The 572,554-nt window shown below is 49.7% G+C and overlaps 5 protein-coding genes and 4 long non-coding RNA genes across 13 annotated transcripts in view; 4 read left to right on the forward strand and 5 right to left on the reverse strand.

The window, feature by feature from the left end:
* Window positions 1-1,556: 1,556 nt before the first annotated feature.
* On the forward strand, window positions 1,557-171,543 carry NTN1 (netrin 1). The gene is made up of 6 exons (XM_042915378.1): window positions 1,557-2,574; window positions 107,430-107,618; window positions 120,623-120,772; window positions 123,268-123,321; window positions 155,696-155,770; window positions 171,208-171,543. The coding sequence occupies exons 1-6, from the start codon at window positions 1,557-1,559 to the stop codon at window positions 171,534-171,536; spliced, it is 1,815 nt and encodes a 604-aa protein (XP_042771312.1). The 3' UTR covers window positions 171,537-171,543.
* On the reverse strand, window positions 47,943-49,089 carry LOC122206316. Its single transcript, XR_006196412.1, has 3 exons — window positions 48,760-49,089; window positions 48,438-48,667; window positions 47,943-48,121 (listed from the first exon to the last, which is right to left on the reverse strand). It is a non-coding gene; the product is annotated as an uncharacterized LOC122206316 (long non-coding RNA).
* On the reverse strand, window positions 165,831-169,298 carry LOC122206317. Its single transcript, XR_006196413.1, has 3 exons — window positions 168,903-169,298; window positions 166,419-166,720; window positions 165,831-166,103 (listed from the first exon to the last, which is right to left on the reverse strand). It is a non-coding gene; the product is annotated as an uncharacterized LOC122206317 (long non-coding RNA).
* An 8,347-nt stretch (window positions 171,544-179,890) lies between the features above and the next one.
* STX8 (syntaxin 8) lies at window positions 179,891-432,125 on the reverse strand. The gene is made up of 8 exons (XM_042916483.1): window positions 432,037-432,125; window positions 426,033-426,132; window positions 418,000-418,094; window positions 407,451-407,561; window positions 380,206-380,330; window positions 366,280-366,372; window positions 278,262-278,363; window positions 179,891-180,071 (listed from the first exon to the last, which is right to left on the reverse strand). The coding sequence occupies exons 1-8, from the start codon at window positions 432,051-432,053 to the stop codon at window positions 180,004-180,006; spliced, it is 711 nt and encodes a 236-aa protein (XP_042772417.1). The 5' UTR covers window positions 432,054-432,125; the 3' UTR covers window positions 179,891-180,003.
* Window positions 221,662-223,364, reverse strand: LOC122206883. Its single transcript, XR_006196612.1, has 2 exons — window positions 222,042-223,364; window positions 221,662-221,788 (listed from the first exon to the last, which is right to left on the reverse strand). It is a non-coding gene; the product is annotated as an uncharacterized LOC122206883 (long non-coding RNA).
* On the forward strand, window positions 322,495-329,615 carry LOC122206882. 2 transcript variants are annotated; one of them, XR_006196610.1, is made up of 7 exons: window positions 322,495-324,224; window positions 324,377-324,461; window positions 324,866-324,968; window positions 325,348-325,427; window positions 325,678-325,817; window positions 326,496-326,613; window positions 328,500-329,615. It is a non-coding gene; the product is annotated as an uncharacterized LOC122206882 (long non-coding RNA). The 2 variants fall into 2 exon arrangements; XR_006196611.1 differs by lacking the exon at window positions 328,500-329,615 and having other exon boundaries at window positions 322,495-323,493; window positions 326,496-326,925.
* A 623-nt stretch (window positions 432,126-432,748) lies between the features above and the next one.
* CFAP52 (cilia and flagella associated protein 52) lies at window positions 432,749-476,247 on the forward strand. Of its 2 annotated transcripts, none has more exons than XM_042916071.1 (14): window positions 432,749-432,885; window positions 439,328-439,527; window positions 440,390-440,526; window positions 444,565-444,693; window positions 448,430-448,529; window positions 449,466-449,582; window positions 453,042-453,142; window positions 455,981-456,151; window positions 462,943-463,091; window positions 465,493-465,638; window positions 468,480-468,631; window positions 471,188-471,290; window positions 474,474-474,585; window positions 475,892-476,247. In XM_042916071.1, the coding sequence occupies exons 1-14, from the start codon at window positions 432,798-432,800 to the stop codon at window positions 476,065-476,067; spliced, it is 1,881 nt and encodes a 626-aa protein (XP_042772005.1). In that variant the 5' UTR covers window positions 432,749-432,797; the 3' UTR covers window positions 476,068-476,247. The 2 variants fall into 2 exon arrangements, with proteins under 2 accessions (XP_042772005.1, XP_042772006.1); XM_042916072.1 differs by lacking the exon at window positions 475,892-476,247 and adding an exon at window positions 474,858-475,091.
* A 2,266-nt stretch (window positions 476,248-478,513) lies between these two features.
* Window positions 478,514-541,147, forward strand: USP43 (ubiquitin specific peptidase 43). Of its 3 annotated transcripts, none has more exons than XM_042916756.1 (15): window positions 478,514-479,014; window positions 489,734-489,865; window positions 495,868-495,971; window positions 503,388-503,480; window positions 504,518-504,653; window positions 507,581-507,716; window positions 509,021-509,156; window positions 511,037-511,148; window positions 514,514-514,617; window positions 518,391-518,468; window positions 520,457-520,583; window positions 520,687-521,035; window positions 523,919-524,077; window positions 525,895-526,059; window positions 539,475-541,147. In XM_042916756.1, the coding sequence occupies exons 1-15, from the start codon at window positions 478,514-478,516 to the stop codon at window positions 540,512-540,514; spliced, it is 3,372 nt and encodes a 1,123-aa protein (XP_042772690.1). In that variant the 3' UTR covers window positions 540,515-541,147. The 3 variants fall into 3 exon arrangements, with proteins under 3 accessions (XP_042772690.1, XP_042772691.1, XP_042772689.1); XM_042916757.1 differs by having other exon boundaries at window positions 520,687-521,020; XM_042916755.1 differs by lacking the exons at window positions 478,514-479,014; window positions 489,734-489,865; window positions 495,868-495,971 and adding an exon at window positions 499,694-499,832 and having other exon boundaries at window positions 514,511-514,617; window positions 520,687-521,020.
* Window positions 541,148-569,803: 28,656 nt separating this feature from the next.
* Window positions 569,804-572,554, reverse strand: part of DHRS7C (dehydrogenase/reductase 7C) — a 16,758-nt gene continuing 14,007 nt past the window's right edge. Inside the window, exons 6-7 of the mRNA XM_042915688.1 lie at window positions 571,796-571,951; window positions 569,804-570,277 (exon numbers count right to left, since the gene is read on the reverse strand). Of these exons, the coding sequence (XP_042771622.1) occupies window positions 570,069-570,277; window positions 571,796-571,951 (365 nt within the window). The 3' untranslated portion in view covers window positions 569,804-570,068. The remainder of the gene's footprint in view (window positions 570,278-571,795; window positions 571,952-572,554) is intronic.

Raw genomic sequence — 572,554 nt, forward strand, 5'->3', positions numbered from 1 at the left:
GTGGGCTTCAGGAAGAAGGGGTGAGCAGGCAGAAGTGACCTCCTCCTCCTCCTCCTCCTCCCCATTCCCGGCTGTCTGCCCACAGGGGCACGGCCCTGTGCGCGGTGCCACCGGGGGCCATCGGGCCGGCTTGGAGGAAGGCCCGACCTCGGCGCAGCAAAGAAAACAAACACAGATGTGTTTGGCTGGGACCAGGAGGGAGCACAGCGTCCCCTCCCTCCCCCCCCCCTCCCCGCCCTCCCGCCGGCGCGCTCCCCCGGGGCGTGGGGCCGGCGGAAACCTGCGGGGCTCCCCGGGGCGGCGCGGGGCCCGGGGTTGAGGCTGACAGTCCCCGGCCCGCCCCTCCTCCCCTCCCCGGGGTGCTCGCCGGGCCCAGCCCCCTCTCCGGGGTTTCCCCGGGCGCTCGCCGCCTCGCTTTCTCTTTGTCTCCGCGGCCCTTCCCCGGGCGCCCCGGTTCCCACCCGCTGGCGCTCGCGCTCGCCCCGCGCCCCGGGCCGCTTCCCTTTAACTTTCTTCTTTCCCGGGGTTAAAACTTTGCTCGCGAGCGGGCGGCTGCTCGCCGACGTTATTGGCCGGCGCCCCGCCCGGCGGCCCCGCCCCCCGCCCCCGCGCTCCCCTCCGCCCCCCACTCCCGGCAGCGGCGGCGGCGGCGGCGGCGGCGGCAGCGGCGGCGGCGGCGGCGGCGGCGGAGCCTTCGGGGGCGTGCGTGCGTGTGTGTGAGTGCGCGCCAGCGAGCGTGAGTGTGTGTGCGCCCCGGGCGCGGGCTGGGCGGCACTCGGAGCGCGGCGGGAGCGGCGGGAGCCGGGCGGCCGCGGCGTCACTCGGGCGAGCGAGGCGGCCGGGGCCGGGGCCGGGGCCGGGGCCGGGGCAGCGGCGGCCGCGCCGGGCATGGAGCTCGCAAGCCCGCGCTGAGGCGGGACGCGCCTGCTGGCCGCGAGCGAGAGGCTCTCCGCCGTGCGGCGCGCGGGCTCCGGGCCGGGGCCGGGCAAACTTTTCTTTCTCTTTTGCCCTCTCCGGAGGTAAAGTCCCGAGCGCGGACTGTGCGGCGGGGACGCGACCCGGGCCGGCCCGGGGGGACCCCCGGGGGCTGCGGGCGGAAAAAGGGGGCGCGCGGGCCGTGCGGGTCCCCCGCGCTGTGCGGCGGCGCCGGGGCTCGGGGCGCCGGGCGGGCCGGCCGCCGAGGGTGCGGGCGGGCGCGGGCGTGCCCCCCTCGGGCGGCGTGGAGGCGGCGGTGGCCCGGGGAGCCGGGCGTTCAGCCCGCGGCCCCGGCTCGCCGCCCGGGCCGGGGGAGAACGGGCTCGGGGGGCGCGGGGGTGGGGTGGGGGTGGGGGGGAAGCCTCCCCCCCCCCTCCTCCGGGGACCGCGGGCGGCGAGGCGAGGCGGGCGGGCGGGCGGCCGGCGGGGATGGTGCCGGGGAAGCCGGGCTCGCCGCCCGCCGCGGGGTGGAGGGCGCGGGGCGGGCTGGCTGAGCGCAGCTCCCCTCTCTCCGCAGGCGCCTTCTGCGGCGGGCGGACCGACTCCTCGGCGCGGCGGGGCCGGGGCAGGCTGGACGCGGCATGATGCGCGCAGTGTGGGAGGCGCTGGCGGCGCTGGCGGCGGTGGCGTGCCTGGTGGGCGCGGTGCGCGGCGGGCCCGGGCTCAGCATGTTCTCCGGCCAGGCGGCGCAGCCCGACCCCTGCTCGGACGAGAACGGCCACCCGCGCCGCTGCATCCCCGACTTCGTCAACGCGGCCTTCGGCAAGGACGTGCGCGTGTCCAGCACCTGCGGCCGGCCCCCGGCGCGCTACTGCGTGGTGAGCGAGCGCGGCGAGGAGCGGCTGCGCTCCTGCCACCTTTGCAACGCGTCCGACCCCAAGAAGGCGCACCCGCCCGCCTTCCTGACCGACCTCAACAACCCGCACAACCTGACGTGCTGGCAGTCCGAGAACTACCTGCAGTTCCCGCACAACGTCACGCTCACGCTGTCGCTCGGCAAGAAGTTCGAGGTGACCTACGTGAGCCTGCAGTTCTGCTCGCCGCGGCCCGAGTCCATGGCCATCTACAAGTCCATGGACTACGGGCGCACGTGGGTGCCCTTCCAGTTCTACTCCACGCAGTGCCGCAAGATGTACAACCGGCCGCACCGCGCGCCCATCACCAAGCAGAACGAGCAGGAGGCCGTGTGCACCGACTCGCACACCGACATGCGCCCGCTCTCCGGCGGCCTCATCGCCTTCAGCACGCTGGACGGGCGGCCCTCGGCGCACGACTTCGACAACTCGCCGGTGCTCCAGGACTGGGTCACGGCCACCGACATCCGCGTGGCCTTCAGCCGCCTGCACACGTTCGGCGACGAGAACGAGGACGACTCAGAGCTGGCGCGCGACTCGTACTTCTACGCCGTGTCCGACCTGCAGGTGGGCGGCCGCTGCAAGTGCAACGGCCACGCGGCCCGCTGCGTGCGCGACCGCGACGACAGCCTGGTGTGCGACTGCAGGCACAACACGGCCGGCCCGGAATGCGACCGCTGCAAGCCGTTCCACTACGACCGGCCCTGGCAGCGCGCCACGGCCCGCGAGGCCAACGAGTGCGTGGGTGAGTGGGGCGCCGCGGGGACGCGGGCGGGCGGGCGGGCTCCCGAGGACCGCCTGCCCCGTGGACGCCGCGCGGGCCGTGGGAGGCGCGTGCCGGGAAGTCCTGGGCCCGGGAGGGCTGAGAGCGGGCTCACGGGCGCGCGTGGCGCTGGCCGGGGACTCTCGGATTTGCGCCCGGCGGGCTCTGGAAGCCAGGAAGGCTGAGAAATGCTTCGGGGGAGAGGGTTTTGCAGGAAGCTTGCCGACCGGTCCCCCTAACTCCGGGCTCAAATGCAAAGCATCCACTGTCTTTAACCTCAGTTTGGCGGGACCCTGGGATCCGCCTCCGCTGTACCCCCCCCTCCCCCTTTCCCAGGGCTGCAGCTGGGCACCCTGTTGGGAACCCCGGCCCTGTTCCCCGGGGGGTTCCGACTCCGCAATCACAGATCCCTTGGGAGATGGCAAAGGATTTGCAGTTTGGGGCGAGTTATATCACTCCTGCGTCCTCCATTTGCCTTTCATAGTTTGGGGCAAAAAATATTTTTTTTGCCCCTTTTGAACAGCGTATTTGTGTTAGCTGGGATTTAAAGATGAGATTTAAATTAATTACTATCCACAGGTTACAAAGGAGAGTTCAGTAATGATTTTAAAATAATTCAATCCTGGTCCAGAAAAGTGTACCAAAATGTGTGTGTGTGTGTGTGTGTGTGTGTGTGTGTGTGTGTGTTGTTAGCGTCACAATTAGGTGAAATGAAACAGATTTGAATTAACCAAGGATCCAGCTTCTCTCTTTGTAATGGGGTTTTAAGTCCTGAAAGAAATCTGACAAGGCTTGCACTGGTGAACACTGTTGGGTCAGAAATGAGGCTAAAAAGAGAGAGAGAGAGAGAGATCCGTTCTATTTCTGAATTGTACAGCTTTGCTGCAGTGGAAAGTCAGTTTCTCCTCAGCAAAAAAAAAAAAAAAAAAAAAAAGAAAGAAAGAAAGAAAGAAAGAAAAAAGGGAGGGGGGAGGAGGAGAGGAATGCCAGAGGATTGTAGTATGAGATGTAAATTTCCAATTTCCACATTCTATTTTAATGAAAATTATTTCGCTCCTCAACATGCCATTGGGTGTGCATCTTTTGTGAACCTATAGTTATGCGCCCTCCCCCACCCGCACCCCCCAGCTGCCACTGTGTGATTCTTCTCCCACTGTGGCACATGGCTAAGTTTGCTCGTCCCCACAAACACACGTTTCGGAGTCTGGTTCTGATTAATTGTCATGGTGTTGTCGAATAGTTTGTGCCTCATGACTGTGGATGCAGATTTTTGAGCAAGCCGGCGCAAAACAGGTCTCGGAGAGCCGGGTGGGCACCGAGGCCCAGTCAGGCGCCCTGGTCTACGAAGGGTCTCGCCTCCTGTTGCACAGGCACGGCCTCCATTTTTGCACTGCGTCCCGCTTTTGCAGACCTGATTGTTCATGCCCCTCATTTAAGGGACTTGGGACTGGTTGCCAGATTGAAGAGACTTCTCAGGATTCCGCAGCCAGCTAGTAGTTATACCCTGACTTAGTGGTCTTTGAGAATAAAATTCCTTTGATCTGCTCAGTTCCTTCAGAAATGTTGGTTTTTCCCATCCCTTCTCTTTCCCCCTCCCTCTTTTCTTTTCTTCCTTTTGTGCGTAAAAACCCTTTATTGACATTTGAAGGGCCTCCCACGGTTTTGCTATCAGTTTGAGTTCCTACGTGCAAACGAAAGACACCTTCCAGTTGTCAGTGGGCAGGGTGGAAATTGGACAAAAGCAGCTCACTACACTGAGGCCAGTAAACTGGGTCTTGTGGTAACATTGTACTGGCTTGAAGATTCCTCTTAGCCCATGGTGTTCACAGTCGTCACCTACCCCCAGCTCTGCCAGTCACTTCGGATGTGGAGACACAAACCGCATTTGTTGTTAACAATGGTCATGCTTTTGGAATAGTCTCTGTAGTTTAGGATTTTGTCTTTTGACCAGAGCCTTGACTATGTGCAGAAATTGGATTGACTGCTTTTTTTTTTTTTTTCTTTAAGCCAAATTGAGCAATCAACATATGAACTAATGTAATTGGTAAGTGTTTTTGTTCAAAAAGTTTAATTAGGCCTGGTGAGGACATCATCTGCATGACAAACAATCAGCTAACAATATTTTCTGGGTTTTAACTGAGGTGATTTTAATTCTCAGTAGTTAAAGTATCTTTAAATCTCGCCGATTATTCAGTCACCTCATAAAAGCAAAGCCAATTCAACGAAGTTCAAGTTATTTATAGTTTCCTTTTTGAATAGATGTTCTGATATCTTGTAGTTATAGCCCCGGGAGTGTCAGGTTGAAGTTCCCATAAAGTCTTAATTGAAATCTTGGTGATTTTTCCATCATTCCACAGAAGAGAAAGCCAGGAAAGACAATTTAGAAGTGATTTACAATTAGAGGTCGAGCTTTTTATGAAAAGGCCCTATAGTGGAGATATGTGAGTGAATTAGTATTTGACAGGTGTTCTGAGACACTACAGGGCACTGTGCTAGGGGAAAAAAAAAAAGCATTAATAAATCCTTCAAACACTAACTTTTGTACTATCAGCGGCTCAGATTTTTTTCCCCAACCTAATCCCATCTTGTGAATTTCACACTGTTGACATATCAAGTCAAGGTACCCCGATTATCTACAACGGAGCCAAAGTAAAGAAGGTTGTTTTTTAATTTCAAAAATCGGTATTGATAAAAAAAAAAAAATGAAGCATCACTGTGTTATTCTGTCTTTGCCTTTATGAAATAATGAGACAGTGATTTATAATAGACTAAAATGGCATCCTTCCCTAGGTTAACCCCCCTGCTCCCTACCCGCCCCCCCCCAAACCCTAAAACTTAAAAAATACCCATGGATGTTATTATTTGACTACATGGTTCTAGATGGGGCCGCGGTAATTTCTGGTTAATAAGAAATGTGTATGTCCTATAGGTTTCCTTTGGTCAGCTTTCTTTCTGGTGTTTCAAGGTTGAGTTCTCTCCGGAATAAATGTGAACTTTGTAAAGCCCAATTTTATTTTAAATCCAATTTTGGATTTCTTCTGGAGGAAAAAACCCCTCAGAACAATATGAAAGACAAGACCATGTATAACGTTACAGCCTCGACAGCCCTCAGTGGAATAACTAAATACTTTCTTCCGCCCATATGTATCAGCAGCATTCACATGCTCTTATACACATGTGCATTTACATTCACTGCGTAAAGAAGCATCCATGCATGGTGGGGGTGTGCGTACGTTCAAGGGAAAATGCATGAACAGTTTTAAACCACCTGGGTTGCTAGGCCCTTTTTCCCCCCTTCCTTTTTTTTTTTTTTTTTTTTTTCAAAAGAGCATCTGAAGACCATATTGTGTTTCATAAATTATTGACATCAGTTTTAATCAGTGTCCCCCTGACATCGGAGCTGTGTTAGTATTTAGTGCCTGACGAAGCATGCTGTTTAATCTTACTGTGGGAATGTCACTGTGAACCCCTGCCTGGTTTGTGACAGGGTAAGCTTATGAAAACTTGTTTTGCGACTCACTCTATGGCTTTGCGTTGCCCAGCTGAAACCCAAAACCCACACAAAAGAGGTCTCTGCAAGATGAGCACCGTGCTGGGCTAGCCTCCTATGGTCATGGGTACCTGCAACATAATGCTGGTAATTGTTTAAACATGGCTTTGGCTGGCGGCGGTGGGGGGGTCCCTCATGCTGTAAATGGCTCTCGCACTTTGGCCCACCATCATCCCCAGCAGGAGAGGGGTGTTATATTGGAGGTGTTGCTGTGAGAAATCCAATGCCCCACTAAAGACTCTTGCAAAATCAGAAGGCTGAAATTATGTGCCGCTTAGGCTAGAGCCTGGCACAGAGCTGTAGACCAGTGAATGTTTTTACAGTCTTCGTAATTATTATAATTACCGTCATTATGGTGGTTAACGCTTGAGAGCTTATTTTTTGCCAAGCACTCATATTAGTCATTTAATCATTGAGGCTGTGCTAATAATAAGCAGGATGATGGCACTTATTTCACAGATGAGAAAACCATGACCTAGAGACACTAAAATGGTTTACCCAAAGCCACGTAGTTAATAGATGGCAGAGCTAGAAACTTTTTGACCTGACGTTTATCGCATCGGACCCTTCGTGCTGACTCCACATAGGATGGACGGATGGACGGACGGATGGATGGATGCATGGATAGTTGGGTCGGTGGTTGGGTGGGGGGCCGTTATATATCCACATACAGGAGAGAAGATGGAACGACCTGTTACTTCTGGAAGTGGAGATGGTTCTGTGTCTATGTTGATTATGTCGTGCTGTATTAATTGTGCTCATACATATTTAAATGTGAAATTGCATGTAAGAAATTGTCCTTCATTTTAGCCATCAGGACGAATGGGAGCTGGCTGTTAGGAATATAAGGGAAGAGACTTTGGATGCTTTCTGGTGGGTCTTGACATCCATAAGCGTTGGTGATGGCCAAGCGTTTTCTTCATCTCCAGGGCCCGCGAGCTCTCTCGGAGGTGGTGGAACAGAGCTCATGATCAGAAAATCCTCTTTAATAAGGCCTCTTCCTTTTCCCTAGTGCTCATTATCTCCCTTGCTTCTCTGGAACATATGGAAAAAAACCAAGGAAGGGGCCAAGGAGTGTTGTTGGAGAGGGGAGTTTACGGGCGCATCCTGGCCACGAGCATGGTGCTGGTGGGTGCAGCTCACGTAGGTTGGTAACGCGGGGCCGACATTTATCTCGGTGGGCCCCACGGCAGCTGGAGGGAGGGTCTCCGCTGGGCTTCTCCTGAGCACCTGGTGGGCAAGGAGGCTGCTCCCTCCTCTACTGAGAGACGGGAGACAGACTTGTGTCTGGATAAACCTTCGAGGGTGGGTCTGTGCATTTCCAGGCTTTGCCAAGAGGCCTTTTTGGCCCTGCCCAGACTCCTCTCTGACCTCCTCCTCCCGTAGAAAAATGAGATCCTCGGAAAAGTATTTGAGACTTTATGTCCAGAGTAAATATTGGAAAGGCAGTGGGTTGAAATTCAGATGTTCCCTGGAAGGAATCCCCTCATTTTCTGCTCACAGCTGGTATCGATATTTCCTTCTTGAAATGAGTTGTGCTTTTCATTAAGTAAATTTTTTGTCTTGGGATTAAACCAACATTGTATTCTTAATAGACTTTTATGTTTACACTTCAAATGTCCACTGGGTTGTTCTTCGTGTTATCTCGATGGCTTCTATAGTGTCTGTTATGCACATTGGCCTCACCAAAATAAATGGCTCTCTAGGGAACTGGATTATAAAACAGCCTTATCTGTCGATGCACCAGTAAGGAGATTTTGTGAGTCAGTAGGTTTTTTTTGTTTTTTTTTCTTCCTTTCAGAAGTGATAATCATACCTTGGGTTTCTCCAATGCCTTTCATTAGAGGGAGACTGCAGGTCTCAGAGGGCTTTTGAAACGCTCAGGATTTAAGCCTAATACTTACTCAGAGTGGCCCACAGTATTTTGCCTGTCGTCTGGAAAGACACAGTGCCCTTGTGGTCTCTGCAGCCTTGGAAGATGGGGCATCGATCGGCTTGGGCGGCCGAGGGGAATGGCAGAGGTTCCGGTGGCGGTCCAAGGTGACCGTCAGGTTGCACCCTGGAGGACAGACCACAGATCCCTACTAAGCGCCAGGCATCGTGCCAGATGCTTCCTGTGTGCCTTGTTTTGATGAATCGGATTACCGCATGGAATGGGAGCTTTCCAAAGACGGACGTCCCCGCCACCAAAGGGCAGTGTTTGCACAGACACAACTAAGTGTGGAGCGGTCTGCGGGGCACATCGTGGCTTATTCAGTGAGGCCGTTGCATGCGCGGAGAGCAAGGGGGAGTATCGATCATGCTCGTTTCAAAGCCTGGTCACATAGGGGCGCCTGGGTGGCTCAGTCATGATCTCGTGGTTCGTGAGTTCGAGCCCCGCGTCGGGCTCTGTGCTGACAGCTTAGAGCCTGGGGTCTGCTTCGGATTCTGTGTGTGTTTCTCTCTCTGCCCCTTACTCACTCATGCTCTGTCTCCCCCCCCCCCCCCAAAAATAAATTTAAAAAACCCTTAATAATAACACTAATAATAAGGCTGATTACCTAAGAACCGCATCCTGTTGTAACCAGCTCCGAGGGGCAGTTTTTCTGAACGACACCTGAAATGTCTGAGCTGCCCTGAGACAGTCCTCCAGACACAGTCTATCTCTTTGCCTCCATGCTGTCTGTCGTCCTGATTGACCTGTGTCGCACAACATAGTGAGTTCAGTATCGCATCGTTGTATTCTTGTTCCAAAAACGCATTCCCATTGGAAACTCAGAATTGGCTTTTAATTGGCCTTCGAGACGTTGTATAATGTGTGTGAATCCCCCCCCCCGCCTCCCCCCTCTCCCCGCCTCCCCCAGTTCTTTTGTGCGGGTTCTGCACTCTGACAGAGACAAGAAGGGGCTGTGGTCACGGGATGGACGAAACGTGGGATGCCTCTCATCTGGGACTTTCTCTTCCGACGCTTCAGTGACTGCCCCAGAAGCGGGCTCTGCCTTTGCCCGTGTTCGAGGCATTCCCTGGAGGTCCCCAGGTCTTCTGCCGTTGGGACTGGTGTACTAGCTGTCGTTAGGGTGAAATGAATTCGTGCTGCAGTGTGTTTACGCGTGTAGAGGAGATCCAGAAGACCCATATATCTGTAGGTGTGGCGGACGTCCAGGCTGATCTGGGGGGGAGGGGGGGGTGGCTTTTCAGAGGGCGAAGTAAATTTCTTGCGTGGAAACCCTGAAAGGCAGAAAGCGACACCCTAGTGCGTTACAGCCACTGATAACCAAGGAATCTTCCCACCTCAGCCTGGAAGAAGGTGCTGGAAAGTCTGCCTCTTGTGGAGGATTTAGGACTGGCCTGGGTAACGCATGGGAGATATCAGCCCCCTGTGCAGGTAGTCCGAGTTTCCGTGTGGAGCCCATTCGTGCCCTCTTCCGGCTGGTGCTATTGATAGATTTTTAGATTTTTTCCTCCCTGGGTCCTTTTCTGCCTACAGATGAGAGAGAGTATTGGTTGTCACGAGCAGTCGTCTGTTCCACGTTCCAAAAGTTCCACGCCTGAGTTCAACAATCTGTAGGGCCATAGGGACCTTTAAATGGGCTGGGTTTGAATAACTGAGTCTTACTTAGGTAACCAGGAAGTGAAAATAGACCTCTCGTAGTTTCCCAGAGCACCTGTGTGTTGCCCTGCGTTCGATACTTGGTGGAGCATCTCACGTAGATACTTGGGCCCCTCACCTCGGCCCGTCTGATTATCACTGGCCAGGGCTTCTGATTTGATCTGTTTCCTGCTTGGAGTGGCCAGGGTGAGGACTCAGCAAAAGCCCTCCTCCCGTTCTGACACCAGGGCAGACATTGCTAATCGATCACAGCACTCTTTTCCTTTAAGGCCAGAAATGGTTACCGGGTATCGGAGTCCTTTACGTTATAACACGCGAGGCAGCCGGTCTTACTTAGGATTAGCCTAGGAGATGAAAACTGTATGACATCTTTGGCCCCAGAAGACCTTCCCCAGCTTCCCGGGCCGGCAGACAAAGAAGTCCCTTGGGAGTGGACGTTTCTAGAGCCGTCAGGGGTCAGGGGGCTCTGTTGGGTCCGGGACGTAAAGACACATGAAGTGGGTGCCCTCCCTGCAGGTGGGATGTACTCTCATGGGGGGGGGGGGAGGCTGTGCATGAGAAGGGTGAATTCTTGTACACCTGTACTTTAAACCGTGAACACAGTTCAAAGGGAGGAATTTGGCCCAACGCCGCGGATCGGGGGAGGCTCTGAGGCTCTGCAGAGGAAGCAGGGTCTGGATTTGGCTCCTGTCACATGGCAGGACTGGGTCACAGTCCACTGCGACACATTTTCCGCGTGCATTTTTGCTCTGTTGCTGTGTTTTCTGTTCTGGCCAAGAGCGTGGGAGACCAGGTTCTCTGAAAAGAGTGTCCTCCCACAGTGTCTGCCCCTCCCAGGCAGGTTCCCCTGGACTGGATGGGGACAACTCCAGAGCTATCCTGACGGGGCTCAGGACTCCGGTGAGGTGAGGCTTCCCGGGTTGGGGGGGGCCCTTCCCACCTGAGAAGCGGGGCCCTCGCCCCCCCCAAGCCACATCTGTGTGGCATTGAGAGACTCTGCCCGGGGCCACTTCCCCCGGTGCTCTGCTTAAGCTCCGGCCGGCGTAGAAAGTGCCAGACAATAACGGCTCCAACCCCAGCATGAAAAAGGAAACACATTGTGTTTACAGATACAGGACTTGGCATCAGAAACTTGAAAGTACCTTTGAGTTGGACGCCCCAGGGCAGGGCTGTTGGACACCCTGCCCCGAGTCCCGCGGCCAGCTTGCTTCCTCTGCCCAAAGTCAGCCCTCAGAGGTGGACAGGGTGCTCCCAGCCAACTCTTCCTTCCCAGACCCGGCCCTGTCTCCCTTCCTGGCTCAGACCATGCGAGAACTCGGGGAGAGAGAGTGCCCGGCCGAGAAGGGCGCAAAGCACTGCTCGCTCCAGCCCTTCTGAAGCCGTGTTCCCGGGCCGATGGGCCATCACGATAGCGAGAAATGCTAGGGAAGAATGAGACGGGGCATTTCTCTGTGTTTCTCAGTCCTGTTTACTGTTAGAACCAGGGTGGGAGGGCTGGTGGTTTTTCTTAAGTCCCGGATGCCCGCAGAAGAATATGAGCCACATGTAAGTGACAGGCACGTGCTATTTTCCTGCTCCGTAGGAATGAAGATCGGAGAGCACGGCTTTCTGTCTAAGAATATATGGACTATCAGGGGGCGCCTGGGTGGCTCAGTTGGTCAAGCGTCCGACTCTTGGTTTCAGCTCAGATCGTGATCTCACGGTTCGCGGAGTTCGAGCCCCGCGTCGGGTTCTGTGCTGACAGCTCGGAGCCTGGAGCTGCTTCGGATTCTGTGTCTCCCTCTCTCTCTGCCCCTCCCCCTTAATAAATAAACACGAAAAAACTATATACGGACTGTCAAGATGTATGCGTTAGGGGTAATGGTTGAAAGAACCCACGTCCAGCCTCACACTGCTTGGGACTTTTGGGTACGTCGTTGAAGCTCTGTGTGCCTTCCATATCCTTGGCGTCCTGGGGGCCCGTGCAAGACCCCCGTGGTAGATGGGGGGCCGGGGAAAGAGAGGAGCCTCTGCATAGGAAGGAGACCCAGAGACAGAGCGCTCGTCCTCGACTTTGGGTTTTTATCACCACACACACGTCCGTCAGCCTCCCTACTGCCGCGCTCTGTTCTAAACACCGTACGGATATTACCTCATTTGCTCCCCACAGCAGACTATGACGTGGGTTATGTTATTATTACTCTTCGGGAAATTCCTCTCTCGTCTTTGCCACGTGCACATGCGAATGCGTTTCTGTTGGGCGTGTGTCCAGAGGCAGCATCCCTGGACCCTGGGGGAGGTGTCAGCTCAGCCCCAGGACATGGTGGTTATACAGCGGCCCAACATTTTGCAGAAGGCGGCTGTGCAGATTCACATTTGTGCATAACGTTACAGGGGAAGAAACAGGCGCGTGGCAGACACAGAGCTTGCCCAGGGTCACGCATGGAGCAGGAGGTGGGGTTGGAATTAGGATCCAGGCGGGGTGGGCCCCAGAGTCTTGCTTTTCACCGCTGTGTCTGGCTGCCTCTCGTCTTTCACCCGCATATATCCAGATCTAAAACCGATGATACTGGGGCGGGGGGGGGGGGCAAAGGTGCCCTTGGCTTCTCTAGACCTCAGTTTCCTCTTCTGTAAAGTGAGGGGTTGGGGCACGAAGACCGTCTTCAGTTCTGATAGTCTGTGTTCCTGCAGAATGCACCTCCTTCCTGGTCTGTATTACCCAACCCCCCTCTATTCCATTGGTGGTGGGGGGCGGTCCCTCCAAAGACTGTCAGGCTCTGAGAGCGAAGGACCTCACTTGGCCCCGCCCCTCAAGACCACCAGGGATTTCTCCTCCTCTGTTCCACTTGGGGAGGGGAAGACGTGGGATGTGTTCCTTCTTGGCCCTCCTGCGTGTCAGCTGGCTGGGCTCCTCTCTTCAGATCGCGCGTGTGCAGCTGGATGGATGTTGACAGAATCAACTCACCTGTGTAACTAGCTCAGCCATCAAGAAAGAAAATATTTCCAGAAGGCCTCCGTATGTCCTTCAAATCACCCACCCCACCGTATGCCGACATCTTAGCTTCTAGCACCCTTGATTTGGTTTTGACTGCTCTTGAACTCCATATAAATGAAATCATCCCATATGTTCCCTTCAGGTACCTGCCTTTTGCTCAGCGTCATTTCCTTGTAAATAGTCTGAAACATAACGTAAGCCTGGAGTCCATTTTTTTTTGATGGGATGAGCTCAGCTTCTTGGGGGGACCGATCATCCTGTTTGCTTCGTCTCCTGACCTTTGCTCATGCAAGTGATTTCCTCGTGTGTTTTGTAATGTCTGACTGTGAGCTTATCTTTTTGGGAAATTTTGTGGAAATCCCACAAAATTCGTGCGTTCGAACCCCGCGCAGGGCTCTGTGCTGACAGCTCAGAGCCTGGAGCCTGCTTCAGATTCTGTGTCTCCTTCTCTCTCTGCCACTTCCCCACTGGCATTCTCTCTCTCTCTCAAAAATAAATAATAAAAACATTAAAAAATTAAAAAAAAAAAAAAGAAAACAAGATTATGCAAGGGCAGGAGTCCTGTCTGAGTTGTTCACAAGAGGCCTGGCCTATAGTAGGTACTCACTAAAGTATTTGTTAGAGGAAAGAATTCAGGGTCTCATTTCTAACTCCTTCCTGGCCTTGTAAGACCCAAGGTCTCATTTCCTTTTTGTGTATGGGTCCTAAAACCCGAGTCCAAAGCCACGAAAGGTCAAATAACCAGGCTTTCTTTCCTTTGATCTCTTCTCCCTCTCTTCCAGCTCCACTCACACACATCCCTTGGTCACCACGGTCTCAATGTTTCTCCTAATACGTTAGCTTTCAGATTCTTATTTCCTCCAGCACCTGGGGATTTCCTTTTATTTCTTGTGAGATCTGCTGTGGATTAAATATTTTTTAAAAGTACATTTCATCTAGTATTTCTACATGTTAGCAGCGGTAGGGGTTCTGCATGAGCTCAGTCCCCCTTGTTGCCAGAACTCGAAGTCATATATTTTAATCTTTCGTCCATCTGGAATTAATTGTGACATATGGTGTGAGGTAAGGATCTCTATATTTTTTTTCATCAAATATGTAGCCAGTTATTCAGTGACAATTGTTGGAAAAAAATCATTCTTTCTCAGTGATTTGAGATGCCATATTTATTAAATGCTTAAGTATTCTATACACTTGGATCGGTTTTCTGGATTTTCCATTTTGTTTCACTGATCTGTTTTCCTGCCACTTCCTATCTGTTTGGATAGTGCATTTTGGTGCCTGGTGGCTTCAGTATTTACTGACTTATTCTTTTCACATTGGTTCTTTTTCATTTATTCTCATTGCTGTTCTTACGTATGTATGCACACGTGGGCTTTAGTTGAGTTTGTCAAACTTTGGTACGCATGCCATTGATAATTTGATGACTCTGTTCTTAAACTGAACTTGGTGACAATGGATCGCTTTACACTTTTTAAATTGTAACTGTATCAACTCGACTGTTGTGCTTAATAGATTAGATTATCGAAATGTCTCTATTAGGGTTGTAAGGATAAGAAATGGGTACGATATAAATCTGGTCAAAATCACAAATTTTGTGTTTCCCTTTGTTTCTTCTAGATAAGTTTTTAAAAAGTTTTATTGAGGGGCACCTGGGTGGCTCAGTCGACTGAGCTTATGACTTTGGCTCAGGTCATGATCTCGCGGTCTGTGGGTTCGAGCCCTGCGTCGGGGTCTGTGCTGACAGCTCAGAGCCTGGAGCCTGCTTTGGATTCTGTGTTTCCCTCTCTCTCTGCCCCTCCCCTGCTCACTCTCTGTCTCTCTGTCTCTGTCTCTGTTTCTCTCTCTCTCCCCCAAAAATAAACATTAAAAAAATGTTTTCTTAAATAAAAAAAGTTTTATTGAGTTTTAATTGAAATCAATAAACTGCACATATTTGAAGAGTGTACTTTGGTTAAGTTTGACATGTGTATGTACCTATGAAAGCATCACCACGATCAAGATATAGGACATATCCATCAGCCTCAAATATTTCCTAATGCTACTTGGTCATTCCTCCCACACTTCCTGCCCCTTTCCACCAGAGCACTTTCTGTCATTTTATATTAGTTTGCCTTTCTAGAGTTTTATATAAATGGAGTCATATGGTATGTCTTCTTCCTTGTCTGGTTTCTTTTAGTCTGCATGATTATTTGGAGCTTCATTCATGATGCTATGAGCATCGCGGTTCACTGCTTTTTGTCACTGGTAGTATTCTGTTGTGTGGACATACCCCAATTTGGCCATGCACCTGTGGATGGACATTGGCGTCATGTCCTATTTCTGGCTATTACAGATAAAGCAGGTATGAACATTCTGGGGCATGTTTTTGCAGGCAGAGACACTTTCATCTCTCTTGGGAGTGGAGTGACTGTATAATATGGTAGGGGTATATTTAAGTTTCTAAGTAGCTGCCAAACTGGTTTCCAGAATGGTTGTACTCCCACTTTCCATTTATACCAGCAGTGTATGAGCATTCCAGTTTCTCCAATTTCGTTCCTCACCAGCGTTTGATATCGTCAGTCTTTTCAGTATACATGGTGATATGATCAGACTTTTAATTTTAGGCATTCTAAGAGGTATATGGTAGATAGATTTACAATTTTAAACCTTAGCCTCACATTTAAAACATTTTTTTTTTAATTTTAAGGAGAGAGATAGAGAAAGAGAGAGAGGGGGAGAGAGAATCCCAAGCAGGTTCTACCCTCAGTACAGAGCTTGATGTGGGGCTCGATCCCACAACCCTGGGAACATGACCTGAGTAGAAATCAAGAGTTGGATGGTCAACCGACTGATCCATGAAGTCACCCCTAGCCTCACACTTCTTATTTTATTTCATTTTTTTTTAACTTTTTTTTTTTAATTTATTTTTGAGACAGAGAGAGACAGAGCATGAATGGGGGAGGGGCAGAGAGAGAGGGAGACACAGAATCGGAAGCGGGCTCCAGGCTCCAAGCCATCAGCCCAGAGCCCGACGCGGGGCTTGAACTCACGGACCGCGAGATCGTGACCTGAGCTGAAGTCGGACGCTCAACCGACTGAGCCACCCAGGCGCCCCAGCCTCACACTTCTTAAAAGAAAGTTGATTTCCATGTGTTTAGAATTCTGATTACTATTAGGACAAAGATTTTTTCCTTCTCCTTTTATTTCCTAACTGGATATTGCTGACATATAGAAAGGTTGATGATTTTTATATAAGTATTTTGCAACCTGTAGGTCTTTAAATTAATAGTGTTTCAGTTAATTCTCTGTTCTTGGATTTTTTCATATTCAACTATAATCCTCAAACCATGAATGTTTTAGTTTTTTTCCCCTAATACTTGTACTTTTATTTTTCTTGTCTTATGGCATTGGATAGAATTCAAAAAAACAGTTTATAGGAATGCTGGCATATACCTGTGTGTTGATTCTGACCCGAGTAAGAATGTTTCTAGAGTTTTATCACTGGGTATGTTTTTGTTACTAGTTTTAATATAGATTTTTTTTATTGTGCTTAAAGAAATTATTTCTGTTCCTGATTTACTGGGAAGTTTGCTCCTTTTTGTTGTTGTTGTTTTAAATTAAGAATATGTGGACTATTGGGGCATCTGGGTGGCTCAGTCAGTTGAGTGTTAGACTTCAACTCAGGTCATAATCTTGTGGTTTGTGGGTTTGGGCCCCGCATTGGGCTCTCTGCTGTCAACTTGGAGTCTGCTTTGGATCCTCGGTCCCCTTCTTTCTCCACCCCCACCCCCCGCACTGGTTCTTTCTGTCTTTCAAAATAAATAAATTATTTAAATAAGAAGAATATGTGGAATATTAATCCTTTGGATATTAATCAAAATGATCATATACTTGCTTTGACTATTAACATAATGAATTTCATTACTTGCATTCCTAAATTTTTTAAAATAGTTTTATTGAGATATAATTCATATACCATACAATTCACCCATTTAAAGTATACAATTCAATGTTTTTGAGCATGTTTATGGAGTGGTGCAACCATCATTAAAGGTAATTCCAGAACATTCTTTCTCTCAACAAGAGAATCTTGTACCCATTGACCATCATTCTCCATTCCCTCCTAACCCACTTAACCCACAAGCACCCCAACCGTAGGCAGCCAGTAATCCACTTTCAATCCCTACAGATTTGCCTGTTCTGGACATTTCACACGGAGAGAATCATACCATATGTGGCCCTTCTGACTGATTACTTTCGGTTAGCGTAATGTTTTCCTGCTTCTTCCATGTTGTAGCGTGTCAGTACGTCATCCCTTTGTATGGCTGAAGAGTACTCCATTGTATACATATGCCATCGTGTTCATCGGTTGGCGAACATTTGGGTTGTTTCCACTTTTTGGTTGTTAGGAATGATGCCGCTATGAGAACTGATGTTCAGGTGGATATGTGTATGTGGATATGTGTTCCTGTTTCTCATGGCTTATACCTAAGAGGGACTTGCTGGGTCACACGGTAACTCTTTGTTTAACTTTTTGGAGCACTGCCGGACCATTTTCCAAAGCAGCTGCGCCATTTTACATTCCCACACGCAGCAGATGAGGGTTTCGTTTTCGCCACGTTCTTCTTCTTTTGCTTTTTAAAACATTTTATTTGAGAGAGAGAGAGAGAGAGAGAGAGAGAGAGAGAGAATATCTTAGGCAGGCTCCATGCTCGGCATGGAGACTGATGTGGGGTTCGATCCCATGACCCAGGGATCATGACCTGAGCTTAATCAAGAGTCTGACGCTCAACTGACTGAGCCACCCAGACACCCCTTCACCATGTTCTTCTTGTGAATACTTATTCTCTTTCTGATTATAACCATTCCGGTGGGTAGGAAGTGGTATCTCATTGTGGTTTCATGATTTTCTAAATTTGAACTGTTCTAGCATTTTGGAAGACGTTTACCTGGTGACAGGTTGTTCTTTGATAATATTTTATTTTTGGTTTTTTTAGATCTCTTCAAAAGTGAGATTTGCCTGAACTTTTTTTCTCTTTACATTGCCTTTTGTATCAGGGCGATTCTAACTTTACATTCTGAAGTGAGAAGTTTCCAGACTTTTCTGTGCTCTGGAATAATTTAAGTAGCATGAGAAATAGATGTCCCTTGACGATTTGCCCGAATTAGCCCATCTGGGCCCTGTGCCATTGTGGAAGTACTTATTCGATAACCATTTCAATCTCTTCCGTGCTTATATGTTTATTCAGGAATTTTTCATCTGCTTTTTGAGTCCAATCTGGTAATTTGTTTTCCAAGAAAATTATCACTTACCCAGATTAAAAAAAAAGTTTTTTCTTTAATGTTTATTTTTGAGAGAGACAGAGCACGAGTGGGGGAGGAGCAGAGACAGAGGAAGACACAGAATCGGAAGCGGGCTCCAGGCTCTGAGCTGTCAGCACAAGGCCCGATGCAGGGCTCGAACTCACAGATTGTGACATGCTGACATCATGACCTGAGCCGAAGTCGGACGCCCAACTGACTGAGCCACCCAGGCGCCCCTCACTCACCCAGATTTTTACCATAGTTGTAAAGATAACAATCACTAAGACTATTTTTGAAAATTTCCATATGTGTCTATACCACCTTTCTGATTTCTGACACTGCATATTTATTCTCACTCTCTTCTTGCCTAGGTTTATTGTTTTCTTGATATTTTTGAGAGCGACGGTGGTAACACCTAATAACGTCTATAAACGCTCTCTGTGTGCCAGGCCCCGTGCTGAGTGCTGTGTGTGCACTCGGTTTTAAAATCTTGGGGTGCCTGGGCAGCTCAGTCGGTTGAGCATCCGACTCTTGGTTTCCTTTCAGCTCAGGTCATGATGTCACAGTTCGTGAGTTTGAGTCCCGCGTCAGGCTCTGTGCTGACAGCTTGGAGCCTCCTTGGGATTCTGTCTCTCTCCCTCTCTCTCTGCCGCTCCCCTGCGCGCGCTCTCTCTCTGTCTGTCTCCCCAAATAAATAGACTTGAAAAAATAAATAAACCTTAAAAAAAAAGACCTTGAACTTGCCTGATGTCACACGGTGACAAAGCCCAGGGTGTTAGGCCAACAGGACCCACCTGCTCTCAGAAGCAGGGCTCTTAACTTACTGCTTGGTGCTGTCCCTTGGTTTTGAATGTTGTATATTGTTTCCAGTTTTCTTTTTTTAATGTTTATTTATTTATTTTGAGAGAGAGAGAGAGCGAGGGAGGGGCAGAGAGAGTGGGAGAGAGAGAAACAGAGAGAGAGAAAGGGTGAAGAGAGAGAATCCGAAGCAGGTTCCAAGATGTCAGTGCAGAGCCCGATGCAGGGCTCGAACCCACAAACCATGAGATCATGACCTGAGCTGAAACCAGGAGTCAGACGCTTAACCCACTGAGCCGCTCAGGTGCCCTTATTTCCAATTTTCTAATTTCCGTTTCATTTCTATTCATTTCTTGTTTTTGCGGCCCTCGAGATATTTTTCGTTAAATGCTCAGTTCAGCTAATATCACAGTTTTCTGATTCCTGCTTGACAGAGAAACCATCTGAGGCTGTGACTTTTGTCTACAGAGCGGTTCTCAGTACCCGCCCTTCGTTTCCATTCAGTCTGATCCTGCCACTGTCCCTGCTTTGACAATGACGATGTGTCATTGTGACTTTCACCTTCTTTCTGCTCCTGGAGTTATTTATGAATTGGATTTTCATTTCCAGGCAAGTGGGTTCCTTAAAATATAGGATTTGTTATTAATGGCCAACTTTATTGCAGCCTGTATAGTTATTAATAATCTCGTGTGTCTCTGTGTGTGTGTGTGTGTGTGTGTGTGTAAGATCAGTTCTGTTGATATTCCATAGGAACTGAAGGAGAACTCTGTGTTAGGGCAGACTTCAACATATTAGTTAAATTGATCTCTACCGATTTTTCTTTTTCTCCAGATACTCTGTATGTTTGTTTTTATGTTCGCCTACGGGGAGCAAAAACACAATCTTAGTGGGAGACGCTAACATTATCCATCGCTCTCAGTATTTAACCAATTAGGAGGCAGAGTCGTCCAACCTTTTAAAAAACTGGGGACGTGCAAAGGCGTATATGGCACATGAACTCCGAGTAAAAGCGGGGGTGTCACGGGGTCGTATCTGAAAGGTCAAGTTCCGAGCAGAATGCTGTGCCCAGGGCAAAGCTGGTTCTTGTATACTGATACCAGGAAAAACGCACGCACCGTACCGTGAACTTCAGTGGGTGTCACCTGGGCCTTGGGCTCCTCCTTAGCGGAAACAGGGAGTTGGCAGATGATTCCTTAGTCTCTTCCAGTGCTCCCGTTCCATGATGGTGGTTTTGGGGTTCCCCACTAAGTGGTGCCAGGGAGGGAATGAACCTGGAATGAGGAGAAGCAGCAGCACAAAAAACAGGCTGATTCCTGGTCTGACAGGTGGGCTGAGTTTATTACTTGGGCTCATTCCTGTCCTTACATGAGCATCATTGCCTTTCGTCTGGGCAAAGGAGGTTTGTTGAAACACAAGTCTGTCTACACGGACAAGATGGGGAGGCCGCAAGAACTCACTGACATGGGGCGCCGCCTCCTGTAATGACGTATGACCCTGAAGGCTTAGTTTGGTTCTGGAATATGCCCCCTGCCCCACCCCCAGGAGCCCTGAGCTCCCCGAAACAGTGTTCCATAGGCGGCTTCCTGCGGGAACGGGCAGGAGAGCCAGCACATGCCTGCCTCTGTTTCTCCTCCTTTTCCTGCCGAGGGGTGATTGATTCATGGGAGGAAGAGGGGGATGCTGAAGACAGGCATGTATTTCATAGAATACACCAGAACCATAAGCGAGGCTTAAAATTAACGAGCTAAGTATCCAATTTAAGAAATTGGAGGAAAAAAATAACAGAATAAGCCAGGAAAAAAGGGGTGGGGGGGGGATCAAAATAAGATCGGGAGTGAATGAACTAGAACCCAACAGAGATGATCAGCCAGAGCCAAAAGTTGGTTATTTGGAAAGATGAATAAACAAATATCTGGAAAGACTGGTCAAGAGAAAAAGAGAAGGCACAAAGAAAAACATGAGGAATGAAAAAAAAGGCATAACTAGAGATCTGGCAGAGACAAAGAAAAGGTAATACCATGAATAATTTTATGCTAATAGATTTGAAAGTGTAACCTCCTAGTTTCTCAGTCAAACCCTGGAGTGTTTCCCAGACAGCTGCCCATAGATGATGTACATAAAATCTAACGTGGAACCCACAGAAAACAGACCAATTGAACCTCATCAAAATTTAAAACTTGTGCTTCCAAGGACACTACTGAGAAAATGAAAAGACAACCCTTAGAATGGGAGAAAATATTTGCAAATTATATATCTGATAAGGACCCAGAATATTTAAAGAATATCATCTATAAAAAAAAAATCTTACAATTCCACGATATGAAGGCAAACAAACTGAAAAGGAGACATATGCGTGGCCGGTAAAGCATGTGAAAAGAGCTCCCCTCGTTAACCACAGTAAATGTGAATCAACGTCACACTGAGATGCCACTTAACACCCACCGGGATGGCTCGTAATCAAAAAGACGATAGCAGGTGTTGAAAAGAATCTGGAGAAATCGGAACCCTCGTGTATACACTGCTGGTGGGAATGAAAAGCGAGGTAGTCGCTTTAGGAAAGAGTTTCTCGAAGGGTTAAACACAGAGTTACCAGGTGACCCACAGTCCTGTTCCCAGGTATACACTCGAGAGAAACAGAAGTACATGTGCATGCAAAAACCTGTGCACAGATGCTCACAGGCACATTATTCATAACAGCTGGAAAGTGGAAACAGCCCAAATATCCACCAACAGACGAGTGGATGAATAAAGTGTGGTATATCCATTCAATGGAATAGTACTCAGCCATGTAAAGGAACGGAGTACCGAGACATGCTTTAACGTGGACAGATCTTAAACATTTCACGATAATTGAAAGCCAGTCACGTAAGACCATGTACTATATGATTCTGCTTATATGGAATGTCCAGAATGGGCAAATTCATACAGGATGTAGATTAGTGGTTGCCAGAGACTGAAGGGAGGGGTGAATGACTATTTGGGGTTTCTTGTTGGGGATGAAATAATGGTGGTGATGTGCATGGTTTTAGCACGACTGCATGATTGTGCTAAAAACTGTGGAATTGTACACTTTTCAAGGGTAAATTGCATGGTATGCAAATTATATCAATAAAAAAACTTCTGGGGGGAGCAGGAAATACTTATTGAAATGTGTATTTCTGAGCCTTTCCCTGGTTTCACGAAGTCACTTCTCTGGGGGTACAGCCTAGAAATCTGCAGATTGACTAACACTTTCAATGAAACCAGCTTGCAGAGAGGTTTAAGAATCTCCGTCCACTTACAGGGCGCCTGCGTGGCTCAGGCAGTTGGGCGCCCGACTCTTGATTTCAGCCCAGGTCGTGATCCCAGAGTCGTGGGATCGAGCCCCCACCTGCTTAAGGTTCTCTCTCCCTCTGCCCCTCTCCGCGGTTTGTGCGCGCTCTCTAAGTTTAAAAAAAATTAAAAAAAGAAGAGAAGTCCAATTAATCAATGTCAAAAGTGATGGGTATAGAAAATCACTATTTGGGGAAAAAAAAATCCCAGTGATAGTTGTTGCAGAGAATCACAATGTGTGTTAAAGTTAGCAAGTGAAGGTACGAGAGACAGAAAGTTTCCACGGCATCAGAGTATCTTGCCCCAATTTCCAATGGAAGAGGAGTCACTCTACACTGAAGATACCAGGCAGACGTCACCTTAACCACGTGATCAGAACTAACATAACTAGCAACAGGACATATTGCCGTTGTGTGCCACCTGATAGGAGGTGCTGGAGATGTGACATCCCTTCTGTGGGATCTTGCTGAAAATACATAACCTGCGCTTAATCGTGACAAAACGTCAGCTAAAACCAAACGAGAGACATTCTACCACGTAACTGGCCCGTACTCTTCCGGAGTAGCAAAGGAAGGCAAGGAAAGTCTGGGGCGACTGGCCCAGACGGGAGAGGAAAGCAGAAACAAGATACGTAAATACAACATCAGCCCCTGGGTTGGATCCGCCCTGGACCAGGAAAGGACATTGGTGGGACAGTTGTCACAGCTTATGAGTGTTATAGATTAGATTTCAGTTTCCTGGGTTGTGGTCGTTGTGGGATGGGTATGTTGAGACATTAACAGTGGGGGAAAGCTGGGTAAAGGGTACCCAGGAATTCTTTGCAGTCTTTTGCACCTTTTTTGGGAGTCAAAAATTCAAATTGAAAAATGACAAAGAAATCACTCTCCTAGAGCGTCACGATTCCCAACCTGAAAACCACTGGGTTAGCAGGAAGAGCCCCGGCTTCGGGATCAGACGGCCCTCAGCCGGACCCCCAGCCAGACCTCGGGCTTCCCAGCCTCAGTTCCTCATCTGGGAAATGGGTTTAATCACGTCGGTGTTCTAGGATGGTTGGAGGCTTGAATGAAGTGATGCTCGTAACGTGCCAAGTGCGGCACCTTCGTGAAGCAGGGGCTCTGGGAAACGCCAGTCTCCCCTCCACCTCTCACCTCGGAGGGAGGGGATCGGTCCTCTGGGCTGGGCTCTTTGGGCCTGGCAGCCGAGGAAAGGGGCATCACGGGAGAGGGAAGGGGAGAAGCCGCCGGCCTGGGAGCTTTCTCACAAGAGCTTTCTCTTGTTGGCAGGCTGCTTCAAGTCATACCAACTTCAAACAAAAAGGGTTTTCAGACACAAAGGAAGGCTCAACCTGGCCAGTGCCAGGCCTGGCTTGGCATTTGAATGCAGAAATCCAAGTCTTCAGAGCTTGCAGACAGACCAGACCATCCTGGCTCCCATTTGCAGAAATGCCAAGGATCCGGGGGCACAGCTCCTCTCCTGGGCTCCTTCTGATTGTTGACTCTGCGGACAAATTAATTAGACTTAAATAAGAGCCAGTTCCCCCACGGTGCGTATTCTGCTGACAGCTGAGACCGGGCGACGGGCCCGAAGGTGGCCCTTCCGTCCACCTGCCTCCCCTTCTGACTCCTCCCCCAACTTTGCGGCATGTGGATACATGTGCCCGGCTGGTGTTCTTAATGGATTATCCTGAAGTCAAACAAAGCGGGTAGTGTACAAAGCAGGCCAGGTACCTTAGGTAGTTTTTCAGGGTGTGTTTTCACATAGCCTCCTCCGTGTTCTGTCACTTGGGTCTCCCACGTGAGCAGAGGGTTGCAGGAGAATGAGCCAAAGTTAAAAAGGCACAGTCATAGGACGTCGGAATGCCCCAGTGCGTTTCAAGCCTGCTTTCCTTGTGATATGGAGGCCTCACCTGTCAGCGCCGACCCTAGAGAAACACACAGGTGCACAGAAAGATACCCTGGGAGTGTCCCGGATTTCTGTGGATCGAGATCTGTCTACCTGTCTGTCTTCTCTTCCTTTTATCTCTCTATAACTATACATTTTTTAAAAAACATTTATTTATTTTTGAGAGAGAGAGAGAGACAGAGCACGAGCGGGGGAGGGGTAGAGAGAGAGGGAGACACAGAATTGGAAGCAGGCTCCAGGCTCTGAGCCATCAGCACAGAGCCCGATGCAGGGCTCGAACTCACAAACCGCGAGATCTTGACCTGAGCTGAAATTAGACGCTTAACCAACTGAGCTACCCAGTCACCCAGAAATCAGTGTTTTTTATAAATTTTTAATGTTTACTTATTTTTGAGAGAGAGACAGAGCGTGAGCAGGGGAGGAACAGAAAGAGAGGGAGACACAGAATCCGAAGCAGGTTCCAGGCTCTGAGCCATCAGCACAGAGCCCGATGCAGGGCTCGAACTCACAAACCGCGAGATCTTGACCTGAGCCAAAGTCAGACGCTCAACCGACAGAGCCACCCAGGTGCCCCAGTCTCTGTGTAGCTATAACCTGCGTCTGTAATACCCACATACCTGTCTCCACATGCACACGCAGAAAGAAACACAGCCTGAATGTGCGTGGCAGGAAATGGCTACGTAAACTGTTAACGTACAATCTAACGCTGCAGGTGAAAACTGTAAACTTAACGTGTGTGGCCCTGGGCAGGATGCCGTGATGGATAGTATGAAACCACTGATGCATCGAAACGAAATCCCATGCCTCGTCTACCACTGACTCGCAGTGCTCCCCTGAGGGGTCTCCCCTCATCCCTGCACCCCTGCTTTTCAGCTCTGGCGCACAGTAGGTGCTTTTCAGAATAGCATCTGGCTTCGGGAACTTGGTGACCTCACTGGCCTCGCTGATAACGCGCGGGTTATTAATTCACTTCATTAAATTAACGAAGAGCCAGGGGGTTGGTCTGTCTGAGCCCTGAGCTGGGCCCTGTATGTAATTGACAAAATCGGCCTGTGGGCCAAATTCTGCCTGTTGCCTGGTTTGTAAGTAAACTCACATTGGCACGCAGCCACACCCACTTGTTTATGGATTGTGTGTGGCTGCTTTCCGTATAATGGCAGGGCCCTGTGGTTGCGACAGACACTGTGTGGCCTGCACAGCCTCAGATAGTGACTATCCGGCCTTTTCCAGAAAAAGGTTGTTGAACCTTGTCCTCATCCCTTCTCCCAGACCAGCCCCGTTTCTTTCCTTTTTTTTTTTTTTTTTTAAAGGTTTATTTATTTATTTTGAGAGATCATGAGCAGGGGAGGGGCAGAGAAAAAGAGAGAGAGAGAATCCCAAGCAGGCTCTCATGGGGCTTGAACTCACGAACCGTGAGATCATGACCCGAGCCGAGTTCGAGAGTCAGACGCTTAGCTGACTGAGCCACCCAGGCGCCCCCAGCCCCATCGCTTCCAATACCTGGGGGCTGTTCAGAAGAGCCGGCCCTTCCCTGCTGCTGCTGTGCGGCTCAGTGGGGTTTGTCTGTAAAAGCCCAGATGATGCTTGCTTTATTATAAATTAATCATTAAGAAAGTCACCACGTCCCTTTGCTTCACCAACACACAGTCTGCAGCCACGTCCTCCCCGTGTAGCTCTCTGTAGGAGTTAGCCACAGAACTTCTGAAATGCCTTGTTTCTTAAGTAAGCCCCCTCCCCCGCATACCTGAGTCCCCTCCCTTCCCGCCCCCTCCACCCCTATGTCCCAGCCTCCAAGGACAGTCCTCTGGCCTTTGTCTTTATGTCCTTAAGGCCTCTCTGAATGCTGGTGCAGAACAGGTGCTTAAATAAACATGTGGTGGGGGAGAAATACATGGATGAAAAGTGTTGAAAAGAAAATAAGAGTCGCCTCATTCTTTTGCTTTGGGCAGCCTATCCAGAGGGCATTCACCAGAAATTAAGGAAATTTATTGACCTTCAGGAAGCCACAAGCTGGACAAATGGTTAGCAAATGGGTCTAGCACACCGCGGTTGGAAACGGAGTGTTTTGCCTCCCTTCACTGGGGACCCGGTGACGATGGTCGGGGCTCTGGGTGCCGCGGGGAGCAGATCTGTCTTGCCGTGACTGCGTCGGCCCCTCCTGGTGCCCGTGATTTGCTCTAAGGCTGCAGAGAGAGGCTCTTCCCCGGGACTGGGCGCTCAGCCGTGTGCTTCAGCAGAGGGATCCCTATCGGGTACCTGACATCTAAGTTTTTAGGCTGTGTGTGGGACCCACCAGGTCGCCATGGGAAAGGAGAGTCTGTGTCCCAGAGAATCAGGCAACTGGGTTAGCATTTCCAGAAGAGGTTTTGTCTGATTCACAGGCTAATTTCAGCAGCAGGGTGATTATCTAGAACAATGTGCCACACAGAGTGACGTCCCTGACAAGCCCAGATGTTGTTAACTCCGGGAGGAAATCTCGCTCATTCAGGCCTGGGGAAAAGCCTAGAAAAACACGAGTTGTCCCGTGGTCCTGTGGCCGGCTGCCTTCCCAGGTTTGTCCGACCTGCCTCGCTTGGGGAACTGGTTTCTGCTTTCTCTCCGAGCAGGGCTGGAGGGCAGGGAGGGGGGGCAGGTGGCGAGGGACGGATTAACCCCCCACCCCCATTTGTTCTATAATGGGGATATTCATCTTGCCTTGTAGAGGGGGTCTTTCTTTGGAATGAAAAAGATCCCCCGTGCGGTATTTGTCAAAAGGTGCCCTCATGAGGCCGCAAGAAAGGGGCGGGGGGGGGGGATGCTTCAGAACAGGAGTCGGGGACGGGAATCCACGCTAAATATCTGGAATGAGAGGGCTGGGTGGGTTTGGCGGGCGAGGCAGGAGACCCTGCCAAGTGGCAGGGGGCTTGGGCTTGGGGCGGGGGTGGGGGGTGAGGGGCCCAAGTTTCAGCTCGAGCGCTGCCTGGCCGGGTGGCATCGGCCCACAGCCCTTCCCTTCGGGAACAGCCTCCAGCCGGGCTGCACAAGAGCTTTGGGATTGCTAATGGGCCTTTAGGAATGCTAAATGGAGCATTTCTGTTGCAACAAAGGGGAAAATGAGTGGAGAAAGGAATTTTAGTTTTGGCCCTTCCTGAGGGGAGGGCCGAACAATGGCGGTGTAAATGGACAGAGTAAAAGTTTTATCTGGGTTCCGAAAAAGCAGAACAAAGTGCACATGCCCTCTCGGCAGCATCTCAGTTGGGCGACGTGGGCACCGGAGCGGATCCGCCGAGGCTGGGCGGGACTCTGCTGGGTTCAGCCTTCCCCTGGGCAAAGGGCTGTGGGCGGGGCTGAGGATCACTAGGTGGGTGCCTGTCTGAGCCAGACACTTCCGCAGGCCTTGCTGCCTTCATTCAGCTGTTCACTCGTTCATACACTCATTCCCTCGGTCATTCACTTGTTCCTTTTCTCAGTCACTCATTCATTCGCCATCTCCATCCAGTCACTCATTCGTAACACATTCATCCCATTCATTTGCTTATTCCTCGTGGCACCCACCCATCCATCCATCCATCCATCCGTCCATGCATCCATCCATCCACACATCCATCCATGCATCCATGCATCCATCCGTCCACACATCCATCCATCCACACATCCATCCATGCATCCATGCATCCATCCGTCCATGCATCCATCCATCCACACATCCATCCATGCATCCATCTGTCCATCCATCCATGCATCCATGCATCCATGCATCTATCTATCTATCTATCTATCCATCCATCCATGCATCCATCCATCCATCCGTCCACACATCCATCCGTCCACACATCCATCCATCCACACATCCATCCATGCATCCATGCATCCATCCATCCATCCGTCCATCCATCCATCTGTCCACACATCCATCCATCCACACATCCATCCATGCATCCATCCATCCATGCATGCATCCATCCATCCATGCATGCATCCATCCATCCATCCATGCATCCATCCATCTATCCATCCATCCATCCATCCATCCATCCATCCATCCATCCATCTATCCATCTATCCTTCCATCTACTTAAGCATGCACACATTCATCCCATTGATTCACTTATTCCTTTTCCTGTCATCTGTCCATCCATCCATCCATCCATCCATCCATCCATCCATCCATTCACCCACCCACTCATTCACTCACACATTCATTCCATTCATTCACTTATTCCTTTCCTCATTCCTTCATTCATTCACTCACGTGTCCCCCTCACTGGCTCACTCAGCCAGCAACTCTTGATGTCACACAACTCTTGATCTCGGGGTTGTGAGTCTGAGCCCCACGTTGGGTGTAGAGATGACTTAAACATGAAATCTTAAAATTTCACATGGAAACTCAGTGGGAGAACTGGTCAACGTTGAGCTGCTCTGATTGAAAGAGGCATTTATGAAAGGGTGGGGGGGTGACTGGAATGTATCATCCTTATCTGCACCCCCCACCAGCCACCCCACGCCCTGTCTTACTGCCCCCCCCCCCACTTCCCCATGACCAAAGGACCCTTAGGGCCCCAGGGGACATGGTTTGTAAGGAGAACCCTGGTACCAACTTCCACAACCTCTGATTTTTGACCTCAGTCAATTTACTGTGTAAACAGCAGGTGGACGGGTCTGTTGGCCGAAATAATTTCATTTTCACTTAATCCTCAATTTGACGTGCGGCCGGTTGATTGCACAGAGATCCCGTGGTGACCCCGAGTCTGTTTCCTAGCGAGTGGCCAGGGCTGCCTTTCTCTTCTTTGCTTTTTGCCCTTCCTGCTGATCTGTTTCCCGGGGCGATAGCATGACCTGTCCGGCGCTTTCTTGGTGACACTTCTCACTCTGCTGACCGTTCCCCATCTCTCTGTTTGGATTGAGTTCTCGGTATTTTCCATTGCTGCTGTTTCTTCCTTGTTTTTATAATTCAGTTGCTGATCGCCGTTTACAAAACACCTCGGTAAAGGCTGCAGGTGGGAAGGTGGTATTGTTGACCCACTGTGCAAGGTCACTGACTGGAGGCCATGATCAGGTTTGACAGGCCCTACATAAAAGAATTTTCTGGAAAATTACACCCAGCTCGTCTAAATGCAATACTTTTATTTTACCTTGTAATTTGGAATAGCATCTTTCTGTAACGCATTTTATATTTACTTGCTTTCTTTTTTTTTTTTAAAAACAATTAATGTTTTTATTTATTTTTGAGAGAGAGAGAGAGAGAGTGAGAATCCCAGGCAGGCTCCACATGGTCAGTGCAGAGCTGGACACATGGGGCTTGATCCCATGAACCATGAGATCATGACCTGAGTTGAAATCAAGTCGGATGTTTAACCGACTGAGCCACCTAGGCGCCCCTATACTTACTTGCCTTCTTAAACAGAGCACCCCAAACATAATCGAGCTTCTGTTTTTTAAAATGTTTGTTTATTTTTGAGAGAGAGAAAGAGAGCATGAGTGGGGAAGGGGCAGAGAGAGAGGGAGACACAGAATCAGAAGCAGGCTCCAGGCTCCGAGCTGTCAGCACAGAGCTTGACGCGGGGCTCGAACCCATGAGCCATGAGATCATGACCTGAGCCGAAGTTGGACGCTTAACCGACTGAGCCACCCAGGCGCCCCGGCAATTATACCTATCTTATAGGAATTTTGTGAGCATTAGGGCCTACATAGGATTCTTGACCCATGACCCATGATAGGCACTCAAACAACAACAACAACAACAACAACAACAACAACAACAACACCAGACAGCTTAAAGACAAGAAGGAAAAGGAGACTCTGGATGGCTCAGTTTGTTGAGTGTCTGACTTGGGTCATGATCTCGTGGTTCGTGAATTTGAGCCCTGCATTGGGGTCCCCTTTGTCAGTGCAGAGCCCGCTTCAGATCCTCCGATCCCTCGCCTCTCTCTGTCCCTCCCCCGCACTCTCTCTCTCTCTCTCTCTCTCAAAAATAAATTTTTTAAAAAAAGAAGGAAAAGGGGCACCTGGGTAGCTCCGTCGGTTAAGTGTCCGACTTCGGCTCAGGTCGTGATCTCGCTGTTCATGGGATTGAGCCCCGTGTCGGGCTCTGTGCTGACAGTTCAGAGCCTGCTTGGGATTCTCTCTTTCCCTCTCTCTCTCTCTCTCCCCCTGTCTCTCATGTGCTGTCTCTGTCTCTCTCAAAGTAAATTAAAAAAACAAAGGAAGTATAATTAAAAACAAAAAAGACCCATGGAGATGAGAAGACACCAGAGGGTAGGTCCAAGCCACCAAGGCCATGTACAGCCGAGTGTGCGTGTCTTTGAGCCCTGGGGGTGAGGGAGGGGAGTAATAGCGTGGAAGGATGGCCCAGGGCAGAGGAAGCTGGGCACACTGGGATCAGGGTGCATGCGTGCAAACGTTACCCAAACACTGGCCCTTATGATTAGGGAAGGATACATAAGAGAAGTACGTTTGATCCCAGAAGGTACGTTACCTGCCACATGACTGGAACTTCCCACCAGTGGGCTTTGGAACAGGTGCAGCTCTATGCAGAGCATAGAAAGTCATCATGCTTTTTGCAGCTTGTTCATCTGTGTTTCCTTTAGCTAGTGGGAGAGCAAGGAGGAGGCAGCAAAGGTTTAGGAGAAAGGCGTAATTTGAAAAGCATACATTGATGAAATTACAGCTAGCTACTCTGCCACAGCGCCCTTAAGTGAGTCTCCTTAGGTAGCTTGCTTTGTGCTGGGGGGAGACCGCTGTGCTCTGTTGTCATGGTAGAACCCTCTGGTCCCACCAATAGAGCCCCTAGGTGGCCAGGGAGGTAGAGAAGGCTTGGTGGAAGAGGGGCGGAGGGCTCTATCTGGGTTAGTTGAGTGGCAGTGGGACAAGGGAGTGAAGAATAGAGCACACTCTAGGTGAGCAATGGTCCGGAGGGAATGGGTGGGGCTGACATTTTTTCAGAGGGTGTCCAGTCAGTGAAGGAGTTTGGCAGGACCTGGGCTTGGAGTGGGGGAGTGGTAGGGGATAGCACGGGCAAGATGGCGGGCGGGTTGCGTGGGCTTTACATAGGCAAGCGGTGGTCGGAGTCCCAGATGGCCACGTCCTCCCCCAGAGACTCAGTAGGTCCGGGAGAAGGTCCGCAGAATTTGCATTTCTGACAAGTTCCCCGATGGCGCTGGTGCTGCTGGCCCGGAGGCCACAGTGGAACCACTCATAGGCCATGGGAAACCAGGACCGGTTTTTAATAGGGGACAAGCTTGATGGAAAGATACAGATGGTGGCTGTGAGAGCAGTCACTTGTGAAATCAGGTGGTCGTATCCCCCGGTCAGGGTCATATCTTGGTGGATCCTTACACCTGGATGCATACATCACCTGCTAGCAAAAAATAATTTGAGACCACTGTTATAATTTGATGACCCCAGGCTCTCCTGGTATGTTTTTCGCAATTTGAGATTAGAGACTGTGCCTACCAGAAGACTTAGGTCTATTCCCAGGCTGGAGAAACAATGCAGAAGAATGTTTCTGCCTAAGTGCTGAGATTTTCAGGATGCTTAAAAATTTTTCTTTTTATGTTTATTTCTGAGAGAGAGAAAGGGAGTGAGCAGGGGAAGGGCAGAGAGAGGGGGAGACCCAGAATCTGAAGCAGGCTCCAGGCTCCGAGCTGTCAGCACAGAGCCCCACGCGAGGCTCGAACTCACAAACCGCGAGATCATGATCTGAGCTAAAGTCAGATACTCAACCGACCGAGCCCCCCAGGCGCCCCTGAGACTTTCAGGATGGGTTAATGCTTTATAGAGATATGGAACAAAATGTTGGAACTTAGACAGTTTGGGGGAATTTCAGGCCGTATGTATGTATGTGCCTTTTGACATATTTTTTTGGTTTTGTTTTGAAAGCTCTCTCCGGTTCCTCCCCCGACAGAAATACGGCTTCTCCAGGTGTTCCCTGAACTCTCACTTCTTTGCAGCCAGCAGAGTCTTTAGCGAAGGGGAAAGAGCCCTCCTACCCTTGGTTTCAAAAGGTTTTGAAATGCTAATTCACAGCCATGAAATATTCTGACAGCCTGGAATGTTATTCAGGGCAATCAGGCACCTTGATTATTACCGGAGTGTGAACCTTAAGTTGCTGCTACCCAAGAAGTCACCCGGCTTTTCAAGAGAGAGCGAGCTCAGAGAAATAGCACGTAACATTATGTTCAGGCATTAGATTTCATGTATCATGTGATCAGGATATCTGACGCCCAGTGTATCTGTAGGTGTGACAATGTCAACTCGTAGTAGAAATCGAACAGCCTTTGCCAGCTGTTAAGGGAGAAAAAAAAAATACAGGGTTGTGGCAAACATTTTTAGAAATTGTTATATGCCTATTTAAAATCCGAAAACACATCTTCCCAACTTCTACTTTTCCTTTTTCTCTACTGAGAAATCCCACCCCGGAGATGAGACTATAATACCCTTATTATTATTATTATTTTTTTAAGGAAACATTCTAATTTCCATCCATCCTGTATCCCATAGCCTTTTACAGATATCCTTATTAACGACGATCAAAGCTTTGTTGTATTTTTGCGATGATAAACAGAAGATGGTGTTTCTCTGTGTGGTCTGAGCTCAAAGGTAGGCTCTCGCCGTAATCTGAAGATTCCACACCTTGCTACGGATGAGGTTATCATGTGCGTTTAGCAGAGGAATGATTCGCTTTTAGCCAAGACCGATGCCTGCCTCAAGGAAGGAGCCACTGTCATAACCTTATTGTCGTGCGGGAAGGAGAGAAATCCATCTTGATTTCTTTACCCAGCGTTTTCCAATATGATTTATGTATTTTTCAAGCATTAAGTGAGCAATACAGAGTCTCCTGGTGACAGGTTCCTTGTTTGGCTCTTGGCTTGGTCGAGGTCCAGTGGGCAGTTATGGTTTGTTGCTGTCTTTGGAGGGGGAGGAAAGAGGGGTTGTATTGTCTTGTAGGGATGTTGAAACCATAAGCCAGTGGGGAGGATAATGAGTGTATCAAGAAAATAGTTCTCTTTACGTGGCTGGTTAGGGCTCTTCGCATGTAAATCCGTCCACACATGCGTCCATCTGTCCATTTCCTGCCCAGCCTTCTCTCCTGACCCCTCCTCCTCCATCTGACCAGCAGGTCGGGGAGTCAAGCCCAAGTTACCTCCTCCCTTCCTTGAACGTGGTCTCTCTGTAGGTGACCTCACCTTTTCCTTGACCTTGCAGGAAGCCTTGTGAAATCCTCTGGCCCCGGCTCTCCTCTGAGCTCCAAACCCCCAACTCCCGATTTCTCGCCTCACTTGGGGGTCTCGGGGGCACACCGCTCAGGCTAGACACCCAGGAGAGGACGCCTCCCCTCTTCCTCTGCCCCCGCGCCCGCCCCCAGTTAGTTCATCACTGAGTCTGGCCAGCACCATCCAGAATATTTCTCCCCCGTCTGTCCCACGTCCTCTCTTGGGCCACCATCGCTGCCTCTTCCTTGCTCTCCTGCTTCTGCTGGTCCCCGTCTTTGGTGCATTTGCACAAGGCAGCACTGTGGTCTCATTAGGTCGCAAACCCACTGCTGTAAACCCTGGGCGGCTCCCGCTGTGCCGCCCTGTCTCCCCCCGCCCCGTCAGCCTCCCCCTCCTTCCCCACCCGACCCAGGGGCTCCCACCTGCCCTCCTCTTCCTGCAGCCCAGGCTCCAGCGGCCTTTCCTGACCACCCGGTCCCAGGTAGTGGCCTCACACCGTGTCACCATGGGGTCTTGTTTTCACCATCTGAAATCATCTGGTTTACATACGTGTGCATTTCATGCCTGTCTCCCGGCACCACAGTGAATGTGCCATTAGGACAGAGTCTGCTTTGAGACCCCTGTGCCCCAGGCCTGGGACTGTTCTGGGGACAGCGTGTGAGCTCAGGAATAGTCTGCAGTGAGTGAAGAAAGGAAGGTGTGGGGGCGCCTGGGTGGCTCAGTCGGTTGAGCGTCCGACTTCGGCTCAGGTCACGATCTTGCGGTCCGTGAGTTCGAGCCCCGCGTCGGGCTCTGGGCTGGTGGCTGAGAGCCTAGAGCCTGCTTCCGATTCTGTGTCTCCCTCTCTCTCTGCCCCTCCCCCATTCATGCTCTGTCTCTGTCTCAAAAATAAATAAACGATAAAAAAAATTAAAAAAAAAAAAAAGGAAGGAAGGTGTGAATGACCACGAGCAGGATACTGTTGGGCGCCTTGGCCTATCACGGGGTGGCCTGTGCTGTGGGGTCAGCGAGGTATGTGGACCCTTAAACACTTTACCACTTACTGACAAGTTCCTAGAAAAGGAGGAGGAAAGCTTGATCTGAACAAATTGTAATAATGAACAGACTTGACCGTCGAGGCACAGACTCCTCATTTGTCGTTTTGTTAGTCCTCGTTTCTCTGCTAGGATACTTATCTTTAGCTTGAGATGATACACACACATCCGCATCTGGGAAAAGGTATACAACGCCAGCCCAAAATGCAATAGAGTAGACACCCCCACGTGGATGTGTCCATAATACATTGGAAAATGGATACCATGCAAGAACATATCTTCTTGCCGGATTAAGAAGGTCACCGGTTGTATTAAAGACATTAGAGGGGCGCCTGGGTTGGGTGTCTGAGTCAGGTGAGCCTCTGACTCTTGATTTTGGCTCAGGTCATGCTCCCAGGGTCGTGGGATCGAGCCCCCAGTTAGGCTCCACGCTGAGTGTGGAGCCTGCTTAAAATTCTCTCTCTCTCTCTCTCTCTCTCTCCTTCTTGCATGCTCTCTCTGTCTCCCTAAAATAAAATAAGGGGCGTCTGGGTGGCTCAGTCGGTGAAGCGTCCGACTTCGACTCAGGTCGTGATCTCAAGGATCGTGGGGTTCGAGCCCCTTATCGGGCTCTGTGCTGACAGCTCGGAGCCTGGAGCCTGCTTCGGATTCTGTGTGTGTGTGTGTGTGTGTGTGTGTGTGTGTCTGCCCCTCCCCTTCTCATTCTCTCTCCCTCTCTCTCTCTCTCTCTCTCGAAAATAAATAAACATTAAAAAGAGAAGAGCTTTAAATTGAAAATAAAATAAAGACATCATACACTAGTTTCGGTTGCCTTCTGTGTGGCCCAAACAGGAAATCCAATGATGGATGACCGGAATGGTCAAATTGAACTCACAGGTGCCGTTGAGTAATTGGTATTGAACGTGGCAGTCGGTAGGGACATGCACGTGGCAGCGACTCCTAAGGTTGTTGGATACGTCGTCGGGAGGCTGTGGACGTGGGGACGGAGAAGGAATCTGTGCTCTGAGTTTTAGAGCAAGCCACAGAAGAACACAGAGATTTTGAGTCTTAGTGTCTTTGAGCCTTGCCGTGGAACCATAATTTCCATGATAACAAGTACACAAACCACTGAAATAAGGTGCATTTTATTAGCTCCCCACTCTCTCGATGGATCCACTCACACGCCCATTGTTCGTGGGGACACCGCCCTCCGAGCTGCCTCCCCGTGGTTCTGAGTCTCCATCCCTGTCTCCTGCACAGTCAAGTCCAAAACTCCGCAGGGAATTCAAGGCTCTGCCCCGCCCCTTCCCAGCTGCCCTCTTCCAACCTCTTTCCCCACCTCCCCACCTCTGTCCTGTTAGGTTTGTGCAGTGCTGGTACCCTGGGCCTGGGTGTGGGGTTCTTGCAGGCGTGTCCGTGGATCCAGCCCACAGGTGAGGGGGGTGGGGGTCAGGTGACGAATGCCAGGTGCATCCCTCCTCAGCCAGGACGCTCCCAGATGCCCTCTGGCACAAACACGCACATTTGGTTCTGCTCCTGTAGAGCTCAGGTCGTGTCTCCCTGCGTGGTGCTTAGTGTCTCGCTGGAGATGCTTAAAAAAGGTTTATGGGCTGGATAGATGTACAGATAAATGGCTGAGCTCAGCGGGGATCGATGAGCTTACGAAGTACCTCTCTGGTGTGAATAGAGAGTCAGATTATGTTCCCTGCTTCCGATCTTCTATCTACCGACCCATCGATCGATCGCTCGATCTTTTCTCACTTTAGATCCTTGGGAGGGAACAGTGTATCGACTCAACCTCAAGTTTTTAGCAGGGGATCCAGGGGGAAGGATAGAGAGTGACAGGTTCCCAAGTCATGCCAACCTATACAAACTGACCCCTTAGCTCTCTCCTCGCCTGGCGCCCTGCGTTCTGGACACGCATCCACCCCTCCACGCGTATAGGAATAGGCTCGTCTGCTTTTTAACCAGCCTGGCTTCTTCCACCGTTCATAGGAAGCACCAGGAGCCTTGTGTTGGTGAATTTCACAATCTTGTGGGGACTGCGGGCTGCTGAGACGCTTTTCTTAGCTGTTAAATTTGAACCTCTTAGACACCAAGATCTCACTTCCCCTCCCAGGAATTTTCCTATTAAAACATTTGAAAGGTCTCTTCAGCTAGTTTATAGTTATGGGAATTAAAAAAAAATGAGTAGGAATTAAGTTTTAGGGACATTTCCTTCTGGTCTTTAAATATTGGTTGTTATTGCAAAGCAGAAGAATGAACTTTTTTTTTCCTTTCATATTTCATAATTTAAAAGCCCTCAGCAGACTCTGCATGTAAACTCTTGGTCTGCATGTGGATTAATCCACTTTCACCTTGGGAGAAACAGAATGGTAGGGCCAAGGAGGTCATTTCTTGCTCAAGGAGAATTTGTCTTCTGAGCGCTATCTTCCCTGGGCCCCTGTCCCTCACCTCAGAGGTCTTGCCTTGTCTGCTTCTCAGGGACCTAACTTAGGGATCTGGGGACAGAAGGGCCAAAAGGCAACTTGGAGAATGGATGTGCAGAGCTCAAGCAGGGGTGTTTCATGGGGCTCCCAGCTGTTTCTAAGGAAGAAGGACTGTGAGGTTGATCGACATGTTAAGAAAATGTTTGAGGTTAAGGGGCGCCTGGGTGGCTCAGTCGGTTAAGCGTCCGACTTTGGCTCAGGTCATGATCTTGAGGTCTGTGGGTTCGAGCCCCACGTTGGGCTCTGTGCTCACAGCTCAGAGCCTGGAGCCTGCTTCGGAGTCTCTGTCTCCCTCTCTGTTTGCCCCTCCCCCGCTCACATGCTGTCTCTTTCTGTCTCTGAAAAATAAGCAAACATTGGAGAAAAAAATGTTTGAGGTTTTGACCCTCTATTTTGTGGCCCTTGGAGACCTTTGTCTCCCTTGGGGAGTGGACCGAGACCCCATGTTTTGCCACAGGTCAAACGAACCACCTGGGGACCACCCTCCTTGGAAGGGGTCAGTGGGGAGCCTGGATATAAGCGGGCAGCCCTTTGAGAGAAGAGGGCGAGCCAGTCTCTGTGTTCCTGGAACGTGGCTAAGGACTGTTACGGCCAGGGCACACTGGCAATCCTGCGGCCACACCTCCTTCTTGGAAGGCACGTAGTCTTGTCCCTCTGTCCCAGCATCTAAGGCTCAAACCCCACTTTTATCAGTACTGAGTCTGCGACACTGGGCAGGTGTCTTAGCCACTCCGCGACCCACGCTCTCCTAATGTCTGTCCGGGGTGATGGGGATGTGCCCTCCTGTGATTGCCGTGTGTCCAGTAACTTCCTTCAAGGACCTGGGACCGTATTTGGTTCATAGCAGGTGCTCAGTAAATGTTCGCTGTGATCGTTCGGGGTGGCTTTTACCTAAGCCGCTGGCCAGGACGACTCAGAAAATGTCATCTGTGGCTGTTTCCTCCCTTCCAGAAAGGGAGTTGTTTTACTTTTGTCTAAACTCACTCCGCTATTTGGAGAGGTCACAGAGACACAGAGTCGACACAGAGCAAGCCCGACTCCTCTAGCCTGAGTGCCCCCCCCCCCCCCACACACACCGAGACCTTGGACAAGCGTATGTGGAATTAGAAGCTAAGTCTCTTACCTCTTCCTTGTTCAGTGCTGTCCCCACTCGTCCAAGCGGCCTCTGACTTGCAGCTCCCTTTTAAGAGACGCGTGCTTAGGGCGCCTGGGTGGCTGAGTCGGTTAAGCGTCCCACTCTTGGTTTCGGCTCAGGTCACGATCTCACGGTTCGTCAGTTCGAGCCCCGCGTCGGGCTGGGATTCTCTCTCTTCCTCTCTCCCTGCCCCTCCCCTGCTCACTCTCTATCTCTCTTTCTCTTTCAAAATGAATAAATAAACATTAAAAAGAGAGAGAGAGAGAGAGATAAGTGTTTTATGGATTGCTTTGGGGCGGCTAGACCTCCAACTGGGGCTTCCCAAGACTTCTGGGCTACTCTGTTCCAGAATGTTCCTGCCCCGAGCGACGGCCACAGTGCCTCCCAAAGAGCCCTTCTCTGGTCCCCCCTCCCTACAGACCTCAGTTCCTCCAGCCTCCTAGAACTTTCCGTATTGCAGGAACAGCCCACAGCTCTTTTCCACCTTCGTCAGCTGCCCGAAGGAGTCTGCTGTCTCAGGGGACACAGATCTAGTTTTGATATAACACGGAATGAACACCGAGACCCTTGGACAGAGATGATTTTCTTCAGTATTTCTCGAGCGTTTCAAGGGCCGTCTCTGGAAAGGCCACATTAAGCTCCTGACGTGGTCGACGGCTTGCTCTAAGCCTGTTTTGATCACTTTTCTAGTTTAATGGTATCTCTTCACGTTCTTGGTAATTAGACTTTATAATCCCTCCGTTCTACTCTGTTTGACCTTTATCTTAAATTAAATTTTTTTTATATGAGGTCGAAAAGCAAACAAACAAAAGACCCGAAACGTGTTTGCAAAGACAAAAAATGTTATTAAAAGGAGTTACAGTTTTCTCCAGCCAGCACCGTCGTGCCCCACGGAGGCCAGCGCACTTGGCTTAGACCGGACCCTGGGTCCGGGGGGTGGTCCACCTGCCTGCCCGGCGGAGGGAAAGACCCCACGCGTGCCCTTTGCCAGCAGCCTGGTGTGGAGGGTGGGGGGCGGGGGGCAACATGCCATCTCCTGGTGGCCCATTTCTCTTGTATTCTTTTCCCTGCACCCTAGAGAGGGACTGAAACCACGAGAATATGTCTCCAGAGTCACGTCCGGGGTCTTTGTTCCCTGCCAGGATTCTTCAGACGCTCGGGGTCCCACCATGAAACCTGGATGGACAACGGGGGGGGGGGGGGGGGGGGGGGGGGGGGGGCGGTCCCGGGCGGATGGCGGCGGTGTGGTCCCCGCTCGCCACAGCCTCTAGTAGGCGCTGTGCTTTCGGCATCCGTGGGCAGGGGCCGGGGAACCGGCAGAGGCCTCTGTGGGGTCTGAGCAGACCGGCTACCCCGAGAGACGGGAGGGGAGCCAGGGCCGGGGAACAGAGCTGAGGTCTGCCAAGGTGTCTCTGGGGCCGTGTGACCCGGCGGGAAGGCCCTGGCCCCAGCGTTCCAGCTTCACACCAGCCCCCTCCCCGGTGGCCCTGGAGCCTGGGTTATTTGCTGTTTTTTTTTTTTCAAGCTAGCACCACACCCTTGGACTCTCTGCCAGGAAGGACCATTGTTCATGAGAATTCCTCGCTGGCTGCAGCTAACCCTTCCATGCACTGTTCTGGGGTTGTGCCCTGAATGATTCCTTCTCTGGTTTTGAAGCCCCCCTCCTCCTGACTCCTCCGTGCCTCCCCTCAACCCGACCTTCTCACCAAGCCTCACTTTGTCGCCTGAAGAGCTGGGAGAGGTGGGCGGGGGAGTGGAAGGGAAGCCCTTCCCGGAGGGCCAAGGTGGCCGCTTGACCTGGTCTCCAGAGCAGCCCTGCATCCCGGCCTCGGAGAGGAGGCAGGGAGGCCCGAGCTCCGCCCCCCCCCCCCAGAAGGATGTTGGGTCATCTCAGCTGGGGGTGGGGTGGGAAGAAGAGGGAGGCTGAGGACTGAAAACCAGTATCGCCCCCTCCCCTGAATTGAGCTGATTAACCTGTAGAAATGGAGGCCCTGCCAAGCCCAACTTCCTTATTTCCAGAAACCTTGGCACAGAGGCCCCCGTTTCTGGCAGAGGCCCGTCCTCAACAGGGGAACCAGCAAAGCAGCTGCTGTGACTTTCTTTTTCCTCTCATTTCTGGCAATCCCGAATGGGACTGTTTACTTTTTTCTTCCCCTTTCCTTCCCCACCCTCCTGTAGCAGGGAGTTGGTTCTGGTTAATGTTGAAGATCATAACATGATTACCCCAAAGTCTCATGAAATTAAATCACTTTTCTTCAAAGAGAAAGGGGTGGGGGGACCGTCTGGCTGGTAGGCCAGCGAGGGACGAGCGGATATTGGAAGCAGGCTGGCAGCACGCTTTGGTTTGCACGGTGGAGGGCCCGCGAGGAGGAGGCAGGGCCCACGGGGGCCCGGCTTTGCCAGCGGTGGCCCTTGGGGGTCGGCTCTCCCACCTGGGCCCAGACACCTGCCTCCTGCGTGCAGAGAACAGGGGCAGAACAGGGGGAAGATGCCTGTGGGGGTGGTCTCCAGAGCCTGAAAGTGAGTCATTTGGGAAGAAATCGAACTCAACCAAGTGCCTGCGACAGTTTTCTGTCGCCTCCTGCCCGGAGAGTTCATCAGGCCGGGGGCCTGAATCTTGGGGCAGCTCTGTCCCTGGAAGAGCCTGGGGTGAAGTTTTTCCATCTCTACCAAGGAAGGGGCACTGGCATCCGTGGTAGGCTGGGGGTGTGTGTGTGTGTGCATCTTTCTTTGCATCAGATTTTTGTAGGCTTACTGAAAAAGATTTTAAGTTTATTTATTGATTTTGAGAGTGGGGAGGGGCAGAGAGAGAGAGAGAGAGAGAGAGAGAATCCCAAGCAGGCTCTATACTCAACAGAGAGCCTCACGCAGGGCTCGATCCCATGAACCGTGAGATCATGACCTGAGCTGAAGTCAAGAGTCAGACCGACTGAGCCCCCCGGGCGCCCCTAGACTTATTCAATGTAAGACGTCCAGAGGACCTTAGAGATTATCCAACATCTGATCCCGCCACTTAACCGCCCTTGTCCCCTCCGGTGACAGGTGCTTACTCCCTCGCAAGGTCAGTCCTCGGAGAAGGATTCCGGAAGTGGCACCTGTTGATCTCGCTGGTGCCTTCTGGGGACACAGACAGCAGCATCCGGCTTGGTCAGTGCCTGGCACGTAACAGGTGCTTGGAAAGTGCTTGCCGTGAAGGTGGCTGTGGTCTTCTCTTTGGTGTGGCTGCCCGTTGGGATTCCCAGCTCTCCCGGGTGCAGGGAGTTCAGCACCCCTGAGCTGGTTCCCTACCATTTGCAGTGGTCTTGGGAGGGACACGGGGAAGAGGGAAGCTGTTTGGAGACAGAGCCTGGATGGCGCGTGGTTCTTGTTACCAGTATCGCAGCGCCCTGAGCTCTCTGGGGACGGTGCCCAGCCCAAGAGGCCCAGGGATCGGTGGATGCGTTGAATGAGGACGTCAGGGGACCTCGAGCCGAAGGCACCACTCAGGCAGCACAGGGGGCATCCGGAAGCAGGCAGTGGTGCCGGAAGCAGCTCGCGGCGCTGAGATCCAACCAACGCCAAACAGGTTGGCGACAGCGGTGGTGGGTGAGTTCAGCAGTTGCATTTTTCAGAGGGATTAGGGATGGGACGCGGCCAGCTCGCTCTGGTTGGAGCTCGGTGCTTGTGACTCATGCTCCTCAAGGGTCAGCGAGTGTGTGTCTGCACGCGGCCTTGGGCTGAACTCCTCACCTGGCCAGCCTTCTCGAAAATGTGTGTCATTCCTTACGGAGGAGAGCCGTGGAGCGGGTGAGCGGGTGTGCGGATCAGTGGAAAGTCGTCTCCGCTGTTGGAAAAACAACTCCAAGTTCACGACTCCTTGGCTTTGGAGGTATGACTGTAAAACACGGAACCGACTTCTTTGTTTTTCCCCAAACAGCCCCGGGTCGACAGGCCCAGATGAGTGTCCTGTCCTCTTTAGTAGCCACCTTGGGAGGAAAAACACATCTTCCGCTGGCCTGTGCAGCCCTTTTACCAGCCCCATGGGGGAGAACTGGTTTTGTTGCCTTGTCGCTACGGTTAGTTTTCGTCCAACAACAACATCACCCAAGCTTGCTCTCTGAGCCTGTTCGCCAGACTTGACACCCAAGGTTTGGGGCTGGATGTAAACGTCTTAAACGCAGCCAGGGGCTCGAGAAGTTGCCGCCACCTGGGATACTCAGAAGCCCCCGGGGGCAGGTCCTTAAGACAAGTACTCAGCCTGCCTTCCCCAACACGCCAGGGTCTTACTCAGTGGAACGTGCGTGCGTGCGGGTGTGGAACGGTCTGGCGCGTTCGAAAAGTCAACCTCACCATGTTGTGGTCAAGCCTGGTGGGCTTGACTAAGGGTGTGAACTCTGGAGCCAGGCTCTCTGGGTTCAGATCCGGGCCCCACCTGTTCATCGTTGGTTGTACCAACTCGTAGGGCGAGTTACCTACTTCTGTGGGTCAGTTTTTCCACGTTACTGCTTCCCTTGGCCGCCTTGGGAGGGACCTTAGGAACCTCAGGGACGTTAGCTCTGTGGTCTGAGGCCAGGGGGATCTGTGGCCCGGTGTCAGCCTGCAGCCGTCTGGAGGTGTGGCCCCACGACAGGCCCTGCACTGAGGGCAGGAGGCAGGACAGAAGTCAGGGGGAGAATGCGCCACCCTAGGGGGCGGCGATGGGGTAACTAGTCAGTGGTTGGCAAACACTCGTCTAGCTGACAGGATCCTGTGGGACCCCGAGTAGGTAGGACAGAAGAAAGAGTTGCTTGTGTTGAAGGGAGGGAGGTGTCGCAGGCTGAGCCACCCCGCAGCCCCAGAGTTGCCCTTGAAGTGATGCCACCAAATCCTGGGGCCCCTTGAGGTATTTTAGAAATTGCCAGTCAAAGAGGAGAAGTGATTGCCCAAGGCCGGCTGCCATCACTCATGGGAGCCTCCCCTCTTTGCAAGGTGTATGCCCACGGGGTGCCCTTTGACACTCGAGACAGCCACCACCTCTGCTGCCAAAAGGGGGCCCCAGAATCAAAGTGGAATGGAGTCAACCTTAGAGGAGTGGCCTGCGGAGTCCCTTGTCTTCCCCATCCTGTGCACACAAACTGGCCACAGCTGGGGATTGCTTCAGGGCACAGCGATGGGGATGCTTGGACACGTCCCCTTTCCTATAGTTTCTCAGCCTTCAGCATGTCTAACAAACAGAGTCCAAAATGAATACACAAGAGCCATGCATTTTGTGCGGTTACCAATTTGTGTGTTTTGACCATCAGTTATTTTCACCTCCTGGGTGCCTTTATCAACCACCTGCCACCACCCAGGGTGTTCCTGGCTCCATGCTGTTAGAGGTGCTTTCTTGCTGGGGGAGCTCCCCTATATCTACTGGAGAAAATCCAGTGTAGACCATTGGCACATTCCTAAATGGTGACGATTCAGAGTGCCTCGACTCTGAGCTTTGAGTCGTGAGTGTGGGTTCCAGCGTCTTGCTCACCTTGCATAGAAGAAGTCAGAGGGGAGGGGATTCATTTTTGAAGCCGAAACAGCCACACTGCTGATTTCCCCCCTCTCTTTCCTGGAGAAGCACCCTGCCCTGTTCTGTGGCAGGTCACGGTCACACGGTTGGGTGAATGTAGGATTGACCATGCTATTGCTGTCTTTCCTGTTTGGGGCATCTTGGAATTAACAAAGGAAGGGAGAACGGAAAGACCTGATAACAGCTGGAGATGAAATGTCTCCAGAATGTGGACAGCCAGCCCCAACTGTCCAGCTGGAAATGGAAATATAAAAAAAGAAAAAGAAAAAGGAAAGAAATGGAAGAAATGATGTGGGTTTTGGCCAGGAAGAGGGACAAGGTTTGGGGCTACACTGTTTGAGGAGCGGACCCAGGAGAACAGAAGGTCGGATGCGGTAGAGGTGAGAGGGAAGGCATCCAGAGGCAACAGGATATTGGAGGTGGGGCACTGGGCCGGGAGGGAAAAAGGCCAGGTTTCTGAGGCCGGAGGTACCATCCGTTCTTTTTAGCACATAGAGCAAGTCGCTTCACCTTTCTGAGCCTCAGTGTCCTCACCTGCAAAATGGAGGCAATAATCCCCAACTCCCACCCCCCAGGGTAGTTGTGAAGACCAAATGAGCTGAGACAGAGATGACACCCTTTGTTTTTTGGGTGTTGCACCGTCATCATCACCGCCATCAATGTCATCACCGTCGTCATCGACCTGATGTATCCGGTAGAAACAGAGTGGGGAGAGTTGGGGGGGATGAACTTCAACGGCTAGTAAAACATCCGGGAAGATTGGCAAGACGGTGGAGAGGCCATTGGAGGGAATTTCAGACAGAAGAGATGGTGTCTAAGCCGCCCTTTCATCTAATGTCAGACAAGTGATCCAACCCTGAGTCATATCGGAGAGCCAAGAATCCATCTGAGTGGGTGTGGCCGGGCTGAAGCTCAGTTATCATCTGTTGGTCATCGGTATTTGTGGAGGCTTCTGGGGCCCTGGGCTCCATGTTGGGAGCGTGAAGGTCATCCCAAAGAAGATGTTTTCCATAACACGTTCTGTTGCTCATGTGTCCCCCCTTCCCAGATGGTGGTTCAGGTCTCCTTGTCAACACTCAGTATGCTGATTGTTCTTACCCTCCCCGCCCTCCCTCCCTCCTTCTGCTTTATTTTGAACCCACTCTTTGGGGGTATGTAGAAACTGACTTAGGAGTCTGGGGCACATCCGTTGGAAAGGAGGTTCCTGCTGGCTTCTGTGGTCCTCGTGACTCCCCAGCTTCTCCCCTCCACACACCAGCCTTGGGCCCTGGGAGTGGAGACCCACTGCAGGAAGCAGGACCTGAAATGGCAAAGGAGCAGAAGTCCAACGGTACGTTGCTCCTGGAGTTCTCTGTGCATCCTGGAAATGAGGTCCCACTAGACCTCAGCTCCTCTTCCCCCTGCAGATAGCCTTCCTCTGCAGACTCCCATCACCGTGCTGTGGGAGAGGAGCCCTTCTGGAGGATGGTGGATTGTCACTGCGTGGCAGGTCCCCAAGGGGAGAGTGTGGTGGCTTGTGCTCCACCTTCTCCAGCCTGGCCGCTTCATCAGTGACTGAAACACTGCTTCCTGAGCTTTTGGCTCCTTCCTTGCCCTCCTGAGAACGTGTCTTGCCTAACAGGGTGGGCCGGGAGCTAATCTCCTCTTCCCCTTGTATTGATGGCTTCAGGGGTAAACCTTGTTTCTTTCCCCTTGAATTCCATCCCCTCCCCCTAACACCCCTCCTAACTGCTTCTGGCCCCCGAAGGAATGGCCCCCAGGCAGCCATGATTCCTGGATTCTTGTGGGACCCCACACAGTTGAATTTTTTTTTAAGTGAGGTAACCACTGACTTTGATAGCTAAATCCGGTGGCCCTGCTTGACCTCTTTGAAACGTTTGGCTAAATGGACCTCTCTTTCCCCACTGAACTCTCTTCACCCTTGGCTTCATGGCCATGGTGTGTGTCCCCATGTCTCTGCTCAGGCCTTGTCTCTCCCCTTCCTTGGCTTTTGCCTCTTCCAGCTCCTGAGATGTGGGTGCCCTCGTTCTGGGGTAAGCCCTGGTATTCACTTAGCCTTCTAGACCCCTTATCTCAATGACTCCATTCATCCTTAGCATGGAGATGTAAATGGTTCCAAGTTATCCATCCATGTTCTAGTCTTTCTTGAAACTTCAAATAGTGTCATCTCAGGCTTAGAACATTTGAAATCTCGCCTATAAACCAAAATGTACTTCCTCCGTGTGGGCCAACGAGAGGCACCCAGGAGCCCTTGACTCGTCAACTGATCACCTAGTCTTGTTGATTTGTATTGCCCTGTTTACACCTGCTTCTTTCCATTCTTACTGCCAACATGCAAAAAGTTTTCTCCACCTGGAGACTTGACTACTCTCCCAGCTGGTCCTACCACCTGCCTCACAGATCCACACTCACTGTCATAAAGTACCTCTTTCCATCATCAGCGTCAACGAGAAAGCAGACCTGTTGGCACAGAGGGAGTTGTAGGCTCAGGCCTGCCCTTGTCAACATTTTTATTCCTTTGAGGAAGAGATTGATGACTGGCCAGTAAAGTTCTGAATGGCCGGAAGTTGGGTGTGTGTGGGCTGGGAGAGCCGTTGCGGGGGGAGCCCTTTAATGTTTCCCGGCTGAAGGCAATAGTTGGCCAAATAATCAAATAAGTCAGATAAACATTTAAATATTTGACTTTAAGACATGTGAATGGACATCCACTTGCCAAGCTTTTGATGAAGCGCCAAGGCATTTTCTTTGAGTCTGGGTCTGCCGGTTGGGTCCTGTATTCTTTCTTGCAGAAACCCTGCCTACAATGCATGGTCTCTGGTCTCCAGTTTTTATCAAAGTGAAATGACTCCCGTGGAGAAGCTTGTGAAGTTATCTGAGTTCAGAATCTTTTCTTTCTTACGACGTCTCCCCAGTTTTTTTTTTTTCCCAGAGACCTCCTCCACATCTCAGTTGACAGCAGTTTTGTAAATGTAGTGACTTACTCGTGCTGTCTTTCCAGTTTGGTTTTCATAGAAACAGCAGCCCTTTACTCGCTGTTTTAAGGGGGGGGGGTCCCCCTATTATCGGAGAGACTTAAGGATTTTAGGGGAAGGGAACATTTGTAGGTGTCAGATGTGGGATGCGGCCGCCAGAGGAAGCCGGTGCAGTCTTTGGCCGCTGATCATCTGCCCAATGCCTTCATCATCCCTTCTTCTCCCTTTTACAGCCTGGTGGGCTGTGGTCCTGGTGGGTTTTGTCTATGATTTGTCTGATCCCATCAGGATGACTCCATTCCTCGTGCCACATGGTTGGTCAACACACAGCATTTCCCTGGCTACAGGAGTCGGCTCACGAGCGGATGTGTGACCCAGTTTGGGCTAGATTCCTAAGAGCACATTGGTTGGAGGCTTTCGTGATGAGGTACCTCACTCTTCCGGAGGAGATGCCGGAAGCCAGCCCTTTCTCTCTTACCCCAGATGGTGTGGCATGTGGATACAAAGCCTGGAGCTGCTGCATCCATTTTGACACCCACCCTGGGATGATACCACAAGGGCTAGGACAGATGGAAGAAGCCAAGTCCTTGAGGACCTCCCTGGACGAACCCAGCTCTACCGCTAGACCTTTCAGTGACCCAGACCCGCAAAACTCTCTTCAGCCATTTTGGCTTGAGTTTACCATTCCCCGGCACATGGAGGGTCTCGTTGGCCACAGGGATAAGACTTATCGGAGATAAGTCTCTCCCTTGCTCGCTTGGGGAGAGACACAGAAGCCTTGAACATTGCATTTGCTTCTGGGCCCTGGTCTTTTAGAGGCATCTTGAGAGATTGCAGGGTGTCCCTTGAATAGCTGTTAGGCTGGCCAAGCACGTGGGACCCAGGTTTAAAAAGCATCTCCAGTGAGGGTGATGATCTGCTTTTAAGTCTGGATGCCCAACAGCCCTTTCAGTGGAGAGCTCACCACATACCTTCTTAAAAGGATAAGGTTTCACGGAGACGCGGAGTTGTTAACTTCGGAGGAGCACGTGTTTTGCATGAGATAACGTGTCCTGTAGCTGCCACGGACATGCTGGGAATAGCAAGAGAACATTTTCACAAAGGCCCAGGATGATGTGACTCAAAAGCCGTTTTGTCTAGTCATTTTGGGGGAGGAAGACGCGAGCTCCACCGGCTGTCGTCTTTCCAGTGTAGAAACAGCCACCCGAGTGAGGTTTTCACAAGATGCTGTCACCGGGTGGCCCTGGAGGGAGCGCGGAGTGGCTTGTCTGGGAGATTTCCATCTGGGGAGCCATACGCCTTTGAGTGCAGGCTCCTCTGTCCTGCCACTCTGCAGAGCGCTGGTGGGAGGAGACCTCTGGACATGTCACAGCTCCCTGCGTGGTAGTCCTGGGGGCTTCTTAGCTTCGGGTTTTTTTGTTTTGTTTTGTTTTTGTATTTTGGAGCTTTACCACTTCCTTCTGGTACTTAAAGCAACACGCGTGAGACCAGCAGCTCCGCTCCCTTGTACCAGGATGCTAAGGAAACAGACAAATGGAATGAGCTGTGGGACTTGGGCAGGGAACCCCTGGTTAGCGGTAGGTTTGGCTTCTGGAACACAGAGGCCTCAGAACACACGGTCTCAGACAAAGTGGATGTTTATTTCTCTTTCACTTAATAGCTGGGAGGTGGGCAGCTCTCTCCATGACGTCACCCGGGCAGGACCCAGCCCTCTGTCTTGTTGTTCCACCGGCCCCGTGGGTGTTGTCTTCAATGTCGTGGTGAAAGCTGGTCCCCCAGCACCCTGTCTTCATTCCAGCCCTGCCAGGAGAGTGGAGAGAGAGCAGTTTCTTTAAGGAAGTGGCATGGGAGGTGCACATTATCGTTTCTGGTCATACCCCATGTGCCTCAGTCTTGGCCATATGGCCACACCTAGATGCCAGGCATCCTGGGAAGTATGGTCTATAGACGGGTGGCCACAAAACCCCATGACTAAGAGGAAGGGGTGGGATGGGCAGGGGGACAGTTAGCGTCTCTGCTACAGAGCCTCACTTTCCTTCTGCATCTACAGAACAGGGTCCACAGGACCGCTTCCAGTCCCTCCGGCCCCTGCCTCAACCCCCCTGAGCCTCAGTACCTTCGTCTGTGAAAGTGAAACGACAAAACTGCCGACCTCAATGACACATGAGAAAGGACTTTGCCCGCCGTCCACACAGAGTCGGGTACTCAGATGGGAGCTGCCATGATGGCTGTTTTCATTCAGCCAATCAACAAGTAGGGTTCCAGTGCCCACTGTGTGTTCATGGTGCTGGAGATTCCGCAGGGAGCAAACTGAACCGAAGTCCCCATTCTCAGACGGCTTGTATCCTAGTGGAGAGGACAGCAGTGCCTGCTCAGGGAGAACTGTCACCTCTTCTGACCACTCTCCCCCCTCCCCCAGCCCCAGCTCTCAGGGTTACCAAATGTGGGATTTCCAAGTTGGGGCACTTTGTAAGCAGGAGCCTTCCAGGTGGCTTCTTGTAGTTAGTGGTAGAGTCCAAGTGAGGTACATTTCTGCTGATGTATGCTCCGGAACCTTGTCTTACGGACCACATTAGAAGGACGGGTGGGGGTTGGCCAGGCAGGTGGGGGTCACGAGCATTTCAGGGAGAGAGGGTCATAGGCACGGGGCCCAGTGGTGGCAGTTGAGGACCCAAAAAGGCTGCGTGGTCGGCACCTGTGTGTGAGGGGTGAGAGATGACGGGGGGCAGAGTCCACCCCGTAAGCCCCTGTTGGCCGTTTCCAGCATTTGGATGCTGTGACGGCAGCAGGAGGAAGGCAGTGGAGGAGAGGCAGGCGCAACTCAGTTGTGCTGTGGAAGGATCACTGTGGTTGCCAGGTGGACACAGGAGCTAAGAGGGGAGACTGAGGCAGGGAGATAGCAGTTGGGGGGAGTCTGAAGTAGAAGTAGACCCCCCCACATTTGAGAGGCACAGGGCCAGAAGAAGAAGGACAGGATGCCCCGGTGCGTGTGCGGTCCCCTCCAGGTCCCCTCAGGTGTTCCCCCCAGGGACACCCATCACTCTCCTTTCTCAGCAGGCTGCCCCTTGGCCGTCCTGCCCCCCTAGGGAGCTCACAGTCTGCTCAGAAGCAGGTGTCACCCCACCAGCCCCACCAGCCCCGTGCTCCCTGCTGCTGTCCCCTCCCTTCCCTGAGGCCGTGGCACGGCTCTTAGTGACCGTCCTGGAGAACGGGGCCGCCGTGTCCAGAGCTGGGGGCCACACCACTGCCAGAACCCCGGTTCCACCAAGCTGGTGTTGGGGGTGAACAGGCAGGAGGCTGGAGGAAAGAACAACAGCTGAGGTCTGGGCTGGGGGGGGCCGTGCCTCGGTAGGGGGTCTATCTGCAGGCCAGCCTCAGGGGTCTTGGGCCACCTGTTCTACAACGAGATGTGGAGGGATCCCCGTTGAGCTGGGGTCAGGAGTTCTGCGTCCCAGGACTGGCTTTAGCACCAGCTCCCTGGGTGACGTTGGGCCAGCCCTGCCCTTCTCTGGGGCTTGTTAAGAAACAAGGGGTTGGCCTCAGGAATCCTCTGAGGTCCCGTACAGTTCTCTGGAGCTCCTAGAACCCCAGCGACCCAGGCTCAGTAGGCGCCCCAGACAGATGGGTGGGCCGGCCCCGCGTCGGCCGCTGCGCTACTCCTGGGTGGGTTGAGCATATTTGAAGCCCGAGACCTCAGGGCAGACCCGGAAGCCTGGAACACGTTCAGTCGTCCCAGATGGAGGGTTTTTCTGCTTCAATTATCTTCCTTGCAGGTTTTGGGTCTTCAGACGGGGCTGGCAGCTTGGCTGAGTCACGGTAACTATTTTCCGAGCTGGCCGGGAGCAGAAACGGGGGACCTCGGGGTTGAAAATCTGTTCTCCTTCCAGTACCAAGAGTTTGAACGACTCCGAATCCAGAGAAACGGCCTCTCTCCGGGTTCCTTGTGGCCAACCGTCACCAAAACCTCTCGCGCGCCTGTCCACCCTGCAAAGCGTGACGTGGCTGAAAAATTTAAGTGGTGGGGTTGATTGATGAATCTCTCTGCGGCCCCACGCCCGGACCTTGGGTGGCGGCTGTGTGAACCGTGGTGACGTTTGGGGAGTCGGTGCTCCCAGCCGGGGGACAGGTTCTCCTCTGTCGTGAACATCTGAGGGAAAAGCCAGGCAGGAGGAGCTGGGGTCATTACATCGGCGTACCTATTTTGGTTACCCTGCAGTTTTCCCTTTTCACGCCTTGAGGCACACACAGGAGCCACGTTCTGGATGATGATCGTTTCTCGGGCAGATCACACACTGTGATGAAAGTTGGCTGAGTCTTTCTCAGATGCACCCCTTCCTGGTAGGTTTCTCGCTGCTGGTAGACCCTGAGTGGTAATCGCCCCCTTCCCTCCTCGAGGACCCCAGCCCCGCCACCCCCCTGCCGGCACAGGCCCCCCCTGGGCCTGGGTGTCCGTCCTCAGCCCCCCTGGGGCCTCCTCCCTCCGCTCCCCCTGAACATCACCGGGCTGGAGACCGGGCTTGTGTTCACAGCTGTAGCTGCTTGCACATGACCATCTTTTTCCTGGGGTTAAGGAGTGAGGGTAGGGGGGTCCCCTCTCCCTGCTCTAACCTGGCTCCTGCCGCCAGCCTCCTGCCGTTTCTGGCCAGCACTTGTTAGAGTGGCCAGGGTTGTTTTTTTAAACACTAACAAAGCTATCCGGACACAGCAGCAAAATTAACACGGCTTTCTTCTGGGCCGGGAAATCCCGAGACCCACGTGCCTGCCCGTCCTTTTGAGGCCCCGCAGGGAGATGGGCATTTGAGGACACGGGGGGGACATGGCCGAGGCCACGGGACAGGCCACGGGTTGTGAACAGAGGTTGCTGCTTGAGACACTGATCGTCTTTTGGTGGGGAACCAGGGGCCGGCGCCCCAGTCTGGATTTTTCTCATTCCCCCCCCGCCCCCCGGCAGTTAGGGACTCCCATCTGCGACCCTGAGCGAGAAAGTCCTTTCATACCTCTGGCCACCGAGGAGCAGAAAGACGGGCACGTCGATGCTGGCTTGCAAAGCGGGAGGCGTGCCAGGCAGTTGCCCTCGAGAACTGACTGGGGCTGACTTCTCACTGCCTGCCTTTCCCGGCCATCTCTGCTCCGGCACAGAAATCAGGCCAAGTGCCTGGGGAACGTTCGGCCTTTTTTGTGAGGAGGGGGAGAAGCAGAAGAAAGTCCAATATTCCTCTGGACTGGGAGCCAAGAGAAGGGGGCAGGGAGGCTGGCGGGGCTGACGGAGGGTCGGCCCCACTCGGGCGCCTGCCCCGCTCTGAGGCTGCTGCAGGGGAGGGAGGAGGGGGGCGGCCAGGGAGGGGGGACCCTGCTGCCCCCACCATTCCCCCGTGGGACCCCTCGGCCCCGAGCCTGGTGGGCACAGCTGCCCGGAGGAAGAAGGGCTGAAAAAGTGCCAGCTCGAGAGGGGGCCTCCTGGGTGCCGGGCAGAGGAGAAAGTTCTCCGAAGTGTCGTGTTGGTCATGTCTCACTGTCTATAATAACACCTAATTTATTTGGCATTATTGGAGACGGAACTGTTCTTCTAAGCGACTTTGCTAAAGAACTGAGGCTCCCGCCCCAAGCTTTAACAACCGAACTATTTTGTGTATCGAGCCTTTTTTAAAAAAATCGTGGTCAACAGACATAACGTAAAATTTACCATCTTAAATTTGTGTGTTTAAACGTATGCGTTTGTTTTTTTAAATTTTTTTTTTAATGTTTTTATTTATTTTTGCGACAGAGAGAGACAGAGCATGACGGGGGAGGGGCAGAGAGAGAGGGAGACACAGAATCCGAAGCAGGCTCCGGGCTCTGAGCTGTCAGCACAGAGCCTGATGCGGGGCTCGAAGCCACAGACTGTGAGATCATGACCTGAGCTGAAGTCGGACGCTTAACCTACTGAGCCACCCAGGTGCCCCAAACGTATGCGTTTTAAATTGTTGTGCTACGTCGTCACCGTCCGTCTCTAGAACTTCCATCCTTCCCGACTGAAACTGTGTCCCCAGCAAGTGCCAGCTCCCCGTGCCCCTCCCCGCCAGGCCCTTGCAACACCGTGCTCCTGTCTGTGTCCACGAATCTGACTCTTCTAGGAGCCTCGTAGAAGTGGAGTATTTGTACAGCATTTGTCCTTCTGTGTCTGGCTGATTTTCACTCGGCAGAACGCTCTCAGGGTTCATCCGTGTTGGAGCAGGTGTCCGAGTTGCCTTCCTTTTTAAGGCTGAATAATATCCCACGATGCACACAGACCACCTTGCGTTTCCGCATCCGTCGCTGGGCACTCGGGTCGCTTCTGCCTTTGGGCCGTTGCGAACAGTGCTGCTATGAATGGGGGTGTCTTTTGCAAGTGCCTTTTGAAAAATGCTTTTTCTTATTTCAGAGGTATGGTCATTAAAGAGCGTTTTTAAAAGGCAGGCAAGTTGAAAGAACACGAATCATCCCTAATTCTATCATCTGGGGAAACTTTTGGTGTATATGTATTTAAATTTCGGTATACGCCCTTGTGTTTTGCTTATTTTCTTTAAGATTTATTTATTTATTTATTTAGAAATATTTTTTAATGTTTATTTATTTTTGAGGGAGAGAGACAGGGCACGAGTCGGGGAGGGGCAGAGAGAGAGAGAGGGAGACCCAGAATCGGAAGCAGGCTCTGGGCTGTGAGCTGTCAGCCCAGAGCCCCACGCGGGGCTTGAACTCACGAACTGTGGGATCATGACCTGAGCAGAAGTCAGACGCTCAACCGACTGAGCCAACCAGGTGCCCCTATTTATTCATTTTTTGAGAAAGAGAGAGCACGAGTGTGGAAGAGGCAGAGAGAGAGGGAGGGAGAGAGAGAGAATTCCAAGCAGGTTCCACATTGTCAGTGCCAAGCCTGATGCAGGGCTTGGAGCCACCAACCGAACTGTGAGATCCTAACCTGAGTTAAAATCAAGAGTCAGTCGCTCAACCAGCCGAGCCACCCAGGCGCCCGTGTTTCACTTATGAATGTGTATATACATCCTGCTTCTAATAACAGGGATTTCATATTCGAACACATTCACTATTTTGTATCTTGCTTTTTGAAACTGGATGATACCTTGACTCCTGGGCTGCAACATAATTTTGAGGATTGCTTAGCATTTCGGTGCATGAATGTACCACAACTTCCAGCCCATTTCCCACTAGTTTCCAGTTTTCCTCTATTCCCAGCAGCATGCAGGGCACATCCTTGGAGTGAAGCCTCTGTGCGCATGTTTGTTTATTTCTCTGGGACAGATTTTTAGAACCACAGTCAGTGGGTTAGAGGGTATATGTCCATTTGTCAATCTTTTGGATCTTTTACACATATTGGCAAATTGCTTGTCCGATGAGTTTTACTTCTTTTCCTCAGTGGCCCAAAAGAGTAGTGGTTTCCCGTCCCCTCACTGATGAACTTCATATTGTCATTTAAAAAAAAAATTTGTTTTGGGGCACCTGAGTGGCTCCGTTGGTTGAGCATCCGACTTCGGCTCAGGTCATGATCTCACAGTTCTTGGGTTCGAGCCCTGCGTCGGGCTCTGTGCTGACAGCTCAGAGCCTGGAGCCTGCTTTGGATTCTGTGTCTCCCTCTCTCTCTGCCCCTCCCCTGCTCACACTCTGTCTCTCAAAAATGAATAAACATTAAAAAAAATTTTTTTTAATTGTTTGTGTTCCTTCTTTGGGGAATTGCTTATTCGTGACCTTTGGTGTATTTTTTCCTTGGGGGGATTTCATATTTTTGTAAAAATGAATTTGTAAGAAATCTTTGTGTATCAAAGATGTAAATTGTTTGTCATATCAACCGCAAACAATTTTATCCCGGTTTGCCCTTTACTCCTCAGTTTTGCTTTTAGTGCTTGTTGATGTTAAAAAGGAAGGAAGGAAGGAAGGAAGGAATGAAGAAAGAGAAAGAAAGAAAGAAAGAGAGAAAGAAAGAATAGAAAAGGAAAAAAAAGCTTTGTTTTCATGTGGAGACATTTCTAAATGTTTTCTTCTAAACGTCTGCATTTGGTATCATTCTTAGTGACTCGTGATTCTCTAAGATGTTATAGATTTTTGTCTACATTTTAGTTTATCCTAACACATTTGTAGCTACACTTTTCACACTTAAATCTCGAATGCGTTCCTAAAATGATCGGATGTCTCCTGTGAAGTAGAGAATCCAACCTTACCTCTTCCTGACTGTCCTTTTCCTACTGGTTCAAAACGCTCCCTTTGCCATGTGTTAATTCTCACATACTTTTGGTTCTGTTTCTGGAGGTTTTTTTTTTTTCTCTGTCCAATGATATGAATCTATTTTCTGTTGCCAGTTCCACACTGTTTTAATATTTTAATTATTTTTAGGGCATGAATCCCATGATTACAAAATTCCTTGGCTGTTCTCATGCATTTTATTTCCAGATGAACTTTAGAATGATTTGGTCAACTTGGAAAAAAAAATTCCTCTGTGATTCTGATTGAAATTGCATTACATTTCTAGATGAATGTAGAGGGCATTGGAATCTTTATAATATTGGATCTTCTCATCTGAAACTTCAGTGGATGTTGTTCATGTGGTTTTCTTGTGTAGGTTTCTTAAGTTTGTACTTGGGCATTTTGAGATATTTGCAGCCAAGGTGAATGGCATTTTCCACTATCCTTTCTAATTGTTTGCTGTTGGCATATATAAAAGAAGTCGATTTTCATGCATTTATTTAGGAATAGGCCTGCTCACTTAACTGTAGGACTGTCTTCCTGGGTTTAATTGTAGACGATCATAGCATCTTGATAGAGTGTTCTGTCTCTTTCCAGCATATCTGCTGTTCATTCTCTTTTCTTGTCTTATTGCGTTGGCTACACTCTTCAGAACAACTTTAAGGCAATAGGATAGCAAGGATGACAACAGACATCCTTACCTTAGTTCTGCCTTAAGAGGGAATATCTCTAGTGTTTCAAACTTTTCTGCTTAAAGAGTGCTCAGTGCAATCTAATTTTGATCTTTCAGAGGAATTGTTAGTTCATAATTAAAAACTATTCTATCATACAGTAACATCACCAGGGATCAATGCAGGGTCTTGTGTATCTATTTGACTTGTAGGTCCCAGAATTCTATTTTACTCTTACCTTCATTCTCTCTCTCTCTCTCTCACAGGATTGACTTACTTAAATTTTCCTTGTATCTTCTGTCTTGTTCCCAAGCTGTCTGTTATCAATTATTTCTGCTGTCACTGAGTCTGCTTCCAAAAGAGTACTTCCCTCTCCTCTCTTTTCTTTTTTAAATTGTTATTTTAATTGAAGTCATAATCCATGAGCATGGAAAACCTTTCAAGCACAACAAAAGTAAAAATTAAAAAGCCGAAAATTCAAACATTGTAATAAAAAGTGTCTTCTCTCACACGGACTATTTATTCACTCTGAAAAAGGCAACTTTGTATCCTTCCAGACAGGTTTGATGCTTGTACCAGGACACGTGTTAAATATACATCTTTGTATTTTTTTAATACAAATTGAAAACACTGTCACATGATAAAGTGTTTTTTTTTTCCACTTGTTATATTGTGACAGTCTTTTATTGATTTATTTATTTTAAGGGGAGGGGAAAAGCAGAGAGAGAGAATCCCAAGCAGGCTCTGGGCTAAGCTCCACGAGGGGCTCTATCTCGTGAACTGCGAGATCATGACCTGAGCCGAAATCAAGAGTCAGACGCTTAACCAACTGAGCCACCCAGTCTTTTTAAATCAGCACCTATGAATCTTCTCATTATGCGGTCGAATGCAGGTTAATTTATTCACACAGTTACCGATAAGTACCGAAAACTTAAGTTTTCCCAGTGTTTTGCTATGACAAAAACAGCTACAGTGAACATCTGTATAAATATAAGCCTTGGCTCCCCTTTTCTGATTTTCTGTTCCTGATCTACTTACTCTGATTTCTGTGAGAAGGGGAACAGGTGAACCATTGGATGCTGAATGTAAACTGGGAATAAACAGGTTCTGAACGAGGGTCTGATGATTCCCTTGAGCAAAGTGAATGGAGTTTAGTCAAGGACTTCACATTGTTTATTGCAGCTCTAAAGTGGGGCCTTGACTCCTTTCTTTTTTTTTTTTTAATTTTTTTTAACGTTTATTTATTTTTGAGACAGAGAGAGACAGAGCATGAATGGGGGAGGGGCAGAGAGAGAGGGAGACACAGAATCCGAAGCAGGCTCCAGGCTCGGAGCCATCAGCCCAGAGCCCGATGCGGGGCTCGAACTCACGGACCACGAGATCGTGACCTGAGTTGAAGTCGGATGCTTAACCGACTGAGCCACCCAGGCGCCCCTTGACTCATTTCTTTATTGTCACCTGGCCTTGTTTACTAATGAGTTTGCCGGATAAATGATCCCTCCTGCCTCCGTCCCTGGAGACGAGGTTGACACTACTTGGTCATGTGACCTGTATCCACCAGGGCTGTCCTTGATTCTCTGTTCGTTTCCTCAGCATCACGTACGGGCCAGGCGAGTCTTACCTGGCCATGCGGCATCCCCAGCGATGCCGTCAGGGGGGCACCTGTGTGGTCTTGCCATCACAGTGAGCTGAAACGCAAACAATAGGGACATGGAGGTGTTGCTGTGCGATAGGTCTTCAAGGATGTGGGGGCCGGGTGGGGGGGGCTGTCATTGCAGAGAGACTCTGGCAGAGACACAGCACCAAGCAGGAACCTCATCCACGAGGCCCGATGCTGTCATTGCGGGACCTGGGCTGGAGCAGGCCGTGGGATGCTGCGGGGCATTTCCAGCCACCCCAGCGCAGGAAGAGACCAACCACCATCCGTAACTGGGATGTGGGCCAGGAAGGTTGGTGGGTTGGTGGGTATGAGGGAGCTTAGGGTGCTCGGGTGGGATGAGCGATTTTTCGCTCGCTTGCCCCTCAGTGTTAACTTAGGCTGATGTTCGTTTTCTTTCTGATTCCGAAAGCCAGGCACGTTAGTTGAGAGATCTGTTTCCCTAAGGAAATAGGGAAAACTGCAAAGGACAGAGCGATCTGAAGTCCTACGATCCAGAGAAAACACCAATAACATTTTTGGCATACATTCTTCTGGTATTTTTTCCTATTCCTTTTTTTGCACCTGAATCTTTAGGTGCAATAGAATTGCACGTACTGTTTTGTAACCTAGGCTTTTTATGCGCCTCCTTCGAAATGTTTTTTTCCACTTATTTCCACTTATTTTTTTTTTTTCAACTTTTTTTTTATTATTTATTTTTGGGACAGAGAGAGACAGAGCATGAACGGGGGAGGGGCAGAGAGAGAGGGAGACACAGAATCCGAAGCAGGCTCCAGGCTCTGAGCCATCAGCCCAGAGCCCGACGCGGGGCTCGAACTCACGGACCGAGAGATCGTGACCTGGCTGAAGTCGGATGCTTAACCGACTGCGCCACCCAGGCGCCCCTAGAATCATTTATTTAAGACCAAGTTGCTATTGTTAGAAACTTAGGCTGTTTTGGTTTCTCTGTTTCTTCCTTCCTTTCCTCCCTCCGTCCCTCCTTCCTTCCCCTTAAAAAAATTCTACGACGAACGTCCTAGATGTATATTTGTGTAAATTCAGACTTTCCGTATAATAGATTCCTAGAGGTGAAATTCTCAGGTCAAAGGATAAGCTTTAAATTTAAATTTGCGGGGCGCCTGGGTGGATCAGTCGGTTAAGCGTCCGACTTCAGCTCAGGTCATGATCTCACGGTCCGTGAGTTCGAGCCCCGCGTCGGGCTCTGTGCTGACAGCTCAGAACCTGGAGCCTGTTTCAGATTCTGTGTATCCCTCTCTCTCTGACCCTCCTCCGTTCATGCTCTGTCTCTCTCTGTCTCAAAAATAAATAAACGTTAAAAAAAAAAAATTTAAATTTGCTCTCCAAAAAGATTAAAGCAATCCTGTTTCCACCAGAAACATAGGAGAATGCCTTAAACTCTTGCCCAATAGTTATTATTAAAAAAAAATCTTTGCCTATGTACCAGGAGAATAATTATCATATACCATATATCTACTTTTAAGCAGTCTCTACGCCCGGTGTGGGGCTCGAACTCATGACCCCAGGATCAAGAGTCGCCCACTCTACCGACTGAAGTAGGCCAGGTGCCCCATGCGTATCATATTTTTTAAAGTTGAATTGTTTCTTTCCTGAATTTTAATCAGTGTTATTAAAAAAAAAAAATGAAACGGGGCACCTGGGCAGCTCGGTCGGTTGAGGGTCTGACTCTTGATTTTGGCTCAGGTCGTGATCTCACAGTTTGTGGGTTCAAGCCCCACATCGGGCTCCGTGCTGACAGTGTGGAGCCTGCTTGGGATTCTTCTGCCCCTCCCCTGCTCTCTCTCTCTTTCTCTCTGACTCAAAATAAAAATAAAAATAAAAAAATTACACAACAGAGCAAAAAAACATGAAGAAGAAAAAGTAACCGAGTAACACCTCTTCTACCTAGAAATAATCACCACCAACATCCAATTCTTCGAGAGTTCTGAAACTTTCTCTACCAACCTCGACTTCCCCGTGTCTTTAAGCGTGTGCTGTTCCCCATCTGGAGGGCCTTCCCTGCTAGTTTCCAGGGGTTGAGATGCCCCATTTGTTGTTCAGAGGCCGTTGAAACCCCCTGCCCCCCTACCCCCATTGGTTCCCTGTAACCAGACATTTTCTCTCCCTTATAGTCTTAATGTCCTGCCTGTGCTATGTCCATACCTTACTACTTTTATCGGATCCTGCTCTCATATCAGGTATGTTCCTGGAGACCGTAAAGCTCTCCGGAGGCGAGGACCATCTTCCACGTCTGTGACCCTAGCATCATCAGCCCAATGTGTGGCTCCTAGTAGAGACCTCCGGAAATGCCCGCTAGATGGAACTGTGTTGAATTTGGGAGGACCAAGGGATCAGGTCTGGCTCAGGGAGTTGGTTGGCCTGACCCTTAAGACCAGACCCGGGTGACTTTCCGTCCTTTTCCCGGTGCGGAATGCTCCGTTATTTGCGGTGTGTGTGCTCCAGAGAGGAACTTGTTGTTCTACGAGTTGCACGCTTGTGTTTGTTGACATGAGCCAGTGCGGCCCAGTGACATCCGAGCACTCTTGGCTTTAGCCTTTAGGCCTGGCCCTTGGGACACCGTTATGGGCAAAGAGGTACTGAGGGGCGGCGGGCTGGCCACACCTGACGCTGCCCGGGGCCACCACAACAGCCTGGCCAGGTGAGCAGAAGGCTTAGCCTCGTCTCGTGTAACACAGCTCGGCCTTGGATTTCATCCTGTGCGGCTGCATGGGAGGCTGAAGATCCAGCCCAGAAAGACACTGAGATCCCTGCTGCGCCTTCTTCTTGGGGGCTTGTGACCTGTCGCTAAGATGAGAGAGGAAATAATACCTTCATTGGTCCTCTGGGAAATGCAAATGAAGGGCCCAGGGCACGACCACTGCACAGCCACTAGGACGGCTGCAATGAAAAAGAGAATATGAGGTTTTGGTCAGATACCGTGCAGGCAGGAGTATAAACTGGTACAAGCATTTTGTGTTATAAATCTTTTTTTTTTTTTTTTTTTAACATCTATTTGTGTTTGAGAGAGGGGAGGGGCAGAGAGAGAGAGAGACACAGAATCGGAAGCAGGCTCCAGGCTCCGAGCTGTCAGCACAGAGCCCAACGCGGGGCTCGAACCCACGATCCGTGAGCTGAAATCGGATGCTCAACCGACTGAGCCACCCAGGCGCCCCTCGGGCCAATATTCTATGTTAAGAAGAAGTTGAAAAGTACTTGGTGGCGGTGGGGGGAGTGCCTTGGTGGCTCCAACTTCGGCTCAGGTCATGATCTCACGGTTCATGGGTTCGAACCCCGCCTCGGGCTCTGTGCTGACAGCTCGGAGCCCGGAGCCTGCTTCGGATTCCGTGTCTCCCTCTCTCTCTGCCCCTTCCCTGCTCGCGCTCTGCCCCTTTCGCTCTCTCTCAAAATTAAACATTAAAATTTTTTTCAAAGAAAGTAATCAGTGGGGTACGCACCCCAAAAGAGTTGGAGGCAGGGTCTTGAACCGTCCGTTGGTGGGTGGATGGATAAACACAACGCGGGCTGTACATAATGGGATGTGCACGATTCGGCCTTAAAAAGGAAAGGCGTGCTGACACCAGCTACGATACGTTGGCACCTTGGAGGCGTTATGCTGAGGGCAATGAGCCAGACCCCCGAGGACAGATACTGTGCGACTGTGCTAACAGCAGGTGCGTAGAGCGGTCAAGGTCACAGAGACGGGAAGCAGAATGGTGGACTCCAGGGCCTGGGGGAGAGGGGGAGGTGGTGGTCAGTGGGGACAGAGTTTGAGTCGGGAAAGATGAAGAACTTGTTGAGACGGACGGTGGTGACGACTGATGACGGGTGAAGGTAACTCAGTGCCACCAAGCAGTGCCCTGAAAGCCGGCAGGGCGGTGGGTTTTACGTCATGTATGTTTTACGACAATTAAAAAAAAAAAAAAAAGCCGGCAGGGCGGTGGGTTTTACGTCATATATGTTTTACGACAATAAAAAAAAAAAGCCAGCAGGGCGGTGGGTTTTACGTCATATATGTTTTACGACAATAAAAAAAAAAAAAGCCGGCAGGGCGGTGGGTTTTACGTTATATATGTTTTACGACAATAAAAAAAAAAAAAAGCCGGCAGGGCGGTGGGTTTTACGTCATATATGTTTTACGACAATAAAAAAAAAGCCGGCAGGGCGGTGGGTTTTACGTCATATATGTTTTACGACAATAAAAAAAAAAAAACTAGATGCACGTAAGGCTGGACGGCACGAAGCCGGCTCTGCCCCGTCTCCCGACGGGGGTGAACCCCAGGCAGGGGGTGCTGCGGCCGAGCCCAGAGCGCAGAGGGGGCTCTGGAGGGAGGTTCTGAAGGGCGGAGAGTGGCCCACAGACCTGGGAGGCGGCACTAAGGTCAGAGCCAGCGGGCCCGCGGGCCGACGTGTAGAAACCGGCTCGGTGGAGGGCAGGCGTGCTGGCTGGAAAGAAGCTTCTCTCGCCCCGCCGCACCCGGCCTGGCCTTCGTGTGAACTTAGAGCAGCAGGACCTCTGTCAGGTCCTGGGGACGGGAGACTTCAGACGGGCGACTTGGCCTGAGCACTGGCGGGATTTCCTCTGCGGGCTTTCTTCTGGGTAGTTGGAACCGCGGGCCCGCCTGCCAGGCAGGGCCTGCTGCCCACAGGACATGCAAAGTCAGAGGCAGATGCCTGAACACCACCGGCCAGGTGGCAGTGAGAGCCTCCAAGGGGGCAGGGTCGGCGGGGGAGGGGGCCCTGTGGGAATAGCAGCCCTACTGACCTGTCCTCAGGGCCTGTGGGGGCAGAATTCATGCTTCCTGAATGTGCCAGAACCCTGGGCAGCTGTGTGGTCAGGTGTTTGGTTTTGAATGTCCGCTTTGGGACGGGAAGGCATGTTGTTAACACTCTTACCAGCAGGGACACGGTTCCCAGAAAAGCCGCCTTCTGACACCTGGACTTCAGGGCCAGCCCCGGCCGGTCAGCTGGGGCCACTTCCTCTGCCCAGTCTTGGGTCTGGGCTCTTCCCGCCCCACCCCAGGCCCGTCCTCCCCGGCAGCCAGCTGCCGATCGGGGCCTTTTCTGGAGGTATCTGGAGCCTGGCGTGTTTGCATGGTGGCCCCAGAACGCCTTAGGCACATTTTGGGGGGCTCAGAAAAGAATGCTCCCCAGCTGGCAGGTGAATGTAGGAGGCATTAATCCAGAATAATTTTTCCTGCTGAGACAGTTTTGTTATAAATGTGTGGAGACGTGGGAGTTCTTCAGTACTTGTGATATTAATCCTGGCATCTGCGTGGAGAGTGGGGTGGGGGTGAGGGCTCCACGCTAGAGAGAAGAGGAATTTGCCCCTAAAAGGTTGTCTTGAATTCCCTGCGATCTGTGCACGCACTCTGTGTCTTTGTGCCCTTTTTTTTTTTTTTTAAATATTTATTTATCTTGAGAGAGAGAGAAAGAGAGAGTGAGCAAGGGGAGGGGCAGAGAGAGAGGGGAAGCAAGAGAGAATCCCAAGCAGGCTCCGTGCGGTCAGCACAGAGCCCGATGCGGGGCTGGAACTCACAAGTCGTGAGATCATGATCTGAGCCGAAACCAGGAGTCTCACCCTTTAGCCTCGACTGAGCCACTCGGGTGCCTCTTTGTGCTGTTGATGGAGAACAGGCAACCTATCTCTGGCTCTTTAGCGACTATGAGATTCCTCCTCACCCCCAGAACCCAGGGCCTGGGGCAGAAAAGGAGGCGGCCCAAAGACAGACAGGAGTGGGTGGAAGGGAAGGAAAAAGAAGGCGATGGATGGTGAGCAGACACGCCCTAGTGTTCAGATCGAAGTGTGCTAGGCTGGGGCTGTGGGAAACCGGGAATCTTCTAGGCCAGCGGTCCCCAAAGCGTGCTCTCAGGATGTCTGGGCATCACACGGGAACTTGTGGGCGATGCACGTTACTGGGCCCCGCCTCACATCCCCGAGTCACGGCCAGCTGGCATTTCAACAAGATCCCCCACGGTTCACATGCACCTTGAAGTTTGGAAAGTGCGAACCGGGCCATGCATCCTGGCCCAGAGGGTGAAGTGGGTGTCTGTGGCCCCAGAGGGTTAACTGCCTGGGGTGGGGGGGCTCCCTGCCCACTGTGTAGGTGAGATGGGGCAGCCACACCTAACTCTTGGGACTGAGAGTTTGTGCCTGGGCGAGTCCATTTGCGTTTCGTGTCTCGGGGACCGAAGTTTTGCGCGAGCTGTTGTCACGGAGGGCGGGTAGAGCTGTGAGGTCGGATGGAGGCCCAAGAGTTAACACCCAGAGCTGAGGGCCCCAAATGCTGCGGGCCCGGCTCATATCGCCAGGTTGCTCTCTGATCACGGATATTTCAAAGCAAGCTTTTTCTTTTTAAACTTTAAAAAAAAAATTTAAAAAAAAAATTTTTTTTAATGTTTATTTATTTTTGAGGGAGAGAGAGAGACAGGGCATGAGCAGGGGAGGGGCAGAGAGAGAGGGAGTCACAGAATCCGAAGCAGGCTCCGGGCTCCGAGCCGTCAGCACAGAGCCCGACGTGGGGCTCGAATCCATGAACTTCGAGATCCTGACCTGAGCTGAAGTCAGACGCTCAACCGACTGAGCCCCCCCCCCCCCAGGCGCCCCTAAAACCAGCTTTTTCTGTCATCGTTGCTACCATCATCATAGGGCTGACCCTTTATCAAGGGCTCCCTGGGATCCCTGCCCTGGGCTTGTCACATCTACCCAGTACCAGTCTCACTTAGAACTGAGGAAACCGAGGCTCAGAAGGAGAATAATGCGCTCACGGTCATTCATCTTGGTAACAGAAGAGATGGGATTTGGGCCGAGGCACATGTGACTGGAACACCACACTTTCTTACGCTCCGGAGGCCAGGCAGAACTGTAGTGCACTTGTGACGGTCCCCGGCTTCCACAACTGTGGGGCAGGAGTTCTGTAAGTGTCAAAATTTGCTTAGTTATTATGATCATGTGTTAAAGGGAGCCAAAGCATCTTATAAACACTAATGTCTGTATTACTTTTGGTTTCCATTTGCATTGTAATTGTGTTTTAATTGAAGACCAAAGTGGAGGGGTGCCTGGGTGGCTCAGTTGGTCAAGCGTCCGAGTCGGCTCGGGTCATGATCTCTCAGTTTGTGAGTTTGAGCCCCGCATCGGGCTCTGTGCTGATGGCTCGGAGCCTGGAGCCCGCTTCGGATTCTGTGTCTCCCTTCCTCTCTGCCCCTCCCCCACTCACACACTGTCTCTCTGTCTCTCAAAAATAAATAAATGACTTACAGTGCTACAAAAATAATTGGGAAGGACACATGTATGATCTTCCTAGTTATGACTGTTTCCAGATCATAGATTTTAAGGGAAAGAGGAAGATGGAGGTGGGGGCAGAGGACCCTGTACGAACATGGAGACATGAGATCATGTTTATGGCTCGTTCAGTGGGGACAGGGACATAGATGCCTGGGGTGTGACTTGTCCCAACTTCTGCACAGATCGGGGTCGCTTTGGTGATTGGTTTAACGAACGTTTAGCCTATGGTGGGGGTGGTCGGCAAACTATGGTCGATGGGCAAAATCCAGCCAGCCCCTCTTTTAGTCAATAAAGTTATACTGGAAAATAGCCACACGCACTTGTTTACATGCTGTCCGCGGCTGCTTTCACACGGCGACGCCTGAGTTGCGTCATTGTGACAGAAACCGCGTGGCCGGCAGAGCCAAAAATATCTACTGTCTGGTCCTTCATGGCAAGAAAGTCTGCCAGACCCCGGTCTCGTGTTAACATGTTGGATGTCTCCTCCGAATTTTCTTTCCGCTGCGTGTCACAAAGGCTTGAAACTCCCTCATTCGCCAAGTTCACGTATCTCGCAAACGTGGTTTGATCACAGTGGTGAGAGACCTTAGCTCAGGGGCTGTGGGCCCACGAGAAAAATGTAATCAAGGACCAGAGGCTTGAGAAAGAAACGTTCAGTGAACTCGCATGGGTCACGGTCCTTAGCTGCAAATAACAGAATCTATGACCTCAAGCAGAAGGGGATTTGTTAAAGAGTTCGGTAACTCTCAGACTTGCCAGGAGGGCTGAAGGGAAGACTGTGTGCGGACTCACGGGAGCAAAGTCCCCAACCCTCCCACCCCCCCCCCCCGACCCCCTCCCCTCACCGGGTGCACCACCAGTGGAGCCCTTCTGCCAGCTCCAGGACCACACCTTCCTGGCACAGCCCGCCCTGTGAAAGGATGCTCTCGCCCTGGCTCTCTCCTTGCTGATTCACACAAAAGCCTAACTGGCAGAACTAAATTGTACACAGAGCCCAGCTGCAAGGGAGCCTGAGAGGGGTTTCTTGCCCTCCAGCCCCTGGACGCTGATCAGACAGGCCACTGCCACACGGCACCATCTCGAGATGGTAGTTTTGCCTTGAAAGGTAGATGCAGTCAAACCTTGGTTCTGCATAGCATAATTCGTTCCGGAAACATGCTTGTCATCCAGAGCACTTGTGTTTCATGGTGAATTTCCCCCTAAGAAATAATGGAAACTCAGATGATTCATTCTATAACCCAAAAACATTCATATAAAAATGATGATAGTACTGTTATATGGTATAAGATAATAAAGAAAACACAAAATATCAAGAAAAATTCACCTGCACTTACCTTTGAAAACTTTCGTGGCTGGTGTGAGGGAGACAAGAGAGGAGGGTTACTGCGTAGGACGACTTTCACTATCACTAACGGAAGTTGATTACAGTACGGTATTAATAAACTCTCGTCTTATACTGTATTTAGTGTAATTGGCCATAAGGCAGCAGAGGAAAGGGTCTGTATCTGCAGGCAGCCTGACCTAGAATGGAGCACAGCATTCCTAGGCTCGCTCTTGGATGGAAAAGCAAAGGACTGTCCAGAGATGCTTGGAAGTGACAAAAAATACACTAATGCCTGTTGTGGGCACCTTCCAACATTCCGAAAAATCACTGATTTCTGCCAAACACCTTGGCCTGAGATGGAGCATCCGAACATGGGAGATGATCACCCACAATCCCAGGAGGAGAGAGAGAGAGAGAGAGAGAGAGAGAGAGAAGAACCATTGGCTCAGTTGTGATCATGTGACATTCAGGGTCATGTACTCCTCGTATTGCAAGACATGGCTCATTTATCAAGTTAAAATTTATTAGCCATGCTTGCTCGTCTTGTGGAATACTCGCCGGACAAGTTACTTGTAACCCAAGGTTTTACTATATTTCACTTTTTATATTGAAACTCGAGAACTTAAGACATTATTCAGTAAACACGGCAAACGAGACCTGCCCAGAGTGTCGAGAGAGCTGGCCTAGGGAGCTGTGGAAGAGGTTCTCAGACCCATCTCCAAATTCCACCTCTCTGTCTTTCAAGGCTCAGGGGCCACCTCCTCCAGAAGCTGTCCCAAGGTGGAAGTCTGTGTCCTCTGCATTCTGGGAGCACTTTCTCTCTCACTCTCCAGGAAGCTATTCTTCGTATGATAGTTACGGGCTTTCACGTTTTCTCTTCCATGTCTTCGTGACTTGTGTTGAGTAGGAGAACACTGTTGATATAGTACCTTGTTCTCCCATTTAATTCCATTAAACTCCCTTCTTCCCAGGGACCAATCATACAACTTCTCTTTCTATATTTTTTTGCAACGTTTACTGCATATGTGTATCTATGCACAATATAGAGTGTTGTTTTTTTTTGAGCTAATCAGTTTAGAGTTTATCTGAATTCTTTTGTACCAGGTGGATCATTTTGTAATTTGCTGTGTTTTGAATTTTTTTTAATGTTTATTTATTTTTGAGAGACAGAGAGAGCAAGCAGGGGGTGGGGCAGAGAGAGGGAGACAGAATCCGAAGCAAGCTCCAGGCTCTGAGCTGTCAGCACAGAGCCTGACGTGGGGCTTGAACCCACAAACCGTGAGATCGTGACCTGAACCAAAGTCAGACTGAGCCACCCAGGCACCCCTGTGATTTGCTGTGTTTTTGAGTTGTGTACTTCCTTCATTTTAAGGCTTTTACCACATGCCATCTCATAAACAAGCTACAATTCATTGATGCATTTCCTACTGATGGCCATCCACTCTTTCCCCCCAGCTTTTTCTTATTATGGACATTGCTGCAGCAGACAGATCAGTTTGTCCTTCCTGGGGTCATGTGTGCAATTTCTCTATCATAGACATCAAGAACTGTAACTGTTTGGCTCTCTCCAACACTATCAGATACTGTCAGATTGCTGCCCAAGATGATTGCCCCAATCCCCCCAGTTCTGCCTGGAAGTTTCCATTTCCCTCTGCTTTAGCTAAGACTTGATATTATCACACTTGTATATTTCTTGCCAGTCTGATGGGTGTATTGTTTAAGCCTGCATTTGCATATGCATTGTTTTAATTTGCATATGTTTTGGTTTTAATTTGCATACACATTGCTTTAATTTGCATATGCCTGATGATTAGTGAGGTTGAGCTCCTTTTCGTGCTTATTGACTGTCCACATTCCCTTTTCTGTAGTGTGCATATTCATAGCTATTGTGTTTGTGTGTGTGTGTGTGTGTGTGTGTGTGTGTGTGTGTGTGTTCTATTGGGTTGTCTTTTTCTTATTTATTTGTTGGAGTTCTTTATATATTCTAGATGCCAATCCTGTGTTATATGTGGTGCCATTCTTTTTACCCAGTCTATTGTTGTTCTTCCATTCTGTTTTGTTTTGTTTTGTTTTTTGTATCCTCTGACCTGGTTTTGCTTCATGAATTATTTGGGTGAGGGCAAAACAATGCTTCCCCACTGGATGCCCACCCCCCACCCCGACACAGAACCTCAGTGTCTGTATCAGTGGGAAAACCCAAAATCCCTTCAGGTGTTGCCCTTTGAGATGGAAAGAGCAGAATTCCTTTCCCGTCTTCCCACCTCCTGTGTCTGTGTCTCTCCATGTGTATGAGTTCCCTGCAGCTGCTGTAACAAAATAGCCCCAGTCAGATGGCTCAAAACAACAGAAATGTGTTTTGTCACAGTTCCGGAATCCAGAAGCCTGAAATCAAGGCGTTTGCAGGATTGTTCCACCCTGGAGGCTCCAAGGGACAATCTGTCCCTGCCTCGCTCCTAAGTGATGGTGGCTGCTGGGGACGCCTGTCCTTCCTTGACTTGTATGCACATCATGGTGGTTTCCACCTCTGTCTTGACATGGCCTTCCCTTCTGTGTGACTCTGTTTCTTCTATCTTTCCCTTCTTCAGGAGGACACCCACTGTTGGGTTTAGGGCCCACCCTAAATCCAGGAAAAACCTCGTATCAAGATCCTTACCTTAATTACATCTGCAAAGACCCTGTTTCTAAATAAGGTCACATTTGCAGACACCAGGGATTGAGACATAGACATATCTTTTGGGGGCTATTTGATCCACTACATTCGGCAAACTCCACAAATCCCAGAGAATAGCTATGCTAAAAGCAGGGTTTGTGTGTGTGTGTGTGTGTGTGTGTGTGTGTGTGTGTGAGGGGGGACCAAGTAGAGGAGGAAAAGTGCATTCTGCGAGAGGCAGTATATTCTAAGAGGTGTTATTCCCCAAGAGAGGAGGGGCCGTACATGTTGGGCATTGTAATTTATCACGTTTTCTATTTATTCAGAGTCCCAGAAAACAGGAAACGGATAAAAAGGAAGGTGTCTCCTTGGGTGAGCAGGTATAAGCCAGGTAGAACCTTGGAAGTGGCCGTCAATCTGTTGCTCCACTGTTCAGCTGAGCAAGCGACTGTCCCCCAGCAAAAGCGGGTCAGGACAGGACCAAGGGTGGGCTCCTGTGACCCTTAACAGATACTAATCTTGTGTGGGTCTTGCCCTTTTGAAGATAAGTAAAGGGGAAACAAGCAGGACCCATAAAAAATGCAGAGCAGAGTCAAGGAAAAAGAATAGAATCGTCACACCTCATTCTTTGTGGTCTCTGTATGTGCAAATCTACCTACTCACTGAAATTTATCTGTGGCCCCAAGAACAGCAGTTTCATGGCCTTTTCCAGGTCCCCATGGCATGAGCACAACAGTGAAGAATGTGAGTCACCTTACGTGCACATCCCAGCGGAGGTCGAACAAAGTGACTCTCGACCTCCTGTGGCAGCTCTCATTCTGTAAACAAGTGTCCTTTTGGCAGTCTACTTGGTGCCACATTTTTTGAATTTTTGTGCTTTTGGTTGGTGATTTAGAAAATATGCGTGTTTAGACGAGCACAAGTTCCTGTGATGATGGCCATGGGTTCAATGCTAACCAATCAACAATATATATACTACGTAAGGTGTCTTTAAACAGAAACATGCATGAAACAAGGTTCATATTAAAGGGTTTGTGAAAAGGCTGTGAGCACAGGCTCACGGGAACCTGATCCTGTGTTTCTCTTAGGAGCAATGGTTCAGTATTTGCCAGCTGAGTCTTTCCAGCAACTTTATAGACTGTACCCACACGGACATGGCATTGTAAGCTAACTACACTGGAATTAAAATAAAATTTGAAAAAAAGAATACAACCATCCTGAATAATGAGAGTCAACTGTATCTGAAAGTTCCCACCTCTGAAAATGACTAGACCGCAAAAATCCAGGCGCGAATGTCCGGACATCGGCAGCCTCAAATTGGGAGCAGACGCGTTCTCTGTGTAACCTAAGCCAACATTCCTCGGTAGAGGATAGACTGACATTAAAAGGCAGGATAAGATGGCATATAGAAAAAGATTACAAGAAACGTAAAGAGTTAATCGCAGGATTGAAATCCATACAGCTTGCAGTGAGGAACAAAAAATGTCTCCAACGATAGATTGGGAAAGTAAGCTCTGATATAGCCAGAAAGTGAAATATGTATAATTCAGCTGTTAAGGTGTTGTGTATTATTCATTGACTTGCAAAGAATTAGGAGGACAAAAGCAGGATTTAAAATAGTATGAAGGCGCCTGGGTGGCTCAGTCGGTTAAACATCCGACTCTTGACTTCAGCTCAGCTTATGATCTCATGGTTTGTGAGTTCAAGTCCCATGTCAGGCTCTGTGCTGACAGTGCGGAACCTGCTTGGGATTCTCTCTCTCTCTCTCTCTCTCTCTCTCTCTCTCTCTCTCCCCCCTCTGCCGCTCTCCCTGCTCACACTCTCTCTCTGTCTAAAATAAAAAAAAAATATTATGAGCACATGGTAAGTTTTTTTATTTCCCCTTTTAAGAAAATGCTTACTTAGAGGAAGGTCTGGATGACTATGTTATTTAGGGTGGGAGAAAAGTTACTTTTCCTGTATACCACGCATGTTTCTGTACGGTTTGATTTTTTTTTTTTTTTTGCAAAACAATGTATGGATGTATTACTTGAGTTAAAAAAAAATTAAAGTGGGGTGCCCGGGTGGCTCAGTCGGTTAAGCATCCGACTTTGGCTCAGGTCATGATCTCATGGTTTGTGGGTTCCAGCCCTGCATGCTGACCGCTCAGAGCCTGCAGCCTGCTTCGGGTTCTGTGTCTCCCTCTCTCTCTGCCCATGCTCTGTCTCTCTCTCTTTTTCTCTCTCTCAAAAATAAATAAACATTAAAAAAAATTTTAATAAAATTAAAGCGGGGATAAGGAGAGCCAGGCTTTCCTAGTGTGAGTCATGTGGAAACACATCTTCCCCCCTCTCATCTCTTACGGGTCTTGGGTCCTGCATGAGTGGCAGTGTCCTCATTTCTGCACTCGTTTGTGTCTGCGTCCAGCTCCCTCCCCTCTTGAGGCTGTGAACCGCTGAGGGCAGTCTTAGTATTTCTTGTTCTTTTTTTAATGTTTATTTATTTATTTTGAGAGAGAGAGAGAGAGAGAGAGTGTGTGTGTTTGTGTGTGTTTGTAAGAGCAGGGGAGGGGCAGAGAAGAAAGAGAGAAGGAGAGAGAGAGAATCCCAAGCAGGCTCTGCACTGTCAGCACGGAGCCCGACGCGGGGCTTGAACTCACGAACTGTGAGATCACGACCTGAGCCGAAACCAACAGGCGGACGCTTAACCGACTGAGCCACCCCGGCACCCTAGTCTTAGTATTTCTGGAAACTGACAGAGTGGGTGCCCATGAGAGATGCGTGGGGCATCCTTCCCGGGGCAGATCTTGGGCTTGCATCAGGGAGCAGGCAGTCAGGGCCTGGGTACCCCACAGAGCTCTGTCCCTGGGGTCCGCCGGGCGGCTCTCCCCGACCCCGGCCCGAACTTCTTCAGGGAGGGAGGTGGGGGAATGAAGAGGTTGGCCCGGCGCTCATTCACTGGGGAGGGACCAGAAGGTGTGTTGAGACCCAACTGGCAAGTTCAAGGCTTTTGAGAAAACCTTTGGGGTTTCGGGTGGGGGTGTAGGAACTGGAGACAGCTCCCCGCGGGTCTCCAGAGTGACCCCACTGTGTTGGTCTCAGCTTGGCCCGTGTCCTCCGGGGTGGGGCTGGGGCACGCAGTCATCCCCCTGATCCATCTGTGCTGCGACCGTGCCCCGGTCCACAGAGGCCCCGGAGCTGGACAGATCCCGGCTGCCTGCCGTCTGGAGAAGGGTTTGATAAATGCTGTACACGCCCCCACGCGTGTATGCCGGAGTTAATTTAAAAACCAGCTTCACAGACACAATCGGGAGGCCTCAGAAGGAAAGAAGGCAGGCGGGAGCGAGGTCTGCGCACTGACTCATCTTTCCCCCTGGGGCGGTGACACACGTCTCTGACATTTCCCGCGGCCACAGCCTCCAGAGACAACAGGCCTGGGGTGGGGGGAGCCCGGGGAGCCTCTCTCCCCGCGTGCCGTGGACGCCTGTTGGAGCGCGGGCCTCGCCGTCTCCTGGGTCCCCAGCCCGGGAGGAAGGGACCCACGTCACGCCTCCCTCGGTGGCCAGTCTGAGAATCTTCCTCTCGCACAAAACAAACACGAGCTGACGGGCTGGAGGCCCCGGGGACGGGCCGGCTGGCCCTTTCTCCAGCCTTTCTCCTGGGGGGCAGGTTGGGGAAGCTTCTTGGAGGACGAGCTTTCCTGGGAAAGCCGCCTGTGGGTCTCATCATATTTGGTTAACCGAGCACATGGCCTCGTGGTGCTGGCGAAGGCTCTGTTGTTCTTGGAGAGGAGGCTGTGGGCCTTTCAGACCCTTGTCCACACAGGCAAGTGTCTGCAGAACGCAGAGGGATGGAGCAGGTGCTCCTGGGCCAAAGGGTCAGCAGCGTGTGTGGGGGGGGCGGGGGGGGGAGGGCACAGCCCCCGCGGGGTCGGGAAGCGGCCCCGGGGTGACCCCCCACCCCCCATGGACTAGCTGTGTGGCTTCTGGCAAGTCCTTCCCTTCGCTGGGCCCGAGTGTCCCGTCTCTTGCTCCCGAAGGTTAAGCTGGAAGATTTCTGGACCTTCTGCTGTCAGTCTGGTTGTGTCAACCGCTGAAGCACCCGCTGTGATGGAGGGGACTTCCGCCCGAGGCCCTCCTCTCCCCTCCCCTGCCTCCTTCTCTCGTGCACAGATCCTCCCCTATTTTATTTCCAAAGCAGAGATAGCAGCCTCTCTGTGGAGCTGAGGAACTTGAACATGGGGGCCAGCAAACGCTCCCATCCACCCACTTCTCGTTGTGACTTTGGAAGGTCCCAGAAGGTCAGCCTCCAGAGGCCTCTCGGTACAGGGTCTTGCTTGTATTGCCTGGGGACTGGCCTTCCTCAGAACCGTGGAAAACTACCCCTTGTCCTCCGCAGAAAAGGTGAGAAGAACGTATTACTTGGAAGGTGGGGAGAATATTGTGATACGTGAAAATACAGAGTCTGGGGAGGAAATATTTTTTTAGTGTCGGGGGACATCCTGTTTATTTTATCTTTGATTGAGGTTATCTTGTCTGCCTTCAGGAAGGATTTGTGGCCTAGGGGTGGCTTTTGATATGAAAATGTGTATTGTGGCTCCCTGAAAGGGGCGTGGGGGAGGGGCTGGGAGGACCTACACGCCCCTTCCCCCACCCCGCCCCGCCCCCCACTGGGCTGGGCTGGGCTGACAGTGAAGGTGGTGGTGGGGGGGGCCTCTGTGCGGTCCCGCCGCCCCCCCCGGAGCGACACTGGGGAAGCTGGGAGCCCTAAAAGGGTGCTTTTAGGAAAGTCTGGATCAGACATGATGTTATAGGAAAAAATGCAGCGTCTAAGGGAACAGCGCGCGAAAAGAGAGCTGAGACAGGGCAGGGAGGCCGAGAGGACACGGCACAGATTGTCCGGGAAGCTGGGGGGGAAGGGGCTGCCTGGTAGCAGGGGCCGTGCTGCTGGCCACGGGGAGTGTGGCAAGGATGTTCTGCCCCCCAAGGGAAGGTCGAGTGCGAGGGCCCAACACTTGGCGGCTGATGGCAGAAGTCAGGCTTCTGCGTTTGCTTTTCTTTCTTTGTGATTTTTAAAAATATTTATTTAGTTTCGAGAGGGGTGGGGAGGGGCAGAGAGAGACACACACACAGAATCCGTAGCAGGCTCCGGGATCCGAGCTGTCAGCACAGAGCCCGTCGTGGGGCTGGAACTCATGAGCTGTGAGATGGCGACCTGAGCTGAAGTCAGACAGACGCTGAACCCACGGAGCCCCCCAGGCGCCCCCGGGCTTGGGCATTTCTGAAGCATGAGGACAGACAGAGCCACCAGCCTCCGGTCTGTGCCCAGCAGAGTGAGCTGTTGCCTGGAGCAGCCTTGTCTGGACGGGTCTCGTGTCCCCACTCTTGACACCCAAACTTTTGGGGTAGGGGGCAAGGTCCACGGTAGGGGCAAGAGAGCCACCTTGCCTGAGACCCCAAGGGGAAGGAGCGAGAGGGGTGTAACGTGCCCGCTTTGTCCCCTCCGCATTGCAAGTAAAGAGGGAGCAAATAGGGGCGCCTGGGTGGCGCAGTCGGTTAAGCGTCCGACTTCAGCCAGGTCACGATCTCGCGGTCCGTGAGTTCGAGCCCCGCGTCAGGCTCTGGGCTGATGGCTCGGAGCCTGGAGCCTGTTTCCGATTCTGTGTCTCCCTCTCTCTCTGCCCCTCCCCCGTTCATGCTCTGTCTCTCTCTGTCCCAAAAATAAATAAAAAACGTTGAAAAAAAATTAAAAAAAAAAAAAAAAAGAGGGAGCAAATAAAGAGGGACGGGTGCATAAGAGGGACGAATGCATAAATCAGGCTGCAGGCAGTTGCCATTGGTGCTTGAGAGTGTGTGTGCATGGGTGGGGGGGGCCCTCATCCTGGCTCTGTCATTTTTCAAGTGACCTGGGGCCACCTTATTCTCTGAGCCTCTGATTCTTCACCAGTAAACCAGGATTAATGTCAGCACCTACCCCAAATGAACATGAGGATTAAGTTAAATTGCTTTTTTTTTAAATTTAAATTTTGTTATTTTGAGAAAGACAGAGCTAGCAGGGGAGGGGCAGAGAGAGAGAGAGAGAGGGAGAGAGGGGGAGGGGGAGAATCCCAAGCAGGCTCTGCGTTGTCAGTGCAGAGCCTGATGCGGGGCTCCAACCCACAAACCGTGCGATCGCGACCTGAGCCGAAATCAGGAGTCAGATCTCAACCGACTGAGCCACCCAGGCGCCCCAAGTTAAATAGCTTTTTTAAAGCAACCTTATTGAGATATAATTCCCATACTATATAATGCACCCATTTCAAAGTATACGGTTCAGTCTTTTGTGACCGGCTTCTTTCATTTAGCATACTGACTTCCAGATCCATCCATGTTGTAATACGTATCACAGAACGTCTTTCCTTTCAGTGGCTGGGTAATATTCCAGTGTTACGGATATACCATATGGTTACACGTGTATTTATTTATTTATGTATTTTTAAGTTTCTTTATTTTGAAAGAGAGAGAGCGCACCCGCCAGCGGGGGAGGGGCCGAGAGAGGGGGAGAGAGATTCGCAAGCAGGCCCCTGGCCGTTAGCTCGGAGCCCCATGAGGGGCTCGGACCCACGAACCTTAAGATCACGACCTGAGCCGAAGTCGGACGCTCAGCCGACTGAGCCACCCAGGGGCCCCTCAGGTTCTTTGTCCATTTTAATGAATAAGTTAGTCCTTAGAAGGGCTGGAGGAATGTCTGGCCCCGGGGGAAGCACCCCTGTAGGTCACCGCTAGGGAGATTTGCCAGAACTGGCCGTGCCAGACTTCTGGGCTACCTGTGCCAGGGAATGGGGGCGGAGGGTACGGCATAAATGGCCAGTGGTCAGCTTTGCATTGTCTTCAAATATTCCTCCACGCAGGGAGAGGCTGGGACGTTTGCTGCCCCCACGCCCACCTGCCACTTTCCAGTTTGGTTTTCCCCGAGTCCCCAGTGGCGGGCACGTGCCTCCCACACCTGGCAATGACTTTAGCACCGCTCAGGACTTGGGTTCTGTTCGCCTGCAGGCCCCCCGGAGACGGCCGGCAGCCCCGTTGGCCAGCACGCACGGTGTCGATGGGGGCCCCATCAAGACGCCCCACGTCCTGCCCTCGCACCCCCCGCCCGCCCGTTTCGTCACGGCGCCTTGGTCTTGGGCCGTTGGCTTGCGTTTACGTCAGCCCGAATTGTCTGGCACCAGCTGCTTGCGGCTCAGGTGGCCGTTTGGCTCCGTATAAGCCTTCCTGTTCGTTTTCTTCCTGCTTTTAAAAATATCCCGGTTGTTCCGAGAGTTAACAGTCTTTGGCGAGGATTGAACTCAGGTTCGGTTTGACCTCGGCGTTTCAAGCACGTCTCCGGCCCTCCCTGGGGTCCCGTCCCGAGCCTCAAGGAAGGGGACGCACGGGGACCTTGAGGGGTAAGGCACCAGGCGGGCCCACATGGTGGGACCAGGAAGGAGGAAGGAGGTTGGCCCTGTGTCAGTGCAGGGCCGGGGCGGGGACCCGCAGGTGGCCCAGATGGACACACCGGGCAGATAGCTGGGTGTCATCATTAGAATTCCCGTGGGGGCTGAGCTGCTCACGGGATGAACCGCGTCCCCACAGCCAGCTTGTTAATGACCCACTGGTGACAGAGGTCCTGTCTCCTCCCGGAAGGACGCTTCTCGCCCTTTCCCAAAGGCCATTTCAATTCAGCTTCAAGCTCCCCCGTGGCTTTCTGTTTCCCCTTGAGCTACCACCTCCGGGCCACTCCCTCCCTTCCCTCCGTCAGGAGTAATCCTTCTTCCTTCCGAAGCAGAGTATCTGGCCATTGTACCTCATCCTATATCTGATTTCCTCCCCCAGCTTCTCTGCTAATCTGGCCTCCTCCAAGCGCACTTCCTCTGCGATTTTCCTCCTTCTGCTCAGCTCAGATGCTCATTTTTCTCTCCGGGACCTCTCGGCATTTCTTTTTCTTTTTTAAAAATGTTTTTATTTATTTTTGAGGTGGGGAGAGGGACAGAGAGAGAGAGAGAGAGAGAGAGAGAGAGAGAATCTGAAGCAGGCTCCAGGCTCCGAGCTGTCGGCACAGAGCCCAACACGGGGCTCGAACCCATGAACCGCGAGATCATGCCTAAGCCAAAGTCCGACGCTCAACCGACTGAGCCACCCAGGCACCCCCTTGGGCTTTTCTTTCTGATGAAGCTATTGTACTGTTTTGTTTTCCATGTGACAAGTCAATACCTATTCATTGTAAACAAAACAAAACAAAAAAGCTACAAGATACAGGCTAGGAATAAAATGGCTAAATAAATAAAAATGCAGGTGGTAGTTAATGCCTCGAGCTCTGGCGACCACGCGATTGCTGGAGAGAGGGCCTGTCACCTTGTAGACCTTTCTCCTTGTGTGTGTGTTTCTGGCAGTCTTAGAACTTTTTACTCGTGTTTTGTTGCCGTCTTCCCACACTGTTCGATAGTCTTCTTTCCTGTAGTTTCGAGTGGCTGCCTAGTGTGGGATCAGTGGGGCACTACCATGACTCTATTCATCAGGCATTTAAGTTTGGACGTTTGACCCATTTCCCTCTGAGCTTTGCTGTCCTGACTGTCCTTCTGGGTTGCTCAGACGCTCCTGTTTCTCTCTCTCTGCCATCTCAGTGTTCCCTTAGGATGGATTCCTAGCTGTGGAGCTTCCAGGTAAGAGAGTGAGACCAGGCTTAAGACCTTCGATACATGTTGTGTCATTGCTGTCCGTAGAATTACCCCAATTTACAGCGCGTGGCGTGTTTGTCCCTACTTCCTTATGTGTTCTGGGCACAAATTACTTTGAAAAATACTGGCCAACCTGGAAGACAAAAAAGTGGCATTCGATTGTTTTAATTTGTGTGTCTCTCAAAGCCAACGGGAAAGGTTGAACAGGACTCCTTGAATTTGTATTTTGTGGATTACCAATTGGGGCATTCATACATTTTTTTTCTAGTAAAAGTTCATTTTTTTTTTTTTCTGAGTGAACTCTTTATATATTAAAGATCATAGCTTTTGGCCCATCTTTTGTCTTACAGATATGTCTTTCAGGTTAATGTATTTTATTATTGAAATTTTGAAACTTGTGCTGCTTTTGACATAGGATGTGTTTATAAGTGTCATCGTGTGTTTTCCAGCTTTCACTTCTGGTGTCCTGCTTTAGACAGGCCTTCTTGAACATGGGATTATGTCTTATTTTTTTCTTTTTTGCAGGTTCCCTTTTTATTTTTATTTGCTTTTTTTTTTTTTTTAATGTTTATTTTTGAGAGAGAGAGAGAGAAGAGAGAGAGAGCGAGCACAAGTGGGGGAAGGGCACAGAGAGGGAGACACAGAATCCGAAGCGGGCTCTGGGCTCAGCACGGAGCCTGACGCGGGGCTCGAACTCACAAGCTGTGAGATCATGACCTGAGCCGAAGTCAGACGCTTCACCGACTGAGCCCCACCATCTTGGTAGAAGGTGTGGAAGTAGAGCATAACTATTATGGGGTGTGTGTGTGTGTGTGTGTGTGTGTGTGTCTGTCTGTCGTGAATGGTAGACCAGTTGTCTCCCTGACGTCCCTCCCTGCCCCCGCCCCCCCCGCCCCCCTGGCCCCTTCTATGATACAAACAGGTCTTGTTTTAGACTTTCCATTTGATTACATTTTTCTCTCTATTCTTCTATGCTGGTTCACGCTGTTTTGATTCTTGAGGCTCACGCTACACTTGCAAGACTCCGGGAGGCTTCGTCAATGGCAGGACGGCACGCAGAAAGCAAAGAGTTGTTCATGACGTTGTATATCCGTATGTTCCGATATCGTCTTCCCTGGCGAGAGTAAACCATCTGTATTATTTTAGAGCTTTCCTTCAGGGATTCCCCCGAAGCGGCGAACGCTCAGGGCTATTCGCAGCCCGAGGCTTGTCCCCTGCCACTAAGCCCCACCAGGGTCCTGATGCCCGGGAAAGGCGGGTCTGCATTAGCCGGGGCCCCTTCGCTCCTCCGCGTCTCATAATCACATCCGTTTTTCTTAAAGATCAGCAACCCCACTCCGCTGACTCATGTTCTCGGACTCCTAGACGCTCCCCTTCCGTCATTGGGTGTGCCGGGCACAGTCCTTGCTTTTTCCTTGCCGAGGTGGGGACTTCAGGGGTGGAAACGTGGGGGCCATGGAGTGTCAGCGGGTGAGGGGCGCCCCTTCCCCTCCCCACCCCCGTAGGGGCCGTTGCCATGACAGTGGTCGGACAGACACGTCCTCCTGTGCCCTCCTCCCTCCGGCTTCTCTCCGGATCCCACTTCCTGAACTCGGAGGCAGCTTGTGGGTGGGAAGCCTGCTGGGTGGTCTGCCCAGGCTTCCAAGTGATCCTCGGCCACACCTCGTGCAGGGCCTAATACGGGCCTGGGCCACGTTCAGACCACGCTCAGCCGTGCTTTCTTTTCCGATGACGGGGCCGCCTGTGATATGAGGAGGAGGGGGAGCTCGGCGATGACTGGGCAGTAGCCGGATGACGCAGTGGAAATCCTGCAGAGGCCTTGGGTTCACAGGTCAGTGTTCAGTGGCTGAGCGTCTACCTGCTCTGTGCCCCGAACAGCGGCCGGGGGGCTGTGGGGGGTGCAGGGGAACCTGCCCTGTCAGCGCCGGTCCCGTCCTCTTTGCTACGGCAGTAGGGCCAGGTGGGGGGGGGGGGGGGGGGGCTCTCGGACCCGGGACCCGACTGCGTGGGCTTGAGCCCTGACTCTGGCCCTGCTGTGTCCTGTGGACAAACGACCTAACTTTTCTGTGCCTCACTCTCCTCATCTGTAGAATGGGCATCATGCTTCACAGGGGTGATGTGAGGGTTACATGAGTTAGGACGTTTGGCGGTGCCTCGTACATGCTGCGTGTTTGCAGCTGTGTGTGTGCACGTGTGCACACGTGTGTGTATGTGAGTTCATGTGCCTGTGTCTGTGCAGTCGTGTGTGTGCATGTGTGTGCTGTCGTGTGCATGTGTGCGTGCACATGTGTCCGCGTGCATGTGTGTGCATGTGTGTGCATGTGTGTGCATGCAGCTGTGTGTGCATGCCTGCGTGTGCTTGCAGTTGTGCACGTGTGCCTGCATGTGTGCCGTTGTGTGTGTGCACGCATGTGCATGTGTTCAATTGTGTGCACATGCGTTCATGTGCATGTGTGAACGTGTGCATGCAGGTGTGTGTGTGTGTGCATTCCTTGTGTGCATGTGTGCGTGCCTTCCTGTGCATGTGTGTGCGTGTGTGCAGCTGTGTGTGCACGTGTGTTCCTGTGCATGTGTGTACATGTGTGTGCGCGTTCCTGTGTATGTGCGTGCATGTGTGCGTGCGTTCATGTGTGTGTGTATGCATGCGTGCAGCTGTGTGTGCGTGCGTGTGTGCATGCAGCTGTGTGCACACACATGCATTCATGTGCGTGTGTGTGCATGTGTGCAGTTGTGTGTGCGCGTGTTGATGTGCATGTGTGTGCAGTTGTGTGTGCGTGCATGCGTTCATGTGCATGTTTGCAGCTGTGTGCACGTGTGTTCATGTGCATGTGTGTGCATGCGTGTGTGTGTGTGCAGCTGTGTGTGCGTGTGTGTGCGTGTACATCTCCCCTAGGCTTCTGGTACTGCAAGCTCCGTGAGCACCTTCTGTCCGCCGAGTGGATGCTCAGTAAACATATGATGACGATACTGACGGAATCATCACTGCCCCGCATCGTGCTGGCTTCTGTATCACATTGTCTGATGGAACCTTCGCGAAGCCTTTGGATGGGGTGTCATGTCTGTTTTACCGTAAGAAACCCGGAGCTCGGGGAGTCCGAGTCGCTAGCCAGAGATTGCCAGCGGACAGGTGTCACGCACAGTTGGCCTGGCTCTGGAGCACAGCCAGGACAAGTGGGGTGGACGCGAGGGACAGTATTTGAAAGGCTTGGAGAGCGGGAGAACATTGAAGGGATTTCCTAGGATCTAGGGAAGCCGGTGTCGTAAAGGTGAAGAGCTAATGGGCGTCAGGAGGAGAGACAGCGGATTCCCCGCCTCCGGGTTTGTGAGGGAAATGAAAAGCGAGGGGTGTGGGAAGTGCTGGGGGGGTAGACTCCCAGCTTGCCTGCCTCGTCGGTTCCCGGCTACGCTGCTCTCCCTGGCTCAGTGCTTCAGCTGCGGGGGATGGGCGGCCAGGAGGGGCCGGCTTGGCCTTGGGCTGGGACACTGCGAGGAGGTCTGTGGTCTGCGGGGACCGGACGGGAGCCACAGGAGGCAAGCACACCGGGGAGTTGTGGCCTCGAGGGCGTCACGCTGTTGGGGGGGGGGGCACAGATCTGTGCTGTAGGAGGCTTGTGTTTAGGCGGCCAGAATGGGTGTTTGCCTGAAGGACTGATGAGCCCCTCTTCCCCTAGGGGTGGAACTGGGGAGCAGGCTGCATGCGTCCCGTCCTGTACCGTCCCGTCCCATGTTCCCCTTGGAGAAGGACCTGGCACGTGGCTGAGTGGGAAAGGTTTCTTCGTCCCCAGTTTGTGGCCGCGGGAGTGGGGTGCAGACCCAGAGGCTCAGAGCAGGAGAGGCAGGTTCAGGAGCGAAGGGGCCAGACTCATCGCCTGGTTTCCCTGGCTGAGCTCAGCCTTCCCTGGGCACTCCTGACCTTACAACCCACTGTGGGCTCAGTGGGGTGGGGAGGCAAGTACCAGGTGCCCCAGACTTCCTGCCCTGGGAATGGTGGGAAGTCTCCTCAGGAAATGTGCCACCCTCAGTGACCTTGTTAATGAGTGAGGCGTGAGTGGCTTGGGTGGAGTTGATCCTGGGACGCTGAAGAGAAAGCTCAGGTTCATCTAGGGGTATCCCAGGCCACCTTGGCCCCTGTGGCCCCGGAGCGGGAGCTTCTGATCCGACCAGCCCACTCCAGAGCCATTTCTGTGGTTCACCGGCGATGCGGAAGGGTATCGAAGGATGGGCCGTGAACTTGACGCTCCTGGACGTCACCCCAAGACCCAGGGAGCCTGCTGGCGGGAGGTGGGGGTGGCTCCCCAGCCTGGCACCTGTTCTTTATTAATCCCTAGAGCAAAGCATCGCCTCCTGTGCCTCACCCCTGCCTCAAACTCTCGTTTTTGGACTACTTTTCTCCATCGGAACCTAACACTGTACCTGGATGTTTTCCTTGCATTCACATCTTCAGAGGAGCCAGAAACCCAGGGTCCTCCGCATGCCTGATCCCTTGGCATACCCCAGGGCGTCTTCCCCAAACCGCGGGGCCTCTAGTAAGTTCCACCCTGCCAGATTCCCAGGGCTACGTGGTTGATGTTCACCTAAACTGAGTGCAGCGTCGGAACCAACATCAGAATCTTCCTGGAGTTCCTGGACACTGAGAACAGAAAGACATGGTCCCTAGGATCAAAAAAAGAAAAGAAAAAAAAAAAAGAAATCCCATGTGACTTTCTCTGAGGTGCTGGGGAGAAGAAGAAAGAGATATTTACATGAACCAAGGGCCCTGCAGCCCCATCTTGGACACTGTCCTGTGTGACCCGGGCCGGGGGCTCATTCTTCACCTGCAAAGTCAGGGTGCTGGCTCTGTGATCCCCAGGCCCCTTCCGGCAGCAACACTGTCTGATGCAGCGATAATTTTCATTGCCTAGTCCGGCAAAACACGAGGACTGAGATGGACACTCTCAGTTACGTCTTTGCAGAAATTGGTAAAACGTGCATGTGGGGTCTCCGTTGGAGACGCCGTTCAGGGCCATCTTGCAAGGCTGTAGAACCACCGGAGAGTCTGGCCTCACAATGGAGGCACTTTAGGGGTGCCTGGGTGTCTCAGTCAGTTAAGCGTCTGACTTTGGCTCAGGTCATGACCTCGCGGTTGTGGGTTCGAGCCCCACGTCGGGCTCTGTGCTGCCAGCTCAGAGCCTGGAGCCTGCTTCGGACTCTGTGTCTCCCTTTCTCTCTGCTTCTCCCCTGCTGGCTCTCTGTCTCTCTCTCTCCCTCTCTCAAGAGTAAATAAACATTAAAAAAATTTTTCGTAAGAGGCACTTTGCCCGGAAGGCTCCACCCTGGAGAGCCCTGCCTCCCCTGCCCAGGGAAGAGCTGTCTGAAATGGAGGCGGAGTCCTGAGCCGAATGCCCTGCTGAGTCTGTGGTGCCTCTGGGCTGAATGCTGTTACTCTGGAATTACTTTTATTCCCCTGATGGATTTTCCCTGATGGATTATTCCCCTGATGGATTTTTCCTCTCTGGGAGGAACCAGCCCCTCCAGCCCCAGCCCTCAGCCACTGGCCTAGTGAATCCCATCACACCTACGGTTCTTTCTAGCCTAAGGCTTGTGCATGTGTTTAAAGGAAACTGTAGATGAGCCCAGGAGCTCCCGTAGCCTGTCACACGTCACATCCAGTCTCTGTGGACTCAGAATCACAGGTGCCCCATTAGCTATGCTGTCGCCTCCCACCCTGCGGGATCGGACGTTCCTGTGCAGCCAAGGGACTATTGAGCCCCCCTGCCACCTGGTCTGCGGTGGCCCCAGAGGTGGCAAAAGGCAGAAAAGCGTGCATCTCGGATGGATGAGATCCTAAATATCTCAGTCCAACAAAAGAGTTTGAAAGCTACAATGTCACGGGGCCAGTGATTGTGTCCAGACCTTCTCCGGTGACCCAGGTGTTTGGACATCGGTTCCAGAAGAAGGTGCCTTATTTGTGCTGTGCTGGTGCTCAGGGTGCGAGAAGTTAAGTCTCTTTCGTGCCCGAAAGCCATTAAGGGCTTGCTCGGACACCCGCTCTGCGAGCCGTGACTCCCGCATCAGGGTGCTCGATGCCTGACTTTCCGGCTCTCTCCCTTGATGGGAGTCAGCAGCAAGTTTGAATTTCTCACCTCTGGGAGGTAGGGAAGGGCAGAGCCTTTGGGTTGAGAGAGACATGCATTCCCTCCCAGGTCTGCCCTTCCTGTATGTCAGCCCTCCGTGCACCTGTTCCCTTGGCTAGAAGATGGAGATGATCCCAAGGATTAAGGGCGGTGGCGTGGAGACCCGGGATAGTTGCTCAGAGACTCCTCCCCTCCCCTCCTCCCTCTCCCGGGTGCTGGGGGATTCCGTCAGAGAGCAGGTGGGTGGTTCAGTGCCTGTCCTCCAGGAGTTCCCGATGCCGGTCAGAGACCTCTCTGTGCCCCACAGCTGCAGCTCGGGTGGCCAGCTCCCTCTCACTGGCTGCCCCTCGAACTCCACCACCCAGGGCTGAATCCACCCTGCCCTCCACCCCAGACCTGTCCCTGCTCTGGATTCCACCTTTGGTCCCTGAAGTCTCTTGGACCCTAAGAACCTCAGGGTCACCCAGATACCGCCCCCCCCCAATCTTCACACGCTGGCCTGCAACCCCACGTCTGCCTAACTACCTCCATAGTGGGCTTCCTGCCCTGTTCCCATTGATTCAGGCCCCCAGCCCACACCCGGATGGCCTCCAGTCTCCATCCCGTCCCGCCCAAGTGTGCAAGGCCTTGTGGCATGATGGTTGTTCTGACCTATCGTGAGCCGCGTATCCTGATTATCTCAGTGTCTTAGACTCTATTCACTCATTAATGTGGAGGCTGGGCTTACATCTACCAGGTGTTTTTCTCCGCCCTTCCTGTGGTTGGAGCCGGGTTAGATACCCCTCCTCGGTCCCAGCCCTGATTACCTGTGTGTCTTCTAATTATGGCCTCTTGTTCTTCCCTAACCTGCTAGACACAGTCTGCCTCAGGGCCTTTGCACTGGCTGTTTCTTCTTCTGAAACGTTCTTCCCCTGTGTATCAGCATGGCTCACACTGTCACTTCTCATGAAGCTTCCGTGACCACCATTTAAAATCACAACGCTCCTCTCTGACACCCAGCATACCCTGTCCTTTCTTGCCTGATTCTTCTTCACGATATTTATCCTCTTACGTGTCAGATGATTTCCTTACCTGCCCTGTTGATTGTCTCTCCTCAGTCACTAGCGACAGGGACTTTTGTCTGTCCGCTGCTGAATGCCCAGGGCCCAGTGCAAAGACTTTCAACAAATCATCTGCTGAATGAATGAGCGAATGAATGAATGAATGAAGTGCATTACCCCATTTTTTAAATGGTCCATTTTGGCCTCTCTTCCACTAGACCCTGGCCTTCTTGAGGGTAGGGCCGTGTTGCGTTTGTCTTAGTTTGGGCCATAGTATTTCCTTGATTCCTTTGTGATGAGTGACTATCTCGGCCTCCATCTGAATTTTCCGAGTATAAATCTGAGCACGTCACTTTGGACTTTGAGAGGCTGGCTCCCCGGGTGGCTTCTCTGTAGCTCCCACCTAATCCCTTACCACCTGGCCACACAGCCCACATCCTGCTTTCTGTCCCCTCCCCCAACCCCTCACACTCACCCTGGGTTCATCTCTCCCTCACTTTGTGCGGTGACGAGCCATGGGCTTTTGTGAACACCATCCGTTCCACCTCCGCGACTTTGCTCCTGCTGTTCCGGGATGCCCTTACCTTTGGCCTTGTGGAAAACTCCTCTGCATCCCTCGCCTGCTTTGAACCCTTCCTCCCAGCGCACACCCTTACGTATATGCACCCCTCCAGCAGGGACCCCACTCCCTCGACCGTGCCTGCCTCCTTGGCTGGGATATGAACTTTTCAAGCCACCTGCCAGCCACCTGTTCACCTTTGTGCCCCTGGGGTCTAGTATCTCACACCTTGTAGGTTCGAATTACCTGGGGAGCTTTTCAAAACTACCCATCAGAGCCTCACTTGGACTCGTTAATCGGATTCATCAATTCCCCATCTAGTGGCGGGGAAGCCGCTCTTTCTTCTGTACTTTCCTGGGGAGTCTGATCTGCGGCAAGAATGGTGAACCCCCAGAACAAGTTCTCTAAAAACAAATTAGTCCTTCCGGGCAGCCCCGTGGTCCCAGGGGTGTCGTTCTGGGCACAGCTGCTCACACCTATTGCCCTGCTGGGACCGTTCCAAGTGCACGGGGAGCGTGGGGACACAGCCCCCGTGCCACAGTGCGTGGAGTTGCCACCTGAGGCCTGGGGTCTTTTCCACGGTGGTTGCCTGTTAGGTATTTGCAGGCCCGAAGTGAACCGAGCCAGGATTCCTCAGTCCTGGGTCCCGAGAGAGGTGAGCAAACTCGTTCCAGGACTTGATAGTCTAGTTTGGGAGGCCTGTCTGGGTTCCAGGCCCAGGGAGTGCTGCCTTCCGAATAGACACCCCGTCTATACTCCCCCAGTGTCTCTACCCCGCATACCCTGCACCAAACCCTCCGAGCTCTGTCCCCAGAAATTGGTGTCCCTGTCTGTTCTGGGCCCAGTCGGGCACGATGCCCCCCAACTCCGGACTGTCCCTGGGCGATCCCGTCTTCTCTGTCGCTATGCCGCTAGCTCAGGCCTCCACCTCTGCTCACCTTTGCCAGGTCTGTGCGCCCCCACCCCCATCATCTGCCTGGCCTGGTCTCTCCTTGCTCCCAGCAGCTCCCTGCCGTGCGGGTTGTGTCTGAGAGCAACTGCCACCTGGGTCTGAATATTCCAGGTCCCCCAGCACACGTTTGCCCGACTCCTTTCCCGTCTCCAGGCCCTGTCGCGCCAGCCAAACCGCGTTGAAGTTGTTCTCGTGCTGCTTGCCCTCTTTGCCCGTCCTGCCCCCTGGTTTTCGAAGACTCAGCCGGTCTCCTTCCCGCCCCCCCACCAGACAGTCTCGGGGTCAACTGCTTCGCCCTTTGTGACCCTCAGGCTCTCTCCTGACCCCAGAAGGAGAGGATTAGCTCAAGTCCATGCTCTGTGGAGCCCATGGACGCCCTCCTGAGTTCTGAAGCCCATGGCGCTGGTGGGTTCAGTGGGTGTTTGCAAAGCCTGTTCTCCCTGCAGGTACTAGACCCGGATGCGTTCTGGTACCATTGTCTCGTCTGTGGATTGAGGTCATGCGGCTCCCTGGGGTAGCCCCACTGGAGGCCTTGCCCTGGGATCACGCCCCGGCAGTAGGATTTGGCATCCAGAGTTCACAGAGCATCGGACTGGCTTTGCATCTCGGGAGACCACAGAGTGCCGGCCCTGGGCCCGCCCCGACCCGTCGGAGCCCGGCCCAGGCCCAGAGCGCAGTGCGAACGCTCCCAGCCCAGAGCGCTCTGGGCCTGAGCCCCATGCAAACGTGCACTCGCACACACGCACCTGCCTCCCTGCAAGCCCTGGGCTTTCTTCCTGGCGCCTTCCTGTTGCTCTGACCACTTGCTGCTTTCTGGAATCGTCCTAGAGTCCGTCCCCGCCGAGCGGAAGCTGTCACGGGCTTCTTTCCCTGGAAGCAGTGGACAGGATGCTTTCCAGCCCCAGGCCAGCGCTTGGGGTCCACAGAACCGGCACTCAAGGCCCCTCTGCCATCATTACAAAACCAAAGCAAACCAAAATTCGTTTTATTTTGAAGTAGTTAAGAGAAGAGGATACTACAGGGGTCCCTGGGGGGCTCAGTCGGTTGAGGTCATGATCTCACAGCTTGTGGGTTCGAGCCCCGCGTCGGGCTCCGTGCTGACAGCTCAGAGCCTGGAGCTGCTTCGGATTCTGTGTCTCCCTCTCTCTCTGCCCCTCCCCCACTCACACTCTGTCTCTCTCAAAAATGTTACACTTTCTTTTGCTTCACCTGCCCAGGTCTTGCAAACTGGGAGCGTGTAGGAGCTCTTTAGCGGAATGTACGTGAATGGTAGGAAAAAAAGAAACAAGGTGACTGCTTACTTACTCAGGCTAATTCTCGGCTTCAGGGATCCAGAGAGAGGCTGATGGCCCGGGACTCCCCATGTCATTCTGGATTTTTCCCGTGCCATTTCCTCTGCCCAGAATGCTTTTCTCCCCTCTCCCGTGCGTCCGGCTCCTGTGTGTTCTTCAAGGGTCTGGCTCGCATGGCCTCTCCCTTATGGTTTCTCTGCTGCCCTGTCCGAAGCGGTCTCTGCATTTTCTAAAAACCCTCCTCACACACTCTCTGTGCCTGGGATTTGAGTTTTGTCCGCTTTCTTTCCCCTCCCGTCACGCTGTAAACTCCCAGAGGCCGGCGACCTGGTCTCCTGTTCATTTCTGTATTCCTGCCCACCCCCTCCACCCTGCCCCAACCCCGGTCAGTTATGTTAAGAAGATGGGGGAATGCAGTGAACATTCGCTGAGCGAATAGTTGTTTGCTGCTGTGTCGTAGGACAGAACCTCTAGGTTGTGGTCGCTCCGGGAAGGTTTGCTGAGTGAATGAAGGAATGAACGAAAAAAGACGCCGAGTGCCCCGTGTCTGGGGCAGTCATGTCTCTGCTAGTAAGAGTTGATGCCCGTTTGGGGCGTTCCTGGCTGCACCGGGAGCTTTCCCCGTCCGTGTCTGATTCCGGGAACGAGGTGGGTGTTTCGGGGTGCCCCGGCCAGAGGCTTTGCCCAGGAGGGCCCCCCCCGAAGCCCGTCTGGTCCAGCCGCAGGGAACAGTGAGCAACGTCCCCTCCCCAGCCCGGCCTCCCCTGCTGCCCCCGGTGAGGCCAGCAGCCTCCCAAAGCCACAGGGCCTGCTGGTTTGCAGGCCCTGGTGTGTTTTTTCCCAGCGAGTGACTTTCAGTCAACTTTAAAATGATTGCTCAACTTGAAAACCCCTGCAGGCGGGTGTCTGGGGTGGTTTGGACCCTGCTCAGCACTTCATTCCTTTCCCCAAATTGCTCATTATTTCATTTGCATAAATTTTCGTGGTGAGATACTGCCCCAGGCCTAGGAAGCTCAAATGGACCTCGTAACAGGGCCGCGGAGACGAGTGGCGGGGCCTCAGTCTGGCCCCGGCACGTGCATCTGCGACTTTCTTGGGCTCTGTCCTCTGCAGAAGCTCCTTCGAGAGCAGGAGCGGCCGTGGGAGGAAGACGAGACCACGAGGCCTCCGGGACCCTCCGTGCCCTGTGGGGGCTCTGTGTCGGACCCAGACCTGCCCGTCCGTGACCTCGGTGTCTCCCCTTCTCTCCTCACGTTGTCACCAAAGGCGGGAGACAGAGGCCCGACGGACCCCGGCTTCCACCTGGGTTCTGGCATCGCCTTGCCATCAGTCAATCAGTCCGCACCGACTTATTGAATGAGTGCACCGGCATCCTGACGGCCAGGCGGGGTGCCGCCCTGGGGACACGAAGAAGTGAAAGACACCAGGAGATAAGAGCTTGTGGGGGGCAGTGCGCACAAGACAAGGCGGCTGTGTTAGGTACCAGGCCAGGGCGGACCGGCTGTCAGAGCTCTGGGGGAACGGGGGTGAGGGAGGGGGAGGGGGACGGAGACGAGACCAGGGACCCAAGTGCTGGAGATGGAGACTTTAAGAGGGCCTTGAAGGGGCGGTTAAGCATACGACTTTGGCTCAGGTCATGATCTCGCAGTTTGTGAGTTTGAGCCCCGCATCGGGCTCTGTGCTGATGGCTCAGGGCCTGGAGCCTGCTTCGGATTCTGCGTCTCTCTCTCTCTCTCTCTGCCCCTCCCCCACTCATGCTCTGTCTCTCAAAAATAAGTAAACGTTAAAAAAAAAAAAAAAAAAGAGGGTGTTGAAGGTTGGCCAGGAGTCCTCTGGGGCTGAACTCCCACCAGATGAGCCCCAGGTCGCTTGTGTCTGGGAGCCCCAGGCCAGCCTCCTGCTGCGTGCTGTTGCTTGATTGAGTGTGGCGGAGAAGGTTGGGACAGGTGTTCGGGCCAAGTCTGTGGCTGCCAGGGGCGAGGGGGAGTGACTAAGTGGGCGGGGCAGTGGCGGGACGTGGGGTGACACGAGCAATGGTGATCGGAGAGGTCGTGGGGAGCCTACGTCCCAAGCTGAGGAGTCTAGGTACGACCCTCGGGCTCTGCGGACCCAGGGCATGTTTGCAACAGGCTAAGCGCCTGGGGGAGGAGACACTTGAGATCCAGCAGTGGCATGGGTGCTGAGGAGGGAGTGTGGGGCAGGACCCCACGTGGGCAGGGAGTGGGCAAGATGAAGGCAGGGGGAGGCCCCAGTGGGCAGCCCGGGCGTCTCAGGCCCTGGTGCCTGCCACCCACATGTATCAGTCTCCCCGTGGCAGCACGCTGAGGGAAACCAGTTCCCCCCAAAGCCTGGCTTCAGGGTCGACCGTGAGGCTGTTGCAGGGGGAGCCGCGTGGAGAGCTCGCTGGTACCTCACGGACCTCAGTTCCAAGAGAGGTGGCCCAGGCTACCCCTCCGGGCTCGCCCTCACTATCCCGGACACTCACCTGACCCCCTGTCTCCCAGTGTTTGGCCAAGAGAGCCTTCTGGGTGCCCAGCACGCCTCTCTGCCCGGTGAGGGAATAGAAAAGAAAGAAAACATGTCCTTGGCCCTCAAGAACTAACCATAACCACGTTCGGTGGAACTTAAGTTAAATTTTTGGACCAGACACACAGTAGAAATATATTTACCGTTATGAACCCTGACCTAGTACGTCTGTCTGTGTATCCATCATCATCCATCTGTCCGTCCATCCCTCCATCCAAGCTGAATGAACCCTTGCTATGTGTGGCCCACCCCGATACCTCCCATTCACTTCTTTATTTTTAGCGCTGTCCCAGAACCCATTACCCCCATCTCGTGACCTGCTTGCTAACGGGTGGTTACCTTCAGCTTGTTAGGCACTGACCACCCTGGAGATCTGAAAACGTCATGCTGAATACCAGTTAGCGGGCAGTCTGGGAGAATCTGTCTGGCAGATTCCGGGGGCTGTGTGTGCCGTGGGTCACCAGGAAAGGAGAGGTCATCGTGGGGACAGTGACGAAGAGCGGGGCTGAGCAGTACTGGTTCCCCCCGCTCCCGGCCGTGTGTCCGCACCCCTGCTCCCGGCTGTGTGGCGAACGGATACCCTGTCTCTGAAAGCCACAGAAACAAAGTACGGCATGAAGTAATTTAAAGATGAACAAACAGGGGCGCCTGGGTGGCTCAGTCGGTTAAGCGTCCGACTTCAGCTCAGGTCGTGATCTCGCGGTTCATGGGTTCGAGCCCTGCGTCGGGCTCTGTGCCGACAGCTCGGAGCCTGGAGCCTGCTTCAGATTCTGTGTCTCCCTGTCTCTCTCTGCCCCTCCCCCGCTTGCACTCTGTCTCTCTCTTAAAAATAAATAAACGTTAAAAAAAATTTAAAAAGAGGTGAACAAACAAAATGCTAAACGAGGCATGTGCCAAGGTCCACAGATTGCAAATGGAATTTTGGAGGTGAGCAAGCCCGGGAGCTGGCTTTGGACGGGACGGTGTCTGTCCAACCCTTGCTACCGGAAGCCCCCCAGCCCCCCCACCCCCCCGCCCCGGCACGGTGGGGCTCAGATCCCAGGTCAGTGGAGGGTTGACTCGGACCAAGGAAGGGAACGAAGGGATTTGGGGGAGATTTGAGAATTCAAGAGTAAATGGGACTTGGGACTTGGTGATGGAACAGGTGTCGGGGTCAGGAAGCAGGGGTGTGACCCCTCTGTGTCCAGCCTGCATGTGCTGGCAGGTGTCCTGGAGGACGGCTGGACTTGGGTCCCTGGGAGACTGGAGTCGGGGGCCGGGCGGTGGGACACACACGTCAGAGGCCCAGAGAGGATTTCTGGAGATACAGGATGATAATTGATTCAGGTGAGATGCTCAGGGAGGGCAGTGGAGTGGGAGGAGAGGAGCACAGCTTCTGGAAGAGACCCGGCTTTGATTAGAGCAAGTAGGAGGGGACACAGGGCAGGGGAGGAGAGCCAGGTGGGGTGCCGCTTTGGAGGAAGCAGGGCTTGCAGAAGAGCCATGGACGGGCTCCACAGGAGCAGTGGTGGCCATCGGTGGGGTCCGCAGCATCGAGGTGGCCTTAGCATGGTGTCCTGCTGGGACTGTGGGACGGGGCAGGCAGAGCGGGGTGGGTGGAGGTGAGCTGGAGGTGAGGCAGCCGGGGAGCCGAGATGGGGAGGCCGGGACAGAGGGCAGCTACCGGGAGCTGTGGGCTGCACGGAGGGCTCATACAGAGGGGAGTAAGCTGGGGGTCCTGCCGGTACGAGGGGGACAAAAGGGAGAGGCCAGGTGTCTGAAGGAGGGGAGAGGTGATGCTGTGCTTTTTGAGGAGGCACAGGGGTGAGGCCCGTAGCGGGGATACGGGCTTTGCAGGGGAGGAAGGGGCGGCCCCTGAGAAGGTGGCTTCAACGTGGGAGCCGCAGGATGGAGGCGTTCTTGTCTCCTCTGAGCAGTAGGAGGTGAGGCTAAGATGACAGGGGTGGGTGGGGACGAGGAGGGAGTGGCCGGAGGTTTAACGAGGGTGGAGAGCTTGAAGTGAGGGGTCATTCCAGGGAGAGGGAGAGGGAGACAGGTCTTGAGGACCCCTTCATTCATTCATTCATTCATTCATTCATTATTTAGTTAGAGAGAGAGAGAGAGCAGGGCAGGAGCAGAGAGAGAGAGGGAGAGAGAGAATCCCAAGCAGGCTTCAAGCTGTCAGCACAGAACCCAGCGTGGGGCTCAAACTCACAAACCATGAAATCGTGACCTGAGCCGAAACCAAGAGTTGGACACCCAACCGACCGAGCCACCCGGGTGCCCCATTCATGCATTCTTGACCCGGCAGGTATTATTGGGGACCTACTGTGTACCAGGCCCTGTGTCCTTGACCCTGGAGGTATGGCCATGAACAAAAGAGACACGAGAATACCTTCCTGACCTCACGGAGCTTCCATTTGGGACAGGGGAAGCCCAGTAAATAAATCAGCGGATGTGTGAGGCCTACGACTGCTGTTAAGATGATGCGACAGGCAGAAATCCACGTGTGCCGTGCGTGTGCTAGGCGACGTGTGCTACGGGCAGAGCGGGGGCGTGGGAGGGCCACCAGTGAGCGTGTGGTTTTCAGGAGTGTGGCCAGGGCAGGCCTGCCTGGGAAGGGACAGCTGAGTGGTGAGGGGAGAGGAGTGGCTGTCTGGGGAGGCCGGTGGCCTCGGATTTATGGGGAGTCCCTCTTCCCTGTGGTGTGAGTTTCCTAGAAGGGCCGGCTGTGTGGGCCGGTGTGGGCCGGAGTAGAGGAGAGAGGAGGAGGTCATGACCATGAAGGGGCCCCTTCACAGGCCCTGATTGACTTGTTCACGCGGATGCTGGTGTGGCCCAAGCGGGTGGCCGGGCCTGACCATCTGCCGGGGAAGTAGATGGCCTGGAGACCCGGTAGGGGGCGGGGGGGGGGGGGTCTCCTCAGCGGAGACGGGAGGGGTGCGTGGGATCACCTCTGGGAGTCCCATGAGCCCTGCCATATGTAGACCCCAGTTCTCTTACGCACCTGCCACAGAGGCCTGGTGGGCGCGATAACATCCGTCTCAGTGGGGGAAACCGGGGAGCATCGGTGTGGCCGCTCGGGGATTTTCTTCCTTCCGCATCGTCCTGGAAAGGAAAGAGAGAAGCCCTTGAAGCCCTGGGCACAAAGCTGGCCGGGCGTGGCCCACCTCTTAGGCTTGTGTCCCCGTCGCACCTGCAACAGTATGGTCAGAATGACCATCAGAGCTCAGCTGCTGCTAACAGGTGGACACCGTCATTGTCCTCATTTCCAGATAAGGGAACTGAGGCACAGAGAGGTAACCAAAATGCACCCAAGGTCAAGTACACCGTGCTGGTGGGAAGGGCAGGATTCAAGGGCATCCAGCTCGAGGTTCACCTTCTTCGCTGTGTTTTACGAGCCTTATCTCATCGGATAAGGGAGTGCTCAGGATTACTGCCCCTTTACAGGCAGGGGGGTCAGGTGACGGGTCCCCGGGCACACAGGTGGAAGATGCCGACAGGCCCCTAAACCCGGTCTCAGGACCTCCCCTCCTGCCTCGGTGGCGATTGCTGAGGAGGCAGACGGTGGAACCTGGTCCCTCGCCCCCGACTGCGGCCTAATGAATCCCGGGATTGCAGCTTGTTTGAATTTGTGAAGTTAATTGGTTTTCCAGACAGAACCACAGACCAGTGTCCCTGCCTCCTGCCCACCGCGTACTCCCCCCACCCCCGGGGGTCCGACAGCCGCACGGCCATCTCGGGTCCCAGTGAGGGCCAAGGATGGGGGAGAAGGGCCCCGGGCGGCCGTGAGGACGGCGGTGCCTCCCCCTGAGGCTGGCCCGGGCTCCCGGCCTAGGAGCTGGGGCAGGCGCATGAAATCCGAACTCTGGAGGGAAATTTACTGCACAATAAAGAAAGAATGGCCCGCTTTGGGGACAATTAAAGCCACATTACTGTGGAATTACCGAGGGCGCCCAGGGAATTAGTCAAAATCCAAAGCAGCCAGAGCACCAGGGCCAAGAAATGCGGGGCGTTCACATGCGGGTCTCCCCCTCCCTGCCCCTGGCCCCTTGTACAAGGAACCTGTCTGGTTCCCAAACCCCCTAATTTTAGGGCAAGAAAAAAACACTTCCAAAGACGTTACCTGAGGGGCACTGTTGTTATAAGCCAGCCCCCGTCCAGCTCAGCTTGTGCCTGAAAGAGTTCTCTTCTGGTTTCAAAGCCAGCAGAGGTCCAGGGGGAAGGGCTCAGCCCCACCGTTTGCAGCCGAGAGGGGGGGAAGGTGCCAAATTCCCAGCTGGAGCCCAGCGGAGGCCTCGTGGACCCCGCGCGGGGCCTCGACGTCCCGGCCTGGAAGATGGGCTGTTTGTGAGGCTGTTCGGTGGACAAGGCAGATGAAATTAAGCCTCCTTGGTCCTTCGGCACTTTTATTTTATGGCTTCCTCTGGGGAGACGCGAGGAAAGTCGTCCAGCGCGGGGCGTGTGAGAGAGCGAATGTGTCTGTGCTGGCGTTCCCTCTCTGCGGAGAGGAAGGGGACGGAGAGCTGTTCCTGCGGTCACCGGCCGGCTTTGGGGCTGGGGGAACCCTGCTCTCTCTGGTTGTTAGGGAGGGAGGCGTTCGGCCACGTTGGCCCTGAAAACAGTTTGGACGAGGAGGCTGGAGGGGTTGTTCGTTAAGGGACCCTCCTCATTCCCCCCAGGGCCGGTCCCTTGTTTGTGGTTCCTGCCTGGGAGTTTCGCCCTGATACAACCAGCAAAACCCTGGTGTGGCTTATTGTCCTATGTCCGCGGGATCTGTGCAAAATGCCCCACACTTCCCAGCACCACCCATCGAGGACATGCCAGCCGCATGTAGCGGTCCTGGGACATTTCCACGGAGGACTGGTCTGCCCTAAAGCCTTTGAAACTCTGAAAGAGTGGCTGGTGTTTTGTTTGTTTGTTCGTTTGTTTTTAACTAAGCCCCCACTGTCCCGCTGTCCCTGCGCAGATTTTTAAAAAAAAAAAAAATTTTTTTTAACGTTTATTTATTTTTGAGACAGAGAGAGACAGAGCATGAACGGGGGAGGGTCACAGAGAGAGGGAGACACAGAATCTGAAACAGGCTCCAGGCTCTGAGCGGTCAGCACAGAGCCCGACGCGGGGCTCGAACCCATGGACCGTGAGATCATGACCTGAGCCGAAGTCGGACGCTTAACCGACCGATCCGCCCAGGCGCCCCCCTGCGCAGATTCTAAAGGCCAACATCCAGCAAATGCTTGGGCTACAGAGTGATCATCTGTCCACGAGGAGCAGGTGACCGTAGTCCCCAGGCCATTTCCCCCAGATAACTAGAACGTCGTTGCAGAGGGACCATTGGGTTCATTTCCTGCAGATTAATCCCCCTCGCTTGTCCGCAGGTAGATCGATACTTCTGCCGTCTCCTTCAGACATGCACGGTCCCTGGCCCCAAGGGCTCAGGGTCATTTCCAGACTGGAAGATGTCTCAAGACACCCCTTCTACCTGTGCGCGTATGAGATCAAACCGGGAAGGATCTCCCAGCCCAGAGGCAGAACGGTGTCTTCTCTAAGGCTGAGGTGGCAGGGACTTCACCAGTCTCCTTCTGCCTCCTCCTTGGAACTAGACTCTCCTGTACTGTGTCCCCCCGCTTGAATGCTTCCAGAAGCAGCAAGATCACTCTCTCTCCAGGGGGTGGCCCATCTCACTCTTGGTCTCCTGGAATCTGCCGTTCCTTGTCACTCCCTCTGTCCTGCGCTCGGCCCCCTACATTCTTCAGTGACGTGACGTGTAATTAAAGCCTTTAACTGTGCTCTCAGAAACGCTTTCCTGATATCTAAACGAAGGAGGCCTGCTGGTGTGATGAAAATAACTAGATTCAGAGGAGAGGCACAGAGTTGTTGGTCCATTCCACTGCGAAGCATGTCCTGATGAAAATGGCCTTTTCTGCCTGGAGAGTGGGGGCCATTCCGATCAAATTGCCTTCCCCCTCCCGTTTCTCCCTGAACGGCGGTGTGATTCCACGAGGCTCCCGCGGGATTCAGGGACCCTCCCGCCCCCGGCCATCCTCCCCTTTTGCGGGACTTGTGGATGCCGACAAGATTACAGCTGCCTTTGATTTAAAAAAAAAAAAAAAAAAAAAAGCTGTTATGTAAAATCACACATTTTAGGCAAAGCACACGTCTGATGGGGATCTGGAAGGTGTCGGAGATAGGATAGCTGTGCGATTCTCCGGGCATTCTTTTCTTTTCACTGCAAAGTATTCGTTGACGTTCCAGTTTTACTGGGCATCCTGTCGTAGAGCGAATTAGGAAAATGGAAAGGCAGGTTGACCTGGAGTGACCCGCCGGGAGCCCGGTTTCGGGCTGTGGCCGTCCCAAGGGCAGGGAACTGTGTGTCCCGACCCTGGGGCTCACAAGGTCCTGTGTACCGGGTCGGATCCCCGGAGCAGTTTGGGCCCCAGGTTCGGCCGGTCTCTGCAGCCGCCCGCCTGAGTCCGAGTTAACCGCGGAGTTGACATAAGTAACAGGTCCAGCGGACGAGGGGTACCGCCCGTGGGTCGGCGGTGGCGGGAAGGGAAAGGTGTCCCGGGAATTGCATGTTTTCCCTTCTCGGTGTCAAGGGGGGTGTCAAGGAGGGCGGAATCCGCTGCAAGTCATTAAGTCCCCCCTCGCCGCCGGCCTCTCCCGTGGCCGCTGGAGTCCGGCCTCGCGTCTCCAGCCCGGCATGTGCCAGATCCGGTGATGGGACCCATTACAGATGGGAAATGACTCCAGGGAGCCAGGGGCCAGGCTTGGCCGGAGCGGCTGGCAAATCCGCCTTCCTGTGTCCGTTTAAGAAAGCCCGGGGAGCATGGGCCTCACCTCTGGGGAGGAGGGTTTGGAAAGAAGCCCCAGGGCTGCCAGACAGGCGTCTGGGCAGCGTGGCCGAGCCACACGGGGCAAGGAGGGTTTCGTGGGGACCAAAGCCGTGGGGGGAGGAGGCTCTCTTCGGACAACCTCTTCTACTTCGAAACTTCTGGGGCTTCAGGAATGCCTTCCGGCAGCCACGGGGGTGTGTACCAAGCCCTGTCCTGCCCCCGGCCATGCCATTCTCGCGTGCTGGGGGTCCGGAAAGGGCCCTGAATCAGGAGCGCCCCTAACTAGTTCCAGGTCCTTGGCGAAGTCTCTCTGCCTGCCCTGGGGCCGCATTTGTCTCCTCTCGTCTTCCACAAGAGGGTGAAACTGGGAAGAGCTGAAAGCCCCGCACCAGCTCCAAGATCCTGTTTTTGCCCTTGGGGGGACAATATCGTCTTGCCGTGCTCGGCAGATAGATCTGGCGTGAGGCTGGGGTCGGGGGGGGGGGGCAGAGCTGTGTTCATACGGGGTCCTGTTGGAAGGAAGAAGTAAGACCCCTGGACTCTGGACCTCTGCTTGGCAACCAAGTACCCTTGTGGGCAAGAGAGTTTGCATCTTGTAGTTAGTGGGCTGCCCCCTCCCCCTGGAAGTTTCCGGAACAGGGAGGTGACAAGGTGAGAGGAGCTTCAAGGGGGATTTGGGGAGGAGGGCCGTTGGAGTTGGGGCGGATGGGGACTGGAGTCCCGGGGCTGAGGGGGAGGCGGGGAGAGGTGACAGGGCAGGGTCCCCTCTGCCCAGCTGCCTGGGGCGGGGCTCTGGAAAGGCCCACAGGGAGGATCTGAGGAATAGGCTGCAAAGAATTGATGACTGCTCCCGGCTCACCAAAGCCTCCTTGGCATTTCCTCCACGGAGAGGGGCCTCCCCGCCCTGCGACGAGGAGGGTGTTTGTGCGGTGGGAGCCCTGAGTTGTTCCTTAGCAGCCGCGAGAAAGGAGCTATCGTTTCAAAGCCTTAGGGGAGGCAGAGAGCAGCCAAAAAAGGGCAGAGGGAAGAAAACGCTAAGATGTTTACAGAGAAGAAGAAGAAGAAAAAAAAAAAAGTCAGTGGAAAAAGTGACGGCGAGGTCAAGCCGATTCGGGGGTGGCCCTGCACGGTCCACTGAGGAGGGGGGCCGGCCGCCCCAGCAGGGCCACGGCTGTGCACAGGGGGAGGGCAGGGCCGCTGACCTCGGTACCCTTGACCCCAGCCCCAGTTCGCCATCAGCCTGATATCGGGGACGCCCCCTCTGCCCAGCTGAAGTTCACGGTGCTGCTAGAGAAAGGAGGCAAGCCCCCGCAGACCTCAGATCTGTCCCCCCCCCCCCCGCCCCACACCTTCCTTCTCCGGCAGCAGCCAGAGAGGGTCTGGCTGGGTGTGGGGACAGCTCCCAGCCAGCCACTCCTTTGTCTGACACCCCTACAAAGGGGCCGGCCTTTCCCAAGCCCCACAGGTGTGAAAAGTTTGTTACCCTCAGTGTTTGTTCAGCCCTATTAGTGGTCTGAGGGACTGTTGACAGAGGACCCCTTTGTGTGCAGACTCCGCTAAAGCTCTCTAAGCCCTCGACAAACACAGGCCACTTATCTCCCGGGACTTTATCAGGAACCATCTAAAGCCAGCTCCCAGCCTCCTTGACTGACACCGGGGACCGGGTTTCCCGGTGGGTTTTTATGGTTCATTTTTCCGACCACCTTGGTCCATTTCTTGTAGATTCTGTTTCTGATATCAGAGAGAAAGCACAGGTCCGGGGGTCAGAGTTTCGGTTTTCAAGTTGGAACTTTTTTTTTTTTTTTTTTTTTAAAGAAGGATACTGTTGTGGCTCCCCAGGCCTTATGTCCACCGAGGGGGGCGGGGCACGGCAGAGAGACTTGGGGAGGGGTCCGGGCTCCTCCTTGTGAGAACGTGGCTTTGGGGGCTGGGGCTCCTGAACCCACCGGCCAATTCTCTGCTTCTAACCACCAAGCCACCCCCTACCGACCCCCACATGCCCCAAAGTGGATTCCTTTTCTTTTCCTTAGAATGGCTTCCAGTCGATAACCTGGTGAGTATCCTTGCCATGCCTGGCCCTTCTGGAAGACCCAGGTGGGCACTGTCCTGTTGGCCACCCCCCCCAACGCTGGACAAGCACGTGGAAGCTGCAGGATACCCCCTCCACTCCCCCCCCCTCACCCCGGGCCATGCCCACCTGCGATTTGCCTGTCAGCTGGGGCTGGTCTATTCTGCCCTTCCCACAGCCCCGCCTCTTGTCCCCTCAAGTCCCAGCCCCCAGGCTTGTTCACACCTGGAGCAGACCCCTCCTGAACTCCCACGTACCCTCCCCACGAAAATTTGCCCCTTACCTCCCAGGAGCTTTGGTATCCCGTGGCTAGATACCAAGCCAAGCGGGCTTTCTAGGGGTGGCCACCTGGGTGAGCCTCAGAGCCGGCACCAGCCCCCGGGGTCCAGGTCTCCCAAATCCCCTCCGGCGGCCTTTCCTCTGGCCCTTGCTGCCTTGTGATACTCTGTCGACTGGTGCTCGGGTGGCTCAGTCGGTTCAGCCTCCGACTCTCGGCTTCAGCTCAGGTCGCGATCTCACGGTTTGTGAGTTCGAGCCCCGCACCGGGCTCCACTCTGACAGCACAGAGCCTGCTTGGGATTCTCTCTCTCCTCTCTCTCTCTCTCTCTCTCTCTCTCTCTCTCTCTCTCTCTCTCCCTCTCTCTTTCTCTGTCCCTCCCCGGCTTGCTCTCTCTCCCTCTCTTAAAATAAATAAATAAACTTAAAAATAAATAATAATTACGCCCGCACGTTAGTGCCAAGGACTTTGTCTTCACACAGCTTTTTTCACCTCTGCATCATCTGCACCAGTGGTTCTCAAAGTGTGGTCCTTGAGTGGGCGGAGTTCTATCCCCTGGGAACCGGTTACCGGTGCGGACCGTCTCGCCCCGCCTACAGCCTTAACCTAGCGAATCAGAAACTTCCAGGGCTGGGGCTCAGCCCTCTGGGTCTTGGCAGGCAGTTTCCGTGATTCTATGCACCCACGTTTGAGAACCGTTGCACGTTGGGGTCTTGGAGGGGGAGTTAGTGGCTACTTGAATTGCCAATCAGAACTCGAGAGGAGGAGGGGGGCGTAGTCTTGAGAGTGGGACGTGCACAGGTGTCAACCCCACAGCAGCAGTCCTTCCCGACTCAGAGGCTGACGTGTCGTCCAGGGGGCTCCGTCGGTGTTTGTTGAATGAAGAAACGAACCAGCAGTCCTGCAGAGGCGGGTCCTGTCGGGGACGCCAGTGTGGCCCCATCCCACGACTTGGGGTGGTGCTCAGTCCTCCCACATGTGCTCTCTGGAACCCAGGGGATCCCACAGAACAATCCTCACCTCCCCTGGGCTCTGTCACGTCCGACGTGGACCCTTCACTCGCTTCTTTCAGACAAGCGAATTTGCCAGTTCTCCTGGTCCGTGTCTAGGCGATGCTTTCCGACGGCCCTTCAATTAACATCGATACACGGCACCCTCAGATGATCGCAAACCCTACGACCCTGCCTGGAAGCAGACTGCTCTTGCTTCTAGTGTCTGGGCGATTCCTCAGTCTGTCTGGCCCACCCCAGCCGGTCACCGCTCGCAGAATCCGGCTGGTTGACGCCTCTGATGATGAGCTTGAAGCCCTCTGTTTGGGAGATAGGGGCAGACCTTGGAGTAAGGTGTCCGGCTCACTGTTATATCCCCAGCACCTTGCCTCACGCCTGGGACGCCGTAGGGGCTCAGGCAGGATCTGTGGACTGAATAAATAAATCCACAAGCTACCGCACTTACCATGAGTATTAAGTGAACCCTGCGGTCTGGGCTGTGATCATGTTGTCAATGCATCTAAATGCATGGTCGTCTCTCACTTATGCCCAGCTCACTACTAGGCATGAGAGTGTCCGGGCCCCAGGCCTGCGTCTCTCGGCCCCGCTCCAGGAAGGAGCCCGTGGGGAAACCCAGCTCAGGGTGTCCCCAGGTGCTGGCGGGAGCCAGGTGCGGGGAGCAGCCGCTGCTCGGCCTGGTCGCCTTCTGCGGGGAGCTGACATCTGGGCTCAGACAACAGGCCACGTGGGGGCGGAAAGCGTAAGATTTATAAACAAGGGTCAGACCGTTTCTAAATAAATAGGATACCACATAGAGTAGCGAAGTAACAGATAAAAGGAAATACAAGCTGCCTCAAACTCTTAAAAATAATTCAAATATTTGCATCGTTCTGAACCAATCGCTTACAGAGTAGTTTCTTTTGAAACTTTGCCTGCTGCCTCAGAGGATTCTCGGCTGTAAACTCTACCCCTTATCTCCCTTTGAGCTCTCTCTCCAGGGAGCGGCTCACATTCCAACCCGTTTCTTTCGCTTTCGTTGCCCGTGCACTAGCCTGCGACGGGGCTGCGGACCCGCGGCAGCAGCACCTGGGAGCCTGTCAGGAATGCAAACTCCCAGGCCGGCCCCAGACCTCCTGAAGCTGAATCTGCATTTGAACAGGTGCCCAGGTGGCCCCTGTGCCCGGCGCAGTTGGGGCAGCTCTGGCTGGTGGGAACCTGGCGTCTGTGTCCCAGTTCTCAGGGCCTGCGCTGTCCACCGAGCAGAATGCCCTGCGTGAGTGTCAGTCCTGACGGCACTTGGGACAGTTGGACATTCCTGATCTCCTGTGCAGTTGCTAGACAGCCAATCGTTCTTCTCCTTGGAGGCAGAAGCATGCTGAGGGCAGGACTCTGTCCTGTTTGCTGTCGTATCCCCGGCATTCAATCAGCTCTGCACCTGCTGAGTCCCGTGGTCCCTACCCAGTAGTCACAGACAACATTGGCGAAGGAGCTGGTGAGGAAAGCAGCACCCGCCTCCAGCCTGCAGGTGCCTCTCATGCCCCACACTGCCCCTGTTGGCCTGGATGTGTAGAAATTTGTTGATGATCATGGTAGATCCGAGGGCTGAGCTTACCCGGGGGTGCGGGTAACCAAGGGCTGGGGAGCGTTTTCTTGCGTACAAAGCCCCCAGCCTGTGGACAGTGCATACGTAGGCCAGTTATTTTGGAAAGTGTAGCTGCGGATATGTAAATCTAAGATTTCTATTGTGCTAGAGAAACAACATGGGGTCTCCTTCTTAAGAGAACTGCCCTGGAAGGGAGCGAAGAATTAAGAGGGATCCAGAGTCCTGGGAGGGCACAGGAGGGCCCCTGGCTCCAGCCCAGAGCTCTGAGGGGGCCCATTGTCAAATGGCCTCGCTGTTCCATTGAGAGAGCCCCTGAGCCGTGTGAAGTTTGGGGGACCCAGGTCCAGAGTCCCTGAGACACAGGGCCAGGATACAGCTTAACAGTGTCTTCAGGATCCTTTCTGGGCCTGGGAGAACCCAGGTGGGGGACTGGAAGTTAAGTTTATCAAGGTCTTCTGGGAGAGTTTACCCATGTTTGGTAAACTCATCAAACCAGTAGATGCAGATTCAGTCTCTGTTGTAAGGTCCTCCTTGGGGGTTCTGGGAGGAATCGAGGGCATTCTAAATGTGGGTTTTTCTCCTTAAAGCGCTGGAGTCTTACTTGAGCAGATGGGAGATAAATTGGTGAGTTAAAGCAGCAAGACAAGTTTTAAGTAGCTCAAAGCAACAATAAAGGAAATGTCACAAATGTCACAAAGCCATGTCTTGTCAGAATGTGGCCCAGGCAGAACACACAGTTCTCCATCTGTCCTGTCTATCTACCCATGCACCCATTCATCCATCCACCCATGCACCCATCCACGTACATACCTGTCTGCCCATTCATGCATGCATCCATCCACTTATCCACCCTTCTCTCCATTCATCCATTCACCCACCCACCTATTGATCTATCCACTCATGCACCAGTCCACCCAGCTCACCCATCCATCCACTCATCCATCTGTCCATCTGTCCATCCATCTGTCTGTCCGTCCATCCATCCATCCATCCATCCACCCACTGACTCATCCATCCATCCATCCATCCATCCATCCATCCATCCATCCAGCCATGTGTCCATCCATCCATCCATCCATCCATCCATCCATCCACCCACCCACTGACTCATCCATCCATCCATCCATCCATCCATCCATCCATCCATCCACCCACTCGGCCATCCATCCATCCATCCATCCATCCACCCACTCACTGATCCATCCATCCATCCATCCATCCATCCATCCATCCATCCATCCACTCATCTGTCCACCCACTCACTCATCCATCCATCCATCCATCCATCCATCCATCCATCCATCCACCCACTCACTCAGCCATCCAGCCATCCATCCACTCACTCAGCCATCCATCCGTCCATCCATCCATCCACCCACTCACTCAGCCATCCATCCATCCATCCACTCACTCAGCCATCCATCCGTCCATCCATCCATCCATCCATCCACCCACCCACTCAGCCATCCATCCATCCATCCATCCACTCACTCAGCCATCCATCCGTCCATCCACCCATCCATCCATCCATCCATCCACCCACTCACTCATCCATCCACTCACTCAGCCATCCATCCATCCATCCACCCACTCACTCAGCCATCCATCCGTCCATCCATCCATCCATCCACCCACTCACTCATCCATCCATCCATCCATCCATCCATCCATCCATCCATCCATGCAGTCAGCCAACCAACCATCCATCCATCCATCCATCCATCCATCCATCCATCCATCCACCACCCACTCAGCTATTTATTATCTGTCTTCCTTCTGACTTGCCCACTTTGGCTCGCTCTTGTCTATACAATGAAAACATGTCGAGATCTGCTCTGGGCTAGAGAATGTAAGGGCAAACACTTGCCTTGTCCTCTAGGAACCAGCACACTCAGAGCATTTGTCCCGCTTTATCTGAGAGCTTGTTGCCGAGAGCCCTCGTCTGTCCCCTCCTTCTGTCAGATAGGGAGCCCTGGATAGTTGAGGAGGCATCATCCATCCCTGCCTCCCTCATGGCCAATGGCATAGGGCCTGGCATGTAGTTGGAGCACTCAAATGTGTGTTGAACTGAATGGGCCTGGGGGTTGATGAGGGATCAGACAACCCATCTTGGTGGGACAGGTTTGGAAAAGCTTAAGGAATGGTGGTGACAGGCATATGTTAAAATAGGATTTAGAGGATATTTTGATGGGACCATCTCTTGGGCCCCTTTCCCCATCAGGTTTCAGGAGGCGGAGATGGAGGGGGGGTGAACTCCTGCTCCTACCTCCTGCTTTGTGTTACGCCCCTGGGTCTGAAATGCAGCCACACGTGATGTGTCCTTGGGGATCCCCACATGACAGCTGAAGGAGGGCATGGGACTTGGGGTCTAGACCAGACCAGCTCTCTCTGGGTGGCTGGGGGACCCCTGGATAGGATGCAGTGCCTTGCAGGGCTCCTGGCCCTGGCTCACCGAGGTTCGTCAGAGGTTGTGCTGCCCCCCTGCCCCCTTCTCCCCCAGGCTGACCTCTCTGTTCTCACAAAGCTACCCTTTCCTTCCCTTGAAGCCTTGAAATCTGATAATGAAACTAATACCCAATATTTTTGCCTCCAAGAGAGGCAGGAGATAAACAGGAAGGCCTGAGGGATTAAGGTGTCTTTCTGAGGGCCTGGCTGGGAGTGGGGTGACATCTCTGTGTGGAGCTGAGGGACCCAGATGGGGGCCGCTCTGCCTGATGCATTTTTCCATTTGTGTAGAGAAAATAAAACACAGAGAAAAGAAAACAAGCCGTAAAATACTTTGTAGAAGCCTGAGCATGGGCAATTGCCACTTGATGTCCCCTGACAGCTCCAAGAGGTGGGAGGGAGGGGAGCCCTGCCTTTTGATGTCGGCCTCTGAGTTTTCTTTTGTGTGACCGGTTGTTTGGGAAGAACCTTTTGTTGGTGTAAGGTGCATATGGAAGACGGATACCACCTGGGGCTCCCCTTGGGGTGGGGAAGGGGGGTTGCTGAGCTCCCTGGAGGGGCTCAGAGGTTCAGGCAACCCCACTGGGGAAGTGGGGGACAGCTAGCACTGTCTTTATGGAGGAAGACACAGGATTAGCATCTGCCTCCAAGAAGGACCAGAAGATACTGCTGGTGGGGCTTTTCCCAGTATGAGAGGGCCTTGAGGAAGCCAGACCTGGGTGCTCTTCCCAGATCCCTGTCCCTGGGCAGGGGTGCCAGGTCCTTTGACTTCTGTGCCAGTAGGAAAGCTCCAGATTCTGTACTATAGTCCCTGCTGTTCCTTCCAGTGATGTGGGTCCTTTCCTCTGAGGTGCTGGGCCAAGAGCCAGAAGACCCAGGTTCTGGTCCTGGGCCCCCATTTATTGCCTTGGTGCAATAAATGGTAGGTCACTTAACCCCTCTGAGTAGCCCTCAGCACCCTCATCTGGCTGAGTCCAAAGGGACAGTGGACATGCATACACATGCACAATGGTCCCTTGTGTTGGTGGGCAGGTGAGGCTGAGCTCAGTCCCAGACACTGAAGGGGCTGAGGGACCCTTGGTAAGACTCTCAGGAATCATTCTCTGGCCTCATTTGCCTTCTGATTGCTTCCACACTCAGGCATAAACTGAGGCTTTCCCCCTTGTGGCCCCTACAATGCCTCCCCTTGAGCCCCATCCTTCTCTTCTTGTCAGTTGAGTGACTAATGGGCGTGTCTTTAGCAAGAACATTTAAAGAAACGTGTACTGTCAGAGAGACCAAATTAAAGAGGCAAAATTTTTTTAAATCACAAAAGTAATAAATGAATAAGAAGCTGGTACAAATTTGTGCCACTTGTGTGGTAGAAAAGACACATAGTTTTTAATCAATCGTATGTAAGAGCACTGGACGTGGTAAGAAAAAAAAACAACCCCACCTTATTTGAAAACTGGGCAAATGGCATGAACAGGCAATGTACATACACACACACACACACACACACACACACACACACACACACACAAAAGAAATATAAATAGAAAAACAAACACATGGCGAAATGTCCAACCTTACTGGGAATCAAAGACATGCAAATTAAAATCATGTGTGTGTGTGTTTTCCAGACAAACTGGCGAACGTTAAAAAAAAAAAGAATTCTGATACTAAATGCGTGTTGTTATTTTTTTTTTTCAAGGGTGTGGCGAAATAGTAGCTCTCATATCCTGCTGGAAGGGAGTGGAAGCTAGGACAGCCTTTCTTCAGGGCAATTTGGATCCTGAGTTAAAAACATGTAGATTCGAAAGTTAACCCGGTTGTGCTGTCTTGAGAAATTCACTGCACAGCAGCCATCAGGGCAGGGCACAAATATACAACCAAACCCGCCTCTAAATGCTCCTATTGGGGATTCCAGGGAGCCAATGACATATATGCGTGCAGGAGAGGATTAGACAACCTTTCAAAATCACGATGAACTGTATCTGGCATTAAATGGTGGCCATCATTGTGAGAAAATAGGCCACGAAGTGAAATGTACAGTATGGTCCATGTCCATGGGAAAGAATAAAATAGCTCCACAGCTGAGCAAAGGTTAATTCAAGCCTGCAAGGAGAGACCCCTGCATTAACAGCGGTCGCTGGAAATCTGAGTGCATTTTTTTCCTCTTTTTTTGCTTTTGTTTATCAAGTGTCTGGCCCCACGCATTTCTTTAGACGTTATGTAAAATGCGATTTGAAACATGCTTAGCACAAAAGCAGGCAAAGTGTATTGAAGCAAGAGTGGGCAAGACGTAAGCTGGAGTATCCTGGAGGTACCAGCCTACAGAAGCAGGTCATGGGCGTCATGGGGTGGTCTGAGGGGGCCACACTGGATGCCAGGGGGTTGGGGTGGGGGGAAGATGGGCCAGGGACAGACGTTGAAGCCAAGGCTTGGAGGATAAGAAGGATGCAGACAGATGAGGCGGAGCCCGGGGAGAAGAGGGTCACGGAGGGGGCAGGCAAGGGGTCCTCGTGCATGGAATGCTCTAGAAACTGAAAAAGATTTGGGACAGCTGAAACATAAGAATGAGAGCGGGTGAGCAGAGCTACAGTGGGGAGAGAAGCAGGACCGGCTTATTCGGAGCTCCGAGGGCTGTGACATCTGATTTAGATTTTACCCAGAGGAACATCGGCAGGGCCATTGAGAGATTTTCAGTTGGCAGTGGACATCCTTAGATTGCAGCTCAGAGCCGCTGAATTGCGCGTGGTGTTGAGGCAGCCTGGAGGGCCCAGCTTGGGCGGTGGATGGGGTGGTGAGGAAGGGATGGGTTTGGGGGAGGTGCCTCTGGGCCCAAGTGGAGGCCCCACATGGGATGCTGGAATGCGCATTTGGGAGCCAGGAGTAGGAGGCAGTGACATCTGAGCAGAGGGGAGAGGGTGCTGAGTCCTGAGGGGTGTGCAGGGAGCAGGCAGAGGGAAGCAGGGGACTGGCTGGGCAGGAGGAAAAGCAGATAAGAGGGTGCCCAGGGCCGTGCGAAGCTTCCCGAGGGGAAGGCAGGAAGGATGACAGTGTAGCGGCCCCCCCAGCCCTCAGTGCACTCAGAGCAGCCCAAGACAGAGGACAGCCTGGTGGCTGGAGCTCAAGGGGGTGGGCAGTGTGCCTGGTCAGAGCCGAAAGCCCTGGAAGGAACGCAGGGGTCCGCTCTGGCTGCTCTAACAGAAAACCTCAGGCTGGGCGCTTAACCAACAGACATGCATGTCTCAGGGTTCCGGAGACTCCAAGTCCAAGGTCAAGGTGTCCAGAGGGTTGGTTTCTCCTGGGGCCTCTCTCCTGTGCATGTGCACCCGGTGGGTCCAAACTGCCTCTCCCTATCAGGACTCCGTTGCATTCGCTGACGGCCCACCCTCGGGGCCTCATTTTGATGTCATCACCTCTGGAAAGGCCACATCCCCAAACACAGACCTGTTCTCGGGTGTAGGGTTAGCGCTTCTGCATACAAATGGACAGAGGGGCATCATTCGCCCTCCCCCCCCCCCCTCCAACAGGCAGGATCGGGGCGTGAGATGAGGCGGATGCCAGCTCCACCTCCCAGCTTTGAGGGGTGTGTATGTGTGATGGGAGGGTTGGGGATTGCAGGTTGCTGGGTAGAAATGAACAGACTCCGTTTGAGAAGGAAGCAGGAGCCACGGCCGTGGTTCAGGTACTGCTGGGTGGCCGGGGGGTGCTTCTGGATCCAATTTTGGATGCAAAGAGGGGAGCCAAGGAGAAGCTCCCACGGAAGGACTGCGGTCTGGCCGGGGAAGCTGGGGACAGTCTCTCCCGCAGCCCAGCAATGGAGCGGGAGATGTTGGGGACAGTCTCTCCCATGGTCCAGCATTAGAGTGGGGGGGATTCTGGGGACAGTCTCCCCTGCGGTTCAGCAATGGAGTGGGGGGATGTTGGGGACAGTCTCTCCCGCGCCCCTGCCCTGACGCCTCTCCCTGCCTCCCCGCAGCCTGTAACTGTAACCTGCACGCCCGGCGCTGCCGCTTCAACACCGAGCTGTACAAGCTGTCGGGGCGCAAGAGCGGAGGCGTCTGCCTCAACTGTCGCCACAACACCGCCGGCCGCCACTGCCACTACTGCAAGGAGGGCTACTACCGCGACATGGGCAAGCCCGTCACCCACCGGAAGGCCTGCAAAGGTAGGCAGGGCCCCGGGGCCTCGCGAACACAGTCCCCTCCCTCTGCTTTTCCGTTTCCTGGTCCCGGGTACGGACCTGCCTGGAAAGAGAGCGGGTCATCTGCACGCATGCGCACACGCGCGCGCACGCACACGTACGCGCACTGACGCATGCGCACACGGGCCCCCGGCCTTCGGAGGTGGAAGCCAGAACAAAGGGGCGATGGAGAAGTGGCTCCCAGGAGAAGAAAGGAGGTGGGACCCCGGTGAGGGTGCCGGCCCCGCCCCCGCCCGGCTGCTCCTCCGGCTGCACAGGTGCGCCGCATACCACAGGCCTGGGGTCAAGTTCGCCAGGCTTACCGGCGGCGGCACAAAGGGCCCTCTTTTACCGAAGCCACGCGGACCTATTCCTTTGGATGTGTGCGCGCCCCCCTTCCCCCCGGCCCCCCGGCCCCCCGGCCCTCGCCCAGACACACACGGTCACCGTCGCGGTGAGGTCGGCCCGCTTCAGGGGCAGGGTCTCCGAAGGAACATTTAATCCACCTGCAAATAGCTTTGCTTCTCAGGACACGAAGTTAAAGGGAGACCGGAGACTATTTTCGGTCACGGAGGCGAGCTCGAATGTTTTAACTTTCTGCGAGGTGTTTTTCTCCCCTCGCAGAAAAGCAATGGACAGATGACTCAGAGGAGCTGATGACATGCCAGGGAACTTAGTGACATAGGGGGTGGGGAGACGTGGCCCCCTCCCCGCTCCACCCCCCGACTCCACGTTTGCTTTTGGGAATTCCAGGAAACTGAGCTGTCCGGGCCCAAAACTTGGGGTCTAGGGCCAGAGCTTGCCGTGAGCAGGGCTTCCCAAGAAGATCTTTATGCTTGAGGGCTCGTGGCCACCATCCAGCGTGGACGGGGTCCTGACGCGGACCTGCGTAGACTCCCACACGGGCAAGACCCCAGCCTTGTCAGGCTCAAGATGATGAGCTGCGGTCGAGAAACCCCTCAGTGGCCACGGCTTAGCCTTTGGATGAAGCCAGAGCGTCTTATCAGGAAGTCTGCCAGATGTTGGGCACTTGTGTGCAGGACCGATCACCCGAGTTGTGGGCCTCAGTGCGAAATGAAACCACGGGGCTTCTTGTTCTGGAATTGCTAAGAATTTAAAAAATGGCAGCAGCAGCAGCAGCAGCAGATCCTTAACCAAGCACGTGCCCTTGTGAGCCCTGGGCCCATGAGGCCGGCCCTGCTTGTGGAGAATTACTTTTCTCCAAAACAAAACAGCCTCCCGGTCTGTCTCCTCCAGGAGAAATCCCTTCGGTTCCCCAGGAACACGGATGAATCCTGTGGCTCCCAAGACACCAGCAAGCTGTCCTTCCAGATCTGTGGGCTCAAGGCTGCCTCTAGTGGTAGTCAAGAGAAGTTTACGCCTAAAGGCAGCTGGGCTATTTCCGCCTCCCCAAAACAGCCAATCAAGGTGAGGCTCCCCTAGGAGACTTTGAGTAGCAGCTGAGGTGGCCTGGGAGAAGGACCCCAGAAACGTCTACCATGGCGGGAAGGCATGACCAGGGAGAGAGGGCTTTGGGTTTTGAGACCATAGTTGGAAGGTATCCAGCCTCTTTGCTTATTGTCTTTTGTTTACAGAAATCAAAGCCAAAGTCTTGGAAACAACTGGTAGACATAGATTCCTTGGGGGAAATTTTAATCACCGGGAGGCACTCAGGTGGACAGCCCCGTGCCCATTGTGGAGAAGGTCTCAGCTCTGCGTTGAAGGGCAGTGGTTATGTACTGTGATGCCAGTTTCTTTCTGCCTTTCGTGAAGGAAAGTTGTGTCCCCCGCAGAGGCAGTTGGGAGCGGGGGCCTCCGTCATCTTACCATTTGCCTCCTCTCCCTCTGCTCGCTTGATGTGGAAGGTGCAAGAGCCACGTGTGGCCTCTCGTGGCTCAGGGTGAGATGTCTGGAAGCCACAGGGTCCTGGGAACCTGCAGATTATCCTCTGGGGCCCTGCCACTCCGGTTAAGTGGCGTGGAGACACCCGGTGGTCCTGTCTCGTTATTTCGAGCACTGTGGCTGGCCTTGGTGGCTCTGTCTTCCCTCTGAGCCTTGGACAGCAGCTGCCTCCAGGTTTGGTGGGACCCTGGGAGAAGAGCCCAAGGAAGAGGACAAATGTAAGAACCTATTCTGCCCAGAAGGACGCCTGCGGATCCTGCCAGGGAAACGTGACAGGCAGGCAGAGGTGGGACAAGGGGTCTCCTGACTTGCAGGAGAAGACAAGGCTTCAGGGATCCTGCCTCCTGACTGGGGAGGAAAGACAGCTGCGAAGAAGATCCCTTCCCTGATTGGTGAACAAGAGGAATGTGACCTGAAAGGTCCCGCCTTTTCATCGGTGAGAAAAGGCGTCTCTCGGAAGTTCCTGATCTTTCCCCTTCCCCCTCCACGGAGGGGCTGAATCTTTGAATCCTCTGTTCCCCCTTGGGACGTTTCCCACCAGACTGAGACCCTGAGCTCTTGGGGGGAACCGGCTGCAGGAGGTCAGACGCTGGCAGGGGACTGTACCCTTGAGGTGTTCAGACAGGAGTCTCTCTGTCCCTCCCCAACTCCCACCCCACGGAGTCTGTCCACCGTCTTGTCTTTGCAGGGCGGGACGGTTTAAGGAAATGGTCCCAGCATTTTGCTCTGTGATGGGTTGCTCTCAGAGGCTGCTGAAGTCTCCCAAGTCCTGGAGATGTGCAGCCTGGCCAGGCCCCGGCCTCCCGGGGCTCACCTTGGGGAGCCCCGTCGTGGCCTCACGTTCTGTGCTTTTTCACTCTGTTTTGGAAGCGTTGCACTGGGGTGGGGGTGGGGGGCACTGGGACAACTGACAGAGGCTCTTGACTCCAATCAACAGTTGACCTGAGGGTGCTTGGGAATGGCCACTGGGGCCCTCTTTACCCCTGACTTCCCAGGGCCTGGGAGGAGCCCCAGGCAGGGGGCTGAGGCCACCCAGGCACTGCTGATGATTGGCTGGCTCTGACCTTGATCGGTTGGAGCAGGGCTGGACCCAGACAAGAACAGCTTGGAGCAAGGGCATTAGATTCCAAACGTTATTATGCAGTCGTCCCATTTGGGAAGTTACATAGCAACAAATTCGTTGGGTTCTTTCTCCCCTCCCCTGGTTTAGAACCAAGCCCGGGGCTGGCTGGCCGGGCTGGTGCATACAAAGGGCTGTAATAAACATGCCCAGGGAACAGGCGGCTGCACTCTCGGCTATTCAGTGCAATTTCACAGCACTGGGAAGGCCTCATTATGGCGTGGGCTGTTGTCCTATACAAAGTCAGATGAGATGAATTTCTCCCTTTTCTCCGCAGAATGGTTTGTGAAAGATACTCTCATCCTGGAATCTGTCAAAAGATAGGCGGTTTTGTTTATCGTTTGTCTTCTTTATGGACTTGGGGGCTCTTTTCTCTTTGGGGCCGGCAGAGAAGACGCCGCCTTTTAACCATTCCAGCCGTGTCTCCATTTAAACGATATTAATTTATCATCTTCCCGAACCATCTGTGACGGATAAAGACGTTCCGGGAGTCTCCCGCGAACCGAGTCGCGAAGAGAATTAAGAAATTAACCGGTGCATCTAGCGCCCCCGCACAAAAGGGCTTGAGTCCCACGTCGCTGAGCAGCAGGGTTTCTTTCGCTGGATGCGCTGCCCCCTTCAAAGCCGCGGTCAGCGTGGGCCGGTGCAGGTCACCAAGAAGGTGTCCGGGTCCTTGGAATATGCGGGCCGTCACGGGGCAGCGCGCGCTGGTCCTCGCCGCTGCCCCCCACCCCCAACCCCCTGTTTCTTCCCTCAGCTCTGCGAGAACCTGGGGAGGAAGTGGGCTCCCCGACCCACCCCCTCTGGCTCCCTGACCATGAGCGCGGCTCCCCTTGTCTTTCCTACCCTCGGTTCTCGACCATCACTCCAGGGCACCCTCAGTAGATTTCTCTCTAACTTGTTCTCACCTTTGGTTGCAATTTGGAATCACCTGGAGATTTGAAAATACTGACGCCTGAGTCCTACCCACCCCGCCCTGGGGGGATTCTGGTTAATTTAACGAGTCAGATGAGACCTGAGCGCTGGGGGATAGGAGTAAGGTGGGGGAGTTGGGGGGCTGTGCTGGCGTTGAGAAAGGAGGCGCTCACAGGGATCCCCAGGATTTATTCTTTTGAGAGGAGAGATTTATCAGTGAATTCAAGTGTTTTTTTTATGGCTCTCTTGATGAAAACTGGGTGGGAGGGGGTTGTGTTTAAAATTTAAAGAAAAAGAAAAAATTAAATTTTGCCGGGCAAGGTTGGGAGCTTAGCTGGTGCGTCCTATGGTGCTTGTGTCCGGAGGAAGGCATTGGATCAGCTGGTTATCACAGCTAGATTGTGTGTGTGCGCACGCGCGTGTGAGATTGGATCATTTGAGGGTTTAGTCACAGCACAGCTAGGAGCCTGGGACCCCATACTCCTTCCTGACTCTAAGGCGGTGTCCATGCAGCCTACAAAAGCCTAATAGCCTTGGGAGCGCCCTTTCTTTCTGTGGGTCCCTTGTGACCTTTCCTTTTCCTGTCTGTTATGCCGGGACCGCAGGGGAAAGGATGGTTGTCTCAGGCAGGAAGGCACTTGGCGGCCACAGCAGCTCCCAGCTTAGAGGACAGAGACCACCGCACGAGGGGGTGGGTGCTATCAGGGTGCTATTATGGCCCAGCACCCATGGAGAGAGAGAAAATCCCCCATGGAAGAGCCAGCTCCGACTGTGGCCGCTGTGGGCGCATCTTCTCCCTGTTCCCTGGGGAACGTGGAGGTCAGAAATCCCGATCTCTGGCTTTGGCTCCGGGTTCAAAGCCTGCAGCGGCAGGCAAGTCATGTGACCTCCCTACTAGACCTCAGTATCCTTCTCTGTGAAATCGCGTCCAGATTTATGATCTCTGAGTCCCAGCCAACTTCCACATTCTACATCCCGCGTGCTCTTTTTAAATGTTCAAAATTTTACGGGTTTCCCCCCCGCCACCCCACAACAATGGGACAGTGTCCTGTGTCAGTGAAGTTTGCGGCCCGGGAACTTGGAAAAGCTGGTGGAGCCAGGAAATCGGGTGCAGGTGGTTGGGTCCCAGGGTCTTTACAAGTAAAGAGAGTCGTGGCTTCCGGGACCGGCCCACACAGTGCCCTGCGGGGCCTTCCAGGCTCTACTCTGTGTCTCATTCCCTGGCACCCCGGTTGTCAGCCACCTCCTCTCTGAAGCCCACCCATCCTGGACATTCCTGGGGAGTCCCCAGAGGCCCTGCTCTTGAGCAGAAAAGCTCAAACGTTCATATCTGAGCTTCCCCAGTTGATGGAGAGCATTTTGCTTGGGGATGTCGAGGAAACCAGATGATGTAGAGGAGGTCCCGGCACGAGGCCTGTGCTCCGTACCTGTTAGCCATTAGGCGACGGGGTAGGGGGGGTTAAGATGAATAACTAGGGGTCCCTGCCCCCGCCAGCACGCACACAGAGCAGAGAACCTCAGGTTGCCTTAGTGTGTTCAGTGAGTGGAACGGCCCCTCTCACTGGAAGGGCTCGGCCCGGGTGTGGACTCGGAGGCCGATTCCCACAGGACTTGGGCAGGGCCCCGGGGGTTTGCCCCAATGCCGTTGCACACTCTCCATCAAGGATTGACACGCCTTGGGAGCAAAAATGACAAATGAATTGAACGGCAGAGATGGGTGCCGGACAGCTGCTTGCGGAGAGGTGGAGACGGGCCGCGTGTGTGCCCAAGTACATCTCAGGGCTACTAAGGAAGGCCTGGCAGCCTCTTGGGGGCTCCTGACTGGCCTGGGGCTGGGAGGGGGATGCCAGGCCCCAGCTGGCCCCCACTACCCCACTGCACAGGACCCAGGCCCTCCGGCGCCTCCCCACTCTGCTGTCCAGCCCCTGGCCACCTGCCCTGAGCCTGTGTGCACACACACACACACACACACACACACCCCTCAGCCTCTCTCTGGGAACCATCTGTAGGACCCGTGCCTTCTGCCTCGGCTGTAAATCAGGTGCAGGAAGGCTATGGTTAACTAGATCACGGAGGGTCAAATAACCCAGCTTGGGATTAGAGGGCTGTGCTCCCCTTTCGCTTCCTGCTGTCTGCACCTTGATCCGAAGGTGGCAGGGGAAAGGCGAGGTAGTGCGACTTGAAACATTTATTCTTTTGTGCCTTGTTAGCAACTGCTGGGAGAAAGGAAAACACAGCTAGGGAGGAGGTGGACGCAGACAGCTGAGATGCACTTTGTGGATGTAAATTATCCTCGCTCCCTCATGAGCATGGAAAATTTAGGAGTGGGGGGTGTTCCACACTGTGGTTGCTAATGATCTAGGATGTGAGGGGATTATCTTTCCTGCTGCCCCCCGCTGGGGCCGGGATTTGGCCCCAGTTTGTGCACTGATTGAGCAAGTATTTACTGAACACCTGCTACATGCAGAAGCCAGGGTGGTTACAGAGGTGACTGAGGCAGACACATTCCCTTGGAGCTCACTTTCTGGAGGGAGGTTGATGGAAAGCAAATGAGAAAAAGTAAGTAGCGGATTATTATAGATTGTGGTGAGTCACATGGAGGAAATACACAGGGTGGAAAGAAAGTGAGCCAAGGCAGAGGGCAGGGCCAGCTCCTGGGAGCGTGGACGGGAGGTGGGCCCCATTCCAAGAGCAGTGGAAGCCACGAGGTGGAGCAGTCAGGAGAGGAGAGACTTGAGTGATATGTCTGGCTTAGCTTTTAAAATGTTCCTTGTGCCACAGATGAGAGGAAATGTTTGCGAATCACAGATCCGACAAAGGACGAGATTCACAATATGTAAAGAACTCTCAAAACGCAACAGTAAGAAAACAGACCATTCAGTTAGAAATGGGCAAAATACTTGAACAGGTACTTAACAGAGATGCACAGATGGTAATTAAATACGGGAACCCTCATAGTCATTAAGGAGATACAGAGTAAAACCTTGAGACACCACCACATACCTGTTAGAACATCGAAAATAAGAAATACAATTCCAAGCATTGGCGAGGCTGTGTAATGACTGGAACTCATATACCACTGGTGGGAACTCAAAATGGCACAGCCACTCTGCAAAACAGTTTGACAGTTTCTTACAAAATTATAGGTCTCCCGTAAACCCCTGCAATCCACACCGTGGAATACTATGCAGCAATGAAAATGAATGGGCTTTTGATCGACACAGCAGCACAAACACAGCTCAGGTGCATTTGGCTGAGTAAAGGACGCCGGTCCCAAAGGCTACATGCCATACATCTATACATTGTACGTACTGTATGGTCCCAGAATACAATGTTCTGAAAAGGCAAAGCTATAGGGACAGAACAGATCTGTTGTTGCCAGGAGTTGGGATGGGGGGCTGACCACAGAGGAACAAGAGGGGCTTCTTGGGAGAGTTGGAATGTTCTGTATCCTGATTGGGTGATAGTGATGGTAGGAAGCTGCTTCCATAGGACTCTCTGACACTGTGTCTTTGGACCTCCCTGTTCCCCATCTCCCATTCCTCACAGCCCTGAACTCACTTGGTTACCAGTTGTCCTTGGGTCAGCACTCACTCCTCCTCCTGCCCGGCCTCCCTGAGACCCACCTCGCCGATCTCCCACCTTGTACCAGGTCCCCTCCATTCTGGAACACCCCATCAGCCCTAGCCAGCTTTCACATTTCTCTTTTTGGTGGCCAGTCCTCACCTTGTTTTGGGGAATGGAGAAAAAGCAGGCTCTTGGATACCCCTTAGCACCTGACATTTGTCCTCTCCCAGCACCACCTCTGGGTGAGGGGCTTCCCACCAGGCTTCCCCCACAAGGCCTGACACACATACAAGAGACGTGGGAACCTTTGGATCTGAACCTGATTTTCTGACGATGCTGGCCTTTTCTGTCTTCCTGTGCTACCGTCACCTGCACTGAGCGTGTTCCAGTCCTCCTCCCCCTTCTCCTGGTCCTCCTGTCCTCCCACTTCCCCCTTCCTCTCCCTCCTTGTCTCTCCTTCTCCTCTTTTCTCACCCCCTTCCTTCCTCCTCCTCTCCCTCCTCCCCTTCCTCCTCCTCTTTCCTATTCCTCCTTCAGCTTTCCCCTCCCCCCTCCTCCCCTTCCTCATCTCTCTCCCCCCACCCTCCTCTCTTCTCAACCCTCTTCCCTCCTCCTCCTTCCTCTTCCTTCCTCCCTCTCCCTCCTCCCTACCTGATCTCCCACAGCAGCTGGAGCTCACCCTCGCCCACATGGAGGGCCCTGCCTGCTTCTGCCTTCGTTGTGGATGGCATCCAGGCACACAGACCAGTCTCATCAACGCAGAGGAGAATGTTTCACCCCCACCCAGCACCACAGGCACACACGGCCCTTGGGGGAGCAGCCACATTCACTGACAGCATGAGCAGGACCCTCAGGCTGCTTGTCTGCCTTCTCTCGAGGCCAGCAATGGGCCTGGGAAGGCGCGGGGCTTAAACAGTAGACGTTTATTCCCCACAGTCCTGGAGGCGGAAGTGTGAGGTGAAGGAGGCTGCAGGGCTGGATTCTTCTGGGGCCTCTCTCTGTGGCTTACAGATGGCCACCTTCACCCCCTGTCTTCACACGGTCTTACCTCTGTGTGTGTCTGTGTCCTCATCTCTTCTCAGAGGGACACCAGTCACATCGGCGACCTCATTTTACCCTATTCACCTCTCTCCAAAGACGGTCACGCTCTGAGGTACCTGGGGTTAGGAACATGGATGCTGGGGGGACACAGTTGAGCCTGTAGGTGAGATCAGGTCCAAAGCTGTCCTTCCCGACTGGCCGGAAGCCCGGGTGGCGGCCGCGATGACCTCTGAAGCCGGGGTCAGCGCTGTGGTTGTTCCCTCTCACCCCTTCTGCCTGGAGAAGCTTCAGAGGGTCCGGGTGCCGAGCCAGCTCACCTGTCCTCTGCAAGCATGCCCCCTGGAGGGTCCTGCCCGACCCGGAGGGCCCCCTGGGGCCAGGTCTGCGGGAAAAGGAACCAGATCCCCTGATAGGAGCCCAGGATGGATTTTTAAAAGCCACGGTGTGAGCCGCGGTGGAGGCGGCCGGCCTCAGACATGCGCCCCGTCCTGATGGTGGCTGTGGGCCCTCAGGGACCCGGGACAGAGCACATCAGAAGGTGCTGGGAGAGGCAGTGCTCGGGACAGGCGGCCCGGGGTCGGGACGGTCTGCCTTTCGGGTCAGCCTTGCCAGGGCACCCAGAAACGCCTGGTGAGCTTCTCTTAGCCGACAGACCGAATCTCCGCGAGATCCTGGCGCAGCTCAGCGGGCAACAGTGTCGGGGCAGGATGGTCAGAGGGTGTGGACGGAAGGCCGGGTGCACTGGGCGCCGTCCTCTGGGCCAGGACCGCAGTGACGGCGGGGGTGCCGGCTGGGTCCTTGGAGCCGTGGAGACCAGCAGTACACTAAGTTGGAAGTGACTTGAGTGGCCGTGCAGACCTCCGTCCTTACAGATGAGCCCCTTGTGGTCCAGAGGGGGCGAGGCACTAACCCAGAGTCACACAGCAGTACTGGCAGGAACAGGCCCGGACCTGGGCCTCCTGAGGCTCATGTGAAAGCGCCTGTGTGCCCCGAGCTGGCTGGCCCTGACTGATGGCCTTGGGCAGAGACGGCCCGGGCTCCCCTCTGCACCGGGAGGCACTCCAGCCCCGCCGAGTGCGTGAGAAACCTAATCCTCCCGCCTTCTCAGGGCCCTGGGCTTCCGTCTGGTCTCACCTTCCTCTTTGTGGAAAAACCTCGGGTACATTGTTTCCCATGACCAGGTGCTGCCTGGCCCATGCAGACAGGGTGACCTGCCATGGAGGGGATTGACCTCCTCGAAAAAGTGGCTGACTTCCAGGGAAACTGGAGTCACCAGATGGGCTCCCAGGGGCGGAACGCGCCCTGCCCCAGGCCCCGTTCTCGGAAGAATTAGGGAAGCTCTGTCCTCGTCCCCTCCCCGGACCCCTCGCAAAAGGAAAGACCTCCGCTCTCTTCACTTCTGCATCTCCCACCCACCCCCACCCCGCACCCCTGCTCAGCCCCGCCCCATCCCTCCACTGCCCTGCCCGCTGTGGTGCCCCTTGAGCCAGTGCGTGTGAGTTTGTAGGAGTCTGTGTGTGTTTGTAGCTGTGGGGGTCTAAGTATGTGTGCACGTGAGTTTGTAGAAATCTGGGTGTGTGTGTGGCCGTGCTTCAGGGTTGAGGGGACACAGCAAGCTCCCTTTGGTTTTCTCTCCCCAGGGGCCAGGGCCTGGGGCCTCCTTTGTGGGCTCAGACTCCCTCCCTCAGACGTTGCTAGCGGATTGTCTTGTCCCAGGCTACAGAGGAAGCCACTGTGGGGCACTGTCACCTGTCCCTTCTCCCCACACCTTGAAGCTCACCCTTCTTTGCACGGAGGGGAGAGCTTGGGCTTTCTCTGTCTGTGGGTTTTGGGGGAAGGTCCTTACTTTGGGGCTGTTGTGCTTGGACTTGAGAATGAGCTCCGGGCGAGGCTGTTAGGATTGCACTTGGCCGCCTGTAACAGCAATCCTGCCAAGTCTTGGTCTCAACAGGTAAGCAGGTCTTTCTCCTTGTAGAACAGGAACTCCGGAGGGGGCTGTCCGGAGACGCTGAGGCCCTCCGCGATCAGGCCCCGCCTGCCTCCCTTCCCCTGTGGTTTTCCGGGCCAGCGCGCAGTCCCCTCCTCTGTGGCCGTGCCGATTCCACGGGCTGGCGTGAGGAGCCGAGGGGACGGCGTGTGAGAGCGTGTGGGTGCGCTCAGGTGTTCACAGGTATCCGGGCGGTGGTGCTGAGCCGGAGGAATGCTGGTCCCACCGCCCTAGAAGGGACCCGAGCAAGCCTTCTGAGGCCCCCACCTTTTGGGACCTCGGTGGCGTCTCTTCCTGGAATAGCGATTTTCGCGGAAGCCCAGCCAGCCTGCTGCCTCTGTTGGACCAGGTGAAAGGGGCCAGTGGCTCAAAGTGTTGGCAGAGTCGGGGCAGATAGATTGGAAACCCAGCAGGAGGCAGCCCCTTTCTCTGATCCAAGGACGGGGCTGCCCTCACTGAGGATGGCCCTCGGCCCCGACCGCTGTCAGCCGGCGCCTGGCTCCCGCCCAGGCAGCCGACAGGTCACCAGCCGCGAGGGGCAGCAAAGACTAGAGGTGGGCAGGGGGTGAGGTGAGGTGAGGACTGTTGCCGCCTTCCTGATGCACCCTCCACCCCCACCCCTGGCCCAGATTCTGCTCTGGACAGCTCCTGCCTCGGGAGAGGCGCCCCGTGCCCACGGTGGCTCGGCTCTGGCCCTTCAGTGCCCGAGCAACCTTTGGTGACCTCCTTGCAGCCAAGTGCCGGGATCCAGAAGTTACTGGCATGCAGCTGTGTTCCGTCAGCACGGAGGGGAGGAAGTTTGGCAGGAATCTTTGCATTACCAGCAAGCTTGCAAGGCAGGCCACGGGAGGTCAGCTGGCATGAGCCTCGGGAGGCCACACCCACCCGGTGCCTGTGCCCCCATCAGGCTCGGGACGGTGGGGGGTGGGGGGCCGTGCTGGGGCCCTCAGCTTCCACGTGGCCGTCTTAGAGATGCTGCCCATGCTCGGTCACCCTTCCCGCCGCAGGAGGGGACTGAAGGGCCCAGGGAGAGGCCAGAGGTTTGCTCCAGCCATCTCCCCCTCACAGCACAAGCCCCAGCTTGTGTCAGGCTGAGTCCTTTCTTACTAAGGAAGAGGAGACAAAGGAAGACAAGACCAACAGGGAATGAACATGAACGTAGGGCTGATTTAAGAAGACCGGCTCCTGGGGGGGATTTTACTGCTGTATACACGGGAGAGATTGGGACGGTTCCATTTTGCTCCCGTGGATCCTTCAATGAGAGAAAGCCACCAACAACCTCCCCCCACCCGCACCCCGGGCTGCCCACGTGACAGCCAGGGCCTCCCTTCCCTGGAGGGGACCCTCTGCTGGACCCTGGCTGGACCCTCTGCTCGCCCTTATTTTCTTGGATTTTTTTTCCCCACTTGGGGCAGAAACACCAGCTTCCTGCAGACAGCTCCCCTTCCCTCCCCCCCCCCCACCTCCTAACCCATCACATTCAGCCAGGGACTCAGGTGCCCCCCCCCCCCCCACTGTCTCTGCTGTCTGACCTGCCCAGTGGGGCCTCCACCTCCCAGCAAGGCCGCTCCCTTTCTGCGAGGCCCCGGGACGTTTCTTCCCCTCTCTAGTCTTGACACATCCAATCAGGGTGTTTAGGTGACCCCTGTGTCCCTTCCTGGTGCGACAGCTTATGGCTTGTGCCATCCAGAAGCCTGGGTCTCGGGCCACCTGGCTGCCAATCAAGGCGGGCACAGCAGCCTGGAGAGACCCATCTCAGACCTGGCCAGCCCCACGGCCGTGTCGGGCCCCCAACTCCATTCCTCCCACCTGGAGGGTAGGGAAGGACACCTGGGGGCCGGGAGCTGGCTGGGGGCGGAGGAGTGAGGGGCACAGACTCACCCGCTGAGATTCTGAACTCTCCCACCTGTGATCAGCCTGTGGGCTTGGCCTTTGCCAAAACATCCTTGAGCTCGGGCCAGCCTTCCTCTCGGGGCTCTGGAGGGGTTCCCCTGCTTTGCTTCCCTGCTGCTGAAACAGCCTTTCAAGGTGGTCCATTTTGAGGGGCGCCTGGGCGGCTCAATCGGTTGAGCGTCCGACTTCAGCTCAGGTCATGACCTCATGGTCCAGGAGCCCCGTGTCGGGCTCTGTGCTGACAGCTCAGAGCCTGGAGCCTGCTTCGGATTCTGTGTCTCCTCCTCTCTCTGCCCCTCACCTGCTCACGCTCTCTGTCTCAAAAAATGAATAAAACATTTAAAAAAAAAAAGATGGTCCATTTTGATTTTCATTCCCCATTTCCAGGTAGGCAGGTGGCCAGTTCTCAGAGCCTCTGGAATGTGTGTGTGTGTGTGTGTGTGTGTGTGTGTGTGTGGGTGGGTTTGGCCCGCTCTTCGTCCGGGATGAGATTCAAAAGGGAACCCCAAGGGAGGGGCTGGCCACTGCCTGCCCTCTGACCCTCCTGTCCTGTGTCCTCCACAGCCTGTGATTGCCACCCCGTGGGTGCTGCTGGCAAGACCTGCAACCAGACCACCGGCCAGTGTCCCTGCAAGGACGGCGTGACTGGCATCACCTGCAACCGTTGTGCCAAAGGCTACCAGCAGAGCCGCTCCCCCATCGCCCCCTGCATAAGTATGTGTGAGCCTCCCCACCCCCCTGCCCCCGCCCCCGCCCCCGGCTGTGTGGGAGGGAAACCCTTCCTCAACCCTGACTGCTGACGTCCAGCGGGTTGAGCGCTGATGGCCGTGGGGTCTCTGTGTTCGATGCGCTGTACTTGGTGGGACCCCATGCGAGCCCCCCCCCACCTCCCCGCCATACCCGTGGGGTTCTTGCAGAAGCAGCTGGGAGCTCAGCAGAGCCAGTCTGGTGTTTTCCGTCCTGAGAGTGACTGCGTCTCCTGCCCCCAGAGGAAAGCGAGCCCCTTTCCTCCACCCAGGGCCTGTTCCTGTATTCTGCCTTGGCGTTGGACCTGGGGTGGCTTTGTCCCGGGAGTCGCCGCTGTGGCTGCTGCGGGGTTCCAGTTTCCCCCCCTGCCCTGGCAGGTTCACAAGGGACTGACACTACAGGTTCCCATGCGTGACCCCCCCGCCCCGGGGTCATGATGGATGACAGCACCCCTTAGTGTCTTGGGGGCCCCTCGGCCCAGCTGTTAACTCCTCAGTCGCTGAAACCAGGGGAAGGGATGAGCAAGACGGCAGGGGTCACTCAGCGGCGGTCCCGGCTCAGAAGGGGCTTACTGTTCTGCAACTGGTAGGATGCAACCATCTGTCATGATGGAGACTTAGCCTTGGCTGGACGTCCAGCCTGGCTGGGAGCCGGCCCCCGGCCTTGGCCTTCTCGACTCCTTGTGCAAGGCCAACTCAACCCAGAAGGGAGAGCAGAAAAATATCGGGTCCCGGCTAAGCAGGCTGACCCGAGGGATGAGGTCTGTTTCTCCAGAGCAGGGGTGAGCCCACTCTGGCCCTGGGGATTTGACCCGTCACCTGTTTTAGTGTGGCTCAATGTTTTCTTTTGATAATTTTTTAACGCTTGAAGGCAAAGTCAGAAGACTAATGTTTTATGACGTGTGGAATGATAGGCAATGAAAAGTGAAGTGTCCATCAAGTTTTATGGGGACACGGCCACGCCCACTGGTTTATCTGCTTGTCTGCGGCTGCTTTGAGCTGTAGGATAACTGAGTAGCTGCAGTGGAGACCGGACGACCTGCGGAGCCCCGAATGTATCTACTGGCTGGCTCTTTACAGGAGAGTCCATTGACCCGGGATGTTCCCAGGGGTCCGGTAACAGCTGATAACCCGGACCCCGGCCTTCGGGAAATTGAGCTCAGTATCCATCCAGGGGAGAAATGGTTTTCACGACTACATGTAGCTGTCAGAGTCTTAGAATTGGCCACAACCCTTCTCCTCCATCTGTCCAAAAAGCTGCAAAGTGAACCTTTGTAGAACGCTGGGGGGAACCCAGGGCTGCCACGGGGAGGTGGGGCTGGGGGTTGAGCTCAGAAATGGCTGGAAACATCACTTCAAAGCCTTTGAAATGGAGCTGATGGTCCACAGTCTGGGGACAGAAGGAGACAGAAACCTCGGGAAGCGGAACCCTCGCTTTCCGACCCACTCTGTGCCTTCTCTCCCTTCCCCTCACAAAGGGCGGGCCGATGCTGGGCCCAGGCATTCCCATGGGATTCCCGGGTGTTCCCGCGGCCACCCGCTGGCTACAGACGCCCAGACAGTGTTCCCTGGGGGCTGGTGCCTGACTTGTCGCAGGTCTGGGAGCCGGGCCCTCTGCACATGGCCCAGTACTGGCCCAGGAACTGGGGTTGGGGAGCCCCATTGCTGGGTGTACGTGGGCCATCGATGTTCCCTCCGGAAACTCTGCTGGGACCGCGTAGCTCCTGAGGGCCAAGAGAAAAGTCCCCCGAGAGCAGGATCTGACTCCAAATTGAGAGCTGGGTCCCCTGCCCATTCCTTCTGAAGGTGACTCTCGGGCAGGCACCCAGGCCTGAGTGTTCCATCTCGACCCACCAAGCCTCAGGCCCCAATTGATCCAGAGTCTTGAGGTTGAGGGAGGTCTTGCCCCCAGCAGTCAGATGGTGGCCAGAGTCTGGGGGGATTCGTGGAGACCTTTGTGACCCTTCTGTTCACCAGGGGAGGCCAGTCCCTCCCCTCAGGGACCGTTGGTCTGTGGTTTCCCCCCTGGAGACTGGCTGAACCTCCTCCCCTTTCCTGGGTACAGGGCGGAGTCGGGAGCTAGTATGAAGGAATTGCCATTCGAGGTACAAAGGGAGCGACCCCCGGAAAGCGCATGCGTCTCTGAGGCCCTTGGATCTTCCGTGGCCGGTCTGTTCTGGCCACACGGAGAAAATGGCTTAGTTTGTGAGGTGTGAGCCTGTGGGAGCCCGGGCCAGGGGCACAGATCCCCCCGCCTCGTCCCTTCACGTGCCTCCCCGAAGGAGAACAAGGCCACATTCCGGGCACCCGTACCAGCTTCCTCCTCCTCCCTGGCCCTCCTCTTCTGGAGTGGGGAAGGGAGGAGGGCCCAGGGAGGAGTCTGTGCTGTGCTCGTCTTTTTCTAAGGCCAAAAGTAACATCTTCTCACCTGGTTTTCTCTTCCTCCCATCCCGAACCCCACAGAGATCCCCGTGGCACCCCCGACCACCGCAGCCAGCAGCGTGGAGGAACCGGAAGGTAGGCGTGTCCTGCTTCGCCGTGGGGAGGGGAGGGGAGGGGGCTGCCACAGGCCTCAGAATCACCATCGGGGCGCCGCTGGCTGTGAGGGGTACCCCTGGGCTGGATCGAGGAGGATGGAAACACAGGGCATTTTCCCGTGATGCTCCCCCCAAGATTAAAGGGAGGGGGGCTTCCTGGTGCCTGTGAACCAGCTTCTCGCCCAGGCCTGAGGCCCTCAGAGCTGCACCCCACCTGCCGGTCCCAGGGTCACAAGCTGCCTGCATGCCCAGCTGGGGCTGCAGAGAAGAAGGAAGGAGGTGGGGGTGGGGCTGGAAAAGGCACCTTGAGCACAGAACTCAGGGGGACCGGGAACCTGGATCGGAAGACAGTCACACCCTCAGTGTACCTCCCCTCCGCCCGGAATCGGGCATTCTCTCCGCCGGGGAGCTCGGCCCCGAGCCGCGGCAGAGTGGGAAGCCCACGGAAATCACAGCTCCTTTCACACCACGCGAGACTGTCTGTGCTCGCTTGTTGCCTCGACATGACGGAAGTGACAGAACCCTCTGCCAGATCGTGATTTGTAATCATTACTAAAGAAGCCCGTCTATTCCGTTACTGTACCGTAAAGCTGGGTTTTTGTAAGATATTTGGGTAAGCGTATTTCAGTACGATCAGTCCCCTTTGGAGTTCTGGGTATTTTGTGTTTGCATTTAGAAATATTGCTGTTGAGGGGTGCCTGGGTGGCTCTGTCAGTTAAGGGTCTGACTTCGGCTCAGGTCGTGATCTCCCGGTTCATGGGTTTGAGCCCCACGTTGGGCTCTGTGCTGACAGCTCAGAGCCTGGAGCCTGCTTCAGATTCCGTGTTTCCCTCTCTCTCTGCCCCCTCCCCCCCCCCCCGCCCCCAGTGCTCTGTCTGTCTCTCAAAAATAAATAAACATTAAAAAAATTAGAAATATTGCCACGAGAAAGGGTCCCCAGGAGTCACCAGTCCCTGGTCCGGGAAGGGGTTACACAGCCCCGGCTTTGGGCTCATAGCTTGGCTGGAGGGGGTGCCAGGTGGGGACCAGCCACCCTGGTCAACAGTCCTCAAATCGGAAAGGATAGAGGAACATTCTAGAAAGTACCTTTGGCCACACTCCACGGAAAACCAAAAAGATCTCAGTCTTGAGTTGCCGGATAGTCTTCAGTCCCCTTTGGTTGAGCTGCAGGGGACACTTCCAGGAGAAACAGTAATGGGAAAGCGTTGGGGAGAGGTAGCACGACCTGGGAGGTGGGATGAGGCTCTTTCTGTAAAAACATAATGCGGGGCGCCGGGGGGGCTCAGTCGGTTGAGCGTCCGACTTCGGCTCAGGTCATGATCTCAGGGTTCGTGGGTTCGAGCCCCGCATCGGGCTCGCCACTGTCAGATTGCGAGCACAGAGCCCGCTTCGCATGCTCTGTCCCCTTCTCTCTGCTCCTCCCCCGCTGGCGCTCTCCCAAAAATAAAGAAAACGTAAAAAAATAAGTAAAAACATAATGTAAAGGCACCTCCCAATTAGTCTAGCTCTGGGGGAGAGCAGTTTTGCAGCCAAAAGATGCTTACATTTAACCGAGTCTTGATTCTTGCTTCTGCCATGTGACGTTGGTCATAGGAGAAGTCACCTGGGCAAGCTCCTGGGGGCTTTGGACACGGCTCATCCAAGGGCAAGGTGGGTGGTGACCTCCCTCTCTGTCTCTCTCTCTCTCTTTCTCTCTCTGTCTCGCCTCCCCTTTTCTGGTGCTTGCAGCTTGACTTTATGCCTCATGCAGTGTGGTTTGAGGCTTTTTTTTTCCTTCGCAATCAGAAATGGGGGGGGGGGAGGGGGCGGAAATAGAAGGAAAAAACAAATTGTGAGATTCCTGCCCAGGCCGCAAGAAGCTGGTATAAAACATGCGACCATCGGGGCGCCTGGGTGGCTCAGTTGGTTAAGCATCTGACTTCGGCTCCTATCATGATCTTGTGGTTTGTGAGTTTAAGCCCCGTATCGGGCTCTGCACTGACAGTGCAGAGCCTGCTTGGGATTCTCTCTCTCTCTCAAAAAGAAATAAATAAACTTAAAAAAAAACATGCAATCATCTCTGCTCCGCAGGTAAAAGATTCCTGAGCAAGTACTTAGAAACAGCTGCAGCATCCGCCTTTGCAAAGCCTGCATTTATCAGTTCTTTTCATGTCCTTATTGTGTATTTCCTTTCTTCTCCCCGCACCTTTAAAAGCATGATTTAAATGGAAGCAGGCATTCAACGCCTTTGCAAAGCGCTTTCCTCGTGGAGGGGTTAAGTGGGCAGGTGTGACACCCGCCCGCAGCTTTGGCCAGACCCTTTCTGACCTTGTTGTGCCCCGGGCGACCGGGATCTCCCGTGCTTCCTGCAGACCCGAGGCCATTCCCAGGCCCTGAGCGCCGGACCCTGGAGCCGGCCACCGCACAAAGCTCCGCTCGCCTGTCTCGGCAGGCTGGGATGTCGCGGGCAGGAGGCCAGGGGGCCCCCTGGGAAGCAGGCCTGGGAGCTCATACGTCCAAGACTCTTGCAGTGTTTGAATAGGGAAGGCCTCTGTGCCAGGCTGCCTGAGAAAAGCGTGTTTACTTTTGCCTGCGTAATGGAGGAGAATTAATAAACGGAGAATTTGTCCTAGAAGCTGATGGACATAACCTCGCCCTGAACCCGTTCCCATTGAAGGGCCAGCTCCCTCAGGGAACACTGACCACCTGCTCACGGAGCAGGCTGGGACCCTCTCCCGGGCCGGGAGGTGAGGGATGCCTTGCCCGTGGGAGGTCCGGGGACCCGGGGCCCAGCGGGGAACCGGATAGGAAGGGGATACAGACTGCCCACCCCAAACCTGCCTACTTACGGTCCTAGACACCTCCATCCCGGGGCTAAAAAGGGACCGCCTGCCTCCCCTCGCCCTCCATCACCTCCGCCTCCGGGGTGGTTGTTGATCTGTTTGTTTGGTTTGTGGTTTGGAGCTGGGAGATCTGGGGTTGAGTCTCCACTGGCTGTGAGGCCTCCGAAGGCACTCAGACTTCTCCTGTCTGCCTCCCCCTGAAGAATGAAGGCGAGCTGGGGCCACTGGGGCCCTCCCTGCCCTGCCTCTCCCGGTGGCAATGACCTTCGGGTCATGCCTGCTGGCTGTCTCTGTGCCTCTGGTGACGGGCTTCTTCCCCAGCCCCTTGCAGAGCTTGGTGTGGGCAGAGGTACTGGGGTGAAGAGTTGACGACGGCTGGGGAAGGCCTGGTCTTCACGTTTGCCACTTTTGCTCTGTGGCTCACCCTTTTGGGGGCCTGCACCCTGCCTCCTGCTCCCGAGGCCCCAGATCCGGGCAACCAGCCCTGCAGAGACATCCCGTCCACGGAGCCCAGTGGCCGGAGGAAGGACTCCACCCCCAGGTGTGGGTGTTGGGCGGGGGGTGACCTTAGATGTGTCTCATCTGGTCGCCTCTTGATACTTCTATTTTTTTTTTTTTTTTTCATGGAAGGAAATTGGGTTTATAGAGACCTGCCATCTGGATGAGCCTGGGTCTTTCTCCTTTTGGGGTTTTTGTTTTCCAAGTGAAGGAATAGCTTGGGTGAGCGTGGAAAAAACCACCTGGTAACACTTGAATGCGGGTATTGGCCAGGTGTTGGGGGGCAGGACGGGGGTCCGACGGAGCACTGACCGAATCAGGAGGCTGAGACCCTGAGTTGTGCCTGATCTGGTTTCCTGAGACAGTAGTCCCGCCTCCCGTCCCGCCCCAACCCCAACCTTATCCACACAGGACACGTTTCAAGACCCCCAGTGGATGCTTGCACCCACAGACAGTACGGAACCCTATACGTACTCTGCTCTGCCCCCTACGTGCATACCTGTGTTAGAGTTTGAGTAATCAACCAGGCACAGTAAGAGACGAACAACGTAACTCATAATAAAACAGAACAGCTACGGCGGTATGTGTAACGCAAGACACGCGAATGTGGTCGGTCTCTGTCTCAAAATAATCTTACCGTCCTGCGCTCAGCCTTTGTCTTGTGAGGCTGGGAGGTGATAAAATGCCCCCGGGATGGGACGAAGGAGGTGGGCATAAGGGTGACGTGACACTGCTGACCCGATGACACATCAGAAGGGGGATCGCCTGCTTCCGGACCGTGGGTGACCAAAACCGCGGATAAGGGGGCCCTGCTGTGATAATAGCCCTGCCTCGTAGGGTCGCCGTGGGGGCTGCATGAGATGAATCCGGGTGACTGCTCTGGTTCAGCAGTGGGCTTGTCATATGCTCAGTGAAAACCCAGTAGGACGGCAGGGACAATGCAGGGTCTCCCGATGGCTCATGGGGAAGGCAGGATTACCGTGTGGGCTGTTGGCATGAGGACAGGTGTACGGGGTCAGCTTGCTGGGGGTGGGGCTCTTGAGAAGACCTTGGGAGGGAACGGGTGGTGTTGCCCAAGACAGGCCGGGGACTGCTGGGTGCCCTCGTCGCACAGCCTTCCCAGCAGCTGCTGTTGGACCCTAAACCCAACAGGGAGCCGAAAACTGGAAGTCAGTTAAGGGCCAAGCGCTTGGCTTCACGATAACCAAAAGGTGGAGACAGCCCAGATGCCCATCGTCGCAAAAGTGGCTCAACGCAGCGCGGCTTACCCAGGCCTGGACTAGCGTTCCGTCAGAAAAAGGAACGGGATACCGTGAAGACGGTGTGCGGAGTGGAAGATGCAGGAGACACACGGCCACATGGCGTATGATCCCACTTACGTGAAATGCCCAGAATGAGCAAATCCACGCACCGAAAGCAGATTAGTGGTTGCCAGGGACTGAGAGTGGGGAGGAACAGGGAGTGACGTTTGACGGGTACAGGTTTTCCTTTTGGGGTGACGGGAAGGTTCTGGAACTAGATGGTGGTGACGGGTAATATTGTGGATGTGCTCGATGCCACTGAATTGCCCCAATTTAAAAACGGGTGATGTGGTAAAATTTTATGTTATGTGTATTTTACCACAATTAAAAAAAAAGAAGTCAAATGTTTAAAGGTCACAGTCAAGAGTGAAGTGAACCTAGTTGGTTTGGGGTGGGCTGAGTGGAGAGCGGGAGCCATGGGGACAGGGCTCTGGGGCCTGAACAGCAATGGGGGACATGCTTGCCCTCCAGTCCCCTTGCTCACTGGGAGAATTTGAAGGTCAAGGGGTGCCTTCTGACACCTCCACACTTTATCTCCCAGCTGGCGTGGCTCAGCCAACACGGGGTTGATGGCAGACGTCCATCTGTCGCTTTCCAGATGTGTGGCAGCGACCATATCCCCTCGCGTTATATAGAAAAAGTCTGGCCACGTTGCCTGCATCGTCTTTCTCCCTTTGGAGCCACCAGGGAGGGATGTGTTCCCCGGGCCCTGAGTATTCCTGGTACAGGGGAAAGGGACCCGTGGATCCAATGGGGGTGGAGGGGAGGACTCCTGGAAGGAGCTGAGACCGGGGACCACGTGGGCAGCCCATGTCACCTGGAAGAAGAGGGTCTGCGAATTGACTGAGGCCCTGGTTTTTTCCAAGCTGGCATGGAACAGGATGTTAGGCTGTCCGGAATCAGCTGTGTAGGTGAATTTGCCATCAGATAAACATCATCCCCAGAAGAGGTTGGACCAGGTAACGAGGAGCAGATTTTGGCTGCATGAAGCAGGGGAAGGAGACGGCATTTATGTAATGCTTACTCGGTGCCGGGCACTCTTCTCAGTCATTAACCATTAACCAGCCCTTCCACCCGGATGAGGTAGGTACTGCGATGAGCCCCCATTTTAAGCAGGAGACACTGAGTCATAGAGAGGTTAAGAAGTCCCAGGAAGCAGTGCAGCTGCAGCCACATTCCAGCCAAGGTCCCCCGGCCTCCGAGTCCGCGAGTGGCGTTGACCTCTGTGTCATTCTGCCTCCGGTAGTTATGCTGGTTGGTCAGTTTCGGGTAATTTTCTGGTAATTCCTGACAGCGTGGTAGCATCCTGCCAAGAGAGGAGACAAACCCGTGCAGCAGCGAGGTCGGAGGACGGAGGTGGAGGTGGAGGTGCAGGCAGTGAAAAGCTTCTGTCCTTTGCAGGTGCCAGTTACAGCGGCTCTTGGGAACGTGTGGCCGGCTGGCATGTGGGGCTGGCGTGGCTGAAGCCACTGGTTGTGGGTGTGGAGGACCATGCACGACTCGGTCCCTGTGGTCACAAGGCAGCCCCGAGTGAGACAGGGCAGATGGGTCAGCTTAGATGATAGAACAGTTTGGATAGGGGAGCAGGTGCGTTTCACACACACACACACACACACACACACACACACACACACACACACACGCATGCGCCCAGGATGAAATTTGCATTATAAAAACATGCCTTTTCCAAAATCGAAAAGAAAACCCTCTACCACTGGTAGGAGGAGGGCAGAGAGGCCACTGCAAAGTTAACATTCAGAGGGCAGGAACTTTTCTTCTATATCAACAGGAACTACTTACAAACAGTGTCCCAGTGAGTGAAATGTTAAGGGGATGTCTGGCCTGTAGTGTTACTGGGTGAATACACAGCATTCGTATAATGGAAACAGAATCCCAATTAGAACAGTAGCCAAAATATCAAATACGCAGAAATAAACGTAGCATTAAAAGTACAGTGTATTTAAAAAAATTTTTAATGTTTATTTATTTACTTTGAGAGACAGAGTGAGCACGCACTCACACACATGCAGGAGTCGGGGAGAGGCAGAGAGAGAGGGAGAGAGAAAGAGACAGAATATCCCAAGCAGGCTCTACGCTGTCAGCACAGAGCCTGATGTGTTCATAGGCTCGGACCTATGAACCGTGAGATCGTGACCTGAGCCTAGCCAAGATCAAGACTTGGATGCTTAACCGACTGAGCCACCCGGGCATCCTCAGAATGTATATTTTTAAAGAGGGTAAAACTTTTCCAAGGGACATTATGGAAGACCAGGAAAAAAAAAAAAAAAAAAAAAGGAAGGTCTTACTGTGCTCTGGGTGGGGGAGACTGAACACTGTAAAATGTCACTTGTCCCCTAAATAAGTTTAACGTGATTCTAGTCAAAATCCTAATGGGATAGGACATGGTCCTTAAGTTCGGCTAGAAAAATAAATGAGTACTAATAGTCAAGAATTTTTTGAGGGGCGCCTGGGTGGCGCAGTCGGTTAAGCGTCCGACTTCAGCCAGGTCACGATCTCGCGGTCCGTGAGTTCGAGCCCCGCGTCGGGCTCTGGGCTGATGGCTCGGAGCCTGGAGCCTGTTTCAGATTCTGTGTCTCCCTCTCTCTCTGCCCCTCCCCCGTTCATGCTCTGTCTCTGTCCCAAAAAATAAAAAAAAAAAAAAACAAAAAAAAACGTTGAAAAAAAAAAAGAATTTTTTGAAAAGAAGAGTAGGGAAGGGTGATGTGCCCTCCCAGATTTTTACAATATTGTAACCAGGATATTTAAATTAGTGTGATAGAGAAATCACAAAAGCTGAGTAGAAAGTCCAGAAATAGACTCAAATGTAAACATAAGAACTTAGTAGGTGGTAAAGCTATGATTATTTCTCAGTGAGGAAAGGAATCAGTGCTGGGAAAACTGCCTATTTTAAAAAAAAAATAACAATAAATGAGATTTCTGCTTCATGCTATAAACCAACATAAATCCCAGGATTAAAAATTTCTGTATTTTTAATGAATCCTTAAAAGTTCTCGAATAAAACATATCCATGTCAGTGTAATCTTGGGGGTGAGGAAAGCTTTCTAAATATGATATAAAAGTCAGACATCATAAGAGGAAAGATTTTAAGTGGCTAACATATCCATGTCAGTGTAATCTTGGGGGTGAGGAAAGCTTTCTAAATATGATATAAAAGTCAGACATCATAAGAGGAAAGATTTTAAGTGGCTAAAAATGAAAACTTCGGTACATCAGAACTCTCTAGAAGCAACAGAAAGACAAACTAAAAGCTGAGAAAAATATTTGTGACATAGAGGACCAAAGATTAATATCTTCAATAAATAAAGAGTTCTTATAATTCAATAAGAAAGGGTGGGGAGAGAGATTCTAATACAAAATTGGGCTGACAAAATGAACTAGAAATTCAGAGCATTTGAGCAAATGGCAGTAAGCATCTGAAATATTATACTTAGCTAGTAATTAAAAAAAAAACAACATTAACAGGAATGGCATTTCAAAAGGTATTAAATTGGTAACTATTTACAAAACAAAAAGTAATTCCCTGTGTTGAACGGGTTGGAGAAACAGATTCGTCCACTGTGGTTATGGAAGGGCAACCCGGTACTACTTTTGTGAAGGATGATTTGGCATCGTGTATCAAAATGTATCTTTGACCCCATCCCTTCATTTCTAGGAATTTAGCCTAAGGAAATAGTGATGCATGCCAAGATTTAGCTATAAGGTTGTTATTACAGCGTTGTTTATAATAAAATAGGGGAAGAACCAGCTGTCTTTCAGTAGAGTTTTACTTACTCAATTATGGGATATCTGTGTAATTATGTTGCAGGAGAATATTCAAATATGAAATGGAAAAATATAGTATATTGCCAAAGCACATTACACAGGGAGGTCAACTCTGGTGAAGAATTGGACCAGACGCCTGATTAAAGATAAATCGATTCTGGGGGCGCCTGGGTGGCTCAGTCGATTAAACGTCTGACTTCAGCTCAGGTCATGATCTCTCAGTTTGTGAGTTTGAGCCCCATGTCAGGCTCTGTGCTGACAGCTCAGAGCCTGGAACCTGCTTCCGATTCTGTGTCTCCCTCTCTCTCTGCTCCTTTACTCCTGGTCTGTCTCTGTCTGTCTCAAAAATAAATAAACGTTAAAAAAAATGGAAAAATAAAAAAAAAAGAAATGGGTGCATTGGAGCCTTTAAAAAGCGGGTTTTCTCACCTCAGCAAGGAAATCCTGTGTTCACCCAGGAAAGGTTTGCTAATCCGTTTTCCATGGAAAATTTAGCTGAATCTAGAATAAAATTTATCTCGAATTCTCAGTTTTACTATAAATTACTATATTTTGGAATTAACGTGGCTTAACCAGTTGCTGCACTTTTTTTTTTTTATTATTATTATTTGAGAGAGACAGAGAGAGAGAGTGAGCTGGGGAGGGGCAGAGAGAGAGAGAAAATCCCAAGCAGGCTCCACACTCCGTGCAGAGCCTGGCACAGAGCTCGATCCCACGACCCTGCGATCGTGACCTGAGCTGAAATCAAGAATCAGATGCTCAACTGACTGAGCCACCCGGGCGCCCCCAGTTTTTAAACTTCTGTGAAAACCTCAGAGACACAGAGAGAACAGAGGGGGGACACCCACATTCCTATTGCCTAGACTTAACAATGAACGTGTTGTCCCATTTGCTTCAACATGTTTTCCTGAAATAGTTTCATCTATCTATCTATCTATCTATCTATCTATCTATCTATCTATCTATCTCTCTTATGTATCTGTCTCTATCTATCATCTATCTATTATCTATCTATCTATCTATCTATCTATCTATCTATCTATCTATTATCTATCTCTCTATTATCTATCTATCTATCCTATCTATCATCTATTATCTATCTCTGTATCTATCTCTGTATCTATTATCTATCTATCTATCTAATCTATCATCTATTATCTATCTATTATCTATCTCTGTATCTATCTCTGTATCTATTATCTATTATCTATCTATCTCTCTATCATCTATTATCTTTCTATCTATCTATCTATCATCTATTATCTATCTATCATCTATCTATGTATCATCTATTATCTATCTATCTATCATCTATTATCTATCATCTATCTATTATCTATCATCTATCTATCTATCTGTCTATCTATCTATCTATCTGTCATCTATATATCTGTCTTGAGAGAGAGGAAGGGAGAGAGTATGCATACAGGGGGGCAGAGGGAGGGGAGAGAGAGAGAGATCCTAAGCAGGTTCGGTGCTGTCAGCGCAGGGCAAGGGGCGAGGCTATGTCCGGCCTGAGTGTAGGCCCACCCTGTCACTTGGGGTGGGGGTAGGGGGCAAGAGCTCTGAGCTTCCTTCAGGGGAATGTCCCTGAAGAGAGGCACCTTCACAGTGGAGGGGACAAGGGAATGGGACAACATCGTAAATCCTTGCTGTGTGTCTCCAGGGTGGGAGTGTGGAGACATTGTGCAGTGACCTAAGGTGTCCATCAAGGAGGAGGGTGTAAAGCAGGGTTTCTCAATCCCAGCATGGCTGACAGAGGGCCTGGAAAATTCTTAGTTGGGGTGGATGGGGGGGCTGTCCTGGCCTCCACCTTCCAGACAGTTGTGATAGTCAAATGTCGCTGGGGGACGAAACAACCCCAGAACACCCCAGGAAAGGAGGCCAGAGGCTGAGCTCAAGGGACATGGGGCCCGTGTGTGGGACCTGCTCTCTGCACCCTGGCTGGGGACCAAACTCATCCCACACCGAATCTGTTGGAACGAATGGTATTGCCATTTTCTTTGACCACTGGTGACCCACAGAAACGGCCACTTTGGAGGGTCCAGCTTACTGTTTGGCTCCTCTGGGCCAGGAGGCCCTGCTCTGGGCAGCCTTTGTGAAGCTGTCCTCTTTCCTTCCTTCTCTGTTTGTCCGTCTCTGTGTTTCTCTGCCTTTACTTCTGTCTCTCTTCATCACCCCTCTCCACCACCTTTCTTATTCCTTCTTTTTCCCGGTCTCCTCCCCCTCCCCCTTTGCTCTCCCCCATTGGGGGTCTGCACAAAGGGCTGGGGCAGAGGTCAGGCTGGGGGTGAGCAGGGCCCAGAGAGCACTGCCACCCCCCACCCCCTGCTTGGGGCCTCAGTCGCCCCAGGAAGCACAAAGGAAGCCATTTGCATAGCGGGTCCCAGGACCCCATTGTCTCCCCATGGCTGGCCTCTGCAGGTGGAAGATGATAAAGGGATAGCCTGGGAGGCCAGAGGAGCAAGCGGGGGCGGAATATTTAGCCCTTCCCGGGAGCTCTTCCCACTGGAGACTCAAGGGGATGGCCGATGAGAAATGGGACAAGTGACAGGTGTCAGAGAGAGAGGCGATCGGAATCCCGGGGGCCCGCCCCTGTGTCACAGATATCACAGGGTCCTTGTTGGCAGGGGCAGGGTGGGGGCAGAGGCCTAAGCCTCCCTGGGGGGGTTCCTCTCGAGGCCTGGGGCTGGGCGCTGGTTGGGGGGGGGGTGCGCACCGTAGCTGGGCTGTGCGGGGCTCCCTGGCCAAGCCCCTGAGCTCACCGTCCGTCCTCTCTGGTCAGGATCGCGGTCGGGCTTGGCCCCTCACAACCTCCACAACCAGTGACCCAGAGCAAAGTAAGCCTCCCCGCCCCAGAGGTGGGCGTTAGGCAGCCCCCACAGCCGTCCCTCCGATTTCTTAAATACCTTGCCAGGTTTAAAACCACTCCAGACCGAAACTAATCGTAATCGTAGTGATGGATTAGTCTGCCAGCACCACCACAAGAGAACACCGGAGACCGTGCGGCCTGAGCAACAGAAGTTTCCTTTCTCACTGTTTCCGGAAGCTGGAAGCCCAAGATCAGGCCGCCGGCGTGGTCGGGTTCGGGTGTGGACCCTCTTCCTGGCTTGCAGACTGCTGAGCCGCTGTGTCCTCACCCGGTGCACCCGGCCAGGAGAGAGCTCTCTGGCGTGTCTTCCCATAAGGGTCCTGATCCCATTGTGGGGATCTTGGTGGGATACCGTGCAGGCTGTAGTAGGTTGTAGTCTGTAGCCACAACTTTAAATCCACAGTTATTTACTTAAGAGCATGGATTTCGTGACCCTTCCCCCCGCCACCCCCAATGAAAGTGTCTTCCGGGCCACTTGATGGTTTGGGGCTCAGTCTTCTCAATGAAATGAAGCCAAATGAGCTACATGATCTATCCGACGCCTCCCAGCTGAGAATCCCGGGGCGCCCCTCTTCCCGCCTCCTTCAGGGCGCCACGCTGGTGGTTGGGAATTGGCCCTGGTGGGAATACTAACACCTTGGCAGTTAGCACATGCGACAGATCGAGGCTTTTTCTCCCCAGAGCGCTGGTTGTTACGTTTTTCTCCGCATTTCCTCCGAAGGGCATCCCGGGCATGGAAGTTTGGATCTCGATATCCGGTCTGGCGTCCACATTTGACAGGTGGGGGGGGTGCTGAGGCCCAGAGGGGGACAGTGACTTGCCCCAGGTCACACAGCAGGTTGACGGCAGGACCCCAGGGGCGGATCCAGGTTTGCCAACGTTTCATTTACTGAGGTGCCTCAAGCAAGCGTCCTTCCGAGGAGTGAGCCGTCGGGAGAAATCTGACATTGGGGCTCGGAAGAGATTCCTTCTGCTGGAGACGGGTTCGACACTCATGAACTTTGGGGCAGCAGGTTTGGAAATGAGAACAGCTTGGAAATTTCCTTCCAGCCCAGCTGGGTTAGGCTTCAGCCACTGCCCTCTTCCCTCCAGCTGCTCCCACAGACAGCGCTGGACTGTGGCTCATACCACAGCTGTCCGGCTTGAAGAAAGGTTAAAGGGCTGGACGGTTATACCTGCCCGTGTAGCTAGCCATAGGCTGGGGACTGCCTCCCCCCCTCCCCGGGAGGGGGCGTGCCACTTTCCAGATATTTCCAGTAGAGTTCCCATCAGCCCAGGGCAAGCCTTCAGAGAAAGTATGAGCGGGAGCCATTAGGCTTCAGCACCTGCAGCGGCCAGAGGTGGGTGTGCTGGCCCCGTAAGGGGGCTCTGGGCAGGGTACCAATCACATCTGCTCTACTGGGTAAGCTATTTGAGGGGGACACACGTTTTACTGGGACTTGGGGACCCTCTGTGGATTTCTGTCTTGTCTACTCCAGCCACCCCACACTGTATAAAGACCTGGTGGTTATCCCCTGGGGCCCCGTGTCCCCGCTCTGGTACCCAGCCAGTCACTCAGTAATGACAGTGTTGCTTAGGGTGGGCCTTGTGCTTCAGCAAGAAGCCCCAGCGACCCAGCGCAGGTGTTCCTGGCAGGGCGGCTCCGTTCCAAGCAGTGAGTCGGGGGTCCAGGCTCCTTCGGTCAGGAGGTTCTGCCCTCCCCTAGGGCCTTGGGGTCATCACTGGTTTGGCAAGAGAGAGCTTAGGGCAGCAGGAAGGAGGCTCAGAAGGGCGTCCCTTCTACCTGTGTCCCATTGGCCAGAGCTGAGTCACCTGACCACACCTGCTGCAAGGGATGCCGGTTAATGTAGTCCGTAAGCCCAGGAGGAGCAGGAATGGCTGACGCTTTTTGCCACAGACCTTTGTTCACTGTCCTGGCCTCAGGGGCATCTGCAGCCATCCAGTTATTGGCACTGGAAAGAAACAGTTAAAAATGTGAGGGCCTTTTCTCTGTGTAGGAAGGACAAGGGACCTGCGTGCTGCCCGACAGCTGCCTGGATTTGGGGTGCAGACGCACCCGGGAAAGTACACAGAGGCGACGCTGGGTTCCACGGCATGGCCTCATTGGCAGTGGCTTCACCAGCTGGGCCAAACGGCCAACCAGGCAGCCGGTGGATGCTACAGGGCTACAAGCATCCCTCATTCATGACCTTCCCAGGGAGCCCCGGCTTAGCCTCCCCCTCCCCTGCTCCCCCACCGAACCACCCTTCAGTGTTGACGGCCGCTCCAGGCCGTGTCCACCATTGGCTCTGGCTGGACGGGTGTATCGACAGCCAACTGGATCCCCATTGGGACAGCTTTGTTTTCCCTGCCGAACACAAAATCCCCTGTTCATTCAGAGAGCCGACAAGGAGACCCCGTGGGGCTGGCCCTGTGGGAGCAGATTCCGGTGAATGCAGCGCCCGAAAGGCGGCCGCTTATTAAAGGCGGATACACAGGATAACTCTGCCCTCCAGGCGGGAGCCAGAATGGGGGGCACAGAGCTGTTACAGCGGATTAGCAGCCGCAGACTGACGGAGACAGGTGCAGCCTTGCCTGCAATTTGGAAGGGTTTATGAAATACTGATCCCGTGCTCTATAAATCCTTCCCTCGACCTCATCTGGGCTGCAGGCTGAAAATGGGGATCTCTTTGGAGTCCCCCCCCCCCCATCCCCAACATTCCTTGGGAATTCTAGTCCGAGGGTTGGTGCGCTTGTCTGTTCATTCATCCATCCGTGGCACGTTCACCGAGGGCCTGTATTAGGGCCTGTGCTGGGGTTACGGGGAGGATGGAACGCGGGGCCTGAGTTCAGGGGACCGTGGTTTACTGTGTGAGAAAGAGGCATAGATCGCTGAATCTGATTCAGGCTGTTGCCTGTCGCGGTAGAGCCAGGCATCCCGCGTGGCCTTGCGTGGGCCTCCGGATGTCAGGCTTCGCCAAGAGCCTGCTGGGTCTGTTCTACCTCGTCCAAAGCCTCAAGTCCAAGGTGCCTGTCATCCCTCCAGGCGGGCTTTTGTTTCCTAATGGCAGATAAAGAGAATCAGGGGCAAGGCTAGAAATTTGGGGTCCTCCAGCAAAACCTCTGGAAAGTCCATCTAATGTGGCAGACTTTATACCTTGAAGAAAGCTTAGGGAGCCGTATTCCTCTGGCTCTGATGCAGATTCGGTCTCCGTGTCTCTCCCTCATGTAGAGACGGGACCCCCGCCATCTGCCCCAGCCAGGCAGCCCCCCTCATTAGGCGAGGCAGCTCAGCTCTCTGCAGTGAGAAGACATCTCTGTCTATACTCTCGAGCGGCTTTCCAGAGCTCATCTCTGGTGCAAGAGTTTTGATCTTTGATTCGGACGAGATATTGGAACTTGTTCAGTGGCTCAGGGTTTAGGTGAGCATGTTATAGTGGGGGTGGGGGGTGAAGGGGGTGGCTTGGACCTCAGGCCTACCGTAAAGCCTGCTCTCCCCAGGGCAGAGGCGCATGAAATCAGTGGGCTCTGAGGAATTCTCCTTGGCGGGGGCACAGGTAGCTGTTGCCCGGTTTCTAACAGGAGCTGGTGCTTGTGGGTGCCAGGAACAGAGCTAAATGGTATGTGCCACACGTATGCCCCCCAAACCCAGGGGTGAAGGCTGGCTGGTCTCTCTGCACCAGAATTGTCCCGGCCGCCTCTCCAGCGGGCACGTCGGGTGCAACCATTGGCGGATCTGTGGGATGCACAGCCAGGCCTCTGGTTCCCTTAGGTCTGTGGGTGGTGGGTGGGAGTCAGGAGGCCCTCCAGGACTGGGGGACAGATGTGGAGCATCTGCTGGAAATCTGGGAGTTCCTGGAGCCTGAAGAGGTGGTTACGACATGAAAGACTGATATAAAAAAAACTTGACTGTCTTGTGCAAGCCTAGACGTGTCCAGATGGCAAGGGCAGGGGGGGGATAAGTCCAAGTTGTCCACTGGCCCCTTGGTGACGTCCAACCTCTAGGCCCTGCAGTGGCTCAGGGGAGAGTAGCTGTGCCTCCCCCTGGAACATGCAGACTCCTAGAACCTTCTGCAGGAGGAGCATCTGTGTCTCTGATTACCTGGAGTCTTTCTTGATTTCTTTTCTTCCCCAGAGCAGACACACAACCTTCCTTCTCCACGTGGGAAGGTTAGCAGGGCTGGGTCTCGACAGGGCGGATCGCAGTGTTTGCCACGGGTCTTGCCCTGCTGGGGAGCGAGCGGCCCCCATAAATACGGTTTGCAGACAGCTAATGCCATGCAACTCTTCTGCTGTTGATCATCTTGGAGGCAGATCTTTCCCAGACGCATCGCTGACTTTCCTGCTCGGTGAGCACTACCCGTTGAACGTGATTTCACCTTTCAGGATGTTGCAGGGGTTGCAAGGAGGGGTCGTGCTGTGATGCGGCCACAATCCCGAAGCTTCTGGGCCGTGGTAGGGACTGTTTGCCTCTGTTCAAAGTGGCCCTTAGGTATCCCACATCTGCTTGTCTAGGTCTCCTACTTTTGTGCGTCGTCTTCTCCTTCTCTTGGCCACCTGTTCCTTCTTCTCGCCAGTGGGCCCATCTCTAGAGGGTCCCCCACCATTTAAATATATACATCCTTCCATACCGTGTTCAAGGAGCAGTGCTAACAACACTTATTATCAGAGTCCGTGAAGGAAGGATAATTAAACTATGAGCGGGGGCCCCCGGGTGGCTCAGTGGGTTAAGCATCCGACTTGGGCTCAGGTCATGATCTCGAGGTTTGTGAGTTCAAGCCCTGTATCGGGCTCCGTGCTGATGCCTCCTTGGGATCCTCTCTCTCCCTCTCTCTCTGTGCCCCCCCCAACGTGCACACACACATGTGCATGTGTGCTCTCTCTCTCTCTCTCAAAATAAATAAATAAGCTCTAAAGTATAGCAAAGACCCAAAGGGATTGCCTTTGTAAGGCAGTTGGGCCATCCAGACCTGTCCCTTCCTGGTTCTCCCCTATATTCCAGAGAACTGAGATAAAGAGACAGGTGGCCTCCACTTGAGAGGGATTTTGTAGCCAGGAAGCATTTCCACACCCAACCCAGACGCCTAGGAAGAGGAGACAGGAAGAGCCCCCTTGGTTCTCCCTTTGGAGAACTGAGGAACAGGCAGGTTCAGAAGAGAGGCCAATGTGGTGGGGCACCTGAAAGCCATGCTTTTGGAGCTTGAAGGACCCAGGGAGGCTTGCAAGGGAGGGGGCGCTTTCTTCGAAGGTCTTGCGGGCTGATCTGTTGGTTACACAGGTGGTGGGCACATACGGGCTGGAGCTGAGACCACCAGGGGGAGAGACAGAAACAGGTGAGGCTCAGCTCACAGAAGTCCCGTTCAGCCCCAGGATCAGCACTGAGGCAGATTCAGGCTCCGGGATGGCCACGGGGAGGTGCCAGGATGGGCCGACCTTCAAGCAGGTGGCCTCCCCGTGGCCTACGTCCAGTCAGTGGCAAGCGAGAGAATGTGTCGGCTTTCCCACAGGGCGACCGGAACGCCTTGGTTGAGTTCTGAGGTTGATTAGTGATGTCTGCCGTGAGCTCAGCCGGGGAGACTGTTGGTCCACCTGCTGCCTGGTGGCTTCCCTGCCCCACCCAGCCTTGTGCTCCACCTGTGTCTTCCCCGCCAGCCCTCGTTGTCTTTTTTTTTCTGGAGACAGGTTGTTGATCATCAAGCCTTTTGTCTAGGAGCCTCAAGTTTCATACCTGCTTTTCCTCTTTTTCTCCTTTGCACCGCCTGGACTCCCGTTTACAGTAAGAGCCGGGAGCTCATCTGCCAACTCGTTGGGGGAAGGAACTACTCCCGAAACAGCTGCGGCAAGAGGAGGAGGAGCCTCCTCCCTCCGTGGGGCAGCTCTTGAATGTGGCCCGCCTGCCCCTTCCTCTCCCTGGCAGCCTCTGGGACCACAGCTGCATGTTCCAAGGCCTTGGCTGCTGGGACGAGGGGCAGGGGCGCGCCGGTGGAAAGGGTGTGGTTCTGCCCGAGAACCGGAAGCTGAGAGGATGGGCCCTGGAGAAGGGGCAGCCCCTGGCTCGGGGTGGGGGCAGGGGAAGGGGCATAGCTCAGTGGTCATCGGGTTGTCCTTGGCTTTGGGGACAGAGGTTCTTCCGACGTGGGGTGAGAGGCAGCTGGTGTTAGCAGAGGCGAAATGCCCGTAGAGGCCGTTACGTGGCTCGGACGGGGATGAGGGAGGGCTGCCCAAGTGGAGACTTAGCACCATCCCAGGTGTTCCGGCTGGACGTGGGCTGGGCCCCAGCTGCGCCCCGTGGACCGCACTCAGCAGCCGTCTGAGGCCCGGGCAGGATCCGCAGGCGGGGAGCCGGCTGACCCCAAGGCCCGTGGGGCTGGTGGCAGAGCAGGGTCTGGGGCCATCTTTGCCGTAGAATTAATCCCCTCGGCGTGGTTCACGCCAGCTGGGGAGGACTGGGGGTGGGCGGCCAGGGGTCAAGAGAAAATTCTGGACGTCCAGGAGCTGGTTCGGCATGCCGAGCTCTCCTGCCTCCAGTCAGGAGCGCTTTTTGCAGCCCCGAGGGCTCTGGGCAAGAGGCTTTAATCTAATTACATGCTTTATTTGAGCCAATTTGTTTTCCAATCCATCTTGTTCAGCAAGAAGAAAGAGCGCGCTGGGGACTCATGGCACCCTCTTGTTCCGAGGGGAGAAGAGGGGCTGCTCTCTTGCCTCACGTGGGCCAGTGCAGCCCCTGACCCTCCCCCAGCCCGGCCACCCCACCCCCAAACCGGGCCGCCTTGCAGGGAGGGGCTGGGGGCTGGCCACCTCTTTCCTCAGCCCAGGGAGGGAGAGCCCGCTTGCGGGTCCCCTCTTCCGGGAGTCCAGTGCGCCTGCCTCTTGCGCCAGGCTGACCGAAGCAGGACAGGCTTCTGGGCGGGCGGTGCGGGAGGGGAATGCTCGTTCCCGTGGGGTCGGTCCGGCCCGGAACCTTCCTGGCCTCCTCCTGCGAGGGCTGCCCTCAGCATCCCAGGCCCAGGACTTCAAATCTGCAATTATATTTTCGTATTAAAGCAGCAGCTTTAGGATCTGTGTTATTTTTTTTTTTTAGTTTATTTATTTTTGAGAGAGAGAGAGGGCGCGAGCAAGTGGGGGAGGGGCAGAGAGAGGGGGAGACACAGAATCCGAAGCAGGCTCCAGGCTCCGAGCTGTCAGCACAGAGCCCCATGCTGGGCTCGAACTCACGAACTGCGAGAGAGATCACGACCTGAGCAGAAGTCGGACGCTTAACGGACTGAGTCCCGCCAGGCGCCCCAGGACCCATGTGCCTAAAGTCTAAACAAAACACCAGCGTCCTTCCACCCTCCCCGGAGAGGGAAGATTTATGAGCTCCAGTCTACTCCCCAGGCCTGGAGCCTCCACTCGTTGAGGCTCAGCTTTTGTGTTTCGCGGCATTTTCCCCAAATTGTCTTTCTCCAGCCTCCCTCCAGCAGCCCGCTTCGGGCCTGCGTTTTTACACAGACTTGCGTTTTGGGGCGGGGTCCCTTGTAGGGCCTGGTGCCTCCCGCCCTCGGACAGGGGAGTGCCGAAATTGCACGGAGCCGTGGTGTCAGCTGAGCCCCCCTTTTATTCAACTCACTCAGCAAATATTTATCGAGGGCTTACATGTGTCCCAGGCCCCGGGGAGAGGGCGGCGAACAAGGCAGCGGCCCCTCGTCCTCTGGGAGGCAGGGCAGAAAATCAACACACCGAATTGAATCGTGTGTAGCTTCTAGCCCTCTGTGACAAGTACTGGGAAGAAACCAGATCCCCCAGAGATGGGTTTGCTTTTTGGAGCAACCAGAGGTCAGTCAGTACATATTCGAGCGAGCAATTTAAGAAAAGAAAAAAAGAAAGAAAAAGAAATTCTTTTCATTGGGTGCGCCCACAATACGCCGAGATTCGTTTTCTTGTCCTGGTCCTTGAACCGTAGTAAAAAAATAAGGGTAGCTTACGTGTTTTAGAGCTTCGCATGTCGTTAGATCTTCAGAGGGTTCCGTGCATTTAATACACGAGCAACCTGAGGTTCAGAGACATGCAGTGACACACCCAAAGACACACAGCTTGAAAGTCATGGAGCCAGTCCTCTGGGTTCCTCGACAGCCACCTGCTAAGTGCCCCTCAGTCCATCAGATTCTGGGGTGGACCGTTCCCAGTGGATTGAACCCCGGGGTTCGGGTAGAGACAGACACTCCAAAGGGAACAGGCCAGGACCCGCAGAGGAGCCCCCGGGTGCGGAGCTCGAGGGGGCTGCTGTTCAGATCCCAGCGGCGCGTCTCAATACGGGCAGTAGGGCACCCTGATTTCGGGTGCCCCTCAAGCCCTCTCCAGCCCAGCTTGTGCTGCTGTCGCAGAGCTTAGCCGGTTTAAGGGACGCCCCAGCCTTTCTCAGGGTGTCACGTGGGTCATTGCAAAGGGGGCTGACTGTGTCTCTTGCTTGGGGACCCTGTATCTGCGGGTTTGTGTGTCCCAGCAGCATCTCACAGGGGCAACTGCATTCGGCTGGTGTTACGGTGCCACGGCCGGTGGGTTCAGCCAGCACTGTGCCCGGGGCTGGGACCGAGGTCCGGTGCACCGCCAGGAGACGTGGCAGACAGGCTGTTCTGGACCGTGAGATAGGCGCTCGGAACGCTGGCTGCCCGCTCTGGGTCCAGAAAGATGGTGGGGGCAGACGTGCTCGGGTGCCCAGACCCCACCGTGCCACCTGCTGCTCGGTGGGGGTCAGTTTTATAGTCTGTGCTGAAGCCCAGGTCCAGTCACCCTACTGGTCCGGCCCCACCTTTCCCCCTGCTCATCGTTCACTGTCGTTCAGCTGGGGACCCGCTTAGGGGGTGCTCCGAGGGCCACGCCCACTCCGCAGCGCCCTCTTCTCCCCGAGGTCCCAGCCACGAAGGTCCTGTCCCAGAGAAGCCGTCTCTGACGCTGCACCACTGTCACTTCCTCCTAAATCCCGCGCGGGGGCAGGACGGTTATTGTCATTGCCGTGCCCCTATTTCACTGATGGGGAGACTGAGGCTCGGAGCGGTTAAGGGCCCCAGATCACTGGGCTGGGCATGCGATCTCGTTTTACAAGAAGCAGCTGCTTCCCCTGGAGCTCCTCTCTGGGGCCAGAAGTGGGGCCGGGCCCGTGGTGGGCTGCAGGGGGGTCTCGGAAGGAGAGTATCTGAAGTTGCAAACGTCGGGGTTTGCTATCTGGGAAGAAAGGAGGGTGGGTGCCGGGGAGGCTGTTCTGGATCCATCAGACCCGGGTCTGATGGTTGAGCCTCTCTAGGGGAAAGTACGGGAAAACAGGGTCCTGGCTGGGCTTGGCACAGCGCACATGTCTCCACCCATGCGGGTGCAGCAAGGGGACCATCTGGGAAGCCCTGGGCGCCGGTGGCCGGAGCCGGGGAAGGGGCAGAAAGGCAGGGCAGGGCTTACCTTGGAGCACGGGGAAGGGTCCGGAGCACCAGCCTCGGCTCTAACCCGCTGAGCCCCGGGCCCCCAGCTTCATGCAGGAGGACTATCCAGTTCACCCCACTGTGGAGCACACACCCGTGTCCACACTTCCTCACCGGAACGTGTCTCTGTGGTCCTTGACGAGGGATGAGGCTTGTGGGGCGGAATGAGAAGGCTTGGGAACTGGCTCTTCGTGAGGACAGTCCAGAGTGGCGATCACGTTCCGGTGGCCTCAGCTGTGAAGTGCTGTCTGGGCAGCCCGGGGCGGGGCGGGAGCCCATCCCATCCCTGCTAGTGAGAGGGTGAGGGCCAGCCTCCATCGGTGCAACTTGAGACCCTGCACCCAGCAGCCCCCAGCCACCGAGGCTGGGCCGGAAGCCCCTGGTGGCTTTGCGTGACATTTAAAATAGAACCCAATCTGTATCTGGCTGCACACGGCCTGTCAGACTGTGTGAGTCACATCTCTGCCTCTGTCTTCATTCATTCTGTGCAGGGCACCCCAGCCTGCATTCAGTCCCTGGGCTGTGCCAGGCACTTGATCCTGCCTCAGGGCCTTTGCACAGGCTTTTCTTCCGACTTGGAACCCTCTGCCCTCAGATCTTCATGCCCCGCCTCCTTTGCACTGTTTAGGTCTCCGGGTTGTTTTATCCCATAAATAAGTGGTCCCCATCCTCACCGAAGAAGGGACTCGCTTCGGAATATTTTTAGTGTTCCTTTCTTCTGAACACGAGAGTTGTATACTCATTACGGTAAAACTAAAGATACAGATAAGCCAAAGCGAGAGCATAAAAACCAACCCTAGTCCCACCAGGCAACGTTTTGGTGCATGAGATACTCTGCTAGAATAGAATTCAAACCCTTGCCCAGGTCGACAAGCCCCCAGGGACCCCCTGCAAGCGACGCAGTCCCACCCCGTTCACCAGCTCCAGGCTCCCCTCCTTTCTGTGTCTGTGTCCCGCCTGGCCCTTTGCCGCCCTGTGTGCCTCACAGAGCTGAGTCCTTGTCCTCCTAAATGCCACCTCCTGCGGACTGACCTTCATATCTGAGTAGGTCTCCATCCCCGCCCCCGTTCTCTACTGACACGCGCCGCTCACGTCTCCCTCCCCTTTATGAGTGCCACTCTTTGATGGGCGTGATTACGCTCATGTTGTTGACCTGTCTCCTCCCGCTGTGAAGCCTCCCCAGCGTTTCCTGAGCCTCACTGACCACCCAGCGCCTCCCAGAGCTGGCCACATGGAAATTGCTTAGCAAGCTCTTTGAGTGGATGGATGATAAATCCGTAGAAGTGGGGGTGCCACGTCAAAGGGTGTGCATTTTTCCAGGGTTTTGACATTTCGATGCCGGTTGCACTCGAGGAACATTAACTTGCGCCCTTGCCACGTTGTGCGTGTGTCCGTGTGCGAGTTCGTGAGCCAAAAGTCCTATATTCCCGTGGATTTAAGTTGCATTTCTTTGATCACTTGAGATTGCCCATTTTTACATCTCCTTGTCCCTTTTATCCCCCTCTCTTGTGAATTGCCTGTTTCTCTCTTTTGAATTTTAGCTTGCTTGTCTTATTGATTCCCAAGAGTTCTTTACATATTAAAGACCCCCATCCTTTGCTATCTATGTCGCAAACACTTTTGGCTTTTTTCTAGTCGTTTGCTTTAAAGGTCACAGGCACCCGGTGCCTAGCTCCTCTGCCAGGCCGTTCCTGGGGGCTGCCTTATTTGGGGGAGTCCTAGGCATTTCTGCCCCCGAGCCCAAAGTCAGAAGGGCATTACGTTGTAGAGGCAGGTAGGGCTGACAGAGCGGATTGGCAAGACCAGCACAGGCTCAGAGAGATGTCCGGCCTGTGACCCTGGCTGTCCCCGAGAGGTGGCTGTACCCTGGGTAAAGGGCTTGTGGGTGGATATACTAGGAAGGTGGTCTTACTTCGGGGAGAGTCTTTAAATCACCTGCAGCCTTGAATGGAGGGGGGGGGGTTGGCTTCACGAGGAGTGCTTCCTCCACCCTCCCCACGCCTTCCCTACAATGGCCTAATTTATGAAGCCCCCGGGCGCCCACCGTGTGCCAATGGGACTCTGGCCTGAGGAGGTCTGAGTGGCTTTGTGGCTCTAGGTCGGACAGACTGGCCTCACCTGCCTTTTGTCAGCTGCTGGTGGACAGAGTGGCCCAGTCGAAGTGGATGGAGCCAGCCAGGTGTCCCTCCTAGCCCTGCCCCCTGAACTTTTCCACCCTGGCCAGGTGGCGGTGGAGGGGGGGTGGGGGGTGGGGACCAGGAGCCCCCTCCCCTGCGCCCAGCAGCTCACCCAGCCCTGCAGGTCTCAGCCTGGGGCTGGACCGCGGTGGCTGGTGTCCCTTGCTCGTTACCCCCACCTTCCCGAGCCTGACAGCCCAAAAGCAGAGAGGCAGGGGTGCTGCTCAGAGCGAGACCTTGGCCAGCTCCCCGCCCTGCTCCGAGGGAGGTGCCAGATGCAGTGCCCCTGGTTCCAACGGGGGGACGCTGGGCCCCGCCTGCCATATGCTCGGAGATGAGCCTCGATCTGGCGAGCAGGCCTGCCCAGCAGGATTTTTGGCACCTGGGGCACAGGAGGCAGACCAGAGGGGTGAGCTGCCCGAGGTGGTGGGAGAGGACGGGAGCGGCTCAGCCGCTGGGATTGGGCCTGTAGGGCCCCCTCTTGGCTCTTGGCTGCGGGCTGGTCCGGGGAGCAGGTGGGGGGAATAAAAGGGAGGTCGGCTGCTCCCAGGAGGGGCCAGGACGCCAGCCGGCCAGGATGGGCCTGCTGCGAGCTGCAGACGGCAGCCTCCGGGCCTCGGCGGCTCTCTCTGGTCCCTGCGTCCGTCCCTGGCCGTCCCCGTCTTTCCGGGGAGGAGGATGGGACTGGCAGGTGACCCTGGCGTAGGGGCCCCTGCGGATCTCACTGTACTGATCCGTACCCTCAGTTCGAGCCCCAGGGGGTCCCCCGAGAGAGCGGGGGGCCCACCCCTCACTCTCTGCTCCTGTGCGGAGACACCCGGGGGGCCCGGCCACTGGCCCGGCGAGGACGGGACCCTCTTTCCTGAGAGTCATTTGTGCCGGGCACAAAACGCGGGGTCGGCTGCTGAATGAGATCAGTCAGCTGGTCTGCAGGGTCTGTGGGTGCACACGCTCCTGCTGGTTTTCATATCAGCGTCGAACCAGTAGGACACTGCTTTTCCCTTTTTTTTTTTTTTTTTAAGTTGAAAAATGATCGATTTTAGGGACTTTCACACGGTCCTGCTAACCGATTTCCACCTTTTTCTGTGTTTCTGCCCCAGATCAAGTAGCATCGGATCCAGGGTTTTCTGAAGATGAGTTCTCTCTTCTTTAGTCCGACTTGGTCATTGACGTTTTCCTAAAAAGTAACGCCTTTCATTCAGTGTCCAAGATTTCAGCCTAAAGCTGTCTACGGTAGCTTTATACTTTGTAAAATGTTCTTTAGACCGTGGGTTGTACTGCTCTCCTCATTACTTCCTGAAGCGTATCTGAGGTTTCTCTCTTAATTCATAATTAGACCTGACAGTGTTTTGTCTGGTCTTCGTTTGCTTGGTTTGTTGTTGTTGTTGTTGTTGTTGTTGTTGTTGTTGTTGTTGTTTTGGGTTTTTGTTTGTTTGTTTTGTTTTTTGTTGTTTTTGTTTTTGCTGGAGTTTATTGGTTCGGGGGCTTTCCTGAGAGTCATTTCTTGGGAGTGTTTGCATCTTGTGAGTTTTTCTGCTATTCTGTCCCACTACTTTCTACTTCTGTTGTTAATCTTTTCCCCCAGCTCCCTTCAGATGTTGTTTTGCTCACTTTCGAACTTCTAGAGTCGAGTGCATTTGTTTTCATTGTTTTCCGTTTAAGAATAAATCCTGTTTATTACGATGCGGTTGGGAAATGTGGCCTGTACATTTCCAGCTCTTTTGGAATTAATTTAGCATCCTTTTACTGCTTATGTGTCTGCCCGTTCCTTTGTGTGTTGCTAATACCTTTTGGTTAATATATTTCAATAAGATATTATTCCACACAGAACATTCTCTCCATTTTTATTACTGGGCAAACTTCTTTGTTACTTAGTGATGAACATAACTTCCTTAAAGAAGCTTACAACTTCTTTCAGTGTTGTAAGCTTTGAAAACAAACTGCTCCAGGGGTGCCTGGGTGGCTCAGTCAATTGAGTGACTGACTTTTGATTTCAGCTCAGGTCAGAATCTCATGGTTTGGGAGTTTGGGAGTTCGAGCCCCTCATCTCTCTCTGTGCTGATGGTGCAGAGCCTGCTTGGGATTCTCTCTTTCTGCCCCCCCCCCCCCAAAATAAATAAACTTGAAAAAAAACCCCAAATTGTTTCATTTAGTTATGTGCCGCTGAAATGGTTATATAATATTTTTTAATCCATTTTTCAGTAGAGGGGTTGACTCCATTTCCAGTTGTTTTCTATAACAACTGTAATTCCTCTTCTGTAATTTTGATTAACCTCAGTTGCTTTTTATATATTCCACTTTTTCTATTTTTCTTTTTCTTTTACATAGTTCCTATGATTATTAAAAAAATTTTTTTTTAAGTAATCTCTGCACCCGATGTGGTGCTCGAACTCACAACCATGAGATCAAGCAAGAGCCTCACGCTTGGTACACCTGGGTGGTTCGGTTGGTTAAACGTCCAACTCTTGATTTCAGCTTAGGTCATGGTCTCATCGTTCGTAAAATTGAGCTCCTCATCGGGCTCTGCATTGACAGTGCAGCGCCTGCTTGGGATTCTCTCTCCCTCTCTCTCTGCCCCTCCCCTGCTTGGTCTCTCTCTTCCTCAAAATAAATAAATAAACTTAAAAAAAAAAAGTCACATGCTCTACTGACCTCACCAGATAGGCGCCCCCATATTACCTATAACATATTTCCCGTATTCTCTGGTGTTTTGTGGTTGCCTTTGAGTTTTTTGAAAGCACTATTTGATCTAATGGCTTTTATTTGTTAGCGTCAAAAATGAAACAGCATCTCTTAATTTTTACCTACTTAAGACTAAGAATTGTATCCCCACCCCATTCTACTGCTTAGTCTTTGTTAATATGATCTAAAATTTCAGGCTACGTTTTATCGTTATTCATACGCATATGTCCTTATATATACTCATTCACTGATGTTCTCTTTCAAAAACTTAAAAATTATTTTGAGGGGTGCCTGGGTGGCTCAGTTGGTTAAGCATCTGACTTCGGCTCAGGTCATGATCTTGTAGTTTGTGAGTTCAAGCCCCACATCCAGTTCTGTGCTAACAGCTCAGAGCCTAGAGCCTGCTTTGGATTCTGTGTCTCCCTCTGTCCCAGCCTCTCCCCTGCTTGCACTCGGTCTCTCTCTCTCAAAAATAAATAATAACCATTAAAAATTTTTTTTTAAATTATTTTGATATTTGCTTTCAGTTTTAGAACCAAATATGAAATGTCCACAAGGGCTGGTTTCAGAGCCCATCACCGGCGCATTCATACTGTACAATCTCATCAAGGCTCACCAAGACTTCCCCTCTTAAACTCTTACTTTTGAATCATTTCATGGTTGTTTGGAAAACATTCTCGAGTATCTCCCTCAGAAAAGGATACATGATTGGAATATTGTCTGGGATCTTTCACACTGAAGAACACCTTCTGTTCTTTGCGGTGTGCACACATATGAGACAGTCTAGCTGGGTATAAAAATCCTAGACCAACAGATTTTCCCTCCTCCTATGAGCATTGTTCCATGGTCATCTGGCCGGCTTCTTGTTGTTGATTTTTCATCCATATAGAATTTTCTCTCATCCTGGTATTTTGTATGTCGTGCAGAGACATGTCTGAGTGTTGGTGTCTTTTCCTTGGTGTTTTTCCAAAACATCCATGAACCTTCTCCCTGTGTGTATGTAGGTCTGCCTTTAGCTCAAGAGCCCAATCTTTGATTCTTGTTTCTGTTCCACTTGACTTCTGCTGCATTGTCTCCCGCTCCACTGTCTCTCTTATATCCTTACCACTTTCTCTTTTGTGGTTTCTGTGTCTTTAACCTTTTCCTCTAGAATTCACGAGTGTCTCTCCAGTTTATTCTCTCTGTGTCTGAATCAGGTTTCTCCAGTATCATTTCTTTTTCCTGCTTCCAAAGGAGGGTTTTTTATGTTTGTTTGTTTGTTTGTTTTTTTGTTTATTGAGAGAGCACAAGCAGGGGAGCACAGCAGAGAGAGGGAAAGGGAGAATCTGAAGCAGGCTCCGTGCCATCAGCACAGAGTCCGACATGGGGCTCGATCTCACCAACCGCCAAAGTGGGTTTTAACGGTGCTCCTGAGTTTTTAGGTTTTGGCTTCGGTTTTGGTTTTCCCAGTTCTTTCTCTCCTGTGTCACACTCTGTGTACTATTGTATGGTACAGTCTCTTCAGCTCAAGTGGTCTTCCCTTATGGCTTTCTTCTCCAATTGCATAGAGGTGGTGCCTTTTTAGATCTTTTTTAGCCTGCCATGCCCATTCAGTTACATGTCGTCTGTGTCTGTTTTCAAGCCGTGGTGACAGAGTTTGAATACGTGTGATAGAGACCGTATGGCCTGCAAAGCCGAAGATATTTGCTGTTTGGCACTTTGCAAAAAAAAATTTGCAGATCCCTCTACTGGCGTGACAGACGGATTCTCATCTCAGCTCCAAGCTGGATGGCAGGGGGAATGCGTGCAGCTCCCTCCCTGCTCCCCGGGTCCTACCAGCATTTTCCCTCAATTCACTTTTGCTCTGTAGAGATGCTATCCTTCTGTCTGCACTGCCTGGTCTCCTCATTCTCTGCACTAGTGATCTTGATAAAAATGCACGTTCAGAGGTGCCTGGGCGGCTCAGTCGGTTGGGCATCCCACTCTTGACTTTGGGTCCAGTCGTGATCTCACGGATCATGAGTTTGAGCTCCACGTGGGGCTCTGCACTGACAGTGTGGAGTCTGGTTGGGATTCTCTCTCCCTCTCTCTCCCTGCCCCTCAGCGGTGCGCGCGCTCTCTCTCTCTCAAAAATATATAAAACATTAAAAAAAAAAAAAGATTCCTTTCCCTGGAGGAGGGAACCACCGCCGATGCCCCCACCCACTTCCTGCCCCTTTGTTTTCTGGTGGTTTTGCCTCTGTGTCCTCTCTTTTTTTCAAGATCTTTTCTGTTCATCAGACAAAAGGCTGCATCTCGAGGTAGAACCTGGGACAGGTTTTGCTTGCTTCACCACCATCTGCCTTTAATTAATAAAGATTGCTCCCAGATTCCAACATTGGGTCATCTATCAGTTTAGTTTTTGGCATTAGTGTGAATTTCTTCCCCCCACCCCCCATCGTCTTTACAGCTATTTTGGAACAAAACGAGGAGAGGCTCCACGGGAGCTGCCCAGTAGATGTGCCATTTTGACGGAGTCGGGACTGCGTCGTGTAAAAGCTGTGGCTCGTCCGTCCCGCAGCAGGCTCCTTAGCTGTGTGTGCATCTGATCAAAGAAGGAAGTGCAGGAACATTTTCCCTATCCAGGGACCACTTGTCCAGTGACCTCAGTTCTCTGGAATACAACCCAAACAAAGAGTGCACAAGCAGCCAGATAGCTGCCACGGTGTCCATGTTCCGGGCGTTATTCGCTTTACCCAAAGGAGAGTGTTTCCGTTTCCCTCATTCGAAGCCGGGTTACCCGTGTTTTCTGCACACTTCTAACGGTCTTGGTCTTTGCACTCCTAGCCCACAACCAAATCGGAACCGGCAACTCTGAAGGGGATAGGGAACGTTTTTTGACAACGGGCACACTGACCTAAGAAGTGTTTCTGATGGGGGCACTGGGGTGGCCCAGTCGGTTAAGCGTCTGGCTTCAGCTCAGGTCATGATCTCGCGGTTCGTGAGTTCGAGCCCCGTGTCAGGCTCTATGCTGACGACAGCAGAGGGCCCGCTTCAGATTCGCTGTCTCCCCCTTCCCTGCTCACACGTGCATTCTCTCTCTCTCAAAAATAATAAATTTTTTAAAAATTAAAAAAAAAAGAGGTGTTTCTGGTGGACCAAAAGGAAAGACATAGGACCCCTGCTCTCACCCCACAACTCACACACCAAAGTGAAAACAGATACAACTGTAAATGCTTACCAGTGCCTGGTAAGGGCAGGCGCTCTATGTGAGCACCCTCCACTTTGAGTCAACAACCACGTCTCTGGGCCTTTCCTCTGCCAGTCTGGGTGCCCTGGGCACCCTGGCCCTACCTTCCACACCTATAGTTAGTTCCAGGAGTGACTCCTAGGACCCTGGCCTCGCATCAGACTCACCTGGGGAACTTAAAAAATCAGGACAGGGGCACCTGGGTGGTTCAGTCAGTTACGTGTCCGACTCCAGCTCAGGTCATGATCTCATGGTTCATGGGTTCAAGCCCCACGTCGGGGGCTGTGCTGACAGCCCGGAGCCTGGAGCCTACTTTGGATTCTGTGTCTCCGTCTCTCTCTGTCTATCCTTCTCCCACTCATGCTCTGTCTCTCTGTCTCTCTCAAGAATAAAATAAACATTAAAAAAATTAAAACGCAGGACATGCAGGGGCACCTAGGTGGCTTCGTTGGCTAAGCACCCGACTCTTGATTTTGGCTCCGGTCACGATCTCACAGTTCATGAGTTCAAGCCCCGCATCCGGCTCTGCATTGACGGCTAGGAGCCTGCTTGGGATTCTTCTCTCTCTCCTTCTCTCTCTGCCCCTCCCCTGCTCGCTCGCTCGCTCTCTCTAAATAAATAAATAAATAAAAACTTAAAATCGGGACATGCCCCCTAAACCAGTGAAATCAGAACGTCTTGGGAGTGGGACTCAGGCATCAGTGTTTCTTAAAGCTTCTGGGTAATTCCACCCCCTGGGGCCCCGGGTGGGGAACCACCGGGGTGTGAGTAGCAGGAGTTTTCCAGCCAGACCACCTCATCTCTAAAAGGCGGTAATTGTCAGGGCCGAGGGCTCACACCTCGTGCCTCGTTGGTAATGTTGAGGGGCTGCCATTGAGGTGCTGGGTCTCGATAGTCACGGGGACCCACCGAGGCTTTGTCAAGCAGGGTCTCACTAGGCAGGGATGCACGCCACACGTTCTAAGACGGTTTCTGTGCCAGGTGGATACTTGGCCCCGGAAGGAGGAGCTGTGGATGTTACCAGGAGGGAAAGGAGGGCGCCAGGGCCGAAGGTGTCACGGGGTCCGGCCACCGTCCCTCCAGCCCCACGGTGCCGGGCTGACTTGTGGCGGATGCTCTGGAACCTTCCTGGCTTTCAGGTGGGACTAGCGCTGACTGCCTGGGCTGTGTGCCCCGGGCTGAGACGGAGGGGTTGTGTCTGGCCCTAGTGCCGGGGAGGCAGGGTGTGGGGCATTTCCTGCAGACTGGAATGCAAGTCCTGACGCGGGCCAACGACGTTCGACCTTCGTAAAAATAATAAGGAAGCGACGAGAGTGGATTCAAGGCTGCCCCAGGAATAACGTCACCCAGCCCTGCTCGTATTCCAATTCGCTTCCCTCAGTGGAGAGGGCAGGGAGGGACTCGAGCCAGCTCGCTCAGGACCGCAAGGACTTACGCACAACCCGGGTTCAGACGCAGCGGTGGCTTTGCTGTGAGCGTCATCTGTCCCTGAGCTGGCAGAGATGTGGCCAAGAGCAGCCGTTCCCACGGGTGAAGCGCGCTGTGGTGGTCATGGTGCCAGTGCCACTGATGTGTGCGTTCGGGCCACCATCACCTCACATTGACCTCTCGGGCTTGGCCACAGAATGCAGGCTGCTGTGTCTGGACAGCCCAGATCCTGCGTCCCGAGAGGCCCCTGCTGCGGTCACCAGCCAGCCAGCACTCAGGGCCTCTGGTGCTCCTGGGCGGGGCCTCCTGGCAGGTGGGCGGGGCCTCCTGGAGAGTGGGCGGAGCATCCTGACAGGTGCCTTCTGGCCGGTGAGGGGGGCCTCCTGGCAGGTGGGCGGGGCATCTTGGGGGGGGTGGGGCCTCCCAGCGGGTGGGCAAGGGCTCAGGTCCAAGCGCTCAGACCGCAGGGCAACAGGAGGAGGGGCTGCTTTTCTCCGCCATTTCCTGAGACTGGTACCCAACCAGGTGCCCCAGGAAGTTGGTTCAGGAGGGGGCAGGGGGCTGCCAGGCCCATGGTCCTCAGGGCAGTGGGATGGAGCTGTTTTTCCTTCAACCGAGGCACCAGTCAGTGAATTCCAGAACTTGGAAGGAGGCATCCACCTCCCATGGGGCCAGAGGCTGGCTTTAGCGAAATCTCAGGACATTTCGGGAAATCTCTGAATATTCTCTTCTGCCTGTCGGAGCCATGATGGGGGCAGGGGGGCAGATGCACTGGGAGGCCTGATTTGCTGCTCTCGCTTTGTCCTGTGCCCCCACACAAATCATTGCTCACCCCCACCTTGGCCTTGGTGTTCCCCTCTGCAGAGTGAGGGATGGCACCTGTTCCTGGGGCGGTCACCTCTTTGTGTGTGTGTGATCTTTGTAGCCCCCTTCTCCTCGCCCGTCACCAGGACACGTGCCCAGCTCACATCCACTGCCCGATGCCGTGTCTGCTCCTAGACCAGGCTGGGCCGTCCAAGCCCCCAGGCCGCTTCCCCACCGGCGGTGTGTGCGTCCCCAGCTCTGAGCGTAATGGCCCACATTTGAGGGAATCCGTTGGTTTGCAGAGACACTGCTCGGCATAACCTAGTGCAGTAATCGAGCAGCATCTCAGATCTGAGTCTGAGGCCCAGCCGGGGCACCGGCTCTCCAAGATGCACCGGGCGGGTAGTCCCGGCTTGCTTATCTGCCAGAAGGGAGTATCACCCACGTATCAAGAACTGAGCGAGACCCGTCAGGCGGTGGTGCAGGGCGGGCCGGGGCGACTTCTTGGGCCCCTCTGGGCTGGGCTGGCCGTCGCGCTAATGAGGGTGTCACATCACACACGGATCCAGCAAAGGAATCGCATCACCGGAGCGGGAAGAGCTGGTGGGGGAGAGGGCGTGGTTGGGCCGAGGCTGGAGGTTTGCTTCGGGTGGACAGAGGCCGCCCCCGGGAGAAGCAGACTGGACCTCGGCAGGCCCCAGGGCCCGCACGTCGCGCCTGGCTCACGCTCCGGCTCCGGGAAGCCCCCGAAGTGATACCCGGCGGACGCAGGCCCAGCAGCCCCGGCTCTCAGCAGTAGGGCCCATTAGAACTGAACTCTTCTTCGTGGAACATTCTATTTGCACACTCCAGTAGAGTGGACACCAAAGGGGCTTTCTAATGCTTCATGGGCTGCTAATTTCCTCCGTGACCTCTTTTGTTGGGGTCTGACCCCAGCCAGAGGCCCCGCGCCATGAAAGCCAGCGCCTGACACAGGCCCAGGGCACGGGGTGACAATGAGGCCTCTATCGGCTTTAATCAGGCTCCAGTTGTGTCTTAAGAACCGGGTGGGGGGAATCTGTGTGGCGCTCAGAAGCCCTGGGTGGCACAATACGAGAGCCCCCCGCATCCCTCACGGAGGCCGAGGGGGGCTGCGGGCAGCGGAGGAGGGATTCGTCAGGCCCCGGGGGGTGGGGGGGGCCTTTGTCCCAGGCGCCTCTTTAGAAGGCCAGGCCTGCCCTGAATGGCCGCCCGCTCGGCCCGAGGGTATCGCAGGCCTCTGGGTATCTGGGGAGGCAGGCCTCCCACTCGGCCTGCAGCCTATTCATTGCCAGCCTAATTAGGTTTTGTCTGTGCTCTCCCTCCCCTGCAGACTGTGATTCCTACTGCAAGGCCTCGAAAGGGAAGCTGAAGATTAACATGAAAAAATACTGCAGGAAGGACTATGGTGAGTGTGAGTCCCCTTGTCTGGCGGGGACAGCGGGGCCACGTGACCAGCCGGGAGTGGGGCTCGGTTGCACATGGTCCAGGCTGCGTGCTGGTCGTGGAGTCCCTGTGACCGGCCAGGGGCCCGGCTGGTGGCATCCCACGCCCAAGGGGCTTGTCACCTCTTCCACTTGGGTCTTCGGAGGCAAGGGGCTGTGGGGCGGGAGGGGCCGCGGGGTGCGAGGGCTGGGTTCTCTCCCTGGCAGGGAGGAGAATCTGGCATCCGGGCCAGTGGGACTCCCCTGCGGCCGGGATGCCCAGTCTGGCCTCTGGTCTTCACTCTGTCCCGGAGATGGGGAGGGGGGGGCTGCTGTGTGGCCTCAGACTAGTCGCTTTACCTCTCTGGTTTTCGGTGCCCTCATCCATTCTATGGGCTTCCAACTTGAGTCTCCCTCCGGTGCTCAAAGTGGGGTTCTTCAGGAAAGGCGGTGGGAGCTCCAAGGGTTTAAAACTCCTATTCCTTTTTCTTAAATTAAATCTTTATTTATTTTGAGAGAGAGAGAGAGAGAGAGTGGGGCAGGGTCAGAGAGAGAGGGGGAGAGAGAGAGAATCCAAAGCAGGCTGTGCGCTGTCAGCACAGAGCCCAGTGCGGGGCTTGAACTCCTGAACCGTGAGAGCGTGACCTGAGCCGAGATCAAGAGTCTGACGCTGAGCCGACCGAGCCACCCAGGCGCCCCTAAAACTCGTATTTCTGAAGCCTCTTCCTTCCAGAGGTCGACCCTGCAGGGCTGACGTGGACCTGGGAATCTGCATTTTACAGGGCGTGCTGACGATTCTGATGTACCTGAACTTTGAACGCAGCTGCGGGGGTCACCAAAGGGGTTTTGCAGCCGGGAGCTTTGGGGCTGGCGGCCCCGGGAGCCCCGTGCAGGTGCCCCGTCACTCGAGCCGTCAGGCCCCTTTCAGCGGGAACGGGGCGACTCAGCCCGTCACTCACTCCAGGCTATGCTCCCCGCGCCCCTTCTCCCTGTGGTCGGGAGCTGGGTTTGTGGTTTCCGCTACCTGAGCGCGTCTGTGCTGGCTGGGGGCCTGCGCTGGCCAGACATCACGTGATGCAGGGGCAAGGCCTGACTGCGGTCACGGTGGGTGGGAAGCAGTCAGGGAGGCCGCGGGAGGTGAGGAAGCCCTCATGGCCCCCGGGCAGATGTGCACAGCGAGCTGGGGGGCACTTCAGAGCCGGCCCGGTGAACAGAAGTCCCAGGAGGATCTGTGGGCACAGCTGGGGAAGGCCCCTGTGCGGAGAGCCGGGCATCTATGTGGGCAGCCGAGGCCCCCGTCACCAGGCCGGGAGGTCACTGCCGCCTGGATGCGGGCCCGAGGGGCCCTGAACCTGGGCCCGGTGTGGCTTCCACCGTCCGGGCCTCCCCCCAGGCTGGTGGGCCTGGCCGATTTGGACGGGGGCTGGGCCGCCTCCTCCTGCACAGACGGTCCACCCTGCCCACCCCCATGCGCCGCCTCCCCGCTCCCGCTGGGTGTTGCCCAGTCCCGTCTGTCCCTCCGCAGTCGGCCTCTCGGAGGCGAGTTCCCCATCCGAGGCCTCGGCGGCCCTGTCCCCCCGGCCCCCAGCCCTGCTCTGGTTTCTCACGTCTGTGCAGCTTCCCAGGTCTGCCCCCAATCCTTCCGTAGAACCCGGGACGCGTCACTTGCTTCTCTGAGCCTCCGTTTCCTTGTGTGCAGCATGAAGGCCGTGCACCTGCTGGCTGTGTCTACAAGCAGCCAGCACAGGGCCGGGTGCCTGACGGGCGCCCCAGGAGGGGTGTCGTCTGCTGGTCGGCAGGCAGTTGGGCAGGAGGGGAGGGGAGGAAGGGAGCAGAGCAGGTGGAAGAGAACCTTGGTCCGTCCCTCCCCGACCCAAGGGCGTCCGGCCAGGTCTTACCTGGGTCTTACCTGGGTCTTACCTGGGTCTTAACCTGGGTCGGCCATTTGAACCAAACACGTTTTTGTGGTTTTTTTCTTCTTTGATAAGGATGGGGGTCGGGACCTTTTAGCATAACGAAATGAACGAGGAGGCCCGAGGGAACCCAAAGGAATTTTGAGAACTCGTAAAACTTGCTCATTTTCCTCCGCGAGAGCATCTGTCCACACACCCACACGCACACGCGTGCACACCCCACACTGGAGCCCAGAGCATGATCCCAGTGACTCCGGCCGTGATCAGGCCGTGGGGATCCCCGTTCCAGACCCTTCTGGGGCCCACAGTACCTTCCCCAAAGCCCCTCGACAGTGCCCGCAGGAACGTCTGCCTTCCACCGGAAAATAACAGACTTTGGGATGGTTTAAAGGTAAAGGAGCTGGGCCCTGAGTCATCTCTGAGCCCTGGTGACGACCACAAGGAGGGGCCCTGGGTAGGGTCGCGTCCTCTCCGCCAGAAGCATCCTGCCTCTGCTGAGGTCCAGGCGCTCTTCTGAGGGATGAGGCCTCAGGCCGGAAGGTCCAAGGGTTCCGTCGTGTTCCCAGGCTTGGGGACAAGCACGGGCTGTCTCCGCAGGCCCAGAGAGCCCGGGGTCATAGAGAAGAGCCTTGTGCCCCCGCACCTGCCCAGAACTGGACAGGGAGGAAGGGAAGGGCCAGGTGGTCCCGTGAGGTGTTGGCCCACAGCCCCTGTTCTCATCGCAAAGTAAAGGAAGGAACAATTAGACTTTTTAAAAACATTCCCGGGGCAGCTCCTGTTTTCCACCTGGTTTTATCTGACTTGGCCCCACTTTGTTCTCTTCTTACTATGTTGGATTCTGCCTCCCTGACCTGTGATGTTCCAAGGGACCCTGGTCCCCCTCAGTGGTCTCCTGTCCCCTACCAGCAGGCAGGCCGCACAGCCTCTTTTTCTAAACCCAGAGGGCCCCACCCCACTCCAGAAGCCCCTCACCTGCCGTGGCACCCGGGCGGCAGGGACATCTTTTCTGGGGGTGTGGAAGGTGGGATTCCTTCTGCCATCCGCCCCCCACCCCTCCGCCCGACCCTCGCCTTCCTGCCAGCCCCTGGCTCCTCATGGATTATCCGAGAGCAGCGGTGTCAAAGGCGGCTGGCTTCAGTCCCCTCGTGTCACCCAGCTGGCGGGTGTCTTGTCCACGGAGGCCTGTCCTGCTCGGTCCACAATGGCCTGCCCTGGGCGGCCGCTCTCGAATCACCTTTAGCCTCACCCGGGTCCTGCCCCAAGGCCGGGAGGGGTGAGGAATAGCCCAGCGGGCCCACCCTTGCAAGACTTCACGGAGGCCACCCCAGCTCCTGCCCCACACTCGCTGCCCGGGCACCCGCGGTTCTGCTGCTGGGTGACATTTGAGGGGCAGCAGAGGCAGGAGAGAAGTGGGGCGTCCCCTCGGGGAGCCGACGAGCTCTGAGGCTGTCGTGCCTCCAGCCTTTACGTCCTCCTGACAGTTCCCCAGAGCCTGTTGGCTCGAGACCCGGACTCGTACTGTCCCCTCCTATTCCCCAAAGATCCTGGGGGGCTTCTGGTCCCCAAGACTGATCCTGATTCCCTTGGGGTCACCTAAAAGCTGGGGAGCTTTTAGCCCCCAGCTTAGCATCCAGGCCTGCGTGGTCAAGCAGCAGGCAGGACAAAAATGTGTCGAGACGGAATTGCAGGGGGAGGGTCTCCAAGAGCCCAGCAGGGTGGGCGTCAGGCCGTCGGGGAGAGGCTTGTTCCGGAAGCAGTGAGTGGTGCCCACAGGGGTGGGTGCAGGGGGCGCACGGGTGCTCTGAGGCTGGGGGTAGATCCCGTGATTGGATTGCAGGACTTTTGTAGAGAATCTTCTTTGTATTCTGCTGGGACTGTAGAGCCCCGGAAAAGTGCGAGTGGGGGGCATCCCTCCCCTACCCGGGGCAGACCTGGGCCAGCCCAGGGGCACGAGGAGCAGGAGGGACCCGGCCTGGGGATGGGCGGCTAGGTGAGGCCGGCAGAGCAGCCAGGGGGGGCCGGGGAGGACTGGGGAGCGGGCCTCTGAGGGGCCGCGTCCTCTCGGACTGACACCCGGCAGGGAGCCAATTAGAAAACGCGTTTCCTTCGCTTCCAGGCAGCGCACGGGGTGTTCCAGAAGCTAATTAGTACCTCGGGTTTGCCGCCCCCGCCAGGTGACAAGCAGGCCCCAGACCCCCTTCTTCGTGCCAGAGGTCGTGGATCTGGGACCCCGCTGACCTGGGCAGCGGACGGAAGGCGGGGTGGGGGGTGGGGGGAGCAGGGCGGTGAGAAATGATCAGTGGCTGGCTTGGGCTGTGCCGGTCCTGCCCTGTGTCGTCTCGGGCACGTTCCTGACACGAGGGGGCCCCACGTGGGTAGCGCTGGGGTGGGCGCCGCGCAAGGCGAGAAGGCGTGGGGTCGGGGTCGGGCCTCGGGGCTGAGCCCGCCAGCCACGCCCCTCACATCCGGGCACGGAAGGGGGCACCCGCCCGGGATCTGGAGGCACCGGTTCCCGACTTGCTGGGGGACTTTGGACAGGAGTCTCGGCAGCCTGGGCCTCAGGCTCCAAGTCTGTCAGATGCAGGTGTCGTCAAGGGGACACGACGCCCTTCTAGATGAGACCAGATGGCGGCCCGCTGCGCCAGGTGCCATCTCCTCGGGGCAGAGGTCACCTCCGCCCACCTCTCCTGGGCCACCCCAGCCCTCTGTCGCCCTCTAGGGGGATCCGGCTCACCTTGCAAATGCTTGAGAAGGCGCCAGCCTGCGGCTCGGTGAGGGACGGTGGTTCGGTTCGCAGAAGACAGTTTCCGTTATCGTCCGGTGTCTTGGCATCCCTGCCGGGTCCCCGGGACCACCCAGCCCGGGCGGGACGGGCCTTTGTGTGAGCGTGCTCGCGTGACACCGTGTGTGCGCACGTGGGACAGCATGTGTGCGCACTGTGACGGTGCGTGTGTGGGCATGTGTGACGCCGTGTGTGCGAGTGCACGCGGGACTGTGAGTGTGCACGTGACGGTGTGAGCGTGCTCGTATGACACCGTGTGTGAGTGTGCATGCGGGACGGCATGTGAGTGTGTACGTGAGGGTGTGCGTGTGCAGGTGTGCTCGTGTGACCGTGCGTGTATGCGGGTGTGCATGTGTGCAGGTGTGTGTGGGCATGTGTGAGTGTGCTTCTGTGAGTGCACACGAGTGTGTGACAGCATGTGGGTGTGCAAGTGGCAAGTACAAGTGCACCCGTGTGACAGCATGTGGGTGTGTTTTCCTGTGGGTGGACATGTGTAAGTGTGTTTGTATGAGAGCTTTGTGGCTGTTTATGTGATAGTGTGTGAGCGTGTGTGCTCATGTGATCACACATGTCGGTGTGCATGTGTGGTGTGAGTGGGCATACATGTGTGCAAAAGTGTGTGTGACAGCCTGTGAGTGTGCACACGTGAGTACATGTGTGATAGCATTGTGGGTGTGCTCATGTGACTGAGCATGTGCGTGTATGCTTGTGTGTGTGTGTGAGTGAGTGTGGGTATGTGTGTGAGGGCTCCTGTGAGTACACGCATGAGTGTGTGACAGCATGCGGGTATGTAGGTGTGCAAGTATGACCGTATATGCGCATGTGCATGTGTATTCCCGCGTGTGCATGTGTGAGTGTACGTGCGATAGCGTGCGTGGGTGTGCTCATATGCGTGTGCACATCGGTGTGAGCGCATGGTGCATGTGAGCAGGCATGTATGAGTGTGCACGTGAAAGGGTGCGTGTGTGACAGCATGTGAGTTTGCTCGTGTGAGTGCCTGTGCGACCGTGCGTGCGAGAGTATGTGCGCTCCTCTGACAGCGTGGTGTGTGTGCGAGAAGGCTCACGTGCGTACGTGTGCTCACCGCAGCCCGGGAAGTCCCGCCGCCATCCCCTCTTTGCACACCCACCGAGCACCTGCTGTGTGCCCCGTCCTGTCCTGGGCACCGAGCTTAATGGGGAGGAGACCCAGGCTCAGCCCTCAAGGAGCTTGCAGTCGAGGAGGAGAGATGGGCACACAGATGAGAGCACGGAGGGTGGACGTGTGGGCAGCGTCCAGCCTGAGGTGGGCACAAGCGGGGCGTGGCCCATTCTCCAGGAGGGCTTCCTGGAGGAGGGAGCCCCGGTAGCTGGCGCTCACAGGGCAGAGCAAGGCTCCCGGGCAGAGGGAGAAAGGCGTCGGGCACAAAAGTGGAAACAGGCTGGGGGCAGGGGTGGGGGCCGGGGAAGCAGGGGAGAGGCTAGTGGGGCGGGGGGGGGGGGGGAGACAGACAGCTCACATTCTGCAAGGTGAGATCATCTCACTTTTGCCAGTTCTTGGAAAAATTATTCGTTCCCAGAAGTGTTTATTAGTCACCCCCTTTGTTGAAAGACGTTTGGCACCAGCAGATGGAAAAATCAGAATGCTTCCCACAAGACGGTTTGGGTCCAGGATTCCTCCTGAGATCCGCAAGGATGGCTTCTGAGGTACGGCTCCCAAGGGGACACCGTTGGCACCTGTGGGGAGGGACCAGGCTCTCGGGTCGTGCGCGTGCCTGTCCGTACTCCTGCTTTCTCGGGGGCCCCGTGGCCGAAGAGGGTCTGGGACCTCAGTGGGCTTCTGATTGGCATCAGCACCCCCAGGTGTGCCCTGGGTCCCCCGGGGGACACGGAAGCCCAGGAGAGGAGCGGCCTCGCCAGGCCCCCGATGGGACACCTCACACCTCCCCTCTCCCGTCCTCACTGAACACCTGGGACAGAGGGAATTTCATTCCCCGCCCTGATAGGCTGAGACGCAACAAGGTAAGATGCTGGAGGCCAGGGACTCCAGAGCCCGAGAGGTTTGTCCCCTGTGCTGCCAGGGCGCTGAGCCTTGGGCGGCCCGGAGTGGGCACAGCAGTCCCTTCGAAGGCTCTAGAACTGGTTTCCCCACAGGATCCTTGACTCTCTGCTCCCGGGGAAGCCAGACGCATCCTGCCGGGGAAGCAAGCGGGAGGCGTCACAGTGGTGTTGGGGTGACTGTTGGAGATGACAGAGCCGGTGTGACGGACACGGTGGGGTGGGCAGGGGGTGCCGGTGGTGGGCATGGCGGTGTTGGGGAGAGAGGTCACGGGCGGATCCATGATGGGATGGGGGGGCGCCCCAGCTGGCCACGAAGGCGTGTGTAGGGGGGACGCTGGGGGTGGGACGCTGGGGACACTGTGGCTGAGCCTGGCTCCGGTCTAGCTGCTCAGGCTGGAAATCAGATGGGGTCGGGGACGAGTCTCCCACCTCGGGCTTCTGTTTGCCTGACCGGTTCCAGCGACACGGGGCCTCTCAGCAAATGATGGCATCTCTGCCTCTGTACACCCCTTCCCCTTCCTTTTCTTGACCTTGAGGTCAGTAGCTGTTCCCGCGATCGGGGTCAAACCCTTGAAGTTCAGAGAGCCGGACGGGTTACCGACCCCGTCCTAGAACCGGAGTTCCTGTGTCTGTAACGTCCTGTGATCTCGGGGCTTGGGTGTGGGTACACGTGTTAGAGGAGCACCCGGGGGGCTGATCCCCAAAGGGAGAGCTTCCTGGGGAGCCAGGCAGTTGGCAGGGCCCCCGGCTGAGGCTGGGAGACGCCACTCCGGCCCCCAAGGCATCACCCGCCGTTCCAGGGAGCGGGACACAGATGCTGGCCGCACGTGGCCTGGTGTTTCAGAGGCTCACTGACCCTTCCCTGGGGGTCACTGGCCCCTTGGGCATCCTCCGATTTCCCCAGCCAGATGTGACCTCCTCTCCTCCCCACCCCCAGAGCGCCAGCCCCATATGGAGGCCAGATGCGGAGCGGGGTGAGCGTGAGGCAGGCGGAGGTCGAGGAATGCGGGTGACCACCAGGTTGGGCAGGGAGGGCCCACGGGCCCCAGGGACAGCTTGAGAGGAGCCCCTGAGCCCGCAGGGTGCCGCGCTGCCTGGTCTCCCGCAGCCCTTCCCAGCAAGGTGACCCTCTATCCCCAGGGAGTCCCCAGCTCTGGGCTCCCAGCACTACCCTCCCCGCCCCCGCAGCCGCCCGCAGGGTGCTGAGCTCCAGAGGGGCCTCCGGGCGGCTGGGGCTGCTCCCGGCCGCATCTCGCCCTCCCTGGAGCTTCCTTCCATTTTCTCTTCTCACAGTCTCTTCTCCTCTGAGCACCGGTTTTTAGGAAGGAGGGCTGGCTGGGGAAGGCTGGTTAATGTAAGGTGTCTCCTCTCTCCTCCCATTTCACAGATGCAGATGGGGATGCGGAGGCTCGGAGGGGTGAGAGGGGGGATCTGTCCAAGGTGCCTGGATTGCTGGGGCCGAGTTGGGGCGGGGACACCCTCCAGGGGTAGACCCGTCTTCTGCTCACCAGGGGCCTGTCTCCAGGGTCACAGAGCATTGCCCGCAACCAGTGTTCGTCTCAGCTGGGCATTTCCCCGCCGTGGGGTGGCTCTGGTGGCCCTGACACTGCCTCTCCGCTGGGCTTAGTGCCTTTGGCACTGAGGTCCCCAGCACGCCGGTCACCGTCCTGGGGCTTCCTGCCCAAGGCCTGCCCTGTCATCTTCCGGCACCTGCCTGTGTACGGCCCGGCCGGGATGGGAGGTGGAGCCAGGCCCCAGCCAGCCACCAGCCACCAGCCCCGAGGGCCGGCTGCGGGACGCGAGGCGTGGGACCGGGAACACCTTTCCAAGCTCAGAGACGCCCGCTCGACTCCCCGAGGCGAACTTGGCCGGCTCGGGAGCAGCCCCGGGACCCTGGTGTTGTGCTGGGCCCTGCCTGCTTGCTGTGTCGGGGCCCGAGGCCCCGTCTTCCGGTTTTCTTGGGGAAGCAGGTTCCGTCCTCCAGGCGTGGGGTGCCTCAGGAGCGGGAGCCCGGCGTGGTGTGCCAAGGGTGCCCGGTGTGCAAGTGCACGACAGGCCCAGTGATTGCGGGATGCCCCGCTGCAGGGCTCCAGCTGGGTGGGGGGCGGGGGCTGCCCTTTGGGCTCCCGCTCTTGAGGAGGGGCTTGCTGGAGGCAGAGGGCTTAATGGGGAACTGGGCTGTGTTGGGGGGCCTGATAGGCCACACCCCCACTGTGGGGCGGCTGTCAGTTTGTGGCCAGAAGCACCCTGTGTGCTAAGTTTTCTGTGAGTCCTGGAGGTCGCAGGTCCCGGAGGGACCAGGGGGTGATGAGGGGCCTGGACGGAGGCCAGACTGGGGGAGGTCGGCCCTCTTGCCTTCCCCTGCTTCGGAGGCCAGGGTCCCACAGACGCACTGGCCGGGGCGGTGCTCATTGCCGGGCCTTTCGGGGGGGGGGTGTTTCCCAGCGCCAGGCCCCCCCTCACCATTGCCCTCAGGGGGTGCTGGGAGGTGCGTTTGGTGAGTCGGGCGTCTCCCAAGGCTGTGTGAGGCCATCCTTCCGGCTGACTCTGGAGCTGTGGCCATGCCACGGGTGAGGGGTAGGGGATGGGAGACGGGGGGTTCCTCCTGCCTGGGAGAGGGGGCCCCGCCGAGCAGGCAGGGCTCAGGTCCACTCTCCTGCCTGAGCCTCTCTCCAGGCAGGGCAGCCAGTCTCCCGACCCCTTCACACTTGTGAGGGTGGGGTGTGTGTGTGGGGGGGGTGGGTGCAGGTGGCCAGGCAAGACTGGGACCGCTTCCCAGGGAACAGGGCTCCCAGATTTTGGCTCTCCGATTCCCAGATCTCCGGACGTTCCCTCCTCCTCCGGGGACCCCTGTGCAATCAGATGGTCCCGGGCACCTGACCCCTTCTCCTCTCCCAAGAATGGAGCCTCAGCACCAGGGCCTGGCAGGGAAAACCGAGGCAGCCTTCACGTCAATGTGCGGATGCCGCAGGAGGGGGCAGCCCCGGGAAGCCTGAGGACCCCTGTGGGTGGCTGTGGCTGGTGACCTGCCCTGGCCACAGCCAGCCTCCAGCTCTTCACCTCATTTCATGGGGGAGGCGGTGACACCTCATCGAGGGTGCGTCGGCCCGCCCAGATGCCCCGCGCCCCCGACCCCGCACGCTTGTTCCGGCCCCCGCTGGCGAGTCAGCATCTCCGAGAACAGGACTTGGCTGTACTCGGCTGCTTCTTACCTTCACGGGGGCCTGGGAAACATGTGGTCAGAGCTGCATTTTATAAAAGCAGCTGCAGCTCATGACATACTTTCTATACCAGGAGATTTATGGGGCTGCATGGTTTTAATGGTTTCTGTGGGGTTAGTGTCCTCCCCCGTTCGTCCTGGCTGCTGTCTCGGAGACAGATGGGTGACAAGCCTTCCCTGGCTGGACTGGCCCAACAGGAAGGTATGGCTGGGAGGGGGGGAGGCCCGGGGCTGGCCACCCAAGCCTCCCTGGGAGGGGCAGCTGCTGGGAAGCCCTTGGGGGCCCACCCTGAGCGGTCCATAAATCCAGGAGACCTCCAGCCGGCAGGAAGCCTCCCCGCAGAGGTGTCCCAGGGCTCAAGGCTGGTGGGTAGAGAAAGATGGCTGACAGCCCTCTCGCCCAGAGCCCCATCCCCCGGAGCCCCTCCCCCAGACCCATCCCCCGGAGCCCCTCCCCCAGACCCATCCCCTGGAGCCCCTCCCCCAGAGCCCCCTGCCCCGGAACCCCATCCCCCAGAGCCCTCCACCAAAGCCCCATCCCCTGGAGCCCTCCCCCAGAGCCCTTCCCCCAGCAGATGAATGAGCAACTACTCTATGCCCTGTGCTGAGGAAAGAGCTTTCCTAGAACCTGGCCCAGGCCGGGAGGGAGCTTTGATGCCCGTAGGAGGTCCCCCAAACCTGCAAGCAGGGACCGAAGTCAGCTTGGAGCTACTTCCCGCTATGCCGGGAGGACAGGTCCTCCGAGGGTCCAGAGCTGACAGGCTGTGAGTCTCCTGGGCCAGGACTGGAGCCGGGGAGCGAGGCTTGGGATGACGAACAAGGCTGCCTGCCCTAGGGCAGCGGGGCCCCCTTTGGAGGAACCCAAGCACAGGACCCGGAGCGTCCTACTTCTTAGATTGCTTCTGGTGGCCCGAGAGTCTCCTCGTGTTGGGACCCTGCGGAGGTCGGGGAGCTCTGGGAAGGACGGCCGAGGTCTGCTCCTATAGAAGGACACGTGGACAGCCAGCACCGTGGCCTGGATGCCCCCACCCAGCCGAGAGGACCCCCAGGGCTGGCCCCCCGCCCCTTGGCCAGACCAGCTCAACTCTGGCCACGGCCGTTACTGCTGACTCCGGCCAAGGGGCCCGGCCTGGCCCTCAGTCCCCCTCTCGCCCCTTGGAGTCACGGGATGGGGAGGTGCGTGCCCCTGCCCGCCCAGCAACAGGCTTGAATTAGAAAAGAAGTCAGTCATCACAGCCCGGCCCCGGTGGCTACTAGGTCCTTCCTGTGAGCCCCGGCATTGTTCGTGGGGTGGCCGCGGCCCCGCCTTGCTCGCGGCCTTGCTCACAGAGCTCGGCTGCTGGCTGCAGACGTGGGGCGCTCCGGGACTCCAAGGCCGGGAGACAAAGTGCAGCCCGGCCTGTAGGCCCGGGGCGTGGGGGGCCAGCTCCCGGCTCCCCGGAGCCTGAGCGCTCTCTCCTTGCTTTTCCACGGGCATCTGTTCCACTCTGCAGCCCGCGGGTGCCCCAGCTCGGTTGGGCTTTCCAGAGCCGCCCTCACCCATCCCACCTCGCGGGCCCCGGGTCCCACACCCCGATGCCTGCTTTTGTCTGCGCGGAGAGCAGGGCGCCAAGCGACGAGCACAGCCGCTTAGTAGCAACTGCTGCCCAGCCTCAGCCCGCATTCTGTGGGTGAGCTAGAGTAAGGGAGGGCGTTGGCGGTGTGGACCCAGGGATGCGGCCGCGCGTCGCTTACAGAGGGGCCCGAGGCACCAGCAGCGTGGGGGCCAGGCTCCCCCTCCCAGCCAGCATCTGCCTCCGAGAAGGACCACTGTGGCTTTGCGGCTGGGTCCCTCTTCCTGCCGGCTGGTCCCAGCACGCCTCTTAGCGTCCCAGACTGATCTCACGGTCTGCCTTTCCGGGGCTAATCCCATCTCTCTCATTCCTGACTGCACGATGAGGGATCCTCACCGGATCCCCCCCATCCTGTCCTCGTTGAGGTCAGTTGAGGACATCGGTGCACAGACGGTGGGGGCTCAGGCGTCCTGAGGGCTGAGGCTAATTGGCCGGGAGTGAGTGTCATGTGCGCATCAGGGGCACAGCCTCAGGGACCGAGGTCCTTGGGCGGGCAGGGCTGCCCTTGGCCGCTGTGCCTGGCGTCCCGGTGGGGCAGTGCCTCGGTGGGGGCGGGGGGGGGCTGGGAGACCCCAGTCGTTCCGGGCTCCCGGCCAGCAGGGCCGGCGGGCCTGGCGCTGGGCTGTGCCTGGTGCGCTCCCGGGCGTGCGGAGCAGGTCTGCCTGAGGTCACCGTTTCAGTGTGTATTTTGAATATTTTCAGCTGTATATGTGCTGCAGGGACTTGGCCCGTGCGCCGCGTGTGCGGCTCATACTTGGTGGGCTGTGTAATGTGCGGAGGCGTCGCCAAGGGCAGCGGAACTGTGGATGTTTTCCAGCATAATCACATGCATCCTCCCCCGCCCTCCCCCGCCCCCGCCCCCGCCCCGTGCCGTCCCACCGCAAGGCCAGGGAGCTACTGGGGTCGGAGGAGGACCCGCGTCCACTGCTTTGGCCCCCAGATTCTCGGGGACGGCGAGGTGTCCGGGGCTGGGTCCCGCTTTGGGCTGCGTCCTCAGTGCTAAGCGGATCCCCTTCAGGCCCGGCCAGTACGGGTGGGGTGGGCAGCCGCTTCGGACGCCCTGCCCTGCCCGTTGTTCCAGGGAATTCCTTGAGGGGAGGGAGACTCCAGACCAGGAGAGGTGGGGCAGGGTCTCCTGCTTCCTGAAGGACCGCATTGCTGCAGCTCGGGGGACAAAGAAGGGCCCCTGGGGGCCTGGAGGGCCAGCCCGAGGCCTGACCTTGTCCAGCCGGCTCTCTCCGGCCTCTCCTTAGCACAGCTGGGACCCCTCACCAGGGCTGCAGAAGCGAGTACCACGGACTGAGCTTAAACAACGGAAATGTATCGTCTCACGGTTCTGGAGGCCGGGAGCCCGAGATCCAGGGAGTCTGCAGGCCTGGCTTCTCCTGAGGCCTCTCTCCTTGGCCGGCTGGCGGCCGTCTTCCCGCTGTGTCCTCGTGGGGTCTTTCCTCTGTGCGTCTGTGTCCTGATCTCCTCTCCTCACGAGGACACCAGTCATACTGGATTAGCCGTCCCCCCGCCCCCAATAACTCTGTCTTAACTTAATTACCTCCGTTAAGACCTTGTCTCCGAGCACCATCCCTCTCCGACAAACGGGGGTGGGGGGCTAGCACTGCATCATATGAATCTGGGAGACACAGCTCAGCCTGTAACACCAGCAGACGCTCAGTGCCTGGGATCACAGCCGCGTTCTCCAGGGTCCCCCGGCTGGCGGGGGGTGGTGGCGGGGGCCAGCGTGGACGGGCCAGGGGTCTGCGGTCGCACGCAGGGAAACAGTGGCATCCTGAGGGAGGCTCATTGTGTATTCAGCTCAGTCCTACGGAGAGGAAACCGGGGTTCTCAGGGACGCCGGCTCCCCCGTCGCTTAGCCGAGGGGCACTCAGTTGCCACGGTGACCCCCGTCTGCACAGTCAAACACACGGCCCAGCCACTTCTGCAGGCTGGAGGGCTCCCCACCCCACCTCGGAGTTCACACTGAGTGTTGAGTCCCTTGGTGACGAAAACATGGAAACGGTTGCCATGGCAGCCATTCTTTGGAGCCCTCACACTGGAGTGCAAAGTTCAGGATGTCCAGGAACAGCTGAAATGAAAATCTGGGAAAATCTGCCACTTCCCTCACCCCAGATGAGGGTGGTGTTCGCTGCTCCCCTGAGCCCAGCCGTCCCTGAACCTGCCCGTCGTCCTGGGCTGAGCGCGGGGACGGAAGGGGGGCACGGGGCCCCCGGGGGTGACGGTGGCAGACCCGGAGAGAGGCTGGCCAGCACGGGACGCCCGGCCGAGCCGTAGGTGGGCAGGGGGTGACCGATCGGTGTTCCCTGGGGACATGTCCTCGTGGCTGCCGGAGCGGCTGAGCCTGCCGGCGACTCGGTTTCCTCGGCTGTCATCTGCTGCTGCTTTTCCAGAACGGCTCAAGCCCACTCACCTGCCAGGGCAGTTTTCAGCCTGGCCCAAAGACGAAGGGTGCAGGGGTGGCCAGTGGGCTCGACAAGGGGGATGTCCTCTGTTCTGACCATGGGGATGGGGAAGATGACCAGGTTTTCCTTGATGGGTTAGTGCACAGAGACCCCCTCCCTTTATCCCCTGGAATGATTGTACGTCCCCCCAGTAGTTCCCCAGATGGACCCCACGGGGCTCTGCTAACCTGAGATGCACTAGCCAGAGAGGTCTGCCATCACCTTTGTTTGGGAAACCAACACACACGCGTACACACACACACACATACACACACGTACACGCACTTTGTAGATTGAAGGCTCTGAAAAGTCCCGCAGTCAGGAAACCTCTCGACTTTGGTTGACCCAGAATTTCACCAACGTATTTGAGCCCAGCTCCCCCCTGCCCACTTTTTCTTTGAAAAGCATTTCTTCCTACTTTTGTAATACCTAATGTGCAGAAATGACCTTTATTAACACTTCCTAGGGCCAAGTGTATTTCCTGCAGCAGCAGTGTCAGCACCAGCTGGTATTTTGTGAGAGAGGCAGGCTCTGGGGCCCCGAACAGCTCCACGGAATCAGACACTCCGGGGCGAGGCACTGTGTGTTTGACAGGCCCTCCAGGGGATTCTGCTGCAGGCTCCGGTGGGGCACCCCTGTACCGGAGGAGGAAATACTGGCAGAGAATCAGGAGCGGGGGGGGGGATAGCCTGGGGAACTGGGGAGGGTCAGGAGAGGGGGAGGCAGCTTGGCGGGCATGGGAGGTGGGCATCCAGAGGACCCTGGACTCTGGAAGGGGACTACGGCCACCTGGAAGGACAGGTTCACGGTACTCGGCACTGGCACCGAGATCCCATTATGGTTTTCTGAGACTGGGTCAAGGTGGTGCGTCTGGTCCTGAGGCTCGATGTTAAATGACTGGAGCCTCTGTCAAAGCCATGGCGGAAGGTTGAGAGGGGTTCCCGCCCAGCCTGTGAGGAGTGGCCCCCACTGCTCTCACAGAGCACACCTGTCCTGGGCAGGCGGACTCTGCCCAGAGGGCTGGGAGGACGGGCGGTCAGTTCCTGTAAGCTTCTCCTGGCCTTCCTGGACCCAGAGGGGGCTCGTGCTCAAAGGCATTGCTGGGTGGCAGCTTCAAGCTGGGCACCGGGTGAGGCTCGTTGGAGCAGCGGCCCCGGTCCAGACGTCAGCAGGTGGGTTTCCACAGCCTCCCGCACCACCCACGCGTTCCCCAGTGGGGTACCCTGTACACTTTCCAACTGTGGGTCTCGTCTTCCTTCGCCGTCAGGTGGGCTGCCCCACCCTCGGCTCGAGGAGGGTGGGGGGGTGGGTGGGTGGGTCACAGGAACCAGGGGGTGGAATGGGGGGCCCAGGTGGCGCTCTCGGCCCGTGGCGCACTAGCCCGACTGTGCTTCCTTGCAGCGGTCCAGATCCACATCCTGAAGGCGGATAAAGCGGGGGACTGGTGGAAGTTCACGGTGAACATCATCTCCGTGTACAAGCAGGGCACGAGCCGCATCCGCCGCGGTGACCAGAGCCTGTGGATCCGCTCGCGGGACATCGCCTGCAAGTGTCCCAAAATCAAGCCCCTCAAGAAGTACCTGCTCCTGGGCAACGCGGAGGACTCGCCCGACCAGAGCGGCATCGTGGCGGACAAGAGCAGCCTGGTGATCCAATGGCGGGACACGTGGGCGCGGCGGCTGCGCAAGTTCCAGCAGCGCGAGAAGAAGGGCAAGTGCAAGAAGGCCTAGCGCGGAGGCAGCGGCGCGCCGGGAGGGCGGGCGGGCGGGGCCGAGCGCGAGCGCGCTTTCCCGGGCGAGGGGGGCGGGGCGGGGCCGGGGCCGTAGCGGGGCGGGGCTCCGGCCGCGGCCCCGCCCCCCGCCCCGCCCCCGCCGCGCGCCCGGGGCGGGAGAGATGAGGACGAGACTTAGCTACCTCACGGGCTCCTTCCAGAGCAGCGGCGCGCTCCCCGGGAGGGGCGGGGCCGACGAGGGGGCGGGGCCGCCTGGTCCCGGCCGGGGCGGGGCGGGGCGGGGCGGGGCGGGGGGCGGAGGGCGGGCGCCCAGCCGCGCAGGTGGGGTGGCCCCCGGAGAAGGGGACGTGAGAACTGTGAACCTGGGGCCGGGGACCGAGCGAGCCCGGCCGCCCACCACCCGGGACACAGAAGACCGAGACGCCCCTCCTTCCCCCTGACCCTCCTTTGGGGATCCCCACACGGGACCCCTGGCTGCGACAACTTGGGCCCCCGTCTGAAGGGGCCTGCAGGCACTTGGGGGCGGCCGGAGCGGTGTGTCCCCCTAGCAGTCCCCGGGCGGCCTGTGGCCTCCGCTGCCACCTGCTGACTCGGTCCTCCAGGGGGGTCGTGGGGTGGGGTGGGGGTTCTAGTTCGCGGAGCCAGAGGAGCGGAGCGCGGGGTCCGCGCCTGTCACCGCCCAGCTGCGCGATGGGTGCCGGCCCGGAATTCTGGCCCGTGCCGAGGGCAGTGGGCCCAAGGACACCCCTGAGCAGCCCCAGCCGGGTGGTCACCGCCTCACGTTAGAGCTGCCTGTTGGAGGAGGCACTGCGGAGGCAAAACCTCCCAGAGAGTTTCCTTTCTGGAAACTTGGAACCAGCCCCTTTATGACATTTTCCAGGGGAGGGAGAAGGGGCAGTGACACTATTTGTGTAATGACGTCAGCTGCTGGGAAGGGCCTGGACGGCGTGGAATGCAGGTTTGCACAGGCAGTTGGGCCTGGCTGGGGGGAGGACTGCCCTCACTCCCGGGTCCTCCCCCTCTCCCCGGGGGAAGGGACAGAGGCTGCTGGACCAAGAATGCCTGCTGCGGCCCCCCCCTCCCGCCCCCCGGCCCCGGGCTGCCCTCCATAGCCGTCTTGGCCTAGCCCCGCGGCACCCGGACCCTCCGCTCGCCTCACGCAGAGCCCGTTCCTGAGCCCCGGGGCCTTCTGCCGCCCTGCCCCGGAGCTCTCTGCACTGCCCAGCGGCTCCGGCCCACGTCCTCGCCCCCGCCGAACCGAGTTCCGGACCCGGCTCCCCTCTCCGTCAGGAAATCCGTTTCATTTTCCCTGCTCAGAAGGGTCCTACCGAGTCTGAAGCTGGGCCCCTCGCGGTCCGGGTCTCCTCTGCCTCCCCCGCTTTAGCCCGCGTCGCGGCCGCCTTCTACTGAGCACCTGCTCCGTGCCAGGCACTTTACCCACGTGCTGTCACATTTCCCTCATGACAGCCCCGAGACAGGGAGGGATCCTCACCCCACTTTGCCAGCGAGGAAGAGGCAGGGCCGGGTTCAGGCTCCAGAACCGGGCCTCCTGGCCACGCTGCCCCTCGGTGCACGCCACCCTGTGGCCGAGGCACCCGGTTTCCGGAGCAGGCTGTGACGGGGCGCTCCCGGCTGAGACCCCGGCCCTGGTCACTGCACGCAGCCTGGGGAACAGAAGGGGAAGGGAGGGACGGGCACGGTAACCTCTTGAGAGGTGGTGGCAAGAATGGGGGAGGCAGGGCGTAAAACCGGCACCGGGTCCCAGGAGGCAGGCCTTGGCGAATCCTGAGACTTAACGGGAAGGACGTTTGGCCGCCTGGGGGTGTTGGGCGGGATCCCAGGAGAGACTGGGAGAGAAGCCTAAGAGGGCAGGGAGAAGGCAGAGCCGCCTTGGGAAGGAATGGCGAGGCCCAAGGCTGGGTGCATGGGGACGTCCCCTCCAGGCAGCCGGCCCTCCTCGAGGCCCAGCCTGCTTCGCTGAGCGCCGTCAGCCTCTCTGGGGCCTCTGGGGCCTCCGCACTTGCTGCGCCCGGTCCCTGGAAGGCACCACGCCGCCACCAGGGCCCTGTCTTGTTTCTGTTCCCGCCGGCCTGGCTTCTTCACCCTGCCCGGAAGGGCTGTGCCCTCCTGGGTCTCAGTGTCCCCACCTCGTCCGCAGAGGGGCTGGCCCTGCTGGTCTCCGAGGCCCCCTCTGCCCTGGAGGCCTCAGGCGACGGCGGCCTGCTCGAAATTCAACCGGCCTCCGGCCTCAGCCTCTGCCCGGCACCCCCAGGGTAGGAGCCGCCCCATCCACCCGTGGCCTGGCCCTCCCCACCCCGGTCACCCGTGGGGGTGAGCGGCTGGGGACGTCGGTCCTCCCAGCCTGCGTTCCCCATCTCGAGGACCGGGCCAGAACCCGGCCCTCCGCTGCTCTGATTCCAGCCACCGACTCCGGCAGCGAGGGCCCCGTCCTCGGGAAAGCAGCCTCTGCCGGCCGCCCGCCTCCCTGGGAGGAGAGGGAAGCAGGAACTGAGGCGTTCCGGTTTGTACAGTTAGGAAGGGATGTAAAATGGAACTAGACTTTGAAGAGTGTATTAACCAGAGTTGTGCTATGTAGGTGTTCGAAGAAAAACATGCCTGATTAGTTTTTAAAACAAAAACAGGTCGCCCGCCTGCCCTTTTTCTCACCTGCTGGGTGGTCTGGAGCCCCTGACAGCGGAGTGCCTGCTTTACCGACACCCGGGAACACTAACGATGTGGGGGTTGGGGGGGGGGGGAGGGATGCGGTGCTGTCCCTGGACTCGCCTGCAGGGGTGGCTTCTGTCCTCAGAGCAGCCCCAGGTGCCCAGGGACGGGAATGATGCCTCCCGGGAGGGACGGCTGTGGCGCCCCAAGGCCGTTCGTGTCCTCCTGGACCTCAGCCTCCGCAGCAGCAGCACGCGGGAAAAGGGTGCACACTTCCTTGGGTTTGCCCCAGATCGGAATAAGGCTGAGATCAAGGAGTCCCCAAGGGAGCAGGAGATGGCCCCTTGGGGGCACTGGAAAAATGTCAGGGTGTCAATACTTAAAGGAAGCCCCCAGCCCCTCCCAGAGAGAGACTGGCGAGCGGGTGAACCAGACCCGTGGACGGGGTCGCTGGGCCACGGGCCACGGCCACGCCATACACTAGGGGTGTCCAAATGTGTTCTCGTGGGGCCTCGCCCCCCAGCCCAAACCAAGCTGGCCCCACCCCCACTTACGTCATCGGACCGCTCTTCTCCTGAAGGCACTCCCGTCCCCCCACCCCTCCCCACCCCCCACCAGATCCCGCCTGTGTTCTGAGTTCCGTTCGCTCGGAATTGTAAATGTTTAGTTTGACCATGACATATTGTTTGGGTCGGTGTTCCTTTCCAATGCATACTAATATATTATGGTTATTATATATGAATATATTTAATGACATGGACAAAGTTGTGGATTTTCTTTTTTTTTTTTAAGTTTCTTTTTTTGTTTCTGTTTTTTGTTTTTTGTTAGAGTTGTAATGGACCCAGACGGAACTTGTAACATGGGCCCTACATGATAGAACTAAGTTCAGATATCAATTAAATAAACTCTTGTACACTGTTTCGCTGTCTCCTGGTCTTTATTGGCGGCTTGAGCGTGTTGGGGGGGAGGGGGCGGAAAGTTGGGGAGTCTTCAGGCAACTCTTAAGGAATATGGCTTCTGGTCTTAGAACGCGCCAGCAAGACAGGGCCCTACCCACCCCAGAAAAGACCAGAAAAGGGCAACTTGGCTTGGAGAGAGTCCTAAGGTTTGCTGCCTCCGAGCACGATTTGGAGCCAAAATGCTCCCAGATGGGACAATGTGTGTTTCAGTCCCCACAGAGCCGTCCCTGGGATCCATCCTTGCCACTCCCTGGGGCTCCAGGTCAGGGGGACCCCAGGAAACAGCAGGAAGAGGTGTCACGTGCCCCAGATTCAACAGCAGGACACAGCACACCTTTGAACGTCACCTTCCGATTCAGAACCTGCAAGCAGCATTCTCGCCTTTCACGTAGTTTCTCCTGCTCAAAGCCGAGAAGAGACTCACGAGGAAAGACGACAGGGTCCGTGACACCTGGAGGGGTTTTCGGGCCACCGTTTCTAAAGGCTTCACGCGGTGCAGACGCTGGGCTGGGGCCGGTGCCACGCGGCCACCAGGAGCTGAGCTCGCTGGCTTTCTCAGAGGCTATGTTTAAACTCTTGAGTGGTTGTGCTTTCTTCATTAAATAAACAATCCGGTCATTAGGAACATGTTGTGTTGCCACTCGGCGTGTAGCCGGGCCCATCGTCACCAGGAAGCTGTCGCTTCTGCACCCAGCTGTTTTCGAGGACGGGTCTCCGCGGCCAGGCTAGTCTGGCCTCGGAAGGTGGGGAAAGGCCCCTCCTGGCTGCACGGGGAGGTGACGGAGATGCACGAACAACCAGGGCCAGACCGGGGGGGGGGGGGGTCTCCGGGGTCCCCAGCCGTTGGGGAGCCAGCTCCCTGCTGGAATGACGATGCCTGACACTGGGTACAGGGACAGGATCCAGGTCTCGGCTGGTTGGACGGGCCGAGGAGAGAGGAGCCGGCCAGTTCATAGCGGGGGGCGGGGGTGGGGTATCTGAGGACCGGAGACCTGCCAAGTCGCCGGGCCGAGAGGCGTGTGCTGCACGCGGGGGTCGGAGGCTCACCTTGGGTCATCCTAGGTCAAGGGTCCAGTTCTCAAGGGCTTTCACGACGTGGCTTTTTTTCTGTCCTTCGTAAAAAAGGCATCTGTGCCTGAAGAGTGCTGTTACTCCTTCGGGACCCCGCCACGGCCAGGCCCGGGGCCCCAGGCCAGAAGGAAGCGGCCCCACCGTCCGCCCCCCACCCCCGGCCCTGCCCCGGGGCCTCATGCTGCAGCCGGGGAGGGGACGCACGGCCACCCGCCAAAGTCGGTGCAGGACGCAAGCCCAAGGTGGCCGACCGGCCCATTTGGAGACGGCCCTGATGCACAAGGAAGCCGGGCTGCCCTGTCCGGGACGTGGGGTCCGGCGCGGTTACGGGCCAGGCAAAGGCCCAACCCCTCCTGAGCGAGGATGCTTCCCAGCATCTGCCCCACTTTCAGGGACGCCAGGCCCCCCGCATTCATAAAGCCGTCCCCTCCCGGGACAGCGAGCTGGCGTGCGGGCCACTCGCTCCCGGCAGACACAGCCTAGGCTTCGGGTTTTGTTGAATAGACCTCTCTTTCCACACTCTCTTAAGACTAAATAAAGACATATGAGGACCATGCCAAGAAAAATGGGGAGCGAAAGAGCCAGTGAGACACGCGGTAGGTGGACGGGGTGAGCTCACGGCCGTATCGAACCGGACACACCCCAGGACCGCGAGCCACTGCTGGGAAGCGGTGAATGCTTTTGGCACGAACCTGGGGGGACGTCTGACATTGTACGAGGCAATTAGAGGAAAGACGAGTCTCGGCTCACTTTCTGAAATAAGGGGGGAAAATACCCCCATTGAACTTGGGCTAGCCTAGAAAACCCAGTAGGTAAAAGAGCGTCTTCGGTCCTCTGCGGAGAGCCCCCAGTTGTCACGTGGGGCCGAGGAAGCGGGACGGACGGGCTCCGAGGAAGCTGAGGCCTGGGAGGAAGGACCCAGCCGGAGGCGGGCCGGCGGTTCTGGAAGCAGAGGGGCAGTCAGGGGAATTCAGCGGCCCCATGCACGCACAGTTCCAGGGCGCTGCTGGGGCCCTGGCGACCCTGAAAGGAGCAGATCGTCCTGAGGCTAATTAAGACTAAGGCTTAGTTACAGTTATTAATAATAATGAAGTTTCAACAGATCCCGAGTACCGGCTATAAGCAGTACGGAATCCAGCCTTTAAGTGCTTACAATTAATAATCGCCTAAGTTAAACAATACTTGTCCTGTTATTTCAATACAGCTTACTTTCGCGGAGAAGGCTCTCGAGGGGTCGGGTGCTAAGGCCCCGTCCCACCTCTCCTTATGCTTAGGGCGAGGTCTCACCGCCCACACCGCCGATTCGGTGCCGCGGGCCTGTGGGAATGCAGGCCTGACGGCTCGCAGGGGAAAGCCGGGCCTTGCCGGGACTGCGCGGGGACAAGCCACCTTTATGTTAAGCCACTTGACTCCAGGGTGGGTCCCCAGGCCACAGGTGCCCAAAAGCGGCTCAGCGCAGCCAGGTGCCCTTTGCTTCAGAGGGGTGGGGTGTCTCCCGCGAGAAGCCCAGCCCTGAGGACGCGGAGGAGGGGGGGGATCCTTCCTGCCCTGCCCGGCACCACCCTGCCCTGCACCACACTGCACCCCCCTCCCCCCACCCCGCCCCCGGCGCTGCCCGAGGCTCACACGGCAGGCCGGCTTTCTACCCCCTCCCCTGCCTGTGGGTCCAGAGAAGTGAAGTCACTTGTCCAGGTCACCCAGCTAGCAGCGCCGGGGCCGGGCCCGGAGCCCGCTCAGTCAAAAGAACAGAAGCGGCTGTATGCAGACATCGGCTCAGTGTTCGGCTTGAAAAGGCCTTTCCGTGTGACTGAGCCAGGACGCCGTGGCTCGGGTTCAAAGACGCCCCACAAGTTGCCGGGGCTCCGTGCTGAGCAAGTCAAGAGGAGGTGAGAAAGTCAAACAGACCTTCAATGCCGCCTCCCGGGAGCCCCGAAGCGGTGGGGGGGGGTGGTTCCAAGGAGACGCTGTTTATACGGACTCGGGGTTTCGCACGACAAGACTGGACGACGTGGCTTTGCGGATTCTTGATCTTCCTTTAGGTGATCCAGGAGCAATCACCCGCCTCCCCACCCCGCCCCCCGCAACGAGGGAAAAGCAGTCTAGGGCGCCTGGCCGGCCGCAAGCCCTTGGCCCCCCGTCCGGCACGGCCCTTGTCCTTCGGGAGCTCGCCCGCCTCGAACGGAGCCTGCCTCTGCCTCCTCTCCCCTGCCTCCCGGCCCAGGTGCCCGACGGCGCGGTCCCCGCTCACGCCCCCTCCCCGCCCTCTCACCCCGAGGCCTAGCCGAGCTCTGACGGGGTGGCCGGCCCCGAGGTCAGCGGGGGGCAGGGTCCAAGTGGACGGGACGGCTGCCCCACGTCTGGGACGGACCCGGGCCCTTCGGGTTTGGCCGGTCGCGGGCCCGGTGCCGGCCCCTCTGATGGCTGTCCCGGGGCAGAGTCGGGCGGTGAAGCCAGGCGGGCCCAGGGCCGCACCACCTCGCGGGACAGAGGCGGGCATGTGACGACCGTGTGCGCACCCCACGTGGCGGGAGCCTGAAGGGACCCCGCGCCCCCAGGGAGGAGCCACCAGGAAGAGGCCCCGCCCCCTGCCGCGATTTCCCGCTCCCCGAGCACCGTCGTCACCAAGCTCTCTGAGGACGAGGTGTCCAGACCTCGGGTCCGCCCGGCACGGTGCGGTCGTGGGTCCCGAGCCCGTCCCTCTCGAGGGCAGTCGCCTGCAGTATGTGGGAGATCCACAGGAGACCCCGGGGTCCCCTCCCACTGACCCACTCTCTCCTCCTTCTCAGTGAAACCCTGTGCCTTTGGAAACCGCCCCATCAGCAACCCTAATCCTTTCCCCCTTTGCCATGGAAAGAAAAGCCAGGCCAGCCGGCCGTCCTGCTTTCTATACACACCCGACCGAGGGCGCCTTTGAACCTGGAACTCACTGACGCTCCCACGGGAGATGTCCTCTGCGGGCCGACCCTGCCCGTCTGTCCTTATTCACACATGCACTCGTGCACACACACACACACACACACACACACACGCACACGGTGGTCAGAGCCTGTTCGGGCACCACATAAAGGCACTGCCCTCCTGACGTCGTAACCACACCTTTCGCTGAGCCCTAACCGGTGCTTTCCAGCCTGACCACGTCCCGCGGCACCCACTTTACTCAACGTTACGTATCATCAGGCTTCAGCCTTGGAAAATGGGTTTACGGTCGCAGAGGGAAAGGGATGTGCTCCTGGCTCCTGGCTCTACTCCCCAAGTAGAGTCCGGCAATGTTTCTGAGTGACAGCAGCAAGCCTGGGAGTGGGGACTGGGGCAGGGTGGCGGGGTGACAGGTGCACAGACACATGCCTGTGTACCCCCCCCCCCCCCCCCGCCCACCTGCACACACAGGGACTCACTGTTTCCTCCGTGGGCACATGACTTCCCCAGGGAGACAGACATTCGTGGCCTCAAACTGCCTGTTCTGTTGGTGGCCCCAGGATACCCAGCACACCGCGGGGTGGCCGGAAACCACCTGGCAGCCACAGGGCGCAACCCCCGGCGGGACCTCGGGCCAGCGCCCCATGTCGAAACCGAATAGGGCCACGCCGGGCCCACGGCTCCAGGCAGCCCTCCAGAGCCGTCACACTCTTGGCTTTACTGAAGCAACGCACAGCGGACGTTCAGAGCGTCGGGGGGGAATTTATTGAGAGCAGCTTTTTCGCGTACCAACGGGGTGCCGAGCTTTTGTCCGTCACTGGCGGGTGTCACAGCTGGGGGGGCCCTTCACTGCCGCTAGTTGGTGGGCCAGACCGCCACGACCACAATGGCCACGAGCAGCAGTAAAATCACCATGACCATTCCTGGAAAACAGAAGCACGAGAGACCCCTTTAGCGATCTGTCCCAGAAGGGCGTCACACAGCTGGTTAACTACCTTCCCAGGGGACGGCGGATGTGACACGTCTGTGCCCCCCCCCCCCCCCGCCCCGGCCTTCAGTGTGTGTGTGTGTGTGTGTGTGTGCAGGGGGCGGGGGTGGTCAGCTGCCCCGGGGACGCTGGAGACTGTCTGCCTCGCTACCTCGAGAGCTGTGCCAGCAAAGTGCCAGCCAGACTGGGGGCTCTGGGTGGGGCCTCGGGCGAGGAGGGGAGCGCGCGCCCAGCCCCTGGCTTCTCCGTGGGCAGCGTGGCTCCGTTTTCGGTTTGCGCTGAGGAAGCATCGATAACGCAGAGGGCTCTGGGGTTCGCACGGCAGTATTCAGCCTCGGATCTGCTTTCTCCACTGTCTCCACGTGGCTTGGCCTTTTCTTCTGGAGCCCGAGACGCTCATGCCAGTCATCTGTCAGAACAGCCAATGGACGGACCACTGCAAAGTCAGGGCTCCAAAAACGTCCACTTGCCGGAGGCCCCTGGGGCTACCGAGGCCCCGAGAGGGAAGCGAGGAGATAAAGCGCGGGGACGCGTCTGGGAAGTAACGGGGGGGTGGGGTCAAGCGCGCGGGGTCACATGGTGGTTTGGCCACCAGGACTGCCCACCTCAGACTGAGAAGCTGTTTCCAGAGAGGTCAGTCCCAGGAGTCCACTCCCTGTGCTCTTATGGGAAGTCACTAACACCCTGCTGGTGTTATTAACTAGCTGCCGGCTGGCCACGTGGGGCTATTTAAATTGCAACTGATTAAAATTAAATAGGGGTGGGGCGCCTGGGTGGCTCAGTCGGTTAGGCGTCCGACTTCGGCTCAGGTCATGATCTCGCGGTCTGTGAGTTCGAGCCCCGCGTCGGGCTCTGTGCTGACAGCTCGGAGCCTGGAGCCCGTTTCCGATTCTGTGTCTCCTTCTCTCTCTGCCCCTCCCCTGTTCATGCTCTGTCTCTGTCTCAAAAACACATGTTAAAATTAAATAGGGGCGCCTGGGTGGCTCAGTCAGTTGAGTGTTGTACTCTTGATTTCGGCTCAGGTCACGATCCCAGGGTGGTGGGATCGAGCCCCCCTTCGGGCTCTGTGCAGAACATGGAGCCTGCTTGGGATTCTCTCCCTCCCTCTCTCTCTCTCTACGCCCCACCCCCGCTCTTGCATGTACTCTCTCTCTCAAATAAAAAAATAAAAATTCAAAAGATAAATAAAATTAAAGAACTCAGTTTCTCATTTACACTCACCATATGTCAAGTGCTCAAGAGCCACCTGTGGCCAATGGCCACCGTGCTGGACAGAGACAACAGAGACTTCCTTCATCCCAGGAAGTCCTCCTGGGCAGAACTGACGTAAGGTCTCGAGCTGTGATGACTTCCCCTGCTGCTCACACCCCAGCTTCTCTGATGGCACCTGGGGCAGAGGCTCCACACATATTTGTTGAACAAACACATGAACCGTTACGAGGCGTGTCCTCAACACTCACCCGACAGGCTTGGACGGTTTCTGACGTGGGAGCCCCGCTCTCCCTTCTTCTTGAGCCGGTTTTGTTAAGTTATATTTTCCTGGGGAACTGCCCATTTTTGTCTGAGTGCTCGAAAGTACTGGCATAAAACCGTTCGTGACGTTCTCTTATAATTTCAACACTATGCTCTATCCGCGTCCTTCTTTTCGTCTCTGACACCACGTAGTTGAGCATTCTTTTTCCTGATTAGCCTCAAGATGCCTCTTGTTGTTCAACTTTCCCAAGAATTAGTTTTTTTTTAAGCTTATTGATTTATTTTGAGGAAGACGGAGACAGCGTGAGTGGGGGAGGGGCAGAGAGAAAGGATCCCAAGCAGGCTCCACGCTGTCAGCACAGAGCCCAACACTGGGCTCGAACCCATGACCTGTGAGATCATGACCTGAGCCGAAACCGAGACTTGGACGCTTAACCGGCTGAGCCACCCGGGCGCACCACCCCCCTCCGGAGGATAAGTCCTGACTTTGCTGACCACCTACCATTTACTTTGTGTTTTACTGAATTTCTGCATCTATTTTCATTAATCCTTCTGTTCCTAGACTTCCTTTGGCTTCACCCTGATGTTTTTTCTCTAACCTCTTGAACAGAAAGTCAACTCATTCATTTGCCATCTTTCTTCTAAGTATGGGCCCCTGTAAGCCTACAACTTCTCATATGAAAAAGCTGCACTGTTCTTCGTTTCTAAACTCCACGTCTTTCAAAATTTTAGGCAACTTCTTTGGCCCAACACTTAACTCAGAAGCATGTTTTAAAATTCCCGGTTGTAACAAAACATGCATATCGGATATACGTTAAAAATTTTGAGATCATAATAACATACTCTATTTTGATGTGGAAATGCCTGTGAGTTCCACTGGTGACAAAGCCACTGTGGTTACCTGCCTACGATCTTAACTGAGGAAAAGGCTGCACTCCGTTAGAGGTTAGTAGAAGTAAGAATGCAATTTGCTTTCCCACCCAAGTTCACAGACACCCTCAATCCTCTCCACAGACCTCCAGGGTCCAATGCAGTCCAAGTAGTATGTATTTTCAATTCAACCCATGTAAGGCAGAACACGCCCATCGTTTTAAACATTAAGAAGGAAGGGACTTAAAGACACGTGGCCAGCTTCCTTATCATCTCCCTGTGAGAGCGGGCGATTTTTTCCCAAGACACCCTCTTTCACTGATGATCTGATCTTCTGAGAGACCTACCCCCTGGTGGGGACCTAAGAGTTCTCCCCCTGATTTCATATGGACATAGACCCAAGTCTCTACATCAAGGGTCGGCAAACTGTGGACCTTTGCACCAAACCTGGCTGGCGGTCTGTTTTCGTACAGCCCCTGAGCCAAGAAATGGTTTTTCTATTTTTTAAGGGTTGTCAAAAAAGACAAAGAAGTAGATGTGACACGCGGCCGGTGGTCTGCAAAGCCTAAACTATTTCCTGTCTGGCTTTTCACAGAACCGAGTCGATCCCTGCTCTGCATCACTGCGGCCGATAACGACCTAGCCGTGGCCTCGGTTCATCCATTCAGGCCCTGGTTTCCAGTTCTCCCTCCACTTCCTTCATCTGGGGATTTCCTCTCTTCCTTGTAAATTCCGCTGTGGGTTAGCATTTTAGGGGAGAGGCTGTAATATTTTATCTTGTCTTTCGAGATGCTTGTAGGAAGGTGTGCGTGTGTGTGTGCGCACGTGTGTGTCAACGTTATCTCGGTCCATCTTCTTGCCAGAACCAGGAGAACAAGTCTCCTTTTTGTGCATTTCTGCCTCCAGAAACATCTTCAGGTTGACCGAAAGTTCCACCTGGGCAGGAATCCCACTAGTTCCTGGCGGGGCGGAGACGTCGTCCTCCGACGTCTAGGGAACAATCCTCAACTGGAGGGCGCAGAAGGCCTGAGGAGCGTCGGGGGTGGCTGCTAGGGCTCCAGAGCCCAGGCGTCCCCCGAAGACAAGGGGGGAGGCCCGGGTGTTGAGGAAAGGCGGGAGACGAGGCGTGCTGTCTCAGGCAGCTGTTGCCGACGCTCGGGCAGGGTCGGAGCCGGGAGGGCACTCGAGGCCGTGAGGCTCGCCGTGTGGCAGGGGTTCTGGACTGAGGGAGAGAGGCCGACACAAGTGACCCTGCGTCTTCACGTCAGGGTGGTGATGAGAATAGCAGAACGAGAGAGGAGAGCGAGACATGGAGAACCGTGACCGGCTGGGAAGTAGGCACCATACGCCCGGGGTCAGCCTGCACACACACAAAGCTCACGATCCAAGGGAAGAGGCCCCAGGCACCGGCGGTTACTGCCACTGGCCCCTGAGTGTCCGAGGCAGGGACTGAGCCCGTCTAGCTGGCCGCCGTCTCCCCAGGACCGAGCACAGAGCCTCACCCACGGAACAGGCACCGCACGTCCTTTTTTATAGAAGTGGATAAATGAATATTGACTCATTGGAAGGGACAAGAGGAACCGGTAAGAAAGACAAAGGAGGAACAGTGGACGGAGAGAAAGAGAGAGAGACGCTGAGAACATGTGTCAAGGAAGCCAAAGAAAGAGAAGATTCACAAAGTGGTCAGCCCCCGTCAACAAATGCCACACAGACGCCAGGGGGCCAGACAGAAGCTCCTGGGCTGACGCCTTTAATGGGACCGCTTAGCGGACAGGTGGCTGCGCCTCTCAGAACTGCTATCACACAGCAATTCCTTGGGGCGCCTGGGTGGCTCAGTCGGCTGAGCGTCCGACTTTGGCTCAGGGCACGATCTCGCCATCCGTGGGTTCGAGCCCCGCGTCGGGCTCTGTGCTGGCAGCTCGGAGCCTGGAGCCTGCTTCGGATTCTGTGTCTCCCTCTCTCTCTCTGACCCTCCCCCGCTAGTGCTCTCTGTCTCTCAAAGATAAATAGACATTAATTTTTTTTTTTTAAATACAGCAATTCCTCTTCCAGCTGCTAATTTTTCTATCACAGAAACTGTGAGTCTTACGAACGCGCCACAGCAGAGGTGACCCAGGGCACCTGGTGCCCGTGAAAACCGAAGATGCCCTTGAGCTCCTGGTGCCACAGACAGTGGTCACCTGATGCCATGTGGTCAGGCGGGTCCCCGCGCAACGATGCAAAGGCGACTTTGAGAGCAATGAAAACTAGGTCTTTTACATTTTAAGGCATCTTGGGGCAAACAGGGGCCCTCTGGCTAGGACATTTTCAACAGGTTTCAGTGAGCTGGTATGGGCAGAGGGTCAACTGACGAAGTCACTTCAAGACGGCAAGTGACGATGACCAGCAAAGGCCAGCTGCAGCCTTTTGGATTCTTTGGGCCAAAGAGCAGGTGTTTACATATCTTGCCACCCGGTGATCCTTTCTCTTTAAGAGTCTGGCCTTCTTGGAACGTGGCCACGGCTCTGACACCTTTCTTGAAGGGAGTGTCTCTCCTCTAAAGGATGTTTCGGGAAGAGTCACCAAGGCTCGCTCTAAAGCCAGGGGGCGCTGAGCGGTGCCGTGCGTGGAATATTTCCCGTGCTCGGGGTTCCGTGTGATCTCCTTGCTTACTTGCTTCTTAGCCCGAGAGAAATCCCATCTCCTCCACCTCATCCACGAACGAGGGAAAGCTCTTACCGAAGGCCCTGCCCTTCCAGGGGTGGAACTCACCCCTGTCCCACCTCTTCCCCTTTCTCTGCACCAGGGGGGCCCGTGCAGGGGGGATCCTGGTTCCCGACACGATGTGGGGTTTACCAGGGACAGGGGCCCAGACTCCTCTGGGCTGAGAATCTGGGATACAGAGCTTCCACTCATTTCTGCCCCCTCTTCTCTTTTTCCTTCCTCCTTCCCTCCTTCCCACCGTCTACGGTGGCAACTTTGAAACAGGCGCAGAAGTAGATGGGCGAGTAATGATGCCCCGTGGTGCACGAGGCTCGATTCACGACCAGTCTGGCTTCGCCTGTACCCTCCCCCGTGCCCTGTCCGGGTGCATTCTTTTGAAGTGAACCCCCAGACAGACATACTTCATCTCCTGAGACTTCAGTGAGAACCCCTCCAAGATAAGCCATCGCTAAAAAAAAAAAAAAAAAAAAAGTCCCCACCGTGCGTGAGCCCCGACGATTTGCTTTTTCTTGAAGACAGAGACGGGAAAGTGGCCCCAGCCCGGAGGTCACAGGAGACCACGGGCCGGAGGGTCACGGGAAGACCGTGACTCGTAGTCGGTCACGTGGGACAGAGAGAACTCCTTTCTTTTGCCTCCGAGTGGTGTTGAAACCTCAGGGGTCTGCTCGTCCATCCCCCAGCTAAGGAAATGTTTGACATTTCAGAACGAGGCAAGACAGTTGAACTTCTGGGAACCTGCCAACTTCTCAAACAATGAACGCTCTTTGCCCCCGGCCCCAGCACGAGAACACCTGGCGAGGCCCCTGGATCGGGATCGCTTCCCCCACTGAGCCTCGCTCGGCTCCGGGCCCTGCTGCTGCGGGCACCTGGCGACGCGGGGTCTCCCTCCCGACACCCAGTGCCCCCTGCGGGGGAGGGGGGGGGCAGGCAGGGGGGCATGCCAGAGTTACGGGAGTGGGAAAAAAATGTCCACTTCCTTTGGTCAGTTCACCAGATGAGGATTCCTTCACCACTCGCAATATTTACAGCCATTAAAGATGTAAGAAAACAAACTCCTTTTCAGACGGGGAAGGCACCTGAAACACAGTCTCTCCGGGACAGCGCTGCGTTTTCTAAAGTCTGTTCATTCGGATTCACGGTCCCTATTTTTCCCCAGTGAGACGCTGGAAACCTGCGAATTAACGGGGCCTGTGCTGCCGATGTGTCTGCCGTAGTCGGGCATAGGTAACGGCTCTTTGTGCTTATGGAGGAGGAAGGGGAGGAGGGGAAGAAGGGAGAGGGAGAGGAGGAGGAAGGAGGAGAGGAGGAAGGAGGAGAGGAGGAGGAGGAGGAAGGGGAGGAGGATTACAAAGTCTGGCCTTCCTTGAGAGAGGGAGAGCAGATCTCAGCACAGGCGCTTTGGGGCACTTTCCGGACACTTCCGCCCTCAGCTGTAGGGGTGCGGAGCGAAGCGCGGCGGGAGAGGAGAGGGTGCAGGGGTGATGGGGCAGGAGGTGGAGGGTTTGGAGGGCAATTTTATCTAAAGCCTTTTCATCCAGTTCTGCTTATCCCAGGAAAGCTGTACTGACTGCTCTGTGATCGTCGGTTGCTTTGGACCAAAATACATATGCTCGTGCCCGACCTGTTCGAGTCCGCGCCCGTGAGCACCTCTCGTGCCGCTGATAACTCTGAGGGTCCACGGCAGGCATTTCTGAAACCGGCCTATAGTTGGCGGGGGCGCTTTTTCCCCAGTTGTGCCTGTGAACAGGTGACATTTGCTCACGCATTATGCACTTGGCTCTCGCGGATCAAACAGCTCTCTCGCGGCGGAGGCCCGAGCTGAGGTGAGCAAGAAGAAGGAGAGAAGGCAAAACTGGAATATTTGTTTTCCAAAGTTCATGTAAATGTCCCCTGTAATCCCATTACTGGGCAAATAAGCGAAGGCAAGAGTAGACGGCCGGCGGAGAAGGGGAACATATTTACATTCTGATTGATTCTCAGGCTGCAGGGCCGGAGAACCGCAGTTACCAACGGGTTCCCGGCCGGAGCTGGGGGGGGGCTCTGCTGGGCAGCGGGGGGCGGGCCCCCGGAGCCCTGCTCCCACCAGCCTGGAGCTCAGCGGCTGGGGACAGGGGCACCCACGGCCTCCCCGGGCCCCCGTGGCATCGGCTTCACGCCACCGCTCTGTGCCACCGTCTCCCGCCGACAGCGCTGTCTTCGTCCAGAACTGAACGGGAGTCTTCTCTGACTTTCTGAGTTTGGTTCTGTTCTGACCTGGCACGCGACCCATCCTCAGGCTTTCTTTTTCTCTGCTCAGGGGTGAGCGCTCCTGGGCAGCCCTGGTGGGTTCCCTCCGCTCACCAGACCTCACGCCCTCTCACCCGTCTGCTCGGACCCTCCGCCCTCCGTCACCCTACGCGGGGCCACCGCCTGGGCCGCTGGGCTGGGACTGCGCTCCCTCCAGGCCGCCTGCTGGCTTCCCTGGAGCCAGAGGCGCTCCTCCCTCCTCCGGCCAGGTTCGTGCCTTAAATGACCGTCCTCTGCCCCTACGGGCCCCTATCGCTTACAAACGTTCCGTTCCTCAGGCCAGGGGGGCTCCAGCAGCAGGGAGCGTGCAGTCGGGCGTGGTGGCCCGGGCGCTGGGTTTGGGGGTCAGGGAGACCCGACCTCCGAGCTGCCGGTGGTATATAGGAGGCACTGGCGAAGTTCCTTCCGTCTGAGGCCGGTCCCGCCATCAGTAAAAGCCCCCAGACTCCGACTTCGTAGTTGTGCCGTGAGGATTCAGTACGATGAGGTGCCCGAGGCTCCCGGGGCAAATCCGGGGCCCCGTGAACGGCAGCTACGACGACACGGATTAGCCCCGCGTGCACGGCCTGCTGCTAAGAAGGCGCCCGTGTGCGGCACATGCCGCATGATGTCCCGCGAGGGAGCCGGGCTCACGGCCTGACGACGGAACTAAGATGTCACTCGTCCCAGAAGTGAAGGAAGAGGGGCGAACCCGGGAACAGCCGGGTGGCACCCAGTTCAGAAACGGAGCCCGGTTCCAGCCGCAGCCCAGCCGGGATGACGGGCGTCCAGCGAAGGTTGGAAGTTCGGGGAGGAATATGTCTGGCAGCACCCGTCTGGGTCACTGGCCACAGGAGGGGCCGCTGGGCCGGGCGGGCGCTGGCTGCCGTCGGAAGCCAAGTGGACGCCGGGTGAGAGGGGCTGGTGGCCCAGGATGTGGGCCCCGCGAGGAAGGCAAGGTCAGAGCAGGGCCAGCGCGGAGGACGGGCTCGCGGGCGGGGGGGAGAAGCGTGAAGCAAACCCAAGGGGAGTCTAGAAGGCCTGCGGAAAGCCTGGTGGGGGCTCTGAAGTTGTGCCCAGCCCTGGAGCACGGTCAGCCCCGCGGGAAGGTGCCAGCCAGTCAGGCATAATCATGGGACCGTCGATGCAAGTAACAGAAGCATAAAGAGAACAGAAGTAAAAAAAAAAAAAAAAAAAGTCAGGGGCACCTGGGTGGCTCAGTCACTTGAACGTCCGACTTCGGCTCAGGTCATGATCTCACGGTTCGTGAGTTCGAGCCCCGCATCGGGCTCTGTGCTGACAGCTCGGAGCCTGCTTTGGAACCTCTGAGTCCCTCTCTCTCTGGCCCTCTGAGGCTCACAGGCACTTCTACACTTTCTGTCTCTCAAAAATAAATTAACAGTAAAAAAAAAAAAAAAAAAAAAGGTCAGAGCTGCCGTGATGCTATTGGATGTATGTGTGCTCAGAATGTTCTCTGCTCAAATCCCCAAAAGTTGGCGGGGCCGGGGAGGGGGGGAGGCTGGCAAAGCAACGATTTCCCCCAATTTGCACAGAGGAAAACGGGGCTCAGAGGCTGGCCCCACGCTGCCCTTCGGAGAGCCCTAGGAAGGGAACAAGTCAACAGCAGAGCTGGTTCTGGGCCCTCGGGCCGCGTTCCCTGGGAGGGAGCGGGCTCAGGAGGGGGCAGCGACCACTGAGGGCCGGCCGGGTGACGGTGAGAGCCGTGGTCTGTGACACTGAGAGACCCCCTCAGAGACACACATGACAAGGCAAAGAACTGCCCAGTTGGCTTGGTTCTGACCGAACACAGAGAAAACTGAGATTAAACAGACTTTACTGCTTCGGCCTTAGGTCGTGCTGAGTGCGTCTGTCTCCGCCTTTGGACAGGACCACAGCCCGGGGACAAGCGTGGGCCTGGCCCCTTGCCAGCCTGCCTGAGCGAGACGGCCACAGCGTGGGAAGCCAGCGTCCTTGGGGCCACGGCGGAGGGACAGCACGCATGGCCCACCCAACCCTGGCTTGTCTGGGAAGGAACAAGCTTCCTGAGGGGTAAGGGCTGTGCTCTTCTGCAGAGTGGCCGTGCCCACGCTGGGTTTGTGCCGGGGTGACACGGGGAGAGGAGAGGGGCCTCTCCCTCACGCACCATCCTCTGAAGGCCCAGGCCCCATCTGGGGACAATCGGCCCCCCGTCCCTGGGCTGGCACGACAGCCCAGGGCAGACAGGAGTCAACACTGCGTCACAGAGACGCTGGAAAAAAGTCAACTCTGGAGAGAAGGCGGCGCCTGTGGGGAAGGAGGTCTGCGTGGGGAGACATCTGGGGGCCAGAGAGAGAGAGAGAGAGAGAGAGAGCGCAGGAAGCAGGAATCGGGGAAGGTGGCCTGACCCGAGGGTGGGGGATGGGACGAGAGGAGGGGCTTGCCCAGAAACAGGAAATTAAAAGGAATTAAGACTGCAGGAGCCAGGCGAGGAGCCGGATGTGGGCCCGGAGAAAGGCACGTTCCAGGGCTCTGGGCTCGGGGGACGAGGGCCTGCCTCGCTGGGCGTCGAGTGGCTCTGTCGCGGCCACGGGGCCCCGACGAGGCCCACACTTGACACTGGGTCAGTGGCGACGGGACGTGAGAGCCCACGTCACCGGCCAGGCCAAACCCGGTCGCAGCCCAGAAGGGTCAGAGTGAACCACACCAGAATCTAGGCGGGCGCGAACATTCGCGTTTGGCTCTTCGGGGCCTCCCGGCCTCCCCAGGGAGGCGGGGAATCCGCGCGTCCCTGCCTCCGCAAAACACCACAAAAACGCTCTGCGGATGATCCCGATCCTTAGAGGGAGGATGTAAGAACTCGGCCATCGCTGTTGTTTCCTGCGCAGAAGGTGCTGACTAGTTTCTGGGCCCCGTCTGTGTTCCTCGCGTGTTACTCACTTCCCTTCCCCGAAGTAGGCCCGTCCCGGCAACGCCACGGAATCCCACAGCGCGACTGCGCGGTGAACGGCCGATCCTTTCGTATCAGCAACGAAAGGCAGCTTAGGGTGACGCTTCAGCTCGATCATTTAATGCCCGTTCTCTGGCGCATCGATTTTGGCGAAGAAATATCCCCTCGCTGAGCCGGGCGCAACCCCGGGGAATGGGAATCTGTCTGGAATCTGGCAGAGATTCAAGTGTCTTTGAAAGGACCGTCAGGAACTCTGTTGTGGATCTCTTGTTTTGACAATTCCCTCCTGACTAACTGTCAAAAGATTTCTGGATGGCTCCAGTCAGGCTACGGATTCACCGTCACACATCCCTTTCCGTTGTGGCGTTTGGACCGGGGCACGTCACCTGGCACCAGTTAGGGACCCCGCGCAGGGTGACAGGACGGAGCCTCTGCCAAAGCCCGGAGTCGGGTACAGAAAGGCAGGGCAGGGGGATCGAGAGGATACTTTTTTGATACATCAGATGCTCATCCTTCTGATTTTCAATTTTCTTTCTTTCTTTCTTTCTTTTTTATTTAAAAAATAAATTTTTTTTTTAACCTTTATTTATTTTTGAGACAGAGAGAGACAGAGCATGAACAGGGGAGGGGCAGAGAGAGAGGGAGACACAGAATCGGAAGCAGGCTCCGGGCTCCGAGCCATCAGCCCAGAGCCCGACGCGGCGCTCGAACTCACGGACCGCGAGATCGTGACCTGAGCTGAAGTCGGCCGCTTAACCGACTGAGCCACCCAGGCGCCCCTCAGTTTTCTTTTTTTAAAGCAAATCATTTCACTGAGATACGGAAGCCCGCCGGGTGGTATATTTGAATCCGAACCTCAAGAAAACATCTTCCTGGCAGGTGGGGTGGGGGCAGCGGCTGTGTCTGTTCCACTCGACCCTCCCACAGGCACAGCTGAGGGGCCCAGCGGCGGAGCCCGCGTGAGGCCACCGGGCTCCCTTCCCCAGGAATCGTGGAGCTCAGACCGAGCGGAGTTGGGGCTCAGTCACAGTAACGGTGACCCTCCAGAGAGGGGGCCGACAAAATGGGCCCGGAGGTCCCAGGATGTGCCTTGCTTCTGACTCTTCCTGACACGCGGCTGGCTCGGTGATCCCTCGGGGTCTCCCGAGTCACCCGACATCATTCAAACAAGTGACACGTTCTTGTGGCGCCTGGGTGGCTCCGTGGGTTGAGCATCCGACTTCAGCTCATGGTTCGTGGGTCCGAGCCCCGCGTCGGGCTCTGTGCTGACAGCTCAGAACGGGGAGCCTGCTTCTGATCCTGTGTCTCCCTCTCTCTCTGCCCCTCCCCTGCTTGCTCTCTCACTCTCTCTCACTCTTTCTCTCTCAAAACATAAACATTAAAAAAAAAAAAAATGACACACTCTTTAACCTAAACGTGCCAGAGTCATTTCCTCTTACTTGTAACTGAGACCTTGCAGTAAAGAGACCATCAGAAAACATAACTACGCGTCTCCGGTTATTTGGGGAAATGTCAGGGTAGCACGAGAACAGCTCTGCTTTCCTGGCACAGCGTTGAAAGGCCATCAAAGGCCGCTGCTCCTCAGGGCGGGCGATCTGGTGCCCCACCCCCCCCCTTATCTCTGAGTGGCCTGAGGTCCCACTGCAGTATCCCACCATCAAGAGGCCTTCTCAGATACTCTTTCGCAGACGCGTCTCCTATCACGTTACAAATCCTCGTGCACTGTAGTAATATTATTATTAATTATACTATTATTAATAATATTATTACTACAGTAATAATCTAGTAATGCGCCAGATGCCCTCCTGAAGAGCCAAAGGTATTTGGAGCAAAGATCAGGGCAGGAGAGTCCCCCTTTCTATAAGCAAGGCTCACAGGGACCCCTTGGGTGGGGTGAGCAAGCTGCCCGGAGACTTCCCTTTGGGGACCCCTCCTTCCCCAGAGCACGCCGTGGAGGGGCCCATCGAGGGTGTGGGTCAAGCAGGTCCCAGGTGGACTCACAGCGTTCCAGCCACCACGGTGCTTCTAACAAGAGCCACACCCACCACCGTGAGCGGTGGTGGGCACTTTACATCCATCACGTGCGTTATGCGTGGAGATGCTCCCCGATGAAACAGAAGGGCCCCACCCCCGATGCGGTTAGGAAAGCAAACACATCGGAACAGCCTCTGGATCCCGCGCCTCTGTGATGGCTTTCGATTGATGTCCCGAATACCGACGGAGCGTCTCTACCGGGCACCGTTCTAGGCACTGGGGCAACAGCAGTGAACAAAAGGACAAAAATCCTTGCCCTCACTGAGTTGCTACTTGTGCGTGCGTGCGTGCGTGCGCACGCACGGCGGGTGGAGACGAAAACCAACTAAGTAAATTACACCGTGTGCAAGAAGGTGCAAAGGGCTTCTCTCCTCCTGCCGTGCCTGCGAGCTGGCTGCTCGGACGCCCCTCCCTTAGGTTCCAGGGGCGGAAGGGGCAGGGAGTGCTAATACTTTCCAGAAACCGGCCGTCCCGCGGCGGGATCTGGAAACACGCTGCGGGTAAGATTAGGGTGCCTTCCTACGGGGCATCAGGAAACTGCCATCCGTGAAGGTTAACAGTACGTAAGCCCAGCAAGAACACATTACGAAAGCCGGCTGGAATGACGGGTGACGTAATGACAAGTGGAAACAGAAAGGGGACTAATTACGAGGCGCGGAAAACGGCGGGCTGGCGAGGAAGAACTTGTCCGCGGGTCCCCGGCACCCTCCAGGACGGGGCACCCTGGCCGGGGGGACGTGTGGCTGGACACGTGGTCCAATCCGCGGGAGCAGCTTCTCAGATTACAGCGAGTGCTCATGTGGCCTGTTTTGACAGCTTGGGGCCCGAATGAATGGCGTGCTCCCAAAACGGATGGCTGTGGCCGTTCTTAGGGGCCGTTTCGCTTTACAGTGAATAGTGCTGGCCACCGGCTGGTTGCTGGAATCCCAAGGAAGCCAGGCTCTGGTGGCAGGAGGAGGAGGGAATGGGAGGCACAGGGTGTCCTCGAACATCTGGAAGAGTCGGGGTGAATGCGTTGCCATTGCTGCTTCTGGTGCTTTGGGAGGAAGCCGCTGTGGAGGCCGCCCCCTCCCCCCGTCCCCGATCTCAGTGCTCCCTTAGCCTCCGACGTGACACTGGCCAAGAGCCACAGACAAGAAACACGACTGGTGAGAGCGTTGGGAGAAAAAAGAAACAAGGGCTGCACAGAGCAGCCGGACATGGTCCTTTCGCCTGAAGAGCTGAGTCTCAGGGCGCCCGGTGGGAGGCTCCATGTCTGACCTCAGCTCAGCTCATGATCTCACAGCTTGTGGGTTCGAGCCCTGCACTGGGCTCTGTGCTGACAGTGCAGAGCCTGCTTGGGATTCTCTCCCTCCCTCCCTCCCTCCCTCTCTCTGTCCCTCACCACTTGTTTGCACACACACACACACACACACACTCTCTCTCTCTCTCTCTCTCTCTCCCCCCTTCCCCCCCCCCCCCCCCCCAATGAACAGCTCAATCTTTTCCCAAAGAGCCGGAACATATGCCACGATCACTCGGTTGGGCTGGGAAGCCTGTCCCCATCACTGAGGCAGAAACATTAGCTCTGTGCTCAAACGGTCACCCCCTGCTTTCAAATGGTCACGAGCGAGCAATGGGAAGCTGTCTGGTTGGTCACTTCCCAACCATGCCGCCAAAGGACAGAGGGCGAGGCCGTACTCGAGGGGCCATATGGCATGGCACCAGGAGCAGCAGCAGGGGCTGGATAATCAGACTGCCTGCATTCGGGCCACGCCTCTGTCGTCGGGGCAAGGCGCCCGGTCTCCTGAGCCTAAAACCGGGGCCGTGCTAGCTCTTAGCCCCACAGGTGTCATGGACATGAAATGAGGCAGCACGCTCAGTGCCGGGGACGTGGCGCGTTCTCAGCCAACATCAGCTGCCGTAAGTCCTGCTGGAAGTGGTTCTGGCTACAGAAGTGGCCGTGACGATGTGCACTCTTTGGACAGAAGACGCTGTGCTCCGCACCCTGTGCGTGAGTCCCTCTGGTCTTCAAGGCTGCCGCATCCGCCCACAGCATGTCACCAACACCCAGGAGGAGGGGACCCCCGAGGAGGACAGGACCACCCTTCCTTGCTTCTGCCGTGAACACAGACTTGGAAATTTACTCTCCTGCAGAGTTCCCCAAGAGCCTGTGTGCCCTCATGTTTACTTTTGAGAGAGAGAGAGAGAGCGAGAGAGAGCGAGCGAGCAAGCAAGCAGGGGAGGGGCAGAGAGAGAGGGAGACACAGAATCCAAAGCAGGCTCTGAGCTGTCAGCACAGAGCCCGATGTGGGGCTCGAACCCACGAACCGTGAGATCATGGCCTGAGCCGAAGTCAGATGCTCAACCGACTGAGCCCCCCAGGCGCCCCTATTCATACTGTTCTTAAATGTTTTTTCCCAGCCCCAAAGACGTCCTTCCACGGCCAGCAAAGCATCCAAGGATCCCTCGCAGACGGTGACTGCCACTTTCAGAGCGTTCCTAAGTGAAAACATGGACCCGGAGCTGGTGCCCCCAAAGCCCTCTGTGGCTCTGAGGCCCAGACCCACAGAAGCCATGCCCAGATTCAACGACATCACCAGTGGGCTTCAATGATATCACCAGTGAGCCGTCTGAAAACAAACGGACAAGACCCCAAGTCAGACATTCTAGGATACGGTCAGCCTAAAAGCCGTCGAGCAACGATCTTATTGGTCAGAAGGATGGACGAAGTATTTGAGGCCCACGGAGTCACCGTAGCAGAGCAGGGAATCTGGGAAGCAGGTGCGTCTGAGGGAACCTGCCTGGGGTTCCCCATAAGAAGTGGGGCTGACATCACTTTCAGGGATAGGTTAACCCAGGTGGAAGTCCTCCTCTCTCTTGCCCTGAAGGTGGTCAGGGTGGAAGGGGCTTAATTAGACCCTAAAGATATAGTCAGAGAAAGGCATATGGATGCCCACAGCTGAGTGTCACAGGCCACCCGTCAGCCTGTCCAAGACGACCCGGTGTTGCCCATCACACGTCACCCACGACATGTATCTGCCTTTCAAATATATGTTATTGGCACAAATAATAAAAGGTGTTTGGGGATGATATTAGAAGGATGTCACCAACGTCTCCTCATCCACTCTTTCGGGAAAGAGGAGAACCGACCATCCAAAACGTCAGACTTGGCTTGGAGGCGTTTGTGGACTCACACTGAACTGGGTCTGTCAGAGATTTCAGAAATCATGTCAAAGCAAAACGGCAGAGTTGAATTTTGACACATTCCCCACGAAAGGATCCAGTTTTCCCACCCTGGCCTCTCACTCTGAGTGCGCCACGTTCTCTTACACCTCCGCGCCTTGGCACGTGTTGTTCACACTGTTCCAGAGCCCTCTGTGGCTTCCGCACACCCGGCACGGAGGCACTCTGCTCAGAAACGCTCCCTCCCTGGCGACACCTTCCCTCCCGTGCCCGAGGCACCCTGGGGCTGCTTTCCTTGGCTTCTCTACCCTGAACACATGCGTTACAGACATCAGCTTGTTACTTGGGTAAATTGACAGCCGTCTGGGTTCACGGAGGACCTCCCGATAGTCCGTAAATTCTTAAGAGGACAGACCACGCTCTCCCATGACTGTGTCCCCCAGCAATGTTACGCACGGGTGCCCAGCACAGGTGTCCTAGAACTGTGCTATGTGTTACTGTGTTATGTACTTGGGTTTTGGTCGATTGGAAAGCTGCTCATCGTTTAGACTCAAATATCGATTGTCTGGGGGCACATATCAATCAACGGTGTGGATCTCAAATGATACTTGCACTTGGGGATAATGTGGAAGATGTTCTAGCAGCTAGAACAGTACTTGATACGTAGCAAGTGCTCCACGAGCATGTGTTGAATGAATGAATGAGCGCAAACTATCAACAGCACAGGTTATTATGGAGTATTAGCTCTGACGAACTGTGAGGGATGGGGCGCCGGGGTGGCTCAGTCCGTTAAGCGTCCTACTTCTGCTCAGGTCATGATCTCGCGGTTCGTGAGGTCGAGCCCTGTGTCGGGCTCTGTGCTGAGGGCTCAGAGCCTGGAGCCTGCTTTGGATCCTGTGTCTCCCTCTCTCTCTGTCCCTCTCCCGCTCATGCTCTCTCTCTCTCTCTCAAAAATAAACATTAATCAATGAAAAATTTTAAAAAAGGAACTTGAGAAATACATGTAAATACAGTTGATACTGACAAAGTCAAAATCAATATATTACCCATAAGTTAATATCGATATAAAATTCCAGGAGAACATATTCTACAAGTATCCTTCAAATACATCAACAGTCACATTTTTTTTTTTTTTTAATTTGAGAGAGAGAGAGAGCGCGCGCAAGGAGGAGAGGGGCCAAGGGAAGACAGAGACAATCTGGGGCTCGATCCCATGACCCTGGGATCATGACGTGAGCTGAAATCAAGAGTCAGAGGCTCAACCGACTGAGCCAACCAGGCGCCCCCGACGGAATCACATTTTAGTGAAATGCTGGGATTTTACCAGATGCTCGTGGGTTTCTTTTTAGCACAGATGATTTGGATTCAGAGTTTTCAGCAAAGCGGACCCTCTGTATTGAACGCACAGACCACTCGACCTTTCACTCATTCTCCGTAACTTCTGGTCGCCCTCTATTCCCAGACCTTCCCAAGAAGGAAATAAGTAACGGTCACCTAACAACAGAACAGTTGCATTGGCGTTTGGGGCAGCGCTATCCCAGCGTGACCTCTGGTGGGTCAGTACCATCCAAGAGAGGTTTAGAAACACAGCTTCCAGGCCCCGCCTCACCCCTGCGGAGTCCGGACCTCTAGGGGTGGGGGCTCGGGAAGGTGGGTGTCAGCAAGGCCTCCACGCAATCCTTCTGGCGCTAACATTCGAGAGCAATGTCTTTGCAGGCAGAATCAAAAGCTCAGTAGAAGTTCTCCAGCCCATATAGTAAAATGTCAACTGTAACACGCTAGGGGAGGGCACTATGAACATATAGGGCCGGGGGTCCCCAGCCGGCAGGAGGGCCACTGTCCCGGGGGACAAAGGAGGCACCCAGGGACTTCTAGCCTCGTGAGGAAGAGGCGCAGCCCGGGATGTGTCTGACGCACAAAACTCATTGGCTGTCACAACACCACCCACCCGCCCGTCCCGGTCCCCGTCCCACGCCAATATTACCCCCGCCTCATTTCCTCTCCACAGAGATAGCTCTGTTCGGAGAAAGTCTGCGGGGCCGGCAGCGGGTGTAACAGCTGACCCGCCCCGCTTATTAGAATCACCGACTCCAAGAATCATCTCCACCGACGGCCAGCCTTTCTGTTTAGCGCCAGGTTGACCCAAGATGGTCTTGGCCGCTGGGAAACTTTGACTCTTCTTCCTCCCAGGGGCCCCGAGAAAGCCCCTTCGATGGTGGCGACAGCAGGACGAAGCTGGTGTGATTTCAGCTTCGGATGCGGACAGGCCGGTGTGACGGCCGTGTCCCCGCCGTCGGGGGGTCCCGATGTCGGACGACGCCCGTATCGGCCGGCGCGGCTGAGCAACGAAGGTTCACCCGCACGAATGCACTGGGTGCCAGGGAGGTCCCAGGAGGCACTTTGTCACACGCAGCTCGCCACAGCCGCTGGCCCTCCCAGAGGGGGCCCCGGAGAAGCTTTCAAAGCAGACAGCCCCTCTGTTAGCAGCTCTCTTCCAGCCGCGGTGGGCGAGGGAATGAGAGAGGGAACGTCCGATGATTACTTCCTTATGGCCCTCACATTCTTCAAGTATATTCCCTACACCCGCTGGAACGCTGCTGCATTCTTGAGTCCTTCCTTCCCTTTCAGAGCACTGTCTTGTATTGACACGCCGCTAAAAGGACACAGGAGCAGGACCGGCCTCCCCTCCCTCCGCGCGCGCCCCTCCTTCACCATGGCCGTGCTCTCTCCACGCCCGCCGTGCCTTGTTCTCTTTCTAAGAATGCAATAAACATTTCAGCACGATCTTTTCAATCCACATTATTTATAATATTCTGAACATCCATCGAGCCTGGCCAGAACCGCTAAGCAATAAATCAAACTTCGCAACAACAAAAAAAGGAAGGTTTGGGGGTGGGGATCACCCTTTGGCGAGGCTAAAGCCTGAGCCGGCTCATTCCCCAAAGGGCTTGGTTATGTTAGGAAAACCGAGATGGGGATGAGACTCGGGGTTTAGAATGACATGGAGGCAGGAACTCGAATCTATAGGCGTAATCGTCACTTTGTATAAATCTCAAACAAACCTACCTCTCGGGGGTGTCGTGGGGATAAATGAGATACGTGGGAAGCACTCCTTTCTGGGTCCGAGAGGTCATCTTCTTGGAATGAAGAGGCTGAAAGCCCTCCTCCTCTCCTGGGGCTCCAGTCCTGGCTAATCACCATCCCCGCCACAGGTTCAGATGCCGTAGCGGGGAGCCCTGAAGCGGGGGGGGGGGGGGGGGGGGGGCCTTGGGGGCGGAGCTGAGCAGGTGATGTGTTAATGGCGGCCTGGCCACTAGGGCCCGGCTCGGGTGGCCACCCTCGGGGCGCCACCCCCGACCCCCCACCACGCTCCCCCGCCCCCACTGGTGGGGACCAAGCCAGGCCACATGCAGCCAGAGGCCTGTCCCTGGAAGGATTCTGCTCCTGGCCGGCGGTGGGGGGCGGAACTTGTCCCACACCCATACTGCATGGCGCTAGGCAGGTTTACACAGTCTGCCCTTCTCCTCACAGAGGCAGCATCTGGCTGGAGAGCTCGCCGATGATTTCAAAATTTATCTAAACAAACGTGGCGGCCAGCGGAGGCTATTGGCTAATTGCGTAATTGGCCCGAGGCCTTGCTGCCTGGGCGATTTCCCACTCGTTTCGAACCTCTCGCACTGGAAATCCAAGCCGCCCGGCCTTGCCACGGACCAGGCGTGTGTTTACGTGGCTAGACCTCAACTTCGCGGCTCTGCGGCTGTGGAGTCAGACGGGCTCTGCAATCCGCTGTCAGTGGTCCCCTTCTGACGGTTTCCTGCCTCTCCATCCTTGGGCGGTGGTTCTGAATGTGAGACCGGAGTTGCTGAGTCACAGCCCACGCCGTGTCACCAGGGTCTCAAGCTGGTTCTGGGGAAATGACCATAACCGGCGGGTCACGGGACTTCTCCGCAGGGAAGCAACTCTTCTTACGAAAACGGTCAAACGTGCCAACCAGTTTAGCCCCACCAGCCCACCACTTTGCATTTCCACCTCGTCTGGCCTTGTTGTAAGACCGACGGGCCGTCCTGTTCAGGTCGGTCACCTGCTTGCCGGACTTGATGGCCGTAAGGTTGCGAGCAATGTTCTAGAAGGGATTCAGCACTGGCGTGGCCGTGTTCGTCACTTGTACCAGGAAGTGTCCAAAAAAAACCCCAAATTTATGGATGATTTCCATATGTGCTTTAAAAAAGTCTTCTAAAATACGTTTTCTTTACGACCTCCCTAGGGCACGGGAACCACCGAAGTCTTTACTCCGTGACCGTGACAGTCAATGATCTGTTCACAGTGTCCACTTCCTTTGCTCCCGATGACATAGACACCCTCCGCCTCTCCAGCCCATCCGGCCCGAGGGGCTGACCCACACCTCTCGGGTCTCTTCCTCTTCTCTCCCTTGGCTGTTGCCTCCCAGGCCGGACTTTTCTACCCGCAGACCTGCCCGCCTCCCCATCCCTAAATTGAGGGCTGGTCTAGGAGCCACTGCTCTCTGCCTTTCCCACCTTCAACCGTTTACACACGCTATCTTTTTGTCTTTACTCATGTGGTGTTGGGGACACGTACGGTTAGGCCCATGGCTTTAGAGCCAGACTGCCTGGGTTCAAATCCTGACTGCCCCACTTCCCATCTGCGTGGCTGTGGACAAGCTACTTACCCTGTCCGTGCCTCGCCCGTAAAATGGGGATAGTAGAACGTATATTGCACCGGCTGTGGTTTCGGTAACGCAGTAAGTGCTCGGTAAACATCTGTCTTTCTCATTATTAAGGCTTTACCAGACACGTTTCATGGTGTGCCTCCAGCCCCTTCAAACGGGGTCTGTTTCGACCCAGGCTGTGGTTGGGGGTGAGCCCTGGCAGTCACAGTTTATACGCCATGATCACGCCCATCAAGCCACGGTGACTTGGGCATACAGAGGTTAGCTAATCCACAGCCTGGCCAGCAGCTTCTGACCCAGCACGTGAAGCTGAGTTAAGAAAAAAGATTCTTTTCTCCTTCTGAACTAGGAAACATGGACCAACCCAGACTTGCTAGGTCCTTCTTGCTTCCAAATGGTGTCGTGCGTCCTCATGATAAATGCACCTAGATGATGTGAGTGGTTCTCTTCTCTTTTTCTCCCCGGCCAAAAGCACCCCCAAAGGACAAAAGCTTAACAACTGTATCTTTCACATATGTCCCACCACAGGTACATGCACTTAAAAGACAGATTTTGACGAAAGGGATACATTTCTTGTTGCAAAATTTGGGGTCACTGGCAAGATGGCCGGAAAGTTTTCTGTCACTTTTGACACTAGACCTTTTAGGCCATCAGTGAAATATCTAGGACATGAATGAAATCGGTTTAATTGACTCCTATTTCAAATCCAGATCCTACAATGCCTGTAGGTTTAATTGGATAAAAGTCTCTCTTTTTTTTTTTTAATTGATGGATAGTTGACAGGATAAAGTCTTTATGAGTTAAGGTGAGTCCAGAGCCAACTCCTTTCTGGTTAACTTCTCCGTCACTCTGGAGAAATGTCCCTACCACCATTTCTCAAATGACGAAGCCTGGAGCTTTCTGGAGCACCCGATGTGGGTGGAAATAACATCCATCCATCATTAACCCACTGTATGCTGGGTACCATGCTAGACACAAGGAATAGGGCAGTGGTCAAGATGGACCCGATATGTGACCCTAGGGGATTTATAAGCTAATGGGGGAGGCAGACAGACATTCAAATAATCCCACAAATCACGATGGATGTTAAGAATAGAAACAAACAAGGTACTATGATAAGAAGTATCTTAACGGAGTGGTCAGGCGAAGGATCCAGTCACCAGAAAAGGTGGGCAAAGGCCACAGGACACCTGAGGATTTCACAGCATGGCAAGAAAGACACTGTGGTTGGAACGGGCCAATGGGAAGGAGAGAAATGAGGATGTGTTTGGTAAGAAAGCCAGGGGCTAAGGTCTGCAGGGCCTCGGGGGTCACGGGAAGGAGCTGGGTTCTATTCTGAGTACAAGGGAAGCCACTGCTAGGTTTATGTAGGGAGTGGCAGCATCTCATTTATGTTATACAGTCATTTGGGTCGAGTCTCTGTGTACAAGTCAAGTCAACAAGACCGTTCTGAGAGAACCAACACAGCATCCAGGTGGGAGAGTGGAAGCGGGTGGTGGTGGTGGAAATGGAGGGATTTGAAAGGCAGTTTAGAAGACAATTACCAGGCCTTCCTTTTGGGTAAGAAAGGGGGCCATGGTGAAAGGAGAGGAAACGATGTCTATCTCGAATAACTGGTCAGTGGGGTGCCATTTACTGACACGGAGAAAACCAGGGGCTTCTGGGTAGGCTGCGAGGGATTTCAGTTGAGATCTCAAATAAACCTTTGGGTGTGCAGTGGAAATCTGGAGCTCAGAAGACAGGTCTTGGTTGGTGATGGTGGCGGTGATGGTGACAGATGGAAAGGCCAAAGAGCTTTGGGGGGAAAGGTCATGGGAGGTGCAGAGCAGCAGGGACAGAAGAGCAGCAGCCAGCAGGAGGAAGTTAGGGCAGATGGCGGAGCGAGGGGACGCCGAGCTCATTAGGGACTTTGGAGACTAGGGCCAGGGGTGGGTGGAGGGAGGGCCGTGCCACTACCCGCTGAGCACAGCAGCAGTAGCACCAACTACCGAGGGTCTACTGTGTGCCAAGCACTGTGCCCACCGTCTCAGATACGCCGTTTCTGTCACCATAATAGTCCTGCAAACTGCTATCGTCAAGATGATGAGGACGACGGTGACCATGACCATGATGAGGAGGAGGAGGAGGACAATGGTGGAACCCAACGCTCAGAACAGTTAAGGGACTTATCTAAGGTTTCAAAGCTCCTCAGTGTTGGGGACTGAATGCAGGTCTGACTAGCTCCAATGGTCATAGTCCTGAAGACCATACAATAACGTCGAGACTGTACGTGACTACAAATACCAATGACACACCTTCCAAGCCATCTTCTCTGCTTCCGCTGCCGGCTGTCTCATTCTAGACAAACAACTATGGACTTCTCACCCTCTCCCTGCCGCAGAACAATCCAGTGTCCCACTTCCGGCGGCCAGGTCAACCCTCTTCCCAAATGTCAACTCAAAGCCTAACCATATGTGTTCCTTGCTTTCCCTTCAAGAACCAGAAGAGACAAAATTAGTTACTTGCAGATGATGGAGCGCCAACCTGGAAATAACAAAATAACCAACGGAAAACCTATCTGAGCTCAAGAGGCCAGTTAACAAACACACTGATAGACCCCGACCCCTTTCTTACGAACCAGTCACAAACCACGGAAAACACGATGAGAAAAATTTACTAATAACCATACTTGTGAATGGAGAACAAAGGAATTCATGAAAATGGACAGGGCTGATATTTTGGAAATTCCATAACCTTACTGAGGGCCATAAAGGGAAATCCAAATAGAGAGAGAGAGAGAGAGAGAGAGAGACATCCCATATTCCTGGAGGGGAAGATTCAATACATGTGTGTGTCTATCCTTTCCAAACTAACATCAACGTTCAATTTGGTTATAATAAAAATAGCAACGGGATGTTTCAGGAACCTGCCAAAATACTGTGAGCAACCAAGTCACAGTCTCAGATACACTGTCTGTTCCCATTTTGCAGATAAGGCACCCGGGGCTCGGGTGAAGGAAGGTGGAAAGTATTCGAAGGAAATTCACATGGAGGCACAAAACAATAATTGCATGACGTCTGCTGCAGTTGTGTGTGGACGTGTGAGGCAGGAGATAAGGGTGGGGGCTGTAGATCCCAGGGGGCCCCAAGTGTTGCCACATGGAACTTGGGTCCAGGGGAGTCTCCGGAAGGATGAGCAGAGAGCGGTGGTGGTGGAGGGAAGGGCCAATGAGAACAAGTCCATGTTTTTCAAAGCTCGCCCTGGTGCCTGTGTGGGGAAGGCACTGAAAGGGGGCAGAACTGCAGACAAGGAGGTGAGTCAGGAAACAGAAGGATCCAGAAGGGATGACAGGAGTCTGAAGGATAGAAGGAAGGGGGCACACCGCTTCCACAGACACTGAAGAGGGAGGAGAACCATCACAAGTTTGCGTCACATTGGACGCTGAGCGAGAGGGACGAGCCAGGCGCAACTCCTGAGGGTTTGGCTTGAGAAACGGAACGGTCGGCAGGCTTGTTCATCAAAATAGAAAACAGAGGAGGAAAAGCAGGGCTGGCGAGGATCACAGGCCCAAGTTTGGACATCTTGGGTATTACGTCCAGCAAGTTTTAACAGCACAGTATTGCTTTTCTTCCACCGGGATTGTAGAGAACATGTCTTTTGAGCTAGCAAGTCACTGGGGGGAAATTTCCTATTTGAGTTGGGGGTTGGGGGTTGGGGGCAGGCCTCTATCTACTTTAAATATCCCAAGTGTGACACAGATGCATATACTTTGGAGTAGCTCTAAAAGTGATAAAAGGCCTTGGGGGTGGGTCCAGCATCAACAGCTGGTAAAGGCCTCCCAGGCAAGGGGAGTCTTTGGGGTCTTCTTCCCATGCTCCTGCGGAGGCGGAGTCCAATACCACTTCTCCATTTCCCTCCCTCTACCCCAAGACTCCCAGATCGCCATTGTATGTTTCTATACATTTGCGAAGGTTTTCGTTGGTGCTTGACGCCATTTTCTTACTACAGTCCCTCCTCTTGGACGTCCTAGTGTGTCTCTTCATTCATTATAGTCCTTCAGACATTATATTGTTTCAAAGTATGGTAAGACAGTTGTCAACAGCAAGGCACGTGATTGGAAGCCATGCTTTTAATCAATGACACATTAGTGTCTCCAGGCGTCTGTTTTCTTAACTGATAACCATCTTCATCACCCTGATCCTTAGACTTAGCCGTTTATCACAGTGTACAGAAAAAAAGGTCAGCCAAAGGAAAGCTAGCTTCTCTATTTGACACTCTTTTGGCCAACCTATCGGCCAGGAAGAGCACAATTGAGACGCTCTCGCTCATCTATGGCGGAATTTCCAACTGAAAGAATCTGGAGGGGCTATCCAGGCAAGAATTGCACTTGCGAATTTGAATACGTGAACTGAGAGAGTCGCTTTATGGGGATGAACTTTGTTTCTCTGTGCCCAAACTACAGAAAGGCATGTGTCTGTCTGTCCTCTGGCAAGTGGGGATCCGAGACACCAGCACAGGTGGACGTAGAAACTAGGTAGGGGCTCTAGTCGGGGGAAGGCAGTCCAGGAAATCGGACAGGTATCCTCAACAGGGAAAACTGGGGGTGTTCACAAGTACGGATTCCCCAAACTGACTGTGACCCCAGGTGATGAGCATCTGAAAGAATATGGATTTTATGAAGCTCATGGAATGGCCTGTAGTAACTTCTGAACCCCTTCACCATCACAGACTATCTTTTACTCTGACAAACGTTGTGGATCGTTAGAAATGGCTTTTCTCATATTAAGAAGGAGTTTTCTTCCTTTCTATAAATATTTAACCGTCTGTGTTTGCAATAAAATTCTCAGAGTTTTCATTTCATGGGGTTAAAATATAAACTCAAGCAGAGTGTTCACCACGGTGACCTAAATGTAGAGGTTTTGCTTTGAATGGCCCTCTTCATTCTATAAGCTTGACCTGTACGCGCCTTTTAAAATTAAAAACAATTTTTTTAGGCAACGACGTGTTTCCAGTAACTTCTGTCTGTGGGGATTACATTCTAGTTCATTTTCTGGAATCATTTTCTTAATCAAACGCAAAATGGCGGTCCCTTCGGCGAAGCCTGGTGGAAACGGTACCCTGAATAACATTCGAGGGTTTTCTTTTGAAGCTGAACTCTGGCAATTACTGTACTGGAAAAGGCTGTTTTACGACGGTGCATTTCTTCAGGAGAGGAAATGATTTTTGAGAATACTGAAGCCTTTTTTATTCTAAAGCAGGCCAGCAACACCTGTACACAATCTTTGTAGACAACAATAAGACTTTTTCTGAGGTCTCGTGTCATGACCATTTAATTTAATAGCTCTGAGAGTTTACACAGGACACTAATACCTCAGTTAGCTGGCAAGATTGGCGAACTGGGGATTCCAGTTAACTTAATTTTTCCATCAACTAATAGTAACCCATTTATATGCAATGAAATTTCCTCAGCGGGATATGGGGGATCTGGACATCTCTTTTCAGGTATGGACAACTGTTATGTTTTGTCTCTTGGTTTGACATTTTTTTTTAGAAGAAAAAAAAAGCGGCATTCCCCCCCCTTCATAAATCTTCACATTAATAAACCAATAATCAAGCACATGTGAGAGACCTCACCAAAAAAAAAAAAAAAAAAAAAAAAGGTTAAATTTAACACTGATAGTCTCCAGATAAAGAAAATAAACCGAGGGAGGAAAATAAAATATATTCCTCTCAATCCATGGTAGTGTTCTTTTTCACATGCTAGGCATCAGTGTGCACCCGGGGGACACAGAGATAAACAATACATGTTTTTTTGGGCCTTGGAGGCTCACAGTTTATATGTAGAAGAAGTTGAGAACTTCAGAAGATACGAGAAATGACAAGTGTTTAAACATTTTTTTTCCTTTAAAAGCATAAAAAGCTACTCTTGCTTCTGAAAAGTCATGGCAAATGAAACGTTCTCTTTGTAATAATTAGTGAAAAGAAAATAAATTTAAGGTTGCCCCTAGATCTTTTCACCAGCAGAAAATAAGGACTGGTTTTATATCTGGACTTCAGCTTAGCAGAATTGGAAAGCTTCAAAGGGTCTTAGAAATGTAACAGGTAAGTGGAGAAAAGGAATGGAAAGAACATTCTAGTTTGACTTGCCCGGGGCCCAAAGACCCCTGGTTGTCCTCAGTCTCGCTAGTTTCTGAAGTCTGTGGCTGTCTTTTAATTAACAGATGCAAAGTCATTCAAAGTCATGGGTGGGGCTTGGTTTCTTTCCTCAGATGATTTCCAGCAGGCAACCTTGGCCTGAGGATGTTGAGTTTTCTGGGATGCTAGGTTCCATTCTCCCTGCTTCTCAGGCTTCACCCCGCTGGAGAACCTGAGCCAGTGGTTCCGGGATGGGGCTCAGAAATTTGTATTTTTTGTGAGATTATCATGGGATTCTTATCATTAAGGAAATCTGGAAAATATGACCCTGGGTAACATCATTTGCCTAAGATATTTGGGGGTGGGGAAGGGGGGAGGGGGGAGGGGGGGGAGGGGGTGCTGGGAGGGAAGAGCAGATTCCCAGGCCCCAAGATCTGGAGAATCAGGTTCAGTAAGCCTGCGGTGGGGCTCTGCAATCAGTATTTGCAAATTTCAACATGCAGTTCTCACGCATGTCTCATACAAACGGTTGCCAGAAACATTGCCCTTGGTGCTAAAGACCTTGCCAAACCCTGTCCTGCTCGTGTTGGACACAAAACAACCAGAATCAGGGGCGCCTGGGTGGCTCAGTCGGTTGAGCGTCCGACTTCGGCTCAGGTCATGATCTCGCGGTCCGTGAGTTCGAGCCCCGCGTCGGGCTCTGTGCTGACAGCTCAGAGCCTGGAGCCTGTTTCAGATTCTGTCTCCCTCTCTCTGACCCTCCCCCGTTCATGCTCTGTCTCTCTCTGTCTCAAAAATAAATAAACGTTAAAAAAAAATTAAAACAAACAAGAAAAACCAACCAGAATCAGGAGAAAGCCCTGTAGAGGTCCAAAGCACTGATGCAAAGTGTCTGCATCCGGAATGTCCAGGTCCACCCGGGGCTCTTCCTGCTTCCTGCAGTTCCTGATCTGACCTCTACGAGCCATTTCTCCAAGGCCCGCCTCCACCAGCCCGGGTTAAGCCCAAAGCATCACAGACAACAAGATGCTTGTCTGTCCCTATACAGGGGCAGACCCAGGAGGCCAATGGGTGCAACTCTGGTAGACTGAAGTAGTGACCGCCTTGGGGAAAAGTGGCAAAATGTCTTTTGGAATGGTCACAGCTTGGTTATATCCTGCCTGAAAGTCACAAATGAAACGATGACGCATCCCACTGCCTGGTCATAAATGAACACGCTGTTTACTACAAATTCTGCTGAAATAAACCTGTCTTCACGTACAGTTGCTAAGGCATTTGTGCTTAGAAAAATAAATACTTTAAAGACAAACAATACCTTCACATTTTCCCTTCAAAAAAATGACTAATGTACTAGAAACTTGTGAGACGCCGTAACGAAATTTTTCTGGAATCCCCATCCCCCTGCATCTCACACTTGCTAGTCCTCTCTGGGAATGCCACGGGAAATACCAGACTTGGTAGGGCTAAAAAAAAAAAATAGGGCAAGATCATAAATGGGGTGAACAACTCCACTCGAATGCTTCCCCGTGAAGTCAGGCTGCGTTTCATCCAAGCGGTCAAACTGCAGAAGCACCCTAGCAATTCAGCTGTCCTGATTTCGAACCTCTGCCTGCCTGGATCGAGTCTGCAACTTAACTATTCAGTATGAAGACAAAGTCGTGTACCTGTTAGCACAGGCTTCTCCGAAAGAGAGAAGGCAAGGTACATGTTTCGCCCCCGCCCCCCACGCACTGATCTCTGACTTGTAAATATCCTTGCAGGACACAGGAAGACGATATTGTCTGCTGCGTTAGGGTGGGCAGTTACAAAAAATATATATATATAGGGGTGCCTGGGTGGCTCAGTCGGTTGAGCATCCGACTTTGGCTCAGGTCATGATCTCACAGCTCGCGAGTTCGAGCCCCGTGTCGGGCTCTGTGCTGACAGCTCAGAGCCTGGAGCCTGCTTTGGATTCTGTGTCTCCCTCTCTCTCTGCCCCTAACCCACTCGCATTCTGTCTCTGTCTCTCTCAAAACTAAATAAACATTAGAAAAAATTAAAAAAAATATATATATATATCCTCTTGAACACCGCCAGAGCTGAAGATTCTTATGTGTGAATAGGACAAATGGTTCTTTTTCAGTTTGGAAAGAGAAAGCACCTAAAAAAAAAAAAAAGGTTTGGTGGGGAGGCTTTGCCGTGGTATTTCGCCTCAACACATCTTTCAAGTCTGATGGCTTGTAAGCTCACGGCTTTGGTTCTGGTCTTCAGCCTTCAGACAACTCTAAGCTGTCCGCAGCAGCTGCAGAGGCCGAGTCTTTAAATGAAATAAAGAAATAATTGCTTCAGGGAACAAAGGGAGGAGGAAAAAAAAAAGCCCCGTTAGCTGAACTACACGGCCCCTTGGGAGTGTGTGTGGTATGTGTTCCTGATTAATATTGTGCAGTGTGGTCAAAAGGAATCCCTGAGCGATCCCAGAGCGTCAGAAAAAGTGTGATGTGGTCAAAAGAGAGGGTTTCAGAAGCATACCTGGGTTCAAATCTCAGCTCTGCCACTGATTAGCTACGTGACCTCGACAAAGGGCCTTGACCTCTTGGGGTCTTCACTGCTTATCTGCAATATGGGAATAACACGACCCACTACCTCGAGGGGACGTGGTGAGGACCGGGGAGGATGAGGCATGCGGTGTGCTGATTTTGGTGAACAGCGAACCGAACGGTGCCCAGGCGGGGAGCCGAGTGGTGCACGGGGTCCCTGGAAAGGCTCAGGGATGGGACGCGCCAGGTGGTGCCGGAGGCAGAGCTAGAAATAGAGGGGCTGGTTAAACAAACTTGAGCACCGTGACACCCCAGATCCCCTCTGTCACCCCACGCAACCAGGCAGCCACCACCCCCCCACTATGCTCTCGGGAAAGGTGCAGTGAAGAGTGGACCATGGGAGTTGTGAACACGGGGGCAGCAGGCCCAGGAGAAAGAACACATCAGGGGAGAGGCTGAAAATAGGGAAATTAAATAAAAGGTTCACGCGGAACGGTGAGCTGGCTTTCCCCCGCCCCTGTCAGGCTCCCGGGTGCCACCGGCTAAACTTCTACTCTCCAGGCCAGAGACCATAGGTTTCCTCTCAGCAGAAAGGGGCCAACCAAAGAGAAAAGAAAATGGATACTAACATTTGGGGGCCCCGATAAAATGATGAGGTCCTTCCCACTCTGACAATCCTCTGGAGAGACCTGCAACTCAACAGACCCCACCCCCCGCATACGAGCTGTCAGCACAGAGCCCCACGCAGGGCTCGAACCCACGAACCAGGAGATAGATCACTGACTTGAGCTGAAGTCGGATGATTAACCAACTGAGCCACTCAGGCGCCCCTTTGGTGCCGCATTCTCAAACATGAGCAGGTCACCAAGCATCACTAGACATCTGACAAGAGAGAAAAAGGGAACAGAACCCCCAAATCACCCCCCGTTCTCTCTGCCAAACCCCCACCCCCTAAAAAAACAGAAGAAGGAATTGAGAAGATAAAAGCAAAGAACAGAAGGCAGCGCCCAAGAAACACTAATTAATATCCTCTGAGCTACAACACGTAACAAAATATTTTGTGTCTGTGAAACCAGAACTGAGCAGCATTTAAAATCAGAAAAGCCGAGCTACAAAACTAAGACAGCAGCAATAAAGAAATTCAAGGGGAGGATCTGAAGAAGCAGTTGAAGGAAGGTCCCAGAAAGGAACAAAAAGACAAAGCAATGAGAAACAGGAGAGAAAAGAAGGAAATCAATATATTAAGCCAGGAGGCCCAATATCCAACAAGGAATGTAGAACGTACCAGAAGGAAGGAAAGGAAGAAGAGAGAGGAGGTACTTGTCAAAGCTCCAATAGAAGAAAAAATGTCCCGAGCGGAAGGACATGAATTCCAGACTGAAGGGTCCATGAAGTACCCAACACTGTAACGGGGGTGGGGGTGGGAGGAAGTTACCCAGAGTCCTCCTGCATGAAAGTTAGACTACTGATGCTAAGGAGAAGCTCTTAAAAGCAAAACAGGACGTATGACAAGGTTCAGGAATCGAAATGACACTGGACTTCTTGACAGCCGCACTGGATGCTAGCAGACAATGACCGATGCCTTCAGCTTTGGGAGCACAAAGCGTTCTTCACCGAAAATTCTCCGTGCAGTCAATCGGTTAAGCGCTCTAGACATGCACCATCTTGAGAAACGTACTTCCCAGGCCGTCTTCCTCAGAGAGCTGGCGGAGGGTGTGTGAAGGACATAAAACCAAGGAAGAAGATACAAGCTCCGGGAAAGGGGGGCTCCAATGGGAGAGAGGGGGGACGGAGTCTCTAGGAGACGCTGAAGAAAAGCCATGGGGCAGCGGAGGTGCACGGGGCCTGGAAGGCTAGCGGTCTGGGCTGGAACAGAAGCAGGGGGCTCAGGAAGGCCGACTCCCAAGCAACATGCAGGAAAGACGGATTATCTGGTGTGCGTTTGCACCAGATCCACGAGTATTTCTTAGCTCAGTAGTAACACAGGGCCAGAATCAGGATGAGCAAAGGGGAAAGACGGCGTAAGTCCAGGACAAACAAAATGTTGCACGAGGAAGGAAATCGGTGACAAACACCGATATTGTCAAAACGAAAATGCTGGGGGGTGCTTGGGTGGCTCATGTGGTTGAGCGAACAACTCTTGATTTGGGCTCAGGTCATGATCTCATGGTTTGTGGGATCGAGCCCAGCGTCGGGCTCCATGCCGAGGGTGGAGCCCGCTTGAAATTCTCTCTCTCTCTCCTTCTGCCCCACTCGCGCTCTCTAAAATTTAAAAAGAAGTCTTTTTTTTTTTTGAAGGAAAAATGAAAATACTGAATCACGATTTACCTAACAACCGTGATTACCCTCTGTTGGTGGCACGAACGGAGGAGTGTGAGTGCGTGAGGGGGTGCGGGGAGCAGGCAGCGAAAGAGCTAAACCAGTAGAAGTTAGCAGACAACATCTCAAATTGCAATCCGATCCTATTGGTACAAGCATGTTATTTAGAAGAAAGGACATTCCTGGGGCACCTGGGTGGCTTTGTTGGTTGAGCGTCCAACTTCAGCTCAGGTCATGATCTCAGGGTTCGTGAGTTCAAGCCCTGCATCGGGCTCTGTGCTGATGCCTCGGAGCCTGGAGCCTGCTTTGGATTCTGTGTCTCCCTCTCTCTCTGCCCCTCCCCTGCTCGCACTCTGTCTCTCTCTGTCAAAAATAAATAAACATTAAAAGAAGAAGAAGGAGGAGGAGGAGGAGAGAGAGGAGGAGGAGGAGGAGGGAGAGGAGGAGGGAGAGGAGGAGAAAGGACATTCCAGATGAAACAGGAAGGAGGCACTGAAAGCAGTCTTCTCTGGGGGGGCTGGGCGCCAGGGGGAAGGGAGGTCACTGCTGCTTTCTGTTTCCTGGTTTGGAACGGACTCTGTACTTCTCTCTGTTTTTGCGAACTATGCCTAGACGTTATTTTGACTCCTCACCAGGCCGGATTCTGTGCTCAATGCCTATTCCTGCTGCTCGCCATGGGGGTCAAGGGCAGGAACGCAGCAGGAGGAGAGCGAACGCCACCTCCATGTGGACCATGTGGAATAAGCAGGTACTGGGTGCAAGAGACAGAAGAAAAACACAGGCCCATGACAGCTTCCGCTTGGTTGCCCAGCAAGCGCACTGCACACGCATAAAAAACGCCAATAAGTGATCGATACGTTTTATCATAACGTGACTTTCAGGCACAGCCAAGACTGCGTTCAGTTCCTTCCCAGAGGGAGAAAAATCTTGGATCACATTGTGCCACTCTACGTGGAAAGAAGCCTCTGTTGTACGAGTCCCGGGTCTCTCTGGCTGATGTGTGTTCTTTTCAATCCAGTCCACGTAGAGTTGTCCATATCCTGACTAATGATTTGTTCACCTTCCATACGTCCCGTATATACTCGTAGATGACAATTCTGACCACGCCACTAAAAAGCTCCTGTTTGGAAAAGGGGGAAATAGAGACCCACACTGGTCACCTGTCTAGTACACACCTTCTCACAAGGCTGTGCTGACCACCCCCCCGCATGGGGGGCAGGGGGGTTCATTCCTGTCTAGGGTCCTCCGCTGGGGAGAATGTTCCTTGGCCTTTTTAAAAAAGTTTTTTAATGTTTATTGATGTTTGAGAGAGAGAGGCGGGGGCGTGGGGAGGGGCAGAGAGGAGACACAGAATCGGAAGCAGGCTCCGGGCTCCGAGCTGTCACCACAGAGCCCGACGCGGGGCTTGAACTCACGAGCTGTGACATCATGACCGGAGCCGAAGTTGGACACTCAACCGACTGAGCCACCCAGGCGCCCCCCTCCTTGGCCTTTCCCACTTGACCAAAGGTCAGCTGTAAGCAGGGGATGCTGAACAGCTGTGGTGAGCAAATTCTGGGAAGAAAGGAGGAGTCCATCGGGTCCAAAAGTAGTATCTACACAAACACTGCTAATCAGCCAAATGCAGAGTTTCTGGGTGTTCTATGAAATCACTGTTGAATTATACGCTTCCAGTACTGTGATAAATATTCAGTACTGGGAAAATGCTTGCCTTTCTTAAAAAAGTATGTCTCTTTTCTGTTAGGTATTATCACCGTGTGACACTTTGCAGTTTTCTTTTCACGTTGGTTTTCCAGGATTCTGTTCTTGGTGCTAAATTTTTTTTTAAGTTTCTTTATTTTTTTTTTACATTTATTTATTTTTGAGAGACAGAGACAGAGCGTGAGCAGGGGAGGGGCAGAGGGAGAGGGAGACACAGAATCCGAAGCAGGCTCCAGGCTCTGAGCTGTCAGCACAGAGCCCGACACGGGGCTCAAACTCACGAACCGTGAGATCATGACCTGAGCTGAAGTCGGACGTTCAACTGACTGAGCCCCCCGGGCGCCCCGTTAAGTTTCTTTATTTTTGAGGGGCAGAGAGAGAGGAGAGAGAGAGAGAGAGACAGAGAATCCCAAACAGGCTCTGTGCCATCAGTCCAGAGCCCCACTCGGGGCTCGAGCCCACGAACCAGGGGATCACAACCTGAGCTGAGATCAAGAGCTGGACATTTAACCTTCGACTGAGCCATCCGGGTGCCCCTCTTGGTGCTAAATGTGATGTTCAAGCATGGCATTACTTGGTGGTTTGATCTACTCTATTTATGCTCTTGGCCCCATGTAAACATTTCCCAATTCTTCAGCAGCTTTGATTTTAAACACACACACACACATACACGTACACACACGCTTTATTGTAAACAGCCCCATATGTTCTTTGGAATACAGAGGTTACAAATTATAAACAAGATCTGTCCTGGGGTAGAAGCTGGGCTGTCCTCACTCAAGTGTGCTCTACGAGATTCTTAGATTCCAAGGTGGGAGAAGAAAGTAGGCTTTGGCCAGTGTGGAAGGCTTGCCGGCCGGGCAAGTCCTCATACTTAAGTCCTGGCTGGTGGGCCAAAAACTCTGCGAGCTTATCCAGTTACTTATGCCGCTGTGTATATTTGCTGTTGTTTCCAAGGAAAAGTTCTGTTTGACATTCCCCAGCCTTGCCTTAGTTGAACTAAGGAGAAGCAGGATTGTTTTTCTCCTACGCCTCTGTGTTCCCGGGTGTCGGAAGCTGCCGGGACTCGGGAACAAGCCGCTGCTGCACGTGGTCAAAGGGAGACAGCAAGCGGTCACTACACATGGATCTCGGGAGGGTGAGCGCAGAGGCATCCTCAAAGCCCGGGACACGGTCTGGAGCGTGGTGCTGGGCACTGGGGCTTCCGTAGCTAACTGGCTCTCGAGACCCGCCCCGCCAGCTAAGGTATGTCACCACCGTGTGCTGGCATCTAGAGTAACAGGCACGCCAGGCCAGGGGGGCTCCTGGTTCCCGGTTCGGAGACAGAATGCTTTCCCAAGCCATGGCTTGGAATAAAAATAGAATCTGTTTATTAAACTTGTCTCTTTTCATAACACAACACAGGCTTTGGAAAGATAACTGTGCAGCAGGCACAATAAAGAGGAAGCATCACACGAAGGCTTCCTAGCGTTCGTTATGGGTATTGGTTGGTTGGGCAGATTTAAATTCGGTCCACCGACGTTACGGAACCGAGTCGAATTGCTACATGACCGCACACCTCGGTAGCCATGTACGTCCACGTCTACTGACGGATGAGAGCGAAGAACAACTATGGATCACTTACTGCGTGCCAAGCACGGATCTAAGGGCCTGTCTGTGCCTCGACTGATTTAATCATTATATGTCTGATGTCGGAGGGATTTCTTTCCCTCGTTTCTTGCATTGTGCCATCCTTCTCACTAGTAGTTCTTTGTTGGCCTTGCAGTCAAGTTAGCAAGGCTCAGTGGCCAACAGCACTGTTGTGGGGGCCAGAGGACCCAAACTCTCAGTTTCCAGGTAAGGAAGGAGGGCAAAGGGGCGTTCAAGGTCACACAGCTGGTGAGGGATGGAGGGGGTTCAAATCCCCAGCCGTCCGCTAGACCCCCTACATTACAAGCCCCCCCACCCCCACCCCACCGAGGGAAGTCGTTTATTCCTCCCCAGTTAAGCCAGGAAGGCTTCACAGAAGGGCTGGAATTTAGAGACGAGTCTTGAAAATGAACACATTGTATGTAACTCGTGCCCATGAGAAGGGTGGGCGTAAGCAGTGAGGCGACTCCAGAGAATTCTCAAAGACCTGGTGAAGGCCCTTTGGGTCTCCCACTGCAGTGACACAGGAGAGAGGAGAGGGTCTGACCATCTGTCCGGAAACCATGATTGTTAAATATTATAATGATTTTTGGAATGAACACTGCCCACTTCACTTTGCAAAGAACCTTTGACACATACTACCTGTTCTGAGTTCTGCAGTCACTTGCTACACGGGAAATGGGAGAAGACAAGTCACATTTTTTTTTTTCACGATGTGCAAAGCTCTATGCTGCGCCCTGATGGTTCGGGAGAGCCAGAAACAGAAGAGGAAGACTCCCGAGAAGAGGAAACTTCTGGAGTGGGGAAGGAACGGCTCTTTCCCCATCATGGGCAGCTGTGGATGATGGAACATCTGAAGCTGGGTGTTTTGGAAGTCAGAGCTTTGTCAGCCTTGTGCTCTTTGGAATGGACATCAAGGAGCAGGCTGGAAACACTGAATCACTAGGCTAAGACTTCTGGGGGCAGGCTGGGTGCACAGGGAAGGAACTCTTAGAAAAAGCCTAAAAAGAGGGAATGTGGGGTGCCTCAGTTAGGGGGCATCAGGAGGAACTGGGGAGGTGGGGAATGCTAGGTGTTGGTGTGCATTGTGGACTGAATTATGTCACCCCCCAAAATTCATAAATTGAAGCTCTAACTCATAATATGGACTGATTAAGGGGGTAACAAAGGTTAAATAAGGTCATAAGTGCAGGGTCCTAATCTGGTAGGTCCTTATAAGGAGAGGAGACACTGGAGGGCTCTGTCTCCCTCTCCCTCCTCCACTGTCCTCCAAGCAGAGGGAAGAGGGAAGGCCAAGGGAAGATAAAGCAAGGAGAGGCCTCACCAGAAATGAACCCCACCAGCACCTTGATCCTGGACTTCCCAGCCTCCAGGACAGTGAAACCATACACTTCTGCCATACTAGTCACCTAGTTCATGGTAAGCATGCGCACAAGCAGAGGAGGGGCAGAGAGAGAGGGAGAGAGACAGAATCCCAACCAGGCTCCGTGCTGTCAGCGTAGAGCCCGACACGGGGCTCGAACTCAGGAACTGTCGAGATCGTGACCTGACCTGAAACCAAGAGTCAGATTCTTAACTGACTGAGCCACCCAGGCGCCCCTAGTCCATGGTATCTTTTTACATCAGCCTCAGCAGACTCGCACAGCGAGCCGCAGCCTTGCTACTCTCCAGCCCTTGGCCAGCACTCACTCTTCTCTTGACACGCTGAGTTACCTCTTCCGCGAGACCTTTCTCATCTACCCTCGCCACTTCCTGCTGGACACTCCCGCGGTACACGAAGAGACTTTGTCTCCAAACCCATAATACTTTGACCCGTAATACTCTCACCTAAAAACATAAGTCTATCGGCCCCTACTACCTCTACTAGACTCCGAGCCCCTTGAAAGAAGAGACGGTTTCATTCAACTTTATATGCCTAGTTCGGGCTGGTAGCAAGCATCTAGTAACTTTATGGACTGAACAAAGCAATGAATGAGTCTAGGGCATCGTTTTTACACTGGTTAATGTGATCACAGTACTTCTGGCCTCCAGTCGGGGGAGCTGGGCCACTCTTCTGGTTAGAGGCCATGCTTGCAAGTTCTTTCTCACTGTGAATGTATGTAAACCCCTTTACTTTGAGTCTGGGTTTGCCTCAGTCAACCAGCTTTCCTAACACTTGCAGATGAAGAGACTGCAGGTAGGTTTTTCTCTAGCTGAGATCTCGGAGCTGAAGCATGGTATGAATGTAAATCACAGAAGATGAACATTTAGGGGCACCCGGGTGGCTCCATCGGTTAAGTGTCCAACTCTTGACTTGGGCTCAGGTCATGATCTCACGGTTCATGGGATCGAGCTCCGTGTAGCGTTCTGACAATGTGGAGACTGCTTGGGATTCTCTCTCTCTGCCCCTCCCCCACTGTCTCTCAAAATAAATCAATAAACTTAAAAAAAAAGTTTCCTTTTTTCAAAAAGAAGATAAACATTTATATCACCTATTTTTTTATTTTTATTTTTATTTTTTTACAAATTTCCAGGGTCAAAAATTCCCCTGTCGTTTCCAAATGGAAAGGAATTGGACAGAACACCTATTGGCAAAAGCATCACCACACCTGACACGATCGCTTTCCTTTTCAGGCATGAGTTCACTTTCCCAAGAAGAGAGCCATTTACAAACCCAAACCCAAATCACAAATGTCAGTTTTCCTGACCTGCAGTTACTTCTGATGCAACCATTTTTTTTTTCTTTAACTGACATTTCAGGTGAGGTGGTCAGCACATGCCCTCTCTTAATTCATCTCCGGTGTCTTTGAAAATTCTGCACAACTTCAGGCTCTTACTATGACTGCACGGAGATGCTTACGTTTTTGTTTTAAATGTTTGTTCATTTTTGAGAGAGTGTGAGCAGGGGAGGGGCGGGGGGGGGGGGGTGGAACAGAGGATCCGAAGCAGGCTTCAGGTCTGAGCTGTCAGCAGAGTCTGATGTGGCACTCGAACTCATTTAACCATGAGATCATGACCTGAGCTGAAGTCAGACGCTTAACCGACCGAGCCCCGCAGGCACCTCAGAGAGATGCTAACATTGAAACCTGTGTCATCCACTCCCTGCCCTGCAGTGATGTGGTGTAGCTACAGCTTGTCCCCAGCCAACCCCTAAATTCTTCTGGACTCTTGTAGTTTCGGATCAGATCTACAGATCTGTACAGAAGGTACAGATTTTTTACCTTCTTCCGGCTCTTTTCATTTGGGCAAACTCATTCCCTGAGTCATAGGCAGTGACAACAAACTCACAATGTCTAATACCCATTTTGGTTGGAAAAGCCTAGAACCCTAAGTAATAGGTGGGAAGGAGGTACACCTTCCATGTCTCATGAAACCCCACAGCACCTGGTGTAGAGCTGGCATCCAAGATAATTGGAGCGACCTTAGAGTATCGGATGTTGGATCTCCGAATACCTAACTCCCAGTTCCCTGGCTTATATGAAAAATTGTTGAGGGAGAAAGGCTTTAAAAATCAGGTGTCAACATTGGGTCATTTTTTTAAGCCTAGGACAGATGATAAAATAATAGCGAAACGACAAAGACACAAATTTAAGCTGGCTCCCTGACACTGGGCAGAATTTTTCTAGCTACTCTCACTACCCACGTCTGTTACTGCAGATGAACTTCAGCATCGTGATGCCAAGGAGCCCCCGAACACCCTTTGGATTTCTGATTCAGACTGTGTGAAATTTATCAACTGATTTGGGGGAAATCTACATCTCTACACTTGAAGCCAGTCCATCTAGGAAAATGGCATATCCCTATATTTATTCAAATCCTCTCTCTGTAGCTATAATTTTTCCTACTGACTGTCGCCCCAACCAACTCGCATGCCCTCCTGATAAAATAAGGGTGCCTGGGTGGCTCAGTCGGTTAAGTCAGTGTCTGACTCTCGATCTTGGCTCATGATCTCATGGTTCCTGGGATCAGGCCCCACGTCAGGCTCTGCACCAACAGTGTGGAGCCTGCTTGGGATTCTCTCCTTCTCTCCGCTCCTCCCCTGCTCATGCTCCCCCTCTCTCAGAATAAACGAACATTTATTTAAATAACAAAAACAGCCTGCCTGCGCCCTTGACCACAGGTTTAGCCAAATACAGACACTCATGTTTCAGAGACAGACACACAAGGTCCCAGCCAGGACCCAGAGAACCCTTTCCCATGGCTGTCCCGATTGCTGTAAGGAAGGCGTGCTTCCAGAGAGGAAGAAGGACTTGAACGTGGGGCTGCCAGTGGCCATGTTCTCCACCACGAGAAGAAAGCCAGTCTGTGGCAGGAAAGTGTGAAGCCAGCCTAGAGACGGTAATGGAGGGATGGAACACAGCCCTACCACTGACCCCAAGGGTGTCTTTGTGTGCATTAGAAGCAAGTACTTCTTCCTTGCATGTCATAAAACGGTTGCCCTAGACATATAAATGTGTGAGGGCTGTGGCCCCAACTGGCAAGCCTGTGGGTCTGGAGTTGTGCACACTCCCAACAACTGGGCCCTGCAGTCCTAACACAAACAGTCCTGGGAGCTTCAAGAATCACGTTCTGCTCCCTGAGGCCTCAGATCCCCCAGCGAACCATGCTGAGCACTCCTCCTTTGGCTTTTCTTCAGCTACAGCTGGGTCTTGAATCTGAGTAGTGTTCTATAGTTTTCTTCAAGGTCCTACTTCTTGTTGAGTTTTTGTAGCTGTTGTTACTGTGCCCCTTCTCTGTGTGACATTTTCTTCCTTTGTCTATTTTTGAGAGAGAGAGAGAGCAAGCGAGGCAGGGACAGAGAGAAGGAGACAGAGAGTTCCAAGCAGGCTCCACGCTGACAGCAGAGAGCCCGACGTGGGGCTCGAGCTCACGAACTGCAAGATCATAACCTGAGCCAAAGTCAGATCCTCAACCAACTGAGCCACCGAGGCACCCCTCTGTGTGACATTTTCTAACTGGTTACAGGTGCTTTGTGAGACGCCAATCTTTGTATCTTCGTCTTATAACTGGCAAAAGACTGGGCTTTCTTTGTGGTTTTTAGTTGATTCTCTTAAATTTTCCAGGTAGTTCACTGTAAATGTTTACGAACCTGGTAATTTTGATTCCTCCTTTGCTCTGAGCTGTCAGCACAGAGCCCGACGTGGGGCTTGAACTCATGGACTGTGAGATCATGACCTGAGTGGAAGTTGGACGCTTAACTGACTGAGCCACCCAGGCGCCCCAGAAGCCAAGTCTTTCAAGTTAATGACAGGTGTCAGCAGTGAGAGGGGACATTCTTATTTTGTCCCTGATCTGATCTTCTAAGTTTTTACCATCAAGCAAAATGGTAGCATTTAGTTTGTGATAGTTGTTACTGAGCAGAATGAAATATCCTTTATTTCCTAGTTTGAGGAGCTGCTGGGTTTTTTTTTTTTCATTTTTAGTTTTTTGTCTCCCCCAATGCTCAATGTATATTATTCTCCAATAACTCCCCAGCATTGGGCAATTTATATATCTTTTTCCCCCCATTTATATATATTACATGGTGTCTACCAGTCTTGACCTGTGTATTTTAATTTGGGAAGTCTGGTGTCTTCTTGTGGTGTTCTACCAGCCCCTTTTCACACAAATCCTTCTTCAGATATGTGTTTTGATATAGTCTCCTAGCCAGGGGCTTGTCTTTCCATTCTTAGATTGCTGTCTTTCACAGAGTGGACACTGCAAATTTAATAAAGTCCACATTATCATTTTCTTCACGGATCATGCGTTTTGGGTTGTACATCAAAACTAATCACCAAACTCTAACTCGTGTAGATTTTCTCCTAAATTCCCTACTTTCTTTTCTTTTTTTTTTTTTTTTTTAGCATAGTTTTGCATTTTCTGTTTAAGGCAGTGAGTACTTTTGAGTGAATTTACGTCTAAGGTGCAAAGTTTATGTCTTTGTTCATTCACGTCTTTGTCAATGTCCACTTGTGCTCTTGTTTGGTGACAACGACCAAGACTAAACACGAAATAAAGTGTCTTTTCTGCGCTGGTGTGCCTTTATTCCTTTGACCCAGCTCAGGCTGTCTGTATCTGCGTAGGTCTGTTCACGGACTCTCTGTCCCGTTCCGTTTGTCTGTGTGTCTACTTATTATAGTACATCATGCTCTCTCCTAGTTATCACAGCTTTACAGTAAATCCTGAAATTAGGAGTGTGAGTTTATGGACTTGTTCTTCATCAGTCCTGGTCTAAGCTACTCAATGTTTAAATCAATTCTGTCGATATTTACAAAAGAGCTTGCTGAGATTTTTATGGGGATTGCACCGGACCTTCAAATCAATGTAAGAGGAACCGATATCTTAATAATACTGTGCCTTTCGGTCATGAACAAGAAACCTATCTCAAGTGAATTATTCTTCTTTCATGACTTTCAAGAGTATTTCTTAGTTTTAAAATTTTTAGTCGCAACTAATTTAAACTGAAAAAAGGAAACAAGCAAAAACAAAAACAGTTCACCCATTTCTCCCAACCCTTGCCTCTTGCAACTACCAATCTGTTCTCTGTATCTATGAGTTTCTTTTTTTTGTTTGTTTGTTTAAGATTCCACACACACGAGAGATCATATGGTATCTGTCTTCCGTGACTTATTTCACTTAGCATAATGCCCTCCAGGTCCATCCATGTTGTCACAAATGTCAAGATTTCCATCTTTTTTATGGCTGAATACTATACCATTTGTGTGTGCGCGCGCGTGTGTGTGTATGTGTGAGCGCACACACATACCATATATACGTCTTTATTCATTCATCTGTCAAGATACTTAGATTGTTTCCATACGTTGGCTATTGTAAATAATGCTGCAATGAACATGGGGTGCAGATATCTTTTTGAATTAGTGTTTTTGTTTTATTCCGATAAATACCCAGAATATGCTGGTCGTATGGTAGTTCATTTTTAAAAATTCTTTAAGTTTATTTTGAGAGACAGCATCAGCAGGGGAAGGGCAGAGAGAGAGGGGGAGAGAGAGAGAATCCCAACTCACGAACCATGAGATCACGACCTGAGAGGAAAACAAGAGTCGGATGCTTAACCCACTGAGCCACCCAGGCGCCCCTGTGTGCTTTTTTATTTTAAACTAAAAAGAGATACTGAATCTTACTAAAAGCCTTTTTCGTTCTGAGATTCGGTATATATGTCATCTTTATTGGGTTTTGATATCAGAGTTATTCCAACTTCATACGGTGAAACGGGAAATTTTCCTTCTTCTCGGTATCCTGAAACAGTCTATATAACACAGGAGTTGTTTTTCCTGGGAAGTTTAAAAGAATTTGCCTGTAAAACTGCCCATCACCAGAGCGTTTGGGGAAAGATACGTGCTTCGTTTTTTTTTTCCTTGTTTTTGCCACTGGGCTGGGCACACGTTTATCTATTTAGCCTTTTCAGATAGACAGCTTTGATATTTACGAGTAAGTCTACTATATGTATGTTTCCACACGCAATGAATGGTCACCCCTCTAAAAGCTTTCAATGATTTCTTTCCACCTGACGATTATTACACTTACATCCTCCGTGTTGGCATATCTCATCTGAGCTATTAGAATAGTATCTCTCATCAAGAAGACTTGGCAAATGCTGGACCCTCTGTATATCTCCTCAAGCCTCCAGCACACTCACAGTCCCCAGGCAGGACCCTCTGTCCCTCTGCCTTATCGGTGGTGTCACAATGCTGCTTTTGTGGGCTGCTCATGACATTTCTTTACATGCTTGATTTTACAGGTCTGATTTTCTAAGGAATTTACTCACACCCACCCAACTTAATCCTGAACATTAGGTGGTAGGAGATGACTTAACAGTTTTCTATTAAAATAACTGTAATAATATAACGAGATATATTTAGGGATAATACACATGCAGTAAGGAGATAAGTGCTTAGACATAATTTGCTAACTTTTAGCAAGTCATTACAAGAAGGAGATGAGCTCATGTAAGAATTGACCAGTTTAGGAGCAGAGGTGGAAAGAAAAGGTCTAGAAAATTGGGTGGAAAAACCAAGCACTGCCACCCCCTGAAGAGCAGGAGGTAAGGCTGTGGCTGTTCAGAGCCTTCTTTAGCAGCCTCCCAGGAGGCCAAAGAAAGAGGTTCAGCCTCAGGGTTACTGCCATCCCTCCTAAAGCCACCTTTTCGGGGACCCCCTCCCTAAAGTAGTTGTTTTTGAAATGGGGAAGACAGTAAGAGTCTAGCTGGAAGTCAGAGAATCAGCCAGAACTATGTGCAGAAACGGAACTTGGCTGTGGTTCCTGACATTCTTAAAGAAACCATAATCCTGGGGAAGAGATGGGCAGAGGAGATACAAATAGCTTGTGTTTCAGCTTTGAGGTCACGAGTCCACGGGGAGCCACCTCAGAATCTACTGGGGAAGACTTTCCGTCTGTCAGAAACCCTGGCCTTTGAGTCAGATGTAGAAACTAGACGGGGCTTGGGCCTGCTCCCATGGGGAGAGGGCATGTTCTCTGGGTAGACATAAGTCGGCCTCAGATATGTGGGTGGCCAGGCTGCGGGGTAGGTGGAGGGAGGGGGCGACGGTAGACGAATCCGCCAGAATTCACCTTCTCTTTCCTCAACACTAACAGAGCCCATTTTCCAGCTAGGTGGGCACGTAGCTGAATCCTCACTAAGGAAAGTGAGCACGAGGGGTGTGTCCCATCTCTGGCTCCGAAAACATCAGCAGCCGGATGTGCCCGTGCCCTGGCTTTGACCGTGGTGACGAGGATCCGTACAGCACAGGGCAGAGACAAGACAGAGAGGGAGAAAGAGAGGGCCAAGAATGTTCCCAGGAAGAGGCAAAACCATTAGGAACAGAATTCAGATCAGTGATTGTCAGGGACTAGGTGTGTGTTTGGGGGGGGGGGGGGGCGGGACTGACAGGAGCAGGAGGGAACTATTTGGGGTGGTGGGAATATTCAATATTTTGATGGTGATGGTGGTTACACAATATATGTTGTCAAAACTCACAGAGCTCAAATAAAAAAGTTGTATTTTACTGTATGTAAATGAAACCTTAAAACTTAAAGAGAAAAAAAAAGAATGACCCCCATGGAGAAGAGACCTCCCTTTTTCCCACCTCAAATGCTCACTTAAGGGCTGTTTTATGAGACAGAAATACAGTTTGTTTGTTTTTAAGATTTTGAAAAAATGTTTGTTTATTTATTTATTTTGAGAAAGAGTGTTAGCAGGGGAGGGGCAGAGAGAGAAGGAGAGAGAATCCCAAGCAGGCTCCGCGCTGTCAGCACAGAGCCTAACGCGGGGCTCAATCCCATGAACCGTGAGATCATGACCTGAGCCGAGATCAAGGGACGGACACTTGACCGACAGAGCCACCCAGGCGCCCCCAGGAATACAGTTCTCTGCTGTATAAGCCACTATATTGTCCTGAGGTGTGCGCATGTGTCTCTTATACACACAGAAAATATTAACACCGGTAAAGAGAAGAATTAGGGTCATTTCATTGTCCAAGTTTTGTTGATCTATATTTTGTTCGGTGAATGTGTAATAACTCTTCCAAATCTCTAATAATTTTACAACACGTAAAAAGATATTTTAAGCAACGTCACATAAGTTATATATATTTCCAGCCACAAAGTTCAAATAAATTGTCGGGACTTAAAAATTAATCTTGCCAGTTAGTACGTGATCAGCCATAATCAGTAGGGCTAAGGGGGGATTTATGTTACAAATGGCGTTCGAACAAACAAGCAGCCATCTGCAAAGAGAAAAAGTCGCGTCTACACTGCATACACCAGGGTAAACTCCAAATGGATCAAAAATTTTAAAGCAACAAACAAAACCATTAAAGTTGTAGGAAACAAATCCACAGAAGAATTCCTTGATGTCTTTGGAGTGGGGACAAACTTACCACAACTTAAAAATCTGCATGTCATAAAAGAAAAGACTCATCATAACAATCACATAAAAATTAGAGACTTTTAGTGGCAAAAAGTCATCATAAGCAAAGTTAGACAAATAAATTAGGGGAAAAAATATTTGGAACTCTCTATTGCAAGAGATTCTTCTCCTGAATGTATAAAGGGCTCCTCAAAATTGTTAAGAAAAAGACCGGCCATAGAAAAATGCACCAACGTCAACAGAATGTTCAGACCAGAAAGAAACAGAAATGGTACCAAAGATCTTTCAAAAGGTATTTTGTTTCACTCACAAGAAAAATACAAAACAAAGGTGTTAGATTGAACCATAGGAAAGTACCATTTCTAGCCCACATCAATTATGATTTCATGTGGTTTCACCTAATACAATGAAATGATATTTTTTAACTATCAGACAGGCAAAACCCTAAAACCTTAGTGGCAAACTCTTTCGGCAAGGCTGTGGCGAAATGCTCTTACTGCTGGAGGTACCAACCCGTGCTGTCCCTACAGAGGGCGATCCAGAAAAACTTATCAAAATATCCACCTCTGGGAATTTCTCCTACAGACATACCTATACATGTATATAATACAGGACAAGGTGTAGAAAAGTACGTATATATGTGATACACCATCTTCCATATGGGGGAATAGGGATATGGCATATATATACAGGGATGTGATAGACACACACACACACACACACACACACACACACACACACACACACGCACACACACACACTCACGCACACACCTGCATCTAGGAGACAAAAGTAGTTACCTGTATGGGGAAGGGAGAGAAGGAGAGAAGAGGAGAGGGGTAAAATTTCTCAGGGTATACAGGGTGGGTTGTATTGGCAGTTAAAATACATATTCAAAATAAAAAGTAAAGAGAAAAATTAAAAAGTAACATTGCAGGTATTTAAAAAAAAAATGACCATTAAAATGACTCCTCTGTCTTGGTCCTAACTAGTCAAACGTCACTACAATACATAATTTATGTACTTACAAAGATTTTTTAAAAATATTTTTTAATGTTTATTTATTTTTGAGAGAGAGAGAGATACAGAGTGTGAACGGGGAGGGGTAGAGAGAGAGGGAGACACAGAATCTGAAACAGGCTCCAGGCTCTGAGCGGTCAGCACAGAGCCCGACGCGGGGCTCGAACCCACAAATTGCGAGATCATGACCTGAGCTGAAGCCGGACGCTTAACTGACTGAGCCACCTGGGCGCCCCATGTATTTATAAAGATTTTTTACCGCTAGCAACAAAATAAACAAAAACCCCATGAATCTGAATTCCCTCACTGGGGCAGAATATTTTCCATCTGCCTCTCTGGGTCCTTTCTGGCCGCTGGTTTGCAGGGCAGGGGGGCTCATCTGCCTCACTGCGGCTCCCCTGCCTTCTGGCTTCCTCTTGGGTTTGGTTTCCAGCCTCCCGGTGGAGGCACTCGCTTCAGCTTAGAGGTCTGGAGACAGGGAGGCTGGTGGGTTTGTCTTCCGGCTTCCTCTTTGCTTCGGCACTACCCTTACAGCCACACTTCCACACTTCCCGTCTGCTGCCCCTGCTATAGTTTGAGCTCTTACTAAGTTTCAGGAGCACGGCTTTCCTCCCTTGCTCCTTTGGGGTGGGGCGGTGGGTGGGTGTGGGTAATAGTTTCCTCCGGTTGCTGGTCCCTAGTGCCTGGTGGGTCTTCCCCTCCCCTGGACACCACCCAACTCAGGACACCACCTATTATATGCTGGAAACCTGGCCCATCTATTCAGGCATCTGTTTCTTTTCTTAGTTTTATATCCTAAGGCCGGTGAATTCATGGGCTATTACACACACACACATTCTGCTCCCATGTATCTTTATACTTTCCAGGCTCATGATTAGTTTCTTCTATCACAAGCCTTTAGATTCTTTCTGCATAGCCATCCGTCAACCCAGGCCCTCATCCCGACGTCCCTCGCCAGAAATACCTTCAACGATCGTACTGTCATCTATCCACCCACTCGACACGTACTTTTTGAGAACTGAGTTGCTGAGATTCCCGTGGTGGTGTGTAAAAAGCAGACAAGATGCTTACGAAATCATAGGACATCCAATTTTCGTGGGGAGGGAGATAAATCATCTGACCATACAAAAAATGCAGAATTATAACCATGAAAATGTTATGAACTGCGTGGTGGTGCCTGGGTGGCTCAATCGGGTGAGCATCTGACTCTTGATTTCAGCCTGGGTCGTGATCTTATGGTTCATGGGATTGAGCCCCGTGTCGGGCTCTGCGCTGACAGTGTGGAGCCTGCTTGGGATTCTCTCTCTCTCCCTCTCTGTCTCTCCCCTGCTTGCGCTCTGTCTCTCTCAAAGTAAATAAACATGAAAAAGAAAGAAAACGCTATGAAACAAAGACGCAAGAGAGCCCAAGACTCCCTGGGATGGGAAACAGAAAGGGCTTCCCGGAGAAAGTGACCTTTGAGGGGCAGTTGGTGGTTTTGGAGGGAAGCTGGTATTTCTGCTGCTTCCTCCTTGCACAGCCTTCTTTCCAACAGGAACTTGCTCCCTGCCCCCCTACCCCCACCGCTGGCCATGTCATGCGGGAAAGAGAATATCTTTGTTCTGACCCACTTGTGACCTGCTCCGAGCCCGTTTCTGTGCTCTCGTGTCTAGGTAAGATCTCACGCGACGCTCTCTGTCTTCCACTGGCACAGTGCAGAACGTTCTAGTGCCCTCCCTCCAAAGTGGACTGTATTCCAATGATCTTTCTCCTCAACAGAAAACCCATTTTGCACTTGTTGGCTGACGTGTTACTGCGTTGACAAACTCCAGGATCGATGTGACGTGAGCCTGAAAACAGTACAATTGGAAAATTTGAGGAAGCAGATTGTACTTTTCCTAAAGTAATATTTCTAGCTGTTGGTTTGCAGGGAACAGTTTATTCTTCCATGCAGACTTAACAAGAAAAAGAGGTTTTGGGGGCGCCTGGGTGGCTCGGTCGGGTTAAGCGTCCGACTTCTGCTCAGGTCGTGATCTCGCGGTCTGTGAGTTCGAGCCCCGCGTCGGGGCCCTGTGCTGACGGCTCGGAGCCTGGAGCCTGCTTTGGATTCTGTGTCTCCCTCTCTCTATGCTCCTTTCCCGCCCACACTCTGTCTCTGTCTCTCTCTCTCAAAAATAAATAAAAACACTTAAAAAAAGAAGGAAAAAGAAGGGGTGGGGGCAAATGAGTGTGAACCAGTGACAAAAACAGAAACCTTCCCCAACTCCTTCAAGTAGCCAAGGTCCAGAGCTATTTGCAGAATGGCCCGTCCCATCCCTGGAAGGACTTTTTTTTTTTTTTCCTCACCCGTTTATACCGCAAGGGAAAAGACCTTCCGTGAAGCAAACACTTTTTAAGATTTCAGCTTTTCAGATGCGTGGTACTCGTGATAAAGGGCGTTTTCAAGCCTCTTCTTCCCGTAACCTGCCAGCCACCATGGGAAACCATCAGCCCAGGCCGCCACAATTAACTCAGGGCTGCTGCTCGAAAGGCTCACACAATTCCCAGCCACTTATCATGCAAACAACCTGGGGGACTCATTTTCCTGGCAATGCAGTAGGAGGGGTAAATTACTGAGATAAGTAGATTATTGGGGAAAAAGTCACACTCGGAGGCCTTACGAAATGATTAAACCCTGGGAAATTCATCCCCCGAAGTCCCTGGCCCCTGACAGTACACACTCATTACTGGCTCCTGGATAATCTACAATGAAGAACCTTCTCTGGGAAGCAAGAAGGACTCCCATCCCGCTGAATTTTCATTTAACTTTTCAAACAGTGAGCTCTGTGGTTTTACGGGTGACATGAAAGGAAAGGCAGGGCGAGGGGAGTTATCAGACTTGTAATTATGTTTTTTTGAATTTCTAAAACAGAAGCACGGACATGAAAGCCAATAAAGTGGTTTGTCTAGGAAAATACGGTCTTCCCGACCTCTCTGCATTAACTTCACGAAGTCCACATCAGTAGAAACTGTTTCGTATTCGATTAATAGGCACGGTCAAGGCCACTGTCACGTTGTATCTTCTCCGGAAGAAGTACTTCCTTATAGCACACCGTAATTAAATTGGCTATTACTAGCGAAGTTCGTGAACAGCCTGAAATGATGTTGCGGGAAAAAAGAACGTCCAGGAATGTAGGAAAATAACTTAAATGTAACCACGCGCTGGAGACAGAAGGTGAACCGTTTCTGGCAAGAGGGAAAACCCAACAACCCTACTAAACCAACGGGAGCTCTGATAACCCAGCTCAGAATAAGAGAACTTGGCGGTGGAGGCTGTGAGTGTCCATGCTGTGTGTGCCACGGCAGCGGAACTGTGAGCAGAGGGTATGACGAGCATGACCCTTCCCCCTGAGCAGCGAGGCGGCCACGCAGGCATCGGGAACAGAGCAGCGCGATCACTGCCCCCGCGTCACCCCGGCTGTGCTCGAGGAATTGTCAACTCTGTCGAGCTCAGAGGAAAATAATTTAAGAGAGGGGACTGAGAGCCCCTGCTTCTTTTCTTATAGATGAATATTCACCGGCTCCCAGGAGCTGAGGCTTCTTCCCACCTGTCCAACAAAGCAGAGCAACAGACCAAGTGTGGCCTGAGCCAGGATGGGCCAGGAGGGTGAGGGCCAATGAGGCCGAAGGGGGCTGCTGGGGAGACAAGTGGATGACCGAGCAGGGACTCTCGAAAAGGAAGGTTTGCTTTGCGGGGCACAATATAACCTGTTCTTCTGCCTCCATACGAAACCTTCAGTAAACTAATTTATCACATTTCTTGAAGCTGTTTTTGTGCATGGGCGACAGGTACGTGCTTGTTTGGGGGAGGCGAGTGTGATATGATGTGCTGGAATTAACCCTGTGGGGAGGGGATTGGGGGGGGGTCCGTGGTGATCTGTTCATATTCAATTTATAATAGGCTATCCCCACTCCCAGTTTTCCGGATGAAATGCCTGAAGCCTACAGAGGTTCCGTAACCTGACCAAAAGTCTCCGTGCTTGAGCTGGGATTCAGATCTACGGTCTGGTTTTGGAACCCAAAATGTAAATACTACACAGGATTTATCCTGGAGGACGGCAGAGAAACAAATGCTAGCTGATGCCCCAAATGGCCACACTTCATTTATCAGAGTGCGCATTTCTGCATGGAACAGAACTGGTGTTTTGGAAGAGAAGGCGTCCGCAGGGTAATACGGAAGATCCATCACCGCAGCTCGTCAGCAACTGCCTGAAACATTTATCTGCAATAGCGTGACGCTATCTTCCAAGACAGAATTGAGATTCAAACCAGAATGCACAGAAAAGAAGTCGTATGGGAGGGAAAAAGAAGAAAGTTTCCCGTTAAAAAAAAAAAAAGTTGGTGGGGCACCTGGGTGGCTCAGGCGGTCAAGCGTCTGACTCTTGGCTTCAGCTCAGGTCATGATCTCACAGTTTGCGAGACTGAGCCCCGTGTCGGGCTCTGCACTGACAGCACGGAGCCCGCTTGGGATTCTCTCTCTCCCTCTCTCTCTGCCCCTCCCCTACTCAGGCTCTCTCTCTCAGAATAAATACATAAAAACATTAAAAAAAAAATAACAAACTAAAGATACAAAGGTATCTTGGCATCCCTTAAAATAGGTTTAGGGAATGCAAACAGAGTACAGCTATTGAGAACGCAGACAGCTTGAATCCCGGCTCAGCCACTTACTAGCTGTGTCACCTTGGGCAAATCACTTAACCTTTCTGTTCTTTAGTTTTTTCACCTGTAAAATATAGACAATAAATGTCTCTACCTCATCGAATCATTGTGAAGATTCAATGTGAGCACACTGAAATATGTTCAGAACAGTGCCTGGAATGTGATAGGCACTTTATAAGCATTAGCTAACGTTATATTCTTAATAACAAAATATGGGGGGTACCTACACCAGCATGGAGTGTTTTAGGGGTTACAACAAGAGGCAGTAAATGCACAGATGGGCCCAAAGTTTAGGTGAGTCTGGTGGAACACGTCCAGCTGTGGCTCATGGAGGAAGAAAGCTGGACTGTCTGTTAGGACAGCAGAGAAGGACCCTGAGGGGTACTCTGAGGTTAGAGCATGGGTGTATGTGGAGACCGTGCAATGCTAGGAGGCTGGGCCAGAGAGAGGAACTTTTAGAAGTGATACAGCTCCAGACACACTCCCTCCAGGCCACAATCACGGGGAGGGAGAGATGATGAGACTACAGCGTCACAGAGACCACCATGTAGAATCTTCTGCCCCTTAGCATGATGGCAGAAAAATGGAGAAAGAGGTAACTGTGAATCGAGAGTCAAAAACGTCAAGGAACAGAGGTGGGTGACTGGGAAGTCCAACCAAATTATACCAGCAGGGGTTTGGGCTGTTGTGACTGCATCCACTCTAGCTAGTTTAGGAGAAAAAGAAAAAAAAAGGGGGGGGGGGCATTGGCGCTTGTAGAACCTTTAGGACAACCAGAAAACCAGATCTGGGGGACACACGACCAGGACCAAAAGAGCCAGACCCTTCCACACCACTGCTGCAGCTGCCTGCCCACATCTTGTAGGACAAGAGGAACTAGATGCCAGAATCTTCTCTGAGCTCGCCCAAGAGCCCAATATGCTCCACCCCCATGCCCATCAGGAGATCCGATCTCCCTGGGCATCACTAACACCTCGCGCTGGTCTCTCCTGTCTCCACATCTTCTAAGGTGGAAACCAACCACATGTGGAGCTCTCGTGGCAAGGAGCCAGAGGAGTGTGCCTTCCAACTTTCCGGCCCATGTAATTCAGGGAGGAGAGGTGGGAGGGGCTGGCAATGGCAGTGAGGGGGATGGAAAGGAGCCTATGGCACGACATGGCATGGGCCTCCCTGGAGGGGCTGATAGGAGGACAGAGTGCTGGGAGGGAGGGCGATAGGGAGTTGTATTTCTGTGGTTCTGAGACATCAAAGTGAGGGGAGGACAAAGACCCTCGATTGAACAAGGTGCTATCGGAGAAAATCTACGCTTTAATAAGCCAGTGCTACAAGCAATGTTCCAGGAAAAGGGATTACTTCATGAATACACGTTATGAGCATCTTCAAAATTCTGGCGCCAGTCAAGATGAATTTCTCTTTGTACCCTGGACTCACCTTGAGTTAATTTCTCACCTTCATCTCCATTTATCCAAATCCTCTGTCTTTCAGTGAGCCATTTTGCAAGGAGCCTGTTTTAATTTCCCTTGCACCATGCAGACACTGGCCGGATGTAATCTCTCCCTTTACTTGAAATTCCCATAACATTTTGCCTACACTCCTCTTACGCCGTTGATCTCATTTTGCCTTGTATTTGGGAGTTACTTAGACAGCTGTCATCTCTCCTTCTGGAGGCAGCGTGACTAATCAGACAGACTTCTGGGTCCTTTTCAGCTCCTGGTACAATCCCTTGTGGTCTAAAATGTGATGGTGGGTAACGAATGAATAAATTATATCCATCATAAATTCTTCACTGTATCATGGGATGATGTCCAAATTCGGTGAGGAGAAAGACTGCCAGATACCTCACCAATCTGTTTTGAGGTTCTTCTAACCAAAATGCTAAGTCTATGGGGTGCCTGGGTGGCTCAGTTGGTTAAGTGTCTGACTCTCAGTTTCGGCTCAGGTCATGATCTTGCGATATCATGAATTCAAGCCCCACATTGGGCTCTGTGCTGACAGTGCAGAGCCTGCCTGGGATTTTCTCTCTCTCCCTCTCTCTGCCCCTCCCTTGTGCACATTATCTCTCTCTCAAATTAAATAAATAAACTTAAAAAAAATGCTAAGTCTCTAAAAATGCCCACAATCCTGGGCCTTGTTCTACCTAGACCATGGGCTTCCCACTGGATTATGGGATTAGGAATATGTCTGTTACATCTTTATAGTCCCAGTAATACCTATGGCGGTACACACTGGAAGAACACTTGTTGACTTGTCTAAGCCCCAGAGCCTATTGGGGACATGTGGGTGGGTCCTGAATTGTATCTCACTAAGGATATCTATGAAAATTCTGTATATTTGGACAGCAGTAACAGATATCAGGTTAGCTTCACGTTGGGAAAAAAATATGGTTTAAGAGGAGACAAAGAGGATGAGAAAGAGGTATAGCTCCGCAACAATGAGGAGAACTGGAGAGGCACTGTCTGTTAAGAGAGATCCCCGCCAATTTCTTGGAGACAGAAGACAAATGGGGTAGGGCTGATCACCGAAAGTGAGGAGGACACTGTGGCATGGAAAACACACAAGGAAGAGCCATAACTGAACAGGGCGCTAACACACACAACTGCCAAACACAACTCTTGAGAGGCTCCAGATGGACAGTAAGCAAGAGAGTGAGAAATGGAACAAAAAACAGGACTCACTGAAGATCTTTGCATGGACCGTCCTCCACTTACCAAGGGATGAAACCACCAGGCAGCCAAGTGTTTGCACCTACATAAAAAGCCGGGGTATCTTCTCTAAAGAAATCTGGCAAACCATCTCTGGAACATTAGAGCTGCTAGTGTGGGTGCTCTGTCCTAGTGTAGAGTCCTCTGCTTTTTGGCATATGGGGTGGGGGGGGGGTGTGTGTGAGGCCCATCAATCAACCCAATCCATCCATTTACAAAGAGCTTCTTATCAGCCTTTCTACTTCCAGATTCAAAAATCTGTGCTCATCCCCAAGATTTATCAAGCACTGAAGTAAAGCCCACAGCATGACATAGAAAACAAATAGAAGAACTGACCCTAGAGGATACAGAAATAATTCCGATAACAGAGATGAGAACCTAAAAACAAAGCCACAGCATTACAACAAAAATCAAGTTAGTATTCTCAAAGGGATTTGGAAAAAATATTGCCCCCATAAAAATAAGGATAAATCCAATAAAAAAGGAACAATCAATGGGGCGCCTGGCTGGCTCAGTCGGTTAAGCATCCGACTTCAGCTCAGGTCATGATCTCACAGTTTGTGAGTTTGAGCCCCACGTCGGGCTCTGTGCTGACAGCTCAGAGCCTGGAGCCTGTTTCAGATTCTGTGTTTCCCTTTTTCTACCCCTCCCCACTCACGCTCTGTGTCTCAAAAATGAATAAACATTTTTAAAAAAAAGGAACAATCAAGAATAAGAAAGAGTTTTAAAAATTAAAAGACATCTTGTTTTGACATTTCAAAAACAGCAACAATAAAAAGACCCTAAAATGTTCCAGTGTGAAAAACAAACAACGTGACAATGACAAGATAAGTAAGAACAGGTCACACACAAAGGAGCTAACATCATATTGGCACGGACTTCTCAGCAGCAATACTGGGTATTATTAGACACTGAAGCAAGTTGTGAAGGAACAGAATCTGCACTTTAGAATTCTACACTCTGTCAAACTACCAACTGAGCACGAGGATGGAACAAAGCATTTCCACACATGAGAATTCATGAGAATGCACGTATTACGCATACTGCTCTTACCCCCTTTTGCAGAAAGTTGAGGATATTGTTCAGCAAAATAAGGGTGAACGTTTGTCAGAAAAAGTAAGATATGTGAACAGAGAAACCGGATAAGTATAGGATAACAACAAAGAGAAACACCAGGATGACAAACAGTGCAAAAAGCTTCCCGCCAAACCCAAACCAACCTAATTTAGATTGGACCACAAAGGGTCTAGAAGGTAAAACCTCCAGGAGAAACCGCAAACCAACAAACAAGAAGTAAACAACAAGCCAACCAAAATAAATACATAAAAACCTTAAGGGATTAACTGACGGATTTTCCCATGTGCAAATTAGTATTGGTAGGCATTCTAAAGATATGCTAATGTATTGGAGAAAACTACAAGGGCATCGAAAACTGAACAAAAGCAAAAAGGGAATTATCAACATCTGGAAAATTAAAAAATTATATTAAGATAGAAAATACCACAGCGGCATACCACTTGGTTGAACAGTAAACAATATTTACAGAGTCATAATCCTATCCAGATTGGAAAAGGAAGCCTGAAGTCTAGAGAATTTAGGTTTCCTGGAGAAAAAGGGGGATTTGGTTAAAAAAAAAAAAAAACAACTTCAAGACAAAAAAAAAAAAGGCAAGGAATGTAGGGAAAAAAGAAAGGCAATTGGAAACTCCAGGATATAAAAATGGCAGCATCAACTCTGTTTTTTGGTATATATGGAAAGCAACTTAGAACAAGCAAATTAGAACAGAAAGTTGGCAGGCTTCCAGAAGAACGGAATGGTTTCAAAATAATAGAGTGAGTTAGAAGCTGTAAGATATCAGACGTAGGGTGAAAAAGACAGGTTTCTTTTCCCAACAAGAGAAAGGGGGAAAAATCAGGAAACAAACAAAAAAAAAAAACCAAGAAACAAACAAACAAAAGATCTTGATATTTTGTTTAAGCAAATAAGTAGCATGGTTTTAAAGCAGTGATGGAATGTGAGAAAATAAGAAAGATTTCAACAGGGATTATGATTTAGGGTTTTAGAGAAGGAAATCTAATCAACCACAGTGCACTTCCTGGTTTTGCAGTATATAATATTCATATTGCTATAATAATATGAAAACTATTTATTGGCATCGACCTAAAATCACAGTACAGAAATCTTAATGGTGGTCAAAATGGAAAGTAAACATGACCAACAGCTGATAGAAATGAAGGGTAGAGACATGAGAGAGGAAGTAGCAGAAAGGTGAGGCAGGTGTACTGTGCAATCAAGGTAACAGGAAATAGAGATTTAAGTAAGTTATTTAAAGCTACAATAGTAATATACAGAGGATACTGGAAAGAGAAGAGAGGTGTGAGAGTATGGGTAAAACCCTATACATCAGATCAGGACACCAACAGGTAATATTCAAAGTTGAGAAATTATAAATAGCGTGTATAAATATATCCTTCCATAATATGCAGGCAATCACCAGAAGAAGGAAAAGCAAAGAGGATTCAGAGGGATTGATTCTGGGTCGGGACAGGGGATTGGTTGATTTTTTTTTTTTCCACCGTGTACATGCATTATTTAATTCTTTTGAAAGTAAATATTTACTCTGGAACCTGCACATTTTGGCTCACGAGTGCTAAGAAATTGACCTTTGACACGTACCGGTGGATATACTTATTTCTACCGGCGTAGTTTCTGTCTTGGGTTATCCAGACGTTGGCTACGAGTACCCAAGTCCTGAGGGGCTTGTCCGAGTCCCCTGGCAGCGTCCCACGGGGCATGATGTAAAGGCTGTAGGAAGTAGAAACTGTGGGTGACCAGCCTTCTTAGGGAATTTCTGCTGCAAGTCATTACAAAGAGGAAGATCGCAGGGCTTACTGCCGGAATAACCCTGGATCTTACAAGACTTCCATGCTCCTGCTGGACAGAATAAGTAAAATGTCTTATATTTTCCCTTTTGAAAGCCCAAGGAACGGCTCAAGGATTTGCACAGCAGAATGAAAAAGGAGCTGTCACCGAGTTCCTTAGGACTCACAGCTTGAAAGGAAAGAGGAGGCCCACGGGGGTCCGTGGACCAAGCCCAGCAGGGGAGACAGAGCATTTCCACAGCCCGGGGGGTGGGACCACAGCTCTTAAAGCCACAGATCTCCTCTGTAGGCACAGAGACCCTCACAGCGGGGATCCATTCACACCAGTCACCCTTGGAGACTGCTATTTATGCTAAAGAAATTTATCCACTCCATTGTATGTTCCTTGTCCAGAGTTCTCTTGGATCCCTTGTTTACGGCCTTAGTCCTATATTGTGAGCGGCGGAATGGACAGGCCATTTAAGAGGGCAGGGTGGGTAATGATGGGTCTGTTAGCTTTGCAGTCAGTCTTTCCTTTGTGAACCAAACCCAATTTGGGTGCATTTGCTTAAAAAAAAAAAAAAAAAGGAAAAAGAAAAGAAAGCAAAAACCTCATTTGAGGTTGAAGAAATGTTAGTTGTGTTCCACTCCTTTTACTAGGGGAAAAAAAATACCACTGGAAGAAACCAAAAACTGTATAATATTTATAATCCATTCCTTAGGTTGTGATGCACACGGATGCAGTTATTTGAGGTGTAGGTGCAAATATTGTAGCCATGGCTCCTTAAGACTAGGAGGATCTTAAAAAACATGGGAGACCTTTTCATCACTAGAGGGATGCTAATTTCTATCTTGCAAAAAGTAAAGGGAAGCCCCAGCTGAAATGTTTCCTTTTGAGGCAGAACTTAAACGTAGGCCACTGCTTGCATGAATTCTGTGAGCCAAATCCTTATAAATCCTCTGAGTTGACAGATCAATTATTCCTTCTAACAGCTAATGAACTAATAACCCTTGGAAAATTTTCCTTCCCTGGGTTTAAAATAGGAAAAAAAAAAAAAACTTTAGGGGGAAGGAAAAAAAATCAATGAAAGACCACAGAGCAATAAAAACAACGAAATTCATTACAGCTTTTTTTTTTTTTTAAGGGAGCTGTATTTTGTTCGAGAGCTGTGATTTTTTAAATTAAAACCACGTCGCGTAACCTTGTATTTTATAAAACATCATAAATATCCCAACCTCATTTTGTGTCCCGTAGAGGGAAGGGAATGAGGAAGGAAAGGGGAGAAAAAGAAAGAGGCAGGTACAGGGGAAGGTCCCAGCAAGTGGAAGGTACTGTCGTGGGCTCTCTGGGAACCACAGGGACACCAAGGATGTGCACAGGGCAGAGAAGGAGAGAGGCTGTTACTCCGGGATGCACGAGAGGGACCATAAAGAGAGAGAAAACCCGTACTGAGCCTTGTGGATGGAAGGAGGGTTGGGGGTGGAAGGAGCTGGCAGGCAGGACAGGTTGGGCATTCACGGGGTTACATGCGAGGGGGACACTGAAGGCTAGAGCAGGTGTTAGAAGCATGGGCATGCACGGCAGGGCAGAGAGGCACATCTGTTATGGGAGAAGGTCAAGGATTTGAATAGATGAGAAACCGGAAGCAAGGGGAGGTGAGGACATGACTTGCTCAAGGTCATATGGCATTACACACGTGTGTGGTTGTACTTGACTGCAAACAAAGTCTGTTTTTGTGTGTTTAAAAAATTTGTTTAAGTTTATTTATTTTGGGGGAGAGAGAGAGACAGACAGAGAGAGAGAGAGAGACAGCACAGTGGAGGGGGAGGAGGAGGAGGAGGAGGAGGAGGAGGAGGAGGAGGAGGAGGAGAAAGAAGAGGAAGAAGAAGAAGAAGAAGAAGAAGAAGAAGAAGAAGAAGAAGAAAAAAAGAGAGAGAGAGAGAGAGAGAGAGAGAGGGGATCCTAAGCAGGTTCCGCACTGTCAACGCAGAGCCCCAGCAGGGCTCAAACTCACAAACCGTGAGATCATGACCTGAGCAGAAATTAAAGAGTTGGATGCTTAATTGACTGAGCCACCCAGGCGCCCCCATTTGTTTGGTTTTAATGGAGGAGCTGGAGGGTGGGGGTGGTCCAGCTACTGGCTGGTGAGCACCGGGCTCCCTCCTTCCGGCAATGCAGTTGAGGCCTTAAAGTGAGTGAACTGTCTCTTTTCTACAGCAGCACCAACTCTGGAGGACGGTGCCCCGAGAGCGCCGTGTACCTCCCAGGGGACGCCGCACGCCTGTCCGCTCTGGCCGCTCCTGGGGCACAGCGGCACGGTGTGGGGAAGGCCTGGGTGGGAGTGGCAGCCTCATTGGCTCTAACTGTAAAATGGGGATAATTATAATCACGCCCCAAGTTGTGAGCAGGACATAAAATGAAATAACACTGATAGATCGGAAATCATTTGCACAGCTTTCTAAAGAGGCCCCAAGACCCAACCGAGGGCCCGAGGTAAAGCCACGGCTGAGCAGTCACACAGGTCCCATGGTGAGAAGGGAGCCTTTGCTTGGTTTAATACTCTGCTGTAGCCCTCTTGACATTTTTAACAAGTTCTGAACGAGGGGCCCTGCATTGTCATTGGTCACTGGGCCCCCCAAATTAGGTAACTCGTCTTGGGTAAAGCTGCCTGGGTCGGTGAGAGGAGCCCAAGAAGACATCCGCATCTCCGGCAAAGAACTCCCAGTAGAGTTACACTGGACATGTGCTGGGTTTTCGGCGGCTCGGCATCTGGATCTACTTCTTATATTTGAGGAATTCTTTGCTCTGTGGGCTTTGGTGCGGGGGAGGGGCAAAGGGCCCACCGTTGGCATCCCCTGGCTCCCTGCCACTTGGGTGCCATGACTAAGGACCGTGGAACATTCACTCTGGTCATGGCCACAGGGACGTCAATTCTCCAGGAACATCAGCGGCCCCCGTCTATGGCCTCTGGGGTCCAGCACTGGCAGGGCCAGCCAGTGTGGAGGACTCTTCCAGAAGGTTCTGTGGTGAGGTTAGAGGCACCGTTGGGTTTCTCTCCATGTTGTGGCCTGGTTTGCCGGCCTTCTTGACGATTTCTTTTTCAAACTACTCAATATCCTTTCAATAAATTCCTTCTGCACTTTCTGTCGCCTACAGCCGAGTTTCTTCTGATATAAAGCTGGACTCCGTTGTGGAGTTTCTACCCTGAGAACCTCTCAGCTAACCGACAGCCAAGGAGTCCCGTGTCCCGAGGCAGAACCTGTTGGGTCATGCGCCCTTGGCGATGGACATGAGTGTTGGTGTGTGCTCACACGGAGGGGACCTTGGAGGTCATCTGGTCCACACGCCTTCTGAAAGCAGGAATCCTTCTAGACTAATTCAGAGTCTAAGTCAGACTTAAATAAAGATGGTCCTTGCCACCAGAGGGTATGTATGCTAATAAGCAGAAAGCCTCTGTCATCGGCGACAAACCTTTGACAAAGGCCAGCCAGCTCCCAGTTACACCCTGCCAGGTCAGTGGTCGTCTTAGGGCTCGTGAGGATATCCCCAACTATCATCGAGTTGTCCGTGACGAAGTCCGGGGAAACCGCACTTCATGCATGGCCAGAAGATGGAACGTCATTCCTTCGAGGACATAATTAGCATGATAGCTCGGTTCCTGATGGGTTTCCAGACACGATGGGGCTAAGGTGCTCTGAGGCTATGAAAGCAGGGACCACCTGGGAAAGATCGCACAGGCATATGATGGCCCCAGAAAACCCAGGAAGTGTCAAACGGGTGATGCTGTTTCTGGCATCCGGGTCAAGGATGCTACGGGAAATTTCCTTTTCCTTGTACGGGCAAGTCCCATCATGGACCACAATGTTCTCCATTTTGCCAAGGGCTGGGAGGCTTGGGGGAAAAGAGTTCAGACGAGCTCAGTTTCCAACACTTGAACTGAACTCCCGGCGGAAACAAAATCACTGATCGCTGGCATCACAGCTGTGTACCTACGGTGTCACTGGGCTGGCTGGCTGGGTGACCTTCCGGTCACTGGGTGAGTGACCCTTGTGAGCGCCTGCAACAGCAGAAAGACCCAATCTCCAGAAGCCCCCCTAGAAAGCCTGAGACGCGGCGCACCCCGCTCTGTCCCAAAGGCAGGCGCGTGAGTCCCGACAGCAAGGCTCCCACGACAGAGATGTGGTGGGGGGGGATGTAGGGCAGGATCCCTCCCGTCACAGCGAGCAGATGGCGCCCGGATGGTGTTGGCCGAGCGCTGCCAGCGATCAGAGAAGAGAGGGGCCGAGGTGAAGGAAGAAGGCAGTTGCCATCTACGTGGGAGGGAAGGGGCTGGATCTCATAAAGTCGGTAAGGTGGCGGGCAGCGGGGTGCTCGGAGGGTCCGGGCAAACAGGGGCCAGGGCCGGGGTCGCCAGGCGCGGCGGATCCCCAAGGGCGCGGGCTCCAGCAAGGTGCAGCTGGCCACGTGCTCGGAGGGAGGGGCGGGCCCAGGAGCAGGTACCCCGGGAGGTCCCGCTGCTTCAAAGGGAAAGGAAGAGCGCCGGGCAGGGGCCGAGAGAGAGGGAGAGGGGGAGAGAGAGAGAGAGAGAGAGAGAGAGAGAGAGAGAGAGAGAGACAGACACCGGTGAGGCTCTCCCAAGGCTTTCCAGAGCGAGCAAAGTACTCATACCCGGGGCTTTATTTGAATTTATCACCTCTTATTAGTGCCTTTTGAAATGCGAATTAGCTGATTAACCACTGCTCACAGCCTTCCCACTGTTCTTTATTCTCCCGCATTCAGCGACTCGGTTCTAAATAGGGTAGGCCACAGCAGCCCACCAGGGGGAAATTATTCTCAAGGTTATGAACAGTGACCACAGCAAACTCGGTCCCCTCGGGCCGGCCGGCCGGGTGGAAGCAAGTTGCGGGCGAGGCTGTGCCCCAGGCCGGGCTCCAGCCGCCCACCTCCCGGTTTCCTTACAAAGGGCTGGGGCGGGGGGACCCCTGCTCACCTCTTTTGTGAGCCCCCTCGGGCCCGTCCTCAGGATCTCGGAACAGGCCGCTGGGGAGAACAGACAGGCTCTCTTCCACCCCCCCACCCCCACCCCCCTGCCACTTTTTTTGTTTACTATATTCATTTTATAAAAGGTTCATTAGTTCTAGGCCCCTAAGGAATGTCCTCCACTTGCCGGAGCATTCTGTTTGGGCCGGGGGGCTCACATCGATGAACAACAAGGGATGGCCTCTGGCAGGGCCTTGTCTGCGCCCGCTCCTGCCTCCAGTTTGGCAACACGACACAAAGGCGGTGTGGCATGTATACACTTTCCAGGCTGAGCCCCTATTCAGAGGGGGCCGCGGCTGGCGCGTAATGGGCTCCCTACAGACAAAGCCAGCAAGTTTCTTAATTAAGTCTAAGTGAAAGACAGATCCCGCTTACATCTTCAGAGAACCTTCCTTCAGAACTTCAAAAACACCCTAGACTGCCTATCAAATCCGGGCACGAATAACTAGCCAACAATTTTTTCTCTTTTTAAATACGGAGAGCCAAGCCTCCGGCGCAAACCCTTCAGCCCCTCTCACTTTCCCTGCAATTTTAGACATGCCTCTGGTTTATAAAACAGGAAACAAAGGGACTTCTTGTGTGTGGGAGAAGCCCTCAGAGGGTCTGCATTTCACCCCGGGCCTTCCCCAAAGCACCGCGCTGTCTAAAGAGCCCTTTAACGGGCTCGGTCTCATTACCATCTCCGGGAGGTAGCAAAGGGCGGGGCAGAAACCAGCAGGCGTACGTAGATCACAGAAGGACGAACCCCAGTATGGAATCATATTAAAGAAATTAATCGCTAGCTAATTACCTCTCCAAGAACGTGATTTTCACACACAACCCCTGCCCCGCCCCCTACGCACACCCCTTCCTACCCTAGCCTCGGTAACCCCTCTCTCAGACAGACCTTTCTGTTTTCTGGCCTTGGGAGTGATCATGTTCTTTGCGAACAGAAACCAATTATTCTGCAGCAATAAAGTCACCAGGAGTATGAATTGCTTTAATTTTTTTTTTTTCCCCCTTTTAGCAGCTGCCCGGGGTGGGTTGGGAAGGGGGGCAGTGATAATGGAGCGAAATGAATACTAAAGCAAGCACCAAGGCCCGGCGTCCAGCAGGGAAAATGATGTTCAAAAAATAAATAAATAAATACGAGTGCGTTTTTTTGTTGCGAGGGGGCTAATCAATGAGGCAGACGTTTCCGAAAAGCGCGCTTTCCGCTCTGAATCTGCATGGCCAACGCCACCGTCCCCAATGGGTCCTGTGTACCTGACTAGCTTGTAAAAATGTCACCTGACTGTTAAAGTGCTACACACGCCCTGGCTTTCCCTGCCTGTTCTCTTCTCCCTGCTCCACACCGCCACCGCCACCACCCCCCCCCCCCGCCCCCGCCTTTGCCTTTTTCCTTCTGCAATTCTTCGCTTTCTCATTAGAAATGCCCAGCAACGTCTGGCGGACAAAGACACTACAAAGTGTATGGAAAGGGGAAAAAAAAAAAATTAAAAAGGAAAAAAAGTGCAGAGGAATTCTTCATTCACTGATCTCTAGAATACATTAATATCTGAGACTGTTGGCACAGCCTAAAATACTGGGGCAGCTAACAATGCGTGCAATGATTCGAAGTCTGGGATCTTCAAATAAACCCCCGAGCTGTCATGGCCACCAGGAAGCAGAATAATGGCGATATTAGTTGACCTTCATTTTGTTGTCTCTTCAGACCTGACTGCTGGACCTCTGTTTGCCTGTTACTAGGATCTCTTGGCTGAAAAATTCTAGCATTTCCCAGGCAATACAAGAGCCAGTTTATTAGGTAAATAAACCAGGCCCTAAGCAGTGCTTTTGGCTTCATAATGGGGACCGGGTGAATGGGAAATGAGGGCTGGATGTGGAGTCAGAGAGAATGGCTAAGAACCAGAGATCTCATCATTTTTCCTTCATCCAAAGCACCAGCGGACGATGATGAGGACAGGTTTTTTGTTTTTTTTTGTTTTTTTTTTTTTTTTAACAGATCATCAAAGCTGTGTGCTGGCTCTGGGTAACTTAGCCAACATCATCCACAAAGTGAGGAAGGCAGGTGAAGGCGCATCAAGGCAAAGAGCGAAAATAGCAACTGTCTTCCCCTAAAGATCTAGATCTTTCATGGTGTCTCACTTACCTCAAGTTTATGAGCTATTTTATAATGTTCAAAAGGAGCTAACGGTATTGTATTGCAATAATCTGTCGTAATTACTGAACCGTGCTTATGTTATCCAAGCTGCTCTCTGGTGACAATCCTGATGATGTTAATGAAGGAAGTTTTTGCAGAACTGGATTCTTTTTGGATCCAGAAGGCCTTCTGGCTGTCTAGACTATCACAATACGGGTGAGTGTTACATTTGGATGTCTGTTTAAGTTTACTGTCTCTCCTCTCCAGCCCCCACTGCGATAGAAGCTCCCAGAGAGCAAGGATTACAGACACTGCCTGTCTCACTCACCTAGCACAGCACCCAAGACTGGCCTGCCTGCCTAAGGACGCGATACTCTTTTTTGCCCACTTCTCGGAAAATACGCCATATCTTTTAAAGTTTTTGGTTGCCCCCCCCCCCCCCCCGCCAATAGGAATGAGAGGCAATATCTCCTTTTTCGTGTAAGATTTCTAATTTTTTACATGTTCTTTTATTTTTGAGAGAGAGAGAGACAGAGAGAGAGAGAGCGTGGGCGAAGGGCAGAGAGAAAGGGAGACACAATCCGAAGCAGGCTCCAGGCTCAGAGCCTTCAGCACAGAGCCCAACAGGGGACTCGAACCCAAGGATGGTGAGATCATGACCTGAGCCGAAGTCGGACGCTCAACCGCTCAACCGACGGGAGCCACGCAGGCGTCCCTTTTGTGTGGTATTTCTCCACTGAAAATGAGCATACAACTTTAAGTTTGCTGTGGCCCTGAACTTTCAAATTAAAATATACCTTAAAGTAAATTCTAGAAATGTTCACTCTTGCTTAAAGCAGGAGGCCATGTAAAAAAGATCTAATACACACATTTTTTTTCCCAAAAAGTTATAGTCGTGAGAAGCACTGTGTTGGTGAAGACATTTGTCAGACTCCAGGAAGTGAGAAAGGGGAGTTACCTCATATAGGAGATACGATCCCAAAATGGTGTTAAAAAGGTAATGCACATAGACATATGTGTATGCCCGGAAAGAGACTTCAGCTCAGGCCACAGTCTCTCGCAGTCCTTGAGTTCGAGCCCCCCATGCGTAGGGCTCTGTGCTGACAGCTCACAGCCTGGAACCACACACACATGTACTCTTTCCATATACCAGCCTGAAGCTTAAGCAGAAACATTGTGTGTGTGTGTGTGTGTGTGTGTGTGTGTGTTTGTATGGGGGGGGGGTAGGGGGTGTCTGTGGCTATTTATTTATTTTCCAGTTTAATTGAGACGAAATGCCGCAGGAGTCTGGAGGAAGTCTCTCTCTCAGCTTGAAGCAACTTGGTTTCACATTTCCAATGTTTTAAAGGAGACTATATTCAAGGATGCTCGATTACTCTGAATAGGTGCGACATTCCAGGCTGATGGGTATTCATACCTGTCTACAGCTGTGTATTAGCATTTCAAAACCCTTCTGCCAATAGAGACTTAGGAACTTATCCAGGCTGAGGATTCAGCACTTTGCAGAAAAGCAAAGGCTGAGTGCCCGGGGTGAAAACCCTTTCTGTTGGGGAGCAGTAACCAAAAGGAATCTTCCAGACCCAACTGCCTGACACAGCCACAGCTTCCAGAATTATGGGTCCAACATTACCACGTCAGGAGTTAGGAATAAGAACGTTGCCTTAAGTTGATAATCGGGTACTTGCGGTGGGTGGGTGGGTAGTGACTGTCCCTGAAGAAAATGTGTAAGGTGATGTGGGGTACTTGTGACATGTACTCCCTGCCCTCCCCCCCCATCCCCCCCCACCACGTTAGCATAGCCAGTTTTTTGTCCACTTTCACATAGTTCCTACAAAGCCCTGGCTAGAAAAGGGAAAGGAGAAATGAATGAAGTTCACAACAATCCAATACCTATTTCAAACTAAAACGTTGCCTTGAGAATGGCATTTTTAAAAATTTTTTATTCTTGGGGCACCTAGGTGGGTCAGTTGGTTAAGCCTCTGACTTCAGTTCAGGTCATGATCTCATAGTCTGTGGTCTGTGGGTTCCAGCCCCACATCGAGCTCTGTGCTGACAGCTCAGAGCCTGGAGTCTGCTTCAGATTCTGTGTCTCCCTGTCTCTGCCCCTTCCCTGCTTGTGCTCTGTCTCTCTCTCTCAAAATAATAAATAAACGTTAAAAAAAATTAAAATATTCTTTGTTTAAAAATTTTTTTTTGACGTTTATTTATTTTTGAGAGGGATAGCAAGAGCAGGAGAGGGCCAGAAAGAGGGAGACAAAGGGTCTGAAGCTGGCTCTGTAAAGTGAACATAGAGCCTGACTCGAGGCTCAAACTCATGAACCATGAGATCGTCACCTGAGCTGAAGTCAAGAGCTGGACACGCAATCCACTGAGCCATCCAGGTGCCTGGAGAATATCATTTTAATGTGACAGAAAAGTAGGTAGTCTGAACCGCTCAGAAAACTATCCGGGGGAACTGAGGGCTTCTTCACATCAGAGAACCTCCAGATGATGCCTGAGAGGGCTGGAAGTACATTTCTGAAACATGTATCCCTTCACGTGCATGCAAAATACATCCTGAGGGTTCCGCAGGAAAAATGCACATCCATCCATCCATCCATCCACCCACCCATCCACCCATCATCCTTCCATCCATCCATCTATCCATTATCCATCCATCCATCCACACATCCATCCATCCATCAATCCATCCATCCATCCATCTACTCATCCATTCACTCATCCATTCATCCATCCATCCACCCATCCACCCACCCATCCATCCATCCACACATCCATCCATCCATCCATCCATCCACCCACTCACTCAGCCATCCATCCATCCATCTCTCCATTATCCATCCATCCATCCACACATCCACCCATCCATCCATCCATCCATCCATCATCCTTCCATCCATCCATCCACTCATCCGTCCACCCACTCACTCAGCCATCCATCCATCTGCTCATCCATCCATCTATCCATCCATCCATCCATCCATCCATCCATCCATCCATCTCTCCATTATCCATCCATCCATCCACACATCCACCCATCCATCCACCCATCCATCCATCCATCCATCCACTCATCTATCCATCTACTCATCCATCCACACTCATCCACCCATCCACCCATCCATCCATTTGAAAAATGGGTCCTGATGTTTTTGCCTTTCACTTCCCTGAGTCTCTTTCATAGAATCCACTATTGTGTTGAATTTGAATCGCGACACCAGCTCTGTTGATGAGCTCCTTGCTCAAAATAGCTTCTCTGCACCTGGAGCTTTGGCCTCAGATTTGTCACTTTTAAGTGCTTCCCTTGACATGACAGCATGAGCGATCAGCAGGTGAGCGCTCTCTCTCTCTCTGTCTCTGCCTTTTAAACAATCGGTGCTATGTGAACCCTCTGTAATAGTTGTGTGCATACACACACACATTTATTTATACCTTTAACACATAATGCATGCATTTCATGTCAGACATATTGTCTCAGTGGGCAAATTTATTTTTAAATCCCTTTCTCCATCAATATGCAATTAGAGATATTATTATTTTTGTTTTATTTTATTTTAGAAAGAGAGACAGTGTAAGAGTAGGGGAGAAGGGCAGAGGGCAAGAGAGAGAGAGAGAGAGGGAGAGGAAGAGAGGGGGGAGAGAAGGGGGGGAGAGAGAGAGAGAGAGAGAGAGAGAGAGAGAGAGAGAGAGAGAGAGAATCCTAAGCAGGCTTCACGTTCAGCATGGAGCCTGACATGGGGCTCCTGATCTCATGACCCAGGGATTATGACCTGAATGGAAATCAAGACTTGGATGCTCAACCAACTGAGCCACCAGGCACCCCTCAATTAGAGATATCATTATTACCTAATACAGAAAGTGGGGAGCAAGGAAGTCAAGACTCAAATCAGCCAGAAGGAATCTAGGAATTCTGAAAGAACCACAGAAAGCACAAGTCCAAAAGATCCAGAAAAAAAAAAAAAACCCAAACAAAAAACCCCCTAAGAACATAACACACGTTCTTGAAAAAAGAAAGTTGGGTGTACAAAAATTTAAGAGGAAAAGCAGTTTCCCAGAGTACAAACCACTGATGAAGGTGTGTGAGAAAAAGAACTCATCAGGATTTCAATGGAAGGTGATGACAGCCAGAGGCCAGCCACTCAAAACCCCATGGACCACTTGCTGTCCCCTCTCCTGCCCCCTCCCCGGCTCTACATCGGCTTCTCTTTCCCTGTGACTGTTCATTTTCCACCAGGCATCTCACGTCTTCTACAGGCTCCTCCCTCCTTTTTATTATTTGTTTTATTTATCGATAGGGTTTTCAAGCCCTTCACTCTTTTTTTCCCCCCAAGCCCTTTGCTCTTAATTTTTCAAGCATGGTATAAAAATTCAAGTGCAGCACTGTCTCCCTGAATATGAGGGCTCAAGTTCCTCAAAGCCCCCAAAGCTGGAGAGAATTCAGTTCCAGAACTTAAAACTGTTATGGGGGAAGTGGGTTTAAATGAACCTTAAAAGGCTCGTACAGAAGAAAATACAAGGGACAGAACTCTGAATACTGAGACGATCGAGGGTGCTCTACGTATTGGAGGTAAGTATGTATACCTGGGGCCAGCAGGGACCTTCCAATCACCAAACCTGCTCACAAGACCTTCTGGAATGTCCCTCCCATCCAGGTGCCAGGCCAATTCACCGTGCTCCCAGATAAGTTTGCTGAGCACCATTTGTTTCCTACTGCGGTGGCCCCTCTCTCCAAATGCTGAACCGGCTGATTTGATGCTCTAAGGTTGGCTGACACCGCCTCCGAGCTTCCAGGCGATCCAGGGACACAGGTGACTCTGTGCTCAAAGTGCTCTGATGACAACCATTACCCTCCCCCGCCCCCTCCTTCATTCATTCAGTAAATACTCACTAAGGGCCCACCATGCCAGGCACTGTGCTAAATGATGGTTCTCCTTCTAAGCTGTAAATTGGGGGAGTCCAGGGACCAGGTCTGTTTTGTCTCTTTAGGACCTCGCACAGTGTATGGCACAGAACAGATGCCCCGTAACCTCTTCTCGAATGAATGAACACATGAACGAGACACAGTCTCTGCTCTTGGGAGGCTAAGAGTCCAGTGCGGGGCACAGGCAAATAGTCGGTCCGCGACTGAGGACGAGCTGGTGTCCATCTTAACATCCCAACGTGCTACGCTCCAGAGGAACTCAATCCGAATTTATAGGGAGGGGACTCCAGGCGATTCTGATGGGTAGCCTGAGGATGCAATCGCTGCCCTGCGTCCTTTCCACCCCGCGTGTGGGCCTTGAAGCGGAGCGGCTTGAAGCGGCTCACCCGGGAGCCGGTTAGACACGCGGAACCCCAAGCCCTACTCCCGACCTGCTGCATCAGGATGAACATTCTGCGAAGCTTCCCGGGGGCCGTGTACGGGCTGCTCCAGAAGACGTGCCATTTATACTGAATCCTAAGGACTGACATGTTTGCAAAGGGGAACGAGGGACAGAAAGGAGGAGGTGTTCCGGGTGAAGGTGCGAAACCAAGGGCACAAAGAGGGATGTCAACTAGTCAGGAGAGCTGGGTCGTAGTGCCCGGGGCGTGGGAGGGAGCACTGGGGAACTAGGTCCTTCTAGGCTACGGAAAGCATGCTGTGGAGTCTGGACTCTGTCCTGAGGCCCGGGGTCCCCCTGAAGGGCTTTCAGGCCGGGAGCCACTGGCTCAGCTCCCTTAAAGACATACGGCTCTCTCCGCTTCCATGCTTCTGTTCGTTCCATTCTTAGCTTCACGTGCCTTCCTCCTTCCACACGATCAAAATCCCACGCATCTCTTCTGCACTAACTCAGGTGCCTTCCAGGTTCCGAGGTCAGAAATGAGCTCCCTGTCGACCCCAAAGTCTGCAGCACTTGGGATGGGCCACCAAGCGGCCCTCACGCAGCTGCTCTATTTCCACGGGTGTATTTTGCCTGCGATCTTCTCTCTCCGGCTTCTAGACCAAGGCTTTTCAAAGACGAGTTTCTAAGGACCACCCCTTCAGGACATTCGAGGGTGCCTGCTGGACGTCAAAACCCAGGACGTCCCGAATGGGTTTCGCTGCGTGTGGGGCCCAGATGTCTGCATTGAAGCTAGAGATTCAGGGAGCCAAGACCACAGTCAGAATGACTGAGATCTGGGCATCTCAGAAATCCCAGCATCCACCACTCCCCCTCCATGTAGTACAACGTGGCACAACGTGGGTCACGCGGGCTAGTAAGTGAAGCGTTTCTCCTTTTTCTCTCGACCCATCCGTGATCAAGCAACAAGGTGCTTCCAAAAACAAACCAAGAAAGCTTGTACTCAGAGTCCTGGTCTATGCTCAGAAAGGGCTTTTTCCATAAAAACCGGGACTGGGTCTGGTTTCCCTCAGTGTGGATTTAAGATGGACAAGACTCGGGGCACCTGGGTGGCTCAGTCGGTTAAGCGTTTGACTTCGGCTCAGGTCATGATCTCGAGGTTCATGGGTTCGAGCCCCGTATCGGGCTCTGTGCTGACGGCTCGGAGCCTGGAACCTGCTTCGGGTTCTGTGTCTCCCCTTCTCTCTGCCCCTCCCCTGCTTGTGCTCTCTCTCTTTCCCAAAAATAAACATTAAAAAAAAATTTTAAGATGGACACAATTCAAATCAAACTCTCCCACGAAGGTGAGTCGAGGATCCCAAGAGTATCATGAAGCTCTGAGAGCACCGTGGAAAATTCTGCCTCTTAATTACTATTAACTTCCTAGATGGGTCATGTAGGGCCTCAGGGACATGAATCACATGCTCTCTCTCTCTCTTAACACTGTGGTTGTGAGGTTTCTTTATCCCTCCCCCTAGATTGGAGGCAACCTGCAGGCGGGACATTGGCCCATGCACCGTGCACCTCGGGACCCTCTCGAATGCTCAGCATCGTGGTGGGGACTCTGTAAAAGTTTGATGAATGTCACAGAGACCCAAATGTCACACAGAAGAGTTCACTTGGAATCTGCACCTGTGTAGGGATTCCTGTGCACCTGCTGAGGCCAGCACCTCCTGTTTTCTCAGCCTATCAAAGCAGACAGCTGCTGAATTCCCTCCCGTGACCTTCTGTCATTCATCTGCCTGGTCTGGGCTGCGATCTCCCCCAACTTCCCCAACATACAGACACTCTCAACCTGTAAAAGCTGTGCCCTGTCCCCCCCTCCCAACCCCCCCCCCAAAGGGCCTGCCCTTTAACGTCAATCTAGTAAAATTCCATGTAAGAGTTGTTTCATTGGAACGTTTTCACGAATGAAAATAACAAGGAGACATTAAAGGCATCTGGTTATGCTGGTTAAGGGAGATGTTGTCTTACTGAGGTCATCTGTAAAAGGCAAAGTGGCCAACACTGCCATATTTTTCTCCTGTCATTTGAATCCCAAATTCGTAGTCTAAACCTCCAATTCCCAAATCTCCACGCCACGTACTTTTACAGATCACAGACCCATCCTGAAGAGCAGAATTATTACCCTATTTTGTACCTGAACACAGAATCCACTGTTATTTCGTATCCATGGTGCAAGTGTAGATTTTATTTTTTTAAAGATTTTATATATTTAAAAAAAAATTTTTTTTTTTTTACATTTTATTTATTTTTGAGAGACAGAGAGAGACAGAGCATGAGTCAGGGAGAGGCAGAGAGGGAGACACAGAATCCGAAGCAGGTTCCAGGCTCTGAACTGTCAGCACAGAGCCCGAGGTGGGGCTCAAACCCACAAGCCGTGAGATCATGACCTGGGTCGAAGTTGGATGCTCAACCGACTGAGCCACCCAGGGGCCCCTGAGATCCTATATTTAAGTAATCTCTACACCCAACGCAGGGCTCGAACTCACAACACTGAGATCAAGAGTCCCACGCTCCGCCAACTGGGCCAGCCAGGCGCCCCACGTTGTAGTCGTCTTTAACTTGTAACTGTAAGGGACTATGTTTCCCTGGTAGGTGGCACCTTTTAAGTATGATGTGAAAAGAAATTAAGCAATTTCACCCGGAAGTTAAGACTTCCGGCTTTCCTTGAAAAATCAAGGTGGACCCACATGGCAGCAATCACTCGGGGTTGACCGCTCCCTCCTACCCCCCCCCCCCCCCCCCCCCCAGCCACCGGCCCGGTCAAGAGAGGGAGTCTAAACCAGTGACTCTCCCCACCAGGCTCGCTGGCCTGCCTGACTTTGCTGCCCTGTGGTGACCACACAGGAAGAGGCATGGTCCCTTTATGTTTGTGTATTGTTGTTTTTTTAATATAATTTTTTTTTTTTTAATTTGAGGCGGGGGGTGGGGGGAGAGGGGCAGACGGAGAGAGAGAGAGACTCTTAAGCAGGCTCCATGCCTAGTGTGGAGCCTGACAGGGGACTCGATCCCACGACCCTGGGATCACGACCTGAGCCGAAATCGAGAGTCGGACGCTCAAACGACCAAGGCAGCCAGGCGCCCCTGTTCGTGTTTCGTTAATAAAGAGTAAAAAAACATGCTTGAGTGGGGGCAAAGCGGAGTATTAGCCACAAGACCCAACTGCAAAGCAGAGCTGAAGCAGACGTAAAGTGGGACAGCAACCGGGGAAGAAGGCCAGCGTGGGCACGCGCGCAGCAGCAGAAGTAGACTGGGGATGCCCAGTTCGGCAGGGAGGGGGGGTTCCCACAGGGGCACAGGACGAAGGTGGCAGCGAAGAGGAAGGGCAGAGGGGCTGCACGGGGCCTCGGACCCAGAGCCAAGGCCTGGGGGCTGTGTCGCAGGACCAGGCTGCACTTCCGGCAGGATTACGGCCAGCGGCTTGGCAATGGGGCGTGGGGTTTCAGCGTGATCGAGTGGGTGGCCGTGTCCGAGATGCACAGGAGAAAGGTGAGACCGGAGATGGGGACGCTGGGGAGCCTCTCAGGAAGGGACAGTAGCAGCAGCCGGCCTGAGTGGTGGCAGCAGGAACGCAGAGGGAGAGGCCAGGGGTGGGTGCGTGAGAACCACCGTGGCCTGGGGGGAGGGGGGCACAGAATCAGTGGAGGGGGAGGAGGAGGGACTGGGAAGGTCGTGCCACACACACATATACCCGAGGGAGGCTCTCTGTCTGTTTTGGTTTCAAGGGCGTGGAGGTTAGATATATGGTATGTGTGTCTGGGCGGGCAGGGAAGGGGGGCTGTTGTAAATGATGAATTTGGTTTGAGACACAGGAGGTAACAGGGAACGAGGGGCAGTCCTAAGAGACAGATGTGCAGACGGGGGGGGGGGGCACGCAGGGAGCACTGAGTGGCACGGACAGCTGGAACCCAGGGGTGGGGTTGATTCCAGAGAAGGAAGAGCGGGGGTCTGATGTCTCTGCACCAGCAAATGAGAGGCGAAGGTCTCTGCTCCACTGCGAGGAGTGAGGAACAGTGGCGGTTTAATTGTTCCCTGGGTAGCCTTAGAAACCCGCCCACACTGTCGTCCCGGATACCCCCAGCCACTCCAACTTTCTCCCGGGCCCTTGGCATGATGGATGGGGCTCAGTTTACCCAGAGACAGTAAAATCAGAGGAATGGGGTTAATTGCAGCTCTGATCTCTACTCCTAGGTGCAAAACAGCCACGAAGAAGCCAACGGCTATTTAAGCTGGCAAATTGATCACTGTAACTGGTTTTTTTTTTCCCCCTCTTAAAAAAGAAAAAAAAAAAACCAACAAAACTCATACATTGTAAGCCGTGGCCCTGCTTCTCAAAGCCTCTCGTATAAAGAACCCAAAAGTGGAAGATGCCAAAATAATCGTAGACTTTAAAGAGGCCTTGATTTATCATTTCGCAACTGGTTCCCAGGCGCCCCACCCCGCTTGCCATGCCTTTCCATCTTTTCCAGAACCTGACTATAAATTCTGCCATCAGCGCAGGGGAGGCAGGCACGGTGGTGATGGATGGCAGACCAGGGGTGGGGAAGGCCAAGGGCACGTCCCAACTGGGGACAGACGGGCGGGCACACCGGCCAGAGCGGCTCGCAGGTTTCTCACAGAATGTTCTAGTTCCAACTCCACTGGCCACCAGCCCTCCCTCCCCATCCTAGGCCCTCCCCACCTGCCATTCTCCTCTTCCGCTTGCTCCTGGCTATGGCCACTCCTGCCCCAGGGGATGATGCCTGCGTTCCCGTTTCATCTTGGATAAGGTTCTTCTTGGAGAAATGGCATGTTCATTGATCCTACCTAATTAAAAAATAAAGTTCACCGGGGTTCCCTTAACTTTTTAAAATTTTCTTTTCTTTTCTTTTCTTTTCTTTTCTTTTCTTTTCTTTTCTTTTCTTTTCTTTTCTTTTCTCTTTTCTCTTCTCTTTTTTCTTTTCCTTCCCTTCCCCTTCCTTCCTTCCTTCCTTCCTTCCTTCCTTCCTTCCTTCCTTCCTTCCTTCCTTCTTTCCTTCCTTATTTTTTTAAGAGCAAATGAACACACCCAAGTAACAGTGAGTACAGCCCAGGCCGCACAAGAACTGATTAGCAGTACAAGGAAATAAGTTACAAACATAAAATAACAGCGGAAGGCAACATTCATCTACCTTGTTCATGGTCCAGGATTTCTGCTACATTGGCATGGGGCTCTTCCTTGCTTTTACCTGTAGGTTTCACCTTTAAGTAATGGGGGGGGGGGGCATTTCCCATTGCATTTAGGGAAGGGGGAGCTGGGCCCACACACGACCAGGAGGCTTCAGGTAAATGTGGAAGTCAGGAAGCCTGTCTTTGAGGCCAAGGTAATTTATTTCTTTTTGTGTTCTGCTCCCGCCGCCTGGTTCTCCCTGCCCAGCACCAGAGACCCTCATGCCCCTGTCCCCACCTACCAAGACCCACAGTGTCTCCTCTTATCCACTCCACCCCCAACCAGGGCATAAAATTATTTCTCATCAAAGCTCAAATTTCCTTAATATGGAGGATTTCCTGGCTTTATATTTACACACACACACACACACACACACACACACACACACACGCATTTCTATCTACATTTTTTAAAAAGTTTATTTATTTATTCTTGAGGGAGAGAGAGACAGAGAGAGATGGAAAGAGAGAATCCCAAGCAGGCTCCACGCATCAGCACAGAGCCTGATTCGGGGCTCGAACCCACGAACCATGAGATCATGACCTGAGCTGAAACCAAGAGCTGGGATGCTTAACCGACTGAGCCACCCGGGTGCCCGAAATTGTGTTATTCTTAAAAGTAAACTCTTTGGCCTCTGCACGACCCCCCACATCATATCCAGCCTTTGTGTCTATAGAACTGACTGGCTAACTTAAATCAGTGGCCTTAACTTGACAGCCAAAACAGCCAGGTCTAGTTTGCAGTTGTGTTCTGATTTGGACAGAATTTCAAAGACTCACAAATTTCACATAAAATCAGGTGGTTTCTCTTTTTCTCAAGAAAGAAAAAAAAAAGAAAAGGAAAGGTAGCAGCTGATCCGGTAACCCAGGGCCCAGATTCCCCGGGGGCAGTGAGTCCCAGCACCTGACAGGCAGGCATCCTGTCCAGATGGGCGTGTGACGTACCCAGCACCCCCAAACTCTATATACCTGGACTGCAGCTCTCATTTTCTTTACCTGATGGGCATTTGAAAACGTGAGCCCTGGCCTACATGACTCGAAATGATGGCACAGGTCAACACAGAATTTCACAGAAGCGAGGAGAAGAAATATTTCGAGGTATGTCATTGCTAGCTTTCGGCTACAGATCTGGCCATCTGCAGGCCTTAACCCAAAAGTCCATACTTTTCACCTCTCATCAATTCAGGAAATCTTCTAGAAATAAGTCACTGTTGGTTACTTCATTTTTTAGACCCAAGAAAAGGAATCACAGCACAGGAAGCAGATTCCCTTAGGGACACAGAGGCACTTGTCACTGGGGGGCTGCGGAGGATGGGGGTCTCTCCTCCTCGACCTCAGTACCCCTCCTCCCTCTCCTCCCGGCTCATTTCTTACATTTCCTTCCTTCCCACTCTCCTCCCCATCTCACCCACGACCAGCCACGTACAACCACAGGAACACAGATCTCCCTGCGGTCTGCCGAGCCATGCCACCTCACCCCGACCCTCAAGGCTCTGGCATGTCATAGAAAGTTAAGAACTTCAGAGAGGGTTCCATGGGAAGAAAAAGTTCAGCAGAGCGCTGGCCACAAACCACGGATGCTGGCCACATCTGGTCGCTGTTCTTTACAAAACTCGAAAACTTTATCAAACACTCAATGGGGGGCCTTCCATACTGTGCACATCTAGGGGCCAATTTCACAGGCATCCAAATCAAGTATTTTAGGAAAAAGAAAACAAAGTCAGAAGCCGGGAGGCCAGGAAGGGAACAGCCTCCCTGGAGCTTCTAACTTGCTGACTGGCAATCGTGATGCCAGAGAGAAGAGCGGCCGTGCTGAGTCAGATCCAGTGTCCTATCCTTGCCACTTTTCTGACAGTGACAAGGGGGACATACTCAGAAAGATCAGAAAGAAATGCCTCTCCTCATGAGCAACACGTTAAAAGCTAGATGTGCCCCCGGCTTATCCTAGTTTGCTTGAATAACCTACTGTCATTCTATATGAAACTGGAACTTTTAAACCAGGAACCCCCAGCCTTCCCAAATTGCTTGTGCTGCCTGAAACCACAGGACCCTAGAGAAATTAGTCTTTCTAAGAATTAGTCCTTATTTTTAGTGGCTTTTTAAAAATTGTCGTTAAATACAGATAATGTAAAATTTACCACTAAAATTTTGCTTTGAATGTTTATTTTCGGGAGAGACAGCGGGAGAAAGAGAGAGAGGGAGACACAGAATCCGAAGCAGGCTCTAGGCTCTGAGCTGCCAGCATGGAGCCTGACACGGGGCTCGAACCTATGAACCGTAAGATCAAGACCTGAGCCGAAGTCGCAGGCACAAATGACTGAGTCACCCAGGCGCCCCTAAAATTTACCATTTTAACATGCAAGTCCATTGCCATTAATTTCATCCACAGTGTTGTAGGACCACTGCTACGACCTTACCCCAGAGAGTCTTTACCAGCCTAGAAGGAAACCCTCTGCCCACTAAGCAATCTCTCCCCATTCCTCCCCAAACCCTACCTCTCGGCAACCACTGATCTGCCCTCGGTCTCTATGGATTTAACTACTCTAGACATTTTGTGTAGACAAATCATACAGGGTGTGACCTTTTGAATCTGGCTTCTTTCGCTTAGTAGAACGTTTCAGAGTTCATCCATATTGCAGCATGTATCAGGACTTCATTCTCTTTTCTGGTTGAGTGATATTCCACCATAGGGTACGTGTGGACGTTTTTGCAAAGTGAATGATGGGCAGTACCTGGCCGCAAGCTACCAGACTTGAGGAAGTTACCTACGTGACAGGTGGTATTTCTTTTTGATGGTCCTAGACATTGGTATACTGGACCAAAGCCAAGTGTACCCAATTCATACCATTCATAATCTAACAAATGTTCTTTACCTACTCAAATCTCACCTTTCCAGCCTGACTTGAAGACCCAGAGAATCCTCACCCACATTAGTTCAGTTGCCTTTCAAATAAACCCAACTCCAAGCCAGTCATCTTGCTAGTTGCTAGGAACCAGAATGACCGATCCAGTCGAAACCCCTCAGGAAGCTCACGGTCGAGTGAAAAGATAAACATCCAAACAATTTCACCACAGAGTGATGCCTTTTAGGATGGGAAACTAAACTGAGTCAAATTCATAAAGAATTCCCCCTGAGGGAGCCCATTAAGCTCACTATCTGGGTAGACAACGCTTAGGGTTTGCACCTTGCCTTCTTGATGGCCAAGGTCTTCAGGGACAAGCCTGCAGTGAGACTGGTGTTGCTTTCCTGAGTAGCTGGAGCCTTTCGACCCTATATGAGCAGCATCTACAAAGTTCACACTAAAGTGGAGTCTTCTCTAGAGGTCCTCCTACAGTTTAAGCCCGATCTGAAAGGGCATACACGTGGCACACCTAGAACTTCACCAGGTGCTCATTCCTTCCTCAGACAACGTATCAGAACGTGAACTAAGGGGCGCCTGGGTGGTTCCGTCGGTCAAGCGTCCGACTCCGGCTCAAGTCATGATCTCACGGCTCGTGGGTTCGAGCCCCGCATCGGGCTCTGTGTTGGCAGCTCAGACCCTGGAGCCTGCTTCGGATTCTGTGTCTCCCTCTCTCTCTGCCCCTCCCCACTCACATTCTCTCTCCCCCTCTCTCTCTCAAAATTAAATATTAAAAAACATTTTTTAAATGTGAACAAAGACAGAAATCCATGGGAAACTTTACTGTTTATATTTTCCCTCCCCTCCCCAATGTTGTAATTTTGAAAGAATTAAAATCTGTGTAGCCCTCACTGAGACTGACCAAGTAACACTGGTGAATAACTGTTATATATCATTACCTAATAATGAAGTCATACTTAGAGGATCTGTTTTCTGTGTTTTTGTATTATGTGTGTGTGTGTTTTGCTGAGACTTTGGAAAGCAAGCCCCAAACACATAAACCTTCATTCCCCAAAGCTTCAGCATGCATCTTTCAAGAACAAGGAAAATTCTCCAACAAAGCATAAAACCAATGTTACAACCAAAACTTTTAACATCGATGCAATGACTTTACCTAATACACAGTCCACGTTTAAATCCCCCTTGAGATCCCAATAATGTTCTTTCAGCTGTGTGTTTTTGATCCAGAACCTAATCAAAATCACAAGGTGCATCTTCTGTCTCCTTTATTTTTTTTAATGTTTATTTATTTTTGAGAGAGAGAGAGAGAGAGAGAGAGAGAGAGAGAGAGAGAGAGAAAGCATGCACAAGTGGGGGAGAGGCAGAGAGAAAGAGGGAGACACAGAATCCTAAGCAGGCTCCAGGCTCCGAGCTGTCAGAACAGCCCGACATGGGGCTCAAACCCATGAACTATGAGATCATGACCTGAGCCAAAGTCAGACACTGAACCAATTGAGCCACCCAGGTGCCCCTCTTCTGTCTCCTTTAATCTACAACAGTTATCCCATCTTTCTCTTTCTTCCATGGCAATGACACTTTCAAAGGGCCGAGGACAGTCTACACCACTCTCATTATTTCTCTTGATCAGACCTGAGTTAACAATTTGACGTAAATACGATGCATTTACTTCCTGCTGTGTCGCATTTGGAGCTGTGTTAAGGCTAGCTTGTCTCTAATACCGGTGATGTTCAAGTATCTTTTCTCCTTTACAACTCATAAATAATCTGTGGGGTCATAATTTGAGAGTGAATATCCTATTTCCCATCACCTTTCACCGGTTGGTTCAGCATCCACTGATGATTCTGAAACAATTACACTGGCACCTGCAAAATGATGATTTCATAATTTTATCATTCTCCTACATTTTTTTAAAGTTTATTTATTTATTTTGAGAGACAGAGAGAGAAAGCGTGAGTGGGGGAAGGGCAGAGAGAGAGGGAGACACAGAATCCGAAGCAGGCTCCAGGCTCTGAGCCATCAGCACAGAGCCCGATGCAGGGCTCGAACCCACCAACCATGAGATCATGACCTGAGCTGAAGTCGGACGCTTAACCAACTGAACCACCCAGATGCCCCTCTCCTACATTTATTAGCTGGCAAGAATACCCTCTCCCCAGGCTCACCTCTGCCTTTTTTTTACTATTGATGTGAACTTATGAATGCATTTTTAAAAAATCCAGTGTTTATTACCATCATTATTATTTTTATTGCTTCAATTGCTCCAAATTTGACCACGGGGAGTTCCTTTAACGCAGCTCCTATATACTTTTGAAATGCCTTCATCATAGTTTGTGCATTTCCTTAACTTCTGCCATGAGATATTGTAGGGTTGTCTTATATTTCTCTCCCCTAGCCTAGAATTAGCTGTTGCTGCAAGGAGTTTGGTTCCTCTTCGTGGTAAACAGTATTTGGAAACCAAGATCTGGACACTAATTATGCTCACTGCTACTGGAATATCATTGCTTCGAGGCTCTTTCACTGATTAAAAGCAGGATATTTATTACTTTTCAATCATGAGTCCACAATGATACTTATAATTCCAGTCTAACACCACAGAGTTCGTTCTTACTTCCCCCATTTGGTATTTGCATCACGCTGGTTACTAAGTACACCAATATATTTATTTACTCATTCTCTTCTACTAGGCACACAAAGTAGGTTCAGAATTACTCTACGAATACCACTAGTGCCCAATGACAAATCTACTTAGAGTCTGCGATTTCTGCAGCTTATCATTTTGGGAATATGTGTAACTAAAGGTATACAAAGAAATCTATTCAAAAGTTACTTGAATTTTTTTCTACTTATTAAACTCTATATTTTTAATTAGCAGATATGTTTGCTATTTAGAAGCTTATCCCTCAATATAACAGAACCTACGAAGATCTCAGTATTAAAGAAAATGATTACATCAAAATGATTTATGCCACAAACTTAAAAATTCAAATAATTCAAAAAAGGTTTATTTAAAAAAGGACAATTTCTGCCTCCCCCTTCTGACTACTCCATCATTAGTTCCCACAATTTATTTTTAGTCTCCACCATTTAAAATAATATGCTTAGACTATAATCTCTAAATTCTATCAGTTTTAGATATTACATAGTCATTTCTTCCTTCATTGTAGGATTTAGCTCTCTTACATTTCACTTCTTCTCTTTCCCATCTTCTGTATACTTATATCATATATTTAGGTTATTTTAACAGCAAATGCCTAAATTATTATGGCTATGTACACATTCACTCTTAAGTAATACATTGTAACTATGTTTCCTTTTTTTTGGTATTACTTTTCATTTTCCTGTAGTTAATAATTGCCTTTCTTTTTCAATTGCTTCGATTCCCTGCTACCAAATCGCATACTCTCCAGCAGCCTCTCAGTGCATTTTTCTTCTTCTTCTTTTTTTAAAGTTTATTCATTTATTTTGAGAGAGAGAGAGCATGTGCATGAGCAGGGAGGGGCAAAGAGAGAGGGAGAGAAAGAATCCCAAGTAGGCTCCATGCTATCAGCACAGAACCCAACACTGGGTTCAATCTCATGAACCATGACATCATGACCCGAGCTGAGATCAAAAGTTGGACACTTAACTGACTGAGCCACCCAGGCACCCCTGAGGGCACTTTTTTCATCTAGGAAAACATATCATTCTATTTTCCCCCTGACTTCTAGATCTGTTCTCGAATGGGGAGTCTCTTGGTCTGTTGCACAGACCTGGGTCTTCCCGCTGCTATCATCCAGGGAATTCTCCTTACTTTTCTCCTTCACTTCTGGCATCAGATATCTCCTTTCTAGAGTTAACTTTCTCATTAGGGAAAGTACATCTGCCAGGAGCTTCCTGCAATACTTCACTGCCCTCCAGTGTTTTTGATGAGATACTGGATGCCTTTCTGATTTCAGATCCTCCCACCACCACCCTGTGCCCCCTTCCACTTACTCTGAGAAGTTACAGGAATTTCTCTTTATCTATGGGTTTTGAAATTTCATTACTCTGTGCCTTGACATGGGTCTTTTTTCCATTTATTAAGCTGGGAACCTAGTGAATTCTTTCAATATGGTCACTCTTGTTCCTCAGTTTTGGGGAAATTTCTTGCATTCTTCTCTTTGAAAATTTCCTTGCTCCTATTTTCTCATTGTGACATTCCCATCATTTGGATCTTGACTAAGCCTCTAATTAATATATCTTCCCTTGTCTTTGGTTCTAACTTCTGGAAGGTCTCTTCAGCTTTACCTTCCAATTTCTAAGAGTGCAGAGGGTGGCCAACGGTCCTTTCTGTTTGTCGCTTTTTTCACAGATAACTTCTCACAGTTCTTCCTTTCACAAAGAGATAGAAAGGAAATAACTGAAAGATATAAGCCAATAGCATGATAAGACACGAAGTGCAACTGTTGTGCATTCGTTCATGTCTATGATTATCTAACATAGTAGGTCCACTTGCCAAGCACTGGAAATGGTATCATTTCTTCCAGGTGCTCAATGTGACAACAACACTTTCTTCTGTTGATGACAATGTATATATTTTTAGGGTTTTCTGAAATTTATATTGCTGGGAATCAATGGCTCTGATCAAACAGTTCTCTAGAATACATATAAACCTTTTTCCAATTCAACAGGTCCATGAGGAACCTCACAATTCTGAAGGAAACATGAAAGGCTGGGAAAGCACTTCAGATGATTTCAGTGAGATAGATACAGAGAACATCTCAATGGTCCCCACATAGAGAGCCTGCAGGCCAGGAATGACCTGTTGTCTCTTAGCTCTACACCTGCCCTTCTTCACCCTGTGTTGGCATTTTGGGGCTTGGAGTCTGCAAACCCCACTTTTCCCGGGTTCCCTTGCCAGCTAGCTTCCTGTTGCCTTCTGCCAATATTAGGTACTGGAAGGAGTTCAGAAAGCAAGAAGAAGGATAGAAGCTGTCTTTCTTCCTCTTTTTCCCCATCTGCTTCTAGCAATGTCTCTGTGAGTTTCCTCAGTGACCCCAGTTGCAGCCACACAGCCTCCCTTGCGGCCCCAGCACCAGCAAGGCGGCCCTTCTCTGGTCTGGTGTCATCCCCTCATGGTCCTGCTGTTCTGGTTGGGCAGCAGTCCTGGGAGGGCAGCGGTGAGGATGCTCCTGGGCTCTGGAACACACTTCTAACTGTCCTTCTCCCATGTCTATGTGGTAGCTGCCTCGCACAGGTACTACCTTCTGGATTACTCCACCCTCCCCTTTATTATTCTCTCAGTCCTTCCCACAGTGTTGCAACAAGTTCTCTGTACTACGTCTCCTCTGTGTGAAACACCTAGTATGGTTACTCTTTTTCTTGATTGGCCCCTGATGGACAGAACCTCTCTAGGGGATTAAAAAAAGGGTTTTAAGCCTCTGTAAGTCCTCACCACCAGAATGAGCTAAGGGCACAACGCCTCATCCATGGTTATGATCGCAAAAGTACAATCCGACTTTAACTGTTTTGACAAAGTCAGCCATGTCTAGAAGAGGGCGAAGCGACCCTCCGCATACTCCAGTGAAAGAGGATATCCATCAGTTTCCAAACTAAGTAGCCGAATGTGTGAAAGACCGTTCTCCACAGAGCCCGACTGACTCCAAAATGGCTGGCATCCTGCTAAGATGACCAAGGAACAAAACCCAAAACATCTTCTATGAGGAGATGAAACTGGGTTGGGAGAAGCTGGCTCCGGTCTTCAATTTTGCGAGAACGCAGCCACACAGGTGCTAATTCACTAGCTTCGATGCACTTGAAAATGGGTCATGGAAATGGCAAGAAAACGTATACAAAAGATATTTTTACAAAGTAATTTGTAGAGTATATCATAAAGCCATGATACAATAATGTTTTTAAAAATGTACTTCTTGGGGTGCCTGGGTGGCTCAGTCGGTTGAGTGTCCAACTTCGGCTCAGGTCACGATCTCACGGCTCCTGAGTTCGAGCCCCGTATCGGGCTCTGTGCTGACAGTTCGGAGCCTGGAGCCTGCTTCGGATTCTGTGTCTCCCTCTCTCTCTGCCCCTCCCCTGCTCTCTCTCTCTCTCTCTGTCAGAAATAAATGAACATTAAAAATAATTTTAAAAATGTATTTCTTGGACTATTCCTGTCTTCTGCTCTATTTGGTGGCACACTTCCAGATGGCTCCATACTCTATGGCACAGCGAAGGGAGAAAGTGGCTGGCTGGGACACACAAAACAGAGCAGAGGAGGACAGGGCTTTGCGGAAGCTGGCTGAGAGGGTAGGAGGAGGCTGAGAGGGACGCCTCTGGAGGGTATACTCTTGACTGAGGCGATGAATAGAGATGAGCAGTGGGGAGAAAAAGACTGGAAGTCTGAAAACTTCCCTGAAAGAAGACAGGAAAGGAGAAAAAAGAAAGGACAAGAAAGAGATGAGAGAGGACAGTGTAGGGCGCACAGGAAGAGCCCAGCACCCAGAGCCGGAGATGTGCTTTTAAGACCGACGGACTAAGGCTCCACTGATTGTCACAGTCCAGAGCCCATCAAGGTGAGCCCCTTGGGGGATGCTCGGGCTACAGGGCTGTGAGCTCAGAGAGATCTACTTAGAATGACACTGGATCCTTGAACAATGAGGGGTTGGAGGCACCCTCTGACTCCCCCAAACTTAACTACTAATCGATTGCTGCTGACCAGAAGCCTCACTGACAACATAGTCCATTAACCCATGTTCTGTATGTTGTATGCACTCTATACTGTATTCTTACAGTCAAGTACAGCTACAGGGAAGAAAATGTTATTTAAAAAATCACAAGGAAGTGGGGGTAGGGTGGCTCAGTTGGTTAAGGGTCCAACTCTTGAATTTGGCTCAGGTCATGATCTCACAGATCATGAGATCGAGCCCTGAGTAGGGCTCTGCGTTGATAGTGTGGAGCCTGCTTGGAATTCTCTTTCTCCTTCTCTCTCTGCCCCTCCCCAGCTCACACACTCTCTCTGTCTCTCAAAATAAATAAATAAACTTAAATAAAATCCTAAGGAACAGAAAAATACGTTTACTATACTGTACTACATTTATTGAAAAAAAAATCTACACGTGAGTGGACCTCCATAGTTCAAATCCATGCTACTCAAGGGTCAAGTGTGTTTATGGCATCCTCCTGGTGGAAATCAGGAACCTGAGCCTGACTTGGAACATTAGCAAGGAGAAGAGATACTATCGCCTGTGGGAGTTACTACCCTCGGAATAAACCCATCCCGCCCAGGGAGGAAAGCTTGAATACAGAGCCTTGAATCTGTGGGCAAAAATTCTCCAAAGGCTTCTCCATACCTTTCGTTGCCTAAAACCAGACAGTGTTGTTGGCATTCGGCAATGCCAGAGACCCCTGATCTGGCTTCTTTGAAATGAGCAGTGTAGATAAACAAGGTTGTGTGATGCCAGGACAGAAAAACTCAGATAGTAAAACTTCTGTGCTCATTCTGAGGATTACTGTTGGTATAATCAGTAATCATTTTATCCCCTTCCCCCCCCCCAAAAAAAAATATATGCCTTTAAATACCTAAATCTTCTAATTTGCCACAGGCCAGAGAAACTCCTTCTAGATGGCTCTCCTTTCCCTCTCCCTTCACATATGAAAATGTATCGCAATTATAGTGTCCACTTTGCAAAGTGCTTAGAAATATTTATTTAGTACTGAAGGGCTAAAAGGGCTCTTGTTCTGAAAAATTTGCCTGAGGTCTAGAATTTTTGCCACTGGCAATAAAGGTGCTTTGGGGGGCGGGGGAGAATGAAGCAGGAATATTTAAAGTCTAGCACATCTGGGTATTAAATTGACTGAAGCCAGCACATGCCACCAAAAATACGAGACACGGCGAAGAAATACTCACAGAATGAGGAACACCACAGAAGTAGGTCCAGCTCACATTAAAAAACAGGACGAAGGAACGAGAAGCAGAGTTGAAAAGACAGGCAGAAGAGAGGTGAGTCTGGATCACAACGAGGACAACCATTGTTTGGCAACACTGGAAGTCTAACTTTGCTAAGGCGCGGTTAGTATGAATTAAACAGACTCAATGTCACAGTTAAGGGGTGCCTGCTGCCTGACCAAAGGGAGGAAGCATGTCCCCTGACTCTTAGGGCCTCCATTGCCTCTAAACAAACCGGAGCAGCAAGGCGGGTCAAAGGCATCCCTATAGACATGCTAAAAAAGTCGTGTTACTGACATTATATCATGTTACTGAAGTTACATGGAAAGTGTAACGCCAGAGGGCTGATAACAAGAATAGAGAAGTCTCTGTAAATCAAACATTCCAGGCGTAAAACTTTCCTTCCAGGTTTCAAAAAACAAACTGCCAATATTTTGGACATAGGAATAGATCAGTGATCAGATAACTGTGCTTTACTAATATTAACAGGAATGACGGAAGTTAAGATTCAGCAACAACAATGCTTAATTCATCTACGTTTTATTTGTGACATGTTCTCTAGTTTTTGAAGGCATTTTTGTTCCTTTTTCTATTCTGCTTAGGCAAATCTGTATAGATATAATGAAGATTCTGTTACCACATCACATGAAAAATGGTCGTACGGAACGGTATTGTTCATTACTTTATAAAGGTGCCAAGGAATTTCAGAAATTACATGACTTTACCTTTGCCGTAACTTCATGAAATCAAATTTTACTCGTTTTTTAAATAAGAAAAATTTATTGTGGTTAAATACACATACCATGAAGCTCGCCACACGAGCCATCTTTAAGCGTGTGGTTCGGTGGCACTAACTGCATTCACCGTGGTGCGAGGCCACCATATTCATTCACTCTTAAAAGTGACCCTGCTCGGGTTTCTTTTCATTTCTCTGTATATTTACAGGGAAGAAGCCATGCCAGACAAATGCCAATGCAACCATGGAAACTCTTAGATCCATAGCTACAAGAAACTTTAAAAATATATAAAACTTTTCGGAAATCCAAAAGTCATTTTGAAAGGGACTATTGCTTCAAGGGCCAAAGTCCCTGAGGAGCAGGAACGAGTGTGTGAAAGAACATGCGGAGGCTGGTCTGGAGACATATAAGGCCGATACAGGCGCAGGCCTGATGTGCAGGGATGAGCAGAGGCCCGAGGTGCCTGCCATGGGAGGACACCTGTGTCACGGCCCACTGAGACTCAAGTCCAATACCAAGATCGTTCTGCCGCTAATCCGGAGAAATTGATCTCACTGTTCACACTCGCGGGCAGAGAGAACTCATCAGTGATTGAAAATGAGCCCCAAATCAATTTTTCTTAGGAATTTAACGCTCATTCAACGGCTGGAAATCGTCACGACTGCTTGGCTCTGAGACAGAAAGAAAAGGTGAGCCACAAAAATAAACACGGAGTCACTGGTGAGGTTCTGCTGGAACAGCTGAAGGGATCTCTAAAGCCTTCATTAATGTAACAACATGTAGAGCCGAGTTCTTTCAAGCTTCATATCTGGTTGATAGCACTGCTTCGCCAAAGGGCTTGGGAAGGGAGAATGACCTATTTTACTTTTTGAATGCTACACATTCCCTTAAGCTACCCTCCTACTTCCTTCAAACACATGTGGTTCCAAGTGGGCATGCTGCCTTAGGATCAAGAGGAAGTCACAAGGGCAGATTCTCTGCACCTTAAGCTCTGCTTTGTCCTGAGCTGTTTTGCACACGGCCACCGCTATGAAGCGTGCATTTATCGATGGTTACTGCTTCTCACAGCTAATATTCAAGTAAAACTGCCCCATTCTCTAAGCACACACCAAAAATTGGCTGGGGCTAGGGGGACCCCTAAATGGAGTGGACACAGGAAATCAGGAAGGTAATTTGAGTTCTTTTGAGAGAGAGAGAGAGAAAGAGCGAGTGCACACGTGCATGAGTGGGTAAGAGGGGCAGAGGGAAAGAGAGAGAGAATCCCAAGCAGAGTCTACACTCATTGCAGAGCCCTACGCAAGGCTCGACTCCATGACCCTGTGATCATGACCTGAGTCGAAACCAAGAGTCGGATGCTCAACCGATTCAGCCACCCAGGCGCCACGGTAATTTGATATTTGAATTTCTGTTTTGATAACACATGAAAAGGATGATCTGTGAATGGCTGTGACTTAACAACCCTAAAACCAGCTACATGTTCACTTAGTCCTTTTTATGGGTATAATATTTAAGAGAGGAGAGGCATGAAAACCTGTACTAAAAACTTAAATCTTAGAAAGACTTATTTTTCAAAAAATTTTTTAAAAATGCCTACTAACTCACTTCTAAAACCATAACTGAAAATGGCTGAACTTGGGGAGCCTGGGTGCCTCAGTCAGTTGAGCTTCTGACTCTTGATTTCGGCTCGGGTCATGATCTCAGAGTTTGTGAGTTCGAGCCCCATGTCAGGCTCTGTGCTGACAGCATGGGTCCTGCTTGGGATTCTCTCCCTCTATATCTCTCTCTTTCTCTGTTCCTCAGCTTGCTTTCTCTCTCTCTTCCAATCTCAAAATAAATAAACATTAAAAAAAAAAAAAAAGAAAGAAAGAAAATGGCCGAACTTGAGAGAAAAATGTTAGGAATCTGTTTCTGGCAACAACTTTTTGAACTCAAAACCCAGGAGTCACTCCCATAATCCCATCCCTTTATTTTCCTATTTGGATACAGACTGAAATCTGCTAAACTTTTCTCTGTATCTTCCATTAAAAATTTTCCCCTATCTTTCTTGTTTTGTTCTGATGAGAAAAATTACAGACGTTGGTTAACAACATTTACAGCCAAGATAGGCAACACGTGACAATGCAGGCCAAAGTCCCTGTTCAGGTAGGATATAACTCTGCATCTTTTTTTTTTTTTTTTTGGTAATGTTCATTTATTTTTGAGAGAGACAGTGTGAAAGTGGGGGAGGGGCAGAGAGAGAGAGGGAGACACAGAATCGGAAGCAGGCTCCAGGCTCAGAGCTGTCAGCACAGAGCCCGACGTGGGGCTTGAACTCACGAACCGTGAGATCATGACCTGAGCCGAAGTCGGATGATCAACAGACTGAGCCACTCAGGTGCCCCAATTCCGCATCTTTTTTTTTAAAAAAAATAATTTATTTATTTTGAGGGAATGAGAAACAGAGAGAGGGAGAGAGAGAATCCCAATCAAGCTTCACAGCGGTCAGCACAGAGCCCAAAGTGGGGCTTGAACCCACGAGCCATGAGATCATGACCTGAGCCGAAAGTAAGGGTCGGACGCTTAACTGACTGAGCCACCCAGGCGCCCCTGATTCTGTGAGTATCTAAACTGGTGCTGGCCACCCTGCAGAATCGGGTTCTGGTCTAGACCCCCGGCTCGTCTCTGTGTGCGTGTTGTAGGGTACAGCGGGGTTGGGGCAGGGTGCCTGATTCTCTTCAAAGGGGTGTGAAAATAGGATGACAGAATTGGATGAACCTCAAAGAGCATCTCGTCTCAGCCACCGATGTTACGTGTTCAAAGACATGTGGGCGACTTCAGTCACAACCAGAATGCAAACCTTTGTTTAATTTTAAAAATTTTTAATTTTTAAAAAAAAATGTTATTTATTTTTGAGAGACAGAGAGAGAAAGAGACGGAGTGTGAACAGGGGAGGGGCAGAGAGAGAGAAGGAGACACAGAATCCGAAGCAGGTTCCAGGCTCCGAGCTGTCAGCACCAGAGCCCGACACGGGGCTTGAACTCAGGGACCGTGAGGTCATGACCCGAGCCGAAGTCGGACACGTAACCGACTGAGCCACCCAGGCGTCCCCAGAATCCAAATCTTTGTTTCCTCTCAATTTACAAATATAAAAGAAAATCAGTGTATGAATGAGGACACTTGGGTGTAATGGCGGACTCCTGAAGGGCTAGGTTGGATTGGCAAGACACGTGGAACAGGTGTTGGGGGCACTCTTCCCCACCTTGGGCAGTACACAAAATGACAGAGGTAAAGTATACCTTGAGTATGCAAAACATACACGTCCCAGGGGGTCCTTCTAAGCCCGGCCAGCACTTGCTGGCCCCACAGGGCCAGCTGAAAGCGCACGAGATCCCGGGCAAACAAACATTACCGGAAAAACACGCACAAACACGCACGTCAGGAGTGGCACCCACCGAGGCCCGCGCGGTGTAATTATTACTCCCGTGACAACAGAAGCCGCTCTTGGAAATCACACCTTATCTTTCCAAACCACACCAAGCAAAAACAATAATCAAAAAGTGATTCTACTCTATGATCATTTCTGACCCCTTGATGATAGCCTCGCGGCAGATTACAGAAGCGTGGAGGCCTCTGAGGCCGTGGCGATCGCTCGGAGGCTGTCAGCCCCTATCAATCACCTTCCATTAAGTAAAGGTTTTCCAATTTTGCGCTTCTCTCAAAGGCTTCATTTTGCCCGGATTAAGCCGAAGCATCAACATTTCAACTCACTGCCCCTGTTCCCGCTTCCAGAATAAATGCTGTTAGCAGAAAAATGGGCTTTTCCACAGTCGGGACTCAAAATCAAAGCAGACAACAGCGATGCGGTCGCATATACAAGACATCTGACCGCAGACGCCTCAGGCGTGCATTAGACACGTTTCATGACTGACCACAGGGCCCCGGAAGGGCAGGAAGGGTTGAAGGGTGCCCGGCGGAGGAGGGGTCTGTGAGCCAAACACGTTAGCCCCTAAAATGAATCTGGGGGCGGTCGCAATGTATTCATGGAGTGCTAGGGTTTTTCTCTTGGGTTTTAGAGGCAGGTGTCCTGTGAGTTTCGCGCTCTACAGGTTTTACTGCTTGGTATCTGTCATCTCCGTGACGGAGAAAAGTCACTTCGTCTAACAGGCAGCAGATGGGGAAAAGGAAGGAGAACAAGTTTTAAATCAACCGAGAAGAGCATGTTTAAGAAATAAGGGCACCTTCAGCAGAGGGGCTCCTCTTGTTTCTGTCCGTAACGCTAACAGCTGGGCGGAGTTTTGCCGCGTTCGGACACCAGAACCAGAAGACGCGGGGCCACAGGCTGCACAAAAGCAATCCAGATGACTCGCGCGTTTTTCTGTGCCTATCGACAGACTTTGTCGTGAGGAGTTTTAGCGGCTACATAAACGGGACAAGAGCCAGAAACACAGTGGTGAGAACACGAAGCGACTGAACAGGGGAGAGAGAGAGATTGTGGTGTTATTCCCCAACAGGCCCAGGGGCTGACGGGACGGATGGGAACAAGGGGGCCCCACGGAGTACGCTGGGACGTGTTTTATTTGGCCCGCGTGGGAATTTTTTTAAATGCTAATTTACTGTCAACGTGGAAATATGGGGAGATTTCGCTTGAAGATCCAGGTTTCAGGCTTCTCCCAAGAAGAGAAGCAGATGGGTAATGTGGCACGGCATCCCCCGACTTGGCCACAATCTGCTCTTTACTCTCCCGCCGGCCACCGGAGGTCATCACGGTGGCCGGCTTCATTATGAGGGTTCCTGTCTGGCCTCCGAAAGCATCTGACGGGATGAAGGAAACTTTGGGCAGGAAAAAAATCAGAAGCAAGCACAGAAGAGGAAGCTGTTTGGGGGGTGAAAGGTGACGGATATACCGAGACGCAGCACAGATTGGGGGGGGGGGGGCAGGAAAGAGAAACTGAGTGTCAGGAGGCAAACACACAGACCTTGAGCTCTGGCTGAGCCCGGGTCTGAGACGCACAGCAGCTAGTTGACCATGAAGCTGTCCGAGAGAGCAGGTCAAGAAGCTTAAAGAAGTGTCAGGGGCAAAAGGGCAGAGGGCTGAGCCCAAAGTGTTGTCTTCGGGAGAGGCGGGAAGAGGACAAGCAATGCAAGCCTAAAGGGGGCTGGGTTTGCAGCCTGGGTCCCCCCTGAGCTGGCCCCGGCCTCACAGCCACGCCTCTCCGGCAGGCACCCTTGGGCCCAGCCGGCCGGCCCCATTTCTTGCTTGGGAAACCGAGGGTCGTCTCGGGTCTTTGTGCCTCCTGCAAACCTACTGCCTGGGATGCTAACCCACCTCTGTTAGATTCCCACTCAGCTTTCCAGAACGAGGGGCCCCATGAGGCCGCTTCCACGGCGTCCTGCGAACACCCAGGAGTCTTCATCGTGGGGCCCCAAGCTTGCTGCCTCCCTCTCCGGCTGAGAGCTCCCCAAGGCGGGCCACCAGGCCTTCCCGGCTTCTCCTTCTCAGTGCCCGGCAAGTACGAGAAAAAAGGAAGGGAAGGGCTGAGCAGCTGGGGCGGCAGCGCGGACTTTGGGATGACGCCGTGTCACGGGAATCAAGGAAGAAGAGGGACTTCTGGTGGACAGAACCTTCTGGAATACCAGAAGTTATTTAAGAAGAGCGAGGGCGGGGGGAGAGTGGCACTGGATCTTAGCAACATGCCGTCGCTGAGAAGTCCGAGTGGGGGACTGGAAAATAATTTGACGATTACCTATCAACATGGCTCCCACCCTGGGCGTCGGTAAATCTGCCTGGGAAATAAGTAACGTTGTTATAATAAGTAACGGGCATGTTTTGTTTTGTTTTCTTTTTTCCTGGCTGTCCAGATCCAACCTCTGGTTCCATTTTGAGAGCACTCCTATTACACGGAGTTCAACAAGGCCAGATTCCTCCCCTGTCTGTGGCCTCCCGCCTCCCGTCCCTTCTCTAGGCTCAAACAACCTCCCAGTCAGGGCCTCCTCGAGATAAGACAGCCAGACCCAGTCTGTGATTCTGGTCCTGGAAGCATCCTAACGGAGACCCTACATGACAGGGAAAAATCCTACGTATGGAAAGAAGCTTGATGTAACACAGCATTACGTATACAGCAAAAATGAGGAAACAATCTAAAAGCCCCAAACAAGACCGTCCTAAGTAAATGACGGTAGAATAGAATGTTTGATAGAATGTTACCAATGGTACCAAAAGGAAAAAGGGCTCATAATAAAATGTTAGAAAGACAGAAAGGTTAAAATAGAGTATTGCCATCACCCTTATAACAATGCTAGGGGTAGAAAAAATGAAGACGCTAAGATATTAAGACAGAAATACCTGTGAGATCCATGACCTGAGCAGAAACCAACGGAGCCACCCAGCTGCCCCCCAGGGGGCTTTGAAGGCTGACATCCCTTAGCAGAGGAGCTGGCATTTCTCCATGGACACCGAGCGAAAGACAACATTGGGGAACAGACACGGACACACGTGTGTGTCAAGAAGACGGGAGCTCAAGAATTTAACTGGATTATCCCAAAGAAGGAGGATGAAAGAAAGAAGCAGGAGAAAGGCCAGAAGAGTATTCTTGAGAAGCAGCGAGAGAAAGAAAAGCTCCGTAATCAGATCTCTAATTATCTGTGTTTGCGGTAGGGTTTTAAAGACCATTCCTTGGGAGATTACATTGTCTCCGAGGTCGGTTAAATAAACCAGACAACTCAGAACTCAGTTTTCTACCTACGTTGTGTTAGCTTCCGAAGAGCTAATGGAAGAAAAAGTACGTTCACGCCACCCAAAGGGACGGCGGCGCCTTCCGTGCCCCACTACGAGTGGCACCTACCGACTCATGCCCGGGAATGGCTTCCGCCACAAGATCACAAATTTCAGTTTCTTTGAGAGAAAGCAACTCTTTCTCATCCAGTGAGGACATAAAAACCTAGCTTCAGAACATCGCTGCCCAACTTACTCAGGCCATCACTGTTCTCCTTAAAAGCCCTTCTGCACACCGGCTTCCTCTGAGTCTTATTTCACGAAGGCGGCTCTCGGCCACCGCTCGAAACCCGCGCTTTCGCGGCGCTGGCGTCTACTGAGGAGGCACTACAACCAGTCCCGACGCCGCCCAGCTGGCTCTCACTCCGTCTGCACAACAGCCATGCAGACTGGTCATTATTCCCCTTGTTTCATAAAGAAGGAAGCGGGGCCTCAGAGAGGGCATGCCCTCTGAGTCACCCCGGGGCCTAAGCGGCCAAGCCCACGCTGTGACCCAGCTGTGGCTCCACACCCATGCTGTGGCTTCCCTAAGACCAGCAGGCTCCCGAACGCGGAAGGGTAACCCCCAAGGGGTCCGGGCTGAGACGGTGCTAACGCAGTGTCGGCCGGGCTGATTGCTCACCGCGTCGCCAAAATGCTGCTCAAATCACAATCGATGTGCTTGCACAACATTACGTAATAGTCAATATGCTGAGAAGCAACCGAGCCCCTCAGCCCAAGTCATTCAGAACACTCAGTCTGGCCTCTCACAATTGGCTCTGTCCGTCAGACTCAGACGAGGCTCTATTTTGAATTCTAATGAGGACGAGGCACTCTGAATATTTAACCGCGATCACAAAGATCTTGCTTTCGTGGAGACGTCCTGATACAAGTAACAGATCAGAAAGTACGCGTAGGTACCGGTGGAAAACACCAGGCTGATTTGCGTTTGGAGGCGGGAAAAAGACAGTATTGCTTTCGACTGGACGCGATTTGGGGGGCGGGGCGGGGGGGCAAGGGAAAGGGAGGAAGAGCCACACAAAGATCTCAGTAAAATTTTTACAGCCCGGGCTCCTGAGTGAAAGGTTCACAAAGAGGTGCTTGAATCCTTTGTTAACAAGCACACAGACAAATTCACCAGGCCCTTCTGTGTGGCCCCCTGGCAATTCGGTCTGGATGAAGAACTGGAAATTTCCTCACTGCGGAAGCATCTATGACTTATATATGTATCAGATCGGCAAGGAAGACACACTAAGGGTAGGGAAACAAAAGACCGTTTCACGGTTCACAACCTTCTGCACTCAAAATGATGATGTGCTGGCCGCCACCCTCAGCTCGCTTGAGTCCCCAGAGTTAAACAAATGGAGTGCCATGTGAACAGTAACCCAGGGACACTTGAGGGACTCACTTAACTCCCTACCCCACAAACAGTTAAAACACACCCGCCTGAAGCTTCATGTGCACGTCTGCTTACGTGGAAACGATCAATCGAGCCTTGCATGTGGGAAGTGCAGGGGATCAACTCTTTGCTATATGTCCCAGGCACCTGGAACAAGCCCTCGCCCCCCCGCCAAACCTTTCTTTCTTCCTTCCTTCCTTCTTTCCTCCCTCCTTCCTTCCTTCCTTCTTCCCTCCCTTCCTTCCTCCCTCCCCTCTTTCTTTTTTCTTTTCTTTTTTTCTTTCTCTCTCTCTCTCTCTTTCTTAGAGAGAGAGCATGAGCAGAAGGGCAGAGGGAGGGAGAGAGAATCTCCTCGCTGAGCGTGGAGCCTGATGTGGGGCTCGATCCCATGACCCTTGGATCAGGACCTGAGCTAAAATCAAAGAGTTGGATGCTTAACCAAATGAGTCACCCAGGCGCCCCAAACCTTTCTTACAAAGATCCTAACGTAACCTCCGTAGCATCTGGATATCCTCTTGTAAATGCTAGCTAAAGCTTACATAAAGGCAATATGGTTCACTTTTTTTGTACCTATCCCCTGGTTGATTCTCTCTGCTTCTATGCTACCAAATATGTCCACTGGGTTTTGAATTTCAGGTTTTTATTTTATTTTTTTCCTAGGAGCTAGATTTTGTTCCCTTTTCAAATTTTCTGTTACTTTTTATAGTTTCCTATTTTCTGAAGATCCTTTCAAGCCTGTCATTTCTTTCTTTAAATATAATAAGCATAGTTAATTTTATCATCTGTGCCTGATAATTCTAATACTGTGAGTCAGTGCAGATTGATTTCTGTGGTCTGTTGCTGGTTCTGGCTCATGTTGTGTTGTTTCCATGTCTGCTAGGTTATCTTTGACTGCGTGCTGGTCACCGCCCTGAAAATTTGGTTTGGCTGATTCTTAGAGACCTGATAAATACACCCTCCTCCAGACAGGTGTTTCATTGTTTTCACCAGGCACCTGTCACTCTAGCACATGAATCTGCCCCAAACCAAATGCAGAGTATGGGGTTTCTGACCCATCCTGAGTATAGATGCCCATGATGTAATTCCTTTCTATGCCCACAACTTGTCAGAACTATGGTTTTGTCCTTGTCCTCCTCAGTCTTTTCAGTGCCAAGGGCACCTTACTTCTGGTTCACTTCTACCCTAAGGGTATATCTCTCTGGGGACCCACTTCATTGGGGGAAGGGTCCCCTACTACACTCTTCAACTGGGGTGGGTCCAGGGCTGTAACTTCTACCCCACTTGCCTGCCCCTCTCAGGCTACAGAAGTCCCTGACTCCTGCCCACAAATGGGCTTTAACAGGAAAATAATCAAACTACTAGAAAGTACTAAGAGTTTAAGGACTGGAAGCAAAACAAAAGGACAGGTTAATATGGTGGTCCCTTAAAAAATTAAACGCTGAATTACTATTTGATTCAGCAATGTGACTTCTGAGCAGGACTTGAATCGATGCTTGTACACCTGTTCATAGTGACCTCATTCACCACATTAGCCAAAAAAGTCCACGGACAGATAAACAGATAAACACTAACAGGTAAAATGTGGTGTGTATACATATGTATATATACATATACACATATATACATATACACACACACATCTACACAGACAGACACACACACACTGGAATCTTATTCAGCCTAAAAAAGCAAGGAATTTGTGACACACGCTAGAGCATAGAGGATTCCTGAAGACATTATGCTGAGTGAAATAAGCCAGACACAAAAGGACAAATACTGTATGAATTTACTCAAGTGAGATACCTGGTGGCATCCAATTCATAGAAAAAGAAAGTTGAATGGCGGCTGATGGGGGGCGGCTGATGGGGGCCGGCTGGAGAAAAATGGGGAGCTAGTGTCGAATGGTGGCAGGGTCACAGTTGGGAAAGATGAAAAAGTTCTGGAGACAGACGTTGGAGACAGTTTCAGGACAATGTGAATGCACTTAAAGCCACAGAGCTGCACGCTTAAAAATGGTTACGAAGGCAAATTTTGTGTCGTGTACATTTTACCGTGGTATTTCAAGTTAGGTTAGTTTGGGCGAGGGCTGCTAGACCCACTCAGTAAATTCCACAGGGTGTCGTAATTTCACAGGCTTCATATTGATCAGTGGGAGACTCAGAAGTTAATTGCAGGGGTCATTAAACCAGTCTGGCCTCTCTAGAGCTTTGGAGGCCACGGGATAAACCTCGATCAACATGCAAAACTAGTGCTGATTGCCAACAAACAGAGATGTAACGATAGATTTCCCTGTAAAAAATGTAAATGCAATAATTTTCCTTTAAAGGTATCAGGCATTGGAAATATTATAAGGTTAGTTATTTGGGTGTGGATCGACAATACTTAGGACACTGCCTAGAAAAGATGAGGGGCAAAAAATTGATGGGATAAGAGAAAGAATTCTCTTTAGAGTAGTTCCACTGAAAGAATAAAGAAATGTCTATTTAACAATGCTGTATTACTGGACTTCTCCCTTCTGAGTCCCTACATATACGGTTGACCCAACACAGGTTTGAACTGTGCAAATTGACTCATGCGTGGATTTTTGTCAAAAATACAGTGCAGGACCGTAAATGTGCTTTCTCATCCTTATGAGTTTAACATCTCTTCTCCGGCGTACTTTATTGTAAGAAAGGAGCACAAAATACATGTAAGGTACAAAATATGTGTGAACTGTTTATGGTATCAGGAAGGCTCCAGGTCAACAGCAGGCTATTAGTAGTTAAGTTTTGGGGGGAGTCAAACGCGATACACAGGGGGCACCTGGGTGGCTCAGTCAGTTAAGCATCTGACTCCGGCTCAGGTCATGATCTCACCATGTGCGAGATCGAGCCCTGTGTCAGGCTCTCTGCCGTCAGCACAGAGCCCGCTTCGGATCCTCAGTCCCCTGCTCTCTCTGCCCCTTCCCTGCTTGCGCTCTCTGACTCCTTCAAAAATAAACAAACTTAAAAAAAAATGTATATGTAGATTTCTGCCTGCACAGGGGGGTCAACACCCCTGGCCTCTGCACTGTTCAAGAGCCAACAGTAATTCTATTACAGATTATGTATAACTAAATATAAATGGCACGAGACAAATTTACAGTTAACTTATTTTAAAAATACCAAGTTTTAGAAGCATGTATTTTAGTAATTGTGGGAGTTTCTAAATTTCTTCTATTAAAAAGAGATACTTAGAGTTCAAGTCAGATGATTTGATGCACATTTCTGGGCGCAAACACCAACACCAAGCAATACCATCAAATGAGAAACTGGCAGTAGAAGTAACATTCCTCGCTGTGACTTCATGAGTAACACGTGCCGAGGGCCACTGCGTTGCAAATACAAAAAGCTTACCCACACATCCATATACACGGTCATTCCAAACTAACAGCAACATGACTGCTTTGCACGTAAAAGAGACTTCAAGAAAGCGGTCCCTGAATCGGGACGACTGTTCCTACTTTAGATGCACAGAGATGAGAGCTAATCCTTGCTCACAGCTTACCATGTGCCAATACCGCACTAAGTGCTACAAATCTGTCTCTGTGTATATATCTACATCTATATCATCTGCAACTAAACCTGTATCTTTATCTCTATTAATTCATTTATTCCTTACAACAACCCTGTCGGGTGTTTACCATTAGCATTCCCATTTCGAAGATGGGGAAACCGAGGCAAAGGGGAGCGTGGGCTTCTCCAAGGTCGCATAGTCGGTGAGGGGTGCCGCTGGGAGGCAAGTCCAGCCAGGCTCTAGGGCCCCCACTCTTAACCACCCCACTGCAGGGCCTCTCCGCGTAAATACGGACAGTCAGGGAAGATGGCCAGCGTTAGACGCTTCACCTGTTCTACACGGTTTAATGTTGATAACCAGGTTATCCACTCTTTTACACGTGAGGGAAGTGAGGCTCAGCAAGACTAAGTTCCTACAGAGATCAAGGCAGTTGGAGTTGGAGGTGGGAGTAAGCCCGCATCTCCCTGTCTCCGAAGTTTCAGGATCTAGCACCGAACGAAGACCCCGTGGAGCAAGGTCACGTGAGAAGGTTGGTCAAGTGAAAAGCAAGGATGTGTTGCTTTTGCAGGATGCAGAAGCACAGGGTGTCTGCTATCTGGTGGATGAGAATTCCGGGGCTGGGGAATGCAGGCACGTGATCACAGGGGAGCAGGGAGGTCCCTCAGACTTCTACTTCCTGAGGTTCCAGAGGCCTTAGCTACCTCCTCAGTCACCCTGTTGTTCTAGACGTCTGTCGAACCAGCACACCAGGTAAAGAAGGTAATGCTTCTCAAGCTACACATCTCCGGTGAAACTTCGCACAGAGGATCCTCGTTCTAAAACTGGGTACGGATCAGATGGATCCATTGTATTTTTCACATCAAAAGGGCTAAGAGGCAAAGCGTGTGCTCTGATCACCAGTGTTCTGACTGCTATTATACTTTTGTTTCCAATAAAGGTATTAGCTTTATAAACCTGGTGCACCTTTGTGGGAGGAAGCACCCAGTAACTGTCGCTTTGGTCAGTACCACTGTCACTACTGTTTATCATCACTTACCTTTGGGCGAAGCACCATGCACAGGCAACATGGAATTCAAACCTCACAAAAATCGGCATTGGAGCTTCGGGAGAATGGCAAGTATCTATGTCCGAATTGCCTGCCGTCCTTGTCAAATAATGAACATCCATTCCAGCCCTACTTAATCAGAATCTCTAGGGCAGGGCCAACGGGTCAGTGTTTCGAGAGCCACGCCAACTGATTCTTGTCTTGGCACGGATAGCCCCATTTTATGCACAAGGCATCAAGCAGTAAAGTGACTGCCAAAGACTAACATCACTGAATATAGGATGCGAACTCCACCAGACTTCAGAACCTGGGCTCTTAACTGCTCTGGAGTCCAAGCTTCAGCCATGAAGCTTACAAGTAGAAAAAAGGCACAAAGTAAGCAAGATCGCCTTCAACACCTGCGATCATCTACCAGCAGCGACCTGCCTACTGTCATATGATTTCCCAAACTGGTTTTCTCTGTAAGCATACAGAGACAGATCCTATTTTAAATTAAAAAAAAAAAATTAACAGTGCATTATACTTCTCCTACGCTCGTAATCCTTCATTTTCACAAGATTTGGGGATCTCTTAGCGATTTCAATGCTTCATCAAAAGGGACTGTCTGCAATAGAAGAGCGACCAAATCCCTGTGGTAACTAGAGAAACGCAGGCAACTAAAAGCATAGTCAATGCACAAGTGATGATGGGAGGCAGAATGGTAAGTGTCGAGATCCTTTACCGCAAGATGTTGACTTTCTGTCCACTATGTTCATACGCCTGGTCTCCGTGCGGAGTTTCCCGTCTGTGTTCTCCACCAGGTTGGCGAGGTCATCAATTATCTCTAGAAAGGAAGACAGAGATGCATGGTTAAGACTCTAGAAACACCCAGGCTCACATCAAAGTATCACAGCGGAGGCTGGCCTAGTCCCTACTGATAATTCTCTCACGTGCAGTGAGGGGAAAGGTAAAGAGCTCATGTGTGTTCTTTGGAAACTGCAATCCTGATTTATAAGAGGTGGTGGTGGTGGTGGTGCAGGGCTGTGGGAGTCGTAGCAAAGGGAAAAACCGATTGAATGGAAGTCTGGAACACAGAGGAGGAATGTCAGAAGTTCCAGGGAAGAAAAGCAGGACCCAGCAAAAGTTATGCCCAGCCACACTGTCATGCCAGCTTTATGGCAGATGGACTACAGGAGAACACTTCTTGTTTCTTATGTTTGTATTCTAATTGTTTTCTTGCATGCTTTCTTTGGTGGGAAGAGTAGGACAGGGTCCTTCTCGAGAAAACTGCTTGATGACGAAATCTGGCCAACCAAGGGGTGAAAAGAAATAAAGAACTCTAGGATAGAAGAAGCCAGAGACCATGACCTAAGAGATGGTGGAGACAGCTGGAGCCATCTAAATACGGAGTTGGGAATCAGCAGATACAGGGATTACGTTACAAAAAGGTAGATAAATGTTGTAAACAGCGACGATGTAATTATAACCGAAATCAGGAAGCAGTTGGGAGGCTGCGTGGTGGGAGAAAGGTGGAAAGAATTTGAAGGTGTTGATTTCCCCATCATGCACAGCGGAGTCCCATCAAGCTGCGGAAAAGCAAAACATAGACCTATGGCTTTTCAAAATCACCAAAGCTTCAGTGCTTTAGGTAATTTTTTTTGTTAACCTTAGATCTTTTAGTAATTACCATCTCTTGTAAAGAATCCTCTATGTGAAGTTGAGTTTTTTTTACGCTAATTGTCTTCTTTTAAGATTGAATTATTAGAGTTGATACTACGGTAATCTCCTTAAAGTGAAATTAAGCTCTTAGTAACACTTAAAATAGGACATATAGCATAATCCTAATGATATAAAATTACTTCTAGCCGCCCTTTCATATGGACAAACCTACAAGGATATATCTGGATGATGGGAAGGATGATTATTTCTAGGTGGTGGGATCCTGGGTGAGCTTCCTTGTGTTTTCTGTATTGTTTGAATTTCCTCTAATGAGTACATAGTACTTTTTTCTTTTTTTTAATTTTTTTTTACATTTATTTATTTTTGAGAGACAGAGCATGAGTAGGGGAGGGGCAGAGAGAGAGGGAGACACAGAGTCTGAAGCAGGCTCCAGGCTCTGAGCTGTCAGCACAGAGCCCAACGCAGGGCTTGAACCCACAAACCATGAGATCATGACCTGAGCCGAAGTCAGATGCTTAACCAACTGAGCCACCCAGGCCCCCGACATAGTCCTTTTTCAATTTTGGTTCCCTTTCCTCCCTCCTTCCCTCCCTTCCTCTTTTGTTTTTCTTTCTTTTAAGTGAGTGCTTTAGAGATCCATTGTCCAATATGAGTCACTGCTTCTGTTAAAGAATTAAATAAAACAAGGTAATCAAAGAAAGTTTTCAGAATGATGCTGGAGCTGTGTTTTAATTTTTGTTTGTTTACTTATCCATTTTGAGAGAGAGAGAGAGAGAGAGAGAGAGAGAGAGAGAGAGAGAGAAGAGAGCCAGCGTGGGCAGGGGAGGGGCAGAGAAAGGAGAGAGAGAAACTCAAGGGGGCTCCACAGGGTCAGCACAGAGTCCAACACAGGGCTTGATCTTGTGAACTGGGAGATTATGACCTGAGTCGAAATCAAGGGTGGGTCGCTCAACTGACTGAGCCACCCAGGTGCCCCTGGAGCTGAGTTTTAAAGGCCGTGGGCGTAAAGAAGCAGGAAGACAGCACTGCTCGCGGGAAGAAACAGCATGTGGAAGGCACAGAAGAGGCGGCCGCTCCTCCTGGGCTCCTGCAGCCCTTGGGACAACCTCCATTTCCTTGCAGACCTGTGTGTTTCGTATTTTAATTACTTGCTTGCCTGCCTTTCTTTGGTGGGAAGAATAGGACAGAGAGGCTCACTTTCCTTCCTTGCTCTACCTGTGATGCCCAGGGGAATGTCTAGTACACAGCCAGATAAAATAAACACAAAGCGATGGAGGCAATGAATGGAAGGAGTCTAAAAGAGAGACAGAATTTCAAAGTCCTTTTCTGCTTCTTAGGCCAGCAGATCTAGGCCAAAACTGTCAAATGGTATCTGTATGAGGGCCGCCCGGAAAACTTTTCGCTACCATTTAACAATGCATTTGAGGGGTTTTTTTGTTCATTTTGTTTTTAAGTTTATTTATTTATTTGGGACGGGGGAAGGGGCAAAGACAGAGGGAGAGAGAGAGAATCCCAAGCAGGCTCTGCACTGTCCTTATACACTGTGTGCACAGTCAGAGCCTGACGTGGGGCTCCGACTCATGAACCGTGAGATCACGACCTGAGCCGAAACCAAGAGCTGGACACTCAACCAACTGAGCCACCCAGGCGCCCCAACAGTGCACCTGTGACTCTGCAGTCAGTGACAGTCTTCCAGTTTTCCTCCCGTCTCCAAGCTCTGCGAAGTGTCTTCTTCCTCTTAAATGCCCGCAGTCCCACCCTTCTGTATATTTTTATGCTGTAACACTACCATGGTGATTTTATGTACCTTTCAGTTTCCTCAGTATGTAAATTAAAAACCTGAAAATCTCTGCTGTATATAGCTCCCCAAAATTCTTGACCCAGGCAGCCAAGTGCCTACTGTTTATCCGTACCTCGAAATTCCTACAAATATCTGAGTCTCAGGGTCTCTAAACTAAACTGTTCATCTTCCCCTACGCCTGACCCCCCCTCCGACATTCCCTGTCCCCATCCATGGCACCAACGTTCGCCTGCTGGCCCACGCTAGAAATCTTTAGTCACTCGGCCTCCCCCTCCCCTGGTCATGCCACTTGAAGCCAATTGACTTGACCCTGCCTCCCGGGATCTCTCAGTCTCATGCTTTCTCTTAAACTCTGCTACTGTCTCACAAAGTTGTGCCAGTGTCTCTCAAACAATGTCCAAACTTATCTTCCTGTTTCTAGTTCTGCATCTTCTCTTTCCACCCTCCATACTATAGCCAGGGACGCATTTTGATTGTTTTCATATTTTAACTAGTTAAAACTCAAATTTCAAGCCACTTGTGGGTGGTGACTACTATATCAAACAACATATCTCTAAAGCAATCATAAAAAAAAAAAAAGAAAGAAAGCCATACATCAATATATAGAGATTTAAGAAAAAAAAACAGAGGGAGGGGCTGCTGGGTGGCTCAGTCGGTTGAGCATCCGACTTCAGCACAGGTCATGATCTCACGGTTCGTGGGTTCGAGCCCCGTGTTGGGTTCTGTGCTGACAGCTCAGAGCCTGGAGCCTGCTTTGGGTTCTGTGTCTCCCTCTCTGTCTCTGCCCCTCCCCCACTCATGCTCTGTCTGTCTCTCTTTCTCTCTCTGTCTCAAAAAAAAAATAAACATTAAAAAAAATTAAAAAAAACCAACTGTCAGTAAAAAATAGAAACCCAATCCCCAGGGCTCATCTACTCTCACATCTCAAGAGTGTGTTTTTCACTTTAATAAGCTTTCCTGCTTAAGTCACTTGCCTGTGTTGCATGTCTGTCCTTGAATTCCTTCTCGTAACAAGACCGAGAACCTCCAGCAACACCTTTGGGATGGGCTGGGTTGTGGCCCCCGGGGCCCTGGGTCTCCCCTGTCCACCCAGCGACACTTAGAAATAAATCTAACAAAAGATGTGCAAGCTTTGTACACTGAAAACCGTAAACCACCGCTGGTTGAGAAATTAAAGAGACGGGAGTGCTGTACTGCATTCACGGACTGAAAAGACTCCATGTTTTAAAGGCACCTGCTGTCTCTCAACTGATCTATAGACTCAGTGTAGCCCCACTCAAAATCCTGGCAGGTTTTTCATTCACATGTGGAATTTAAGAAACAAAACAAATGAACAAAGGAAAAAAAAAAAGAGAGAGAGAAGCCAAGAAACACTCTTGACTGCAGAGAACAAACTGATGGTTCCCAGAGGGGAGGTGGGGGTGGGGGATGGGTGAAAAGGTGATGGGGATCAAGGAGGGCACTGGCTGTGCCCAGCGCTGGGTGATGTGTGAAGTGTTGGGCGACTTACCCTGTACCCCTGAAGCTAATATTACACTGTGAACCACGCTGGAATTGAAATAGAAAATTCATTAATTCATTAATTTAAAAAATCCTAGCATGAAAAAAAAAATAACACTGGCAAGCTAATTTTAAAATGTACATGGAAAGGCAAATAGTTTAGAATAGCCAAAATAATCTTGCCAAAAAAAAAAAGGAAAAAAGTTGGAGGTACTATACTACCCAAATCCCAGATTTATTATAAATATATAGCAATCAGGACAGTGTGGTATTGGCAGAAGGACAAACAGATCAATGGGACTAGACAGAGTCCAGAGATGCACCTGTGTGTGTGTGTGTGTGTGTGTGTGTGTGTGTGTACTCAATTCTCAACAAAAGTATCAACAACAAAGTCAGTCAAATATGGAAAGAAAAGTCTTTTCAACAAATAATATTGAAACAACCGAGTACCCCTACGAGGAAATGAAAACAATCCCGACTCCTCCCATTAGAATCTAAAATTAAAGACTGACTGTGCTTATTGCTGGGGACAATCTGGCACAAAGGTAACCGTAGAAGTGTTTGTCAGCTCTAATCAAGTTAACCATCTATGTAACTCACGACCCAGAAATTTCACTCCTACGTATTTACCAAACAGAACCAAAAAATATTTCTCGGGGCGCCTGGGTGGCTCAGTCAGTTGAGCCACTGACTCCTGGTTTTGGCTCAGGTCATGATCTCCTGGTTCATGGGTTCTAGCCCCTCACTGGGCTCTGCCCTGAGAGCGCTAAGCCCGCTTGGGATTCTCTCTCTCTCCCTCTCTCCCTCTCTTTCTGCCCTTCCCCAGCTGGTGCGCGTGCCCACGTGCTTGTTCTCTCTCAAAATAAACTTCAAACAACGGCAAAACATATTTCTCAAAAAGACTTGCAAAAAAGTGTACATAGCAGCCTTATTAATTAGAACCTGAAGCAGAAAGGGCTCAAATATCCATCAAGAGGAGAATGGATAAGCAAATCTGTATAATAAGCTTATCTGTAGCACAGAACACTATTCAGCAATGAAAACAATGAGCTACTTGCTGGTGCAACAACCAGATAAATCTCAAAAGCATGTTGTTGGCCTACAATAAGAGAACTGAAATCAATACATATGTATTTCATGATTCTACTTATATGAAGTGTATGCATAAACCAAATCTGGATAGAAATCAGAAAGGAGCTGCCTCTGGGGTGGTGGGGTGGCCCGCTAGAAGGGGACACGAGGGAGTTTCCTGGGGTGACTGAAAGATTCTAAATGATGACACAATTGTATACAGTTGTTAAAATGCACAGAACCGAATACTAAAGATCTGTGTGATTTGTTCTATGTAGACTAAACCAGGGGCTCCTGGGTGGTTCAGTTGGTTGACTGTCTGACTCTCAATTGCGGCTCAGGTCATGATCTCACGGTGAGTTTGTGAGATCGAGCCCTGGGTCAGAGACTGCCTGGGATTCTCTGTTCCCTCTCTCTCTCTCTCTACCCCTTTCCTGCTCATTCTCTCTCTCCCCCCCCCCAAAAAAAATAAATAAATACACTTAAAAAAAAAAGGTAAACCAGAAAAAAATTAAGTTTACAATATTAGGATACTCCTAAGATTTTCCAGGAAGGCAGGCAGGCATGCATTCTGGGAAGACAGGGCGAATGCTTTAGAACAACAAAACTGCCAGACCGCAGAGGTCATGTGACCGTGCCGCGGTTCCTCCCCTTTTCTCCAGCATCCCTAGCAACAGAAGCAGGCTGATGAACATTTTGCTGAATGCTCCCAGCCACTGGTGACATGGAAACTCGTGAGAAAAATCACTTCCATGGCTGAGCTGGAGGGTGACTCTCATTATTATAAGGTTCTACCCATTGAGCCGAACACCTGCCCGCTTTCACGGTCCACCAGACTTATTTCTAGAACACAACACCAGTGTTCCTTCTTCCACAAGACACTTCTCTCCCTCCTTAGTCTTCTCTTCGGGGGTAAAGACGCTGAGCTGGAAACTTTGGCAGATCCTGAGAGGAAGCAGTTTCAAAATCTTGTGACATCTTGGCGCTTTGGGCATAGTGTTCGTCCTACAGTGCCATGTGTGGGCTGGACGTGCCACCTCGGTTTTGGTCTGGTGAGGTGAGCACGGAACCCAGATGGGCTTATACACTGGAGCATATGTAAAAGCATATGGTTTGGTTTTTTTTTTTTTAAGTCTATTTATTTATTTTGGGGCGGAGCAGACAGAGAGAGAGGGAGACCCAGAATGTGAAGCAGGCTCCAAGGTCTGAGCTGTCAGCACAGAGCCCGATGTGGGGCTTGCCCCCATGAACCGTGAAATCGTGACCTGAGCCGAAGTTGGATGCTTAACCGACGGAGCCACCCAGGCACCCCAAAGCGAATGTTTTTTATCACCCACTCTCCGTGTCCTATCAGGATATTCCACAGTAATGTGCTTCGTACCGTTACTTGGCACAATGCGATTGGTCCACACAACCGATCACAGTCTAATGATTATGTTTTAATGCTGCAGTACGTAATGCGAAACTCAGGTGTCATCAGCCTCCATCACTAAAACAAAGTCAATGTAAAATACTCCTTGTCTGACACTAAACATTTGTCAGTCGTTAAAGGTTAACTGGGTTTCTAGATAGATTCCTTTTAAACTTTATAAATATTTACAACTGAGAGGTAGATCAAGACTTTGTGTGTAGCAGATTAGCTCAGCCAAGATCAGTAGTCAACGCTGAGGGTGTTGATTTTTTGTTTTAAGTTTATTTATTTTTTTTAGTAACCTCTACACCCAGAGTGGGGCTTGTACCCACGACCCTGAGATCAAGGGCCAGACGCTCTTCTGACTGAGCCGGCCGGGCGCCCCGAGAGCGTTCTTGTTTTTAATCTCAGACCAAACACAGAGTTTTTCATTGGGTTGCTAAACCTCTTCTGATCACTGATGTGTTGTTTGTTTGTTTACAAAACCAACTCTATTTTTTTTTTGAGTGACACAATTATTTAATAGCAGTTTATGAATGACAGGGGGGGCCAAACAAAAAAGACAAAAGTTGTCCCAACACCCCGGTAATCACTTCTATGTGTTCTCTTCTCAGATTTGACATAAACATATATTTTTATATAATTGCAACACAGAAGCCTTTTGCCCCATTAACATGAGCTCTTTTATGATCTTTCATGTTGCTACACAGTCTCCCTTCACAGTTATAATTTCTAATGGTTACAAAATATTCCTTCCATTAAATAAACATTCATTAAAAATAGCCCACTGTCAGGGACTTAGAATGTTTCTATATTTATACATAATGAGTCAACGAATTCTTTCCTCCATTATCATTTTCTTCCTTTTGTCTCATTTCCTTACGTTAACACCCTGGGGTTCTGATGGCCGCGTGGACTTGGAAACACATCGCCACATCAGTTTTTCAAAGGTTTATACTGCCGCTGTGGGTTCGCCCCACTGTGTCACAGCTGCTCTGAACTCCCCAGATTTCCAGGGGCAGGGAGTCCAGGGGGATTCCCACCCTGCAGCCCGCAAGCTGGGAAGTCCCCCAACCAGAGTCTCTTACCAGCGAATTAAACACAGGTTTCTGAGCACAGGTCGAAAAACGACCCGCTGCCTCTTGCAGATTCCGGGCAGTCCCGGCCTCTCGAGAGAGACTGATCTTTGGCTTCCTGGTTAAGTGTTTGCATTTGGGTTCTGAGAAGGAGGCTGTATGTCCATCGTGCGTGGATTCGGGACACCGTGTGCCATTCCGACACGGGGTGGAACAACGGTCAAGGTAAAGCGTGACACAAAACTGACGGAATCAAAAGCGGTAAGAAACACACGGCATCACACTGACTCAAATTATACTTGTCACTTCTTCCCGCTCTCAAGGACATTGCCAATTATATTCCATATTAAGGCAGAGAGCGTGCTGCATGTTTCCAGGATAAGTTTGGTGCTTTTTCATTTTCTTTCTTTTTTCTTTCTTTTTCTTTCTTTTTTTTTTTTTTTTTGTGCTCACAGTGGAAGGTGGCAGTTGTGAAGTCGTTATGCTTCTGTGCCTCTGGCTTATACTGCCAGTAACATTTGAAGACAAATGCTAGGACAAACCAGGAGTGAATAAACAGCCCTTCTTGAGGGCATTTGTTTAACCGCCTCCACTCCCTGTAATGGAAATTTAAAATTAGGATGGGGGTGGGACCTTTAACAATACCTGGCACTAGGTGACGATGTCAAATATGTGACAGAAACCAGGAGACGCAGTAACACTGAGGGCACTCCATGACAGGGCAGCTGGTGGGGAACTCCGGCACCCCCAAGCTGAGCTTCTGGGACACACCCAGGCTTTGGAGGCCTCAGAGAAATCCCCTTGGCTGCACCTGCTCACATCTTAAGCAGCGGCAGGTGAACGAAAGCCCAGGCTCCTTTCCTTCTTCCTTCCCACCATCAACCGGGGCCTTCCATTCTTCCCCCAACTGGGCCTAAAACTGCGCAGCCAAAGGCCGCCTAAGCTACAAGAACCTTCCCTGCTTCCAACAGTAGATGCATCTCCTTGTGCGAAGAGCAACCAAATGGCAGCAGGTGTAAACAAAGAGCCCCCAATGAGGGCCCGTCCTCTCCCTCCTTCACCTCGTCTGCTGGAGAAAAGACAATTCCTTCCGGAAAAGGAGAGGTCTTGAGAAAGCGGTTTCTCAAACACAAGATTTCTTAAACACAAGATTCAAGAGGACCGTAAGTGAGTGGCCACTGGAACACACAGCCATGACAAGGGGAACAAGTCAGGGTTACTGGACACACTGCATCCAGACAGAATCACAACTGTCAAATTAAAAACCATAGCGAAGGCACAAATTAAACAGACAGTAATCTAGATAAAAGATTTAGACAACAGGTTTGAATGACCTCCCAGACGTCAAAGGAAAAGGGCAGAGAGGACAAAATATGGGAGGGGAAAGACCAAAAAGACAGGGACAAAGATCCAGGAAAACAGAAGGACCAACAATGACCAAATAAATAATGATGAGGTGCCTGACTGGCTCAATCTGTTGAGCGTCTGACTTCGGCACAGGTCATGATCTCAAGGTTTGTGGGTTCAAGGCCTGCGTCGGGCTCTATGCTAATGTCTCAGAGCCTGGAGCCCGCTTCGGATTCTGTGTCTCCCTCTGTCTCTGCCCCTCCCCTGCTCACGCTCTGTCTCTCTCTTGCTCTCAAAAATAGACATTAAGTAAATAAATAATATAATATAATCAATTTTCCTTGAGCTGAGAAAACATTGGAGTCTTCGTATCAAAGAAACTCACTGAGCTCTGACCGACATTCTTCAAAAGGGTCTGGAAATATCTCATGAAATTTCTGAACTTCAGAAAAAAAAAAATTCTGAGGCACTCAAATGGTAGGCAGGGAAGATTACCAGCTTCCGAAATTGAGAAAATGAGAGAAAATTAAACTGGCATCAGGCTGTTCCTGTAAAACACGGAATATCTTAGTAAAAAGGTGTTAAGGGATACAGGCTGTGACCTATGGATTCAAAGTCTAGCTAATGTATAAAGCATGTGACAGTAATTCTTGGAGTAGTCTGCAAAGTTACCACGCAAGTCTTTGGGGCCCCGGAGCCACCCCAAGCCTTTGGCCAGGGTTTCACCCAGCTACCACTCAGTCCTCCTCCAGCTCCCTTTCCCAGGTTGCAGTGACGTGCGCGATGCCCTTCAGGGCAGCACAGAACCTGCTCCAAATCCTTACCTGCCCACCCATCTTTAACCTCAGTGCATTGCAAAAGCACCTGAGCTGTCCAATGATGTCTGTTTCAAAATCCAGCAAGATCATCGTCACACGGCAATATCCCTTGGAGGCTTTTGTCAACCGTCCTAGCTCCAAACTGTCAGAGCACAAAATCAGTGGCAGAAAGACAGACCAAGGGGAGTAAAGCACGTATGCAAAATCGCATTCAGTTTAAGAGGGCTAAAAATCGCATTCAGTTTAAGAGGGCTAAATGGCCTAGACCATCTGCCCCATGCTGTGCTAATATTCACTGCCTGGGGGTATAATCTGTAGCACTAGCTTCCATTTGTAGAAAAAAAGCCTGCGGAAGAATTCAGAGCTAGAGAAAAATATAAATGAATGGTGTGCAAAAATGGGTGGTTATATATCATATGTGTATGCATGTACGTATGTATGGATATACGTATACAGATATACAGATGCTTTTGTATGTTTATACGTACACATATATCTATATATCTATATGTATGTATATATATGTACCTATATACATGTATCTTTTTTTTTTTAACGTTTATTCATTTTTGAGAGAGAGACAGAGCATGAACAGGGGAGGGGCAGAGAGAGAGGGAGACACAGAATCGGAAGCAGGCTCCAGGCTCCGAGCCATCAGCCCAGAGCCCGACGCGGGGCTTGAACCCACGGACTGCGAGATCGTGACCCGAGCCAAAGTTGGACGCTCAACCGACTGAGCCACCCAGGCACCCCATATACATGTATCTTAAGAGATATATTTTACATCTCATTTTTCTAAGACAGAATGGTACATGTATCTTAGAAAAACATTTTATTTGGGGTGCCTGGGTGGCTCAGTCAGTTAAGCGTCCGACTTCAGCTCAGGTCATGATCTCACAGTTTGGGAGTTCGAGCCCCGCATCAGGCCCTGTGCTGACAGCTCAGGGCCTGGAGCCGGTTTCAGATTCTGTGTCTCCCTCTCTCTCTCTGCCCCTCCCCGGCTCGCACTCTGTCTCTCTCTCTCTCAAAAATAAATAAACATTAAAAAAAATAATAAAAAAATAAAAACATTTTATTTATGTATTTATTTATTTATTTGAGAGAGAGAGAGAGAGAGAGAGAGAGAGAGAGAGAGAGAGAGGGTGTGTGTGTGTGTGTGTGTGTGAGAGTGGGGAGAGGAGCAGAAGGAGAGAGAGACAATCTTAAGCAGGCTCCACACTCAGCGCGGAGCCCGACATGAGGCTCGATCCCGTGACCCTGGGATCGTGACCTGAGGCTAAATCAAGAATTGGACGCTCAACCAGTTGAGCCACCCAGGGGCCCCAGAAAAAACATGTTAGAGACAATCATGAATGAATGCTGGAGAAACACCCCAAAACAAAAGAAAGTAATTAAAAGACATTGCTGGGGCAGCTGAAGAAATTTAAACATGGGCTCCATATAAAACATGGGCTCCATATAAAGCTCCATGAATGAATGCTGGAGAAACACCCCAAAACAAAAGAAAGTAATTAAAAGACATTGCTGGGGCAGCTGAAGAAATTTAAACATGGGCTCCATATAAAGCAATAACACCATGTGAGAGTTAGGTCTCTTGCCCCGATAATGACACCATGGTTATGTAGGAGAACACGCTAATTCTTGAGAAATGCCCATTGAAGTATTTAGTATTCACCTGACTTTTATACAGTTTGCTGGAAAACAAAGTATACATAAAAGGAAGAAAACAGACGTAAAATGGTAACAATCAGTGACTCTAGATGAACAGTGACCAGGTGTGTGGCAAAAACACATTCTCAACTTTGCCATTGGTTTGAGAAAAATCTTATATATTTTTTTAATTAAAAAAAATTTTTAAATGTTTTTATTTATTTTTGAGAGAGAGAGTGAGGGGGGGAGGGGCAGAGAGAGAGAGAGACACAGAATCCGAAGCAGGTGTTCCAGGCTCTGAGCTGTCAGCACAGAGCCTGACGCGGGGCTTGAACCCACCAATGGTGAGATCACGACCTGAGTGGAAGTCGGATGCTCAACCGACTGAGCCACCCAGGCGCCCCAGGTTTGAGAAAAATTTTAAATACAAAAAAACCAAAAGAATAAAAAATAAAGAATAAAAAAGAATAAAAAAATAAAAAAACATAACATCATAACATCATAATCAAAATGTCCAGGATACAACCCCAAATCACTCAGCCTATGAAGAGCCAGAAGGTTTCCAGCCTCATGATACAAGACGATGCCAGTGCTGCCAATAGATGCCAACGTTGAGGGGACATAGGTGTTGGAATTACTTGGTAAGGACTTTCGAGCTGCTAGAGCGAGCACACCGCTAGAGCGAGCACGCCCCAGTAAGTAAAAGCGAATAGTCGTCAAACAAAGGACAAGGCAGGAAAAAAAAAAAGAAAAACTTCGGCAAAGAAATAGAAGATATGGAAAAGAACCAAATGCAAATTCTGAAACTGAAAAACAGAATAAATGAATCAGAAAAACTCACTGGGTGGGCCGAGCAACAGTATGGAGATGACAGAGGAAAGAAGCGGTGAACTGCAAGACAGGTCAGTAGAAATTTTCGAATCTGCACAAGAAAGAAAGAGCCTCCGTGGGGGCAGGGTGGAGGTTGATGAACACAGACTCAGGGACCGGTGGGGCAATGGCAAGAGGTCAAACATTCCGATCATCAGAGTCCCAGAAGAAAAGGAAAAGGGGGTGTGGCAGCAGAAATATTTGAAGAAGGGCTGATGCTGTCTTAAACTTTGCCAAACAAAACAACAACCCATAAACCTGCACATTCAGGAAGCTCAGCAAACCTCAAGTAGGATAAACACAGAGAAATCCATGCCTAGACACACACCCAAGCTGCTGAACACTGAAGAAAGAAAAGAAAAAAGAAAAGAAAAGAAAAGGAAAGAAAAGGAAAGGAAAGAAAAAAGCAAAGCCCCATAGGGGAGCAAAGATTTGAAAGACTGCGTAGTTCTTACCAGAGATCAGGGAGGCCAGAAGGAAGGGTAACAACAATTTTAACCCGCTGAAAGACAAGGACTGCCAGCACAGAATTCCATATCCGGTGAAAGTCCCCTTGGGGAGCGAAGGAGAAAGAGAGACATTCATTCTCAGATGAAGAAGTGCTGAGAGACCTTGCTGTCAATAAAGTAAGTTCTTCAGACAGAAGGGAAATCACACCAGGGGGCGATCTAGAATGTCAGAAACGAAGGAAAAGCAACAGAAATCTTAAATATCTGGCTAAACAGATTAGATAGTCGTCTGGTTAAGCTTTTAAGTATCCGTTTGGCAGTTGAAAGTAAAACTCACAATATCTGGTGCTCAGTGCACAGAAGGGTAGTACACAGACAAGGGCACCTTAAAGGGGGCGGGACAGAGGGGCTGCACGCTGGGAAGGTTTCTCTGCCCTATCTCACGAGGTAAAATACCAGTTCTAAGTCAACGGTAGAATGTTACGTACATATATCACCATCCCTAGTAACCACGAAGACAGTGTGTAGCGGGAGATAGGGTAAAAAAAACACAGGGGCGGCTGGGTGGCTTCGTTGGTTGAGCTTCTGGCTCCTGATTTCGCCCTTAGGTCATGATCTCATGGTTTGTGAGATCGAGCCCCGTGTCAGGCTCTGCACTGACAGGGCAGAGCCTGCTTGGGATTCTCTCTCCCCCTCTCTCTGTCCCTCCCCCACTGGTGCTGTCTCTGTCTCTCTCAAAAATAAATAAACTTAAAAAAAACACACACGCAACAGAAAAATGAAAATGAAATACTAAAGAAGTTCCTACGTATGATCCTATTTGTGTGATATTCTCCAAAAAAACCAGAGTTATGAACAGAGCAGTCAGTGGGGGTGGCTGCTGTGGGTTAGGGATGGGGAGGAGTATGGCTACAAAACAACAGCCTGAGGGAGTCTTTGGAGGGACAGCACAGCACTGTCCTGTGTCCCGTTCGTGGTAGCGGTTACATCAAGCTATACATGGGTTAAAATTCATGCTACACGTACACACACCAAGTCAATGTTGCTCTGTGTTAACTAATTAATTAATTTTTTTAAAGGTTATTTATTTATTCTGAGAGAGGGTATGAGCAGGGGAGGGGCAGAGAGAGAGAGGGAGAGAGAGAATCCCAGGCTGGCTCTGCCCTGTCAGCACAGAGCCCGACGTGACCCTCGAATCCACAAAATGCAAGATCATGACCTGAGCTGAAGTGGGATGCTTAACCGACTGAGCCACCCAGGCGCCCCTCTGTGTGCTAATTTAAAAATCTGAGTTAAGAAAGACAGAGTGAACAAAAAGAAGTACAGGAAAAGGGGAACCTCGGGAACACTAGTGTTTAAAGAATAAGGGGTGCCCGGGGGGGCTCAGTCGGTTAAGCAACCGACTTCGGCTCAGCTCACGATCTCGCAGTTGGTGGGTTCGAGCCCCGCGTGGGGCTCTCTGTGCTGACAGCTCGGAGCCTGGAGCTGCTTCGGATTCCGTATCTCCCGCTCTCTCTGCTCCTCCCCCGTTCATGCTCTGTCTCTCAGAAGTAAATAAGAAAAAAAAAAGAGTAAGAGCAAAAAGCTAGAAGGAAAGGGGGTGCGGGACAGACCTCGGCTAGTGGAGTGGTGGCCGGGGAGCCAGTGTGGACCGTGCTAAGAGCTGCTTCAGCGGAGGGGTGTGAGGGGAGGGAGAGGGCAATTTTTGGAGCTGCAGGACAGAGAGCACGCCGAAATGTGTGGGAGGGAAGACAGCCAGGCTAGACTAGCTTATTAGGTAAAACCATAACAACAGCTACTAATATTTACTGAAAACTTGCCATGTGCTAAGTCATTGTTTTCCCATACTGTTGCACAGAGTTGGAAAGTTAAAAAAAAAAAAAAAATTCTTCGACACCCCTCAGCGTTAATCATTTTATGTAAATTATATAATTAAATGTAACCAACCATGTGGATACCCATTCTTTGTTTACATGGTTCCTTATTCCGTAGTTCTAAACATGAATATTCATATTAAAAATAAAAACTACAGGGGCGCCTGGGTAGCTCAGTGAGTCAAGCGTCCGACTTCAGCTCAGGTCACGATCCCACAGCTTGCGGGTCCGAGCCCCGCATCGGGCTCTGTGCTGACAGCTCAGAACGTGGAGCCTGCTTCAGGGTCTGTGTCTCCCTCTCTCTCTGCCCCTCTCCCATTCGTGCTCTCTCTCTCAAGAATAAATAAAACATTTTAAAAAATAAAAAGAGTTAAAAATAAAAATAAATAAAAACTACAAAACTCAGATTCTACTTAACAGCAATAATCTAATGTTGACAGATAAAGCTTGTGTAGTGAATACTAAATTAGTAAATTCACTGAAACGTGACTATGCACAGACTTCCGTACAGGTCCTTCCGGGTTGTCCTCCTATTGTCTAGTCTGATTGTGGAGACACCCTTTGCACTGTGCACAGTGATAGACTTTGGCCTCCCCACGGAAGCCAAGACATCATTATATACTAAGTATACATAGTATATTATATACTATATATCCCAAGATCCGGGACATTAGACACACAAATACAAGTGTGGGCTAGAACTGCATGCTGAGACACAATACTGGGGTAATACTGATGATCCAGAATATTTTAAAAATTTCTAAACATTCTCGGGGTGCCTGAGTGGCTCAGTTGGTTAAGCGTCCGACTCCGGCTCAAGTCATGATCTCGCGGTTCATGGGTTCGGGCTCCATGTCGGGCTCTGTGCGGACAGTTCGGAGCCTGGAGCCTGCTTCGGATTCTGTGTCTCCCTCTCTCTCTGCCCCTCCCCTGCTTGCACTCTGTCTCTTTCTCTCCCGAAAATAAATAAACATTAAAAAGAAAAAAGTTTTAAAAAATTTCTAAACATTCTCATCAGCACAAGAAACACAAAATTTAAAAAGTCGTTAAAAAAAAAAAAATCACAGAACTCAGAGAAGGTACCATGAGCCCTAATTTGAAGACAGAATCTAAAAGCATAACATACTTAGGTTAGGCATTAAACAACCCCGTGATAGGATCAGAAATGAAGACCTCACCAGTTTTTCTGGACCCTCAATAAAGAATTTATTTTTTAAAAATGTAAGCTATGTCAGAACCCTTGCTGAATAAAATACACTTCCCATTATTTTTGAAAAGCCAGAATCCTGGTGATAATGTGCTCGGCGCTGACTGAATGATTTATACATGATCAACATGTGTTTCCTGGCACCCTGCATGCATAAAAAGGCTACATACTGTATGAATCCAATTATATGACATTCTGGAAAAGGCCAAACTGTCGAGAGAATACAATGATCAGTGGTTGCCAAGAGTTGGGAAGGAAGAGGGGAGGGATGAATAGGTCAATCACAGGGGATTTTTAGCGCAGTAAAAATATTCTGCGTGGTACGTAACATTACGCAACTGTCAAAACCCAAAGAACTTTATGGCACAAAAAGTGAACCTTAATGAATATAAATTATAAAAAAAAAAAAATCATTTAGGAGGCTGAAGATTCCAGGAAGGAATATAGACCGTGATAAGAGAATCTAGCTGTACTAACAAATGTACAAAACAACATCCCTGAAAGGGGTAGAGAGAAAAGGTGATGATCTAAGTTATGCCAGAAATGAGCAGAATCTGTAAGACTCAAGGCAAAAGCAACTGCATATCGGAACAAAATTCTAGTTGAAAAAGTTGTTTTCTGTGAGGATAGGAGTTCACAATTCAGATTCTGCTTATCTATGTACAATTAAGAAGATGAACGTGGGGTGCCTGGGTGGCTCGGTCGGTTAGGCATCTGACTCTTGGTTTCGGCTCAGGACACAATCTCATGGTTTGTGGGATCCAGCCCTGTGTCAGGCTCTGCCCCTCCCCCCCACCCCAAAATAAAAAAATAAACTTTATTTTAAAAAAGGAGATGAATGACAGATGGCTGCAGCCGAATTCTCACTGTTGGGGTGGGAATTTAAGGATAAGCAGGCGGATGAGGCTGGGACAATCCATGTGATAATGATCAAGCTTAGCTTAGGACAGATACAAATGGCTACATGTAGATAAGTAAACACACCTAGATCTCTGTGCTTCCTCAACGGAGAAGACACTTAAAAAACAGCATCACAGTAGCAATGAGCACACTCAGCACCCACACCTTGGTTTCTAATCCCATTCTCCAACAAAAAGAGCCAGGGGCTCTATGGAGAAATGGCTAGTTCTCGGACTGGGGCTGGAAATACACAACACGAGCCTGAAGTATCTGGTAGCACCAGAAACTAAGGAATTTCTTTAAGAAACAAACAAACAAAAAAAAAAAACAAGGGGCACCTGGGTGGTTCAGTTGGTTAAGTGTCTGACTTCGGCTCAGGTGTGTCAAAGGAATACAGGAGCCAACAGACAGAACTGCCAGGGGCCAACACAGGAAAAGTTTGAGCAACAAAACAAATAAAGTAGTTCCAGATCACAGCCAATAAAATAATACCCATGCATCCATACAGATATAAACACATGATTGCACAAACTCATAAACGGGAGAGAAGACGCAAAACTCTCACGCAGAATCCCAAATAGTTTGCAGAGATACTCCGTCTTCAATGAGGGGCTGTGGTGGGTAAGCTGTGACTTTACAGTGGAGAAGCCTGACAAACACTGCCTCAGCCAGATGACCAAGGTCAACATCCGTAGTCACAAATCATGTTGATAGCACGTACCCTTGATACAATACAAAGAAAGAGGGGACCACAACTCTACGGTCTTGCTCCCAGTAACCCGTAACCCCAGTCTTATCACGAGAAAAACATCAGACCAAGTCTGGTGTATCCCACATCACCCCTGACCAGTGTCCCTCAAAACTACCAATATCACCAAAAACAAGGAAAGTCTGAGAAACCACCATAGCTAAGAGGAGCCTAAAGAGACATAATCATGAAAGGTAATGTGGTGTCCAGGATGGGATCCTGGAACAAAAAAAAAGTCAAGTCAGTAAAAACTAAGGAAACCTGAATGAACTATGGACTTCAGTTAATAATAATATATGCATACTGGTTCATTCGATGTACATAAAATGCTAATGTAAGATGTTAATAACAGATGAAGCTAGGTGTGGGGTGTTATGGGATCCCTCTTAAACTACCTGCTCAATTTTTCTGCAAATCTAAAACTGTTCTAAAGAATAAAGTCTATTATTTAAAAAAACTGTTTCGCTAACATCGTATTTAAAGATGGCACATTAAACACTTTCCCCTAAGATCAGAACAAGGCAAAAATGTTTACTCTCCCCACTTCTAATCAATACTTTGGAAAAATAAGCCTAGAGTTGGAAAAGTAATACTATCCAATCTCAAGACGTCCTGGGGCATCTGGGTGGCTCGGCTGGTTGAATGTCCAACTCTTTGATTTCAGTTCAGGTCGTGAGTCCAGGGTTGTGGGATCAAACCCCAGGCTGGGTTCCATGCTGAGTGTGGAGCCTGATTAGATTCTCTCTCTCTCTTTCTTAAAAAAAAAAAAAAAAATACTTCCTATAAAGCTACAGTAATCAAGACAGTACGGTATGGACAAAAAGTCAACGGGACAGAAGGGAGTCCAAAGCAGACTCACAAATATGGAGAAATGGGTTTCCACCAAGGATATCCATTCAACCCTCAGGTTCCATACAGAATGTCAGCAGGCCCATTTCCTCAATTTTCATGAGATCCCTTTTCAGATGCAAGAGTGAGAACACAGTAAGGGAATGTATCAGTTCCCCACGAGTGGCTCCTGTGAGCAAGGAACTATTACATAGTACTAGAGGTGAAGCCTGAAGAGGTTATTTGTCTAAAGGCACACAGCTGGCAGGAGGCAGAGCTGGTCTGACTCTGCAATCGTCAGATTCCAGAGGCTTTTCCGTAACATTCAGAAAGGAAAGAAGGCATCCGATCAAACACCTCAAGACTGCCTTGTTTGTTCTGTTCTATTTTGGTTGGTTTGAAAGATGAGACCCTTCAAGTTTCCCCCATAAATATCTTCTAAACGACTGTCAAGTAAATGTTTAATTACCATTTACTACAATAAACATATTAATTAAGAGCCGATCTAGTTGAGTGTTTCTGTATGTTGTTGAATCTGTGTTGTAGAAACTTCGGCCTTTGTGCGTTGGCAGTGGAATTCTTTGCTATAAAGTTAAAAATATAAATGCAATTAAAAACATTTTTTGATTGTTATATAAATGTACAGTTGTTACTTGTTATGTGATACCTTGTTGGTCATAATAATGATTATCTACTGTCATGACTTTGGTCAAGGATACAATCCCCAAAGGTGAGCCAAAGTCATTTGCTAGTATTTTCCCCTCTCACAACCGATTATGGGAAATTCACCTCCATTTTATCACTTAAATTTCTAGAATCTCTCATGAAGTATCTGGACTCAAACCAGTAGATCTGTACTTCCTTTGAAAAATCACCTACATCTCAGAGCCAACTGGATCTGTCTGCCTGAGTAACTTTCTTTACTATGGGACCAAAAAATGCTAATAGAATCATAGCCTTTTTTTAAAAAAAAAATTTAATGTTTATTTTTGAGAGAGAGACACACACAGCATGAGTGGAGAGGGGCAGAGACAGAAAGAGAGAGAGGAAGACACAGAATCCGAAGCGGGCTCCAGGCTCTGAGCCGTCAGCACAGAGCCCGACACGAGCCTCGAACTCACAAACCGTGAGATCATGACCTGAGCCGAAGTTGGACGCTTAACTGACGGAGTCCCCCAGGTGCCCCAAGAACCACAGCCTTTTATTTCCATTTCTGCTTCTGCTACTGAATATTCAAGGCATGTTCCAATTCTTACAACGTAGAACAAAATGTATAAAACCAAGGAGAGAACATTAGGAATGGAGAGAGTCTTGATCATTACTTCTGGGTTCTTCCTCTTAGATCTCAACAAGACAAGCTTTTTTGTGAAATGCACAAAATGGGGTCCTTCCTAAGTCAGGCCTTACCCTCCCTGTTTCAGTTTGAGGCCCTATAAATGAAGAGCTTTAAAAATACTCAAGATGGTGATAATATCGTTTTAAAGCACTGCCACCGTTTATTTCACCCGATCCCCCTGACGGCCCTGAAAGGCAGACAGGGAGACTGTCATAGTGTTTACAACGGGCCCACGCAGATCATGTAACTTGCCCAAGTCCCTCAGGACTAAGTAGTAGGGCACGGGAAGAAGCATCTCTGGGTTTCCATCCAAGAGTTTTCCTCGGAAGCACGTGCCTCTTAGGTCTCAAATTACGGCTGTGTGTCTGACTGTAGACTAAATACAGTCTGCATTTTCCCCGTTCCATAGGAGCATCACCTTGATTTCTCCATACCCTTTTTTTTTTAGAAGGGACTGAAGATCTCTGATGAAGCCCAGATAGCTGGTTAAGACTTGGATTCTGAGAGATTCGGATTCGGGACATCTATCTGTCAGAAGGCTGATATGAAACGTGCACCCTGGCTTTAAAAAAAAACAACAAAGGACTTGAAGAAGAAACACTTCTCCGCTTGAGAAGAGAACACTCCTCCTTTGCAGAAGAGTTACCTGCCTTTTTTTCCGAGTTTCCACACGTCAGACGTATTTTAGGCATGTCTCCCATCCTAGAAAGGGTGCACAGAGGAACGGGATCTATGCCAACATCTATCCTGAGGCAGGAATTTCCAGGCAGGTCTCAGAGTCATAGATCACATGCGTGTCTTTGCCTTTTTGACTATATATACATTTTTAATACTCCTTTTGTTTTGCTCTAACAGGTGTTTTTAAACTCTCTGAGCACAGAAAAGAAATCCAAACACAAAGTGCCAAATGAACCACAGAATCGGGGGGAGCCCCGTCAACTGAAGAACCACTGACCTGACAACGTCCCCATTTTATAAAATGCATCCACAGACAGACACTTTGCGTTATATTTTGCTCCTTTGTGCCAACCGTCATTTTACTGCCTCTCAGCTCCCAGTTCACCCCCTAGTACTGACTGGGCACCAACAGATGGGGGCGCTAAGCGGCTCTCCTTTGCGGTGAACCTGATGCGATGGCTTCTGGGCAGAGGGCGCTGGCGGGACAAGGCAAGAGGAGAGGGAGGTTCCAGGACCAGGTGTGCTGGTGTGTTTGCCTCTTCCTGCTGCTGTGCCTGCTCCAGTAACTATGGATACGCATCACATCCGGTAGTACCGGGTCCCAGCCGCAAGCCCAGGGTGGACAACCCCTCAGTGGGCTCAGAGCCCCGGCCTGGTGACCGCCTTGCCACTGTCCTGCACACATGGACACTCACCATCCAACTCCCACTGTGTGCGTGCCCCTGCCCGCCAGCCTCCACCTGCCTTCAGCCCGGGCGGTGCTTCCTGTGCCAATCCTGGTTGTGGCTCTTTCATCCGTTGGCCTCCGTGTATCTTCACCCCCAAAACAGTGTTTTCTGTGGACCAGCTCTGGCCCGGGAAACCCAGTGAACTTCTCTGCCCTCCCATCCATACCTTCTCCAATGAGGGCTGAATCCCAGCTGGGAAGCTCCTTGACGGGGACCCTGGGCACCGCTGGGGAAGCGGGTTTGGTGCAGTAAAAATACAAGTGTGCCTGTAAGGTATATGAGCCCCAGCTCAGTAACCCTCCTCCTGAATCTCTTTCCAGTCAGAATCGAGAATGCTAGCTGCACATAATGCCCTGAGAGGGGACTGGTGGGTTATTTTCCATGAACAGACTAACCCAAGAGGGAAGATATGTATATCCTGATACCTGAAACTCCTACAATGACATGGTTGAGTCTCCCTCTCCACAGTGAGGACTACCAGTTCAAGTTTAGCCAACATAAAGTCCTTCCAATTAACTTTTGGTATCTCCCTTTTAAATGTGAGCATTTAGAATCAACAGACATTTGTAACAGAGTTCCAAACAAGCCTTTTTTTGCAGCTATAGACACATAACACACACACACACACACACACACACACACACACACACACACACACACACACCCTCAGAGACAGAAGACAATATACCCACAAAATGGTAACAAAGGGATGAGAAAGGAACAAGAATGAGTTCCTAGAAATTAGGACAGCAATAATAGTTCTGAGTTTTTTTTGTGGTAATGGTGACATGAATCTTACCCATGTGATAAAACAATACAGAACTGGACACACAGCCACTATACCAAGGTCAAATCCCTGGTTTTGATATTGTGTTGTAGTTATAGGAGATACAATCCTTGAGACAAACTGGGTGAACAGTATGTGGGACCTCTGTACTATCTTTACAGCTTCCTGTGAATTTGTAATTAGTTCAAAATGAAACGATAATTTTTTTTTAAAGATAGGATAGTGAGAGAGATGGGGGAAAGGAAAGAATTGTAAGATAGAGTTGAGGACATCGTTTAAGAAATAAAGCAATACGGGGCATCTGGCTGGCTGTCGGTAAAGCACATGACTCTTGATCTCAGGGTTGTGAGTTTGAGCCCCACGTTGAGTGTAGAGATTACCTAAAAATTTAAAAATCTTAAAAAAAAAAGAAAATATGACAAATCAGTGAGAACGAAGAGAGGAAAAAAAATTTAATTAAGTGGAGGATTTAATTCTCGAGTCCCAACGCTGACAACAGAACTACAAAGAGAGAGGAAAAAGAGAAACATCATGTGGAGGAAATTAACAATAAAATAATACAAGAAAGTTTCCCAGAATTTAAGGACACGAGTTTCCAGATGAAAAGGAAGTACCAAGTGCTAAGAGCAATGAGTTGAGGGGACAAAAATGTCACACCCAGACCATTATGAAATTTCAGAACAACACTAGAGATGAAAGTGTTCTAAAAGCTTTCAGAAAGATGGGAGAAACACATAGCTCATCCGTAACGGAAATCGGCACAGCAGCCCTGTCTAGAACACCCCTGAATGCTGGAAGCAAATGGAGGAATGCCGTCAGAAGTCCGAGAGAATTAACTCCAACCCACGACGCGGTCATTCTTCAATCAAACATGAAGGCATAATAAAGTGATTTTCAAATGCTGAAGGTCCTAGATTGTTTTTACTACCCCTGCAAACTTTCTTGGAAGTTCCTGGAGAACGTGTTCCACCAAAAAGGGGAGAGGGGAAGAAAGCGGAAGACCTGAGGTCCAGAAAGCAGGGCGTGCCCATCAGAGAGAGACAAAGGGCAGGGCGTTCCCCCTGTGGTGATGTCAGACATCCCAGACAGGGAGCCAGTCGCCAGACTGCGGTCAGTCCAAATTGGACAGGGACAGAGAGGCCTCCAAGAAGAGGAAAACGGCGGGCTACTGCTCTGGTCTGAATGTGCGTCCTTCTCCCCACCAGCCCCCAGATTCATATGTTGAAATCCTAACCCCCAAGGCGATGGTATTAGGGGCTGAGGCCTTTGGGAGGTGCTCACACCACGAGGGTGGCCCCTCTAAACAGACCCCACAGAGCTTCCCCACTCCTTCCACCCCATGAGACACGAGTCTGCGACCTAGGAGGGCCCGCCCCTGACCACGCTGGCACCGTGGTCTCGGACTCCCAGCCGTCTGTCAGTCATCAGCCTCTGAGCCTGTGCCCTTTTGTTACAGCAGCCAGAACAGACCAGGATAGCTACCAACAGGATTTGTCTGTACTGAAAGGGATTCCACACTGCTGTCAGAGGTAGTTAAGATGGGGGTGGGGAAAGAATGAAAAAGTATCAGTAAAGACAACTAAGCAAGTGAAAAAAAGAGAAGAAGAAGAGACAGGTACAATTACTAACTTTAGGAAAGAGGGTGTGATGAAATAATATCGGATTCTGGTACGCACTGTGACTCGGCTGGGGGCAATATTTACATAGTCGTAATTCTGTAAACACTGACTTAACGAAAATGTGTGAGCATGGGGGAGAGGAGACGCGTGTATGTATAGGTAGGACTGCTATCCGTTCCATTAACATCTTCCTCGGGAAAGGAGGTCAACAGAGCCTAAGATGGAAAACATCAAGAAATCGGCAGCACGTGGTGTTGAAATGCAGATCCCGTGCTGTAGACTGCCATGTAAACCACAAAGATTCAGGAGCCCTGCTTCAGCGGGGGAGGATTTTGAGGTAAGGAGGGCTGATGGGGGGGGGGGGTGGAGAGCCCCTGCTTCTCCTAACCTTTCTAAAACTCTGATTTGTCAAACTCTGTAGAGGTAGGATTCTGATGGAAATACAAATGAAAAAACTTAAGTCCACAGAAGAACTTTCAATGAGTAACAGTACAGGGGAACAGGGGAAGAGGTCTTAGAAAGCCAGTGTAGGCAGTGAGAACCCACCAAAGGGTTTTAGCGGGTGAGCTACATGAACAGAACTGCATTTGACAAAGACAATTACTGAGATGGGAAGAAACAAAAGGATGGGCTGAAAGATGGAGAGTTAAGGGAAATAGTTACAAAGTTCTAGAGGACACCCAATGCGCACTCCGGACCCCGTCTGTAGTAGGGATATCGGAAGGACAGACATGGCGGCCGCCACAAGGATGTCTCGATCTCTATCAGTCTGGTAGCTCTCTGTCGGTGAATGAGTATTCGATACAAGGAAGGGGACGGCCGGTCCGGTAGAAACTACAGTCTTTCTGGCAAAACAGCCTCTCGCATATGGATAAAGCACCACCGTGGGTTATGAATCAGTCATTCAAGAGCTATCACCTCGTGTGGATTTTAACCACGTCCCAACCCGACCACCCTTGAATAGGCTGACCATCAAAGACCTGGATCCCAGAGCGGAGAGGCCAAACCTTAAAAGTACGGATGCTTGGTTAAACACCGCAAAGCCACACTTACTCATACATCCTTCCGCTCACCAGGGCTCTGGCCTACATGTTTAGGAACAGAGACTAAGGAACATTGGTCAACTTTTTTCCTTTATTGCATGGCTACGAAAAGATGCATCGAAGAAAAAGAGGCAGACTGTGTCTGGCTTTTAGGAAGACGCAGCGACAAGAGAACCGAAGGTGTTATCTCCTATGGTTAATCAATCAGAATCGTGTCCTAGCTCACAGAACAGTCCACTGGGGGCCCTGTGAGAATCAGGGATTCTGAGAAGTAAGCACTAGGGTGTACTAGGAGGTAAGAGTCATACCTACCCGAAGGCACTGGGGGCCAAGCCACAAAGCGGAAGTCAAAATTAAGCCCGGGGACTCTGCCCCCAACACCCCCCCACCCCCATGCCACACCCGCTTAGAACCCCCCAGCTCCTAGTGTGGTCCTCACCTGCAGAGGTAGCACCCCAGGGAGCTTATTAGATGGGGGGGGGGGGATCTCAGGCCCCACTCCAGACCTAATGAATCAAAATCTGCATTTTAACAAGATCTCGGGGTGATATTTGTGCTCATTAAGGGTTGAGAAGCACTGACTTCGAAGAGAGAGAACAGAGTCCTTCTGGCTCTGTGATCCCCAGTGGTTGACCAGCTGGTGCTGGAAGGGGCTGGAAACTGGACAGGGCACCCGGGTGTCCAAAACTGCCGAAGCAGCAACAGAGACATGTGTACAGCGTGAAAGTGGGGAGGAGGGGCAGGCAGCCATGACCCTTCTAGAAAAGGCGCTCATTCCGGGACACTCCATTATTTCTTAGGAGCTTGATTTTAGACTCCAGTAAGAGCTCAGGCATGAACCACAGATTTCCCTTTATAGCTGCCTATTTTATTTAAACAAAAAATGCTAAACATTAATTTTAGTTGTACTTAATTGAATAATTTCTCGGGGGAATAGTTCAGGGAGAGTTTAAAACTGCCTGTTTCCAAAAGCCATTACAAATTGGCATATATTATAATGTCACCGTGCCAACCCAAACAGCCCGCTTCAACGTCCCTGGGGCCGCCCTCGCTCCAGATGTGTTCAGAACTCCTAGTAATATAATGCAGGCAAAAACCATATTTATGCGAAGCAGTATTTTGAATATCCTTTTCCAATTATCTGCAATGAGATAACACATCCCTAATTGGAAGCACTGGGGGCAGGGGTGGAGAGCAGTCTATTTCTCCCTAGCGAACACTTTTCATTAGTAAAAACTCAGAGGGTCTGTCCGAGAGTAAAAGAAATCTCCGTTGCCCCACATTGAATCATCTGAACATCTATAAACTTAGAAACGGCCCCGCGGTCACCTGTAATGAACTAGCTGATTTATTTTAAAAGATCGATCTCGTCTTTTCCTATAAGTCGTAAATACGGAGGGCTGGGGTTGGGGAGGGGGAAGGGGAGGAATGAACTCAAGTAAAAGAAGTCCAAAAAACACTTTGGTGAAGCAGTCGGTGCACAGGTGCTGTTTCCCCCGCCACCCCCCACCCCCATCCCACCCAAATACCTTCGATCCTGTTTCTTGCTGGCACCAACTGCCCAGATTCTGAAGTTCTCTTTTATTCCTGACCAGTGACGGTCCTCACCACGCTGCCAGGTTAAACCATCACCGTTTACCGCCGGTTTGTTAACCTGCATCCCACACTCAATCTACAGATTCGGGACCACCTTTTTATTCTCTGATTCGAGCACGTGTAAACAACAAGTAAGTAGGGCGGTCTACACTGTTTGCCGAAAATTGAAGTTTTCATCCTCACTGTTTTCTTAACAAATGTCCTTTTAGAAATTCAGGTGTAAGTCAAGTAAGTATTTTTTATGCCAACTGGCACCCTGTTCAGTTACAGAGGAGACTCTGGGCCTCATACATCATAAAAAGGCTGCATGTAACGTGCTGGGCAATCCCAGCATGCCTCGTTCCTGGACTTGTCTATTTTCACAGATGTCACAGAGAAGCCGTCTGAAAAACGATGCAAAAATGCAGCTGTTCCTGGCCGTTAGCAAGATACACTTGGAAACCTCGTTCCCTAAGATGTTCAAAATTGCAAAGGGTTTGTCTAAATATAAATTAATTACCAAACTCCGTGTGTTGATAAGCAAACGCTCTACTGTTTATGCTTCAACTTGACAAAGGGAATTTAAGCATATTACCCAGAAACCTCTTATGGAAACAAAGTCCATGTTTGGCATTCATGCTTTTCCCTAAAACGTTTAAAAACACTTTTATCGTGGAATGTAACATGCAAGGAGAAAAGCACAAGACTTGTACACGCAGTTTGACAAAGAGTTTACAAAGCAAAAACCGTGTAACTCATTGCATGCTTTGCTACACCAATCAACCCGGCAAAAATCTATCTAAACTCACTTACTCGACCAGGCAATGAGCAAACTGGGTGCCAGGCGCTGTGTTATGTGCAAATTTAAACGCTTTGGCAAGTTTTGCCTACTAACATATTCGCCTAAATAACTACCCCAAGTTCCTTCGTTGTTACCTACGTGAGTTTCAAAGTAAACAAATACATAACTTCATCATATGCACAAGGAGCATTTTCCCCCAATAAATCTACACTAAAGGTTTCTGCTCTTGGGGTGCTTAACAATATATCATTTCTGAAAGCACCACGAGAAAGGGCCTGGTGGTCAGTAACACCCAGATGTGAACTTTTCTCCCTGACCTGTACCAGCAGTGAATGATGTGCCCAGTGTCCCTCTGATTAACCCCAGAACAAAGGCCTCCCCACTTGGGAGCTACTCAGAACTTTCCCAAGCACCTTGCAAACAGTCTTATTTTTCATACTGTGTCTAGATCTGAAAAAAGCATTTGTTCCAGTGTGGACACAATGAAAATCCCTGGTTATAACGTTCTCTTAAACCCTAAGAAAAGAAAAAAGTAATCCGTAGCTTTGTTTTCAGAGAAATAGTTGTACCTTATTAATCACAAAGTGTTCAAGGGAACCCTGTTTTGTGAGATTCTCAGAAACAGTTCAGCTGTTTCCAAATCACACATTGGAAAATTCCTACGTTACACGGTCCAGGATAATCGGCGTTAAAACAATATACAAAGTAGGATCATTTCCTCACTAGGTTCCGTTTCTGTTGGGAAAGGACAGAGAAATTTAAACCAAGATGATAATTTAAGCCAATAATCTATAAACTGGGGTGTGCAAGGAGATTCACTGAAATGTGGCAAGAAAAAAAAAACCTTCTATGAATTTTCTGTGTTTATTTTTTACTCTCAACCATTTCTAATTTTTGGAGCCCATAACATAGAATACGGTAAGACACATAAATTTATAAAGACAATTATTATTTTTTTTTAAATTCTAGAGGGTTGATCGTGTTTTTACTAATGTGATGCATGAACTAAAAATGGAGGCCATGTGTTAGAAGTGGTACAGATTATCTGTAAAAAAATAAAAGTACATGCAGCCCAAGCATCTCGAATTATCTTTGTCATTGTTCAAGAAAACATTACATGAATGTTACAAGTAAGAGTTGTGCTTAGTCAGCTTGACTTGGGGGAGGGTTAAAGACCACACAAACTCACAATCCAAGCAATGTAGTGCTAAGATGTTTGTATTAAGGAAAGCAGAGTGCGGGATATAGGGAAGCTCTCTTACTTTCGCAACTTTTTTTTTTTTATAAATTTAAACTTAGGTCAAAATAAAACACTTAGAAGTGATTCGTAACTGGCGCATCTGGGTGGCTCAGTCAGTTGAGCGTCTGACTCTTGGCTGGCTCGGGTCATGATCTCATGGTTCGTGAGTTCGAGTCCCGAGTCGGACTCTGTGCTGACGGTGCAGAGTCAGCTTGGGATTCTCTCTCTCTCCCTCTGTCCCTCCCCTACTCATGCCGGCACGTGCGCTTTCAGTCTCTCAAAATAAATAAATAAACTTAAAAAAAAAAAAGTACTTTGTAACTGATCACAGCACCAAAGTTTGCAAATTATTTTATTTTTTAATTTTTTTAAATGTTTGTTTATTTTTGAGAGAGACGGAGACAGAGCATGAGCAGGAGAGGGGCAGAGAGAGAGGGAGGGAGACACAGAATCCGAAGCAGGCTCCAGGCTCCGAGCTGTCAGCACAGAGCCCGAGGCAGGGCTCGAACTCACGAGCCATGACATCATGACCTGAGCTGAAGTCGGATGCTTAACCATGCCCAGGCACCCCGCAAATTGTTTTAAATAAAGCAGAGGGGAGGTAAACACTAAAATGGCACATACACTCCCATTATCTAACTCCTCCCCCACCCCCTGCCTCACCCCTCTATGCCATAGATCGCTGTAACTGATGCACTTACAGAAGCAATTCGGGGTTACCTCCGGGCCCACCTCCCTGCGGTAGCATGAGCACTTTCGTCAAAATAGAGTGCTCTTTGCACGTACGCATGATCTGTCTCTGGAGTTCTGACAGAAGATGGCAAACACAGGTTGAGAACTCCCACACACCACAGATGGAGGTGTAGAGGAGAGGAAAAGGAGGGAAAAGGTGTAGCCAAAGGAAAAGGTGAGGGAAGTTTCAGGATATGGTTAGACGCTTGCTTTGGGAAGGAAAGAGCCAACAAGACAAAGTCAGCGTTGGAGATGAGCTGTGCATCAGGCGCTGGGCTGGGCTCTAAGGACGCCAGAGTGTTTGGGGCGGACACAACCCCTGCTCCCAGGAAGTTTACAGTCTAGACTACGGGGAAACAGCCCAGGGGGGAGGCTCAGCAGTAGCACTGGGAAGAAACGGAGAGCTGAACTCGGCCAGGGTGTCACAAGAGAAGAAAATCCTTGGTGCGCAGGCAAACTGACTAGCGCTAAGTGGCTCTTTTCCCTTGGGACACAGAGGGCCGGCCAAAGCCCTGCACAGAAATCGGTCAGTGCTGTCCAGAGGTGAGGTGTGGACCCACGGATCGCTGGCGATGGGCTATGGAGCTGCGAGTCTCTGGGGTGGGGGGCAGACTGTCAATGTCACTAAGGAGGCAGGCTTCTAGAGCTCTGGGATCTGAGCACCCAGACAGGGGCTCCCTGAACATCAAACTGTGATTCCCCAGGCAGGAGCCGAGGGTTTCCTTCCTTCCTTCCTTCCTTCCTTCCTTCCTTCCTTCCTTCCTTCCTCCCTCCCTCCCTCTATTCCTCCCTCTTTCTTCCTTCTTTTTTTCTTTTCTTTCTATCTCTTTCTTTAACATTTTATTTATTTAAGTAATCTCTACACCCAACGTGGGGCTTGAACTCACAACCCTGAGATCAAGAGCTGCATACTCTACTGACTGGTCCAGCCAGGCACCCCCAATGTTTTCCTTTCTGTTCTTACCTGCCTCAGCCAGGGCACTCTCCAGGCCTAAAGAAACCCAAGCCTCGATCCCAGAGAAACCACCAAGTTTCAAACTACCCCAACACCACCTCTGCCCATGAAATATTCGCTGAATGGATAGATGATACAGAGAAGTCAAAAGGCAAGAGCACCTGAGTGAAGGTGGGGCTGGGGGCAGTGATAGGAAGGGGACTGCCAACATGGACAGAGGGCTGTGTTTATGCTCATCTGGACAGAAAGAACTTGCCAGAATAATCGTGAATGCTCTTCCTTCCTTCCTTATTTCCTTTGTCCTTCCTTCCTCCTTCCTTCCTTTCCTTTGTCCTTCCTTCCTTCTTCCTTCCTCCTTCCTTCTTTCCTTTGTCCTTCCTTCTTTCATTCCTTTCTTTCTTCTTTCCTTCCTTCTTCCTTCCTCCCTTCTTCCTTCCTCCTTCCTTCTTTCCTTTGTCCTTCTTTCCTTTCTTCCTTCCTTCCTTCTTTCCTTTGTCCATCCTTCCTTCTTCCTTCCTCCTTCCTTCCTTTCCTTTGTCCTTCCTTCCTTCCTTTTTCCTTCCTCCCTTCCTTCTTCCTTCCTTCCTTCTTTCCTTTGTCCTTCCTTCCTTCCTTCCTTCCTTCCTTCTTCCTTCCTCCTTCCTTCATTCTTTCCTTTCTCCCATCCATCCATCCATCCATCCATCTACAGAAGCAAATGCCAACACCCAAGAAGTGGTGAAAATCCAGCACAGCCTCCTAGAGGTAAGTGATGGCTATGTAGCTGCCACAATAGAGGCAGAAGAGCAGGTGGCCCGGAGAAGAGGGGTATGAACCCTGCTTCTTCAGCTCCCTGCAGTGTAGGATTTTTTTTTCTTTTCAATTTCCAGTCTGTCACAGAGCAAGGCTTTCACAAAATACGATAAAAATGAGTTACTAGAAAAATGCAAATCTTTCAAAAACCCACAAAATGCAAGCCCACCACCACTGCATCTGGATGTCACGGCAATGACAAAATGGTAGACAGAAGCCTGAACTCTTTCTCTCAAACTTTGGTACTGGCTTCGCTGGGCACTGGTAACAAACAGCTAGAGAGGCCAGGCTCTGGTCCCGTGGGCACGGCGGGGGCTGCGGGGCTTGCTCGCAGCCCGAGTTCACCCACAAGCACACTACTGGCTCTTCTAAAGTGCTCGATGACCATCGTGGGGCAGACAGTGCTGACCACGAGAGCCAGAAATGCACACATCACTTCCTGTCTTTTTCAGATCTTCCTTCCTTTTTTTTTTAAGTTTATTTTTTTATTTTGAGAGAGAGAGACAGAGAGACAGAGAGAGAGAGACAGAGAGAGAGAGAGAGAGAGACAGACAGAGAGAGAATCCCAAGCAGGCTCCGCGCTGTCAGCGCAGAGCCCGATGCGGGGCTCAATCTCACAAACTGTGAGATCATGACCTGAGCCAAAGTCAAGAGCTAGACACTTAACTGACTGAGCCACCTAAGGGCCCCAAGACATGGCTTTTCACACTTGTTCTGATTTGCTACCAGATGCCTTTCTTCCTTCTTCCTTCCTTCTTTCCTTTGTCCGTCCTTCCTTCCTTCCTTCCTTCCTTCTTTCCATTGTCCTTCCTTCCTCCTTCCTTCCTTCTTTCCTTTGTCCTTCCTTCCTCCTTCCTTCCTTCCTTCCTTCTTTCCTTTATCTTTCCTTCCTTCCAGCCCCCCCCCACCCCCATTCCCACAGAAGGACAAGGGGCCCCAGTATACACGTGTGACAGGGCTGGGGGATGATCGTCTCTTTTTCTAGCATCTTCTATCTTCCTTTCCCTTCCCCAAGCACCTCTCCTTCCACCTCTGAACACTCACCTCGGTCTGCTTCCTCTGCTGTGTTTTAACATTTTTCTAAAACAAAACCTCAGGGGCACCTGGGTGGCTCAGTCTGTTAAGCCTCCGACTTCGGCTCAAGTCACGATCTCGCGGTTTGTGAGTTTGAGCCCCACTTCGGGCGCTGGTAGCTCGGAGCTGGGAGCCTGCTTCGGATTCTGTGTCTCCCCCTCTCTCTGCCCCTCCCCTGCTCATGCTCTGTCTCTGTCTCTCTCTCTCTCTCTCCAAAATAAATAAACACTAAAAAAATAAAATAAAACAAAACCTCAAATTCCTTCACTGACCTTGATGCCCTCTGGTCTGGTTTTCACCTTCCTTCCGCTGACAGGGTCCCGGTGCCGGGAGTTCACCTCTGTGGCGTCTGTGGCCTCCGCGGGTGAGGTCCTAGGACCCGGCCCAGGGTCCACCCCGGCACACTCACACTCGGGTGAAGCCACTCCCGTGTCAGTCCCCTGGGGAACACAACCATTACCACAGCAATGGCTTTTCTTCCAGATCACCTTACACGACCCCTCCAGGGCTTTTCAAACAGGCCCCCGGCCTCACCTTGAAACCCTCTTCCACAACCACCACCAAGGCTCACGAACCTGTTTCTTCCACCTCTGATTTCTGTGCTGGCACCTTGCCTTCCTCTGGGGTTCCCCCAAGCCTTTGTCCCAGGCCCGTCTTGTTTGCAATGAGCTCTCCTGCATTTATTTATACCTTGACAGTGACCCCCAAGTGGATGAGTCCAGGCAATCGCTTCCTCACACTCAGCGATTCTGGCTTTTTTTTTTTTTTTTTAATGTTTATTTATCTTTGAGAGACAGACAGACAGAGTGCAAATGGGGGAGGGGCAGGGAGAGAGGGAGACACAGCATCCGAAGCGGGCTCCAGGCTCCGAGCTGTCAGTGCAGAGCCCGACGCGGGGCTCGAACCCGTGAACCACGAGATCGTGACCTGAGCCGAAGTCAGACGCTCAACCCACTGCGCCACCCAGGCACCCCGAGATTCTGGCTTTAATGGGACTGCAGGTAGGGCTATGGCTTTAGTAGTTTTTTTTTTTTTCTTTAATACTAAGCATTTAAAGCCACTGCCCAAGAAGAATGCTTCTCAAACCTGGCTACACTCTGGAATCATCTCAGGAAGCTCTAAAATACAGATGCCTGGTTCCTACTCCCATTCTAACTGAATTGGTTGTGGTAGAATAAAAAACATATTTGATCTCTGTCCCTGGCACAGAGCTCCTGAAACCCAGTGGAATTTCCCTAGTGATACAAGTGTCCTTTGTTATTCATAACAAGGCCCTTTCAATCATACCTGAGTTTACGCTAAGGAGGTGACTCTTGTCACCTTCAGGATGGCAGATGGTCACCAGAAAACGATGTGATCAGAGGATTGGAACTTTCAGTCCCACCCCTGGGCCTCGGGACAGAGAGAAGGGCTGGAGATTAAGTTCAGTCACCAAAGGCCAATGACTTCATCAACCTTGCTTGTGTGATGGAATCGCCATAAAAGTTCCTAAGGGATGGGATTCAGAGAACTTCATATTGGTGAAAGCATCCGCTTGCTGGGAGGCTGGTACCCTCTAGCTCCGAGGGGACAGAGGCTCCCGCACTAGGGACCCTTCCAGATCTCTCCCTGCATCTGGCTGTTGCCATTTTCCTGAGTTCTGTGAGTCATTCTAGCAAACTATCCAATGGGAGTGGGGAGTGTGGGAATCCCTGAATTTGGAGTCAAGTTGGACGGAAATGCAGGTACCCGATGCCTGTGACTAGTGTCTGAGGTAGGGACGGTCTTACGGGACTGAGCCCTTAAATGTGTGGGATCGGATGCTAACTAGCATCAGAACCGAACTGGATTGGATTGGACCGGGTTGAATTGAAGGACACCCAGCTGGTGTCAGAGGATCTGAGAATTGGTGTTGGGAAGGCACCACAGATTTGTGGAAACACGTAGGAAAACCCCCGAGCTGGTATTGGGTGGAGGCTGGACATCAGGACGCTAAAAATTCCCCGGGTGATTTTAATCTGCAGCAAAAGCTGAGAACCACTGCCCAAGACCATGTGCACACATTTGAACTTGCCTTTCACTCCAAGCAAGATCTTCCTTCTTGTCCTCACTTCCCAGCCACAGTGAACTAGGTTTCTAAAATTAATGTCCCAGTGCAACTCAGTGCTCAATCGCACAGTCCTGCATTGTTTGCTGATTGTTTCATGCATCTTCCCTGCCCGGATATAATGCAAGCTCTGTGAAGATTCTGGCAATACCTTATACCTCTCTTAGTTCACGTTGTCAACTACGCTGCTAGGCATACGGCAGGTATTCAGCATATACGACTGATTAAAAATTGCTTTTTAGGCAGTATCACTGCAAGGATAACACCAAATCCTTGAAGGAGAAGAACTGAATGGTACACTTCTTTTTATCTCCTGTGACGGCTAGTGCGGTTCTTTGTATTAAAGATTTATCTACTTGTGGCCACAGAATCTAGAATAGCAAGGTTTTTTCTTAAGATTTTATTTTTTTTAATTTTTTTTTAACGTTTATTTATTTTTGAGACAGAAAGAGACAGAGCAGGAACGGGGGAGGGTCAGAGAGAGAGGGAGACACAGAATCTGAAACAGGCTTCAGGCTCTGAGCGGTCAGCACAGAGCCCGATGCGGGGCTCGAACTCACAGACCATGAGATCGTGACCCGAGCTGAAGTCGGACGCTTAACCAACTGAGCCAGCCAGGTGCCCCAAAACAGCAGTCCTAATGCAGACATTTGTTTTCCTCCCAGGGAGAAATGTGACATCTTGAAAGTGTTTCTTTTGAAAAAGAAAAATAGTTTTCACATCACCACTGATTACATTGATCTTCCTCCACTAAGTAGCAAGAACTTTTTCAGAGATTTCTAAGAAGTGAGTCAGTATTACAAATATCATTCTAAAAAACAAAACAAAACAAAACAAAACAAAAAAACAATGAGGCACCGAAATCAAGGATAGGATCAATCTCTATTGGGAGACGGTTCTAGAGACGTCCCGTAAAGACAAACCCAAGAGGGTTTATTCAAGAAATAAATTACCATGGACCGTTTTCTCCTCAGAGCTGGCCCATTTGCCAAGCTCTTCCCAGTGTTCTGAAAAATGGGAAAATGTTTTAATAATTATCTTAATTATTAACAGTCTCTAGCTTACTTTATAAAAGACTGTTAATAATCAATCACCTTTATGTTGTAAAGACTTTTGAATTTTTTTAAAGTAGTCTCTACACCCAACGTTGAGGCTCAAACTCACAACCCTGAGATCAGGGGTTGCATGCTCTATGGACTGAGCCACCCAGGCATCCCAATCAATCACCTTTTTAACAATGGGGGTGTACCATGTATTCCAGAAAACATGTGGCATCCGCTGGGATCACTCATAGGAGAAACATGGAAGGAGGGAGTTGCATGGACAAGGACAGCAAATAGGGGGTAGATGTTCAGTATCCAGAACGCTCTATCCAAGAATGCCAATGGCTACTCACATTGGTACTGAAAACCTTCTGTTATCAGACTGTTGGTCATGGAGTCATCGATAGTCAAGGGTGTTAGGATTCACCCCTAACTTAAAGGGCTACTTGTACCTCTGCTAAAAAGATTGTCTTTTCTGAGCTCACAAACCTCTCTCTTGCTCGTACAGAACCTGATTTTGTGCTAAAACAAACAAGCCAGCAAGCGAACCAAACAGGGGAGAGGGGGGAGCACATGTCCGGTCCGGCTGCTAAATCTCATAGGATTCGCAAAAACTGCATGAATTGGGAGCCGCCCGTGTGGTTCTGCCAGACACAATTATCTGTCACATTAGCACAGATTACCTTCTCGGTCGTTGAGTAAAGGCCCCCCTCGTCGCCCATCTGACTAACCTGTCGGAGGGCTGTGTGGATTTTCAACGACGATGGCTCTAGCTGCCGGGGCCACTTCTGCAATATGAGCTTTGGGCTGTGGCAACACTGTTGTGTCTCCCACAGTCCCGCTGAAAGATCAGACGTGATCTTGAGTCCTCCGAGAGGGGTAAATCCCTGGCCCATGGAACAGTCGGTAAGCATCCGTTCACTTGAATGAGTCCTACGAACTCACTCACGGTCGTAAAGCATCAGCCTCCGAGGACCCTCAATCCCCGCTCACAGGACCTTGCCCCGGAACCCCTGCCACTTCCTTCCGCCCTTGACCCCCAGCCGCCAACTTTCTCCCCTCCACCTCTAAACTCACCTAGACACACATGCCCTTCCCTTCAGTCTGTATGTCCTCTCTCTCCTCCTCGATCCACTGCCCATGTGCCGGACCCCAATATGCTCCCCTCCTTTGGGCCTTCTTCCTCCACAGCCCCTGCCGCGTCCTCAAGGAGGTGACGATGGCTCCTTCCTCAGCCTGCAAACGCGCTCGGATCCTTCCCTTCCTATAAAAACCAGCCGTCAAGCTCAGGCTTCCAAAGCTTCTTTCCTTTAACACCAACCCGCTGGAGAAGTCGGCCTACGATTTGGCCTCCGTGACATGCGCCCTCGCTCACTGTCCACCTGTCACCCCCGGGCTGTGGTGCCGTGCTTGGGGACGCTGCTCCCGCTGAGGCAAACTGAGGATCTGAGCACTCCAACGGCTTCATCCCAGTCTTCATCCTATCGGCTTCTATACAGAACTGGAAACTTCCCAGAAACCCAGGCCCCCTACTTCCTCACTGCCATTCATTCTCCAGACATTGGTGCTCTCATCTTCTCCAACCAGAACAGGGTCTCTCGGTTCGGGACTGTGGGCAGGCATCTGTGTGGGCAAAATGTACGCACGTGCACATACATAAGCTTTAGGGGGCAAAGGGTCCACAGTTTCGGCAGCTTCTCCGAAGGGTCTGTGGCCTCCCGGAAAGGAAAGGAACACTAGGTGACTACTGTAATAGTCTGAGTGCTGGCATCTACCCAAACCTTCCACCTGCCTAGTTCCTACCTGAGCCTTCATGGTACTATCACAAGTGTTTTTCAGGGGCGGCTCAGTCAGCTGAGCGTCTGACTCTCCATTTCGGCTCAGGTTATGATCTCACGGTTTGTGAGTTTGAGCCCCCCCCCCCCCACATTGGGCTCTCTGCTGTCCATGCAGAGCCCGCTTTGGATCCTCTGTCCCCCCCTTCTCTGTCCCTCCCCTGCTCACATGCGCGCACACTCTCTTTCTCTCTCTCAAAAATAAACATTACAAAAAAGAAGCAGGGGCGACTGGGTGGCTGAGTCAGTTAAGCATCTGACTTTGGCTCAGGTCATGATCTCACAGTTTGTGAGTTCGAGCCCCGCATTGGGTTCTGTGCTGTCAGCACGGAGCCTGGAGCCTGCTTCGGATTCTGTGTCTCCCTCTCTCTCTGCTCCTCCCCTGCTCACATGCTGTCTCTCTTTCAAAAATAAAAATTAAAAAAAAAAATTAAAAAATATATATTTAAAAAAAAGAAAAGCAAAGGCTTACGATATGTGTATTTCCTTTTCCTTAAATAATAATTACCCATAAGAAAGTACCTGTATACATCTGTGCATAAAACCTCCCAGAGAATCACAAACCTTCCCTTACCATACTATGACTTTCTGTACGGTCTGAAATTTCTTTTTTTCTTGATTTTTTTTAACAGTTATTCATTTTTGAGAGACAGAGCGCAACTGGGGGTGGGGCAGAGAGAAAGGGAGACACAGAATCCGAAGCAGGCTCTGGGCTCCGAGCTGTCAGCACAGAGCCCCACGTGGGGCTCGAACTCACTAGCCGTGAGATCATGACCTGAGCTGAAGTGGGATGCTTAACCGACTCAGCCACTCAGGCGCCCCTGTACTGTCTGAAATTTCTAACCCCGTACATGCCTTTACCAATGCTAACTAAATGACAAAATGATGGTCTGTTGATTTTTCTTCTTTAGAGATCTCTGTGCTACATGGAATAAAGAAAAACCAATCTAATACACGTTTGTAAAGAAGAAGGAAAAATTCAAAACAAAATGCTACGTTAAAAGCTGATATGTTACGTACTTTCGTGACCTTCCATTTTTTTACTTTTTTTTTTCCTTTAACCTCTGCAGGTCAGTGATCCTCTAAAGAAAAAAGGAAAGGGGAAAAAAAAAAAAAAAAACAACCTACTGCAGGTTAGACTTTTATCTGCCAGGAGACCAGACACTGCCAGACGAATTTTTCAGATGCTGGTCCCTGTCAGTCACAGACAAGGCTTCTACCCTAGTTTTCCGCTGATTATTACTGAAAAGCATACCGCATCCATCAGACACAGGACCCTGGGAGTCCCTCCGGCCACAGAGCTCGGTAGGGCAGGGACCTGGGCCCCAGCACACAAGTCAGCCACGACAGGTCGGCTTGCGGGCTTTATCGATGTTTGCTGATGATCCCCACACATGTTCCAGATGTGCTGACCTCATAAAACTGCCACCCACCACAAGCTGTGAAAGAATTGCTCCCTCGCTGTGTTTTTCCCATCGCTCAACCATGGCAACCCCCCGGGGTGACCCTCTCGGGCTGTGCCCTGTGCCAAGGGCCTGCCCACTCCTGTTCCCTGGGGCTCCAGTGACCGCTTGGTCCTGGGCCCCTGCATCACAGGGGCCCTGCCTTTCGTCCCCACCCAGCTTGTGCCTGAATCCTGGCTGGAAACTGGAACCAATATCTTTCTCAAAGTTGCCTGTGTGCCAGGCACTCTGTACATCCTCCCAGGCTGCAGAGACAGGGCGCTGCTCTTCCGTGAGGGAGTCTGAAGTTTGAGAAAAGAAATTCAGAAACGATGACAAATCATCTGACACAAAGGACCCTGCGGGACGCAGGAGACGTACCAGGGGCTCCGGGAGTAAGAGGATGAAGAGATCATCCCCGCCTGGGAAGGACAGGAAGAGGTCCATGAGTGAGGCAGCCTTTGTGGTTGATACTGATGGATGAACAGGATTTCTGCTGGGTGGGATGCAGGCCATAGTTTCTGACGAGGAGAAAGGCTATTTTTCAAACCCTGTGTATAAATAATGAACAAATGTGGCCTCCTGTCTGTATGTTCTTTCTAATCAGCTGGGGTTTTTTTGGTCTGAAACACGATACTACGGCCTCCAAAATTGTGCAGAGGAAAAAAAATATATATCTTTCAGGGAATCATCATTCAACCCTCTATGGAATCTCGAAAACTTTTATCACACATTCCCCCCGACCAGGTTCTTTCTTTTCAATAGCCTAACTAGTGGTATTACATATAGTCACTGTCATTTAAAATCATGTATACTATCGGGGCGCCTGGGCGGCTTAGCCGGTTAAGTGTCCGACTTTGGCTCAGGTCGTGATCTCACGGTCTGTAGGTTCAAGCCCCGCGTCGGGCTCTGTGCTGACAGCTCAGAGCCTGGAGCCTGCTTTCAGATTCTGGGTCTCCCTCTCTCTTTGCCCTTCCCTCACTCACTTTCTCTCTCAAAAATAAACATTAAAAAAAATTTAAATCAGGTATACTATCAATGTCTGCGTGACAAATGACATGATTCCTCAGCATGTCATTAAAACGGGCGGGTGTCATTATTAATAATGACAGATAATAGCTACCAGCTATGGAGCAGCACACACGGACTTCAAATGTTACCACCCGAAGGTTTTCACGGTGAAAAGTGAACGGTTTTAAAGAATTTCCGTATCATCCGTTATGACCCAAGTTTTGCAACACTTGCTAAAGAAGGGCAGGATGTGATTCTTCCTTCTGGGTAACTGTGCGCTCTCGTAAGTCTGGAAGGGTCCCTGAGACAGTCGAGTCAGTCTGAGATGGTCTGCTAATGCTGTTGCTCTCTGCTCCCTCGCTGGGGCTGTGCAGGTCTGTCCTCGCAAAAGAGGGCTGGATACACACACCTTACGGCCGGGACTTTTACAGACAAGTCACACTCCATCCCTACCCCTCTCTCATGCACACACACCCGCGCGCACACACACACACACCTGAAACATGGCTTCAAGGTCACCTCCTTGATCCCGTAATAATTGCTCTCTCTCTTCTCAAGTAGGATCAACCAGACACTAAAAAGCACCCTGCTAATTAGAACCCAATCTGCCTTTTAATTAGATAAAGTGCCAAGGCTGCCCCCAAATCCTGAGTTTCGACATTCTGAAGGACTTCTCTGTGTTTAAACTTTTTTAACGTTTATTTATTTTTCAGAGAGAGAGAGAGAGAGCACGCGTGCGAATAGGGAAGAGGCAGAGAGAGAGGGAGACACAGAATCCGAAGCAGGCTCCAGGCTCCGAGCTGTCAGCCCAGAGCCCGATGCGGGGCTCGAACCCACGAACCGCGAGATCGTGACCTGAGCCGAAGTCAGAAGCTCAACCGACTGAGCCACCCAGGCGCCCCAGGACTTCGCTGTTAATAAGGAACAGGGGTGGAAAAATGTATTCTCTGAAGATTTTCAGAGGTTCGGCCCCGAGAAAATGTAAGTTATGCCTAGATGTACCTATTTTTTAGTTAGCAGGGAAAGGCGGTCTGAAATTCCTATTTTGCCACTAATGATTCTCCAATTTCTACGATTTTCAAGTTCACACTGCCTGTTTTCTCCTTACTAAGTGGTGGTGGAGGCGGGAGAGTTGTTTCCTAAAGGTTTGTAGGCATTCGCCAACGTGCAAAGAGGATGAATTCCAAAAGTGTGTTAGTGAGCGGACTGGGACACTTGCCCATAGGAACGACGCTGTGTGTACAGAAGACGGGGCCCCAGGCAGCCCGCATTGTCGCTAAGGGGAACCGCGCTAACCCAGCCCTACCCGATCAATACAGACAACAGTCCTAACCTGCATCCACGGCGAACACCTTCTCGGTGTGGCAGTGGAGTCACCCTGACCTCCTGCGACTTGCCTCCCGAAGGCGCAGGACACAGTTCACGGGGGTATTTTGGCCACACTAGGAGCTATGCGTTCCTGAAAATCCTCACATCCTGCAATATCATGCTCTAAAAGTCACAGGATCTATGGTGAAAACACCGTTAGGGCCAGACCACTTGAAACCTCTGTAACTTTGTAACCAGAGCACTAACTCAAAGAATAATTAACACCGGGGGAGATGACTTACTGGCTGTGGCTATCTGGGGGGCGGGGGGCTGGGGGGGTTACACGTGCACAGAACCAGAACCGCAAGGCTGGCCCGCAGACGGGGTGAGGTTCGGAGCCACCGGGAGGACCCCTGCCGGGAGCCCAGGGTCCTGCATGCACAGCTGGGGGCGCCTTCTCTAGGCAGGGGGGGCCCTGGGCAGAGGCGCCCTTTTTTAATTTTCTTAAAATAGAGTCGAAAGGGCATGTGTTGCCTGTGAGGGCTCTCTCCTTGCTGTAATTCTAGTCCTGCTGTGAGTCTGCTCCTCTTGCCAAAGAGAAACTGCCTCTCCACCAGTCCGACCCCCTGGATCTCCTGACGCCATATTCCTTGGACTTCTTGATCGCTACTCTGTGTTACGGAACCACGCGCCCCAGCACATCAAACTGTGTTCCGGGGACCAGAGGCTAGCTGGCTCCTCAGAGCCCTTGACTCGGTTAGAAAAGGACCTTTCCTAGGTCTTGCCCTTTGTGACAGCTCTGGATTAGAGACGAAGGGGCGGCTAATTCTCTTAACATCCGGGCCAATGCAGGAAACTCTGCTGTGTTCTACTTAGTCATCAGAAGTGATTCTCCATTTCTCTCAAAGTCCATGAATCCTGGGTGAGTCAGTCTGATTTTCTAGACCAGACTGTCCCATTGAAACGTAATATAAGCCACATATGCAATTAAAAAATTAGTTGCCATGGGGCGCCTGGGTGGCTCGGTTGGTTAAGCATGTGACTCTTGATCTCGGCTCAGGTCACGATCTCGTGGTTTTGAGTTTAAGCCCCACGTCGGGCTCCCCGCGTCAGGCTCTGTGCTGACAGTGCGGAGTCGGCTTCAGATTCTCTCTCTCCTTCTCTCTCTCTCTGCCTCTCCCGTACTCACTCTCCTTCTTCTCTCTCTAAATAAATTTAAAAAAAATTAGAAGCTACATTAAAAAAGTAAAAAGAATCAAATCCATTTAATAGTATATTTTATATAAGCTAGTATATACCAAATATTATCATTTCAACATGGAAACAACATAAAAATTATTAACAAGATACTTTGTGTTCTTCATCCCAAATCTTCAAAATTCAGTGTTATTTTCCACACACAGCACATCTCAATTCAGACCAGCTACATTTCAAGTGTTCAATGGCCAAGTGTGGCCAGTGACCATCGGGCTGGACAACAGATCTAGATAGATAGTCTGTAGACAGCCAAGTGTCATATTTCTGAAGATATATAATTAACGGACTACAAAACCCACTGAAGCACAAAAAAATGTTTTTCAAGTTCATATTCTCATCCCATGAAAGAATCCCTTTCACTTGTCAGTTTCAGTGTGAATGTATTAGCCATTAGTCACCCAGAACATTCAGTTTATCAGGACATCCCAATCCCTAACTACGCTCAGTCTGGTTTTTTTTTAAACAGCTTTAGTAAGATATAATTCATATAAATTCACCCATGTAAAGTATACAATGGTATGGGTTTATTACATTTTTTTTTTAACAGTGGTAAAATACCTATCATGTAAAACTTAAGTGTACAATTCAGTGGCCTCAATTACGTTCAGGGTGTTGGGCAACCCTCCCTGCTATCTATTTCCAAAATGCTGTCATGACCGCAAACAGAAACCCTGCGTCTAGAAAGCAGGCGTCCTCTCCACTGATAGGGTAAAGTGCACCTGTGTAAGATCAACAGGCCAACAGCAGTGATCTTGGTGTTAGCATCACGGTGTCGGGACCAGGAACGCTGTGCTGTGCCTACAGACACTTCCCAGAACCCTCTCTTCCCTCCCTTTCTGAAGCTGGTAAGTTTTGGGATATCATCTCGCTTCGCAAAACGTTTTGTAATAAATCCGTGAGTGGCTCGGCACCCCGTCTGCTCCCCTGTACTCAGTCTCCGGGTTTTCTGATGATGCAATCCCATGTTCTTTTCTTTTCTTTTCTTTTTTTTAACTTTTATTAATTTTTGAGAGACAGGGTGTGAGCAGTGGAGGGGCAGAGAGAGAGGGAGACACAGAATCTGAAGCAGGCTCCGGGCTCTGAGCTGTTAGCACAGAGCCCGACGCGGGGCTCGAACCCACGAACTGTGAGATCGTGACCCGAGCCGAAGTGGGACGCTTGCTCAACCGACTGAGCCACCCAGGTGCCCCAAACACTCCCATGTTCTTTCAAATGACATCGCCATAACGGAGGAAAGAGCTACAACCCGACCAGAACCTGAAGTTACAGACGCACCTCTGAAGAAATAAAACTCTTGTGCTTTTCTCGAACATTTGTTTCGAAACAAGAGAATGCTGCTCCACCAGAGCGTCTTCCTTTCACATACTTTCCTTTTCCTTTTTTTTTTTTTTTTTCCTAAACAGTTCTCAAGGAAAAATAAAAGAAGTTCCGATTGCCTCTATGAGTTTTATGAGGATAGAACAAGATGTGGAGAAAACATCTCGGAGCACCGACCGGAGTTAATTAATTCCAGCATCACCTCCTTACGTGAGGCCGGAGCTTGTGAGCAGATGTGCGGGCTAAATATTCCGGGTCGGTCTTAGCACATTATTGAAAGTAACCTCTCCTCCCCCAGAAGAGTCTGGCACGCAGCTTGCAGTCCACGGCAAGCAGCTTGGACACGTAGAGAAGTGGAATTTAACATTTCCTGATGCCCACTTTCCCATTGATTTCCAAACCTTTGCCTCTCAACAGGAAAGAAAAGGAAGGGAAAAAATGTCCCCGTGGTCGCACGTATACATGCTGAGTATCAGCCACTAAAAGAAAAGCTGAGGAAGCAATTTTAAACCCTGTTGCCACAAATGTGTTTGGGGAACTTTCACCTTGTTTCTCATAAACTAGAAGGTACACTTCACGTTCCTTTTGATTTCTAATGACCAACGCGTTTAAACTAACATTTCATTTCCAACCCGTGTCTGTTTCAGGGCTAGCAGCTGGACGATTTATTTTGCTAGCTGGTGATAGAATTAAATACCGAGTCTTTGAAAACGTTTACAAGCTTTCCCTCTAACCTTGGGTGCACGTTCCAAATTAGGCTACTTTGATTTTTATTAGCTAAAGGTTTACATACTGAAATACTAACACTGTTACCTTCAGAATAAATTGTTTATAGCTCAGGTGCGGCTTAAAACATTTTCTTCGTCTGTGGGGATACTTTGGAGATCGGGGAGGAGGAAGGTTGCATTGGTTCACTCTGGATCAACAAGTTTCCTTTGTGAGTGAAACAATACGAAGGGCGCACAGATGCAGACACAGGACCGGAGGCGGCTGTGTAAAGGGTTCTGGTCCTCCGCAAAAACACGGGCTTCCTCTGAGCATCCCAAGTGCTTTATAATCACGAAATCACTATCCCGGTGGAGGGCCCCGTGACGCGCTCTTAAGATTGAGTCTTTAATACCAGCATTTGGACGCAGTAGACAAGGCGTGAGCTGGGACCCCAGGCCAACCTGCTTGCAAATCGTGACTCTTTCATTTATTAGCGGTATAGTCTTGCCCCAATAATTTAACCCAAGTCTTGGTGTCTAACCCTGCGAAATGGGGAAGAATTACTCCCTCCTTGTAACTTTATTGTGATCACTTGCACTGAACAGAAGTCCAATTGGTGTTTTCGATGGAGCCGAAGAACCTTCGTCACAAGGACGTCCCCGTGTGTCAGCCCGCGACGGTCACTCATGGCACATTCAGTCACTCCGTCGAAAACGTCTACTGTCTCTACGGAAAGACAAGATCGAGGCAGTCCCTTGTCTTTAGGGGCACACACACAGCACTTCTGGGGACCGCGGATATCGAGATGAGGAGGGGGAGGAAATCCAACATGGGGGACACTAGCCTGGCTTCACGGACTGTAGCAAGAACCCAGTGAAAGGGGCCGATGGGAAGAGGCTTATGGAGAAGATGACGTTGGAGCTTTGACTGTGTCTGTTAGATAGGAAAGGCAGGAAGAGCATCCCCGGGAGAGGGGACGATATGTGAGAAGGCAGAGGACTGGGATGGGTCGTTGTGGTCGGCGTGGCCACCAGTAGGTGAGGCCGCCTAGGGCCTTCGTGTGCCAGCCTCTGAGAGCTGTTCTTTTGCCCTAAAGGGGACAAGGAGCCACTAGAGGTTTCTAGCGTGGAAATCACACCATCATCTTTGTTTAGAGAAGCTGGATCTGTCAGCAGAGGGGCAGATAGACTGGGGCACTGAAACGCTGGTGCCGGTTTCGGCACTGGTTCTCAAAGGGAGAAGACGGGCCTCGGGACCAGGCGGAGGAAAGATGGGGGAGATGTCTCAGGGGTGAGAGGAACTGCATTTGGTGACACGCTACAGCAGGCCTGACCTGGAAGCAAGCGGGATGGGGACACCAATGACCAAGAAAGAAGGTAAGGAGCGCAACGCGTTTGTGGGGGAGGTCCCTCTCCAGGTGAGGGCGCTGAGGAAAGGCGGACCTGGCGTTGCGGAGAGACAGAGTGAAAGCTGACCAGCACCCGTATGAGGCTTGAGCCACAGGGACGGATCAGGGTACCGCTCATCCGTCGGGGATGGGACAGGACCCAGAAGGCAGACACAGAGGACAGGGCCGCGGACGGCCCGGGATTTAGGAGCTGAAAACGATGTAACGCTTTCTTCCCACCGCGCAGAGAGCACCAGAACACTATCCCATATGTAAATAAGGCATCTTTGGAATCGAAGCACAAGAAACTTACACGGCGTTGAAGAAACTTAGAAGTGGACTGAAAAAGGGCCTTAAGGATTGACCTAAGGGATTCCAGCATCATCCGTTAGGTAATGAGAAAACACCCGGAGCTTTCTGAGCATTGAAGTCCTGTGACTGAAGTGGTATTTTTGAAAAGACTGATACGAGTGGTGTGCAGGGAGGAAGACAACGGGGGAGTCTCCTCCACGAGGGAGCCCACGAGGAAGTAACTGTGGGAACCGAGCCCCTGATCTCCGTCCGTGCCGCACCAAAGAAGCCATCTGTTGAGGTTCCACGGGATCGCCACCACGCTTAGGACGGAATCTGGACCCCAGGCTACTCAGGTTTTAATAATCCGGATAACAATTTGATGGCGATGGACATAACAGTGGATGATGAACCGTCCGAAAACCCCGGGTGAGCTGAGAGATGTTTGGCCTGCATCAACATCCGAGCTCTGAGATGGGGGAAGGGATTGGGGGCTGGGGGGGGCGGAATACAAGGCAGATTTACAAAAGAAAAGGCCGCATTGTGTGCGCACTGCCTCCCACCATCTGTTCTTCCCCCAGGTTAGCGGAATGAAATAAACTCTCTGGGCAAGATATTGATTCACATTTTTCAAGTGCTGACGCCCGCTCCGGCCGCAGAGCTGAGGTCAGAATTCTTGTGTCCTTTTCCAGCCAAACTGATTTCAGGACAGGCAAGCAATCACACAATGCTCTTCCGTGCAATAAATATGAAAATACTTAACCTCCCTGGGGTATTAGGGAGCATAAATCATGTCTTTAAAGGCCCGTGACGAGCTGAAATGAAAAGCGTTCAAAGTAGGAAACGCCACGAGCCCACGACTGCGGCCGCTCACTGGGTTGTTTTGTGCAGATCGTTGTGCTATTAACTTCGTGAGTTTTATGGTCTGAAAGTATTCATCAATAGCTAACTATCAGATTGCTTAAACGCTCTACGGCTTGCACATCTGTCCAAATGGGCTAAAGTCTCCAACATTTATCGTCTTGCTCAAAACAGCTGGTTTTTCCTTTCTTTTTTTTTTTTTTTTAAAGGACTTCTTGATGGAGCCATTAACAAGAGGGTTCCCTCCTGAGGGCCGACGACAGCCTGTGGCTGGGGGACCCCGCTACAAGCATGGAGGCTTTCCCCAGTCTGGTATTAAGAGATTTCAGAGAAGGGGTGAGGGAGAGATGAATCCAAGTGGGAGAGGAGCAGGGGCAGGGATTACGGCTCACCGCTTTGTGTACGTGAGCAAGGAAAACGGAGTCAGACGGCTGTGGGCTCTCGATGCACACAAGGAGCGACTCTAGTAACGTTAAGTACAAATTAAATGATAGAAGCCACAGCTGATTTTTACGAGTGTGGTGAACGGCAGGCCTCGAGAGCTGGTCACAGAGGGGCACCAAGTAGCTGTTGTGCCAGCTGGGAGACATTAAGGCAACAGACATCACCCCTGTTGAGTGAGATGAGGCCTCTCCTCCCCACAAGCAACGCCTTTCTGCCTCCCCCCTACCCGCCCCCCCCCCCCCTGCAGATTTTCATGTCAAAGGCACTACGCTGGGAGGGATCTCCGTGGCTGCTTTCCCCTCTGGCGAAGTCCAGCCACTGCCCAAGGTAGGAACCTCGTCTGTCAGCGTCACATGTACTTGTGGGGCCACCGCGATGATTCTATGATTCCCTTTCACGGTTACAAAGTGCTTCCTGGAGTAAAATCCGACGCCGGCACCCCCGGGTCCCAGCTCTGGCCCCTTGGGTCAAGTAGAACACGTCGATTTCTGCTTGAAACATTCGATAACCTCTCCTTTACAACATACCTCTTTCTTTGTGTTTTGTTTTGTTTTGTTTTGTTTTTTTTCCCCTCAAGTACCTAGGCCACTTTGCAGATCTAAGTGTGATCCAGGGACCAGTGGTTTGGGCACCGGCTGGAAGCAGTCAGAAATGCAGACTCCCAGGCCCCACTTCCGGCCTCCTGACCAGGAATCTGCACTGTCACAAGATTCCCAGGTAATTCATACGCACGTGAGAGCTTGGGACCAGACGCTGGTAAACATTTTCCGCAATGGGCCAGATGGTAAATATTTTAGGCTTTGCAGGCCGTAGGTCTCTGTGGCAATTAGCACCAAGAGCAACCATAGATAATATGTAATCGAACAAGCATGGCTGTATTAAAAATTTAAAAAAAAACCAACTTTATGGACACTGACGTTTGAATTTCATGTAACGTTCACATGTCACGAAGCAGCATTACCGCTTTTGGCTTTCCCAACCATTTAAAAATACAGAAGCCTATAATCTTAGCTTGTGTATCGTACAGGGGACGGGCAGGCAGCGGGGCCCCCAGGTTGCTGAGCCCTGCTCTGCCTGGTAACACTGCCAATTACACTGGGGCTTGGTCCTCAACTCTACATTATGTATTCCGCTTCCTTAACGCGCCATGCATAACCGAATCAAACACAAAGGATGATTTTTCAGCAAGGGCGAGACCATTATTCCTTTTGACTCTAACTCAGTATTTCTTCTGATGCAGATGGGTGCTTAACACAACACTTATTTTTAGCACAGCAGTATATATATATATATATATATATATATATATATATATATATATATAACAGTGGGATGATATATCTGTGAACAATTAAAAGTTGTTTTCTTTCTTTCCTTTTGTTAATCATTTTGCAGAATGAACTTTTATCTTCAGGAGCCGTATCTTGGCACTGCGATAACTGATGGCCACTGACTACACTGACTGCTACTATACTTTCCTCCATATAAATGCGGTTAAGTTTTCATCAAGAAGGTACCACTGATGCTCCTTCCTGACAGGGGAAGGGGTTAGTCTAGAGCCGGAACACCCTGCCATCCTTCTTCTTCTTGTTTTTTTTTAACCACTGAAAAAGTTCTCACCAGAATATCCCCTGGCATACAGGAAAGATAAAAAGACATGAAGCAAACAAAGTAAGTCCTTCCCACGTGGGATTTTTCAAACCTTGGTCAAGACGGATAAGGGAGAGCTGCGTGGTGATGGCATAACCCAGCCCATTTCCACAACCCTGGAAGGTCTCACCAGGAAAGGCAGGAAAAGAGAAGCCGTAGAGAAAACAGCTGAGAATTACTTTCAGAGTCTAATGACTTCCGATCTGAGTTACTCCATTAGATCCCACAGGGGGGATCACTGAATGAGATGATTTTACTTCCTTATTTTAAAAAAAAATTTTTTTTTAATGTTTATTTATTTTTGAAAGAGAGAGAGAGAGACAGAGCACAGGCAGGGGAGGGGCAGAGAGAGAGAGGGAGACACAGAATCCGAAGCAGGCTCCAGGCTCTGAGCCGTCAGCACAGAGCCCGACGCGGGGCTCGAACCCACGAACAGCGAGATCGTGACCTGAGCCAAAGCTGGATGCTTAACCGACTGGTACCATTACTTACTGGGGCTGGGAGCCATCTCTTATCATCCCAGGCCCTCAGCCCTCCCTTTCGATCCCTCCCCAAAGCTTGCAGATTCTTCCTTTCCCTCTCTCTGACATGCCCCACTCTCCCTTACTGTCAGCATCCTAGTTAATGCTTCCATCGAAATCTATCGGGCCACGGACATCCGTGATCCTCGACGTCACTGCCCGACGAAATCCACATGAACCACTTTTTTCTTTTTTTTTTCGTTTTACTGTCACAGACACTCTCAACAATCCTCAGTAGCTTCCCAACACTGAAGTCACTAGCCCCAAGTTCCCAAAGCTTTCGCCCACTCCTCCTTCAGGGAAGAATGGCCCAGCTCTGCAGCAATTTGACACCAAAGCGATTCCCACCCTCTCCTTCCAGAGCTCTTTTCTTTCCGTTTCATCTACCTTATGTTTACTAGCTCTTCCTGGAGTCTGGAGAGCCCCACCTACCCTGACTGAGGCGCAAACACAATCCCCGCGGCTCCTTTACACCTCTGTACTTAAAGATAACAGAATCTGCTTATCCAGTGGGCTGGGGTGGTTACGAAATTATTAAACTCCCACCAAACGATACACAACTTTTCTTTCTGACCCTCCTTCAAGGCTGTCCGCTCTGCCTTCCCCCGTGCATGAGTGACTTCTTCGTCCCTATCATCGCTCATTCATTCACACCTCCCTCCCCCACCCCCCGCCCCTGCCCCAGGCCACAGCAGCGTGCCACATCAAGTTCCACACAAAAAAGATCTTCCTTGCACGTCCGCTCCCATCCACAGGGGCTCCCTCCATCCCTCATTCACAAAACTTTCACACGTTCTTCTCTTACTCGGCTCTTCAGCTCTACCAACGGAGTCCTTTGGCTGGGCCAGGCTTTCTGGACTACACCGGCACCTTCCGGTCCTAGTGAACTTTCAGAAGCGTAAGACACTCCGTGTCCAGTCGGCAATGGCTCAGTGGAATTATTTCCTGCCTCGACCCGGCCATTCTACCGTAACTCATCACAATAGCCCTCCGTGCAAAGTTGGGAAGCACTGTTCATGGCAGTAACACCCGGAGCTTAGAGAAGTGATCTAAGATGCTAAACCCCAGGACCTTTTCATGTGCAAGAGTGTCATGAGCACATCGTCTTTCCAAAAGAAAAACAGCGAATAGTGCGTGTGTGTGTGTGTGTGTGTGTGTGTGATTACACACTTAACACACATTCTCTCTCTCTCTTTTTCTCTTTGATGCAACTTCCTGACCCTCAAAGCCATTTCCCTAGGGTACGGGCCGTGGATATGTCCGTGGATGTTTCAATAGCTGGTCGTGTCAAGGCAGACAGACTTTTTGTCTTCACCCCCGAAAAGAACTGAGACAGACTCTTTCTTTCAAAAGTTGGCAGAGATGTGCGGCACGGAGGTCCAGCTCATTTGTCGAGGCGAACATGTTGCTGTCTAACACAGACCGATCACCAGCTGGGAAGCAAGGCATTCGCTGTAGGTTCACAATAACACTGGCTCTTTGCTGCTCGGCTGACCATCAGTGACAGATTGATGTTCAGTTCTTTGCACGGGGACGCTGGCTGCACGGGAGAACTTGGGGCAGCTAAGCAGGTTGTAAGTATATTATTCATGCACTCCCTGCCTAGAAAAATAAAAGCTTCCCACCTTTCTGACCTGAGTTTGGAGAACCGTCAGGGACCGAGTTTGCTTTGTGACTTGGAAGGCTGCTCCCAGCCTTCCAGAGAGGCATAAAAAATGAGTACCTATTGGCACTTTCCAATGACATGCCAAGATCCACAAAGGGAAACGACCACGGAGCGTTTTTTTTTTTTTTCCTTTTCCCACTGCGAGTGGGAGAGAAGAGACATGATATTTCATGCCGCGGCTAAAAGAGTCGGTTTTGTAAAAACAGATGAAGTCCGGCAAGCCAGGCCAGGATCTCGGGAAAAGAACGGCATGTTGCTGGGTGTCTCTGAGGCCGGGGAGGAGAGCGAACCTCTCCAAAGGAAGAGCTTTAGGGCACCACGCAAGCAGGCAAGGCAACAGTCACTTAAGGAAACTGGTACCTGAGTCACAAAAGTTGAAAAATGGGTCAACCTGTTGATGGGCTTTATGTCGTCCGCGTCTGAGTTGTTAAATTTTCCAAGCTTTTGCACTTTTTAAAAAAGCGTGACATGCTTCCAAGCTAGGATTTACTTTTTGAAACCATGATGATAATGGGGCACCTGGGTGGTTCCGTCGGTTAAGCATCTGACTCTTGATTTCGGCTCAGGTCATGATCTCCCAGGCGTGGGATGGAGACCCTGCTTAAGACCCTCTCTCTCTTTCCCTCTGCCCCTCTCCCCTGCTCTCACGCACGTGCGCGTGCGCACACGTTCTCTCTCTCCCCAAAACAAAAACTAGTAACAAAAAAACCAAACTGTGATGATACTTTAGGTGCATTAATATCGCAAAAGCTGTCTTCTACACTTGTCTTGCCGTTAAGACATTTTCACCAAAGACCCCGAGCACAAGAAAAGGGGGTAATCAACTCGGGCGTCGGGGACGATCTTGCTAGATCTTACAAGATCTTACAATCGTACCTATTGGCACTTTCAATCGTAAGATCTTGTAAGATCTAACGATTCTTACGAGAATGCCTAGCGCAGAGCGGATCCTCACTAAATGTTCGCTGACTGCCTGGCCATTCGCTGGAAGCCGACGTGGCAACACCATTATTTGTTATTCTAGTCTACGAGGAGGCTAATGTCGAAATCTCGTGAGCCGTCTTCCAACAGGCTCCGAGAACCGTCTCGACCAAGAGACGCGGTCAACGACCCTACCGTTCCTGCTGCGCTCGCGCCTCGGTCCACAGTCGAAGGTATTACATGAAAGCCGGATGCGAAGAAGATGCTTGCCCGTGGGATTAATTTCCGCACGCCTAGCGAGAGGGAGGAAGCGGACTACTGTTTTCCTTTTCACGGGAGCGCTCTATGGGTTACTCGCTACAAAGATAGAAGAGGAATGAATATGTACCAGTTAATGACGGGGAGATGCTACGGTTTTGTGGCAGCAGTACAAAGCCAGGAAGTTTAGCAGTTTCCAGAAAGCCGCATATGCTTTTCAGCGAAAGGGCTTGTGATAGCACTTCCTAATGAAATGCCAAAATCCACACCGAGAATGACGGAGTAGCCGGGGTTTTTTTTTTTCTTTTTTCCGTTTTCCCAACACGGAAGATACGCGGCATGTCACGTCACCGCCAAAATAGTTTGTCTTGTAACAATATATGAAGGGAGACAGCTTATTACACCACCTGTACTGTACTATTTGTTAGTATTTTAATAGGCGATTAATCTTGATGTGATAGGATTTAAGATTTTTATTTTTTGGCACATATGCTCAAGCTATTATGTTATAAATCTCAAACATTTCAGCAAATGTCATCCTGATTGTTCCCTACTGCACAGAACACTACCAGTGAAATATTCAAGGTCAGGAACTTGGATTCTTTACCCACTGTATTCAGGAAAACCAATTTATTGTTCTGTCTCGGTAAAGAGGGGTGATTTCTTTGGGGCCTATATCACACTGGCAGCCAACCTAGAAAACTTATAATTACTTTGAGGCAATGGGGGTTTGGGAAGTGCATTAATCTGTCTTTGTGAATTTAAACACATACCCGATAGCCATTACTAGGATAAAATTCAGAGTTCAACATTTTATATTACTTTTTAAGAATGAAGTGTGTGCTTAATATGTTTGAATGGTGCACGAGATCTTCTAACATAAATCAAGAGCCTGTCTTTGCAATGGGGGTGAAATCTTGGGAAGGTCTCGAGGTGTTTCTAAAGCAACCTTCATGCCAAATGATCCTGGTTTGGCCACTTAGTAGTCTCATCAATTTATTGGAATAAACATATTTTATCACACCTGGCATTAAACCAAATCACTACGGATCGCGGTTTAAATTAAGCAAAATTTAAGCATTTTCTAAAACATCAAAATATAGGCGAATTTGCCCACACACTAAAATGTATCGGTAACCCCCACAGTGATATTCATGACCCTTGTGTGGTCATCCCTGGACACGCACGGAGCGGAGAGGAATTTGAGTCATCTGACGTGCACCCTCCCAGCTGTGGTGGTATCTTCTTGTTTGGGCCCTTGCACTGTAACCACCGAGTGTCTGTTTCCTGGTCTATATTTAGTGCCATGGTTTTCACACTGTTTTGCCTTTTGCGGGTGATTGGGCATGGCCCCCAAGCACAGGCTGGGATGTGCCTGATGGAGAAAACGCATGCATTTTTAGATAAGTTTTGTCAGGGCTGGTGGGCATGAGTTCAATGTTAATGAATCAATGAAAGAGATTAAACGGTGTGTCTTTAAACAGAAACACACTTAAAAGAAGATTACATATTGATCAGCTGACAAAAGGCTGTGACCAAACTCTCCTGGGAACCTAATCTTGAATTTCCCCTGGGATCAATGGTTCAGTACTCACTAATTCAGAGGTCACAGTGATTTTATAGACCATACATACAATAAATAATGAGAACCAGGTCCAATTATTTTTTAAATGACCTTCATATAAATAAAACTTTCACTATTCAGAGAAAAAGAGATTTGACTTTTGGAGGGGAAGGGATAAGCCCTCCACGTTATAAAAAATATTAATGGAACAAATTTTTAAAGAGGTGCTAAAAATGGTTTGGAACCTTTTTTTTTTTTTTACTAATTATTTATTTACTTATTTATTTAATAAATGCTTTAAAATTTTATTTAGAAAAATTTTAGATTTACAGAAAAACTAGAAAAGTATTACAGACTCTTTAACTTCACTCAGTTTCTTTGAAACCTTCTTTTAAATGACGCTAGCAAGTGCTGGAGAGAATGAGACACAATTGGAACTCGGATACCCTGCTGGTGGGAATGCGATTTGGAAAACAGTCCATCAGTGTCTTTGAGCACTAAACATACGCTCATCATACACACCGGCAATCCTACTCCTGGGAAACACACAAGAGAAATGAAAATGCTGGTTCACACAAAAACCCAAACACAAGTGTTTGCAGCGGCATTATTCCAGAGTGCTGTAAATCGGAAACAAGCCAGTGTCCTTGGACCGGTGAAGGAATCGACAGGGATGCAGTGGGGGAAGTCTTCAGCAATAGAAAGGAACAAGCTACAGATACAGGCAATGATTGGGGGGCGGGGGGTGGAGCTCAGACACGCTCACGCTTTAGTGAAAGCAGCCAGACACAAAAGCTACACCGCGCACGATCCCATTTATATTCCATTTTGGAAAAGGCAAAGCCATAAGGAGAGGGAGCAAATCCATGACCCCTGGGGGCTGGGGATGGAAGAAGGAGCTGGCCACAACGGGGCGCGAGGGAAGTTTCTGGTGCGATGGACCTGTTCCATATCTGGTTGCTCCTGTTTATCAAAACGCATAGAACAATTCCCCCAAAACGGGACAAAATTTACTATAGGCAAATTGTATCTCAATAAAACCACTACACACGCAAACACACACACACACACACACACACACACAAACACACACGGTAACAAAGGACAATGATGCATTAACGACTGCCATGCCTTCAAATTTTCCTCTGATTTTTGCCAATGCTCACAGGCACACATTTAACTAGCATCACATAAACGGATGATCTGTGTTTTCAAAATTCTAGTTAAGGGGCACCTGGGTGGCTCCGTCGGTTAAGCGTCCGACTTTGGCTCAGGTCATGATCTCGTGGTTCACAGGTTCGAGCCCAGCTGTGCTGGGCCACAGTTGTCTGTGCTGACAACTTAGAGCCTGGAGCCTGCTTCGGATTCTGTGTCTCCCTCTCTCTCTGCCCCTCCCCCATTGCTCTCTCTCTCAAAAAATAAACATTAAAAAAACATTTTTTTAAAATTCCAGTTAAGCAGACAAAGACTAGCACAATAACGTGGTTGGTAAGACGCACCAGTCAGCTTCCAACTGGCATCTTTCTTGCACTTGTGCAGAAATGGTTTTGTTTCCTGGGGCGGGGGGGGGGGGGTGTCTTCTCAGTGTTTGTGCGCATATCTGCCCTCGCCAGTGGAGGACAGACAACTGGTGTCCTGAAAAGAGACCCCTTTGGGGCCCTGCTGCATGAGAGGAACCCTCTCCCACTTCCAACATCAGAACCATTGTGTGCGGAGCACTGACTGTGAACCAAGCCCCACGAGCAGCACTGCAAACCCAAAAATGAACTGCACAGCCTGCCTCCTATCACCTCCTCTGTCGCAAGGCAGGAGTGCCGGCATGAACTTGACCCCTCGAAACCTCTGGCATGAGTTCCACTCCACAATTCTCTCCTTTGTTTACACTCTCTCTCCCTTCCAGCATTTATCTTCGGAATTATTCCCTTTCCCCAGGCCCAGTCTCACCGTAATCCCATTAATGTCTGAACGTTTGACTCAGAGGGTAGTTGGAGCTGATGGTGCTTAAACTCGTCTCCTTATGGAGGAAAACCAGGGCCACACATGTCAGTGCTGTCACACCTTTTCCGCTCACGCTCTCTTACCAACTGTGTGTGATCTACGGAGACGGGCAGTCCCAGTTGGGAACTTAACATGAGGGATCATTTCAATGTTTAATGTGATCTTCCAAGATAAGTACAAGTTCCCTTTGGGTACGACGGTTTTCATAGTTTTTCTAAATAAAATGGCGCCTCTGACATAGACGTGGCCTCTGCTAGAGTTCATGGTTTCTGATGATTTACAGGACTTAAAATACCATATACTCTGTGTCAGCTCAAAGCAACTAGAATCTCTCTTCCAAGAGGTATAATTTAGTTCCTACAACATGTATGTCCAAATTATCTTTGTAATTTTATAAATACACCCATCTATTAAGTTTTTCTTCCAATGAAAAAGGAGTATTTAAGAGTGGGAATATAACCGGAGGTGTTGGGGGGCGCCTGGGTGGCTCAGTCGGTTAAGCGTCCGACTTCGGCTCAGGTCATGATCTCACGGTTCGTTGAGTTCGAGCCCCGCGTTGGGCTCTGTGCCGACAGCTCAGAGCCTGGAGCCTGCTCTGGATTCTGTGTCTCCTTCTTTTTCTGCCTCTCCCCCACTCACACTCTGTCTGTTTCTCTCTCTCTCACAAATAAACATTAAAAAAAAAATATTTAAAAAAAAAACACCAGAGGTGTTGGGTTTTCCCCCAAATGATTGCTGACTTTTGAACACTTCAGAAGAAACGAACGGGTTAATTTAAATCTTACACAAACACACACATACCTACACGCAGTCCCGGGATTCTTAGACAACCGAACCAGAGTCTCGCCGCTGAGGAAGTCGGAGTTTGACAGTTTGCTTCTTTTTTTTTCTGATTCGGTTTAATTCAAGGTGTAGCTGATGCATACTGTTCTTTCTTAATCCAATTAAATTGCCTTGGTGATTTAAATATAAAGTATGTGAATTGCCCCGCTGGGGTCCAACAATAATGAGTGACAATAACAAGATGTAACAGAGAAGATATGTCCCCATGGCGATTCCATCATCATTACCACTGGGCTGGTAGGAGACTCAAAATTCTGGTTCCTCGGTAGTAACCGTAACATAATCGGGTACTATCTTTGATGTTTCACTCTATGCACTGTAACTGATCTTCACTCCAGACATTTCCAACACCCCAAAGCTTCCCGGTGGAGCCTGTCTGAAACAATTAGCCATGCTTTCCCTTCCTTCAAACACTTGAGTGCTTGTAAGAGGTAAACTGGCGGAGAAAGGCCGGTAAGAGGGGAAAACAACGCTCTTCAACCTTTCATGTAATTTAGACACCAAATACAGAAAAAAAAAATTTTTTTTTTTTTGCTCACCTAGAAGTTAAATAAATATAGGGGTGCCCAGGTGGCACAGTCGGTTAAGCGTCTGACTCTTGATTTCTGCTCAGGTCGTGATCTCGCGGTTCACGGGATTGAGCCCCGCATCGGGCTCTTTGCTGACAGCGTGGAGCCTGCTTGGGATTCACTCTCTCCCTCTCTCTCAAAAATAAATTTTCTTAAGAAACTAATTAAAAAATAAAAGTTTGATTTGTTAAAAATCAACTGAGAAAACCCACTTAAAAAAAAAAAAAGAAGGTAAATACAAATACAAAGCGTTTTTATTTCTCAACACTGGTTCTTACCCAATTATAATGCTTATAACTGGGTGTCCCAATGGGATGGGCTGACCTCAATCTTCTTTTAGGTCCTTCTCATTTCTAGGGCCGAACCTGGCCAGTGATTGGTGTGAGAATCCAAAAGGTGAATTTCCTAGGCCCCCAAACTCCCTGATACTGGCTCACACTGTAGGTTCATCCAATCCATCGTAAAACTCCAGGAGAACTGGGAAAGATAAGTATGAATGAGCTTCGTTGCCACAGCTGTAGTGAAAATGCGTTTATTCCATGGAGAAAACAGTGTTGTTATCAACAACGTGCTCCACGGTTGTGCAGATCGTGAAAAACCCACATGCTCAGATCTAAGCACAGGCACCATGTAGAACCTTCCAAAAACACTCCAAAACCCCAATTACTCATTTTTTTCTTATAAAATATTGTAAATGTTTTTTAACATTTCTTTATTTTTAAGAGAGAGAGAGAGAGAGCAAGAGGGGGAAGGGGAAGAGAGAGAGGGAGACACAGATTCGGAAGCAGGCTCCAGGATCTGAGCTGTCAGCACAGAGCCCCACATGGGGCTCAAACTCACGAACTATGAGATCACGACGTGAGCCGAAGTCAGACATTCAACTGACTGAGCCACCCAGGTGCCCCCAAAAATACTGTAAATTTTTTTAATGTTAAAATGTTGTAATTCCCTGTTCCCTGTAATTCCCTGTTCCCCCTGGGTAAAGCTGCCTTTACCACCAGAGGGTAAATTCCTTGAAGTGGGGGTAGCGGGGTGGAAGGGAGAGAAGGCCAGGAGGTCAAGTTCCGACTTATCTTCATTCCTGGCACTTGGAACACTGCAGCGAGTGGATATTGGATATATTTGTCGAATTAGTAAATAAAATGTGCCGTGAGTCTCCTGCTCTCTGGACATGACCTACCGTTAAGGCCCTCCCGTCCCTGCTGGGGGGGGTGACAGGGAGATGTGGACTGTAGCTGAATTAGAGAGAAGGTAGGCTGTGGGGGAACACGCTGTAACTCGGTTTGGGTGACAAAAACACTGATGTCCACAATGCAGAGGTGGTGTTGACAAAATTATTGCACAAAATGAAAGTGGAAAAGGCTATATTTCTAAATATTTTTCAGAGTCATTTTAAATATGTATGATTAAACGACAAATCGAAGATAAGTAGTTCATTGATTATCTCAACTATAGCCCTCAGAGTATATACATTCCAAGTTGGGCAAGAAATTTTGTAGGGGGTGGGGGCTGCTTCTCTTTGGAAATACAGGATTATCTTATATTTAGGTATGCTTGCTTGCTTTCTTTCTTTCTTTCTTTCTTTCTTTCTTTCTTTCTTTCTTTCTTTTAATCTTTATTTTTGAAAGAGAGAGGGAGACAGGGGAGGGGCAGAGAGAGGGAGACACAGAATCCCAAGCAGGCTCCAGGCTCTGAGCTGTCAGCACAGAGCCCGACTCGGGGCTTGAACTCATGAACTGCGAGATCAAGACCTGAGCCAAAGTCGGACGCTTAACCGACTGAGCCACCCAAGCGCCCCAGGTATGCATTCTTTTTTTAAAGTTTACTTATTTATTTTGAAAGAGAGAGAGAAAGAGGCAGAACAAACAGGGGAGGGGCAGAGAGAGGGAGAGAGAGAATCCCAAGCAGGCTGTGCCCTGTTAGCACAGAGCCCAGTGTTGGGCTTCATCCCGTGAACCGTGAGATCATGACCTGAGCCGAAACCAAGAGTTGGACCCTCAACCGACGGAGCCAGCCAGGTGCACCCTTTGGGTACGCATTTTTACAAGAGTAGATAAGTGATAGCAAAGGCACTGGGCGATACCAGGGAATGCATGGCAAGGAAAATAATTTGGCATATTGGTGTGGAAAAAAAGCACAAACGAAACCTGCACAACGTAGCCAGTAATTAGAGTAGCAGTTGAATGAGAAATGAGATTTTTACTATGGTATCGGAAAGGGAAGCGGAGAGAAAGAGGAACCCCAAACATGGGCAAGAATGCAGACACTCCAGTAATGTCGTCACGGGCCTTGCGGACGGCATGTTATGTCATTCACAAAGCGGGCTGGCCACACACGCGCTGTCTTCCATCTAAGACCCTCAGAGTCATTTATAAAATCTTTATAACTTACAACAGTAAGGGGAAACCTGCAACCAGTAAGTCTAATTAGGGATCCGACCACTTCCTCATATGAAAAACTCGGACCAATGAATCCTCTGTGGCGTACTCTGGGATTTAGGGGTACGGTTTACTGCCTCCAGCACATGCCTCACCGCCCTCACAATACAACTGTGGTTCGCAAGGATCCAGATCCTGGGACAGACCATCATGACCAGGGATGTTGAGTATATTAAATATGCAAGCTTTAAAAAGTTTTAAAGTTTATGTATTTATTTTTGAGAGAGAGAGAGACAGAGAGAGAGAGACAGAGAGAGAGAGAATGGGAGAGAGGCGGAGAGAGAGAGAGGGAGACAGAATCCCAAGCAGGCTCCGCACTGTCAACGCAGAGCCTGATGCAGGGCTCGAACTCACGAACCTGTGAGACCATGACCTGAGCCGAGATCAAGAGTTGGACGCTCAGCTGACCGAGCCACCCAGGCGCCCCTAAATATGCAACCTTTAGAGGAGGCCCTCACTGGACTGGCAGGGCTGGAAGCCAGGAAAGTACTGTTTCCCCCGGACGTGATCTCTGTCTCCTTTGGGAAAATTGTCTGCTGGCGAAGGGGCGGAGGCGGCCAGACTGAGCCAGGGTATCTGGGGAGTGCAGGGAGGGACTGCGGGGCCCAGGATGGTCTTTGGAGCAGAAATTACAAACGCTAAGTGGAAACCCAGGAGTGGTGGAGAAAAGGCTTGGAAAGCAACCGAAACAGCATTTGACCTTTGGCCTCTCTGATCTCAACCTGGGCTGAGCCTCCGGCTGAGTTCACGGGGGCCACCAAGCAGCTGTCCGGTGATAACCACTTTCATAGCTGTCGGCAACATTTGCTTAAAGCCAGTGCTGGGGCTGTTCCTGCTCTGTAGGGATGGAAAAAGGGCCTACGTCTCCCTCCATTTCTCCCCCCACCCCCCCCACCCACCCCCCACCCCCCCGCCGGCTTGAGCTATCCTAGATTAGGAAATCATCTGGATTTGTACAAATAATCACTTCTTGGCATGTCCTCAGGGTCTGCTGAAATGTTATTTCGGAAAGGAGACCTTGGATGCCTGCAGGTCACAATAGGAAATGAATCTGGCAACTGGAAAACGCACCTGCTGAAGGTCCAGGCCACCTCACTACTCAAACAATGTGTCCATCCTTCCAAACATCTTTTGTGTCTTTTATGGGGGGTGAAAAAAAAAAGAGTTCTAAGTTATTACACTTGGTATGATCCAGAAAACAGCCCTGCTTCCTCAGATGTGGATTCGGGGCGGGTGGAGGGCGGTCTTCTCCAACATTTTGTCACAGTTCAACAAACGCTCATTTAGAGTCTGCCCGATTTATACGCGGTATCCCGCGAAGCATGTGTGTATCGATTAGGACAGCTTGGGTTTCAAGTACGTAGGAGAAAACCCAAGTCGAACTGGACGGAGTGAGAGGAAAGGCTTGTCTCATGTGCTGAGACCTTCAGGGGGCGCTCCGGGCTCGGCCGATGCAGAAGCCCAGAGAAGCCATCTAGTAGTCAGGCCTTCTCACCTTTGCGCTCCTTGGCCCCTGCGGCTGCAACAAATGACCACAGATCAGGGTCTTGGAACAACACACACCATCTGTCTCACGGTTCTGGGGGTCAGGAGTCTGACGCGGGTCTCCCAGGGCTAAATTCAGTGCGTCGGCAGGACCGCGTCCCTTTCTGGAGGCTGCAGGGGACGACGTGTCTCCTTGCCTGTGCCCGGCTTCCAGAAGCCACCGGCGCTCCCTGGTGCGCGGTCCCGCCCACATTCGGAGCCAGCAATGACCGCTCTAGGCTCTCCCGCCTGCCTCTTCCACTTTGGGGAACACCTCTGATTACACTGGGCCCATCCAGACAATCCACCGTAATCTCCCCAATAAAGGCCCACACCTTTAATCACACCTGCCAGGTCCCGTAACACAGAGGTGCCAGGGACCGGGGCCTGGGATCTCCGGGCCCGCTGATCGGCCACCCACAAGCTCCGTCCCTCCAGCCTCAGTGAGGGCTTTGTCCGCAGGCTGGCTCCTCTCACAGACATGAAACAGCAATGACAGTAGAAACGAGGGTCCCGTCCGGATGTACCTTCTAGAAAAAGAAAAGGGGGAGCCACCTCTTTCTTGCATCTCTTCCTTAGAAGGAAAAGGAAGCTTTGCCAGGGGCCCAAGAACGGATTCTCCTTCGTGTTTCATCGTCTAGGACGGCTCACCTGCCCGTTATCAGTCCAACTTTTGACAAGGAGAGAGGGTTGGCTGTAACTGGGATAGACTAATAATTTGGGATGGCTGTCAGAGTCAGCCGTCAAATCCACTGTCATGTGGTAAATGGATGTCTTACGTGCCGCTCCGCTCACATCGGCCCTGTGGGGTGGATACTACACATGTTTTACCAAGAAAACCGAGGCTCAGTTTGAATTTTACTGTCTCTTCCGGTTACAGATACTTTTGTACACACTGTTGTATACAGAGTTGTACACAGAGATGTAAATGTAGGCGTGCGGGCTCTTAAGGACAAGAGAACTGGGTTGAAATCCATTGTTTTCTACCAAAAGAAGGCCTTTTTTTAAAAAAAAATTTTTTTAATGTTTGTTTATTTTTTAGAGAGAGAGAGAGAGACAGAGCGTGAGCAGGGGAGGGGCAGAGAGAGAGGGAGACACGGAATCCGAAGCAGGCTCCAGGCTCCGAGCTGTCAGCACAGAGCCCGACGCGGGGCTCGGACCCACAAACTGTGAGATCGCGACGTGAGCTGAATCAGACGCTCAACCAAATGAGCCACCCAGGTGGCCCTAAAAGAAGGCCTTTTGACACTAGGCAGTGCTATCAACAGCCATGACTCTGGGAAGCCGGCCTTACAGCTTCCTAGAGGACACGAGAGGTCCCACCTTTCGGTCTGTGGTCATGCTCTCACTCCTCAGGGGCCGTCAGAAGGCCAGCAGACCCCGAGCCGTGGGAGCCTGCCTCAGTGGCGGCTCACAGGCCCGCTCTCCCAGATGGACGCACTGACACGCGAGGAAAGGAATCGCTGACGCAAAGCGCCAGAAGTCTGAATTTTCTGGGCGTATCAGTCAAGGCCTGATCAGGAGACATGTACCATAGCAGTTCTCTTAACGGCGAGAGTTTAACATAGACGACTGTTAACAAGATAGAAAGCTGTGGACTAGGGTGGCCGAAAGGGTGGACAGAAAACCCTGCGGTATCGTGGAAGCTGTACAGGGAGCAAAAAGAATCCATAAGAAGCCGGGAGGGGCAGCTGGCTGGCTCAACCGGCGGTGGAGCACGCAACTCTTGATCTCAGGGTCGTGAGTTCGAGCCCCATGTTGGGTGCAGAGATTACTTAAAAATAAAAATCTTAAAAAAAAAAAAAATTAGAAGCCTGGAGGTGGGCGCTGTGGAAAAGGAAACTCAGCCTTCTGAGGAAAAGGTATTTCTCTGCTGGAGCTGGTTTCGGGAAGGTACCCGGTGAGGCAGACCCTGCACGTGCTGGGAAACTGCCCGTGGGGTCCAGCTGCTGCAGGGATGGGGCAGCGTGTGACCCAGGCAGGTAGGAAGCAGGGGGAAGGTACGCGTCCCTTTTCGTCCTCGGCCTCTGGCCTTGCCACGTCCTTCCAGTGCTCCAGCCGGCTCCACAGAAGGTGCCGGCAAGGTGGAAATGTGGCCTGCAGGGTGCCAGCCACAGCATAGCAGGTGGGGGGCATCGAGGGGGGCCTGGAGCTGAGAGGTCGTGGCTTAATAAGGAGCACAGGACGGGCGCCCGAGTGGCTCAGTCGGTTAAGCGTTCAACTCTAGATTTCGGCTCAGGTCATGATCTCACAGTTCATGGCTTTGAGCCCTGCATCAGGCTCTGTGCTGACGGCTCAGAGCCTGGAGCCTGCTTCGGATTCTGTGTCTCCCTCTCTCTCTGCCCCTCCCCAGCTCGCACTCTCTCAAAAATAAATAAACATTAAAAAAAAAACAACTCAGCAGCTATAAGGTGATTATCGAAAAGAGCAGGTGCTTTAGAAAGAGATTTTCCACGGCGCTCCTGTAAATAGAAAGGTGTGCTGAGGGATTTAAATTATGGTCTGCGATTCTGATCTCTCCATTAGGATATGCAATTATTTTAGGAACACAGCCACGACACCAGGCAAGTGTTTATGCTTATATTGCAAGCCTACTGCTCTGTCTGACCCTTAATCGCATCTCAAAGTCAGGTGCGCGTCTTACACAGAGTGGGCTGAACAAGTGTCTGCTGAACAACCTCTTAGATTGGTGCGAAAGGCCACGAGAAGGAAAGAGAAGCATTGAAACACGAAATCAAACTGTGATCGCTAGTCTCCAGCACTTGTTAAGCAAAACACTGAAATTCCTGGAGGGCCCCGTGTGATGAACAATGTCAAGTGTGTGTCGTAAGTGAAGAGTGTCAGAAGCGGGCACAGAATAAACGTTCCAAGCCAGAGGAGCGGCCAGACCCGGGGACCAGGCTCGGGACTTTAAGTGCCCTGTGATGCCAATCTCCGCCTCTTGAATGCACGTTTTTGGGCACGCCTCTGAGCTGTTTTAGGTTTTAATGTATTCTCCGCCATGAAGCTATTCAGAATTATTCAATTATTCTCCCCTAAGTCATCCAAGTTTTCTCTCTGTTCTCACCAAAAACAGTTCCTTGGTAACAGGCAGAGGATTATTGCTTCGGGTGTGTGTGTGTGTGTGTGTGTGTGTGTGTGTGTGTGTGTTTTCCAAACCAGAGAAATGTCAGGCATGTTCTTTTCAGAGTGATTTAAACAGCTCTAGCGTTACAACTACACAGAAAGAACAAAGATGCTAAAGTATCAATCATCCTGCCCCGTCGTCCCCTGGGAGTAGCTGCAAACAGGCAACGGGATGCTGCCTGCTGGCTTCGGGGCTCCAGCTCCGCCTGGGTAGCTTACAAACACTCCCTCTTCCCGAACACATGGAGCAAAATCGGGCAAGAATCTGCCTCGGTGTGAACCCCGACTGGCCAATCAAAACCAGAAAAGTTCCAAGTTCAGGGACTAAGCCCCGAAGTGAACCGAGCGTGGTGAAAAGGAAATTGTGCGTGCTGCAGAAATTTATACCCTGAGAGCAGCCGTATCACAGGTGTGCGGGATCACCTGGAGGGACGGGACTTTCAGGAGGGCGAGTTCAAACGTTTCTTCAAGCGGCACGCCTGTCATCACGGGGTCCTCGAGACCCAACGGCGCTCCACGGGGTCTGGGCGCGCCGCGGGAGGAGGACTCACGGGGCTTAACCTGGGGCACTCACTGGGCTAAGCTCTGCGTCTGCATGATCCTATTTGGGGTAATCCTCACAGCCCATAAGGTAGGTGTTATCACCCCACCGTCTACATATGGGGAAGGAGCCTTGGAAAGATTAAGGAAATTGCTCTCAGTCACGCGGCTAGAGGACGGGGCCAGGGAGGGGGTGGGGGTGGGGGGTCGGCTCCAATTCCAAAGCCTTTGTTCTTAAACACCATACTACTCAGTACGCTTCCCCCGTTTCATAGAAAAGGGTAAAAAAAAAAAAAAAAAACACCTGGGAAAATTAGAAGAAATATTAAAATGTGAACAGGTACAGGTTGGGCAGGACGGTCTTGGAAAATACGTCGTGGGGCGCCGACTTCTAGAGTGGACGAAATTCATTAATTGCCTTCGGAGATAGATTAAGGAGGGTTTCCAAGACGAAGGCATTTTGGCTGCTGGGAAGGACCAACATTTTGAATGGTTCAACAACACAACGAAGAAATAAGCAGTGGGTGGGGGGGGGGGGGTGTGCGTGGGGGGGGGGGACGTCGGCTACGTCTTCCAATTCTGCGTAAAACACGAAAAACTCAAGGAGTATATTACAGATTCCCAGCCGGTTTCATCCTAAAAGGAAGAGTGATAGTCAATTCCCACGCTTGTTTCCAACAACAAAGGGACACAGACCTGTGTCCAAAATGCCCTTGTCCCTCCTCCCTCAGCCCGACAGGCTGAACCGGGACCGTGGTGGTGGCCCAGCGGCTCCAGAAGAACCAACAGGATCTCAGTTCCACAAAACATCACCAACCACCTACGGAGCACAAGAGGTCGAGAGGACGCTCACAACAGTCACTAGCGTGTGAGAGAGTGTGCCCTTTATACGTTTTATCGCTTTTCATCCTCGCAAAAGCCCTGTCGGGTGGGTGCTTTGTCGTCCTACTCTATGTTTTTTTCAACTTTATTCATTTATTTTGAGAGAGAGAGACAGAGCACAAGTGGAGGAGGGGCAGAGAGAGAGGGAGAAAGAGAATCCCAAGCAAGCTCTGTACTGCCAGCGCAGAGCCCGACACGGGGCTCGAACTCACGAAACCGTGAGGTCATGACCTGAGCCGCAATCGAGAGTCGGCCGCTTAACGGACTGAGCCACCCAGGCGCCCCTGTCGTCCTACTTTAAAAGCGAGATGGCTGTGCCGTACAGAGGAGTTAAGGAATCTGCCGGAGTCTCGGGCTTCGTCACTAAGGCCACCCTGCAGGCGTTGTGGGGCGACACCTGCCCTTCCCCTTTGGCAATACTGTAGAGAAAGACGTTCCCCCGCCTCCTCCAGGGGGAAGGGGCAGAGCCAACACCCATCCACTCCCTCCCGCGCTGACAACACAGTAACTGGAGGAAATCGGTGACAATGATCCTTCTCTCCTCCTTGAGAAGGAGGAAGTGTGCTCTGTTCATCCTGGGGGGAGGGTTTCCTGGAGAAGGGCTCACTCGGGAAGGGGAAGATGAAACGTGGAAGAGGAGGCGTCCCAAACCACGACTTCCACGTGTTCCTACTTCCCGGAAATGCAGGACCTCCCTCTCCCCCGAGAAGGGGGGAAAGCCGTGGTGCTCCCCCCACTCCACAGAGCCGCTCATGGGACGGGAAGCCTCCAGGAAGAGATGCCAGGCTGCAGAGTCCGGGGCCACCTGCTCGGACCCTCCCTGTCGTTCCCATCTTGTCAAGGGCCCTTATCCAACACAGCAGTGACCGTCCCTCCCTATTTTAACAAACGTTAACTGAGAACGGATCCTGAGTGGACGTTAGATACAGGAAGACACTTCTCCATGGAAAGGAACTGGGTGGGTCAGTCAGTTGAGGATCTGACTTCGGCTCAGGTCATGATCTCGTGGTTCGTGAGTTCAAGCCCGGAGTCGGGCTCTGCGCTGACAGCTCGGAGCCTGGAGCCTGCTTCGGATTCTCTGTCTCCTTCTCGCTCTGCCCTTCCCCTGCTTGCACTCTGTCTCTCTCTCGAAAATAAAATAAACATAAAAAAACAGTTTTGAAGGTAAAAAAAAAAAAAAAGCAGAAAAGCTAATCCTTAAGGAAAACCATCCTATTTCCAACTGAGCTGAGAGAGTTGGGTTCTGTAAATGGTTTCTTGTGGGAAGTTCACGGGTCTCCAGATAAAAATCTGCCCATTTAATCTTTCCCTCAATTACTTAGATAATAGTAAGAATTACCAATGAAGTGTGAACTTCTTCAAAGGATAAAACCATAAAGTCTCGTTTTCTTTTTTTATTTTTCTTTTTTTTTAAATTTTTTTTTAACGTTTATTTATTTTTGAGACAGAGAGAGACCGAGCATAAATGGGGGAGGGGCAGAGAGAGAGGGAGACACAGAATCGGAAGCAGGCTCCAGGCTCCGAGCCGTCAGCACAGAGCCCGACGCGGGGCTTGAACTCACGGACCGTGAGATGACCTGAGCCGAAGTCGGACGCTCAACCGACCGAGCCACCCAGGCGCCCCTCATTTTCTTTTTTTAAAGTAAAAGGGGTGTGATGTGAAGATACAGTGTGCAGGTCGCTGGTGCTATAAAATAGAGCAAATAATCATTTCTGTCCGGCCTGGGGTTCTTATTCTCATTTCCCAGAGTCCTGAAAAGAACCCTTTCTACCTGCTGACAGGTTCCAGTTGTTTTTGAACACGCTCTCACAGGATAACAGTTTTGAAACACAGAAAGCCCTAAAACATACAACTCCCATAACAATACACATTTAAGTATAAAAGGTAAAGGTGAAAACACAATGTTGCATGTTTTTATCCTGGCTACTAAGAAAGCTGTGGTTAGAAATCAGGTGGGATATTCTGGTTCCATTTCAAGGGTTTACAAACATCTTTCGAAACGGTTAGATATGGGTCAAGCTTGCGCTCCATGAACGCACGTCCCGTGGGACCTGTCGATTTCTGACTCTAGACACCCAACACATTTCAAATGCTTAAAACGGGCCCGATGTGTGGTGGACCCGAAGCAGATGCACCACCTGGTTCCCCCGTCAAGGAAGGACTTTTTGCCCCAGCTCCTTGGGGTGCTGTGAGCAGCTGGCCTTCAGCCATCAGCCTCCTGAGGGATTGTCGCCAGGGCACACAGCCGTCTCGCACAAGGATGTGTTCTTCCCAGGGTGTTCTACGTCCGTGGGGGTGCTCGAGATGGGGGTACAAAGGCTCGGCCCTGTGAATCCAACATGGCTACTGACAGGTGATTTGGGCTCCAGAGCCTCCCAATGGCATTGGGTGAGGTTGTCTTCAAGCTCAGCTTCTCTCTCTGCCCATCCTGCTTACGTGGCCTCCCTCTCCCAGGAAGCTGGTCCCAGAGGTACTCCCTAGTCAACACCCTACACACCAAACTCCCTCCTGAGAACCTGGCTTGAGCCCACCCCGAGCCAGTGCTCTCCACCCATCCTGCATCTAGGGCAACGTGCTGCATGTGGACACTGATGGAGAGGAAGTGGGCAGAGCGATGGTGGCCAGGCTCCGACTGGGCTGGCTCCTGCTTCTGGCACTGCTCCTACCCATGCAGATTTATTCAAACCAAACAACTGTTTAACACTTTCCAGCACCTCCTTCCAGAATGCCTCGTCTGCCCTAAGTCCAGCTAATGCCACCACCATGGCAACTGGCGGTGCTCTGCGAGTCAAAAGCCAGTCTCTTCGCGATCTCCTTCTCCCTTCTACATCTCTACTGTTAAGAGACTCAGGCCAAGAAGCATCTGTCCTGCCCCGTCTTCTAGGCCCAATCCAAACGCCCCGTCTTCTAGACCCAATCCAAACACCCTCTAGACATCCAGCGTGACAAGGGAAAAACAGGTCTTCGCTGAATCTGCTAATTCGACGTGATATTTTCTTGACACAGAAAATGTTGAGGATCCCAGATTTGATTGGCTTGAAGAACGTGTGAAACATTTGACCAGATGACGTCTGTTAACTTTACCGGCGTTTCATATACAAGAAAACGAGACAACATCCAAGATCAATTAAGAGATGATTTCTTTAAACGTAGCTTAAGACGTGTGGACACGTAAAATTCTACCTTGAACGTGAGAAAGGATTTTAGATCCTACCCACATCTGAAGGATGGGATATGAACTGGTTCAGCTTTCATTTGGTTCATTAAATCTTTAAGGCCATAAAACAGACAATACAAAAAGCTTCCATGATTCTATATACATGTACATTAGAAGGAATTTCCAATGGAAATCCTCAATGCGCTGTTTAATGACATAGGTACTCTGGATAAATTTTTCCACTGTTCAGCTATCGCTGTTTCTTGGGAACTGAACACTTTCCTCTGAGGCTTTGGATTTGACCTTGCATTTGATTTTTTTGTATAGTAACTGACATGTGTCAGGGGAATGATGGATTGGCATCTACCCTCAACTGACGCCTAATGGGTAAATCTTGCTTATGTATACTTTATCACCTATTCCAAATCAAAACGAGTGCCAGATTATTTAGCTAAACTGATGACAGAGAGTAGAAGTACGCTGACCTCAACTAATTTCAAAATGCTTTTTGTTTCTACGTATGTTGAACACTTTTTACAATCTTTAAATATTTATTTATTTGGAGGGAGAGAGAAAAAGCATGCACATATGTGGGAGGGGAGGGGCAGAGAGAGAGAGGGAGAGAGAGAATCCCAAGCAGGCTCTCCAATGTCAACGCAGAGCCTGATGGGGAACTCGATCTCACGAACCGTGAGATCGTGACCTGAGCCGAAATGGAGAGTCAGACGCTTAACTGGCTGAGCACCTAGGTGCCCCATTTTTTACAATTTAAAAAATGATCCGTTTTGAAGGTAAAATTGACAAATTTTCCAATTAAAAAGGCAAAATATGTGCGGGAACCAAAATCATAAATCAAGTAGTTGAAACGTGAAGACTGAAAGCTTACTAATGTTGAAGGCAGAAAAACTCTTATACTCTTTCTGTAAACACTTTTTTTTTTTTTTTTAACTCTGAATCAGAATAGCCATACTTGGAGCACTCTCTGTTCTCAGTCAATATATTTAGATAGTTAGGACCTGGTACTGAGCCTAATCTGGGCTTGACTCTGGAAAGCAAATCTTTCACAGCTGCCTCGATGCATGGAAAGGTTTTTGAAAACAGACAGGACTTTTGTTTGCATGGTCATGCGCCAGTGCTCAGGTATTCCGATATCTAACATGGCCACGGCGGTCTTGATAACCAAAGTCTTTCTTTCGCCATCTTTAGAAAAAATACGGCATCGGAACAACAGATCACAAGCTACTGCGTGTGTGAACGAACATTCCTTTTTGTGTCATGCCTGAACGCAGCCCATCCATTTTGGATTGTCTATTGTGTTTGCGTATTTATGCTTTGATTCATAGAAATGTCTCATGTTATGGAATTGATTTGCCTGGCACATGGGCTGTAAATGAAAAGAAACGGTAGAAAGAGCAAAACAATGAATAAAAATAGAAATAAATTAAACTCCCTCCTGAGTCTTCTCCCAAGAGAATCCAACATGTGACTCAATGCCTTTATGGATAAGAAAAGGACATGTGAGGGCGCATGGGTGGCTCAGCTGGTTAAGCATCTGGCTCCTAATCTCAGCTCAGGTCATGATCTCATGCTTCATGAGTTTGAGCCCCATCAGGCTCCATGCTAACAGTGCAGAGCCTGCTTGGAATTCTCTCTCTCTCTCTTTCTCTCTCTCTGTCGCTCCTCCTCTTCCCTCTCTTTCTAAGTAAATAAATAAACTTAAAAAAAAAAAAAAGAGAGAAGACACTTGATTTTCAAGGTAAGAGTCACAAGTTAAGCAAGGATGCGGAAACAAAATTTCCCTTCCCCTCTTGGCAATCTTCCCCGTCTGTGCGACCCACGTGGTGTTAGTTATTCCAACCAGATAAAGGAGCGAACAGGACTCTCAGTGAGGAAGTTGAGGAACCTGGCCAGCCCACAGTGCCCTTTGAGAAGGACAATAGTATTGTCACCTGGTACTTTCACGTACTGTGAACTCCTAGACTATGAAATATACTCCATTCCAAATGTAAGCGTAAGCCCACACCTGCCCGTCTCTTCCCCGCCCCCCCCCCCCCCAGACACACACATGCACTGTCTTTTCCTCTTCCTTCGCAGGGGAAACTGAGGCCTGACTACAGCAGTAGGAGTCAGGTTATACATACACAAGTACACAGAAAGATGAAAAAACGATACAATCATCTCATTATTTTACGCCCCAAACCACTACTTAAAGCCTGATCTCTTCACGAGCCCACCCAAAACACATCTCCCATAAGACACAATGACTTACTTCTTCCTAGGTCTTCTGCCCATTTCTGGCAAAAGCACGTATAAGAGAAAGTATTATTTTTGAAAACAAAGCAAAACAAAAATGGCTACTCTTATACCCTTTGACTGAAAACAGTAAGTGAATACTCATCTCACCTCCACCCCCAGTGACTGGCCAGGCTTGGAAGGCGTGAAATGGCACAAATCCAACATGAGTTAGGAGTGAATCCTAAGGGTCCCTTCTATATACAGAGCCTCAAATTTTCTTCCCCGAATGACTCCAAGGGACGCAGAGGCACAATGGGATCTCCTGAAGTTCACTTATTCGAAAGTACAGACACTCAGGAGGTACATATACTCAATGTATTCAAGGGATGGTTATAAACATACTCTAAACAACGAGCTGTTAGTTCTTTAGTACTAACCTGTGTTTATGGATTTCAAACCAACCAAACTGGCTGGCAGAATTATTTCACGTGTGTACCGATCCGGTTCCTACACTACCACTTAAAATGGTTAAAACGGTTTTAAGTAATACTAGAAATCAAATGAAAAGTCTCTAAAGATTTCTCTCTCTTGGCAGGACTGGCCAGATGGAAAGAGAGCATCGTGTCTCACCCCAAAATGAATGGTCAAGACCCGGCACCTTCCTGCTCAAGCTCCTTTAAGGACTGTAAGTCGGCTAAAACCAGCACTCGGCCCTCCCATTCCTTTCTTACGTTGTCTTTCCCTGCCTGAACACCTGCTTCTGATCAGACCACTTCCTTCCTACTGCTGTGGGTCTTGTTACCAAAGTTCTTCATCTTTTTCACCTCCCCATATCCTCAACAACCTCCACTTAGGAACGCACATTCTCTGAGGGCCCTAAAGAGACGCCGAACTCAGCTCGAGACCCTCGGGGATGGAACTGGACGTGTAATATCCCAGAAAACACGGGGAAGGGCTCACGTTTGTCTTCAGTCTTGCGCTTTCTGTCTGTGCCCCTATTTTCAGAAGAGCACACCCTACTTCTCTCATTCTTCCACAAATCCTCCGATCACAGACAGACGCACTAGGACGGATAAATCATACTCGGGGGCGGCCTCTTTGCGAAAAAGAGTCGACACAGCAAGGCGTAAGCGCTTTTCTTAGAAAAGCCTACTTTGGGGCGCCTGGGTGGCGCAGTCGGTTAAGCGTCCGACTTCAGCCAGGTCACAATCTCGCGGTCCGTGAGTTCGAGCCCTGCGTCAGGCTCTGGGTTGATGGCTCGGAGCCTGGAGCCTGTTTCCGATTCTGTGTCTCCCTCTCTCTCTGACCTTCCCCCGTTCATGCTCTGTCTCTCTCTGTCCCAAAAATAAATAAAAAACGTTGAAAAAAAATTAAAAAAAAAGAAAAGCCTACTTTACAAAGTTGGCTCTTGGCTCGCGTTTGGAAAGCTGGATTTTCAGAGGGTTCCCACCATTAACTGATAACGAGTGCTCATCTCTGTTCCTAAACTGTATAAATAATACGGTTTGTGCTGAACACCTGCTTTCCTTCCGGGAGTCTGAAACTGGGGAACGAGCCAAGTAGAGAGGGCCTTCGTGACCAATACCCTCCAAAAACGCGGGGCCCTGAGTCTCTAGCGAGCTTCCTGGTTGGCAACACTTGGAGATGCCGTCACAACTCACTGTTGGGCTGTTCACACAAATGCTGTGTGAGTTCACTGGAAGGGGCCGGTTAAAAGCTCACGCCTGTTTTCCCTGGACTTCCCCTCGTGCACCTTTTTTCCCTGACTGTCCTTTGTGTTTTTTCACTGTGATAAATCGTAACTGTGGGCATAACCGGAGTCAATTCTTGTTATTCGTGGTAGTTTTATAAAGTCATCACGAACGCTCACTTAGCAGATACTGAACCACTGTTCCTAAAGGACACGTCTGTGTGCATGTTGCGTGGACATTAGACAAGTACCCCGGCCCCCACGCTTTTTCGAAAGTTCGCATTATGCCCCTCCGCCTTTACGAAAGGCCTACACGAGTACTCGTTTTCGCTAACCAAAAGAAATCCAAAGAAGATTTTTCCCTTTTACAAAAAAAAAAAAAAAAAAGCAAAAATTGCATTGAGCGTTTGTTTTGCTGCGAGCCATTACAGAGGCGGCCCGCACCGGATGTAGCGCAAGTGACCTCCCCAGGCTCCTTCCCCAGGAAACAATTACACTCAGCATCCCAGCACTACACCGCCACACTCAGGAACCGTGCTCTGTGAACATCTGTGTTTTATCTGGATTCGCTCTGTGCGTCCGTTAGCAAGATGTGTCCTAAGGTATCAGAAAAGCCTAAAGATTGTTATTTTTTGGGTCTGGGAAGGCTCAAAATTGTTTTCAGGTAAATTAATGATAACTGTTTCTTTGCTCTATGCCATTTCGGCTTATGGAAGATATCACAGGAATGCTCTAATTTTGGATAGTGAAGGGTACATGTGTGTGTAAGAGAGAGAGAGAGAGAGAGAGAGAGAGAGAGAGATCTCACACAGATTGTATCTTAAATCCTAAAAACAACTCATCCTGGTAGATTCTATTTTCTTTAGTTTTCAAAAGAAAAACGAAGTTCACAAGTGTTCTGTGACTTGCCTGAGGCCACCCTCCCAACAGGGCTCAGAGTGGGGGTTCCAATCCCGTCCACCTGGCCCCAGAGCTGGGGTCTCCATGCTCTGGTTATCTCTGCATAAGAGGGAAAATGAAAAGGCAGAGCATCGCCTGCTTTGACCTTGGCTGAGAAGGTAGCCATTGGATGCCTCAAAGTTCTCACCTCTTCACCCACGTCTGTGAGGACCTGCGAAAGCACCGTGAGCACGGATTTGAGGGTTATAAACAAATTTTAGTGAGCAGGCACGTATATGCTGAGTCCTGTGAGTCCTTCCAGCACATCAGTGAAACCACAGTGGTCCTGGGGACCCCCGACGCAGCCTCCAAGGAGCGCCCCAGGTTCCCCCTTCCTGCAAAAGCGCCAAGGAGCAGTAACAGTGTTATCACTGGGCTCAAGTGGTTGGACGGGGAGCTTCTAGCTTGACCTCTTTCCATCTGCGATTGCTTTGGCCTTTCCTCTCTTTGATCTCTCACTTTGGCTTGCTTTCCTGTCATCCGTTCTCCAGTTCAGCTGCTACGGTTGGCCTCACAGCCTCCCTCTTGGAAGTCAAGGAGGAGCTGTGGTAAAGCCTGGGGAGAGGAAGCCTGATGAATCACCCAGGCCAGCTACCCTAGGGCCTGAGGATAAATGCCCTTTCCCTTGACAACTGTTTCCACAGCTCTTCCTTTGGAAAATTCTTGCCACTCTCTCTCATTAGACGGCCTCTCAGACTGGCTTCGTGGCCAGGGTAGAGGCCAAGGGGTGGACCTGGAAGGAAGGGATAAAGGAGGCCCTAGACCAGATGGGCAAATAAAAGCTTGGGACCCAAAACGCATCCAACCCAGTTCATCATCAGAGTTAAAGCTAGTTGATAAACACCACTCATGCGTGTGTCTGGGTATCTTTTTTGCAGAGTCAGCAAATTCAAAGAATCTGGGTTTCCCGCGTGACCAAAGATTTCATCGACCACGCCTATGCAATGCAGCCTCGATAAGAACTCCCCAGCGATGAGGTTTGGGGAGCTTCTCGGCTGGTGAACACACTGATGTGCTAGGAGGGTGATGTGCCCGGAGAAGGTATGAAAGCTCTGTGGGCACCCCCACCCCAAGACCTTGCCCTGTGGGCCTCTTCCGTTTGGCCTTCCCGAGTTGCATCCTTTATAAAAAACTGGGACCGTAAGTATAGCCTTTTCCTGAGTTCTGTGAGTGCTTCTAGCAAACTACTGGATCCCAGAGGGGTGTCGTGGGAACCCTGTGTTTGCAGCCAGTGGGGCATAAAGACCTCAGGATACTCAGGACTTGAAGCTGGTATCCAAGGTGAGGGCAGTCATGAGACTGAGCCCCTAAACCTGCGGACTCTGACATTATCTCCAGGTAAATAGTGTCATAACTGAATTAAATTATCGGACACCCAGTTGGTATCAATTATTGTTGGAACAACACACGTGCTCTCACTAGGTCACTCACTCTTTCTCTCTCTCCCTCTGTCCTCCTGTTCCAGACCCCATGACTATAAACTAGCCCCTCCCTAGAGATGAGTAACAAATGCCCCAATAAAGAACTGATCTTACTTCCACGGAGTATTTAATACCCTAAGTGCATGGAAAAGAATCACCTTCTCTAATTGTCTTTTCTTTTGGAATATTCATCTATAAACATAGCAGGCAGAACTTGGGGGTGTCACTCAAATCACAGAAGCCCTAGAAAACGACTTTCACAGACCGCATTAAAAACTTGTTTAATTGAAGCTTCCGGAACACTAGTTGTTTCAGCAAGACGATTTCTACACATAGTGTGACCTCGTACACGATATAAAAGAGAGACTCTGAGCTCAAGACACTAGAGTAAACATACATGCTGCCCCCTTTCTTCCCAAGAGCACAATGAAAGGCCAGTAAAAATATTTTTTGAAAGAATAAATCCATGGTGGCACTGAAAACACAGAGCGCTATCAGTGAATAAGTCATTTTAAAGGCTTTCTCCTAAAAAGAAGATAGTTGGGACTGTGTTGACGAATCAGCCAAAACTGAGGGTGGGGGGTGGCGGGTGGCAGGCAACCTGAAATACATCATCAGAGCTACAGATAGGAGCTCTTTCTTCCTGCTAGAACCCTGGAGAGACTCCAAGCTCGGAGTGAGTCAATGGCTATTGGAAGCCAAAGAATGGCCTACAAAGAAGTGGCTGTCGGGCAGGAATCGGGGCATCTGAGGGGAGAATTGTCTACAGAAAAGCTGAGCCCGTTGGCTCTTAGGTTTGTCCTGTGTAAACCACAGTCTGCAGTGTTGGGTCCCAGCTGGAGCTCCCAGAACAGCTCTCTCTAGAGAGGAACGTTTGCCTGAGGAGTACCCATGGTGTTGGTGTCCCCCCTCTGCCCTCAAAGGTTAAAGTTCTCCTTACCTTAGTAATTTGGGGATAAAGGGTTACAGCAAAGGGTCCTGGTTCTCTTTTAGCTGACCGCGTACCCTACAGGGAACCCCGCCTACTGGTATACCCCTCCCATTTAAACACAGTGCATAGCTAATCCCCCCACTCAACAAAAGCGGGGTGTTTTTTTTTTTTTTGGTAAATAAACCCACCTAAGTACAAAGAAAGCCTATGTTAGCTACCCATACTCATTGACCTGGCCCTTAATTCGTTAATATGCCGTCAATAAGGAATTCCGTGCGATGGGTGCTGGTCTGCTGGGGTTGCCGCGATGAAGTACCGAGACCGGGTGTCCCGAACAGCAGAAACTTAGTGTCTCACAGTTCTACAGGCTTTGAAAGTACAAGATGAAGGTGTTGACAGGGCTGATGTCTCCTGAGGCCTCTCTCCTTCGCTTGCAGGTGACCACCTTCTCCCTGAGTCTTCTTCACGTGGCGGTCCCTTCCTGGGTGTGTCTGCGTCCTCATTTCCTCTTATCACAGAACATCGATCACAGGGGATGGGGACCCATCCTAATGACTTCATTTCGGCTCAAACACCTCTCCAAAGACCAGAGTTCCAATTACAGTCACATTCTCAGGCTCCGGGAGTTAGGACGTCAACATAGGGGTTTTGAGGGGACGCAATTCAGCCCGCGACGGCGTGAAAGCCGAAGACGGAGATCGATAAACCAAAACTCACTCGGACGAAACAGAAAGGATGCGGGGAGCAAAAGGAAAAAAATTTTAAGTTCTTACTGGTGTACCATTCGAAGGTGTCAAAGATTTTGCCACCTTAAAAACACACTTTTGTGGAAAAAAGGCAACGGTGGGCATTAAAGCGTATTGAGTGTTTCAAAAGTCTATTTCTCAAAAATTAGAAAGGAAAAAGAAAAAAGACTCAACCAGAAGAGCTGAGCAACAGAATGGCTACCACAATTTTAACAGAAATCAGTAAAATATGCTAGTAAATCCGAATAAAATACTGACTGTAGGAAAAAAGAAGTGGGGGAGGGGGAGCGGCTTCTGTTGAAAACAGCTTGAAAGATGAGGACTTTGAAGGAAAGTGTAAGCATTCTCAACTTGATTTATTCCGAGATATTTATTTGCTTTAGACTTTCTTAGAAAAAATGTAAACTTAGGTATGCACGTTAAAAATATAAGGGTGGCTGCGGCCCAAGGTGGGTGGCCTAACTGAGCATCTCATTCTTGGGTGGCAGGTGGGGGACATTGGCTTTCCCATAAAAGTGTCATTTCCCAGCTCCTGGCTTTACACGCAGGGCCCGCTTGTAGCCCCCCCTACAAGGCACAGGGCCCAGAGCCTCAATTCCCATCCGCACGCGCGGGGGTTTACACGCCGGTCCCCAAGGGACATATCTGGTTCAGCCACCTCTGAGGCCACGGGACATCCATTCCTCTCACCGCTAGGATAAGTGCCCTCATTTCTGACACCCAGGGGACTCCCTTGCTTGCTTTCAAGGTCAGCTAAGAAGTAGAAACCAATTTTAAAAAATGTTTCATCTAACGTTTCCGTGTGTTTGGAAGAGGAAGTGAGAGGGCTCCCCTATCAGCTCAGCCTGCCATTTTGACCCGGAAGTCTGTACTGTGAATAAAGCAGTTAACAACGGAAAACACTCTTACAGCATTTACTACGTGTGAGGCACTATTCTAAGAGCTTCACAAACAATGCTATAAAACAGGCACTGAAATCCCCATATTAGAGATGAGAAGGTCAGGAGAGGAGTAAGTAACTTGCTCAGGGTCACAGAGCTAATAAGTATCCGAGGCAGTTTGGCTCTTCACTGCTAAATACTATCCCCATGATACTCATTTGTGCCATTCAGCCAGTACCTTCTGCAACCCCCCACCCCCGCATCACTCAACCAGACATACTGGTAGGATTACACTTCCCGGCACATGATTAGCTCTGACCAATGAGTTGCGAAAGAAGTTGACCAGTCAAGGGGCGCCTGGGCGGTTCAGTCGGTGAAGCGTCCGACTTCGGCTCAGGTCATGATCTCGCAGTCTGTGAGTTCGAGCCCCGTGTCGGGCTCTGTGCTGACAGCTGGGAGCCTGGAGCCTGCTTCGGATTCTGTGTCTCCCTCTCTCTCTCTGCCCCTCCCCTGCTCATGCTCTGTCTCTCTCTCTCTCTCAAAAATAAATAAACATTAAAAATAGTAATAATAAAACAAATTTGACCAGTAACTTTTGGGCCAGAGCATTTAATTGTAGGAACAAGTCCCTCGAGATCTCTATCTCCAACACACTGTCCCGAAATGTCTGAAATGGTGATGACTCCATCAGCCAGGGATCTCAATGAACTATGCCCACCAATGATCTACAATGGACAGGCACTGAAAGATAAAAAATATAATAAGCATTCTCTAGTTGAGGCTGCTTATGTTTGAGGATTATTGTTCATAAAAATTAAGTTTATTATGTTAACATGTAATAGTTTGTTTTCGTTTTTAAAAGAATTAATCAATGTTTTTTAAAATGTCTCCTTTTAGGGGCGCCTGGGTGGCTCAGTCAGTTAAGCGTCCGACTTCAGCTCAGGTCACGATCTCGCGGTCCGTGAGTTCGAGCCCCGCGTCAGGCTCTGGGCTGATGGCTCAGAGCCTGGAGCCTGCTTCCGATTCTGTGTCTCCCTCTCTCTCTGCCCCTCCCCCGTTCATGCTCTGTCTCTCTCTGTCCCAAAAATAAATAAACGTTAAAAAAAAAAAAAAAATTAAATGTCTCCTTTTAATTTCAAATGCAGTTAGTACTGACGGAGTTAATCCACATAAACAAAAGCTCTGAGGAACTGTCAATAATTTTTAAGAATACAGGGGCACCTGGGTGGCTCAGTCGGTTGAGCGTCCGACTTTGGCTCAGGTCATGGTCTCGTAGTTCATGAGCTCGAGCCCCGCGTGGGGCTCTGTGCTGACAGCTCAGAGCCTGGAGCCTGCTTCGGATTCTATCTCTCTCTCTCTCTCTCTCTCTCTCTCCTCCCCCCCCCCCCCCCCCCCCGCTCATGCCCTGCCTCTCTCTGTCTCTCAAAAATAAATAAATGGTAAAAAAAAAAAAAAAAAAAGAATACAAAGGGGTCCTAGACCACAAAGTTGGACAATCGCTATACTAGGTAATGTCACCATAACCAAATGAAAGAAAGCCTAGGTAGTGATATTAATACAGATTAATAGGTCTAAAGGGCAAATGCATCAGAGATAAAGGCAGATATTTCCATAATGATAAAAAGACACAACCACCAAAAAAAAATAAAATAGCCCTGTACATATATATGCTTAAAAGCCTCTCCTTGAAATATATAAAATAAAAAACTGGCCAGGGGTGCCTGGGTGGTTCAGTCAGTTAAGTGTCTGACTTTTTGATTTCAGCTCAGGTCATGCTCTCACCCTCCCAGAGGAGATCGTGATGAGTGGAGAAGGACCAGTATGAGACAGGACGTGATTCTCTGACCCCTCTGCAACTCAACGGGAAAATCAACAATTAAAAAAAAAGATGGTTTAACAACACCTGGAAATTTAGAAACAAGGAGTTAAAAAGGAAAACTGACAGCAATTATAAAATCTAATGGGCTCAATGGAATTAAAAATACTGAACGGCAGTATCTGTGGCCATAGGACTGCTGTTTGCAGGAAGATGTACAAGCTTTTAGTAGATTTCCAACGAAGAAATAGTATAAATTATTCTGGAGCCGCAGCCCTGCCCAAAACTGCTGTGAACATAACCGTTTCCTGACTTGGACTGTTGATTGTGGCTAAAAGAAACCAGAGTCCCTCCCAGGAAAATATAAATTCTCTGTAATTTTCAGGGCTTACTAGGTGTTCACGCTGTGAACAGTCCTGGCTCCGGATCCTTGCACAACTTCATCCGGGTCCATGCACCTACATTACTCACTCTTTCCTGGCCACAAAAGTCTTCTTGGACTTCCAGGGTTCTCTCCCGCCTCCGGGGACCTCACATGGGATGTCCGGCCGCTCCCGGGATGCGGCAGCTGCCCGCAGCCAAGTCCGGCCCATCCCTGAGACCTCAGCCGCCACCTGGCCGTGGGGCTCTGTGTCATCCCGGCCACGGCGGCTGGCCTCTTCTCTGACAGCACTCACCATGATCAGAGAAGGTACCCTGATGTGGGCGAGTACTCGTTCAGTGTCTGTCTCCCCCCACCCAGACAGTAAGCGCAGTAAAAAAAAAAAAAAAAAAGAGGGGCGACCTGGTTTCTCAGTGCTGTTTTTCATGATACAAAGGCCCATGGTGGGAAAAACGAGCAAATGCCCCCACTGCAATATGTTGATTTCCTGTCCCCCAAAGCGGCCGAGTACTCTCGGTTCAGATGCGCGAACTACTATGAACACTGCAAAGGGCACAGACGCAGATTTATAGACCTGGCTCCCTTATTCTGAGCAAATTAAACACACAAAATGACAGAAGTAAGTGGGAAGCTGGGCGATTCCCCATAACGGAGAGCACAAACCTGATGGATGGTCAGGGCACTGCCCGGTGGAGGCCGAAGGTCACCCCTACACGACCCCTGCCTGCCTTCCCCTCCGCCTGCTCTCCCTTCTCCTCTTCACCGGGCTCTCTGGATTCTGGGGACACTGGCCTTCTCGCACGTTCGTTCCTCAACGTGCTGTGCTCCTCTGCACATAAGGAGCTTTGCATATGCTGTTCCCTCTGTTTGACATGTTCTTTCCTTTAAATCTCAGTACAGTGGTCATTTCCTCAGGGAAGGCTTTCCTGGGCCTCCAACTGCATCAGGCTATTCTGTTGCCCTCGTGGTACCCTGTATGCTGCTTACCAGGGACTCTAACTGGGGACCTGTGCGGTGATCTGTCTAATCTCAGCCTCCCGCACCAGGGCAGAAGCTCCATGAGGGCAGAAGCCGTGTCTTCAGCCATAGCTGGAGGCCCACATTCCAGCACAGACAGGAAGATGGCAGGCGGCTGGGGGTTGGGGGAGGGATGCCCTCAGACTCCTTCCCACCCTCAGAATTTCTGAGATGGAAGTAACTCACAAGTTTCTTTTCTTTTCTTCTTTCAACATTTATTCATTTTTTTTTTTTTTGAGAGACAGAGCATGAATGGGGGAGGGGCAGAGAGAGAGGGAGATGCAGAAACTGAAACAGGCTCCAGGCTCCGAGCTGTCAGCACAGAGCCCGATGCGGGGCTCGAACCCACGAACCGTGAGATTATGACCTGAGCTGAAGTTGGATGCTCAGCCAACTGAGTCACCCAGGTGCCCTACAAGTTGTTTTTTTTTTTTTATGAATGAAGTGCAGGCGTCAGAGCCCTGCTAATTAGCTGTGCTAATCCTAGCAGCTGGGCAAGTGCGCTGAATGAAATCCCAGTAAAGGAAACTTGAATCCAGGGTGGCACAGCCATTTACAGAAAACTGTTCCTGCACCTGACGTTTACGTGTCTGCATTCCAAAGCTGGGGGCGCGGGGAGTGGGGAGGGGTGTGAGATTCCCGTGTCGGTTCACAAAAGCCCGCTTGACGGGTGAAGCGCCCGATGCCACAGGGAAATGCTCACAGAGTCTGGACCCAGCTCTCCTGGGTCACAGCTCTGGGCGGTGGATCCCGCGTCCCACTGCTCACATCCCACCTGCCAAGCAGTGACAGGAACTCCCTGCACCTTGGGCCATTTTATATTTCCCTGGAAGGGGCGCCTGGGTGGCTCAGTCGGTGAAGCGTCCGACTTCGGCTCAGGTCACGATCTCGCGGTCTGTGGGTTCGAGCCCCGCGTCGGGCTCTGCGCTGACGGCTCAGAGCCTGGAACCTGCTTCCGATTCTGTGTCTCCCTCTCTCTCTGTCCCTCCTCTGCTTGTGCTCTCTCTCAAAAACAAATAAGTGTTCAAAACAACAACAACAACATTTTATATTACCCTGAAAAAAAAAAAAAAGGTGGTTTCTGCCTGTCTTGCTTCCCTCCAAGCGGGGGCCGGGGGTGGGGGGGGTGGGGAGCACCAGACAACATGGCTCCTACCACAGTCACGGCCTTCCAGGGTTACAGGCTCGCGCAGGCCTGGGAAGCATCCTTCCAGCTGGTCTCCCAACCCCACTGCTGGCCAGGAGGGCCGCATGGGCAGGGGGCACTTACTAAATCACAGAGTGCTGTACTAGGTCAAGGCGGAAAACCAGGTAAGTACTCTGTAGCCCTGGAACACAAAGAGTCTTCTTACGGCGGTGTTTCCCAAACGTCAGCTTTTCAAGTACCACCTTTAGAATTCTTTGCCGTGTTCGTATTTCATCCACACCATATACACTCAATGTTTTCCTTTGTATCAACTCGCTATTATGCTTTTATAATAATATATTATTACATAAATATTACGCTTATTATGGTACATATTATGCTTATTTTTCTGCTTATACAGTTTAATTGAATAAGGAAACTTTATATTGCTGTGAAATCACAGGTTTCGAATGTTAGCCGTTTTTATTTCTGTCACACGTTGAACTATGCAACTATTAAGATGTAAAGTGTTTCTCCACATATTTTCTGAAACCACCTTGCCTAATAACACGCTTTGGGAAATCCTCATCCTGAATACCCCACCAAAAATTCTGTCACCGAACTGTCCACGCATTTCATTAATACAAAACTAAATTCGATTATCAAAGTGCTAAATAAACGGTGTGGGAAGCTTCCGGTAGAGATCGCCTGGGGCACTGGCAAGCAAACTTCCTTCTGTGAAGGCTGCTTTGAAGAATTTCTTCAAGAAGAGGAGCTACAAACACCTGGAAGGCTCAAAATATCAAAACGCATTTTTTAGCATAAGGGTGGTTAACCAGAATTTACTGACAACTGATTAAATAAAAACCACCGTTAATTCTTATATTAGCTGCCTGTTGCTGCGCTAACAAATTATCACAAACTTAGGGGCTTAAAACGACATACATTCGAATTTCACGTCCATGTGAATTCCCAGTACGTATGAAACTAAATTTGATTTTCTCCTGCAAAATTGTCTCATGCCAATTCGATTTCCAGTCCAGGTGGAAGGATCTTGAAGGACAGATGAAAATTCTTCCTCCCCAACAGTATACACCACGTTTTCCAGCAGTCGATAGACATCTATGCATGTTCTTGAATAAAGCGTGATCTAAGACCCAGAAAAGAAACCACTCCCACCACCAACTCATTCCTTTACAGTCCTGGAGATCAGAAGTCCAAAGTCAGTTTCACTGGGCCGAAGTTATTGTCCCTCCAGGGGCTGCAGGGAAGAATTCATTTCCTGGCCTTTTCCAGCTTTTAGAGCTACGTTTCCTGTATCCCTTGGCTTATACCCTCTTCCTCCGTCTTCAAAGCCAGCAGAATAACATCTTTTCAGTCACTACCTTACCGTCTTCTTTCTCATATCTCTCTCTGCCTCCCTTTTATAAAGGACACTTGTGATATTTAGGACCCAACCACATAATCCAGGATGATCTTCCTGCCTCAATACCCTTAATTCCTTGACAAATCAGCAAAGTCCCCCCTGCCATTCCAGGGATCAGGATGTGCATATTTTGGGGGGGCCACTCTCCAGCCTACCACATTACCTTCCTAGACTTTCAACGTGAAAATTGAGTTGAGGGGTTCTAAAGACCTTTGCGATGGCAATTCCCACCTTTGTGTGTCCTTCAATGACATTAGTCATACTATTAGTCCAGCTCTTTGAAAGGACACACCGGTCTCATCAACCTCAGTATTGACACTATGAAGGCAGTTTCCCTCCTTTGTCACTTTGGTTTCTTTTAGAAAACAAGGAAGTGCTCAGAGATTAACATAGAAGCATCAGAAGGATTGGGCCAAATTTGGGATATCTGAACATCAAAAAGAATGATGAGGACTGGCACATATTAGCAGCAACTGGTGTATCGGCCTGCTTCTGGTGCCCTTTCTGCCATCAGAACTGTGCCTCCACGGTTCTTCTTCTTGGTGCTGACTTTAAGGCTTGGCCAATGCCAAAATCAGGTCTCAAAAACACCTACATTGATCGAGTCAATCTCGTTCATTTGCTTGTGTTAGTGCTCTTTGCAAAAGGCCCTGTCCTCTCGAGCATGAACTTTAAGGAGCTGCTTGGTAAGCCAGTGCCATGACTCCCCTTCTGGAACAGCATCTGGGTAGTCAGACATGAGCCCTTTGTGGCCAGCTATCCGTACATCTCAGCTTGAACTAAAGGGCACTAAACTCTGTAGTTCCCTAAGTGATCTCATTGGCTCGGTTCCCCACCCTACTCACCTGCTCCCCACCCCCACATCCAGGGTGTGGTTAGGTTCTCCCCTCCTCCCCCCCCCCCCATACTGGCACTTTCAACTTAACCCCTAATCCTTTTCCTCATTAGGCCTAGTCATCGGCCCACAAACAGGGCAGTTACTGGTGTTGGTCTGGCCCTTTTTAACTCTACGTGAGAAGACTGGAACCCGAATTCCTAAACTGATGATAATTCAGCCCGTCAGCTTTGCGGGTTATGTTCTAAGTACAACGTGTTTTGTTAGGAAGGTCTTGACAGTTGATTCCAAAATGGCCTGGCTGGCCTATTGTTTTTCTCATCTAATGAAAACCCAAAAGAATAATCCAGCAGGTCAGTAAATCAAATGGAGATATTTACAACAAAAGTGGTATCCTGCTCCAGGGTCCCCGACGCCTCGTTACGCACTCAGATCACAATAAAAATCCAGATGGGGCTGCCACCGTGTTCTCAATACCTACAGATATAATGGCCTCTCTGATTTGGACAAAGGAAAGAAAGGCTGATTGTAGTCTTGGCAGGGACAGAATTTTTTATCCTCAGAGAGACTCTCCGTTCCTACGAAGGAAAATGGCTGACTCTGCCCTATTTCTGAGGAGCGAATGTGCACATTAGAAAACCACCAGCATAACAGCAATCTCTCTGGGAGGCCGCCACAGAGAAAACCCAGCTTATTTTGGCAACTAAGTGGAAAAATGCCTCGTGTTTATCTATATACACACGTGTGTGTCCGGGTCCGGAATGGAGATGAGGAGTGGGAGGTATGGAGGAAGAAGGGAGGACGATGGGGGTAAAACGTGGGCTCGGAAGGAAGAGCCTCCGGCCGTGCCAAGGACGGTACCCGCGTGTCTGTGTGACGCCGAATGCACGTCCGTGCGCGTGCGCGATTTGCATCTACAGAGCGAGCACAGAGGAGACTGCACGAAAGGGGAGCGCTGAGTCAGTTCTCTCAGGACGTTTGCTGGGGGCGCTGGCTCTCACGCTTTGCAGGACACTGAAACCATCTGGGGAGCCTTAAAGACGCTGGCCCTGGCCCCACCCCTGGAGACTCTTGTCGAACTGGTATAGAGTACTGTGGTGAGCAGAACAACGGCCCCGGGACGGCGTCTACTATTCCAGTCCCCGGAACCTATGAACATATCACCACGCACGGCCAAGGGGCATTCAGGTGGCTGATCGACTGCCCTTAAAGTGGGGGAAATCATCCCAGATTACCTGGGTGGGCCACACGGAATCACAAAGGTCCTTAAAGGCAGGAGAAGGAGACAGAAGTTAGAGGTCAGAGTGATGTGATGTTAGACGGACTCGATCCGCTATTGTCGGCTTTGAAGATGGAGGAGGGGCCAAGGAATGGAGGAAGCCTCTAGAAGCCAGAAAAGGCAAAGAAATGAATTCATCCCTGGAGCCTCCAGAAAGGAATGCAGCTCTGTGGACGCCTCGCCTTTTCAGCCCAGGGAGGTGCGGGCCAGACCTCTGACCTCCAGAACTGTTAACATGGCAGGTGTGCATTGTTTCTAAGCCACTAAGTTTATGGGAATTTGTTACGGCAACAAGAGAAAAGGAACACTGGCGTGGCCTGGGCTTTGGGGGGCGGTTAACGGCTCCCCAGGTGATTCTAACAGGCAGCAAAGTATAAGAACCACGGGACTGCAGGGAAGACAAGGACGAGCCGGCAGGATTGCTTATGCCACAAAGATGCCTGGTGATCGCGCCTGGGAGGTGAGCAAGTTCCACCCCCCCCCCCCCCCACCAAGAAATCCACCACCAGTTCGCGGCCACCTGCCCAGAGATGACCACACATGGCGGACGGAGCCACATCACAGCATGGGCGTGCTTCACCATTTTGGTGGCTAGAATCCTTCCTAGTCTGACCCACTGAACAGGCCCTGTTTCCTGTAGATAAAGAACAGTTATCCCTGTGAACAGATTTTCTCTAGAGCTTGCTTTCTTACCGACGCTCTTTCGGGGAAGGAACCGTTCGATGACTGAATTATATGCAAATATATAATCGAGCACATTCATGTTAGCGCCATCAGGATAAGGACTCAAATGTCTTCCGCTCTGCGTTTGAACTATTTTTTTTCATTTTTTTTTTTTAACGTTTGTGTGCTTATTTTTTTCAGAGCGAGCGCAGGTGTGCATGCACGCTTGAGTGGGGGAGGGGCAGAGAGCGAGAGGGAGGGAGGGAGGGAATCCCAAGGAGGCTCCGCTCTGCTTTGTCAGCGCAGAGCCCGATGTGGGGCTCGAGTCCACGAACCGTGAGATCGTGACCCGAGCCGAGATCAAGAGTCAGACGTAACCGACTGAGCCACCAGGCGTTCCGCGTGTTTGAACTGTTTACAAACCACTACTGGGATTATAAATTTAGAGGATCTGTCCCTTTGCTTCAGCAACCTACTTATTTACGACAGATGATAGCCAGATGGACTTTATGATAAATGCAACAGCACTACGGGAAGAAATTAGCTCGTTCTCAGTGGCCATGGAGAAAAGAGCTTGCTGGTTCTGACAGGCACAGCCCTGCCTTCGGGGCAAGGATTCGTCCGTTCCCAGGCTGCCGCGCTCGCAGGTGCGTGGGCAGTTCCTTGAACGCCCCACGCCATCACCAGCCTCCATGACGCTATCACCAAAGCTAAGGCCTTAGAACCTCCCACCTTTCTCTCCCTACGTCGTCTTCCTCAGAGAGGAAGGGGAGGGCAGTAGAAAAGGCAGTCACGAGCATCCGGTGGCCCGTGCTGGAACCTCGGTGCTGTCACTTCCAAGTGACGTGACGTTAGGAGGCCCGTCAGCCACTCCGGGCTCCGTCTCTAGCAAACGGGGTTAACGCCACCTTTGCGACGCCGCGTACAGATTCAATGCAATGACAGTGATGAACAAGCTGCACGCACAGGAGGGGCTCTTGCTAAATGCCGGCTGCACGGACACCCCACTGTTGCTATGCTTTCACACCTCACCTCCATGCACAAGCTTCTGACGTCCCTCCTCTGTGGCCCCGTGCTGTCACTGAGCCCAGGGAGCACACCTCCATGGGCCCACTTGGCCTTTCCACTCGGATGGCTCACTGGCATCTCTACCTGGACACGTCCCGACTGCGCTCAGGGTCTCCACTCACAAACCAGTGGCCCTCCCGCCCCCAACTGTCCACCACAGTACAGGTGTCACCGGTCAGTCACCTGCATCCGCCCTCCCCCCCACCCCCCCACCTCCACCGAGGCTCTCCGTCAGGCCCCGCCCCTCACACCACACGCCCGCCCCCAGCACAGGAGCCTGGCAGGTGGGCCCCCGACAAAGCTCGGTTTCTCCCCGGCCATCCTGCGGTGTGGGAACCAATCTTGCTCCACCAGATCTGTCACCTCGAGTCCAGAACAGAGATCTTCAAGGACTTCTCTGTCCTGCAGCCTGGTACTGCTGATGAGGGAGGGGCCAGCTCCACCGGGGATGTGGACCACACAGGGTCCCCGCGGCCCGGTGAGCCTCACATCACGCCCAGCGCTCTGAGCCATTTATCACGTCACCACATAAAGGACACGCTCCTGGAAGCCTTGCATGGCTCGGAATACGGCGAATTTTTTTTTAATGTTTTTTTTTTTTTTTTTTTTAGTTTTTGAGAGAGAGACAGAGCATGAGCGGGGGAGGGGCAGAGAGGCAGAGAGAGAGAGAGAAAGACAGACACAGACAGACTCTGAAGCAGGCTCCAGGCTCCGAGCTGTCAGCACAGAGCCCAACATGGGGCTTAAACTCACAGACCACGAGATCATGACCTGAGCCGAAGTTGGACGCTCAACCGACTGAGCCACCCAGGCACCCCCAAGAATACGACGAATTTTTTAAAGCAGTGACAAGGGACTGGCAATTTCTTATCAAATTTCTTCGCGTGGTTTAGTTAACCATTATCTGAATCTGCCACAAACCACCCTCAACGGCGTCCAACTGTGATAATCTGCCGACATTAAACTACTTTACGTGTTTTGTAGTACCAAGATCATTTAACAAACATTAGAGCCTTGAGTATTTATACTAAATGGCAAACACGGTTGACCCCAGACATGTTCTTACCATTTTGTTCGTCTAGTTCATTCCCAATCTCCTTTCCCATCTGTTTCTGGCGACTTATGATAGAGGACAGGGCATCGAGGCCTGCATCCTGTTCTGAAAGAAAAAGCAAAACAGGCCGCTAAAAACCAAAGGGAAACAATTTGAAGTCCATACCTAGGCATGTAGTGCAATTCAATATACGGTAAAAGCAATATAAGGAAAAGAAACAAAAAAACAGTTAATATTATTAAGAGAAAATAAAGAAAACAAACTATTAAATACTTATTTCATACCTTAAGCTAAAATGATTTCTTTTTTTATTTTAATTCTTTTTAAGTTTATTTATTTTTGAGAGAGAGAGACAGAGAGTGAGTAGGGGAGGGGCAGAGAGAGAGAGAGGGAGACACAGAATCCGAAGCAGGCTGCAGGCTCCGAGCTGTCAGCACAGAGCCCGACGCGGGGCTCGAACCCACAAACCGCGAGATCATGACCTGAGCCGAAGTCAGACACTCAACTGACTGAGCCACCCAGGTGCCCCTAAAACGATTTCCAGATAAATTAAATTTTAAGATTGCAAATGAAATAACAGAAGTTTTGACTACATCAACATTTAAACTTTCTGATGCTTAATACACAAAGAGCATTTACAGCTTAGTTAAGACAATTTTCCAATTTTGTAAATGGGCAAAGGATACAGACATGAATTTCACAAAAGAATAAAAACGGAAAAATAAATAAAAGCTTTGACATCACTACTTTTTTTAAAAAAAATTCCAATAAAAGTAACAACGATGAGTTTTTGTTTTTTTTTTTTTTGTTTTGTTTTTTTTTTTTGGATTATCGGATATGCACGGATTTAAAGGCATGCCGATGCCCAGGGTTCACCAGTGTGTGACGGAGAAGCTCCTATGTACTATCATGGGAGTACAGGTGACATACCTTTCTGGAGAGCAGGTTGGGCCTGTCTTTTCATCGATCAATTCCATGTGTAGGAATGTGAGAAAACATTCAGCTAGTATGCAGTGAAGTACGTACAGGATATTCCTGGACACGTTTCCTGTGCTGGTTATCGGTTTTATTGCCTCTGAACCCCAACCTCACCCTTTTTGACTGTGCAGTGAAAATACACCTGGGTCCTTTAAGTAGCTTTTCCTTTGCCAGCTTTGTCAATGGACAGGACCGCGGAGACACCGCGGGAGGACAACGTTCGGCTTCCTGGCTCCAGCCCACTCTGTGCCACGAGCCCGTGCACAGCAACACCAAGAGACCGGCAACTTCTTACGACACACCCCCACCTTGGGCCGTTTCGTAACAGAATACCTCCGGCTCAACACTGCCATGAGGACAGTATTCCCTGGCGCCCCAGAGGGCAGATTTCCGGCAAGTTCCACCAGCTCAGCACCGCAGCGACCCCCACACCTCAGTCCCGGGGGTGTGGGGTGCTTCCTAGGACACTCGATTTCAGTCCGAGAGTTTGTGATTGCACCTTACGCCTGCTATTTCTGTCTCCTTGCCTCATTACTCTGATCCCCTTTGGTTAATAAAACATTCAACTTTCCCCGTTCAAATTTCTTTTTCCTGATTGGATCCAGACTGATACGTTTCTAATAGCGAAACCCTGGAAACTACTGAATGCCCAGACATGGGGATTTGTTTAAAAACATACAGTATATTCATAAGGAAAACACTAATAGCTACTAAAAATGATATTATACAGGAATATTTTGATGTTAAAAGAAGTTCATGATATGTCAGTAAGTAAAAAAAAAAAAGCAGGATGCTAAACGATATAGAGTAAAATAGCAAAATATATAGCAAAACGATGCAGAGCAAAATAGTAAAAAAAATAGTTTGTGTTAAACGTAAAGATGTATTACTTTTCTAGATTCTGAAATTTTAAAGATAAAAGAATTCAAGTCACTCTAGATATTGTCTTTAAAATGTGATGTTGTTTCTTTGTTTTCTTTTGTTTTGTTTTTTAACTAGGCAATTTTAGCCATCTCTTTGAGCTTTTTTACTTTGCTTTCGGGTGCCTTGGGAAGAACATTCTGGGGCTGAGTCTCATGGCTCTTTCTACCCTAGCAATATGCCAGATGAGGGCAACGTGCCATGTGCGGCCTGACTTGCTGATGGGGATTTTTCAACGACTGCTTCACAGAGAAGCGTGATCTACAAAAGCAGGAATCACGAAGGTCTTTTCTCACCCAAGATCACATTGACATTTACTTATTTTTTTTCCTAGTCTTTTCAGGGAATTAAGCCATGACACTTAACTTGTTAATTCATCTGGAATTTATTTGAACTAATGGTGTGAGGTAAGGACCCCTTAGTAACATTTTTTGACACTATGTATGTTTTTAACTATACAAATGACCTGCCATCTCCAGGGATTGTTCCAAGGGACCATTTTATAGCAAAAATCACTTTACAATGAGGTCCTTTTGGTCTTAAGTAACAACCTTTTGGATGGCCTCCAAGTTAAATCTATCATCGGCCTAGCGCCACTATAGGATGACCGATGTTATGGTAAGATTCCAAATGCATCCCAAGAATAATCTATATGAAGGACCAAGGGTCAAGTGTCAGCCTGGATTAAAAGGGAAAACAATTCAAGAGAGGAAAGGAGATTCCTCCACGGTTCCAATTAGGAAAAGAATCATTAAAGTCCTGAAGTCTCTTTATCTAGTAGAGACATGGATTGCGAATGAAAAAACCTATTCCTCCCTCTTTTCTTTCAACCTTCACCCACCGTCTGACTTAACTGCAGAAAGGTTATCTCGCTAACGCAAAACAGAACGAGGGTTAAAAATTCTGCGCCACTCGGATCATTTGTGCAAGAACTTAGCACCTCCTCACTATGTTAGAGTGCTGTCCATACTCCCAAGACACAGAAGGTCCAGGTAATGGAGATGGTTGTGTATGTGTCACTGACCATCCTGATGACCCGAGCATCTCCCGGCTTACCACAGCATTTCTAAGGGGATGTGGCACAGTTACCTGAGAGACAATGAGCCAAGATAAAATGCTGCTGCTCATTTTATACAATCAAGACCCACACAATGATGCAGAGGCGTGCAAACCTACGCTAACGTCACGCTCATAGCTCATTACCGTAATCTGCCCCCCATCACATAGCCCAAGTCACCCTGATACCATAATCATTTGCAACATGCCACACTCTCCCAATCATCTGTCAGCATTACAATGGTGTGAATTTTTAAAAATGTAGGAGCACCGGGCTACATATACATATATATGATAACGGCCCCCTGAAGATGTCTTCATCCCAATCCCTGGAACCTGAAAATACGTGACCTTACATGGCTAAAGTAACTCTGCAGATGTGAATAAGGCTAAGGAACTTGAGATGGGAGAATGTTCTGGATTATCCAGGTGGGCTCAATGTAATCGTGAGTCCTTAAAAACAGAGAATCTTTCCCAGCTGCGCTCAGAGGGAGCTGTGAAGAAGGGTCGGAGGGTTGCAAAGTGTAGGCTTTGAACACCAAGGAAGGGGACTGTCAGCCAAGGGACATGGGTGGCCTCTAGAAGCCAGAAAAGGTGAGGGAATGAATTCTTCCCTGGAGCCCCCAGAAAGGAAGCAGCCCGGCCAACGCCTTAATCTTGCCCAGTCAGATCTGTTCTGAACTCCTAACCTTTAGAACCATAAACTGACAAATCGGTACACCGAGTCACGAAGTCTGTGCAAATTTATTGCAGTGGCAACAGAAAACTAATACACTCATTGTTTTGAAAATCCCTCTGGAATAATTAGGTGTTTGGATGCTTCCTATCTTTAGACATTCTGAAAAACCATCCTCTAACGGAACATCTTGTAATTGTGGGAGGACTATCTGGTGGCTGTGGGCCGGAGAGGGACAATCAGCATGATGAATTCTTGCCAAAAATAACAAACCCGATTCTGATCAAGCCCGCTGAACCTAACTACCAATTTACAGAAAATATGTGGGGCAGAGGAGGACGTTAAACAATATATGGGGTTACAAATAGCAGGTCTAGATACTGGGAAAGTCCAGGGCGAATGACCCTACTTCTCCAGCAAAGAAATTGCACAGGGAGAAAGAGAGAGCTGGCAAAAGTACCTATCTATTAAAGAAACTTAACAGACGTATCAATTAGTTGCAATGTCCATACATATATTCAGATCCTGAATCGAACGATCTAAAAAACAAAACAAAACAAAACCACACCCACACACAAAACCATCATGGGACAATCCGGGAGGTCTGAACGTTGGATATCTGATTATATTAAGGAATTACAATTAACTTATTAAGGGTGATAGTGGCATTGCAGTTACATTCTTAAAAAACCGGTCCTTATCTTCTGCAAACATACTTTAGGGATATGTTCCAGAATATCCACGGTTGAAATGATACGATGCCTAGTTTTTGCTTCAAAAATAATTCAGGTGATGGGGTGCCTTGTGCTCTGTCTCTGTCTCTCAAAAATGACTAAACATTCAAAAAAACATAAAATTTAAAGAATTAAAAGAAAAATCCAGGTGACGGGCAGGAGAGGGAGGAGGGTAGACATATAGATAAAACGAGATTGGTTATGCATTGTTAACTACTGAAGCAATTGATGGGCAGAATGGGATCATTGTCTTACCCTCTCTACTTAGATAGTTTTGCAATCGTCCACGGCAAAAAGTTACCGATACTTTAACAAGTAAATAAAACAGAGGGATATTCCTAGGAGCTGCAATCTCAGGCCCCCGCCCGAGCGCGTGACAAGGGCCCAAGGGCTGGGGCTGTGTCTTCTTTATCCTGTACTTTTGCCCCAGTTCTGAGCCCAACTGGTGGCACAGAGCATATACTTAATAAATATGCTTAAAGCAAGGAATGACACAGAGGGCCCACTAGGCTTGTGCAAGGAAGCGCTAGTCTCTGCTAGACACGCGCAAAGGCTTGCGGGCAATACGAGGTAGTCCTCTTGAGTTTAGGTAGTAGGAAAGGTAGCTGATGTTGGGTTGTCCAGGGCCCAGAGAGAGGCACTGGGGATTCCCACATTTGATGCAAGGAGGTACTGTCCCTGGATAAGGGGAAGTGGGACAGATGGGGATAGTGGATATGCTGCAGAAAGTTAATTACTACATTGGGAAAACTCCCAGAGCAAGTCCTAAGAGTAGATGTTTGTTTAAGTTTATTTACTTATTTATTTATTTTTAATGTTTATTTATTTTTGAAAGAGAGGGAGAGCATGTGAGCAGGGGAGGGGCAGAGAAGAGGGGAGACACAGAATCCAAAGCAGGCTCCAGGCTCCCAGCTGTCAGCACAGAGCCTGACGTGGGGCTTGAACCCACGAACTGTGAGATCGTGACCTGAGCCGAAGTTGGACGCTCAACCGACTGAGCCACCCAGGGGCCGCTATTTATTTATTTTGAGAGAGAGAACAAGTAGGGTAGCGGCAGAGAGAGAGGGAGAGAGAGAATCCCAAGCAGGCTCCGCACTGTCAGCGCAGAGCCCGATGCAGGGCTGGAACTCAGGAACCGTGAGATCACGACCTGGGCCTAGATCAAGAGTCAGACGCTCAACCGACTGAGCCACCAAGGCGCCCCAAAGAGTAGATATTTTTAGTTTTGTTGAAGCTGTGGTTGCAAGGGTTCAAAGATCAGCTACCAAGGTTTGCCAGTCCGGCTAGCCACGTTCCCCACTGCTATTTCACATGACGATACCAAGAGACCTAAGAACACAGACGTCCAGAAGGAGTGCAAACTCTCCTGCTAGAATCTAGAAAGAACATCTACGGAACAAAGGTGAGAAGAGACGGGATTAAGAAACCCGCACGACGAGAGCCCCTGAGTAAAGTAGAATGAGGCTTCATACCTCCTCAAGGTCTGCCATGTGACTCAGAGACAAGGGTCTCAGCTAGCCGAGAGGTCGCCTTCCTTTGTTTCATCTCACGGGTTTTCGAGGTGATTTGGTTATTGTCAGCCCCTCACCCATCTTCTGCCTAACATCTATTTGTGCCTTAAATTACTGCTTATGCAGCACAGAAGCCAAGCCTGGCTAACCGGTTGTAATGAGGCCTCGGATCTAGGTTAGGAAAGGAAAGCATTCATTGCTTGAGTCTCAGTTCTACCGATAAACTGTTATTGTGGGATGCGTTTCAAAGTGTTTCTAAGGGTCGACAAAAGTACAGAAAGGCTAACGGATTCCGTGGGCGGAAGGAAGTTAGAAATGACCCTTCATGGTCCCTTATTTCTATCTGGTGCAGGACCTGGCAAGGAAGCAAAACCATGGCAACCTCAGCGCATCCCCAAGATTCTTCGGGCAGAGAAAAGGCGAAGCAGGGTTTTATGTAAAGATCGCTTTCAGTCTTTGTGCTTCTCCTTGTAAAACCGCTTGCTAGGAAAGCAAAGAGGAAGACAGCATTTCCCAAACCCCAAGGTAAGGGTAGGAGATGGCTCCTCGACTCTTTCTGCCCGACCCGTCCCTACCCCTCCAACATACCCCAAAGGCCAGCGGGCTTCCAAAGGGCGGGCATCTCAGTAAGGGTGTTCTCCGCTTCGGGGACCAACACAAAAACCTGCAGGTGGCATCCTCTCCTGCCTGACCTCCCACCATCTCTGCACGTGGCACCTTCCCAGTGACAGGGGACACTTCTCCTGGCTGGAAGCAGCTTTTCTCGGCAAAGAAGCAACAATGCCGGAAAACCCATTCCTGTTGGCTTGCAAGACGCCCCTTTCAGGGTCCGTCAATCCCGAAGGATAAAGCACTACGAATGAATGGCCCTGCTGCGCGCAAAGCCACACCGCCCTGCACCGTTCATTTTGCTTCCAAACATGATAGTGGGTGAAGTACAGGGAATTAAAGGCATCGGGGAGGCTCAGGGTTCCTTTTGCTAGATAAACTCACTGTGGAAAGGGAGTTCAAGACGGAAGGAGACTTCTGCTTCCGGCCAAGAGGGGCTGACAGGGGCCTGATTTACTTCTGGCCTGAAACAACTGGGGGGGAAAAAAAGAAAACAAAAAAACAACAAACAAACACCAAACCACAGGCAAAATATACAAAACAACAGTTTCAGGAGAGACACGGCCATCAGGAAATGAAGGACAGTGATCCCTGAGGGACAAAGCAAATGAGAGGAGGTCTAGGACTGCCCCAGACATCGCCCGGCGCGGGGAGGAGGGCATCCAGATGGAACCTGGCGGCATCTCTCCACGGAGGAGCATCCAACTAGGTCAAGGTGGTAAGAGCGCGCAGGGCACAGCACAGAGGGGAGAGAGCGGCGCAAACGGAATCTCCGGAGGTTTGCACGGGGTCCACCTCAAGGCTTCAGCTGAGCAGTAACCAGGACATGCGCGTGAGGAGACTATCCAAGGCTGGGGAAAGAACCGCCTGAAAGGGTGAGAGGGGATGATCCTCTGAGCTCACACTGGGTTGGAACACAGTCCCTATTCCCACCGACCAGGTGGCCTCATGATTTACGGGGCATCGGGGGACTCAGAGTGCTTTCAGCTCTATAGTGGGCTAGACCGCCTCTACACTGGAGTCCGCAAACATCTTCTATAAAGGGCCAGAGAGTCAACATTTGGGGCTCTGTGGTTTATATGGTCTCCAGTGCAGCTATTCAACTCTGCCCCTGTAGCAGGAATCCATAGATGATACATAAATAAATGAACATGGTTGTGCTCCTATAAAACTTTATTTATGGACACGGCATTACCTTTGAATTTTATATAATTTTGACGAGTCATGAAATCGTCTTCTTTTGACTATGGACAGTGGAAAAACCATTTTTAGCTTGTAGAGCACACAAAATCAGATGGTGGGTGAGATGTGGTTCACACGTCATGGTTTGCCGACCCCTCCTCTAAAATAAACACTGTCCTGGTCCACCTTACAAAACAATACCCAAATAACTGGACTGCATCCTAGGAAAAAAACAAAACAAACAAACAAACAAAAAACCTCAAGAATATTCCTAGAAACACAAAAATACTTAGTACCAAATACAGAAAAATTCACACCTAGCTTCCAAACAAATGTTTCCCCCCTAAGATTAGAAACAAGCCCAAGGAAATCTGTTCTCACCATTTCTAGTTGACATTGTACCAGGGGCTGTAGCAAGTGCAATGAGACAAGAAAAAGAAATAAAAGGCGTCCAGACTGAATTGAAAAAGTAAAACCACAAAAATTAAAAGAAAAGGGGGTGCCTGGGTGGCTTAGTCCATTAAGCATCTAACTTTGGCTCAAGTCATGATCTCAGGTTCATGAGTTCAAGCCCTGGGCTAGGCTCTATGCTGACAGCTCAGAGCCTGGAGCCTGCTTCAGATCTGTGTCTCCCTCTCTCTCTGCCCCTCCCCAGCTTACGCTCTGTCTCTTCGTCTTTCAAAAATAAATAAACATTAAAAAAAAATTTTTTAAGAAAGATTACTGGAAAAACCCCAAAATACATGGAGATTAAATAAATGCTTCTAAATGACATATGATCAAAAAGAAATCTCAAGGGAACTTTAAGCATATTTTGAACTAAATAAAAATGAAAACACAACTTATATATTAAAGGGATATGTCAAAAGCAGTGCATAGAGTGAAATTTATAGCACTGAATGCATATGTTAGAAAAAAGATATATATATATATATATATATATATATATATATGATCAACAGTCTAAGTTTCCACACCTCAGAAAACTAGAAAAAGAAGAACAAATTAAATCCCAAGTAGGCAGAAGAAAAGAAACAATAAAGGAAGAGAAATCAATGAAATTTAAATAGGAAGTAACAGAAAAACCACTGAAACCAAAGCTGGTTTGCTGAAAGATCAATAAAATCAATAAGCCTGTAACTAAAAGAGAACACAAATGACTAATATCAGAAATGAAAAAAGCAGACATCACTACAGATCTCATGCACATTAAAAGGATAATAAAGGAATATTATGAACAACTCTATGCCACAAACTGGATAACCTAGATAAAATGGCCCAATTCCTTGCCAGACACAGCTGACAAAATTCACACAAGAAGGAACAGATGATCTGAATGGGCCTATATCTATTAAAGAAACTGAATTAACAATAACCTCCCCAAACAGAAAACACTAGGCCCGATGGGTTCACTGGTGAATTCTACTAAACATTTAAGGAAGAAATTATACCAATTCTCTACAATCTCTTTCAGGGGACAGAAGCAGAGAGAATACTTCCTAACTCATTTTCTGAGGCCACCATTTGTCCTAGACAAAGACATTACAAGAAAAGAAAAACACAGACCAGTATCACTCATGTGCACAGATATAAAAATCCTCAAAAAAATATTAGCAAATCAAATCCAAGAATGTATAATACCACAATCAGATTTATCCTAGGTATGCATGCCTGGTTCAACATTTAAAAATCAATTAATGTGGGGTGCCTGGGTGACTAAGTCAGTTGAGCATCCGACTTCAGCTTAGGTCATGATTTCATGGTTTATGAGTTCGAGCCCCCCGTCAGGCTCTGTGCTGACAGCTCAGAGCCTAGAGCTGCTTCAGATTCTGTGTCTCCCTCTTTCTCTGCCCCAACCCCCCACCTCTCTCTCTCTCTCAAAAAAAAATAAACATTAAAAAAATTTAAAAATCAATTAATGTAATCCATTATATCCACAGGCTAAAAAAGAAAAATCACATGATCATATCACTAGATGCGGAAACAGTACTTCACAAAATCCAACATTCACTAATGATAAAAAACTCTCAGTAAACCAGGAATAGAGGAGAATTTCCTCAACTTGATATAGAATACCTACAAAATCCCCAGAGCTAACATCACACTTGATGGTGTGAATCCTAAAGCTTTCCCACTAATATCAGGTACAAGGCAAGGATGTCCGCACCCCCCCCTCCCCCGGCAACCACTGCTTTTCAACACTATGCTATAAGTTCTAGCTAATGCATCAGATGAGACAAGACAACACATGAAAATATGTACAGGTTGGAAAGAAAGAAATAAAACTTTGTTTGCAGATGGTATGATCATGCATGCAGAAGATCCAAAAGAACTGATGAAAATCTCTTGGAACTAATAAGCAACTATGGCAAGGTTGCAGGATACAAGGTTAATATACGAAAGCCATTTACTTTACTATAAACCAGCAACAAAGAGGTGGAATTTGAAATTAAAAACACGATACCATTTACATTAGCATCCCTCAAAATGAAGTACTTAGGTACAATCTAACCAAATATGGACAAGATCTATATGAGGAAAGCTACAAAACTGATGAATGGAATCAAAAAAGAACCAAAGGAGACACATTCCATGGATGTGGACAGAAAGACTCAATATTATTGTCAAGATGTCAGTTTCCCTCAATATTATAGGTCCAATGCAATTTCAATCAAAATCCCAGCAGGTTATTTTGTGGGTATTGACAAACTGACTCTAAAATGCATATGGTAAGGCAAAAGACTCAAAAGGAGAAGAAGGAGAAGAACAAAACAAGAAAACTGACACTACCCGACCACGAGATTTACTCTAAAGCCATAATAATCAAGATACTGTGGTTTGGGTGAAAGAATACACAAATAGATCAATGGAACAGCACAGACAGCCCAGAAATGGACCCACATAGTCAATGACCTTTGACAAAGCAGTAAAGGTAATACAATGGCACGAGGATAGTCTTTTCAGCAAACAGTGCTGGAATAACTGGACATTCACACGCAAAAGAAAAGTGAATCTATACACAGACCTTACACTTTTCAACACAAATTAGAATGGATCACAGATTTAAATGTAAAACACAAAACTAGAGAACTCCAAGATTACATAGGAGAAAACCTACATGGCCCGTGGGTATGGCAATGATTTTTTTTTTTTAAAGAATTCACTTATTCCTTCTTCAGTGTTCTTCTTTTTGTTATGTAGACCCAAGTTTCAGATCTGTATCATTTTCCTTCTCTTTAAAGAAACTTTAAATCATTTCTTGTAAGGCAGGTCTACTGGCAACAAATCCCCTCCACTTTTGTTTGTTTAAGGAAGTCATGATTTCTCCTTCAGTTTTGAAGGATAATTTCACAAGGTACAAAATTCTAGGTTGTGGGTTTTTTCTCGCAACATTTTAAATACTTCACCCCACGGGGCACCTGGGTGGCTCAGTCGGTTGAGTGTCCAACTTCGGCTTAGGTCATGATCTCACAGCTCGTGAGTTTGAGCCCCGTGTTGGGCTCTGTGCTGATGTCTCAGAGCCTGGAACCTGCTTTGGATTCTGTGTCTCCTTCTCTCTCCCTGCTCCTCCCCAATTTGTGCTCTGGCTCTCTTTGTCTCTCAAAAATAAATGTAAAATAAAATAAAATAAAAATTTCACCCCACTTCCTTCGTGCCTGCATTGTCACTGTAGATGAAGCAGATGCAATTTTTACCTTTGTTCCTCTATGGGTGAGGTATTTTTTCTCCTGTTTTCTTTTAGAATTTTTCCTTTATCTCTGACTTTCTGTAGTTTGGAAAGGGACTGACTATGGGTAGTTTTTTTTGGTATTTGTCCTAGTTGGCACTCTCTGAGCTTCCTAGATCTGTCGTTTGGAGCCTGACCTTAATTTTGGAAAAATTCTCAGTGATGTTTCAAATATTTTTCTGCTCCCTTTTCACTTTCTTCTCCTTCTGGTATTCCCATCAAAACTGTGTTATACCTTTTATAGTCCTCCCATAGTCCTTGGATAGTTTCATCTTTTTCTTTCTTCAGTGTTTGTTCTCTTTGCTTTTCACTTTAGGAGGGTTTCTGTTGAGATATTCTCAAGCTCAAAGATTCCTTCCTCGGCCATGGGCAGTCTACTAAAAACCCATCAAGGCATTTCTTCATTTCTGTTACAGTGTTTTTGATCTCTACAATTTCTTTTTGGTTCTTTCTCTCTGCTTAACATTGCCCACCTGTATTTCAACGCTGTGTATCCACTAGAGTCCATTAGCGGTGGAATATTATTTAGCACTAAGAAGAAATAGCTATCAAGCCATGAAAAGGCATAGAGGAAACTTAAATGCATATTACTAAATGAAGGAGCCAGTCCGAAAAGTCTACATACTGTATGATTCCAAATATATGATATTCTGGAAAAGGCAAAATATGGAGAAAGTAAAAAGATTGGAGGTTGCTAAGGGTTGAGGAGGGAGGGGGGATCAGTAAGTACAGCACAGAGGATTTTTAGGGAAGTGTAAATACTGTATAAATAATCTAATGATGAATACATGTCACCATAGCCTTGTCCCAACCCACCGAATGCAAAAAACCAAGCGTGAACCCTAAGATAAACCATGAACTTTGGGCAATGACGGTGTGTCAGTGTAGCTTAATTGTAACAAACGCACCACTCTAGTGGGGGGTGGGGGTGTCGATGTGGGGGAAGACTGCATGGCTGGGGGCAGGGGTTACATGGAAACTCTCTGTACCTTCATCTCATTTCTGTTATGTCCCTGAAACTACTCTAAAAAAAACAAAGTCTTTGAAAAGAAAGAAGTCAAATTTCTTGATTCAGACATGACCATTAGTATAGAAAATCCCACACGCTCTACTAGAGAGCTTTTTAACAAATTAGTGAGTTGGGCAAAGTTGACTGATCCAAGATCGATATAGGTAATCGGTTGTACTTTTATACACTAGCAACAATCAGAAACAGAAATGTTAAAATACCATTAATAAGAGCATAGAAAACATGAAATACTTGGGGAGAAATGTGATAAAAGATGTCATATGTGTGTCAAAATTTGCTGAATCATACATTTTCAATAGGTGCTACCTGGGACAGGTCACGTATACCTCGATAAAACTGTTCTTAAAAGGAATTAGAAAGAATAGCATATCTGTAATACAGAAAAACCATGTACAAAAACAGGAACATGGAAAAGGTCTACTGCACACATTAAATAAGAGAGTCAGAGCTATGGCATTACCCCTATCATGATCTCACTTACATAAAAATATGTGTGTGCTTATACCAAGTAAGCCTGAGGAAATATATGCTCATCTGTTTACAGTTTTGAGATTGGAGAAGTAATAAAGAAAGCTTCCCATTTTATACATCCCAGGCTTGTTTGAAATTTCTACAACGATCATGCATTACTTCTGAAATTAAAAAAAAAAAAAAAATAGAAGAATGTAAAAAAATAATTAGGCTTAAAAGCCACTGGGCAAGATGAACTTGAAGACAAGAAGCCAGATGGACTCATTTTGTGTAAGAAAAAGATGGGAAGGGTGCCTGGGCGGCTCGGTCGGTTGAGCATCTGACTCTTGACTACAGCTCAAGTCATGATCCCAGGATCATGGGGTCCAGTCCTGCACAGGCTCTGCACCTGAGATTCTCTCTCTCTCTGTCTCAAATTGAAAGAAAGAAAGAAAGAAAGAAAGAAAGAAAGAAAGAAAGAAAGAAAGAAAGAAAGAAAGAAAGAAAGAGAAAGAAAGAAGGAAGGAAGGAAGGAAGGAAGGAAGGAAGGAAGGAAGGGAAAGGAAAGGAAAGAAGGAAGGAAGGAAGGAAGGAAGGAAGGAAGAAAGAAAGAAAGAAAGAAAGAAAGAAAGAAAGAAAAAGCAAGGAAGGACGGGAAAGAAAGAAAGGAAGGAAGGAAGGAAGAAAGAAAAGAGAAGACAGGAAGAGAAAAGAAAAGAAAAAAAGAAAAGAAAAGCAAAAAGAAGATGGGAGTGTTGTGTTTGGAGAACGAGTCCCATCACAGAGTAAAGGGAGGTGGGCACATGTCTCTGATTCACCCGGTTTTATCAGATTCAGAGCTCCGTGCACGCTCTCTCCCAGGGGAGAATCATTATTTCCCTGGGCTACCTTGATGGATGACACCATCTGTCTGTTCCTTGGGTGTCCTGAGGCACAAAATTGCCAAGAGCTTTAAAAGACCAGCACTGATTCCCCTGTGATCGTCAATGGCTGTAAGGAACATTCAAGGCAGGGGTAAAATTCTGACCAGGTTTCCGACCCCACGCTCTTGGGGTGTCCAGTACCTTGGATAATTTTCTGCTGCTGTTGCCGGATTTCATCAAAACCCAGGCCTCTGGTCTCCTCTGGCTCCTCGAAGAGCCAAGGGTTGGGTACTCCTCGCTTAGCCCCTCCAGTCATCAGGCTGGACCTAGGAACGAGATCAAATGCGTTACATAACTCAAAAAACAGAGCTTTGCTGCAGATTACTCCCACAAGCGCAGACGTGAGCCTCACGTGCTTTGAAAATGCAATTCGACCACAATTTACTGCGTCCTTAGTTCAATGCCAGCAACTGTGTTCAGTGCTGGACGAGGTCTGAGGACGAATTAAGGCACAGGCCTGGTCCCCCGGAGAATTAGAGCCCGTTAAGGAGCTTAAAGCAGCACATAAGACCCTTACCAATCTTCCAACACACGTTTGAGTCAATAATCGTAAACGAGGGTCTTAAATTTCCAAAACACAAGGCCACATAGAAGTGGCCTTTTGATTAGGACAAAGTTTGTCTCCCAGGCTACATGACACCAAAGGCACAGATGCTATTTCTCAAGAAGGTGCAAATGTTGCCACCACCACAGATGATGACATTAAAACAGGGCCACAGGATCCTTATGCAAGGGGATGCGGTTGCTCACAGACAGAAACACACAGAGGGTTTCAAATCCAAGCTCACGAACGTATGATAACACTCACAACAGAACAAATCCTGAATTATCAATCTTAATCTTTACTCACCCTAGAAAGCCCACGCGCCCCTGCCAAACCAGGCATATCGGTCACCCTGCCATCCGGGAACAGGGAACCCGCATTCTCAGCCTCGGTCCCCGTGTTTGTAGGATTTTCATCCCAAGGCTTGCCTTCCCTGTCCCCACATTCTGTCCAAGCCACGAGGGCGGTGCTGTTTGTGGAACCACCTGTGACCATTTCAACCCAGACGTGAACAGTCATTCATCTGGGAGTTGGGTTCCTGGGATTTATGAAAACTGATGGTCACGACGACGGTGATATAACCGAACTAGCAGTCGCGATGGTGGTTAACGGGCAGCGAGGACCTGCCGCGTGCGATCGTAACCCCGGACGACGCGCGTGCGGCCACTGGCTTCTCCGTCACTTCTCACGTTTCTCCTCTTGCCTGGAAATCACTGCTACCCCATAACCTTTGATGTGGGTAAGCCTCCTGCCTACTAGGTACAAGGCAGGAACCGGAAGTCGCACCCTTGACAGGACAGCAGGCTGCTCTCCAGCACAGAGCGAGTACCAGATAATCAGATCTCAGCTTCACCACCTACCAGCAGATACAGACAGCAATTTCCACCTCAGAGGCTGCTGGGGAGTATATAAAACAATCCGTTTGGGGCGCCTGGGGGGCTCAGTCGGTTAAGCGTCCAACTTCGGCTCAGCTCATGATCTCACAGTTCATGGGTTCAAGGCCTGCGTCGGGCTCTGTGCTGACAGCTCGGAACCTGGAGCCTGCTTCCGATTCTGTGTCTCCCTCTCTCTCACTCTGCCTCTCCCCTTCTCGTGCTCTTTCTCTGTCTCTCCTCTCAAAAATAAATAAACATTAAAAAATTTTTTTTAAATCCACTTACCAAACACTTATTCTGTACCCAACTATGGCATAGGCATTGTTCTTGCCCATGGGAATGAAGGAAAAATAGAATATAGGAAAAACAGACCAAAATCTCTGCTCTTACCAAGCAGAAATTCTTGTTATGGGTGCAGCTTCCATTCTGGTGGGAAACGTACAGGAAAAGATCTCCCGGGGCCGAATGCTGACCTATGAAGCGCTGAGCACTGAAAGACCAGTGTTGGCCTTGATTTCACAAGTGTGAAATGTGCAGAAAGTGTATAACGCTGTTCTTGGAAGGTAACAGTCACTCAACACGTGGTAACAAGTGTCATGTTACCACTCAATGAGCTGCATACACAGGGCACACGGAAGGCTGATTTCTGAACAGATGAGTGGACCCCCAAAAGCCTACCTCTCCTTCAGTTTTAGTTGAGCACTCTGAAACCTAGAGAAGAAGGTGGTATGTTATGGGAAACGAACCGAGGCAAAACCGGAAGAAAAGTTTTGATTCCTCGCACTAAGTTTTAATCTTTTTTTAAATGTTTACTTATATCGGAGACAGAGGTGAGTGGGGCAGGGGCAGAGAGAGAGAGAGAGGGAGACGTAGAATCTGAAGGAGGCTCCAGGCTCCGAGCTGTCAGCACAGAGCCCGATGCAGGGCTCGAACTCACGGACCATGAGATCATGACCTGAGCCGAGATCAAGAGTTGGACACTTAACCAACTGTGCCACCTGGGCACCCAAGAAGAGATTTTTTTTTTTAATGTATATTTATTATTTTGAGCGGGGGGTGGAGAGTGGACGAGGGTCAAAGAGAAAGAAGGAGATGCAGAATCAGAAACAGGCTTCAGACTCCAAGCTGTCCAGCATAGAGCCCAACACGGGGCTTGAACCCACGAACCGTGAGATCATGACCTGAGCCAAAGTCGTGAAATCATGACCTGAGCCGAAGTTGAATGCTTAACCGACTGAGCCATCCAGACACTGTCTTCCCCCCTCCCCCACCACTGGCCTTGGACTAAGATCTTAAACACAGAGCTGGCCTCTCTGCTCAAGGGCACAAACATGCCGAGCCCAAGGACAGCTTGCTTCCACCTTCTCAAAGAGCAGGTGTGTCCCCTTAAAGCCTTACTTTGTTTACCTGGTTGGCCCCAAGTATCTAAGACGTCAAGATTTCTGGATTTATTCCCTGGAGTAATCATTCATCTCGCCTAACTGGAGATGGTGTAACGAAAGCAATGGAGAAGGAAAGGAAGAGTGAGTTTACAAAGCACACTCCCCGATTCGTGCACCAGCACCAGCTCTGGATCACAACAGGATTCATGCGGGATGCCGTGTGCGGATCCCTGGGGAAAAGCAAGTACTGACGACCAGGACAACGGGCCAGACACACACACAGTGACCTCACAGTGCATCTGTCACCAGCTACAAGCATCCACTCACTCAGATCAGTACACTGCACCTGCCTTGATAGGAGACATGGCTCCTCCGAAGTTAAAGCTGGAATGTCCCACTGGTGGCCCGTGCCACACCGAGAGCACATTTTTACAAATTATCAAAGGAGAGGGGCACCTGGGTGGCTCGGTCGGTTAAGTGTCCGACTTCGGCTCAGGTCATGATCTCACAGCTCTGTAAGTTCGAGCCCCAAGTTGGGCTCTGTGCTGACAGCTCAGAGCCTGGAGCCTGCTTCATATCCTCTGTCTCCCTCTCTCTCTGACCCTCCTCTGCTCGTGCTCTCTCTCTCAAAAATAAACATTTAAACAAATTTTTTAAATAATAAACATTTTTTTAAAGATTAAAAAGATTACTAAAGGAGAAAATAAAAGAGATGTAATCAAACTGACGTAGCAATCTCAAAAACAACGAATTAGAGCTATAGCCTCTAACTATATTTATATAATATATCTTGGCATGTATTAGAGAATACAGCATGACATGGGCCCAATTCAACATTAATATCGAACTCAGATCAGCCAGCACGCGTACAGGAAAGATCTCCCGGGGCCGAATGCTGACCTATGAAGCGCTGAGCACTGAAAGACCGGTGTTGGCCTTGATCTCACACAGTCCGACAAATCAACCGTCACCTGCAGCGCCATTGGCCAAGGTGCACCGAAGTAAAAATTCTTCCCCGATGCCCTCCTTCCTGGGTTATCTGATTCCAAAGTTCTGGAAGTTTGGTAAGTTTCAGTTTGGAAGTTCAAGTCTGAACTTTGTCTCTCCCCTTGGCGTTTATACTGTGTTGATACCCCAAGTCCAATGGGAAACTCAGCCTTTACCAACAAGAGCAGGTAAGATCACAGGTGTCACTGTACGTGGAAGACCTGACCTCCTTTTCGTGAGGTTTTACGTTCAACTTGACGTTTGGAACAATGCCTACTTTTACTCAGTACTCTCCTGGGCCAGAAGGAATACATGAAAGAGTTTCCGACAGGATTCTTGCCTTCAAAGCACTTACGATCAAATTGAAAAAAAGAAACAAGCCACACACGAAGGCACTGTTAACCAGAAGAAGACGACACTTGCCCACAAACACCCATTCTCCTTCCCCCACCCCGCCCGCCACGGATTTTCCCCATTTCAGTTCAAGACCACGCCTGACCCATTGGCTCAGGCCCAAAACCTCAGCATCGACTTTGACTCTTTTCTTTCACACCCTACGGCATCTACTGCATTAGCGAATCCTTTAAAATGTATCTAAGGGGCGCCTGGGGTGGCTCAGTCAGTTAAGTGTCCGACTTCAGCTCAGGTCATGATCTCGCGGTCCTTGAGCTCGAGCCCCGCGTCAGGCTCTGTGCTGACAGCTCGGAGCCAGCTTCTGATTCTGTGTCTCCCTCTCTCTCTCTTTGCCCCTTCTCTGCTCTCTCTCTCTCAAAAATAAATATAAAAAAAAATTTTTAAATAAATACATAAATACATAAATACATACATACATAAATAAATAAATAAAACATATCTAAAGTCTGGTCACTGCTTCTGCCCCGTATCCCTCCCTGTCTCCTGCTTCTGTTCCCACCCTCCACCATCCTCCACATAAAATGCAGTGTCTTTACTATAACCTACAAGCCACACTAGCCTCCTTGCTGCTTCTAGAACACAACGAACACATTCCCTTCTCGGGCCCTTGGCACCTGCTGTCCTCCAGATCGAGACGTGGCCTTGGCCCCTCACTTCATTTGACTCTGCTGAAATGCTACCTTCTCAGAGAGTCTCCCCTGACTACTGCATCTAAAATAGTACCCTTCCCTGTAAATCCTTAGCCCACCTCCTCATTTTACCTGATTTTTCTCTATAGCACTTAGACAACTATCTATCAGATACGATATAGTGGGTTATTTTCTGCCCTCCCACACTGGACTATAAGCTAGCTTGCTTGTCACACTGTCCTTAGTGTTCTGGCCTAATGGGCAGTGACTTAAAAAACGAAGTTGAGGGGCGCCTGGGTGGCTCAGTCGGTTGGGCGGCCGACTTTGGCTCAGGTCATGATCTCGCGGTCCGTGAGTTCGAGCCCCGCGTCGGGCTCTGTGCTGACGGCTCAGAGCCTGGAGCCTGCTTCAGATTCTGTGTCTCCCTCTCTCTGACCCTCCCCTGTTCATGCTCTGTCTCTCCCTGTCTCAAAAATAAATAAACGTTTAAAAAAAAAAAAAATTAAAAAAAAAAAAAAAAAAAAAAAACGAAGTTGAGGGAACTAACTTATTCAGCCAAAACCATCCCTGAATGCAGGAGATCAGTAAGCATAGCCCAGAAACGGTAACGTTGCACACTGGTGCTGTCCTCTGCGATTTCAGGGGCATTTTACATCCACGGTCCCCTTCCAGTCATACGCAAGCCTGGGTATAGGTCAGCGCAGGTGTTACTGACAGGAAGACCAAGGAAAAGAGACATCCAGTGACTTTCTGGAGGGCGCGCATAGTGGCAGAGCTAAAGGTGCGACCCATCACTTCGTGCTCTGAGCCCCGGACTGTCCTCTGCACTGTCGTGGGGAAGGCTTCCTGAGGGTAGGGAGACTCGAGAAGGCCTTGCAGAGTGGGTGAGGGTCCGCGATACGGGGAGGGAGGGACGGAAGGCACCGGAAGAGAGACTGAACACGCCGAGGGGATGTGAGCCGCCCGTGTGCAGGGGGCGGGAGGGGAGAGGGTGGAATCTGGAAGGCCGCATCTCGCAGAACTCCTTCCAGGGCAGGCAGCCGTGATGCATCTGCCTCTGTCCTCACTCCTTTCATCCCCACTCCTGCAGGATCCTGTCATTTTCGGGCTGCACTAACTGTCCCCATCCTGGAAATCCGCCGGTCCACAGCCAAGTTTCCTTAAAAAATCAACTGAACTTGGTGGCCCGACCGCCACTGCAGTCCCACTGCTGCTCCCGCCCTACAAAACTCTCCTCACCCGTGACCCTGCTGCCCAAACGTGCCCCGCCGCCACTCTGCCCCGTGCTGGGCCTCCTTTGTCACCGGCGACCCTCCCTTGGCCTCCTCCAGGCCACTCTCTCCCACTGGCAGCTGCCTCTCCGTAACCTGCAGGTGCCTCGTCCTCTACCTGCCCCTTACACACTAGTGTTCGTCAGCCACTCCGTCCGGTCCTTCTCCCCCTGCTGCGTGGTCTCTCTCCGGGCCATGCCGTCTGTCCCTGGGGCTGTGGGCTGTAAGAACAGGAAGTAACAGGTGCTCCCGCACTCTGCGCGCCCCGGTATGAAAGAAACAGGATGCGTTCTCTGGGGTCATCATGGTGCTGGGTTCTTAACTGGGGCTGGGAGCGGGACGCGCTCCGCTCCCTAGCAGGGCAAGGTCAGAAGCCGGGGGTAGATCTGGGAGGAACAGCACATTCACAGCCGAGACCCCAGGTTATCAAAATCCAGGGGATTTTGAGGCCCGCTCCACGCTCGTCCTGATTGAAAATCACTGTGTTCAAGACTTCCAGACCCCCCTCCACCTCTGCGACTTTCCTGCAGGCGCTCTACGTGCATTTACGCCTTTTTGTTTGGGACTCCTCCACGGCGAACCCCATGTATCCAAAATTGAATCCATGACCTTCACCCCGTAACCCGTGTTCTCCTGGGCACGCTATCTAGTGAGCACCGCCCCCACCCCACCGCCCCGTATGCCCAGTCCTGCAGCCCTTTCCCCCGTTTGTTTTTTGCCCCTTCTCTCCCCCATCTCATCGATTACCAAGGCGTCCGCGCCCCCATCCCACCCCCCGTGGGCACTGCCTGCCTCTGACCCTCATCACCTCTCCTGGGAGCATGGCCTCAGGCTTGTGACTGGTCCCCGTGTTCCCAGTCACCCGCATCCAAATCGCCTTGGGCTTTGCCACTGGAACTCTCTTTCTAAACCAGAGATCTGGCCATGACGTTTCCCTGTTTCAAAACGATCCCGGCTCCCTAGAAGCCAGGGAGGACGTTTCAGCTCGACAACATGGCCCCAGGGATCTGTGCCACGTCATCTCTCAACACCCCCTTCCATACCCTTACTCTTCCTTCAGCCCTACAGACCGCTCACCGCTGCTCAGACAAAGGCACAAACTTCCACACTCTCATGTTTTTGTATGAGTCTGGAGGGTCCCCACCCCCACCGCTTTGTCCATCTGGCAAAATTCTATTCATCCCCTAAGGCTCAACTCAAATGTCACTTCTCCTGTTTGGTCTTTCCTGATCCCCATCCCCACCCCCCCCTTCCCTTGAATCAATCACTCACTGGAGCTCCCATGGCACTTTGTTCAAAACCTCTAACGTGGCATTTATCAAGCAGGATTGTAGTTAGCTATTTACTCATATGTCTCCCTTCCTAAATTATGAGCTCTGCGAGGAAAGAGGCCACATGACAGTCATGTTTATATCCCTAGTAGCAAAAAAAAAAAAAAAAAAAAAACCAAACCAAAACAAAACAAAACAAAAAAACACAGGGCTTTGGAATATACCAGAGAACAGGCATTCAGTACATGTTTATGAAACAGAACTAGGAAACCACTGAGCTTTTTAGGCCAGAGAGAGACAAAATGAGAGGAGTATTTAACATCTCTATCTTGAGAGATTAAAAAAAGGAAAGAGAACCACAACAAAACTTCATCTACTGCTGTGGGCCTCCAAGACTCCAGAGCAAAGACTGATTTTGATTTTGTTCAAGCAGATGGAGAGGATATCACTTGAAAGAGAATTCTTTCACGAAGACACCTTCCAGCTCAACCCCGTTTTCAGAATTACACCAAGGGAGCGTTTCTCCTCCGAAAAGTTAATGAAACCAAGTGCTAAATACGACATCTCTGAGTTTGGGACAGAACTGAAATTTTTTTTTAAATAAATTGGTTAATTTTTGCCCATATTCTTTCAAGATGGAACTTATCTAGAACTTCTGAGATAAAAACGACATTAATAAATAGGTTGGGAATCTGTCTTATAAAGATTTTAGCAAAACGTTTCACAGTTGCTTCTGAAGATATGAAAATACTTCATTTCCATCCCCCAAAGTAAATGACGCTTTGGATTAAATGATGATACTATGGGGGGGGGGGGGGGGGGGGCGGTGCACAGACAACTCACGTTTTTCTGCTGACAAGTCAAAGGGGCTGAAGCTTGCTGGAAAATCATAGGGGAGGGCACTCTTATGGACCAAACAGAATTGAAAAGCAGTGAATTCTAAGTAGTCTTCCTTAGCTTTTCTTAGCATCTCAGAAAGACATCAGAGTGACTATCTAAAATGTTGGTTTTGTCTAAAAATACATGTATGTATCAGTGTCTGTGTATGCACAGGGCAGAGAGAGGCTGGCAGGTAGGCCCAGAGACCCCATTTCTAGGGTGTCAGTGAAACGCACAGTCTGCAAGGCTTTGCAATTAGGCTTGTCTCAAAAGATGAGAAAACGCTACCACGGGATGAAAAGTGTAATTCCTTTCTCGGAACTCTTCTTGATAGTTTCTCTCTGTGCGTATAAAGATGCCTGGGGGCTCAAATTTCAATCAGAAATAGATTCTTTGACATAAATTCTTGGGAGGCAAAATCTGGCAACAATATGCAGACTGGATTACGCTGAGGAGAGGCCGCAGCCAGGGAGGTGGGCCAGGAGGCTGGTGTAATTTAGGCGGAAGGTGGCGGGGGTCCGGGTGAGGGAAATGACAAGAGGGAACGGGGAGAGCAGGACAATTCCCACACTGAGTCAAAGGAAAACCCCCCAAGTGTTGGTGAACAGACTGGATACAGGGGACAAAGATTTTCAAACGTGGGGCCGGGGTTTGGGGGGGGGGGGGTGGAATAGTGGGACTTGGAGAAGTGACACAGCCTAGGGAAAGTTTTTATTTCCTTCCAGAATTTTCTCAAACTTGCACATAGCTCCTAAGACCAACCCCAAAGTAAAACTGCTTCTGCAGGATCTACGGCTATGAACCATGTCTACTTCATCAGCCATATTTGCTAGATGGCCGATCTCTCTGGGTCCGAGACCGTCCTGTTCTTTTCCTGTATCCCGTGCCCCTCTCCGTCCATCCTTCCTACAAACACTCACTGAGCGCACTTTCTATGCGTCGGGCTCTAATCTTGGGGCTCGGAAGGGAACAAGACACGCAAAGACATATCTGACCTCATGGAGCTGATACTCTGGGGACAATAAATGCCTCACACCGTGCCTTCTGCAAATACACAACAATTGTTTTTGTTAAGTTGAGCAAACGGTCTTTCTGGAGTATGAGTCCAGAACAAATAAGACCTCAAACAAGGAAAGTATCTTCTTACCTAGCATCCTAGGAGGTTCCTGCCATGGCATTTAAAAAATCTACTGCAGTCAAAGATCTTTCTAGTCCTAAACCAGTCTCGTTTTCTCCTTCCTCGCTGCGGGCACACTGAGCAATAAAAAGTTTTAACGTCAAGTTGAAAACTTGATGAAACAGTTTGCAGAAGAACAGACATGCAGGGTGGAAAAGGTCATCACAAGTCATTATTTTGACCTCCAAACCAAATTTCAGAAACCCTAGGGTGCTCTTCCTAAGAGTCATCTAAGCAACCCCAAATCTAGAAAACAAAACCAAAGGGGAACAGTCCTTTACCCTCCGTGTTCAATTGTCAGAGCTCCTGAGGAGTAGAAGAGGGGGGACGTAGGGTGGCACATAAAACAGAAGAATTCCAAGGGAGACGAATTAGCTGCCTGGCCAAATGTCTGGTGACCGAGAGCCACCTGCTGGTTAGTGCTTACAATTCAACTACAAAATGTTCAGTAATGCAATGACCGCCATTTATCTAGAAGTAGCTCCTTCGGCGATTACACAAAGCACTCGTGAACACATGTTTACAAACAGAATGAGCAGAAGTCAACATATGCTTACATATTATGGAGGGGGGGGGTGGATTCTGTTGTGAGAACTGAGCCCTCTTGACACTGTTGTTTCAATAACAAGGGCCCTACATCCCCCACTTTGTTCTTCACGACCAAGCACCCTTCAAGGACGAACCCGACGGGCGCCCCACGGAGGTTAACGATTTGCACTGAGGCATTTGGCACAGACACTGATGCCCATCTTCGTCTCAACTCTACTATGTTGCCCCTTAATCCCGTCAATTAACGCTGTTTTCCACGACAAAGTACAGGTGTTAATACCATGAAATTCTTAGCTGGCAGAAGGACCACTGATAGTAGTGGAAATCTGTACTTGTCCGCTGATGGGCAAAAATGCTAATCTGGCGTTAAAAGAACATCTAAGCGTGGCAATGAAAATGTGTATATGCCCAAGACGCACAAAAGCCAAGAACCAACTACACAGTTATCATTCCCACCTCAATAATCTTGCTTTTAATTGTATCGATTCATCTCGTTCCCATCTAAAAGCTCCAATTCTCCAGATGGGCACCCGTGCTCTTAATGGTGCTTTTCACTTTCTCTCTGGGGACAGGGCCCACAAATCCGTAAGCACCCTCAGCTAGGTATCTCTACGACCAGCTGGGCACCAATCTGGAGGCTCTTACGGAAACTATCAGTCTAAAAGGGGAGGGCTTGAGAGAAGACCCAAGTCAGAGAGAAAATACGTGAAGTCTACTAACTCTGCAACTGCTGTCTCAGGGCTCCTTTTTTCCACCTTCTTCTCAACCTCCCCTCCCGGTCTCTCTCTCTTCTTATCTCCTACACCATTTATGGCTCACAGCACACGATTCAGCACTTACTTATCAACTATCATGGTACTGTTCTCTCGTTGCTTCGTGCAGGATAGAAAGGCCTTTCCAAAGGGCATGACATTTTTGGATCCCCCTCTGCTGAGAGCAGTGGCAGCACGTGGTCAGTAATGTTCACAAAGGCACGTAACAAAGGCGTAAACATACGCGTTCACCTGCATTTACCTCATGTGGCCCTCACAATATTTTGTGGAGTTGGGGTGATCTGCATTTTTACAAAACACGAGTGGGAGTCAAAATTCAAACCCAGGTTTTGGAATACCAAACCCTTCGTTCCTACCACAAGCAGAGTTAGCAATACATGGCTTGAACGTACGGAGGGAACGCTGCGTGTTACGTACAGGGATCCGGAAGAAGGACAAAGTACCCAAGGCCAGTGAGAAACAAACGAATGAGGGGTCTCTACAAGGCAGCCATGGTAGCATACCAAAATCAAGAGAGAAAAGGCCCAAGAGACAAAACCTACAGCAGAGGACAAGGAGACCTGAGTTCTAGCTCCTTCTCTCCCATTCATTCCCTTCGGGCACGACGGATTCTCTAAGGATGTCTCCCCATCTGCAAACTGGCACTGGCTTCTCCTCTCTTACCCCTGAAGATTCTCTTCAGGCTCAAATAATATCTCCAAGTGTTTGAAACAGGGAAGGGAGAGAGAAATAGAAAACCCCTTTTTTTAAATATATATTTTTTTAATGTTTAGAGAGAGAGAGTGCACACAAGCAGGGTAAAAGAACAGAGGGAGAGAGAAAGAAAAAGAGAATCTTAAGCAGGCTCTGAGCTCAGTGCAGAGCCCGATGTGGGGCTTAATCCCATGACCCTGGGATCATGACCTGAGCCAAAGTCAAGAAAGAGTCAGACGCTCGACCCACAGAGTCACCCAGGTGCCAAAAACCTTTTTCAATAAATGAGAAAATACTTCAGTTTCTTACACATTTGCACTTCTAAAAAGTCCAAGTTGGAAACTATTTAATCAGCTTTTTAAAAGAAAAATCAACGTAAGTAACTTAGGATACAGTACATGTAGGTGACTCTTGCTTTCTCCCTCCCCCCACCCCCAGCTTCTTCATAGACTGGAATTTCCTCTTTTTTCAATTCCTACACAGTCGTTATAATTTGAAATGAATACAAGCAGGGGTAGGGAATCTTTTTAAGTTTCCACCAAAAGTCACCAATATACCAGAGGTTGAGGACTGCAATTCAAAAATTTAAAAAAAAAAAATTTTTTTTAATGCTTACTTTTTTTTTTTAAGTTTATTTTTTATTTTTGAGACAGAGAGAGATAGAGCATGAACGGGGGGAGGGGCAGAGAGAGAGGGAGACACAGAATCGGAAGGGGGCTCCAGGCTCCGAGCCATTAGCCCAGAGACCGACACGGGGCTCGAACCCACGGACCGTGAGATCATGACCTGAGCTGAAGTCGGACGCTCAACCGACTGAGCCACCCGGGCGCCCCTATGCTTACTTACTTTTGAGAGAGAGACAGAGACAGAAACAGAGAGAGAGAGACAGAACACAAGCAGGGAGAGGGAGGCAGAGAGAGAGAGGGAGACACAGAATCCGAGGCAGGCTCCAGGCTCCGAGCTGTCAGCACAGAGCCCGACGGGGGGCTCGAACCCACAAACAGTGACATCGTGACCCGAGCCAAAGTCGGATGCTTAACCGACTGAGCCCCCCAGGCGCCCCAAGGACTGCAATTCAAAACAAGATCCCATTTTTCACCCATCAGATCAATAAAACCCAACCAGTTCTAGGGAAACATGGGAGGGACATGGGAGGCACGGGGACTTTCAGAAACAGACCCAGCATGCTAACTAGCATGGACTCCCATCCCTCAGGCTAGCAGCCCCACTTCAGGGCCTCTGTCCTACCGAAACGAAAGCCACGTTCACTATGGATACCGACTGCTGTCCTTCCCTAACATGGCGAAGTACGAGGCAACCAGGAACCATCAAGTGGGGAAGTGGTTGGGGAATCACTGCGCATGTATATTGTGGCACAAGGTAGCCATTCAAAAGAATGGGTTGGGGCGCCCGCGTGGCTCAGTCAGTTGAGCATCTGACTCTTGATTTCCGCCCAGGTCGTGACCCGGGGTCGAGAGATCGAGCCCCACGTCAGGTTCCACACTCAGCGCAGAGCCTGCTTACGATTCTCTCTTCCTCTCCCTTTGCCCCTCCCCAACTCGTGCTCACTCTGCTCTCTCTCTCTCTCTCTTAAAAAATAAAAACAAAGAATTTGTTAGATCTATTGATTTGGAAGACTTGCCAGATTTAAATGAAAAAGGTAAATCACAGAGTCATATGTAGAGTTACAACTCTGTCTTCATCAAAAAAGAAAAAGGAGGAAAACACATATGTACGTAAATATATTTATAAATATTTGTCTACATACAGGTAAGTGTCTGGAGGAAAACCATGGAGCTGGTTCACGCTAGTTACTGGAGGGAAAGGAGGGAGAGAATTAATTTGCCGCTACGCCCCAGCGTGGTTTGACTTGTTACAATGAGCCTGTGCTGTGTTGATAATTTGTTTCAAATCCAATTAAGGATGAGTCATTTCCTCAGGGGAGGGGGCCCACGGGAGGGGAGGCATCGGGGGAATGAAGACGTACAATGTTGGTGTCGACTGACAGAAAGCGTTATCGAAAGCATCCTTCTGCTTTTAAAATTAAGGGTAGGAAAAAAAAAAACACCTAAAATGAAGAAATGCCAGATTCAAACATTAATTTTTTTCCCGGGGCGGGGGGGGGGGGGGGTGGGGAAAGAGAAATGGAAGAGAAAGATCTAAAGGCAAGGAAGAAAGACGAAGCGGGGAGAAAGAAAAAGGGAACAGACAGGCTGGGCAGGGGTCCACAGACACCGAGGGCAAGTTTTCAAGTGACACACAGGCTGTTACACTGAGGAAGGGGAGGGAAGAAGGATGGGGGAGAGAACGGAAGGGGGACAGGGTCCCTTTTGTGAAGGTGGGCGGCCCAGAACCCTGACCCTCCCTCTCACGTTCAAGGGAGAAAAATCCTAACTTTTCGAAATCTAGAAACTGGGAAGGGCTGAGTTAAGTGTCCCCCGAGTTCTCCTGACTTCCATCTCCGTCTTGTGGTCTGTTCAGGACAGAGTTCTCAGTGTGTGTGTGTGTGTGTGTGTGTGTGTGTGTGTATACATTTATATGTACTCATACATAAATATGAGTGGTATACATATACATTTATAAAGGCATATAAAGTATCACTTCTTACACTTATTATGTTATATAAATAAGTACATATACATACACAATTATACATCTATACAGGTATATACACACTTGTCTGCATACGTGTTATATACAAATGTAGGTGTGTATATATGTAGTTATATACATACTTTTATTTTATTTTTTTAGAGAGAGTGCAAGTGGGGGAGAGGGTGAAGAGAGAGACAGAGGGAGAGAAAGAATTGCACGCTGAGCACGGGCTCAATCCCACAAACTGTGAGATCATGACCTGAGCTGATACCAAGAGTTGGACACTCAACCGACTGAGCCGCCCAGGCGCCCCTCTACGTATTTTTCAATCCAAGCGGAACACAGAAACAGAAAAGTCGTAACTGCACAGCTCAGAGATGGTCTGCAAGGTGAATACCCCGGTAGTCACTACCTAGCAAGAAACAGGACTAGCAGAACACCAGGATCCCTCGTGCCCCCTGCTCCCTCACGGCTTCCCGCAAAGGGCCCCACTTTGTTTGGTGAGCTGTAACACTGTGAGTAAGTTCTGCCTTTACCGGAACGCCATCTGACAGCACGTCCTCTTATGCCAGACTCCTTTTGCTCGACGTGTTTGTGAGATCCTCCGTGGTGTGCGCTGTGTAGCCGTAGATCACTTGTTCTCGTTTCCTGTTGTATCGCCGTATGAAGACGCCGTGACGCATTTACCCGCCGCAGGGCAGATGCTCACGGGGTTGTTTCCAGGTGGGAATATTCGGAATAATGCTGCTAGAAACGGTCTTATACATGCTTCTGTGCAGCTCAGTTTTAGGAGACACGGTCAAACAGTTTTCCAACGTGGTTACAGAGGGACGCCTGGGTGGCTCGGCCGGTTAAGCGTCCGACTTCGGCTCAGGTCAGGATCTCACGGTCTGTGAGTTCGAGCCCCGCGTCGGGAGCCTGTTTCGGATTCTGTGTCTCCCTCTCTCTGCCCCTCCCCCGCTCATGCTCTGCCTCCCTCTGTCAAAAATGAATAAACACGAAAAAAATTTTTTGAAAAGTGGTTACAGAACTGATAGTCTTGCCAGCAGTATGTGAGAAATCCAGCCTGTCCCTGTCCAGTAACACTGGACACGACTGCCGTTTCAATCTCCGCCATTCTGGTAGGTGTGATGGCACGACGATCGTGGTTTTGCTTCGCAATCTTTTCATATGCTCACCAGCAACCAGCTATCCTCTTCTGGGAAGTCCAAATTCTAGGCCTTCTGCCTCCTTCTCTCTAATGGGTTGTCAGCCATTTTCTTAAATTATAGGCGTTCTTTATGTACTCTGGATACAGCTCCTGGGTCGGATGTATGCGCTGCAAACACAGATTCTCATTCTCTGGCTTATCTTTCGTGCTTTGTGGTATCTTCTGATGAACAGAATTGCTTTTTTTTTTTTTTTTTTTCAATTTTTTTTTAACGTTTATTTATTTTTGAGACAGAGAGAGACAGAGCATGAACAGGGGAGGGGCAGAGAGAGAGGGAGACACAGAATCCGAAACAGGCTCCAGGCTCTGAGCTGTCAGCACAGAGCCCGACGCGGGGCTCGAACCCACGGAGAGTGAGATCGTGACCTGAGCCGAAGTCGGACGCTTAACTGACTGAGCCACCCAGGCGCCCCATGATGAACAGAATTTCTTATTTTAAGGAAGCCCCACCTACCGTGTGTTTCTTTCACAGTTAGTCTCTGTGTCCTGTAAGAAAGGCTTGTGCATCCCGAGGTCATAAAGACATTCTCCTATGTTTTCCTCCACAAGCTCTCATTTCACCTGTCACATTGAGATTTGCAATCCTCTTGGCACAGATTTTTATGGAGAATGACAGCAGAGGCTGAAATTCTTTTATTTCCCATATGCATACCCAGCTGATATAACCTTATTTACTGTAGAGACTGTCTTTTCTCCACTCCACTGTAGCACACCCTTGTCAAGAATCAAGTGACACTGTGTATGCGGGACTGTTTCCACTGGGGTTGTTTGCCTACTTTGGGGGCAAAACCACAATGCAGCTTTATGGTAAGAGTCCCGTTCGCTGATGTGAGTGCTCAGCCCCTTTGTTCTTCAAAATTGCCTTGGCTCTTTTAAATGCCACATAAGAATTATTAAACGCCACATCAGAATCACCTTGTTAAGTGACAAAATAAAAAACTGGCTGAGGACTCTAAGTGGATTGTTCTGAACCTACAGGTGAATTTGGAGACAGCCGATGTCTTTACACTACTGAGTGTTCCCATCTTGAACATAGCATATCGTTTCGTTTTTCCTTAATTTCTTTAAATAATGTTATAGTTTTTAATTTTTTTAAATATTTATTTTTGACAGAGAGAAAGAGAGAGAGAGAGAGAGAGAGAGAGAGAGCGAGCGAGCGCAAGGGGCAGAGGGGCAGTGAGACAGAGAGAGACACAGAACCGGAAGCAGGCTCCAGGCTCTGAGCTGTCAGCACACAGCCTGACGCGGGGCTCGAACTCATGAACCGTGAGATCATGACCTGAGCCGAAGTCGGGCGCTGAACTGACTGAGCCACCAGGCGCCCTGATTAAGGGTACTGGTTTAAACATTCTGCTGCAGACTGTCCAAGATATCCTGCGAAACTGAAGAGATAATGCAGAGTCAAGAGGGCATATTATACTATCATTCATGTTAAAAATAAAAGAGTGGGGAGGGAGACTGGAGGTGTGTGCATGCTTTTCTATTACGTGTAGAGTCTCTCTCGAAGGACACGTAAAAAACTGTTCGAAGTGGTTGCCTCTGGGGAAGAAATGAGGAAACTCACGTCTGTTGAAGTAGAAGGAAGCTCTGATTTTCCCTGATTACTCTTTTTGTACAATGTGTTTATGACATAATATACCACTTGTATTTTTTAAATTTTTTTTTCAATTTTTTAAATGTTTATTTTTGAGAGCAAGAGAGAGCCCGAGCAGGGGAGGAGCAGAGAGAGAGGGAGACACAGAATCCGAAGCAGGTTCCAGGCTCCGAGCTGTCAGCACAGAGCCCGACCCGGGGCTTGAACCCACCAACTGGGAGATCATGACCTGAGCCGAAGTCGGACGCTCAACCGACTGAGCCCCCAGGTGCCCCCGTGATGCACCACTTTTAGATTAAGTCTTTATTTTTAAAATTCTATCCATTCCCATAAACCACTAGAATATCCTAAAGGGTCAAAAATTTGGCCGAAGCCTTCAACCAGCCTGCCTCCACCACAAAGGGAGTCACAAATCTACTCTGTCCTATGACGTACCCAGTTTTTCTCCCCAAGGAAACGTGATCACGGTGCACGCTGCACGGCTGCTGTCATTTCAGTAGTTAACAGAGGGGGAAAAAATATACTAAGGCAACATACAGTCCGGATTTTTCAGGCCAGTCCCTACCGTAAATACTCCCTCTTGTCATACGAAGTATCAGTCCGTGCATGAAATTAGCCCACTGCCTTTGTCAGGCATGTGGAGACAAGGTCAGAAGCTACGAGCGTCCAAACTAGAGTTAAATGATACCTAACGTGAAATGCACGGGATCCTCTGCCCACAGAAGAAACCCGCTCTGTGACACTGAGTAAGTGGGTCACTCTTGAAAACGGGTTGAACTCCAAAAGCCTATCTCCCAATCCTCTTTGTGCAGACGGGTGGTAGTGATGGCTTTCCCAGCTCCCTTAAAAAGTGAACTGGAGATTCAAGGCGATTATCTAAGCTCCACGTGAACCTAACTAACATCACCCAGAAGGCCCGTGAGGTACCACTTCCCTGGGACATCAGGAACAAGAGAAGGGACAGGAGATGAAGGTCCTACTCGAGGTCACAGAGCTCCAGAACCTTCCTCATCTGGTGTCAGAAGAGACTTCAGGATGTGGCAAGTTACCGCCAGGGGAAGAGCTGTAGGGGAGGGCCGATGTGGTCGCTACAGGGGGCCTACCTGACTTCAGCAAGTCTCTTCTCCCTTGTGAGCGGAACCTTGATTCTCCTCAGGGCTCCACCGCTCAGGGCGCACGAGCCCATCCCCCATTTAGGTTCAAGGATGCATCTCTCCTGAGCAGAGCCAAGCCAATCATAGCAACTCTATTCTTCCACAGTTTTCGGCATAACACGGCATGTGATGCAAGCCCAGCCTAGCTCTATTTTGAGCCAGTCTACTCATTGGGAAGCTCAGAAGCTCCTTTCTCTTAGGAAACAAACAAATAACAACTGGCAAAGACAAGGGGACCAACAGGAAGACTGGAAACAATCAGAGCTTTAAGAAGGTGGTTAGAATACTAATTAGCAGGCATCAGATGCGAACGGCTTCCTATAAACAATGACCGAAAAGCACCATGGCATGAAATACTGAATTCGAAACCACCAAAAACATAAAATACCTAAAAATACGTTAAGCCACAAATGCGCACAGCTCACCCTGAGAGCCCTGAACGGCGTCTTGACCAGGTGGAGAGACACCCCATGTTCCTGGAGAGAAAGATTCAATACGATAAAAGGTTTCAAGATTTAACGGAATGCCAATTAAAAAAAAAAAGTTACTTTTCCTTTTCAAAAATTAGGCTAGCTGGTTCTAGAATTCATGTTTTAAAAAAAAAAAAACTCTTAAAAAAAAAAAAAAAAAAGAAGAAGCATAAGGGTGCCTGGGTGGCTCATTCGGTTGAACATTTGACTCTTGATTTCAGCTCAGGTCATGATCCCAGGGTGATGGGATAGAGCCCCGCATCAGGCTCTGTGCTAACAGCTGCTTGAGATATTCTCTCTCTCTCTCTCTCTCTCTCTCTCTCCCTCTTTAAAATAAATAAAATTAAAAAAAAAAAGAAGTATAATGACAGGAGACTATCATGTATTAAAACTTACAATGGAGCCTCAAAAGGTACTAACACATGAGTAGTCAGAGAGACCACAGAACACATCACAAAGTCCGGAAACAGATCCAAATACACACACAGATACACAGTGCAATAGTATAACGCTCACCATCTCAAAATTTGCGAAAATGGATCATTCAGGAAAAAACACAGTCCAAAAAAAAAAAAAAAAAAAATAGGGTAGCCAAGTAGGAAAAAAGTGGGATTCATATTCTTCATCAAATTAAATTCCAGATGGATCAGATATTTAACAGTTATAAAATAAAATCGTGAGAGCACTAAAAAGAAACACAGGAGAATTTCCTGATAACCTTGGTTCGTTACGATTTTATACAGGAGCGCCATAAAACTCTACTAGGAAGTAACAATCCTCATATCGGAGACTGGCCTAGGAAACCAAGGTTAGTGACACTGTCTTTGGGGAAAACTGGATGGAAACAGGCACTCACATAAAAGTCTACGCTGGTTCTGTGAGAGTCACAGTGCATATACTTGGGCCCAGCCCATCCTACTTCTTTATTATTTTATTTTATTTTATTTTTTAGTTTATTTATTTATTTTGAGAGAGAGAGAGGGAGAGCGTGCGCACAAGCTGGGGAGGGGCAGAGAGAAGGAGAGACCGAATCCCAAGCAGGCTCCATCCATGCTGTCAGTGTAGAGCCCAATGCGGGGCTCAAACTCACAAACTGAGATCGTGACCTGAGCTGAGACAGAGTCAGACACTTAACCGACTGTGCCACCCAGGCGCACCCCATCCCATCCCCACCCCAGCCCTCCTCCTTCTAAGAACCTATCTAGAGGCAGATGTTCACACGGGGGAACTCCCTTATATGTAACGTTATTCACCACCATTTTTTTGTAGAAGAAATCTATGTACTAAGTAATATATGCACACATATAAAATATATGCGTAACAGACTGGAAACACACATCTGTTAGAAAGCTAGTTAGAGAAATCATGGTACATGCATATAACAAGATATTATAAGACTATCAAAATGAATGACAAAAACCTGCTACCTTGGGAAGCTCTCCAATACATCTGATCAGGTGACCAAAAAAGGTTGCAAAATAGTATGTACCATTTGCGTAAAAGACGGAGGGAAATAAGGAATATTCATATTTGCTGGTAGATGCTTCAGAGAACTTCAGAAGCATATGCCAATGACTTTTTTTTTTAATGTTTATTTATTTTCGAGAGAGAAAGAGAAACAGAGGGTGAACAGGGGAGGGGCAGAGAGAGAGGGAGACCCAGAATCCAAAGCAGGCTCCAGGCTCCGAGCTGTCAGCACAGAGCCAGATGTGTGGCTTGAACTCATGAACCGTGAGATCATGACCCGAGCCGAAGTCGGACACTCAACTGACTGAGCCACCCAGGAGCCCTGATATGTCAATGATTTTTAACACTGATATTTATGTCCAGAAGTGGGGAACACAGTGGGAGAGAGGCTTGTCACCAAATACTGTCAAATGCTTTTTAAATTCCTCATCCGTGTGAATATATTACTTATGCATTCTTTAGCTATTCCTAGTTTTAGGAAAGTAGGGGTTGCTCATGTGTTAATAACTTTAGGCAACATAAAATATCAAGCAATGATTCTTTAGGAAATCTAAGTGGAGTCAGATATGAATCATCCTTCTTATAACTCAAGCTGTAATTTGAAATAAAACATCTTGGGCCGCCTGGGTGGCTCAGTCAGTTGGGCGTCCGACTTCAGCTCAGGTCATGATCTCACAGTATGTGGGTTCGAGCCCCGTGTCAGGCTCTGTGCTGACAGCTCGGAGCCTGGAACCTGCTTCCGATTCTGTGTCTCCCTCTGTCTGCCCCTCCCCCGCTCATGCTCTGTCTCTCTCTCTCTCTCTCTCTCTCTCTCTCTGTCAAAAATAAATAAACATTAAAAAAAATTTTTTTTAAAGAATAAATTAAGTTACAGGGGTGCCTGGCTGGCTCAGTCGGTTGGGCGTCTGACCAGCTCAGGTCACGATCTCGCGGTACATGAGTTCGAGCCCCGCGTCGGGCGGGCTCTGTGCTGACAGCTCAGAGCCTGGATGGAGCCTGCTTCGGATTCTGTGTCTCCCTCCCTCTCTGCCCCTCCCCTGCTCACACTCTGTCTCTCTCTCTCTCTCTCTCTAAAAAATAAACAAAATAGGGGCACCTGGGTGTCTCAGTCGGTTGGGCAGCCGACTTCAGCTCAGGTCATGATCTCACGGTACATGAGTTCGAGCCCCACGTCAGGCTCTGTGCTGACAGCTCAGAGCCTGGAGCCTGCTTCGGATTCTGTGTCTCCCTCCCTCTCTGCCCCTCCCCTGCTCATGCTCTGTCTCTGTCTCAAAAATAAATAAAAACATTAAAAATAATAGTCATAAAAACCCAACATTCAATGGCTTCAAATGAGGGAGGGGTGCTTTTCATGTAAAATTGAATGTAAATTTTTCTTTTGTCCACTGTGGTTTCCGATACAGTGACATGAAATACACACTGGAAGTAACATACTTTTCTTTTTTTTTTTTAATAGCTCAAAGGAAGATACCTGACATCAAATGCCTAACGTCGACACTCTAAGAAAATGGGAACATTCCACCGTCATCCTTTTGACTTTAGCAACTGGGCTCCTTCCTAATAGGCCATTCCTGACACACAGCTACCATCCCGACGTCTAAATAACTTCCTACTTCCTATAATCCTCAATATAGCTGCTGGTGTAAAGACTAAAGCTTAGCCAATTAGCCACCCACTACAGCCGAGTTAATCACATAATCTCTGAGATGCTCACCGAGCAGTGGAGTATGCAATGATTGTTTTTCTCTCTCTCTACAGACAAAGATTTAACTAATGGTGAGACTCAGCAATGCTCTCGAGTATAAAGGGCAGGAGGATTTTAAAGCAGCGTCCTTCTAAGTCGAGGCTTATCTTCTAGGAGACGTTGTTACGCGGAGACTTCTTTAACAAGTTTCCAAAGGCCCTAAGTCAGTCAACCATCGCTTATTTAGCCCGCCGTCTCCCATCAAGGTTTACTGCTTTAAAATAATGATCGGTAATCCGTAAGGTGCAGCTAAGATCGCATCACATGACAGCCGCACATTCAACTGCGTGATCGCCACATCAATGTCGGTGTAAGGGGAATGCTAATCCCAACCGCGGTCTGACAATACTCTTCTCTCCTTAATAAGGCCACATATGAGGAGGAAGGGGGAAGAGGAGGAGAGGGAGGGGTGGGGGGGCCCCCGGGAGAGAGGAGGCCGAGGGTTCGGGTGCAGGCACGAGAGGAGCGGGGTCACACAAAGGAAACAGGAAGGAGAGGGAGAGGCAGGGGCTCCACGGGCTCCCGGTGAGTCCTGATGGGACAAACCGATGCCTCACTCTGGCTGCCGGTCATCACGGGGCTTTGAAACACTGATTAGCAAGCCGATTAGCCCCAGGTCTGCGACAGGGAATGCGCCGTGCTGGCAGTCTGGCATTAATGACAACATGTGCCGCAGAGAGCGTGTCTATCACATTTGAAGGTTCTGATAAGGCTTTCCGGCCAGCGCATCTCCGTAGGTCGTGACCTAAGGCAAAGACATGTGCCACGGAGCCTCCACCCCCGCCCCCGCCAGGTAACAAAGCAACTCCCGCTGGTTTATTAAAGAATGACAGAAGCAAACAAAAATGCCAGAGGAATCCAGAGATCAGAGAAGTAGGAAAGGACGCCGGGGAGCCCAGGACCGGGAATTAACCGCGGGGAGGCCTGAGGAAGCTGTGTGTCACAGAAACGGACCGGCAGGGAAGGGAACGGGGTCCCTCCAAAGACAGAGCCGAAAGGTCCCTGACGGCTGGTATCAGAAAGGACCAGGCGGCCTTGACAGTCAGGACGCAAGAGGACAAGTTGAACTGTGAATCCAGCCTGGTTACGTCTACATGTGAATTCAGAGCCTCCGAAGGCCAGTGAAGGAGTTCCCGGGGTACGAGAAGTTGGGAGTGGAAGGGGAGGCCTCAAGCGTGGGGACTACGGGTACAGAGGGCAAAAATAACACTCTGCTGTCGCCAGGCGAGTGAAATCAAAGACCAGAAACTCTGACTTCCGGGTGATGACAATCTACTGCCAGCACCCGACTGTGACAATCATTCTTTCCTCCGCTCGCCAACAGACCCATTTCTTGTCTCCAGTAAGTCCCCGGCGGCGCTGTCTTCCCAGCGGGTCGGGTCAGCGCTGTCTCGTGCCCATTTCGTGGCCCGAAAGCAGATTTCCCAAGGATTTTCCTACATAATATTTGAGAATGCTCTTACCCAGCACGCATCCTCTCATCGACCAGGTTCTCCTGGGATGTCACAGGGACGTGCATTTTCGCAAAAAATTCCTGTGAATTCGGGGTTGAAGTGCTAACCCCTGGTACGTACCTCAGAACGCGACAGTATTTGGAGACAGGCCCGTTAACGAGGTCATTAAGTTACAATGGGGTCGTTGGGGTGGCCCATCATCCAACATGCCCCGGGTTATCTTTATGAGAAGAGGGGATGCTGGACACACAGACCTCAGACACGTCAGGGGGACATGTGCTCACAGGGGAACGACCGCGTGAAGACTCAGACAGAAGTCGGCCACCTAAAAGGCCAGGAGAGACGCCTAGAACAGACCCTCCGTCACGGCCGTCAGGGGGCACGACACTGCCAGTGACACGCTGGTCTGGCCTTCCAGCCTCCAGAACCGTGAGGAAGGACGTTTCTGGTAGCTGAGCCCCCGGTGTTGTGCCCGCAGCAGCCCTAGCAAGCGCCTGCAGGAGGGTGCACGCGTACGGTGGGTCGACAGCAATCTGGGCCCCGTAGGGATTCCCCAGCGACCCACCTCCCAGGCCACCCACCATAAGCTTCCCTCTTTTTACCTGTACTGACTTTCTCCCAGAGGTCAGCAGGGCCACAGTGCCTCCTTCTCTTGGCTAGCCCCCATGCCACCCGGCACGGAACGTCCTATCCATTCGCACCTTCCTCACATCGCTCCTCAGGAGTCCCTTCTACCCCACGGTGCTTATGCACCTTTCAACAGAATGCTTCTGGAAGCTTACTCCGAGCTATTCCGGACTTCCGTTCCTTGAGCTACGACGACTCAACGGCATCTACACTTCCCTCGGTTCCATCTCGAGCGCGTATAAATAAGCCTGGCCGGCTGCCTCAGTGACTTCAAGCCCCGAGGACTTGGGCCTTCGTTGCTTCACGGTTCCGCCTTGTGGCCTCCCTGTCCCCAAGCCACCCCAACCGTTCCCCTCCGAGCCACACGGGTGGGCCCAGCATGTGGCTCAGCCTGAACCACGGGACGGGGAAGGGGCACTGGTCGCTCGCGGAAGGCCTCTGAGGCCCAACGCCTCTACGCTAATCCACCAGCTTTGCTAAAATTCTCCCGACAGTCAATCTGCTTTGGGCTCCAGGAAGCTTCCGTGGACAAACCCCCGGGGGGGAAGCCCCTACAGCCATAGATTCCGCTGCGAGAGTTAACCTGCGACTGTCTGCGGGTAAGACGGCAAAAAGCCGGGCACGGAGGAAGGGGACACAGAGCGAGATCTGGAAGGGGAGAAGGGGCGGGCTCCCTGGAACAAGACAGATCAGTCGGGGAGGCCTGGGGGGGGGGGTGGCAGGAGCTCCCGAGGGGGAGGGAAGGAGGCAGCAGCAGGCGCTTCCTCCAGACCTGATGGCGACACGGTTCGCCAGGAGGAACATCTTGCGTCACTAAGCCCTTCACATACCGATCGCCTCACCTTGTCCTAACATCACTGAAAGAGGCGGCACACATACCTGCACCCCAAGGTCAGTGACTTCGAAGCCCAGATGGCTGGGAGACAGGCGAGCAACAGGGCCGGGCCCAGCACTTCTCGCGCTGCGGTGGCTGCGAGTTCACGTGTGACGGCGCTCACATCTGGGTCCACGTTCCGAGACCCGTCAGCTTCAGAGTCTTGTGCCAGTTACCTGACCCCTCCAAACTCAGTTTCTCCATTGTAAAATGGACGTCACGAGGACCTCCTGAGCAAACGCACACGAGGTGCTCAGCCCGTGCCCGGCACCCGGGAAGTGCGTGGCAGACTAGAGCTTTCAGCTGGCACCGCGGGTGGACACAGGGCAGCGGCCTCCCCGCCACCTGTTAGACGCACCTGAGAAGTGCGCCCCCCATCGCGGCTACCCAGGCCTCAGGCCAGGCTACTCACTCAGACTCTGCAAGGATTCGGCCCTGCCACCTGTATTTCCTTCCTCTTCTTTCTCTGTGTCTCTCTTCTTTATTGTTTTTTACAAGCCCTCTGGGTAACTTAGATGCCCAGTGCCACCATTAGGAACAAAGGATAGGGGCGCCTGGGTGGCTCAGTCGCTTTAAGCGTCCGACTTTGGCTCAGGTCATGATCTCGCAGTTCGTGGGTTCGAGCCCCGCGTCGGGCTCTGTGCTGACAGCTCAGAGCCTGGAGCCTGCTTTGGATTCTGTGTCTCCCTCTCTCTCTGCCCCTCCCCTGCTCATGCTCTGTCTCTCCCTCTCTCTCAAAATTAAATAAACGTTAAAAAAAAAAAAAAAGAGAGAACAGAAGATATAGAGCTATATTTCTCAAGTTGTAAGGTACATTCAAATCCCCAGGATCTTGTTAAAATGCAGATTCTGCATCGGGGGCCTGGGTAGCTCAGTCGGTTCAGTGTCCAACTCTTGATTTCAGCTCAGGTCATACATATCTCACAGTCTAGTCTGTGAGTTCAAGCCCCCGCATTGGGCTCCACATTGACAGTGCAAAGCCTGCTTGGGATCCTCTCTCTCCCTCTCACTCTGCCCCTCCCCCACTCATTCTCTCTCCCTCTCCCTCTCTCTCTCTCTCTCACTTTTTTTTAAATTTAAATGCAGATTCAGGGGGGCCTGGCTGGCTCTAGTTAGTAGAGCGTGCAACTCTTAATCTCAGGGTTGTGAGTTCAAGCCCCATGTTGGGGGTGGAGCCTACTTAAAAATTTTTTAGGGGTGCCTGGGTGGCTCACTCGGTTGAGCATCCAACTTTGGCTCAGGTCATGATCTCACGGTTCGTGAGTTTGAGCCCCCCGTCGGGCTCTGTGCTGACAGCTCGGAGCCTGGAGCCTGCTTCGGATTCTGTGTCTCCTTTTCTCTCTGTTCCTCCCCTGCTTGTGCTCTATCTCTCTCTGTCTCTCAAAAATAAATAAATGTTAAAAAAAAAAAAAAGAAAGAAAGAAAGAAACGCAGACCTAGAAGGTCCACCTGCTGGACCACCAAGCAGAGGTATTTACATGCTGCCCATCGCCTCTCTGGTTGGCTCTGCCAGCTGCACCTTTGTTTACTTTCTGGACTCCGACATAGACGCGCTTCTTGACAGGTGGCCCTGACTGTGCCCCACGGATCCCCAGCTCATGTGTTTCTGTCTCGCCAGCCCTGGATCACCGCCTTCTTCACCGCACACCGCCAGAGAGCTATCTGGCCCACTTCTGGCTTCTTACACACCCTGCCCGGGACATGACTCCTCCCTCCCTGACTCCTGGGCTTTATTTCGCCACAGAAACAACTCAGGATTCCATTCGGCTTCCTGTCTTTCATTTCTTTCTTGCGTCCCTGGGTCACAGGCTCCCAAGGCCTGGGGCCAACAGGACACTGTTTCCTTCTCCTCTGCTTATCCCAGGGCAGTGGTCTGCAATCCTGACTGCATATCGTACTTACCTGGGACCCTCCATGTGCCCCCTCGATTTAATTGTCTGACGCAGGGCCCAGTAACTCGTGGCCAAAGGTCAAAAACCACTGCCCTTGAGAAGCCATGTCATTCCTACCCAGGAACTAAGCAGAAGCAAGCCACTCTGCAGAACGAAAGCATCGTCCCTCGTGGCAAAGAGGTAGAGAGGCGAGTTTCTACGTGAAGTTCATTTCCTCAAACCATCGTGATGGTTCCCACGATGAAGTTACAGGAGTTCTGGAAGGGGGCTGTGTGGACAGTTCCGAAGAGGGAAGCACATAGGGTTCGTTAACCCCAACCCTGGAGAGCTGGCCTGCTCCTCTGGGTGTTTCAACAGAGCTGGGTGGACAGCGGCTGTCCCCTCCACGGAGTGGGAATCACTCACCGGCACAGAACGGGCCAGGATCCAACGGCCGTGCTCCCCTACCTTCGTGAGCACGGACCACAGTCTCGCTAGGACACAGTTTCCCAAACGTGCCAGTGAAAACACACACACGGGGAAGCCTTTTTCCCACCCAGGTGAACACGTTGACTTCAGGAGCCAAAAAGACAGCTCACGTGGCAGAAAGCACAACCAGAGGATGCAAAGGAACTTTTCCGACCCAGTCCGTATTCCACGCAAACCGTCTTCCCTCAGGATGAGATCCGCCCAACATACCTGGCTTACTCAATCCAGAAAATTAAAGAACGCTAAAGAGAAAGACCATGACATGGCAAACGCTGTAAAGGGGCAGGATAGATTTTACTAGTTAAATCGAGCCGTTCAGGAAACACATCCGTGATCTCGGCCAAGAACGCTTTTCACCCAACCACGTAATCCCCTTGAAGGAAAATGTCATACCTGATGAGATCGGGCTCTGCCCCCTCGTTCTTAAAGGATGCCAGAAGTAGCCTCTCCCGGGTTATGAGTTCATCCAGAAGGTTCTGTCTCCGGTCTCCTTCAAGCTGTGTTCTGCACACATCTCGTTAAGGTCCAACGGTGGGTGAATTACCTCAGTTTACCTATCGTGTTATTAAGCGAGCTCTCCCAGGCCAGGTGTGACGATTACAGACTCTGACCGGTACTGGCCAGAAGAGACCTGAACCATTCTCCTCCTCCTCCCGCTCTGACCTTCGACACCACAGACTTCCCAAGTAAAGGCCCTCGACAGAACCATAGCCGAGGACTCGCGGCCACGGACACCGAGCTGCCGCTGAGCAACGCGGCAGGTAGAGATTATTTTTCCTCCCAGTGACCAACGCCGAAATGATTATTCCCATCAACAGAGCGATCTGAGTCAGGAATTCCTCGGGTGTTGAGTTATAGGTGTCAGTGTTCAAGGGTGTTTGCCTAGACATTAGCACCCCCAAGACGCCCTGTAAAAAATGAGCCGGGTTCTCAATACTGCCTTCTTTTTTCCGTGTGAATGTGTCTTCACACACCTGGAATCCATTTTGAAAAGTGCTACTCTATGTGACAGATTTGCTGTAAAGGGTGCCCCCATCAGCTCATTATTTAAGCACACCGCATGCATGAGCCTTAAACTCTAAAGAAAACTACAAGGAAAGATTCGGATTTCACTGCGTTATCCTAGCGAGCGGGTTAAGCCGGGAGTCCAAAGCTGATTAGTCTTGTGTTGACTGTTATCGGCAACCTTGAAGCAGTTATCTCTCTTTTTCGGATCTCTGTCTTTTTGTATGGACCGCCAGATTATCGCTAACACCTCTTCCGGCACAACTCACAAGTTATGGCTAAAAAAAATAACAAGTCAGGGCTACATCCAGAGTTTTCTGTACTAGCTTTCTTGAAGCAAGTTAAGCAAGTTCTTCTAGGCTGAGCGCCAGTGAGCGTGTGCGTGCGTTTAAAAACAAAATAAAACGTTGATGGGGAAGACTTCGGCTATCAAAAGAACAATGGGAGAAAGCTAACAGATACTTTTTTTTGAAGTTTATTTATTTTGAGAGAGAGAGAGAGAGAGGTAGAAGCAGAGAGAGAGCGAGGGAGAAGCAGAGAGAGGAAGAGAAAGAGAATCCCAAGCAGGTTCCGCACTATCAGGGCAGAAACTGATGTGGGGCTCGAGCCCACGAACCGTGAGGTAGTGACCCGAGCCGAAGTCGGAGGCTCAACTGACTGAGCCACTCGGCACCCCAACGGATACTTCTGTAAGGACATACCTGACACAAGACATAAAGAGTAAGTACAAAAATAAGCCATCCCCAGCACAGTGGATTTTATCTGGCTTTGAGGGTTTTTTTTATTGAGTGGCTTTTGTTTTATTAGACCTGAAACTGGCAATTCAGAGCTGCCGAGGCCACATTACCTAGTTCTGGTGACAGTAAGGCATTAGGCGGCTGCTTTAGATCCAGTGACACTTTCCTACTTCAAACAGGGGCATCAAACCCTGCACGGACGCCCAAAATATTTCTAAGGAAGTTGGCAGAATCAAATGATAGCATCATCGTTTCCTGGGCTGGGGGAGGCTGGCGTAGCGAAACCATGGCCCAGGGAATCTATAACGCTGGTTGCTATTGTGGATAGAAGGAGCTAGCTTGCTAAAATAATCATCATTAATTTTTAAAAAAGTTTTTTAGAAAACGCTTGAAGAAGTTCCCCAGTAAGATGGTAATCGGTAAAATCGTAAGTCCCCAAACCAATGAGGCTAAACAGCCTCCACGGCTTTAGATATTTAAAAAAAATAACAATAAATAAATAACTAAACGGATTCTCTCAACAATCCAGAATTCAGGCTTCCCCGAGGAAAATCGCTACCGCGGCTTTTCCGTTTCCTACTTGCCTGCAGTCACCCCCACTTGGACACCATCAAGTAGCAACTGTAACTAAGAAACAGCGGGCTGAAATACCTCCTCCGTGCCAATAAGAAGGCCAAACATTAGCCTTTTGATCATCTCAACACCAAGAATAAATATCAATGTGTTTCAATTAGTGGCAAATTGGCAACAAAGCGGAAGGCTTTTCTTCTGTCCCAAAGAAGTGTGTGGTGGGGGGAGGGAGAGGGAAACAGAAGCTGTGGGCGTGAATTGTACATGGCAGACCGGGCATTTTAATTTGGGGAATTGTGAATTATATCCCAATGCTAACTCGCCTTGTCCTGGGTTCTGTTCTCCGGCAATCTGTGGTTTTCAGCGTCCAGCCACCCAGGCAAACGGAAGTTGAACTACAGTTCATTCTTACGATTAAGCACAGATTCCCCTGGCTCAGGGATTAAAAGATAAAAAACAAATTATAAAAGTATCAGTAGAGAAGACATAGGGGAACTTTTCAATCATCTCGGAGTAGGAAAAAATCTTTCTCGTCAAGAGTGAAAACACAGAGGCCGCGAAAGGAAAAGACCAATCTGACTATACAGAAATTTTAAATGTCTGCGAAATAAATTTGCAAGTGACAAACGCACAGTGGCGAACAACGAGAAAGAAAGGCAAAGACGTAACGGAGCACAGAAAAAAGAAACAGTAGTAATTCTCATCCCATTGAAAAACATTCAGTTTTACGTTAGTAAGAGAAGCGCAAACAAACATAATGTCACCTCCGCCTATCAGATGAGGAATTTTGACCGGGAAGTTGTGGAAAGGGCAGAGGAAACAGGCACCACTCTCTGCTATTCCTGGTGGGGCTGTAAACAAGTCCAACCACTTACCAGACCGCCTTCTAAATAACAAAATGTAGGGGTGCCTGGGGCGGGGCTCAGTCGGTTAAGCGCCCGACTTTGGCTCAGGTCATGATCTCACGTTTCGTGGGTTCGAGCCCCACCGTCTCGGGGCCTGGAACCTGCTTCGGATTCCGTGTCTCCCTCTCTCTCCGCCCCTCCCCTGCTCCCTCGCACTCTGTCTCTCTCTGTCTCTCAAAAATAAGTAAACGTTTAAAAAAAATTTAAAAACACTCAGCTGGACACATATACATTTGTATATACTCAGAAACCTTCTGGAAGGATACACAGACAACTGCCTGTGAGGAGGGGGGAGCTGGGGGATTCAGGATGTGAGGGGGACTTAACTTTTCATGGAATCTCACTTTGTAATGTTTGCCTGTCACATGCTAATTAATAAAAACACAAGTTTCAGAACCATATATATGGTATGATCCCTCGCTAGTCAAAAGAATTGATATTTACATGTACATATATTTGTTCATGCCTAGAAACTAGAAAAGTCTGGGATGACAGGCACCGGCCATCGACATCATTGACCATGAACAACAAGATGATGGAGAGGATTAGGGGCGGGGGGGGGGGGGGTGTGGGAGGGGGCGGGGGGAAGTATCACTGGGAAAAACCAACAATGAGAAGTATACAGGTAGAAGGTGCTGTTTACAATAAACACAGGAAAGACAGGTTTTAAAATCTGGCAGACACTGGTTACAGAATTAAGCTGGTTAAGAATGGGCTTCATTAAGGAACATCAGTTTCAAGAGCCGTAGAAGTTGGTGACTGTGTTTTGTGGGTTAGCAGCTGAAGACAGGAATCACAGTTAATGCCGCAGGAACCCTCAGAGCTCCCTTAAGCCAGTGAGGGTTCTCCGGCTTCTCCTGACCAGGAAACCGGCCCCGTGTGGCTGTCACCCGTCTGGTTAATGACCATGCAGGCCTACAGCCCAGCTCTTTCTGCTTTAGGTCAGGGCTTTTCCACCACATCATGCTGGACCTGACCACCACACCTCCCGGGGGCTTCTCTACCCTGGCACTCCCAGTACTGCCCCCACTTAACCTAGGCACCTCCCAGCATCCTGTTGAAAGCATTAACAATACTAGTAATACCCATTCAGAATTTTCCCGGGGACCTCCTGCTAATGTGGAAAAGCTGGAAAATGCACCAATTAGGAACACCCTCCTTCTTTGTTTCATTTTTATTTTAATCTACTGAGAGAATGCGGCATAAGGGGTGGGGGGGAGGGAAGTAAAAGGAGAAAGAGATTAATAGCCCTTCTGCATAGCACGCTTCTTATATAGGGGTTGTTGTTAACAAGAGGTCCGAGAATCGTCCAGAAATGACCATACTACATGCATGCAGACTGATGGCAGCTGGGAGGAGTGAGGGTAGGAAAGAGGGCACACAGTCGGTGGCCAGAGCTGGGACCTCCTTTTCCACCAGTCTGAGGAGTATAACCAAGGAAGGAAGGTCAGAGAACAGACAAAACCATAGTTCCTTGTCAACGGCTAGGCTGGTTTTTTACATGTAACTAAAGCCCCGTCATGGAGATGTCAGACTCTACGAAATCAGACGCGGACTTCATATTACCGGTACTCACTAACTACCAAAGGCTGAAGCCCAGCCTCTCTGCAGAAACTTGATAAGTCCTTCATCTATTTATTTAATTTAATTTTTTTTAGAGAGAGGGCGCGAGTGAGGGGGAGGGAGAGAAGCGGGGTTCCCCCAAAGCGGGGCTCGTGTTTCCTGGAGCAAGGCTCCAGCTCTTGATAAGGACTTTAAACCTAAGATGAGGTTTAGCAGAGGTGTTGCTGGTCCCACTGGGTGCCCCGCCCCCACTCCGGCACCCTGATTTTCTCTTTATTTGGTAGAAGGCTTAAGAATTTTGGCCAGTTTTGGGGCGCCTGGGGTGGCTCAGTCAGGTAAGCGTCTGACTTCAGCTCAGGTCATGATCTCACGATTCATGAGTTCAAGCCCGGTGTCGGGCTCTGTGCTGACAGCACGGAGCCTCCTTGGGATTCTCTCTCTCTCTCTGCCCCTTTCCCGCTCTCTTTCTCAAAATAAATAAAAACAAACTCAAAAAAAAAAAGAACGTTGGCAAGTTTTGCTTGCGAATTAATGGCTCTGGAGAAGGGAGAAATGTGTAGGGAATTCTTTCTTGGTGCCATAACGGCAGATCCCCAAGAGGATGGTCTACAGTCCTTGAGGCCAGACTTTTCTGGTTCCCGTACTACTTCTTCCTTTTTTCTTTCCTTTTAAAGCTAACAAACTCTACTGAGTATTTATGATGTTCCAGGCTGGGTCCTTAGCTTTCTCGAAGCACCGATCACAGGTTGCAAGTAATATTTTAATACTAGCATTATCTGTGTGCTTCGATAGGACCTCGTTACATGAATGTAGGCTCTGTAAGGACCACCTGTGAATCCCCCCATGGTAGCTGGACTTCTTACAACAGCAACAAAAGACTAAGCAGCAGTTAATCTCCAAGGAGGGCTTACTACGTGCAAAGCACCTTCTGTGAATGTTCTTTAACCCTCAGCAGCCATTCTGTAATCCAGGTGTACTTTCGTTAGCCCTATTTCACAGAAGAAGACAAACAAAAAAAAACCAAAAACCAAGGCACCAAGAGATTAAGTAACTTGTCCAAGGTCACACAGTCAATGTTGAAAGCTACCTTTTATTCAACACCCACCAAGATGAGGGGCCAGTCCAGTGGGGTGCTTTATAAATAGATTTCCTCCAGCTCCTACACAAACCTTGCAAGGTGAGCACATTTAATTCTACTCTAGATTAGAGTAGAGGGTCTAGACAGGCTAAATTGCTCTCTGGCCTTGAGGAAGGGGCAGAGCTGGCCCTCAGTCTCAGTTCCATCTGGTTCCAAAGCCAGCGTTTTTCCCGCCACACCAAAGGTGCCCAGATGTTTGGACTTCATGGAGCAGAAAAGTGTCCAAACAAATCGGGGGTGGCAGGAGACTTACGTAAAAGTTGCCAATTATACACTTTGCCAGGTATGGATATTCAAAAAAACCACAGCAGACCAAACTACCATCTATTTTTATTATCGTGGTAACAAAGCAAGGAGCTTTTAACACGGAAAACTAGAAAGAACGTAAGAGAGCATAAAGAAGAAAATCCCTACCGACGTAAACACGATCTTACCCTCGCTCTTCTCGGTGAAAACTGTCACGAACAAGTAGGGTGTGTGAGAACCACAAGGGGCACTCCCTAAAATTTACCGGGTTAGCCCCCCAACATCCGCATTCAGTTATGGTGATCACTGCAACCGTCTATCCATCTACCTATCTTCCTAGTTTTTTTTCCCCCCCCAAAAAAGACAAAGCGGAGAAAAGCTATGTAGGAGTGCTGGGTGGCTCAGTCGGTTAAGCATCCGACTCTGGATTTCGGCTCAAGTTGTGATCTCACAGTTGGTGAGTTCAAGCCCCCCACTACCAGCGCAGAAGAGCCTGCTTGGGATCCTGTGTCTCCCCATCTCTCTCTCTGCCCCTCCCCTGCTCACTCCTTCTCTCTCCAAATAAATTAAAAAGTTATTTATACTTTTGAAAAACTATTTCTATAGGACTTCTCCCAAGACACCAGAATACCTTTTTATACTGAACCCCTTTGTAAAGAGATTTTTAAATTCTCCTTAACTTAGTAAGGATGCTGCCTTTGAAAACCCAACAAAAAGACGAGCTCGCGTAAGGCCAAGTCTAAGAATAATTTTACTACTACCTGACATTTCACATACAAGCCTCCCGTGGCACACGACTTTTCTCAACCAGAGAAGCAATGAATCGCTCCTGTCTCCAAGAAGCACCGTGAATAGAAATGAATGGTTTTCAGCAATTTGAAACTCTCTGGCTGCAGGACTTTAGTTTATGAGTCGCAAACTAACCGATTCAAAAGCACAGGACTTTCATTTTAACTTCCCATCTCTTCTTGCCAGGAGAAAATACTTTTCCAAGAAAGAGCAACAATGTCTCAGGCCTTAACTCCATGAATTTAGCTGTTTGGAAGGCATGTGCATAGGACTTATCTTTCTGGCAATCCCTGGTGTTCTTTGGAAAACTTCACAAACGCATAAATTTACGAAGTAAAGTGCTGTAAACTCTCAACTACCCAACGCGGTAAGGGAATGTGGTATTCGAATATTCACATTAAAAAAGTCACCCGGCATTAATTATGCCTCAAGAAAAGAAAGGCTTAAACTGTCACTCTGTTGGCGATTTACGGACAAAAAATTTTCTAAGAATTACAACATCATAAAGTATACCTAATAAAGCGCAGTGAACACTGTTTAATCTTTCTGATGATTAAGGAGGGCCCTGAGGATTTGCATTATAAACAGGATTTGTTTTGGCACTAGAGCAACATGCCAATTAATAGGGAATTCTAGCTGAAGACAGGCCAGGTGACAGATGACTGTGTTATTTCTACTACGGTAGAATTCAGCTTTTAAACAACTGGCTTTGGGGCCAGACAGCCCTGCATCTGAGTCCAAGTTCTTCCACACCCCGGCTGTGGGGTCTGGGGCAAGTTACTTAAGCTCTCAGATTCCTCTCCTCGGTGTAAAACACTCCCCTGCTGGGATGCGGGACTTTTTTTCCAGCTCCGTCCCTGACTTGGGGTGCAAAGGTTGGCCTGGCCTCACTACCTTTTTTTTTTTTTTGTAAAGAAAATAAGGAGCCACCAACACAGACTAATAATACGAGGTTATTAGGACTCACAAGTGGCCACCTGACACATCTTAAATCTGGAGGAGAACTGCTATGGAATTATTTGAAATAGTTGCGAACAGGAAGGTCAAGGGAAGGGAAGATGTGAGGAACAGAGAAAGAGTTAACAAGAGGCCTTCATACTAGAGAAACTACTTCCTTTCCATTCTATCAGCAGAAACGGTCTCCCTGAAAATACAGAGGTCTTGAGCGCCCCCATGAGGCGGGTGATCTGAATTCTGTCCTAGTAAGGGTTGTGTTTCGAGTAGAAACAGACCCAATCATTTGAAAAAATACCTAAGAAAGAATACTGCTACAGTCCAGTTGGGTTTTTGCTTTGTCCTACAAAATTCTAAATTATCTGCATTAACATCCATAAGTACTTTCATAATGTATTTAATAACTCTGCTCAATATTTTAAAATATTTTTAGAGATTTTTAGTGCTTCATTCAGCAAATTGTGAGATGACCACAAAACCAAAGTCTAAGGGATTTCAAAAGATGGTCTGGCTGAAGGCATTTAGAACAAAGTCAAGTCCATTATTACTGCCACATGCTTCCCTATAACTAATAACCAGCAGGAATTACTAACAGTGAAAAAGGAAGGGTTCTTAATTTGTTTCTTTTTTTGCCCTATAGTTGAGCACATGAATATTATAAAATGAATAATAATAAGTTATGTTTATGGAAGTTACCAAGCCGGTAGTTGTTAATATTATACCGTGAAGCAGTGATTTAGTTACCTTTTTAACACACATGCTTTAGGTAACAGCAAAATGAGTTTGCACACCTTACCTCACACGCACACGTCCTGACACTTGGTACTCAAAGTAGAGAAAATAGCCAAGCCGATTGGAAACTACCTGAGGTCTACATAGCAGGACTCGTTGATTTTGATAAAATAAAAACTTTTTTTTTTACAATTCTGTGCAGTAATAAATGATACCAGATAGAGGGTAAAGTTACAAAGTAAATGTATCAGACTATTCCAACTGTGTTGGGGCGCCTGGGCTCAGGTCATGATCTCACACTTTACGAGTTTGAGCCCCACGTTGGGCTCTGTGCCGACAGCTCAGAGCCTGGAGTCTGCTTTGGATTCTGTGTCTCCTTCTCCCTCTGCCCCTCCCTCGTTCACAGTCTCTCTCTCTCTCTCTCTCTCCCCCTTTCAAAAATAAATAAACGTTAAAAAAAATCTTTTTAAAGAATATTCCAACCGTGTTAAAAAATAAGGCCCCTGTCCGCCTGGGTGGCTCAGTCAGTTGGGCGTCCGACTTCAGCTCAGGTCATGATCTCGCGGTCCGTGAGTTCGAGCCCCGCGTCGGGCTCTGTGCTGACAGCTCAGAGCCTGGAGCCTGTTTCAGATTCTGTGTCTCCCTCTCTCTCTGACCTTCCCTCATTCATGCTGTGTCTCTCTCTGTCTCAAAAATGAATAAACGTTAAAAAAAAAAAAAATTAAAAAAAAAAAGGCCCCTGTTGTTTATTGAAATTAAACTTCTACTTGTAACCTTAGCGTGTTAATAATTGAATATTTGGAAAATCACGAGATTAATCTAAATGAACCTCCCTGGTAGCATAAAGGGGGTTGCCCTTCGAGAAAATAATTGTTAAAACATTTTCTATAATTTTGTCTGAAAAGCAATATTCCTACCTTCTCCCATTTAAAATCAGGCAATAATCACCATTTCTTGAGCTACCAACATCTGGCTTTTTTGTATGAGCTGACAATTGAAGAAATGATGAGAGAAGACCAGTTTGAGACTAGTTTTCAAGCCCAAAAAACTCAGGTTTAAAGGACTGGTTTAGGGGTGCCTGGGTGGCTCAGTTGGTTAAGCATCTGACTTCAGCTCAGGTCACAATCTTGTGGTTCATGAGTTCGAGCCCCGCGTCGGGCTCTGTGCTGACAGCTCAGAGCCTGGAGCCTGCTTTGGATTCTGTGTCTCCCTCTCTCTCTGTCCCCTTCCCCGCTCATGCTCTATCTCTCTCAAAAATAAATAAAAGTTAAAAAAAGATTTGAAAAAAATTCTAGGGGCACCTGGGTGGCTCAGTCGGTTGAGCGTCGACTTCGGCTCAGGTCGTGATCTCCCGGTCTGTGAGTTCAAGCCCTGCGTCAGGCTCTGTGCTGACAGCTCAGAGCCTGGAGCTGCTTCGGATTCTGTGTCTCCCTCTCTTTGCTCCTCCCCCCTCTTGCTCACACTCTGTCTCTCTCTCAAAATATATAAATAAATAAACATTTTTTAAAAAGGCTTAAAAAATAAATAAAAAATAAAGGACTGGTTTAGGGAATGGGTCACATGGATTTTAAATTGATCAAATGATGAACTTCTAACAAAAAAAAAAAAGCTTCAATACTTGGCAGGGTCGGTGGGAGTGATGGCCCAAGTTGCTTCAAGTAAATGCTCTGTTCCCCGCCCACACTCCCAAACCTCCCAAAACCAGGGGCGGGATCTGTGCTTTCCAAAGAACGTTAAAGCAAAGGAGTCACATCTCAGTAACCTACATAAACAGAAAAGAAAGAAAGAAAGAAAGAAAGAAAGAAAGAAAGAAAGAAAGAAAGAGAGAGAGAAAGAAAGAAAGAACCCCAAAGGTCTATGGTGGCTATTGGCATTGGCCTCTCAGAAAAGAAAATGGATCACTCAGAGCTCTGGAAAGTCCAGCATGATCCCAGCCCGGGATGATCACGGAAGGCCTCCTGTGGGAGCAGTGGCTCACCATCTTCGGGGGGAGTGGCAGCGCAGGGCTCTAGGCAAGGACAGCACCGACGAGAGCACTAGCTCTCTACACTGTCAAGGTCACACCCAAGAGCGGCCACAGTACTTAATTCCATCAGTATATGCTCGCCTCGCCAGCATTTTCATGGTAGAGCAGGGCAACAGACACTTAAAATAGAAATCGAGATTATAGGCAATATTTGGGAAACCAGGTCTTCCTCGAGCTATGGAAAAAAATCTGGGTGGCCCGGATTCCTTCCTTTCTCCAAATAAGACTGCTTTTTCCTCCCACTCTAGAGAAGAGGTGGAAATGTTTACATGGATACATCTGATGTGTTGACACAGCTCTTAGCAATAAGTCCTTCAAAAGGGCGATCTTTTCCTTCAGACTCTGCAACAAAGCTCTGATTGTCACGGTCAGCTGGAAAGAAAAGAACACATCCTAAGTATGCTAGTCCAGAGGTGGGGGAGTTACTAAAAACATCACGTAAACACATTATGATTCCTTCAAGGACCAGCTGGCAGATGCTTAACTTCCCAAGGACACCTTCAGCGTTCTAAGGTATCCAAATTTTGGTCCAGCCGCCCACCTGATGCTTGCATCCGCTGTATAAGGTGACCAAGTGGACAGCCAGCCCATACCTGAGTAGACAGTGACGGGAAACCAACCCCTGGCCCTCACAGTCTGAATCCTGTCCCCTGAGCATCTACCCCATTCGCCAGTGAAAAACCCAAGTGTCTTCAACCTCGCTTCAAATGACAAGACGTCAAGTCTCACTGCAATCCCGCCAGTCTGCTCTGAACACACTGGTTTACTTAAAACCCATTTAAAAGTTTTGTAGCAGTGTGTTCTTATAACGATGCTCACTCCCCGTGACTCTTTTTCCAGGAGTGTACAGATTTTCTTAGTCGTTCTACAAACCCAGAGGAAACTGCTGTTTGTGACTCTTGAGTGCTATGTAAAAGGATGGAGGAAGGTAGGGAGAGAACCTCTGGGGAACTGAGAAAATATGAAAACTGAAACTGCCCATGTAAATTAAATACAGCCAGCCACGCGGGAAATCAGAGATAGGTGTGAAAAGACAGACTAATGCAGATTTCATCTGCTACCTTGTTCGAAGTAGCAATTACATAACTTCAGGGGAAGGCAGGACTCCCTCCCTAGGATTAGCAGGGTCACACACACTAAGGGAAAAACGGCAGAACAGTAGAGGCTGGCTGAGGGCTCACACACATCAAGCAACCCTCAAAGGTATCAGCAGCCAAGAAAAGTCTAACCTTAACTATTCTAATACCTCTGGGAACCACGGAGAAACCACCCACAGTGTTTATGAGGAAATACCACGGAGAGGAGATCGCCCCTCGTTCAAGAAGAGTAAAACAAACAAACATAGCACAATACACACACACACACACACACACACAAACACACACACACGCCCCAAACCGAAGAGCAGACTACGAAATTAAAGCTCAAAAGCATTCAAGAGATCAAAGAGTATGTGGCCATTAAAAAGTATGACGGAAACCTCGATTTGTCGACATAGAAAGATAGCCAGCATAATTTATTAAAAGAGAAAAAAATCAAGTCCTAAAATGAAATGTCATCCACAGAGAAAAAAAATCAATCTAAGAACTAAATACTTCAAAATGCCAAGGGCGATTATCTCTAAGTAGTGGATTTTTTAAATATTTTATAAGAAAAATGGTTACTTTTAAAACCAGGAAAAGTTTTCCATCATCATAATCTGCAAGAAACCTTCCAAAGCACAGAAAAAGATGGAGAGCCTAACTCATATTTTAAGCTAACACAACCCTGATAACAATCACTGACAGAGATACTGGGGAGTGGGGGGAGGGGGTGGAGAGGGGACGGGGGAGAGACAAAAAGAAAAAAGCAACTACATGCTAGTCTCCTGTAAGGATTATAAAATGCAAAAGTCTTTAAAAATATTAGCAAAGCAAATTCAGAATTACATTAAAATGACAACATACCATCACCAAGTAGAATTTATCCTAGTAATTTAAGAACAGTTTGATGTTAGAAAATCTAATACTAAATCCGACAGTGTTAATGGTTACAAACAGAACAAATGTATGATTGATACAGCACAGGGGAAATTAATTAAAAACAAAACAAAAAGAAAGAAAACTAAGAATGGAACATTACTACCTTAACCGTAATATTTTCCAACATTGGTCTAGAAGTTGTAACCAACACAATAAGACAAGTTAAAGAAATACACAAGGGCTGGAAAGAAGGAGATGAAATCATCATGATATATAAATGGATAAGTCTATTTGGGAAAGTTAAGTGAATCCACTGACAAATTACTAGAAACCAGAGAAGAAGTCAGTCTGGTAATCAATCTTAAAATGAAAAAAAAAAAAAAAATCCAGGGCATTTCTAAATTTAAGTACTAGGTAGGGAGCATTTCTTTTCATCATTATTTTTAAACATCATTAACAACACGAACAAAACCTAAAAAGCATCTAGCACCTGCCTGGCACATTGCGACTATGTAGTAAATACTGATGGAGGAATGAATAAAAGGAAACACTCAATATTGTAAAAATGTAAGCATTCCCCAATTAATCTATGAATAAACTACACATCTATTCAAAGTCCCAAGTGGAGTTCTCTTACTAGAAAAGAGTTGGTAACAGAGGCACAGGACAAATGAATTGTAATGAAGCCATGCGAAATTATTTTGAAACATAGATAAAGAGAAATTTAAAAGACAAGGAATATGTGTGATAGAGGGGCACTTAAACAATGAGATATTAAATCTTCATAAAAACTACAAGAATATGATGCTGGCAGTTAGTGAAAGCTTCACTAGTGTGACAGAACACGAGGTCCAGGCACAGTATGGCTGTGCAAAAATAAATTCAGTGAATGAAATACAGGATTATTTCATATTTTTTTTTTATTTTTTTTTAACATTTATTGATTTTTGAGACAGAGAGAGACAGAGCATGAATGGGGGAGGGGCAGAGAGAGAGAGGGAGACACAGAATCAGAAGCAGGCTCCAGGCTCTGAGCCATCAGCCCAGAGCCCGACGCGGGACTCGAACTCACAGACCGTGAGATCGTGACCTGAGCTGAAGTCGGACACTCAACCGACTGAGCCACCCAGGCGCCCCTCTTTTTTTTATGTTTATTTTTGAGAAAGAGACAGACAGCAAGTGGGGGAGAGGCAGAGAGAGAGAGGAAGACACAGAATCCGAAGCAGGCTCTGGGCTCTGAGCTGTCAGCACAGAGCCCAATGCAGGGCTCGAACTCACGAACCGTGAGATCATGACCTGAGCCAAAGCTGGATGCTCAACCCACTGAGTCACCCAGGCGCCCTGTGGATATTTCATATGTTGGGGGGGATGAGGTAAAGAATAATTTTTTTTTATGGGAAAAAATAAAATTTGATGCCTACAACGTACCAAAATAAACTTCAAATATTTTAAAGATACATGTTTAAAAATAAAATAAAAACAGGGGCACCTGGGTGGCTCAGTTGGTTGAGCATCCGACTTTGGCTCAGGTCATGATCTCACAGCCCGTGAGTTTGAGCCCCGCATGGGGCTCTGTGCTGACAGCTCGGAGCCTGGAGCCTGCTTTGGATTCTGTGTCTCCCTCTCTCTCTGCCCCTAACCCACTCACATTCTGTCTGTCTCTCTCAAAAATAAAATAAACATTAAAAAAATAAAATAAAATAAAAACAGAAGGAAAGATTAAAGAAAATTTGGAAGATTAGATGAAATATTTAGATCATCTCTGGGTATGAAAGACCTTTCTCAGGGGCACTTGAGTGGTTCGTCAGTTGAGCAGTTGACTCTTGACTCCGACGCAGGTCATGATCTCACGGTTTGTGGGATTGAGCCCCATGATGGGTTCTGCTCTGATAGCATGGAGCCTACTTAGGATTTTCTTCCTCTCTCTGCCCCTCCCCTGCTCACATTTGCTCTCTCTTTCAAAATAATAAATAAATTAAAAACAAAAGAAATAATAAGTTAGGTTAAGGACATATACTGGCAATTCACAAAGGAAGAAATATAAGTATCCAATAAATATATGAAAACAGGTTCAATGGCATAAATAACAAAAAAAGCATATTAAACTATTATATACTTACACCTAACAGAATGAGTAAGATTTTTAAAAGATAATTGGAATTGGGACAGAATTGTATGTTGAAGAGGCTTAAAATTTTATACAACCTAAATCCAGAAAGTCTACATTGGGAAACTTTTCTACCATGGGCAATAATTTGGCCACACTGAAAACTCATTTATAATTAGAAATTAAGTACCCAAGAAGATTATACCAGTTAAATGAATCAGAGGTCTAAATGTAAAAAAGCGAAACCATACATTTATTAGAAGAAAACAGAAATGAATTCCCTTACATCCCAGAAATAGCAAAAGGTATGAGTGAAAATACAGAAGCAATTAAAGATCGCTAGCCAACTCTGTTTAAAAAATAATGCTTTCGGGGCGCCTGGGTGGCTTGGTCAGTTAAGTGTCCGACTTTGGCTCAGGTCATGATCTCCCGGTCCGTGAGTTTGAGCCCCGCGTCGGGCTCTGTGCTGACGGCTCAGAGCCTGGAGCCTGTTTCAGATTCTGTGTCTCCCTCTCTCTCTGCCCCTCCCCTGTTCATGCTCTGTCTCTGTCTCAAAAATAAATAAACGTTAAAAAAAATTTTTTTTTAAATAATGCTTTCACATGGCAGATGATATCCTAAGCAAAGCCAAACAACAAATAATAAAGAAAATAAAGTATAATATGTCACCAAGAACTAATCTCCATACTAGATAAGAAACTCTTAAAGACTAAAAAGACCAACAATCCAATTTTAAAAAAAGGGTTTTTTTTAACAAAAGAAGAACTTCTCAGAAAAATGTAAATGATGCTTAAACATGTGCAAACACACTTCACTCGATTCACACATGAAAGATGCACATTTGAAACGACACTGAAATACCATATCGCACTTATCAGATGACACCCTCTTGTTGGCCAGCCTGTGAAGAAACAGAAACTCGTGCACTGCTGGTCAGAGGGTGAGTAAGCACACCCCTGTGGACAGGAATTTGGTGGCAGGTGAAAAAAATCACAACCACCCAGGTTCTGAGAATTCACCCTGAAAAGACACCTCCACAAATACCAAGGGGAGGAAGAACATAAAGCTACTTATTGTGGCATTATTCATAACGGCAAAACAGGAGAAATTATCTAAACTCCCATCCTTAGGCAGGTTAAGTGGACTATGGCGTATCCATGCAGTAGCACAACTACGTAGTCCTAAAGAACAGCGAAGATCTTGAAGAATTAATATGGAGAGATTACTACAACACGGTAGTAAATAAACAGAGCAAGACACAAAGGAGTATCTTATGGAAAAGAAAGAGAAATGAGAACACACACACATGCTTATTTCTGCAAAAAGTAACAGAGGAAGAGGAAGCCAGAAATTAATGAAAATGATTACATGTAGAAGTACTAAAAATTAATATAATAGACCCACAATTATATGGTCACTTTATCTTCTACAAAGCAGGAAAGAATATCCAATGGGAAAAAGACAGTCTCTTCAACAAGCAGTGTTGGGAAAACCGAATGGCAACATGCAAAAGAATGAAACTGGACCATTTTCTTACACCAAACACAAAAACAAACTCGAAATGGATGAAAGACCGAAATGTGAGACCTGAAACCAGAAAAATCCTAGAAGAGAACACAGGCCATAGCAACCTTTTTCTAGCCATGTCTCCCGAGGCAAGGGAAACAAAAGCAAAAATAAACTATTGGGACTACATCAAAATAAAAAGCTTCTGCAGAGCAAAGTAAACAATCAAGAAACCTCAAAGGCAACCTACTGAATGGGAGAAGATACTTGCAAAGGACATATCCGATAAAGAGTCAGTATCCAAAATCAGTTCTATAAAGTTCTATAAAGTTCTATAAAGAACTGATACAACTCAACACCCAAAAACCAAATACAGTAAAACCTTGGATTGCGAGTAACTCGTTCTACAAGTGATCTGCAAGACGAGCAGACATTTCTAATGAAATTTAACTTGATAAACGAGCAACGTCTCACAATACGAGTAGGATGTGATGCTGAATGTCGCGTGATCACAACTGAGCCAATGGTTCTCTCTCGCCGCGGGATTGTGGGTCATCGGCTCCCACACTCAGATGCTCGGTCTCAGGCTGGAGTGTTTGGCAGAAATCAGTGATTTTTCGGAATGTTGGAAGGTGCCCACAACAGGCATTAGTGTATTTTTTGTCACTTCCAAGCATCTCTGGACAGTCCTTTGCTTTTCCATCCAAGAGCGAGCCTAGGAATGCTGTGCTCCATTCTAGGTCAGGCTGCCTGCAGATAGAGACCCTTTCCTCTGCCGCCTCATTGCCAGTTACACTAAATACAGTATAAGACAAGACTTTATTAATACCGTACTGTGGTCAACTTCCGTTAGTGATAGTGAAAGTCGTCCTACGCAGTAACCCTCCTCTCTCTCGTCTCCCTCACACCAGCCACGAAGGTTTTTAAAAGTGCATGTTGTTTATTTTTCTTTATATTTTGTAGAATGAATCATCTGAGTTTCCACTATTTCTTATGCGGAAATTTGCTTTGATATACAAGTGCTTTGGATGACAAGCTTGTTTCCATAACGAATTATGCTCGCAAACCAAGGTTTTACTGTAATCCAATTTAAAAATGGGCAGAAGAGGGGCGCCTGGGTGGCTCTGTTGGTTAAGCGTCCGACTTCGGCTCAGGTCATGATCTCACAGTCCGTGAGTTCGAGCCCTGCGTCGGGCTGTGTGCTGACAGCTCAGAGCCTGCAGCCTGCTTCAGATTCTGTGTCTCCCTCTCTCTCTGACCCTCCCCCGTTCATACTCTGTCTCTGTCTCAAAAATAAATAAAACATTAAAAAAAAATTTTTTTTAAACGGGCAGAAGACACGAATAGACACTTTTCCAAAGAAGACATCCAGATGGCCAACATACACATGAAAAGATGTTCATCGTCACTCCTCCTCAGGGAACTACAAATCAAAGCCACAATGAGATATCGCCTCACACCTGTCAGAATGGCTAAAATCAACAACACAAGAAACAACAGGTGTTGGCGAGGACGTGGAGGAAAAGGAACCCTCGTGCACTGTTGGTGGGAATGCAAACTGGTGTAGCCACTGTGGAAACAGTATGGAGCTTCCTCAAAAGGTGAAAATAGGACCACCGTACGATCCAGTAATTGCACTACTGGGTATTTAACCCAATATAAACACACTAATTCAAAGGGATATGTGAGCCCCTATGTTTACTGCAGCTTTATCTATGATAATCAAATTATGGAAAGAGTCCACATGCCCATTGATAGCTAAATAGAGAAAGTAGATGCAGTGGACATACACAATGGAATATTACTCAGCCATAAAAAAGTATGAAATCTTGGGGCATCTGGGTGGCTCAGTCGGTTGAGCATCCGACTGTGGCTCAGGTCATGATCTCACACTCATGGGTTCGAGCCCCGCATCGGGCTCTACGCGGACAGCTCAGAGCCTGGATGGAGACTGCTTCGGATTCTGGGTCTCCCTCTCTCTCTGCCCCTCCCCGGCTCGTGCTCTGTCTCTGTCTCTCTCTCTCTCTCTCAAAAATAAATAAAAACGTTAAAAAAAAAAAAAAAAAGGAAAGACAAACTCAGACTTAAGTGTCTGTGGTGGTGCCCGTGGTGGTACAGTGTCTGACACTGTGTTCTGCAACCCCTAAGACAGACCCCATGAGCAAAAAGATCTCCCTGTTCTGATTGCCGGAAAAGAAAAATACCAACTTGGAAGGGGAAAGGTTAGAGAGAAACCCGCGGTGTTGGGATCTGAATCGAAGGAGCTAGAGTGAATCCATGAGGGTCTGGAAAACACAGTTCCCCAGCCAAATCCTACCACTGTTTTTATACAGCCTGCAAGCTATATAAAATGCAAATTATTACATGTATTACACAGAATAAATGTAAAATGTCAAAAAGGCCATTTGGCAAGAACAGATTCTCAGAGAGGTGAAGGCATAGCCTCTTGTCCTGCAAAGCCCGAAAGATTTACTATCTGGGGCCTGAGCTGGACTAGGAAATTGTTAGACACTTTTACGGTTAAACAGGAGAAATTAAACGGGTGTCATGCTTCGTTTCGTCTCAGTTATAACGATTCACTGATTGACTGTAAGGTCAATGCAACGCCCATAAGCTTCGAAGCCACACACACACACACACACACACACACACACACACAGTCTCAGCAGTAGGAGGGTTTGCAGAGCTCAGAGCTCAGACAAACCGTTCCGGGTCCTAATTCTCTCCTGCTCTCACCCTGATTGTATTTTCACCACTTCTTCCATGCTGATTTTGCTGTTGGATTTTCTCGGCGATGTCTTGCGCGATTTGGCAGGTGGCATCGTACGTGGAGAACCTGCATCGAAGGCATAAAGGAGAAGCATGCTTCAGGCTCTTTGAAAGCAACTTTCTGCATGACTTGCGCGCCACTTGTTACTTCTAGCCACCAAGTCAAACGGGGAGGATGAGAATAGTAAATACAGCGACACGTGTTGCTGTCATAGGAAATACTGTGTGAGCCGGGCTCTGTTCTGAATGCTCCGTTTGTAACAATTCGCTTCATCCGCACGAAAACGCCAGGAGACGGGTACCGCTCCCATCGCCATCTTACAAGTGAGAAAATCAGCACAAACAGGCAGTAGATCCACTTGGCCAAGTGGTCCCGCCCACTGCAAACTACGTCCCCATCCACTTGTTCGAATTCATCCACTCACAGAACATCCGGCAAACATTTATGCAAGGGCTCCTCTGGGCTGAGCACGGGTTCCAGGCACTGGAGAGCAGGGCAGCGAACCGAATGGACAAAGTCCCTGCTCAAGGAGCATAAAATAAATAAAGACCCAGCATGTCCAGGGCTGGTAGGCGCTAACAAGAAAAAGAAAGCAGGATAAAAGAACACAGAGCGACGGGCAAGGTGAGGAAGCCAGCCAGGCAGGTATCTGGGGAAGAGCTTCACAAAACAGGAACAGCAGGTACTGTTTATCCTCCAACAAAATGCGCTGGGGACGCAGGACACCCCCTCCGGACATCTAAGCTCGCAAGAACTCTCTGGAAACATTTGCCGAGCTTCTATTTGTTATTCAGAGTGTCGGGAGGCTTTGAAAAATCCACAATAAATTCCCCGGGGTCCCTTATTTTTTCCTTCTGGGACAGCCTTTTCGCTTCCTATTTGTTTTGCAGAGAACAGCTAAGTACACCTTGTATCTCTCCTACCAGGTGGCCCTGCTCTGCAGAGGAGGGACTAGGGCTGTCCTAGTACAAACTAGGGAAAACTGCTGTTTGCCCCCATGTCCCCATTTCTGCTTGAAAAAGTAAATGATCCGTTTCTTAAAAATCTTTGAACTCCCACACATTACTCATCCACTGAGGGAACTCGGCAAATGTGTTTTTCGATAACGGCAAAAAAAAACCAACAAAAAACAATCTCCCGTCACTTCCCTTAGCAATCTTACTAGAGTAATTACGGCGATGGGTAACAAACTGAGTACCTGATCTGGGCCAGGTCCTACTTCTAATCTCATGAGGTAGGATCTTTGACAATGCCCCACTCTACGCTGAAGGAGCATCACGTGTGTATGCGTGTGAAAGTGTGTGTATGTTCATGCGTCCAAGAAAAGAGCAAGTAACACAACACGTAGTTAAGAAAATAGGAGGGGAGCTGATAAGGAAAACAGGGTCCTGATTCCCAGCTTTACCACATTTCTCCTTTTCCCCTCCATACTTTCACCTCTGAAAAGAGGAGCACAGACAGGTCTGGCTCTGTGGTCCCAGACCAGACCTATGGAAATAGATAATAAGGTATGATACACTGCCTAACAACCACGGAGCCTAAATGGTAAGTACTCCTGGAGTTTGGGAGGGAGAGAAAGTAGTGTCGGCCGAGGCACTCGGACTGGACAGGGCTGGGCCACGAGGTGACACCCTGGGCTGAACAGCGAGGTTGAAGCAGGAGGGAGGGGCACATTCGGCTGAGCAGCCCTGGGTAAGAGGGTAAGGTATAAAAGGGGACAGATGCGTGGGAGCTAGTTTCTGTGGAGCCTTGAACACCAGAATTATCAGGGGAGGCTTTTGAAAAAAGAGGACGTTGGAGCTGTAGGGGATACTCTGGCACACCGAGTGAGCCCCTGAAGAGGTTCTAGGAAATGCAGAAGGCCAAAATCCCAGATGTTTTGCTCCCAATCTTTACGTTCCCACATTAGCCTTGGAGAGTGCTAGTTCTGAAACTCTGCTACATGCTGGGATCACCAGGGAATCTTGAAACAACAACACAACCGATTCCTGGCTCCCAAACCCAAGCATCCTGCTTAAGCGGGAATGGTTTTATTTTTTTTTTAATGTTTATTTTTGAGACAGAGAGAGACATATTGTGAGCAGAGGAGGGACAGAGAGAGAGGGGGACACAGAATCTAAAGCAAGCTCCAGGCTCCAAGCCGTCAGCATAGAGGCCGACGCGGGGCTCGAACTCACAAACCGCGAGATGGTGATCTGAGCCGAAGTTGGACGCTTAACCGACTGAGCCACTCAGGCGCCCTGGCAATGGGGTTTGACCTGAACACGAGGAGTTGTCAAAACTCCCCCTGGTGTTCCTACCTGGAGCAAAGTTTGAGAACCACAAGCACAGAGGTCACGGGCAGCCTCATCACAGTATCAAACACACGAGTACCTAACGTAGTAGTTGAGGGGCACCTGGGTGGCTTAGTCAGCAGGGCCTCTGACTCTTGATTTCAGCTCAGGCCACGATGTCGTGGTTCATGAGTCCAGCCCCATGTCGAGCTCTGCACTAATGGCACAGAACCTGCTGGGATTCTTGGCTCTCCCTCTCTCTCTGCCCCTACCCCACTTGTGCACACACACTCTCTCTTTCTCTCTCTCAAAATAATAAACATTTAAATAAATAAATAAAGTACTACTTTAGGAAAATTAACCTGCACTCATTTACATAAATGGCTGGGAACGAGAGAGGAGTGGCAGGAGCCCAGAAGACTCCCATTCCATAACTGGTCACCAGTATCTCCTGTCTGCAAGGCCCACAACTAAAAGCATGGGGCCAAGGCAGAAACAGACAGCATGAAAGAGCTGCCAGGGGCGCCAGGGGGGGCTCTGTCGGTTAAGCGTCCGACTTCGGCTCAGGTCATGATTTCGCAGTTGGTGAGTACGAGCCCCGCGTCAGGCTCTGTGCTGACAGCTGGGAGCCTGGAGCCTGCTTCGGATCCTGTCTGTCTGTCTGTCTGTCTCTCTCTCTCTCTCTCTGCCCCTTCCCCACTCACACTCACTCTCTCTCTCTGTCTCTCTCAAAAAGTTAAATAAACGTTACCAAAAAAAAAAAAAAAAAATGTTTTAAAGAGATGCCAGAGGCATTTGAAAGAAAAACCAAATATTCAATAATCAGATAGGAGGAGGGCAAGAAAAAGTGGATGACTGGAGTTTTCAGGCCCAAGGGACACAGAGGATGGTGATGCCACAGCAGAGACCGAAGACCTGAAAAGGGGAACACGCAGGAAGTCCCCTGTTCTACCACAAAAACACTGAATGCACAGTTAAATTCATACACACGTAAGATTTACTTAAAAAAAACCAAAAACCTGGGGAAAAAAGATGTGGAAGGCAGGAATGATACCAGCATGGCAGAAGGCTGGTAATTATAGGACCTGGGTGAGGAGTAAAAAGGGGGTCGTTAGACTATCCCTTTCTGTATATTCTTTTACCTTCCACAACATTTTTGAGAATAGACCAAAAAGAAAAAAGAAAAGACCAACCAGAATACAAAACCGTTAAGGTCTGTTTAACTCTAACTCTTCCAGGAAGGGTGCATCGCCAACACACATGTTGCCCCGGCAGGAAAGCTAATTAGCTTTAGCAAAGAACCTGTTCAGAGACAGTCATCCTTCTATTAAAAAGCGAGCCTACTGCTTGCTTTGATACGCCGGTAAAGCAGTCACGGCTCTATGCCATGACTGACCAGCCGAATACCATTCAGGAGTAAAGCATCATTGATGTACGATTGTCAACAGCACGAACAGAAGGCTGTATGTAGCCAAGTCTGTTTTTATAAGGTTTTCAAAGTCCCGTTCCATACTCCCTCCTACCCTCCTGACCAGCAACCCACTTTGCAACGGAGCTAAGCTACCAGCACAGCAGAGTTTCCACCTGTTTCATAGTCAACGGACAAATGAGAAAGCCACGGATTCAAACTACCTGAGAGCAACGGGAAAAATCATAAATGTGTTTTCAGCATGAACTGGGGAAGGGGCTTGGGGTCCAAGGACAGCTTCCACCAATCTAAATGGATTATCACCTCTGAGCTCTATTTCCTACCTTACGTGTAAAGTGAGGGGGTCAGCTTCCAGGAAGTGGAGGGCAACTTAGCAAAACGTTATCAAGGGCCTTAAAAGTGTTCATATCCTTGAACCCAACAGTTCACTTCCAGGAAGTGAGCCGAGGAAGTAAGAGATGGAACAAAGGGGCTGTCTCTGCAACAGTTAAACAAAACAAACTCTAATATTACAAAGAGGTACAAAAGAGGGAAATAATTACGGTTATTCATATGATGCACTATTATGTACCATTAAAAAAATCCTGTTTTTAGTAAATACTTAATGACACAGGGAAACGTTCCCTGCTTTGTAAAACATGCAGGTTTCCCTCACTATCCAAAAGTAGTCTTCCAATGAAACCTTTCATAAGGCAAAATGGGGTATAAAGCAAAAGGGCAATGACCACTAATTCATACAGAAAAATTTTTGAGCTTTCTCAGACCCCCCAAAATGACCGCTCTTGGTTTTTTCTGATACCTTAAGGCACATCTTGCTAACAGGTGCACAAAATAAACCCAAAAAAGCGCACAGGTTTTCACAGACACAGCTCAAAGCTATCACAGTCTGATGCTGTCATGCTGAGTATAGCTCCCAGGGAAGGAGCTTGGGGGGGTCACTCTGCTGGTTGGGGTGCACAATGCCCCTAAGACAGCTTGCTGCAAAATAAACGCTGAATGCCATTTTCGCTTTCCGCATTTTTTTCATAAAAGCAAAAACCCCCTTCAGATTTCTTTTGGTTAGAGAAAACAGGAACTAAGGTAGGTCTTTCCTAAAAGCAAAGTGGCATAAGGTGAAGTTTCAAAAAGCCACGGATGCTTGTATATGTATCATTATATGTACATACACACGCATATTATATAAACTAATGTATTCATTTTAAAAATCAATAGTGGCTATCATTCCAAATGACAAAGTTGAAGATGTTTCTCCCCTCTGCAAATATTCAGTACTTCCTAAATTTTCTATCAGGGTGTATACAATTGTTAAAATTTGGTGGGGAAAAAATTAGCGTTCAATCAAGTAAGCCATTGGCCAGGTCACCCAGATCCCAGAGCGTGCTAACTTTGATCTTGCACACCATTCTCCCGGTAGCCATCCTGCCTACAACTTCAACAATTATAAATTCTACCAGAAATATTAACCTAAAACATAAAGTCCAACAAGAACTTTACAGAGCTATATAACACGCTTTTCATTATGAAACAAAAAAAGTCAAGTCCGATATGCCATAGCAATATGTTCCTTGGGGTCAGTACTTGTGTCTGTCATCGTTCAGTCCTTGGGACTTAATTGTGGAGGGAATGACCCTTACCAGCTATTGTTCTGCTGCAGAAGTTGCAGCAGAGGAAAACAGCCTTCGTGACGCTGACTCAGGTAAGGGTTAAATGCCCTATAAACAAATGCGTAATTTCCCTCCCTGATTCCGGTAAGTTTTTTTGAAGGGCCCACAAGATCTAAGTCCTAGAGCCAGCTGGTTAACTGGCGGGTGACCATGCATTCTGAACCTCGGCTTCTCCGCCTGTGAAGTAAGGGGCCGGGGGTGGGGGTCACCAGATGGACCGGCATTGCACGAAAAGGTTACTTGGACTTCACTTTCCCGAGAGTCCAGGGAAGCCAGCACCAGCCACCTCCACAGCCAGGACGGGCGGGAAATCTCCCCAGATGCAGCCGAGAAGGGCTGAAGGCATGTTCCGGGGTTCGGCACAAGCCCGCAGCTCCCCGGGGTTCCCCCCTCCCACCGTCCGGGGCCGCCCCTGCGAACACCGAGGGTGGCGGGACACGGCAGGGTCTCCCTCGGCTGGGGAAGGGGCCCCGCTGCCCCCCCCCGCTGCCCCTCCCCTCTTCCCGAAGGTTCCCCGGCCCCAGAGCCTGGCGACCGCCGGCTCCCCGGAAGCCCGGCCTCCCTCGCGAACCCCTCCGCGCGGCCGCCCTCACCCCGGGCTCACCAGGGGTCCGGGGCCATCGCGCTGTCTCCGCCCGCCTTCGGACACTTCCTGCTCGCGGCAGCTGACTACGGCGGCCCGCGCGGCTCACACCCCGCGGTTCGGCCCGGGCGCGACCGGAACCTGCCGTTTCCCCCGGTGCGTGTGAGCTGCGGCCTCCAAGGTAGGGAAGCCACCCGCCCCCAGCAACCCTTAGGTCGGCGCGAACAGCCCGGCGCAATTAAAATAAAACTTTTGGACAAAAATCGAAGCATTTTCCCGGGAAGGTGGAAGCATCTCAAGCCCTTCGGCAGTTACCCGAAGTTGCAACCCGCTTCAGACAGAAAACACACAAAAACTGGACTGTGGGCATAGTTGCACAGCTGTGTACATTTACTAAACCTCAGAGTGAATTTTATACGTAAAGTTATACCTCAATAAAACTTAAAAAAAAAAAAATTTGTTAATCCTGCTTCAAACAAAGGACCCAAAGAATGGCAATTATAGATTGTCTTATAGCACCCTTCCCTAAATGACACTCGGTGATTGGTTATGCGGTTACGAAAAGAGTCCGTCGGGGGAAACGTGCAGCCAGTGCCCCTAAATTTTCAGGGAAATTGGAAGGAAAAGGAGCCCTCTCTGCTTTCGCAGCGGGAGCTCAGGGCTCAGCAGCCGAGAGCGAGCGCGGGCCTGAGCCCGGCGTGCATGCGCGCGTCCGTTACCATACCGACCAGGAGACGCTGCGCGGCCCGAGGCAGAGAGAGGGAGCGCCTGGTGTCCAGGGAATGGAGAACCAAATTCCTCCCAAGGCCGAGGTGGCCGAGGTGGCCGAGGTGGCCGAGCTGGAGCTTGAGGCCGCGATCGGCTTCAATGGTGAGGCCTCGAACGTGTCTGGGCGGGGGGTTGCAAGCCCTGGGGACGAGTAGCGCAAACAGGGACCGTGGGACACCGGGTGGCACCTGGAAGGCAGCGGGACCCTGGCAAGGGCCAAATTCTCTCCCGCCCCCAAGGCCCTGGGGAATCACATCCTCGCCCCAGACCTCAAAGACCGGGATGGTTTCACAGCACCTAAGAGGGACAAGTGCCTGCTCACGGGACCGAAGCATGAGTAAGGGTGGTCGTAACCCATCTCCCCCTGGTCAGCTCTGCCCTGGCCCTGTGACCCCGCCAGCCCCCGCAGCTGCCCGCCCCTGGGTAACCGCGGGATGGCTGAGTCCTGTTCGGCCCCTGGGCACAACTACTAGAACCCCAGCTGATGTGCCCATGAGAATGAGCTGGGGACCGAACGTGGCAGTGAGCAGCCGTTTTAGGGGATGATCTTGTCCTCTAACCGGAGAAGGACCCTAACACTGAGGGTGTCAGGGAAGGCTGTGGAGGCGGGGAGATGCTTCTGTCCTGGAGGCCTGGCGGTTCTGCTCACACCTTATTTATGACTGCCTGATAGTTTGAACATGAAGGGGGGTAATGCTCTTTGTTTTTGTGTGTGAAGGAAGGAAACAAGCGCGTTACATTTAGAAAAAGCAAACTTTTTTTTTTTAAGCGTGTTGTGCTGCCCGAAAGTTTTAAAATTGTAATATTGCACACCAGAACTGTCAATGGCTAAAGCTTTAGGCACATTCTGGAACCTAGAGCTTGACTCTTCGTGTTAGTTTAACAGTCTCTTATAGATAGTGGGCACTTCTTAGTACATCTGAGATATCGGCCATCTTTAGAGCCGGTGGCAAGGTCATTGGTAAAGGAAGTGAGTGACCGCTGCTGAGTGCAGGGGGTCAGTGCAGAACCTCGAACACAGCGTTCTGCAACTGAATTCATGATGTTTTGTGGAGCTCTAAGAGTAAATATATGGGGGCGACCTGGTGGCTCAGTTAGTTAAGCCTCCTACATTGGCTCACATCATGATTTATTTCCGGGTTCGTGAGTTCGAGCCGCCGTACCCGGCTCTGCAATGCCGGTGCTGGGTCTGCTGGGGATTCTCTCTCTCTCCTTCTGTCTCTCTCTTTAGCTAAAATAAACTTTAAACATTAAAAAAAAAGTTATAAAAAGAGAGTAAATAGATGGTACATTATATTCCAGTGCCTTCCATGGCCATTACTGGTTATCTTGGCCTTTTAAAATGGCCCAAATTAATGGAATTATTTTTACTTTGCTGGTTTTGTGACAATTTATATTATATTCTTTCCTGTAGTCAAATACACATTTATCTAGAACCACTATATGCCAAATAGTATGCTATGTTCTGAGAATACAGGGATAAATCCATAGCCACACTTAAGAAGAAGAGTTTAGGAAACTGGAAAAATACAGTGAAGCCCAAAGAAAAATCAGCCATCGTTACATTTTGCAAAGATAGTGCTGTTAAAGGTTTGGTGTGATCCTTTCAAATATATATTTACATATAAACTTTTTAAAATTTTTTTTCATTTTCATTTTTTATTCTTTTACATTTATTCATTTTTGAGAGCCAGAGCACCAGCGAGGGAGGGGCACAGAGAGAAAGGGAGACACAGAATCGGAAGCAGGCTCCAGGCTCTGAGCTGTCAGCACAGAGCCCAACGCAGGGCTTGAACTCCCGAACGGCAAGATCATGACCTGACCTGAAGTGGGATGCTTAGCCAACTGAGCCACCCAGGTGCCCCTTTTTAAAAACAATTTTTAATGTTTATTTTATTTTTGAGAATGATGCAGGGGGAGAGGGGAAGAGAGAGAGAGAGAGAGGGAGACACAGAATCCAAAACAGTCTCTAGGCTCCCAGCCCAACACAGGGCTCGAACTCACGAACGACAAGATCACGACCTGAGCTGAAGTCAGTGTTTAACTGACTGAGCCACCCAGGCACCCCTAAACCTTTTTTAAATGAACGGGGGCTCATACTGTATAATTTTAGATTTTTTTTTTCTACTTAACTCCACTTAACACTATGCCATGTACATTTTCCCTTAGCACAGAGCTTGAGTGGGGGAGGGACAGAGAGAGAGAGGGAGAAACAGACTCCAAAGTGGGCTCCAGGCGCTGAGCTGTTAGCAGAGAGCCTGACGCAGGGCTCAAACCCATGAACTGTGAGATCATGACCTGAGCCGAAGTCCAAAGCTTAACCAACTGAGCCACTCAGGTGCTCCTGTGCAGGGGTTACTATAGGGCTCTTTTATTTTTATCATAAAATAGTGCAACAGAAATTTAGAATGCCATAATAAATACCAAGTATTGCACACAGGATTAGCAAGTTTTGATACTGTTTCTTATTTGAGTTAATTTTTTTGAGTTTATGTCTTTTCTTTATTTTGAGAGACAGAGAGACAGAGGCAGAATTGATGTGGGGCTCAATCCAACAAACCGTGAGATCGTGACCTGAGCCAAAATCAAGAGTCAAGCTCAACTGACTGAGCCACCCAGGCGCCCCTTGAGTTAATATTTTTGAGAAAAAAAACACACATTTTAAGTCCTCTCTTCTATCACACTATCCTATCCTTTCTCCCTCTGTAGAGACAACCACTACCCTGAAGTTAATATGTACCCTTCCCAGCCATGCTTTCAAAGCTTACGGTGTGTGTAAAATATTAAATATGCTATCTATAAATAATTTATACTGTAAATGTGCAAGTTTTTATATTTTATAGAAATGGTTTCATCCTGCACACATTCTGAAGCCTGCTTTTTTTTCCACCCAGCATTTATGCAATCTTCTCATGTCGATTAATTTAACTCCGCTACTCCCTTGTGTAAATACACCAACATTAGTTATCTATTCCCCGTAGATGGTCTTTTAATTTATTTGCAACTTTCTGCTACTACAAGGCTGCAAGGCTGCAGTGAACACCTTTGTAGTGGCCTGTGGACACAATTGCAAGTATTTCTCTAGGTCACGTACCAAAGAGTGGAACACCTGGGTCCTAGGGTGTGTGCGTGCTCAACCATTCTGAACGTGGCTGTGTTGTTTTCCAAAGCTATTCCACCGAAGTACCTTCCCACAACGCAGTTGTATGAGCGTTTCCTTTTGTTCACATCACCGCTAATGCTTGCTATTATCGGCCTTTTTAATTTTAGCTGTTATGATGGAAATGAAACAGTGTCTCATTTGGGATGCAGTGCTCATTACTTTGATGGCTATAGTTTCACATGTTTATTTTTATTTTTTTTTAATTTCCTCCCTCCTACATTGCCTGTTCATAGCCTTTGCTCATTTTTCCATTGGAGCAGTTTGTGCTTTCTTATTTGTTTGTGGTAGCTCTTTGTATGTTCTGGATATAATCCTTATCTATTACGTACATTGCAAACATCTTCTCCTGGTTTGGGTTTTTCTGTTCATTTTGTCATTTGTCATCAGAAGTCTTAGGTTCTTAACATAACTGGATGACTACGGTGGCCTTCTCTGTTAGGATTTGCTCTCTTTGTGGCACGTTTAAGAAGTCATCTCCTACAACTTGTGTACACATGAAGTCTTGTTTGTCACAGTTAGGTCCTTGATCTACCTATTGTACTGTTTGCGGATGGTGTGAGGTAGGATCTGATTTTGCTTTTTCCATATGGATAGTCAAATGATTGCTTATTAGGTAACTGCAATTGAAAATGTATATATGAACATGCAGAGGGAGCATAGGACAAGCTGAGGGTAAAGCATAAACTAGCATACCCATGCCCCACCCCCCTCCCCCCAGGTGGGATGTGTGTCCCCCGCAGGTAGGATGTGTGACATTCCTGGCTGCCCAAGAACAAAGGAGAAGACAGACAACAAATGGTTAAACTGATAGAGTCACTGTCGGTTTACAAATATCTTAGTACAACTGCAAGAAAAGGGCAATCTAGGGGCACCTGGGTGGCTCAGTCAGTTAAGCATCCAACTTCAGCTCAGTGAAGTTCGGTCAGTGAGTTCAAGCCCCGCCTTGGGCTCTGTGCTGACAGCTCAGAGCCTGCAGCCTGCTTTGGATTCTGTGTGCCCCCCCCCCCCCATGCATCGCCCACTCTGCTCTGTCTCGCTCTGTCTCTCAAAAATAAATCAATGTTTTTTAAAAATTAGGGGGAAAAAAAGGGGGCAATCTTATCAATAGCCTAATGTCCAGGAACTCCCTACTGTCTTAAGGATAGTGTTTTGCTCGAGTGAAAACCAACCTTGGCCTGACAATAGCTAGGCCTCCAGTACCCTGTGAGTCTTTTTCGCATGTGGAAATCCCTTTAAGAAACGTCCTCTTGACTTTACCTCCCCCAACACCGTGGTATATAACCAGTCATTCTTCACAGCCCCAGTGCAGCTCTTCCTGCCACAGGTCCTGTCCCCGTGCTTTAACAAAATCGTCTTTTTTGCCCCAAAGACGTCTTCAAGAATTCTTTCTTGGCTGTCAGCTCCGAACCCCACCGTCACCCCAAAACCTCATCAGACAGATCACCCCCAAAGACAGAAACCTTAGGCTTTGGAGAACTTACGACAGGAAAAAGGAACAATCTCAAGTAAAGCGAAAGAAATCATTTAGTCAATAAATACATTTGACAATTTGAGCAAAAGAAAAAAAAAAAGAAAGAAAGAAAAATCTGTGATCTATTTAGCTACTGGAATCACATTCTGTACCAAAATAAATTCTAGAGGGAGTTAAATGTAAAAGATGAATTCATTAAAAGATGAGAACATGATATTAATAAATATTTATGACTCTTTTGATGGAGTAGGAGATAGCCATAGAATGGTTTTAAAATACCCTGGAATAAATGTACTAAGAAATGTGTGAGATCTTTAGGGAGAAAAATCGAAAATGGAAGCCCTAAAAGGAGATTTCGTAGAAAAACATATCCTGTTTTTAGAAAGGAGATTGAATGTATTATTATAAAAATTATTTTTCCTTAATCTATACATTTAATACCATGACACCAAAAATGATTTTTAACTAATCAAGTTGACTTTACGGTTTGTACCGTAAAATAGTATCAAGCCTAGCCCCCCAAATTCTGGCCAAAATTGAGTGATAAGGGAGGACCTCTCTTTCACAATAAAGCATGTTGCAAAGGTTTATAATTGGGGTGATGGTTCTTGCCCCAGAGCTGGAGGATGGGGTCTCACTGCGAGAGGTCTGGGCTTCCTTAGAGCGAGCGCCTGGTGGTGACTCGGAACCAAATTGTCTTTACTTTGTGGGCAGTGGAGGCAGTGAATTCATGTTCATACTGTGCTTCCCACTCACCCAGACTGGCTGTTGGTATTTCCTGCTTCTCAGGATTCCAAGAATTGGCCTTGTTCTCCAGAGTGAGGTTCCTGGACCACCACCAGCATCTCCTGAGAACTTGTCAGAAATTCAGAACCTCAAGGAGCACCCGGGTGGCTCAGTGGGTTCAGCGTCTGGGTTCAGCGTCTGACTTCAGCTCAGGTCATGATCTCGCGGTTTGTGGGTTTCAGCCCCGCATCGGGCTCTGTGCTGACAGCTCAAAGCCTGGAGTCTGCTTCAGATTCTGTGTCTCCCTCTCTCTCTGTCCTCCCCCGCTTGCACTCTGTCTCTCTCTCTCAGAAATAAATAAACATTAAAAAAAAAAAAGATAAAAAAAAAAAAAAAAGAAATTCAGAATCTCAGCTCCCCTTCCAGACCTGAAGTCTGCATTTTAACCAGATCCCCTGGCAATTTTATGCATTGAAGTCTGAGAAGTGGTATACTAGACCGACCTTGTCAGTGGAATAAAATTACATATATGACTACCCCCCCACCAACCCACTTGTTTTAGTTGATCTCAGATTTTTTTTTTATTTCAAAATTTGTATTCAATTTTGTTTTATTTTTTTTTTATGTTTATTTATTTTTGAGAGAGAGAGACAGGCAGACAGACAGAGCGCAAGCAGGGGAGGGCAGAGAGAGAGGGAGACACAGAATCCAAAGCAGGCTCCAGGCTCCGAGCTGTTAGCACAGAGCCCAACGCGGGGCTTGAACTCACAAACCGTGAGATCGTGACCTGAGCCAAAGTCGGACTCTCAACTGACTGAGCCACCCGGGCACCACTGTATCAAAAAAAAATATATATATACATGTACATGTATATATACATATGTACATATATATATGTATATAACATTTGTATATACATATGTATGTATACATATGTATATATACGTGTGTATATGTATGTATATACATATATAGGCTACTTGTGCACCTAATTATTATTTTTTTAAAAATTACTATTATTATTTTTAAGTAAGCTCCACACCCAACACAGGGCTTGAATTCAGAGAGATCAAGAGTCACACACTGTTCTCACTGAGCCAGCCAGGCACCCCTAATTATCACCACCTTTATTTTTTCTTTCTTTCTTCCTTTAATCATTACTATTTTTAATCTCTCTCTTCTAGGACACGTGCCCACTGGTCTGAAATGCCATCCTGACCAGGAACATTTGATTTTCCCCCTGGGCTGCACAGTCCTGATCCAGGCAATAAATACTCAGGAACAGAACTTCCTGCACGGCCACAGTAACAACGTCTCCTGTGTGGCCATCTCCAAGAGTGGGCTGTACCTTGCCTCCGGGCAAGTCACATTCATGGGTTTCAAGGTGAATGAACTGAAAAAATAGTTCCTTGTAAATCGATACAGAGGTGACTCCCTAGAACCCACCCCCCCCAACTTCAGGGCAGCTCTGTGATGGTCCCTGGTTTCCCCTCTTCTTCCTCATGGCCTCCTCTTTGAGCTCATTTTTATTCCCTCCGGCTGAGAGTAAGCACTCTGGTGTTTACACCTGACTCCACAGAGAGTGGACTGATAATGCTCAGGAACAAAAAGTCCCTGCTTAATTTATTTATTTAAAAAGTTTTTTTAATGCTTATTTATTTTTGAGAGAGAGACAGACAGAGCTTGAGTGGGGGAATGGCAGAGAGAGAGGGAAACAGAATCCGAAGCAGGCTCCAGGCTTCCAGCTGTCAGCACAGAGCCTGATGCAGGGCTCGAACTCATGAACCACGAGATCATGCCCTGAGCTGAAGTCAGACGCTCAACCAACTGAGCCACCCAAGTGCCCCTTTGCTTAATTAATAAATTTTTTAAAATATTTTTTTAATGTTTCTTTATTTTGAGAGAAAGAGAGAGAGAGAGAACAAGTGTGCGAGCAGGGGAGGGGCGGAGAGAGCGAATCCCAAGCAGGCTCCACGTTGTCAGCACAGAGCCTGACGAGGGGCTCGACCCCAGAACAGTGAGATCATGACCTGAGCCAAAGTCGGACGCTCAACCGACTCAGCCACCCAGGCTCCCCCTCTGCTTAATTTAGAATGGTTTCCTCCCTCTTGCCCTTAATGTTTGTGAGACGCAGTCCGATCTCCAGAAAAGTGCTCTTACTGATTGTTTTCCACCAAGAGAGGTAGCTCTGTGCTGAGACTCTTCTGAAGCCGGTCTGCGATCTGACAGTGTCTTCTCGCCCCCAGGCAGATATCATCTTGTGGGATTATAAGCAAAGGGAGCTGATTGCCCGGCTGTCACTTCACAAGGGCAAAATCGAAGCACTGGCCTTTTCACCAAATGATTTGTACTTGGTATCACTAGGAGGCCCAGACGACGGAAGGTAATGAACTCAATACGTTTACTTATTTTTCACCGGGCATATTTCTAGTTCTGTCATCCTCTCTCTCCCCTCCGAGGTTCTCTGTCGGCCTGTCCACATTCATGTGTGTGTCTCATATGAAGAGCCTACGGGGAAAATACGGTAGCGCAACACTTCTCGACCTTAGCTGCATGCTGAAGGCCACTGGGGAGCTTTAGAAAATCACTGATGCCTGGGGGGCGCCTGGGGGGGCTCATTCAGTTGAGAATCCGGTTTTGGCTCAGGTCATGATCTCACGGTTCGTGAATTTGAGCCCCCGAGTCGGGCTCCGTGACGACAGCGTGGAGCCTGCTTGGGATTCTCTCCCTCTCTCCCTCCCTCTCTGTGACTCCCTTGCTCTCTCTGTCTCTCTCTCTCAAAGTAAATAAATAAACTTAAAAGAATTTTTTTCAAGTTTCAAACAAGGTTATATTAGTTTCAGGTGCACAAAACAATGATTCAACAATTCTAGGCATTACTCAGTGGTCATCGAGATAGATGGACTTTTGAGGTGGACTTCTATCTATCTCTACCTTCTCCCCACCCACCTCCCCTCTGGCAACCATCAGTCTATTGTCAGTACTTAAGAGTCTGTTTTGTGTGTGTGTGTGTGTGTGTGTGTGTGTGTGTGTGTGTGTGTGTGTGTTTTCTACATTCGTTTGTTTCTTAATTTCCACATGTGAGTGAAATCATACAGTAATTGTGTTTCTCTGACTTATTTCACTTAGCATCATACCCTCTAGTTCCATCCGTGTTGTTGCAAATGGCAAGATTTCATTCTTTTTGGTGGCTGAGGAATGTTCTTATATATCCCCCGTCTTTTTTGTGCATTCATTTGTTGATGGACGCTTGGATTGCTTCCATATCTTGGCTATTATAAATAATGCTACAGTAATAATATCTATCTTTTTGAATTAGCGTTTTCATTTTCTTTGGGTAACTACCCAGGAGTGAAATTACTGGATCATAGGGTAGTTCTATTTTTAATTTTTTTTTGGAGAACCTCCCTACTGTTTTCCACAGTGGCCACATCAGTTTGCATTCCCACCAACAGTGCATGAGGGTGCCTTTCTCTCCACATCCGTGCCAACATTTGTTGTTTCTTATGTTTTTGATTATAGCCATTCTGACAGGTGTGAGGTGATATCTCATTATGGTTTTGATGCGCATTTTCCTGATGTTGAGTGACGTTGAACATTGTTCATGTGTTTGTTGGCCATCTTTTTTTTTTTAATTTTTTTTTTTAACATTTATTTATTTTTGAGACAGAGAGAGACAGAGCATGAACGGGGGAGGGTCAGAGAGAGGGAGACACACAGAATCTGAAACAGGCTCCAGGCTCTGAGCTGTCAGCACAGAGCCCGACGTGGGGCTCGAACTCACGGACCGTGAGATCATGACCTGAGCCGAAGTCGGACACTCAACCGACTGAGCCACCCAGGCGCCCCTGTTGGCCATCTTTATGTCTTCTTTGGAAAAATGTCTATTCAGATTCTCTGCCCATTTGTAAATTTGTTTTTGTTGTTGTTGTTGTCGTTTTGGTGTTGAGTTGTATAAATTTTTTATATATTTGGACCCCTTACTGGATACGTCATTTGCAAATACCTTCTTCCATTCAGTAGGTTGCTTTGTTGTTTTGTTGATGGTTTCACTGTGCAAAAGCTTTTTGCTTTGGTGCTTTAGTCCCAATAGTTTTAATTGTGCTTTTATTTCCTTGCTAGAGAAGACAGATCTAGAAAAATGTTTCCATGGTCGCTGTCAAAGAGACTATTGCCTGTGTTTTCTTCTAGGAAGGAGTTTTATGGTTTCAGGCCTCACAGTTAGGTCTTTAATATATTTTGAATTTATTTTTGCGCATGGCGTAAGAAGGTGGTCCGGTTTCGTTCTTTCGCGTGTCGCGTAGCTGTCCGGTTTTCCCAGCACCATTTGTTGAAGAGACTGTCTTTTATCCGTTGTGTATTCTTGCTTCCTTTATCATAGGTTAATTGAGAGAGAGAATCCCAAGCAGGCTCCATACCGTCACCATAGAGCCCAACGAGGGGCTCGAACTCACAAACTGGGAGGTAACAACCTGAACCGAAACCAAGAGTTTCATAAAGTTTTAGGGCATTTTTAAACACTCCAAGAAGAGACCCTACACCCGCTAGCAGTCACTCCCCGTTCCCGCTCCCCCACTACCCTCTCAACCCCAGGCAACCACTGATCCACTTTCTGTCTCCAGAGATTTGCCCGTTCTCCGTGTTTCACATGAATGGGATAATATAATATATGGCCTTTTGTAGCTGATTTTTTTTATTAAGCATAATGTTTTCAAGGTCCATCCATGCTGTGGCATGTGTCGATCTTTCACTCTCTTTATTGTCAAATAATATTCCATTGTATTATTTTCTTCACATTTTCTTCATCCATCAGTGGATGGGGCTTTGTTTATTTTGTTTTATTTTTTTATGTTTATTTATTTTTGAGAGAGGGACAGAGAGGGTCTTTTGAGAGAGGGTGACAGGGGGAGGGGCAGAGACAGTGGAAGCCACAGAATACAAAGCAGGCTCCAGACTCCGAGCTGTCAGCACAGAGCCTGATGTGGGGCTCGAATTCACGAACCGTGAGATCATGACCCAGGCTGAAGTCGGACGCTTAGCTGACTGAACCACTCAGGCGCTCCTAGTGGATGGGGCTTTGGGTCTTCCCCACTTTTGGACTATTGGTAATAATGCTGCTATGAAGACTCATGTACAAGATTTGATGTAGATGTATGTTTTCATTTATTTTAAGTATGATGTACTTGGTTTTAAGAGTCTTTTTGGAGAAGATTACCTGCTTATCATTATAACTTTTTGACTTTTTAAGTGATATTTCTCTCGAGTTTTCCACTTCAGATGGTATCTATCGATTTCCTACCAAGAAAAAAAATTACGGCTCTTACACCACCTCCTACCTCCTCATTCCTACCAATCTTGGTTATACCTTGATTTTAGAGTGCCTGTGATAATAACCTTCTACATGTAGAAAATTTGGGAAGCATAGCTAGACATACTTTTGCGTTAACAGAGTTTGTAACGTTAGCCTTCTTTTTCTTTAATATTTTGATTCCGGTGTTCCCCAGCATTTTTAGTATTATTGTCTGAACACATTCAGTTTAGGACTAAGTTGTGTGATTACCCCAGAAAGAAGGAGCTGGGATCCAAAGCGGCGCTTCTCACAGTGTGGTCCCCAGACCAGTAACATCGACATCACCGGGGACATTTTAGAAAAGCGAGACCTCAGGCCCCACCCCAGACCTGCTGAATCAGAAGCTCTCGGGGTGAGTCCCGGCAGCCTCTGTCTGAACAAGCCCTCCAAGTGATTCTGATGTACGTTCAAGTTTGGGAACAGTGCCTTATGTCATCTGTCCTCTTCATCGCATTATTCTGTTCTGGAATACTTCTCCCAGGAACTTTTGTTTTACATGAGACAAATGGGTGGTAAACGTTTATGCCTTGGCTATCTGCAAATGTCTTTTTTTTTTAATGTTTATTTTTGACAGAAAGAGAGAGTGTGAGCGGGGAAGGGGCAGAGACAGAGAGGGAGACACAGAATCTGAAGCAAGCTCCAGGCTTTGGGTTGTCAGCACAGAGCCCGATGTAGGGCTCGAACTCATGAACCGTGAGATCACGGCCTGAGCTGCAGTCGGATGCTTCCAGGCGCCCCTGGAAATGTCTTTATTTTAGCATCAGACTTGACTGATGGGATCACTGGTTTCTAGCCTCGTCACCATCTTCCGTCAAAACATTTTCAGTGTCACCCGCTAATCTTCTAATATCCAGCGTGGTGGAGGAGACATCTAGTGGGGGAAGGGGGTCAATTCTTTTGATCCTTTGTAAGTAACCTTTTTTTTTTTCCTTTCTAGAACCACTAAAAAATAATAATAATAAATAAAAATACATAAAATTTAAAAAAAAAAAAAAAAAGAAAACAAAAAACTGTTTCTTACCGTGAGAGCCTGTCTTCCCCTGACTTTTTCGGTCCCTCTCGTTTTGGCAGTGTGGTGGTGTGGAACATAGCCAAGAGAGAAGCCATCTGCGGTAGCCCGGCGGCCGGCCTCAACGTGGGGAATGCCACGACAGTGATCTTCTCGAGGTGCCGAGACGAGATGTTCGTTACTGCCGGAAAGTACGCGTCTGCGGTCGGCGTTTTCAGAACTCGTAAACGGCTGCGTTTGCTTGTGCAGAAAGCACGGCCGCTCGAGTTTGGGGGGGAACATAGTATTCGTCCCAGCAAATTCCCTTCCGTCGTAAATTTGCATGACGCTGCAGTCCTTAAACATCCTTTGAACTGAAAGTCTTTCAGATACCAGTTAGTTGAGCATTCCGTGCTTCCTCCTGAGAAGGGTCTGCTTTCCCGCTGAATTGATTTCAGGTTCTGGTTACTTGTCACTGATAACACACGCCCTACGATGCATGCTTCCAGGGGAATGTGCCGGAATGCACAGATTGGCTTACAGGTTGACGTTTCTTAGCACCTGCTCTCGAGTTAGGCCTCCTGAAAGGAGAGTTTGCGAATGAACCGTGCCAGGAGCCCTCAGGTGTTTGATTTTTAGCCACGTGAGATCATTTCCAGCAGTGACAGCTTGTCACCAGCCAATGGGGACCAAGCCAGAGGCCAACATCTGTCTAACTAACAGAAGAAGTTAATTTACAGATTCACCAACAGGGCCCTGCTTGGAGTTTGAGGTGAAGTCCACACAAAAGCATCCTCTCTAATGTGGTGTGTCAGTTCAGAGGTCAAAAAGCTGTCGGGCGCCTGGGTGGCTCAGTTGGTTAAGCGTCGGACTTTGGCTCAGGTCACGATCTTGCGGTTCGTGAGTTCGAGCCCCGCGTGGGGCTCTGCACTGACAGCTCGGAGCCTGGAGCCTGCTTCAGATTCTGTGTCTCCCTCTCTCTGCCCCTCCCCTGCTCATGCTCTGTCTCTCTCTCAAAAATAAACAACCATTAAAAAAAGAAAAAAAAAGCTCCGAACGTGGTGGGGTCGAGGTACCTGTTGGGCGGGACTATCTCTTTCAACCCCTCTGTCGGCTCCCATCTGTGACGTCACTGGCTACCTTTCCAGCCAGATCAAAGAAGTGGTCCTGCCCTACCTCTCAGCCATTTCCAGTCCCCACCCTGGGGTATGCAGCCTGCCTTTGTTCCGGGGTAATTATGTGTGTGCATGAGTTTACTTCCTGGCCATGAAACTGGCTGGCCGAATGGAAGCCAGCCCCTAGGGAGCAAATCTCACTAGGAGAGCGCCCTGAGCCTGAAGCAGCTGTCCGTGTCCTACCCCTGTCTTCAGAGGCGACTCACCGTCACGCAGGGCTTCTTCGTTGGGGTCCTTGTTTCCTGAGGGTCCAGCTGCTGGTGTCCATGGACACCCTTACTCCAGGAGCCGAAACTTGAATTGAAGCTCCTTTCCCCCCTTCCCCTCCCCCTCGTCCTTCCTTCCCCTGCCCCTCCTTCCCCTCCGTCCTCCTCCTTACCCCCCCATCCTCCCCTCCACCTTTCTCCCTCTCCCCGTTTCTCCCTGTCCCCCTCCTCCCCCTTCCCCTCCCTCTCTCCCTGCCCTGCAAATGAAAAATATATATATATTTTTTTAAGTTTATTTATTTATTTTCAGAGAGACAGAGACACCTGAGAGGGGAAGGGGCAGAGAGAGAGGGAGAAAGAGAGAGAGACTCCGAAGCAGGCTCTGCACTGTCAGTGGGGCTCAAACTCACGAACCATGAGATCATGACCTGAGCCTAAATCGAGGGTGGGAGGCTTACCGACTGAGCCACCCGGGCGCCACCCCCGCCCCACCCCCAGCAAATTTTTTAAGGACAATCTGTATTGTAGGTCTGCTTTGGTTGCATGTGACAGCGATAGCCGAGAACAAGTAAGGACTCCTGCGTTAAGATTTCCGGTATGGCACCCATGATATCCTCCATGATGGTCCCTATTTCAGATACGCCACTATATCATCCCTCATGAGAGATCCTGCAAATTCCAATTTGACGTCCAAGTGACATCTACCAGGAAGGCCATGGAAAAGCTGATTTTTTTTTTTAAATTTTGAAAGTACGCAAAATATGTATTGGAACAAGAAATAGATTTGTATTCAAATAAGAAAGTATTCAAAATACTTCTAGGGGCGCCTGGGTGGCTCAGTTGGTTAAGCGTCTGACTTCGGCTCAGGTCATGATCTCGCGGTCCGTGGGTTCGAGCCCCGCGTCGGGCTCTGGGCTGACCGCTCGGAGCCTGGAGCCCGTTTCAGATTCTGTGTCTCCCTCTCTCTGACCCTGCCCCGTTCATGCTCTGTCTCTCTCTGTCTCAAAAATAAATAAACATAAAAAAAAAATTTTAAAACAAAATACTTCTTAAGCACTTACTATGTGCCTAACTCTGGAAGCTAAAAAAAAAAAAAAAAAAAAAAAAAAAAAGGAAAGCTGAACTTGATCTATTTTTATTTTTTTATTTTTGTTTTCTTTTAAGGTTGACTTACTTAAGTAATCTCTACGCCCAATGTGCGGCTCAAATTCACAACCCTGAGATCAAGAGTCACATGCTGTACTGATGCGGCCAGTCAGGCTCCCTGATCCATCTTTTTTTTTTTTTTTTTTTTAATGCTTGTTTATTTTTGAGAGAGAGAGAGAGAGAGAGAGACTGAGTGTGAGTAGGGGAGAGGCAGAGAGAGAAAGGGAGACACAGAATCTGAAGCAGGCTCCAGGCTCCAAGCTGTCAGCACAGAGCCCGATGAGGGACCCAAGCGCACGAATTATGACATCGTGACCTGAGCTAAAGGCGGACACTCAACCGACAGAGCCACCCAGGTGCCCCCCCCCCCCGATCAATCTATTCTTAAATTAATCTTTTCTGCCTTCAACTGTTAGCTTCAGCTCTGATGTTGACCACAATATGTTTCTACAGTTACAAATTCAGATTAGCTCAGTATGTAATGAGTAAATGCCAGTTATATGCCAAATCTTGTGTCAGGTACTGATTTCGTTTGGCCTTTGGTTACTTAGTCTCCTTTCTCATGAAGACAGGATTCTCCCTAATGAAGTACTTGCTCTTGAAAATATTTCCTCACAACTGCAGACCTTGAAAGAAACATACTTAGTGGGGCGCCTGGGTGGCTCAGCCGGTTAAACATTCGACTCTTGATTTTGGCTCAGGTCATGATCTCACGGTTCGTGGGATCAAGCCCCGCGTCAGGCTCTATGCTGACCACGTGGAGCCTGCTTGGGATTCCCTCTCTCTGCCCCTTCCCTGCTCTCTCTCTCTCTCTTTCTCTCTCTCTCAAAAATAAATAAAAATTTTTTTAATACATAAACTTAAAAAAAAAGAAACATACTTAGGGAACTCTGGTTTGCCCTCTCTTTTTACTTTACTTTATTTATTTATTTTGAGAGAGAAAGCATGAACAGAGCAGAGAGAGAGAAAGAGAATCCCAAGCAGGCCTTGCACTAGGAACCCAGAAGAGGCTCGAACCCACGAACCACAAGATCACGACCTGATCTGCAATCAGGAGTCAGACGCTGAACCGACCGAGCCGCCCAGGAGCCCCTGGTTTGCTCTTCATTTGTTTAGTTTTTGGCATTTCTGTTTGCTCTCACTGCAGTGGACAGAGCGCTCGCTGGGTATGAATCCTTGCTCTGCTTGTGTTCGGGCTCTGCGTTTTCTCATTCGGACAGCGGCAGGATCCGAAAAACTACTCAGAGGGTGGCTGGAAGGGTCGAGTGGAAGATTTTAAGGAGAACCCTGGGCCTAGCAAACCCTCAGCAATACCCCGTTCTGTCCCCCTTAGCTGCCTCTTCAGGGGGAATACAGAAAACAGAGAAGATATGAAGAGGCTGTTACATGGGTATCCATTTGCTTGGGTTTCTCTTCCACAGTGGGACAATTCGAGTATGGGAACTGGATCTCCCAAATAGAAAAATCTGGCCAACGGAGTGCCAGACCGGTCAGATGAAAAGAATAGTCATGTGTATTACAGTAAGTATGACTTTTAAGTGTTACTGTCTGTAACCATTGGTACAAATTCCAAGGGGTGTGTGCGTGTGTGCGTGTGCGTGTGTGTGTGTGTGTGTGTGTGCCAGCTCACATGCACACATACGTAAGTGTGTGTACCTTGGGCTGGGGGTAGGCAGGTGAGATCTGGACATAAGGGATGCTGATTAAGGAAGCACAGGTGAGGGAGAGACTCACTGCCCAGACACAGCTCCGGGAAGGTCTCGTTTTACCGGGACTGGGGCTTCCATCAGACCCCAGAAACCCGCCTCACCTAGACAGAAACCGTGTGGCCAGGAGGCATTCAGAGGCCGCAGCACACTCCCATGCCACTATTTCTTGTTTCCACCACTGGAAATAAAGTCCCCAACAGTGACACTCATGGTTGAAACACAGTCTCTTCTATAAAGAGGAATTATTCCTATGTTTTTAATGTGGACGCATACGTTCACACAGATAACTCCCTTCCCCATGGACTGACTTCTCTTTAGGTAATGCGTCCTCATTTTATACAGACAGACTTTGGAAAATATGAGATAAAGCAAATACACATTCTCTTTGGAGGAGCAAACCTTCATCCCAGGAGCCCTACAGAGGCATCTCCGGAATCAGAGCTGGCGGGATATCTACGCATGTGGATCTGACACCAGACACTATAGGCTTCCCCTGGAAATGCACAGGCTAACTGGACTCACATATTTCCTCCATTTCTGAGTCTGGGCCTAATTCTGCCCCCCACCCCCCCACCCCCCTGAGGCTGTTCTTACCCATCTTAGAGTCTGCAGAAATTGAAGTAGCCGTGAGCACCTTTGGAGGTCTTTATGGGGCCTCAGAGAAAGTTCGTCCCATCCCTGATCAGGGCCCACGGGCATCGCTGAGAAAAAAACACCGGTCTTTACGTCCCTCCTCCTCTCTGATCAGATTGCCGTCGATGATAGCTTTTTCTACCTTGGTACCACAACTGGAGATATTCTGAAAATGAACCCAAGGACCAAGCTGCTGGCAGACACTGGGCCTGCGAAGGACAAATTCAGCCTGGTGAGTAGAGACCCCCAGAGTCTGCTCTGCCCTGCTCTTTTCCGGTGATTTCCTCCCTCCACTGGTAGCACAGACCTACATTAAGAGTCTGCGTTCTGGGGCGCCTGGGTGGCGCAGTCGGTTGAGCGTCCGACTTCAGCCAGGTCGCGATCTCGCAGTCCGTGAGTTCGAGCCCCGCGTCGGGCTCTGGGCTGATGGCTCGGAGCCTGGAGCCTGTTTCCGATTCTGTGCCTCCCTCTCTCTCTGCCCCTCTTCCGTTCATGCTCTGTCTCTCTCTGTCCCAAAAAAAAAAAAAATTAATTAAAAAAAAAAAAAAAAAAAAAAAAAAAAAAAAAAAAGAGTCTGCGTTCAAAAGAAAAAGTGTATGTTGTACCCAAGGCCACGCCTAAATTTGCAAGGTGCATAAACTTCTTCCCTGAGCAAACGTATTTGTCAGCATCCTCAGTTAGGGAATCAGACCTTCCAAGCACAGGGCCTGCGGCTCTGTGATTTATTACCACGTTGCTGCCAACATTTCGACAACCCTGTTACCATATATAAGAGAAATGTGCTTTTTGATCTATAATACCACATATAGACATGCATGTGCATGTAATTTTTTTTCCCAATCTAATAACTAGTCTTAGATTTTAACTCCAGCCAGCACCGTAAGTCATAAGCAAGACCTAGAGGTTGTCGATTTTAAAAAAATTTTTTAAAACATTTATTTATTTTTGAGAGACAGAGAGAGACAGAATATGAGCAGGGGAGGGGCAGAGAGAGAGGGAGACACGAGAATTCGCAGCAGGCTGCAGGCTCCGAGCTGTCAGCACAGCGGGGCTCGAACTCACCAATCGCAAGATCACGACCTGAGCAGAAGTTGGACGCTTAACCGACTGAGCCACCCAGGCGCCCCTAGAAGCTGTCGATTTTTGTATTTGCAGGGTTCCTAACAATTCTGGCTGAAAGTCCAGAAAGACTTTGATATCTAAACCAAAATAAAATATAATGCGATCAAAGGAGAGTTTCACAGAGTAAGTGCGGCTGTTTTCGGTACCCCAGAAAGTTACAAGGGCTGTTTCCACTAATCTTTGCATTTGAGAGCAGATGGTCCTAACTAAGCTTAGATACTTATCCACTCAGCAGATATTCCCGAGAAGACTTGGAATCCTGTACCATGTTCTGGGAAGATGTTAGGGTTTTCTTAATCATGCAGCCATTTAATAATACTCAAGTTTTGTTGTTTTGTTTTGTTTTTTAATAATACCCAAGTTTTTAAGGACATGCCTAAGAGTGAGAAAGCTGTAGTATGGGTAGAGAAGGGTTTAGAAATAACGCCACAGGAGATCGAGACGTAGTCTCGATAATGTTGTCCAAGTTATTTTTAGGAGGCAGATTCCAGTATGTTAAACAGATAAAAGCCAAAGCAGATCAGTTCAAGGAGAGCAAGGCTCAGAACCCTGCTGTTTCCAACTCCTGAGATACTGCCAGAGGGCCCCATAAAACGTGTGAAAAGTACTGATCTGGATATTTTTTGCACCCTCCTCCCCCAGCACTTGGGATCTAACCACATTCCCCCCCCCAAAAAAAAAAAATTGTTGGCCGTCTTCATGTTTCTCAAGCTTTTGGTACCTACGTGCCTTGCATAGTGCACTGTGGATGGTTTACTTCTAACCATTTAAGCCTGACAGTAAATTCCACAAAGAAATGATTCTAAGATGCCTCTTATACAAGTAGAAAGAAAGTAATTCTTTTTGTTTTTTATTTTAGAGAGAGAGAGCAGGGGAGGGGCAGAGAGAGAGGGAGAGGAAGAATCCCAAGCAGGCTCTCCACGCTGTCAGTACAGAGCCCCATGTGGGGCTCGATCCCACGACCCTGGTATTAAGACCTGAGCCAAAAATCAAGAGTCGGATGCTCAGCCAACCGGCCGAGCCACGCAGGCATCCCGGAACTCTTACATAACTCTTACGGGATGAAGGGATAGGAAGTATCACTGAACACATTTGTTTGGAATATTACGTGATCTTGGGCAGTAACCCATTTTGAAAATCTACTTAGGGGCGTCTGGGTGGCTCAATCAGTTAGGCATCTGACTTTGGCTTGGGTCATGATCTTCAGCCTCATGGACTCCAGCCCCATATGGGGCTCCATGCTGACAGCTCGGAGCCTGGAGCCTGCTTCGGATTCTGTGTCTCCGTCTCTGCCCCTCCTCTGCTCACGCTCGCTCTCTCTCTCTCTCAAAAATAAAGATTAAAAAATTAAAAATATAAAAAAAGAAAAAATAAATCACACATAGGTAACTTTGAGGCCCTGTTGAACACTTTATCTCTTGCTTCCCCAAGTCCCCAGACACATGCTAAGAATATTCACTCCTGGGTCATCTCCCTGGACAACGGGCCAGGCATTTATTGACTTGTCCTCCCACAGTGTTTCTGGAACTGGGGCAGCCAGACAGGGGGAGGGGGAGCCACATAATTCTGCTCCATGCCTTCATATTCTGGAACCTTGCTTTCTCCTCTCCAACATGAAATGCTTTTTGAACCAGAACAGGCAGAACTCAACGTAACGTAACTCGAAGGGACACGATATTTGTTTTATGATGGTCAAAGTTTGTTAAGACAAGCCTGAAAAAAGTCACTAGCTGTACTATTACCGAAAGCTTTACCATGAAATATTGGTCATGCACATTTTAAAATCAGAACTTCACAGTGGGTGCTGTAAAATAACCATCCAATCTCCCCAAACGTCGAAGATGGCTTTGAGTTTAAATACGTCCTATCGTTGGTAAGGTTATATACTGCATGCTTTAGTTCACAAAATATAGTCACCAAACAATGCGGGGTTATAAGAGTTGTAAGTGTAGGAATTAAGTTCTGGGGGCACCTGGGTGGCTCAGTCGGTTGAGCGTCCAACTTCTGCTCGGGTCACGATCTCACAGTTCGTGGGTTCGGGCCCCGCGTCGGGCTCTGTGCTGACAGTGTAGAGCCCGCTTGGGATTCTCTCTCTCCTTGCCTCTCTGCCCCTCTCCCACTCACACATTCTCTCTCTCCCTCTCATACAAAATTAAATAAACATTAAAAAAAAGAATTAAATTCTGGTGAAAACAGTGGCTGCTGAGGATCTAGTGTTGTGTGGCCGTCTTTCCATCTCCTGCTCTCACTCCATGTGAGTGGATGTAAAGTATTCATGTTTGATGCATTCAAAACGCACGGCTGGCTTTACAGGGAGGAAGTTTGGTGAAGCGTGCTTGGTCCTTGCCGGACCGGGAAGGCTACTTCCGGCACGTAGGCTCGTTGTTGGCACTGGGCCCTTGTGTCCAGCCCAGGGGTGCATCCCAGGCGATCCCTTCATGAGCTTTCTCTAGACAACACGTGCCAGCACTGACATAACCCCCTGGCCATCCCTCGTCCCAGGCCACACGCTGACTCTTCCCGATGAAACCATTTGGCCTTTCTCTCAATGCTGTTTCTCCCCCAACAGGGAGTGTCCACCATCAAGTGCCTGAAGATGGGGGGGTTGTTGGTGGGTTCCGGAGCCGGATTGCTGGTCTGCTGTAAAAGCCCCAGCTACAAACCCATCAAGTAAGTTCCAGACTCCGTGGGGTTGGGATGGGGAAAGACCCACCAGCGGGAGGTCTGCGTAAAGCCAGGGGCTGTGAGATATTGGCGAAGTCGTATCTGGTAAAAAGAGTTGCATCTTACTGTGAAAACGAGCGGTTGGAATCACAACCGATGATTTCGTTGCCGGTGAAAAGACAATAGCTCGTGTTGAATCGAGACAAAGTAGCCCCCGATGACCCAAAGGGGGATACTGCCCTTCTAATAAACACATAAATTATGATTTCACTTGATACATGGAGCCATGACGGCAGATAAGACGCAGTTATAAAGATACCCAGCCAATAACCTCAAATTTCAAGCTTTGAAAATTTGCGTATTCAGTAGAATTTCTGATGCCATGCGTACCTATTATGTGTCAGGCACTCTGCTGGTTCGACTACTACTATTCGTTTGAGTACAAGTCTTGATACAAATAGCCAACCTTCACCAGCTCCTTCTTTGTAGTAGATACTCGGCCATGTACTCTTTATGGATTATCCAATTAAAATGAAATGCAAGAAAACTTTATCCATTGTCCTTAGTAAGTGTTCATTGAGCACCTCTGTCCAAACCAGTGTGCCAGATGCTATTAAAACATAAAGTAAGATATGGTCTTTGTCCTTCCAGAACTTAGAGTCTGGTTTGGGGATAAGTTCTACACGTACGAAAAAGTCCTCGGAATACAAGATAATATGTATACACAAATCTCATAGTCCAGATAAAGTAAAACGTATTATAGATCTGTTACAAAGGACGTCAGAGAAGGGGGCCATCCCACGGGGGTAGTGGGCAGAGGGGCAGAGGCAGAACTTGAGCGGAGTTTCAGCAAAATCAGATGGCCCTAGATACGCTCCCTGTGGCCTCGGCACAGCCCCAAGGGAGCTACAGGATTGTAGGAAGTGCATCAGCTGTCTTGATTCGGACAGATCTGTGCCGAGCATTCACTAGGTACCCCGTGCTATTCCGGGTGCGCTTGGGGTACAGCAACGAACAAAGCAAACAGAAATGAAGGGAAAAGTCCCTGCTCTCATGGAGCTGACGTTGCGGCAGGAGGGAAAAAGACGGTCAGTAACACAGTAAACAAGGAATTACATCGTGTTGAAGGCTGGTGAGAACCGTGGAGACAAATGGAGTTGGAGATACAGGAAGGGGGGACTAGGGTTTGAAGAGAGAGGGGACAGGTAGCAATTTTAAATTCAGTGCCCCCCAGATAGGTCTTCTTGAGAATATATGGGGACCGGTTTTATGTTTGTGTGAAGGGGACTAAGAGAGGGAGGCTACTCCAGGGCAGCGTTGGTTAGACTCTGGATACATGGAGTGAGTATAAAAAAATGAACCCCCTAGTTTTCTAACACCCTGTTTTGAATACACAGACGTGATGTCCCCATTGTAACGAAGACGGTTAGATTCAAGGCACTTAGTACAGGGTCTGTGCTGTGTAAGCCTCCAAACTAACCTTGTGTGACAGGATAGCCTCCCCTTGGACGCGGTGACTTCTACCTCCTTGGGTTTTCGTGGGTTAAGAAAGTAGCTCCCGTGAGAAGTCAGGAAAGTATTATGATGAAGCAGACTGCCGGAGTTCAGGGACCCCTGGCCTCGCCCCGCATAGCCCTGGCCTTCACCTTGTCTTCTAGGCAGCCCACATGCCAACAGCCAGTATTTCTATTGGCTGCCCTCCATGGCCTCATGTACATGACCTCCATTATCTCTAATCCTCACTGAGACCCCGCAGAGGAGAAATTACTCTGCGGTTGAATGGACTGAGGCCCGGGGATTTCTGGCGATGTATCCAGAGTCGCAGAGCTCTATCTAGTTAGCGAAGGATCCGGCATGTGACTTGGGGTCAATCCTTTCTTCATTAACCGTTCTGCATCCCACCAACAAACGGATCTTTGTGAAACACTGCATTTCCCACGCTGATCCCTTGCACAAGAACCCCTGTTACATTCTGATTGTTAAAACTAAATCGGTTGCAGAGCATGATTGGGTTTTTAGGGCCTCATTCATTTTTCTACTTTTTTTTTTTTTTTTTTTTTTTAAGTTCATACTTGTTAAACATTTGGGAAACAGAAGGATCTGAAATGTGGAAGAAGAGAAAACAGTCCCTGAAAGTTCTGGTGAAGATAGTCACCGTGAACATCTTGTTATTTCTCCTGGTCTGCGTTCTTCGCACACATTTTGAAATAATTGTACTTATTTTGTGTATGAAATTCTATTTTCTGGTTTATTTTTACTTAAGGCGAGCATCATCAACATTTTCAATATTACTGTTTTTTAAAAAACTGTGGTAAAATATACATATACTCCATAAAGTTTTCAACATGGCTTTACTGGCTAGGCAAATGGCTTTGAGAAGTTGCCGTCCCATAGACGATTTAACCATTCCGTTATTATTAAATAGTTCCAACTTTTTTCTCTTTTCGTTAAGGTTATAATAACATCCTTTGACATCAAGACTTCTCCCCTCCCCCAGTTTTAGGATTATTTCCCAGAAATGGCATTCATAAAGTATTCGACTGCCATGGTGGTTTGTGCGCATTGCCTGCCTGGAGTGTTCCCTCTATCCAGATCCTGCCAGTGTTTCGCAACCCATTTTAGACTCTCTGTCGCTGAGCAAGCCCCCTCCCCTGCCCCCGACTATCATAAACCATGCTGGCCTCTCCCTCTGCTGACCGTGGGCGCCCAATATTGTGAGTCACTCCTGCCTCTCTGATCGCATCACCTCCCTGAAGTTATGTCCCAGGTCATATGCGTGATTTGTATCCTCTGTAATAAATGCTCCCTGATTGAGTGACTCTACCTTCTTGCTTCTCCTGAAAGGAAAATCCAGTTACAAGGTGGCATCACTTCTATCACCCTTCGAGGGGAAGGACACCACTTTTTTGTAGGAACGGAAGAATCCCACATTTATCGGGTCAACTTCACGGATTTCAAAGAGACTCTCATTGCAACCTGTCACTTTGAAGCTGTCCAGGACGTTGTCTTTCCATTGTAAGTAGAAGAGCAAAGGACTTTTGCTCCTAACATCAATGAAAACAAGCAATTGTAATTTAATATCATTAATTACAGTAATAATTATAAATATAATACTGGTATTTTCTTATTCTTTAATAAGAATTCTTAACAATAATTATTTCTGTTACCTTCACCACGTCGCTACATTTGTTTTCACAATTGAAACTTGGGCTTCTTTTGAATGTTGGCTTTTCTAATAAGCCCATCAGGGAAACATTTCTGTTTTCGCAATGCTGTCTGGAGAAACCTTAGTAGTGCCTTTTTTCAAACTTCTTTCAACTGGGTCTTTTAGATTGGGCATACTTAATGGTGGTGGCCTCAGGAGGTCTCCTGGACCTCTTGGTGATCTTCTGGATTTCTTGGTAAATCCCACACAAAACAAGTGAAACAAACAACCATTAGCAGCTGTGACATCAAAAAAAAGTCATTTGCCATGATTTGCTTTTGAAATACATTTTGTCTCTGGCAACATTCATCCCACAAAGCTGATCAGATAGGTTTTGCTCTGACCTTCCTCAGCATGAACTTGAATTTGCAAAACTCAAAATCGTTGCTCACGATCATGAAATGTGCTTTGGGTTCCCTGGGTCCTTGAAAGTGGGTTCTTCTAAATGTTTCTAAGAGTGAAAATGGCTCGTGCTTCCTACCAGGGAGATCTTTTTGGAAAACTGGTTAGTCAGGGGCGCCTGGGTGGCTCAGTCAGTTAAGCATCTGACTTCAGCTCAGGTCATGACCTCCCGGTTCGTGGGTTTGAGCCCCACATTCATGGGTTGGAGCCCCACATTGGGCTCTGTCATGACAGCTGCTTCGGAGCCTGGAGCCTGCTTCGGATTCTGTGTCTCCCTCTCTCTCTGCCCCTTGTAGATCGATCTCTCTCTCTCTCTCTCTCTCTCAAAAATAAACATTTAAAAATTTTTAAAAATTAAAAAAAAAATAAAACTGATTGGTCATTTTCTTTCCATCTCACTGTTTTCCTCTTTTTTCTAAGGAGCTTGGTAGAATCAATTGGTAAAAATTATTTGGCCCCTGGGGCCTTTTATAAGAGCAGATTTTCAACTATCTTTTCGAATACAGGATTTGTAACTCTTCTTTTTCTCCCCACCTCCTTTTTTTTTTAAACAGCTTTACTGAAATATAATTCACCTACCATAAAGTTGACCCATTTAGAGTGTGCAGTTCAGTCATTTTTGCGTATTACAGAGTTGTGCAACCATCACCATAATCTAATTGTAGAACGTTGCATTATCCCCAAAAGAAACCTATTAAGAGTCACTACCCTCTTCCTGCTTTGCTCCCTCCCCCCTCCCCCCGCCAAGCTGTGGAGAAAACTGAGCCGAGAGGAAGGACGTGGGGTAAATGAGCATCATGTAAGGGAACACACGCTTCCTCTCCTTGCTGATTCATCTGTGTTAATGTACATTGTTTTCAGCTGCTATTACTTTGTATGCCAAAGCATTGATATATTGGGGGAAAATATGTAGGAACCAAAGCAACTTCTGCAATATTCTGCTATCACGTGCCTCTTTGCCAATTGCATATGAGCTAATACACATTACAGAAACATGCATCGTAGCAAAAGAAACTCTTTTTTTCAACCTATTGGTATCGTTTAATTTTAGGTAAGTCTTGGTCTTCCGTAGAATTCGATCTGTTCGTACTTATTTATGTCAAATGAGTTTATAGATAATTTTCTATTTAACAAAGTTTCTTTTTTTCTTGTTTACTTTTCTTGTCTTTTGCTGTGTGGCCATCATGTTTTTCGGTCCTCCCTTCCCCTCCCCTACTCCCCATGACTTGGAAACTATTCACTTTGTTTTTATTCACTTAGTGATTTACCCTTGAATTTCTAATATAAATTATTTTTCTTTCAAACACTAGAGTTAACCAACATTTATATCATATTTTCCAAAGGAGCAAGAGTCTCGGCATATTTTATTTCCCTCTCACCGTCTCTGATGATAACATTGTTTAGAATTAGACTCAGATTATATAGTTATTATCTTTTACAAATAATTACTTTTAGCTTTAACTATAATTTTGTTTTTTGCTTTTATCACCCTCTTTCTTTTACACATCTCCCTATTTGATTTTTTTCTATGTTGTTCATGGGGGAAGGGGTGGGGGATGGTAATTCTTTCAGAGATAGTCTGTGTATAGAAAATTTGGTCCTTACTTATCTGAATATATTTTTGTTTTACCCTCGGATTTCAGTGATAATGTGGCTAGGTATAAAAAGTATTTTAATGAACTTTGTATTGAAATATACTTACAGAAAGTATATAAATCATAAGTAACCGCCTCAATGAAATATCACACCTATATGACTACCACCTGCTCAAACAACAGAATATTTCCATCACCCCAAAACACCCCTTTCAATCACTAACCTTAACCCTTTTCCTTAAAGAGAATCACTACCTGGGCTTCTAGCCCCATAGATTCATTTTACCTGCTTTTGACCTTCATGTAAATGGAACAATTCATTATGTACTTTGGAGGTCATATTTTTTTCTCTATGGAACCTTTTAATGTTACTGTCATACATAGCTTATCCTTAGTAGTTTTTTTGTCAACAGTTTTATCATTTAACTGAGAGAAGTGTGTTAAAGCCTCAAGCAATGAACATTGATTTCTTCCTTTATTTCTGTCAGTTTTTGCTTCATGTATTTTTGAAGGGTGTGTGTGTGTGTGTGTGTGTGTGTGTGTGTGGACATTAGCATATACATATATATATATGCACATCTAATGTATTGACATTTTAATCATTATTAAGTGTACCCTCTTCATTTCCAGTAATTCTCTTTGATTTGAAATATGATATTAATGTATTCATCCCAGCTTTGTTGTCCTTTGTATATATTTTACAAAATACTTTTACTTTCAATATAGTGTATCTTTAAAGTTCTTCTCTTGAAATGGCATGTAATTAGTTATTGCTTTTCTATCCAGTCTAAAAATGTCTACATTTTATTTAGAATGCTTAGTCCATTTACTCTTCATGTAATTTTTGATCTAGTAGTATTAAATCTTCCTTTGTTATTTGTTTTCTTTTGTCTCATCTGTTCTTTGTTCTTCTATTCTTTCCTTCCACCTTTTGCTTTTTTTTTTTAAATTTTGTTAACGTTTATTTATTATTGAGAGACAGACAGAGCGTGAGCATGGGAGGGCCCGAGAGATGGGGAGACACAGAATCCGAAGCAGGCTCCAGGCTCTGAGCCATCAGCACAGGGCCCAACGCGGGGCTCAAACCCACGAACTGTGAGATCATGACCTGAGTCGAAGTCGGGCGCTCAACTGACTGAGCCCCCCGAGGCGCCCTCCACCTTTTGCTTTAATCAGATGTTGTTAGTGTTACATTTTAATTGCTCTATTGGCTTTCTACCTATACATCTTTGCATTAATTTTTTTTAATGGCTGCTCTAAGGATGATGATGTACATTTTTAACATATCACAGTCTGCTTAGAGTTAATGTTGAATTACTTCAAGTAAAATGCAGTCTGGGAACTTTGCGACAACTTATTTCTCTTACCCTCATTCTTATTCTTGGTGCTTTTGATTTCATGTATACCTACCTACTCATATTATTAACCCATTGATAGAAAATTATAATTTTTGTTTTAAAAGAGTCATAAATCTTTGTCATAAATATATATTATAATAATTTATAAGTATAATAAAATGTAGTTTTTAGTTCTTTGTTGATATTACCTATCTGTTAATTTATTGGTATCATAGTTTCCTTTAATACTTTGAATGCAATTTGCTTTAAAGTCTTTGTTAATCCAATACCTTGATCTACTTGGAGTCAGTTTCTTTTGACTGCCTTTTTCTTGACTCGTATTTTCCTATTTGTTTGCATGTCTAATTACCTTTTGTTGAAAACTCAGCATAATAGGTAATACATATTATCGACATACATGTATTATCTACAGACATATTATCTACGTACATGTATATCCGCATACATATCTACATCTACATATAATGCAGTAACTCTGAATTCTGTAGTATTCTCTGAGGATTCTTGGCCTGGACTCAAACTGCAAACTTTATCTTTCTCATAGAATGCAGCAGCTGACGTTTTCATGGCTTCCCACGGCTACTTTTTTGTACAGGTTCTGGGCAAGCCCGTGGGCTTGTGTAATTTAGCATCCTCCCAAGGATTTGTGCAGAGATGAAACTCATCCTCTCCATGGTTTCCTTGCTACTGGGGATTTTCCCCTAGTTTCCAGGTGTTCTTATGACCTCAGGCCCTGGCTTCTGATATGTTAAGCCTGTAAGGTCCATCTTTCTGCCACTCAAGCTGAACACAGTTGGTGAATGTATTCAGTTAAAAAGGGAAAAAAAAAACAAAACAAAACCTTCCTAGGTTGATCCCATATAGCTGTCTTCAAAAATAGAATCCTTAAAAAAAAAAAAAAATCAATAGAATTTAAAAAAAAAAAAAAGAAAAGAAAAGTAGAGTTCCTTCTGGTCTCTGCTTTCTCTTCCTCTTGGGGGTTCTCCCATGCACGTAGAACTTAGCTATCAGATGGGAATCTGGGCAGTGTTGATAATCTGAGTTTAGGTTTTATCCCGGTGGGTCTCTTGCTGCCATGATTTCCCCTTTTAATTTTCTAAGCCTTAACTCTGATCTCTGCCTATCTGTAGCTGGTGAGGCTACGGTTTCTCTGCCACCTTTTTGTGTGGCTACTGCTGGCTAACCTTCGAATTAGCCAGCAACACAGTAATGATCCTGAACCCTTTCCGGTTGTACTTTTATAAGAGCGAACACTCCTTGATTTCTGTGTACTTTCAAATGTCTTCGTTGTCTTTGGGATTCGGGGTCCCTGATGTCATGAATTCAATCCGGTGTTCATAACTGTTGTCTGTGGGAAGGTTAGTGTGGCCTCACTGCTCCAACATTACGAGAAGTACCATCTATCCGTGATCTTAATATTCTGTATGTCTCTCCGGTTCTGTTTCTTCGCAGATTCTATCCGGCTGATTTCTCTTTGTCCTCAATATTTCTGGCCTATTTGATGGTAATCTCTCCTGCTTTCCCATATCTACTTCGACATCTTCTACGTCTGCCCCTCTCTCCGTCATCTTTATCTGTGTCTTTATTTTATGGGCTTTTAGATGGGAGGCACACGGGCCTGATAGGCCATCTCGATCCAATCAGTTTGTTTGTTTCTGGAACTTCACCTTTCAGATCCTAAACTAGGGACAGTCTGCTCCTTGAAGAGCTAATGTCTTGACTAGACTCCTGAAAAAGTGGACTGTCCATCAAGGGTAGGAAGAGTTTGGAAAGTTCTCTAGGTGTGCTCATTCTGTGATATTTGATTTTCACAAGGAGTCCATATGCCTCTTGAAAACCTCACTTTCCTCACAGGAGGGGGTCGTTCACTGAAGGCAGTGTCCTATATAAAGCCTCTCTGGGGCACCTGGGTGGCTCAGTCGGTTGAGCGGCCGACTTCGGCTCAGGTCACGATCTCGCGGTCCGTGAGTTCGAGCCCTGCGTCAGGCTCTGTGCTGACAGCTCAGAGCCTGGAGCCTGTTTTGGATTCTGTGTCTCCCTCTCTCTGACCCTCCCCAATTCATGCTCTGTCTCTCTCTGTCTCAAAAATAAATAAATGTTAAAAAAAAATAAAAAAAAAAAGCCTATTTTATTGTTATTTATTTATTTATTTGTTTGGTTTTTAGAGAGAGAGAGAGAGCACATGCGAGCAGGGGAAGAGGGGCAGAGGAAGAATGAGAAAGAATCTTAAGCAGACTCCACACGCAGTGCCAGAGCCCAATGCGGGGCTCGATGAGGGTCTTGATCCCACAACCCTGGGATCAAGACCTGAGCCAAAATCAAGAGTCAGATGCTTAACCAACTGAGCCACTCAGGCACCCCTCCAGCAGTCACTCTTTCTAAGTAACTAGCCCACATTATAATTGTTTCTAGCCCACGTTATAATTGTTTTTCTCCAAGCCCCAAAGCTAAGTATACAGAAAAGATCCACTTTTTATTAATTCCAAAGTGTATGGGAGAGGGACTCTCTTTTCCTGAATGTGCCTTTGATGAAATGTAGAGATTTCTTGAGAAGGCCTTGTATCTAGAAGTTAGCTCAGCCCCCACAGAGGCTGTAGCTATAAATTCATATCTATAAAGCAGGTGGGCTTTACCCCAGCATTCTTTTTCTGATCCAAATTGGAATAACCTGTAATTTTTGACATCATGGTGTTTTTCACTATATTTACAAGTTGTCCTTTAAAAAAAAAAAAAAATGCGGACAAACCAATCGCTCTGGGTTCACGTCCTTGTCCAGAGCCCCATATTTTCTCACAACCAAGCAAAGTAATGCTTTAGGTTATCTGCAGGCATGCTATCTAGCACACGTGTCATTTTTGTCTTTGAAGTTGTTAATGATTATCTACTTTACAGGAGAAGTTTTGTTTAGCTTGTCTTAATATCAATATTCCACAGACCCATTTGACCTCCTGTCCACCAGGACATTTAAAAACTTTGAAATTGACATTTTCCTTTTGGGCGACTTCCTCCCAACCCATCCTCCCGGGGAAAGGGCTACAAAAGATGGCCCACAGGTGATGTGTGGGCATTGAATGCCATTTTACACGAGGTTTCTGTAAGGCCATCAGACTTTGAGATACGTGGAGCCTAAAAGGCGTCCTTCCCTATATCCTCGTGCAATACGTTGGCGAGTCAAACGTGCGTCTAAGAAACAGCATGCGTCGTGTACGGCTGCACCTCTTTATTCTCGCCGTGGCTCCTTTGCAGTGGCACCGATGAGCTGTTTGCCACCTGTGCCAAGAAAGACATCAGGGTGTGGCACACGCTATCCAACCGGGAGCTGCTGCGGATCACCGTGCCCAACATGACCTGCCACTGCATCGACTTCATGAGAGACGGCAAGAGCATCATTTCCGGTAACGTTGACGTCATTTCCGGCACCGTTGACATCATTTCCGGCACCGTTGACATCATTTCCGGCAATGCAGTCCTGATCAGGCTTTGGCGTGGGTGCTGGCTGTGGCTTTGGGAGTTGGCGTTCTCGTTCAACGCCGGTTTCTCCGGGTGGATACCCTGGGGCAGCGCCCCGTGGTCTAGCCCGCCCCTCCTTGCTTCTAATCCAGCCCCTCCTTAGAGTTCCCTTCTCGCCGGGAGGCTTTCTGAGCTCAGAATGACCAAAGAGCAATTTCTCTTCCCCCAAAATGTCTGCATATAGCGTGCAGCCTTCTCTCCAGTAGGGGGATTTGGCAATTGGGTTACCAAACGGATCTGAGGCCTCGGCGAGTCTCGGGCACCTATGTTAACAACCCCTTTGGTTATTTGAGAGATTAAAAACCTGACTTAAACTGTGTTATGCCTCAAAGGGAATTCGTTTTTCACTCAGCTGATCCTTCCACGCCAAAGCATTTTAACATAAAGCACGGACGCCATGATATTCCACCTCTAAATACTTTGGCGTACATCCCTAAAAATAATATTTTGCCATGAAATAATAATTTCTCAATATCATCTTATGTTCACATCCTAAGCAAATTTCCCCAGTGGTCAAAACGTTAAGTTCGCGTGTTCCCATCAGGGAAGAGTTAAGAGTATCTTTAGGAGTAGCTGTTGAAGTGGTGATATCAGGAGCCCATCTCAGCCCCTCTTTTCCTGGTTCTGTTTCCTCTCCATTGGCTTCTCCTTCGGGCGTGTCTTCCCACACAGCAGCCACCACCGGGAGCTCCTGGCTTACAGCATTTCCCTCTAATGGCCTTCACTTCAGACTACTTCTCATCTCCTCCCTTGTCTCAGCCACCACCATCCCCTAGATTATCCAAGCAGCTTTCTTCCACGCCCCCGACCTCTGTTCTTCCCCACCACCCCTCTCCCCCAGTCTGCAGTCAACACAGAAGCCAGTAAATTCCTTTTAAGATGTGAGTCCCATCATGCCATTTCTAGGGTTCACTCCTACATCCCTGCAGATGCCTCCAAGGCCCCTCTGTGACCTTCTCTCCTTCCCCACCTCCACCTTTTTAACACTGACTCTGTCTCTTACCATTCACCCCTTCTGGCCACGCTTGCTTTTTTGCTATCCCTCAGGCACACGGTGCACAGGGCCTTCGCTCTGGACATTCCATCTGCCTGGGTTGTTCTTTCACCGGGGGGCCCCGTGACTCACTCCCTTCACCCCCTCTCTTCTCAAGTCTTTGCTGAAATGGGATTTACCTCGAACATTTTATTGAAAATTGCAAAGATCCAGAGGTGACACTAAGGCTGATGAGAAGGAGCCAGCCGCATGAAGACCTGAGGGAAGAGCATTCCAGGCAGAGGGAACAGCAGGGGCAGAGGCCCTGAGGGGGGAAATCACTTAGAGTATTTGAGGAACAGAAAGAAGCCAGTGTGCCTGGAGCTCAGTGGGGAGGGTTGGGGTCACGGTTGAGGGAGAGGTAGGAGAAGGTGAGGAGCTAGGTAGGGAGTGGAAAGTAGTTACCATGGAGGATAAAGGAGTTGAATTGTTAAGTGTAGTGAGAAAACCTTTTGAACTTTCTTGATCAGGGAGTCGACATGATTTTAAGAAGTGCACCCAGGCCCCTGCATAGGTCATTCCTTGAAGGGAGCAAGAGTCTGAGGCCAAGGAGGAAGCTGTTACAACAACCCAGGAGAGAGATGCTGGTGGCTTGGATGAGGGTAGGCCCAGCGGAAGGGTTGAGAAGTGGCCAGATTCAGGATGTTTTTTAGCTCTAGAGTTGGTGGAGCTTGCTGACGGATGTTGGGTTGCGTCGGGTGGAGTCGGGTGGATGGAATAGAGAGGAATCAAGGATGACTGAAACTCTTGGCTTAAACAACCGGATGGATGGTGGCACCTTCTATTGAGATGGGAAAGATGGCAGGAGTTGGGGAAGGAGCATCGGGTTTAAAGAGGGAAGGGTAGGAAGCCAACATGTGTTTGCAGATATTAAATTCCCCATCCCAGGTGCAGTATCAGCTAGCCAGTCAAATGTACAAGATTTGCAGCTCTGGGAGAGCTGGGAGAGGTGGGAAATGGCCTCTTTCTTCCCCTCCCCCACCCCATAAAAATGTTTTCTCCTGGGATGGGGTGCAGCTAGAGGCAGATTCAACTAAGGCAAGCCAGCCATTTCCTCCAGCCAGGTGTGGCCGGTTTGGGGAGTCAGGGGAAAGAGGGATATGATTCCAGGGAGTTGTGGGAGACTGGTCTCTTTCCTCCGTCACCACCACTGCTCCCCAGTCCTGACTCCTTTGTGATTATGAGAGCTACAGTCTTCACAGAGAGTAGGAGTATACTGATGCTGCCTGCTTTTTGTTCCCCTTCCACGCCAGCGTGGGACGACGGTAGAATCCGAGCCTTCGCCCCAGAGACGGGCCGGTTGATGTATGTCATTAACAACGCCCACAGGATCGGAGTGACAGCTATCGCTACCACCAGTGACTGTAAAAGGGTCATCAGCGGCGGTGGGGAAGGGGAGGTATTGTTCTTGAAAGCAGAATCTTTTTACAGGAGCCCTAGGTGTAGACCGACCAACAGCCTTCCTTGTAAGAGGCCACGGACTTGATTTTTTTTTTGACCTATACTAGGAGTCAGGCAGGACCAAAGTAAGATTTTTGAAGAAACCCTATCAGATACATCATAAACGAAAGTTCTAATAATACAAACACACAGAGAGCTGTATTTAGTTACAAAAGAACATTTAAGATACAGACATGAAAGCGTTCTGTATGGCATGAAGCCACGAATCCAAGTTGGTGTTTGGCCAGAGTTTTGGAATACTTGTTCTTTTCCTTCAAAGACTATAGTTACATAAATCGTCTTCATCTTATCTTTTAAGGAGATGCTATTTTTAGAATCACTTCTTTCATCTACCCAGACATTTGACTGTTATTTTAAAGTTGGTACACTTGACCTTCCCTTCCATCCTTTGGACGAGCCTTAAATACCTTCCACCCACACGTTCACCTCAGTGCGCCCCCTCCCCACTCCCCAACTTGTCTCCTGCCCCCAAAGCCTTCCTTTCTCAACATAGGACATTTCCTTTCCTTTCTTCATGCTAATGTAGGAATAACTTGTCAGGGAGAAGAAAGAGACAGCATCTTGATGTGGCCTTTCGCAGAGTTTGGGCCAAGCAGACTTGTGGCTGAGCGTTTGAGTTCGAGAGTCGTGTTTCACTTCTGCCCCGTCCCGGCTGTGTGGCCTGGGGCATGCTCTTGAACCTCTCTGTGCTTTGGTTTCTTACGTGTAAAGGGAAGATAACAATACTCCAGTCAATGAGATGTTTCACACTATTTTGCACCAAGTCTTCGAAATCTGATGCATATTTTACATTCCGAGCACATCTCCGTGTGGGCTAGCCACGGGGCAGGTGCTCCATAGACGCATCTGGCCCTGGAGCCTCCCCAGCCGTCTGCCCACCAGCCCCGCAAGGGCTTTCATCCCTTCCCCCATCTCTTCAGCCACGCTCTTGCTGACAGTATCAGCATCCTGCTTGGTCCCTCGGCCTTTGGGGGCACCTGCCTGCTGATGCCCAAACTTGGCTTGTGCCAGAGCATCAGCTTCTAGGTGCCTGAGCCCGAGCTGTGGAGAGCTGCCGGAGGAAATCACACATGACAAATTCATTGCCTTTGGCCCTGTTCAGAAATCTTTTCAGAACACCATGTCAGCCCTTGCTCCCATCCCCTCCTCAGCTCTTACAGACCCCCCTTCCAGAAGACATAGTCTCCAAGGTCTTTGTCAAGTGCTGGAGACCAGGGCTGCTGGTCAGTGGGTGTGCAGTGCTATGAGTTCAGCAGTTCCTGAAATTCTCAAGCATCTATAATTCCATTTTCATTGGTAAATGGCCTTGGCTGAGTTGCAAAGACCCCAGTCCCACCACGTAGCTCCTCCCCTGCCCCAAACATACCCCAACCCCCCTGCAATCCCATAACCAAAGGGCTACTACTCAGAACACCCCACATTCCAGGCCTGGGTGCTGTTTGGCTGGTGCCGCCACCATAGTAGTTGGAAAATTTGAGTATTACTCTTGCTAAAGACCGAATGTGTGCCTCCCGATGTAGTGGGATCACAAAGTTAGAGATTCATTTTCTTTGGCAGTAATCATTATCTCATCCTGTGCAAGGACACAGGCAATTATTTGGACACCAGAGAAATGAATATGGCACAGCTCATTTGGGATAACCTCATGCCTCCTCATCTGTCTTACTAAGGAATTATCTTAGAATGTTTCTCTTACTTTGCTTATGGTTATTTTCCTCTTTCAGGTACAAATAAGTCTGTTATGACTTACCCTGACACTAGTTTCTGGACGGGGGCTCACCAGGACCTACTATTCTTGTGTTGTCTCATATTACTTACACAAGATAACCTCTGCTCTCTCTCTCTCTCTTTTTTTTTTTACAAGTCCAACATACTCACTGTAAGAAAGTATAAGCATCCGGCTACACTATTGTGTTTTCTGGTACAGTTGTGACAGAATGTTTATCACAGGACATACAATAGCTTTCCTCTTACGTATTCTTTTTATTACAGGTAGGGCATCACATGGACTGTTTTGAAATTTTGTGTGTAGGACCGATGACCTATGAATTTCACTTCAGGATAGTAGAGTGTGGGGCGGGGGGGGAGGGTCGGAAAATATTTGCCGTAGAAAGTGGGTGTTGGCTCCGATGAGGCTGAGACCCATCGATTTGAAATGATTAACCCTGAGCAGCTGATGTGAACTTTAAATACGGCTCTGGGTCCCCGGGAGATTTCCTGGGGGCACCAGATATCTGAGAGCGGTGCTCAGCAGAAATGAGCAGACCTGTTATTTCACTTGGTGTAGCAGCAGGTGTCTGGCAAATTTCTCAGCCTTGAAAGTAGATCCAAGTGTAGGATCATTGGTAGTGTTCTCCTGGCTCCGTGGAAGGATTTTCCTGCTCCCAGCAGTCCCACCCCACTCAACTGAGATCAGAGCAGGGAATTTACAAAAACAAGTCAAGCACAGCAGAGGTGGAAAAGCTCACGGAGTTTTTGTTTGTTTGTTTTTATTTTTTATTTATATTTTTAACGTTTATTTATTTTTGAGACAGAGACAGAGCATGAACAGGGGAGGGGCAGAGAGAGAGGGAGACACAGAATCCGAAACAGGCTCCAGGCTCTGAGCTGTCAGCACAGAGCCCGACGCGGGGCTCGAACTCACGGACCGTGAGATCGTGACCTGAGCCGAAGTCGGACGCTTAACCGACCGAGCCACCCAGGCGCCCCTGTTTGTTTGTTTTCAATCCCTTCCAAAGTCCCAAGTTTGTGTTGAAAGCCTGTGCTTTGTGGCTTTCAGGTGAGGGTGTGGCAGATAGGCTGCCAGACCCAGAAGCTGGAGGAGGCCCTGAAGGAGCATAAATCCTCTGTGTCCTGCATTAGGGTAAAGAACAACAACCTGGAGTGTGTCACAGCCAGCACGGATGGCACTTGCATCATTTGGGACCTTGTGTAAGTAGCTGTGAGAGGACAATCTGACCCAAAACCCAGTGATTCCAGCATTTCACTGAGAGAAGATCTGAACAAAGGGTAGAGATCTCCTTTGAGGCCACAGGACGGGGATGTTCATCTGAAGCCATTTTCCTCTGTGCCTGCTGAGGGTTTACAGATGCTGGTAGAAAGGGTGCAGTGTCCCGGAAAAGCTGGACGTTGGAAGATTCCGGATGCACGGGGAAGTAGCTTCCTGGATACATACGGCGAAGCATGATTTAACGTATGCAAATACAATTCTAAGAATCCCCTCTCCCGCAAAGAGGGAGAAGGGAAGTAATGATGCAGGCAGTTTCTCTTGTTCTGTGCAGTGGAACCCAGAATGAGCTTGCCGTGAGGGGTGCAAGAGGGGGGGTGGTGTGAGTCTAGCCCCTCCCCTCAGCCAGCCCCGCTCCCAGGGCCCTCTTGATGCTGGGAGCCTGTCACAGCCCCCGTAAGAGCACCCGACTCCAAGATAACTAGACCAAAGCATGTGAACTCTTACTGTTGGAGCCACGCAAAGGATTTTCAAGGGCGATTTTTTTTTAACTATAAGCATTTGGCTGTGTGTTTTTATTTAGATTTTTAAAAAAATGTTTATTCATTTCCTGAGAGAGAGAGAGAGAGAGAGAGAGAGAGAGAGAGAGAGTGTGAACAGGGGAGGGTCGGAGAAAGAGGGAGACACAGACTCCAAAGCAGGCTCCAGGCTCCGAGCTGTCAGCACAGAGCCCAACGTGGGGCCCAAACTCATGAACTGGGAGATCGTGACCTGAGCCAAAGTCAGATGCTTAACCGACTGAGCCACCCAGGCGCCCCTGTGTTTTTATTTAGAATTAGACCCTCTTCCCCTAACCCTCCCCTCACCCAGCACACCTCTACTACTCCTAAGATGCCTTGCCTCTGTATCTGACTGCATTAGAGAGACTTGAATAAGTCCAGAAGTGGGAGAAAAGAGACCTAAATGGAGATATGGATATATATATTGCAAAAGAATATGGAACATTCTAGATTGCAGAGAAGAGAGTGGGAATTAAGACAAAGGCAGAACACTTTTTGTTTCATATATTAAAAAACAAAAACCAGGGGCGCCTGGGTGGCTCGGTCGGTTAAACATCCGACTTCAGCTCAGGTCATGATCTCATGGTTTATGGGTTCAAGCCCCACATCGGGCTCTGTACTGACAGCTTAGAGCCTGGAGTCTGCTTTGGGTTCTGTGTCTCCCTCTCTCTCTGCCTCTCATGCTCTCTCTCTCTCTCTTTCAAAATAAATAAACATTTTAAAAAATCTTAAAAAAAACAAAAACAAAACCTCTGTCTCCTTTGTGTCTCCTCACTTTGATGTGCATTTGAAGCCCCTGGAGCTCTTGTGAAAATGTAGATTTGTATTCAGAAGGTCCAGAGGGGATGCCTCAGATTCTGCATTTTTCTTTTTTTTTTTAGTTTATTTATTTATTTGGAGAGAGGGAGAGACAGAGAACAAGCTGGGGAGGGGCAGAGAGAGAGGGAGACACAGAATCCCAAGCAGGCTCCAGGCTCTGAGCTGTCAGCACAGAGCCCAACGCGGGGCTCACACCCACGAACCGTGAGATCAAGACCTGAGCTGAAGTCGGTCATTTAACCGACTGAACCACCCAGGCGCCCCAAGATCCCGCATTTCTAACCAGCTCCCCAGGGATGCCCCTGGTTCAAGGACCACGCTTGCAGGGGTTCTTAGCCTACACCCGAACTCCCCACTGGGAAAATACGGAACTAGAAGGGAGGATGTGTCTAAACATATTTCCATGGATTGTTTGTGACCACCTCAAATTGCTGAAGCCTTCCTGTTGTATGGCGGGACTATTTGATTAATTTGTGCCAAAATCTCTAAAGAACCGTCAGCCCAGATACCACATTTGAAAAGTTCCATAGTGAGAAGGAACTATGCAGGGCGTGCATTTCTTTTTAGCCAGTAGAGCCCAGCCCAGCCCAGAGATGGCCACCCATCTCCCAGGGAAGGAGAAGCAATATTTACGTGTTCGTCAGCACGGTGTCTCAGGCAGTGGCTCCCAAACTGTTTCGCACATGACAGTCAACTGGCACGCTGACAGAAATTGCCCATCTGTGGCCTCTTCCCAGCCTGCTAGACCCAAATCCCCACAGGGAAGGCTCAAGAATATCCGTGTTTAAAAAGCTGCCCCCCACGCTGCCACTCAGGTGGTGGGAAACTTGGCTTCAAAATGGCGGCCTCAAGAATACGGTGGCTTGTGTGCAAGACAGCAGGTTGACTCCGAATTCAGCCTCTTCTGTTCTCATTGGAACTTGAGGCTTCCCCCGGAGTTCTGTGCTTTGTCTTTGGAAAAGGGCCCTCCCGGTATCTTCTGAGGCCCCGTAGGTGCATTGGGAGGACTCCAAAGTGGAGTGGGCAGAGTAGCAGGAAGTATCTCTGGGTTAGATAAACCAACCCAATCCAAGCTTGTGCCAAATCCAGGCTGAAGAGTAAATGCATTTTCCAAGGAAGGGAAAGTCAAGCTTCACAGCTTTTGCGTCTAATTGTTTTCAGGCGTCTTAGGAGGAATCAGATGATCCTGGCAAACACCTTATTCCAGTGTGTTTGTTACCACCCCGAAGAGTTCCAGATCATCACCAGTGGCACAGACAGAAAGGTAAGCCCTCCCGACAAGAGTCGGGGTCCTTCTGGCACGTGAGAGAAGCAGTGAAGTGTCGCGGCTGGGGGTGCAGGCTCTGGACTGGAGCCCCACGAGTTCAGACATGGTTTTGCTGTCGATCAGCGGCGCCACTTTGGAGATGCCGCATTTGCTTCTTTGCTTTTGCATCTTGGCTTTGCCTTTGCTTCTTTGTCTGTAGCGTGGAAATGACACCACTCAGTTCACGCTTGCGGTGAGCGTGACTTTAAGGCCATGTAAGGCCAATAGCAGGGGGCCTGGCCCATGGTAGCTACTCGGTAAGCACTGGTAATTCTTATTAGGGAATTTCTGAGGCCAGGATGACCCTGCCCACACCAGTTGTCCTTGGGCTACATTCCAACTGAATGATAATAGAGCTCCTCGTTGCTCATCCCCTCTGCGTCATCATTAGCTGGGGAGTCCACGTCCTTGGGTAGAGACTGGTGTCTCTTTTGGGGAGAACCTTTCCTCTTAGAGCAAGCAAAAGGCTGTTGTGTCATCTACCCGCCCCCCCATGTCTGATCAGCCAGGTCTTTGTCTAACTGCACCTTCAATTACTGGATTTGGGTTCGCCTAATTCAGACTCTGAGATGACTTTGAGATCATTGAAGAAGAGATTGTGTAGTTAGCTTTTTTACCAGCTACAGAAAAAGTTGAGTTAAAAGTATATAAATATTGTAGGAAAAATACATTTTGTGTTTTCCTCTCTCTGCTCCCCCAGCGTGAGAGACAGAATCTAGGAATGGGGCTTTTTCCCGTTCCCAGATGATTGGGGACTACTGTCCTGAAGACATTGTGTCATAAAAAAAATCCAAGAAATGCCACCCGGTGCCGGCCAGGATTTGTCTGATGCAGACAGAATGTTTTGGGGGGCCCGGAGCTCTGCCTCACTCTGGTCTCTGTAGGTTGGCCTTGCTAGTTTCTTTGCGGCTGTCCACCCAAACTGGGCTATGTCTGCCCGCCCCGTCAACCCTGTGTTTCACTTCTGATTTAAGTAGCCTTCTTCTTGGAACTGGGGCAGAAGGATGTTAGGAAGTTCATCATGACGTCACCATAAATGCTATTATACATGGTGCAGAAAGTTTCTAGATTCTTGTCATATTTCCCATATTCCAGGGTTCAGGTTATGAGACTTGAAACACTTTACTGTCCTCATTGGGGAATTGTCACCAGAATATTCCAAGCATAAATCACAAATCAGTACAACCGCCATCAGGGCTGGGGACATGACAAGGTCCCTGCCGTCATGGAGCCAGCCACCTTTATGCAGCTATGGCAGGCGGGAGGGGATAGATTGGCCAGGACACGTGTAAACGAACATGTCCATGAACAGTGGGCAATCTGTCAACAAAGATGACATCAGATGGTGAAAGGGATAAAAAGGCAACAATAGGTTACGGAATCCCGGCTGGGTGGACAGAAGCTGCTTTAGCTGGGATGGTCGGCGAAGGCCTCCTTTAAGGAGGTGACATTTGAGTTGAGACCTCACCATGCTTAGCTCTCAGGGAAGACCATCCCAGGTAGAGAGAAAGCCCGAGGTGCCACAAGGCTGCCTGGAAGAGGGCCACTTTGGCTTTGGCCAAGAGAGCAGGTAATCAAACACCAGCTACCTACCTACGTGGATGTGATTCCCGGGAAATGAGGATCTGGGCATGTTTCTACACCCCTTTATGCTTTTCCTACGAAAATGACTTTTTGTTAAAGCAATCAAGCATCAATAGAAATTAATAAATTAGCCAAAAAAAAAAAACCCTTTTTAAAATAGTATACACAATTTCTAGCTAAATTCAGAGGAATATAGATTCCTGGAGTAATGACTAGAATATAGCAAATTTATCTACACACGCGACAAGAGAAAGAGGTGAAATGCATGTCTAGGTTCACACTCCTAAATCCTGGTCAAGGGCTTTGTTTAGAAAGAATTTTTCCTTTCTTTCTTTCTTTCTTTCTTTCTTTCTTTCCTTCTTTCTTTCCTTCTTTCTTTCTTTCCTTCTTTCTTTCCTTCTTTCTTTCTTTCCTTCTTTCTTTCTTTCTTTCCTTCCTTCTTTCCTTCTTTCTTTCCTTCTTTCTTTCTTTCTTTCCTTCTTTCTTTCTTTCTTTCCTTCCTTCTTTCTTTCCTTCTTTCTTTCTTTCCTTTTTTCTTTCCTTCTTTCTTTCTTTCTTTCTTTCTTTCCTTCCTTCCTTCCTTCCTTCCTTCTTTCTTTCTTTCTTTTTCTTTCTTTCTTTCTTTTCTTATTTCTTTCTTTCCTTCTTTCTTTCTTTCTTTGAGAGGGAGAGAGAGCACGCAGGAGAGGGGCAGAGGCTGAGGGACAGAGAGAATCTTAAGCAGTCTCCATGCCCAGGATGGATCCCAAAGCAGGGCTCGATCTCACAACCAACCATGAGATCATGACCTGAGCTGAAATCAAGAGTCGGATGCTTAACTGATGGAGCCATCCAGGTCCCTGGAAAGAAATTCTCTTTTTGAATCGGTTGTACATTTACAAGTTTCAAAGTTCAAAGACTATAAAAGCAATATATTCAGAGAAAAATCTCCCTCCCTTGAGCCCCCCACCCCCGACCCCCCTGACCTAGTTCACCTCCCCAGGAGGGGACCATATTACCAGTTTGCTTCTGGACCCCACCCTGTGGGATGTTTCACTGCTTCGAGGCAGAAGAGAAAGTTGCAAATCGGGGGGGGGGGGCGTGCGTCAGCCACAGGGACCGGTGCCTGCAGAACTCTCTGGACCCCTCATTCCCCAAGCAGCTGGAGAGGGGGCCTGCCTTCCACCACACCTGATGTGTGGTCCTCCTCTAAGAGCCGAAGTGGGGGAGTGGACATGATGGCTGTTTTCCTCCTTCTTTTACAGCTTATGCTTCGGACCCCCAAGTGCTTACTCTCACCAAAAGCACTTTCTGTCACAATCCGGGCCTCCTGGCAGATCCACATCCCTCTAAATAGAATGCAAATTTAAAAACCAACGCTGAAAATATTAAAATGGCTTCTCCACCCCCTGCTTGAGCCTATTTATAATTTCAGCCGATATATCATCCCAGGGTGTATTTTTGCCGCCTTCTATATAAAGTAGAATCGTCTTTTTCTTATCTTTTTCTTAGCACGCACACGGATGCTTCCGCTGAGCTGAGTCCTGCCTAATGCTGTTTTTTTTTTCTGAATTCCAGATTGCTTACTGGGAAGTATTTGATGGGTCAGTGATCAGAGAGTTGGAAGGTTCCTTGTCCGGGTCAATCAACGGAATGGATATCACCATGGAAGGAGTGCACTTTGTCACAGGTTAGTCATGGGATGGGCACAGAAAGCCGAGCCCTGCTTATTTAAATGGGAATACAGAACTGGCAGGTGGGAGGCAACAGGGAGTGATGACAAAAGTGTCTGCAGGGCAGCGTGGTTAGATTCAGGCCTGCACACGGCAGCCAGCGTGGCTGGAAGAGAAAGATCCCGTAGTCACGCTGCAGGGGGAGGAAATGTCTGCCCATGGGCCTTTGGGGCACACATAAAGGCTAACCTTATATGGCTTCCTTTCTTTGTGGCGGCACTGATGACAGAAACGGGACTTTAAATGGTCTGGGTTATCCGGCATATGCCTTGCACTGCAATTTCCTAGTGAAGTCTCCTAACTGCCAAGCTCTTAAACCAGCATTTCCGGGGCGGGGGAGGCATTCAGCCTCCCTACAACATGCCTACTGCAACACTATCCGTGATCATTTCCTGCCAGGCCCTGATTCTTCAGGACATTAACAAATGCACACTCCAAAATGAATTAAAATTTCACAAACACATTTACTTAGAGTGTGATATAAAATTACACCTGGTGTGGGGGGTCTGGGTGGCTCAGTGGGTTAAGCATCTGACTTCAAGCTCAGGTCACAATCTCGCGGTTCTTGAGTTCACGCCCCGCGCGGGCTCTGCTTGGGATTCTCTCTCTCAAAATAAATACACTTTAAAAATAAATAAATAATATAAAAACACACATGGTGTGATTCCAACCACATCTATGGGTGTATCTGTAAACCTGTGTACTTATCAGAGAAAAGCCTGGAAGAAGCCAAACCAAAGATGTTGTTAGTGATTATTTCTGGGTGGTGGGATAAGGGGGGAATGTCACCTCTTTGTATTTCTTTCCCCCAAATTTACTACAACAGACCTAGACTTTCATAATCAAGGAAAAGAGTTACTATATAGATTTTTTTTTTCTTCCTTGAAATTGGAACATGGGGAATGTGTTGAAAATTAGGCAGTTACTTGAAATCAGGGCTGTTTCTCCCTATTTTTTTATTTTTTAATTTTAATCTTTATTTTTGAGAGACCGTGCGCACGCACGCGCACACACACACACACACACACACACACACACACACACGTGCAAGCGGGGAAGGGGCAGAGAGAGAGAGGGAGACACAGAATCCGAAGCAGGCTCCAGGCTCCGAGCTGTCAGCACAGGGCCTGTTGTGGGGCTCAGACCCACGAACCGTGAGATCATGACCTGAGCCGAAGTCGGACACTCGGACCAACTGAGCCCCCCAGGCGCCCCTCTCCATGTTTTCATGCAGCAGGACATAGACCTGTTTGTCTTTTCCAGGTGGGAATGACCATTTGGTCAAAGTTTGGGATTATAACGGAGGTGAGGTGACTCATGTTGGGGTGGGGCACAGTGGCAACATCACCCGCATCCGGATAAGTCCAGGAAATCAGTACATTGTTAGCGTAAGTGCTGACGGAGCTGTTTTGAGATGGAAGTACCCATTCACCTCCTGAGAGCTGCCGAGACTTCCGGGATCTGGAAGGTTGACCTCACACGACTACAAGACGGGTCCTGACTTCTCACGTCTGTGATTCTGTTCTTTAGTCAAAATGTTTTAAGTTTTAAACTTTTCTTTATAGAATGCATTTTATCTTATTAAATTGCATATTAAAATTGGAATGTGTTCAAGAATACGTTGTCCGGATTATACATTAAAAGTTTCTTTTTTATGATGACTAAATGCCCAGTTGTTGGTTTCCTGTTCCTTAGAACAGAATCTCTGTTCTAAGACTGCAAAGCCCACGGCCCTTCTGCATAATTTGCCCACAGATAGCATTGCTGTTATTCTTAAAAATTAGGAGGGCCAGCTTACCTTCTTAATCAGTATTTCATTGGTCAAGCTGCAATGGGGCAAGACTTGGTTTGAGTCCAGATCTTCAGTAGGATTTTAGGATTTTTTTCTTTCCTTTCTTCCTTCCTTCTTTCCTTCCTTCCTTCCTCCTACCCTCCCTCTTTCTCTCCCTTCCTTCCTTCCCTCCCTCCTTTCCTTTCTTCCATTCCTTCCCTCCCTTCCAACTCTCTGAGCCTCTGTTTGGTCTTTTCAGACTGCTTAAAAGGTTGAGAATTAAGTGAAATAAGGTGTTTAAGCATAGGCAGAATTCCTGACAGAGTAGACAGTTAAACATGAATTACACTGCTTTCTCAAAGAAACCATGTGTTCTTGGAGATTTTGGGGTGATTATCAAAGGTGAAATTTCATAGATGCTTTTCAAATTTTTTTTAATGTTTATTTCTTTTTGAGAGAGAGAGAGAGAGAGAGAGAGAGAGAGAGAGAGAGAGAGAGAGAAAGAGACAGAGCGGGGGAGGGGCAGAGAGGGAGACAGAATCTGAAGCAGGCTCCAGGCTCTGAGCTGTCAGCACAGAGCCCAACCCACGTGGGGCTTGAACTCACGAACCATGAGATCATGACCTGAGCCGAAGTCGGACGGTCAACCAACTGAGCCACCCAGGCACCCCAATAATTTTTTAAATATTTACTTTTGAGAGAGAGAGAAAGACAGAGCGTGAGCAGGGGAGGGACAGAGAGAGAGGGAGACACAGAATCTGAAGCAGGCTCTGGGCTCCGAGCTGTCAGCACAGAGCCCTAGGCGGGGCTCAAATTCATGAACCCTGAGATCATGACCTGAGCTGAGGTGGAGTTGGATGCTCAACCGACTGAGCCACCCAGGCACCCCCTCATAGATGCTTTTCTAGGCAAGGGAAGGACCTTGTATATGAATCATCCAACCGGGTATCTTTTTCCAGAAAGGGCAAATCATGGCATTTTTCCAGAAACACTTCAAGTTTCCAATTCACAGTACAGTGTTTTATTCTAAGCCTTTTTTTCTTTTTCTTTTTTTGCCTGCTGGGCAAAAACCCAGGGAACCTGCTGGGGCCCTCTTTGACATATCAAGGTGGATATTTAATAAATGATCACTTTATCAAATGAGTAACATTTCAGGGCGTCGATGTAATAATGCATCGCGCTGATCTCTTTCTGAGCCAGAAACTGATGAGAAATTCGTCTGTAAGACTTCGATTAATTATAAACCTGACAGTCACAGGATCAAGTGAACGGAGGCCCCCAGAGTCACCCAGGGAACCAAGGGCGGGTCAAGGCCAAGCCAGCTCTGATTGGGCATCAATTCAGCGAGGAGTTTTGCTTTCGGAGCGAACCGGGGGCCGCACAGGGGGCGCGCCCGAGAGCCGGAAAACTTCCTGGATGAGCAAATACGGAGGTTGCAAAGCGCCAGCCGGTGCAGAGCCGGGTCGAGTTCCGGCGTCCCCGCCCACGGGGCTTGCGGCCTCGGGACAGGTGTCAACCTCCCTGCGCCCGCTTCCCCACCAGCTGAAGCGAGACGGGGGAGGTCTCGCCAGGTTTGGGGAAGCGACTCTGACCTGGTGGATGAAACAAGCAAACCACAACCGTCCCGGGTGGGGTCTTCACAGGGCGACACGCGGCTCCCGCTTCTGGTCCCACGGTGGCCTCCCCTAGGGGGCAGACGGGGCCGGGAGGCGGTGGCACCCGCAGGTGGGAGCACCCCGCGGTGCACTCCCCAGCCCGTCACGGCTCCCGGCGCGCCAGAGGCTGGCGGGGAACGGGAGGGAAATTCGGGGCGTCGGTTCGCAAGAGGTGAGGGCGGGGGGCGGAGGGGGGGTGGGACCCGGAGCCGGCGACGCGCGGCGCCTCCGCTCGCTGGGCGGCGGCGCTGCCCTGGGCGGGCCCGGCGGCCGGATTCCCGCGCGGGGCGGGGCGGCCCCGCCCTTGGCTCCGCCCCCGCCCGGTCCGGGCACACCTGGCCCGCAGGTAGCCGGCGCCCGCCGCCTTTCCGGAGCCGTCAGGGCGGGTCGGCGGCGCGTCGGCCTCGCGGCCGAGGGGAGGGGGTTCGGCTCCGGGGAGGGGGCGCGCGGGCGGGAGCCATGGAGCCGGGCGCGGGGGCCGCGGCGGGAGAGGGGCCGCCCGCGCCCCGGCCCCGCCGCCGCCGCCGCCGCTCCCTGCGTCGCCTGCTCGGCCGCTTCCTGCTGGCGCTGAGCAGCCGCTCCCGCCCGGGGGCCTCGCCGCCCCGGCCCCGGCCGGGACCCCGCGAAGGCGACGGCGAGGGGGGCTTCGCGCCCCCGGGCCCCGCCCCAGCCGCGCGCGGCAGCCCCGGGGAGCGGCGCGCGGCCGGCCCCCAGCCCCAGGCCCCCGCCGGCGAGGGCGCGCGGCCCCCGGGCGCGCAGGGCTTGAAGAACCACGGCAACACCTGTTTCATGAACGCCGTGGTGCAGTGTCTCAGCAACACCGACCTGCTGGCCGAGTTCCTGGCGCTGGGGCGCTACCGGGCGGCGCCGGGCCGCGCCGAGGTCACCGAGCAGCTGGCGGCGCTGGTGCGCGCGCTCTGGACGCGCGAGTACACGCCCCAACTTTCCGCCGAGTTCAAGGTAGGCAGCGCGCCCGCCTCCCGCCGCTGGGCGGCGGCCGCGTCTGGCTGCCCAGGCGCGCGCCCCGTCACGGAAGGGTCCTCCGGGGGCCCTCTTGGGGTGACAACGTAGCCCCGCAGCGCGGCTTACCGCCTTCGTTTCGAGGTGACTTGTGCCACGGCTTGCAAACGTCTTCTCTGGGAATTTCTCCCAGGTGTTTCTTGGGGGTGGGGGGTGGGAGGGGGCTGGTGAGTCGAGTTGAGTCTATTCAGCATTTGTGCGCTCAACCAACATTTGTTGAAGTGGTGAAGGCCCGCGGACACTTTCCAGCCTGCAGGGGGGTGGGGTGGGCAGCCTGACACCCAAGGCCAGGGCCTCGGAGGAAGGAGGGGGCGATCGCAATGAGCAGGACGAGGCCGGGTCGAGGTCTAGGGGTAATCCTGGTGGAGGAAACAGCAAGAACAAGCCCCACAGACCCGAAGGAGCTGAGAATCGGGGACGCGGAACGAAAACTACCGGCCGGAGCCCGGGAGGGTAGTGTGGGGCATGGGTGAGGTTGGTGAGATCACGTAAGGTCTTGGAAGCAATGGTAAGGCGTTTGGGTTTTGTTCTAGAAAAATTGTTTTTGATGTTTATTTATTTTGGGGAGATAGAAAGAGACAGGGTGTGAGCAGGGGAGGGGCAGAGAGAGAGAGAGAGAGGGAGACAGAATCCGAAGCTGGTTCCAGGCTCTGAGCTGTCAGCACAGAGCCTGACGCGGGGCTCGAACCCATGAACCATGAGATGAACCAGAGATCAGGACCCGAGCCGAAGTCAGACGCTGAACCCACAAAGCCACCCAGAGGCCTCTGTTTGTGTTTTATTCTAAACCCAATGGAACCCGAGTGCCCCCCATCCTTCCGGGAGGCAATGGATGCGGTATATTGGAGTTGCATCCTTGTTAAATGGCCCGTCATGCCTTGGTTTGGGGTTGCATTCACTGGCCCCAGGGTCACGTTCTACTTACCCTGTGCCGTAGGGTCACGAGGCTTTGGAAGTTCTGTATATCACATCTCGCCACCCCCCACCCCCACCCCCCACCCTCCCCACCACCAGGGTTAAGCGGGCTGTTGGGGATCCCAGTTGGATTGTAGAGTTCCCGATCATTGATGCACATGACTTGCTTCCTGCTAAAAAACCACAGCTCTGGGCAGAGAAGTGGAGCTCCCCGTAGACTAGCGATTGTTCTTGGGGGAGGGGGAACCTGTCAGTGTTCATTCCACAGGCATCACCGCTCTTGAGTTTCAGCCTGAAAAAGCAGTCCTTGCCATGTGACCCGCAGGGTGCCACTCTCCCCTCTTCCTCTCTCCAGCTTCCACTACTGAAGCATTGTTGGGCAGGTGTCAGTGGGTCAAATGGGTGTCATTAATATCCCCTTTGACAACCTCCGCGTTGGAAATGATGAGGCAGTACAGTATTCCCCCCCCCCCCCGCCCCCCATAATACTTTGGGGATACATCCCAAGACCCCCAGGGTGTGCTTATAACCACAGATTGTACCAAACCCTACATATACAATGTTTCTTCCTATACATACGTACTGAGGGCACTTTAATTTATACGTTAGGTACGGTAAGACATTAACAACAATAAGTCCTAATAAAATAGGACAGTTATAACAATATGCTGTAATAAAAGTTATGGGAATGTGGTGTCTCTCAAATATGGTAAACTGTACTCACCCGTCTTGCCAAGATGTGAGATGATGCAGTGCCTACGTGACGAGATGAAGTGAGGTCATTGACATAGGCCCGGCCGCACAGTTGACCTCTTGACCCAACTCCGGAGGACCATCTTCTTCTTGCACGAGGTTGACCACCTGTTAACTGGAACCACAGAAAACAAGCAAAATTTAGGATACACGGATTACTCCAGGGTATGGTGGTTAAGAGCAAGGTCTCTGGAGCTTTGTGACTTTGAGCAAGTTAGCAAATCTGCCTCCACTTTGCCCACCTATGAAATGGGATCATGGTGGTATCTACCTTATTATCAGTTGTTGGAAGGATTCACTGGGTCCCACGTACAGCGCTTAGGGCAGTGCCTGACCCTGGGAAGCTTCTGTCATTTCTATCATTCTTTTTCTTTTTTTAATGTTTATTTTTGAGAGAGAGAGAGAGAGACAAAATCCCAAGCAGGTTCCAGACTCTGAGCTGTCAGCACAGAGTCCAACGCGGGGCTCGAACCCATGAACCATAAGATCATGACCTGAGCTGAAGTCGGATGCTTAGCCGACTGAGCCACCCAGGCACCCCTCATTCCTACCATTCTGTCTCCTCACCTACAGAGACCTGGAGGAGGGAGGAGGTCATGTTTATGCACCTTTTCTCCTGCTGGGTACATTTTCATGCAGTTCCTGCGCAGGTGGGAGAGACAGGAGTACCTCGGAAAAATCCTCCAAATTAGTAACCACTCTCACTGATGCACCAGGATTTCCCATCTCACTCCTGCTCTCAAATCCCCAAAGCCTAGAAGCTCCCCGTGAGCCCGGTGGGGGGGGGGGGGGTGGCTGGAAGGGAGTCACCTTGTTAATTGTTAACGAGGGTGTTGTCATCCGAGGTTTCCTGGGACTTTTGGGGGTAGCCAGGCTTGAAGGGAGCAGAGGATTCCAGTATCTGGACTTATTAATAAACCTTGCTGATTAGAATCTAGGTGGGCTCCTCTTATTTTTACATATGAGGAAACATCCCTTCACCCAACACATATGTCTGGAGTGTCCCAGCACTTTCCCAGGAACATGGAAGGCACAAGAAGCCAGGAGTACAAGACCTCTAGGGGAACTCCCTACAGATTGTACCAAACCCTACATATACAATGTTTCTTCCTATACATACGTACTGAGGGCACTTTAATTTATACATTAGGTACGGTAAGACATTAACAACAATAAGTCCTAATAAAATAGAACAGTTATAACAATATGCTGTAAAAAAAGTAATAAAACTCCCCAGGAGTTCCCCCGTCCAGCGGGAGAGGCGGATGTTTTGAAGTAACCGCACAGACACATGGTCAGAGCTGGTGATGAGTGCCCGAAAATAAAAATACAGGGCTCTGTGGCGGTTCTGGCAGGAAGATGTGATTGATGGGGGGACCCGGGGAGGAGGGGTGTCCCAGGAGAAGGAACCATCCGGAGAGGTCAACCAAGGACAGGGGAGGGTGGGGACGTGCATTCCCTGCCAATCGCCAAGGCAGGCGGGGCTGAGGGCCCTCTCGCTGGCTCTGCAGAATGAATGGAAGATTAAGTGAATTAATGGAAGCCTGTGTCCCCAGGCCGAGGATGCTGGATGGAAAATGGGTTGGGGACAAGCCACATAAGGTTTTCTTAAGGAGTTTGGTCTTGAGGAAAGGGGGAGTCAAGAAGGGACCGGCATACTGGAGTGAGCAACCCCAACCCCAGCCATGAAAATGGGATGGTTGTACAGTGTTCCTCTGTCCTGCCCTCCGAGGCACCCAGCCTCCCACAGACAATAGGACTGCTCTTTATTTTAACAGCTAATGAATACATACATTAAAACAAATCCTGTCCGTGGCATTATCTAGGATGCTTTGCTTTTCTAATGATGTAATCAAAGGTGTGTATCATATAAAATATTGGGAAGGTGCCAAAGCGTAAATAATGGTTTGAAACTCTGCCCGCTAGAGACACCCTTCATAAATGCTGATGTGTTTCCAAGCATCTACACGTTGGAAATTCTAGTTTTGTATCCGGCTTTTTTCATGTAAATATCATCATGAGACTTTCTCCTGGTCATTCAATATTTGGTAAAACTTAATTTTAAATGATTTTATATTTCATTAAATGAACAAGTCCCTGCAGAGACATTTACATGCTGTACAAGTTTCCAGTTATCACACTGTAATCAAAAATTCTTGTGCTTAAATCATTGTCCTCAGCCCTGACCATTTCCTGAATTTAATCCTTTGAAGTGAACTTGCATGGCCAAAGACTTGACTATTTTATTTTTATGTGTTTTTTAAAAATTGTTTAATGTTTATTTATTTTTGAGAGAAAGACAGAGCACGAGGGAGGAGGGGCAGAGAGAGAAGGAGACACAGAATCCGAAGCAGGCTCCAGGCTCCGAGCCATCAGCACAGAGCCTGATGCAGGGCTTGAACCCATGAACCATGAGATCATGACCTGAGCTGAAGTTGGATGCTTAACTGACTGAGCTACCCAGATGCCCCCATTTTTATGTTTTTTCATTTTTTAAAGTTTATTTACTTTGAGGGAGAGAGAATCCCAAGCAGACTCCATGTGGAGCCCAGCGTGGGGCTCAATCGCACGAACTGTGAGATCATGACTTGAGCCGACAGACACTCAACTGACCCAGCCACCCAGGAGCCCCTGTTTCTTTTTTCCTTTTTAAATCAACGTGGTTGAGGTATAATTTATATACGGCACAATGCATCCTTTTTAAAACATTGAGCTATACCTGACATACAACACTGTGTAAAGTTTAAGGCGTCAAGGGATCGATCTGATACATCTATGTCGCAGTATGATTGCTATAGATAGCATTAGCAACCATCCGTGCGGTGTGTCACAGGGTGACCATTTTTTCTAGGGTTGGGGACAGTTAAAAGCCAATCACTTAGCAAGTGTAATATTTATTGTACAGTTTTGTTGTCTCTAACTACCGTAGTGCGTTTCCAGGTCTTACTTATTTATCAGTTGCACGTTCGTACCGTTCGACAGCACGTACCCCGATTTCTGACCGCCCAGCCCCTGGAAACCACCATTTTACTGGCTGCTCTTAGGAGGTTTGACTTCTTTAGATTCCACATGTAAGATACAGCATTGGTATTTCTCCTTCTCCGTCTGACTTATCTCACTTAGTGTAATGTCCTCCAGATTCATCCATGTTGTGGTAGGATGACGTTTTGTGTCATGGCTGGATAAAAACGCACCCGTTGTCAAGGTAGAATTTGATGGGTTTTGACATGGGTATACGTGTATGATCACCACCAGTTAATTTTTTTTTTTTTTTTTTTTTTTTTTTTTTTTTTTTTTTTTTTTTTTACTTTTTAAATCGACTTTATCGGGCTTGGCTATTTTTAGCATCCACACCGACAAATTTCTTTCCAAATAATGACACCAAGTTTCACATGGTCTATCTATTTATTTTATAATGTTTATTTATTTTGAGAGAGAGAGAGGGAGGGAGAGGGAGAGAGAGACAGAGACTGAATAGGGGAGGGGCAGAGAGAGAGAGGGAGACACAGAATCCGAAGCAGGTTCCAGGCTCCAAGCTGTCAGCGCAGAGCTCATGCAGGGCTCGAACTCACGAACCGTGAGATCATGACCTGAGCTGAAATCAAGAGTCAGACACTTAGGGGTGCCTGGGTGGCTCAGTTGGTTTAGCATCTAACTTCGGCTCAGGTCATGATCTCACGGTCGGTGGGTTCGAACCCCACATCCGGCTCTGTGCTGTCAGCTCAGAGCCTGGAGCCTGCTTCGGATTCTGTGTCTCCCTCTCTCTCTGCCCCTCCCCACTCACACTCTGTCTTTCTCTCTCAAAAATAAACATTTTAAAAAAAAGTCAGATACTTAATTTTCTCTTTTATTTATTGCACAAAAAGAAATAGCATCTCGTTTTCTTTTTATTTCTTTAAGAGTAAGGTACAGGATTTTTATGGTTCTTTACTAGTTGTAAGGAGGCTCTTGGAACTACCTGTTCATGTTGGTTGTCTGTCCATTCTGCCAGGGTTTCAGTGCTCTTTTTACTTGTTTCTGCGAGTTCCTCAACCCTTATACATGCCACAGATGTCTTCTCCAAACTCCTTCCTGTCCCCAGTGCTGGAAGGTGTAGATTTATTTACATTGTACCTTTTGATAAATATTCTATTTTATGTATTTCTAGTTTTCCCATGGCTATGTTCAGGATTCTAGCCATCTGGAGTTTATCGTAGCTTATGTACTTAAGCATCAATTTTAGACCTACAGTTTTAGACATACAGTATGCCTCAAATCATGCACTAGAGGCATTGCTTTTTAAAAGCAAGGATGTCTCCTTCGTTGCTCTTTTATTTTGGAAGTTCTGGAGAAAACAGTAAGACACGATGTGGCATTGAGTAAAAAATATTGAGCAGAAAGGAAATTACTGGATGGGCCTAGAAATCCATATTGTAGAGTTATTGCGGTCACTAAAGAGGTCAGAAACAAGATAGAAAACAAAAGCAATAACCATTTAGAACGTATGAAAATAAGATTTCATTCACAAAACCCACCAGAAGTATGAAATAACTAGGAATAATTTTGTAAGGGATGTGTTAAAAATTATCAGTGTTGAGGGGCGCCTGGGTGGCCAGACTTAGGCTCAGTCATGATGTCACAGTGTGTGGGTTCGAGCCCTGCGTCAGGCTCTGTGCTCACAGCTCGGAGACTGGAGCCTGCTCCAGATTCTGTGTCTCCCCCTGTCTCTGCCCCTTCCCCACTCATGCTCTTTCTCTCTCTCTCTCTCTCTCTCTCTCTCTCAAAAATAAATAAACATTAAAAAAATTAAAAATAATAAAATAAATAAAAATAAAAAATCAGTATTGAGAGAGAGACCCACACACATACGCAGGTAGGGCTATGCTGTGTTGTGGGGTAAACATACTAAAGATTTCCGTCCATCTCTCCCAAGTGAGGGTTTCGCTTTCATACAGTTCTGGTCACATTTTAATAGACTTTCTGTGTCTTCTGTAGGGATCAATAGGTCAAGTTATTTTGAAAAAAGCCCCAAGTCTGTAAAATACCTGGTTTTTCGGGGAAAAAAACAAAACAAACAAACACAACGAAAGAACAAAACTCACTGTAAAAAAATTTGCAGCGTCCAAAGGAAGAAATCACTTATGGTCCCATCCTTCCTTCTGTGATAACCAGTGGTTAATATTTTGCCATGTAGTTCTGGTCCTTGCCTAGCTACAAATAGATGTCAAACAATCTCAAATAGGTATTTTTGCACTTTAAAAAAAAAATGATAGGATCATTTATTCTCATTATTTCCTCCAGCATAGTTTTTAAGGCCAGCTGAGTGTGCTGTAAGGCTTCCCCAGGAGAGTTCAATGCATACAGTTTCTCTACTGTCCTTTCCTTATGCTAAATCCTCCAAAATGAAATTACTGTGTATACGTAGAAGGACCCTTATTTTAGTTTTTAATTTTTAAGTTTATTCTATTTTGAGAGAGAGAGAGAGCACGCGCGCACGTGCACGAGTAGGGGAAGAGCAGAGAGAGAGAATCCCGAACAGGATCCGAGCTGTCAGTGCAGAGCCTGACGCGGGGCTCCAACTCATGAACCCGCGAGCTCACGACCTGAGCCGAAATCAAGAGCCGGCCGCTCAACCGACTTAGCCACCCAGGCGCCCCCGTAGGGACGTTTCTAAGGCCCTATCTCGTCTATCTTTTTGAAGTTGTCGAAAGAATTTGACAGAATTCCAGGATCCTTTCTGGAAAAGTTGTCTGGCTTTCCAGTCAGGCAGAGATGAAGAGCGTCCATCTTAAAGGCTCAGCATGGTTAGCACGAAGGGAATGGGTTTCACATGGAAGGAAGGAAATGTCAAGGCGTAGACTGCAGGACTGGAAAAATATGTCTGGGGCACCTGAGTGGCTCGGTGACCTGGAGTTTTCAAACACGTGGGAGTGTGGTGAAGGCTTGGTCCAGGCCAGTTGGAGGATGGTAGGTTGTTGGGTGGTGAGTCAGGGAGGGTTTGAGTAGAGGCATGACATTACCCAACTGGGCTGTGCTGCGGCGGAGGGGGAGGGCTGGCCACGGAGGGAGGCTCTGGGCTGGGCATGGCCACCGTCCTCTGGATCAGCAGCGGTTAGGACTCAGTGGCAGGAATGGCTCTCTACTGAAGGGTCAGGGCAGAGACACATTGGGAACCAGATTCCAGAATCCTTGATTGACCCTGACCCATGGGGGTACAAGAGAGAATCCGAGAGGGGACACCGATGTTAAGAGGGAAGAAGGGCTGGTTTTAGGGGCACCTGGGTGGTTCATTCAGTTAAGCCTCCAACTCTTGATCACGATCTCACGGTTCGTGAGTTCCAGCCTTGCATCAGGCTCTGTGCCGACAGCGGGGAGCCTGCTTGGGATTCTCTCTCTCCCTCTCTCTGCCCCTCTCCTGCTCGTGCACGCATGTGCGTGCTCGCTCGCTCTCAAAATAAATAAATATTTAAAAAAAAATATAAAGGAAGACCCGGTTTCAGAGATTCTGAGTTGGAGGCACTGCTCACTTCAGAGACGATGTTGGATCTAAGGATATCGTGGGATATTGAGGGTAGCTAGGCATTGGGTCACTACATGCAATATGCAATGCGCAGTTAAATTTGACTTTCAGATAAACAATGAGTAACTTTGTAGTGTAAATACATCCCAGATATCGCATACGGTATACGTATACTAAAAACAATCATTGTTTATCTGAAATTCGAACTAAACTGAGCACCTTGCATTTTTTCTTACGTTTATTTATTCATTTTGAGAGACGGAGAAAGAGAGAGAGCATGAACAGGGGAGGGTCAGAGAGAGAGGGAGACACAGAATCTGAAACAGGCTCCAGGCTCCTAGCTGTCAGCACAGAGCCCGATGCGGGGCTCGAACCCATGAACCGTGAGATCATGACCTGAGCCAAATTCGGACACTGAACCGACTGAGCCACCCAGGCGCTCCCTACCTTGCATTTTTATTTGCTACATCTGGCGGAGGAAGAAATCAAACTAGATGCAAAACTAGCAAGACTGGAATGAAGACTGACCGCCCGTATTTCAGCTCATTCAATCTTGCATTTTTGCTTTGTCATAGCCTAAAGTTTGTGGAAGGATTAAAGAAAGAAAAAGGAAAAAGCCCAGCCTACTTGATTTGATTGGCAGTGGTGAGAATCGGCCGGGGCCACGGTTCTCAGACCGCTCCCTTTGGCAGGTGGGAGCTGAGGACACCCCTGTGTGGGACAAGCACCTGATGCCTGGCTGCGTCTAAGGGCAGAACAAACAGCTACAGTATACATGTGCACCTGTATATGTGCACACACTCAGACACGGAGATTTGCTGTTCTCAGATGCTCATGCTTGCACATGCATTTAGAAAAATGCCCCGGGTGGAAGGAGGCCTGGGGGGCTCAGTCTGTTAAGCATCTGACTCTTGATTTCAGCTCAGGTCATGATCTCACAGTTTGTGGGTTCAAGCCCCACATCGGGCTCTGAGCTGTGTCAAATCTTGCTTGGAATTCCCTTTCCTTCTTTCTCTGCCCCTCTCCTGCTCTCGTGTGCTCTCTCTCTCTCTCTCTCTCTCTCTCAAACCAAACTTAAAAAAATTCTTTTTTAATTTCCTTGGAAAGATGCTTTAAAAAAAATGCTAAGGGTGGCCTCCCTCTGGGGACAGGCACCCAGAGATGGGGGCTGGGTGGAGGTAAGACTTTTCATTATCATCCTTTTCTTTATGTGCATATATTACCCTTTGAAATAAACCTTTAAAACAACTGGAATACACATTCACATAGAAAATGATTTAAGTTGTGGGGCACCTGAGTGGCTCAGTCGGTTAAACGTCTCTTGATCTCAGCTGAAGTTCAAGTTGATTGCGTTTTGCGAGTTCAAGCCCCGCATCGGGCTCTGCACCGTCAGCTTGGGATTCTCTCTCTCCCGCTCTCTCTGCCCCTCCCCCGCTTACACTCTGAATCTCTAAATAAATAAACATAAAAAAAAAAAGAATTAAAAAAATAGGAGAAAGTGATGAGGTTGTGACACAGTTTCCCAGAAGGGCAGAGGAACGTCCGTGCCGGTGGCTCTCATGTACCTTGTTCACTGTTGTGGTCCTTACAATAGTATCTGGCACATGGTAGGCACTAAATCAATATTTGTGAAAGGGGCGAGGGGCTGGTCCAGCCATCGTGTGATCTAAGCACAGAAGTTTAATTTCACACCTGCTAGAAAGAGGCAGTAAGGCAGCTGTGTGCACGGTGTTCAGGGCCACGTCCTTCAGCATGCCCTGCGGTCATTCACGAGACATAGCTGAAGCCTTGGGAGCGAATTTATCACCGACGGAGAGAGGAGGGCAAGGTGCTTTCCCCAGCGGGGGTGGGGGCACAGAGGGGCAGGGTGGAAACAGACTGATGGAGGCGGCCAGGGGAACGTGTGCCCTCGCGATCAAGGGAGAAGAGCTTCCGGAAGGACAGATGGCCGACAGCATCCAAATACTCAGCCAAGACAGCCCTGTGGCTTTTCAAAGGACGGGATGTCTGTTAGTAGTTTTTCCGGGGGGTCGGGGGGTGGGAACAAGGTACCTTGTATACAGAACACCCTTCTAGCATTTGGGGACACTGCCTCCCAAGGGCAGGCTTTGGTGGGAAAGTTCTTACCCCATGCCATTTCTTTTAAATTTTATTTTTTGTTAATGTTTATTTATTTTTGAGAGAGAGACAGAGACAGAGTGCAAGCGGGGAGGGGCAGAGAGAGGGAGACACAGAATCCAAAGCAGGATCCAGGCTCCTAACTGTCAGCACAGAGCAGGGCTCGAGCTCACAGACTGAGATCATGACCTGAGCTGAAGTTGGATGCTTAACCGACTGAGCCACCCAGGCGCCCAGTCCCCCTATACCGTTTCCCAGGTTGTCAGCCCTGCTCAGGGCTGAATAGTGACCGCTGCGAGACTTGGTGCCTCTAGGCCCTGACTTGGGTGACTACGGGGCTAAACTGACCCTCTGGTTTTCTACTTTCTTGTCAGAATGCTGTTTCCAAGTATGGCTCTCAGTTCCAAGGCAATGCCCAGCACGACGCCCTGGAGTTCTTGCTCTGGCTTCTGGACCGTGTGCACGAGGACTTGGAAGTCTCCTCCCAAGGGCCCGGGTCCGAGAAGGTTGGCCACTCTTTCTTTTCTTCCTTTTTTTTTTTTTTTTAAATGTTTATTTATTGTTGAGAGAAACAGAGACAGCGCATGAGTGGGGGAGGGGCAGAGAGAGAGGGAGATACAGAACACAGAATCCGAAGCAGGCTCCAGGCTCTGAGCTGTCAGCACAGAGCCCGACGCGAGGCTCGAACTCACAAACCGCGAGATCATGACCTGAACCGAAGTCGGACGCTCGACCGACTGAGCCACCCAGGCGCCCCTCCTTTCATTTTATAGTTCGCAAAATCTCGGGGCGCCTGGTTGGCTCAGTGTCCGACTCTTGGTTTCAGCTCAGGTCATGATCCCAGGGTCATGGGATCGAGCCCCACGTCAGGTTCTGCCCTGCGTGTGGAGCCTGGTTAAGATTCTTTTTCTCTCTCCAACATAAAATTAAAATTATAAAGTTTGAAACTTCTCCTTTTTGTCTATATTCTGTGCATTAGTATGGCCGTCTGAGGCCCTGAATACCGTTCGTTATTATTTTGAGAAGATACCGTTTTATGTTTATCACTGCTTCCTGGGTGATGTACCCCATAGAACAGGATTTCTCAACCTTTCTTCTCAAGACAGGATGGATGACTGCACGTGTATACTTAGCATTCCCACATTTTAATGGAACCCCCAACCTTTGGGAGTAAGAAAGCACTAAATTATTTCTAACAGCCACAGTTTATATATATATATGTAGAGAGAGAGAGATTATGTATCTATCTATATCTATATCTATATCTATATCTATATCTATATCTATATCTATATCTATATATCTATATCTCACAGTTGATTTATCAGCTGTATTCTCTGTAGGCTTTGCTAAATGAAGATTAATGATAGGTTCTGCTCTAATGGTCTTTTATTTCTCACTTAAGAAAGTCAAAGCAAGAGGGGGCACCTGGGTGGCTCAGTCAGTTAAGCCTCCGACTCTTGATTTCGGCTCAGGTCATGGTCTCATGGTCCGTGAGATCGAGCCCCACACGGGGCTCTACCCTGGCAGCACAGAGCCTGCTTGGGATTCTCTCTCTCCCTTTCTCTCTCTCTCTGCCCCTCCTCTCCTCGTGCTTTGTCTCTCTCCTTCTCTCAAAAATAAATAAATAAACATTAGGGGGAAAAAAGTCAAAGCAAGTGAAGTCATTGTACCACAAGTGAGCAAAGTTTTTTTTTTTATTTTTAATTTTTTAAAAATGTTTATTTTTGAGAGAGGGAGAGAGAGAGAGAGAGAGAGAGATTGAGAGCATGAGTGGGGGAGGGGCAGAGAGAGGGAAACACAGAATCCAAAGCAGCCTCCAGGCTTTGAACTGTCAGCACAGAGCCCAATGCGGGGTTGAAACCCACGAACCGTGAGATCATGACCTGAGCTGAAGTCAGACGTATAACCGACAGAGCCGCTCAGGCACCCCAACAAAGTTATTTTAACAATGTCCGTGAAGATATATGCTAACTAATTTCGATGTAAATTAAAAAAAATAAAACTAATAATAATGAAAAAAAAAACCCAATGTCTATGAAGAAGCTGCTGTAATTTACAAAGGTTTCACAAGCTTTGGTAATTAATCAGGCACAGGTTGCTTTGGATGTGTCTGAACACTGATCCAGATGCGGTCACAAGAAGAACTTTACTGGTTTTGTTTTAAGTTCCCATGCTTCTCATGAATCAATTAAAAAAAAAACAACCCTGGAGGTGGGTCTTTCGGGCTGTCCCCTTCCCACCCCTTTGTTGTTTGCTTGGAGCCCATCATAGTAGAGTAATAGTGAAGGAATAGAGGTCACAGTCTTGTAGAATGAAAGTCTAGATGTCTAACACACTCCTGATGGCTATAGTTAATCATCCTGTCTCAAATACTGGAAATTTGCTAAGAGACTAGATTTCAGGGGCTCTCACCGCACACAGAAAGGTAACCAAGGAGACGGATATGTGAACTACTTAGATTATGGCATCGTTTTGCTATGTATGTATATACCAAGGCATCACGTTGTATACCTTAACTATGTACTGTTAAAAAAAAATTTTTTTTAATGTTTGTTTATTGTTGAGAGCGAGAGAGAGAGAGAGAGAGAGACAGAGTGCGAGCAGGGGAAGGGACAGAAAGACAGGGAGATAATAGAATCTGAAGCAGGCTCTTGGCTGTCAGCACAGAGCTCAACGTGGGGCTCAAACTCATGAACCACGAGATCGTGATCTGAGCTGAAGTCAGATGCTTAACCAACTGAGCCACCCAGGCACCCCATGTTCCTTTCTCTTTTAAGACAACGAGTTGGAACTTTAAGAAAAGGAGGGCATAACCATAGATGTCTCAAATAAGATTAGACCTATTTTAAGCAGTGTAATGTCATTAAAAGCTAAGAGTTTGCCAGAGCTGGAAAATCCGTCCCTTCTGCTCAGGACAACAGGTTGCCAAATACAGGGAACAAGGGAAGTAGTGGTTGCACAGTGCCCCTCAGATCACGTCTTGGGTGCCTTATATACTGAGTAACTTGGCGTTGATGGAGTGCTGCTAGGATCATTATCTCCATCGCATGTACGAGTAAACCAAGAATCAGAGAGGTTGAGTAACCTTCCCAAAGCAACACAGCTGAAGAAGGGACAGAGTCAGGGTTCAAGTACAAGGGGGTCTGGCTTGAAAGCCTGTGTTCTTATCTTAACAAAAGCCACCCCAGTCACCCCTAAACACATAAAAGAAAGCCAAAACATCACCACCGCAAAACCTAGGAGGACCACACACTCCAAAGTTATGGTGTTTTGGGGGATTGTGTTTCTGGGTTGTGGGATTATGGCTGTTTATTCTTTTATGCACAGTGATTTTCTGTTCATCTTATTAAGACCCTTTTAGTTGCAAGTGACAGGAATTTAACTGGATCCAACTTAAGGAAAGGGCATTTATTGGCTTTATAAATGCCAACGGTATGTTATAAACTTGTGATCCCAGGCTCGTACCAGCTTCAGGTAAGGCTAGATCCAGGGACTCAGATGATGTCACTGGGTCTTTGGCTCTCTATGCCTTGTTGGCTTCATTCTCAGACCAGCTGTGCTCTTGTGATGGCAAGAGGGTCACGTAGTCTTTAGAGATTCAGAAAAACACTCAGGGAAGGATCTGATTGTCCCAGTGAGGTTCACATGTCCATTGCTGGGCAGGTGGCCCGCAGAATGAAATATTCTGATTGGACACGCCTGGGTTGTGAATAATTTGTTCCTGTCGTGCATCTAACTTGATGCCTTTCGTGCTTATTCCACTACTGACACATAAGAGACATTCGCCAAACTCCTGAGTGGTTGAATCGGTTACATAGGTGTCAGCCTCTACCGTTTGTAAGGGTGGCTCGGGTTTTATAGTGAATGAAGACTTAGGTTAAGGAAGTTGCCCAAGGTCACCTAACTTTTACTTGGGGGAAATAGAATGGAACCCGAGTCTGTTTCAAAGTGCACTGGATCTCTTTCCTTATCACGGTGTCTCGTGCCTCCTCAGTTCCCCAGCAGAGATGAGAGGACACTACAAGACCGGCTTCCTTCTGGCTGCACAGGGAAGGCGTCTTGTCCTGTGTCCCCCTCGCCACCGCTGCCCCCTCCCTGGCTGTGCCTGGCGGCTCTTCCTACCTGGAAAGTCCAGGGCTAGCTAGACAGCCTCCTAAATTGCCTTTCAGTCTCCCTCTTCTGTCCTTTGATGGTTGGAAAAGGCACTGGGCTTAAGGGCGGAGAAGATCACAGAGAGGTTAAGTAACTTGCCCCAAGCCACACAGCAAGTAGGTAGGAGAGTCAGCGTCCACATCTAGGAAATGTGACCCAGGGTTTGTCAACTTCTGCACTAGGGCCAGATAACTCTTTGCTGTGGGGGCTGCCCTGTGCGATATGCATTTGTAAGCATTCTTCTCCCCACAGGTCGTGACTCACAACCAAAGATGTCTCTAGATATTGCCAAATGTGCCCCGGGGGTGGGGGGTCGGTGGGGTTAAAATCCTGACATTTGCTCTCTCGGAAAATTGGGCTGCCTGTGGAGGCCCGGCTGGGGACGCTTGAAGGTCAGGAGCGAGCTGACACGAAACTTCATTTTCCCTCTTGCAAGAAGAGGGCCAGAGCAATTTTTTTTTTCTTTTTGAGGTTATTTCTGTTTCAAGACCTGTGAAGGCCATAGAAGCTAGGTTTATTTGAAACTGGAATAGAAAACACAGGGACCGCTTTCTTCTCTGTCACCGGAATGATTCTCAAATCCGGCGAAAAGGGCTTATTTTTACCGTCCTGTAGACACTTTCACACAGACCGTCTTTTTGGGAATTCATTATATAGCACGTGCACTCTTGCAGAATTAGGAACGGGATGGGGCAAGGAAAAGGCCCAAGACGGTACCGTTTATTAAGCACCTACTATGCGCCCTGCAGGACACACACATCAGTTTTTCTATTTGAATGGTGGCATAGTGAGGTGAGGTGGATGTGTGACTCTTTTAGATGTGGAATGAGGCTCAGAGAGATGCTCAGGGTTCCTTGGTTAGCAGAGTAGAGCCAGCCTGCTCTGACCTCCAGGTCCACACTTCTGGAACCACTCTGCTGCCTCTCAGCCCAGCCTCGCTCAGGATTTTCTCCTTCCGGACCCCACCCTGGGCGATCCTGCCCACCGCCGTCCCGGTGAGCCGTGTTAGAGGGTTTTTTTTTTGCAGCTCCCCCAGCAAAGTACCAGAGCAGAGATTGGAATCCAGGCAGCCAGAGCCTGGAGGCTAAATCTTTTTTTTTTGAGAGAGAGAGAGAGAGAGAGCACAAGTGGGAGAGGGGCAGAGAGAGGAGGGCAGAGGATCCGAAGCAGGCTCTGTGCTGACAGCAGTGAGCCCGATCTGGGGCTTGGACTCATGAACCTCGAGATCATGTCATGAGCTGAAGTCAGAGGCTCAACCGACTGAGCCACCCAGGCACCCCCTGGAGGCTGATTCTTAATCCTGCTTGTGTGCTGTTCACTGAACTGGGTAGGGCATTGAAAAGGGGAGACATAGAATGGGAAGCAGGCTCCAGGCTCCGAGCTGTCAGCACAGAGCCCGACGCGGGACTCGAACTCACAAACCGCGAGATCATGACCTGAGCCGAGGTCGGACGCTCAACCGACTGAGCCACCCAGGCGCCCCTTGATGGATTTGAAATTAAATTTCAGACCTTGGTATACTTCCCTTCGAACACTTCACACGCGTTCCTTTTTCCTCGGCTTTTTCCTTGGCTTTTCTAAAATGCTGGGCTTAGAGCCTGGGGTGATGGGGCCACAAGCCACGATTCTGCAGCCACCAGAGGCCGTGAGAGGCAGGGCTTCCCCTAGAGCCTCTGCGGGGAGCGTGGCCTTGCTGACGTCTGCTCTGGGGCCTGGGGATGCTGATCTTGGCTGTCTGGCCTCCGGAACTGTGAGAGAATACATTTCTGCTGTTTTCAGCCCGCAGCGTGTGGGAATTTGTTCCTGCAGCCATCAGCAGTAACAAATGAACACATAAGGGGCAGCACGGAGGGGCATGGTAGGATTGACGTGGGGTGAAGGGAGCTTCCACATGATGCCAGGGCACGAAGCCTGGTTTGTCTGGGGCTCGCATGAAGACTGGCTCCCGCGGAGAGGCGGATGGGGCGGTTTAGCAGCCGGAAGATGGGAGACGTGGTGTGGACGCATTGAGTGGTGGCAGAGTGCCCAGCAAAAGGCGCAGGAGGCGTAGACACACGGGGCCCAGCAGGATGGAGAGAAGAACGGGGCAGTCGCTCCAGAGATCGGAGCTGAGTCTGGCTGAGCGTGTGGGAGCTCCCAGGGCTCACGCCCCGGCTCTGCCCATTCAGCACCTTCTGTGCGTGAGGGGGTCTGGGAGGTCTAGAGACTGGCGGAGCAGTAAATTGTGGGGGACTCCCCAGAGGGGTCAGGTCCTGCAGAGTCCTGGCCCAGGGAGGGGTGAAGCGGGCCCAGGAGGAGGCCAGGGCTCACGGGTCTGTGCCTAATCTTGCTTCCTTCCCTCATTTCTTTGCAGCCTCAGCCTGAAGCCAGCAGAACCCCCGAGCACCTCCTGTCCCCATCGGCTCAGCTTCCCCTAGGCCAAAGCTTTGTGCAAAGCCACTTTCAAGCCCAGTATAGGTAAGAATCTAGGTAAGGGTGGGGTGTGCTTAGCATGGATCGCCCAGACTTAGCTGCTGGTAACTGGCCTCCCATCGCCACGCTGCCCCGAGATTGCGAAACAACAGGAACACAAGACAGCCCTTCTCTCTCCCATTGGAAATCCCAGGCAGCCACTCACTCCTTGTTGTCTCTGGCCATTAGGATTTCCTCCTTCCCTTCTTGCTGGCTCCTGGGTCTCCCGTCTCCTCTTGAAGGGGGTTCTAACAGAGTGTGAATGCGGAGGCCAGGGTTTCGCCCGCAGGCGATCACTGAGAGGTTGTTTAGTTTACCAAGTAATTTCAAGTTCGAGATTTCCCATCAGCGTGGAGGATGTAAAATATATATATATATATATGTAAAATATATATATATGTAAAAATATATATATATTTAATTATATATATAATTATATATAATAATATAATAATATAAATATATATAATATAAATAATGTAAAATATATATACATGTAAAATATATATATATGTAAAATATATATATGTAAAATATATATATATGTAAAATATATATATATATAATTATGCAGGCTTTGGCTTCAGAAAACTTCTCCTTGGGCTCTTCTATCTGTGACAGCTGAGAGATTCCTATAAGACAGCGTATTTCCAAGTACTATAATGTTTTCATGAGACATTGATTGCAGTGAGCGGTCTAAAGTGGGGAAGAAACCTCCCTGGGCTTTCTTGGAGGAGGTGTGCCTTTTGATGGGGGCTCCGAAGGCTGAATAGGATCGAATGGGCGGGAGCATATTCAGCAAGAACAGATAATCAGGATGCAGGGGAAACCATCGGTTACAGACAACCTCCTCTTGGTGACACAGTCCTTGGTTGCTTAGCGTACTGGGTACTTAAAAATGCCCCGAAACGAGTCTACGTTTTATTGTTGTGCATGAAGTAAGGCCCGTCTATTTCCCGAGAGACGCGGTGTGCGTACTGGAGGGAACCTAGATTTCATGGCTAGCCATGAAAGCTACGTGCAGGGTGTCTGCCTTATTTATCTTCAGGTGCCCAGAGCAGAGGCTGCTTGAAACAAAAATGGGACAGGAAAAGAAGAAGAGAGGAGGAGAAAAGAACAGCTAGGAGGGAAAGGGGAGCCTAAGGCCAGGGTCGGTTAGACTGCGGGGAAGGGACACCAGGTACCCCCCGTTGGTGTCTTTGCACAACCAATTTACTTATTTCTTGGCTCATAGCATTCTCTCTTCCCTCTTCCTCTCTTGTGCACGCATGCTCTCTTTCTTCCCTTCTTTCAGGTATCTGAGAGTTGGCTGTGGTGCATGGTCCACCGGTTACAGCCAGGAGCATCACTCCTTGGCCACGAGAGAGAAATTCCAACCAAAGACCCCACATGCTCTCTAGCTATTCGATTCTAGAGCTGCCCGAGATATTTACTGTTTAACCTGCTACGAGCCCCTTCCTTCTCGGTGCCAGAGTCCGGCTGTGAACCAGGCACAGCCCCTGTTCTCAAGGAGCTCACGTTCTGCTGGGGGAGGTGTTGGGTAACGCTCACACACGTCACAGCAGCTCTTTGAGGTAGTGATAATTGAAATGATAAGACACAGCTTGGGATGTGGGGGGGGGGGGAGGCGGCCAGCTTTAGATAAGGTGATCAGAAAGGTCTGGGAAGGCTTCTCAATAGAGGGGACATTTGAGCTGAGAACCTAGAGTCAGTGAATCAGCTATTCGCATCTCTGAGGACAAGGTCATGCAGGCAGAGGAAAATGCAGAGGCAAAGGGCCTGGGGTTGGAATGATGTTGGCACATCGAGGGACAGAAAGGCCAAGGGAGCAGCCAGGTGAGGAGGGGTGGGAGGTGAGGCTGGAGAGGTGGACGGGGGACGTGTCTAAGGTGTCCTGTCCAAGTGTGGGCTTCCGTCTGAAGGGCACAGGAAGCCACTGCAACATTTGAAGCGGGGTGTGGCTGAGGGACTATGGTGGGAGAGTGATGGTGCATGAGACCCCCCGGGGAGGGGTGTAGCAGGGAAGATGGAGGAGTGCATGGGCTGGAATGTGTTCTGGATGTAGACTCAACAGGTCTCGTTCATGACTCTAAGAGTGCAAGGGGAGGGCCTGAGAGAAAGGGAGGAATCTAGGGTGCCTCCTGGGATTTTATGGGGCGTTATCACTGGCAGGTGCTTTGAGATGCGTGTTACAGGTATGAAAGGAAAAAAGTCTTGTTTTCTTTACACCCCTCTCTCCTCCTACCCCGCCTACAGACCCTCTGGCACCAGGCGCGTGGGCGTTTTCCCCACACCAGGCAAGAGTCCCCCCCCCCCACACCCCCCGCCCCAAGTCCCGAGCTGTCACCTGTGCTTCTGACTGGCCGGCTACAGACCAGAGGTCCCCAGGGCCCCCTCCTCACGTTCGGTCACTTGCTAGAGCTGCTCACAGAACTCAGGCAAACAGTTAACTCACTAGATCAGCAACTCATTGTAAAAGGATACAAATCTGAACAGCCAGACGGAAAAGATGCTTCCAGCAAGGTGTGTGGCAGCCGGTGCAGGGTTTCCCTGCCCTCTCCGGGTGCACCGTTGCCCCAGGACCCCCACGTGTTCACCAGTCTGGAAGCTCTCCAGACCTCTCCTGGGAGCGTTTTTTCCCGTAGGTCTCCTTACCTTGGTGTGATTGATTACACCATTGATCCCTAGTGATTCATTCAACCTCTGGTCCTCCTTTCCTCCCTTGGAAGTGGAGGGGCGGGACTGAAACTTCCAACCCCCTCCCCCCGCCCCCAACCGTTTCCCCTGGCCACCGGCCCTCATCCTCAGGTGTCTGAGGCTATCCCCGAGTCCCCTCATTAATAGAACTCAGGTGTGGTTGAAAGGTGGCCCTTTTGTCCTTCTGGCTCCCATCTTTTAGGTAATTCCAAGAGTTTTAGGAGCCCTGTGCCAGGAACTAGGACCAAAACCAAATATGTAGTTTCTTATTATAAATCACGTGATCACACGGTCTGTGATCGGCGTGGGCTGAGTCAGGGCGTGATTCCTGAGCAACTGACTTTAAGCCGATCAGATATATTCAAGACCGCAAGTGCTCTCTGGGTAGTTTACTGTAGGATGAAGAGTAACAAGTGAGGTGTTCAAGCTAAAAAGAAAAAAAAAGGGGGGGGGGGGGACCAGTGACAGCTGAAAATACCTGCTTTGTGCCTGATAGTCTGTAGTAAAGAAAAAAATACAGTTAGGGATGTCCGTCTGGGCGAGGGCTTTTGAGCTCTGGGAAGCGATTTTCTAGAGTGGCCAACGGATACCAGCTCCAAGCTGGTGGTGTTTCCTGAGGCCCTGGGCACTCTTCAGGGAGGGCTTGCTGGGGATGGAAAGTCGCCGCGGTATCGGCCTTCTTTAAGAGAGGATTCACTGTGGGTGAATTCAGAGACCCCCGTGCAGTGAGGGTGCCGCCTCCCTTTTAGGGTGTTGGGTTTTCGGCTTTGGCTTTGGCCTCAGGGTGCTGGAGGTTATGGGCTACAGGGAAAATAATCAGTTATTCCATATGGTTCGTACCACAACCTAAAAAAAACCTCCGTGAGCTTCACGACCGCAGAGCGCCGCTGTGTTGGAGTTTGGGCCACAGGCGGGGAGGCCGTGGGAGTGCACCTGCAGGGGGGCGGTGTGCGCATGCGCGCCTGTGGGTATGCGCATGCGCACCTGCGTGTATTCGTTTCTTCGGGGCTCCTGGCTCTTATTCGCAGAGAAGTCTTACCTGGTCCCTGTAACAGGCAGCATTTCCCCTATGGCCGAGCGTGTTTCTGAAGGCTTTCTCACAGCCGATCTCCGAGAGGTGACATCTTACCTGTGTGTCCTCAGAGTCACCATTGCCGGTGGAGACATCAGGTCCTCTGTCCTGGGAGCAGGTGGCGCAGGGCGGGCGTGAGGGGTAGGGTGTGTCTGCGGCCTCAGGGAGAGGTCGGAGTAGGGCATCATCAAGGGCCCAGGCTCACTTCTGGGCATTTATACTTGGCGGAAAGCCAAGGGCAGTTCTGTTGGCTTTTGCGTCGGAAGCATTTGATGGAATTTAAGACACAAAATAGATGAATATATGGGAAGGGGCTGGGGGGGGGGCGGGTAGCGGGGAGAGGGAAACAAACCACAAGAGACTCTTAAAGATAGAGAACAAACAGGGTTGGGGGGGGGGCTAGATGGGGGATGGGCATTAAGGAGGCCATTTGTGAGGATGAGCACTGGGACTTATATGTTAGTGATGAGACCCTGGGTTCTAGCCCTGAGGGAGCCGTGAAGGGCAGCAGGGTGGTTTTCTGCCCCCTGCCCCACTCCCTACCCCGTGAGAGCTTGGGGGACAATAGCGCTGGGCTGCAAATGGCCGGCAGGGATGGTGAAGACATGGTGAGGTTAGAAGGTCTCCTGAGGTCACGTGTCGGGGTGGCTGAAGCCTGGAAACGTCCAGAGTCTTCTCTCTCCCTGATCTGTGGGTCCCATTCACTCTGTTGTCATTACTCATCTTTGAAAAACAGGTGTATTTCACATCCCTTCCACAGTCTATTCTGAAGACCATACGTTTTGCTTCGCTTAGCTTTTGTAGACTTAACACAGTGGATAAATCAAAGAAAAATATTCTTTTTCATTTGTTTGCTTAAGTGCAAAAACAGGGATTTGGAAATTTCCCAGTGACAAAAATACATCCTCCGGGCTTACGTTAAATCTAGGTACATGATGGGTAAAGGTGAGAGAAGGATCCGGAGAAACAGGGTGGCAGAGGGGACCCCACAAACGCCAGGTCCCCCTTCTCTCTGGAGCTCGATGTCTGGTATACACCGTTTTTTACCAGGACGTTAGCATGGTTTTCCCAAAGGGAAATTTCCCAGAGTTATTGGACGTTAAAGTCTCAGGTCTGTTTTCAGAAGTCATGGATGGCTGTTAACTTGCACCCAGGAGAGCTGACCTGCTCTGGCCAGCTCACTCAGGGTCACCTGCGCCCGCACCCTGAAATCCTCAGGCTTTCTTGCTTGTCCCTGGTTTTTCCCACTTGGTATGCTCCCAGGGAAACCACTCAAGCTGGGCTGGTGCTCTGCACAGAGACTCTGGAAACCAGCCCGTGATCCCAGCCCCGGTTTCCTTGCTGACCGGTGTAAGAGCACGGCCGTCAGCTGGGTGGTGTTCCTTGTTCCCAAGGGAGAAGGCAGTGTAGATTTCAGGACAAGGCACGCAGCATCCAGAAATCCCTTACATCTTGGAAGAATACATCACAAGATTAAGGAAATAAAACTGGAGTACCCGTGGGGAATATAAGAGTTGCACTTGATTTTCAGGGACCACATGCTTAAGTGAGGGAGTGTTTAGTTTGAAAAAGTTTAAAGAATATAAGCATACTGTGTGTATAACTTCTCTGAAACAATTTTTTTTATTGTCTATTCATTTTTGAGGGACAGAGACAGAGCGTGAGTGGGGGAGGGGTAGAGAGAGAGAGAGATACAGAATCCACGAAGCAGGCTCCAGGCTCTGAGCTGTCAGCACGGAGCTCGACATGGGGCTCGAACTCACAAACCGCGAGATCATGACCTGAGCCGAAGTCGGACACTGAGCCACTCAGGCGCCCCATAACTTCTCTGAAACAGTTGATGTCCCTTATTCGTTTATACTAAAGACAGCAGGAATGGTGATGAACTTGGACCCTGGAACCTGAGCTTTGCTCTGCTGCTTAAGAGCTGTGTGTCCTTGGGACTGTTGCTTAACTTCTCTGTGCTTAGTCTTCTCATCTGCAAAATGGGAATAATACTGGTGGCTATGGGTAGTGAGTGAGTTATACTCACAGTGGTTGGAACAATGCCCAATTCATAGTAAACGCTGTTACAATATTAGCTATTTAGCTATTAGGCGCTTTTTTCTGAACTCTGTTTCCTCACTGGTACAATCAGGAGGGTGGACTCCCTCAGTGGTTCCGCGTTCTGGCTGAACACTAGTGTCCCCGGGAGAGCTGTTGACATCCTGATGCCTGAGCCTCTCTCCCTGCCTCCCTTGAAACAAAATCTATGGGAAAAGGGCCGAGACATTTGTGTTTTTAGGAAAGCCTCCTCTGTGATTCTGGGACACAGTGAGGCTGAGAACCAGGGGAGGAGATGGTCCTGAGATGCCTTCCAGGTTGCGAGCCATCATGCCGTTTCTCTCTCGAGGGGTGTTCGCTTCCCTTCCCGTTGTCAGTGCGCTGACATGTGCAATTAAACTTTTTTTCCTTCTTTGAAAAATTGAGGTGAAAGTTCCATAACGTAAAATCAACAATTTAAAAGTGTGCAGTTTGGGAACATCTGGGTGGCTCAGTTAAGCGGCCGACTTCGGCTTGGGTCATGATCTCGAGGTCCGTGGGTTCGAGGCCCCGCGTGGGGCTCTGTGCTGACAGCTTGGAGCCTGCTTCCGATTCTGTGTCTCCCTCTGTCTCTGCCCCTCCCCTGCTTGCGCTCTTTCTCTCTTAAAAATAAATAAACATTGGGGCGCCTGGGTGGCGCAGTCGGTTAAGCGTCCGACTTCAGCCAGGTCACGATCTCGCGGTCTGTGAGTTCGAGCCCCGCGTCGGGCTCTGGGCTGATGGCTCGGAGCCTGGAGCCTGTTTCCGATTCTGTGTCTCCCTCTCTCTCTGCCCCTCCCCCGTTCATGCTCTGTCTCTCTCTGTCCCAAAAATTAATAAAAAACGTTGAAAAAAAATTTAAAAATAAATAAATAAATAAATAAATAAATAAACATTAAAAAAATTAAAAATAAAAGGGTACAGTTTCACCGCATGGACGTTCACAGTCCTGTGTAACCACCACCTCTGTCTAGCTCCTAGCCATTTTCATCACCAGAAAGAAAACTGGATACCCCGTTAAGCCTTCCTCCCCGCCCCTGGCATCCTCCAATCTGCTTTCTGTCTCTGTGGCTTTACCTATTCTGGATTTATCCATTTAGCCACTGATGGGCATTTGGGTTGTTTCTACCTTTTGGCTATTGTGAATAATGCTGCTGTGAACATTTGTGCACAAGTATTTGTATGAGCACCTGCTTTCTTTCTTTCTTTCTTTCTTTCTTTCTTTCTTTCTTTCTTTCTTTCTTTCAACATTTTATTTTTTGAGGGATGCAGAGAGACAGAGCATGAGCAGGGGAGGGGCAGAGAGAGAGAGGGAGACACAGAATCCGAAGCAGGCTCCGGGCTCTGAACTATCAGCACAGAGTCCGATGTGGGACTCAAACTCACGAACCGTGGGATCACGGCCTGAGCTGAAGTCGGACGCTTAACCGACTGAGCCACCCAGGTGCCCCTGAGTACCTCTTTTCAACTCTTTTGGGGAATGTACCTACGAGGGTAATTGCTGGATCGTACGATAATTCTTTATTTCACTTCTTGAGGATCTTCTCGACTGCACGTGATTGACCTTGAAACTCTGTTTTTGGCCCTCACAGATCTTCCTTGACCTGTCCCCACTGCCTGAAACAGAGCAACACCTTCGATCCTTTCCTGTGTGTGTCACTACCCATCCCCTTGCGCCAGACGAGGTACGTGAACTTGAATCCCATCCTCAGGCCCTCCTGGGTACTTCTGCCTTGCACCTACGGTTCTCTCTGTCTGGCTTCTCAGCCGGCGTCTCTCTAGAAACCAGCCTTGCAAAGCTGGTGATGGTCAGTTGTTGAATGTTGACACCGTGAGAGGCTATCGCGTCCCTTCTTTGGCCGCAGAAGGGACTATCCACAGCGCTTCTGTCTGTTGGCACCGTAGCCAGGCTTTCGTCTCTGGCCTGCTGGGAAGCTGGCACGGGCCTGTCACTACCTCCCGGCAGACCAGGGGCCAACCTAAAAAAAAAAAAAAAAAAAAAAAATTTGTCGCCACCTGCTTCTCCCTGCTTTGCTTCCAAATCCTTTTTGCTCTTTGTGAAGGTGTATAGGAAGACGGTTTCTTTCAGGAGCAGAGAAAAAGGGAAGGGGGTGTCGAAGGAGAGGAGAAAAACAGAAGAGAGGAGGGTGGGGTTCAGTAAGAGGCATGGTGGGCTGGGCTTTTACAAGTAAGAGGCACGTAGTGTAGGAGTTCTAGAAGGCCGGGTCTTGGCATGTGACCGCTAAGACACCTGGCCAATGTCGGCCTCGTGGCCGTTTGGTGAGCACTGCATTGGCACTGAGACGGCTCTCTCCCTCGTTTTCTCCGAAAATACCATCTCTCATGTCCTCCGCTGCTGACCTCCATCTCTAAGGTGCAGCCGAAGATACAGAGCTCCACACAGCCTCTCCTGGCCACTTGTTTCAAAGTTTGCTTTTGCTGAAGGCAATGTATTTAACAAACGGAACCTTGAGATCGCAGATCTGTACTGTGATTGTCAATCAGATGCCTTTTATTTTTAACTAGCTTTAGAAAGCTATGCGGGGAGCGGAGACCCTGGGGGATTTGGCTCTCCGTCGCCACCTGGTGACGGTATACCTAAAGTACAGTTGGCTTGACCCTGAAGCAGAGATTAGCCTAAGTGTTGGACTTTGACCCAATGTCAGTGGTGTTGGCAGTTCTGTCCGTCCTGTAAGGATGTGGACACCTTCGTGTTTTCCAGATTCTTGAGCGTCACGTTGGTCTTCCCCTCGAAGAGCCAGCGGTTCCTGCGGGTTGGCCTGGCCGTGCCAATCCTCAGCACAGTGGCATCCCTGAGGAAGATGGTCGCAGAGGAAGGCGGCGTCCCTGCGGATGAGGTGTGACGGAATTGCACGGGGGGCCCGGTCACCGAATGACTGGAATGCTAACTGGGCCCGCTGACCAGGGCTGTTTAGGCTAATTTCTGGTTCCCAGGTGACTCCCTGGTGACTCATGAGTTTCTGTTTGATTGGTGACAGTCCCTGGTGTCTGTCTGAGATGACCGAGCCTTGACCTCTCCCTGCATTTACTCAGAATTTCCAGAAAAGGATGAGCAAAATCGTCATAATTGCGACCCTAGCCATTGCGACGCCAGCAACCCCTCCGTGGTGTTTCCCAAGTGCTGGGCGCCATTTTATGAACTTCATTCGTAGCCGCTTTCATTTTCACCACCTTGCGAAGTCAGTACCATAGTTCTCCTCCTCCTACCGGTGAGCCGAGAGGGGGCCCTGAGAGGTTAAGTGACCCGCCCGAGGTCACACAGCTGGTAAGCAGCTGACCCAGGATTTGCACGCAGGTGGTTTGACTTCACGGCCCGAGCTGTGTACTTCCACTCCTGAGAATAGGAACCAGGACACTGAAGGGGCGATAAGTGACAAACAAGCAGCTACTGAGGATGTGTGAGAGAGGAGGTTTAGGGGAGACTGGGAGGGCTATGCACTGCCTTTTTTTTTTAAAGGGGTCTTGGTAAGGAGGTCGGATTTACTGTGACTTTGAGGGCAGAACTCGCAACAGGGACCCCAGTGAGAGGGCAGGGTGGAGGTGACGGTGGTCAACAGCCATGTGGCATAATGGGAAGGGTTTGGAATAGGGCCCTTCTTAGGATTCAGTCAATCTCTACTTTTCTGACCTTGGACAAAGTAAGCAACCGGTCCTCTGCGTCTTTAACTGTAAAATGCAAATTTTACATTTCCCCCCTGACGACCTCGCAGCATTTTTTTTTTTTCAAATTAAAAAAAAAAAAAGTGTTGGGGCACCTGGGTGGCTCAGTCGGTTGAGCGGCCGACTTCAGCTCAGGTCATGATCTCACGGTCCGTGAGTTCGAGCCCCGCGTCGGGCTCTGTGCTGACAGCTAGGAGCCTGTTTCAGATTCTGTGTCTCCCTCTCTCTCTGCCTCTTCCCCCGCTCATGCTCTGTCTCTCTCTCTCTCTCCCTGTCAAAAATAAATAAACAAAAAAAAATTTTTAATGTTTAGCCTTTCTGTTTAGGAATAACATGCTGTAAAGGATGTGCACCTTGAGGGTGTGGTTTGTTGAGTTCTGTGCACATCCATCCATGTAACCTCCAAGATTACTCACTCTGTGGGCTCCTTCCTGCCCCCACCCAATCAGTGCCTCTGATCTTATCAGCGTTTTTACTGGGGTATCACGTGGGGGAAAAGCGTGTATCTTGCTTGGTGAAGTCAAAGTGCTCTTTGGGGATATATTGAGAGAGAAAGAGAAAATAGGACAGGGGGTGACAGTCTTGGGAGAAGAACCACAGGGGGAAAAAATACCCAAAGGGGGATGTCTGTGAGGTGGAGTTTGCACAATTCAAAGAGTAAAATAATTGTCAGAAATTTGAGAAGTGTGGTGCTTAGGGAGGTAGGAATCACTTGGGATTCCTAAGTGCACAGGCAGGCATTTTGATTGGAACTTCAACTCTGCTTTATTTTAACTGGCGGGTTTATTCCCCTTACATTATCTATGATCATGGATATACTTGGATTTATTTGTATTCTCTTTTTATGCTTTCTGTTTATTCTGCTTTCTCTTTGTTTCCCTCTCCTTTACTGCTTCTTTTCTATTGAGCAATTTTTATTCCAGCTCTTCTGCTTTGGAACATATATATGCTATTTCTATGCTTCTTTAGTGGTTGTCCTTAAAACGCCAACATGCATAACTAGCAAAGTCTTATGTTAATCTTCCCAAACAGCACAAGGATCTTGGCGTGCTTCAATCTCCCTTCTGCCGTTTTATTACTGTGGATATTATTGTCCAGTATTTTTTTCAATGTTTATTTATTTATTTTGAGAGAGAAAGAGAACAAAAGTGCATGAGCGGGGGAGGGCCAGAGAGAGAGGGAGAGAGAATCCCAAGCAGTCTCTGCACTCAGCATGGAGCCCAATGTGGGGCTTGATCCCCTGACCTGAGATCATCAAGAGTCCTGATATCAAGAGTCCAGTGCTCAACCGACTGAGCCACCCAGGCGCCCCCAATTGTCCGGTATTTTAATCTCTCCTCCCCTTTCTCCAGGTGTAGTAATGGTACTAGTTATTATTGTGGATTTATGTAGTCAGCACATGTTTACATTTACTAACGTCTACCCTTTTCTTTGGCTCATCATTTCTTCTTAAAACTCAAGTTTTTTTTCTGGATTCTGTTTGTTTGTTTGTTTGTTTGTTTGTTTGTTTGTTTGTTTTAACCCTGAAATGCATCTCTTACAAGAGAATTTTGTAGCTAGTGTGCCTTGAATGGGTTAGATGTGTTGAGATGTTGATTCCTTCAGCCCTCGAGGTGACAGGACCCTCAAGGTAGTCACCCCTTTTCTTTGCTACAAGACCAACTTCTGCTTATCCTGGTGTTCCATCAAAGTAAACTCCACATTTACCGTGATGTGAAAAAAGTTGGCAAAACTATTTAGAAGTTATTTCACTGGAGATCTGTTAACAGTAAACACTCTTAACGTTTCATCTGAAGAGAGCTTTATTGTATTGTCATTGCCTGCATGATAGTTTAACTGGGTATAAAATTTAAAAACAAATCCCCCCCCTCTCCAATTTTCTTCCCCCATCTCTTCCCTCAGCAGTTTGAGGGAAGAGATTGTTGCCATTGGGGTATCTGTGGCCAATCTAATTGTTATACCTATTCTGTTTTATTATGAAAAATAAGTAATGTTTTTCACCTAAAAGGGTAAAAGAGATGTTTGAGACTATCAGTGGCTTTTAGATTTCTTGCTTAAGTTTCCTTTGAGAAATCAAGAGGGAAAATTATCTTCCTTATTCCAGGTGATCTTGGTTGAACTGTGTCCCAGTGGATTCCAGCGGTCTTTCTTTGATGAAGAGGACCTGAATACCATTGCAGAGGGAGATAATGTATATGCCTTCCACGCCCCTCCACCACCTGGCCAGGAGATGCTCTCGGGTACGATGTTGCTTTGCGTAACCATATTTGGATATTATGAGTTATACATTTGAGAGTGTACTCCTTGCATGCTAAGGCATAGGACGTTTACTTTTTGAATTTGGACCTGTCAGGCTTATTTTCTCTGATATTTGCTGTACAGATGGTTGATTATCAAGAATTATCTAATCACTCAGGGGTTCTCAAAACCTTGATGAGTATCAGAGTCACATGGAAAGCTTGTTGAGGCAGAGGTGTGAGTCCTACACACACAGTTTCTGGTTGAGTAGGTCTGGGGTAGGACCCGAGAACTTGTATGTCTGACGGGTTCCCAGGGGTGCTGCTCCTGCTGGTCCTGGGACCACCCTTTGAGAATCACTATTCAGAATAGGTGCCTGGGTGATCTTTGTCTTTAGGACTCTTGTAGTTCAAGGCCTGTGTTTGCTTGAAGTAAAATGGTTACAGATTGGAGCAGTAGATGGCCAGAAAGGTTATTAAATGACGTTTGTTAGCAACCCCACTTCCTGATGCTTGCTTTTCCTGAACTTTGCACTGGCCTAGAAGGTCAGTATCCGACAGTCTTCCGTGGCAGTTCATTATACATTCTGGCCCAATTAGCTAGTCAAGAAGGCCTGTATTTGGAGGAGCCTGGGCCAGCATTGCCATATAGTCCAAGTGAATCCTGTGCCCTTGGTCATAACCTCAGCCAGCCTAGGTGGCAGGCCATGGGAACCAGGTGTCTGGTTTCTCTGAGTCAACAGGGAGCCCCTGTGTCTGGAATCTGGAACAGGGCATTGACCGGCCCTGATCATGTTATAGTTCAATGAAAAGGCCTTCATGTCAGGTTCAGTCAAAGGTAACACACCTGTGCTTTGAAAGTCAAATTTTCAGACCGGAGTGGAAATTGAAGATTGTCTAACTCTTCCACATCCTCAAGGGTGAAAATTCTTACCTTCTATGTGTTCTTCTTTTGTTGGCTGAGAAAGCCAGAGCCAACTCATGGCTCTCTGATCAAGGCATAAAAGCAGCCCGAATCATTTTGGGGTATTTTTCAGATTGGTTTTGGGAAGTGTTCACTAAAATCCCTGCCCACGTTTTAATATTACGGGCTGAACACAATGGCAAATTCACTACCACGTATATGACCTTTGTATACCAGGTATCAGATGGCACAGGGGTCACATATCTTAATATTTCTTTCCTTAAAGTGCTCTGGAGTCTCCCAGGGGTGGTTGATAGATGCTCAAAAGAGAAGAGGGGCAGGAGAAGCCGGGGCTGTGCCCCAGCGAATTCTTTAAGAATGCACCGTAATTCTCTCTCTTTAGCTCACCCACCTGGTCTTTCCATCTCCCCGCGCTTGGCAGCCCACGGGGGTCAACGGTTACCCCCGCCTGTCCAGAGTGAGAACAAGGTGCTGATCCTCCTCTGTAACTTGGCGGGGTCCGGACAGCAGGCCAGCAGGTATGTTTCATTCCATCTTCTTTTTATGTGATGCCTGGGATGTATAGGCATGGACTTGGAATTCTGTCTAGAGTAATTTGAATTTAATAAAATCAAACATCCATTCTCAAGGTTAATCAACTGGGAGTAAAGTACTTTCTTATCATGAGGATCATCAGTAACCGCCTTAAGCAGATGGCAAACGAGGGGCTCCTGGTGGCTCAGTCAGTTAGGCGTCCAACTTCAGGTCATGGTCTCGCACTTCGTGGATTTGAGCCCCGCGTCGGGCTCCATGCTGACAGCTCAGAGCCTGGAGCCTGCTTCCAATTCTGTGTCTCCCTCTCTCTCTGCCTCTCCCCTTCCCATGATCTTTCTGTCTTTCAAAAATACAAAAAACATTAAAAAAAAAAAAAAACAGAACAAAGTTTTAATTACCAAAAATTACGATATAGGTTGTGCTTGGGTGGTGGCTCAGTCGGTTGAGTGTCCGACTTCGGCTCAGGTCGTGATCTTGCAGTTCGTGAGTCCAAGGCCCATGTCGGGCTCTGTGCTGACAGCTCAGAGCCTGGATCCTGCTTCCGATTCTGTGTCTCCCTCTCTCTCTGCCCCTCCCCCACTCATGCTCTGTCTCTGAGAAATGAATTAACCTTAAAAAAAATTTAAAGAAAAAAAGAAAGAAAAAAAGAAAAGACAATAGCGGGGTGCCTGGGTGGCTCAGTTGGTTAAGTGTCTGACTTCGGTTCAGGTCATGATCTCGCAGTTCATGAGTTCAAGTCCCACATGGGGCTCTGTGGTGACAGCTCGGAGCCTGGAGCCTGCTTCAGATTCTGTGTCTCCCTCTCTGCCCCCTCCCTGCTCATGCTCTGTCTCTCTCTGCTTCTCAAAAAATGAATAAATGTTTAAAAAAATTTTTTTAAATTATGATATAGGCTATAAGTAAAAAAAAAAAAAAATTTCTTGAAGCCAAAAAATTGTAGTATAGACAGAAGAATATACATTGAAATCATTGTAACAGAATAGGCCAAAGTGTAATTAAGTATTATATGATAAAAATGGTATATTTCATATTATTAACGAATGAATTATTCAATATGTAAGGGGGGGCAAATTTATTTCTTTTTATTTGATATAATCAATTTTTTTACTCCCACCATAGATTTGTATGTATATGTTCTAGATTAATTGAAGAACTAATTATAGAAAAGGAATCCATAAAATAACTTGAAAATCATGTCGGGAAATATGTATATCTTTGGGTGGGGGACTATTTTAACACCTAAGGCAGGAGGCTATAAAGAAAAAGGCTAACGTTTTAGATGCATTTAACATTTTAAGCACAAACAAGAAGAAAATATTTACATCAGATGACAGGTGAAGGGCTCATAATCCATCGTTTAAAACCTAGCTCTGAAATTAGCGAGAGAAATACTCTTAGTAAAACGAGGCACAGAGATTAATGTTAGCTCACGGAAGAAACACAAGCACAGATGAAAATAGTCCGCTTTGTTAGTAGCAGAAGAAGTTCTAATTGCAATAGAAAGATGCTGTTCACCTTTCAGGTTGGCAAAGGACTTTTAAAACCTGACAATACTCATCCTGGGCCAGTGTCAAGGGAATGGGGCCCATGGTGTGGTGTGGATGGTGTGGCTTTTGTGGAGAGCAGCTTGGGTATGAATAGCTTTGGTCTTGCATATCCGCTTCTGGAATGTTATCCCAAAGAAACAATCAGTCACGTGCGTCCATCCGCAGCGACGGTTCTCGGACGGGCAGTTTTGTATTATGCTGGGTGCTTAACTCTTACCCAGTGGAGCGGTGGTCTTGAGCAGAGCAAACATTCATCATTGTCGAGTATTGTTGGTTTTTCCTTTGCTGAGATAACCCGATGACCTTGGATTTTTCAGGTTTGGGCCACCTTTCCTGATACGGGAAGACAGAGCCATTTCCTGGGTCCAGCTCCAACAATGCATTCTCAGTAAGGTCCGCTATCTCATGAAGAGTGAGGCCCCCCTGCAGGTCAGTGTGTGTGCATGTGTTGTGGTGGCTAGAGACGGGGGTAGGCATCTAGGAGTAGCTCGGGACAGACCAGAATTTGCTGTTAATGAGAGCGTTCAGGGGCGCCTAGGTGGCTCAGTCGGTTGAGCATCCGACTTCGGCTCAGGTCACTATCTCACAGTTCATGGGTTCGAGCCCTGCATCAGGCTCTGTGCTGACAGCTCGGAGCCCGGAGCCTGCTTTGGATTCTGTGTCTCCCTCTCTCTCTCTGACCCTCCTCTGCTCATGCTCTGTCTCTCTCTGTCTCTCTCACAAAAATAAACATTAAAAAAATTTTTTTTTAAATAACAAACTCAAAGGCAAAACCCCTTTTGGCCCTGCTCATTCATTTATTCTCAGATTGGTAGTTTCCAAATAAAAACGATATGCGCTGAAACCATTCCTTTTAGCCCCTAGAGTATCAGACAATATTCCGATGGCTGCTTGCAACAGACAATGTCAAAATTTTGAGGGACAGGTCGGGAGCCTCAGAATGTCAATTCCCTCTGACTGTTCTGTATGTCAGGACTTCATAATCCGTGCTCCTTCCTGCTCAGGGAAGACCGTACATTTAATTCAGGATTTACGTGAAATAACACTTTGTCAAAGACCTTCTCTGCATCCATACCCGCCTTTATCTCTTAAAGGATTTTTTTTTGTTGTTTTGTTTTTTTTTGCTCTACAGACTGCCCAGCAGATCTGCCTTGGTGCCCAAATTAGAGATTCTAACTTCTCTCTAAGTAGGTCAGAATCTCTTGTAATATTTTTGCAAGTGTGAGACCACGTTTATGTGACGGGTGAACTCTGCTGTCTTCCTTCTCCACCTGGTCATACCCGCACTTTGCTTCCGCACCTCTCCGGCCAGTTAGTTTTCAGAAGCCCCTGGGGCAATCAGTGGGGCCAGCAAAATGCTAATAGAGGCAGCCTCGCACTATGGATGCTTTTTTACAGACTCATTGGTACATGTGTGGATGGGCCTGATTTTCTGTAGGAATGATGTGTTCTGAATGGTTGTGAGGCTCCTAAGGAGAGCCCATCCGTTTGACCACGTTTCAGCCCCATATTAAATGCTGGCTCGGGATGGTGATCATTTGAAAAGAACACATTGAGAATTCTTAACCTTGAGCCAAAGAGATTAAAAGTAGTGAAGGTTCGGGGCGCCTGGGTGGCTCGGTCGGTTGAGTGTCCGACTCTTGATTGAGGCTCAGGTCGTGATCTCACGGTTTGTTGGTTCGAACCCTGCATCAGGCTCCGAGGTGACAGTGCAGAGCCTGCTTGGGTGTCTCTCTCCCTGTCTCTCCCCCCCTCTCTCTCCCTGCCCCTCCCATGTGCTCTCTCTGTCAAAAAATAGATAAAATAAACTTTAAAAAGAAAACTAAAAAAAAAAAGGAAATAATGAGGGTTCTAAAATGAATTTCCCTAGCTACGAATGAAGGACAGGAGAATGTCTTACAGAAATAACCGATCTGGTGGACAGAATGAATTTGTTGGGAGGGAAATTTCTTTGTTTTCCTAGTTACAGCTGAGGTCATCTGTGACCATTTTAAGAACTGTATTTGCTTTACTTGGACACTGCATAGATTTTGTTTTTAATTTGTTTTTAATGTTTATTTTTGAGAGAGAGAGACAGACCATGAGTAGGGAGGGGCAGAGAGAGAGAGAGAGAGAGAGAGGGAGGAAGACACAGAATCCAAAGCAGGCTCCAGGCTCCAAGCTGTCAGCACAGAGCCCGATGAGGGGCTCGAACATACAAACTGTGAGATCATGACCTGAACCAAAGTCAGGTGCTCAACAGACTGAGCCACTCAGGTACCACCACCCACCCCCGTTGATTATTTTTAATGGTGGTAAAATATACAGAACATTTTAACCATTCATGAATGTACATTCGTTATATTCATGATGTTGTAAGACCATCACCATTATCCTTACCCCAAATTTTCGTCATCCCTACAAAAACTCTGTGCCCATGTAATGACTCCCCAAGCCCCCAGCCCTTCGCCCCTGGCAACTTCCACCCTGCTTTCTGTCCCTATGAATTTGCCTACTCTACCTATCTCATAAAGCAGAATCATGCAGTATTTGTCCTTCTGTGTCTGGCGTAGAGCCTTTCCAAGGTCCACACATGCTGCAGCAGATGTCAAGATTTCCTTCCTTTTTAAGGCTGAGTAATATTCCATTGCGTGTATAGACTACAGGGTGTTTGTGCACTCATCTGTTGATGGACGCTTGGGTTGTTTTCACCTTTTGACTTTTGTGAATAATGTTGTGTTTCATGAATGTTTTAAGACTGCCTTCAATTTCAGAAATGTTAGAATATGGAAAAAAACACCCACGCACCTTAGAATAAAAACAGATGTAGTGTTTCCTTATGTGGCTTGTTTTGAAGTGTGTAAATACTCACTAAGCATTTCCTATGTACAATGGCTGCTAACTGGGGCGCCTGGGTGTCTCCGTCGGTTGGGCGTCCGACTTCAGCACAGGTCCTGATCTCACCGTCCGTGAGTTCGAGCCCCGCGTCGGGCTCTGTGCTGACAGCTCGGAGCCTGGAGCCTGCTTGAGATTCTGTGTCCCTCCCCTGCTCACACTCTGTCACTCTCTCTCAAAAATGAATAAACATTAAAAACTAATAAATAAAACACTGTTCATGGTTTTGGAAGATTTAATGTATTACACGGTGTTAGATCACCACGTGAAAAGGTACAGTGTGGGGGCGCCTGGGTGGCTCAGTCGGTTAAGCGGCCAACTTTGGCTCAGGTCACAATCTCGCAGTCCGTGGGTTCGAGCCCCGCGTCGGGCTCTGTGCTGACAGCACAGAGCCTGGAGCCTGTTTCAGATTCTGTGTCTCCCTCTCTCTGACCCTCCCCTGTTCATGCTCTGTCTCTCCCTGTCTCAAAAATAAATAAAACGTTAAAAAAATTAAAAAAAAAAAAAGGCACAGTGTGTATCTTCTGGAAAAAACAAAGACCTTTGTATCTCTAGGTTTTGAATACTAATTTTTTTTTAATGTTTATTTATTTTGAGAGAGAGAGAGTGTGTGCTTGTGAGTCTGGGATGGGCAGACACAGAGGGAGGGAGAGAATCCCAAGCAGACTCCACACTCAACACAGAGCCTGACATGGGGCTTGATCCCACGGCCGTGAGATCATGACCTGAGCTGAAATCAAGAGTCACATGCTTAACCGGCTGAGCCACCCAGGCACCCCTTGAATACTAATTTTTAAGGGAATACTCAACATAGACTATAAACAAAAAGGGTTACGGTCTTTGAGTAATTTATTTGCACCTGAGAGTCTCAGCGAAATCAACGTGACGATGAGCCGGTGGCTGTGTTTTTGTCTCAGCAGAACCCGGGGTCTCTGTTCTCCATCCGGGTGGTGGGGCTTTCTCTGGCCTGCAGCTACTTATCCCCCCAGGACAGCCATCCCCTCAGTCACTGGGCAGTTGACAGGTAAGAGGACTGTTCCAGATTTGGTGAGAGAATGAGTGCAGTTGTATTTGACCGGACTTCTTTGAGGTTCTGGGTTAGTAAATTGGTTGTAATCTTAGCTGCTCTTGATAACTTGCCTTCCAGTCCCGGCCACTCGTGTTAGGCCCTTAGACACATTCTGTGTCTTCAACCCATAGGTCTAGAGAAGGGCTGTGATGGCCACTTTGAAGATGAGGGGTCACCGAGGTTCCCAGGGATTAGTTGACTTGCTCCTATGTGTGGAGCTAATGGCCGAGCCTGAATTGGAACCCATTTCCGCCTGAGCGAGAAACCCAAATGCGTTCAGTTAGGTCATGCTTCTGAATTGAGCCTGGATGTCCCGTCTGGGGTAGAGGAGAATTCTGCTCGAACCAAAGAACACTCTGGCTGCGACTGAGGCATAAAGCCGGTGTGCCCACCCCCACGGCCGTGCCAGGCAGCACCCACGGGCACCATGATACCGGAGAGGCGGTTTCACTCTACGACTTTTCTAACGCGTTTGCTCCTTTTCCCACAGACACAATGTGGTCCATCCCATCTTTAACTTCCTGGCTCGGTCCGCAAAAGCTGAACGAATCTATAACGTAGACGTGATATTGTGGTTTCCATTAAGAAATAGTATTGGGTCTCGCGACACAGAGCGCAGAAGACCCTTGGAATGCTTTTGGTGGTAACAGCCCCTTTCAACCACACCTGAGTTTATATGATTGAGGTGTCTTCTGGAAAGAACCTAAGGATGGGGCCTGGTTGCCAGGACAGCCAGTCATGTGATTAAAGGTTGGAACTACCAGTCCCATCCCCAGACCTCCGGGGAGCCAAGAGGGGCTGGAGATGGAATTCAGTCCCCAAGAGTCGATGATTAATCAATCATAGACCTGAGCAGAAATCAAGAGTCGGACGCTTAACTGAGCCATCCAGGTGCCCCATGTAATATTTTTTTAAAACACGAAAGGCCTAGGGGCGCCTGGGGTGGCTCATTCGGTTAAGCATTTGACTCTGACCCAGGTTATGATCTCGCGGTTCGTGGGTTCGAGCCCCCACATTGGGCTCCGTGCTGACAGCTCAGAGCCTGGAGCCTGTTTCAGATGCTGTGTCTCCCTCTCTCTCTGCCCCTCCCCCACTCACGCTCTGTCAAAAATAAACGTTAAAAAAAATAAGTAAATAAAGGCCTGGGGTGCCTGGATGGCTCAGTCGGTTAAGCGTCCAACTTCGGCTCAGGTCATGATCTCCCAGTCTGTGATTTCGAGCCCCGTGTTGGGCTCTGGGCTGATAGCTTGGAGCCTGGAGCCTGTTTCAGAATCTCTCTCTCTCTTTCTCTGTCTGTCCCACCCCACTCATGCTCTATGTCTCTCTCTCTGAAAAATGAATAAACCTTAAAAAAAAAAATTAAAGGGGCGCCTGGGTGGCTCAGCCGGTTAAGCGTCCGACTTTGGCTCAGGTCATGATCTCCTGGTCCGTGATTTCAAGCCCCGCGTTGGGCTCTGTGCTGACAACTCAGAGCCTGGAGTCTGTTTCAGATTGTGTCTCCCTCTCTCTCTGCTCCTCCCCCGCTCGCGCTCTGTCTCTCAGAAATAAACATTAAAAAAAAAATTTTTTTTTAATTAAAAAAATTAAAGGCCTATTTGCCTCTCCCCCATTAGAGACCCGTATCTCCAGCCTAAATTTATCCCTGAGATACAGCCCGCCCACCCCCCCCCCACGCCCCCCACCCGTGTCCTGCTTAACCGTCTCTCAGATGTGCCATCCAAACGTTTGCTGCTCGGAGCTCTTCCTGCTCAAGCCTTTCCTCCTCCTGCTCCTGTGTCAAAATGGTGGCCATGTGTCTACTGAGGGACCCAAGCTGGAAACCTGAGAGCCATTCTGGAGTCCTCTTCCTCATTTTCCCTCACCTTCAGCCCGTCCTCAAGCCTTCTTGTTCCGAACCCTGGCAGCTACTCAGCTCTGCTCCCTGTGTCCACGTTCACTGCCAACCCCTGGGTTTGGGCCCATGGAGCCTCTTGGCTCGATGCCCCGGGAGCCTCCAGACCAGGGGCCCTTCCCTTCCTGTCTGTCTGAAACCCTCCGGTGGCCCACGGGCATACGGTCCACGCTTCCGGTGGCAGAGCTCGCCACCCGCCCCTATCTCCCTGTGTGGCCTGCCCCTCACCGGGCTGAGGTCATTCCAGCGCAAGCCCTGCCCTCTGCTCCCGCCCAGCCCTCTGCCTGCAGGGCCGTTCTCCCCACCACTCTCCACTCGCCTGGCTGTCTCCTGCTCATCCTATGCAGGGAATCTCTGGGCACTCGCAGCCATCGCTTATGCGCGTCTCTCCCGTTAGACGCTGAGCTCCGTCAGAGAGGGTAGAGGGTAGGGATCGTGTCCCTGTGATGCTTGGAATCTCACCCTCCGTCCATAAACCCCGAGTGCTGCCCTCTTTCCTTTGAGTCAAGGCCGGGATCAGGAGGGGAGATCGTGCTGTCTCCTGAACGATGTTTCCACGCTAGGGGCAAACTCCACGTTGTTAGGCCCATACCTCTCCCTTTTTCGTGCCCCCAGGGGTTTTGTAGGACAGAATTAGGGCCTGAAGCTACCAGCTCTTTCTGCTCTCCCAATGTAGACGCCAACCGAAAAGTAGACTGAGGGTTGAGGCAGAGGGAGCTCAGTACGTTGGGTTTATCTGTGAGGCTGAGTCGAGGATGTGGCTCAGATGAGAGCATATCCTGTCGACTGTTTCCCCAGAATGGAATGTCATTGTCTCCCGTCAGCAGGGCTCGCTGAACTGGGAGGGCTCGCCCCAGACACACCTCGTTCCGTGCCCCCCCCACCCCCTCTTGCTCAGCACACTGTTAACGCAATTCCAGCCCAGACCTGGCAGTGCTCACCTACAGGATTTTGTACCTTCTGTGAGCTCAAAGCCTGTTTTAGAATCTTCCTGGTGACAGTTAGGGACGCATGTGACACCCCCTCTTTTTTCTCGTGATACATTATTTACTTATTTTTTACTATTTACTTATTTTGAGAGAGAGAGAGAGAGAGAGAGAGACAGAATACGAGTGGAGGAGGGGTAGACGGAGAGGGAGACACAGAACCCGAAGCAGGCTCCGGGCTCCGAGCCGTCAGCACAGAGCCCGATGCGGGGCTCGAACTCACGAACCGTGAGATCGTGAGCTGAGCCGAAGTCGGACGCTTAACCGACGGAGCCCCCCAGGCGCCCCTCTCGTGATACATTCTAAACGCTCGGGTACAGACAGACGTTGTCGTCACTCGTCTGTGTCTTGTGGATTTCGGGACAAAGCTTCGCCCTCTCCGCTCGCTCCTTGACTCGTCTGAAACGGGCTGAGCCCAAGCAGCTGGGAAGAGCTTACGGGGTGGTTTACCCTGAGCGTTTCTGCATCTTTGAGGCCGTGGACGCGGACGAGAGGTGCCTGTTCCACATTGCGGTAGAAGCAAAGTTAGAGGCCCGTAGGAGACGTTGTTGGAATTGGGGCGTCACATAGGACACCCAGGTGGCACTGCCCTCTAGACACCGAGAAGATGGCTGAGGCTTCAGTGGGAGAGTGGATCTGTGTCCTTGCTCACAAGGGAGCCAGTGGAGAACGGTCAGGGGTGGTGGGTTCCGGACGAAGCCTTCAGCAGACCCAACTCCCCAGATTCCCAGCCTCGGTTACCCTCAGTTTTGCTGCTTCTGTTTGGAACAGCGGGTCCTGCCTGGGGTTGGAGGCAGAGGTGTGGGAAGGAGGCCCCGTGCTTTCTGATGGGCTCCCCGTTCTCTCCTCAGGGCTCTGCACCCCAGGAGGCCAGGAGGCCCCCCGCACGTCAAACTGGCCGTGGAGTGGGATAGTGATGCCAAGGGGCGGTGAGTTCAACAGCACTGGGCTCCAGCGGGGAGGAGAGAAAGGCCTGCCTGTACACATAAGTCTGCCTGTGCCGGTTCCCCCCAATGTGACTGAAGGCAGTGCACACGCCTCCTTAATGCCGCGTGATCCAGGCCTCTGAGAAACGCTAATGAGAATTGTGTGCATTAAAAAAAAAAAAATTTTTTAATGTTTATTTTTTTGAGAGAGAGAGAGAGATCGAGAGAGATCGAGAGCACAAGCAGGGGAGGAGCAGAGGGAGAGGGAGACCAGAATCCGAAGCAGGCTCCAGGCTCTGAGTTGTCAGCACAGAGCCCGACGCAGGGCTCCAACTCACGAACTGTGAGATCGTGACCTGAGCCGTAGCTGGGTGCTTAACTGACTGAGCCACCCAGGTGCCCCCTAAGTTTCTGTTTTTTTGAGCATGCCCTGTGTTGGTCAAGTGAACCTTGTGGTCCAAGAGGACTATTCCGGGTGTATCCTATAAGTCTGCATGCCAGTTAGCAGGAAGGAGAAGGGAGAGGACCAAGAGATGCTCCCTTTTCTTAAAGGGCACTTACCAGAAGGTTCATACATCGCTTTTTTATTGAGGAAAGAGAGGACAACAAAAATTGTGGGGCAACCAGCAGCTTCTAGGACATGTGTTTTTTGTTTGTTTGTTTTTTAGAAATTTTTTTATTTTTTGTTTTAGTTTTTAATTTTTTTTTTTTTTTAATTTTTTTTAACATTTATTTACTTTTGAGACAGAGAGAGACAGAGGATGAACGGGGGAGGGTCAGAGAGAGAGACGGAGATACAGAATCTGAAACAGGCTCCAGGCTCTGAGCTGTCAGCACAAAGCCCGACGTGGGGCTCGAACTCACGAGCCGTGAGATCATGACCTGAGCCGAAGTCGGCCGCTTAACCGGCTGAGCCACCCAGGCACCCCAAGTTTTTAATTTTTTTAATGTTTATTTACTTTTGAGAGAGAGAGAGAGACAGAGACAGAGTGCGAGTGGGGGAGGGGCAGAGAGAGAGGGAGACACAGAATCCGAAGCAGGCTCCGGGCTCTGAGCTGTCAGCACAGAGCCCGACGTGGGTCTCGAACTCACAAACCGCGAGATCATGACTTGAGCCGAGGTCGGACGCTCAACCGACTGAGCCCCCCAGGCGCCCCTATCTTTTCTTTTTAAAAACAATTTTTTTAATGTTTATTTATTTTTTATTTTTAAGTGAGAGACACAAGAGTGTGAGTGGGGGAAGGGCAGAGAGAGAGAGAGAGAGAGAGAGAGAGAGAGAGAGAGAATCTGAAGAAGGCTCCAGGCTCTGAACTGTCAGCCCAGAGCCCGACACGGGGCTCAAACTCACAAATGTTGAGATCGTGACCTGAGCCGAAGTCGGACGCTCAACCGACTGAGCCCCCCAGGCGCCCCAACAATTGCGTGCATTTAAACAGTGACAGTAAGAGTATGATCACTGTGGTGGGTGGCGTTCCGAGTGGTACCAGTGCCGGCCATTGCTCTGGCCGCTTCACGTGGATGCGGTTTATTTCATCATTCTCGCCCCCTGCGAGGTCGGTGCCACCACCGTCCAGTTTCCGGATGCGGCGACGGATGCCCAGAGAGGGTGACCAGTCGCTCGGTGTCCACACAGCTCGTGCCCATGGCAGAGCCGGCATTGGAACCCAGGGTGTCCGGTTTAAGCCCGTGCTCTTCGGTCACGAACCTTGGCCGTTCCTGTAATACCGAGTGCGCGTGGCCTACGTTGCGAAAGGGACACCGTTCAGTCCGGCGGGTTTTATTCGCCTCCTCCGAGGGGCCAGGCCCTGCGCTGGAGGGGGAGACAGACAAGCAGCCCAGCACTGGGTCCCTCCTGGAGCTGGTACGGGAGACACCGGGAATTCCCGTCAAAGAGAGTGAGCGCCAGCTGGGGCGGCTTGGCCTCACCCAGTGGGTGCCGTGAGTAGCGACAGGTGAGAAGCCCCAATGCCGTCGGCTTCCTCTCCCGGCAGCCTGTTCGGGAGCCCCCAGGAGGAGCGGGTCCAGGATGCGGAGAGCGTGTGGCGGCAGCAGGAGGCGCACCAGCAACCCAGCTGCACCCTGGACGAGTGCTTTCAGTTCTACACCAAGGAGGAGCAGGTGTCTCCCGGAGGGAGGGTGCACGCCCGGGGCTGGGGAGGGGGCGGGTGGCCGCGGTGCGGCGGAGCGGGGCGCCTCACGGTCCCGGTGGTTTCCTTTCCAGCTGGCTCAGGACGATGCGTGGAAGTGTCCACACTGCAAGGCCCTCCAGCAGGGCATGGTGAAGCTGAGTCTCTGGACCCTGCCTGACATCCTCATCATCCACCTGAAAAGGTTCTGTCAGGTGGGCGAGAGGAGAAACAAGCTGTCCACGCTGGTGAAGTTTCCGCTCTCCGGCCTCAACATGGCCCCCCACGTGGCCCAGAGAAACGCGGGCCCCAAGCCCGCGACAGGCCCCCAGCCTTCCTGGGAGCAGCCGGCCTGCCTGCCCGCCAGCTGCCCGTGGGACTTCCTGTACGACTTGTATGCCGTCTGCAACCACCACGGCGGTCTGCAAGGTGGGCATTACACAGGTGAGCCTCGCCTCCCGGTTCGTGGCGGCCGTGGTCACGTGTCCGTGACTGCGGCCCGAGCTCCAGGATGCCCCGGGAAGAGGTGCCCCCGCGAGGCCGAGCTTACTCCGGCGCTGGGCATACGCAGACCCCTCGGCCGCCGCACATCAGGCACCTGCCAGAGAGCAGGGGACCGGGTCCAAGCCGTAACGTTGGGTTGGGATGGTGGTTGGAACATCAGCTTAGCTGCACCCTGAGCGTTTGGCCCCAGCAAATATAGGAGGGTCACCGTTGGAACCCGAGAGAGGCGCGTTAATCCTCATCTGTGGTTCAACACACGGTGTCTTACTTATCAGGTCTGGTGTTTTTTATTTCTGGGGCGTACGTTTAACTGCCCTCCCTCAGAGGAGCTTGAGAGGGGTGGACAGCAGCAAAGACAGAGACAGACGGCTGGGTGACTAGTTCACGATCAGGCACCATGGCCTGTGCTATTCGAGAACAACAGACTGTGTCACGGGAGAAGATGCTTTACGATGTTTCATTTTCGTTCTTGGGAGGTGCACTGTTTCTAAGGTTCCAAGGCACCTTCGATTTGGAAAGCACCGGGCTAGGTGGAAAATCTGGGACCATCACTCATTCTTTCTTAAGTCAAATTTCAGACACAGACAGTGAACAGGCATTCAGTGCCTGGCATTACGAAAGGGTTTGATTGATTGTTTCTGTGATAGAGGTAAGGCCCCTCTGAGGATAGCGCCTGCTCTCCAAGAGCTAAAGGAACGAGCTGTGTGAATAATGGGCTAATGGGAGGAAGACCATTATGGGCTACTAGCATGTGCAAAGGCCCTGAGGCAGAGTTTGGTGTGTTTAAGAACTGATGAAAGCCCATCATGGCTGAAGTGTAGCGACCCAGGGGTAAGTAACACAAATGAGGCCGGAGAGGTGGGCACTACATGTAGGCCGTGGATGAGAGTTTGCATTTTTTCCAAAGCGTAACGGGAAGCCATTACAAGGTTTTAGGCAAAAGAATAATAAAGACATAATCTAGTTCACAAATTGAGGGTGTAGCTCTGCTCTGTGGAAAACAGGTAGAGTAGAAGTTGGAAGTTCCGGTTAGGAATTTCTGGGGCTCAAATCAGAGATGGTGTTGGCCGGGACTCGGGGGACTCAGGAGGTGACAGTTGGGGTATTCGAGATGCATTTTGGAAGTCGAATCGCAAGATTGGCTTTTGGACTGGGCATGGGGTGGAAGGGAAGGGGAGGGCAAAGATGAGCCCCTAGGTGCCTGGTTTGGGTTGGTGCAGGGCTCAGCTAATGATGGCCTGCCGGCCAAATCCAGTCCAGTACCTGATTTTGTATAGCCTGCGAGTTAAAATATGATTTTTACATTTCAAAAAGTGGTAAAGTATATATATGTGTGTGTATATATATATATATGTATATATATATATATATATATATATATATGTGTGTGTGTGTGTGCGTGTGTGTATGTATATTATATATGTGTGTGTATATATATATATATATATATATATATATATATGCACACAGAGACTGGCCATATGTGATCTGTAAAGCCTAAGCTATGTATATATATATATTATATATATAATATATATATAATATATATGTATATATAAAAATATATATAAAATGATTTTTACATTTCAAAAAGTGGTAAAATATATGTGTATATATATACGTGTGTGTATATATACGTGTATATATATGTATACATGTGTGTGTATATATATTGTATATGTGTGTATATATATATATATAGATATATATATATATGCACACAGAGACTGGCCATATGTGATCTGTAAAGCCTAAGCTATATATATATATATATATATATATATATATTTATATATTATATATTATATATATGTATGTATAAAAATATATATAAAATATGATTTTTACATTTCAAAAAGTGGTAAAATATATGTGTGTATATATATATATATATACGTGTGTGTATATATACGTGTGTGTATATATATATACGTGTGTATGTGTATATATTATATATGTTTGTATATATATATATATATACATATGCACACAGAGACTGGCCATATGTGATCTGTAAAGCCTAAGCTATATATATATATTATATATATATATATGTGTGTTATATATGTATGTATAAAAATATATATAAAATATGATTTTTACATTTCAAAAAGTGGTAAAATATATATATGTGTATATATGTATACATGTGTATATATATATACGTGTATATGTATGTGTGTGTTATATATATATTATATATGCATGTGTATATACATATATACTGGCCATATGTGATCTGTAAAGCCTAAGCTATTTGCTGTGTGGCTCATTACAGAAAAGTGGGCGGACCCTGTATTCTTGGGTGATGGTACCTTTCACTGAGATGTGGAGGGAAAGGAAAAGAATGTTTTGTCACAATTGTTTCAAAGGTGGTAAGAATCTTACTTATGGACATTTTCCTAAATGTTTTGCTTTAGTTCTTAGGCAGGAAAGAAACATACCATAATCCCAAAAGCATTGTTTTCAGTGGCCTGCTGAATCAGAGATGTGCATCTCGAAACTTCTCAAGGAGCAGGGCGAATGGGGACATTATCGTCTGGCTAAATAATTCGGGGCTCCCTGTTACCGGAGCTTTTGCCCGAGCAGGGGTTCTAATGTAAGGATTCAGACTCAAAGTAACGGCACGCTTTTTATCGGTCAGCAGCTGGGTGTGTAACTGATTGATCTTTCTGATTCCACAAAACTCACTTCTGGCCCGAAACGGACCGATCTTTCTCACTCTGTTACAAACACGTCCGTTTTTCAGCTGTGCTGGCGAGAGACGCCTTTCTGTTTTGAAGGGGCTGCGATAACTGGCACGGGGGTTTTGGACTTTTGCAGCCTACTGCCGGAACTCTCTGGACGGACAGTGGTACAGTTTTGATGACAGCACAGTGGAACCACTCCCGGAAGACGAGGTCAGCACGCGAGGGGCTTACATCCTGTTTTATCAGAAACGGAACAGCATCCCCCCCTGGTCAGCCAGCGGTTCCATGAGAGGTACGTGCTGTCCCCCCGCAAGGAGAGGGGCACTGGGGAGGTTCCCTGTCACACATCAAGGACCAGGAGAGGTAGGCACGGGTCTGGAAGGGGGAGATCTGCTGCTTGGAGACGTGGGTTCCCATTGGTAGGGATGTACAGTGCACACAGTAAAACCCAAGAAGGGGAAAAGAATACGAATAATAATTTCACAGCAGGTGACTCTTGGTGGTTTTGGGATTTCAGGTTTCCAGGCTCCCTCGTATCGAGCCAGCCTTTATAATTAAGCTTGTGCGACATATTCCTGTGTCCATCCTATTAGAAAGGGCGGGGCGGTTATTAGGGACTCTGGATCTCAGCGGGAAAGGTAGCTGCTTAACCCCTTCCAGAGACACATCTAGTAAACAACCTCAGACTTGGAAGTCTGCAGGAAATTTTTAAAAAGGATCAAAGTTGACCTTTTTATGTGATTTGTTTCACTCTGCAATCCTATCCTTATCTTTGGGATGGGAGAGCTTTTTTTGTTTGTTCATTTTAATTGCCTCTATGTTCTTCCTAATAATTATTGGAAGGCAGGCAAATTAAACCAAAATGCCCCAGGAGGTCTAAATCAACCCTAATGCGAAGCCTGCCTTTCTCTTTTTTTAAAATTTTTTTTAACATTTATTTATTTTTGAGACAGAGAGAGACAGAGCATGAACGGGGGAGGGTCAGAGAGAGGGAGACACAGAATCCGAAACAGGATCCAGGCTCTGAGCTGTCCGCACAGAGCCCGACGCGGGGCTCAAACTCACGGACCGTGAGATCATGACCTGATCTCGACCGAAGTCGGCCACTTAACTGACTGAGCCCCCCCAGGCGCCTTGCCTGCCTTTCTCTTAAAGAAGATAGAACGAGTGGAAAACCTAGCCTGTTGAGAAAACTAGAGATGATGGCAAGTAATGTCAGGAAAAACTTTTTTTTTAGGTTTTTATTTTTATTTTTATTTTTATTTTATTTTTTTATTTTATTTTTTGGGAAATGAAGGGCGGAGAGAGAGAGAGAGAGAGTCCCTAGCAGGCTCTGCACTGTCAATGCAGAGCCAGATGCTCTGTGAGATCATGACCTGAGCTGAAACCAAGAGTTGGCCGCCCCACGGACTGAGCCCCCCAGGCACCCCAGGAAAAGCATTTCAGAACTCATCAACACGCTGACCTTTCTGTGCCCAAATGCCTTTCCTTAAATTTTCAGCTTGGTCACGTGGCTAATCCATAGCGGGTTTCTCCTCTGGTCATGACTTTGGCTTGTGTGATTCTGCTTGGGTTGTACCATCCCGGGGCTCGGGGGGGTGGGAGCCTGGCTTCCAGAAGCTCCTTTGGGGACCCCCGATGGGGTGGGGCTGGGTCCAGCCTTCCCTCTGGCTTCCAGAAGCTCCTTTGGGGACCCCCGACGGGGTGGGGCTGGGTCCAGCCTTCCCTCTGGCTTCCAGAAGCTCCTTTGGGGACCCCCGATGGGGTGGGGCTGGGTCCAGCCTTCCCTCTGGCTTCCAGAAGCTCCTTTGGGGACCCCCGACGGGGTGGGGCTGGGTCCAGGCTTCCCTCTGGCTTCCAGAAGCTCCTTTGGGGACCCCCGACGGGGTGGGGCTGGGTCCAGCCTTCCCTCTGGCTTCCAGAAGCTCCTTTGGGGACCCCCGACGGGGTGGGGCTGGGTCCAGGCTTCCCTCTGGCTTCCAGAAGCTCCTTTGGGGACCCCCGACGGGGTGGGGCTGGGTCTAGCCTTCCCTCTGGCTTCCAGAAGCTCCTTTGGGGACCCCCGACGGGGTGGGGCTGGGTCCAGCCTTCCCTCTCTGCGTCCCGCAGGTTCCACCAGCTCCTCCTTCTCCGATCACTGGCTCCTTCGACTTGGGAGCAGTAACAGCAGTGCGAGGGGGAGCCTGCTGTCCTGGAGCTCCAGCCCCGGCCCCTCCCGGCCCCCGGCATCTGACCCTCCCGTCTTCACCAACGGCCTCTCCGATCAGGAAAAGGGTATGTCCTATCGTGTCGGTAAGATTGGCCGATTCTATTTTCACTTGCCTTAACGGCCTCTGCTCCTCGGCTTTGAGTGTGAAGTGTCCGTCAGGGGCACCTGGGGGGCTCAGTCGGTTGAGCACCCAACTTCGGCTCAGGTCATGATCTCACGGTTTGTGAGTTCGAGCCCCATGTCGGGCTCTGTGCCGACAGCTCGGAGCCTGGAGCCTGCTTCGGATTCTGTGTCTCCCTCTCTCTCTGCCCCTCTCCCACTCATGCTCTGTCTCTCTCTCTCAAAAAATAAGCATTAAACAATTTGAAAAAAAGTGCCCGTCATTAGGAGAGACATCCATGTCTCCTATGAGGTCTTCTGTGACCAGCCGTCTCCCTCTGCCTCCTCCCCTGCCCGCTGCCCTCCAGCCGCAGGTACGTTCTTTCTCTGCTCCCTGGAGCGTGCCGTCTAATGGGGAAGATAACATGTAAACCAGTAGATGTAACGACCTGGTATAAAGCAGGGACAAGGGGAGGTAGATCATCAGAGGAATCTAGGCTGGGGGTGGGAGAGAAAGGACGCAGGGGCCCCGTTAGAACGGGGCGGGTGGGGAAGGTCCTTCTGCAGTGACAGCTTTGGAGCAGACACCTGAGACACAGAGAGAGGGAGTGGTGGAGAAGGTTGGGCATGTGCTCTGGGCAGGGGAGCTCCGAGGTGGGGGTGCGTGTTGGATGCGTGTGAGAGGCAGAGGGACGGGAGCAGTGGCCAGAGAAGACAGCTAGAGATCGACGGGCCGGGGCTCAGGGTGCCTTTGGCTCGTGGTACAAAGTTGGCTTTTGGCCCCCAGGGCAGTGAGTAGCTCTTGGGGAATTCTGAGCTGGGATTTATATTTTCACCAAGTCTGCTCTGGGACTCCGTCACAAGGGGGCGGGACAAGGGTGGGAGGCCAGGTTGGAGTGCTGACTGTGGTCATCTGAGCCAGAGAGAGGCCCAGCTGACGGCAGCTCGTGTTTATATTTTCTTCTGGGACATAGAGCACGTTGGCATCCAGACGATCCAGTTAGGATTCAGATGATCCTCTCCCTAGAGGAAGAAAATAATGGTGGTGCAAGAAAGGCAGGGGATAACCACAGAAACAGTCCGTCCGGAAAATCTCTGAGCACGCGTGTGCATGCCTGTGTGCCCCTTTGCTCAGAAAGCACCAGCACGTACTAATTACTTACTGTTTCCGTGTGTCCTCTTAGATCCTGAATTAGCTTTTAAAATAAGATTTTTCAGTGGCGCCCGGGTGGCTCAGTCGGTTAAGCATCCAGCTCTTGATTTCGGCTCAGGTCATAATTTCACGGTTCGTGAGATCGAGCCCCACATCGGGCTCTGCAATGACAGTGCGGAGCCTGCTTGGGATTCTCTCTCTCTCTACCCCTCCCCTGCTCATTCATTCTCTCTCTCTCTCTCTCTCTCTCAAATAAAAAAATAAGATCTTTTTAATGTAGGTATGATATATATATATATATATATATATATATATATATATATATATATACAGAGAAGCGTGTTAATCACAAATGCACATCTAATGAATTATCCTAAAATGTACACACCCATATAACCGTCACCCAGATTGCAAAATAGAACGTTGCAGGCCCTCCCTACCCCCTTGTATCTCTCTCAGTCATTACTGTTTCCCTCCTTTCCAGAAGGGGGGACTATTATTCTGACTTCTGATGCCATAGATCAGTCTTGCCTGTGTCGGAACTTTATGTAAACGGAGTCATACAGTACATATATTTTCCTGTTCGGTTTCCTTTGCTCAGCACCATATCTGTTTAAATTAATGTATGTTGTGTGTGACTTTATTCCATTGGTAAAAAAAAAAAAAAAAAAAAAAAGCAGCCCTGGAAATAACTCAGCCACCTAAAGTTCTCTGCACAGACGTCTAAGTTCCCATGAGAGACAGAGGCAGATAGACAGAGACATTGTTGTCTGTTGACTGTTGATGATGGTCAGTAAACACCAAAAGCAGGGATTTGGGAAAGAAAGCACAGTGGGTGGGGTGGGAAGAACCACTTCCTTTTTCCTGTGGGCTCATGGATGGGCTGAAATCGATCTCAGAGGCCGATCTGGAAAAGTTTGGCTTGATCATCAGGGGAAGCACCTTGAGTTACAAATTTACAGATTCTTTTTTTTTTTTTTAACGTTTATTCATTTTTTTGAGATATGGAGAGAGAGCGAGTGGGGGAGGAGCAGAGAGGGAGGGAGAGACACACACAGAACCCAAAGCAAGCTCCAGGCTCTGAGCTGTCAGTGCAGTGCCTGACGTGGGGCTCGATTTACAGATTCTTTTTTTTTTTTAATTTTTTTTTTAAACATTTATTTATTTTTGAGACAGAGAGAGACAGAGCATGACCGGGGGAGGGTCAGAGAGAGAGGGAGACACAGAATCTGAGACAGGCTCCAGGCTCTGAGCTGTCAGCACAGAGCCTGACACGGGGCTCGAACTCACAGACCGCGAGATCATGACCTGAGCTGAAGTCAGCTGCTTAACCGACTGAACCACCTAGGTGCCCCTCGATTTACAGATTCTTAAGTTCCTTGGTGATGCTGTAGAAATCCCTGTAAGACTGCCCCCACGTTATAAGAAGAGTTCATATTTTATTTACGTATTCTCTTGTGGTTGGATACTGGGGTAGTTTCTGGTGTGGGCTGTCACCAGTGGTCCTGCTGTGCACATCTTTGCTCACGTGTTTTTGTCGTGCGTACGTCTGCACATGGGCATCTGGGAGTGAGATTGTACCTGGGCGTAGCCTATGTGTTCATTCATCAGCTATTTACGTCTTTATACATTGTGTCACCGTTGTATCAAAGTGGCCAACAGGGCACCTGACATGTAGCAGGCTCTTGTTACGTTTTTGTGAGTGAATGCATGTGATGATACAATCTTGAGGCTACAGGTGGTTTTAGAGCATCTTTGAATCCAACACTCTGTTTTAGGATGGTTTATGTGTCCCAGTTGGGTTAACTGTTCCTTAGGGTTTGGCATCTTGGCTCCCAGTATTTCACAGTTAGAAAGAATACTGATCGGAGCGTCTCTACGTGCCTATGACATGTGTCTGATTTCCTTAGAGTGCGTTTTTTTGTTTTTGTTTTTTTTTTTGTGGAAGCCAAGTGTTTAACGTGTTATGTTCTGACCCACCCTGTCTGTGGACTTTCCTTTTCCCCTCTCGTGATGCACATGGAGGCAGCGTCTGGTGAACACACACACACACACCAAAGGCATTCTTTCCCAAGCTTGTCCACCCCATCAGCATGAGCCTCTGACGCGCTCATAAATCCATCCCAGTTCTGTTCCAGTGGCCTGGAACCTTAGGCCACGTCTCAGTTCTCCCAGGGGGAAGTGTATTTCATGCCTCCACTGGGAGGCAACTTTAAAAAAATTTTTTTTTTTAATATTTATTATCGAAAGACAGAGTCAGAGCATGAGCAGGGGAGGGGCAGAGGGAGAGGGAGACACAGAATCCGAAGCAGGGTCCAGGCTCTGAGCCGTCAGCATAGAGCCTGACGTGGGCTTGAACTCACAAACCGCAAGATCATGACCTGAGCCGAAGTCAGACGCCCAACCGACTGAGCCACCCAGGTGCCCCAACTGGGAGGCAACTTTAAAAGATGGCCCAGCTTTTCAACATGGTACTCAGCTCGGAGTCAGGCACAGATTCAGAGCCCCCCCCCCCCCCCCCCCTGCTGCCACCACTCCCCAAGAGACAGAGAGCGCTAGGGCGGGAGGGGAAGGAATATGGATGAATAACTTTATCCCAGCCCCTGGCCGGCATTTTACTTCTCCATCTGGTCATCAGCATCTCCAAGAGGGTGAAATGAAAAGCCTTTTGCAGAGGAGAAAGCCGACGCTGGGAAGTCCCCAGGTGCAAGCTCGCCTCCTTGGAGAAGCGAGGGGTGCAGACAGACCCCGCTCCCTCTGGCTGCGGGCATCCTGCCTCTGTGGCTGCTAGCTATAAATTCCAAACTGGAGATCGTGCCGTGTGGACCCCGCAAGAGCCTTGCTTGCAAAGGGAGCAAAAATAAATAAATTTTATTTCCCTCTTGACGTTTGACTAAAACGGCGGTGGGCCTTGGAGCCTGTTGAGGTGGTTGAAAAAAAATAAATAAAATAAAAATAAATTAAAAACGTTGAAAAAAAAATTAAAAAAAAAAAAGTTATCTGGGAGTTTCAAGCGTTTATGATTTGGGGGTCTCCCTGTAACTCTCTCTAATTTTGCGGATGGTGAGCCAAGAATGTGGTTTTCCAAAAGCATTCCCTTTTTGTGATACAGTAAGTACATGATTATTATTTTGTCGATGTTCTTTGCACGCGTGGAGTCATGTCGACCGTGTCTATGTGAGGTCGTAGCTCTTAAATCAGGTGAGTCGGTTTTTGGATTCAGTTCACTTTGTCTCTAAGTTGACCTTATCGAGGACCGCCTCGCTAGGAAGGAGGCATATTTGGCACCCTCTGTATGGCTGTATTTTTAATCAAGTACACCACGGAGTTCAGTAATTTCTGCTTTATATGGTTTGCTGCCTTGTTAATAGGTGTCTGAAGCTGACGACTGTTAGGTCTTCTTTATAAATTGTCTGTCCTCCTTGTAACGTGGCTCTTTATCTTAAGTGCTTTTAATCTTAAATTCTACCTTGTTCAAGATTAATCATTCCACCCCTTCCTCCTTTCTTTTTGTTGGCACTGGCCTGGTATCATTTTGTTGTTCTCTTTTGCTTTATGAATTTTTCTCTCACAGTTACTTTTAAGTGGTTTCTGGTAAACACTGTGCTGTGGTTTTTTGTTTTGTTTTGTTTTGTTTTTAACGTTTATTTATTTTTGAGACAGAGAGAGACAGAGCATGAACGGGGGAGGGGCAGAGAGAGAGAGGGAGACACAGAATCAGAAGCAGGCTCCAGGCTCCAAGCCATCAGCCCAGAGCCCGACACAGGGCTCAAACTCACAGACCGCGAGATCGTGACCTGAGCTGAAGTTGGACGCTCAACCGACTGAGCCACCCAGGCGCCCCAATATGTTGTGGTTTTATTATTATTATTATTATTATTATCATTATTATTTTTGAATGTCAAAATCAAGAGTCTGTCTTAACAAGGGGAGCATTCAGCCCATCTGTTTTTTTTTTAATTTTTTTTTTTAATATTTATTTTTGAAAGAGACAGACAGAGTGTGAGTGGGGAAGGGGCAGAGAGAGAGGGAGACACAGAATCTGAAACAGGCTCCAGGCTCTGAGCTGTCAGCACAGAGCCCGATGTGCGGCTGGAACTCGGGAACAGCGAGATCATGACCTAGTTCGAAGTAGGACGCTTAACCTACTGAGCCACCCAGGCGCCCCAGCCTATCCGTTTTTAATGTAACTGATGAGGTTTTGGGGTGATAGGGCATCCAGAGCCGATGGCCAGGAAAGAATTCTTGAAGACATCTTTGGTGCAAAAAAAGTGATTTTATTAAAGCATGGAGACAGGACCCATGGGCAGGAAGAGCTGTCCCAGACCCTGTGGAGAGAAGGGTTATACATTTGGGAGTTGGGGGAGGTCAAGTCCAAGGGAAGTTTGGGTTGAGATTTTCATATGCTAATGACTCACAGGATCCTGGAGGCCTGGCTATGGTCAAGCTAAGGTGGTTTTTGCCTCTAGCAGAGCCTGGGGAATATCTCACACATCCCACCTGCCAGGAGGGCTGATGGAGGGTGGAGGTGGGAGGGGGTTTGCTAGCTTGTATTTTGTCCTCAGCCCACCTCAGCCTCCCTCATCAGTAACAACCCTAAACTTGATTTTGTTTCCTTAAAACACTTTTTTATTATTGTTTCTTTTTTTCCTTTTTCCTTGTTTTTTACTGAGTCGATCTCATTGGTCTTTGCTCTCTCTTTTTTTTCCCCCTTTGTTTGGAAGTTCTGTTCTTTTCCATCTTGTTTTTTTTTTTTTTTTTAATTAACTAATTTTTTAAATTTACATCCAAGTTAGGTAGCATATAGTGAGTGCAATAATGGTTTCAGGAGTAGATTCCAGTGATTCATCCCCCTACGTATAACGCCCAGGGCTCATCCCGACACGTGCCCTGCTCAATGCCCCTCCCCCATCTAGCCCCCCCCACCCACCCACAGCCACCCCAGCAACCCTCAGTTTGTTCTCTGTGTTTAAGAGTCTCTTATGTTTTGTCCCCCTCCCTGTTTTTACATTATTTTTGCTTCCCTTCCCCTATGTTCATCTGTTTTGTATTTTAGTTACTTATTTATTTTAATGTTTATTTATTTTTGAGAGAGAGAGACACAGGGTGTGAGCGGGAGAGGGTTAGAGAGAGAGGGAGACACAGAAACCCAAGCAGGCTCCAGGCTCTGAGCTGTCAGCACACAGCCCGACGCGGGGCTCGAACTCATGAACAGTGAGATCATGACCTGAGCTGAAGTCAGACGGTCAACCACTAAACCACCCAGGAACCCCTCTCTGTTTTATATTTTAAATTCCACCTATGAGTGAAGTCCTGTGGTATTTGTCTTTCTCTGACAGACTAGCTTAGCATTAATTGTTACTTATCCTTCCCAATGTGTAAATGCATTTTCCTATTATATGGATATGAGAAGCCAGACTATTCCCTTCGTTCCTGCCTGCTGTCCTTCCCCCCAGCAAGATGTCTCCACGTTATCCCTCCCACCCCCACCCCTGCAAAGCGAGTGCTTTGAAATGCTTTTAGTGTCCCTCTGGTCTGTTTTATTTTTTAATCTTCCTTCCTTCCTTCCTTCCTCCCTCCCTCCCTCCCTCCCTCCCTCCCTCCCTCCCTCCCTTCCTCCCTTCCTCCCTTCCTCCCTCCCTTCTTTCCTTCCTCCCTTCCTATTATTTATTTTTGAGAGAGACAGAGCACAAGCAGGGGAGGGGCAGAAAGAGAGGGAGACACAGAATCAGAAGCAGGCTCCAGGCTCTGAGCTGTCGGCACAGAGCCCAACGCGGGGCTCGAACCCACAAACCGTGAGATCATGACCTGAGCAGAAGTTGGATGCTTAACTAACTGAGCCACCCAGGAGCCCGTATTTATTTTTTTTAAGTTTATTTATTTTGAGAGAGAGATAGAGAAAGCGTGAGTTGGGCAGTGGTGGGGGGTAGGGGGAGGCGGGGTTGGGCAGAGAGAGAGAATCCCAAGCATGCTCTGCACTAGTCAGCGCTGAGCCCAACCTGGGGCTCGAACTCACAAACCATGAGATGACCTGAGCCAAAGTTGGACGCTTAACTGACTGAGCCCCACGGGTGCCCCCTGGTCTGTTTTAGAACCTCCCCTCCCCCCACCTGGATCCCAAGCTCTCAGCTTCTCTGAGAGGGTTTCAGGCTCTGAGTGCCGTGCCTTTCCAGATCCCAAACATGCTCACGTCACTGCATATTCCCTGTCCTGGGACCACCTGCCCTGTTGCAGGTGGATGGTCCCCCTATGGCAGCCTCCACTGAACACCCCCCGTCTGTCTTCTTTCTGTCCCCCTCTGTCTTGAGGTCTGGTTTCTGATTCTTTAGTCTTTGGTCAGAGTTCTTTTCAGGGATGGGGGATGCGTGGCCACAAATATTTTCTTTCACCGGGGAGCAAATGGCAGCTTGGCTGGTTGGAGGGCTCTTGGACTGAAGTCCTTCCTTCTCTCTCCGGTGTCTGTAGATGTTTTCCCACGGTCTGCCAAGCCCCAGGGTTGCAGGTGAAAAGTGCTTTTTTTTTTTTTTTTTTTTTCCCCTTTTTTCATGTGAGAGTCACTTGTCCTTTCTGTCTGGAAGCTTTTGAGAATTTGTGGTTGACCTTGGAATTTAGAAACAACACTAGTATATGCTTGGGTCTGTGTTTTTATTCATCAACCCTTCCTAGAACCCCCAGAACCTTTCAGGCTACAGATGCAGGCTTCCTTTCTTTTCTTTCTTTTCTTTTCTTTGTTTCTTTCCTTCTTTATCTTTCTTTCTCTTCCTTCCTTCCTTCCTTTTCTTCCTTCTTTCCTTTCTCTCTCTCTCCTTTCCTTTTTCTTTTTTTTTAAATTTTTTTTTAACGTGTATTTATTTTTGAGACAGAGAGAGACAGAGCATGAACGGGGGAGGGGCAGAGAGAGAGGGAGACACAGAACCAGAAGCAGGCTCCAGGCTCTGAGCCGTCAGCCCAGAGCCCGACGCGGGGCTCGAACTCACGGACTGCGAGATCGTGACCTGAGCTGAAGTCGGACGCTTAACCGACTGAGCCACCCAGGCGCCCCTCTCCTTTCCTTTTTCTTTCTTTCTCTCCTTCCTTCCTTCCTTCCTTCCTTCCTTCCTTCCTTCCTTCCTCCTTCCCTCCCTCCCTCCCTCCTTCCTATTTATTTTTAATTTAAAAATTTTGTTTAAATCCAAGTTAGTTAACATATAGTGTAATAATGATTTCAGGAGTAGAATTTAGTGATTCATCACTTACATATGACACCCTGTGCTCATCCCAACAAGGGCCCTCTTTACTACCCAGCCCCCCACCCGCCTCCCCTCCAGCAATCCTCAGTTTTGTTCTCTGTATTTAAGAGTCTCTTATGGTTTGCCTCCCTCTCTGTTTTTATCTTATTTTTCCTTCCATCCCCTGTGTTCATCTGTTTTGTTTCTTAAATTCCATGTACGAGGGGCGCCTGGATGGCTCAGTCGGTTAAGCATCCGACCTCGGTTCAAGTCATGATCTCACAGTTCGTGGGTTCGAGCCCCGCGTCGGGCTCTGTGCTGACAGCTCAGAGCCTGGAGCCTGCTTCAGATTCTGTGTCTCCTCTCTCTGTCCCTTCCCCTGCTCACACTCTGTCTCTCTCTAAAATAAACGTTAAAAAAATTTTTTTTAATTCCATATATGAGTGAAATCATACGATATTTATCTTCCTATGACTTACTTGGCTCAGCATAATACACTCCAGTTCCATCCACATTGTTGGCAAATGGCAAGATTTCATTCTTTATGATCGCCGAGTAATACTCCATTATATATACAGACCACATTTTCTTTACGCATTCATCCGTGGATGGACATTTGGGCTCTTTCCATACTTTGGCTATTGTTGATTATGTGATGCAGGCTTTTCTTTAGGGTGGTGTTGTTTGGTTTATCGTCTCTCTGACTGTTCAGATTTCTGTCATTTGCCTGGTGGCTCCCCTGGGTCCGTTCTCTGTGTCTTCTCGCTTTTCCCTGTGACTTCTCTCTGTCACTTGGCTCTCAGGTGCGAGATACTGCCTTTCCCTTTATCTTTTTGGCCACTAATTTGAGTCTCAAATATGACCCTCCGTGCCTCCAATGCATTTACTGAATTGTAAGTCCTGGAAGACATTTTTCGGTCCTCTCCTGCTCTGTATTTGAATCTCCCTGAGAGCTTATCTTTTGTCCATTTCTTCCGGTGGTGCCAGTTCATTAGGGGCCTCTTCTGATGGTTCTGTTTATTCTCTGACTATTGGATCAGAGAATATGTGTGCTGTCGTCTTCTTCTGCGTTTGCCCATTGGGGCTCCCCTCCACGCCCTCCTGAGCGGAGGTGATTCTTGGAGCGATAGAAGGGGCGGTGGCCTTGGCCCCCGAGGCAGCCTTTCCCCTCACCAGCCTCGTCCTACTGGCTTACTCTCAGAGGTGGACAAAGCTCAGCCCAGCTGAAGAGCTTGTCCTTACCCTCTAGGGTCCAGAGGAAAGTCAGGGGGTCAGACTTCAACCAGAGAAAGAGACGCCTCCAAATACAGAGAAGGAGTCAGCAGATGAAGAGCCTCTTGGGCAACCTTTTCTCCCTTGGTTACAGCCACGGTGGTCTCTCTGCTGCTTCCCTGACCCACCAAGCTCACTTGTGCCTCAGGGCCTTTGCACTTGCTGTTTCCTCTTCCTGGCGGCTGTTTTCCCCCATCTCCACATGGCTTCCTTCTCCCTTTCACTCTCCTCACTCCACAGTCACCACGCTGTATCCCGCCCCCCTTACCCTGCCTCGTTCTTCGTCATAGCTCCTAGCACTGTATCCCATGACATCACATGTTGTTGCTTTCTGGCGAACCCCACAGGGACAAGCACTTTGTGTTTTTTTTCCACAGCTCTATCCCCAGTGGTGAAAACACGTCCTAGGCACATAGTGGGCTCTCATTACATGTCTGTCAAATGCACGAGTGGGTGGCTGTCAGAGGAAACCCTTGTACAGCCTGAGAGCTGAGAGCACTGGACCAGGAGTCTTGTCCTAAGTGCTGGGGGGGCCCGCCCCTTGCTCACAGCACACATCGTGAGGTCAGATCGATGCCTGGTTTCATTAGCTAGGATAAAAAGCCACATAGGCACAGATGGGGCATTTCTCAGGGTAGCATCTGCTGTCTTTGCAGTCACTCGTGGGTGGGGCCTTGGGTGGGGGCCATGCCCACCAGCCGCATGGGCGCCATCTGTGTGAGGAGGCCTCGCAGGACCTGGGAAGCGTGTCCTGCAGGCTCTGGGACTCCTAACCTTCAGGAAGGACTTGACCATTCATGTCCTCCATGTGGCCCAAGGCTCTAGACCCTTCCTTCCTGGTTCTCCAGCCAACTGGGCATGAGCAAGGCCACAGATTCCATCCAGGGCAGGGAAGCACCCTCCCTCAAGCATCTCTGAACGCCACCTCTGCCTCTGGCTCCCAGCCTCCAGGAGGTCCCCCCGGGGAGGAGCAGGGGGAGCACTTTCCCCTCCCCTTGGAAGGGAGACGTTTGTGAATGGTGACACTGCATCAGTGTGGGCACTTACTCGTCCCTTCTGCTCTCACACTGGCGGCCAAGGTGCCTCCTTGCTGCCATCTCGAGGAAGAGGCGGAAGGAAGGGCTAGCCTGGGCATCTGCGGCCCCCATGAAAGGGAGCTGCAGGGGTGACGCGGGCCTGGGCCCCAGGCCTTTCATCCGGGAAGAGGGGACGCACTGCCAAGCCACCTCGCCACCTGCCAGGCCGCCGGCTGTGTTACCTCATTTCGAAAAGCCGAAAGTCACAGCTTTATCCTCCTAAGAAAAGCAGTGCTTTCTGCCCTTCCCAGGGTTGCAAAGAGGGAAAAACAAAAAAACTGCACATGTGTCTCAGACCCCAGCACATTTTATTCCCCCGAGGTATGGGGATTTAATGGTGGGCCATGGACAGTGAAATTACAAAATATTTGGGGTGAAACTGTGTCAATTGCTAGCTATGGAAATGCTTTAAAGAAGACAATACTGGGGGCGCCTGGGTGGCGCAGTCGGTTAAGCGTCCGACTTCAGCCAGGTCACGATCTCGCGGTCCGTGAGTTCGAGCCTCGCGTCAGGCTCTGGGCTGATGGCTCGGAGCCTGGAGCCTGTTTCCAATTCTGTGTCTCCCTCTCTCTCTGCCCCTCCCCCGTTCATGCTCTGTCTCTCTCTGTCCCAAAAAAAAAAAAAAAAAAAAAAAAAAGTTGAAAAAAAAAAGAAGACAATACCGAGTCGGGGGGAAAAAATGTAGGCGATTGAAAACTACCGGAAATAATCCGTGGAAGGTAAAATTCCCCAGGAACCTCGGAGATGCTGTCCAACCCCTCCAGTCATTGCTGGGCATTGGGACTCTGCCTCCTGGTCATTTCTTTCCCAGGGGCCTGGCTGATGTGTCCAGTGCTGTGCTTTCTCCACCAGAGTACGCTGAGCTGTGGCCTGTCCCCTGACAATCCCAAGTCCCTTTGCACATGGCTCGTCCCAGGTGGCTGTGCTGCTTACCGGGGCTGTATTTGTGGTACGGTCCTCGCTTGTATAGGGCTTGCTCTCCTACTCCATGATACAGGCGGTCATCTGGGGGCAGAAGGCTTGTAGGGTTGACCTCAGGTCTTTCTCTAAACGCATGAGACTGTCTCTCCACCGTGTGGGTTGTGTGTTTCAGGTGAAGATTTTTTCCCTCTGTGATTACAGGCATCTTATAAATGAAGGCAGACGCTGCAAGTTGCTTTTCTTTTATTTTCACTTTTTATTTTTATTTTCTTTTTTTATTTTCTTTTTTTTATTTTCTTTTTATTTTCACTTTTATTATTGCGTGAAAATACTTATAACAAAGTTTATCACTTGAAGCTTTTTCAAGTGCACATTTCAGTGGTATTCCATACATTCCCATCGCATTATAGTCGTTGCCACCATCCATTGCTATAACTCTTTTCATCTTGTAAATCTGAGAGCCTCTGCCCATTTCACAATAACACCGCACCCTCCTCGTCCCCAAGCCCCTGGCAACCGTCTCTGTACTTTTTGTCTCTCTGGTTACGACCACTCTGGGTACCTTGTGTGGTGGAATCATGCAGTATTTGTCTTTTTGTGACTGCCTGTGGAGGTCTCTTGAGATTCCATATGAATTTCAGGATGGATTTTTCCATCTCTGCAAAAAGCCCCTTTGGGATTTTGATAGGGATTTGCATTGAAGCTGGAGATCGATCACTCTGGGTAACGTTGCCATTTTAACAATATTTAAGCCTTCCAATCCATGGACATGGGATGTCTTTCCATTTATGTCATCTTTAATTTCTTCTTAATGTTTTGTAGTTTTTGTTATATAAATCTTTTACCTCCTTGGTTAATTCCTAAGTATTTTATTCTCTTTTTTTTAATTTTTTTTAAAGTTTATTTATTTTGGAGAGATAGAGACAGCATGAGTGGGGGAGGGAAGGAGAGAGAGGGAATTCCAAGCAGGCTCTGCATTATCAGTGCGGGGGCCTGATGCAGGTCTCCAACTCATGGATCTGGAGATCATGACCTGAGCCAAAGTCTGACGTTTAACGGACTGAGCCACCCAGGCGCCCCTGATGCTATTGTAAATAGAAGTGTTTTAGTAACTGATGTTTCTTAAGAAAAAACACACATCCTTGGTTATGTGTGTATTCCCTTTAGAAATGTTAAGATTTAGGAAAGAATTAAGAAGAAAATCAGTCACACAGCATCCCATGGCCCCCTCGACGCCTTGTCATCTTAGTGTTTATTTCTACAAACTCGTTTGTATGTTTTCACATGCATGTGTCACACACACAAGTATGTATTTTTGCAGGTTGGATTACACCGTTTTTCTAGACTCCGTTTCTCGTTTAACTCTTACACATGAAATGTGTCTTTGCAACCATACACAGGTGTTGCAGAACGCAGAAGGAAAATGTAAGTGGGAGCTCTGATAAAATTAAACGCACAATTTATTAATTTTTCCTTTTGGCCCAGGATAGGGTATCTGAGAATCTCGCATTTGAAAGGTACAGGCACCTAATTTAACCTGGAAAAGGAAGGACTTTTGCTGAGCGTTTGCAAACATTGATGCTTCCGAGGGCTGGGACCTCAGTGTCCTGCTCACTGCTGTGTCCCCAACGGCCAGCACAGTGCCCGATACGTCAGGGGTGCTCAGCCACGGTCTGTTCGATGGCGGGCGCGGTCACGCCTTGCAGCTGGGAGGGGGATTTGGGCACTGATGCTCTTGCTGTCTCTTACAGGAGAGCTGGAGTCCAGGCGTCTGGTACGGGGCGTACGAGGCCGAAGCATCAGCATGAAGGAGCCTACGCCTTCCAGAGCCCAGCAGGGAGCCTTCAAGACCTTGCCCCTCCGCTGGTCTTTCAGACCCAGGGAGAAACCGCCCGGTACATCTGTCGAGTTGGTGGAGTACTTGGAGTCCAGGCGGAGGCCCCGATCCACCAGCCAGTCAATCGTGCCGCTGTTGACGGGCGCTGCCTGCGAGGACGGGAAGTCCGCCGAGGGTGAAGACGGTAGGCCGGCCAGTGAGACAGTGCTGGCCCGAGCGCCCTGCCCCTCGGGCCACCCCAGTCCCTGTGCAGCCCCCGGAACCTCAGATGGCCTAAGTGCAGCCAGGAAAGCCAAGGAAAATGCGAGTCAGGATATCAGGCTCCCCAGACGGTTTGACCTGCCCCTCGCGGTGATGCCCTCAGTGCCGAATGAGAAACGAGCCCGGCCGGAGGGCCAGAAGACGGCGAACTGCAAGGGAAATGGCCAGGCCGGAAGCCTCAGCACAGCACCCTCCCCCACAGAGGCTCTGAGCAGCACGGGATTATCTAGAAACAGTGCAGAGAGCCGCCAGAATACCCGCATCAGAATGAGGGCTAATGTGGACGGCAGGGACGTCCCACAGGGGACCCTCACCCTTCTGAGGTCCGTGTTTTCCAAGAAGGAGAACAAATCTGAGAGGCCAGAGGTGGCCCCCCAGGTGTCCCCAGTGTCCCTGGTGAGCGGCAGGCTGAGCCCGGCTGTGGATGAGCACTCTCGGGGCTCCTCTCCTTCCCCCCGGATTCAGGAGAGCCTGGCCAGAGCCCCCATCACCCACTTGGAGAGGGATGTATGGTCGGCTCCCAGCTCTCTCCGCCTCCCTCGCAGAGCCGTCAGGTCCGCGAGGGCCAGTGCCCTGGGCACGTCCCAGAGGACTGTCCCAGGGGAGCACACTCCTTTGGGCACCTTGCAAAAGGTGAAATACCACACTCTTTCCTTGAGTCGGAAGAAAACGTTACCCGAGTCCAGCTTTTGATGGCGTGTTCCAGCTTGGTGTGAAGCTGGCATTCTCGTGACTGAGCAGCTGGTAAGAAGCTCGTGTGTGTGGAGAATGGGCTTCCGGGAAGCCAGTTGTCTTGGGACCCCGGAAAATAAGTTTAGTTTAGTTTTGTTTTTTTTGTTTCGGTGTCCGCATTCTGGATTTCCAAGATAGCATGTCCAAATACTTTCCTGAACCGTTCGGTGCTTTTATCCGTGCAAGCCACCAGAGGGTGCTGTTGGGTCAGCCTTACTATTTCAGGGCAAGACCTGATTGGTTTCAACAATTCCAGGGCGTGAGTCCCTACGAGAGTGATTTGGGTGTGGGCCAGCTCGACAGCCCAGTAGAGAAGAGTCTGCAACATCGAGTCAATTCTTGTCATTGGCTTCTCGTTTTCAAACCTCTACGCGCTTCCTGAGATGAAACGTTCAAGATGCCGAAAACACGATAAAGAAGGATTCTAGGGGAGGGATGGAACAGAAATGATTGAGACTTTAGGAAGATATTTAATATATAACAAAATAATTGTAGTATTTTGATACTAGGCATAAAGGAAGTTCTTTAAAAAAAATGTGTAAGTATGAGACCTATATGCAATTTTAATAAAAGCCCATCAGTGAAACATGTGAATGGCTCTCTGAGTTATTCAAGTCTAACAAATGATCTTTTTTTTTTCAAAGACTTTATGTTTATTTTTTTAAGTACGCTTCACATTCAGCACGGAGCCCAGTATGGGGCTTGAACTCACGACCCTGAGATCATGACCTGAGCTGAAGTCAGACGCTTAACTGACTGAGCCACCCAGGCACCCCTCAAAGATTTTATTTTTTAAGTAATCCCTGTACCCAACATGGGGCTCGAACTCACAACCCCGAGATCAAGAGCTGCCTGAGCCAGGGCCCCTGGGTGGCTCAGTCGGTTAAGTGTCCGACTTCGGCTCAGGTCATGAACTCACGGTTCATGAGTTCGAGCCCTGCGTCAGGCTCTGTGCTGACAGCTCGGAGCCTGAAGCCTGGAGCCTGCTTCAGATTCCTCTCTCCCTGACCCTCCCCCACTCATGCCCTGTTTGTCTCTCTCTCAAAAATAACACAAAAAAATGAGTTGTTTCCAAAATTTTAAAGTGTTTTTAAATAAAACGACTTGCCATCTTCTAAGGAAACAGCAGTCCCTTCAGGTCTGTCTCTGGAGGGTTTGTACTTACAAGGCTCGAGAGTCTGAGCCTGTCCCCACAGACCATTAGTTGACTGTCTGGTTTCCTAGAACTTTATTTTTTCCTTAGAAGCTGTTCTGACAAATATCCTGTCACTTCGTACTGGGAAGCTGCTACGTCTGACCCTAGTAGACCTGGGTCTATACTTAGTCTGTGTTCTAGAAATACTTCCTTTCTGATGGGAACCATTTGTTCAAGACATCCAACTCCTGCAGCCCAGCCACATGGCCCCAGAGGGCCACATGTATACCTGTAGACCCGTGTGGCTGCATTTCAGAAGACATCCAGGTTCTCAAGTGTGAACTGACGAAATCTCAAGCTGGATGTGGAAGACACAGCTGTCCATGCCGTCTTGGGTTCTTCTCGGACTCTAGGAATCCTGTTTCCTCCGGATCTTTCTCCTGTTGGTGCTCTTTTGTCATATTGGGCTCCCATGCCCTTCTGAGCCTAGCCTCCCTTCCTTTGTCCTCTAAAGGATTGGTTTGGGACTCAGATGTGCACCCCCAGCCTTCTTCCCTAGAAGACTTCGGCCTTTGGCATACTGTTGGACACCATGAACGAGTCCCAAGTGTTAGCGGTATTCTCCATACTGCACCACGGGCTGGAGATCTTCCCTGGGCACTGGACTTGGGAGGCTTACTAAGAGACAATACGTGGACCCTGGTGGCTATATCTGCCATCCCAGGTCTTTACCAGGGATGCCCAAGGCCCCTTGGTGTCTGCCTTCCATGAGACTGCTTCCCCCTCTGCAGGGACCCGGCAGGAAAGGCTGGACGAACAAGAGTCTGGGAAAGGATTTTGATCTTTCCAGAATGAATCTTCATTTGATGGTTCTGCCTCTAGGAAAATTGGTCTGTTCTTATTTTCTGACAAGTATGCAACATCGCAGAGGGAAATAGCTCTAGCGCTCTCCTTTGGAAGTCACGGTCAACGTGAACGGTCACGTTTGAGGCATCGACATCTCTGCTGATGGCTTCCTGCAAGCTCTGTCAGTCCTTCAAACATCCCCCACCTCCGTCTCCATTTTTCTCCCTGAATGGACAATGGAAGAAAAGGGTCTCCGGTGAGAACCCTACCCTGAAGAAGTTAAAAAGCTGTGTGCAATCACTGCATTTGTGGTGGAAAGCAGTTACTCACACACACCTCCGAGTCCTGGTCTCCGTGTTGTGCAGAAGAGCCTCTCTTTGCACTGACACTGGCCTGTGGCAAGTCAACCTGAAAAGAACCACACCAAAGTGGTCAGAGAAACATTAACCCCGCTTTAAACCTGGGCGTGAGAGAATTACAAGTGATCCCCCAAGATGATGCACTTCTGGCTTTCTCTAGTTAAATTCTGTCACGTCCTCCCTCCCTCTGGATATATATTATTGTGCCATAGATTAAATTTCGTTTTCATGACCCTCATGGGCCCCAAATACCCCCAAAGTCATCCTCAGCAAAACTTCATGTCACAGCATGATGACACCACAATAGGGCCTGGGCTGTTGTCCCTGAAGGTTTCTGCGTCCACACTTGTCCTGCGAAGGAGGACCTCAGGATTGGACACAGACATACATGCAGTGGTCAAGGGCCAAGACAGAGGCTCTGTTCACAAGGTGGAGCATGGAAATCAAGAGTAATTCTATTCCTCAGATCGTCGGCACTCCTGTCGGAATTCTCGCTTGGAGAACACGAGACTTTGGGAGAACCGATGGACTGGACCCAAGGAGTGATTGTGAACAGGGGGTGGCTGTGGTCTGAACAGCCACTCGGGAGCCCCAGGTGGAGCCCCATGGAGCTGAGTTTCTCTGGACATGTTGGGGGGCCCAACCTGGGGTTCTGTGGACAGACCCTCACCCCTGTCTAAATTTCGGGTCTGAAGGGAAGGCTTTCCAAGGTCCTGGTTGGCCTGGCCTTGGGGTAGCCACATACCTGCCCTAAACACATCCCTGTCATCCCTCTTGCCACAAAGAAGCACCTTGAACTGGACAGGCAAGAACCTGGGAGAGGTTGCCATGAAGTAGCTGAATGACGTTGTGAAGTCATTTCATCTGTCTGGTCTTGACATTGGACCAGATCCTCCCTCAACTCCACCCGGGCCCCGAGTCTTGACGTATTGCCTTGCACACACATTGAGAGACCAGACTCTGGAGCCAGACTGCCTGGGGCTCAGAGCCCACCCTGCCACTGTCCAGCTGTTTGAGTTTGGGAAGTTACGTACCCCCCTGTGGCTCTCTTGCCTTGTCTGTGAAGTGGGGATAATAATAAGACCCGATTCAATGGGTTGCTGAGAGTATGAAGTGAGCTAATTAGCAAACATCAATTATCGCTGTTACCAGGACTCTGAGCTGCCAGGAGAGGATTCAAATTCAAGTCAGTGTTGCTCTGTGAACTCAGGGTCCTTCTAGTTCTTGGTACAAGTTGGCTTAGAGTATCGTAGGGGGACATAGGGTGGATCCCAAGAGAGCTGCTAGTGAGATGCATTCATTGGAAGCCGACTAAATACTTTTGCTGACATATCATTGATTCTGGAGGTTTAAAAACCTTCTGTTCCACTGCCTTAGAAATGGACTAAAGTTGACTCCATTTTTAGAGGTCCTGTAACTTCATTTGTCTGCCGTCCAGCCCATTTAGGGGCTGTATTTATTTTTGTCCCTGGCTGAACCCAAGCAGCTCCTACCCAGGAAACGTTCTGAACTGAAACGTTGACAAGTCAACTGGCAATTCTGTACAAAATACTAAGAGTGGTGCTCATGAGATCATTTTGATGTTAACCCAAATCCTAGTTTATCTCAACCAGAACCTGACTCCCCAAAAAGCTGCATTAATCAGAACTCTCCCCAGTAGGCTCTATTTGAATGGATTGGCACACAGGGGCCTGGGACATCGCTGTGGCTAGGGCTGTGTCGCACATGCTGACAATTCTGCTTATTCTCGAATTCTACCACCGTCTTCCCATTTCTTAGCTCATTGATCTAGGGCCCTCCAATTCAGCCCACCCAGCAGATGAAGAACCCCCATTAGTGTCAAAATATTGGAGGGGGGAATCAAATTTCAAGAACACTCCACTTGTCAAGACGATGGTCTGAACCATGTGTTAGGCAGTGATGCTTTCTTTTTCCCTCCCCTAGGATGGCAAGTACAGATGGAGAAGTAGAAACAACCAAAGGCCTTTTTGTAGAGGCTACACGTTCAAATTCAGGATTAGCTATTAATGATGTGGCCTTGTGACAAGTACAGTGATGTCTTGGAGCTTTGGTCTGATCATTGGTGCAATGGGAACCCTGCAGTGGCTGGGGTGAGCTCCCACCAGCTCCTAGGAGCCCACCGTTAAATATTCCCTAATGTCACCAGGCATCGCTATGTCGAAATCGGCCATGGGGTGCAATTATTTATAGCATAGAATTCAGCAGATGCTCAAATCAGGGTTTCTACCCCGGAGAGCCAGTGTGCCAGCGTATCACTGGAATGATGATACTGTCACTTGTTACTTCATGAAATTATTTAGGGAAACATCTTAAAGCTGGAAAATCAGTGTTTACAAAGTGGCTATGAGTCCATGCTTTGGAACGAGCCAAACGTGGCCTCAAAACTACTACCTTGGGCCACTTGCTTCCTTGGTCTGAGCCACAGCATCATGTGCGGGGATAAGAATACCCATCTTGCTGTGCTGATGTGAGAACTGGATTCATTAACAACAGGCACCAGTAACGTCAGACAAATAACAGTTGTTGACTTTTGCAAGGGATTGAGCATCGTTCTTTTAGAATAGATTAAGAGGTTAACCAGCATAGCTTTTAATAACCTTCTCCGGTTTACATTAAGGGTTTCATAGACTGTCAGAACCGATCACCTACTCGCATGTAAGCTGGTGCCACTTTTTGGATACATTCCAGTCTGGTTGGGTGCCTCCAGCGAGGCTCCTAGGCAGATCTCTCCTTTCTGGTACTGTACTCAGATGCATCAGACTGGAAATCTGCAGGGCTGGGAAATAAGCCTTCAGTCTGGTTCTGGTTCTGGGTGTGTAGAGTTATATGACTTTTGGGGAGAGAGAAGACCCCCTATTTCCCAGCCTCTCTTCTAAGGCTCATTCCCCAAAGGAAGAAATACATATTGGATTGGGTCAGATTCCAAGACACATACTTATTAGAGGGCAAGTTACAGTCTTTCAGAAATTCGCCTGGATCTGTTGCCTTCTTTGGCTTCCAGCCTCCCTGGGCGTAGGCTGACAGGTCTAGCCATCTGGTTCTTTCCCTTCTTCTGAAAGACTTCAGAAGGTAAAGCACTACCACTACACCCACCACCTAACATTTCCTACTGCATGCCAGGGCTCACGTACTCTTTAAACATTCCTGTGATGGAAATGATATCATACCCATTTTGCAGATGTCGAGTCTAAGACATAGTTTAAATACGTAGTTTCGATCCCATTCAACCATTTTTGACCTACCAAAAAGGGCAGTTTCACGGGGTCCAACCTAATGACCAAGGCCACCTGCCGGCTTGTAGGAGAGCTAGAATCTGCTCTCTCTGGAGACAATTTTCCAAGCAAGTGACTGCAGAATTCTAGCAGATGCCACAAAAGATGACGAGGACAAGGAAACATGAAGAGTGATGAATCTCATAATTTATAGTCTTACATCGAGATAAAATTCAGTATGAATTTAAAATATGCTAAAAATTATTTAAAATAAGGATTTTTTTTTGAAACCGATGTGATATGAACACAGAGAAAAACCTAATAATAAATTGAACGTAAACATTTTGGATCCTCTCAGCAATGTCACACAGTGTCCTTTTGGGGAAGCAGATCAAGCTCCTGACACTTTTCTCTCTTTACTTTCCCTGATTGGGGTAGTGGTCTGAGTTAAGCCCTCTTAAGGAGTGGCTCTTGATTTTCAATTCGCTTTCAGTGAATAGTCAATGAATCTCAATATGGCTTCCAGACGAGGAAGGGCTCTGAGGCTGTTTCCAGGCTGGAAGGACCACTCTCAATGAATACTCCCCACTCTGTCATAGAAACTCTCTGCCTTCTTTTGTAATTAAAAAAATATATTATATACAAGCATATGATGGCGTTTTTCCAGTTATTTATTTATTTTGGGAGAGACAGAGACAGCACAAGTAGGAGAAGGACAGAGAGAGAGGAGAGAGAGAGAATCCCAAGCAGGTTCCGTGCTGTCAGCACAGAGCCCGATGCAGGGCTTGAACTCACGAACCGTGAGATCATGACCTGAGCCGAAATCAAGAGTCAGACACTCAACCTACTGAGCCATCCAGGCACCTGCCACTTCCTTTTTTTATTCAAACTTCCCTTTATTTATTAAATTTATTGAGATATCATTGGCATATACCATTGTGTAAGTTGAAGATGTACAATGTGCTGATTTGATACATTTATACGTTGCAATGTGATCGCCATTTGCAGCGTGAGCTAATGCTTCTAGTGTGTCACATGATTATTTTTTTTTTGTAATTTAACTTTATTTTTTATTTATTTTATTTTATTTTTTTAACGTTTTATTTATTTTTGAGACAGGGAGAGACAGAGCATGAACAGGGGAGGGTCAGGGAGAGGGAGACACAGAATCTGAAACAGGCTCCAGGCTCTGAGCTGTCAGCACAGAGCCTGACGCGGAGCTTGAACTCACAGACCGAGAGATCACGACCTGAGCCGAAGTCCACCGCTTAACCGACTGAGCCACCCAGGTGCCCCTGTTTTTTATTTTTTAAAATTTACATCCAAATTAGTTAGTATATAGTGAAGCAATGATTTCAGTAGATTCCTGAATGCCCTTTACCCATTTAACCCATACCCCCTCCCACAACCCCTCCAGCAACCCTCAGTTTGTTCTCCATATTTATGAGTCTCTTTTGTCCCCCCTCCCTGTTTTTATATTATTTTTGTTTCCCTTTCCTTATGTTCATCTGTTTTGTCTCTTAAAGTCCTCATATGAGTGAAATCGTATGATTTTTGTCTTTCTCTGACTAATTTCACTTAGCATAATACCCTCCAGTTTCATCCATGTAGTTGCAAATGGCAAGATTTCATTCTTTTTGATTGCCGAGTAATACTCCATTGTGTATATATATATATATATATATATATATATATATATATATATATACACCCCATCTTCTTTATCCATTCATTCATCGATGGACATTTGGGCTCTTTCCATACTTTGGCTATTGTTGATAGTGCTGTTATAAACATGGGGGTGCATGTGTCCCTTCAAAACAGCACAACTGTATCCCTTGGATAAATGCCTAGTAGTGCAACTGCTGGGTCGTAGGGTAGTTCTATTTTTAGTTTTCTTGAGGAACCTCCATATTGTTCTCCAGAGTGGCTGCACCAGCTTGCATTGCCATGAACAATGCAAAAGAGATCCTCTTTCTCCGCATCCTCGCCAACATCTGTTGTTGCCTAAGTTGTTAATGTTAGCCATTCTGACAGGTATAAGGTGGTATCTCATTGTGGTTTTGATTTGTATTTCCCTGATGATGAGTGACGTTGAGCATTTTCTCATGTGTCAGTTGGCCATCTGGATGTCTTCTTTGGAGAAGTGTCTATTCATGTCTTTTGCCCATTTCTTCACTGGATTATTTGTTTTTTGGGTGTTGAGTTTGATAAGTTCTTTGTAGATTTTGGATACTAACCTTTATCTGACATGTCACTTGCAAATATCTTCTCCCATTCTGTTGGTTGCCTTTTAGTTTTGCTGATTGTTTCCTTCGCTGTGCAGAAGCTTTTTTATTTTGATGAGGTCTCAGTAGTTCATTTTTGCTTTTGTTTCCCTTGCCTCCGGAGATGTGTTGAGTAAGAAATTTCTGTGGGCAAGATCAAAGAGGTTTTTGCCTGCTTTCTCCTCGAGGATTTTGATGGCTTCCTGTCTTACATTGAGGTCTTTCATCCATTTTGAGTTTATTTTTGTGTATGATGTAAGAAAGTGGTCCAGGTTCATTCTTCTGCATGTTGCTGTCCAGTTTTCCCAGTACCACTTACTGAAGAGACTGTCTTTATTCCATTGGATATTCTTTCCTGCTTTGTCAAAGATGAGTTGGCCATACGTTTGTGGGTCTATTTCTGGGTTCTCTATTCTATTCCATTGATCTGAGTGTTCTTGTGCCAGTCCCATACTGTCTTGATGATTACAGCTTTGTAGTATAGCTTGAGGTCTGGGATTGTGATGCCTCCTGCTTTGGCTTTCTTTTTCAAGATTACTTTGGCTATTTGGGGTCTTTTCTGGTTCCATACAAATTTTAGGATTATTTGTTCTAGTTCTGTGAAGAATGCTGGTGTTACTTTGATAGGGATTGCGTTGAATATGTAGATTGCTTTGGGTAGTACTAACCTTTTAACAATATTTGTTCTTCCTATCCAGGAGCATGGAATCTTTCTCCATTTCTTTGTGTCTTCTTCAATTTCTTTCATAAGCTTTCTATAGTTTTCAGTGTATAGATTTTTTCCCCTCTTTGGTTAGATTTATTCCTAGGTATTTTATGGTTTTTGGTGCAACTGGAAATGGGATCGATTCCTTGATTTCTCTTTCTGTTGCTTCATTGTTGGTGTATAGGAATACAACCAATTTCTGTGCATTGATTTTATATCCTGCAACTTGGATGAATTCATGAATCAGTTCTAGCAGTTTTTTGGTGGAATCTTTTGGGTTTTCCATATAGAATATCATGCTATCTACGAAGAATGAAAGTTTGACCTCCTCCTGGCCAATTTGGGTGCCTTTTATTTCTTTGTGTTGTCTGATTGCAGAGGCTTAAGTCTTCCAATACTATGTTGAATAACAGTGGCAAGAGTGGAAATCCCTGTTTTGTTCCTGACCTTAGGGGGAAAGCTCTCAGTTTTTCCCCATTGAGGATGATATTAGCACTGGGTTGCTCATATATGGCTTTTATCATCTCGAGGTATGATCCTTGTATCCCTACTTTCTTAAAGGTTTTTATCAATAAAGGATGCTGTCTTTTGTCAAATACTTTCTCCGCATCTATTGAGAGGATCATATGGTTCTTGTCCTTTCTTTTATTGATGTGATGAATCATGTTAGTTGTTTTGCAGATATTGAACCAGCCCTGCATCCCAGGTATAAATCCCACTTGGTCATGGTGAATAATTTTTTTAATGTATTGTTGGATCCAGTTGGCTAATATCTTGTTGAGGATTTTTGCATCCATGTTCATCAGGGAAATTGGTCTATAGTTCTCCTTTTTAGTGGGGTCTCTGTCTGTTTTTGGAATCAGGGTAATGCTGGCTTCATAGAAAGAGTTTGGAAGTTTTCCTTCCAATTCTATTTTTTGGAACAGTTTCAAGAGAATAGGTGTTAACTCTTCCTTAAATATTTGGTAGAATTCCCCTGGAAAGCCATCTGGCCCTGGACTCTTGTTTTTTTGGCAGATTTTTTATTACTAATTCGATTTCCTTACTGGTTATGGGTCTTTTCAAATTTTCTATTTCTTCCTGTTTCAGTTTTGGTAGTGTATATGTTTCTAGGAATTTGTCCATTTCTTCCAGATTGCCCATTTTATTGGCATATAATTGCTCATAATATTTTCTTATTATTGTTTTTATTTCTGTTGTGTTGGTTGTGATTTCTCCTCTTTCATTCTTGATTTTACTTATTTGGGTCCTTTCCTTTTTCTTCTTGATTAAACTGGCTAGTGGTTTATCAATTTTGTTAATTCTTTCAAAGAACCAGCTTCTGGTTTCATTGATCTGTTCTACTGTTTTTTTGGTTTTGATAGCATTAATTTCTGCTCTAATCTTTATTATTTCCTGTATTCTGCTGGTTCTGGGTTTTGTTGGCTGTTCTTTTTCCAGCTCCTTAAGGTGTAAAGTTAGGTTGTGTATCTGAGATATTTCTTCCTTCTTTAGGAAGGCATGGATTGCTATATACTTTCCTCTTATGGCTGCCTTTGCTGCGTCCCAGAGGTTTTGGGTTGTGGTGCTATCATTTTCATTGACGTCCATATACTTTTTAATTTCTTCTTTAACTGCTTGGTTAGTCCATTCATTCTTTAGTAGGATGTTCTCCAGTCTCCAAGTATTTGTTACCTTTCCAAATTTTTTCTTGTGGTTGATTTCGAGTTTCATAGCATTGTGGTCTGAAAATATGTATGGTATGATCTCGATCTTTTTGTACTTACTTAGGGCTGATTTGTGTCCCAGTATATGGTCTATTCTGGAGAACGTTCCATGTGCACTGGAGAAGAATGTATATTCTGCTGCTTTAGGATGAAATGTTCTGAATGTATCTGTTAAGCCCATCTGGTCCAATGTGTCATTCAAAGCCATTGTTTCCTTGTTGATTTTTTGATTAGATGATCTGTCTATTGTTGTGAGTGGGGTATTGAAGTCTCCTACTATTATGGTATTACTGTCGATGAGCTTCTTAATGTTTGTGATTAATTGATTTATATATTTGGGTCCTTCCACATTTGGCGCATAAATGTTTACAATTGTTAGGTCTTCTTGGTCTATAGGCCCCTTGATTATGATATAATGCCCTTCTGCATCTCTTGATACAGTCTTTATTTTAAAGTCAAGATTGTCTGATATAAGTATGGCTACTCTGGCTTTCTTTTGTTGCATGATAGATGGTTCTCCATCCCCTTATTTTCAATCTGTAGGTGTCTTTAGGTCTAAAGTGGGTCTCTTGTAAACAGCATATAGATGGGTCTTGTTTTCTTATCCATTCTGTTACCCTATGTCTTTTGATTGGAGGATTGAGTCCATTGACGTTTAGAGTGAGTACTGAAAGATATGAATTTATTGCCATAATGATGCTTGTAGAGTTGGAGTTTCTGTTGGTGTTCTCTGGTCCTTTCTAATCTTTTGTTGCTTTTGGTATTTATTTATTTATTTATTTATGTATGTATTTATTTATTTATATATATATATTTTTTTTCATTTTTTCTCCCCTCAGAGAGTCCCCCTTAAAATTTCTTGCAGGGCTGGTTTAGTGGTCACAAATTCCTTTAATTTTTGTTTGTCTGGGAAACTTTTAATCTCTCCTTCTATTTTGAATGACAGCCTTGCTGGATAAAGAATTCTTGGCTGCATATTTTTCTGATTCAGCACATTGAATATATCCTGCCACTCCTTTCTGGCCTGCCAAGTTTCTGTGGATAGGTCTGCTGCAAACCTGATCTGTCTTCCCTTGTAGGTTAGGGACTTTTTTCCCTTGCTGCTTTCATGATTCTCTCCTTGCCTGAGTATTTTGTGATTTTGACTATGATATGCCTCGTTGATAGTCGGTTTTTGTTGAATCTAATGGGAATCCTCTGTGCTTCCTGGATTTGATATCTGTGTCTTTCCCCAGGTTAGGAAAGTTTTCCACCATGATTTGCTCACATAACCCTTCTACCCCTATTTCTCTCTCTTCCTCCTCTGGGACCCCTATGATTCTGATGTTGTTCCTTTTTAATGAGTCACTGATTTCTCTAATTCTTAAATCGTGCTCTTTTGCCTTAATCTCCCTCTTTTTTTCTGCTTTGTTATTCTCTATAAATTTGTCTTCTATATCGCCGATTCTCTGTTCTGCCTCCTCATCCATCCTTGCCACCGCTGCATCCATCTGTGATTGCAGCTCAGTTAGAGCATTTTTAATTTCATTCTGGCTATTTTTTACTTCTTTAATCTCTGCAGAAAGGGATTCTAATCTATTTTTGACTCCAGCTAGTATTCTTATTATCATGATTCTAAATTCTGGTTCAGACATCTTGCTTGTGTCTGTGTTGGTTAAATCCCTGGCTGTTGTTTCTTCGTGCTCTTTCTTTTGGGGGTGAATTCCTTCGTTTTGTCATTTTGAAGGGAGAAAAGGAATTAATGAGATAGAAAAATTGAAATTAAAAAAATTAAAATTAAAAAAATATTAAAATTAAAAATTAAAAACACACACACACACACACACACAAATCAAATAGATTATGCTAGATCCTAGGTGTGTTTTGGTCTGGGTGTAGAATGTGGTTTGACAGATTAGAGAAACACACACACACACACACACACACACACAAAAGGGGGGAGAGAGAGAAAAAAGGAAATTGAGAATTTGAAAAAAATGAATACACTAAAGTAGACTAAAATACACAAACGTAGAGAATATAGTAGAAAAAAATTATAGAAAAATATTTTTAATAAAAATCAAAAAGAAATATGATTTTTTTCACTTTCTATATTTAAGAAAAAAGAAAAGAAATGAAAAAGAAAAAAGATAAAAAAAGAAATCATTTGAAAATCTGAAAAAGTGAATACACTGTAGTAGACTGAAATAAAATGATGGGAGTAAGAGAGAATTTGAAAAAATTTACATAAAAGCAAAAAATATAGTAATAAAAATTAAAGACAGATATTTTTAATAAAAATTGAAACTAAAAATGAGTTTTTTCTCTTTCTGTATTCAAGGAAAAGAATTGTGAAAGAGAAAAAGAAAAAAGAGAAAAGAAAAAAAAATGAATAGATGAACCTGCTAACAGATTGAAGTAGGACTGAAATTGCTTCGTTTTCCCCTAGAGTCAGTCCGTGTAGCTCTTTATAGTCCGTAGATTAAGCCGCGGTGAGACTGTGTTCTTGAAGAGCGAAGTTGGCCCAGTTGGGCGGGGCTCGGTGTAACGGCTCCGCTCTCCCCTAGATGGCGCTGCTAGCCTATCAGGGTGGATGGTTGCGGTGCTCATCGGTGCGCATGCACATGCGCGGCAGCCGTGAAAAATGACGCCACCCAGCCACCCAGTTCTCCCGGATCAGCAGTCGCGCACCGGTCCTCCGTCTTCAGCTCTCGTCCACTCCCCGCTTTTTCCCTCTCCGTGACCAGGCCCCAGGCAGTACCTCTCTCCCGAGTTTTGTCTCCGACGCGGCTGTTTTCCCCGGCCCCTTGCTTCCGAAGGACGGCGGCTTTCACCCGCTCCGCCCCTCTGCCGGAGGGTCTCACCGATCAATGGCCGAATGAGCAATGGTCGAGTGTCGGCTGCACCCAGGAACGCCCGCTGGACTCTGTTGTCGCCGGTGCCCCGAGACTGCGGCCAGGGGCCAGTCCACCCCCCAAAAAGATCGTGAGACAGTGCGGCCTCAGCGTTTCAGGGACCGTGGAAAATCGCGACACACATCTGGCACCAGGCTTCGCCCTCAACCACCTTGCCCCAGCCCCAGAGAGTGTGGCCGCCTTCCGGGATCTGCTGGGACCAGGTGGCTTCAACAGTCTCTACCAAATGTCCTTCCGGCAGTGGAACCGCTTTTCCCTGTGTGGCCAGAGAACCTCCCGGTCCCCACACTGTTCCCGGGGATTCGCCCTTCCCACCAGAGCACCGCCAGGTAGGGAGCTGCGGGGTTGCAGCCTTTGCGCTTCCCTTGTTTACAGTCTTAATGCAAACCCTCTCCTTTCTCCTTTCTCCCTTTTCGGTTTAGTCCCTGCGGCCGTTTCCAATTTTCCACATTCTCTCCAGCTGCTTTTGGGGAGGGGTGCTTTTCCCGCCTTCTCCCCCACCCCCCCGCCCCAGTCTCCATCTTCTCTCCGACTGCCTAAGAGGTTCCCTACCTTCCACGGCTTCTTGCTCCCCAAATTCACCTCTCCGTGCCACATACCTGCTGAATTCTGTGGCTCAGGTTGTGAAGATTGTTGTGTTAATCCTCCCATCAGTTTTCCAGGTGTGTAGGATGGTTTAGTGTTGGCCTGGCTGGATTTCATGGACGCGAGGCACAAAAAACTTCCATGCTGTTCCGCCATCTTGGCTCCTCCCCACATGATTATTTCTGTTCGTGGTGATGACAACTAAAACCTAGACTCTTAGCAGCTTTGGAGTATGGCCATCTAGAATCACTATGCTGTGTGTTAGATGTCCTGGACTTATCTGCTAGTTACAAGTTTGTACTTTTGTACTTGTGTTCTCTTTTAATGAAAGCATTTGGAGCTTTTGGGGCACCTGGGTGGTTCAGTCGGTTGGGAGTCCAACTTGGGCTCAGGTCATGACTTCGTGGTCCATGAGTTCGAGCCCCGCGTGGGGCTCTGTGCTGACTGCTCGGAGCCTGGAGCCTGCTTCACATTCTGTGTTTCCCTCTCTCTCTGCCCCTCCCCTGCTCATGCTCTGTCTCTCTCTCTTGCAAAAATAAACATTAAAAAGAGAGAGAGAGAGAGAGATTCTTGCAACTAGAGGGGCCCTTCTAGCTCTGGTAATTCTTTGTACTGGAAAGTGGTTCTGGAGCCAGACTTTCTGGAGTCAATGACCAGATCCGTTATTTACTAGATTTGCAATTTGGGCACATTCCTCCTCTGTCGAATGAGGTTAGGGGCAGAACCCACCTCGCTGAGTTATTGTAAGGATCATATATGTATTTGAAATATTCACGATGGCTCCTCGCACATAAAAATGCTCAATCGGTGTTTGTTTTTTATCATGTCTATTATCTTCTCATCGAGGCGGGCTTTGTAAGGGAAGGGAACAGGACGAAGGAAGTAGTTCACCTGTGAACAGGTCATGAGTGGAGAAGGTTCTGTTGTGGTGAGGACACAGGAAGCATTTGATTTTCCCTTAAAATCGAGAGAGCTCTACTCTTCAGCTCTGGTATATTTCCCCCATCAGGAGCCTGGGACATTTTCTTTGCCTTCCTCCGCTTGGTCCCCGATCTTGTCGCCGTGCGCGTCAGTCAGTGTCCGATCGGGAGACAGACACCACACGGGAATTTGGGCAAGTTTAATATAAAGAAGTATATACTCTGTTAACTAGAACATGATTGCAAGAACTGGCTGGCTCGTGAGGAGTAAAGAGAACAGGACTAGCAGTTACCAGAAGCAGCCCCCACCCCCAGGACGAAGGTAGAGCATTCAAGCAAGAGCCCCCACCTCCCTAGGGCTGAGGCACGTGCCTAGATGGAGCACAAGGGTGGCCCAGGGAAGGGTGGGGGTGTTGTCCGTATAGTGTTGCACTGGCAACATTTTCGGGGCACCTGCCCTCGAGGGTTGGGGAGAGCTGCCCTCGGGAGCTGTCCCCCAGGAGCACACCCGTGCAATCCCCTGGAGGGGAGGCTGGGGAAGGCGCCGGCTGCTGGGTGCTGCTGGCTACCACCCACACTGGGCACGAGGAAGTCATTCTTCCAGTCCAGCCCGCCATGTTGCCTGGGAGTTGACCCGGAACTGCCAGGCACAGAAACATTTTGCGCACGTCCACAGAGGTGGGGGTAGGACATTTTATTTTATTTTAAAGTTTATTTATTTTGAGAGGGAGAGAGTGCACACATGGGGAAGGGGCAGAGAGACAAGGAGAGAGAGAGAATCTCAAGCAGGCTCTGCACTGACAGCACGGACCTGGACGCGGGGCTCGAACCCACAAACTTGAGATCGTGGCCTGAGCCACGGTCAAGAGCCGGACGCTTAACAGACTGAGCCACGCAGGCGCCCCGGGGGCAGAATATGTTAAACTTTAATTTGCAAATTCACCATGTGGTTTTGTAAAGACAAAAGCAGGTAGGATCTCCTCTTAGCATTTTCTTATAGGTAAATTTATAGTCTCGAGGGGCTTTGTACTATTTGATCATAAAGGAACAAGAAACCATTGGGAACAGACAGAAAAGAGCACTAAGTTGGAAGTAATACAACCAGGGTGAGCAGGGCAAAGACCCACGTTTTGGAAGCCACCCCTCCTCCCTCAACCTCCCCGGTTCCCAAACACAGAGTCCCTCTGGCATGGCCCCTGACCTTTGACCGGCTCTCTTCCTGGAACGTACTTTTCCTTTTCCTCCTGGCAAATTTCCACACACCCTTCAAGTCTCCATTCACCCATCACCTCACCTGGGAAGCCCTCCTGAAACCCCGGCCGGCAGCGTGGCGCCTCTTTTTCTGGAGCTGCCTCTGAGTCAATCCCAGGCGGCCGGGGAAGAGAGAGCACCCCCTCCCGCCCTGCAGAGGCCAGCCTGAGTTCTCTGCAGGCCCAAGGCTTCCAGTCTCTTTTCACTTTCCAGGCGGTGAGAACGGCCCTACAGCCCAACCCCTGCACTGGATCCCACTGGGGACCGAGCTCCCTGCCGCCTCCACCTGGGCTGCAAGGAGGCTGAGCGCAGCTGTGGGCTACTTTGAAAAATCCAGAAGCATGTTCCGGGCGATGGAAACCTTTCTATGGTCCCTGACATAACAAATGGAGCCGGTTCTCAGGCTTAAAGTGGTGTCTTGGAAAAGGGCACATGGTCTTGGGAAAACCTGTCTCTTCCTATACAGTCGGTTGATATGTGTCTCTACACCCAGCCACATACAGTCAGAACATCCTGGGATGCTTTCCTGACTTGAGCTTGGACTGGGCACTTTTCATCAATATGGGCTACATTCTCACAATACCGTGGGAAACATACTTATTTGATTTGTACGGCGAGGTAATGTGTTATTGGGGGGGGGGAGAATCTTAGATTTGAAATCGGAGGGGCTAGGTGAGACACTTTCTGGTTATGTGACTTTTGACCTCTTTAGGTGGTTCTAAAAAAGGATTTCATGTCCTCGCTGGTTGTTTTGCTTACCTGAGATCCTTGCACAAGAGCGTGGTGGGACCTCATGTAACAGCCCCACTGTCCTTTGGAGCCAGAGTGTTTTATGGGCAACCATATCAAAACACAACGCTCATGCACTTTGACAAAGATAAGTGAATTAAATGTACTTTTCATAAAGAAAACACCAAATAAGCAAGGGTTGGATGGTGACTGGGTATCTTAACCAGAGCCTCGTCTTAGTGGGTTTAGCTGGACGGCCCCTCTCAGCTTACTCCTCAGCAGAGTAAGAATAGATGAGCATTTTGTCCTCTGCAGAAGGGCAGCTGAGCATTTTGGGGATTTATCTTGTTGATGATGGCTGAGGTCCAAGGTACGCACTCACCTAATAACTCACTTCAAGCATTTGTTTGTTTGCTTGTTTGTTTTTTAGAGGATTGACTAAGCCTTTCTCAGGATGTAAGAACTGTTTTGAGCTAGTTACTTAAGCAACTTTCACATGATTGGAGGATTATCTGTCACCTGCCCGTTTATCTGTCTCTTTTATTTACAATGATTTCCAAATGTGAGTTTTTAAAAATACAGTGAAAGTCGGATGCATCACCTCCCTACAACAGAATGAGTTATTTTCCCTTGACTACGCGTTGTCTTCATTCCCCGTGAAAATAGGCTCTCTCTCGAGACACCCTTTAAACTACCTGGGCGTGTCTCCACAACACAAGAATACAGTCAGAAAGGAGAAAATGCAAACTTAACCAGTTCCTTATTTTGCATGGAACTGAGTAATTGGCTGGTTCAGTAGTGGGTGTCCGTGAAGTGTATTTGCCATTTATGTGTCATTCTTCAAGTGTCCATCTGCTTGCTTTGGATGTGGCTGTCCAGGGATGGTGTGGGTTTGCACACTTGTGCTCTCAGCAGATGTGATCGTCTTCAAACCAAGGGGCAATAATGGTGGGTGTTGGTGAACTTAAAGAGCAACACACAGGGCATAGTCTTGTAACACCCTGGAGGGTGACGGGACCTAAGTCAGGGAGCTAGTTAGGGCCATAATTCGGACGAGGGAACAAGAATTAAGTGATCTCCTGTAGTCCCCTGTAGCAATAACTCAACAACCCCACCAACAGGGTTTTGGACATCTAGTTCAGTGGTCTTTCCACAAATGTGTGTGAAAGTCTTCCCAAAAGTGTAGGGTTGTGTGTCGATGTAAGATGCAAATACCCTGCACAAAAACGGTCTCTGAACTGTATTTGTGGTACAAAGCAATCGTCTGACAAACGACACAACAGAAAATTCTAGCCATGGGAAGCTGGGTTCAAAAGGATTGATTTTGGTGCACTCAAGCCCTTCTCCCTTATGGTCATTTGTAGACTGTGTGGTCTTTGACTTTCCAGGGGAGATCAGAGATAAGGGTGCCCAGAGGGGGCACTGAGGGTTAGAGTTGTATCCTTTCTCTTTCCAGAATCAGAAGACTGATCACAGTAATAGCCCTCCATCAGAACCTCCTTGGCCCACTAGCTCCCTTCACCACTTGGTCATCTTTGGGGGCTACCTGAGGCCATGTCAGGTCTTAACTTGTTGTGATGCTCCATAGGAGGAAGGCGAGATGCCTGGATAGAGGGAAGGAACATACAAAACTTTCCTGTCCAGTGCATATTGGAAGAAAGGCTAATTCAATATTTGCAGTAACCCTTATTGATTCCATGTTATTCCAACAATTTATTTTCTTGTCCAAATCTCTTCTAACTCTTGGTAGCCTACTTGTCAGTCAACGACCTCGAACTCAAAGGAGTTGTAAATGGGTGGTAAGAAGACCATTGGGGGAAATAATGGCCAAATAGTGTTTTAATATGATTTTCCTCTAATTCATCTTCAAAAACATGCTGAGGTACAATGGATAGCAAGCAAAAATCAAAATAACTGTTTTCAAACATGGAAGTAATAGAAGAACTAGGAGAAAATACAGTGACGAGCATCTGGGGAAGTCTAACAGAACAAGAAATGGAGGAAGAAATACCATAGGGAAAAGACAAGTATTTGATTATACACAGATTTTAAACTTTCTTTACGTGAGAAGAAAGCGGAAAAAAAAAATTGGGAGATACCTGTAAAGCTCTCTACCTCTATCTCTCTACATATATAGACAAACTCAACATTTAATATACGAAATGCAGTTTTATAAATAATAGGCAAATAGTAAAATAGGGAAGGGCAGGAACAAAAAGTACATAAAATAAATGGAATTGGCCACAAACACAAAAATGTTTGAAGCAAGTGGTATATTCCCAACTGGCAAAGATAGAAAGCAATCGAATGACCTTGGTTGTACATAAGTGTGGAATCACTATATTGTACACCTGACACTAATATTACACGGTATGTTACCTATCTGGAATTTAAATAAAAACTTAAAAAATGACTTTGGGAAAAGTTAAGAAAAGACAGATTATGACCAGAATTTTGACACATTTACTGCTGGGAGTGAAAATTGACCGAGCTTTTTTAGAAAATGGTATGATGTGACAAAAGTCTTTAAAATATTTGTGGCCTATGGGGCACCTGGGTGGCTCAGTTCGTTAAGCATCAGACTCTTAGTTTTGGCTCAGGTTATGATCTCGCTGTTTGTGGGGTTGAGCCCCGCATAGGGCTCTGTAAGAACGGCTTGGGATTCTTTCTGTCTCCCTCTCTGCCTCTCTCTCTCTCTCTCAAAATAAATGTTTAAAAATAAAATAAAGTAAAATAAACTATAAAATAAAATAAAATAAAATAAAATATAAAATAAAATAAACAAAATATTTGTGGCTGAGCATTTACACTTCTAGGAATCTTTCCAGATCAGAGATGGGCTAATCCCTGGGAAAATGTTTATGATATATACTTTCAGGCAAATAAGATGGTTGACAAAATTATATGTATAATATGATTTCAATTATTATTAAAATGTAAATATTTTAAAGACCAGACTGGACAGATTTACTAAAAAAATGTTATCAATGGCTAGATCTAGATAGGTTTGGGGGGATTTTCATTTTTTATGCTTTCTTTTTAAAAATTTTAAAAAATGTTTATTTGTTTTTGACAGAGAGAGACAGAGTGCATGTAGGGGAGAGGCAGAGAGAGAGAGTCACAGAATCCAAAGCAGCCTCTAGGCTCTGAGCTGTCAGCACAGAGCCCAACACAGGGCTTGAATCCCAGACTGTGGACTCTGAGATCATGACCTGAGTGGAAGTCAGACACTTAACTGACTGAGCCACCCGGGCACCCCTATTATTTATGCTTTCCATTTTTTGTAAGTTTATTTATTTATTTTGAGAGAGAAAGAGTCGGGGAGGGGCAGAGAGAGAGAATCCCAAGCAGTCTCTGTGGTCTCAGTGCAGAGCCCCATGCAGGGTTCGACCTCACGACTGTGAGATCATGACCTGAGCCGAGATCAAGAGTTGGATGCTTAACTGACAGAGCCACCCAGACGCCCCATATGCTTTCCAATTTTTAAAATATTTTTTTACATGGAGCCATCTGTTACTTACATAATAAAAAAGTTGTTTGTTTGGTTTTTTTAAAGCAACTTGTTGCTGCAAATAGCAAAGGCACTAAAATGTAGCATATTTGCTTGGCAAATCAACCCTAGTGCTTTCCTGGGGTGGTGCCACGATTCTTATTGCAATTCTCATTCTTTTTTCCTTTGGTCTAGACCAGAACTATCTGTCAGAACTTTCTGCAGGGACAGAAATTTTATATATCTGTGCTGTCCAGTATGATACTCAGTAGCCACATGTGGCTCCTGAGCCCTTGAAATGTGACTGGTAGGACTTCGGAACTGAATCCTTAAGTTTATTTAATTTTAAAAGCTCCATGTGGCCGGTGGCTACATTTGTAGGTGAACGAGACATTTAAAAAGCTACCTGGTTATATGTGTGTGTCCCCAGGATGTTGCAACGGTAAGCCCTTGTCCACCTGCATTGCGATCTACACTGCCTCTTGGAGGGTGTTCTCCATTTCACTTTCAACACAGGATTCCCATTTCCACAGTCAGATCTAGGTCTCTTGCCTGAGCGATGCATTCTTATTTCTGACTTCGTGCTGGACATTTTCACGTGGCTGTCCTATCAGCATCTCAGTCTCAATGTGTCTAGCTCTTAAGTCTTCCCTTCCCCCTGGAAAAATAACCCCTACTCTGTAAGTGGTAAAGTCAATCTCTTGGGCACCTGGGTTGTCAGCCTTGGAGACTTCTTTTGTGCCCTGTTTCCAACCTCAAATATGTCCATCCCTTTGTGTCTACCTGTCATTCTCTCCATTTCCACTTTGAAGGCTTTAACCCCTTCTGCACAGAATACTCAGCTGCCAATTGGTCTCTCTGCACCTTTATTATATTTCCAGGAGCCAAATCCTGAATACACAATACATACACTTCCTAATATATCATCAATTCACATTCATTCCACAAACACCATAGAATACTTGGCGTGTTCATGGCACCATGCCAGGTTCCAGGAGGGGTACCGAACATGGATGGGCTATATCTCCTGCCCACAAGGCACTTGCAGGTTAGTCTGTGATTTGCACCTTGAGCAAAATAAAATTGTCCACATGCCATAGCAGAAGCCCTCAGATGGGCTGTGAAAGTTCTAAGAAGGAAGAAATTACGCTGTTGAAGAAAATCCATGAAAATGCAGGTTTGAAGACTGATAACATGGATGTAGCAGGAGGGACATTGTAGGAACCGTTGGGAAGGTTTCAAAGAAAGACAAGGAAAGCAGAGTTGGAACCAGTAAACTGAGAACTAGGTTCAAGATCCCCATGTCGCTGAAGAGCGGGTTTGAGGAGGGTAGGGGGAATGGGCAAGGTGGGAAGTATGGAACAATAGTGGAGTTCGTCACTCGAACACGTCATTGATTGGAGACCAACTGTGCATCCCAAGGGACGAAGACAAAACCAACACGTGAAAAGTGAATGAAAATGTATTTTTCGTGCAGCATGGCTTCTGAACCCAGGCCGAGCACCTCCTACGCTTCTCAGCTGAAAAACAGCCCCGTCGTCCAATGTCAGGACAAGCTGGCTGCTTGTGGTGTGTCGAACTTCCTGGAAAAAAATCATAGTACGCTTAAAATGATCAACATTCTTTTGTGTGTGTGTGTGAGTTACTTGCAGGACTTTCCGAGGGAAAATTTGACAGTTCTCTTTTATTTGAACACAAGGTTTATGGTAGTTTCACGTGTTCATAATAAATTTGACAATTCTTAATGTTTGGAGTTTGGACTGGCTTTTCGAACATAACCTCCCTGTAAGATGTGATCCGCGGATGACCTGGCGATCGGGGCGAGGAGGGCAGAATTCAGAGTTTGAGATCTTAGAGTCATTTTCAGGTAAGAAGAAGATGACGTTGGTATTGATACATCCCAAAATAATGGTGGAGATTTCATATTTAGCGTTCCTTCTGTGTACGAGTCATTGTGTTACTTGCTGGGATTTCAGGGGTGAATGAGACACTGTGACCTTCAGACAGGAGGTTTGCAGGGGATGTGCAGAGCAAGACCTCCTGATGGGGTGTAGGGGGCGTATTGTCACAGTGTAAGCCATCGTGCGACACTCGGGATGTTTCTGGAACAGACTAGCTTCTCTAGAGCAGTAGGTCCGCCTGAGGTGTTAATTAAATGCAAGTCTGCAAGAGAGGTCTGTGGGTGCCAAGATGGGCAAGGAGAAGCCATTGAATTCTTTGGATCAAGGAAGCAATATAATAAAAGCTGTACTTGAGGAAAATTTCTATCTTATTATCTATCATCTTTTTCTATTTTAGAAAACTGAGATAAATGAATCATACCCAAAGCTAAATGAAAGATTTGGACCAGGTAATGAGTGTTCTTACTGGAGGCATTTGCTGATAGGGCAGAGGATCCCAAGTCCTAAAATCCTGGGGAAAGAGCTGGACTGGACAGAGGAGGGTGGTCACGGGCACAATGAAATACTTTGATGTTCTGACCCGCTGTTGCAAATCTGCAGCCGTTTCATTTTGCAACTGCCTCGTGGGAGCCCGGGAATGACCTCAGTCAGGATGTTCTCAAACATAATACAGCCAGCACATTAACCTGCCAAGGACTGGTTAATTTAAAAAACTTGGTGGGTCATTTCACCTCTGAAGGAGCCCATAGATGGTTTTTGAAAGAACCAGAAGGAATCTGTTGGAAATTTTCTTGGCAGAGTCAGTCAGCAGTTCAGGTTAGAATTGTATTTGCTTTGAGCTGGAAGCCACGATGAAACCCATGTAATGGAGAGCATATGAAATGTAGTTTCCACTAGGTTATTAGGATAAGCAAGCGAGGGCTTGAAAACGATTCTAATTAAATCAAGAAAAGAGAGTGGAGAATTGTACCGGAAAATTAGAATCCTTTTGAAAACACAGTCAAGGGGGAATTCTAAAAATGAAACAAAACTACAGTATCAGAAGCTAAGAGCTCAGTAGGTGCATTTTTTAATGTTTATTTATTTTTGAGAGAGAGAGAGACAGAGACAGAGCCTGAGCAGGGGAGGGGCAGAGAGAGAGGGAGACACAGAATCCGAAGCAGGCTCCAGGCTCTGAGCTGTCAGCACAGAGCCCGACGCGGGGCTCGAACCCACGGACTGCGAGATCATGAGCTGAGCCGAAGTCAGATGCTCAACCAACTGAGCCATCCAGGTGCCCCTCAGTAGGTGTATTTAACAGCATAACGGATTTGGCAGACGACAAGTTGGGTAACTGCAAGTGCAGATCAATAGAAAATATCCCTGCAGTGAATAGACTTGAACACTCATTTCATGGAATGTCTTGCAGCAAAATAAAACAAAAGTTCAAACTTCTAGGGATTTTTTTTTTCCCAAGGAAGACATCCAGATGGCCAGTAGACACATGAACAGATGCTCAACATCGCCCATCATCAGGAAAACGCAAATCAAAAGCATAATGAAGTATGACTTCACACCTGTCAGAATGGCTAAAATCCAAAACACAAGAAACACCAAGTGCTGGCAAGGATGCGGAGAAAAAGAAACCCTCGTGTACTATTGGTGGGAATGCAAATTGGCGTAGCCTCTGTGGAAACCAGTATGGAGGTTCCTCAAAAAATTAAAAATAGGACTACCATACGATTCAATAATTCCACTACTAGGTACTTACCAAAGAAAATGAGAACACTAACTCAAAAAGATATACGCACCCCTATATTTATTGCAGCATTATTTACAACAGCCAAGATATGGAAGGAATCCAAGTGTCCATCGACAGGTGAATGGGTAAAGATAATGTGGTATAGATGCACAATGGAATATTTCTCGGCCATAAAAAAGAATGAGATCTTGCCATTTGCGACAACATGGATGGAGCCTGAGGGTGTGATGCTAAGTGAAATAAGTCAGCCAAAGGCAAATATCATATGATTTCACTTATATGTGGAATCTAAAAAACAAAACAAATGAACAAACAAAAAGCAGAAGCAGACACATAAATACAGGGAATAAACTGGCAGTTGCCAGAGAAGAGGGGTGGGGAAGCCTGAGGTACCCCCCCAGGTACCCCCCAAAAGTCTTATATCGAAGTGGATAAATAGCATATATTTTTTAATGTCTGTGAACAACTTTTTTTTTAAAGGAGCTTATTCTCAATAAACATAAAATCACCTATAAACAGCACCATAAATTTGCTTCTGATCTGTCATCCGTAGGCTTGTACATAGCTGTGATCCATATATAATTTTCTGCTGTAAGCCCTCGGAAGCAGTGAGATCTGAGGGCTTCCAAGGTGACTTTGCTTCCCTCTCTTTTCCGGTGGGAACGATTGTCAGCACAGAGCATGAGTCGGGAGAGGAGAGGCCACCATAGGTCAGTGGTTCTCCGACTTCAGCGGGCGTCACCTGGGGTACCTGTTGCAACACGGATCACTGGGCCCTACCCCCCGGATTCCCATTCAGCGGATGTGGGGTGTGGCCTGAGATTTCATACTTCTACCAAAGTCCCAGATGCTGCTGCTGTTATGACGAGCACACTTGGATAACTACCATCGTAGTTTTACCGGGAGAGGTTCCATCTCTTCTCTTGGAAAACTCCCTCCCAGTATAGCCTTTCTATCTCAGGTCTAAGTGCTGAACTACCTAAGGGGCTCTTGGATCCTGAGTCCAGCATGCCATGACCCTAGCGGGGGACAGAAGCCGGGCAGTTTTCTTGCTCAACCTCAGAGAACATGAAGTGCCCTGTGTGTGTGTGTGTGTGTGTGTGTGTGTGTGTGTGTGTGTGCACGCCTTGCTTGCCCAGGAGTAGTAAATGTGCCATTTGAACCAAACGGGCAGGCTGCGGCTTTGTGGCTGACCTGAAAGAAATAGCCCCCTTTTAGTCACTAGAGACCAATTCAAATTTTCAGCCAGGTCAAATTCTTCAATAGCTTTCTTTTAAAGCATTTGTAGGAGAACACTTAGGTGGCCTGGTATTTTCAAATGATTTACGTTGTGGCCAGAGAAAGGGGGAGGAGGGCCTTTATGCATACACCAGGTAATTCATTATGTCAACCCTGGAAATACATCAGTGTCAGAAAAGAGACACTTGTTGAATCTACATGAGATGAGGTGGTCTTGAGCCCTCTCCCTGCGTGTTGGGCGGAATCCTAGGAGCAGCCATAGTTCTTTCACATTCTGACAGCTAGGCATTACCAAGCCAGGGCACAGGAACACAATGGGTCTGAGGCCCTCCCCTCTCCTCCAGGGTTTACACAATCGGGGGGCGGGGGGAGCTGGGGCAGAGTTCTTCTAACCAAGAAACCTCAGGTTTAAGTAATTCTTTAGATTTGGGAAGGTGGCCTCACATTCCGAATTACTCATGACTGATCAAAAGAAGGAAATATTCTAATGGCCCCACTTTCCTGATCATTCTCAGGTAGCCCAAAAGAAGAGAGGAAACAAAATCTTGTTCTGACCCAGAACTTGGTCAGATTCAGCTTGAGGACCCTTGCAGGAGCCAAGAGGGTAGCAGATATTTCTGACCAGTGAGGAGATTTGGGTGGGTGCGTGGGTGGGCGAAGGAAGCTTGTCAAACAGATTCTGGGACCTAAGATATCACAGATCTAAAGGACCATAACATTGGAAGGGGATTTGGAATACGTCTTGTCCAGGCCAACCCATTCATAGCTATGAAAAGGGCATGATTATTTGTCTTGGCCACAGTCACTCACTGACAGATAAAATGTGATTCAGCAGAGAGACGACTATGACAGGTGTATATGGAGACTAGGAGAATGGAATTGAGGGTCAACCATTCTGATACTGAACCAAGAAAGAAAGGAAGAATATATCGAAAGCTTTTAAGAGGAGAATTTATTATCTTGGTCCAGGTCCCAAGAGTGGCATCAGGTAAGGACAGAAATCTGATAGGGCTCAAGCCATTTTGCTGTCCATTGCTGGCTTACTTTATCCATAGCTTGATGGAGGCACAGATGAATTTGGCAGACATTTTTTCCCCTTTAACAAATAATGAGCTGCAGGGTGTCTGGGTGGCTCCATCGGTTCAGCGTCTGACTTTGGCTCAGGTCATGATCTCATGGTTCGTGGGTTCAAGCCCCGCATTGGGCTCTGTGCTGACAGCTTGGAGCCTGGATTTGGCTTCAGATTCTGTGTCTTCCTCTCTCTCTGTTCCTCCCCTGCTCATGGTCTGTCTCTCTTGCTCTCAAAAACAAGGAGGAAACAAGGAGGGGGGGGGGCCTCTGATTAGACACTATTTCATTTTTGATGACATACAGAAGTAGTCGTTCTCTGGGCTCCGTAAGCACACCTGCAAGATGCTTGTGTCCCCTTGAGAGATTGGCCTCATTTCCTCTGGTTCTTGACTTTCCCCAGAGGAGCCTCACAGATTTCCTCCGGGCATGGACTAGAATTGGGTCCATTGATTAGGACCCAGGCTGGAAACAGATGTGCACTCAAATGAGGTGTATTCATGGTCTTGGGCTGCTCTCATAAATCCCCACAAACTGGGGGGCTTCAAACAACAGAAGTGGATTGTCTCACGGTTCAGAGGTCATGTCGTAGGGGACAGCTCTTCCTTCCTTGCCTCCTCTAAGCTCCTGGAAGTTCCCTGCAACCCCTGGGCTCCGTGGCTTGCAGCCGTGGCATTCTGGTCTCTGTTTTGGCCATTACATGGCATGGTCTCTGTGTGTCTGTCTTCACACGGCTCTACTCTTAGAAGGACAACAATCGCATTGAATTCGGGGTCCAACCTCTCCGAGGGTGACCTCACGTTAACCAGTTACATCTGCAGTGACCCTATTTTCAAATAAGGACACATTTCTAAGGTCCTAGGACTAGGGGTTACTAAGCATACTAAGGGTTAGGATTTCAACACATCTTTTTATGGAGAACCACAAATCTCCCCATAACATAGGTATTGAGGTGGGTTTCACGAAGGAATTATAGAGGCTCAGAGAAGTGCCCAGATGTCAACAGGTCTCGCCAGGGCGTGTGGTCGCTTTTTCTCTCTGCTTCCTTATGCTTTCCTGCTTTTCCCCGATTTGTGACATTTTGTAGACACTCGGGGGAAGGTGGGGGAAACCCAGAAACCCCCCTCCATCTCTCCTAGCAAGGAGTGGTGAGGGCTGCTTCCAGTCTGCAATGTCACTCCGTGACTCTGTGACTCAGTCCAGTCCCCTCAACGTCCCCAGGTTGCCCTGAGTGTGTCACAGAGCATGGTCACGCTGAGTTTTCTCAACTGTGGATTTGTCAGCCCTGCCAGTGAGCCAAGGTTAATGGCAAGTCCAAACGGGGTCATAGAGGGGAACGCTCATCGGAGACTGAACTGCATGTGATTTTTTGGGGTTACACCTGTCCTGTGTGGGGAGTCGGTGGAGAGAAGGTAGATGTAAAAATGGGTTTGCAGCCACAGCGACACCTGGTGACCATTCTACACATTGCATGACACTTCTGCAATTTTTTTCCCCGTTTCAACTAAGGGTTGTGGGTTTTCCTTTGCTAGGTGGTGAGATGCCCCATCGTGAGAGGGCAGCAGAGACCAAGTGGGCACAGGGACATCTGAAAGGCAATAGGGGGCATCCAGCCAGAGGGATACCAAAGCACATGGGCAGGAAATTCAACTTCGGGATACTCGGGGTGCTGGCCGTTCAGTCCTGCTGAGGCTGTGTCCTCCTGTATGGTCCCGGCCTCCTCACCTGTGGGGCAGTCAGTGGGCAGGGGGACACTAGAGCAAACCCACTGACATGGGATCCTTCTTCCTGCCCCCTTGATTCAAGTAACTTCTTTTGGGGAGTTGCGGTATCTGAGGTCTGACCACCACCTGGAAGAGTCCTTATGACTTGGTGCCATGTGGACACTCCCTCCCTGTCCATCCTGTCCCCACCTGCCCTCTCACCAAAAGATGGCCCCCTCTGTCCCATTCCAGAGAACTCCCCTGAGAGGAGGCAGAACCCCTAAAAGGAGCAGGTCAGGAACCACACAGCCCGGGTCTGGGTTGTGGCCAAGCTTGGCCTGGAGCCCAGCTCTGACGTGTCCCAGGACCGGCCGCCCGTAGCCCTGTCTCCAGCCCTTCCTGTCCCGAAGCTGCATCTCTGTCTCTGACCACCAGTCAGGTTTTCGGCATTTCCTGTTGCTGTCGTGCCCCCACGCCCCACCGGCCCCCACTGGTTCTAGCCTGAGCATCACTATAGCACCTGTCTCCCCACTGATAGTAATACCCCCCGCCAAAGACAGAAGGCTATCTTGCTGACCCTCGGCCTGCCCTGCCTGCTGCTTAGCTCACCCTCCTACATTCTGACACGACATCTTGACCACCAGCGTCATCCCGGGGTGGGCCGGGTCCCGTGGTGATCACATGACCCTGGCCATTTTGCTCTCGAGATTAAGCTTTATACGTGTGCATATGAATACGGTACATATGCCGATTTTGTAAGTGGCTTGGATTCAGGCTGGAAATTTGAACCCTTTTTCACCCATAAGTATGAGAACAGTTCGAATCAGTAGTTTGAATCAGTAGTTACAATATGAGTGCCAAAAACCGTACCCTGTACTTTCCAAGATCCCAAGAATCATTCGCTGTTGGGCGTAAAAAAAACTAAAATCAGAGAGATGCCCACCAATAACGAGAGGCAGTTTGAAGTGAATTTTGCTTTGAGAACACATGAAAAAGGTAGATAGATAGCTCCCAGGGCACCTTAGAGTCAACTGAGAAATATTCTAAGAACAGCTGGGCCCAGCGCCTCCTCAGACCAGTTAATTCCAGGGACGAGGCTGATTCTGATGTTCTGCAAGCCTGGGAGCCACTAGCCGTGTGTGGCTGCTGAAATTCACATTAATTCAAGTGAGATAAAATTTAGAGCTCATACTCTCCATTGCACAGGCCGTATTTCCAGTACTCAATGGCCGTATGTGGCTAGTGGCTGCCACACTGGACAATGTGGCTTATAGACTATGTCCACCATCACAGAAAGTTCCGTGTGGCTGCCCTAGAGGGTTGCCGAGTCCTGCTTCTGTTGTTGGAGGCTGACAAGGGCAGGTCAGTCCTGTATAAAATGCAGGTGGTTTTCTAGGTTCCTGAGCAGGTGGATGGCCATATGTGTGTGTGTGTGTGTGTGTGTGTGTGTGTGTGTGTGTGTGTGTGTGTCTGTGGGGTCAGACCCATTATGGCTCCTGTTGTCCTACTTGCTGTCACCCTGCAGAGAAGCTTCTGGAAGTGCGTCCTGGGAATGTTGAGGGCCTGTAAGTGGCTGAGCTGGCATCCAAGCCATCCTCACTGGGATGAAGAAAATCTCCCATAGGTGGGTGTGGGTTAGGGGGATATGGCTTGTGTTGGGCCCCAGTGTTAAGAGGACAGAGGACCAGCACTTGCCAGGAAAGCCTTTATTCCCATCGAGGGGACCCACATAGCTTCTGCGGTTAGCTCTCCTCTGGGACGTTGAGTTTCTCCTTCACCCCACAGGCCACCACGGCGAAAAAGAACTCGGGGAAGAAGGTGCGGATGTACATGGCGGCCTTGGGGATGGGGTTGGCCATGAAGACCTCTTGTTTTTTCCGTCTCACGGTGCGCATCACCTCCTCCGCTACGTCCACAGGGTGCACCCCGTAGGTCAGCTTCCTGAAAAAGACTGAAAAGCCCCCAGTAGGGGCAGGGGTTACGGCCCCTGATGCCCAAAGAGAGGGAAGCGTGGGCTGGGCCTGGGGTTGTGGGTTCCCCAACCAGCTCCGCCCTCTGCTGGTTGTGAGGCCCTGGGGGGGCTGACTCTTGACCCCCTGAGCCTCAGCTTCTTCATCCGTAAAGTGGGCATAGTTTCCTGCCCTATTAACTTTTCAGGGTGGTTATGAGTCATTGCAGGGACGAGAAAGAGCTTAATTGAGAAAGAAGGTACCAGGGACGCCTGGGTGGCTCAGTCGGTTGAGCGTCCGACTTCGATCAGGTCATGATCTCATGGTTTGTGGGTTCCAGCCCCTCGTGGGGCTCTGTGCTGACAGCTAGGAGCCTGGAGCCTGCTTCAGATTCTGTGTCTCCCTTGCTCTCTGCCCCTCCCCCACTTGCATTCTGTCTCTCTCTGTCTCTTAAAAATAAATATTAACACAAATTTAAAAAGAAAGAAGGTGCCAGATGAATTAAGGAGCTATTGTTGACAACTGTTGCAAAGCCATGCTTATCAAGAACCTCCTGGGACCGTTTGCCCACATCTTGGTTCATCTTGATTCCTTAATGTAGACAGAGCCTTGGGCAGGATGTAGCAGCTCTCTGTTTAGAGCCTTCTAGAATAGCAGTAATAATACGGTATGTTTACAGAGTGCTTGCTTTGTGCTGGTTGCTGTTGTAAACCATTTATGGGACTTCAGTCCTCCCAGTGCCTCCGCAAGGCAGGTATTACCACAGTCCTCAATTTCATAAAATTTTTTTTTATTTTACATTTATTTATTTTTGAGAGACAGAGTGAGACAGAGCACAAATGGGGGAGGGGCATAGAGAGAGGGGGAGACACAGAATCCAAAGCAGACTCCGGGCTCTGAGTTGTCGGCACAGAGCCCGACGCAGGGCTCGAACCCACAAACCGTGAGATCATGACCTGAGGTGAAGGCGGATGCTTAACTGACTGAGCCACCCAGGTGCTCCTACAATCCTCAGTTTCTTAAAGGGAAAGCTGAGGCACAGAGATCAAGGGACCCGCCCGCGTTCGAACACTGAATGCATACCAGACACAAGCTTCAAGTGTAGGCAATCTGGTGCCAGACTCTCAGCCTCTACTCTGTGCCGCCTCCTAGGAAAAGGGGGGGGGGGGAGTAGCAAGTTCTTAAAGGCCAAATCTGGCTCTTCCACAAGGGAAACTGAGGCCCAGAGACAGACAGTCACGTGTGCGAGGTCACAGAGCTGTGTGAGTGCCAGAGGCTAGCTGGGACTTGGTCTGCTGGTTGTGGGTTAGGATTCTTTCCACCTGGTGCCTCGGGACTTAAATTTGGGGCTCCCCTCCTGCTGTTAGCTGGGTGCAGGTCCCCACCACCTCTAGTCTCAGACTTCAGGAGCACCCACTCCCCTGCAGGCCCGGTGAAACCCGGCTGCCCCAGAGCACCCCCTCCCCCCACCGCCCCGTCCAGTTGCCCTCCCAGACCCCAGCTTCCCCCTGAAAGCTCACATTTCCACATGGAGGCTTCCCAGTTTCCTTGGCCTGGGTCAATGTGGTATGACCGGACGAAAGTGGGGCTCACCGTGCTGACGACTATGTCGTATTCTTCCACTTCGGCTCGGAGGCAGTCAAAGAAGCCTAGAGCCGCGTGCTTGGAGGCGGCATCTGAAAGAGAGACCGGGCAGGGGTGGGTGGGGGGGAGCAGCCCTGCTCCCCAGCAGGAGCAGTGGAGACAGAGGCCTGCGTGCACAATCCTAGAGGTCAGCTGGAAGGGGCCTCGGCTGTGGCCTCGCCCTGCCCCTCCCTTTGTGGATGAGGACAGACAGACCCCGTGAAATGGCGGACGGAGGCAGAGCTGGAATCGAGTCAGATGCTAAACCGATTGAGCCCACCCAGGTGTCCCAGTTTTCTTATCTTTAAGATGGGGATAATATCACTCTTGGCAAGTTGTTGTGACGGCCCAGGCACGAGTTCCCATTCCTTCCCAGTAAGGCTGGCACCGAGCGATTTCTCCAGAGTCCCAGGACCAGCTGGAGGTCTCAATGAGCCCGAAGCACAAGTCTCCCCTCCCACTTCCCGGCCTTTTCCTCCGAGGTCCTGTCCATCTGAGCCACTCACCAGATTCACTCCAAATGGTCGGGCCAAATGCTTGGGCTAACAAGAACCTTTCCAGGAATTCCAAAAAGAGTGGAGAAGACGCTCCTTAAAGTCTTGGGGAGTCAGAGCCCCATCTGGGGTATGATAAACCCCAACTTCCCATTTCGGGGG

This window comes from Panthera leo, chromosome E1 (genome assembly GCF_018350215.1).
Source record: "Panthera leo isolate Ple1 chromosome E1, P.leo_Ple1_pat1.1, whole genome shotgun sequence".
Classification (NCBI taxonomy): Eukaryota; Metazoa; Chordata; class Mammalia; order Carnivora; family Felidae; genus Panthera; species Panthera leo.

What these genes read in the sequence shown, in the direction of transcription:
- NTN1 (XM_042915378.1), top strand. Translation starts at nt 1,557, where the DNA reads ATGATGCGCGCAGTGTGGGAGGCGCTGGCGGCGCTGGCGGCGGTGGCG. An exon ending in CGAGGCCAACGAGTGCGTGG is followed by an intron (nt 2,575 to 107,429) that starts GTGAGTGGGGCG and finishes GCCTCCCCGCAG; the next exon opens with CCTGTAACTGTAACCTGCAC. An exon ending in CCACCGGAAGGCCTGCAAAG is followed by an intron (nt 107,619 to 120,622) that starts GTAGGCAGGGCC and finishes TGTCCTCCACAG; the next exon opens with CCTGTGATTGCCACCCCGTG.
- STX8 (XM_042916483.1), bottom strand. An exon ending in GCTGTGTCAACACATCAGAT is followed by an intron (nt 407,562 to 417,999) that starts GTATCCATGTAA and finishes AGATGTGTGCAG; the next exon opens with AACACAGCTTGAAGGAGACC. An exon ending in GCAGCAGAAAATTATCCAAG is followed by an intron (nt 366,373 to 380,205) that starts GTACTGGACACC and finishes TTTTTCTTTCAG; the next exon opens with AACAGGATGCAGGCCTCGAT.
- CFAP52 (XM_042916071.1), top strand. Translation starts at nt 432,798, where the DNA reads ATGGAGAACCAAATTCCTCCCAAGGCCGAGGTGGCCGAGGTGGCCGAG. An exon ending in GGCCGCGATCGGCTTCAATG is followed by an intron (nt 432,886 to 439,327) that starts GTGAGGCCTCGA and finishes TCTCTCTTCTAG; the next exon opens with GACACGTGCCCACTGGTCTG. An exon ending in CCAGTGGCACAGACAGAAAG is followed by an intron (nt 471,291 to 474,473) that starts GTAAGCCCTCCC and finishes TCTGAATTCCAG; the next exon opens with ATTGCTTACTGGGAAGTATT.
- USP43 (XM_042916756.1), top strand. Translation starts at nt 478,514, where the DNA reads ATGGAGCCGGGCGCGGGGGCCGCGGCGGGAGAGGGGCCGCCCGCGCCC. An exon ending in GCGGCGTCCCTGCGGATGAG is followed by an intron (nt 504,654 to 507,580) that starts GTGTGACGGAAT and finishes TCCTTATTCCAG; the next exon opens with GTGATCTTGGTTGAACTGTG. An exon ending in AGAGTGAGGCCCCCCTGCAG is followed by an intron (nt 511,149 to 514,513) that starts GTCAGTGTGTGT and finishes TTGTCTCAGCAG; the next exon opens with AACCCGGGGTCTCTGTTCTC.